This window comes from Mobula birostris, chromosome 16, assembly GCF_030028105.1.
Source record: "Mobula birostris isolate sMobBir1 chromosome 16, sMobBir1.hap1, whole genome shotgun sequence".
NCBI lineage: Eukaryota > Metazoa > Chordata > Chondrichthyes > Myliobatiformes > Myliobatidae > Mobula > Mobula birostris.
Genome location: NC_092385.1, coordinates 71,831,866 through 72,387,368, shown reverse-complemented (window position 1 = coordinate 72,387,368; position 555,503 = coordinate 71,831,866). Strand labels below are relative to the sequence as shown.

The following is a 555,503-nucleotide window of genomic DNA, read 5'->3' as shown; positions in this document are numbered from 1 at the left end:
AAAGGCGATATGAGAGGATCATGGGACAGGATAAGTGACAAGAGGGAGATCAGTGGGGACGAATGGACAAGGGAGTCGCGTAGGGAGCGATCCCTGCGGAAAGCAGAGAGACGGGGGGAGGGAAAGATGTGCTTAGTGGTGGGATCCCATTGGAGGTGGCGGAAGTTACGGAGAATAATATGTTGGACCCGAGGACCACCCCACCAGCCTCCGGGTCCAACATATTATTCTCCGTAACTTCCGCCACCTCCAACGGGATCCCACCACTAAGCACATCTTTCCCTCCCCCCCCCCCCCCCGCTTTCCGCAGGGATCGGTCCCTACGCGACTCCCTTGTCCATTCGTCCCCCCCATCCCTCCCCACTGATCTCCCTACTGGCACTTATCCTTGTAAGCGGAACAAGTGCTACACATGCCCTTACACTTCCTCCCTTACCACCATTCAGGGCCCCAGACAGTCCTTCCAGGTGAGGCGACACTTCACCTGCGAGTCGGCTGGGGTGATATACTGCGTCTGGTGCTCCCGATGTGGCCTTCTATATATTGGCGAGACCCGATGCAGACTGGGAGACCGCTTTGCTGAACACCTACGCTCTGTCTGCCAGAGAAAGCAGGATCTCCCAGTGGCCACACATTTTAATTCCACAACCCATTCCCATTCTGACATGTCTATCCACGGCCTCCTCTACTGTAAAGATGAAGCCACACTCAGGTTGGAGGAACAACACCTTACGTTCCGTCTGGGTAGCCTCCAACCTGATGGCATGAACATCGACTTCTCTAACTTCCGCTAATGCCCCACCTCCCCCTCGTACCCCATCCGTTATTTATTTTTATACACACATTCTTTCTCTCACTCTCCTTTTTCTCCCTCTGTCCCTCTGACTATACCCCTTGCCCATCCTCTGGTTTCCCCCCCCCTTGTCTTTCTCCCCGGACCTCCTGTCCCATGATCCTCTCATATCCCCTTTGCCAATCACCTGTCCAGCTCTTGGCTCCATCCCTCCCCCTCCTGTCTTCTCCTATCATTTTGGATCTCCCCCTCCCCCTCCCACTTTCAAATCTCTTACTAACTCTTCCTTCAGTTAGTCCTGACGAAGGGTCTCGGCCTGAAACATTGACTGTACCTCTTCCTAGAGATGCCGCCTGGCCTGCTGCGTTCACCAGCAACTTTGATGTGTGTTGCTTGAATTTCCAGCATCTGCAGAATTCCTGTTGTTAACACTATCCTGTTATTTCTTTTGTTTGCAGTTTATTTATATTTGTAATTTATCAATTTTACTGCCTCAAAACAACAAATTTCTTATTATGTGTCAGTGATATAATTCTGGTTTTGATTACATCCACATAACACAAGATAAGCAGCATTTCACAAGTAAAATATAAATTAGACATGAATTATACACTTATGAGAAAAAAAGTACAATCAGAATTAAAATATCCATTTTAGTGCAAAATGATCAAAGTGTTCATAATGTTGCTATACTGTGCTATACTGTTCTTGAGCTTGGAATATGTTTTGTTCCTGAAGCTATACCCAACCAGGTAATTATAGCAGATCTGAATTGGCATTAAAATGTTAATCTCTACCACGGTTTGAATATGCAAAGGAGGAACTAGTAGGAATGAGTATATACACTGTTTAATTTGTCCTCTTGTACATTGTATTGTCAATGATTTCTTGTTCCCCCACCCTGCACATTCACCACTCACTAAAGTCGGCTACAGAGGATTCATCTTCTGCTTTGCCAAACTAGTTGATATGGATTGAGTCTGTCATTTTGCTTTTGGCCTTTTAGTCCCATGTACTGTACCTTGTATGAGTCTACAGTCGACTGACTGATTCTTTCTTTCCTGTGTGATATATTTTGTCAGCAGTTTACTTGGAGGAATAAAATATTGATGTTTTAAATGGACTTCTTTCTTTCCACAGAAATAGCTGACTTATAGTCTCTCTTCACTATAGCGATTCATGATTCTTGATTATTTAATGTCACTTCCTATATACAAATGTAAAGGAGAACAAAATAATTACTACTCCAGCTCTGATGCAGCACAAAAAAAACACAATAAGATAAAGAACAAAATAATAATAAAAACACAATATGTATAAATACATAAGATAACTTGCATATATAGATTGATTACATAGATGTACATAAGGTAATGCTAGTGACAGGAGTGTCTACATAAGGTGACTGATGTGAAATGATAAAGTAGTGGTTGTTAGGGGTGTAGAGAATGGGTTCGTGCTTGGAGAGGTTGATCAGTTTTACTGCTCGAGGAAAGTAATTGTTTTTGAGTCTGGTGGTCCTGGTGTGGATGCTGCGTAGCCTCCTCCCTATAGACAGTGTGACAAACAGTCCATTAGCAGGGTGTTTGGGATCCTTCATGATGTTACTGGCCCTCTTCCAGCATCTTTCTGTATATATGTCCTTGATGGTGGGATGGTGGGTAGGCGGGTGCTGGTGATGCATTGGACAGCTTTGACTACCCATTGTGGAGCCTTTCTGCTCACTGCAGTGCAGTTTCCATACCAAGCAGTGTCACAGCTTGTTAGGATGCTCTCTGCTATGTATCTGTAGAATGACATGAGTATAGATATGCATAAAGCAGCTCTCTTCAGCCTCCTCAGAAAGTAAGGAAACTGGTGGATTGATTGAGATTACTGTAATGGTTGTTAATATGTGAAACTTCTTTCCAACATTTTACAGATCTGGTCTTTACTGTGTCATAGAGTCATAGAATCGTACAGAATAGAAATAGGCCATTTGACACAACTGATTCACACTGACCAGTGGGCATCCATCCATATTGTTCCTGTCTCCCAGCACTTGGTCTATCGTCTTTAATGCTTAAGCAATACAAGTGCTCATCTAGACAGTTCAACTTCAACCACTCTCTCAGGCAATACATAACCTCTGGGTGAAGAAGGCCCCCATTATATCCCCTCTTAATTTTTCTTCAGCCTTACTCTAAATCTCTGATTGCTAGTTTCATCTGTCTATGTTATGTGAAAATGCTTCCTATAGTCTACACGACTTATACTGCGTATAGCTCAATTACATATCCTGTTAACCACCTCCACTCCTTTTTTTCCGTCTCTCCTAACTAAACCTGTCCATCCCAAGCAACATGCTGGTGAATCTTCTCTGCATCCTTTCCAGCACTAGTACTCCTGCTATCCAGAGTTCACACAGTACTCCTGCTGACCAAAGCTTTATAAAGCTGGAGCATCAACACCCTACTTCCATACTCAATGGCGCAGCTAATGAAGACCTGTACCCCATATGCCTTACCTACTTTTGTTGCCACTTTCAAGAATCAATGGATTTAACTCTGAAGTCTCTCTGTTCCTCTGTACTTCTTAAGGCTTTGCCTCTCTTCGTTTTTATGCCCTACTCTCAGTAGTACTCCAGAAGGGAAGCACCTTGCATTTGTCTGGATGAAACTCCATCTGCCAGTTTTTAGCCAATTTCTTCCATGTTCCAAAACTCTCTGAACTTTAAAGCAAACTACAAACTATGATGAACTCTTCTGATATTCATGTCACCTGCAAACTTAATGATCATGCCTTCCCTGTCCATATTCCAAGTCATTCATGTATATTACAAACAGCAAAGGTCCCCATACCAATCCTTGTAGGATACCATTAGTCACAGGCATCCCATCTGAAAACATCTAATATTGCCTTCTGCCTCCTATTGCCATGCCAATTTTGGATTCAGTTTGCCAATTTTCCCTTGGTTTTTAGCTGTCACAGTAACAACTCTCTTAGCTAAGAAAAGCTTTCAGATTGCTTTATCTTTCAGCAAAAGGAACTGATTGGTCCAGTTTCAACCTGCAGATGGCAGCAAAAATTACAACTACAAATCATAGTCATGTGACCTGTAAAAGCACTGATTATTTTAAATGACTATTGGAATCTCAAAACAAACAAATTAAAGCTTTTGAAAATAAAGTCACAGTCAGTAAAAGGGTTCAGGAAGCAAGTTAATTAGTAGCTTTAAGGCCAGTTCACTGGAGGATGTTTTAAAAAACTGTGTGAAATTCTGGATAAAGAGCACACCAGTCTTCTGCTACATACAAATATCTGGTGGTTTAGCAGAGGAAGAGTTCTCAACAGAGTGTTTGAGCTGAAACGTGAATTGTAGGCCAGATTTTGCTGAGTTATTTGAAGATGAAGAATAGCTGCAGAAACTAGCCTACTTAACAAACATTTTTTAACCATATAGCCATATAACAATCACAGCACGGAAACAGGCCATCTCGGCCCCTCTAGTCTGTGCCGAACTCTTACTCTCCCCTAGTCCCACCGACCTGCACTCAGTCCATAACCCTCCATTCCTTTCCTGTCCATATATCTATCCAATTTAACTTTAAATGACAACATCGAACCTGCCTCAACCACTTCTGCTGGAAGCTCGTTCCACACAGCTACCATTCTCTGATTAAAGAAGTTCCCCCTCATGTTACCCCTAAACTTTAACTCTCAACTCATGTCTTCTTGATTGAATCTCCCCCACTCTCAATGGAAAAAGCCTATCCACGTCAACTCTATCTATCCTCCTCATAATTTTAAATATCTCTATCAAGTCCCCCCCTCAACCTTCTACGCTCCAAAGAATAAAGACCTAACTTGTTCAACCTTTCTCTGTAACTTAGGAGATGAAACCCAGCCAACATTTTAGTAAACCTCCTCTGTACTCTCTCAATTTTATTGACATCTTTCCTACAATTTGGTGACCAGAACTGTACACAATACTCCAAATCTGGCCTCACCAATGCCTTATACAATTTCAACATTACATCCCAACTCCTATACTCAATGCTCTGATTTATAAAGGCCAGCATACCAAAAGCTTTCTTCACCACTCTATCCACATGAGATTCCACCTTCAGGGAACTATGCACCATTATTCCTAGATCCCTCTGTTCTACTGCATTCTTCAATGCCCTACCATTTACCATGTATGTCCTATTTTGATTAGTCCTACCAAAATGTAGCACCTCACATTTTTCAGCATTAAACTCCATCTGCCATCTTTCAGCCCACTCTTCTAACTGGCCTAAATCTCTCTGCAAGCTTTGAAAACCTACTTCATTATCCACAACGCCACCTATTTTAGTATCATCTGCATACTTACTAATCCAATTTACCACCCCATCATCCAGATCATTAATATATATGACAAACTACATTGGACCCAGTACAGATCCCTGAGGCACACCACTAGTTACCGGCCTCCAATCTGACATGTAAACCAGTTGAACAAGTCTCTGCAAGGCCCTGGAGAAAATGTTCTGATTTTAAGGGGCAGTTTCTTGGATTTAAAAGGAAACCAAATCTTTGGAAAAATCATGTTGCAAAAGGAAATCTTGAAATGTTTCCACCACTTCTTGGGCTTGAGAGTGAGGAAGGACATCAGAAAGTCTCAAGTCTTATTGAAAACCACCCGGGAGAACTGCAGAACAAAATTAATCAGTATTTTACCTCCCTTTCAACACAACTGTATGACTGGGTCAGGGACACTTTCTCTGAATCTTTTGCTCAGTCTGAGAACTTGACCTTGAGAGGAGGAAGAAATTAGTGAGTTGCACTCTGATCATGCACTCAAGATGAGATTTACTGAGCTGCCCCTGGACAAGTTCTGGATTTCTGTGAAAGAAGAGTGTCCTGCCAATCATTGGAAAGCAATGAATATTTTGCTGCTGTTTTCAACTTCTTACATGTGTGAGCAAGCTTTTTCTTGTTTAACAAGCATCAAGAGCAAGGATACAAGGTGTCTCATTTCAGTTGAAGTTGAAATCCGTGAGTGCTTATCTTAAGTTCAACTCAGAGTTGAAAAATTTATTATGTTTGACTTATGAGATTTTAAAATTTATGAAAGGGAAAGAAAGAGATTAATTTCAAGAAAGGTAAGCTAAAAATTCATTCTCTACTCAAAAGAGCATTGACAATTATTTTTGGATTATTATATCTACAACTTAATAATCACATAATGTACAGTGAGCTGTACATACAATAATTTTTACGCAGGGGTTCCCTGACACCTGAAAATTATTTCAAGGGTCCCTGCAGGGCAAAAAGGTTGAGAATGGCTGCACTAAAGAAATGAGGGAGAACTTGTCAGTGCAGAAGAGAAAATACTAGAATCCATCTGATGCAATAACGAAATAACTTGGAAAAAAAGAATAGATTCGTCAGTTTGGATATATGAAAGGAAAATCATGCTTGACTAATCAACAATAATTCTTTGAGAATTTGTCCAATGGAAGAGATAAGGGGAAGAAGTAGATGTATACTATTTTGTCTTAGGAAGGCTCTCAATTAGGTATCACATGGGAGGTTTAGTCAACAACACTTGAACCAATGGACATTGGGGCATTATACTGACCTGGCTTGTTGGACAGAAAACCAAGAGTGGGAATGAACATTTCTTTCTCATGTCGTCAAGCAGTGGCTAGAGAGTATCTAGTTATAACACAAACTGTTCACAGTCTACATCAATGACTTAGTTGAGAACATTAAATGTCATATCTTTACATTCACTGATGACACATAAACTAGATGGATTGTAAGTAGGAAAGAATATTATAGACTAACTACATGAGTGGACAGATGTAATATGACATGAAACGTGAAGTTAAGCATTTTAGTACATGAAGCAGAAGAGCAGAATATTGTTTAAACAACCATGTATACAAGTAGCGTATCGGTACATTCAGCAATTAGGAAGGCAGATGGTATTTTGGTCTTTATTATGAGAGGATTTGAGTACAGGAGTAAAGATATCTTACTGCAATGTTATACTGCCTTTGGGAGACCACACCTAGAGTATTGTGTACAGTTTTGGTCTCTTCACCTGTCATAGAAGGAAGGAAGACTCACAAGACTGATTCCAGGAATGTGTTTTATTGAGATTAGAAGAATGAGAGGATAGCTTATTGCAAACTTCTTAAAGACTTGACAGTTTCGATGTGGGGTGAATGCTTTCACTGACAGAGAAGACTTCAATAATTGTTATTTTGCTCTATTTAATGCTTCTTATATTCATATTCACTTCAAACCCAATGTATCCCAAAGGGCATATTCTCAAGATGTTAGAAGGTCCATTACATGGATATATATAGCCAATATGTCCTTCTCCAAATTTCCATTTGGTCTCTGTACTATTAAGACACTGTGTGACACCATGAGTTCTGACCATTTTATAAAGATCTATGTTTAAATAAAATATAAATATTTTCCTGTGTTATGTTTTCAGCCAGTAATTGAATTGGAAGGATTTCAAGGAAGGCTTGGCATTCAGGGACCAATATCTATAAGAGACAAGAATCATACTGTGAAAAAGTAGATAAGAATGTTGGAGATTTATATTTACAGAAGCATTTAGAGGGAGTCCAGAAGTGTTTCATTATTTCATGATAGCCAGAGAACAATTTTGGAGGAATTCTATTTTGTCTATCCCCTAAGTTAGACAATGAAAGGGTTATTGTATGAAGTGCATTTGATGGCTCTGGGTCTGTATTCACTGGAGTTTAATAGGATGATGGGGAATCTCATTGAAACATATCGAATATTGAAAGGCCTGAATAGAGTGGACATGGAGAAGATGTTTCCAGTCGTGGGAGAGTCTCGGACCAGAGGATACAGCCTCAGAAAAAAATGATATCCTTTTATAACAGAGCCAAAGGTTACATGTAGGAAAATAGGGTTAAGAGGGAATAATAAATCTGTCATGATAAAATGGCACAGCAGACCGATGAGTCAAATAGCCTAATTGTACTCATGTGTCTTATGGTCTTTTGCAAAACGTATTCAAAGGAAGGTAAGGAAAAGAGTCGGTAGTGATGGGTATAATAGGAAGATACAAAGTTAAATCAAAATTTGGAGTATTGTCTTCAGTTCTTGTGGCCTCATTGTAGGAATGATATTTAAGCTTTAGAGAGGGTGCAGAGGAGATTTACCATGATTCTGCCTAGATTAGGAAGCAAGTCTTATGAGGATAGGTTGAGTGAGCTAGGGCTTTTCTCTTCGGAGCAAAGGGTGATGAGATGTGACTTGATAGAAATGTTCAAGATGACAAGAGGCATAGATCAAGTAGACAGCCAGAGACTTTTTCCCAGTGCGGAAATGGCTAATATGAAGGGCATAATTTTAAGGTGATTGGAAGAAACTATGAGGTGACTATATGTTTTTACACAGAAAGTATTTGGTGATGGAATGTGCAGCTAGGGGTGGGCCATTTAAGAAACTCTTAGTTAGGCACATGTATGATAGAAAAATTGAGGCCTGTGTAGGAGGGAAAGGTTAGATTGATCTTTGGTTAAAAGGTTGGCACAACATCATGGACTGATAGGCCTGTACTGCTGTAATGTCTGTGTTCTATATTCTAAGCTACAAGATGCTCTACAAGCCAGACAACAGGATGCTTTCCTTCGACCTGAGGTGAGATGGTTGGCTCCATGGCTGGCAGACTCCCCTATGTCCCAAAAGGGATGTTTTACCTACAGGCACAATTCCATCACAATTCCTACACTTCAGGAGCATCGACTTACCCTGTTCTTTTCTCATGTTGAGAAAAGCTTGTATCACCAGTGGGAGTTCACACCTGCACTCCATGACTAAAGACTGGTATTTCAGGGCCTTCCTTTCGTGAGCCTCCTCGCACCCTTCCTCCCATAGTACTGTGAGCTCCATCAGGATGATTTTCTTGTCTTTGCTGGATCATGGTACGATGTCTGGTCGAAGTGTGGTTTGCACCACCTCTGGGAACTGCAGCTTCCTCCCCACATCAACCCTCATCTCCCGTGATTTGGCAGTTTGCAGCAGATTGGATTTAGGCCTTTTTGAAATGACTGGCGAGGCCCTCTCCTTGATGAAAATGACCGCCCTGTTGCCTCTCTGCCAGCTGGTCTCTTTTTATACCTCTCCCACTCCAGTGTGTCAACAAGGGACAGCAGGACCTTGTGATGCCACCTATACCGTCTTTTTGTTAAAACTGTTTTGCATCCTGACAGTATGTGAGTGAGTGAACCCCACTGACCACAAAGCTTGCAGTTAGGGTCCTCTCTCAGCCCCATGTGTGCAACTGTGATGGTGTAGGGAGAGTGTTATACACGGCCTTCGATAACCGCCTTTCATTCTGCACCTATCCCTGCACGTGCATTCCCCCATCATTAGAAGTGTACAGAGCTGAGGCCTTGCCACCCCAGGAATGGGTTACCAAAGATTGCAGGGAGCTCACTGACTGGTCTATGGCCAAGCTGGCAGCTCAGTTTCGGCCTGATCTTGAGACTCCTACTTGACTTACTAGCTTGTCATCCGAGTCCCTCAGTTTTAACACAACTCTACATGATCCTATATAGAACCTCACTGAAGAAAAACCTGGAGGGGATCTCCACCCACCTCCGCAGGTGCTGTTGACTTTCCTCCCGATGCCTTCTACAGTCGTCATGAGGGACTCATACACCGTGAAAAGCCAGAGCAGCTTTGGTAGAAGACCATGTTGGTGCAGCCATGTCTTAAATTTACCAAGGAGTTCTGGTTGTCTCGATTTTATTCAGCCACTCTTCAGTCTGCTTTACAGTGTTGGTGATGTTAGCGCTGTCTGCCATTGCTGCATCAAACCACTTTCCAAGACAGTTTATGGGGTTGTTCTCTATGGATGGAATGACTTCCCCCTGTACTTGAAGACTGAACTTGTTAGTAACCTTGTCCATCTTGATCACCATGCATCTGGACTTCCTGGCCTTGAAAGTCATCTGAGAGAAGGTAGCTATGTTGTCCAGGGTTTCTAATATTCATCTTGCTCATCACTGTGATGTCATCCATGAACCCCTGTATCATTGGACGCCTGGCTCCAACACAGGGCCTCGGGTTACGTCAGCTGCTGCTGATGTGAGGAGGATCATACCCATGACAAACAAGACGGGAAGATGATACAGCCGGTTGGAATCCCTTTTTGGGGATCTTGCCACCTGGTTGAAATTGAAGAAAAAATATGAGTTCTTCAATGATTATCATGTACAGAAGTATTTTGTCTATAGAGTGACTGTTCTTGAACAAAGCAATTTGTTATGCGATCAATGCTCTGTCTATGTGCTTGGCAGCGTTAGAAATTAGAAAAAGGGTCCATTTGGCATCATGAGCCATTTATATAGTAACTGCTGGTTGCTAAGCAACAGACTAGTAAACCTTATGATTGCAAACTCTTTGTCCGTGCTTCTGATCCCATTGCCGTGTAAGTGACTAATTTTGCAGCAGTGTGCAGATTCTCTGGCTTTTCTGACCGTGATTGCATAGATTGTGGAATTTCTTTAACTGACTAATATTGCTAGTTTAACCCTGTGGCTCTGTGGCTGGGTGTGACCAAGCAGACTACTCTTCTGCAAAACTGATTAACCTTGATGTAATCCAAATCCAATGGCTGCAGACTTGTCTTTGCAATTTTGATTACAAGAACAATGCTGAAGGGAAGAAAACTATTCAGCTTCTTATACTGAGGTGTTGCCCCCTAGTTCTGGATTCACCCATGAAGGATAAAAACATCTTCTCTATGCCTACTTAGATGAGCTACTTCAGAATACTAGGTGTTTCAGTCAGATCATCTCTTTTACTAAACTCCAGCTCATCTGGACTCATTTATTCAATTATTCCTTGTACAACAGCTTCTACATCCCAGGAACCAATCTATTAACCAGTATATATTATGTATGTATGCACTCACTGGCCACTTTATTATGTATCTCTTGTCCCTAATAAAGTAGCCTATGAGTGTATGTTTGTGGACCTCTGCTGCTGTTACCCGTCTACTTCAAAGCTCAACATGTTGGTCATTTCGATATGCTCTTCTACATGCAACTGTTGTAATGTATGATTATTTGAATTACTGTCACCTGCCAGTCAACTTGAACCAGTCTGGTCGTTTTCCTCTGTCTTATCCCGTTAACAAGGCATTTTTGCTGAACATGTCCCCGTATGACACTGGTGCCATTTTGTCACACACTATGAAAAATGAATCTAAACATCCAATTGAATTTGCTTCAGGATCACTAATGAGCACAGAATGCAACTAAGCACAAATTGACCGAAAGGCCCTTCATCTAGTATGGGGAGAAAAGAGGTTCCACCACTACCTCTGTAGACAAAAAATTACTCTAGTGACAGACCATCAAGCTCTTGTGTCCATTTCCAATCCCAGGAAAGGAACCTCAGTGATGTCTGCTATCAAGTGGCAACATTGGGCCCTTTTCCAAGGAGCCCACTCTCATGACATAGAGTTCAAAGGTACCAAATAACACAGCAATGCTGATGGGTTGTCACATCTTCCACTGCTGACAACTGAAGAAGAAAGGTCTTAATTCTGTGACCCAGCACATGTGTTCCACATAGCATTGGTGAACCAGTTGCCAGTAACAAATTCTGAAATACAAAAATAAACAAGGAATGACCCAACATTGTCAAAAGTCTATGACATCATTATGCAGGGATGGCCAGCTCAAGGCAATCCTGTTTCCAGAGTACCAGAATAGATGATGCAATAGATTTACTGCCAGGTGTGTGTCCTCTGTGGAGTCAATTAGATGTGCACTCAGGTCAGGACAGAAGCGTGATGAAGGAGTATATTAAGGAGGCTCTTGCCCTGGGATTCATTCGGCCCACCACCTCTCCAGCCGGTACTAACTTCTTCTTTGGACAGATGAAGGACGTGAGTTTGCGGCCAAGAATCATAACCCTCTTCTACTCATGAACACTTCTTTCGAGATTCTCCAAGTGACAAGAGTATTCTTGAAGCAGGACTTGCACACTGTGTACAATCTTGTTTGCATAAAGGAGGGTGACGAGTGGAAGATGGCATTCAACACACTGACAGGGCACTATGAGTACCTGGTCACGCTCTTTGGCCTTGTAAACGTGCCAGGAGTTTTCCAGGTGTTTTTAAATGACTTGCTCTGGGTTGCGCTCCATCAGTACAACTTCATCTACTTGGGTGACACCCGAATTTTCTTGAAATCCATGGAGGAGCATACGGTTCACATCAGAGATATCTTATAGAGGATTCTTGGTCATGGACTTTACGTCAAGTTGGAGAAGTCTGAATTTCACATAACCACTATTTATTTTTTGGGCTTCATCATCTCTAATGGCAAACTCAGGATGGACTCTAATAAGACACAGTCAGTCAGAGATTGACCACCACCATCCAATGTGAAGCAGATCCAACAATTCCTGGGATTTGCCAACTTTTATCGAAAGTTTATCAGAAACTTCAGCTCAGTGGCAGCTCCACTGACAGCACTAACCAAGAGATCCACAGGCCCTTTTGCTTGGACTACCAAAGTGGAGGCTGCTTTCACAGAGCTCAAACAGCAATTCATGACAGCTCCCATTTTAGTCACACCTAAGCCAGACTCTCCCTTCTTCATGGAAGTGGATGTCGGAGTGGGTGCAGTGTTGTCTCAATGGACACCTTCGGACAATAATCTGCACCTGTGTGCATTCTTTCCCAGGTGGCTATACGCAGCAGAGGTGAATTACAACATTGGGTATAGAGAGCTGCTTCCAATCAAGTTGGCTGTGGAGGAATAGTGTCACTGGGTCAAGGGGGCCAAGAACCTTTTTATTGTATGGATGGACCACAAGAACCTGGCTTATGTTCGGAAGGCTAAGAGACTGAATTCCAGTCAGACCAGGTGGTCTCTTTTCTTTAACCATTTAAATTTCATCCAGACCTATCAACTGTGGGTTCTAAAAACCAGAAGCCAGGTGCCTTGTCCCGTCAGTTTGACGAACCCAAACAAGAAAAGCAGCCTATTACCATTTTGCCCCAAGCCCAGGTGATAATGCCTGTTCATTGAAGGAGTAACACACTTGTTCGCAAGGCCTGAACACAAGGGGAGATTTCTCAAAATGGCCCTCCGGGTCAGCTGTTCATTCCTAGTCCTATACGGTCTCAGGTTCTTCAGTGGGGTCTTGCATTGAGATTGACATCTCACCCAGGGATTACCAGGACGCTCAAGATCATTATGAGAAGATATTGGTGACCTGGAATGTCGAGGGAGGTCCATTAATATATGTTGGCATGCGAGTGGTGCACCCAGAACAAGGAGCCCTGCACTCAACATCAATGGCTCCTTCACCCTCTGCCTGTTCCAGAAAGACCATGGGCTCACATCTCCATGGACTGTGTAACGGGTCTTCCTCCTTCCAAGGGGAAGACGGTTATTATGGTAAGAGTAAATCAGTTTTTGAAGGTCTGCAAATTCATTGCCTTGGACAGACTTCCATCTGCAGCAGAGATGGCTGAGGTTGTCCTGCAGCAGGTCTTCAAGATCCATGGTTTTCAATGGACATTGTGTCAGATCGCAGTCTACAATTTGCATCTTGTTTCTGGAGGGTGTTTTCCAAACTGATTGGGGCAGCAACAAGTCTTTCCTCTGGGTTTCATCCACAGTCCAACAGCCAGACGGAGTAGGTGAACCAAGGGTTGGAATGTACATTAAAATGCCTGGCCTCTGAAAGACCGAATGAGTGGATTGACCACTTGATGTGGGCAGAGGTTACCCACAACACTTTATGGATGGGATGCCATCTTTCAAATGCCAATCTGGATATTCTCTGCCACTCTTCCCCGAGCAGGAGGCCAAGGTTGGGATTCCTGCAGCTGAAGATATTGTCCAGTGCTGCAAGGAGAAATGGACTAGAACAAGGGAGATTTTGTAAGCTTCTACCTGGAAGGCTGAAGTAAAGGCTAACCACAAGAGAAGACAGGGACCAGTTTTGTAGCCTGGGCAACAGGTCTGGTTGTCGAATCAGGATTTGCCTCTCCGGGTGGAGTCTTGGAAATTGGCACCCAAGTTCATTGGACTCTTCAGGATTCTCAGGAAAGTAAATCTGGTGCCTACACCTTGCAGTTCCCCAAGACCCTCAAGATCAATCCCACTTTCCACATTTCCAAGTTAAAGCCTGTTAACACCAGCCCGTTAGCCAACCACCATCAGCCCCACCACCAACCAGCTTTGTTGATGGTGAACAGATTAGCATATTCCCCCCCCCGTAAGAATTCAGACCAAAGGAGAGGTGCTGCATGCCTGAAAGAGGCATCTTAGATCTGGCTCTCATCTACGACTACAATCATTGTCTCTCCAAGCAGCCAGGACCATCAGGTGTCGGCCATAGGGGAGGGGGTCTTCATCCGTGTCAGCTTCTGAGGTTTAGATTCTCCGACTCTTTGGAATATGATAGCTGATGTGACCACTTTAAAGATTCAGGTCCGTTCTGCTAATTGGCGATCATGTTTTGGGTGCCAAGGATTGAGTATTTATGGAGCACCTGAGCTGAGCTTTGGTGCTTAATCCTAAGCCTACTCATGATTTTGCCCAGTGTTTGTTTTGTGGTTTGATTCTCGAACCAGCTTGAAACCGTGTCTCAATCCTAGCCTCAGACACTCCAGCTTCTGGGTCCAAGCTGTTCTCGTCAAGGACTCTTGTCACAGTAGTGTCCACATCACTCTGCAGTTTCTTGAGGTCATGGGTAAAGCAATTTGGATACCAATCCGAGATGCATCTGAATAAAATGCTTTCTATGGTGCAAAATTCAGGATGGACCTTAAACAGAGGTCTTTATTATGATGCACAAATTCTGTGAGTTATTTTAAAGATGTGCATTCAGTGAACAGGTGAAGTTGACTGAGAGTGCAGCCCCATAGGAAATAGATGCTAGCATAAATGCACCATAATTTTAATAAAACAACTTAAATCAAAGCAGAGAAAAAAGGGAGGGAGAAATAAAACCAAAGACCTAGATATGCTTTCATTTAGTGTAATACTTCGTTTGCTATATTTTAGAATTTTATTGAAAAGCTAGTGACTGAATTGAACTTGCTGTATTCATAGAGTTGGTGAGAAATATTTCCATCCTCTAATCACTTAACCCACTAACACATAGCAAGACTCTGACATGAACAATGGCAACTGACACTGGGCCAGGGCACAGTGAGCAAAGCAAGTATCTTCGTGTACGCTAAATTTACCAAAGTCTATCCTACCATGTACTGCAGTTTGAGCTTCATGCACAGTAGAATTTTGCAGCAAAGCATGTGTTACCCAGTTGCACATGGGTTGTTTAATGTACCTGTAACATGCTCACTGCTAATGTAAGGGCCTCTCTAATGTTTCACTGCTAATGTAATGGTTTCTCTGTACCAGCAATGTTTGGGTTATGACTGGAGATAACGGGGCTTGCAGTGTGGGGGGCCTATCCAATGAGAGAACTGTTGTTCTTTCTTGTGAGTTTGGAAGAGAGATTTTCACGGTCTTTTGCTAGGGAGAGATGAGGATAAGAAGGAAGACGCGTGTGGAGAGATCTGGTAGACCACCAGATAGAGTGGACGGGGAGCGGGGGTCCGAACGTCGGCGACACTCGGAGGAGGTCGATGGTGGATGAATGGCCGTATTTGTGAGCTGGTAGACCACCAGATGGAATGGAGTGGGAGCGAGGGTCCGAAAGTCAGCAACGCTCGGAGGAGGTTGATAGTGGATGAATGGCCGTATTTGTGAGCTGGTAGACCACCGGACAGGATGGAGTGGGAGCGAGGATCCGTAAGTCAGCAACGCTCGGAGGAGGTTGATGGTGAATGAATGGCCGTATTTGTGAGCTGGTAGACCAGCAGATGGAGTGGACCGGGAGCGCGGGTCCGAAGATCGGCGACACTCGGAGGAGGTCGATGGTGGATGAATGGCCGTATTTGTGAGCTGGTAGACTACCAGACAGAATGAAGCGGGAGCGAGGGTCCGAAGGTCGGCGACACTTGGAGGAGGTTGATGGTGGATGAATGGCCGTATGTGTAAGCTCCAGCGTGCACTTTTGACTTTTCTTTTAAAATGGGCCCTTTTTCTTTTATTTTCTTTTCTAACCCTATATTCAGATTAAGATTTATAAAGTTCAATCAGTTAATTGCATATGGTGAACTGATATTTTGCAGCGTGGATTTGTAACCGGGCAACACATCACGCAGCATCCACACGAACGAGATTTCTGGCAGGGCCAGAAGTTGTCGTCCCCTAGATGGACACATGCTGGCTAAGCCTGAGGGTTACATACCTCTCCTGAGATGGAAAAATTACCAGGCCATTTCTTTGAGTTGTATTACATAAAGCGGTACTTTATAGTTGTGTAATACACAGAAGATAAACACTATCCCTTCCCTCTCCCCTTTCATTTTTAACATATCTTGGTTTGTTCCTCATGCCCCTCACAGATTGAATATTGAGCAGCTGGACCATCGTGATTTTATTTTGAAGCTCTAAAAAGTACATGTGACTACTTTATCTCACATGCTAATCATGCCCTATAAGACTCGCGTGCTATGAACCACATCCTTGAAAATTGTTTTGAACATTTTTTTCCCAAAGGTGGGAGGGGGGTGGTGTTAGGGGAGTACTTTTGGTCTGGCCCTTTTACAACATCAGCTTTAGCAAGCAAGTTGCTTACATTATGAAATTAAACTCTTATTCTCCAGTGCCATGAGTTAGGATTGCCTGAGACTAACAATTAACCTTATCATGATAAAGCCACTTACAGTAGAAAGGCTAAGGATCTTTCAGTCCAGGGAATTGAAAATAATCACAACATAAGACTGCCTTGTACAGGATAAACTGCTAATCAACTATGTTACTAATTGAAATCATCTAAAGGACAGTCATTGGAAAATACATTAGGGTATAATTTAGACTAGTGAAGGATGATATGACCCTTCAAATTCAAAACTCAAAATACATTCATTATCAATGTAATGTGCAAATGTCTTAGGCACCCTAGATTTCTTAACTGGCTTCAGATGGTATATCCTCCACAGAGCTTTGATCTCAATGTCATCAAGGTTGTCTGGGATTACCTGGAGAGACAGAAGCAATTAAGACAGCCAAAGTCTGCAGAAGAACTGTGGCGAGTGAAGTTATGTCCTTTGGTTCTAGAGCATTGTTCCATTCTCCCTCAACAAGTTTGCAGATTATATTTTGAGCCAGACAATCACAGTAGTAAGTCAAGTTGCTGAACATTGGGTTAACGTCCAATGAGATATGTCAATATCACTTTGGCAACTGGAAGACAATTGCTGCAGTCTCTGAATGCTGAGTAAACAGGTTGTGTTTAGTGAGAAGGAAGTAATGACTTGCCCATCAAATCTTCATAGGTTTCATTGGTCAGCAGTTGTGAACCAGGCTGGCAAACTGTTTCCTTAAAAAAGAAATGTTGCTGTGTTTTTTAATATCATTCTTTCATGAAACATGGATATTGCTGGTAAGCACACCACTGCCCATTTCCAAATTAACTGTCTATAGTTGCTGGAGAGTTTGAAATGCTGAAGTCCATGTTGAAGTACACATGATTCAGTCATTTCAGAGGGAAGTTGGGAGCGAATCATGTTTTATTTGAGATACAGCTGGAACAGGCACTGTCCAGCAACCCACCTATTTAACTCTAGCCTAATCAGAGACAATCTGCTAAACAGTATGTCTTCGCACTGTGGGAGGAAACCAGAACACCTGGAGGAACCCACGCATTCCACGGAGAGGAAAGTACAGACTCCTTACAGATGACGTTGGAATTGAACTTCAAACTCCGATGCCCAGAGCTGTAATAGTGCCACGCTATGTTACTGCAGACTGGACTGGTGTGTTGCCCAGTTTGTTGGAAATGGCAAATTTTCTTCATCAAAAGACACTCATGAACCTCAGCTATTATGACAGACCTGTAGCTTAAAGGTCACTGTAATTGATGGAACGTGCCTACTGCAGAATTACCCTGAAGTATGTTGGGATTCAAACTCACATCTCTGGTTCTGTAGTCCAGTTGGTCCTGAACAGTGGAATAAATGAATTCCTGTTGTATTATTACACATATTGACTCAGTGCTTACAAAATAACAAAACTTAATGATTTCATTATCTCACTAAATGTGTTTTGAAGAGATCAAAGAAGATTAAGGACATATGTGGAAGTTAAGTTCCAGTATAATTCAATGATATAATACTGGACACTCTTGAACACATGCTCATGCCCAGATGATTTACAAGAATAACATGCACAAAATGCTGGAAGATTTGAAAACCTTTTAGCTTGTACTCTTTTCCCTCCCCACCTCCTTATTCTAGCTTCTTCCCCCTTCTTTTCCAGTCTTGATGAAGGATCTTAGCCCAAAATATTGGCTTTTTATTCCTTTCTATAGATGCTGCCTGACCTGCTGGTATCATCTGTGGAAGGAAACGGACAATTGATGTTTAGAGTCAAACCTTTCAGCTGGACTGAGATAGTAGAAGAGAGATAGCCAGTATAAATGTGAAGGGAAGGGGTGGAAAGTGATAGGTAGATGGATGAGGGAGGAGTGAATTTAGTGACAGAGATTGGGTGGTGATAGTGGATATAGTGACAGAGACTGGGTGGTGATAGTGGATATAGTGACAGAGACTGGGCGGTGATAGTGACAGAGACTGGGCGGTGATAGTGCCAGAGACTGGGTGGTGATGGTGGATATAGTGACAGAGACTGGGTGGTGATGGTGGATATAGTGACAGAGACTGGGTGGTGATAGTGGATATAGTGACAGAGACAGGGTGGTAACAGTGGATATAGTGACAGAGACTGGGTGGTGATGGTGGATATAGTGACAGAGACTGGGTGGTGATGGTGGATATAGTGACAGAGACTGGGTGGTGATAGTGGATATAGTGACAGAGACTGGGTGGTGATGGTGGTATAGTGACAGAGACTGGGTGGTGATGGTGGATATAGTGACAGAGACTGGGTGGTGATAGTGGATATAGTGACAGAGACTGGGAGGTAATAGTGGATATAGTGACAGAGACTGGGTGGTGATTGTGGATATAGTGACAGAGACTGGGTGGTGATAGTGGATATAGTGACAGAGACTGGGCGGTGATGGTGGATATAGTGACAGAGACTGGGCGGTGATAGTGACAGAGACTGGGTGGTGATGGTGGATATAGTGACAGATACTTGGCGGTGATAGTGACAGAGACTGGGTGGTGATAGTGGATATAGTGACAGAGACTGGGTGGTGATAGTGGATATAGTGACAGAGACTGGGCGGTGATGGTGGATATACTGACAGAGACTGGGTGGTGATGGTGGATATAGTGACAGAGACTGGGTGGTGATAGTGGATATAGTGACAGAGACAGGGTGGTAACAGTGGATATAGTGACAGAGACTGGGTGGTGATGGTGGATATAGTGACAGATACTTGGCGGTGATAGTGACAGAGACTGGGTGGTGATAGTGGATATAGTGACAGAGACTGGGTGGTGATAGTGGATATAGTGACAGAGACTGGGCGGTGATGGTGGATATACTGACAGAGACTGGGTGGTGATGGTGGATATAGTGACAGAGACTGGGTGGTGATAGTGGATATAGTGACAGAGACAGGGTGGTAACAGTGGATATAGTGACAGAGACTGGGTGGTGATAGTGGATATAGTGACAGAGACTGGGTGGTGATGGTGGTATAGTGACAGAGACTGGGTGGTGACAGTGGATATAGTGACAGAGACTGGGTGGTGATAGTGGATATAGTGACAGAGACTGGGAGGTAATAGTGGATATAGTGACAGAGACTGGGTGGTGATTGTGGATATAGTGACAGAGACTGGGCAGTGATAGTGACAGAGACTGGGTGGTGATAGTGGATATAGTGACAGAGACTGGGTGGTGATAGTGGATATAGTGACAGAGACTGGGCGGTGATGGTGGATATAGTGACAGAGACTGGGCGGTGATAGTGACAGAGACTGGGTGGTGATAGTGGATATAGTGACAGAGACTGGGCGGTGACGGTGGATATAGTGACAGAGACTGGGTGGTGAGGGTGGATATAGTGACAGAGACTGGGCGGTGATAGTGACAGAGACTGGGTGGCGATAGTGACAGAGACTGGGTGGTGATAGTGGATATAGTGACAGAGACTAGGTGATAACAGTGGATATAGTGACAGAGACTGGGTGGTAATAGTGGATATAGTGACAGAGACTGGGTGGTGATAATGGATATAGTGACAAAGACTGGGTGGTGATGGTGGATATAGTGACAGAGACTGGGTGGTGATAGTGACAGAGACTGAGTGGTGATAGTGGATACAGTGACAGAGACTGGGTGGTAACAGTGGATATAGTGACAGAGATTGGGTGGTGATAGTGGATACAGTGACAGAGACGGGGCGGTGATAGTGACAGAGGCTGGGTGGTGATAGTGACAGAGACTGGGCGGTGAAGGTGACAGAGACTGGGTGGTGATAGTGACAGAGACTGGGTGGTGATAGTGGATATAGTGACAGAGACTGGGTGGTGATAGTGACAGAGACTGGGTGGTGATAGTGGATATAGCGACAGAGACTGGGCGGTGATAGTGACAGAGACTGGGCGGTGATAGTGGATATAGTGACAGAGACTGGGTGGTGATGGTGGATATAGTGACAGAGACTGGGTGGTGATGGTGGATATAGTGACAGAGACTGGGTGGTGATAGTGGATATAGTGACAGAGACGGTGGTAACAGTGGATATAGTGACAGAGACTGGGTGGTGATGGTGGATATAGTGACAGAGACTGGGTGGTGATAGTGGATATAGTGACAGAGACTGGGTGGTGATGGTGGTATAGTGACAGAGACTGGGTGGTGACAGTGGATATAGTGACAGAGACTGGGTGGTGATAGTGGATATAGTGACAGAGACTGGGAGGTAATAGTGGATATAGTGACAGAGACTGGGTGGTGATTGTGGATATAGTGACAGAGACTGGGCAGTGATAGTGACAGAGACTGGGTGGTGATAGTGGATATAGTGACAGAGACTGGGTGGTGATTGTGGATATAGTGACAGAGACTGGGCAGTGATAGTGACAGAGACTGGGTGGTGATAGTGGATATAGTGACAGAGACTGGGTGGTGATAGTGGATATAGTGACAGAGACTGGGCGGTGATGGTGGATATAGTGACAGAGACTGGGCGGTGATAGTGACAGACACTGGGTGGATATAGTGACAGAGACTGGGAGGTAATAGTGGATATAGTGACAGAGACTGGGTGGTGATTGTGGATATAGTGACAGAGACTGGGCAGTGATAGTGACAGAGACTGGGTGGTGATAGTGGATATAGTGACAGAGACTGGGTGGTGATTGTGGATATAGTGACAGAGACTGGGCAGTGATAGTGACAGAGACTGGGTGGTGATAGTGGATATAGTGACAGAGACTGGGTGGTGATAGTGGATATAGTGACAGAGACTGGGCGGTGATGGTGGATATAGTGACAGAGACTGGGCGGTGATAGTGACAGACACTGGGTGGATATAGTGACAGAGACTGGGTGGTGATGGTGGTGATAGTGACAGAGACTGGGCGGTGATAGTGACAGACACTGGGTGGATATAGTGACAGAGACTGGGTGGTGATGGTGGTGATAGTGACAGAGACTGGGCAGTGATAGTGACAGAGACTGGGTGGTGTGACTAAGGACTGCGGATGAAGAAATCTGAAAGGAGAAGAAGGTGGAACATGGAACTGAATATGGGGTTAAGGTTGGCAGATGACAATATGGGAGTAGGGAGAGGAAAGTATTGGTGATGGGCACATTGAATGGGTGGAGGGGAAAGAAACAGGGTGGCGGGGTGTTACATAGGAGGAACCAGGTAGATCAAGAGGAGAGATAAAAGCAACAGAGAGGGAGCAGTTTGCCTGAAATTGGAGAATTTAATGTTCATGCCACCAGGTTTTAGACTACCTATGGGATGCTGTTCCTCCAGTTTGCATTTAAACTCACTTTGGAAGTGGAGGAGGCTGAGGACAGACATGGGGGTAGGAATACATACATCACTATAGCTCTGTATTCAATACTATCATCCCCTCAAAACTAATCAATAAGCTCCAAGAACTAGGCCTGAATACCTCCTTGTGCAACTGGGTCCTCAATTTCTTCACTTACATATCCAGTCAGTTTGGATTGGCAAAAGCATCTCCTCTGCAGTCTCTGTCGGCACAGGTGCAGTGTAAGCTACGTGCTTATCCCCCTGCTCTATTCGCTTTACACTGATAAATGTGAGGCTAAGTACAATTCCAATGCCACTTTTGAGTTTGCTGATGACAGTACTATTGTGAGCCAAATCAAAAATGGTGATAAATCAGCATATAGGAGGGAGATTGAAAATTTGGCTGATGGTGCCACAACAACAACCTCCTACTCAATGTCAGCAAAACCAAGCGGCTGATTATTGACCACAGGAGGAGGAAACTGGAGGTCCATGAGCCAGTCATCATCAGGGGATCAGATGTGGAGAGGGTTAGCAACTTTAAATTCCTCAGCGTAACTATTTCAGAGGATCTGTCCTGGGTCCAGCAGGTAACTGCTATTACAAAGAAAGCACAGCAACAACTCTACTTTCTTAGAAGTTTGTGCAGATTCAGCATGCTGTCTAAAAATTTGACAACTTCTGTAGAGCTGCAGTGGAGAGCATACTGACTGATTGCATTGTGGCCTGGTATGGAAACCTAAGTGCCCTCGAATGGAAAAACCAACAAAAAGTAGTGAATATGGCCCAATCCATCATGGGTAAAGCCCTCCCAACCATTGAACTCACCTACCCGGAGCACAGTGGCAAGAAAGCAGCATCTATCAGCAAGGATCTCCTCTCAAGCATTTCTTCTATTAATTTTTTTTTTTGGCGTGTACGTCTGTGCGTGTGCGATGTTGGTGGGACGATGTCTTTTTCATGCCTTTTTACAAGGCGCAGGGCGAGAGAGAGAGGAACTGTGTGGCGCGCCACTCCTCACACAGACATTTCGCAGTATTTTTTCCCTTTTATTTTATGAGGTCGAGTTGCGATCTCAACACTCAACCCCGCACGAATGGAAAGTGTACTCGGGAGCAGATCTGACTGTTCCAGAGTCTGGCGCTGATGTCATTGTGCCACCAGCCGGCCCCCTCACAAGCATTTCAAACTAACTAGAGAATTGAATGTCATCTCCATCTGTCCAATTGAGAAAGATTGCATCAATTTTTAACCATCCAGCAGTAATTGAGAGCTGGACATAAGAATCAACTTCACAAACTGGCACTCTGATTTATAAGCAGTTCATTCCATGTCTGAAACACCACATAACATGTATCAGTACAATTAATAAGCAATTGATTTTCCACCAGATTTAAAATTGATATGTTAATTTTCTCTGATAGAAAAGCAATTTCATTGAAGATGGTCTTTGGCAATAAAATTTTAAAAATTATAAACCAAATTGACAAGTTACTTGCTGAATGTATTAACATTCTCACCAAGAAACAACATAACAACAGTCTACTGCATTTATAATGCTCCTTTTAGTGTTGGGAGAAGATGTTAAAGTACTTTCCAATAGCATTATAGTAAACAATTCTAGTTGGAGACAGAAGCATCTATTGCTACATTTAAAAGTTGACAGATTGAAGGCTACCCTCTGTTTAACTCATTGAGAACTTTTCAGTTTTGAGATTTATTGTAATTTTTGAAACTGGCCATATGGTGGTTAATTTTTCATATTTTTTGTTAAAGTGTATGCCCATTGTTTCATTTCCTGCCACCCACCCCAATCTTTTAAACAGAAAAATGTGCCTCTGTACAGCTTGATACATATTGAACAGAAAATTCATCCAGCAAAATTAAAAGAAAAATTATAGTTCATAATTTCGTGACAGAGCCATGGCTTAATTGGAAGCAATATTATCTCTTATTTAGCATATACCAGACCTAATGTGAAAAATCTAGGCTAAATTTCTGGTGCAGTACTGGGGAGTTGCTGTCATGCCAGGGAGGTATCTTTTGGATAAAACTTGAAAACTCTAAAAATAAATGACCGGAAAAAAAATCCATGGCATTATTTTTTGAAGAGTGGGTGATGTGTCTTTTATGTCCTGACCAAATTTTATTTGTCAATAAACATTGCCAAAAACAGATTAACCAGTCATTTTTAAAAACACAAACGACAGGAATTCTGCAGATGCTGGAAATTCAAGCAACACACGTCAAAGTTGCTGGTGAACGCAACAGGCCAGGCAGCATCTCTAGGAAGAGGTACAGTCGACGTTTCAGGCCGAGATCCTTCGTCAGGACTAACTGAAGGAAGAGTGAGTAAGGGATTTGAAAGTTGGAGGGGGAGGGGGAGATCCAAAATGATAAGAGAAGACAGGAGGGGGAGGGATGGAGCCAAGAGCTGGACAGGTGATAGGCAAAGGGGATATGAGAGGATCATGGGACAGAAGGCCTAGGGAGAAAGACAAGGCGGGGGGGAACCCAGAGGATGGGCAAGGGGTATAGTCAGAGGGACAGAGGGAAAAAAAGGAGAGTGAGAGAAAGAATGTGTGTATAAAAATAAATAACGGATGGGGTACGAGGGGGAGGTGGGGCATTAGCGGAAGTTAGAGAAGTCGATGTTCATGCCATCAGGTTGGAGGCTACCCAGACGGAATATAAGGTGTTGTTCCTCCAACCTGAGTGTGGCTTCATCTTTACAGTAGAGGAGGCCGTGGATAGACATGTCAGAATGGGAATGGGTTGTGGAATTAAAATGTGTGACCACTGGGAGATCCTGCTTTCTCTGGCAGACAGAGCGTAGGTGTTCAGTAAAGCGGTCTCCCAGTCTGCGTCGGGTCTCGCCAATATATAGAAGGCCACATCGGGAGCACCGGACGCAGTATATCACCCCAGCCAACTCACAGGTGAAGCGTCGCCTCACCTGGAAGGACTGTTTGGGGCCCTGAGTGGTGGTAAGGGAGGAAGTGTAAAGGCATGTGTAGCACTTGTTCCACTTACAAGGATAAGTGCCAGGAGGGAGATCAGTGGGGAGGGATGAGGGGGGACGAATGGACAAGGGAGTCGCGTAGGGACCGATCCCTGCGGAAAGCTGGGGGGGGAAGGGAAAGATGTGCTTAGTGGTGGGATCCCGTTGGAGGTGGCGGAAGTTACGGAGAATAATATGTTGGACCCGGAGGCTAGTGGGGTGGTAGGTGAGGACCAGGGGAACCCTATTCCTAGTGGGGTGGCAGGAGGATGGAGTGAGAGCAGATGTACGTGAAATGGGGGAGATGCGTTTGAGAGCAGAGTTGATAGTGGAGGAAGGGAAGCCCCTTTCTTTAAAAAAGGAGGACATCTCCCTCGTCCTGGAATGAAAAGCCTCATCCTGAGAGCAGATGCGGCGGAGACGGAGGAACTGCGAGAAGGGGATGGCGTTTTTGCAAGAGACAGGGTGAGAAGAGGAATAGTCCAGATAGCTGTGAGAGTCAGTAGGCTTATAGTAGACATCAGTGGATAAGCTGTCTCCAGAGACAGAGATAGAAAGATCTAGAAAGGGGAGGGAGGTGTCGGAAATGGACCAGGCAGACTTGAGGGCAGGGTGAAAGTTGGAGGCAAAGTTAATAAAGTCAACGAGCTCAGCATGCGTGCAGGAAGCAGTGCCAATGCAGTTGTTGATGTAGCGAAGGAAAAGTGGGGGACAGATACCAGAACAGGCACGGAACATAGATTGTTCCACAAAGCCAACAAAGAGGCAGGCATAGCTGGGACCCATACGGGTGCCCATAGCTACACCTTTAGTTTGGAGGAAGTGGGAGGAGCCAAAGGAGAAATTATTAAGAGTAAGGACTAATTCCGCTAGACGGAGCAGAGTGGTGGTAGAGGGGAACTGATTAGGTCTGGAATCCAAAAAGAAGCGGAGAGCTTTCAGACCTTCCTGATGGGGGATGGAAGTATATAGGGACTGGACATCCATGGTGAAAGTAAAGTGGTGGGGGCCAGGGAACTTAAAATCATCGAAAAGCTTAAGAGCATGAGAAGTGTCAAGAACATAGGTAGGAAGGGATTGAACAAGGGGGGATAATACCATGTCGAGGTATGCAGAAACGAGTTCGGTGGGGCAGGAGCAAGCTGAGACAATAGGTCTGCCAGGACAGGCAGGTTTGTGGATCTTGGGTAGGAGGTAGAAACGGGAAGTGCGAGGTGTGGAAACTATAAGGTTGGTAGCAATGGATGGGAGATCCCCTGAGCAGATAAAGTCAGTGATGGTGTGGGAGACAATGGCCTGGTGCTCCTTAGTGGGGTCACGATCGAGGGGTAAATAAGAGGAGGTATCCGCGAGTTGTCGCTGTGCCTCAGCAAGGTAGAGGTCAGTACTCCAGACTACAACAGCACCCCCCTTATCGACGGGTTTAATAATAAGGTTAGGATTAGTGCGGAGGGAGTGGAGAGCAGAGCGTTCCGAAGGAGTGAGGTTGGAATGGGAACAAGGTGCGGTGAAGTCAAGGCGGTTGATGTCCCGTCGGCAGTTAGCGATAAAGAGATCCAGAGCAGGCAGAAGACCAGAGCGGAGAGACCTCCTGTCCCATGATCCTCTCGTATCCCCTTTGCCAATCACCTGTCCGGCTCTTGGCTCCATCCCTCCCCCTCCTGTCTTCTCCTATCATTTTGGATCTCCCCCTCCCCCTCCCACCGTCAAATCTCTTACTAACTCTTCCTTCAGTTAGTCCTGACGAAGGGTCTCGGCCTGAAACGTCGACTGTACCTTTTCCTAGAGATGCTGCCTGGCCTGCTGCGTTCACCAGCAACTTTGACATGTGTTGCTTAACCAGTCATTGTCATTTTACTTCTTGAGGAAACTTGCTGCATCCAACTTGGCTGCCATGTCCCATCACAAAAGTGACCATGTCTCAAGATTACTTTATCGGCCACCCCTTCTCCTCCCCTTCCCTCAGTTCGCCAATCACATATGGCCAATGACTCACCACTACTCCTCTCTTGTTTTTACTGGCTATCTCTTCTTCTCCCTCTGTGTCCTGATGCAGGGCTTTGATCCAAAAACATGGACAATTCCCACCACCCATCCCACAGATACTGCTTGACTCACTGAGCACTTCCAGCAGTTTGTTGCTCCAGATTTTAGCACCTGCAGTGTCTTATGTCTCCACTAAATGTAGATTTTTTAAATGTATGTTTGATCTGGCAATTCATCAGTTAGGGGAAGTCAGAATAAAATCTAGCACACCTTGGCCTTGGTTGTTATCCTTTAAAAATGGGATTATGTGGCTGTGAAGTACACTTGTGATTGTCAACTCAACATTTCACACCCTTAATAAAAAAGTATATTCTGCTCTCTGTTTTCAAGTTCTTGGAGTTAATCTGGAATTTATGAACTTTATTCCACACCTGTCAACCACTGGAAGCAATCTGCTTCTATCTCCTCTGCTCCATTCCTTTACAATTTTCAACATTAACAATAAATCATTCCACAAACATAAACACAAAAGATGCTGCAGTTGCTGAAAATCCAGACCAACACACACAAAATGTTGGAGGAACTTAGCAGGTCACAGACCAAGATTCTTCTTTAGAACTGGAAAGGAAGGGATAAGATGCCAGCATTTTCTTTGTTTCAGCAAAATATAGCCCAAATGTTTCAAATCTTTGTGTACATTTGTATTACTTGATACTAGATATTATCTCAGTGTATGTCCACCATTCCAGTGCCTTAACATCCTTCCTGCAGAGTGAAGGCCAAACGTTCACAGAATATTACAAACGGATTTTATTTAGCAATAATGTGGATTTATAACGATATACCCTATAATGTGCCTTGAAATCTGGTGTTAAGATTTCATTAAAATGACCAGGGTTAAAGTTGTCCACCTCTGAATTTACATCCTCAGTGAGACATAATTTGCTCTCAAAGCTGTTTGTTTTTAAGTTGGTAAGCAGCTTTTCAACTTCTTGTCAGTCAGGTTTTGGGGAAAACTGGAGCAAACTGAGCCACAGAGTTCTACAGGATGGAAAAAGGCCCTTCAGCCCAACTTGTCCATGCTAACCAAAGTGCCTTCCTGAGCTAGTCTCATTTGCCTATGTTTGGCCCATATCCCTCTAAACTTTAACTCTGCACAAACCTGGATGCAGCTGCTGTGAGATGCAATCAAAGATCTTACATCAATAGAGGAGGTCTTCAAAGTGTTCCTACCAGTGCCTTGTTATCCCTCTAAAAAATCACCTCAGTTCTTCTGCTCCCTTAGGTGGGGCCTTGGCATTTGGGACTAAGGTGGCCTTGACAGAGCTGAAGAACCTGTATGCTGTGTACGTCATCACGTTATTGAGCCTCCTGCACCATTAAAACATAACTTTTCTCTGTGTATCACATTTCTTCTGGGGCTCAGCCTTAAGGTGTTTGAAGAGCTGCTTCTCTTTCCTTCAGGTATGTATGTTGGAATATACAATGTAGGAATGCCATGCCTTTGGATTTAAGTAGCTATTTCATCTGCACCATCTTAGACACTACCCATCCACCTGTACTGTCAGGAACCTTGTGCCCCATCTGAGAAAGGGTCTGCAGTTCCCACATCAACCTCATTGGCCAGCTCAGTATCCATCAGTCCAAAATGGTACCAAGTTATCATAGTTCCCACTTGTCTGCATTAGAAGGAAAATAAGCAGGGGAGGAAGACATGCTCCCTCAAACATGCTCATCTATTAGAAAGGATTCTGACTGATCATGAACCATTTCCCAATTGTTAGAATGGTGCGAGGACAACAACTTGAGTCTCAATGTGGACAAGACCAAAAGGATGATTGTGGACTTTAGGGTAGACCACTCCTCACTGCACATACACATGGCTCCTCCATGGAGACAGTTAGGAACACTAAGTTTCTGGCAGTGCACATAATGGACGATCTCATCTGGTCCTTCAATGTCACCTCTTTGGTCAAGAGAGCACAGCAGCATCTACACTTCCTGAGGAAACTGAGGCAAGTGTGGCTCCTTCTCCCTCCCCATTTTAACCAACTTTTATGGAGCACTATCAAGAATGTCCTGACCAGCTGCATCACCATCTGGTATGGGAATTGCAAGGCATCTGACTACTAGTTCCAACAAAGGATTGTGAGGACTGCTGAGAGGATTGTCAGGTCTCTCTTCAATGCATCAGAGAAATTAATCAGAAGTGTTGTGTACACAGGGCCCTTGGTACTATCAATCATCCCTCCCACTCATCAAACAATCTCTTTGACCTCCTACCATCAGGCAGAAGATACCATAGCATTAGGACAAGAATTGTTAGGATGGGAAACAGCTTCTTCCCGCAGGTTGTAAGACTTCTGAACTGCCTGCCGCCACATATGAAGCACCAATAGAGTTAGGCTGCTTACTTTTTAACTTGTATCATATCTGCATCTCATTATTTGTTCATTTATTTGTGGTAATATTACTTTATGTGTGTGAGTTATATTTAGTGTGTTGTGCACCTTGGTCCAAAGGAATGCTGCCTCATTTGACAGTATACGTGTATACAGTTGAATGACAATAAACTGAACTTGAACTTGAGTTGATCCTCCTTTTTTTTCCTCAATTCCCTTCAGGTCTATATATCAGGCATTCTCAGATCTAAATTTACTCAGTTGCTGAGCATGAACAAACCTCTGGAGCAGAGAATTCCAAAGAAACACAAAATAAATCATTTTCCCCACAGCTCAGACTACATGGCCAAGAACTAACACTTTGTTCTATCTTCCTTAACGAAAGTTAAAATCCTTTGCATGTTCTACATCAAATCCCTTTAGTTCTTTTCTGATTTACCCGAGGTGGTGATTTTATTTCTTCTGATCCTTAACACTCAAATGCCTGTATTTTTTCACATTCTGCTCAAAGGTAATTCCTCTTATGACTGAAATATTTCATTTGATATTGATTGGCATTGACATTGATCGTGTCTGACTATTGGCACTGTGTTTTGCACCCTGGCCCTGGAGGAACACTGTTTTGCTTGGCTATATTCATGGGTATTCATGTCTGGTTGAATGGTAATTAAACTTTCTATTTAGATCCATTTTGATTCCACAAGCTGTAACTGAAATGAGTTCAGGAGTACAGGAAGGAGATAGAGAGCCTAATGTTATGGTGCATTGACAACAATTTTTTCCCTTAAAATCAGCAAAATAAGCTGCTAATTATTGACTTCAGAAGGGGGGGGTCAGTGTATATGTTCGTGTTACGTTAATGGCACTGAGGTCAAGAGCTTCAAGTTCTTACAATATCACCAATAGTCTCTCCTGCTCCAGCCATGTAGAGGCAATGGCCAAGTAAGCTCACCCAATATCCCTACTTCGGCAGGAGGCTAAAGAAATTTGATGTGTCTCCTTTGACACTCACTAATTTTTATTAATGTTCTACAGAAGCATCCTACCTGATTGCACCATAGGTTGGTATTACATGTGCTCTACCCAAGACCACAAGAAACTGCAGAACGTCGTGGACACAACTCTGAACATTACAGAAACCAGCCTCCCCTGTATACTTACTGCTGCCTCAATAAAGCAGCCAGCATAATCAAAGATTCTACCCACCCCAGACATTATCTCTCTTCTCTCTCCCATCAATAGGAAGATACAAAGGCCTGTAACCTCAAGGACAGCTCTATCTTGCTGTTGCAAGACCTTTGGAATGGTTTCCTATTACAATAAGATGGACTGAGAAGCTCACAATCTACCTTGTTATGACCTTGCACATTACTGCTTACCTACATTGCACTTCCTCTGTAACTGTAACATTTTATTTTGCACTCTTACTGTGTTACCTTTACTACCTCAATGCACCATTGTGTCAATGATAGGAACAGTATATCTGACAAGTTTTCACTGTGCCTCAGTAGATGTGACACTAGTAAACAGATTTCAATTCCACTTTCCACTCTTGCCAGAGATTATGAAATCCATCTTAACCACCTAATAGTTCTTAGAATGACTTACATATATCACCATTAAATTTAGCCATATGTTTATCTTATCCTGTGAGTTATTACTTATGTACGTAAAAAAGAAATTCAGTTCCCAGTGCTGTTCATGCAGAACCGGAAGTGACATTGGTGAGCTGGTTGCTTGTGCTCAGGTCGAGCTGAAGCCGTTGCTGGAGTGCCCCAAATAAAGACATGTTAGTTTTTACCCACGCTAAGTTTTTCTTCATTGAGAACAAACATAGCATCCTAATTTATTTATTTATTCATTTTATTTAGGATATAGCATTGAGTAGGCTCTTCCATTCCTTTGAGCCATGCCACCAGCAGCCCCCGATTTAACCCTAGCCTAGACATAAAAATTTACAATTGACCAATTGACCTACTAACCAGTGTATCTTTCGACTGTGGGAGGAAATTGGAGCACCCTGAGAAAACCCAAGCCTTCCACAGGAAGGACGTACAAATTGATTAGTGAGGGCACTGAGACTGAACCCTGAACTCTGACGTCCCAAGCTGTAATAGCATCGCTACTGTGGCATCCAATCATTTCAACACAGTGAGGAGTAACCATCCTGGAACAAAACATTCCAGAGCCACTTGCCATCCAGGCTGACAAACTGTGCTTCCTTCATATTATCTGTTCCCAATCACTCTCTTCACCCTTCTTGAATTTTATGCCTCATTATCTTATTCAGTAGTTTCCTGTGTAGTAAACTGAATGCTTTCTAAAATTTCACATGCATGAAAATTGCTGCATTTCCCTAGCACTATATCAGTTGCTATGTCAATGAGTTAAAAATATTTTATCATTGTAATCTAGTGAATTTCGTAGCGCCTGCAATCATATCTCTTTAATTTTACTCTGTAATAAGCTTAAATTGTAGTTCATACTTGAGATCTAAGTTTATCCAAATATTATATGTTCAATCTGTTGGTGAAATGGGGTGAGTAACAGAGTTTTATTGGCAGCAATATACAGCAACAGGATCATATCATTAAATAATTCTAATCTATCTCAGCAGTCAATAAGTTTAGACAGAACTGGGATATATCACCATGTACACATATTCTTTTTATATCCTTTCAAATCTTCGACTAATTAAAAACATTTCTGAAAATCTTGGATCTGGATTTTAGACTGTACTCCCTAATCCTCAACTCCTAACCTCAGCAACTACCAATTCCATTCACCTCAATATTTTAAGGATTTAGATCATATTTTCCTTCTTTAATTTTCAGGGAATCCAACCCTAATTTGTGTAATCTGATGGTATAATTTAACTCTTAAAAATGCATCATCATTCTGACAAGAGAACTGCAAATAGGTTATATATCACTTCAGTCATTCAACCTCCCAGATCTCTTCATTTATTAAGCCACATTTCAGGGTTTAAGGCTGATTTGGACATGTTGGTATAAAATATTTATCTATATTTATTTATTTAGTGATAGAGCATGGAGTAGACCCCTACGGCCCTTTGAGCTGTGCTGTGCTTATTAATTAGTGAGTGTCACCCCGGCAGCTCCTGATTTAACCCTATCCTCATCACGGGATAATTTACAATGTCCAATTAACCTATTAACTAGTATGTCTTTGGACTGTGGGAGGAAACTGGTGCACCCAAGAAAATCTGCACATTCCACAGAGAGAACGTACAGTCTCCTTACAGAAGACACTGTGATTGAACTTCTGGATTTGACTGAAGCCCTGTGCTATGCCACCATGGCACCCAATGTTACTAAAAGTAGATGAATTTATTTGTTTGTTTGATTATGAAATGGAACTGTTCACTTAGGTTACTAAGAACTTTGAAGAAGGCAGAGCAGTATTCACTGTTTACATGCACTTCAGTAAGGATTTTGTCTAGGTTCCATATGGTAGTTGGTCCAGAAGGTTCAGACACAAGAGATCTGAGGTGTGTTGACAAGCTGACTGCCAAGTTGGCTTGGTGATAGGAGGCAGAGTGGTAGACAGGTGTTTTTCAGACTGGAAACTTGTAACAAGTGGTGAAATGCAGGGATTGGAGAAGGGACAGTTGTTGTTTGTAATATATGTAAATATATTAGATGAAAATGTATACAGTCTAATAATTAAGTGCCAGGCCTGCACAGGCAGGTGCCACCCAGCTAACAGGAGTCGCTTGCCACTCGATTTAAATTCATCACCTGCAGCCTATTTAAACCCAGCTTTCAGCCACAATCCTTGTTCACACATATGAACTAGTTAACCTCAACCCAGTGCTCTGAGCCTTCAGTTACCTTGTTGTGACTAGTATCTTTTCCCTCTTGTTTTGCAGCCACTCATGGTTTCAAGTTGTGCAGTTTATTATTAAAGCATTGTTTACTGCTAAATCATCTCCACAACTCTGCTTTTGGGTCAAACCATATAACCATATAACAATTACAGCACGGAAACAGGCCATCTCGGCCCTTCTAGTCCATGCCGAACGCTTACTCAAAACTTCCTCTACAATCCCTGGCAGTAAGTTTGCAAATGCCATGAAAATTGGTGAAAATAGACAGCAAATAAGGCTGTCAAGATTTTTGAGCTGTATAATTCAAAGATTTTCTTTTTTTGTATAAAAAATTGCAAAAATATTCTAATACTTGGATGGATAATTTGAAAGAAGCAAATAGATATTGAACTATATGGTAGTATTTCATTGAAATTTTTCAGCAAATAATCATTTCTGTTATATGTAACTGTAACAAATGATACAGTTTTCATAAAATTAACAGTAATAATGTTTTGCAGCACAGTGGAAGACTTTTGCCTTGGTTTATAATTAGCAAGAAATTTACTAGAAATAATATTTATGGGGCTTATACTTGACAAAATATGAATTGATCTTTTCATTATTTCCAACTTCCCATTATTTCAGAATCTTTTTCATTTTTTATCCACTCTATCCTTTGCTGGTGGACAATTCATCTTCAGATTTGTGACCATAGAACTCTGTGGCCAGTTATTAATAGGCCAGAAATTTTTTCCTGTCTTAAATAGATCCTTTAATCTGATGCTGCTTGTATTTGTTTATAAAAATATAAGAAATAGAAGGAGTAGGGCATTTGGGCTCTTTTTCATTGTGACATTCAATTAGGTATTAATTTTATTCTTTTAACTGTGAATGACTTCCCTGTTCTACCCAAATCCCTGATTCAAATATCTGTTGAGCTCTGTTTTGAACATACTTGGTGGCCCCACAGCCCTCTGTGTGGAGAATTTCAAAGATTTGCCAAATTGAGGGTGAATATACTTCTTCTCCTCTCACTCCATAATAAACAGCTCCTTAGGTTGAGACCATGATTCCTAGTTGTACACCCCCTAACAGATGCTATCCTTGCATCTGCCCTGTTAAGCCCCTGTAGTATTTTGTATGATTCAAGAAGATCACTTCTGATACTTGCATACTCCGATAAGTTTATACTAAGTCTGCTTGATCCCTCCTTATAGGAAACCATCTATCTTTAAAGTAACTCTACTGAATCTTGGGTTCACTCCCCCTGGTGCATGTACAGTATATCTTTCCTTGGACAGGCATCCAAGAACTGTACACAAGGTTCTATATAACTCCATTTATCAAAATCAGAATCAGATTTAGTATCACGAAATGAAATATCATGAAATTTGTTAACTTTAAAATAAGTGAAATAAATAACCTCTTTTTAGGCTGTTTCATCATCGTTGGTGATGAGCCCCACCACGGTTGTGTCACTGGTGAACTTGACAGTGTAATTAATCCAATGTTTGGCCAAGCAATCTTGGATGTGCAGCAACACGTCCATGACGGCACTATAGGAACTTAACAGGATAGGCAGCATCTATGGAGGAGAGCAGACAGTCGACATTTGGGTCGAAGCCATCACTGGCATACATCATGAAATTTGTTAACTTTACAGCAGCAGTACAATGAAATACATGATAATTAAGTACAGAGAAAAAACCTGAATCATACCAACTATGTTCGTCCATCGTCGACGTCGATGAGGACCTCGACACCATTATTGATGGTGTCGAGGCTAGCGCATGACTTGGATTTAAGTGAGGGAGGGTTGTGCAGCGTCAGCCTCACTCTCTCTTCCCAATTCCCATCTGGATCCAGTGGCAAGACAGAGTCGAGACGGCTGGAGATGGGACTAGGCGCAGTGGATGACCAGGACGCCTTCTGTGTCTTGTCCTGCTCTACACGTTCCACGACGCTTGCAGAGACCGCCTTCTTGACCGTTGGACCTTCCATTGGTCTTGTCCGCTCAATCCGCCGGAGTCTGTCTTCACATGCTGGGATAGACAACTCCCTATCTCACCAAGGGTTTGAGACCCGTCGGCTACCCTCACCTGGATTAGTCGGCTTGTCAAAGCCGTTGCCTGGGGTGTGGCCGCTGTCGCATGCAAACAGCTACGGGGAGCCACAGGTGAGAGCTGAGTGCCAGGTGGGGACCAAAGGTGGACTAACCGCCTTGAAAAGGATGCGACATGTTCCCCCACCAGAGGTGCTACCCCTCCCTGACACCCCATACACCCCAACTATACCAACTATGTACAGTATATGTCTGTTAAATAGCTAAGTTAAAATAAGTAGTGCAAAAAAAACTCAAATAAAAATAGGGAGGTAGTGTTTCATGGATTCAACGTCCATTTAGGAATCAGATCCTACTTAATAAATCCTATTGTCCTAGTGCCTCTGGTACCTGGATTTTATTGACAGTCATAATCTAAATGCATTATTTTCATCACATAAGATGTTGTTCGTCATCTGTTTTAATGACTTGGATGAGAATGTTGTTTTCGTAGTTGTTAAGTTGGTGAAGGATACTAAAATTGGTGGCATATTGGACAGTGAAGAAGGTTATCTAAGACTACACCAGGAAGGAGATCAACTGGGAAAGTGGGCACAAGAACAGCAGAAGGATTTTAACTTGGACAAATGTGAAGGGTTGCATTTTGTACAGCAGAATGTATATTATGAATGACATGTCCTATGTATTGTTGAACAGAGTTTCTGGAAAGTAGTGACACAGGTATACAGGGTAATGGCTTTAACTATCGGGGCATTGTGTACAAGACTTGGGATGTCCTGTTACAACTGTCCCAAGAAGCTGATAGGACTACACGTATGCCATTCTCTTCACTTAGCTTTCGAAAGGATGTCATTAAGTTGAAAAAGGTGCAGAAAAAATTCATCAAGATTTGGAGGGCTTGAGTTATAAGGAGAGACTTTCTAGTCTGGGACACTTCTCCCTGAAGCATGGAAGCCTAACAGAGGTATATAAAATCATGAAAGGCACAGATAAAGTGAACAGTGACAATCTTTTTTCCAGGGTGGAGGAGGTGTAAAACTAGAGATTTAAGGTTAGGAGCTAAGATTTAAAGGCAATTTGAGGGCCAACATTTTCACACAGAGTGGTGGGTATATGGAATGAGCTGCCAGAGGAAGTAGTGGGGCAGATGCAATTACAACAAGTAAAAGACAATTAGTTAAGTACATGGATAGGAAAGATTGAGGAATACCAACCAAATATAGGAAATAGAACAAGCTCAAGTAGGCAACTTCATTACTATGGATAAGTCAGGCAAAGGGTCCTTTTTCTGTGCTGTATAACTCCACAACTCTGCCTAGGTCCAGAGCTACTTGTAGCTAACCTTCATGACCAAATGTGACACAAAGATGGAGAACAGTCTGATTCAAACAGTAGCTAAGAAGTGGGCTGACATGGGTATCTGGAAAATGGATTTTATGACTAGAATGTGGGGCAATGGACATTCTTCCAAATATTTACACAGAAGAAATTTATGCTCACAATATGCTAGTTATTGGATGATCTTGCAAGATGGTGGCAAGACAAAATTGAGCCTTGCATGTAAACATATGGAATGTGATGTTATATTTTAAATGACATCCCTGAGGAGCAACAGGTGGGTGATAAATAGAAGGGGGCACAAGCATAGATCTTTGGACAACAGAGAAAACAGCAAGGAAAAACAACCATTAGTAATGAAGGGGAAAATATAAGCATGCGAGTGATACAATGTGAAAGATTTATGGTTGGACATCACTGGTTGATGTTTAGTGTAGGGGAGAATTACATCACAATATAGTTGAAAGTTAGGATAGATGTTGTATTGATCTCCAAGGAGAAAAAAATCCAGAGATCTCTCCATTCTAATGTTGAGTTTGTTGCTAGGTGTTAAAATATTAGTTTATGTATTACAACTACTCCAACAGTTATAATTAATCTGAATATTCCCAGAGGAAAAAAAATTCAAGTTCACACCTTGATATATACTGCAGGTTAAAGGGAAACAGGGCATGACTTGTGGATTGCAAGTCTGGTTCGAAATGTTTCCTCTGTCTCCAGGCAAAATAAACCACAGGATGTGTTTTAAATGTTTTCAGCAAGTATCCTTCCAGGGGGCCAACCAGATTACTAAACTGCTAGTGGTTAAAGCATAGGAATGGCAAGCTGATTTCCCAAATTATGGGCAAGGCAATGTTGCAATTTGATGGCACTGAACATCACAAATTGTAGGGAAGTTCATGCATTGCCAGACATCGGGTGTTAGATGCTGAATTACTGAAATTTCCAGTACAGAGGGAAGCCATTTGACTCAGAGTCCTTGCTAGCTAAAACTATACGTGTGCAGCAAAGCACAAAATACTGGATGAAGTCAGTGCGTCATACAACACCAATGGAGGAAAATAGACAACTGACATTTTGTCAACAGGACTGGCAATATCTTTCACGATAACCGTACAATCTTCATCAGGACAGAACTATAAGTGTGTATATTACTCTCACTTGCCAGCTCTTCTCAGTCCTTTGCTAACCTAGTATTTAAATGTTATGTGCATCTTTGACTAAACCATTCTTTCAGGCAATGAGTTATGAACTCCACCACTTGTTGGGTCCAAAAAAACTTTACTCAGCTCTCCTTTGATCCATGAATTTAAATCAATTTTATATGGCTATTGATCATTCACAAAGGGAATTCAATCCTTTCTGTCCTGTGTCTCTCAGAATTTTATACACAGCAGTTGAATCCCGTCATTTTCAATGAAAATCGGTGCTGATGGGCCAGTCTTTTATAGAATCATAGATCACTCTAGCACAGAAACAGGCCCTTTAGCCAATCTAGTCCATGACAAAGTACATATGGAAAAATCATAAACACCAGAAAACCTGCAGATGTTGGAAATCCAAAGCTACACATGCAAAATACTGGAAGAACTCATCAGGCCAGGCAGCATGGTAAGGAGTAAACAGTCGACATTTTGGGCTGAGACCCTTCATCAGGACTGGTAAGGAAGGGGACTCAACTACTTTCTCTTTTCCATAGATGCTGTCTGGCCTGTTGGGTGTCTCCAATATTTTGTGTGTGTTACATATGGAAAAGGATAGGTCTGGTCCATGGGTTGAGTTTCTTAATTGGAGAAAGGCTAATTTTGATGGTCCCAGGAAGGATCTAGCAAGTGTGCATTGGGACAAGCTGTTTTCTGCCAAAGGTGTACTTGGTAAGTAGGAGGCCTCCAAAAGTGAAATTTTGTGAGTACAAAGCTTGTATGTGTCTGTCAGAATTTTTCGAGAGTTATTGAGGCCCTGGTTAAGAAAAAAGAGGTGCATAGCAGGTATAAGCAGGTAGGAGCAAATGAGGTACACATGGAGTACAAGAAATGCAAGAGAAATCAGGAGGACTAAAAGAAGGCATGAGGTTGCCTTAGCAGACTAGGTGAAGGCGAATCCTAAGAGATTCTATGGATATGTTAAGAGCAAACAGATTGTAAGGGACAAAATTGGTCTTCCACAAGATCAGAATGATAATCTATGTATGGAGCCAAAAGAGATGGGAGAGATCTTAAATCGATTTTTTTTTGCATCAGAAGACAGAAGCTAAAAAAAGTGAGGAAAGCCAGCAGCGAGGTCAAGGACCTTCTACAGATTACAGAGGAAGAGGTGTTTGCTGTCTTGAGGCAAATTAGGGTGGATAAACCCCAGGGCCTGACATGATGTTCCCTTGGACCCTACGGGATGCAAGTGCAGAAATTGCTGGGGCTCCAGCAGAGATATTTAAATCATACTTAGTGACAGGTGAGATACTGAAGGATGGAGGAATAGCTAAAGTTGTCCCATAGTTTAAGAATGGCTCTAAAAATAAACCAGGAAATTATAGGTCAGTGAGCCTGACATCAGTTGTAGGAGTGTTATTGGAAGGTGTTCTAAGGGACCGGGTATATGGGTACTTAGACAGACAGGGACTGATTAGGGAGAGTCATCATGGCTTCATGCATGGTAGGTCATGATTAACCAATCTTATAGAGCTTTTCAAGGGAGTTACCAGAAAAGTGGATAAAGGCAAAGCAGTGGATGTTGTCCTCATGGACTTTAGCAAGGCATTTCACAAGATCCTGCATGGGAGACTGGTCAAGAAGTTTCAGTCACTCGGCATTTAAGATGAGGCAGTAAATTGGATTAGACATTGATTTTGTGGGAGAAGCCAGAGAGTGGTAGTAGATGGTTGCCTCTCTGCAGGAATAATGCAGTGATCGCTGCTGGGTCCGTTATTGTTTGTCATCTATATCAATAATCTGGATGGTAATGTGGTTAACTGGATCAGCAAATTTGCAGATGACACCAAGATTGGGGGTGTAGTGGACAGCGAAGTAGACTATTTGTGTTTGCAGCAGGATCTGGACCAGCTGGAAAAACAGCAGATAGAATTTAATGCAGACAAGTACAAGGTGTTGCACTTTGGTAGGTCCAACCTGGAAAGATCTTACACAGTGAATGGTAGGGCACTGAGTAGTGCAGTAGAACAAAGGCAGCTTGGAATATATAATTACTTGAAAGTGGCGTCACACGTAGATAGGGTTGTCAAGAGAGCTTCTGGCACAATGGCTTTCGTAAATCAAAGTACTGAGTACAGGAGTTGGGATACTATGTTGAAGTTGCATAAGACGTTAATGAGATCTAATTTGAAGTATTGTGTGTAGCTTTGGTCTCCTACCTACAATCAAGATGTAAATAAGAAAGATGTGACATAGGATTGGAAGATGTTCAATACTTGTGGGTTGAGTTAAGAAACTGCAAGGGTAAAAGGATCCTGATGCCAGTTATATACAGGCCTCCCAACTGTAGCTAAGATGTGGACCACAGATTACAACAAGAAATAGAAAAGGTGTGTCAAAAGGGCAATGTTATGACAGTCATGGGATATTTCAACATGCAGATCGATTGGGAAAATCAGGTTGAAAATGGATCTCAAAAAAGTGAATTTGTTGAATGCCTACAAGATGGCTTTTTAGAACAGTTTGTTGTTGAGGCTACTTGTTGAGGCTACTTGGGGATCAGCTATACTGGATTGGCTGTTAATGAACTGGATGTTATTAGGGAACTTAAAGTAAAAGAACCCTTAGGAGGCAGTGATCATAGCATGATTGAGTTCAACTTGAAATCTGATAGGGAGAAAGTGAAGTCTGATGTAGCAGTATTTCAGTGGAGTAAAGGAAATTACAGAGGTGTGAGAGAGGAGCTGGCTAAAGTAAATTGAAAGGAGCTGCTGGCAGGGATGACAGCAGAGCAGAAATGGTGTGAGTTTCTAGGAAGAATGAATATGGTGCATTCCAAAAATGAAGAAATGCTCAAATGGTAAAATAGTACACCATGGCTAACAAGGGAAGTCAAAGCTTTTGTAAAAGCAAAAGAGAGGACATACAACAAAGCAAAAATTAGCAGGGAGATAGAGGATTGGGAAGCTTTTAATAACCTACAGAAAGTATCAAAAAGAATCATTAGGAGGGAAAAGATGAAACATGAAAGCAAGCTAGAAACAATATGAAAGTGGATAGTAAAAGCTTTTTCAAGAACGTAAAACGTATAAGAGAAATGAGAGTGGATAAAGGACCGCTAGAAAATAAGGCCGGGGAAATAATAACGGGGACCTGGAGATGGCAGATGAACCCTAAATGAGTATCTTCACTGTGGAAGACTCTAACAGTGTGCCAAATTGAAGAATGTGAGGAAAAAGAAGTGAGTGCAGATACGATTACAAGGGAGAAGGTGTTCAAAAAGCTAAAAGACCTAAAGCTACAGAGGTCACCCAGACCAGATGAACTGCACCCTAGCGTTCTGAAAAAAGTAATGGTTGAAATTACAGAGGCAATAGTAATGATCTTTGAAAAATCATTAGCTTCTGTCATGGTGCCAGAGGACTGGAAAATTGCCAATATCTCTCCGCTCTTTAAGAAAGGAGGAAGACAGAAGAAAGGAAATTATACACAGTTAGCCTGACCTCAGTCGTTGGGAAGATGTTGGAGTCAATTGTTAAGGATGAAGTTACAGAGTACTTGGTGACACAGGACAAGATAGGACAAAGTCAGCATGGTTTCCTTCAGGGAAAATCCAACCTGAGAAACTTGTTGGAATTCTTTGAGGAGATTACCCAAAAGATAGATAAAGGGTATGTAGTGGATGTCATATATTTGGACTTTCAAAAGGCCTTTGACAAGGTGCTACATATGAGGCTGCTTACCAAGTTAAGAGCCCATGGTATTACAGGAAGGTTGCTGGCATGGTTAAAGAATTGGCTGATTGGTAGGAGGCAGCGCGTGGAAATAAAGGGATCTTTTTCTGCAAGCTTTGAAAACCTACTTCATTATCCACAACTCCACCTATCTTAGTATCATCTACATACTTACTAATCCAATTTACCACCTCATCATCATTACGACAGAGAAAGTACTCAGGAAGCTGAATAGGCTAAAGGTAGATAAATCTCCTGGACCAGATGGAATGCACCCTTGTGTTCTGAAGGAAGTAGCTGTGGAGATTGCGGAGGCATTAGCGATGATATTTCAAAAGTCGATAGATTCTGGCATGGTTCCGGAGGACTGGAAGATTACAAATGTCACTCCGCTATTTAAGAAGGGGGCAAGGAAGCAAAAAGGAAATTATAGACCTGTTAGCTTGACGTCGGTGGTTGGGAAGTTGTTGGAGTCGATTGTCAAGGATGAGGTTACAGAGTACCTGGAGGCATATGACAAGATAGGTAGAACTCAGCATGGATTCCTTAAAGGAAAATCCTGCCTGACAAACCTATTACAATTTTTTGAGGAAATTACTAGTAGGCTAGACAAGGGAGATGCAGTGGATGTTGTATATTTGGATTTTCAGAAGGCCTTAGACAAGGTGCCACACATGAGGCTGCTTAACAAGATAAGAGCCCATGGAATTACAGGAAAGTTACATACGTGGATAGAGCGTTGGCTGATTGGCAGGAAACAGAGAGTGGGAATAAAGGGATCCTATTCTGGTTCGCTGCCGGTTACCAGTGATGTTCCACAGGGATCAGTGTTGGGGCTGCTTCTTTTTACATTGTACATCAACGATTTGGATTATGGAATAGATGGCTTTGTGGCTAAGTTTGCTGACGATACGAAGATAGGTGGAGGGGCCGGTAGTGCTGAGGAAATGGAGAGTCTGCAGAGAGACTTGGATAGATTGGAAGAATGGGCAGAGAAGTGGCAAATGAAGTACAATGTTGGAAAGTGTATGGTTATGCACTTTGGCAGAAAAAATAAACGGGCAGACTATTATTTAAATGGGGAAAGAATTCTAAGTTCTGAGATGCAACAGGACTTGGGAGTCCTCGTACAGGATTCCCTTAAAGTTAACCTCCAGGTTGAGTCGGTAGTGAAGAAGGCGAATGCAACGTTGGCACTCATTTCTAGAGGAATAGAGTATAGGAGCAGGGATGTGATGTTGAGGCTCTATAAGGCGCTGGTGAGACCTCACTTGGAGTACTGTGGGCAGTTTTGGTCTCCTTATTTAAGAAAGGATGTGCTGACGTTGGAGAGGGTACAGAGAAGAGTCACAAGAATGATTCCAGGAATGAGAGGGTTAACATATGAGGAACGTTTGTCCGCTCTTGGACTGTATTCCTTGGAGTTTAGAAGAATGAGGGGAGACCTCATAGAAACATTTCGAATGTTAAAAGGCATGGACAGAGTGGATGTGGCAAAGTTGTTTCCCATGATGGGGGAGTCTAGTACGAGAGGGCATGACTTCAGGATTGAAGGGCGCCCTTTCAGAACAGAAATGCGAAAAAGTTTTTTTAGTCAGAGGGTGGTGAATCTATGGAATTTGTTGCCACGGGCAGCAGTGGAGGCCAAGTCATTGGGTGTATTTAAGGCAGAGATTGATAGGTATCTGAGTAGCCAGGACATCAAAGGTTATGGTGAGAAGGCGGGGCAGTGGGACTAAATAGGATAAAATGGATCAGTTCATGATAAAATGGCGGAGCAGACCCGATGGGCCGAATGGCCTACTTCTGCTCCTTTGTCTTATGGTCTTATGGTCATCCAGATCATTAATATAGATGACAAATAACATTGGACCCAGTACAGATCCCTCAGGCACACCACTAGACACGGTCCTCCAATCTGACACAGTTATCCACCACCACTCTCTGGCGTCTCCCATCCAGCCACTGCTGAATCCATTTTACTACTTCGATATTAATACCTAATGAATGAACCTTCCTAACTAACCTTCCGTGTGGAACCTTGTCAAAGGTCTTACTGAAGTCCATATAGACAACATCCACCACTTTACCCTCGTCAACTTTCCTAGTAACCTCATCAAAGAATTCAATAAGATTTGTCAAACATGACCTTCCACGCACAAATCCATGTTGACTGTTCCTAATCAGGCCCTGTCTATCCAGATAATTATATATACCATCTCTAAGAATACTTTCCATCAATTTACCCACCACTGACATCAAACTCATAGGCCGTTAATTGCTAGGTTTACTCTTAGAACCCTTTTTAAACAATGGAACAACATGAGCAATACGCCAATCCTCCGGCACCATCCCCGTTTCAAATGACATTTGAAATATTTCTGTCAGAGCTCCTGCTATTTCCACACTAACTTCCCTCAAGGTCCTAGGGAATATCCTGTCCAGACCCGGAGACTTATCCACTTCTATATTCCTTAAAAGCGCCAGTACTTCCTCTTCTTTAATCATCATACCTTCCATAACTACCCTTCTCGTTTCCCTTACCTTACTCAATTCAATACCCTTCTCCTTAGTGAATACCGAAGAAAAGAAATTGTTCAAAATCTGCCCTGTCTGTTTTGGCTCCGCACATAGCCATTCACGCTGATTTTCTAAGAGACAATTTTATCCCTCACTATCTTTTTGCTATTAATATAACTGTAGAAACCCTTTGGATTTATTTTCACCTTACTTGCCAAAGCAGCCTCATATCTACTTCTAGCTTTTCTAATTTCTTTAAGATTCTTTTCACATTCTTTATATTCCTCGAGCACCTCATTTACTCCAAGCTGCTTATATTTATTGTAGATCCCTTTCTTTTTCCAAACCAAGTTTCCAATATCCCTTGAAAACCATGGCTCTCTCAAACTTTTAACCTTTCCTTTCAACCTAACAGGAACATAAAAATCCTGTACCCTCAAAATTTCACCTTTAAATGACCTCCATTTCTCTATCACATTCTTTCCATATAACAAATTGACCCAATCCACTCCTTCTAAATCCTTTCAGATCTCCTCAAAGTTAGCCTTTCTCCAATCAAAAATCTCAATCCTGGGTCCAGCCCTATCCTTATACAAATATACAAAGCTAAATGCAAAAACAAATTCAAAGAGAGAAAATCCATACCATTAAATTGTTGAAATAAATCCATCTGACATAATTCAACACAAATTATTGAGAAAAATATTTGCAAAATTATAAAAAAGCAGATTTTGCTCTAGTGATGATCCACATTATTCCATCACTGAAAAAGATGGTGGTTTTGTAAATTAGGCAAGTGTCACTCCAAATTAGAAAGATTGCTCATCATTGCGTAATTAGTGGTCACCTTTGTCTTCCTTTGCCTGCACCTCAGTGAGTTCTGCACCCACCATGACACCAAGCTCTTCTTCCATCGCCTCCATTTCCGAACCCACTTCTTCAGCGAGAATTCCCCACTCTGCACCGAGGATCCCTTCTCCTGCCTCCAACCCTCCTGATACTCTTGGACACCCTGTTCTGCTTCACTGGCTGCTCTGGATCTTTTTATCTCTAACTGCTGATGAGACATTAACTGGCTCAACCTCAGCACTCCTCACTCCTCCTCGAACCTTACCCCCACAAAACACACTGCCACGCACTCTCTCCACACCAATCCCAACTTTAACAACAAACCTGCAGACAAAGGAGATGCTGTTGCAGTGTGGCAGACTGGTCTCTATCTTGCCGAGGCCAGGTGACAACTCTCAGACACCTCCATGGTGGGGGAGTTTGGGACAAGAGGGCACAGCCTCAGGATAGAGGTTTGTCCATTTAAAACAGAGATGCGGAGCAATCTCTTTAGCTAGAGGGTGGTGAATTTGTGGAATTTAATACCACAGGCAACTGTGGAGGCCAGGTTATTGGGTATATTTAAGGCAGAGTTTGATTGGTTTTTGATTGGACACAGCATCAAATGTTACGGGGAGAAGGCTGGGGAATGGGGCTAAGGAGGGAAAGAAGGATCAGCCATGATTGAATGGTGAAGCAGACTTGATGAACCAAATAGCCTAATTCTGCTCCTATGTCTTATGGTTTTATGGTCTAATGATCTCAAATAAGCTTGAAAGAGTACAGAGAAAATTTACAAGGATTTTGCTGGGTCTGGAGGACATGAATTATAAGGTAAAATTGAATAGGTTAGGAATTGGAACATTGAAGATTAAGGGGAGATTTGATAGGAGTATACAAAATTATGAGGGGTATAGATAGGGCACATGCAAGCAGGCTTTTTCCACTGAGGTTGGGTGGGACTACAACCACAGGTCATGACTTAAGGGTGAAGCATGAAAGTTTAAGAGGAACATGAGGGGAAACTTCACTTTGAGGGTCATGAGCTGCCAGTGCAAATGGTGCTTGTGAGCTCGATTTCAATGTTTAACAGAATGTTTTGATAGCCCTCCATACCCCTCCATGTTACTGTCCAAATTTCTCTTAAATGTTGAAGTCAAACCTGCAGGCACCACTTTGCTTTTCAGTATAACTCCACAATCTTAGCAACATCCTTTTAACCTTCTCAAATGTTATCACAGCCTGGACATTGAGAAGAGTTGTCTAATATTTTGAGGGTTTGAAAGATCAAGGTTAGAAGCAAGGCACTGCAAGGAGGTGGTAGACATAGTGGGCTGCAGTAGAAGGTGTAGTCTATAGTGCTTAGACATTGTAGGGAATTAGATTCCATGGGGTTTGATAGATGGACAACATGGGGCTGGGAGCTGGATGATTGCAGGAGTGCAATCAATTGGTACAAAGCCTGTTGAAACTGAAGGAAACTCTCCTGAAAAGCCTGTATAAAGTGGACTTGGAGAGGATGTTTCCAGCAGTGAGACAGTCTTGGACCAGAGGGCACAGCCTCAGAGTACAAGGACATCCCGTGAGAAGAGACGAGGAGAAATTTCTTTAGACAGAGGGTGGTGAATCTCAAAAATTCATTGCCACAGACAGCTGTGGAAGACAAGTCATTGGGTATATTTAAAGAGGAGGCTAATAGGTTCTTGATAGTTTCTTAAGAAGGCCAAAGGTTATGGAGAAAAGGCAGAATAGGACTGAGGGAAAATAATTCAGCCATGATCAAATGGCGGAGCAGACTCAATGGGCTGCAGAGCCTACTTCTGCTCCTACCATAAGTCTTATGATCATTTCCTGTTTTTATTCCTGTTTGTGAGATAATTGTTGAAAAGTTCCAGTTCAGATATTCAGTGAGGATAGGATCAATTATGATGCACCCCACAATGAAACCATTGCTGTTATTTACTTTGTTCTCAAAACTGGAGCGTAGTTATTTGGATGAGACGTTGGAAAGCTGCCAGTTCTTGTGGAGCTGTAACCCAGCAACAACCAGGGCCTTCAGGCAGAGTGGAGAGAAATGTGGAAAAGCACAAATTAAAATAGGTGCCACAGAAGTAGACACTTGGCTGTGGGGCACCACTCTGTTCTTTGTTACGCTTCTGTGAACTTATTTTTATTCAGTAATTCACTGTTCCAGGATATCACTATTTTCCTGAATATGTAGTCAGCAACCCTTCCTTTAAACATCTGTCTAAACTTAAATCACATGCTGTCTCGTGTCTCCAAACTTGTTTTTTATACATCAGCCTGGATCAGTGGTTCACAGTAATGACACTGTCAGAAGGTAGGCTATCAAACCTCAGTCTGTGCATTATCTAATGTGCATAATACAAATGGACAGCATTGATACACTGCCAGACATTGTGTCTTTTTGATGAGACATTATACAAACACCGTGTCTGCCCTCTCAGCTGAATGTAAAAGATCACTTGGCACTCACAAAGTATTAGTCCTCTTATGATACAAATATAAATATAATGCTGTGGAAGCTAAAAATACCTGAAATACGAAAATTGTCTTATGAGGAAGGTTGGCAAGTTGGATTTGTTTCCACTGGAGTTCACAAGTGTAAGAGGAGATTGATTGAAACATAGAGGAGCCTAAGAAACCTTCGCAGGGTAAATGTGGAGAAAACGTTTGCTCTTATGAGAATGGGGAAGGGGAAGCAAGTGTTGTTTTAAAAACAGACAAAGCTAAAGTTCTTTCCTCACTGAGGATTATGTGCATTTGGAATTTTCTTCCTTAAAGGATAGTAAAAACAAAGATTTTGAATATTTTTAAAACAGATCTGGATTGATGGGTAAGCAAAAGGATGAAAGATTATTATCTGTGGGTGGGAATTACAAATCAGGTCAGCATTCCTTTTAAAGTAATACACACAAAGTGCTGGAGGAATTCAACAGATCAGGCAGCACCTGTGGAAATAAACAGTCAGCATCTTGGGTTGAGACCCTTTGTCAGGACCGGAAAGGAAGGGGAAAGATGTCAGAATAAAAAGATGGGAGCGGGGAGGACAGCTAAAAGGAGAAAAATGAAGCCAAGAGGGTGGGAAATGTAAAGGGCTGGAGAGGAAAATATCTGATAGGAGAGCAGAGTAGATTACAGGAGAAAGGGAAGGAGGAGAGGACCCAGGGAGAGGTGATAGGCAGGTGAGAAGAGGTAAGAGGCCAGATTGGGAGATAGAAGAAGAGGAGGGGGGAAGATTTTTTTTTACTGGAGGGAGAAATCAAGGCTACCCTGATGAAATATAAGGTGGTGCTCTTCCACCCTGAGGGTGGCCTCATCTTGGCACAAGAGAAGGCCATGGACACGTTGCAAGGGGAATTGAAATTAAAATGTTTGGCCACCATGAAGTTCCACTTTTGGTGGTTGGAGTAGATGGAGGTGCTCAACAATGCGGTCCCTCAGTTTACAGCAGTTCTCACCAGTGTAGAGGAGGCCGCATTGGGAACACCCGGCACAATAGACAACCCCAGCAGATTCGGAGGGGAAGTGTTGCCTCACCTGGAAGGACTATCTGGGGCCATGAATGGAGATGAATGGGCAGGTGCAGCACTTTGGCAGTAGTGTAGGTATTAGTACTGGGAGGGTGATTAGCGGGGAGGAACAAATGGACAAGGGAATCACAGAGGGGGAAATCCCTGCGGAAAGCAGGGAGTTGGAGGCAGTAAAGATGTGTTTGGTGGGAGGATCCCTTTAGAGATGGCAGAAGTTGTGGAGAATGATATATTGGATGAGGAAGCCTTCCTGTTAAATGACTGCCTCAATAGGGCGAGTGGCCTACACTTGCTCCAAATTCACGCGTTCAGAAAAATTCCTGGATAGTGAACTATATTGAAGTGTAATTTTAATTTTATGTAGGCAAATTTTATGGACTCACTTTACACCGCACGCTGTTGGAGCAGTGCTGCCAGGATAATCAAGGACACGACCCACCCAGCCAACACACTTTTCGTCCCTCTTCCCTCTGGGAGAAGGCTCAGGAGCTTGAAGACTCATACGGCCAGATTTGGGAGCAGCTTCTTTCCAACTGTGATAAGACTGCTGAACGGATCCTGACCCGGATCTGGGCCTTACCCTCCAAATATCCGGACCTGCCTCTTGGTTTTTTTGCACTACCTTACTTTCCATTTTTCTATTTTCTATTTATGATTTATAATTTAAATTTTTAATATTTACTATCGATTTGTAATCCAGGGAGCGGGAAGCGCAGAATCAAATATCACTGTGATGATTGTATGTTCTAGTATCAATTGTTTGGCGACAATAAAGTATAAAGTATAAGTACACAGTGAAATAGAACACAAAAGGATTTCACTGAGATGAAATGAAATGATGTCTGCTTTGATAATGATGATTGAATGATGAAAATAAATAAATAGGGATATTAGAGGGACTTATTTACCTTTCTTCCAGTTACACAATGAAAACTTAACATTGACCTGAGCAGATAAATAATAACCTTCAACAGCGCAATACTGATTAAATTCAAACCTGAGAAAATCTGCCGAAGCTAGAAATTCAAGCAACACACATGAAATGCTGGTGGAACGCAGCAGGCCAGGAAGGCCAAGGGTCTTGGCCCAAAACGTCGACTGTACTTCTTCCTATAAATGCTGCCTGGCTTGCTGTGTTCCATCAGCATTTTGTGTGTGTTGACTGGTTAAATCTAAATCACTTAACTTCCTGAAATGGGATTTGAAATTTAATTGCTGACTTAGACATTGAAGCTTATCACAAAACCAAACTGATAATTAAGTCATGTTATCTTTGTAATTTTTTTTAGCACTTAAGTTGCAATATCCTTTACTGACAGGTATTACATGATTTCTGCCTTCTTGACATATGCCAATAGCTCAAAAGCTCTAGCCTGTTCTGTTTACCATAATAAGAAATAGAAAATCTGATTAAGATTAGGGGATAAAGCCTGGGTTTGCTAAATACAGCTTGATACCTGTGCTGCACTTTCACCAACAGTAATCAAAGGAATACCACAGAAGGTTAAACGATAGCATTTATTTCTGTGAGTTATTCATCCGGTGAGTGTACAACAGCAAAAAGCTTAGGCAATCACTGGCAATTATCCAAAGATATTTTGCACAGATCTGAGGAAATACAATTATATTTATTTGGCAAACATTGACTTTTAAGTTCCTCAGAGATGGAATAGAAACAACCTTCAAAATGGAATGCTTTGGCATAGATTAAATAGAGTAAATACAGTACGCAGTGGAAACTATGAGCGGTTTCAAACTCCTGGGAGTCTACATCTCAAGCAACCTCTCATGGTCTCACAACACATCATACACAATCAGGAAAGCTCACCAATGCCTCTATTTTCTGAGGAGGCTGAAAGAGCTGTAGCATGCTGTATGTACCGTCCATACACATCTGGAGAAGAAGGATGATTATGTGAGAATGCTGTTCTTGGATTACAGTTCAGCTTTAAACACCACAATTCCATCCAGACTCGACAGGAAGCTTAGAGACCTCGGCCTTGACACTGCCTTGTGCAGCAGGATCCTGGACTTTCTGTCAGATCTCCAGCAGGTGGTAAGAGTGGGCTCCCTCAGCTCTGCCCCTCTGACTCTCAACACAGGAGCCCCTCAGGGTTGTGTACTAAGTCCCCTCCTTTACTCCCTGTATCCCCATGACTGTGTCGCCACTCACAGCTCTAATCTGCTAATTAAATGTGCTGATGACACTACATTGATTGGCTTAATCTCAAACAATAATGAGGTGGCTTACAGGGAAGAAGTCATCTCTCTCTCACAGTGGTGTCAAGTAAACAACCTCTCCCTCAATGTCGCAAAAACAAAGGAGCTGGTTGTGGATTACAGGAGGAATGGAGACAGGCTAAGCCCTATTGACATCAATGGACCTGGGGTTGAGAGGGTAAACAGCATTAAGTTACTCGGCATCCACATCATCGAGGACCTCGTGGTCTGTACACACCAGCTGTGTGGTGAAAAAAGGCACAACAGCGCCTCTTTCACCTCAGACAGTTGAGGAAGTTTGATATGAGCCCCAAAATACTAAGAACTTTCTACAAGGGCACAATCGAGAGCATCCTGACTGGCGGCATCACTGCCTGGTATGGGAACTGTACTTACCTTAATCATAGGATTCTGCAGAGAGTGGTGTGGACATCCCAGCACATCTGTAGTTGTGAACATCCCATGATTCAGGACATTTACAAAGACAGGTGTGCAAAAAGGGCCTGAAGGATCATTGGGGACCTGAGTCCCCCAACCACAAACTGTTCGAGCTGCTACCATCCAGGAAATGATGCCACAGCATAAAAGCCAGGACCAACAGGCTCCGGGACAGCTTCTTCCACCAGGCCATCAGACTGATGAACTCACGCTGATTTGAGTGTACTCTATATTACATGTTCTATTTATTATAAATTACTATGATTGCACATTTAGACAGAGACATAACAAAGATTTTTACCTCATGTATTTGAAGGATGTAAGAAATAAAGTCAATAAAGTCAATGTACATCTATATTGACGTCATTCTATAGATGCACAGTGGAGAGCATCCTAACAAGCTGCTTTGTACGGAAACTGCACTGCACCAGACAGGAAGACTTTACAACGGGTAGTCAAAACTGCCCAATGCAACACCAGCACCAGCCTACTTGCCATTAATGACATATATGCAGAATATATAAAGAAACATACTGGAATAGGGTCAGTAACATCATCGAGGATCCCATCCACCTTGTTCATGGACTGTTTGTCCGACTCCCACGAGGGAAGCATCCACACCAGGACCATCAGACTCAAAAACAGTTACTTTCTCCAAGCAGTAAGGCTGATCAACACCTCCACCCACTAACCCACCCCACTATCACTAATTTATTTCCTGTCAGTCACCTTATATACAGACACTTCTGTGCCTTGTGTCACTTTATGGACATCCAATCAATATACGTAGATAAACGCTACGTATTTATATTTATTATGTTTTCTTTCATTATTATTGTTTCTTATTGTGTTTTTTTTGTGCTACATTGGATCTGGAATAACAGTTATTTTGTTCTCCTTTTCACTTGTGCCCTGGAAATGACATTAAACAATCTCGAATCTTGAATTTTTTGCACGAGCAGACTTACAAAATTTTTAGAAACTATGCTAATGAATTGGAGAGAATCAGATTAATAAATGTAAGGCTTATTTTAGGCACATTTAACTATTTTCCAGCTTGGGAGATTGAAGAAATGGGCTGGGGACATTTTGGGATGGGGGAATTGAGTGGGAGTTGTTAAGGTATCCCTTTTGAGTTAAATGTCGAAATAGCTTGTCAAGAAATGAGAAGGGCTGAACTCTTTCCAATGTATAGTCTAGATAGGGTTAAGAAGACAGTGAGAGAGTTAAGATGTATCCGAACTTAAAAGGTATCCACTCTTATAGAAAGTATTGCTTGTAAGGACGTTGGTTCCTTCAAAACACAAAATACTTATCTTTAAACTAAATAAAACTATGAGGTAATAAAATTGATTTTCCAGTTTAATCTTTAGTGAGGCATCTCGACCCATCTTAACAGGGTTAGTTTTTTTTTATAGGCTCTTATTGGAGAATATAAATGTTTTTAGCTTAATATGTGTTTTATTCCTCAAGATAACATTTACAAGGAGAAAATAATATTTTGTTTCGAAAGGGTAAGTGCAATGCTCAGAAAATTCTTTAGTGAGCACAGGCTTTTCAAATGCATTTTTTACATTGTGTTCCAAAAGACAAGGGTAATATTCAATTTTAGCAGTTACACCTTCACACCTTGAAAATTGGACCAAGAACGTGTCCAATTTTCATCCCATTGATTTCCGCCAACCACATTCTGCAATACACAACTGACCTATTGCTAGATATACTCCAGTGGCAAAAATCAGTCCTGATAACTCCTTACTTCACACCTGTCTGAGTTAAATTCCATCTGCCGTTCCCTTGTTCACACTCTCTGTTTATCTGTATCCTACTCTAACCTTAGACAACCTTATTCACTGTCCAGCACATCACCAATTTTAGCATCATCTGCGGATTTATTAATCTTGCCAGCTACATCCTCATCCTAATTGTTGATATACAGTATATGATAAACAACAGTGGGTGCATCACCTGTCTCTGTGGCACATTGACAACACGAGGAAATCTGCAGATGCTGCAAATTCAAGCAACACATAAAAAAAGTGCTGGTGAATGCAGCAGACCAGGCAGCATCTATAGGAAGAGGTACAGTCAACGTTTCGGGCTGAGACCCTTCTTTCAGTTAGTCCTGACAAAGGGTCTCGGCCCAAAACGTCGACTGTACCTCTTCCTATAGATGCTGCCTGGCCTGCTGCGTTCACCAGTATTTTTTGCCTGTGGCACATCTCTGGGTCACAAGCCTCCAATATGAAAAACAATGTTCAACATCACTCTCTGACTCATTTCATGAAGTCAATTTTGTATCCAATTAACTAGCTCACCATGGATCTCCTGTGATCCAAACTTCCAGACCACAGAACAAACTACCATGCAATATCTCATTGAAGTCCACGTAGACAACAATCACAACCCTGCACCCTTTTGGTCACCTCTTCGAAAAAAAATCTCAGCTAAACTCAATTCCCACATGCAAAGCCATAGTTAATAATAATTCCACTCCTTCTCCTTATTTTAAAGATACAACCAACCAAGAAACCAGTAGGATATCAAAATTGCTCCTCTTGAGGCCCTTGTTTGGTCGGGCATTAACCTTGGATGGTGCGACTTAGCTGTCCATACTGTTGGTGCAGCACTACCAGTGTGAAAGCCCGCTCAGTACGGTATGGAGATCAAGCTGTTATTGTTCCTCTATGGTGAAACATATACTGTTGTGCAACGTTAATTATTTACTCAGAGAAACAGCACGGAACTGCCCTTTCCATCCCAACACGCTGCACTGCCCGGTAACCCCCTTATTTAACCCTAGCCTAGTCACAGGACAATTTACAATGTCCAATTAACCTGCTAACTGGTATCACCTGGAGAAAACCAACAAGCTCATGGGAAGTAAGTTTAAACTTCTTACCAAGGATGCCGGAAGTGAACTCTGAATGCCAATGCCGCGAGTTGTAATAGCATTGTGCTACCATGACGTCCTAACGTGTACTATATAAATTTGATGTAGCACGTGTCAGTGGAAACTACAACACCTGTGGTATAAGTTACTAAGTTACACTTGTAATAAATGAATTTAACATATATCTATGTTAAAACTACTTTAAGTAAAGGCAGTGATGTTCCCAATCAAGATATCCTCAACCTTACCCCTGCACTCGATTATTCCAATGCACTCCACTCCACTCCAAGTATGAGCTTGTTAACCTATAGTTTAATCACTGGCCCAATTTTAGAATTTTTATATACATTTTCAATTCTCTCTATGGCCTTGATCTCTTCTTCTCTGTCTTGTTTTATGGTGGTTGGCACCCAGCTTAATGGTGCATTACTGCCACCTCTATGGCATTGTTCCTGCATTTCACAATAATAATTTATAATCATATAACAATTACAGCATGGAAACAGGCCATCTCGGCCCTTCTAGTCCGTGCCGAACTCTTACTCTCAACTAGTCCCACCAAGTTGCTCTCAGACCATAGCTCTCCATTCCCTTCCTGTCCATTTATCTATCCAATTTAACTTTAAACGACAACATCGAACCTGCCTTAACCACTTCTGCTGGAAGCTCGTTCCACACGGCTACCACTCTCTGAGTAAAGAAGTTCTCCCTCATGTTACCTCTAAACTTTTGTTCCTTAACTCTCAACTCATGTCCTCTTGTTTGAATCTCCCCCAATTTCAATGGAAAAAGCATATCCATGTCAACTCTATCAATCCCCCACATAATTTTAAACACCTCTATCAAGTCCCCCCTCAACCTTCTACGCTCCAAAGAATAAAGACCTAATCTCTTCAACCTTTCTCTGTAACTTAGGAGATGAAACTCAGGCAACATTTTAGTAAACCTCCTCCGTACTCTCTCAATTTTATTGACATCTTTCCTATAATTCGGTGACCAGAACTGTACACAATACTCCAAATTTGGCCTTAACAATGCCTTATACAATTTTAACATGACGTCCCAACTCCTATACTCAATGCTCTGATTAATAAAGGCCAGCATACCAGAAGATTTCTTCACCACCCTATCCACATGAGATTCAGGGAACTATGCACCATTATACCTAGATCCCTCTGTTCTACAGCATTCTTCAATGCCCTACCATTTACCATGTATGTCCTATTTTGATTAGTCCTACCAAAATGTAGCACCTCACATTTTTCAGCATTAAACTCCATCTGCCATCTTTCATCCCACTCTTCTGTCCTAAATCTCTCTTCAAGCTTTGAAAACCTACCTCATCATCCACAACACCACCTATCTTAGTATCATCTGCATACTTACTAATCCAATTTACCATCCCACCATCCAGATCATTAATATATATTACAAACAACACTGGACCCAGTACAGATCCCTGAGGCACACCGATACACACTGTTCTCCAATCTGACACACAGTTATCCACCACTACTCTCTGGCGTCTCCCATCTAGCCACTGCTGAATCCATTTTACTACTTCAATATTAATGCCTAACAATTGAACCTTCCTAACTAACCTTCCATGTGGAACCTTGTCAAAGGCCTTACTGAAGTCCATATAGACAACATCCACCGCTTTACCCTCGTCAACTTTCTTAGTAACCTCATCAAAAAATTCAATAAGATTTGTCAAACTTGACCTTCCACGCACAAATCCATGTTGACTGCTCCTAATCAGACCCTGTCTGTACAGATAATTATACATACTGAAGCACCTTCAATAACTCCAAAAGACTGAGGTTGGGTAAAATACTGAAAGGCTTTTATTCGCTGTACAATACAACCTCCATGGTAAGTGTCTGCCCCCGGACTGAGGGGAAGGGGCAAGGCGAAACACCTTTATATAGGAATCAGTGGGAGGAGCCACAGGGGCAGTCAGCAGAGGGGCGTCTCCAGTCAGTTAACCCAGTTACAACATATATATGGTTTACCACATTCACCCATCCTTTTTTAAAAAAAGAGTCCCGCTGGGTGAAGTGACTGACAATATTTAAAACAAGTATATTTACAGGTCAAGTCTATCAGGCGGTCGAGTCCGTCGCTGTGATCTACGTAGCTCCAGTGGTGATTACATCGGCGATGGAAGTTGTGCTGGCTCCGGCCTGACTTGAGGTGCCAGCACATTAGGCATTGATAATCCCTCGTGCGTGTGCGTCGCGCCCGGTATGGGAGTGTCGTGTGGTGTCTGTGTAGGGTTTGGAGTGAACGGTGTCTCATGGGTACATACATCGGTGGGTAAGGGGTCAATAGTCACCACGGAGTGTTCAGAGTAGGGGCCCGGTGCTCCTGCGGGTGCCAGGTCATGGATGGAGACCGTGTCCTCCCGCCCATCAGGTAAAACCACATAGGCATATGGAGGGCTCACATGAAGTAAGTGAACCCTCTCGACCATCAGGGAGTATTTATTGTTCCTCGCATGTTTCCGGAGCAGCACTGGCCCCGGGGACGTCAGCCAAGTTGGTAGGGTGGTCCCAGTGGTCGACTTTCGGCCGTATCATGAGTCCGCAATGCTGCACCGTGTCTGGGTGGATAAAACTCTCTGTGCTGCCTGTGTCAAACAGGCAGCTTGTCCTGCGCCCCTCCACCAGGATGTCCATCATTGACCTTGCGAGCTGGTGGGGAGTACTTTGGTCAAGGGTCACGGAAGCCAGGATTGGGTCGCTGTCTTGGTCCGGCGCGGTGGGGTGCCCCATGAGCACCCATTGGTCGTAGGCGGTGGGAGGTGGTGCCGACCAAGATGGTATCTGCTATCTCCTTACAAATTTGCTCCTCTAGTTCTTGGTCCCCATTAGGAGTTCTATAATACACCCCTATAAGCGTATCAACACCTTTCCTGTTCCTCAATTCCACCCAAATAGCCTCCCTAGACCGGTCCACTAATCTATCCTGCTAGAGCACTGCTGTTATATATTCTCTGACAAGCAGTGCAACACCTCCCCCTCTTGCCCCTCCTACTCTATCACACCTGAAGCAATTAAATCCAGGAATATTTAGTTGCCAATCACACCCCTCCTGTAACCACATTTCACTAATAGCTACAACATCATATTTCCAGGTATCAATCCATGCTCTAAGCTCATCCACCTTTCTTACAATGCTCCTAGCATTAAAATAGAGGCATTTTAGAAACTCTCCACCTCCCACTCTCTGTTTATCCTTAATGGAGCAAACTACTTTATCTTTTTCTTCCTTTTCCCCTACATCCTTGGTCTGATTGCTCCTGATCTCTGTCCCCTGCCTATACTACCACACACACCGCCTACCTGCCTTCTCCATTTGTGAACCAACCTCCCCTCTCCTAGTTTCCTTAATTTGATTCCCTCCCCCCAACCATTCTAGTTTAAAGTCACCTCAGTAGCTCCTGCAAATCTCCCCGCCAGGATATTGGTTCCCCGAAGATTCAAGTGTAACCCGTCCTTTTTGTACAGGTCACGCCTGCACCAATAGAGGTCCCAATGATCCAAAAACTTGAATCAAAAATTTCCAGCCCAACAACAAAGATATCTATGCTCCTTGGCTTGTGGCCTCTCCATTATCCGTGAATGTAATTATTCTGTTACTGGAGATTATCCCTTCAGCTACCATAGTCTTCAACTCTGGAATTCTATTCCAAATCTCCTTTTGCTTCCTTCCTTCCCTTTCCTCCTTTAAGATGTATCTTAGTTATATATGACGTGAAATTTGTTGTCTTGTGCAAAGGTATAAGAATTCTACCACTGCCTGTAAGGAGTTTGTTTATTCTCTGTGGGTTTCCGCATGTGCTCTGGTTTCCTCCCACAGTCCAAAGGCCGACCAATTATTTGGTTAATTGGTCATTGTAAATTGTCCCATGATTAGGCTAGGATTAAATCAGGGATTATTAGTGGTTAAAGGGCCTATTCCATGCTATATCTTGATAAATAAATAATCTGTAAATTTCAGAAGTGTATAGTGCAGCAAAAAGGAATAACAAGGTAGTGTTGATGGGTTAAAATCTTGACCAGGATTCTGATCATCGGTAATATTATTTTTATTCTGTTTTATTTATAGTGTGCCGATGACATCACAGGAGTGAACACCGATGACATCACAGGGAAGCTGCTTTGACAGAGTCATTGACTGTGACGGACAGCATGAAGAAGGTGAATTAACATCCAGATTTTTTCTCAGAAAGCCAGAAGTATTTTTCATTTGTTAATGCAATTTTTTCAATTGCTCTGGTTATCCTAGTTTTATTCTTTTGTTTGACTTAGTGCTGGGAATGATTAAAATTTTAACTGAAATATTATTTGATTTCAAAACATTGTGAAGTGTAAGGCACAATTACATCACCTGACCTCACTAAAAATTTCTCCACTGCATTGCATCGTGTTTTTGTATGTGATGCGATAATATACACTGACCCCAATTGCAGAAAAATATTTTGTTACCACAAGATATTCTGCAAATTCTGGAAATCCAGAGCAACACACATAAAATGCTGGAGAAACTCAGCAGGTCAGGCAGAATCTAAGGAAATGAAAAAGCAGTTGACACTTCAGCCCAAGACCCTTCTTCTGTACTGTTACAATTCATTTAATTGATTTCAGATAAAATTGCTCACTGATTTCAAAAAAAGTCCATGCTAAAGTGTCTAACTTAAAGAAAATCTCAATGAAAACATACCGTTGGAAGGATATTACGAGTGAAAATGTTGATTTGATTATTGCTACTGTAGAATTAATCTCATCTTATTCATTCACAGTGATTAATCCTTCCATTAAAATTTGTGCTAATGGTACATCATATATCACTCATGATTCATAATACCACATAATTCATTTGAAATGCCATGTTATGCTTTAACAAACTTGAAGGGTATTATCACAGCATTGAGAATTCGTTTTACTTGGGGAGACATATTAGATTACTTTGGCTGTATCATGTTAATTCTGTGTAGCTACATTTGCAGCAATGTTTCCTGAAATGATCAATTCAAAGGTCAAATCACGTCCTGGAAACTTGCTTCAAGTTCTAGGGCATTTTTCACTGAGGTGTTCTGTCAGCTTCAACCTCACCATTTATTCTTAAGAGTGGATTTTATGTGCACTACCTTTTATGTTGCAGCTGGTCAACAAAGTACATTAATCCTAAGCAACACACACAAGTACTGGAGGAATTCAGCATTTAGCTAATCAGTAAGCATCCAGAGCTTGGCCTCAATACCTTGTTGTGCAATTGGGATCCTCAACTTCTTCACTTGCAGATCCCAGTTGGTTCTGATTAGCAACAAAATCTCCTCCACAACCTCCATCAGCACACGTTCACCACAAGGCTGTGTGCTTAGCCCACTGCTCTACTTTCTTTACACTTATGACTAAGCACAGCTCCAATGCCATATTTAAGTTTGCAAATGACACCACTGTCGTAGGTTGAATCAAAGGTGGTGACGAATCAGTATAGAGGAGGGAGACTGAAAATCTGGCTGAGTGGTACCACAACAGCAACTTTTTACTCAATGTCAGCAAGACCAAGGAGTTGATTATTGACTTCAGAGGGAGGAAACAGGAGGCCCATGAGCCAGTTCTCATCGAGAGATCTGAGGTAGAGAGGTTCAGCAACTTCAAATTTATCAGTGCTATAATTTCAGAAGACCTGTCCTAGGCTCAACAAATATGCAGCATGGCCACACCTCTACTTCCTTAGGAGTATGCAAAGATTCGATATGACGTCTAAAACTCATTCAAACTTCTATCGATTTGTGGTGGAGAGTATATTTATTTATTTATTTAATTAATTAATTAAAGGCAATGGTGAACAATAGCCAGATCAGAAATGCTGATCAAGTCAACTAGTTCCCAGAGAGAACTCTGATAGGCCAGTCAGATGGTTCACTGCTGCTCAGTGATAGAACACAAAAAAATCATATGTACAATTAAGAAACATTAAAAAATAGTAGAAATACTGGAGTCATGATCATGATGAGGTCTGCTGAAGAAAGACATTTATACACATGCTGTCCTCCATAATTCAAAGAGATTGAAGGATAAGGTTGTAGGGTGACAAAACGTGGCAGGAGCACTTGGAACTGAAAACTAATCCCTACGGGGAGAAGACAGCACCTGTTCTTTCCGCACTGTTCCCCAGCAGTTTAAGGACCAAGTCCATAACTCCCAAGTGCTCTTGAAAGTCAGGTATTAACCCTACCTACCAACAAGCAAGCATTGCCACCTTGGTCCCCTTCATGATAGCTTATGAAGGAGCATGTGACTTCCCTCCCAGAGATGATAGGTGTTTGTGCACTCAACTGTTGAAGGCTTGGACCCCATCGTGGCAGATGTTTCCAACCACAGCATCTGGAAGGCTGTTCCAAATTCTGATAGCACAGTGAAGGAAGCTTCTATCCAGTGCGTAGGTTCTCATATCATATTGACTGGATACATCACAGCCTGGTATGAAAACACCAATGCCCTTGAACAGAAAATTCCTCAAAGAGTAGTGGATATAGCCTGGTTCATCACAGGCATAGCCCTCCTCACCACTGAGCACATCTGCATGGAGCATTGTCACAGGAAAGCAGCATCCATCATCAACTTTAACTTAAAATTTATGAACATTAATAAACAGTCAATATTTTGGGCTAAGACCCTTTATCAATTCTGGAAAGGAAGGGGGAAGATGTCAAAATAAGAAGGTGGGGGGAGGGAAGGAGTACAAGTTAGAAGGTGATAGGTGAAGCCAGGTAGGTGAGAAAGGTAAAGGACAGGATGAGAAGGAATTTGGTAGGAGAGAGAGAGTGGGCCATGGGAGAAAGGGAAGAAGGAGGGGACCAGGGTGTCACAATGGGGGGCGTTGGGAACAGACCCAAATGCAAGACACAGACACTGAAGTACTAGGAATGGACAAAACTAAATGACGGGACAGGATGCAGACTAGGAGTAGGGACAGGGACACAGACTAGGCTAGGGAAGCAGGACCAGGATGAGGGACTGGGAACAAGGAGCCTGGGCGTGGACTCTGAGCCAACAGACCCAACTGCAGGGTAATGGCAAACGGCTTGGCTTACTCGACGGAGGCAAGGGACAGGAAGGGAGCTAGGTCTGGGGTGGCTCCAAGACTTGAGGCGGCCGGTAACCTCGGCGGGCCACGGAACAGCCAAATCCATATCTCGATGACTGCACTAGCCTTCCACCGGTGGGTTGCTCCAAGGGGAGACTGACGAGACAACCCAGCAACCACACTCAATCCCAGGGCCACTTATATTCCCAGTCCCAAGATGAGCATCAGGTGCTTATGGTTAAGTCCAACGGAAACAAGCGACAGCTGGAAGACCCAGAGTCTGCGGACCAGACCATGAACTGGAATGCAGACTTCGAACCAGACTATGACACAGAGGGAGGTGATAGGGAAGTGAGGCAAGAGGCCTGAATAGGAAATAGAAGAAGAGCAAAGGCGGAGGGGAAAAGAAAAAGAAGAAAAGTTTCCCAGAAGGAGAAATCGATGTTTATGCTTGGTTGGTTGGAGACTACCTAGGTAGGTTTTGCTCCTCCAGCTTGAGTGTGGCCTCATCGTGGCAGAATAGGAGGCCATGGACTAACATATCAGAATGGGAATGGAGATAGAAATAAAAATAGATGGCCAGAGGGAAATTCCACTTTTGGTGGATGGAGCACAGGTGGTTGACAAAGCAGTTAAAATGAGTGTGTTTAATCTGTTGTAATCTAATGCAAGCAATCGCAATTCATAGCACGGTAGCATAGTCGTTAATTACTTCAATCTTTATCCAGAAATCTGAGCTATTACACCAAGGACCATGGTGGCTGGAGGCTTTAAGTTCACTCAAAAGATGTGATTCACTGGAGAGGTTGTAGAGAAGATTCACCAGGACATTTATGTGGATTGGAGGACTTTAACCATGAGAAGAGATTAGATAGGCTGGCTTTGTTTTCCCTGGAGAAAAAGAGACCAATAAAGCTACGGTATAGGGCAGAGAGTCAGAATATTTTCCCCATAGTCGGGGGCTTAGGTTTAAGGTTTGATGGTGATTAAAGGGGGAAATTTTGTCACCCTGCCTGTTATTTGGTGCTCATTGGCAGAGGAGGTGGTAGAGTGAGATAGAATCATCATGCTAAGAGACTTAAGTGGACAAGGTATAGAAGGATAGGAACCTAGTGTAGGCAAATGGCCAAAAACTACAGATGGGCTAAAAGGTTGGCATGGCTAGGCCAAAGAACTTATTGTACAACTGTATGACACTAACAAGAAAAACTGGTCAACACCCCTGCCCACTAACTCCACTACTACTTTATTATTTCTTGTCAGTCACCTTATGTACAGCCAAGCATCACTTTATGGACATATAATCAATATATATATAAAATTTTTCTCACCCCTTATGGATGGTATGTATGTGTATTTTTCCCTCGATCTTGGGTCCACTACCAGAGGCCTGGGAGCTTGAGGGTTTGGCCCAGTATCCTTGCTGTTCCTAGTAGTGTGCCGTTCCGGACCGAGATCTCAGATATTGGTCCTGGGATTTTGTGGAGCCACTCTCCCAGTCCAGGTGTCACAGCTCCAAGTGCTCCTATCATCACAGAGATTACGCTGGTTTAACCATCCACATCCTTTCTATCTGCTCTTTCAAGCCCTAGTGTTTCTCCATCTTCTCATATCCTTTTTTCCTGATGTTACTGTGATTTGGGATTGCCACATCTATTACAATTGTTTTCTTCTGTTCCTTATCCAGTATTGTTATGGCTGACAGGGGTGTATTGGGTGTCTAGAGAGAGGTAGCACCTCTGGTGAGGGGGCCTGCCGTGCCCTTTTCAGGGCAGCTCGTCCACCTTTGGTCCCCACCTGGCGCTCAGCTCTCACCTATGGCTCCAAGTGGCTGTAACATGCACAGCAGCCACACCCCAGTAAATCGTCTTGGCAGACGGGCCAAACCAGGTGAGGGTAGCCGAAGGGTCTTCGACCCTCGGTGAGGTAGGGGATCTGTCTATCCCAGCATGTGAAGTCTGGCTCTGGCAGATTGAGCGGAGGAGACCGATTAATGGTCCGATGGTCAAGAAGGCAGGCCCAACAAGCGCTGTGGAGTGCTGAGAGCATGGCAAGACACTTAGACATCCTGGTCATCCACTGCAGCAAGAGAGGTCTCCAGCCGTAACGGTTGTCCGTGCCACTGGATCAACGTCTCTTCTAACGAGGGAGTGGGATTGTCCCTGTGCAACTACTGTTCCACTTAAAACTCCATCACGCACAGGTTCCTGTGTCTTCTTCGAATCCGAAGGACTACCACGAGAGGATGGTTGACCAGTACCTGATTATCAGTCTGTATTTGGGAGTCCTACAGGATCTTAGCTCTGTCATTGTCCACTACCTTCTCAGGTGTTTCCCATTTGGACTTGGGAGTGTCCAATCCATACTCATACGCAGATGTTCTTTTGTGTTTTACTGTGCTGCTTCAGATCCCAAGTAACAATTATTTTGCTCTCCTTACATTTGTGTACTGGAAATGACATTAAATAATCTTGAATCTTAAAAAGCCAAATAGCCAAAAAAAGAAAGCCAATGGGCACCAAGAAACTAAGATATTACATGGAAATCTGAAATAGATAACAACTGTCAGAACTATTCAGCAGGACAGACCTGCCCTAATATGTTAACTCATCCACAGATTCTTACTGACCCAATGAATATTATAAAAACTCATATGATTTCACTGATCTCCTTTAGAGAAGCAACTCTGCTGTTCTGACCCAGAACCACTAATATGTTTGACTCTAAGTACATTCTGAATTGCAACAAGCCACTCAGTTCAAAAGATAATAATGCCTTGCTGTTGAATTTTGGCCCTTTGGTGACATCTACATTTTGTAAATAAACAAAAAACATGTCTGAAAATACAGTGCAATCTGGTCAATACACACTAAAAATTGATTTATTTTATGTAGATGAAAGAAGATAACATGATTATCAAAATTGGATATACTAATTTCCTTCCGCCAAGTTTCCAAGTAAAAAAATGGAAGTGTACTCTAGACACTCCACACTACATCTTACTCTCCAAATAGCAATCCTGAACACACTAGCAAGATAATTATATAATATGCAACGAGATCACTTTGCCAATTTGCAGACTTGAGAGTAAAAGATGTTTGAACTGCCTACATTTTGATGTTAAGACAAGATATCCAAATGAGCTTTAGACTCTCTGAACTAATGTTTGATGGGAAGAAAAAGGCAAGTCTACTGCTATCTCATATGTGCTATATGTGCCCCGTGCTATGTATGACTGTTGGTACTGTGTTTTGCACCTTGGTCCTAGAGTTACACTAGAGTTCATTTGGCTGTATTCCTGGGTATTCATGTATGTTTGAATGTTAATTGAACTCGAGTAGGTTAACATTGTGGGCTGAAGGACCTGTACTGTGCCATAACATAATATGTACTGAGATATCATCTGTAAGGAGAGAAACAGGAGCAATGACCATTCATCGGAACTCAGTTTGCTTTACAAACTGCAGAGTGAATATACTTTTGCTTTCTTCCCCAACTACTGAAAAAGTCAAACCACAACTCTGACAAACTTCAAAATCACAGTTAGTATTCCTTGTGCCACTGTTGCTGCTTTTCTCCTTCTTACACAGCTTCTTAAAATCGAGGTTGACTTCCGTCTTCCATTTCAAATCAAACCATTAATTGATTACACCATCTGGTATGGGAATTGCAAGGCATCTGATTGCAAGTTGCTACCAAGAATCACAAGGACTGCAGAAAGGACCATCAGGATCTCTCTTCCACCCATTGGAGATATTAATCAGAAGCGCATTGTCAATGATCCCTTCCATCCATCCAACAATCTCTTTGACTCCCTACCATCAGGCAGGAAGTACCGTAGCATTTAGACAAGAACAGTTAGGATGGAAAACAGCTCCTCCCCACGGCCGTAAGACTACTGAACTTCCTGCCATGACCCAGGTCTCATCATGTATGAAAAGCCAATAGCGTTTATACTTTATATTTTTTTAAGTTGTATTGTTTCTGCACCCTATTATTTGTTAACTTAATTGTAATAATATTAATTTATGTTTTATGTGTGTGTGTTAAATGTACTGTGTTCTGCACCTTGGTCCAGAGAACAGTTGTTTGCTCCAGCGGTATACATGTGTACGGTTGAATGACAATAAACTGACCTTGAACATGACCCGTACTAGTTCGGTAGGTTCAAAGGTGGATGGTAAGGTATTTAGACCATAAGACCATAAGATATAGGAGCAGAATTAGGCCATTTGGCCCATCAAGCCTGTTCCTCCATTTCATCATGGCTGATCCATTTTTCCACTCAGCCCCAATCTCCTGCCTTCTCCCTATATCCTTTCATGCCCTGATTAATCGAGAATCTAGCAACCTCTACCTTAAGTATACGTAAAGACTTGGCCTCCACAGCTGCCTGCAGCAGAGAATTCTACAGATTCACCACTCTGGCTAAAGAAATTCCTCCTCATCTCTGTTCTAAAAGGATGCACCACTCTTCTGAGGCTGTGTCCTCTGGTCTTAGATTCTCTCACCGGAGGAAACATCTTCTCCACATCCATTTTATCAAAGCCTTTCACCATTTGATAGGTTTCAATGATGTCACCCCTTATTCTGCTGAATTACAGCAAAATACAGGTCTAGAGCAATCAAATGCTCTTCATATGACAAGTCATTCAACCCTGGAATAATTTTCGCGAACCTCCTTTGAACCCTCTCCAGTTTCAGCACATCCTTTCTAAGATAAGGAGCCTAAGCTGCTCCCAATACTCTAAGTGAGGCTTCCCCAGTGCTTTATAAAGTCTCAATATTATATCCTTGCTATTACATCCTTTGATCTATTTATAGCTTTTGATAACTAGTCTATTGAATATTGGACTTATGGCTGTGATGGATAAACCTGAATTGAATTTCCCAATTTATCTAAATCAGCAGAACGCAAATAAAATAATACCACGTAAACACATTGATGCAGTTAAATGTCTAATTTCAGATTTGTGAGAGCATGTCTTGCAAATTGAACTATTAATTGATTGACATAACAACTTAGATATGTATATGCACTGAACAATATTTTTATTGAACAATTATGAAATCTGTTACTTCAAGAAAAACATGTAATTAACTGATTCATGTCAGAATTCTTAATCTTGTAAATGAGAATGCAGGCAGCTGATTTAATCTAAATGCTTCTCAAAATTTGTATTTAGTGTTTACTTAGATTTAATTAATATCAGTTCATTACCAATCTATTCCCCAGTATGGAAATTAAAACATATTGTTGATGATATGAAATTACAAGCAAATTTTCAGTAAAGGTATGCTTTAATTTGTTCCTTTTCATATGTAACCTAATGATTGGAGTAATTAAGGAAAAGTTGCTGAAGATTAAGTAAGTTTGCGGATGACATGAAAACGTGGTATGGTAGATAATAAGGAAGGTTGTCTAATGATGTAGATCAGATGGAGAGTTGGGTAGAATTTTGTTCAGATTGAATTTAATCCTGATAAATGCAAGCTGATACATTTTGGGTTGTCAAGTAGTGGTAGGATATATGCAGTACATGACAGGGCACTAAGGAATAATGATTAACAGAGAGGCCCAGGTGTCCAAATCTATTGTTCTCCAGTAAACAGTAAAGGAGTTGTGAGAAGGATAAATGGCATTCTTGCTTTCAAAAGCCAGGCATAGAATTTAAGAGCTGACATTATGTTGCAGCTTTACAAAACATTGCTTAGGCTGAACCTGGAAAATTGTGTGCAGGTTTCCAGTTCAAGGTTCAACAGCACAATAGCTTCAGTAGCAAATAATGGGCACGCTAAGAAGAAAGTTTGAATGAGCAAATTCTGATATACATTTTCAGGGATTCTCTATTTCTCCACAGAGAATTCTGTTACAGCCTTTACCAAAATGCTCAACATAGAATCAGCAAACTGGTTATGCTGTTTCATGAAATTCTCTCACACTTACAAAAAACAATGAGAATATTTCAACATTACTGGTCTTCCAGTAGTTTAAATGCTCGGCACAACGTTGTGGGCTTAATGGCCTGTACAATGCTGTAATATTTGCTGCTTTAGTAAACAGCAGTTGGACTGCACCTGGAGTGAGTATTGTGTGCAGTTTTGTTTGCCACATGATAATAAAGATTCCACTTCAGAAAGTGCATGGGTGATTCACCAGGACGTTATCTTGAATGGAGGACTTTAGCTATCGGGAGAGTTTGGATTAGTTGGGTTTGCTTCCCATGGCGAGGAGACTGAGGGGTACACCTGATAGGACCCGATGAGAAGATGATAAGATGAGAGACATGAATAGTATTGATAGTGAAAATTTGTTTCCTGTGGTAGGGAGATCAAAAATGAGATATGAGGGTAAGAGTGTTTATTTTATTTATTTATATTGTATTATTTAGAAATACAGTGCAGAACTGGCCCTTCTGGCACACCACACCACACCACCCAGTAAACCCTCCAATAACCTAGCCTAATCACAGGATGATTTATAACGACCAATTAAACTATTAAACAGTACGTCTTTGGACCGTGGGAGGACACCAGAGCACCCGAGCACATGCACATGAGAAGAATGTATAAACTTTCTTACAGATGGCATTGGAATTGAACTCCGAAGCTGTAATAGCACTGCACTAACCACTATGCTACCATGGCACCCTACAGTATCATGGTGTCCTAGGCTATGATTTACGCAGTGCATTGCCAAAGAGAGAGGTCAAATCAGATACCATTACTACATACAAAAGAAAATTAGATAGATACTTAGGTCAGGTCAGGTATAGGATAATATGGTCATCAGTGGGCATGTGGGCTTAGTGCAGAGTAAAAAGATTGCCCAGGATGTGTTGAGCTGTGGTGTATGAAATAGCTAATGTGCTTAATAATGACTGTTCGTGATTGACTCTTCTGATGAAGGAAAATCACTTTCATTGAATGCAGCTGAACCCACAAAAGCCAGATCATGCAGATACCTCCGAAGTTTGGAGGAGATTACAGGGATAAGGAGGAGTGAGGATAAGGATAACTGTAAGACTGAGACATTGCTTGAGTAGGAGCTCATGAAGATCTGTGAGCATGACATGGAGAAGGATGAAAGGAATGGGGTCTGAATTAGTTCCAAGGCACAGGGCTAATCTCACTAAGTTAATGGAGAATGGAATGTGAGAGGTTGTCCAGGAGTACGGTGGAAGAATCAAAGTGTCAAATGTCAAAAGCATTGATGAGGTTTCAGAAGCAAATAAGCTGAGTTGGGACAGAGTCGGGCAACATTGCAGAGATATAAAAAAGGCAATATTAGTGAATAAAAATCTGACAAAAAAAGTGAAGGAGACAGCCCAGTCCATAAAGCTGTCCCCGACTTTGAGCACATGCGCATGGAGCACTTTTGAGGAAAGCAGCATCTGTTATCAAGGACCTCCACTATCCGCGCAATACTCTCTTCTCGCTGCCGCCATCAGGAACAAGTTCAAAGTAAATTGTCCTGTGGAGCCTCAAGTCCCACAGCCACGGATTCAAGAACAGTTTTTACCCCTCAACCATCAGGCTCATGAACCACAGAGGATAACTTCACTCACCCCATCACTGAGCTGTTCCTATGGACACACCTTCAAGGACTCCTTATCTATTCTCGATAATTATTGCTTATTTATTTCTTTATTTGTTCATTTATTTATTATTTTTATATTTGCACAATTTGCTTCCTTTTACACACTGTTTTTAGTCCGTCCTGTTGGGTGCCATCTTTCGTTGATTCTATTGTGTTTCTTGTATTTACTGTGAATGCCTGCAAGAAAATGAATCTCAGGGTTGTTTATATTGACATTTACTTTGAATTTTGAACCTTGCAAATACTGTACCATACATGTACAATGCTAGATCAATAACTTCTCCAACTTCCACACTTATGGGCAAAAGATACAAAATTAAAATCTAAATGCCAGAACTGAGGATGTAGATTGAAACTGAGTGTCAAAACCACTTCAATATATTTCTAAAGTGACCTGCTCAATTCCATTGAGCAATCTGACCGAAACTTAATTCAGTCCTGGTGATATCAACAATCTGAAACAACTTGCCATTAGTCAAGATTAACGTTTGGTAAGTTCCAGAGTAATGAAGTGTTGGCATGTTGGTGCCCCATCCAAGAAAAGCAACAATACAAATATATATTTATAAATAGATAAATGTTATATGTGGATTAAAAAATAGCATTGCCTTTCCTATTTTCCTCCTAACTGAAAATAAATGATTTAATGGGAAGTGATAAGAGGAAGTAATGTTCATGTTGTGCTTGGTTCACAAATCTCAGTATTGAATCACAAGTTTGTTCCCATGTACACGCAGACTTATTGTTTTCCTATTCCCAAAGGAAGCAAATGTCTTTTAATTATTCATATTCATCAATATTACTTCATTGTGTCCAACTGATCTAATGGTAACATTCCTGATTTAGTCATTAACTCCAGGCTAACACCTTTTAATATTGTCAGAACTGTTTCTATTCTACTGAGAAACTGAACACTTCATGGCAATTTCTTCTGAGAAGCAAGAATGACTTTTAGGTTACATGTTGTATCGGAGGGATAGGAAGGCAGGTAGAGGGGGTGCCATGGCTCTGCTGGTAAAGATCGCATCAAATTAGCAGAAAGATGTGACATTGGATCAGAAGATGTTGAACCCTTGTGGGTTGAGTTCAGAAACTGCAAGGGCAAAAGGATTCTAATGGTTGTTATATACAGGCTTCCCAACAGTAGCTGGGAGGTAGACCACAGATTACAACAGGAAATAGAAAAGGCAAGTCAAAAGGACAATGTTGTGGTAGTCATGGGATATTTTAACATGCAGGTCAATTGGGAAATTCAGGTTGATAGTGGATCTCAAGAGAGTAAGTTTGTTAAATGCCTACAAGATGGCTTTTTAGAGCCGTTTGTCGTTGTGCCTACGAGGGGATCAGCTATACTGGATTGGGTGTTATGTAATGAACTGGAGGTGATTAGGGAGCTTAAGGTAAAAGAACCCTTAAGAGGCAGTGATCACAATATGATTGAGTTCAACTTGAAATTTGTGAGGGAGAAACTAAAGTTAGACATAGCAGTATTTCAATGGAGTAAAGGAAATTTCAGTGGTATGAGAGAGCAGTTGGCTAAATGAAATTGGAAGGAGATATTGACAGGGATGACAGCAGAGCTGCAATGATGTAATTTTCTGGGATAAATGAGGAAAGTGCAGGATATGTGTATTCCAAAAATAAAGAAAGACTCAAGTGGCAAAATAGTACAACCGCGGCTGACAAGGGAAGTCAAAGGTAATGTGAAAGCAAAAGAAAGGGCATACAATAAAGCAAAAATTAGCAGGAAGATAGAGGATAGGGAAGCTTTGACAAACCTACAGAAAAACAAAAAGAATCATTAGGAGGGAAAAGGTGAATTATGAAAGCAAGCTAGCAAGCAACATCAAAGTGAATAGTAAAAACCTTTTCAAGTATGTAAAACATCAAACAGAGATGAGAGTGGAGATAGAAAATGAAGCCAGAGATATAATAGCAGGGGACAAGGAGATGGCAGATGAACTAAATGCGTACTTTGCATCAGTCTTCACTGTGGAAGACACTAGCAGTGTGCCAGATATCGAAGGGTGTGAGAGAAGAGGAGGGAGTGGTTACTATTACAAGGGAGAAGGTGCTCAAAAAGCTGAAAGACCCAAGGGCACATAAGTCACTCGGGCCAGATGAACAGCACCCTAGCATTCTGAAAGAGGTAGTGACAGAATTATGGAGGATTTAGTAATGATCTTTGAAAAATCATTGGATGCTCGGATGGTGCCAGAGGACTGGAAAATTGCAAATAGCACTCCACTCTTTAAGAAAGGAGGAAGACAGCATAAAGGATATTATAGACAGTTACCCTGACCTCAGCGGTTGGGAAGATGTTGGAGTCAACTGTTAAGGATGAGGTTATGGAGTACTTAGTGACACAAGACAAGTTAGGACAAAGTCAGCCTGGTTTCATTCGGGGAAAATCCTATCTGACAAACCGGTTGGATATCTTTGAGGAGGTTATATGTAGAATAGATAAAGGGAATGTAATGGATGTTGCATATTTGGACTTTCTGAAGGCCTTTGACAAGGTGCCACACATGAGGCTGCTTACCAACTTAAGAGCCCGTGGTATTACAGGAAAGTTACTAACACGGTTAGAGCATTGGCTGATTGGTGGGAGGTAATGATTGGAAATAAAAGGATCCTTTTCTGATTGGCTGCCAGTGACTAGTGATGCTCCACAGGGTTGGCGTTGGAACTGCTCCTTTTTATGCTGTGTATCAAAAATTTAGATGATGGAATAAATGGCTTTGTTCCGAAGTTTGGAGATGATACCAAGATTGGTGGAGGGACAGCCAGTGCTGAGGAAACAGGCAGACTGTTGGAGGATTTCGATAGATTAGGAGAATGGGCAAGAGAGTGGCAAATGAAATACCATGTTGGAAAATGCATGGTCATGCACTTTGGTAGTAGAAATAAATGCACAGACTATTTTCTAAATGAGGAAAAAAATCCAAAAATCTGAGATGCAAAGGGACTTGTTAGTCCTTGTGCAGAACATCCTAAAAGTTAACTTGCAGGTTGATTTGGTCATGTGGAAGACAAATACAATGATAGCATTCATTTCAAGAGGTCTAGAATACAACAGCAGGGATGTGATGCTGAGGCTTTATAAGACACTGGTGAGGCCTCACCTTGAGTATTGTGAACAGCTTTGGGTTCCTCATCCAAGAAAAGATGAGCTAGCATTGGAGAGGATTCAAAGGAGATACACAAGGATAGCTCTGGGAATGAAAGGGGTATCATATGAGGAATGTTTGATAGCTCTGGGTCTGTACTCATTGGAATTTAGAAGGATGGGGAGGGGAATCTCACTGAAGCTTTTCAAATGTTGAAAGCCTAGGCAGAGTAGATGTGGAAAGGATGTATTCCATGGTGGGGGAGTCCAGGACAAGAGGGCACAGTATCAGGATAGAGGGCCATCCATTTAAAACAGAGATGCAGAGAAATTTCTTGAGCCAGCGAGTGGTGAATTTGTGGAATTTGTTACCACAGGCAGTTGCGGAGGCCAGGTCATTGAGTGTATTTAAGGCAGAGAGTGATAGGTTCTTGATTGGGCATATCATCAAAGGTTATTGGAAGGTCAGGCAGTGGGGCTAAGGAGAGGAAATAGGATCAGCCATGATTGAATGGGAGAGCTGACTCGATGGGCCAAATGGCTTAATTCTGCTCCTAGGTCTTATGGTCTTAATACTTTGGCCAGCTTCATCCTCTCATTAACCATCTCCAAGACGTAATTGCTTGGAAATAGTATTAAGATGACTTAATCTGATAAACCTGGAATTAAAAGCTAGGTTCCATATTGTTCACCAAGAAACAATCATTAAACCTTAAAATTAAAAAAATATGCTGATAAAAATCAGAAAAAAATTCTGACTATTCACCCCCCATAATTTTATAAACCTCTACAAGGTCACCCTGAGAATAAACCCAGGCTACTCAATTTCTCCTTATAGCTATCACCCTTCATTTCAAGCAACTTCTTGATGAATCTCTTCTGCACTTTCCGAATTGCTACCATATCCCATATAGTATGGTTACCAGAACTGCACACAATACTCCAACCAATCTTTTGCACCACTGCAACATGACAATCCAACTCTCAAATTCAATGTCTCAGCCATAAGGCCAAATGCAACAAATACCTTTTTCAACACCCTTTCCACTTGTGATACTTACTGCTTTCTGGGTGGTATGGATTTGCATCCCACGATTTCTCTGTGTAACATAGTTCCCAATGTGTCTGAAATTTAACTTCCTAAAGTGCATTGCCATTACCTCTGCCTCCTCTCTGCCCAACTTTTCAGTTGATCTATATTTCAAAATATCCTTAAACAAGTTTATTCACTGTCTACAACTTTGTCATCTGCAAACTTACTAATCATACACCCGACATTCTCACCTGAGTCATAGACACCAGCATTGATCTCTATGGCAAACAAGAGAAAATCTGCAGAAGCCGGAAATCCAAGCAACACACACAAAATTCTGGAGGAACTCAGCAGGCCACCAGGCAGCATCGATGGAAAAGAGTATAGTCAACCTTCTGGGCTAAGACCTTCCATCAGGACTGGAGAAAAAATGAGGAGTCAGAGTAAGAAAGTGGGGGAAGGGGAGGAAGAAACACAAGGTTACAGGTGAAGCTTGGGGGGAAGAGGTGAAGTAAGGAGCTGGGAATTTGATTAATGCAGGAGATACAGGGTTAGTGAGGGAGAACCTAATAGAGAGGACAGAAGACCATGGAAGAAAGAAAAGGGGGAGGAGCACCAGAAGGAGTTGATGGGCAGGTAAGGAGATAAGGCGAGGAGGGGAAAGGGAATGGACAATGGTGAAGGTTGGGGGTATTACTGGAAGTTCAAGAAATTGATGTTCACACCAACAGGTTGGAGGCTACCCAGACAGAATATAAGGTGTTGTTCCTCCAACCTAAGTATGGCCTTATCACAACAGTGGAGGAGGCCATGGTGGAATGGGAATGGGAAGTGGAATTAAAATGGGTGGGCTCTGGGAGATCCTGCTTTTTCTGGCGGACGGAGCAGGATGTGCTTGGCAAAGCTGTTTCCCAATTACATCGGGTCTTACTGATATACAGGAGGCCACACTGGGAGCACCGGCTACAGTAGATGACCCAATAGACTCACAGCTGAGGTGTCGCCTCACCTGAAAGAACTGTTCGGAGCCTTAAATGGTAGTGAGGCAGATGTAGCACTTGTTCCGCTTGCAAGGATAAGTGCCAGGAGGGAGATAAGTGGGGAAAGTTGAATGGATGTAGGGAGCAATCCCTGCAGAAAGCAGAAAGTGGGGAGGGGGATGGAAAGATGTGCTTGGTGGTGGCATCCCGTTGGAGATGGCAGAAGTTACAGAGACTTATGTGCTGGATGCAGAGGCTGATGGGGTGGTAGGTGAGGACAAGAGGTGAGGTGGCGGGAGGATGAGGTGAGGGCAGGTATGCACGAAATGCAACAGATGTAGTTGAGGGCAGCATTGATGGTACAGGAGGGAAGCCCTTTCTTTGAAGAAAGAGGACTTCTCCTTCATTCTGGAATGAAGAGCCTTATCCTGAGAGGAGATGCAGTGAGAGAAAGGGGTGGCATTTTTATAAGCAACAGGGTGGTAAGAGGTATAGTTGAGACAGCTGTGAGAGTCAGTAGGATTAACAGATAAGCTGATCTCCATGGATCACAGTTTATTATGGATGTCCAGCCAGAAAAGCACCTTGCCACCCATACCTTCTGCCTCCTGTCATTCAGCCAGTTTTGGATCCAGTTTGCCAACACACCTTGAGTCCCCTGTAGGCAAGTTATCTATGATATGATCTTGCCAAAAGCCTTATTAAAATCCACTTTAATTATTTATCATTCTACCTTAATGAAGCTTCCTTGTCTCCTCCAGCAAAAACTCAACCATGTTTGTTTAAAACCATGCTAACTCCTAATCAGACTCTGCCTTTTAAGTGAACATAAATCTTGTCCTTCAGAATCTTCCCCAGTAACTTCCTACCAATGATGTAAGATTCACCTGCCCATAGTTTCCAAGCTAGCAAATCCCATTTTTTTCAATCCTCATTCTCACTCTATTCAAAGTAGCTAAATTTTTTTTTTACAGATACAGTGCTTGGGTAATGTTACATCCCTATAAAACCCTGTTTAGAACATACTTGGAGTCTTGTGCTCAGTTCTCGTCGCCTCATTATAGGAAGGATGTGGAAGCTTCAGACAGGGTGCAGAGGAGGCTTACCAGGATGACAGCTGGATTAGAGAGCATGTCTTATGGAGATAAATTGAGCAAGCTAGGGTTTTTCTCTTTGGAGCAAAAGAGGGTAAGAGGTGACTTGACAAAGGTGTACAAGATAATAAGGGGTTAGATCGAGTGGATAGCCGGAGACTTTTACCTCGTGTGGAAATGGCTACTACGAGGGAGTGGGTTGAGGACCCATGTCAGAGTTAAGTTTTTTTCACAAAAGTGGTGTATTCGTGGAATGCCTTACCGGGGTGATGGTAGAGGCAGACACATTAGGAGCATTTAAGAAACTCTCAGATAGACACTTGGATGATAGAAAAATGGAAAGCTATGTAGGAGGGAAGGTTAAAAGGTCGGCACAACATTGTGGGTCATGGGGCCTCTACTGTGTTGTCATGTTTTATCTTCTATCTCTGATTCGGCAGTGAGCTGCAATGTTGGAGAAATGGTAGGGATGAGCTGTTGTCACTGTGCTCTGTGACAAATTAGTTCGAAGTTCGACATTACCTTGAGTTCCACTGGGAGAGAAGTGCAGCCAGTAGACTGTGGCTGCAGCTCGCTTGTAGTTGCCACATATCTGAATGATGATATCTTTGGAAATTTGAGCGTGTGAATACACTGTTGATAGAAGTCCAGGTAGAATGTGGGAGTGCACTCGTTGCTGATGGGTAGGCCTGGTCCTACCTGGAAGTTCCCAGCCCATTCTGAGTGAGTGATTGTGCCCATAAAGCCACTCACAGTAAAGAAATACACCTAGCTGTGTTACAACTGAGATGGTGGTTGTTCGTCGTATCCAATGATGAAAGGAAAACCTGTGCAGGAAAGTTGTTAAAGTGGAAAATCCCTGGGTACTGGGGCAGTTCCACTCTGTCAACCAGCGTAACGAATAGTCATCACAACTGGGGGCTTCCTTGGTTGCGGTGGATAACCATGACTTCTCCTGTGCTTTGTCATGCCCTTCACTCTCCACAGAGGGTTGCAGAACTGCCTTTCTAGCTGTTGGATCTCACTGCAGAATTTACTTTCGAATAGCAAGAAAAGCAACAAGCTAGAATGGTGTTCAATGTGTTTCTTGGTGTTATGTCTGTGTGATTCCTTGCTGTGGTTGCATGTGCAAGACCTCCATGAATTATTACTAGTAGAGCAATCACTCGCGTTGAATATGATGTTCTTCTAAGGGGTTGTCTATTGGTGGTCCTGAGGTCAACTTTTAATGTTTTTTATAGCTACGCAGACTAACTAATGTTCTGAGTAGGAATCTTTACAAAACTGTGCAGCACTTTAAACGTTTTTTGAAATATTAGATTAGATTAGATTTGATTCAATTTTATTGTCATTGTGCCGAGTACAGATACAAAGCCAATGAAATGCAGTTAGCATCTGACCAGAAGTGCAAAAGAATAGTATTATTTACAAAATAACTGCAAATAAAAGAGTAAGTGCGACAGCATACAAATATAAAAGTACTGAGATAGTCCAATATGGGTGCAATATTGCTTAGCGCAATGATGTGAGATTCAGCAGGGTCACAGCCACAGGGAAGAAGCTCTTCCTGAGCCTGCTGGTGCAGGAGCAGAGGCTCCTGTAGCGTCTATCGGATGGGAGGAGAGTAAATATGCATACTATAAATATTTAGAATGAAAATTTGGAAATTACATACTTTTGATTTTATTTATTAATTTAAGGATATAATGAAATACAGCACGACAAAGAAAATCTTTCACATTTTGTAAGCTTTTAAATTGAGACACTGTCGGTGTTTAGCAGACCAGTGGCTTATTAAAATTTAGCCACCAACTTCCATTCTGTGTTTATTGTTACAATTTGTAACAGTGTTGTAACTTGAAATGCTGACTATGTAAGTACTTTGAAGCTTCAAGGAAAGATTGTGCTACATTTATTATTTAGAAAATTTATGGATTATATTCATTAACAAATAATTAATTACAGGGTATTTCACAATTGTATTTGTGTAGATTTCCAAATTATATTAATATAATTTCAAAATTGTATTAACATTATATAAAAGAAAATTCCAGCCACACGACAGCAAAAGCCATGTGTATGGCCGCACACCAATGCAGTTTAGAGAGAAAGTGCCTCAGGTTGCTGTAGAGGCCAGTCTGGGATATATATGTTCTGGTGCAGTGTGGACATGAGTCAGTGGTGGTTGTGGTTAGTGGTTGGGTCTTTTGGTTGTTCAGTCTCTCTTTTCTAAGCTGCTGCTTGTTCTCTGTGTCACAGCGGAGGTCGCTCTCATGTAGCGCAGCTCCATCTTGGAAAGATTTCCTCAAGGTCCTTTTGAATGCAGTATCTTCCCAGTTTTTAGATGTTATGTTGAATTTCTTCAGGCTGATTCTGATGTTATCTTTGAAGTGCTTCCTTTGTCCGCGCAGAAAAAGAAAGATGGCGCCGGTAATGGGCGACTTTGCGCGTGCTCTCCCAAGCAATCTGCCCTCTCCACTATCCTTTACCCGAGAAACCCTTCTAAACCTCCGATCTAGCAAGATCAAGAACAACAACACCCTGGTGAAGCTACTGACCCAGCTGGAGACCACCGCGCCAGAATTGCTTTTTAAACTCCAGACCGCATCTGGACCTGACCAGCGAGGCCCACCACGTTCCCAGAGACCCGCGGTCTACTACTGTGCCGGAGCGCTTGGAGACACGGCCCATTCCGACCAGCACCTCTCCGGAGCAGACGACCACACAGAAGTGACGGCGGAGACCTCAAGCTGCCCCAGACGCTTCCCCGGAGCAACCACCGTAAAGCCCTGTTGGTGGCCAACCATAGCTGCCGGAAGTGAGGCCTCTGCCGCCGATCTCGGAAATTGAGTCCGAAGCTCGGCTGGAGCGGAGGCCTCCGCAACCGTGACTCGGCTTAAGGACTTGTTTCAGCCAGCAGCCCGGCCATCTGGGATTAAGTGTCGGCTTTGGGGCCCCACCCAATCGACAGCCCAGGCCCCCGGCAGCTGGAAGTGGCAGCAGAGCCTCCCCCGTTACTCGGCCCGACCCGGAGCGTCCAACGACGCGACCCGCCGATCAATACCCGCGGGACGCGTCCACCAACCTCAAAGAGCTGACAACAACACACTGCATCAATGAAAACCTGGAAAGATGTACTATTTACCGAGGAAGTGTGGGAAAAGAGCTGGGCTGCTGGTCAGATTGAAGCTGAAGGGCTTCAGGGTCCCTATGCCCACCATCCTACTAGCTAATGTGCAAGCCATAGAGAACAAGGTGGATGATCTTAAAGTGAGACTCACCTACTGCAGGGAGATGCAGAACTGCTGTGTATTCTGTTTCACCGAGACCTGGCTCTCCCCTGCCACCCCCGACTGTGCCATCGGACCGGAGGGATCTTCGATCCATCGGATGGACCGCACGGTGTCTTCCGGCAAGACATGGGGAGGTGGTGTCTGCCTACTGATCAACACTGCATGGTGCTCGGACACAGTGGCACTTTCAAGCTCCTGCAGCCTGGACCTGGAACACCTGTCGGTGAAGTGTCATCCCTACTATCTGCCACGGGAATTCACCTCGGTCATACTGACAGCGGTCTATGTTCCCCCCCAGGCGGATGTGGAGTGTGCTCTGAACATACTGTATGCCAACAACAGTGAACTTGAGACCAGGTATCCGGAGGCTTTGCTCATTACAGCCAGGGACTTTAACCAGGCCAACCTCAGGAAGGCACTGCCAAAGTTGTAACAACATGTCTCCTGCCCCACTAGAGGCCCAAATATACTTGACCACTGCTACACAGCAGTCAAGGATGCCTACCGTTCCGTCCCACAACCTCACTTCGGAAAATCGGACCATCAGGCCATACTCCTCCTCCCGGCTTACAAACAGAAACTGAAGTGGGAGACCACGGTGTCAAAAGTAGTGTCGCATTGGACGGAGGAAACGGATGAGGTCCTCCGTGACTGCTTTGAATCAGTGGACTGGTTATTATTCAAGGACTCGGCAGCTAACCTCGATGAGTATGCCTCAGCTGTCACGGAGTTTATTTGGAAATGCACGGAGGACTGTGTGTCTCGCAAGACGATCCGGGTATTCCCTAACCTGAAACCTTGGATGAATTCTGAGGTCAAGTCCCTTTTAAAGGCTAGAGCTGCAGCTTTTAATTCCGGGGATACCAGTCGCTACACGGAATCCAGGCATGAACTCCAGAAAGCCATTAAGGGCGCCAAGAGACAATATCGAGCCAAGTTGGAAGCCCAGGCTAACCAGAAGGATGCCAGTAGACTATGGCAGGGTCTAAATGAGATCACTGGGCGCAAAGAAAAGGCTGGGAATATCAATAACTGTGGCACTTCTCTTCCTGATAAACTTAACATATTCTACGCAAGATTCGAACAGAAGAGGAGCATCCCGCTCCCTCCGGATGAACCGGACCTGGTGGCATCGAGATTCATCATCACCGAGGAGGACGTTAGAAGGGCCTCCCTGAAGATAAATCCAAGGAAGGCGACGGGCCCAGATGGTGTCCCAGGACGGGTTCTCCAGGCCTGTGCAAGCGAGCCAGCTGGAGTGTTTGCTGACATCTTCAACTGCTCCTTGCTTCAGTCTAAGATCCCCTCGTGTTTTAAGAAGGCAATGATAATCCCAGTGCAGAAGAAGAGCAAGGTGGCATGCCTGAATGACTATCGACCTGTGGTTCTGACATCAATTGCTATGAAGCACTTCGTGAGATTGGTTATGGCACACATCAACCACAGCCTACCGGTCAACCTCGATGCTTTGCAATTCGCCTACCGGAGCAACAGTTCAACGGCAGATGCCATCTCTCTGGCCCTACATTCCTCCTTAGAACACCTGGAGAATAAAGATGCATACATAAGGCTCCTTTTCATTGACTACGGCTCTGCCTTTAATACCATCATTCCACATAAACTGATTCCTAAGCTCTGGAACCTGGGCCTTAGCACTCAGACCTGCAGCTGGATCTTCAACTTCCTCACAGACAGGACCCAGGCTGTAAAAATAGGGGACAAGCTCTCCTCTACAATCATGCTGAGCACCGGTGCTCCACAAGGCTGCGTACTCAGCCCCCTGCTGTACTCACTGTACACCCATGATTGTGTAGCCAAGTTTCCATCAAACTGAATATATAAGTTTGCTGATGACACAACAATTGTAGGCCGTATCTCGGGTAATGATGAGTTTGCGTACAGAGAGGAAATTAAGAATCTGGTGGCATGGTGCGAAGACAATAACCTATCCCTCAACGTCAGCAAGACGAAGGAATTGGTTGTTGACTTCAGAAGGAGTAGCGGACCGCACGACCCAATTTACATCGGTGGTGCGCAAGTGGAACAGGTCAAAAGCTTTAAGTTCCTTGGGGTCAATATCACAAATGACCTTTCTTTGTCCAACCAAGCAGAGTTCACTGCCAAGAAGGCCCACCATCGCCTTTACTTCCTGAGAAAACTGAAGAAATTTGGCCTGTCCCCCAAAACCCTTGCATTCTTCTCGGGTGCATCACAATCTGGTATGGAAGTTGTCCTGTCCAAGACCAAGAGATGCTGCAGAAGATCATGAACACGGCGCAGCACATAACACAAACCAATCTTCCGTCCATGGACTCACTTTACACTGCACGCCGTCAGAGCAGTGCTGCCAGGATAATCAAGGACACGACCCACCCAGCTAACACACTTTTCGTCCCTCTTCCCTCTGGGAGAAGGCTCAGGAGCTTGAAGACTCGTACGGCCAGATTTAGGAACAGCTTCTTTCCAACTGTGATAAGACTGCTGAACGGATCCTGACCTGGATCTGGGCCGTACCCTCCAAATATCCGGACCTGCCTCTCGGTTTTTTTTGCACTAACTTACTTTCCATTTTTCTATTTTCTATTTATGATTTATAACTTAAAAATTTAATAATTAATAATTTTTACTATTTTTAATATTTAATATTTGTAGTCCAGGGAGTGGGAAGCGCAGAATCAAATATCACTGTGATGATTGTATGTTCTAGTATCAATTGTCTGGCGACAATAAAGTAGAAAGTATAGTATAATCCATGAATTGGCAACACCCGATTTATGGCCACCCTGTTCACATGAACAAGCATTTGGGACAATGGTTGAATGGGTTTGCTGGCTCCTCTTTTGTTGGATGGGTACAGGGCATTTCCACGTGCCTCTTCTCTCCCATTCTTTTCCCCCATCCTCTCCCCAAGGCGCAACAGTCAAGGATGGATCAAACCAAGTAGAACTGGGAGTGCTGAGCAGATTGAATCACTCATTGAGGCAGTGAGGCTAGCTGGTGACCTCTCTTCCCTCGCCTGCTAACTCTCCTGCAACAGCTGTTTCTGTGATCCTCTCCTTCAAACCTGGTTTTGTATACAATGAATTCCGGCCCATTGGTTAATTGTGACAGCCGCTTATTTGGGAAAGCTCTCAAAGAACAAGAACTAATGAAAAAATAACCGGGCAAACACGAGGAAATCTGCAGATGCTGGAAATTCAAGCAACACACACAAAATGCTGGTGGAACGCAGCAGGCCAGGCAGCATCTATAGGAAGAGGTACAGTCGACATTTCGGGCTGAGACCCTTCGTCCTGACTGTACCTCTTCCTATAGATGCTGCCTGGCCTGCTGTGTTCCACAAAAAAATAACCAGGATTCCCTTCGTTTATTTGGGACACAATGCCACTTAATTGAGACAGGAGACTTGCTGAACTGTTTCTAACTGGCATCAGTCACAGGCACTGGTGTGGCCATTGGACATTACACCATGCTTCGAGCAAACACTTTTTAAATAATGTCAGTTGCGTAGGTCTGTGTTCAAAAAGAAGTATATTTTTTCCCTGATAGTTGGCAAGAAATAAGCAGTAAGATAATTCAGATATGTTTTGCCCACTGTGGTTTCAGGCTTGAAGATGCCAGAAATGACTGGGAGTGAAAATGTAATGATTTCACTATTTCAACAAATTAAGAACAACAAATACTTTGCATATATCGACAATCACCTTAATGTTACAATGAAAATGACATTTGGAGGATGCAATTGTCTACAGGATTGTATGAAGGTAGTCCATTATCTACACTAGAAGTCTATGTTGATTTTGTTCATTTACAGTCAACCAAAAGAACACGTCAGTGTTCTCTGTCCATCAATAACTATTAGGAAATAATACACAATTTTATAGTACAGTAGTAGTATTGATAGTGTTCCAATTTGTTCTGTGTTTTATTTAAATGAATAATTGGTGACTCAGTTAAACATTAGATTTGTCTTTTTTGTACATTTTTAACTATATCCATGAAACTTCAGCTAATTAGGGCAGCCACTTAATTGGGCCAAAAAGTTGGTCCTGATGTGAACCAATTAATTGGAATCCACTGTATTTCCAACTTACACACTGTTCGGTTCCGAGAACCAGAACCCGTTTGGAATCTGGGGACTGCCTATGCTATTCCTCACACTGAACAGAGTTAACAACAGCCAATTTTCCCAACTGAACAGCAGCGTTTGATACAACAATGTAACAAGGTCATACCACATTGTACACTCAGTTCTTAAAGGTACATTCTCACAAAATACATTGCATTACTTAGTTACAAAATGCCAAATCATTATAAGCTATCAAAAGCAACGTACATTGATTTTTTAAAATTAACTATCAATTCTATTTATATACATATTAAATCATGCAGGACATATATCTAATTATTTATAGAATCAAGATTGTTTAATTCCTGAACACAAGTGTAAGAAGAATGAAATAGCTGTTATTCTAGATCCAATGCAACACAAAAAAACACAAAAGATAAAGAGCACAATAATTATAATAAAACACACAATAAATATACTTACTTTATACTTCATTGTCGCCAAACAATTGATACTAGAACATACAATCATCACAGCGATATTTGATTCTGCGCTTCCCACTCCCTGGATTACAAATCGATAGTAAATATTAAATATTTAAATTATAAATCATAAATAGAAAATAGAAAAATGCAAAGTAAGGTAGTGCAAAAAAAACCGAGAGGCAGGTTCAGATATTTGGAGGGTACAGCCCAGAAACCAAGAGGCAGGTCCAGAAATTTGGAGGGTATGGCCCAGTCTCTTATCACAGTTGGAAAGAAGCTGTTCCCAAATCTGGCCGTATGAGTCTTCAAGCTCCTGAGCCTTCTCCCGGAGGGAATCGGGACAAAAAGTGTGTTGGCTGGATACATAAGATAGCTTATATACATAGATTGATTGCATGTCCACAAAATGATGCTGGTCTGTACATAAGGTGACGGATGGGAAATAATAAAGTCGTGGCGGAGTTAGTGGGTGGAGGTATTGATCAGCTTTACTGCTTGGGGAAAGTAATTGTTTTTGAGTCTGGTGGTCCTGGTGTGGATGCCATGTAGCCTCCTCTCTGAGGGGAGTGGGACACACAGTCCATGAGCAGGGTGTGTGGGATCCTTCATGATGTTACTGGCCCATTTCCTGGCACCTTTCTGTATATTTTTCCTTGATGGTGGGTAGGCTGATGCATGTATTCATATTTATATTTTTAACCAAAGATCCTATCCTATTTAACAAACACAATACAATTGGAGGTGATGTTGATAGTGAAGACTGTAGTATTGGGCTGTGCAACAATAATATCATCTAATGAACTGAGAGGCGCAATGACAGGTGGAATTTAATTCAAATAAGTGTGAGCTGATATACTTTGGGAAATTCAATTATGATAAGAAATACAGCAAGGATGATACAGCTCTAATGGATATTGAGGTACTGAAGGAACTTAGTGTACAAGTCCACAGACTCCAAAAAAAGGTAGCATAGGCAGATAAGGTGGTAAAAAAAATTGCTGTCCTTAATTAGCTGGGGCATAGAATAGAAGACTATAACAGAGGTAACAACAGAACCATATAAAACTTTGTTTAAGCCGCAGCTGGAGTATTACGTGCATTCTGTTTGCCTTACTAAAGAAAGGAGATGTTTGCACTCAAGACAGTGCAGAAGACTTTTAATGTGCTGTTCCCTGGAATAGAACATTTCAAGTGTGAAGAGACATTGGATAAATTAGGTTTGTTTTCATTGGAATGGAAAAAGCTCATTCAGAGTATTTCAAAATCATACAGACTCTTTTCCAACCAGAAGCCCTGGGTGAAGCATGTGATCCATAATCTGCTGAGGACTAGGCTTGAGGCATTTAAGTCTGGTGATCAGGAAAGTTATAAGAGGTCCAGGTACGATCTCCAGAAAGCCTTCTCATGGGCGAAGTGGCAATTTCAGACTAAACTTGAATCAATGAAGGATGCTCGCCAGTTGTAGCAGCGCTTGAATACAATCGCCTCTTATAAAGTTAAATCAGGTGACATTGCAACAATAGGGCTTCACATTCAGATGAGCTCAAAACCTATGCTGCTTTGACCGTCAAAACATGGGGGAACCATCATGAACTCTCACAGACCCCGATGATCCTGCGATTTCAGTCCCTGAGGCTGATGTCTGAACAGCCTTCAGCAGTGTGAACCCACGAAAGGTATCTGGCCCAGATGGGGTACCTGGCCAAGTATTAAAAACCCGTGCTGTTCAAATGGCTGGAGTATTCACTGAGATCTTTAACCTCTCACTTCAGCATCTGAGATACTGACCTGTTTCAAGCAAGCTTTAATTATATTGATGCCTAAGAAGAACATGGTAACCTGCCTCAATGACTATCATCCAGTAGCACTCACATCCACAGTGATGAAGTGTTTTGAGAGGTTGGTGATGCAACACATCAACTCTTACCTGAGAAGTGACTTGATCTGCTCCAATTTGCCCATCAAAGTAACAGGTCCACAGCCGATGCCATCTCATTGGCTCTTCACTCAACCCTGGAATTTCCGGACAGCAAAGATGCATACGTCAGGATGCTCTTTATTGACTACAGCTCAGCATAGAATATCATCATCCTCTCAAAACTAATCAATAAGGTCCAAGACATTGGCCTCAATACCTCCTTGTGCAATTGGATCTTTGATTTCCTCACTTGCAGTCCACAGTCAGTTTGGATTGGCATTGACATCTCCCCCACGATCTCCATCAGCACATGTGCACCACAAGGTCTCGTGCTTAGCCCCTGCTCTACTCACTTTACACTTATGACTGTGTGGCTGAGCAAAGCTCCAACATCATGTTTAAGTTTGGTGACAACACCTTTGTCGTTGCTGAATCAAAGGTGGTAATGAATCAGCATATCGGAGGGAGACAGAAAATCAGGCTGAGTGGTGCCATAATAACATCTTCTTACTCAATTTCAGCAAGACCAAGGAATTGATTATTAACTTCAGGAGAAGGAAACCAGAGGTCCATGAGCCAGTCCTCATCAGAGAATCAGGGCTGGAGAGGGTCAGCAACTTTAAACTCCTCTGTGTTCTTACTTTGGAGGACCTATCCCGGGCCCAGCACATAAATGCAATTACGAAGAAAGCACGGAAGCGCCTCTACTTCCTTAGGAGTTTGTGGAAATTCAGAATGACATCTAAAACTTTGACAAATTTCTATAGATGTATGGTGGAGAGTATATTGACTGGCCACATCACAGTCTGGTATGGAAATAACAAAGCCCTTGAGTGGAAAATCCTATCAAAAGTAGTGGATATGGCCCAGTCCATCATGGGTAAAGCCCTCTGCACCATTGAGCACATCTACACGAAACATTGTCACTGGAAAATAGCATCAATCATTAGGAACCCGAACTACCCAGGACATGTTCTATTCTTCCTACTGCCAAAAAAGTACTGGAGTCTCAGGACTCACACTCCCATATTCTGGGACAGTTATTAGCCTTCAACCATCTGGCTCTTGAAACAAAGGGGATAACTTCACTTGCCGCATTATTGAAATGTTCCCACAACCTATGGACTCACTCTTCATCTCATGTTCTCTATATTTATTGCTTATTTATTTATTATTATTTCTTCCTTTTTGTATTCGCATAGTTAGTCATCTTTTGCATACCGGTTGTATACCCACGCAAGTGCATTCTATGATTCTGCTGTGGTTGTTACTAAATATTATGATTTACTAAATACGTCTGCAAGAAATTGAATCTCAGGGTTGTATATAATGACATTTATGTACCTTGATAATAAATTTACTTTGAACTTTGAACTCTGGAAGTGGAGCTGACAAAGGAATGAAAAATTATGAGGGGCATAAACAACACATATATTAAGCAGCTTTTCTCTAGATTTGAGGTGTTTCTAACCAGTAGGCTTAGGTTTGGGGTGCAGAGAGAGAAGTTTGCATGGGATATGAGGAACAACATTTTCACCAAGAGGGTTGTTGGAACCTGTAACATGCTTCCTGAGGGGAGACAGGGACTCGTACCATTTATGAAGTTTCCGGATCTGCACTAGAATTGCAGGACATAGGAAGTTATGGACCAAATTCTGGTAAATAGGATTAGATGTGTATTTGAAGGTCATCAAGGAACTGGTGGGCCAAAGGGTCTATTTTCATGGTGTGATTCTATCACTTAACAGTTTTAAAGTATTCTCTCTCTCTCTCTCTCTCCCTCCCTCCCCCCCTCAATCTGACACAGGCTTCTTTCCTTTTTTTGTTGCTTATTTTTGTACATATAAGTAATATGTCCTTCTTCTTAAGCCCATCATCCCTACTGGGACATAGGACACCTACAGCAGTTCGCTAGTCCTTTGTCCTGGTCCAGTCTTTCAAGTTATCCCAGGTGTAGCCCATTTTTGAAAATTCTTAATAAGAAAAGAGGCTTGCACCAGTCTGAGATAGAGAGAAACTGGAGTAGTTAAATGAAATATATTAATTATGATTAGGTTAACTTATGTCTGTTATATTGTAATATACTGTACTGTTGCTACAAAATCTGATCTTCATGACATTTATACTCTGTCTATGCTGATGAAAACAATAAATTTGAACTTGGTGCCCTGACAATCACCAACATATTGAGGTAATCTGCAGCATCTTTGCTTCTCCTTTCTATGCATGTTTAAGTGTACCAGAGTGGAAATTTAGAGTGTCAGGGGTCAGAAGTGTGTGAAGTTGCCATTATTACGGAGAAAGTTCTTGGGAAACTGAGAAGTTTGAAAGTTGATAAATCACCAGGACCAAATGATGCACGCCCCTGGGTTCTGAAACAGGTGGCTGAAGAGATTGTGGAGGAATTAGTAATTATCTTTCAAGAATCACTAGATTCTGAACTGGTTCTGGAAGACTGGAAAACTGCAAATGTCATTCCACTCCAAGAAGGGAGGGAGGCAGAAGAAAGGAAATTATAAGCCAGTAAGTCTGACATCAGTAGTTGGGAAGACGTTGGAATTGATTGTTAAGGATGTGGCTTAGGGGTACTTAGAGGCACATGATAAAATAGGTTCCTCACAGGAAAATATTACCTGACAAATCTGTTGGATTTCTTTGAAGAAATAACAAGCAGGATAGACAAGGGACAATTGGTTGGTGTGGCGTACTAGTATTTTAGAAGGCCTTTGACAAGGTGCCACACGAGGCTGCTTCACAAGTTAAGAGGCCATGGTATTACATAAAAAATACTAGCATGGATAAAGCAGTGGCTGATTTGCAGGAGGCAAAGTGTGGGAATAAAGGGAGCCTTTTCTGGTTGGCTGCCAGTGATGAGTGGTATTCCACAGGGGTTTATGTTGGAACCACTTCTTTTTACGTGATATGTCAATCACTTGGATGATGAAATTGATAGCTTTGTTGCAAAGTTGGTGGATGATACTAAGACAAGTGGAGGGGCAGATAGTTTTGAAGAAGTAGAGAGGCTACAGAAGGACTGAGACAGATTAGGAGAATGGCCAAAGAAGTGGTAGATGGAATACGGAGTTGGGAAGTGTATGGTCATGCACTTCGATGGAAGAAATAAAAGGATAGACTATTTTCTGAATGGGGAGAAAATTCAAAAACCTGAGGCACAAAGGGATTTGGGAGTCCTGATGCAGGATTCTCTGAAGGTTAATTTGCAGTTTGAATCTGTGGTGCAGACGGCAAATGCGATGTTAGCATTAATATCAAAAGGATTAGAATATAAAAGCAAGGATGTGATGTTAAGACCATAAGGCCATTCAGCCCATCAAGTCTGCTCTACCATTCAATCATGGGCTGATCCAATTCTTCCAGTCATTCCCACTGCCCTGCCTTCACCCCATACCCTTTGATGCTTTGACTAATCAAGAACCTATCCCTGCCTTAAATACACCCAATGACTTGACTTCCACAACCGCTTGTGGCAACAAATTCCACAGATTTACCACCCTCTGACTAAAGTAATTTCTCCACATCTCAGTTCTAAATGGACATCCTTCAATCCTGAAGTCGTGCCCCCTTGTCCTAAAATCCCCTACCATGGGAAATAACTTTGCCATATCTAATCTGTTCAGGCCTTTTAACATTTGGATGAGGCTTTATAAAGCATTGCGAGGCCTCACTTGGAGTATTCTGAGCAGTTTTGGGCCCCTTATCTTAGAAAGGATGTGCTGGCACTGGAGAAGGTTCAAAGCAGGTTCTTGAAAATAATTCCAGGATTGAACAACTTGTCATATGAAGAGCGTTTGATGATTTTAGGCCTATATTCACTGCAATTCCAAAGAATAAGGGGTGACCTATTGAAACATATCGAATGGTGAAAGGTCTTGATAGAATGTATGTGGAGAAGATGTTTCCTATGGTGGGAGAGTCTAAGACCAGAGGACACTGCCTCAGAATAGAGGCACATCCTTTTAGAAAGGAAATGAGGAGGAATTTCTTAAGCCAGAGATTGGTGAATCTGTGGAATTTGTTGCCACAGGCAGCTGTGGAGGACAAGTGTTTATGAATAATTAAGACCGAGGTTGATAGATTCTTGATTGGTTAAGGCATGAAGGGATACAGGGAGAAGGCAGGAGATCGGGGCTGAGAGGAATAATGAATCAGACATGACGAAATGGCAGAGCAGACTCAATGGGCCAAATGGCCTAATTCTGCTGCTATATCTTATGGTCTTATGGTGATGTTGTTCATGTTAAGAATGAATTCCATAGTATCTATATTCCCTGCTGTCCTCTCCATGTGTGCTGCAATGCAGTCAACCCTAGTTTGCTTCTTCTTACAACATTCCCAAACTCAACACCTAAATGGTAATTGCTCTGCTCCTGACTGCAAGAAACTACAGAGAGTTATGGACACAGCTCATCACATCACAGAAACCAGCCTATCATATGTGTATACTGCTTAAAATTCTCCCTGCTTAAGTAAAGCTGTCAGCATAATGAAAGACCCCCACCACACTGTACTGTATATTCTTTATTCTGCCCTCTCCCACTGGGCAGAGATACAAAGGCCAGAAAGGACGTGCCACAGGGCTCAGGGACAGCCTCTATCCCACTGTTATCAGACTTCAGAATGGACAATAACTCGGACTCTTGATCTTACAATCTATCTCATTGTGACTTTGTACCTGTTTGCTTACTTGCACTGCACTTTCTCTGTCGCTGTTACACTTTATTCTGCTTTGGTATTATTTTACCTTGTTTGATATCTATGTACTATTTAATGATTTGATCTGTATGAACAGTATGCAAGACAAGCTTTTCACTGTATCTTGGTATGTGAAAATAATAGACCAATTTCAATAAATGCCACCACTCAGAGTAAACTGAGCTAACAGAATACAGAACATCCTTTATTGAAAGGAGCTACTGTATTTTGACCTCAGCAGAGCATCTGGTACAAAAGTGTGGTAAGATTATATGTAATAGTGTGCTTGGTTCTTAAAGGTATATATCACTCTACATGAAAATGGTTGTGTGAAACTTTGAACTCCAATTTATATTGGCTTGGATGGAAGTAGATATTGTGTGTATAATAACATCATCAGTTGTGTGCCAGATGACAAGGAAAAAAAATGCAAGCATACACTCCAATTGCAAGTGCCTGGCCTGATTTCAAAATGGCATAATTTCAGCGAATCATAGTGAAAATTAGCAGGGAAATAGGCCCACCAAATCTGATCAGACCTTCAAATACTCATTTCCATGACTAATTCCCATGAAAACGGCATTAATCCTATTTTTAAAGAGATTTACTCCAGAAAGAATCAACACTGTTACTGTATTAGTTAAAATTTTTAAAAAACGTGCTAGGTATTCTAATTTATCTGCACTTTGGGTGCAAGTTGGCACATTTCTTCCCCGGAACATTGTACTGTAACTTGGAAAGGTGCAGGTATTTTAACCAATATAAATCATTGTAGTCAGTAGACTACAATGTCCATTTAATACGCGGCAACTACTTCCCTTTTTGTGGCAATGTCTAACGTTCTTTTAACGGTCCAAAAGCATCTGTACGGCGAAAATAATAACGGAGACGGTGAGACATCTCAGCAACCAAATCTTTTTTAAAGACGTGACTCATTATTTTTATAATACACACGTTCATATAAGTATTGTGTGTTATTACACACTATTCAAGTCTGGATCGGTTGGTAACGATGCTTTTGAACTTGAATTTGGTTGATTTTGAAGGATTTGTATACCTGCCTGTTGTCTGCACGATGCTAGGATGCCGTTGTTTTGCAACAAGTCTGTTGAAATGGAGCAGAACAAATGAATTAACACTTAAAATCAAAGTGTAATTAAAGCTTCACATGTAAAACCAAAAAAAGTAAATCAAAAATGTGCATATAATCATGAAAAAATATATATTATTTAAGTCAACAAAATGCGATCTCAAGCGCCACCAATCAATCAAAAATGAACAGCTAGAGAAAAAAGTCCCGTAGTCAATCAATGTGCCCAAGGGCGGTGAGCGAGGAGGTTCGCGGCATGCTGGGAGTTGTCGTTTCCTCTGTGCGTGAGCGGCGGGCGGGAGGGGTGGCGTGGAACTACAGGTCCCAGTAGGCTGCGCGGGTTGCAGTGCCAGTCCCATCCGGGAGCTCGTGCGCTGAGCGGAGAGAGCCCGGAGCTCGCGGCTGGACTCGGAGCGGGGTGTGGCGGAGCAGCCGTGTAACCCGCAGAGTGATTGGAAGCACTAACAACCCCGAGAAAATAAGAAAACAACTTAAAATCGCACAGGAGCCTGTTGCATCTCGCCTGAAAGGGAGCGAAACGAAAATATATCTTCAGTTCTTTTTAAAAAATCAAATGAGAAGTTTCTGCTGAGACGTCGGCTGGTTCTTTTTTCCCCTCTAGGTGGTTGGAATCGGAATTAAAGGAGAACTTTTCAAGCACATCTAAAACAAATTTATCCTCTCCTAACTGGCCATGGGTTGCACCATCAGCGCCGAGGACAAGGCAGCCGCGGAGCGCTCGAAAATGATTGATAAAAATCTGCGGGAGGACGGAGAGAAAGCGGCCCGGGAGGTGAAGTTGCTGCTGCTGGGTAAGTTTGCGGGCGACGTTTCATTGGGGGTGGGGGGGGGGGAAGAGAGAGAAGCGCCACACCTTAAGGAAAGCGTTGCCAGCCTGTATACCCCCCCCCCCAACTTTACCGTGCAGTCTTTCACGAAACACAAATTTGAGTACAAGTTCCTTCATGGGTGCCGATCTGTGTGATTTTTCTTTCAAGCAAGAACTGTTATAACGGAAAAAGGAAGTTGTGAGAGGAGAGATCTCAGAAACAGGCCTTTTATATTGCTAAACATCTCCTATTATTCATAAACTCTCCTTTCCAGTAAGGAAGTAATTTGAAACTCTCGAGTGTTCAAATTAACCAGTTCTGTCCAGGATATTTTAAAAGTGTGTGGGTGTTTCATCCAGGTTTGTGAACACTCATCGGCGTCCTTAGGATAGAGCTGGTAACCATTTGATTTCTATTTCAAAAACAAGCATACAAAATAACCTTTTTTAAGATCTAAGTCTAAATTTATCTTCTAAATTTGCAAGCTGTATTTTCAATTACATAGCAATGGTAGCTTTCGTAGTTAACTAATTGTCCCGTTGGTTTATTGTGGCGTAAAATAATAAGGCTGGATGTCCATCTCAATGGCTGCTATTGTTGATGTCGCATTCATTCTGTAGGAATAAAGAAGGAACGGAGGAATTCTTTTACGAAAAGCCGAGCTCTAAGTCCATCAGTGACTGTCCAGAGCCTGTCATATCCTCTTGTGGGCATCATACAGGTTCTAGTCAGAAATTGCAGCGCTTATAACAGGAAAGGGCCGAGAGATCTCACAAAGCTAAAATTGAGTCGTTGACTGATTCACTTTGTTTATTAAAGCAAGTTTCTCGCTTTGTCGGTTGCGTTAGTCGATTTAATTGCAGATTCAGCAAAATTAGAAATTTTCAATTTCCACCAAATCACGCAATTACGTCAGGGTAAAATCACTTTAAAAGGGCAATTTAATTCGAAGGGAAATGCTCCGTAAAGAATAGGTCCCTTGTATTACACAATGTGAAAACTTGGAAACTGTTAAAGCTGGAATATTTAATTTAAATTGGTTTCAAATATCTAATGCTTGTTTTTGTAGACAATTCGCTCAAGTTACTTGAACTCCCTTATCCCTCCCGCCCCCCCCCTCCCGCAGCTAAGCACATTTCCCGATTGCGATGAGTGTATACGCTAGGTTTCCACTGAAGGTAACTTTTTAAAATACAGGTTATTTGGTGTTTTGTGTAGGCTAGCCAGGATTGTGAACGTTATAGGTGTACCTTAACCACACTAGAGTGCTGTGTTTATATCAGGAATGGATCTTCCACTTAGAAAACTGAATTTAATTAAAACAAAAAAAAACATCCTTTGGGTGTGGGGCCAGCGGATGAGGTAACATCTGTGGTGTTGGAGTAGGTTGTATAATTTCCTGTTGAGATCGTTTTTTTCTCTGATTGCATTTGGATTCTCTTATAACAACAATCTAAAAGAGAAATAATGGTGCATTGGTAGTTAATATAACTCTTGTTTAAAATATCTTCAGCATTGAACACAGATACCAAGTAATAAAATGAATTTATCATTGTGAATTGTTCTCTTTTGAGAAGAACAAGGTATTTGCCTGGTCTTTCTTGGTCTTTCAGATACTAATTCAAATCCACTTCAGGAGGCTTAGTTGAGAATGTTCCAGGAAATGCTGGGCCAAGATGATTGGTCTGCAGCAGTGTGCAGCCTTTGGTTGTTCTACATCCTTCCTGTAATATGGTGATGTCAGTCGTGTATCCTCTATAAGATTTGAGGTTTCTGTGCTGAAGTTGCTGGTTTACAGCATTGGATTTTATTCAAGTTACTGATACAGGATGATAACAAAACCATAAAATGTGTGAATAAAGAACTGGTGTTTCTGTTCTGAAATAGAACTCAAAGTGGGGAAGCTGTACTGAATTATTAGCATCTTTGATCCCTTGTATAGTACTGTACACATTTCACATCTCTGAAGGACCCACTGGTGAGGCAGTTGTTGCTGGAGATTAAGTGTATTGGTGTAGGGTATCCTGGTACTTTGTCCATGCAGTGTTCTGAGGTGGATTTTAATGAGCATCTTTCAGACAGCGGTTAAGAGTCTTGAGCTTGAAACCACATGACTGAAGGCAGGCAGCTGGTGATAGTGATTAAAACCAAAAGTGTGGTAATAATTTTATTTATATAGCACCTTTCATGGTGGGCTGATCTGAGAGAATGCAAAGACGGTTTTCAGGGCTGCAAAGAAAAAGGTGCTGGCCAAGGACATAAGAAATTAGAAAAGAAACATGAAGATTTGTTGACTTTAGGAGAAGGAAACCAGAGGTGCATAAGCCAGTCATCAGAGGTGCAGAAGGTCAGCAACTTCAAATTCCTCCATGTTATTATTTCAGAGGACTTGTCCTAGGCTCAGCAGGTAATGCAATCATGAAGAAAGACAGCAGCACTTCTACTTCCTTATAAAGCTGTGAAGATAAACACGACAAATATAATTTCCACAAACTTCTGTAGATGTGTAGTGGAGACAATATTATCTGGCTGCATCACAGTCTTGTATGGAAACACCATTACTGTTGAATGGAAACTCTTACAGGAAATAGTGGATATGGCCCAGTCCATCATGGATAAAGCTCTCCCAGCTATTGAGCACATCCACATGGAGCATTGTCACTGGAAAGGAGCATCCATCATCAGAGACACCCACCACCCAGGATATGCTCCCTTGTTGCTTCCATGAGGAAGAAAGTACAAGACCTGCAGGACTCGTGCCACCAGGTTCAGAAGCAGTTAAAGTTCCTCAACCATGAGGCTATTTCTTTATGTATTTGTGCAGTTTGTCTTTTGCACACTGGTCAAACACTCAAGTTGGTATAGTCTTTCTTAAATTCCATTATAGTTAATATTCTTTTAATTCATTGATTATGCCCACAAGAAAATTAATTTCAGGGATGTATATGGTAATCACTTTGAACTTTGGAACAGGTGTGAAGGCATGGGTATGATGACTAAGTGGGAGCTTGGTGAATGAAGATTTTTGATGAGTTCAGATTTATGTAGGGTAGAGATGGGGGGCTGCCCAGGATTGTTTTCAGAGTAGTCTTGTCCAAACTTAACTAAGTCACACTTGATAGTTCCATTAGTAGATATGCTGAGACAGGGAGGAGCAGACCTGAAAGTGGGCGGTCTAATTAATTGAAAATTGAGTTTTGGTGAAAGCAGGATTTGTGTCAGGCATTGTATCTATCAAATGTGCTTTTCCACTTTCCCACAGACTGGCTTTTGGAAATTCTTCATCACATTTTTAACAAGCCCAAGATACAGCAGAGAGGAGAGCTGAGTGCCATCAGCCCTGCATCCAAAGCCTGATGTTCTATCTTGAAACAATATGGGTGGTTCTCCAAAGAGAAGTGGAAGACCAAATGTAGCTTTTCAGAGAATTTTGGAGATGGATAAGAATCCATAGCAAGTGGTGAAGGCCAGAACGAGGGGTCACAGTTTGAGGATAAAGGGGAAGCCTTTTAGGACCGAGATGAGGAAAAACTTCTTCACACAGAGAGTGGTGAATCTGTGGAATTCTCTGCCACAGGAAACAGTTGAGGCCAGTTCATTGGCTATATTTAAGAGAGAGTTAGATATGGCCCTTGTGGCTAAAGGGATCAGGGGGTATGGAGAGAAGGCAGGTACAGGGTTCTGAGTTGGATGATCAGCCATGATCATACTGAATGGCGGTGCAGGCCGTTTTCTATGTTTTTCTTTGTTTCTATGGTTGCAGTTTGATCAAATAAGAACCTGATGAATTAAGAATCATTCCATCCAGCAATAAAGGGAAGGTGGAGACATTAAGAAGAAGGGGGTGTTCATTGCAGTTCATGATTTCGAAGAATGGATTTTGGTGGCAGCAGTTTCAGCACATTTGGAATGATTTAAAGGTAGAATTGTAAGCAAGGCAGGCATTGATATGGGAGATGAGATACTATTTGTGGACTTCGGAGTGGAATGAGGAGATGAGAATTTTCACGGACAGGGACGGAATGATTTTTGTTTTTGCAGCCGGGGTGATAATGCCAGGTTTAAAATTCGTGGCGGCAGGATTTGAAGAGACAGAGTCCTGCTAGCTTCGGGCCCTGGAAGGGTCACGTTTTATATTTGTGCTCTGCCATTGCCAGGTAATGACCAATCTCAAGAGTCCAGTAGCCATCTTTTGACACTCAGTAACATTGCAGTTGTTGAGTCTCAATTATTACATTAGGAATCAGCAGTACTGGTTCTCCACAGATTATGACATGCTTCTGTTCCTAATGACTGTTTATAACATAATTTTTAAAGATACTTGGGCAGGTACATGGGAAAGATTTTAGGAGGATGTGGGCCAGATATGGGCAAATGGAGCTTAACAGAGGAACCTTGGTCAGGATGGACCATTCTGGACTCAGAAATTGAACCTAGTTTGCAAGTTGGAGCTTTGGGTACATTCACAAAATGCTGGAGGAACTCAACAGACCAGGCAGCATCTGTGGGGAAAAAAAAGTACAGTTGATGTTTCCGGCTGAAACCCTTCAGCATTAAGTGAAAGTTAATCTATCCTGCTGAAGGGTCTTAGCCCGAAACGTCGACTGTACTTTTTTCCCTAGATGTTGCCTGGCCTGCTGAGTTCCTCCAATATTTTGTGTGTGTCAGATTTCCAGCATCTGCAGATTTTCTCTTGTTTGTGACTTTGGGTACATTGTCACAGATGGCTGTGGAGGCTAAGCAATCAGCTTTCTTTAAAGTTGAGGTTGAGGCAGGAGAATGGGGTTGCTGGGGGGAAAATCAGCCTTGATGGAATGGCGGAGCAGACTGGATGGGCCAAATAGCCTGATTTGCTCCTATGTCTTATGGCCTGATGGAGTAGAGTTCCTGTGTGGTTGGCAAATCCTCCTTGTCAGTCTCTCAAATGCTTGTTCATACTGTATTCGCTGTGGATGAGTTGGGCTTTCATAAGATTCTGACTGCAGATTCCACCCCCCCCCCCCAGCATAAATGGAATGGCCATCAAAATACTGTGTGAGAGTGCAGGTGACCAATTCCACAAGGCATTTCTGCCAATTACAAGGTTCAAATCAGGAATCTGGAGGCAAACTCTCCACATAGCTGGGTAAGTGCTGTTCCTGTGACATTGGGGTGACTTGTGTAGAGAAGCAAGTGATTGCAGAATTGGTACCCTGTCTTCATTCTCACGATCAAAAATCTTAATGTTTGGGTTCACAGCAGCTTTTGACACACATGGAGGTAGTTCAGGTTTTCAGTTATCTAGTGTCCATGCCATTCTCCTCTTCTTGCTGCCATGAGGAAGAAAATACGGGATCCTGAGGACTCAAACACCAGATTCAGGAACAGATCTTGAACCAGAGGGGGTAATTTCACTTGCCACATCATTGAACCATTCCCATAACCTATGGACTCACTTTCAAGGACTCTTCCTCTCATGTTCTTGATATTTATTCCTTATTTATTTTTTTTGTCTTTGCACAGTTTATCTTTTGCCCAATGGTTGTTTGCCACTGTGCACAGTTTTTCACTGATTCTGTGGTGTTTCTTTGTACTTTGATTACCTGCAAGAAAATGAATCTCAGGGTTGTAAATGGTGACATACATGTACTTTGATAATAAGTTTACTTTCTGCAGCTTTTTGATTTTTAATTCTTAAAGTGGTTCAGGTTGGCTATTCATCTTAAGTGTTTTTAGACTTGTGCAATAATCGACTTTGTCAGTAATTCTTGCATCTAGTGAATAATGCATATTTAAAATCTAGAAATATTATAGATTCAATTTTGTGCTCAGTTTAATTGGTGTCAGTGAGTAACTTGCAAATCCCATTCAGTTCTTTGCAATTTTTATTTGCAACATGTTAATGTGATAAATGGATAAACTTAATTAGCTAAAGAGATGGAAGGGATGAGTTTAATGATGCTAAATATTCCTTTGTGGTTTGCTTCCAGTGCAGCAAGCTAATTATTCTCCTGTGTGGTTTTAGTTTAGAATGTTTGCATTGTAGGTTCTCAGAAAAATTTTCAAAGTAAAATTGGTGCAGTAATTAAACATGTATACAAGATTAGAAGTTAGTGGAAATTACTAGCATGTGTTAGTATGCTGTGGATCTACCTGGGGATCTAAATTTCAATTCAGAAGACCAGCTGAGTGGTAAATAGAGGGAAATTACACTGTGAAATCAGTACTGTAGATGGTGAAAATCTGATGAAATGAAGAATTAGAAGTACCCAGCAGGTTGGGCAGCATTTGTGGATGTGAAACATGAGATGTCTAGAGTTGTCTTCAATTTCTTCTTTTTCATGCTCACCTTTGCTGCAGTGAAAGTTGATCTTGCATCAAAATGCAATTGTAACATTCCTGAAACACTGAATGTGTCTCTGTCAAAGAGGTACAGGAGCCTGAAGCCACACACTCAATGTTTCAGGGCCAGCTTCTTCCCACCACCATCAGGTTTCTGAATGGACTCTACTCTCACTACTTTTCCCCTCTTTTTGTGCTACTTAACTTTTAAAAATAAATATATACTTACTGTAATTTATAGATTTTTATGATGTGCTACAGTTAACTGCTACCCCAAAACAGCAAATTTTGCAACATATGCCAGTGATGTTAGATCTGATTCATATGGGTGGTTTGTGTAATTATTTCTGGATGCATCTAAATTCTGTCCTCTCCACATAAATGGGACCTGGTTACTTCAAGTGAAACATAGTTTGTCTAGGTTCTATCCTTCAGAAAAGGTAAAGATTAAATATTAACCTGGAATTTTCTCATTCTGATACCGACAATATTTGAAATAGTTATCGGTGTTCATTGAAGAGAAAGTGGTTTTGGAGGGTGTGCAAAGGCAGGGTAAGAAAATGATTCTCCACATCATTAATCCATTTGTGAACTTAGAACCAGAGAATGCTATAGCACAGAAACAGGTCCTTCGACCCAAATTGTCCTCACAGAACTATTTTTCTGCCTAGTCCCATTGACTCGCATCTGGCCATAGCCCTTATCTAAATATCTTTTAAATATTGCAATCGAACTGACGATCACCACTTTTCCTGGCAGCTCAATCCACACTTGCACCACCCTCTGAGTGTAGGCGTTCTTATGCAAAAGTAGTTTAAATTCCTGTGTCTGACTCTGGTTTGGTAAACATTTTAGTGGTTACTGCATAAAGTTCAATTGCAATCCAACTAATTTGTCAGACAGACATCGCTTTTCATAGGCTGTGCATTATTATTGGTTTGCAGTGAGTCCTGACATCTTGTTCAGTGTGTGTGGAGAAATCCACAAGCATAACCACTGTCTGATGTGACATTGCTCTTTCAGTGATCTTGATAGCTGGCTTTACAAAAACAAAGTTGTATGTTATGAAAAGGGTAATGTGCATGGCTTTTTAGACTAAGACATAGGAGCAGATTTAGGCCACTCAGCCAGTCAAGTTCTGTCCATCATGGCTGATTTATTCTCCCCCTCAACCCCACTCATGCCTTCTCTTAGTAACCTTTGACACCTTTACTAATCAAGAACGCATCAATCTCTGCTTTAAATATACTCAATGACTTGGCCTGTATGCCGTCTGTGGCAATGAATTCCACAGATTCACTGCCCTCTCACTAAAGAATACCTCATTTCTGTTCTCTATTCCAATACTGTGCCCTCTGGTGCTAGACTCTCCTACTATAGAAAACATCCTCTCCATGTCCACTCCACCTAGACCTTTCAATATTTGATTGGTTTTAAAGAGGAAATTTGAAAGGTCATGACTTTGGAAAGAAACTGAATGTAATCTCTTAGCTACCAATTAGAGACGGTAAGTGGAGTCTACTGCCTTCTTAAGAGACAGATTGCATGCATCAAGTTTGAGTTCATGGAATCATCGGAAGATACTGATTTGCAGTGCAGTGCTATTATTCATCAAAGAGTGATGAAGCAAGCAGTTAGGAGGAGGTGGATGCTGAACTGAAACATTTTAAAATTGGAAGTGGTTGAGCAAAGAATTGTCATCAGCAGAATATCCATTTTTAATTAAAATCTAAATTTTTTTTTATAGGAGTTGCAGTTCACAGAGTGCCTGGAATTACAGATGAACTAATTTATGGATATCTGGCTTTAAATAGATTCTTCCATATTTTTAAAGGCAGTAATAAAATGTTTCGTGGTACTTTGTTTGGAGATGCAGCATGGAATGGGCTTTTCTAGCCCTTCGAGCTGTATCGTCCCAGCATCCCACTGATTAACCCTTGCCTACTCACGGGGCTGTGTACAATGACCAATTAACCTACTAACTAGTACACACATTCTGTGGGGAGGACATAGAGACTCCTTGTTGAGCTCTGGACTCCGTGCTGAACTGTGATAATGTCACGCTAACTGCTACGATACAGTATTCACGAATGACTGAATATGGTTTATATTTCTTTAGGGTCATTATTCAATGAGATTTACAAGGACATTGCCAGGACTTGAAGATGTGGGTTACAGGGAAAAGTTGAACAGGTTCGGACTTCATTACCTGGAGTATAGGAGATTGAGGGAAGATTTGATAAAGGTATACAAAATTATGAGGGGTTTAGCTAGGATAAATACAATCTGGCCTTTTTTCACTGAGGTTAGGAGAAGACTAGAACAAGAGGTTATGAGTTAATGGTGAAAAGTGAAATGTTTGAGGAGAACATGAGGCACTTCACTCAGAAGATGGTGAGGGTGTAAAATGATCTGCCGGTGGAAGTGATAGATGCAGGTTTGATTTCAACGTTTTAAAAAAAAAAGTTTGGATGGGAGGGATATGGAGCTGTAGTGTTCTATGACTCTATGAAATGAATAATAGCAAGTGTATGTAGAACAGTACAATAGGGAGTAAAAAGGAGTGCAGCATGGTTTAGGCACTTTGTCCCATGATGTGCTAACTTTTTAACCTTGGAACAACTTAATGCTTCCCTTCCCCATAACGCTCCTTTTTTCTTTCATCCATTGAGTCCCTTAAATGTTCCTTCTGTATCTACCTCTACCACCACCCCAGTAGCACATTCCAAACACCCACCAATCTACGTTTTAAAAAAAAATTACCTCTGACATTCACTCTCTATACTTCCCTTGAATCACTTTAAAATATTGCCCCCTCATATTAGAAAATAGAGATTTCAGACAATTCTCAGCAATGGAACCATGACATAACCTGGGTACTGCCTGTACTTGGAATTCCCCTCTTTTTACTTATGTTTGAACGATGAAAAACAACTCTGGGATTGACAGTGTGAAAGGATTGAGCTAGCACTTATAAGAGTAATGACAGCATTGCCAAAGTGCAAATGAATTAATGTCTGTCTGCAGAAATTCACTTCCCCTACTTTTAAATCAGAAATGCCTTTTGGGTTAAACAATTTCTTTCTTCTAACTGCTTATCTGACTGGCAAGTGCTGATGAAATATAAATCCCTATAATTTGTAGTTTTTTGTCAGTTTAGGAATGCAGAGGAGAGTGGTAGGTGTCTGATACACTGTTGGTGATGGAGGCAGATCCAATAAAAGTGTTCAGGAGGCTTTCAGAGAGGCACATGAACATGGGTGGGGGGAATTGGATTGTGCAGGTAAAAGGGATTAGTTTAATTTGGCATTGTGCTTGGTACAGACATTAAGGGCCTGTTACTGTGCTGTACTGTTCAATGTCGGTGCTTATTTCATCTGCTATGATAATATACATTAGTTACACTGGATAGAAGGTTGAGTTCACCTCCAGTAAGGAGCTTGTAGCTCGATGTCAGTGAACAGTTTTGTGCTATCACTTTTATTTGCTCTCTCTGGTCCTGAAACATGAGGTTTTGGATCAAGCATTGCCTTGGCAGGAATTAAGAGATGTCACCTTCTATAAAGGTGTCAATGCAGTGTAGCAATTAGCATGACACTGTTACAGTTCGGTGTCAGAGTTCACTTCCAGCATCCTCTGCAAGTCCTCTCCAGGGAATGCATGAGTTTTCTCCGGCTGTTTCGCTTTCCTCCCACAGTCCAAAGACCTTCTGGGTAGTAGGTTAATTGATTATTGGAAATTGTCCTGTGATTAGGCTAGGGTTAAATTGGGGGTTGCTGGGTGGAGGTGCTTGAAGTCTTGAAGGGCCTATTCTGTGCTGTGTCTTAAAATAAAATAGATATCGTTCCAAATAATAGATCTCAGTCCACTATTTTGCAACAGAGTTTTCCATATAACAATTACAACACAGAAACAGGCCATCTCGGTCCTTCTATTCCGTGCCGAACTCTTACCCTTACCTAGTCCCACCAACCTGCACTCAGCCCATAACCCTCCATTCCTTTCCTGTCCATATAGCTGTCCAATTTAACTTTAAACGACAACATGGAACCTGTCTCAACCACTTCTGCTGGAAGCTCGTTCCACACAGCTACCACTCTCTGAATAAAGAAGTTCCCCCTCATGTTACCCCTAAACTTTTGCCCTTTAACTCTCAACTCATGTCCTCTTGTTTGAATCTCCCCCACTCTCAATAGGAAAAGCCTATCCATGTCAACTCTATCTATCACCCTCATAATTTTAAATACCTCCATCAGGTTCCCCCCTCAACCTTCTACATTCCAAAGAATAAAGACCCAACTTGTTCAATCTTTCTCTGTAACTTGGGTGATGAAACCCAGGTAACATTCTAGTAAATCTTTTCTGTACTCTCTCTATTTTGTCGACATCTTTCCTATAATTCGGTGACCAAAACTGTACTCAGTACTCCAAATTTGGCCTCCACCAATGCCTTGTACAATTTTAACATTACATCCCAACTTCTGTACTCAGTGCTCTGATTTATAAAGGCCAGCATACCGAAAGCTTTCTTCACCCCCTATCCACATGAGATTCCACCTTCAGGGAACTCTGCACCATTATTCCTAGATCCCTCTGTTCTACTGCATTCTTCAATGCCCTACCATTTACCATGTATGTCCTATTTTGATTAGTCCTACCAAAATGTAGTAACTCACTTTATCAGCATTAAACTCCATCTGCCATCTTTCAGCCCACCCTTCTAACTGGCCTAAATCTCTCAGCAAGCTTTGAAAACCTACTTCGTTATCCACAACTCACCTATCTTAGTATCATCTGCTTACTTACTCATCCACTTTACCACCCCATCATCCAGATCATTAATTAATATGACAAATAACATAGGACCCAGTACAGACCCCTGAGGCATACCACTAGTCACCGGCCTCCAATCTGACAAATAGTTATCCACCACTACTCTCTGATGTCTCCCATCTAGCCACTGCTGAATCCATTTTACTACTTCAATATTAATACCTAACAATTGAACCTTCCTAACCAACCTTCCTTGTGGGACCATGTCAGGGGCCTTACTGAAGTCCATATAGACAACATCCACCGCGTTACCCTCGTCAGCTTTCTTAATAACCTCATCAAAAAAATCAGTAAGATTTGTCAAACATGACCTTCCAGGCACAAATCCATGTTGACTGTTTCTAATCAGACCCTATCTATCCAGATAATTATATATACCATCTCTAAGAATACTTTCCATCAATTTACCCACCACTGATTTTTTCCTCTGCATCCTGGCCAATATTCAACATGCAAAAATTTCTGGTTGTTCACATTTTATTTGTTGGGAGCTGAATTCCACACTTATTGAGTGATTGCACTTCTTTAGTCCTTCAGGAAACTTTGTGATGAGCTGACTTGAGTCCCCTTACTAGTTTTTCACCTGTCCCCTTGATCCTTCCCCTTACTGGTTTCTCACCTGGCACCTACCAGCCTTCTCCTTCCCACCCTCCCCCCACCTTCTTTATAGGGCCCCTTCTGTAGGGTTCTGGCCCGAAATGTTGACTGATCATTTCCACGGATGCTGCCTGACTTGCTTAGTTCCTCCAGCATGTTGTGAGTGTTGCTTTGACCCCAACATCTGCAGAGTATTTTGTGTTGAGTATGAATGTTGCTCTGTAAATTCACTTTTCTTTAGTCAGGAAAGTGCTTATTATAATGTACAATTTCCTCTATGTAAACAGAATATAATACAACCCTTTAATACTATTCATTTGGGTATTGTTCTCTTAATGATCACTTCACAAACATCATCAAAAAGACTTGCAAGATGTTTAATTGCTTCACTATTTTAGGTATTGTTCTCTTAATTATCATTTAACATCAAATGGATTTACAAGATGTTTTAATTACTTCACTGTTTCTCTTTAAAATTAAAGCTTGCACGCTTAATCTGATTTGACTTCACAGGCAAGGGAACAAAATGCTTTTGCTTAAGTGGAAAAAAATTGGTTCAGTTTTTAGCCCATTACTGAACAGGAAAGGCCTTTAGTTGGCTGCCCAGTTGAGCCGATCCACACTATTGGTGTGGTCTTGGGTGCAAAATGTTTACAAATCATTCTGATGGAGAAAACTGGCTCCTAATCAGAAAGCCAGTCTGGACAATCTGTGCATGAGAATCGGGTGTGGACAGATTTGAGTTTCTTATTATTTCCATGGCTGAAATGCTTGATGGCTAGTCCCATTCGAAGAATGTTGAATGGAACATGATTAACGATACCACCTTTGCCATGCCGACAAGGAAGTTGTGTCCAAGGATGAAAAAGTGGTGGTGAGAACAAAATTTCACATAATAGATTTTTGTTAGTTCACAATAATGTGGAAGTCAAATTAGAAGTATGTCTGTTAATCACAGAAACTGATTTGCTTTTTGTAGTCTGAGGGTGAACAATTTGATGAAAACTCTAGCAATACTGACAATGAGCTTCGTGTCTTCATGTTGTCCACCCTTGACTTCCACAGGTGTGCGTTGTCTTGTCTTCTGAGGGAGACTTTGCTTGCACAGACTGTGGATAGTGCCATAAAAACATAACTGATTATTGAAGTAAATGATTAACATCAGTGTGCATATGGCAGTCATTTAATGGAAGCGGACAAATAATATCATTGTTGTCAGTTTTGCTTCTGGCTTTTGTTCTATCTTCTCCTATGAATTCCGCTCTGCTCCACCCCGCCCCTAATCCTCAGTGGAACCATAGAAAATATGAATTCACTTTTTTTTTCAAAGACACTATTTGAGAAGTTTTGCTTTCCTTGTATGTGGAGATCCTTGTTGAAACGTTGAATTGTTGTATATTATTGATGTAATTTTAATCTGCCTTGTGCTAGAGTTGGGTAGGAGTTGAAGAATGTTTATTTTCATTTAGAGATGCAGTATCAAATAGGCCCTTCCAGCCGTTCCATCTGCACCACCCAGCAATCCCAGATTAACCTTAGTCACAGGACAATTTAAAATGACCAATTAACCTACTAATCTCTATATCTTTGGACTGAGTGGAAATCAAAGCATCTGGAGAAAACTTGCTCCGAACTCCACACCAAGTTGGATTAGTGTTGTGACAACCCCTCCGCTACTGTGGAGTGTTTGCTGAATGAGTGAATCAGAGAACTGGGCTGCAGTGCAGATTTATATATTGATATTTTCAGCTGCATTTCGTTAAAGATCTATGAAAAGCTGTTTGGGGAGGAAAAAGTTCTTGGCAATTGTATGTTTTTTTTTCCAAGATAACTGTATTTGAGGTGGTAATGTTGAGAGTTGAGCCAAAGTTTAAAGCTTCAGTAGCTTCTTTTATTGTCTTACTCTTCTAAGTTATAAGCACCTTGCCCACAGGAAATATTTTCTTTAGCAAATGCAGGAAGCAGCTATCAAAATTATTTTGGAAGTAAGTCTCTCCTGAAACCTAAGTTTGGATCCTTGGATTTGACTCTCAGTGGTTTCCTCTTTGGCCACTCATTTTTATTTGTGCACATCTAAAACACTGCAGTGTGGTGGGACATACTCACCCTGTACAATAACTCTAATTCTCATTTCTAATGTCACTCTGGTCCCTTAGGCTTCCTGATGTCTCCATCACCGGTGCCTAAACTCTAAGTGGCCAGTCTCCCCCTCTCTCGTAGCCTCAGAATACATGGAACATGAGGAATTTCTTCACCCAGAGGGTGGTGAATCTATGGAATTCATTGCCACAGGTAGCTGTGGATGCGAAGTCATTTTGTGCTGTATATTTAAAGGGGAAGTGTGGAAGTTGATTGGCATCAGAGGTTACAGGAGGAAGCAGGAGAATGGAGTCGAGGGAAAATAAATCAGCTGTGATGGGATAGCGGAGCAGATTCAATAGGCTAAATGGCCCAATTTTCCTATATTTTATGACCTTGTAGTCTTCTCACCCCCCCTCCAAATTTTGTTTAACTTCCTCTGATCTTGCCACTGATAATCCCTCCATGATCATTTTCTTTTTGTGGTCTAGTGTTCCTTTTTTTTTAATGTTGATACTTGTTTAGTGTCATGACAATTTCTTTGTACTGGTGGTTCATTGTTCCTATCAACATCTCAATTGTTCTTGAGTAAACCATTTAAATAGTCATGGATGTACTGCTAAGATTTGAGGTTCTAAAAGTTGAGTGGTTTTATTGAATAAAGCTTTATTTTGAGTTCTGGATTTGTTCTCTCTTCTGCTTCTGGGTCTCATCAGGAATTATAGGCAAACAAGCACAACATAAAGCAATTTTAAAAAAAAAAGTAAATTCCATTGTATGGTATCATGTATCCCCAAGCTCACCACAGGAAGGCTGTCAAATCAATGTCCAGAAGCTTGATAAGAGGGGTTGTGTGAAGTGCATTAAAAGAGGAACTGGTGTGAAATGTTTGGGCAGAAAATTCCCAAGTTTAGGTCAATGATGGAGCATTTAAAACTATTGATGACCAAGAGGCCAGAATAAGATTGTGGTGGTTATAGAATGGAGAGGCTCAAGTATGTGATGAGGAGGTGGAGGCTGGGCTGTTCGAAGATCTGAAAGGATGTGAAAGTCATTTGCAATATTGAGTGCAGGGCACAAAGAATCTGGGGAGGGGGGGAGAACAGCAGTGACTGAATTTCCAGAGCGTAGAACAGGGGAGGTTGGAAGAGTCAAATCTGGAAGCAAAGGACTTTGATATGGGTTTTGGCAATACTGGATAGGGGTGACGCTGACGATACATGATTGAGATTTTCGATTTTTGCTTTATGCAGTTTTTCTATTTTTCATTAACCTCATTACATATGTGAGATCACTTCTCTGAAGTGTCATTGGTGTGCACATCATTTGGGAACTTTCCTGGCGTCTTATGGAATTTTCCATCTGTAACATATCAATGCTGAAATAAAATCTGGATTTTGGAATTTCAGATGAGGGGTACTGAAATTACCCCTCATGCAGGTAAACTTATTCAATTGCTTCCAGTGGACAAGGATAAAGCTAGTAGCTAGAAGTAGATTTTCAGTGAATTGAAGACAGTGGTTATCATTTTTTGGCTCAGGAAGCATTTCTACCTATCTAGGAGATTTGGCAAATGTTCTAACCATCTGAGGATAGTGTACATCCACTTCATAACTGTTTCTTTTTCCTGCTTTCCTCTCTCCTGTTACATTTTTTTCGCTTAACTGGAGCAGTAATTTAATAAAGTTTATTTCAACACCTACTGTTACTCCATTTTGTGTAGTTTCACTTCTCAGTTGCTTCTGGGGCTGTTTGGTCAGAACAATAAGCTGTGGTAAAGCTGTTTGAAGCACTTTGATGCTATCTATATCTTGCTTTCCTGGCTCAGTGCTGTACTTAAAATCTAACTGTTTAGAAAATGAAGTCAGCACCCAAATGCCAACGCAGCATGCCCAGAAGTCTCTAATCCTAACCCTCATCATATATCTTTGGAATATGGGAGGAAATCAGAGCACTGAAGTCCAAATTCCTTGTACACAGCAGCCAGGATTGAAGCCTGTTAGTTTGGTGTTGCAAAGCCTTGTACTAACTGCCATGCTACTTGTTGATGTAATGATTGTGTATCTGAGCAAGGAATGGCTGCCATTATTCTTTTGTGTTTCCCTTGTGTGGTTGATGAAGATTTATAGAGTTGGTGCTGCAAATCCAGTACTGACGAAGGGTCTCAGCCGGAAACGTCGACTGTTTATTCACTTCTATAGATGCTGCCTGAACTGGGTTCCTCCAGCCTTTTATATGCATTAGTATATTATGCTGGCAGAAATGGTAAACGTTCATTTTGATGGGTTGGGGGCTGATCAAAGTTTTGGAAAGCATTACATTTTTTTTGGATTGAGCGATTAGGGTTCAATTTTGGCTGCTCTCTGCAAGGAACTTGTTGCAGGAAAGTGACATCCATCAGCGGGGACCACACTACACAGGACATCCACTCTTCTTGCTGCTCCCGTTAGGAAGAAGTTATAGGAGCCTCAGGTCCGAACCACTAGGTTTGGGAACACTTTATTACCATCCAACCATCAGGCTCTTGAACCAGAGGGGATAACTTCACTCAGCTTCACTCATCCCATCACTGAAATGTTCCCACAACATATGTCCTCATTTTTAAGGACTTTTCATCTCATGTTCTTGATACTTATTTCTTATTTATTATTATTTCATGTTGTATTTGTACAGTTTGTCTTCTGCACTCTGGTTGGACGGCCCAGTTGGACCGTATTTCATCGATTTTGTTATGGCAATTATTCTATAGACTTATTGAGTATGCCCATAAAAAAAATTTTAACGTTGCATATGGTGACATACAATATATGTACTTGAATAATAAAATTTACTTGGAACGTTGGTGCTCTGGTTTCTTTGCACATTCTAAAGACATATGGTTAGGGTTTAGGATTTGAGTTGTGGGCATGCAATGCTGGCGCCAGAAATGTGATGACACTTGCTAGCATAATCCTTGATGTATGTTGGTCGTAGTAACAAAAAAGCTGTGCTTATCCAGGCATGGGGTATTTTGCATTAGGTTTGTGCCCTACTTTGAGATTGTGTATGTAAGCACTCACTATGGATTGCCCATTCTCTGATCTGTCCTGGCTGTATGGAATTTATAGAACTTATCCAGTTATGTTGCTGATTGTTGGCAGCTGTTTGGATGTGAATGATGGGTGGTAGTGAAATTCAAGTGTAGTTGGCTAAATTTTATTGGAGTCGCCATGTCATGTGCATGGTGGTAATGTTACTTGCCATTATTCTGGCTTGTGTTGGCGCGTGGCCAAGTGGTTAAAGCGTTCGTCTAGTGATCTGAAGGTTGCTAGTTGGAACCTTGGCTGAGGCAGTGTGTTATGTCCTTGAGAAGGGCACTTAACCACACATTGCTCTGCGGCGACACCGGTGCCAAGCTGTATGGGTCCTAATGCCCTTCCCTTGGACAACATCAGTGGAGTGGAGAGGGGAGACTTGCAGCATGGGCAACTGTCGGTCTTCCATACAACCGTGCCCAGGCCTGCGCCCTGGAAACCTTCCAAGGTGCAAATCCATGGTCTCATGAGACTAACGGATGCCTAAAAGATGATCCTGGCTACTGCAGCCAATACTTTACTGTGATGCATGGACTGTCTGTTTTGATGGATTGTAACTAGCTGGGTACTGCAGTTATGTCCAGTTCTCTCTCTGACCTAATGAGTGTAGGTGATGTAAGAAGCAGGTGAAGATGGTTGGGCTTTGAGGAACATCAGTGTCTGGCATTGAAGTTGCTTTTTGTTTGGCAAATTAAACAATCTATTGTATTGGCTTTAAATTTAGTTAATGGGAGCTTTCTTTCTCTGGGTGTAGGGGGGTGCGGGAAGAGGTGAAAATGGCACCATTCGAGACTTCATTTTGTACATCCTGCCTTCTGCAATGGCTGTAGACTAGAACATGGAGCAGCGGAGCACAGGAGTAAGAGTAGGTCTGTCCATGATCATCTGTGCCAGCCATGCTGTCAATCACAATCTCATCTGCTTGTATGTGCTCTGTAATCTCTCTACTCCCTTCCTGTTAGTGCTTGTCTAAATGTCTTTTAAACATTGCTATTGTATCTTATTCTTTCACCACTTGGCAGTGCATTCCATGCATCTACCACCCTCTGTGTAATGAAAAAAAGCCTTGTAATCTTTGTAGCTTTTCTACTCTTCGGTTTAAAACCATGCCCTCTAACATTTGACGTTTTTGCACTTGGTGGAGAGGATGGGTGAGATGAGTACTATGTACCCTATTTATGTCAGCAATAACTTAACATACTTCCATCAGTTCATCCTTCAGCCGCTGCGACTCTGGAGAAAACAGTTTGTCCAACCTCTCCTTGTAGCTCATAACTCTAATTCTCTCAAAGCCTTTCTGTAATGTGGTGAATGGATCTGCACGAGGCCTAAGCAAAACTTTATACGCCTGCAGCATGTCACATTTTTTAAAGTCAAAATATTGCAAGTTCGGTGGGAGGCACCATTTGCGCAAGCAAGAAGCAGTGATCTGCCTGAAAGGGCAGTGGAAGCAGATTTGTGCGCTACTAAAAAAAGGGAATTTGAATGGTATTTGGCAAGAAAATTCTTAGGGCTGAAGTTGGAGATTAGGTTGTCATACTCAGAGAATTGGCATGGGCTCTGGTCAAAAGCTGAACTCTGTAATGCTCATGAGATTCTTTTAAATATTCCTCTTTCAAGGATAATTTTTAACTGGTGGTTCTGACAAATGTCATTTTTGGTTCTGAGAAAATATGCCATAGGCTACCAAGCTAATGGGAATTGCATCAAAATGCAAGGGCCGTGGTGAATGTATGGACTGGGGTAGCATTGGTGTAAGGCAGAGGTTTCCAACCTTTTTATGCCATGGACAATTACCATTTAACAAGGGGTCCCTGGATCCCACGCCTGGTGTAAGGGGGTGATGTGGTGAGAAAAATTTCTGATAGAACTTTGTTTCCAGTCAAAAAGAAAATAGATTTCTGGAATCTGACTCTGAGAAACAGACACTGTATCATAAGGTTTTGATTCATGATGGAAAGGCCAGTATTCTGGAGTAAAAGTACTTGATTGGAGGGATGCCACTTTTGAACTGAAAATGAATCTCTGTGTACATTAGAATGGCAAACATGAGATTCTGCAGATGCTGGAAATCCAGAACAACACAAAATGCTGGAGGAGCTCAGCAGGCCAAGCCGCATCTATGATATGAATCTACAGTCAAAAGTTTTGGGCAGAGACAGAATCACTGATTGGCAGGCAAAACTGAATGAATTTGAGCCAGCTATTAAAATGTGGGTGATTTGTCAGCTTATAGAAGATGGTCTGCAATGGTAATTCTAAAGGTCTTACCGGGACCCTTACTTGTGAGATATTAATCACTTGGATTTGGAGTAAGTAGTTTCATAATGTTTAAATGACATGTTAATGTTGAAATGTGTATTGAGTATAATGGAACACTGACATTCGCATGTCTGTATCCTCAGAAGTCAGTGATGGAAATGATCAGGAGAACTGTGTAGGGAGAATCAAATAGACAATGGAAAATGGACTGAATAGATTGATGTTCATAAAACTGGTATGAACTTGATGGACTGAATGGCCTGTACTGCAATAACTCTAGGTCATGGGTTCCCAACTTTATTTATGCCATGGACCAGTACCATTAAGCAAGAGGTCCGTGGACCCCAGGTTGGGAACCCCTGCTGTAGGTCAAGAGTAAAAGTGCTTGAAGGCATTTATTCTATCAACTTCCTTTTGACAGCATTTGCAATTGTTTCATATCTGAAGGTATGAATTATTATTAAGAGTTCCTTGTATATTATTAAACTGGTGTTAACTGATTCCATTTCTGCCATTGTTACCAATCTTGCGAAGTCTTTCCGGCATTTTGTTTTCTCATATCTATAGCATGTGCAATGTTTTTATTTAAAGTTTATATTTTAGCTGACCCTCTTTCTGAGTAAAGCCTTGGTTCAAAGCAGCTTAACTCATTGGGCCAGGTTTCCACTGTGGTGTAGTTTGAATATTGTCCTTTCAAAGTTAGTACTGCGGCAACTTTCCAGTTGAAGGAAGTGGGAAGAAACAGTTCTTTCCAACTCTTAACTGTGAAATGTGATTCTCTTTGGCCGAGAATGTACTACAATTGTTATCTTGTTACCATTTATGAATATATTGTTCAATGACTCTCAAAAGTGGTTTGGTGGAGATATTGGTAAGGTTGTGTGGATGTTGTAGGAGTGATCCTGCTGAAGTTGGATTCAGTGATTGAAGGTGAACTTAATTTCTGCAGCTCAGACACAAACTGGCCATCTTTCCAGCAATGGAAGCAATCTATAAAGGAAAAATCAGAAACTGGACTCTTTGTTTCTGGTTTTCTCATTGTCATTGTTGCAATACTATTGCACAGTTCTAAGGTATGAGAGATCCATTTAAGTTCCTGGCCTAAAAACATGTACAATGGCTTTTTACAGGAAAGAGTATTTGTATTCAGTGTGGCTACAATTGAATTGATGAGCATTGTAGTTAGAATGATAAAGTAAAAACTTAGTGATGGCTGAATTAGGATGTCGGCTGTTGGGGATAGGGTCTTAAGTCCATGAGCAGTTGAACTGAGTTGCTGAGAGAAGTTTTTGTAATTGGGGGGGTAAAAAAAAACATTCCCACAAAAAGGGATCAGTATACGTAAAGCATTCCAGTGTAAGGCACTTGCATCTGAAAAACAAGTTTTGCTATCCTTACACAGTCTAACTTCAAATTTGTTTAATTATCATTCAGCCATATGTGAATATAGCCAAATATTTGGGGCCAAAGTGCAGCACACATTACCCATGGCACACAGCACAAAAAGCACATATTTGATTGCAGAAAAACAGTTACCAAAAAAAATTAATGTGGTTAACTGTAAACTGTCCATAACTTGGTCAAAGCATTCTGTTCAAGGGACAATTAAGAGTGGGTACTGCATCCTGTCTTGTAAGTAACATCCATGTTGAATTAAATAATTTAAAAGATTGAACCCTCTGGTTCAAATTTAGTTCTGTTCGGTGAATTGTATGTTATTGTGAGAAGTGCAGAACTAAATTACTGTGAAAAAGTAAAGGACAGTGTTGCCACTGCTTTCCAAGGTAATAACCTCTATGATGTGGCCAGATAGGATGCAATATTGGTATCTGTTTTCTTGAATCAGTGTTAGGGAAGTGGGTAGCTTTCTTGAACAATCTAATTGCTTTCTAGAGCTGATGGTGTGTTTCCATGGATCATTTATAGTATTATGGTAATAGTGCTCCTTTGGTTCATCAGGAAACATTTATCCTTTCAGCATCAATTCTGGCACTCTATTTGCGGCACTTGTCTTCAGAACCTTAATCTCTGCAGTCAATGCTATAAATGCCACAACCCAGAAATACCAACTTGCTTTTCACATCATGACTTCAATGTAGTAAAGCAATCAATGTAATTGAATAATTTTCCAGGAGCATTGTGCAAAATTGGATATTGATCTGTAGATGATGAATTTGGGCAGATTGCTTGAAGTTTATATAAAAAGGAGAGATTTTAAGGAGCATCTTAAAAGAAAGAGGTGGAGGAGCTTTGAGGAACTCGTGCTTTGGCATTAAAGTGCACTTACTGAGGAGCTGAATATGAAAATCCCCAGAATTGGAAGAGTATGAAGATCTTTGGCAAGTTATGTGATTGGAGGAGTTGGAGAAAGAACGGGAGGACATGATTTGGGCAGTGGAGGCATTTAATTTAAACTTGTTTTTTGATGCAATTTTAATTCTATTAAACCCATATGAAGTCTATTTAATGTGGTCCAGATCTAGATGGTGCCAGTTGCAGTCAGAACTCAGGAATGACATTTATATTTTTTGTATTTCTTCTAAACACCTTGTATGAATTCAGTGGAGGACAATGATTTCAGGGAAGATTGATGCAAGTTGACACTATTCACTGTCTTATGCTGGTGCTGCCTTTTCTCTAGATGATGGCTGATTTGACATTCTACCTATTTACCTCATGATCAAAATCTCAAGAGTATCTGTCACATCAGAGATGTTCTCCTCCTTCAAAGAACAGGGTTTCCCTTCTTCCACCATCGATGCTGCCCTCACCTGCATCTCCTCCATTTCCCAGGCATTAGCCCTCACTTCATCTTCCTGCTGCCTTAACAGGGATAGAGTTCCTTTTGTCTTCACAAACTACTCCATGAGCCTCAGTGTCCAGCACATCATTCTCTGTAAATTCCACCATATTCAATGGGGTCCTACTGCCAAGCATCTCCTTACTTGCCCCTACTGTCCACTTTCTGCAGTGGTCGCCCTCTCTGTGATTCCCTTGCCCATTTGTCCCTCCCCACTATTCTCCCTCCTGGCGCTTTTCCTTGCAAGTGGAAGAAATGTTGCACCTGCCTCCATTCAGGGCCCCAAACACTCCTTTTAGGTGATGCAACACTTCACCTGCAGGTGCAAGTATGTCATCTACTTTATCTGGTGCTCGCAATGCAGCCCCTACATTGGTGAGACCAGATGTAAACTGGGGGAATGCTTTGTTAAGGACCTTTGATCCATCTGCATCAAACAGTATTTCCCTGAGGCCAACCATTTTAATTTCTATGCCATGATGAGGCCACTCTCAGGTTGGAGTAACAACACCTATTTCCATTTGGTTAGATCCAACCAGATGGCATGAACATCGATTTCTCTAACATCAGTTAATTTTTGCCCATCCCCCTTTCCTCTTCTCATTTGCCTTTCACTTTCCTCTGGTGACCCTCCTTTTACCAATGATCCATTCTCGTCTCCTACCAGATTCCTTCTCGAGCTCTTGGATTTTCTATCTCTCACCTCCCAGCTGCTCACTTCATCACCACCTCCTGTCCTGCCACCTCCCCCAACACCTACCTTCCACCGAGCTAACTCGGCTTCCTTTCCAGTCCTGATGAAGGATCTTGGCCTGAAATGTCAACTGTTTATTCACTTCCATAGATGCTGTCTGACCTGAGTTCCTGTAGCACTTCGTATATTTTATTCTGGATCTTCAGCATCTGCATGATCTCTGTGTTTCAGCATTTTAAATGTGAGCTCTTCCAGCCAAAGGTATAGCATACAAGAGCAAACCTGCAGATGTTGGAAATCCGAGCAACACACAGAATGTTGGAGGAACTCAGCAGGTCAGGCAGCATGTATGAAAAATCAGTCGATGTTTCGGGCCAAAACCCTTTGGCAGGACTGCCAATTTTTCTGGCAGTTAACCAAGAGATCCTACTGATATTTTAAATAGATTCAGCCTGAAACTTTGACTCTTTATTCCTCTCCATAGATGCTGCTTGATATGCTAACTTCTGCCAGCATTTTGTGTATGTTAGTCTGGATTTTCAACATTGCAGAATCTTTTGTTATAAATAAAATATTGTCCAAGATGTGAATCATGTACTCTTGACATTGGAATAAAATTTATTTTTGCGCCAATGAGACTCTCATCATGATATGGCCAAAATGATGAATGGATACTTAGCTGTAACAATGCTGACAACCAGAGCTGTGTCTGACCTTTTGCTTTTTCATTGTAATGCTTTTAAACAGAAATTAATAATTGATGAAGGCATGAATAACTTGTAACTATAATTGATTACTTTTGAGAAGAGTGGATAGGCTGCATCTTAGATTGAAATACTGTCAGATGAGGGAGCAATTACTGTGTTTCACTTTCCTGTGTTGCACTGACTCACTTCCTCTTCTGTATTTTTTTGATGAGGGAGAGGTTTCCAGAAATCAAATGCTTGCTCTTCACAATGAATTTCTCTGAGATTGCATGTGAAGATGTGATGTGAGATTAGTTCAGTAGAGCTAGGATGTTGGTCCCGAATTTAGCAGGGGCCCTTGGCAAAATAGTTTGAAGATACAAGCTGTTCTATTGTGAGTTTAGTTGATTTTTTTTGTTGTTTTTTGAATAAGGAAGTGGATGTGCATGTGACTTCCAGCTGGACTGTATTTTCAAAGGAAAGGGTGTGTAGGGCTTTTTTTTAAACAAAGAAAGGGGCCTCTGCTTCAGTTTGAATATACTGATGTCCGGGGCAGTTCATCATTCAGTCTTTGTGACAGTTCACTGTGGATTAAGTAAACTTGCTTTTTGATGATATAACTTGATTTTAGCATGGGAGGCTTGACTGGGTGTTCAGAGCAGTTAACTACTCTAGCATGTTGAATAAAAAATGCACTGTTAATTCATTTCAACAACACTGGAATATAAAAGCAAGGGTGTAATGCTGAGATTTTATAGGACGTTGGTCAGACCGCACTTGGAGTATTGTGAGCAATTTTTGGCCCCTTAGGAAGGATTGGAGTGGTATTGGAGTGGGTCCAAAGGAGGTTCACGAGAATGATCTCAAGGATGAAAGGTGAACATATAAGGAGCATTTGATGGGTTGACAGAGAATATAAATCAGCGTGATGGAATGGCAGAGCAGATTTGATGGGCTGAATGGTCATGTTCTTCTGTCTTATGGATATAGAGATCTACAAAGAGGTCGTTGAATGAATTGTAGTTAAGCCAGAAAATATTCTGCTGTAAACATATTTGTTATTGAGTTGTTTGGGTCAAGTTTACCTAGCAAGTTCTTATTTAAACATCTGGGATGCTTCTTCAACTGCCTTGTCTCCTTGATGTAGGCACCAGGAGTAGCAACCAGGTGATTTTAATATAAGAACAAAATACTGCAGATTCTGGAATTAAAACAAAATACGAGAGATGCTCAGCAGGTCAAGCAGCCTCTATGGAGAAAGAGTTGACAATCCACGTTAGTGAAAATTGCTACCTTTATTAATTTCAGGGCAACATCATGTTGCACTCTTTCAGTAAGAAATTCCCAGTTTAGTGTTTTATGAACTGTTATTAAATCCATCCCTTACCAAAATTGTTTGGATTTTAAACAGTACCTGATGCTGAAGGGCTTCGAGTGAGGATCTTAGCCAAACCTGAATGAGGCCAGATTGTATGTCACTTGGGATCATGGAGAATACAATTCATTTTTAGAAAGCTAAATTTAAGACAAAGAGCCACCCTGTTTAGAATAATACTGCACAGTAGAGGCAGTTTGGCCCAAGATGTTGTGTTGACCCTTTCACACAGCCCTCCATTTTTTCTTTTATCTGTGTGCCTTTCCAAGTCTCTTGAATGTCACAAATATTTCAACCTCCACCACTGCTCATGGCAGCGTTCCACAAACCCTGCTCCACATTTACCTGTTACTATCTGAAATGTAGGGCCAGGTTTCTCCTGTTGTCTTCACATAAACTCACTGCTTTATCTCCAATCACTTCTGAAAAGTTGCTTTGACAATGATTGAGGACAGGGAAAATGATTGATATTAAATGATTCTGGACAGGAAAAGGAATATTCTTCTGCTGTTCGATTATAACATGCTTATTCGGTGCCTTAATAGTTACCCATCTTGGTTGTGTAGTCAGAAGTGTGCCTGGTTTTCAGTTTAGGGGAGTTGGGTTATATTATGAATTGTCATTTCTAACTGGCCTAATTCAAAGCTCCTCTGCTTTTAACATGGACTCTTCTCTGTCCGACTCCTAATGCTCCAATTTTGTTACCCTCATTGGTACTTAATTTACAGCTTTGCTTCTATGTGTATTACTTATTACATGTCTCAAGAGCTCGCAGCGTGCTGCTACTTGTTCAAAGTCATTGATCAATATAGAAATACCAATAATTCTTCCAGGTCCTACTGCTAGTCGCAATGCAGCTGGTACACACTGACTTCTTTCCAAATCGACCACTTATCCCTGGCAGTGTCTCTTGCATGGGACCTTTTCAGGAACCTTTGGAAAATTCATGTAAATATTCAAGTCAAAGTATATTTAAAGTATGTATACTATATGCATGCTTGAGATTGAGCTGCTTGGAGTCAGCCACTAAACAAACACAGTAGCATTCACAAAAATCCCCACACCTCAGAGTCAAACATCCAGTGTGCGAAAAGAACATTTGTGCAAACAATGTAATAAAAAAATCCTTTGATCTACCTATTACAAATCCTTGGATCAGATCACGTTTGTTTCACTATATACAGATACAGAATCTGTCATCCTTGATATTCCTTTTTAATATCCATGGGACTATCTGTACTTTAGTTCTATAGTTCAATTTGTATTCAAACAAAGAAAAGCCTGTTATGTTACAAAATCACACATCAAAGTTGCCGGTGAACGCAGCAGGCCAGGCAGCATCTGTAGGAAGAGTGAGTAAGGGATTTGAAATTTACTCACTCTTCCTTCAGTTAGTCCTGACGAAGGGTCTCGGCCTGAAACGTCGACTGCACCTCTTCCTACAGATGCTGCCTGGCCTGCTGCGTTCACCGGCAACTTTGATGTGTGTTGCTTGAATTTCCAGCATCTGCAGAATTCCTGTTTATGTTACAAAATCTACTCTTTCAACAGATGTGCAGTTTATTGTGCGTGTTCTCCAGTTTAGTTTAGATTTACAGGTCTAATCTATCGAATAGCTGAGAGGGATTTGAAAGTGATGTATTTTGCTTACTAGCTTTTAATGTCCCTTGTTACAAAAGAAAGGCTTGGAATAGTTAGTTACTCTGCATATGGATTGGATGTAACACAAGTACATTTTCTGTGTTCCCAGAGTGTGGAATGTGAATGAAGCTCAAGTATTTGCTGATTGGACTGGCAAAGAACTGTTAAATCCTTCCCCATCCTTCCCAAATAAGAATGGAAGAGAATGGCGAAGGATGACACTGGATTATTATCCATGAATTTGGATTGTTGATGAATTCAAATCCCTTTATTTTCCTTGGGGAAATTTTTAATCCATCATGTACATAATTGGAATTAAGGCAGATATGGTGACCATAGAACTGATTGTTGTAAAGGGTTATTTTCACAAGCCTTTTAGGGAAGGGGACATTGATCTGGCAATGTGTGTTTGTCCCTTCAGTGGTGTGGTTAACTGTTAACTACTACTCACTGGGGCCGTTAGGAATGGCGGTCTATGTTGGCCAAGCTAGCAACAGTGTTGAGATGTGTGGTTCCATACCAGGTGAACCATGACTCTGATTGTTTGTACCTGCACAACCAAATTCACGGAGTCTTGCTTCAGCAGACATTAACACATTAACAGCAGGAGCTGAACGAGGTTGTCGTGTCCTAAGACAGAGGTCAGTTACAGAGCTCCCACTAACATTCCAGCTATGGACTGGCAAAAGCAATTTGGCTCTTGTTTATGTTTCACTCTGAAATTTGTTCAGATAATTTACGTTGTGGATTGTAACAACCCTAGTTTCTCTTGTACAAATACGCTTTGTGCAAATCTGAGTTTTGTAATCATGGGCAAATTTCAGGCCTCCATTTAAACAGATCCTTGTACCTCAAAAGATATTACATGAGCAACTTTACTGAGTGACTTCCTGCGCGTAATCAACTGAAATGATATCTTGGCTATGTAGAAGCTTTGCAATCATTTTAAAGGAATCGCAATTGTTGGTGTGCAAGGACTTGTTTATATTTATTGTGCATTGAATAACTAAGTGTTTGCTGAATGCTAGCAGTCAAAGTCCCAATAGAACTTTAATTTGTATGATGCTTTTGAAGAATAAACATCATGGGGCACTTCACAAGAGAGCTATTAAACAAAAAAATTGCTCTAATCAGCAAGGAATTAGTCAGTTCAGAGACTTGTAAGTTTGGTTATAGGAGGTGTATCAGGAGCAGTGTGAAGGGAAGTGGTAGAGGACTGTAGGGAGGGAATTGTAAGAGTAGAGATCCACCCAACTGTCAATGTCCTTTGGTCTAGGTAAGTACTCTGTGGATACTTTAAGAACAGGAGTGGAACTTGCTATGGTCTTCTGCTGTAGCAGATCCACTTCAGGGTTTGACATGCTCTGTATTCAGAGGTGCTCTTCTGCACACCACTGTTGTATAGTGTGGTTAATTGAGTTACTGTCGCCTTCCTGTCAGCTTGAATTAATATGGATAATCACCTCTGACCTCTTTTGTTAAAAGGCGTTTTCGCCTGTGGAGCTGCAACTCATAAAATCTTACTTTTTTTTGGCACCGTTCTCTGTGAACTCTAGAGCAGGTGTTCCCAACCTGGGGTCCACAGACTTTTTGCTTAATGGTGTTGGTCCATGGCATAAAAGTTGGGAACCCCTGCTCTAGTCATTGTTGTGTGCGAAAATCACAGACGATCAGCAGTTTCTGAGATACTCAGATCACCGCGTCTGGCACTGACAATGATTCCACAACCAAAGTCACTTGGATCAGATTTCTTCCCTCTTCTGATGTTTGGTCTGAACAACACTGAACCTCTTTACCATGTCTGCATGCTTTTATGCTTTGAGTTGGTGCCATATGATTGGCTGATTAGATATGTGGATTAATGAGCAGTTATACAGGTATAACTAATAAAGTGGCCACTGAGTATATTTCTCTGACAGTATTCTAAATTTGGAGAACTTCAACTGAATAGGCAGTAGGGAAAGCAAATTTAAAATTGACAATGCAAGCCAGATGTGGGTCCAGAAAGATTGGATGGCAGCTTGGGATACTTTGGCAAGAGATAGGGCAGTTTAAAAATAATGCTTGTGGTTGTCAGATGAAGTGGTTGAGAATTGGATTGTTAGAAAATCTGAAATGTTGAATCCCAGTAGGAAAGTTTGGGAAGGAGATTTTTGGCAGGTGTGACAGCATGATGTTCTAAAGCAGTTGTGTGGTGACTACTAAGTAATATTTTCTAGTGTAGGCTTCTGAAACAACTACAAGCCGCCAAAATGCATGTATCAGTCCAACATTGAAAGTGCTTTATCAAACCAGACTTCCATCATGTTCCAATCGCCATTTCCTGAGTAATACAAATGGTATCAGAGATCCCATGAAATTATATTCCGCTTTCCTCTGGTGATCCTTCAGTGTTACTTAGAATGAACCTTGATTGTTGGTATATCCTGTTCGCCTGGTAAATAAAATACTTCCTTGCCATGTCCTTCCATTCTGTTATTTACTAATGGACCATAATGAGCTGCTTGGTTTTTGAAATCGTACTAAACTATTGTGTGTATAAAATGTTAATGAGAATTCTTGGTGTCTCAGTCTCTAGAATTTGATTATTTTCTAAGTTTCAATTATTACTCTGGTTATTATGCGGAAATTGGTATTTTTAAAGAGAGAACAGTTTAAAAAGCTGCCATTTCTAATTGAGCGTTGTCCCAAATTGGAGACAACTGAGTTTCTTCAATAATGAACAAAAGGTTAATTCTAGCATTTATTGAATTTGTAATGGTAGCATGACATGTCAGAAAGCTGTGAGTGCTCCATCACTCAAGATGCATAATATTACAGTAAGAAGCCAATGGAAACTTAAACCCCTCTGAGAACCTTTCCTTTTGGTCAAAAGGAAATTCCCAATGGTAAAAAGCTGCTGGTATGTTCAGTGTCACATACAAAATGCTGGAGGAACTCCACAAGTCAGGCAGTATCCATGGAGGAGAGATGGTCTGATTCGTTGCAAGTTTTCCAGAAATGTGAAGTTGTAGTTGGCCTAAATAGAATTAAACTAAGCAAAGATACTGCATTGAGTGATGCCAGATACTGACATGGTAAGTTCATTTGGACGATTGATGGGGAAACTATCGTAAACTTGCACTAAGGTCCTGTTGAGAATCAGCAATTCTGTGTAGGTAACTTCAGGCTCAGCTGAGAATTGAAAAGGGAATTGTTTAACTGCTGGAATTGTCTTCTGCAAGGAAATGTTACTAAAATGTTACTCTCATTACCTGTTGTGATATTTGGGTGCCATGGTATGGTAATGTATCAGTTCGTGAGTGCTATACCACTCGGGGCATCGCGGTGTCATGAACTCTGAAGGGGGCAGATATTGCAACAAGATATAAGCAGTCTTATGGAATGGGCAAGCATGGCGCAGATCAAGTTTACTGCAGAGTGGGGAAAACATTACACGAGGCTGTGTTTGGAGCTGGAGAGTAGGTTGAGTAGAAAGGTGTGGATGTGATTGGCTTGAGGGGAAAAAAATCTTGAAGATCACGTGTGAGGGTGTGATTGGGACCCCAAAAATAATTAAATTTGGATTTTGACTCATTCAGTTTTTAGGGGGGAAAAATGTATTGTTAGTCAAAGGAATTGATTGTGAGTCTTCATTTTGAGGAGAAAGATATCACTAGACAACCCATTTAAAATGAAGTTGACAGGCTGAGGTTGAATCCGAGGTCTGTGCTGTCACCCTCTACTTGGAGAGCAACATTTGTTTGTTGGTGGTGGTATCCTGTAGAAAGGATGCTAATAGGCAGCCATTGATCCCAGAGGATCATGGGTTTGCACCTCTGGACTGTGCCCTCTCCAGGGCGCAAGCCTGAGTGGGAAGATTTGAAGAACTGGCTGTTGCCCCTGCAGTGGGTTCCCCCTCTCCACGTCACTGATGTTGACCGGGGAAGGGCAAGTGCCTACATAGTTTGGCACCAGTGGCATTGCAGAGGTTGCCAGAGTGAAGTTGAGTTGTAAACAACATCAAACTTCTTTGGGGACCCCAGCTCTGGATTTCTTCCTCAGTGTTTACTCCCGAAGCCTTTCTCATGAATGGGTATGGCCGCAAGGCAGTGGTGGTTTAAATTCAGAGTTTTCCTTTTAGGTGGGCTGCCGTCCAAGGCTGACGAGCCCCACTTGCCCGAAGCAACAGGGTTTGAGGGGCCAGTGGTCCGCGTTTGCCCTTTCTGTCAGCAGAAACAGTTCCACCAGGCCTAGTAGCTAAGCCACATGTGAAGGCTGAGAGTTGGACTTTGTTGTCAGAGGCTGTGAGAGTCGCACGCTGTTTGGAGCATTTTATAGCTATTATCTCCACTACCACCCCTGGCTATGACTGCCTTAGGAACCTAGAAAAGATAAATAATCCAAATATCTCTTAGCAATCTCTGACTCTTGAAGGCTGATGCATTGGTATAGTCATCAATTAATTGTGTGTTTCTGCACTGATGTGGTGCAATCCCAAATAATCTTAAATATAAACTTGAATATAATATTGCGAGAATTTTGACTGTAATGTTGGATTCTGCTGTTTCAATCCTAGATTCTTTTGGAAGTCAGGAAAGAGGCACAAAACTTGCTGTTTCACGATCAATTTTGCTTTGTTCTATCAACCCTGAATAAAGTGAACAGGCAATAATGGGACTACTTAGCAAAGAGAGAGGAACTAAGATGGTGCCTAGCTTAGAACAACTTTTTACACCAGAGATGGGGAAAAATGTCATTCAAGTTTGGATAAGAATTAACCAATTAGAAAGATATTCAAATACTGCAGTACCAAGTTAACCAATGAGAAAGCACTTACTCAAATAGTGCAGAACAAAGAACCTCCCTGAGCTTTCCAGAATTATAATTTGTATAGCCACAAGAGACATATTAAACTGTTATTATGCATATGAGAACTACTTAAAAATAAGCAGAATTAATTGTTAAGCTGGAAAGAAAATAGCAATTAATCAGTGTAGTCGAAGAATTAAAGTATTAAACAATCAGATCCAAAGGTAATATTTTACGGGAATTATAAGTATTTGGATGGAGACAAAAGCAAAATGCTAGGAATATTCAGCAGGTTAGGTAGCAGCCGTGGAAAGCAAAACATGATCAGGTTGGAAGGAAGATTATTGATCTGAAGCTGTCGCTTGTTCCCTCTCCAGGTGCTGTATTTATGGCACTGTTTATATTTCTATTTTGCATTTTGGTCTTTGGTAAGTTTTAAAAATAATATGCCTGTTTACTTGTGTATGGTGAAGCTTCTTCATAGGGCAGAGATAGTGGTCTAATTGAAGGCAATTACTATGAATCTTCAGCTTTTTGTGTTCAGCTAGTACACTGTTCAAATAAATAAAGATGCGTTTTGAAGTTGCCTCACTCAAACCAGCTTTTAGTTCCTAACAAGTTGCTGTTATCCATGCTTTTAACGTCTGCAGTTTCTCTGTCACCATACGTTCTGTGTCAATGTAATTGAATAAATCAGTAATGGAGGTTTTGACCATGTTCAGTCTTGAGTATGATGTAAACTTGTCCATGAATTTTCCTTGTCTCAACTTTGTTTCAAGCAAATATTTAACATTGCAACGTCACTATAATCATTGGCATCATTGCAAAGTCAAAAGATGAACGTGTTAATGCTTTTGTTGGGAATCAACACAGATTTGATAAATTGATAAAATTGCACAGAGCGGTTTGTAATGTTCAACCACATTTTATTCCTCATAGCAAAAATATTTTTGCACGTGAGTACATTTCATATTATTTGAACAATTCAGTATGCTTAAAAACTGGGTTTTAAACATGTTTGTTTATGATAGTGGGCATGGTTTTTGTGTAGAGTTGAGTGCTCAAACATGGACAAGGATAGATCTGGTCCTAGGGTTGAGGTTCTGAACTGGAAGAAGGCCAAATTTGAAGAAATGAGAAAGGATCTAAAAAGCGTGGATTGGGACAGGTTGTTCTCTGGCAAAGATGTGATCGGTAGGTGGGGAGCCTTCAAAGGAGAAATTTTGAGAGTGTAGAGTTTGTATATTCCTGTCAAGATTAAAGGCAAAGTGAATAGGAATAAGGAACCTTGGTTCTCAAGGGATATTCCAACTCTGATAAAGAGGAAGAGGGAGTTGTATGACATGTATAGGAAACAGGGAGTAAATAAGGTGCTTGAGGAGTATTAAGAAGTGCAAGAAAATACTTAAGAAAGAAATCAGGAGGGCTAAAAGAAGACATGAGGTTGCCTTGGCAGTCAAAGTGAAGGATAATCCAAAGAGCTTTTACAGGTATATTAAGAGCAAAAGGATTGTAAGGGATAAAATTGGTCCTCTTGAAGATCAGAGTGGTCGGCTATATGGGGAACCAAAGGAAATGGGGGAGATCTTAAATAGGTTTTTTGCATTTGTATTTACTAAGGAAACTGGCATGAAGTCTATGGAATTAGGGGAAACAAGTAGTGAGATCATGGAAACTGTACAGATTGAAAAGGAGGAGGTGCTTGCTGTCTTGAGGAAAATTAAAGTGGATAAATCCCCGGGACCTGACGGTGTTCCCTCAGACCTTGAAGGAGACTAGTGTTGAAATTGCAGGGGCCCTGAAATGTCGCAGGTGAGGTGCCGGAGGATTGGAGAGTGGCTCATGTTGTTCCGTTGTTTAAAAAAGGATCGAAAAGTAATCCGGGAAATTATAGGCTGGTAAGTTTAACGTCGGTAATCGGTAAGTTATTGGAGAGAGTACTAAGAGACAGAATCTACAAGCATTTGGATAGACTGGGACTTATTAGGGAGAGTCAACATGGCTTTGTGCGTGGTAGGTCATGTTTGACCAATCTATTGGAGTTTTTCGAGGAGGTTACCAGGAAAGTGGATGAAGGGAAGGCAGTGGATATTGTCTACATGGACTTCAGTAAGGCCTTTGACAAGGTCCCGCATGGGAGGTTAGTTAGGAAAATTCAGTCGCTAGGTATACATGGAGAGGTGGTAAATTGGATTAGATATTGGCTCAATGGAAGAAACCAAAGAGTGGTAGTAGAGAATTGCTTCTCTGAGTAGAGGCCTGTGACTAGTGGTGTGCCACAGGGATCAGTGCTGGGTCCATTGTTACTTGTCATCTACATCAATGATCTGGATGATAATGTGGTAAATTGGACCAGCAAATTTGCTGATGATACAAAGATTGGAGGTGTAGTAGACAGTGAGGAAGGTTTTCAGAGCCCGCAGAGGGACTTGGACCAGCTGGGAAAATGGGCTGAAAAATGGCAGATGGAGTTTAATACAGACAAGTGTGAGGTATTGCACGTTGGAAGGACAAACCAAGGTAGAACATACAGGGTTAATGGTAAGGCACTGAGGAGTGCAGTGGAACAGAGGGATCTGGGAATACAGATACAAAATTCCCTAAAAGTGGCATCACAGGTAGATAGGGTCGTAAAGAGAGCTTTTGGTACAGTGGCCTTTATTAATCAAGGTATTGAGTATAGGAGCTGGATTGTTATGATGAGGTTGTATAAGGCATTGGTGAGGCCGAATCTAGAGTATTGTGTTCAGTTTTGGTCACCAAATTACAGGAAGGATATAAATAAGGTTGAAAGAGTGCAGAGAAGGTTTACAAGGATGTTGCCGGGGCTTGAGAAACTCAGTTACAGAGAAAGGTTGAATAGGTTAGGAGTTTATTCCCTGGAGCGTAGAAGAATGAGGGGAGATTTGACAGAGGTATATAAAATTATAATGGGTATAGATATAGTGAATGCAAGCAGGCTTTTTCCACTGAGGCAAGGGGAGAAAAAAAATTAGAGGACATGGGTTAAGGGTGAGGGGTGAAAGTTTAAAGGGAACATTAGGGGGGGGCTTCTTCACACAGAGTGGTGGGAGTATGGAATGAGCTGCCAGACGAGGTGGTAAATGCGGGTTCTTTTTTAACATTTAAGAATAAATTGGACAGATACATGGATGGGAGGTGTATGGAGGGATATGGTCCGTGTGCAGGTCAGTGGGACTAGGCAGAAAATGGTTCGGCACAGCCAGGAAGGGCCAAAAGGCCTGTTTCTGTGCTGTAGTTTTTCTATGGTTTCTAAATGCACCCTTGTACCAGGAAGCTTTTGAGAAATGACTCCTGTAAACCTTGCCCTTTCAGAACCCTTCTGGGCTATTTTCCTGTGATTTAAGTGTTTAGCACAGTTCTGTCTGGTACTTGTGATTAGGTTGCTTATGGGTTCTCTGACATGAGATGCAAGCTAAATTTGTTTATGAGGAATGATTCAATTTTTTGATAATGGAAAATTTGCATAGCTTGTTTGCTTCCATCTGATTTTACACTGAGTGGAACATGAGTGTGAAATGCTGGGCCCCACTCTGTTGGCTGCTATCCATTTCATTCTTCATTTTGGCATCTGGTTTGGCTTCATGTTTCACAAAACTAGTCCCTGAAAGACACTGAGTCCCAAATGATTTTTCAGTGCATTAAAACTTGGAAATTCGTAAATGCGAACTTTGTATATGTGACTTTTTTTAAAATTGAAATTTAATTCTCTTGACATCCATGACTGGTTGGCAAGCTCACATTCAGTGCTCCAGATTAGAAATTTACTGATAACAAGCAAAAGGATACAAGAGTGTCTAATGTATTGGAAGAATTGCAGATAGGTCAGAGTATGAGATTTTTTAGACTTGCCTGGTACAGAAGGTGTCAGGGCAGATCATTTCCTATTCTGGATTTCCCAGTTTATGGCCACTAACCTACCAAGTACTGTAGAACTTTGTGTCATCTGGTGCTCACAGTTAGTGCTAACTCCAAGACTTAAGCATAACTAACTTTTTAACAAGTGTAACATTCAGCATTATCGTATCATGAAGTGGATTCTGACAGTATTTTAGTGAAAGGATTAATGTTTGGCTTCAGGCCTATACTCAAGTTCAGAAGAATGAAGAGGGATCTCAGAAGCCTATTGAATATTGAAAAGCCTCAATAGAGTGAATGTGGAGAGGATGTTTCCTATAGTGGGAAGTTTAGGACCAGATGTTACAGATTCAGAATAGGACATCCCTATAGAAAAGATTAATTTCTTTAGCCAGAGGGTGGTGAATCTGTGGAATTCAGTGCCACAGATGGCTGTGGAGACCAAGTCATTGGGTATATTTAAAGTGGATGTTGCTAGGCTTTTGACCAGTAGGGGTTACAGGGAGAAGGCAGGAGAATGGGGTTAAGAGGGATAATAAATCAGCTGTGATGAAATGGCAGAACAGACTCGCTGGGCCAAATGGCCTATTTCTGCTCCTATGCTTTATGACCTTAACGCTAACAGAACTGATCAAACCAAATGTTGAGAAGCTGCTATGTTCAGCAAGCCATCAGATCCAATTTCTATAAGGCTCAAGGTGAGTGTGGTGTCTGCTTCTGTAGCTTTTGTGATTTCTCCTTTAATTTCATGGCTTTTTTTTTCATATCTTCATTTATCCTTGAGCTTTGATAAGTAATTTAAATTTTAGTAAAAATATATGAATACGTTCTGCCCACTGTGACAGTGCATTTGGGGATCAGTGGTTAATCAGAATGGCAGTTTCTTAAAATTGCCAATTTTTGACTTGTAAGTGGATGACATAGTTTTAAAAGGAACACTGTAGAGTTTGCGTATGCATAGGAGAAAATTGCAGCAGTCATAGAACTAGGGTCACTAATCGTGGAGGTATTTAATGGGCTGTCGACTTGTCTTTGAAGTGGGAATAAATACAAGTGCTGATGGGTTCATGCTGCTGCTGCCAGGAAAGAAACAGAACCTTTTACAGGACTCCATTAACATTGATTTACAAATTTAATACTGAGTTAAATGAGTGAGCATAGCTGTTTACATTGAGTGTGTGTGTGGGGGAGGAGTTAATATAGAGAAGTAAAATTATTTGTAATTAAATTATTAAAAATGTAATTTTTCAAACAATGCCCTGTTATATTACTGCGCTCTTAATGTTGGAGTAGAATTTGCGGTATTCTGATGAGGCAATGAAAGTGCACCCAAAATGAGTAAGAGGGCAGTGTGAAAACTCTTTATAATTATATAACATAGTTTCCATACATAGTTTTGTAGCCATTAATTTTTTTGTGCAGTCACTTTTTTTTTGAGACAAATAATTTATATAGGACAAAGTCCAGAAAATCTGTCAAAGGCATAGATAATAAATGCCACTGGAATAAATTGAGGCACAGATCCAGAGCAGAGTACTGGGAGATTTCCAACTTGGAGGGTAGAAGCAAATAAAACCATTTTGGGTTTTAAGTCTGCATATTTATAGATAATCAGCATTCAGATAATGCTTCTGACAAACTTGGCATCTTTTCTGCACATACATAACTGTCTGATGCTTGATCTTGGATGGAGGTTGAAATTAGTGTAGATCGAACCTGCATGATTGCTGCTGAGTGGAGCTAATGGTTTACGAGACAGTCGGAGAGAGGAATATGGCACTTGGAGGAGTACACTTTGACCAGACATATTACAAAATTCATGATGGTGTCTATTATGTCTTAATCTCAGCAGAATTGGGCTGTTTTTATGGTGCAGGAGTACTCGTGTAGTCACACTTTCTGTTACAGCAGTAAATGTAGAACAGAATTTATGGTCATTGCAGCTGTGTTGCAATATAAGACATAGGAACAATATTAGGTAATTCAGCCCATCGAATTTGCCCTGCCATTCAATCATGGCTGATTTATTATCCCTCTCAACCCCATTCTCCTGTTCATTGTGTGTGTTTTCACTCATAAAATACTGGAGGAACTCAGCATATCAGGCAGTATCTATGAAAATGAATGGAGAGTTGACATTTCCTGACCAAAACCCTTTATCAGGACTGGGGGAAGGAAGGGGAAGATGCCAGAATAAAAGGTGGGGGGGGGGGGTAGGGAAAGGTGGACAAGATAGAAGGTGATATTTGAAGCCAGTTGGGTAGGAAAGGTGGAGAAGGAGGAATCTGATAAGAGAGGAGAGTAGACCATGTGAGAAAGGGAAGGAAGAGGGTTCACTGGGGGAGGTATTTGGCAGTTGAGTAGAAGTAAGAGGCCAGAGTAGGGAATAGAAAATGAGGGAAGGGGGAAGTGAAAAGAAAAAAATTATACTGGAATGATAAATCGACGTTCATGCAACCAGGTTGGAGGCTACTCAGATAGAATATGATATATCGCTCCACCTTGAGAGTGACCTAACTGTGGCAGAAGATCATCAAGGACCTACCAACCTCTGCTTTAAATATACCCAATGAATGGGCTTACACAGCTGTCTGTGACAATAAATTCCACAGATTTGCCATTCTCTGGCTGAAGTCATTTTTCCTCATCTCTGTTCTAGATGGGAGTCTCTCAATTCAGAGGCTGCTCCCTCTGGTCCTAGACCACACCCTCCTACTATAGGAAAAATCCTCTCCACATCCACACTATCTAGGCCTTGCAAAATTTGATGGGTTTCAACGAGATCCCCTCTCATTCTTCTGAACTCCAGTGAACAGGCCCAGAATCATAAAACACTCCTTGTAATGTTAGCCCTTTTATTCTCAGGGTCATTCTCGTGAACCACTTCTGGACTCTCTCCAACACCAGCGCATCTGAGATGAGGGGCTCAAAAGTGCTCGTACTACTCTGTGCGGTCTGACCAATGCTGCCTAAAGCCTCAGCATTAAGCATTACATCCTTGCTTTTGTATGCTAGTCTTCTGGAAATCAATGCCAACATTGCATCTTTCTTCCTTGCCACTGACTCAATCTGCAAGTAAACCTTCTTTGGAATTAAGAATTTATTTAAATCTTACATCCATCTCACAATGTGAGGGAGTAAAAATCTTTGTTATGACTCTGTTGCAATGTACAGACATGTGAACTTAAAAGACCAATGGCTTGTCAAAATAAGCTGTCCTTTAGCCTGTTGGATCTGGCTTTAATGCTGCAGTACCATTTGCCAGATGGAAACAGCTGAAACAGTTTATGGTTGGGGTGACTGGTGTCCCTGGTGATCTCCCAGGCCGCCTTTACGCACCTGCTGCTGTAAATGTCCTTAGTGGATGGAAGCTGACGTCCACAGATGTGCTGGACTGTACGTAGTCCAGTCCAGCACATTCTGCAGTGCCCAGTGATCAAGGCTGGTACAGTTCCTGTACCAGGTGGTGATACAACCAGTCATTTATGCTCTCAATGGTGTCCCTGTAGAAGGTCTTGAGGATCTGAGGGCCCATGCCGAACTTCAATTGCCTGAGGTGGAAGAGACACTGTTCTGCTTTTTTTTTTTGCCACAAAGTCGGTGTGTACAGTCCAGGTGAGATCATTGGTGATGTGTATACCGAGGAACTTGAAACTATTCACCCTCTCAACTGCAGACGCACTGATGTTGATTGGGCCAAACTTGTCTCTGTTCCTCCTGTAATCCACAGCTGTTTTGTTTTTTGGACATTGAGGGAGAGGTTGATATCCTGGCACCACTGTGTCAGGGTGTCAACCTCTCTGTAGGCTGTTTAGGGAATCCTGCACATGTCCCCTTTACATCTAGTATTTTTTGAATTTTTTCCCCATTTAGAAAATGGTTCACATTTTTTATTTCTGCAAAAGTGCATGACCATGTACTTCCTAGCAACGACCACTTCTTTTCCCTTTCTTCCAATCTAAGTCCTTCTGCAGATACCCTGCTTCCTCAACACTACTCATTCCTCCACGTGTCTTTGTGTCATCCACAAACTTGGCCACAAAGCCTTTGATTCCTTCGTCAAAATTATTAACATGTAATGTGAAAACAAGCGGTTCCATCATGGTCACCTGTATACATCACCAGTCAAACAGAAAAGGCTCCCTTTATTCCCATTTTGCCTCCTGCCAATCAACCAATCCTCGCTCCATGCAAGAATATTTACTGTAATACAGTGGGCAGTCTCATTAGCAGCATCTTGTCAAAAGGCCTTCTGAAAATCCAAGTACACAACATCATTGTTTCTCCTTTATCTATCCTGCTTGTTATTTCCTCAAAGAATTCCAACTGAGTTGTCAGACAGGGTTTTCCCTTAAGAAAAAAAAGAACTGACTTTGGCGTATTTTATCATGTGCCTCCAAGTACTCTGAGACCTCATCCTGGACAATTGACTGCAAACTTTTTCCTCAACCATTGAGGTCAGACCAACTGACCTGTAATTTCCTTTCTTCTGCCTCCTTCTCCTGAGTGGTATGACATTTGCAATTTTCCTCTGCCAGCTACCGCATTCTTAGCCCTGTCACTGTGGTTCCCATCCTCCTGCCATATTAGTTTTAAATCGTCCCCAGCAGCTCTAGCAAACCTGGCCACAAAGATATTGGTTCCCTTTGGGTTCAGGTGTAATCCGTCCCTTTTGTACAAAAAGAGATCCCAGTGATCCAGAATTCTGTAGCACAGGCAGCAGTTGAAAGATCATTACCCTAGAGATGCTGCTTTTTAGTTTTTAATCCAACTCTCTTGATTTTCTCTCAGGATCTCCTCCCTTTTTCCTGAGAAGGGAGGAGGCCACGGACTGACAAGCCGGAATGGGGAGAGGAATTAAAATGATTGACCACTGGGAAAATTCCACTTTTGGTGGAGGGTCTGGAGTTTTGTGTTGAATTGTTATGCATTCATTGTAGAGGAAAGCGAACACTGTTCAGTACCACAATGTGCATCGCTATCTCTTGAGAGGAAAGATCCGGCACTTTTGAAAAGAGCTGTATGTTCTGCATGGTTCTATGACAAGATAATTATTGTCAAAAGTAATTATGGTTGATAAGCCTCCTAGCCAATGGACAGGAGGCTTGGAGACAGATGTAGAAATTAACCCATAAGATTTGTCTTGGGTTGTGTATGTCCTTCACTGTTTGTCTCAGCACATTGTCAGTAGCTAATCTGACTGATATTCCCAATGGTCATGTTGCTTGTAGAGTTGACCATTATTTATTTTGAGATATAGGGTGCAACTTCCAGCCCTTGGAGCTGTGCTGCTAACAATGCACTGATTTAATAGTTGAATCACAGGTCAATTAAATTTGCAATGACCATTTACTGGTATATCGTTAGACTGTGGGAGGAAGCTGGAGCACCCAGATGTAACCCACACCTTCCATGAGGAGGACGTGCAAAATTCTGAGAGAAGATGGCGGAATTGAACGCCAAACTCCACCCTGAACTGTAACAGCATCTCGCTAACCTCAGCGCTACAGTGGCGCCCCTTGTTGGGTTGGGAATTTGCAGAAACTCACAGCAAATTGCTTGTGTTTTTTGAACATCTAAGATACCATAAGGGTAATAGAGTAAAGGTAAGTTTACTGAATAATGAAGCAAAAACTCTACTGTAATTTGTTGCTTAAGAGGTGGACGGGGATTGGGCTAATAAATTCCATGCTGAACTTGACCTAGTTAAAGTTCCTTTGCACAAATAAAACTATGTTGATTAATCATGATTTGAGAAGAATGCAGTAAGCCACATAAGAGTGAATTTTACTTTCCTATACCAGCTATCCTTGGAGTCGCAATGAATCAGTGCTATTTTTTTTATTGCTGAATGTGTGCCAAGCAGTGATCAGATTGTTTTTAAATTATACTTGTTAAGAAACTGAGCAGCTGTTAGAAAAGAATTGTTTTAGTTTTGGGCAATTGGTTTAAATCAATAGGTAAATCTGCTCAAGGCAGTAACGTGCGTGTGTGTGTGTGTGAGATCATGTCAATTCAGCAGGTATCTTGCAATGGAAGATATTCTCTTCAGCCTTTGTAAGAGGAAATGGGCATGAGAGAAAGTGGTGTGTACCACAGTGCTGGTGATTGACTTCAGGAAAGAGGGGCAGTGCACATTTTCGTGTCGACGACAGCGGTAGAGTTTCAGAAGATTGAGAGCTTCTTGTTCTTAGGGTTGAGCATCAATACATTCTCCTGGTCCATTCACAGAGATGCCATGTTTGAACATGTACCAGTGACTCCACTTCCTCGGGAGGGTAAAGCAATTTGCCTATTTATCTCAGTGCACCACAGAAAACATCCTATCTTGATGTATCATGGCTAGCTTACGGTAGCTGCTCCGCCCATGACTGCAAGAAACTGTGGAGTTGTGGATATGACTCAGTATATCATGAAAATGAACCTCCCCTCTATGAAGTTTGTCTGTATTTCTCACTGTAACGGTAAAGTAACCAGTATATTCAAAGACCCCACCCACCCCTGATATTCTTTCTTACCCCTCTTTCCCACCCCTCTTTCCCATCCTTTCCCCCATAATTGGGTAGCAGATACAAAAGCCTGAAAACACATGGCCAAGCTTTTATCTGGCTGTTATAAGACTGTTGAACAGACTACTGAACGGTTGGTTCCCTAGAAACATAAAGTGAACTCTGGACCTGACCTTGTAGCTTGTTGTCTACCTGCACCGTTCTTTTTCTGTAGCTGTCCCATTTTGTTCTGAATTCCGTTATTGTACCTTGTCCTAACTTGGTGGACTGTGTAATGAATTAATCTAAGTGAACAGTATGTAAAACAGTTTTTTCTGATGTACCTCAGTGCATGTAACAATAATAAACCAGTTCAGTTAGGTTGCAGGCTGCTGTTTTAAAAGTTTACTTAGAGATAAAGGTTAGAACAGGCCCTTCTGCCCTTCAAGCCATATTGCCCAGCAATCCCCAATTAACCCGAATCACAGGACAATTTACCGTGACTGGTTAAGCTACCCGGTATGTCTTGACTGTGGGAGGAAACAGGAGCACCCACAGAAAACCTGTTCATGTCAGAGGGAGAATGTACAGAGGATGCTGGGATTGAACTCTGAGCTCAGGCACCCTGAGCTGTAATAGCGTCATGCTACGCTACCATGGTGCTGTGCTAATGTGCGTGAGATGTTTTTTTGGCAGAAGAGACTTCCTGGACAATATCTTTGTAACTGGGTGTGCAGCATTTGAAAAATCTCAATTGTACTGTATGTTTTGCATTTCTCATTAACTTGTGAAGATTCCCAACAAATATTCATGACTGCAATGGGCAGGGAACTACCCATATCCTTCTGACGACAAATTGGCATTAAAAGGTGAATTGCTGTATTGATTCACTGAGCAAGCTAATGAAGGTCTTTGTGAAATTGATTTATTCTAGCTTAAGTTGTGGAATAATGGACCAAATACTGGACTGCAATTTGTAGCTTAAATATCTCTGTGCTTAATTTATAGCACTCAATCTCAACACGAACTCAATTCTTGTTGGGCTAATAGCAACACAGAATGAATAGTTTTGCCTACCAAAGGAGGATTGGCTATGTAAACTGTACAATAACTCAATCTGAGTTAATGAGGGAACATGAACTAAGTTGCCTGCACACACAATGCTGGCGGAACTTACCAGGTCAGGCAGCATCTATGGAAATGAATTAACAGTTGACATTTCGGGCAGAGACCCTTCTTCAGGTCTGGAAAGGAAAGTGGAAGATGTCAAATTAAAAAGGTGGAGTGAGGGGAAGAATGATAGCTCACTGTATAACCAGATGCAATAGATGACTCCAGCAGATTTGCAAGTGAAGTGTTGCTTAACCTGGAAGGACTGTTTGGGGCCCTGAATGGAATGAGGGAAGAGTTGAATGGGCAGGTATAGCATTTTGGCCACTTGCAGGGTTAGTGGCGAGTGATGAACTGTGTTTCTTTCAACCTGCTAGGGTTGTCTGATGTGGCCTCCTCTACATTGAGATCCATCCTAACTTGGGGTACCTTTTTTTCGAGCACATTTCTCCATCTGCCAAAAGCAGGACTTCCTGGTGGCCAAATATTTTAAGTCTGCATCCCATTCCCATTCTAATTTGTCGGTCCATGGCCATCTCTTGTTCCACGATGAGGCTACCTTCAGGGTAGAGGAGCAATACCTTGTATTTCGTTTGGGTAGCCTCCAACCTGATGGCATGAGTATCTATTTTTTCCTTCTGGTTTAAGTGTTTTCTTCCCCCTTCCCTTCCCTGTTCTTTGGTCTCTTGCCTCTTCTTACCCATCTATCACATCTCACTGGGTCCCCTCCTTCCCTTTATTCTACAGTCCTCTCTCCTCTCCTATCAGATTCCTTCAACTCCAGCCCTTGCCTTCCCACACACCTGGCTTCATCTGTCACCTTCTAGTTTGATCCTCACCCTACCCCCATCTTTTTATTCTGGTGTCTTTCCCCTTCCTTTCCAGTCCTGCAGACTTGTGTGTCCAGCACCTGCAGAATTTCTTTATATCTATGAAATAAATTCTTTAGATGAGATAAGCATTGGGAAAGCTAACTACTTGGGTTTGGGGAAATGAAGGAAAACATTGGACATCAAATTTGAAAACAAATATTTATTATTGTAAGTGAAGTGAAGTCCATTCCTTGTAATAGGAAGAGTGCAGTTGTACTTTATAACCTGATAGGAGCCTGACCAGGATATTATACAAATTGTTTTTTCCTGCCTAAAGAAAACTACGGAGTTAGTTATGTACAATGAGTCAAAGAATATGAATGACCCTCAATTTGGACTTACTGGACTTTCTAACATTTCTGCCTTTTTTTGAGCTGTTTAAGGCTTTTACCAGGAATGAATTAATTTCAAATAAAATATTTTCTTTGCAGGCCAAAGGAGCTGTTGCAAAGGCTAGCGTTTGTATACCCAGCGTTTCTGGGAGGAGTAAAAGTAAAGGCATCCGTTAGTCTTGCGAGACCATGGATCTGCACCTGGAAAGTTCACTCTCCAGGGTGCAGGCCTGGGCAAGGTTGTATGGAAGACCAGCAGTTACCCATGCTGCAAGCCTCCCCTCTCCACGACATCAATGTTGTCCAAGGGAAGGGCATTAGGACCCATACAGCTTGGCACCAGTGTTGTCGCAGAGCAATGTGTGATTAAGTACCTTGCTCAAGGACACAACATGTTGCCTTGGCTGGAGCTTGAACTCACAACCTTCAGGTCACAAGTCCAATGCCTTAACCACTTGGCCATGTGCCCAAGTAAGTAAGGTGCTGTTAATTATCCGCATTGCAGTGCTCTGGGAGAGAGTATTCCATTGCAAGCTAAGAAGTATTACCACAGTGGCAGTGTTTCTAGTTCAAGGTGGTTAGTGTTTTCAACAATGAGGGACAGGTTGTGGGTGGAACTTGTGGAGAGCTCTATAATAGCAGGTACTGGACTGGTACAAGCTCCATGCCCATAATTTCTCCTATAACCATGGATAAGTACTTCATGAGAAGAAATACCTAACTGTAGGCTTTTTCAAGTAGCTAAAGTTGTTCACACTTCACTCCTGTAAGCGAGGGGACTAGACATATTCTTTCCCCTCCATTCATATCCTGAGGAATGCCCCGCCAGGGTTGATGGGAAAGGCAGATACATTAGGGACATTGAAGAAACTTAGATCGGCACAGGGATGATAGAAAAATGGAGGGTTGTGTAGGAGGGAAGGGTTAGATTGATCTTTGACTTGGTTGAAAGGTCAGCACAACTCTGCACTGTGCTGTAATCTTTGGTCTCACTGAGATGTGCAGCTCATCTAACACTTACATTAAACTCACTGGTTTTGTAAATATTGAAGACTTCAGAAGCACTGCCAAAAAGTTACTGAAAGTTGTTGCAATTTATGCTGTAGAGACAACACACCAAGGGAGAATTAGACGATGCAATTGGGGAAGTTGGGAGAACAGGCATTAGTCTTCATTGAGGGTCTGTAGTGGAAGGAGTGAGCTAATTCAAGTTCCTGGGTGTCAACATCTTGGACCTAACATATTGAAGCATTTACAAAAAAGCACATGCTGGTGGCTCTACTACAGTAGGAGTTTGAGCAGATTTGGTATGTCAGCAAGATTCTTGCAAGTTTCTAAATATGTATGATGGAGAGCTCCACCGTGTATCTGGTTGCATCACAGCATGGTACAGAGCCTCCAGTGTACAAGATCACAAAACATTACACTCAACCTTCCCTAGTGCCTCAAAGGCAGCAGCCATCATTAACGATCATGGGGGAGGAGGTACAGGAACCTGAAGGCCCACACTCAATGTTTTAGGAACAGCTTCTTCCCCTCTGCCATCAGATTTCTGAATGGTCCTTCAACACCATCTTGTATGTCTTTTATACTATTCATTCATTTTTGAATTTTTGTCATGCATTATACTGTGGCTGAAAAAGAAATTTTGCAACATGCAGTATACCAGTGAGAATCAACCTGATTCTGAAGATACTGCCCCACCAATTCTGACTGAACAACTGCTTTGATGTGCATGATGATGACCTTGATCTGTTCATTTTCTCCCTTTCCCACATGCACACAAATATTTGGTTTATTTACCTCACCAGCTGTTTGAGTCAGCATCTTCAACTCTTGGATTCCTTTGTCCTAGTTCACTGCTACCACAGCTCTTACTGGATTAATCAGAGGTGGATTTGTTGTCCTTTACACAAAAAGTATTGTTCAAGTTGCCTGCACTGGATTTAAGGTTGGGCATATGTAATATGGCAGATAGCAGTGTTATTTATGGTTATGTGTTAGTAATTGAATGATTTCCTTGTCCAAGGCTCCGCTTGCTGCCCCGGTGTGGTTTCCTTGCATGTCTGAGGTACGAGATAAAGTGCAGTGGTGTGCACTTGACACCATATGGGTTGGAATGGAAATTGTCACACCTCCTGTTTCAGTTGATTTTAATTCTGAATGGACTTACTTTTCAAAGATAGGTGTATATTAACCCTTATATTGCATGCTGACTTTCACAATACAACATCTTGAAAATTAAATTTTAAAATGAGGGAAGTGAATCACGGGGTAGTGTATGGTGACATATACGTACTTTGATAATAAATTTACTTCGACTTTTTTAAAACAGTGTTGGAGTTACCTGAAGCCTTTGAAATCAAAAGTGAACTTGGATTGTTAGAAATAGTTTTATTTTGATTATTTTGGAATTTGCTAAGTGTAACTTGGGGTGATGTCTATCCAGTATAATTTTCACGTTCTGTTGATCCTGGAACAGAATTTTAAATGAATTATGAATTCAAGCACATTTTAAACACGTAAAATAGAGCTAAAGTGCTTAATAGGTAAAGCCAGTTTAAAGGGGAGATTAAGGTGCAGGCAGTATTGGAAACATTGATCTGCATATGCAAGACCAGATATAGAAAAGGGAAATGTTTTGAGCACCTGTGCTCTGTAATGGCCTAATAGAGTTCCCATTTGTACGCCATTTGAACTCCCCTTCTTAATTCCATATTAACATGTGTTCTTTGCCTTCTCCATAGTCAACATGAGACCAAATGCAAACCAAACAGTAGCTTATTTTCTAATGGGGTATTCTACAACCCAGTGGTAATACAAAATGCTGACAAAACTCAGCATGCAATGGTATGAACATTTGAACTTTCAGTTTCAGGAAACCTGTAACCTCTCTGCCTGATCCACCCAGGCACGCTCTGCTCCCTTCCCCTGCTTCCATTTGCTGATTATCTACACACACTGGCCATTGTATCTCTTCTTCCTTTTCTCCCCCCACCCCCCCTGCTTCATCTGCTCATTTCTTTTTTGTTTTTTCAGTCCTCTCCCTCATCAGACTTCAGAATCTGCTGTCCAATGTTGTCTCCACTTATCACCTTCCAGCCTTTGTCTCTACCTTAACCAAGCCCCTACCTGGTGCCATGTACCTCTCTTCCCCTTCCTCACTTAATTTCATCTAATTGTCTGCTGGTTCCTGCCTTTCCCTCACTACATTGTTCTGGTTCTTTTCCCTTTACTCTCTGTCCTGGATTGCTCAGTTTTTTTTACAGAGACACCTTCGGGGTTGGGGGGGGTGGTGTTGCCGTTTCAAGTCCAGATTTATTTACTGAGATACACTGCGGAGTAGACCCTCCCAGCCATTTGAGCCACAAGGCCCAGCAACCCACAATTTTAACACTAGCCTAATCATGGGATAATTAATAGTGAACAACTAACCTCCTAACTGGTGCTACTTTGGACTGAGGGCAGAAAGCAGAGCACATGGAGGAAGCCCATATGACGGTGAGAATGTACAGAGGTGGGAATTGAACATGGGTCGCTGGTACCGTAAAGTGTTGTGCTTTATGTTACCGTGCTGCCCCAGTTATCTGGACATGAATAGGTGCTTGCCTTCGTGAAGCAGGGCATAGACTACTAAAGCCAAGGCAATAAGTTGCAACCCTTCAAAGCATTGAATAGACTGCATGGAGAGTTGTGCACAGTTCTGATAACCACATGTAACGTTCTGTTATATTGGCTCATGTATGTCTAGGGGAAATCCCGCCCAGCACCTGCTTCAACACTCCCCTCAGGGTCAGTCGTTGCCCGAATCAATCACAAACATCAATCATCAGCCAGCACACCCAGTAAGTTTTAACACATACACTTTATAGATATTACTAATTCTATGACATTAATATACATTTGATACAGAGAGGAAAGTAATGGGAAAAAAAAGGCGCCACCACTTATCAAAGTCCAAGTTCTTCGCGCGCTACCGTTGGAGCTCAATTCGACGTCAGACGACCACCCGAATTCCGTCGACCCACGGCTCGGGACCACCCGGAGTGATCGACCGGAGCCTCTCTGCCCGTCCGCCGTCCTCCTCGTCTCTCCTCCGACTCCCCGCCAAAACTCAGTCCACAGTCATATCATACAGCATGGCATCCGAAAACAAAAGGATACATAACCACCCATTGGCTAATAGAACCTGGTTATCTCATTTAAAGTAAAACAAACTGTTAGCGTAAACTCTCTGCAGCGTTAAAACACAACAAAGCTACATTCCACAGACTAACATAACAAAATCGCCATTTTAAATGTAACAAAAGAAAGACCCCGTACACACACAATAGGAAAGATATTTTGCACTGGAGAGAGTGCAGACAAGATTTGCAAAAGTTTTGCCTGGATTGGAAGATTAGAGTTACGTGGAGAGATTGGATAGACTGGGGTTATTTTTCCTTGTGTGAACAAGGCTGAAAGGTGACCTGCTAGAGATAGGTAAAAAGTCAGTTTTCTTCATAATAGGCCATCAAAAGCAAGAGGGAAGTTGTTAAACAAAAAGGAAAGAATTTTACAGTTATTGGTATCTAGAATACACTGTTAGAGGATGCTGCAGAATCAGATCCTAACACTATATGGAATAGATATGTAGACGCCTAAATAGGCAAGGCTTAATAGGACTTGGATATGGCAAACACACAATACTGTCGGCATCGGCACTAAAGCATGATTCTTTGCTGAATGATTGGCCCCAATTCAAATCTATCCAGTTTTAACTTGTTCAAATTCATTGTCATTCAATTGCACACATGTATATCACCAAACGAGACAATGCTTTCCCAGAGCAAGGAGCACAACACAGTACATATATCTCACACACGCAACACATGAAGTAATATTGTCCAAACAACGTTCCCCTCTTTTTTTTATATATATAAAAATAATGTGCTGACCAACCATTGTTTCAAGTAGAAATTTTTTTACGTGGTCTGAAAACTGTGCAGCACTTTAATAAAACATTATCTATATACTACTAAAACTCTCATGTTCTGTCTGTTTGTGATCTCCAATTAGCGCAAGCGGTGCATAACAGCGGCACTTTTTTTTGGCTAAATCGAATTAAAATGCGCTAACTTACAGAATGCAGGCAAAGTTGCTGGTTTTCACCCAAGACCCGATCGGCCATCATGGAAATCGGGATGCGACAGCCCGACGCATGCGCACGGCCAGCCTCAGCAGTGACACCTACCAGAGCAAAAGGGCAGGGCAGCTCTATTTTGAGGGGTCACATTCTGCTAATCACCATCAGCATGTGCAGGATTGGGACAGATCTAACTGCCACCCATCAATAAGAGATAATTAAATGTTATTGTAATGATGTACTTCGAGACACCCATAAAACCCTTTGCTGCAGTCAAAGGACAGCGGTGACTATATCACGTCCATTTAGGAGAGTGCCAAGCACATCATCAAGAATAATCAGCATCCTTTGGTGTTACTGCTTCGTATCTTCTATCCAGCATTAGGATAAAAAAAAGTCAGCCTAATTATGCTGCGTGGAAAGGGGAGGGGGACATTATGGTCAAGAGATGACACCAGACGTCGTCGGGAAGCAGCAAGGAGAGGGAGAGAACAAGAATCGGATGAGGCTAGGGCCGCACGACTCCAGGATCAAAGAGTCAGGACAAAGAAAGATGAGACAAGAAGAGACAGAGGAGGAGAGGCATGCATGTCTCCATGATCAGAGACAAACAACAAACAGCAGAAGAGATGAGGAGACGGGGGATGAAAGGGCTGCATGTCTCCAGAATGACAACGAGAGGCATAAGGGTGGCAGATAAATGAGAAATGATGCCATCAAAAGTGTCCTTCATTGAATGAGAAGGAGCTATATTTGCTTTGCTACACGTCGTTCTTTGATAAACTGAAGTTTTGTACTTCAGTTTCCAAAGTGCAGCGATACCAATAGCATTCAGGAAAATTTACTGTTCATTCTGGTCACATCAGACTGCACTACCCTTCTCTGAAAGGGTGCCCCAATGGGTCACCCCGTTGTCTAGCATAAAATAAAATTCCAACTGCATGGCAACAAATGCTGTGTGCACAGGAGCGTTTCAGTTACCGTGCAGCTGCGCTCCTGTCCAGCTTGGAGGGAACATTGACCACATAAATTAACAAATAAGGTGCAGATATGAAACAAGTTATAAAGTAAACAGTTAAACTAGTGCCTCAAATGTGAGACCTGGGTGCTGGCAGGGAGTTCAATAGTCTTCCAACCTGAGGGAAGTTGTTTTCCATCCTAACAGCTCCTGTCCAAACACTTGTTCCCCTTTGTAAGGGGTGTGTGTCAAGGCTGTTTATCCCCCATGCTGACCTCCAGATGGTCAGTAGTATAACTGGCAGAGAGGAAACTCATTTTGCTTTTGATTGGGCAGGTTAAAATTGCGCAACCCAGGGTGCTGGAGCATGTTGTGTTTTTACTTGCACTTGCAGCCTATGACCTATGTTGTTGGTTCAGCTCCTGTGAAGGTTATCATAATCCGACTCCATCGTTCAGAGCTTTAATTTTTTGGAGTCATGTTTACAGAATGTTTTAATGGCTTCAAACAAATATATGTGAAGCTATTTATGTAATCATTTGCATAAAAATAATGGCAAAAATTTGGGAATTGTGGAAGAGACAAAATTTAATTAGGAACAAGGTCCTTTAACGATTGACTATAAAGGACACCAAATCTATTTAAACCTGTTCTGAAATCAGGTACACAGCAGACTTTGCAGATGCTGGAAATCCAGAATGGCATGCGCAAAATGCTGAAGGAACTCAGCAGGTCAGGCCACTTCTATGGAAAAGGAAAAAAAATGCTGATATTTTGGGTCAAGATCCTTTTGACTGTTTATTCCACTCCATAGATCTTGTGAACTTGCTAACTTCCTCATTTTGTGTGCATGTTATCCTGAGGTCAGGTACTGCTGGTGCCATACCATGTGTTCATTTAGATCACATTCCTATGCTATTACGACCACAGAAACCCATTATTTTCCTTTTATCCCCATTTATTTATTGGTCTTAAATGATGGTAAAGAAACACTAATAGTCAGCATGAGAGGAAATTGTAATATTTTGTAAATTAACAATCCAACCCTTGACTCTTTTCCCTGTTGTAAAAGGTATATGGTGTATCCAATTGTGAACATTTCGACATCAGAGCTTAAAGTGCTATCAGAATATTTGAAATGGGCTTTGACATCAGCGGAAAAGTATATCAATGATGCTCATCGACATGGTCTTTTAGGTTGTACCCAATAACTACAAGATTTAAATTCAAGACAGCACATTTAGATTTGTGGTTGTGGTTTTATATTGGTGAATGGTAAATTTACTATTGCAGTGAATTTGTTGCTTGATTACTGTGTAACAATGAGGCAATGCTGGGAGAGGGCACTGGAGTTGGTAAACTGAGACTTGTTCTATTCTCATCATTATGTTTAGCTAGGATAATGTGCTGTATCAAGTTATCTTCAATTTGTTGTATCTTCTGATTTGAGAGGTTGCTCTTTGACTTGATTGAATATAGAAGAGAGTTGGAGTTGTATTGAAGAGGCTAAGGGAAGATTTAATCAAAGCATAAAAATGAAGCCAATCTGCAGTGAACTGTTTCTCTTTGCAAAGGGATCTTTCTAGATGAAGGGCTGAAGTTGGCAGAGGTTAATGTAGGCATGAGTATTTCAAAGAAGGGTGCTGATATGGTACAGAAAGCAAAATATTGGTCAGATCCCTTAATGAGCAGAGGAAGGATCAAAAATCAGCATTTAAGACAGATCTTGACAGTGTGGTTTAGCCTAAATACTTTGTGACTGGCTTTGACTTCTTGATAGTCCTAGCAACAATGTCATAGTTAACATACACACAGTTCAAATGAGATGCATGCTGGTGGACGCTGTGCTTTTTTTTAAAAATGGCTGCAACTGTAACTTGGCATGGGCAAGTTCTGAAGCCTTCAGTTACACACTTGCATAATAATGGTTGTCAAGCAAATAGAAGAATCAAAATGGGGCAGAATAAGAATGCTGCTTGTGTTGCAGTATAGTCTTGTATAACCAACCACAATATTGCACCATGATTAATATTACCAGATTTCCCTTTTATCTTTCATTTCCTGGTAGAGTATGTGTGCAGTTCAGTTTGCCCTTCATCTCGCCTTTGGGGATTGGGTGGGAGGGGCACCCCAATACGATTCCTGTGTCCACATGAAATTTGTATTTTGGTCTGAGATAACAAGCTCAAGTAAATGGCATTGATCCAGTAGAGAAGCCTGCAATGTTTTCTTGTTTGCTTTAGTTTGTTCAACAGGGCCATTTTTAATTGTAAATCAGTTTTGCGTGTATTTTAAAGCTAAATTTATGTTCAGACAGTTCATCCATCTCTAACGTGCAGTCTACTGGAATGGGTTTCGACTGATGTGGCCCACTGGATACATTAAGGTTTCATTTTCTGCCTGGTCCATTTGTCAACTTCTGTATGGGAGGCTGTGGAAGTTGAATCCGGATAAACTCACTCAGAGACTGTATAAGTGCAAACACTTTATTCAAAGCCTCTGGGGCACTTCAGTTTGTCGCTCAAACAGGAACAGTCTGTGACTGTCCCTGCTCAGTCCACCAACTAACTGGCAGTTCCTCTTACAGAATAGATATAGTCGTTCAGATACCCCCACACATACCAAGCTGGAGCCGGTCTTATCTATGTGCATGACAGTACCGAGAGACAAATTACAGAATAGGTATAATGGCTCATGTACACAGAACAGGCTGGAGTGGTCTTAATTTTGTGCATGATTGCACAAGGAGACAAGGACCCTGAAACACACTGTCTAACTCCAAGAAGAAATATGGCTCAGCATGGCTTAGCACATCTGTTGATCAGCAGTTTCTTGCAGAAAAAACAGCCTATGTTTAACGGACTGTATTAACCCTTTACATACTTTATCAAGGCCACAATTGTTTGGCATTCAGAATCCGGTTTAATATCACTGGCGTATGTTGTGAAACTTGTTAATTTTGTAGCAGCAGTACAATGCAATACATGATACCTAGAAAAAAAGAATTACAGTCAGTATATATGTATATTAAATAGTTAAGATGAGTAGTGCAAAAAACAAATTGGAAAAAAGTAATAATATAGTGTTCATGAGTTCAATGTCCATTTAGAAGTTGGGTGCTGAGTGTGTCTTCAGGTATTTCCTTCCTGTTGGTAACAATGAGAAGACGGCATGTCCTGGGTGCTGGAGGTCCTTGATGATAGAAGACACTCTTCTCAGGCACCACTCCTCGAAGATGTCTTGGATACTGGGAGGCTAGTACCCATGATGGATCTGACTAATTTTATAATTCTGCTGCTTCTGCTTGCTTTGATCCTTTACAGTAGTTTCTCTCCCTGCCCCCCCCCCCCCAAATACTGGATGGTGATACAGCCAGTCAGAATGTTCTCCATGGTTCATCTGTAGAATTTTTCAAGTGTTTTTGGGTGACGAACCAAATTTCCTCAAACTCCTGATGAAATATAGCCACTGTCTTGTCTGTCTTTATAGCTGCATTGATATGTTGGGACCGTTAGATCCTTGGAGATACTGGCACACAGCACCTTGAAATTGCTCACTCTTGAAACTTGAAATTGTCCACAATCAGCTCTTTGATTTGCTGATGTTGAGTGTAAGGTTGTTTCTGCACACCACTCAACTAGCTGATATATCTCACTCCTGTATGCCATCTAAAATTATGTCAATAGTGGTTGTATCATTAGCAAATTTATAGATGTCTCTAGATGAAAATTTATAGCAATGTGTGTTTTCAAAGTATATGAATCCTGCAGAAAATACAAGCTGATTAGAGAACAAGAAAATAGGTGACTCTTTAAATATATTTAAAAAAACGAATCCTCAAGTGGCTTATTTAACTGGGTTTGCAAACTTTCAATGATTGAATAATTTCTGGAAAGTTGTGATTTTTCTGTGTCCAGTTCTTGGTATAAGCGGATAAGTCAGCTGATCCTATTGATGGGGAATTGGCCCATGGTAATTTGCCTGTAAGGTAGGTATCCTTATGGTTAAGTTTATGGTCTACCATCCAGAGTTCTTGACCGTCGATCCAAATGGAATTTCAAATCCCACCATGTTTGGGAACTTAAGTTTAACTAAATAACTCTGGAATTCAAGCTACTTTTAAGTTGTGATCACCATGAAAATACTTGATCATTGTAAAAATCGATTTTGTTAACTCTTCGGGGAAGGAAACATTTCTTGATTGAATCAGGCCCAAATGTTTTTTGGGGGGGGGCAATTTGGGGGCAAGTAGAGGTAGTCAGCAAGTACCAATAATGCCATGTCACCCACATGAATTGAATTAAGTTTCATTGCCTGGAATGGAAACAATAGTTTGCATGTTACAATAAATTTTTCTTTCCCACCACTTTCTTTCTTTAAAATGCAAGGAATAATACCAGCAATGTGGGATAATGTAGTTCAAACGCAAGCACATGGATGGAAAGAAGAAATTTGCATTTGAGTTGTGCTTTCAGCTTGTTTAACCCTTGCCTAAATTGATGGGAAGAACAAACTTTAGGCAGGAACATTGTCAACTAATGAATAAACCTAACAGCATTACTTAAGTGTATTCAATCAGCCAATATGGTGCATCATTTTAATAAATGAGCCTTATTTGTATCTTGTAATACGGCACTTAAAGCAGCTCAGTTACCCCTGATATTACAAATTATGCAGCTTGGATATAACCAAATGCTGTTTGAAATTTTGTAGACACATTTCTGGATTGTGAGACTCAATGAAGTTTGAATAAATTTTAGGCACTGGGCAGTGTGCTTTCCATATTGACTGCCAAATTCAGAAATAATGGTAACCTGCAAAGGAATCAATCCTGCTCGCCAGGGCCTTGTGTAGTGAAAGGCCCTCCCTTGCTGCTGTTGTGTGATCATGAGAAGGAGCAGGAAGTATCTAGCCACAAAGAATGAAGTGGCAGATGATGAAGCCCTACCCATAATGAGCTCTCAAAGATGGGTACCTATGTCAAAAAGCTGCTTAAATTACTTTTTAAAATTTGTAAATAGTACAAGTATCTGAAATTTTACCAATCAAAACAACTGATGTTGCCCTCATAAAAATGAATAGGAAGGTCCAAAAAACATTAGCTCTAATTGGCGCAGGGTCATGGTGCACATTTCTCAAGTCATGGGCAATATCCATAGCTGGGATATTCGGAAAAGTCTAACATCTGTCACTGTGTAGGGAAACCACCAGTGCATTTGGGACTTCTGTATGAATGTACCATGCATGGAAATCCCACAGCTGTTGCTTGCTAGGGAAATGACAACAAATTTGTCAACATGTTTCCCATGAAAGCCTAAACTAATTTAACACTCAGTAGTTCGGTATATTGATACCAGAGATCATGGTGTCCTTGTGGAAGTGATTTAAATTGTGATTGTCCATCCAACCTGTGGCTGTTGCATTGAGAAACAAAACAGGAACCAAAGGAAAATAAATTAACTTGCAAAGAAGGTCCTAGTTGCTTCTCCACAACATTTAGAAATTGCCTCCATTGAGATGTGCAGTCTTGCGAATGAGACTGTGTACCAAGCACCCCTTTGGTCTTAACAGTTGCTGAGAGAGACCCCTTTGTATTATTTTGAAGAGGACCAGGGTGTTGTCCTTGAAGTGAAGACAGTGACAATATTTGTCTACCAGTGTCACTGGAATGGATTACTTTGTTGCCTCATCAGTTGAAGTGCTTCCCAGATTGACTTTAATAGATAGCTTGTAACAATAGACAATAGGTACAGGAGTAGGCCATTCGGCCCTTCGAGCCAGCACCGCCATTCACTGTGATCATGGCTGATCATCCACAATCAGTATCCAGTTCCTGCCTTATCCCCATTACCTTTGATTCTGCTATCTTTAAGAGCTCTATCCATCTCTTTCTTGAAAGCATCCAGAGACTTGGCCTCCACAGCCTTCTGGGGCAGAGCATTCCATATATCCACCACTCTCTGGGTGAAAAAGTTTTTCCTCAACTCCGTTCTAAATGGCCTACCCCTAATTCTTAAACTGTGGCCTCTGGTTCTGGTCTCACCCATCAGCGGGAATATGCTTCCTGCCTCCAGTGTGTCCAATCCCTTAATAATCTTATATGTTTCAATCAGATCCCCTCTCAGCCTTCTAAATTCCAGAGTATACAAGCCATATGACAGTCCCGCCATCCAGGGAATTAACCTTGTGAACCTACGCTGCATTCCCTCAATAGCAAGAATGTCCTTCCTCAAATTTGGAGACCAAAACTGCACACAGTACTCCAGGTGTGGTCTCACCAGGGCCCTGTATAGCTGCTGTATAGAAGCTCTTCTACTCAATTCCCCTTGTTATGAAGGCCAGCATGTTGTTAGCTTTCTTCACAGCCTGCTGTACTTGCATGCTTACTTTCAGTGACTGATGAACAAGAACACCTAGATCGTGTTGTACTTCCCCTTTTCCTAACTTGACTCCATTTAGATAATAATCTGCCTTCCCGTTCTTACCACTGAAGTGGATAACCTCACATTTATCCACATTAAGCTGCATCTGCCATGCATCTGCCCACTCACCCAGCTTGTCCAAGTCACCCTGCATTCTCATAACATTCTCCTCACATTTCACACTGCCACCCAGCTTTGTGTCATCGGCAAATTTGCTAATGTTACTTTTAATTCCCTCATCTAAATCATTAATATATATTGTAAACAGCTGCGGTCCCAGCACTGAACCCTGGGGTACCCCACTGGTCACCGCCTGCCATTCTGAAAGGGACCCGTTAATCGCTACTCTTTGTTTTCTGTCAGCCAACCAATTTTCAATCCATGTCAGTGCTCTGCCCCCAATACCATGTGCCCTAATTTTGCCCACTAATCTCCTATGTGGGACTTTATCAAAGGCTTTCTGAAAGCCCAGGTACACTACATCCACTGGCTCTCCCTTGTCCATTTTCATAGTTACATCCTCAAAAAATTCCAGAAGTTTAGTTGAGCACGATTTCCCCTTCATAAATCCATGCTGACTCGGACCAATCCTGTTACTGCTATCCATATGTGTCGTAATTTTATCTTTTATAATTGACTCCAGCATCTTTCCCACCACCGACGTCAGGCTAACCGGTCTATAATTCCCTGTTTTCTCTCTTCCTCCCTTCTTGAAGAGAGGGACAACATTAGCCACCCTCCGATCCACAGGAACTGATCCTGAATCTATAGAACATTGGAAAATGATTACCAATGCGTCCATGATTTCTAAAGCCACTTCCTTAAGTATCCTGGGATGCAGACCATCAGGTCCCGGGGACTTACTAGCTTTAAGTCCCAACAGTCTATCCAACACCATGTCCTGCCTAATATAAATTTCCTTCTATTCATCCATTACCCTAGATCCTTTGGCCACTATTATATTTGGGAGATTGTTTGTATCTTCCCTAGTGAAGACAGATCCAAAGTACCTGTTCAACTTGTCTGCCATTTCCTTGTTCCCCATGATAAATACACCTCTTTCTGTCTTCAAGGGCCCAATTTTGGTCTTAATTAATTTTTTCCTTTTCACATACCTAAAGAAGCTTTTACTATCCTCCTTTATATTCTTGGCTTGCTTACCTTCGTACCTCATTTTTTTTCTCCGCGTATTGACTTTTTAGTTACCTTCTGTTGCTCTTTAAAAGTTTCCCAATCCTCCAGCTTCCCACTCGTCTTTGCTATGTTATACTTCTCTTTTATTTTTATACTGTCCATTACTTCCCTTGTCAGCCACGGCCTCCCCTTAGGATCTTTCTTCCTCTTTGGAACGAACTGATCCTGCACCTTCCGCATTATTCCCAGAAACACTTGCCATTTCAGTTCCACTGTCATCCCTTCTAGGGAATTGTTCCATTGAACTTTGGCCAGCTCCTCCCTCATAGCACCATAGTTCCCTTTGTTCAACTGTAATACTGACACTTCCAAGTTTCCCTTCTCCCTCTCAAATTGTAGATTAAAACTTATCATATTATGGTCACTACCTCCTAATGGCTCCTTTTCCTCGAGGTTCCTGATCAAATCCAGTTCATTGTACAACACTAAATCCAGAATTGCGTTCTCTCTGGTAGGCTCCAATAATCATAGTCATAGTCATACTTTATTGATCCCAGGGGAAATTGGTTTTTGTTACAGTTGCACCATAAATAATTAAATAGTAATATGTAAATTATGCCAGGAAATAAGTCCAGGGCCAGCCTATTGGCTCAGGGTGTCTGATCCTCCAAGGTACACGCTGTTCTATGAATCCATCTCAGAGGGACTTCACAAACTCCCTTTCTTGGCGTCCAGTACCAACCTGATTCCTCCAGTCTACCTGCATGTTAACGGAGTGAACATTTGACATCCTTGATTCCGAGGCATGTCTAAGAAGACATTCGAGTGATTAATATGTTTGTGCAAGGTTGCTGTGTGTGAATTACTGCCAGGCTTTTACTCCTACAAGAACAGTTGCACTTACAAGTATTTTAATGGCTGCAAGGTGCTATGGGATGTTCTGCAGGAGATTGAAATGATGTGTGTCAGGGGCGCCATGGTACTGTAGTGCGTAGTGCAGCACTATAACAGCTTGGAGTGTCAGAGTTCAAGTCAAGTCCTCTGAGGGGTTTGTACATCCTCCCAGTGGAATGTGTGGGTTTACTCTGGGATCTCCGGTTTCTTCCCATGGTTCAAAGACATAATGCTAGTTAGGTTAATTAGTCATTGTAAGTTGTCCCATGATTAAGCTAGGGTTGAATTGGGGATTGTTAAAGTAGCATAGCTGGAAGGGCCTATTCAGTGCTGGTTCTAAATTGTTGCTGGTAAATGTTTTGAATGCCGAGGTATCATATCTGATGAAGGGTCTTGGTACAAAGCATCAACTGTTTATTTCCATAGATGCTGCCTGACCTGAGTTCCTTCAGCATCTTGTGTGTGTTCAAATTGTCCATGGTTGCCTCGTACAGGACAGTAATACAGCCCTGCAAACTTAGGTTCTGAACCAGGTTTACAGTCACTGGTATATGCCCTGAAATTTGTTAAGGGGAGAAAATTAGTGAGGAAGTATCCACGAGTTCATCGTCCATTCAGAAATCTGATGGGGGAGGGGAAGGAGCTGTTCCTGAAACATTGAGTGAGTGTCTTCTGGCTCCTGTACCACCACCTTGATGGTAGTGATAAGAAAAGGGCTTGTTGTGGGTGATGGGGGTGCTTGATGATAGATGCTGTCTTTTTGAGCCATCGCTTTTTGAAGGTGCCCTGCATGCTGGGGAGGCTGGTGCCCATAACGGAAATGGCTGAGTTTATCTGGTTAAGTGTCCATCTCCTTCTCTTTCCAAAAGCCTGATTAATTTTGCTCTTTCCTTCATTATGGGCACACTGTTCCAGCTCTGTCATGTGTTTTAATTTTAATTTAAAAATTGCCATTTCACACTTCTGTTGCCAGTCATTTTCCTGATCTTTGTTTGATCGCTTTGGTGTAGCACCAATGCCTAAATTTGTGTTCGTACTTTGCAGGACTCCTTAGTATTTAAATAGAGATGAGAGTGATGCTCAGCAGCAATGAGCACTGGAGGATTATTACACAATATTCCCTGATGCTCAAATGGATTAATCACCAGCAAAACATTGGAAGCAAGGATTGCTGATGGCCTCTTTGCTCTCGTTACCCAGATAAGAACATAAGACATTGAAACAGGAGTAGGTTACCTGACCCCTCCAGATTGTTTACTACTTGCAGAATATAGCAGGGAGATTGAAAATCTGGCTGAGTGGTGCCACAACAGCCTCTCGATGTCAGCAAGAGAGGTGATAATTGACTTCAAGGGGAGAAACCAGAGGTCCATGAGCTGGTGGTCTTTGGGGAATTGGAGGAGGAGAGTGTCAGCAACTTTAAATGCCTTGCTGTTGTGGTCCCAGAGATCTGTCCTGGGTCCAGCATGTAAGTGCCATGACAAAGAAAGCACCGCAGCACCTCTACTCTTTTTGAAGGTTGCGTAGATTCAGTACATCATCTAAAACTTTGACAAACTGTTATAGATGAGCAGTGGAGAATATCCTGGCTGGTTGCATTACAGTCTGGTATGTAAACACCAATGCTCTTGAACAGAAGAAGTGGGTACAGCCCAGTCCATCATGGCTAAAGCCTTCCCAACCATTGAACGCATCTACGTGGAACTCTATTGCAGAAAAGCAGCACCCATCATCAGGGGCTCCCACCATTCAGGCCATGCTCTCTTTTCATTACTGACATCAGGAAGAAGGTACAGGAGCCTCAGGACCCACACCACCGGGTTCAGGAACATTTACTACCCCTCACCCATCAGGCTGTTGAACCAAATTGCCTGTCCTCTGATTGCTGGTAGGATTGCTGTGCTGCCAAAGAGGAAGCCTGTGTGGCCTATCGCTGTGCCTGCAGAGTAGGCCTTTGGGTCTCCTTCGACGATGCTGGTTGATGTTACTGACATTGCTGCCTTTATGGACTTTTTTTCAGTCTTGTGGTTTCTGTGTTCTGTGTTTTGGCTTTCTCGTTTATTTGTGTGGGGAAGAGGGGGATTTGGGGAGGTCGATGTTCTTTTGGCATTTTGTGCAGGAGAGGGGTGTCTGGGGTTTGATGTTCTTGCTGCGTTTTGTGTGGGGGAAGGGGGAATGTTGGGGATAGATGATGGTTTTGCAGTTCCTTTGTGGGGATTTGGGTTTGCTGTTTCTCTCTGAATTGACTGCTGTGGGTTTTCATTGTTTCCTGTCTATTTGGAGAAGAAGACTCTCAGTTGTATACTGTATACACACTTTGATAATAAATGAACCTTTGAATTTTATTGAACTTCACTTGTCCCTTCACTGAGCAGTTACCGCAACCTACAAACTCATTTCATGGACTCTTCCTTTCAAGTTCTCTATTTATTACCTATTTAAATAAGTATTTGCATAATTTGTCTTTCGCATTTTGGTTGTTTGTCCATTTTGTTATGTGTGGTCTTTCATTGATTCTGTCGTATTGTGAATGCCCACAAGAAAATGAATTTGTTTTATATGGTGACATTACTTTGATATTAAATTTACTTTGAACTTAGACGCTTGCTAATCTGATTTTGTTCTTTACTCCACCTGCCTGATTTTCTAAGCCATCTGTTTCCTTGGCAGAAGAAACACTTCCAACTCTCATGGATATAGCAGACTGCATGCCAGCTCTGCAGAAATCTTTGTATCTGCAAGGTTCAACAACCACAAGTGTTGTTTCCACATCTCTAATCAGAATTAGACTTATCGCTTATCACTGACGTATGTCGTGAAATTTTTTTGCAGCAGCAAGTGCAAGATATAAAATTTACCATAAATGATAAAACATAGTGCAAAAGACTAATAACAAGGTCATGTTCATGAACTGTTCAGAATCTGATGCTGGAGGGGGAGAAAGCTGTTCTTGAAACATTGAGTGTGACTCTTCATTCTCCTGTGTCTCCTCCCAGATGGTGGTAATGAAGTGGGCATGTCTCAGATGGTGAGGGTCTTTGAGTCACCACCTCATGTTGTTCTCAATGATAGAAAAGATGGTTCCAGTGATTTGCACAACCTTTGCAGCCTCTTGGCTTCCTGTGGATTGGATTCTTCATGCCAGACTCTGATACAACCAGCCAGGATGCTCTCCACTGTCATCTGTATAAATACAAGATTCTTTGGTGACATACCAAATCTCCTCAAACTCCAAATAAAGTAGAGCTGCTGGTGTGCTTGTACCAGAATTTGAAACAAGAACAGAAATACTAGAAGAACTCACCTTGTCAAGCAACATCTGTCAAAAGAGAAACAAGTCAACATTTTGAAACCCTCCCTATGTTTTTGTTTCAGATTCCAATATTTGCAGTTTTATATTCCTTGTTATCAGAGGCCGCTTCATATTTTTTTTAATGTGTCTCTAATTGGTGCCATGGTGGCATAGTAGTTACGGCAACGCTGTTATGGCTTGGGGCATTCTGGAGTTCAGAGTTCAATTTGGTGCTATTCTTTACGGAATCTCTGTACGTCCTCCCTGGAGTATGCATGAGTTTTCCCCCGATGCACTGGTTCCCACAGTCCAATAACGTACCAGGTAGATTAATTGGTCATGGTAAATGTCCTGTGATTGCTCAGTTAATTGGGGTCGTTGGGCGCTGTGGCTCGTGGGGCCAGAAAATGTGCAAATGCTAATTAAAACATTTCATGAAATAAAGTAGGCAAAACTTTTAATTTTTTTTAATTAATGAGAGTTCGTGATTCCATTCAAATGAATTTTGGTTGTACTAGATTTGTAAGTTGCATCTTCATTAAAGCTGAGGGGCCAGCTGTGAAGTGTATTCAACTCCTAAGTTACGGAGCACTCCTGGACTCCGCAGTAAGTCCCATGGCAGAGTGAGAGGGTGGGCAATGTGGCTGCAGTATACATATGGATGTCTGGAATGTGATGTGCATGTTGCAGCTAATTGGTGATTTTTGAAGAGTTGGCCTGTTGGGCCACAGAGCAGTACAGCACAGGAACAGGCCCTTTGGCTCTGAATGTTACGTCACAATTAAATCAGTAGTAAAATGGCAAACTAGACTAATTGCTCCTGCCTACACAATGTCAGTATGGAATCTTTTGTGTTTATTATGTCCAAATCTTCCTGTTTTTCTCATTTGTTTGTCTAAATGTCTCTTAAAAGTTCCTCGTGTTTCTGCCTTTGCCGCCACCCAGTCAGTGCATTGTACTTTTGGTCCAACTTGACATTTCATTGGTCCATAATTTTTCTGGAATAGAAACTCTGACGTTTTGATCATCTTGAGAAATTTGAATCTATCTTTGATCCTGCTTCATTGTTATTGGCCACTGGGTTGTGAGAAATTGTTAATACTAGCCAGAGGTCTGGGCTCTGCTGCAAAGGGAATCTTCTTGTCTTTTTCCTGTCATGTTCCCTCAACTTTCTCTCATATTATTATAAACTCCTGATACTGAAGACTGTGTTCAACCTTTATGAGACATCAGAGGTTTGTCAACAATGCTCGCATAATGTTTTAGCTCATGCCAGTAGTAACTCATACTGTGATGGTCGTTTTCAGCTGCAGTCTGAATGCTATGAAAAGTTGTTAAGATTTATATTATGATTAACTTTACATGATACATCAACAGGAAGGGCAGGGTTGTTGAGTACTGAGTTCCCGAGGAAGTGAAGGGGTGCCTTCAATACTTTCAATGGTTATTTGCAACATGAATATCTTGCTATTCAGCATCAAACCCTTCTTGGGTAGCTATCATTTATAGTTAGTCACTGGGTTGCGAGAAATTATTAACTCTAGTCTGAGATTGTTGTAACTTTCACACCTGGTACTGCTGAAATTTTTTTAGGGATTTGGCAGAGAACATTGATTAGTTTTATAATGTGTTGAAACTGTAATGACTGCAGTTTGTAAGCCTTTTTTAATGAATGGTTAGTCACATAAAAACAATGTTCCCTCTATTTATTTTAACAGCTGCATAGACCAATCATTGCTCTGAGCTGGAAATTTTTACACGGCCTGAAAACTGCACTTTTTTTAATATTCATTCATTTTTTTAATATTCATTCATGCATATTCATTTTAATATGCATTCTATGAATATTTAGAAAATTACAAATTCATATTTGATTTATTAATTGAAGGGTATATTGAAATGCAGTATACAACAAAAAAAATCTCAAGTTTTATGAACTTTTTCCTCATTTCTTTATGCCAGCTGCATGGCAACAAAGGCTATGTGCACGAGAGCATTTCAGTTACTGCGCAGCTGCGTATCTGCACAGCTCAGAGGGAACAATGCTTAAAAGCAAAACCAGACTGGTGAATTGATTCTAAAAGACTATGAAATTCTGCTTTTTGATAGATTGACAGCCTAAATCTGAATCCCTTCAAACATATTGCTTTGTAATAGCTTTTATTTATCAATTTTTTGGGGGTCTTTTTGTATGTGGCTTATGTTGTACGTCATCTGCAGATTACAAACTGTGTAGAATTTATGTAGCGTTGTATCGGGTGTTAAGATGCGTAGGTTGAGTGGATAGCCAGAGACTTCCCCCATACCACAGGGAAAAAATAGTAATTTTAAGGTGATTGGAGGAAACGACATGGGATTGTTACAGGTAAGTGTATTTTTACATGGTGTATGCCAGAGAATGCGCTGCCGGAGGTGGGTGATGGTAGAGGCAAGTATATTAGGAGCATAAGAGAAATTGTTACGTCACCCAGATGACCCAGTCTGTCATTTATAGAACATAGTACAGTACAGGCCCTTCAGAGCACAATGCTGTACCAACTTTTTTCACCTGCTCTGGGATCAATCTAACCCTGCTGGTTGGGAAGCTTTAAAAAACTTGTAGAAGGAAAGTAAGAAGGTCATCAGAAAGGAAAAGATGAATTGTGAAAGGAAGCTGGCGACTAATATCAAAGAAGATACAAAGATCCATAGGACACTCAAAGCTGCAGCACAGGTTGACTGTGGTTAAGAAGGTATATGGTGCATTGGACTTCATCAATCGTGGGATTGGGTTTAGGAGCCGAGAGGTAATGTTGCAGCTATATAGGACCCTGGTCAGACCCCACTTGGGGTACCGTGCTCAGTTCTGGTCACCTCTCTACAGGAAGGATGTTGAAACTATAGAAAGGCTGCAAAGGAGATTCACAAGGATGTTGCCTGGATTGGGGAGCATGCCTTATGAGAAGTGGTTGAGTGAACTTGGCCTTTTCTCCTTGGAGTGACAGAGGATGAGAGGTGACCTGAGATGTATGAGATGATAGTCGTTGATCGTGTGGATAGTCAGAGGCTTTTTCCAGGGCTGAAATGGCTAACATGAGAGGGCACAGTTTTAAGGTGCTTGGAAGTAGGTACAGAGGAGATGTCAGGGGTAAGTTTTTTTTACGCAGAGAGTGGTGAGTGCGTGGAATGGGCTGCCGGCAACGGTAGTGGAGGCGGATACGATAAGGTCTTTCAAAAGACTCCTGGATATGTACATGGAGCTCAGAAAAATAGAGGGCTATGGGTAACCTTAGGTAATTTCTAAGGTAAGGACATATTTGGCACAGCTTTGTGGGCCAAAGAGCATGTATTGTGCTGTAGGTTTTCTATGTTTCTATCTTCTATCATTGTCATTTTGCGTTTTTGTAATGCCAAGATGACGTGGAAGTTATTCAGCTAGTACCTGGTAAGTTATAAGACAAAATTTTGTCTGTTTTGTATGTACTAATTTTGCAATATTTATACATTCAAATTATGTTCTACTGACTTCAAAGTTACTAATTTGCATATTTAGCACAAGCCATAATTGAGTAAATTTTCACTTTTTAAATTACAAATAACACTTGTAATTGATTTTTTGTTAGAGTTGCAGTCACCTTGATAAAATATAAAAGAGCAGATATTCTCCATGAGACCTATATGTTCTTTGCAGATCTGGCAGCTATAGTAGATACTAATGGTAATGCTCAACCATAAAAATCAGATTTACAAGATTGCATTTTGTTTTTACACATATGCTAAATTGTAGTGTATACTTTAAATTGAATTTCAGTTGTTAATAAACTGAGCAACTTGATATTGCTTCCACTTATCAAGATCTGTTGGTTGGGATTACATTCTCAGTTTGAAATTTTGTCATTTATACTTGTTAACAATATTTTGATAAATAAATCGATATGACAAAGATTTAACTGGCTGGATGACTCTTTTACTCTATTGAATTTCAAAGCCATAAAACCTCTTTCAAGTTGCTTGTCTGTGGAAAGTGCAGAATTTTAGTGTGCTTGCTAAGCATTTTTAACTTTGAAATTCTCCGCATCACAGGTCAATTTATTGGCATTCTTAGATCCTCAGTATGCGCACACAGGTGGTTGAATAACTAAATTAAAATCTGATCTGTGATGCATACACAGCAATAGCCTGGAACAAGTTGATTGCTTGGTTTATAAAGGCTGTTCACTGGACATATTCAGAACTAATATTCTTCGCATACAGCAGATAGATGATTCCTGTTCCTTCAGCCTGTGCACAATGAAAAGCACAAAAAAAATTAGCATGATCCTTGTAAATAGTGTGACTGATCATGTAATCTATTAAGAGATTTGTCTTCAAAACATTCTCATTACTCAGTTCTTTGGAAACAACATCTGCAGAAACACTTGTGCTTTTATTTGTTAAAATACAGCATGGAGGAGGTTATACATGGAGGAAAACTATAGTCGATGTTTCAGGCCTTCATCAGTCCTGCATTTGAATGTGAATAGTAAAGGCTCTTCTGGCCCTTCGAGCTGCGCTACCCAGCAACCCCAATTTAACCTGAACCTAATCACAGGACAATATGCAATGATCAATTGGACTGTTTTTCAACTATGTCCCTTTCCATCATTCACAGCGAAGTACTTTGCAAATTCTATTGACCAAGGGACTATTGATGTTTGCTGTTATATCCAATCTGATTGCAGGAGGCTGCACGAATTGAATAAGATGCAGGCTGAAGTACAGGGCTTTCCTTTGAGAAATAACGGGATATCAGCATCTGTGTAAAATCTGACACTCTCACTGTCACCACCCCCTCACCCCCACCCCAATTAATTAATTGCCTTTCCACTGAGCTGGTTCCCATCCATTTCGGAGGGCAGGTTCGTGAAAAGCTGACCACAGTGCAGTAGGTCTGGAGTTACATCAGCCTTTCAGTGGATGGCAGATTTCCTGTCCTGGTCAACACTGAATGACTGCCTGCTGAGCTCAGTATTCCATACTTGAGGCCCTCCGTTGCTTGCGGTCGACCTGGATGTTGTGTCCCAGCTGTCTAGGTGATACACAAACCAGGGAAGTGTGATGTGGAGAGCAAGCTGTTCTCCAGGCAGCAGGCTCCTCCTCTCTCCACACAGCGGAGGAATTTAAAGGAACAGCAGAGACCTTTGCAGTTTGGCACCAGTGTTGTTGCAGGAGTTGCCAGTCAGTGTTAAACTCAACATAGGACTGCCTTAAGAACTCCAGCTCTGGATTTTTCCTCTGGGTTTACTCCTGAAGGTTTCCCCATGAGTGGGTATAGCCACAAGGAGGCTGAGGTTTGAGATAATTTTTTTCTTCTGGATGAGCTGCCAACCACGGCTATCTGTCTGAAGTGACTGTTGTTACGTCCCCTATAACTGGGTTGCCACACCAGCAGAAATGGATCACTCAGTTGGAGTCTGGATTACTAGAACTAAGAAAGTTTTATTAAAGAAACAAGCAACACAGTAATCGAAAGGATAATAAATGCAACAATTCAGCAATGATAAACATACACGTACACAGAATTAAGATAACAGCATCAATCAAGCTCTATCGTTGTCTAGGGGTAAATGACCAATTTCAAAGTGACACAAAGTCCAGTTCAATTTATTTCAGTTCGCAGTAATCGTTGCCATGGCGATGGACAACGTGGGGGGAGGGAGAGAGAGAACAAGAACGACTGATCATTCAAAACGGCTTCCACTCACAGACCTGTGATATTGCTCACAAGCAGCTTTCGGGCGAGTCCTTTGTGATGTCACCTGGGGTCACCGACTGTGACCCCTCCTCCAGATGCAGTCGATCCTCTGCAGTGAACCCGGCACCCAAGCGAGGGTGGACACACACCGGGTTCCCGCTGATTTTACCTTTCCACCCTGTGCGTTTATGGCCCAGTACTTCCCACCGACTTGTGAGAGGCGCACCGCTTCCAGGGTCTCATTACCTCAGGTGTGTGTGTCCTGCCTTAGCGAACCTGTCCCTTTTTATCCCCCTGCTGGGGTATCACCTGTCCATCAATTCAAACAGTTCAGGGTTCAAAGGGGGAGCCGATCTTGACAATACCCAGACTGATGGCTCCTTCATTAACATCTCCAAATGCTGCTCATTGTGTTCCTTATCTCTCCCTCCCCTGAGGACAGGTGGCAGACCAACTGCTGATGCCACTGGTGCTAGCCCAGGCCAACAAACATCTTAATTTATGTGTATTCTCGTCACACTTTTTAAAGTGCCAGTGACCCGCATTTGCCACTTCTGCCAGTAAAAACAGTTCTTCCGGTCTTGGTAGCTAGGCTATATGTGAAAGCCAGGAGCTGGACTTCGTTGTCAGAGGCTTTTTGACAGTAATAAAGACTATTGACTGTACTAAAGTCTGTTATGTGAGCATTTGTATACTGTTAATTGGCTTTATTTTCAGTGTGATGGTTTGGTTGATGTGTAATGCAGGGGTAGGAGAACAAAATCATTGCACATTTGAATCCATGAAGCTACAGTCAAGAGCAGATATTTATATCTCAAGCTTTGACTGAAGACATCGGAGTATTTGTGCTGCAGTAGATTTGTATTTCAATTCTTTGTCTTTGGAATAAGTATCAACTTCCTCCTTTCAGTAATTGTATATGACAATATTTTCCAACAGTTTAGTTTGTCTTTTACAAAGATGTTACGATGTCACAATGTTTTAACATGAAAATGTTTAGATTTAGAATAACACTACTCAGCTCACAGTGCATATCAGCAAAGGTCATCTTCCCATAATTGATGCCTTCTTCCTTGTATTTTGTTTTCTCTGCTACTGTAGCTGATATGCTCCCTAAATCACATCTGTTCCATTTCCTGAATGTCTTCCTCCTTTCCTCTGATCTGTAGTGTGGTTAAAGGCCAATTTATACTTGTGCATTAAATCGACGCAGTAGGTACGACGTACCCTATGCTGTAGCCTGACGTGCACCTCCCCAAAAATGCAACTATGCATTGCGCCGATGCAGACCGCAACAACTGCGATTGGTCCGCTTGGTAGCATCGCATTTCCTCCCACACTGCAATAGCTTCCCATTGGATGACTGAAGGGCAGGGAAGGAACTCTGGCTGCAATGCTTTCCATAAAGCTTTACAGGCCTCCGAAATTATGGAGGACTCTGTGCTTGACACCAGTTTGTAGCTGGCTGCTACAGCCTGTTGACTTCCACCTGAAGCTAAAACTCGAATGGCGATTGCCAGTTTCTAAGTATACTGTGCGTACACTAATGGAGATGATGAACCAAATCATCAAATCTACCTGCCGACATCCGAAAATGTTTGAACTGCATTTCCTCGTCCATGTCTCTCAGTGGCTGGACAAGCACAGAACATTCACCCTCCTTCAGTTTCAGTCGCCATTGTTCAAAGTTTGAGTTTCTTTGTGTTGACTTTCAACACAGTGGCATAGAAACCCCACCGCCAACTAGCATTTTGGTGATGAATTGCAGAGCGACGCAGACACACCAAAGCACAAGTATAAATGCTCACAACGGAGTAGCCCACTTGCATAGGCTGCGGCGTAAGCTGGTACGCATAAGTATAAATCAGCCTTAAGATTCTCCTTTACACCAATCAGCTTCCACATTCATTGGGTTATAAGGAATAATTAAATATAGTATGCCCAATTCTAAGTTGAGTCAATATAATTCCTTTCCTCGCTTTTCCCCTTCTCCCATTAATCCAACAGTTTTATGTATTCTGTAAGGGTCTCTCCCCTTGTGTCCATTATCGCACTAGTCTTGCCATAATCCCCTAATTTTTTAGCTCCACCAACCCCTTAACTTCTGATTTGCTAAGTGGAAGGTCTATGTCCATAGATGAACTTTTAAGTTTTTTTTGGTCAAACAATCAACCCTGTCATTCTCCTCAACACCTCTATGTGCATTCCATAAAGGTCGTACTCTCTAATGAAATTCATTCTTCCATTTGAAAGTTCATCTAGCATCATTCTGTGCAGCTGGGTGGGGAGAAGGGAAATAATATTTTCTCCTGTCTCTTCCGTTCCCACCATCCAGGGACCTTCTCACTGCTCCCAGGTGAAACAATGGACATGCACTTTCAGTATAGAACTGTGCTCACGATGGCCTCGTGGACATTGGAGAAGCCCAATGCAGATTGGTGTGCCACTTTTCTGAACACTGCTTCGCTGACCCTGAGCTTCTAGTTTCATGTCTCTTTTAATTCTTTATTCTGTTCCCTGCCTGACCTCTGACTGGCCTCTTAAACTGTGTTAACTGCCAAAATGTAAGCTTGCAACTGCTTATTTTCCCACTGGGCACGTTACAGCCCTTGGGAGTTCAAGTAATTTCAGTTCACTATCCTTTTCAGTTTGCCATGGCTGGCTAGTTCTAATATGACCATCTCTTTAACTGAAGTTTTTTCTCTCTGTACAGACTGCTAGGTGTTTCCAACTGCTTTTTAAAAAATATGCATTTTGTGTGTTCCAGCAACTGCTTGTCTCAATTCCAGTGTTGTTTCTGCCCTTGTTTATCTTCCATTCATCTCTGCTTCAGTGGGAAAAGTCTGCATCATCTCTCTGTAACAAATCATTCTCTTCATTTGCAGCTGTTACCTTAAATCTCTCAAAGCACTAAAAATATAACCCGTTTTTATATTTCCCAGTTCTGATGACAGGTCAGTAACCTCCTGCATTAATTCTGTTCATCGTTTCACAGATACTGCCTGATCAGTGTTTCCATTTTTCTGATTTCAATTTCTGATTTCTCAGCATCTGCAATATTTTGCTCCTCGGTAATGTACATGCCTTTTGAGTGGAAATTAACACCCTTATTTCAAGAATCAAAAACCTGGTTAAAATACTACTTGAGTGGAGTTCCAGCAATGCTCAGATGAATAAGGCAACTTTCTTTACTGTTATTCCAGCTAACATCCTAATCAGTGATTTCCTCTATCCGAATGGTGTAGTGGCTGCTTGTGTACTACATACAAAATGTACTGCACACTCTTTAAACAGGACTTCACAAGCTCCACAGCCTGTTTCACCAACAATGACAATTGTCACAGGCAGATAAGAATGCCGTCCCCTGCATATTCAGGTAGCATAGGGCATCAACTTCTCAGTAACTTCGCCTATCCTTCATTGTTGAGTTTAAATCCTGAAGGTGTTTCAAGTTGGTATCAGACCACCTCAAGAGCAATTCTGCATGGAACATAGTAATAAACTTGCAAGAAATGTGATATTCTGATCAATGCATGAAAAGAGAAAATGTCTCATTGCATTGAATGATCTCCATTTAAATACTTACTGAAAGGGAATTTCACCAAAGAAGTTACTTACAGAATTTTCTGCCATGGATTCAGTGAGGAGGAAAGAGATCCTGAGAGCACGTTCATCCAGATTCAATTTTGACCTACTTCCTGGAACTTCCATGTCAAATGTCTTGAAACTTCCCTCAGTTAGAGGAATGGGCTGCTGGAGCTAACGTGTAGAGTGGAGTACACAAAGTCAGTGCTGCAAATGTCTAAAACTAGTTCAGCTGTGGTTAAAATATTTAGGAAAGGAACTTCCATTGAAAGCAACGAGCGAGTGGATAAAGAATTTTTCAAGTTGTAAAACTGGAAAGTGAACTTGTTTGTTCTTCAGAAGATATCAGTCATAGTGTAACTTGCAAGAAGCCTATTGTTAAGTGAAAATGGATAGAACATGTCTGTTTAAAAGGCAGTGCTGATAATCAATGAATGGATTATACATGGAGCTTATTGGCTGAGGTCACCATAACGGATAACAATAAAAGTGGAAATAATTCAGAAAAGCAAGCATAAGAAAGCTAATGGCATGCTGGCCCCTCATAACAAGGGGAATTGAGTATAAGAGCAAAGAGGTCCTTCTGCAGCTGTACAGGGCCCTGGTGAGACCACACCTGGAGTACTGTGTGCAGTTTTGGTCTCCAAATTTGAGGAAGGACATCTTGCTATTGAGGGAGTGCAGCGTAGGTTCACAAGCATAATTCCCGGGATGGTGGAACTGTCATATGTTGAAAGATTGGGGCGACTGGGCTTGTATACTCTGGAATTTAGAAGGCTGAGAGGGGATCTTATTGAAACATATAAGATTATTAAGGGATTGGACACGCTGGAGGCAGGAAGCATGTTCCCGCTGATGGGTGAGTCCAGAACCAGAGGCCACAGTTTAAGGATTAGGAGTAGGCCATTTAGAATGGAGTTGAGGAAAAACTTTTTCACCCAGAGAGTGGTGGATATATGGAATGCTCTGCCCCAGAAGGCTGTGGAGGCCAAGTCTCTGGATGCTTTCAAGAAAGAGATGGATAGAGCTCTTAAAGATAGCGGAATCAAAGGTTATGGGGATAAGGCAGGAACTGGATACTGATAGTGGATGATCAGCCATGATCACAGTGAATGGTGGTGCTGGCTCGAAGGGCCGAATGGCCTACTCCTGCACCTATTGTGTATTGTCTATTCCTCTCTAAGGAGTATGTACATCCGTCCCATGGAATGGGTGGGTTATCTCTGGGTGCTCCGGTTTCCTCCCACAATCCAAAGACTACTGATCAGTAGGCTAATTGGTCATTATAGATTGTCCTGTGATTGGGATTGGGCCTTGCTGGTGGCAGGTGCATCGTGTTGTATTTTATCTACAATATTGTGCAAAAGTTTGTGTGTGTATATATTATGTATATAAAGAGCTAGGGTGCCTAAGTCTTCTGCACAGTACTGTATTTGGCGATGTCGAGCAAAGAGTGAATTTGTAAATCTGGTGGGAGCAAAGGATGTTGGGAACAGAGAGGGTGGAGTACCGCAGGAGGGGTATGGAACAGGTGACACAGGAGTGCCAGGAGCCAGGTGTGGTGTGGGTGCTCTGAGACACCAGGTAAGGTCATTTGTTTCTAAACAATTGGTTTATTGATCACTACAGAATGTCTCTCTGGTGCTTCCTGCTCCCTCCTTCTCCCTTCCCCTTTTCTCCAGTCATGATTCCCCTCTCCCTTGTCCATTGCCACTCTCAGTCTATGATATCAGAATCAGGATTATCATCACACACGGATCATGAATTTTTTTTGCAGCAGTACATAAAATTACTACAGTACTGTTCAAGTGTCTTGGGCACCCTAGCTATATGCATGTTGAAGATTCTTGTACAGTACTGTTTATGGAGGCGTGAAGGTGTATTCTCTCACTTTTGAGAGGAAAAATGTTCCATAATTTACTGCAAATGCTGAGCTGCTTGCGAACAAGGAGTTGTCAGCCAAGTGAAACTAAAACAATAGCTTGATAGCTAGAGATTGACAAGCCAGATTTTATTATAGTTTATTGGAGAATTATTCCTCTGGTTTGGGTTGCCTACGATGATGCAGTGGGAGATCAGTGAAAACTTTTGTTTCAAATGGTTACTTCTAAGTGAGCAGATGCAAATTGAGCACAAGATGAAAGCTCATTTATGGGCAAACTTCCTGAGTTTGTTTGATCTTTCAGTGTTTATTGACCATTACGCATGTTCTGCAAACCCAATTAATTGGAAGGTTAAGATGTGCAGATTTAGTGGGCAGATGTCCAGAGGAGCAATTAATCAGCTTGCCATTTGACTTGAGTACAAACTCGATGTAATCCTTGACTTGATAGTTACACTGAATCAAAATTCAACAGGTACAGACCTGGCAAGTGAACTTGCATTACTTGTCTGAGTTTGGAATTAAATTTAGCATCCTCTGTAAGGAGTCTGTACATTCATCACGTAGAATGGGTGGGTTTTTTCTGGGTGGCCTGGTTTCCTCCCACAGTCCAAAGATGTGCTAATTGGTCATTATGGGATTGGGGGTTGCTGATGGCAAGACTCAGAGGGCCAGAAGGACCTTCTCTGCACTTTAAATGAACATATATTCCTTGCCCCAGTGCTCTGAGCATCCATTATTTTAAATTGGTTCACATAGTTGACTGGCCTGCCACACTTTAAACTGTGGGGAAAAACAAACTAACACTATAGTAATACATATCCAAGATTCCCTATTGATTTAAGCGTGCAAGAGCCCAATCTGAGTAGTTTTGGGAGCTGGTAATTGTGACCTTTACACTGGGGTAACTTTTATTTACTGCATTTTACTGAATTTTCAAAGCAATGCTTGTCTGTCTTTCTTCCTATTTTATTCACCTTCACTTGAAATAACATTGTAAGACCCTACATTATGGCATTTTGGGTAATGGAAATGAACCCTTACGGAATTTGTGAAACTTAAAATACTTGACATGCAGAATTCGCTCTTATGGAATCTATACGGGTGGCGGCGGAGGAGGGTTGTCATTATGGATGGAATAATGTATAAAATAACAGAACTAGTTTACTGGCGGGGGGGAGACAACTGCAGGGAATTGGCTCAGAGGTAAGCTATTTAATGGATTTCTTTGGCAACCAACAAGACTGACTCTTGTTACAATGTTTGATTGTATCATTATACTTAAGTTTCTAGTTAAGTGTTTACCTCTTTCTTTTCTGTCTACATTACCATCTCCTTGGATCGTGTGGAGCATTTCAACTGGTTCCATCACCATCGGGTACGGAGGGGCCACTGTACAGGGTCGGAAAGAAAGCTGCAGCCATCTCCATCGTGGGCACTAGCCTCCCTGGCATCCAGGATGCTTTCAAAAGGTGGCATCAGAATCAGGCTTATTATCACTGGCATGCGATGTGAAATTTGTTAACTTAGCAGCAACAGTTCAATGCAATACATAATCTAGCAGAGATAAAAAATAAATAAAAAAAACATCATTATACTAAACAAATCAATTACATATATTGAATAGATTTTAAAAAGTGCAAAAACAGAAATACTGTATGTTTTTAAAAAACAAAGTGAGGTTGTGTCCAAAGCTTCAATATCCATTTAGGAATCGGATGGCAGAGGAGAAGATGATGTTCCTGAATCTCTGAGTGTGTGCCTTCAGGCTTCTGTATCTTCTACCTGATGGTAACAGTGAGAAAAGGGCATACCCTGGGTGCTGGAGGTGCTTAATAATGGACGCTGCCTTTGTGAGACACCGCTCCCTAAAGATGTCCTGGGTACCTTGTAGGCTAGTACCCAAGATGGAGCTGACTAGATTTACAACCTTCTGCAGTTTTTTTTTCTGTCCTGTGCAGTAGCCCCTCCATACCAGACAGTGATGCAGACTGTCAGAATGCTCTCCATGGTACAACTGTAGAAGTTTCTGAGTGTATTTGTTGACATGCCAAATCTCTTCAAACTCCTAATAAAGTATAGCCGCTGTCTTGCCTTCTTTATAACTACATCAATATGTTGGGACCAGGTTAGATCCTCAGAGATCTTGACACCCAGGAACTTGAAGCTGCTCACTTGCTCCACTTTGATCCCTCTATGAGGATTGGTATGTGTTCCTTCGTCTTACCCTTCCTGAAGTCCACAATCAGCTCTTTCATCTTACTGACATTGAATGACAGGTTGTTGCTGTGGCACCACTCCACTAGTTGGCATATCTCACTCCTGTACGCCCTCTTGTCACCACCTGAGATTCTACCAACAATGGTTCTATCGTCAGCAAATTTACTGATGGTATTTGAGCTATGCCTAGCCACACAGTCATGTGTATACAGAGAGTAGAGCAATGGGGAAAGCACACTCCCTGAGGTACACTAGTGTTGATTGTCAGTGATTGCAGTGAGGAGGATGTGTCATCCACTGATCTGCACAGGCTGTGGTCTTCCGGTTAGGAAGTTGAGGATGCAATTGCAGAGGGAGGTACAGATACCCAGGTTCTGCATCTTCTCAATTAGGATTGTGAGAATGAAGGTATTAAATACTGAGCTATAGTCGACGAACAGCATCCTGACGTAGGTGTTGTCCAGGTGGTCTAAAGCCATGTGGAGAGCCATTGAGATTTCATCTGCTGTCGACCTATTGTGGCGATAGGCAAACTGCAATGGGTTCAGGTCCTTGCTGAGGCAGGAGTTCAATCCAGTCATGACCAACCTCTCAAAGCATTTTATCACTGTCGATGTGAGTGCTACTGGGCAATAGTCATATCTCCTGGTTCATGCACAGCTTTTGGTTTGGGTATGTCCAGTAAGTCTTTGTAGGCACACACTCATCCACACAGGTTTTAATGAAGTTGGTAACAATTGCAGCATATTCATCCGAGGTTTGAAGATGAGTCCCTGAACACAGTCCAGTCCACTGATTCAAAGCAGTCCTGTAAGTGCTCCTGTGCTTCCCATCTCCAAATCTTCTCAGTCTTCACTACTGCTGCTGCAGTCTTCAGTCTCTGCCTATACTCAGGCAGTAGAAGTACAGTCAGGTGATCAGACTTCCTGAAATGAGGGCGTGGAATAGCACAGTAGGCATTCTTGATGGTGGTGTAGCAATGGTCCAGTGTGTTGTTTCCTCTGGTATTGCAAGTGATCTGTTGATGGTAGTTGCTTAGTAATCTTTTTTCAGATTGGCCTGGTTTAAAATCTCCCTAAATGATGGTGAAGGCATTAGGGTGCGCGGTTTCGTGCATGTTGATCCCATTACTCAGATCCATCATTAAGGACCCCCATCACCCAGAACATGCCATCTTTTCATTACCACCATCAAGGTGATGGTACAGGAACCTGAAGACATACTCAACATTTCAGGAACAGCTCCTTCGCCTCTGCCATCAAATTTCTGAATGGACAATGAAGCTATGAATGCTACCTCAGTATTTTTGCTCTGTTTGCACTATTTACATTTTTTTTACTAGCTACTTGTTAAGATTTATAATTCTTTTGTATTGTAGGTTGTATTGTACTGCTGCTACAAAACAACAAATTTCATGACATCTGCCAGTGATATTAAACCGAATTCTGATTTAAGAATTCTCTTGCCGATAGACCTGTTGGAGAACTTCTGAGAGAAAAGTTTCCTGTGAGAACGCATTGCCCTTGGATAACATGAGATTCAATGCTGGAGAAGGGTGGGTTCGTGGCATGGGAATTGTGATACCAGCAGCTTTCTAGTAGTGCAATCTTTCTGTGATATGGGGATACACTTCCCCTTGTAAAATTACCCAAGTACGTATATGTCACCATATGCTACCTTGAGGTTCATTTCTTGCAGGCATTTATAGAAAAAATAAATACAATATAATTTATCATAACTGTACATAAAGACTGATAAACCAATGTGCAAAAGACAAACTGTAAATAAAAACTGAACATGAGTTGTAAAGTGTACTTGAAAATGAGTCTGTAGGTTGTGGAATCATTTCAGAGCTGAGTGTAGCTACACTTGAATTTTTTTTTTGGAGGGCTGGAATTGTCTTGAGGTTGTATCATGTGTTCAACAACTTAAGGTGCTATTAGCTTGAAGTACGAATTCAGTTTTAGTTATTTAAATGGATAGGTTTGGAAAGCAACATAGCATAGCAATCTGACTGAGTACTTTGCTGAATGGTCTGTGATTTGCTCATGGAATTAGAGCAGAATGTTTGAATTACATGGCCAATTATGATTTGCTGTTTCAAAGGTTAATTTGATGTCAGAGAAATGTATACAATATACATCCTGAAATGCTTTTACTTCGCAACCATCTACGAAAACAGAGGAGTGCTCCCAAAGGATGAATGACAGTTAAATATTAGAACCACAAAGACCTCCTCCCCTCCCCCCCCAGCTTGTAAGCGGCAGCAAGTAACAATCCCCCCTCCCCCACCCGCCAAAAAAAGTATCTGCACCCGCCACTGAGCACTCAAGCAGGAGCAAGGCAACAGCAAAGACACAGACTTGTAGTACCCCATATACTACCTTGTTCACCCAGCATTTGACGTGCCACAGGCAAGAAAGAGGTGTGTCTGTTTCACAGTGAGAGAGGAGACATAACAAACAACTCGCTGGTTAACGATGTTATAAGTCTGTTGCAGTGCTTCTTCTAAGCTCAGTGCCCAGAAATCTCAGATCTCTGGACACACAGCCTTACACACTGGTCTTCTGCTTGGACACCAACTCTGATCCCCCTCCCGTCTCCAGAGCCACGATAACTTGGTCCTCCGAAGGCGAGCTGAGCTCTTAAGCTGAGCCCTCGGCGTGCTGAACAATGGCCAGTTGTAAAACCCCAAGAGTGGGTCCCATTCCCGCAAAGAACCGTAGTCAGCGTGTAACTTCAGGTCAGGGTCTTCAAAAGAACCCTGAAAGGGAAAAATAGAGATATCGAAGATGGAAATAGAGCTGTTTCCGAAGATACAAGCAAAGGAGTTGCCGTTGGTTGGTCTTGGGCTTTTTTGCCACTAATTTTAATTTTTTATTTTATTTAGAAGTAGAGGTTGGAACAGGCCCTTCTGGCCCTTTGAGCCACATTGCCCAGCACCCCTAATTTAACTCTAGCCTATTCACAGGACAATTTTCAATGACCAATTAGCTTACTAACCAGTATGCCTTTGGATTGCAGGAGGGGAAGAAGACCACTGCATACCTGACAGAAGATGCCAGAATGAACTCTGACACCCTGAGCTGTAACAGCGTCACGCTAAGGAGTGTTTGGGGTTTCTGACTTGAGGCCATATTCCATTATAGATTCACAATGAAACTTAGATACCCGGGGTTAACAATGGAATGGCTACAATGAATGAGGTATCTTTGGGGAAGGGTTCCTGAGCAAGGAATGAATTTTTTTCTGACAGCACTACAAGAAAGAAGTGTCCGTCACCAAGGAACCTCACCCTCCAGACCATGCTCCATTCTAGCTGCTGCCACGCCACAGGAGATGGGTCCCACACCACTAGCTTTAGGAATAATTACCCTACAACCACCAGGCTCCTGAATGAGCATGGATAACTTCATTCACCTCAACTCTGAACTGATCCCACAGCCTAAGGACTCACTTTCAAAGACTCTACAACCCATGCTCTCAGTACTTGTTGGCTTATTATTTATTCTATTTGCATAGTTTGCACCCTGGCTGTCAGTCATCTTTGTGTTTATTTTTCTCTTTGTTTTCCTGTGAATGTCTACAACAAAATGAATCTCAGGGTAGTGTATGGTGACATGGGTGTATTTTGATAATTTACTTTGAGCTTTGGCTTTTGTAAATGAGTGGAAAGTGGTAAAACCTTCAGTAACGTTGAATCTCATCTGAAGCTTTTGGTTTCTCTGCTCTTGCTTCGTGCTTTCACAATACTTCTCTTTGGTCACGGGTTGTGCAGAAACTCATGTGATCTTTGCCTCACTTATGCTTCACCCTCTACTTTCATGAAGCGACGTAGCGTTTAAATCCCCGTGTACTTAAGAATCTATAAGTTTTTGCAATTTGAGACTGTTTACTAGTAATCCAATTGAGATGGGGAAAATAATGGGGTGGGTTGGTGCATGGGAAGTGCCTAACCACTTAAAATTACTTTTGGGGGACAGTAAACGATACAGGAAGTTTTCTACTTCTGCATTTTGAGCCCCTGCAGTTCTGTCTTGAGAAACAACAAGAACCATTGAACAGCTTTCACAATAGTGGCATTCGTTGTCCCTAGAATTCCAGCCAATACTTATCCCTCAATCAAGCAATCCTTTTGGGAAATTTCTTTTAATGGGAGCTTGTTGGACATGAAGCAACTGCTATGCTGTTTACATCACAACTGCAGTTACACTCCAAAATAACTTTGTTTGTAAAGTACTTTGGAAAATTATAATGTGGCTATCAAAAGCTTTGTAAATAGAAATCTTTGAGCCCTTCTCAAATTTCTACTTGAGGTATTCAGTCATAGAGGACCAGCTAGCATCTTGTATTTAAATATTGTTCTTAGTACATACAAGTAGAGTTTTGATTCTTGCTCTGGAAAGCTTAACGTCAGTCTTCAGTTAGCCGAGGAGGGACAGTTGTTTGTCCTTACTGTACAGGAAGGATGCTGGCTGTTCTTTTAAGTATCATAGTCAAGCAGATGACTACTATGACATCTTCAAAGTTCAAAGTAAGTGTATTATCTAAGTGCATATGCTATATGTTACCAAATACTACTTTGAAATTCATTTTCTTGGCATTAAATGCTATATAATAATTGTAAAATACAATAGAATTTGTCTACACAAGTTGACAAAGACTGACTATCAACTGAGTGCAAAAGAAGACTAAACAGGCAAATAAAAATAATTGAGAACAGAGGTTGTAACAAGTCATTGAAAGTGAGCTTGTAGGTTGTAGAATCAGTTCAGAGTACTGGTGAATGAAGTTATCCATAACGGTTCAGATGTTTGTTGTAGTATGATAACTGTTTCTGAGTGCAATGTTATATGACCTAAGGTTTCAGTACCTTCAGTAGCGAGAAGGGAGCTTGGCCTGAATGGTGGAAGGGGAGTGTCTTTAGCCTTTGGTGGAAGGGGAGTGTCTTTAGCCTTTGCTTTTTCTTGACTTTTCTCTTTTCTTTCTATGGGCTTCTGGCAATTCTAGCCTACCTAGTTGTGATTAATGGGAGGATTAAATAGATTCCACTTGTGGAGAGCTAGCATAGATGTGACAGGATGAATAGTTGCTTCTTGGGCTTTAGTTAGGAATCAGACTCAATCTGCTAATCAATCATTGCCTTTAATTCCATTTGCTGTTTTTACTGTTTTTGCACATAATAATAAAAAGTATTCTAAAATCTGAGCAGTCTCCCTTTACATGAAATCCAGCTAGTTGTAAGCACTGGCCAATCCTTTTCAGAGCTGTTCCAGTTTCACGTTGCTTTTTATTTGGTGGACAGTGTGAGTTTCAATTACATTAAGTTAAGTTTGAAAATTGTGTACTTGTTCAACTCAAGTTTTTGTGCTTACTGCACCAAGGAACAATGTTTATCGAAGTTATGCAAAAATGTGGTGAAATCTATTTCACTGTTTTGCAAGCGGTTTATCCTTCTGTGCCCATAACTTCTTGAGTCTGCTTAGCTGATCTACAAGCTTAAAGCTGAAGTATCAGATATCTTTCCATTTTAGATTACAAAATTAACAAGGGACACATTTCTACCATGTTCTACAAGTATAACTTTTTCCTGACTTCTGTAAAGCTTAGCTGTAATGGGTCGTGTTCTGAATCTGAGACTCGGAAGCTTGTGGCAGTTGTCCCTCCCCTCTTCAAACTTCAAATAAACCAACCCAACCTAATTTCCAAGCACTGCAACCTTAGTTTCTATATCTCATACTTAACCCTTAAGTCAAGGGATCATTTTGATAAACTACCAGGAATTGCCTCCATGGTTTATCCTTAAGGAATGATACCCACATTTGCTCTAGCTTTTCCAGTTGTGGTCTAACCAGAGCTTTGCATAGCTGCTGCATATTTTCTGAGCCCTGATGCAGGGTTTCAGACTGAAGTGTTGATTTTTTTTTCCCTCCATAAATGCTCTCTAACCTGCTAAGTTCCTTCAGTATTGTCTGTTGCTCTGCATATTTTCTACTTTATATACTATAGTTAGGCAGACTAGTATTCTTTTAGCTTTTCTATCATAAAAATATTGAGCATTTAAAGCAATCTGCATGGGCCTCCAAAACTCTTTTGGACCTCAACTGCTTTTGGCTTTTCACCAGTTTGAAAAGTGCCACAGAACCCTTTGTGCAGATGATCTCATTTATCTATATTGAAACCCATTTATTATAGTTTTGTGATTTGTTCAGAGTATTAATAACATTGTTATACAGCGCACAACGTTGGCTCTGCATCATTGAACCAGGGTGCATGACATCTCATTCTGTCATCAAATTCTGATAAATATAGTGGTGTGGATCCAACACATGGCACCCACAACTAGTTACATTTTGTCAGAGTACTTGGCCATTATCTGTTTTCTTCTGCTCTGATACTGTTTGAGCCAAATTTGCATTCACTGTAAAGTTCAAAGCTAATTTATTATTGAAGTATGTATATGTTACCATATATTACCATAAGATTCATTTTCTTGTAGGCATTGATAGGGTAAAAGAAATGCATTAGAATTTTACAAAACAAAACTACATAAACACACAGACTGACAAACAGCCAATGTGCAAAAGAAGACACAGTTTGCAAATAAAACTGATAGTTAGAACAAGTGTTGTAAAGAGTCCTTTAAAGTGAGTCTGTAAGTCATAAGATCATTTCAGAGTAGTGGTGAATGAAGTTCTCACCTGTCACCACCACCTTCTGATACCTCCCCTCCTCAATCTGCAGTGGCCCACTCTCTTCTCCTATCAGACTCCTTTTTCTTCAGCCCTTTATCTTTTCCACCAATCACCTCCTAGCTTCTCACTTCATTCCATCTCTGCCACTTACTAACCTTTTCCTCTCACGTGGTTTCACCTACCACTTGCTGGTTTGCACCACTTCCTTTCATCCATTGACTTGCTCTAGCTTCCTTTCCAGTCCTGATGAATGGTCTCTGCCTAAAACATCAATTGTTAATTCCTCTCTGTAGATGCTGCCTGACCTGCAGAGTTCTTCCAGTATTTTGTGTGTTGCTCTGGATTTCCAGCATCTGCAGAATCGAATTAAATTGTCCATGCTGGTTCAGAAGCCTGATGGTTGTAGGGTAATAACAGTTCCTTAACGTGGTGGTGTGGGGCCCAAAGCTTCTGTACCTCCTGCTCGATGGAAGTAACGAGAAGCGGGTATGGCCTGGGTGGTGGGATCTTTCATGATGGATTCTGCTTTCTTGTGGCAGCGCTTCATGTAAATATGGTCAATGGTGGCAACAATTTTGCACATGATGGCCTGGGCTGTGTCCACTACTTTCTGTAGCCTTTTCTGTTCCTGGGCTTTGTTAGTTTCTATACCAGGCCCTGACGTAACCAGTTAGCGTACTTCCATTGACTTCCATTTCAGCTAATACTCTATTAAAGACTGTAGTCAATGGTCTGTAGACTTGCCCCTATCCATATCAAATGGAGTTCACCAGCATTAATATACTCTACAGATATGTGCTGGTTCTGTTACCTGAAGTCATTCTGTCCTTGATTAGAGATTCTAGTTTTAAGTTAGTTCATCTATAATTCCTTGGTTCTCTCCCCTCCCCCCCCCCCCCACCACCACCTTTCTTAAACAGTAGAGTGATTTGCAATTTTCTAATTAAAAGAAAGCTCTCCGAAAATCCATGACCTGTTAAAACTCTATTTCATGACTGTCTCTTTCATAAGGTATATCAAATTTAGAGTGGCAAGTTTTGCTGCGCCTCTGTTTTAAACTGATTTAGGAAAGTGGGATTGGTCCAAGACTTACTGATGTTCCTTTCTCTACCTCTGCAGTGGCTGGGTTCGTTGCACTAAATTGTGCTTATTGACTTGAACCAGGATACTAATGTGTTGCATACCATAATTCTCAATTGCTGCTTAATGCTCAATTCTATAGCCTAGGCATTTTTGAGTTTCATTTTGACTATCATTGTGGCAACATCTGCTTGGATGCTCTTGTTATAAGATGGCAGCTCCCACTGCTTTCACAGAGGTGCTTCAATTCTCTGCATCTGATAGTTCCCTGCATGGTTGGGAGCTGGCAGCTTAGTTTAAAGGCTCTGCCTTTGGATCAAGCAAATGAGTTTCAAAAGTGCAAACATAGAAGCATGGTCTCAATTATTAGACTGCTTATGGAACTGGTATAAAAGTTCAGACCATCACAACTGAAGAGATTGGCTGAAATAAAAATTGAGAATGCAGAAGTACTCCAGTAAATTAGCAATTGTGGTGAGGGGAACATTTGAAGCTTCAGATCAATGAACTTGAATTAGAAGTGGTACGTCAGGGAGAAGAGAATAAGGGTCAAGATTATTTAATGACATTTCCAGTACATAAGTGTAAAGGAAAACAAAATAATTTACTCTGGATCTGATGCAGCACAAAAACAAGATAACACTAAAAATTTAAAAAATTACTATAAATCCATATAAGACAGGTATTATGTATTTGTGCATTAAATTGATGCAAGGCACAGGAGTGTCTGGACATAAGGAAATGATAAAATGGTGGTTGGGGATGTGGAGGGTAGAATAAAAGTTGTGCAGATTGTAGGCAGGAGAGAATAAATTGCATGGGTGGATGTACAAGTTGAAGGAGGATTATGATGGGCCAAAGTATGATTGGATTTGGTGACAATGGAAATGGTCACAGCAGAATCCTTAACTAAAGTTATCAATGCAAAATACTGAAGATATTGGTAACCTACAATAGGCTGGAAATCTTGGGCTATCCAACATTGACTGAATATGTCAGCAAGCCTTTAAATGGCCCTTGCAGAAACAGAGGGTTGAAAAATGGCAAGTGCATCAATAAGAGTGCAGCAACACTTCAAATTGGCTAGTGTCATTTTACAGGGTTGGGATGGCAGGTAGAATTTTCTTTGAGGTTTTTAAGGCACTGATAATTTAAAGCTGTGAGTTTATTCCACAAAATTGACGGCATGCTGTTCTTCCAAGCTCTGATATTATCTAATTCTCAATTTTAACTTTATCTTTGCAGATCCAAAGGCATAGAAGTAATTTGTAAGATTTCTGTACAGTGTTCTGGCCTGAGATTGTGTTGAGATTGTCTTGCCTTTGCTAGGAATAACCTTGTTCCCCTTTAACAGAGAACCTTGCCATTGATTTTTTTTTTGCCAATTGTATCAAAATTTAATGTGTAAATGTGCTACTTTCCTCCTCTAAAAGTTCTTTTCGGCTGAATATATACAAAAGGAAAAAAATCCATGGCAAGGCTCTCTGTGAAAGAGGAGCAAGGCTGTGTTTGTGTGTGTGAGACAAATATATACATAAAATCAGGGAATAGGTCAAAACATTTTTGATTCATAGGTACAATTACATTATAGGAGACATAGTGCGATAGTTTTCTAAGAATATAATAAGCACACCACTCCAACATAACAGGCTGCTAGCTTTCCGTTGTGTAGTTAGGATGATTAGAACGGACATGATCTCATTCGCTCAAGCCACAATTTTTTTTTCTCATGAGGTGCTCCAGCCACGCTAACTTTCTGTGACAGTACTAAGTAAATAAAAATATTAAGGTGCTTACTTTTTCACTTGAGGTTTGTGACTAGATTTTAAATAAAAGGGCAATATTAGAATAGTCAGCCATAGCTATATAAATCTGTGTGACCTGATAGGTGGTGTGTCAGGCCTCTCTGCTCCTATGCTAATTGAGACCAGGGACTTGGATGTACTACTCTCTGACCCCTGGCTTGACCTGTTCTACACAGAATTTTGCAACATGCTAATATGCACTTCAACAAGAAAGCACTTCTCTGTCGAGCCATTTTCTAGCTGCCTGCATGTTGCAATTCAACATGCAATGAAACAGAACAAGAGCCATTTTCAAACTATATCTAACTTGCCCCTTGAGTTTAAACAATGTTTGGAGATTTAAATACTTGATTATAATCTGGTTTATACCAGATTAATTTTAACTCCAAATTTGCATGGGAGTGAGGGGAGTTATTCTCACACTTCCCTTCCCTCAGCCATTTAGCATTACATTTAGAAGCAGAATAATTTGACAGTTGTTTTGAAAAATAAATAGCATGTGGAGTGATGCCAGGATGTTTGAGAGTATGGCCAGGCCTGCCTTGCTTCTGAAATACTGAATTTATTTGTAGAGATTGGGGGAAAAGCTGCTTCCACTGATAGGTTTTTGATAACCAGAGGACTAAAAATTTAAGCTAATTTGCAGAACCATAGAGAACGTACCATCTTTTACCACATTAGGCCATACTGGTAGTCTCCACCTATCTTTCAGTCGAATTGAAGGTTCTTGACCAAAAACATTGACTGCTCTTTTGATTTTTGCTCTGGAGTAAAGAGCTACAGCAGGAGACAATAATTCTATATACCCTGGAATCGGGAATGCACCGTCTGTAGATGTGATGCTTCACGGTACTTTTGTGACCTTTGATAGTATTGGATAACTATATTCCAAGCAAAGATTTGTTTGTCTCTGGAAAACATGGCTCAGATCTGGTAAATTGCTAAGGTAGAGAGTTGGTGAGATGTGGTAGGCCAAATTACATGCTATTCTGTGAAATAGGTCTGGAAGGAAATGAGCTCATGTCAGTAACACTTAAATCACTGGACTGTCCCAAACCGCCAGCTTCACTAGCTCATTTAGAGAAGGAAAGCTGTTCTTAAAGCAGCTCCAGATCCACACTGTATTGAAATGGTTTAGCCAAGCACCCAGTTATACCAGAACTGCAGTGTGTAATTCAAAATGGTGATGTACTACCACTATCTCCAGCCATTCAGGGATTTTTTTTTCTTGCACTTCCCTCCAGCCCCAGCCCTGGTTTAAAAACTGCAACTCTCTGCACTCTTTCTCTCAGTTCCGAGGAAGGGTTCCTCACCTGAAATGTCTCTTTCCACGATTGCCTCTTGACTGACTGAGTTCCTCTAGCATTTTATATGTTGGTATTTCAAACTGCTGTCACATCCTGTAAGTGAGACCATAGATAATACGTCCTAGCTGTCCAGGTACACAAGCCTGGTCGTTACAATATAGAGAGCAAGCTGTTGCCCATTTAGCAAGCTCCCCTTCTCCATGATGAACCCAAAGGAACGGCAGAGACCAATATGGTTTGATACTTGAAGCGTTGCAAGAGTTGCCAGTCAGCATTGAATTCAAAGTAGGACTACTTTAGGGACTCCAGCTCCAGGTTTACCCCTTGGGGTTTATTCCCAAAACCTTCCCCATGAGTGGGTATAACTGCAAGGTAGTGGAAGTTTGATATCAGAGTTTTCCTTCTCCTCGAGCTGCCAACCACACTAACAAGCCCAATCTGCCTGAAGCATTCTGTAAGTATGTCCCTCATATTTAATCGTGTATGTAATTTTTAAATGACCTTGGGTATGGTGGGTTGGGGAATATAGAAATGAACAAATTGTTAATTTACGCAACACACATCAAAGTTGCTGGTGAACGCAGCAGGCCAGGCAGCATCTCTAGGAAGAGGTACAGTCGACTTTTCAGGTCGAGACCCTTCGTCAGGACTAACTGAAGGAAGAGTTAGTAAGAGATTTGAAAGGGGGAGATCCAAAATGATAGGAGAAGACAGGAGGGGGAGGGATGGAGCCAAGAGCTGGACAGGTGATTGGCAAAGGGGATATGAGAGGATCATGGAACAGGAGGCCCAGGGAGAAGGAAAAGTGGGGGGGTGGGGGGAACCAGAGGATGGGCATAGTCAGAGGGACAGAGTGAGAAAAAGCAAGTGTGTATAAAAATGGGGTAGGGGGGGAGGTGGGGCATTCACGGAAGTTAGAGAAGTCAATGTTCATGCCATCAGGTTGGAGGCTACCCAGATGGAATATAAGGTGTTGTCTCTCCAACCTGAGTGTGGCTTCATCTTTACAGTAGAGGAGGCCGTGGATAGACATATGGGAATGGGATGTGGAATTAAAATGTGTGGCCACTGGGAGATCCTGCTTTCTCTGGCGGACAGGAGCGTAGGTGTTCAGCAAAACGGTCTTGTTAATTTGTTCATTAGCTGGGCATTAGGTTAAATCTTTGCTTGTGGTATATGGAGTATAACAAGTTTCAGAGACAATTTGGGATTCTCCAGTGCAATCAGCAAATTTTTGCCTCACCCACTTTAGGACAGATGGTGTAGACATGGAGCTGAGAACTGGAGTAGTTTGGTCTCACTATTGGTATGAATGAACTGTTGAGTTCAAGTTCATTGTCTATGGCATAAGCAGGGTATAAGTGCAGTAAAGTTAGCTTTTTCCAGCAGCAATTCAAAATATTGCAAACATAAGTTAACATGAATTTAATTAACATACATGCACGACAAAATAAAATTAACATTAGTGAAATACAGAAATATAATTGGGTTGTTTATTGTGGGCTGAAGGGCCTGTGCTGTGCTGTACTATTCTATGTTCTATGTGGTTTCAAAAACCTGATGGTAGTGAGAAAGAAGCTGTAGTTGAACCTTGAGATATGGGTTCATGTACCTGCTGCCTGAGGGCAGCAAAAAGAAATGGGTTTAACCTATCGGTCCCCTGGTGATGGATGGTGCCTTCCTGAGGGATCAGCTTTATCAATGCCCTTATTTCAGAGAGAGCTTCACCTTGTGATGGAACTGACTGAGTCCAGTCTCTTGTTTCTTGTGTTGCTGTGCACTGGAGCTTCCATACCAGGCTGGGATGCAATCAGTTAGAATGCTGTCCAATGTATGTATATCTGTGAAAGACTGCCTTTAACATGCTTTAAGAACGTACATACTTGAACCTAGTTTGGAGTGGTGTTGTGAATTTTGATGAGAAATCTTGAAGTGTTAACATTTGGAAGGGCTGTAGGTTCAGCTTGGTTGGATTTTTATTGTCTTTGAGTGCCAAGTGCACAATCTATTCTATAAATCTACTTAATCGTGGAGGTTCCTATTTGATTTTGACCCCCTGAATCAAGGTTTGCTTGAAGCTCTAGGAAAGTTTTCAGCAATGTAGTCATTTTTTTAAAAAAAGCATTTCAGGATTGACCATGAGCTTGCTGAGTGATGGAAACTCATTTTCAAATCTGATCATTGCTTCTGACAGATCTCCATGGAACCGACTGTTCTTTGTATCACTGGCCATCTATGGAAAGTGCACCAAAAACTCTGTTCTAGCTCATCTGTTGAAAGGTGCGACTAAAACAGGAGGAGGACAGGCTTGGCAATCGTATGCCAGGGAGTTCATAATGGATCATTTGTCAAACTAGTTGATAGAAAACTACCCACTGGAGGTAGTAGACAAAATGAAAGACTAGACAATGTAGAAACTTCAGCCCTGGAGATGAAATTAGCTTTAGGTGAGAACAGGTACTCTCCTGTGATATTAATAACAACTGTCTGCATTTGGAGCGCTGTCCAATTATGGCACTCTTGTGGAAACTGCCTGTTTAGTGAGGTTCAGGGAGAAATTGTTTGCCCATAGTGTCAATTATGCTCAGTGTAATAATGTGTTTTCAAAGTCAGGCTCTCCCTTCTATATAGAAAGGAAGTTGATCATCTTGAGAGATGTGTAGGTTTTTGACTCGTTGCTCTAATGCTTAAAATTCTTGTCCTTCCATGGCTTTCTAAGCTTACTGTAAATTGTTCTCTAGTTATCAGGGCAAGCAAATGCTTCTAAAATAAGCTTTCAGAATTCAGACTTCCAGGATTGCCTATCTGATTTCTTTTTTGCTTAGTTATTATTGAGAGCTGCCAAATATTTTTCATTGCAATTATGTTCCTGCACAGAGTAGTCCCAGTAAACGTCCTAATGCTCCGCAATAGAATATTATTCACGAGCTCCAACTAGGCTATTATTCTGATTTTTAATCCGTGATTACCCCTATAGAGGGAAAGCAGGAGAATGGGATTGAAAGGGATAATAAATCAGCTATCATGGAATGGCAGAGCAGATTTGATGGGCTGAATAGCCTAATTCTGTTCCTGTCGTATATTTGCTGATGAAAATAAAGACAGTGAAACATTTGCAGAGTAAAACAAATGTGCAGCAGCATCAGAGAAGCGGCATTCACAAAAAACAAACAAAAAAATATACTTTTGAACAAAGTTATTGGAGAGAAATTTGTCGATGTATTGGGCTGAGTCCACTATTCCCTGTAGCATCTTGTATTCAAGAGCCTGGTGGTAGTGAGAAGGACTGTAGTTGAACCTTGCAGTATAGGTTCATGTACCCATATCTCTCTGTATTTAAATTGCCAGTTTTGAATTCCAGCTGCAGAGATGTTAACTAGGTGCGATGATCTACTGTGGCAGGTAATTTGTCACAGTTGAACAAGAAGTAGAAATCAAGGCCCTTAAACAATTGGTGATTACACAAATGCTCATGAAGTGCTCACTCAGCATATGCTGCCATCGTTGACTGCAGCTCTTCAAATTCACTTCACTTTTATAAGTACGCTGAGACGTGTGCCAAAATACTTGTTGGTAGAAACAGAAGGACCATAAGTCCGCAAGGCTTAGGATATTCAGTCAGAGTCTGCTCTGCCTTTCCATCATGGCTGATTTATTATCCCTCTCAACCCCATTCCTGTGCCTTCTCCCTGTAACCTTTGCCCTTGCTAATAAAAACCTATTAACTTCCACTTTAAATATAACCAAAGTCTTGGCCCCTATAGCCATTTGTGGCAATGAGTTGGATGTGAGCAGCTTAGAAACAGAATATATTGCAAATGTCTCATCTAAATAACCTTAAGTATCTTTTTGTTCCAATTTCGTTCAGGAAGTTGATTCAGTTGAAGTTTGGATAAGGTTTAGATTTAGTGACAAATTGGACTGGCTGCGTCAATGTGGCAGCATAATCTAATTAAAATCTCTATGGGGAAAGAGTGAGTGAGTGGTGGAAGTGAGGTGGATCCTGCATTGTAAATTGTGCAGTGGAAGTTGTCTGCATCAAGCATCATAATTTTTTAGGTTTCTCATGAATTCAAATTGAAATCTACAATTACCCACAGTTGTAAAAAGTTGGGGCAGATCTTTAAAATGAAATTGCCTGGACAAGGCTGTGTGGCTAAGTACAGCTCCAACGCCATATTCATGTCTGTTGATGACACCACTGTTGTGGGCTGTATCAAACGTGGTGATGAATCAGCACACAGGAGGGAGATTGAAAATTTGACTGAGTGGTGTCATCATAACAATTTCTCACTCAATGTCAGCAATTCCAGTGAACTGATTGTGATCTTCAGGAAAGGAAAGCAGAAGTCCATGAGCTATTCCTCATTGGAGGATCAGAGTTGGAGAGGGTCAGTAACTTTAAATTCCTGTGTGTCACCATCTCAGAGACCTATCTTGGACCTATCATAAGTGCAAAGAAAGCATGACAGCACCTCTATTTGGTATGCGCAGATTCGGCATGTTAAAATTTTGACAAACTACAATAGATGTGTAGCGGAAACTGTATTGACTGGCTGCATTATGGCCTGGTATGGGAACATCAATGCTTTTGAATGGAAAATTCTACAGAAGGTAATCGATTCAGCCCAGTATATCATGGGGAAAGCCCTCCCAACTATTGAGCACATCTACATGAAATACTGTTGTAGGGAATCATCAGAGATCCTCACCGCCCAGGCCATGCTCTTTTCATGCGACTGTCGTCAGGTAGAAGGTACAAATGTCTCAGGACTCGCCACCAGATTCAAGAACAGTTCCTACCCCTCAGCCATATGTGTATATATGTACTTCAGTAATTTTTACTTTGAAACTTTGATTAATTTTGATTTGTCTGCTGGACCTTATTGTGAGCAAATGGACTGCTGGATGAACCAACGTTATGATTTGGGTCTTGGCCCGAAACATCGACTGTACCTCTTCCTAGAGGTGCTGCCTGGCCTGTTGCGTTCACCAGCAACTTTTATGTGTGTTGCTTATGACTAGGATTACATTTTTAATACTATTTCATTGGCTATGAAATTAATGGAAGGCAGCACATAGCTGCATTCTTCACTAGTGGGTTTGTTCATGACCTAACATGATCCGCCCATGTGTTTAGTGTACAGTTCATTGAAGGCACATTTGGCAGAATCAGAATCTGGTATAATATCACTGGCAATTGATATTTGTTTTACAGTAGCAGTACATTGCAATACATAATAAAAACCAATTAGAAGTACTGGATATATAAAAAATAAATTTAATGGGTAGTGCAAAAAGGAGAAAAAATATGCTGAGATGGTGTTCATGTCCATTCAGAAAGTGGATGAGAATAAGCTGTTCCTGAAACATTGAGTATGTGTCTTCAGGCTCCTGTACCACCTTTTTGATGGTAGCAATGAGAAGAGGGCATGTCTAGGGTGATGGCGGTCCTTAATTAGGTTTTGCCTTTAGACTGTGTCCTCAGTGCTGGCGAGGTTTATGCCCATGATGGAGCTGGTTGAGTTTACAACTTTCTGCAGCTTTTTCCGCTCCTGTGCAGTGGCCCCTTCGTACCAGATGGTGATGCGATCGGTTAAAATGCTCTCCACAGTACATTTGTAGAAATTTGTAAGTGTAGATACAAGTGCAAACAGTTGGCCTTGAGTAAGATCTTTGCCAACTGTGACTCTTGGCCCAATAAGCATGTAGTTTAAAAAAATGCACAGAATGGGCTGAAAGATTGATAGCTGATGAATGAAAGGTTTAAATTTTTGATGTTTCTGAATGTACTAAGACTGACTTAAGACTTGAACCTGACCAAGACTGTCATTGTTTCCACAAAGCCGGAAGCTCAATGAAAATTGAAATAGCATAGTTGTACTTCGATCAGGAAAATGAAGTTCTGCAGCCCAGACTGTTCACAGCTTTGGAGGTGAAGTCATTCAGTATATTTAAAGCTGAGGTTGATAGGTTCTTGACTAGTAAGGTATCAAAGGCTATGGAGAGAAGGTAGGAGAATGGTTTTGAAAGGAAAATCACAATGGTGGAATGGCATAGCAGAGTTCATGGGCTGAATGGTCTGGCTTCTAATCAACATTAAAATTCTTTTCAATACCAGAGTGACATCAGCATGTGCACATAATTTTGCACATGTCAGTCCAAAATATCAATAATTTTTCTGTCTTGTATTTTGAGTTCTTTTGTTGACTTGTAACTCATTGGAAGATCTTGCCATTTTGATTCATGGGTGGAGGACTCAGGGGAAACAGATCTTGCTCTCCTTTTGTCAAATACTTCTACTTTTTTAGATTTTAGCAAAAAACCTGCACCTTTGAACAAAACTTCAGTCAGAATTTCATTGATTCATCTTAAGGTTATGTCTTCAAACTAGTTTAGTTAACCTTGCCTGACTGGTAAATCACCCTGGTGATTTATCAGTATGGTTTCATTCTGTTTACATGGAAGGGTGTACGTTATTTAATTCAGTTCAAGCAGGTCAAGGAATCCAAATTGAAAAGTAGAGGAAACATCTGAGCTGTTAGATAGTGAGTAGAGCAGGAAGTAGATGTATTTATAATGAGCCTAAAATCAGGCAAAGCTTGAAAAATGGAATGGAAGGGAGAGCACAGAGTTTCTTCAGTAGAGCATCAGAAAAAATAATTGAAGTTTAGAATGCATGTTCAAGTAACTGAATGCCATGACTGGAATGAAGTGCTTCTGTCTGAGATGGAGATATCATCAAGCAGCTTGTGCAACAACTTGGCATTTGGAACACTTGAAAAGAATGAAATAACTTTGGATGCCATGGTAGCATGACTCTTACATCTCGGGGTGTCAAGAGTTGGAGTTCAGTCCAGCATCATCTGTAAGGAGTTTTTATACGTCCTTCCTGTGGAATGTGTGGGCTTTCTCCAGTCTTCCAGTTTCCTCCCACAGTCCAAAGATGTACCAGCTGGGTTAATTGGTCACTGTAAATTGTCCTGTGATTAAACCAGGGTTAAATTGAGGCTGTCAGAGATTAGTGAGCAGTGTGACTTGAAGGACCGGAAGGGCCGGAAGGGCCTATTCCGTACTGTATCTATAAATATATTCCCCTGAGATTCTGCATATTGTTTGCATGCTTTTGATGAGATTACCTCCCATTTGTTTTGTTGCTATGTGGTGAGAACTGTTGAGAAGAGGTTGAAAATTAATTTTCATGTGGACTGCTGGGGTTAGCACTGATGGCCTGTTTCTGGAATTAACGCTGAAGTAAATTTGTTTACTAATGTGTTTTAACACAAGGTCATTATTTTACTGTAGGAAAAACAGCAGCTAGTTTGCACAAGTAAATATCGATGTGATGATTAGATAATCAGCATTTGCCAAGCTGCCTAGATGTGTGCCTATGAAAATCAAACAAGAACTACAGAATCAAATCAAGTTTATCATTACTGACGCAAGTTGTAACATTAGTTTTACAGCAGCAATGTCATGCAATACATTACAGTAAGGAGTATAAAAATAAGTGCAAAAAAGGGTTACAGATATTGTCTGAAATGAAAGCACAAAATGCTTGAAAAATCTTGGGTAAAGCAGCATCTTTGGGGGGAAAAAGCAATTAGCATTTTCACTCAAAGACCACTGTCCTTCTCTGTTCTGATGAAGGGTCTTTACCCTGAATTTAACTCTTTTGCTTTCTGATCAGAACTTTTGTGGTTTATTATTTTGAGATACCTGCGTGGAACAGGCTCTTCCGGCCCTTTGAGTTGCACCACCCAGTCCACTGATTTAACCCTAGCCCAATCTCAGGACAACTTACAATGATCTACTGACCAGAATTATTTAGTATGTGGGAGGAAACTGGACCATCTGGAGGAAATCCATACTTTCGTGGGGAAGATGTACAAACTTCCTGCAGACCATGGTGGAATTGAACTCCGAACTCTGATGCCTTGAGCTGTAATAATGTCATGCTAACCTTTACACTACTGTGGCACCACACTTCCCCAGCATTTGATTTTTTTTTAACTTTTGGACTCTAACCTGGCCTGAGATTGATTCACAATCAGAAGTAGTCTCTCCATTGCCATCTCCTGCCCACCATTGATCTTTTCACCTCTTTCTCCTCTCCTCTCCTTCCTGGTTTTCCCTTCTCCACCACCCCATATCCCCTTCTCTCCAATGTTTCACTGTTACAGGTGTAAACATTAGGCAAGGAAAACAAGCCAAAATATTTGCCATTCACTTCAGCAAGATTGAAATTAGTTGTATTTGACTTACAAGCTATCAGTTGGATGAGTGGTGGGAACTATATATTGGCCAGGGGTAGTTGGAGGTTCAGGAAGTTTTTACCCCTCAACTGTCAGGGTTTTAAACCAGAGGGGATAACGTCATTCAACTTTACTCCCCCAACATAACTTCCCACAATGTACAGACTTCCTTTCAAAGTCTCTTCATCTCATTTTCTTGATGATTATTGCTTTAAAAATTATTTATTTATTTTTCAGCTCAAGCTGATAAAGCCTGAGGTACGGCATAGCCAGGTAATTTGTCAATTGCTAGGAATGTTCTGACTGTTGTAGTGATGTTTAGTATTGTGGCTGTCTAGTATTTAGTTATTACTGTGTGGCCCGAAGTGCTTAGTGCTATTATGTAGTGTCTTTGAGATGATACAAGTGCAGATATTACTTTTGGGACAATGTATACCTTGTCTTTCTAGTACCATTTTTTCTTTTGTATTTGAACAGCTGTCTTTCGCACATTGATTTCCCACCCTGCTGGGTGTGCTCTTTCATTGATTCTGTTGTTTCTTGTGTTTATTGTGAATGCCTGCAAGAAAATGAATCTTGGGGTATTATCAAAGTACATACAATATATGTCACAATATACCAATATTGATAATAGATTCATTTTGAACTTTGAAACAGCCTATAAAACAAGAATTCAAATTGAACTAGTACCAGTCTATTCTAGTGTTACAAGCACTCGGTCCATATAAACATACAAGGTATTTGGGGAAACTGGCTGCTACAGGCTTCTTTTGCTGGGTGGGAACTCTTGTTTGCAGTTCCATTTTGAACTTGAAAGCTGTCCAGGTTATGAATAGTTCACAAACATAATCTGGAGGCAGACCTGGATGTGCTCAAAATCTTTAGAAATGGCACTCAAGTTTAAAACACTGTAAAATAAGTACAAAATATAGTTCCTGGCTTTATTTGCGATGACTATGATTGCCTCAGCTTGTGCATATGGCCGATTTGTACATGATGAATAGGATTGATTTATAAGATGTGCATGCATCAGTGAAATAACTTACAACTTGTGTACGTTTGGGAATATCTCAATTATCGTCTTTGCTGTTGGAGTGGAGGGGAACAATCTAACTTGGATCTGCAGAATCTTGTCATTAGTCAAGAAGACATAGTGGCATCTAACCTTTGAGGAAATTGAGGTGTATGAGGCTTCCTGCTCTCATTCAGAAACTTTTTAAAGGGGCAGTATTGAGAATGTCCTGTCCGTCTGCATTATTGTGTGGTACGAATGTGCAAGGCATTGGGCTACAAGCCTCTACTGAGGACAGTGAAAACTGCCTGGAGGATCATTGGGGTCTCTCTCTCTCCCTATTTGTGACACTTACTGGAAACATAGTAGATGAATGGGCCAAAGCATTGTTGAGGATCCCTACCACCCATCTCACAATCTGTTTGACCCGCTATGGAGGTGCAGGAGCATCAGGATTAGGACTGCCAGACTTGGTAACAGTTTCTTCTCTCAGACTGTGCAACCTACCACCACTGAGGTTTCATCACTAGGACACCAGGCCGTTTATGGTTACCTGTGCTGTGCACTACAGGCATTTTGAATTATATTTTAACTTAAGGTTATATATTTTCTGTGCTGTGTATGATTTATGTATTGTGGGTGCACTGTGGTCTGGAGGAATGTTGTTTTGTTTAGTTGGATATATGTATAGTCAGGTGACAATAAACTTAAACTGAAAAACTTTGCAGTTGTACAAAGTGATATGCATGCTATGCTGTGGATTGAAGTGGGGATTTTGCTGATAGACTGGCAATGGGGAGTGGTATATGCAAAGACAATCACAAACTGAGCATAAGATTAATTATCAACTTGTCAAAAGAACATTAAAATTCACTTTAAATACAAACTTTTAGGCTACGGTCGTGCCATCCTAATAGAAGCTGGAGAGGGAAGTAAAATGAGATTTGTTGACCTGAAGGGTCTTGGCTCAAAATGTCGACTGTTTATACCTCTCCATAGGTGCTGTCTGACCTGCTGAGTTCCTCCAGCATTTTGTCTGTCTGTTGTTCGAGATTTCCAGTGACTGCAGAATCTCTTGTGTCAATAGGATTTGACTATTCTGCTTACAAACTGAATTTAAATCTCTCGTGTAAGAGAGTGAGTAAGCAGTTTCAAGTTGTTAGGGGTCAAGATCTCTGAGTGCTGATCCCAACATATCGATGCAGTTATAAAGAAGGCAAGACAGTGACAATACTTCATTAGGAGTTTGAAGAGATTTGTTATGTCCACAAATACACTCCAAAACATCTAAAGATGTACCATGGAGAACATTCTGACAGGCTGCGTCACTGTCTGGTATGGAGGGGTTTGGGGGGTGGGGGAGGCTACTGCACAGGACCGAAAGAAGCTACAGAAGGTTGTAAATTTAGTCAGTTCCATCTTGGGTATTAGCTTACAAAGTACCCAGGACATCTTCAAGGAGCAGTGTCTCAGAAAGGCAGTGCCCATTATGAAGGACCTCCAGCACCCAGGGCATGTCCTTTTCTCACTGTTGCCATCAAGTAGGAGGTACAGAAGCCTGAAGGCACACAGTGATTCAGGAACAGCTTAGAACATAAGACATAGGAGCAGAATTAGGCCATCTGGCCTATCGAGTCTGCTCTGCCATTCACTCATGGCTGATTTTTTTAATCTCTTCCTCAACCCCCATTCCCGGCCTTCTCCCCGTAATCTTTGATACCATGTCTAATCAAGAACCTATCAATCGCTGCCTTAAGTACACCCAATGACCTGGCCTCCACAGCTGTATGTGGCAACACATTCCACAAATTCACCAACCTTTGACTAAAGAAGTTTCTCTGCATCTGTTTTGAAAAAGCGCCCTTCCATCCTGAGGCTGTGCCCTCTGCTGCTCTGCCATCTGATTCCTAAATGGACATTGAACCCGTGAACACTACCTTACTTTTTTAATGTATAATTATTTGTTTTTTTTGCATGATTTTAGTGTATTCAATATACATACACTGTTAATTGATTTTTTTCTTCTATATTATGTATTGCATTGAACTTCTGCTAAGTTAACAAATTTCATGATGCATGCCGCTGATAATAAACCTGATTCTGAATAGCAGCGCTATGCAGCCCTGTGCCTGCGGCAGTGCTGCACGATACAGCACCGTACACAGGCTGTCGTACAGCCGTGTGAGGTGTTGGTGAGCTGTGGCACCACCAATGTGCGCAAAGCTGGGATGTTAGGTGAACCATCTGGCCTCATACTGTCAAGATGCCTTGCTGATGGAACTATTGGATCACGTTAACCAGGTTTAAAGCCTCTGAATAAAATAGTGTTGCTCCCCTTGGAACTTGCTATCTAATTCAATTCTATCAGGTAGCCAGTCTTTGTTCCTGCATCTAGACGTACCTATGGCTGCACTTCTCACTCACAATTTTTCTCTTTTACTGTCCCTTTACTGCTAAAGTTTGGATAAAGTCACAGGATAACTTTGGCCTACACCCTGTTTTGGATGTTCCTTTGATCACTCCATTCTTCCCTTTTATATTTTCTCATTTCCCACCTCCCGAGCCGTTGACCTGAAATGTTGACTCTGGTTCTCCCCTGACTAATGCTGCTCGACAGTCTTTCCAGTACCTTTTGATTTTATTTGGTTTTGTATCATCAATACTTTTACCTAGGAGTACATTTGACTGTTGGATAGATGGGGCTTAGCAGCTCTTCTGGGAGAAGGAAAACTCTGATCCCAAACCTCTGCTCTGCTGCCTTGTGGCTATACCCACACATAGGGAAGGCTTCAGGAGTAAACCCAGAATCTGGAGATGTTATCCCTAAGATAATCATGCTTTGAGTTAAACGCTAGCTGGAAACTCCTGTGAAATCACTGGTGCCACACTGTAATAGTCTTTGTCATTCCTTTGGATTCATCAACTGCATGGAGAAGGGGAGCCTTCTGCATGAGCAACAGCTTGCTCTCCATAGTGTACTGCCCTGGCTTGTGTAGACAGTTCGGACGGAACATCTGAAGTTCAAAGTAAATGGTATTTTCGAAGTACGTATGTCACCATGTACAACACTGACCAATGGACAGCCTCCACACTTAACTGCATTCCCACTGTTGCCTCACATTTAATTACATGTCTACTACTTTCCCAATTTCATCATTGGCATCCTACATGATAATAGCTGAGCCAATCTAATGGGTTATGATACAGCTTGAGTGAGGAGTTTGGCAATGGATTCATTTAGAGCAGGAGTTCCCCACCTGGGGTCCATGGATCCCTCGGTTAATGGTAGGGGCCCATGGCATTAAGGTTGGGAGCTCTATATTTCACTGATTTGGAGAAATATGCTTTGATTAAATGTATTACAAAACTCATAATGGCTTCTGTTATATCAGAGGTAAGTTTTTTTTTTTAACAGAATGGTGAATGCCTGGACTTCCCTGCCAGGGATGGTGGTAGAGGCAGATATATTAAGGCCATTTTAGAAACTCTTAAATAGGCAGTGGATGGTAGAAAAATGGAGGGTTCTGTAGTAGAGAAGAGATAGATTAATCTTTGAATCGGTTGGCATATTGTGGGCCAAATGGCCTGTTCAGGATTATTTTATGTTCTCTCTCACTTGTGTGGGGGTTGTCAACCTTTGTGCCATGGACCCCTACCATTAACATGAGGTATCTAGGGAACGTCAATGGATGTCATACCACTTTAGACCCATAGAATTATACAGTATGGAAACAGGCCCATTTCATCCATTCTATTGAATGTCCTTTCCGTAGTAGTCCCATTTGCTGCATTTGGTCTGCAACTCCCTAAATTTTTCCATCCGTAACGCTGTCTAAATGTCTTAAGTACTGGTGTACCTACCTCTACCATTTCCTCTGTAAGCTTGATCCTTATACTTGCCATTTTCTGTATAGGGGTTGGGGGGAGAATGGGAAGCTCGCCCCTCAGATCCCCTTGAAATTTTTTCTTTTTCCACAATGTCTCTCCCCGCCACTGGGCCTAACTACATAGAGCTGTTGCAGGAAAGCGGCAACCATCATCAAAGATCCCCACTATCCAGGCGATGCTCTCTTCTTGCTGCTGCCATTGGGAAGAAGATACAGGAGCCTTAGGACCCACATCAATTTCAGGAGCAGATATTATCCCTCAGCCGCAAGAGGGGATAACTTCACTCAACCCTTCACTGAACTACTCCCACAACTTATGGACTCTCTTTCAAGAACTCTTCATCTCATGTTCTCAATCAATATTTATTGCTTATTTAATTTTTTATTATTTCCCCCTTTTTATATTTGCACAGTTTTGATTTTTGCACAATGTTTGTCTGTCTTGTTGGGTATGGTCTTTCGTTGATTCTTTGTATTTACTATGAGCGCCTGCAAGAAAATGAATCTCAGGTTTGTATATGGTGACATTGGGCTTTAATAATAAAGTTATTTAGAATTTTGAACTTTTGAACCATGCAGCCTGCAGATTCCCATCCAGGAATTTATATGCACAGTCAACTTGAGGCAACGCAGAGGCCAAAATAGAGGAGGGATGGGTTAGGGTAGTTTTGAAAAATCTCAATAGAATTAAACATTGTGGAATGAAGAACTTGTGTGCTGTATGGTATCCTGAGGTTGTAGTTGAATTGATTTGACACCCCCGCCCCCCCCCCCCCCCCATAGAGGCTGCCAAAAATAATGCCATATCTCGAATCCCAGCTATGACTTGTACCCGGGAGGGGTATGCGATCATATAAACCAATGGTTGTTTGCGCAGGATTGGAGGGATGTACAGTAAAATTCTTATTATTGAATGTTGACCTTTAGTCAAAGGATCTGTTGTGTGCCAGGAAATTTGGTTCAGTTTCTGGAATTCCTTTTTAAATTTCATGATGGGGTGTGAAGGGGGATAGGTTCCACTCATTAGCATAGACTTAGACCACACTTTAATGCAGTACAGATATCCATTACTCTGTCGTTTGATGGAGTTATGTCCGTGTATTTGAATGGTGTTGTATCTTAGATGCCCTATGTTCCTGGAATGCTTGTTTTAACTACTGCATGGATATGGAATGTGAAGGCTATGCACAGACTTCCCTTTAACGGAGTTGGTAACATTAGCTGAATTCACCTTGTTTGCTGATAGTCCAGACGTATATAAATTTGCACTCCTGCAAGATGTAAAGTATTGGTCAAATTCAGATCCTTCTGAAACTTTTCTGTGTATAAGTGCATGCTTTAGTGTGGTTATATCTGGAATGATAGATTATGAGAGACCAAAATATCTTTACTTTTAAATTCAATTTAAAATTCTGACTGCTGGGAAGTTTTAAGTTTTTTTTCCTGGAAAATGAGATTTAAGATGTTCCATGTTTATGTTCCATGCTTTAACAGCAGACGACAAATTAAAGTTCAAATAGAAATGTCAATTCCATAAAAAATATTTACTGGTGGAGGGGGAATGAAGATTTCTCCCAATGCAGACTTGTACGTTAATTATTGGCGGAGTGGTGTTGTCTCTGTTGGCTTCGTAAACATGATTCCCTTTGAGTTGCTTGGTGTGTTTTCTGTGTTTATCATAGTCCACATTTGTTTCAGGGTAGATTTGTTCACACAGATTTTTTTTATCTGTCCATTGAGCAGCCTTCAGTACGTTCAAGTTAGGGCAGTGATTGACAGAAAAAAATGCTCATTTCCCTGAATTGTATCAATCTTTCACCACTCTTCTGATGAAGGGTCTTGGTCCAAATGTCACTGTTCATTTCCTTCCTTCGATGCTGCTTGGCCTTCTGAGATCCCCCAGCACTTGGATGTTGATCCAGATTTACAGCATCTGAAGTCTCCTTTGTGTCTCCAAAATCGTGTGTTGCCACCAACCTGATTGATACAGATATTTTATTGATCCAAAGGATATTACAGCATCACAGTAGCATTACAAGTGCACAGATATAAATATTAGAACAGAGATCGAAAGAATAAAAAATTAATTATCTCAAACAGGAGCGAGTCATCACGGCTATAGATTGACTCATTATAGAGCCTAATGACATCATATGGTGCTCTTTAGTCTATTATTAAAAGTGCTCTTCTGTTTAGCCAAGGTGGGATGCAGAGGGTAAGAAACATTGTCCAGAATTGCCAGGATTTTCTGGAGGGTCCTTTGTTCTACCACAGCTCCCATGTGCCCAGTTTGACTGCTAAAACAAAGCTAGCCTGCCTTATCAGTTTATTGAGCCTGTTTGCATCACCTGTGTTGATGCCATTGCCCCGGCACACTATCACGTAGATTATGCTGGCGCAACAGACAGAGAACCTGTGAAGGAAAGGCCTACGTACTCTAAAGGACCTCAGTCTCTTCAGGAAGTAGAGACAACTCTGGCCCTTCTTGTACACAGCCTCTGTGTTGGTGCTTCACTCAAGTCTGTCATCTAGGTGCACCCCCATGTACTTGTAGGTCCTCACCACATCCAGTTCCTCACCATCAGTAGTAACAGGGAGCAATGCAGGCTTGGTCTTCCTAAAGTCCATCACCATCTCCTTTGTCTCAATAATGTTGAGCTGCGGATGATTCAGCTTGCTCCATTTGATGAAGTTCTCCCCAGTGTCCTGTAATCCTGTCCTCCCTTTATACACCCAACTATTGCTGAGTCATCAGGGAATTTCGGCATGACTTGATGTTGTATCTAAGGTCCAAGGTGTACGGGGTAAACAGGAGGGCAGTCACTGAAGTCCCCTGTGGGGCCCTAGTACTGCTTATAGCCATGTCTGACATGTAACTTTGAAGCTGCACAAACTGCGGTCTGCCTGTCAGATAGTCCATTATCCAGGATACAATGGAAGTGCCAATCTTCATTGAACAGAGCATTTTCCCCAGCAATGAGGACTGTATGGTATTGAATACACTTGAGGAAAAAAAAGACATGATCCTCACTGTGCTGCCCTGCTTATCCAAATAGGGGTAGGCTCTGTTCAGCAGATAGACAACAATATCGTCAACTCCAATGTTCTCCTGGTAGGCAACTGCAGGGGATTGAGGACCGATCTGACCAGGGGTTGGAGGTGAGCCAAGGCCACTGGACAGTAGTCATTTTAGATATTTGGTTAGCTGCTCTTGGGTACTGGGACCGCACATGATGTTTTCCACACAGTTGGGACCCTTGATGTTCATGATGGCATGAACACTGATTTCTTTTTTCTTTTTCCCCTCCTTCCCTTTTTTATTCTGCACTCTGGTCTCTTACCTCTTCTCCTCACCTTCCGTCAGCTTTCCTTGGTGCCCCCCCTGCCCTTGCACCCATGGTTCACTCTTCTCTTGTCAGAGTCCATCTCTACCCTTTCCCACCAACCTGGTTCCTGGTTTCACCAATCACCTTAGTAAGTCCTCTTTCCCCACCCCCCTCCAATCTTTGTGTTCTGGGAAATTCCCCCTTCCTTTCTAGTCCTGATTAAGCGTCTTGGCCTGAAATGGCAACTGTTGATTCATTTTCACAGATACTGCCTGACCTGTTGAGTTCCTCCATCTTTTTGTGTGCATTTCTCGTGGTTTTGTCTGCTTTCATGACATTGATTAATGTGCAGTTGAAGGCAAATTTGTCACTTAGATGAACGACATTTCAAATGTAGTGAACCTTGTATTGGCCACCTCCAATAGATAAAGTTCACAAGCTGTTTTTGCACTTACTGGGGAGGCATTAATCTATTGCCTTGCTGACAGTGACTAAGGGAGATAAAAGGTTTGTATCCTTCTTCAGTGATGTTGAGTTTTATTTCATAATGACTTGAAGCAAAATGCTTGCACGTACTTTATATTTAAAATTTAACTTGAGAGTGGTTATAGAAGTTTGAGTACAGAGCAAATGGAAAGGGAATAGAAATGGTGGCAGCTTTAGTACAATGGATGAAAACCACAACTGAAGGGCAGCTGTGTATGTCACCCAGTCTCCCTCCAACCCCTCTCCTCCTCACAACTGATTTTATGTACTTAAACAACAGGAATTCTGCAGATGCTGGAAATTCAAGCAACACACATCAAAGTTGCTGGTGAACGCAGCAGGCCAGGCAGCATCTGTAGGAATCTGTAGGAATGTCCTGACGAGGGGTCTCGGCCTGAAACGTCGACTGCACCTCTTCCTACAGATGCTGCCTGGCCTGCTGCGTTCACCAGCAACTTTGATGTGTGTTGTTATGTACTTAAAGTTCAAGTTTATTGTCAATCAACCATGTACATGTAGAGAGGTAAATGAAACAGTCCTCTCGATCCAATGTGCAAGCCATAGCACACAAAATAATAACAATATTAACAGATAATAAAAAAATCTGTATTGTATACAAGTTGACATAAAGTACATATGCAACATGTACAACAGTATAATACTACCGGCAGTGTCTTAGATGTGTGCCAGGTGCAGCAGGGTGTTCAGAAGTCCCACAGCTTGGGGGAAGAAGCTATTACCCAGCCTAACACACCTTGTCCTTGAATTGTGGTACGTTTTGCTTCAACTGAATTTAAAATGAAAAGCATTGTGACCATTGAAAAGGAAACTAGTTGGTGATAATATTTTAAAGCAACAAAGATGGTCTTACTAAAATTTCTGGCTCCCTTGAGGTTTCTTCTCCGTAGACCATGAAAGCATGGATTTGTTGTTTAGATAATTGATCTGGACTCTGTCTTTGCAACGAAAAGAGCTCTCTTCAATACATGAATACAAAATGTGCAAAGAAGCTTTACAAGAAAGTCAGCAAGCAATAACATTGAGCCTGCTGAGATTTTCATGCAGATAATCCAAACTTTAATATGAAGCAAGTTTTGAGGAACTCGAAGAACAATGTAACGAGGTGATGACATTTCAGTTGGTGACACATGACCATAGATCCTTGTGACAAAATAGCCCATGGACTCCTCACACTTGTTCAGTGTTGAAGCTTATTTACAGTATTTATTCAGAGATGTAGCGCATGGGTTACCTCTGCAAACTGGCCTGCAAGATCCTGCTAATTACCATGAGTACACTGAGACTAACTGATATTCAAGTGATCAGCTTCACCCTCTGCACTGAACAATCTCTCACTATCCTGAGTTTCCTGTAATTCTATAACTTTACCCTCACTGCAGATTAAAGATCAGCTTTATTTGTCACATGCATTTCAAAACATCCAGAGAAATGAGTTATTTCCAATGGGATTGGGGTTTAAAGAAGTGATCAGCGATGGGTTAATTTGCGATTGAGAAAATGAACGTCAAAGCCACAAGAGAAGATGAGCATGATGAAAAGCAGGTTATCAGTTTGTGTTCAATAAGGGTCTCGTAAACTCAGGACAGTGAGGAAGGCAAACAGCCGATGAGAAGTTGTTCAGTATGGAGACGGAGCCTGTTCACTGGAATGACTGGCATGGTAGCATAGCAATTGTCAGCAATCACCAGTTGGAGTTTGATTCCTCGTGCTGTCCATAGCATGTTTGTATGTTCTTCCCATGACTGCATGGGTTTCTTCTGAGCTCCAGTTTCCTTCTACTTTCCAAAGACACATGAATTAGGATTAGTATGTTATGGGCATACTATTTTGGTACTGAAAGCGTGACAACACTTGCTGTCTGCCCTCAGCACAATTCTCACTGTTGGTTATTAATGCAAGTGGTGTATTTCACTGGATGCTTCAGTGTTTCTCTGTCCATGTGACAAATGGAGAGGCCCTCCACTGGTTGAAGTTGACCATGGATGTTGCATCCTTGCTTTTTCTGTGATATGCAAGCCGGGGCAGTACAGTATAGAGAGCAAACCGTTGACCATGCGGAAGGCTCCCTCTCTCCCTGCAGCTGATGAATCCAAAGGAACAGCTGACAGATACAGCTTGGCACCAGCGTCATCGTGGAAGTTGCCAGTCAACATTGAACTCAATGTAGGACAGCCTTTGGGACTCCAGCTCTGGATTTTTCCTTGAGTTTTCTCCTGAAGCATTCCCCTTGAATAGCTTGGTAGAGCCACAAGGCTGTGTAGGTTTGAGATCAGAATTTTTTAGTTTTTCCTTCTAGATGAGCTGCCAACCACAGCTGATGTGCCCCGAAGTGACTAGTTTTATGGCGCGTGTAACCTACCTTTGCCTTTTCCTCTGTCAGCAGAAATGGTTCTGTTGGCCTTCATGGCTAATCCACACACGAAAGCCAGACAACACACACACAAAATGCTGGAGTGTGTTGTTTGGATTTCCAGCATCTGCAGATTTTCTCTTGTTCATGAAGGCCAGGAGCTGGATTTGGTTATCAATAAAGTGAAAAAATGAAGCTGATCTTTAATCTGTGGTGAGGGTTAATTAATAGTAAACTCAATTGTGAGGAATATAAACAGCTGATGAGGTTCTTCATTACAGAGAGTGAATCTGTTCACTTGAATGTGTCATTCTCAGAGTGCATTCATGGTCATTAGCAGGATCTTGCAGTCTAGTGTACTGAAGTCGATAGCTCTGTCAAAATGGCAGATGCAATTAAGAGGCACCATATGTGCCCAAGCAACACATATCAAAGTTGCTGGTCAACGCAGCAGGCCAGGCAGCATCTCCAGGAAGAGGTACAGTCGACGTTTCAGGCCGAGACCCTTCGTCAGGACCTTTGTGTGTTTGTGTGTGTGTTGCTCGTGACAGTCAGTGGTTTTTCGTCACCTATTCTAATGTCGTCGTTTTGGATGTTTTGACCTAGTAGGTGTTGTTTAAATGCAAGTTATTTTAAAACTTGCATATTGTTCTGGGTTAATTGAGCACCATGGTAGTACAGTGGTTAGTGTGACGCTATTACAGCTCTGGGCATTGGAGTTCAGAGTTCAATCCCAGCTTCCTCTGTAAGGAGTGTCTGTATGTCCTCCCCATGAAATATGTGGGTTTTCTCTGGTCCTCTGGTTTTCTCCCACAGTCCAAAGATGTACCAGCTAGTAGCTAAATTGGCCATTGTCAGTTGTCTGTGATTAGGCAAGGGATTAAATTGGTGGTTTCCTGGGCAGTGTGGGACAGGAGGGTCTGTTCCATGCTGTATCTCTTAGTAATAATGATCTCGAAGGTATTTGTACAGATCAAGTTATTGCAAAACTCGTGTTGTAATGTTAAATATTGGTGGTGTGAATGATTTCCTACTGAAGGATTCATGCAGTGTCAAGCTCTATTATACCTAAAAGAATATCAAGGGCAAGACTCTAAACCTGCAGCAGCCTGATGGATAAATGTTTAAGGAGCAAGCTGTATTTCTGGAACAGCACTATGGCTGCACTGCAGTGGAAATTCCTAGCTAATTCCAGGACCGGAAAATGTTAGCTAAGAGGAAAAATTGCACAAGCAAAAGTTGTTTTTTTTTGTAATAGGGAAGCTGAGGGGAGGTGAGTAAAATTGAGGGGCCTAGATAAATGCAAAGTACTATTTTTTTTTCTTAACTGTATGGTCAAAATTTTAGTAGCATACATTTAAAGATGATCAGTGGGTGGAAGTATCAGGGATGTGGTAAGATGAGCAAAATCTTTTCATTTGGTGTTAAAGGGGAATGCTTATTCCCTGGAACATAGAACAATAAAGATATAATAGAGGTATACAAAATTGAAGAGTACAGATAGGGCAAGCTTTTTCCACTGAGGTTGGGTGAGACTACGACTGGAGGTCATGGGTTCAGAGTGAAGGATGACATGCTTAAGGGGAACATGAGGGGGAACTTCACTCAGAGGGTGGTGAGTGTATGGAATGAGCTGCCAGCAGAAGTGGTGGATGCAGGGTTGATATCAACATTTAAGAGAAACTTGGTCAGATATGTAGATAGTATGGAGGGCTATGGTCTGGATGCTTGTTGATAGGACTAAGCAGAATAATAGTTTGGCACAGACTATTTGGGCTAATGGGCCTGTTTTTCTGTGCTGGAGTGTTCATTGATTCCCACGCATTCTGCTAAATTCCAGTGAGTACAGGCCCAAAGCAACCAAAAGCTCCGCAGCAACAGTCTTCTGTCCAATTAAGCGGCTTGGTGTCCCAAAGAAACAAAAGGGGCTCCCAGCTAATTTCTCGATTAATATTTGTTCTTCGAAAGTTCCAAATAAGAGGCTGGCCCAATTAACCTGGATCCTCTTTCTTTGTATCTTTATGCATTGATGCAGATCCTTCACTGGCAAGAATTTTTTTTTAAATCAATATTTTTATATCGCAGGTCTGATGGCTATTTGGCCCATTGTGTTAACTAATACTAATGCTGATGCTGAGTTCTGTACACCACTGAAGCATATACTTGGGTTAACAAAGTGAAATGGAATTTTTGGATTGCATAATACAATCAGTTAAAAATGCAGTTCTTCTGAGTTTGTTGGCTTAAAGCAGTCTCCTTCCCAACTCGAGCTTCGATATCTTGCAGAATAACTTGTTATTATTTTTCTGCTTTACAAGTGGAATGACTTATCTTTACCTTGGATATATCTGGGCTGAAATGGGTGGCTGAATATCATACCATGTAGAGGCACTCTTACAGAAAAAGAGTCTGTAACACATCTAGCATTGTTCACTGGGTGACAAAAGTGGATTAGTGTTCCTGCTCTCCCGCCTTGTTTATTGCTTGACTGCTGGAAGATTTATGTAGCATGAAAGACTTGTTCATACTGCGACTATCAAAGGATTGTTGTTGTCTTTCATAAAAAAAGGGGGGAGAAAAAAATTAAAAGCTTTGATTTGTTTTAACTGGCAGCTGCGGGAAAATACTATAAACAATTCGTGCCTTGAAATAAAACTGGGCTTGTTTTCTGTGTATATTTGTTGGAGACACAAGCTGCAAATCTACTTCCAGTCCGTTCCTGCTTGAGTGGGCTTGGGAATGGGAGGAGGTACAAGGAACGTTCCACATGGCGAGATCCCCAGCTTTGAACTCCTCGATGGAATGGAAGCCTGATGTAATGAATTTCTTTGATGTTTGTATGTCAGATTTATTTTTATATTCAGATGTACAAGCACAATAACAAGCTCTTCCGGCCCAACGAGCCCGCAGTATCCAAGAAGACCCATGTAACCAATTAACCTACTACCCCATGTCTTTGAAATGCGCGTGGAAACGAAAGCACCTAGAAGAAATCCATGTGGTCACAGGGAGATGATAAACTCCTTACAGCCAGTGGCGGGAATTGAACCTCAGTCGCTGATGCTGTAATAGCATTGCGCTAACCACTACACTAACCAATACTGTATCTTCTTTTAAAAAAAGTGAGGTAGTATCCTAGGGTTCAATGTCCATTTAGGAATCAGATGGCAGAGGGGAAGAAGCTGTTCCTGAATTGCTGAGTGTGTTCCTTCAGGCTTCTGTACCTCCTATCTGATAGTAACAGTGAGAAAAGGGCATGCCCTGGGTGCTGGAGGTCTATAATAATGGCAGCTGCCTTTCTGAGACACTGCACCTTGAAGATGTCTTGGGTACTTTGTAGGTTAGTACCCAAGATGGAGCAGACTAAACTTACAACCCTCTGCAGCTTCTTTCAGTCCTGTGCAGTAGGAAGTTTTTGAGTATATTTGTTGACATGCCAAATCTCTTCAAACTCATAATGAAGTATAGATGCTGTCTTGCCGCCTTTATAACTACATTGGTATATTGGCACCAGGTTAGATCCCCAGAGATCTTAACACCGAGGAACTTGAAACTGCTCACTCTCTTCATCTTGATCCCTCTGAGGATTGGTATGTGTTCCATCATCTTGCCCTTCCTGAAGTCGACAATCAGCTCTTTCGTCTTACGTTGAGTGCCAGGTTGTTACTGTGGCATCACTCCACTAGTTGGCATATCTCAATCCTGTACGCCCTCTCGTCACCATCTGAGATTCTACCAACAATGCTTGTATCATCAGCAAATTTATAGATGGTATTTGAGCTATGCCTAGCCACACAGTCATGTGTATATAGAGAGCAGAACTGTGGGCTAAGCACACACCCCTGAGGTGCCCCAGTGTTGATCGTCAGCGAGGAGGAGATGTTATCACCAATCTGCACAGATTGTGGTCTTCCAGTTAGAAAGCTGAGGATCCGGTTGCAGAGGGAGGTACAGAGGCCCAGGTTCTGCAACTTCTCAATCAGGATTGTGGGAGTGATGGTATTAAATGCTGAGCTATAGTCGATGAACGGCATCCTGACCAAGATGTTTGTGTTGTCTAGGTGATCTAAAGCCATGTGGTGAGCCATGGAGATTGTGTCTGCTGTTGACCTATTGTGGAGGTAGGCAAATTGCAATGGGTGCAGGTCCTTGCTGAGGCAGGAGTTCAGTCTAGTCATGAACAACCTCTCAGAGCATTTCATCACTGTAGATGTGAGTGCTACTGGGCAATAGTCATTAAGGCAGCTCACATTATTCTTATTAGGCACTGGTGTAATTGTTGCCTTTTTGAAGCAAGTGGGAACTTCCACCTGTAGCAGTGAGAGGTTGAAAATGTCCTTGGGTACTCCCGCTAGTTGGTTGGCACAGGTTTTCAGAGCCTTACCAGGTACTCCATTGGGATCTGCTGCCTTGCGAGGGTTCACTCACTTTAAAGACAGTCTAATATCGGCCTTTGAGACAGAGGTCACAGGGTCATCAGGTGCAGCAGGGATTTTCACAGCTGTAGTTGTGTTCTCCCTTTCAAAGCGTGCATAGAGGGCGTTGAGTTCATCTGGTAGTGAAGCATCGCTGCCATTCATGCTATTAGATTTTGCTTTGTCAGAAGTAATGTCTTGCAAACCCTGTTAGAGCTGTCCTGCATCCGATGTCACTTCTAACCTCGTTCGAAATTGTCTCTTTGCCTTTGAAATAGCCCTCCGCAAATCATACCTGGTTTTGTGGTACAGGTCTGGGTTGCCAGACTTGAATGCCGCAGATCTAGCCTTCAGCAGGCGACGCATCTCTTGGTTCATCCAAGGCTTTTGGTTTGGGAATGTACGGTATGTCTTTGAGGGCACACACTCATCCAGACAGGTTTTAATGAAGATGGTAACAACTGCAGCATACTCATCCAGGTTCGATGATGAATTCTGGCTTCTGGTTCAGTGACTTAACCGGTATGCTATATATACCATAATGTGGCCTCGTTTTCTCTGTACCTGTATGGGAACTTGGATTGAGGTACAGGGAAAAACATGATATCTTACTAAGGCTGGATTGGGTCAGTTAGATGCATTGGGCCAGATGGTATCTAAGGCCAAGAATTTCAGTTTTTCCATGGTCCCTGGTTATAATTATGAGAATAGGTTGAGTGAACTTGGCCTTCTCTCCTTAGAGCGATGGAGGATGAGAGCTGCCCTGACAGAGGTGTATAAGATGATAGGTTTTGATCGTGTGGATAATCAGAGGCTTTTTTTCCAGGGCTGAAATGGCTAACGTGAGAGGGCACGGTTTTAAGGTGCTTGGAAGTAGGTACAGAGTAAGTTTTTACGCAGAGAGTGGTGAGTGCGTGAAATGGACTGCTGGCAACTATGGTGGAGGCAGATGCAATAGGGTCTTTTAAGAGGCCCCTGGATATGTACATGGAGATTAGAAAAATAGAGGGCTATGGGTAACCCTTAGTAATTTCTAAAGTAAGTACATGTTTGGCACAGCATTGTGGGCCAAAGGGCCTGTATTGTGCTGTAGGTTTTCTATGTTTCTATAATTGCTCAAGGCAGCAGATTTGCATAGGTATTACACTTCATGGCTTGTATTATCCAAGCTGCATGTTTATCTGAAATGTGGAAGTATTACAGTATTAACATAGTTCTTGAATATGCTTCTTGGTAGAATATGTAAATTGAGCATTGTACAGTATATCACAGGAACAGGTTCTTCAGCCCACAAAGTCTGTGCTGGCTGTGTGACAAGGATAGATTAAACTAAGACTAGTTATTGTCAAATCAAAAAATAAATGTAACACTGCATGTTGATCATTGAAAGGTGGTTCGCTCTCACGCGCCCCTGCCCCCTCCCTCTCCCTCTATTTTCAGTTCGTGAATGGAAATATTTAATGAGAATCAGGTTTATTATTACTGACATGTTGGGAAATGTGTTGTTTTGCAGAAACAGTACAATACATTTCTATAGATTACTACTATATGAAATATAAAAAATCAAAATAGTAGGTAGTATGTGTATAGTTCAGAAATGTAATGGCGGAGGGGAAGGACGAGCGTCTTCAAGCTCCTGTATCTCTTCCCTGATGATGGTGATTAGAAGAGGGAATGGCATGACCTAAATATTTGGAGTCCTTAATAGATGCTGCCCTATTGAGGCACCACCTTTTGAAGATGGTGGGGAGGCTAGTGCCCATGATGGGGTCGCCTGAGTCTGGAACCCTCTGCAGCTTCTTTTGATCCTGTGTTTTGGACCCTCCATACCAGATAATGCAACCAGTCAGAATGCTCTCCACAGTACATGTCAAAATTTGTTAGCTTTTGGTTACATATCAAATCTCCTTAAACTCCTAATGAAGTATAGTCGTTGGCATTGCTTCTTTGTGATTGAGCAATTGTTGGGCTCAGGATAGATCCTCTGAGATTTGATGCCCAGAAGAACAAGTTTTATGACGGGAAGTTTAGTTCGGCTGGGGCTTCCAGTTCAACAATTCTTGTTGACACACAAACACAAGAAAATCTGCAAATACTGGAAATCTAACACTTGAGTGTGTTGCAATTAATGTTGACGGTTTGTTGAGTGCCAAGGCATTGTTTGTGTTGTTACCATAGGAGCCATGCAATCTGTGGATGAAGGATTGTGTGGGTTGTGGATTGTCCTCCTGAACCACTGGTTGTGAGCCGGGAGACATTACGTTATCTGTGCTATAGATGTATTACATTTGGAGACGCAAAGGAAAAGAAAATCATTTGCACAAGTGATTCTGCAGATGTTGGAAATCCAGAGCAACAAACACAAAATGCTGCAGGAACTCAGCAGATTAGACAGAACCTGTGGAAAAGAATAAACAGTTGTCCTTCATCAGGACACCAAAGAAAGACATTTTTCTTGAAGTAAACAAGGAAAATTTTAGTGAAAACTGATATTTGGCACTGAGTTCACCTTTTTCCTCTAAGTGTTGGCTGACATGCCTGGCTTCCAAAATTTTCAATGTCCAGTTTCAACCATTTTGTCAGCGAACATTGATAAAGATTGCTATGGGACTGCAGGTTTCCAAAAATACTACCATAGTTTTTGCAACATTTTCAATGTATTTTGACTATTTAAAATGAAGGGTGATTGTGGTGGTTTGAGAGGATGGTTATGGTGAAGCTGTTTAATCTGGGTGGGTGAATCCACAATGAGGGGGTGTAGAGCAAGGCAAAACAGTAATCCCACCTGTTTCAAACCAAAGCATAATGAAGCTTTAAACTTCTCTCCAATGGATTATGGTTAGTTGCAGTTATTAACATGCAGTATTTTTATTTGACAGGCTGAATGGTTCGGGCAGCTTTTTTTGTGTGTGTTGCTATGGATTTTCAACGTCTTCTGAATCACTTGTGTAAATGTTTTTCTTTTCCTTTAAATCTCTAAGCACATTACATCTATCTTGTATGCTATTTGCAATTTTAATTAATTTCATCAGATAGTCCTTGAATATTTTTTAGCTTAAGTTTACAAATTTCCTAATGACATCTGTAGAAAGAGTGGGAGGCTGGGGAAGTTGTATAATTTTATGAATGTATGCAAAAGCTGGATCCATAAGCAAAAATTTAGCCTGTATGATTATTATTGTGCATTGCCTTGTGACTGAAACAAATGAGTGCTGTAGCAAAATTTCATTATAGTGAGGGGTATGGTTAGCTTATCTTTGCTTTGCTAATTCAGGTAACTACATGTCCTCCAGTTCAACAAACTTGAAGCTGGATCATGTTCCGATTCCATTATTACGATTCTTTTTCCTGTGCATATATAAAACCTCTTCCCTTCGTGAGATTACATCTGATCACTCGTTTCTTCACATGTTAGCATTCTCTGGGTGAATAATTCACGGGTTTCAAGTGTTAGCAGACTGTTTGGGCTTCAAGGTTCACCACAACTTATTCCTTACTGCCACCTATTCTGGAAATGACCTGAAAAACCTTAATTCTACCTTGGACTATATTTCCTTCAATTTATACTAGTATTACCATGTTATTACAGTGTGTTTGAACAGATGGGGCTCATCAGCTGTGGTTGGCAGCTCATCTGGGAGAAGGAAAACTCTTATCCCATCTCTCCATTGCCTTGTGGTTATTACCCACTGATGGGGAAGACTTTGAGTAACCCCCAAGGAAAAATCGAGCTGGAGCCCCAAGGCAGTCTTGATTTCAGAAGGAAGTAATTTAAGGCTCCCTGGAGTGCTAGAATTGGTCTGGAGACCTAAATGATGACCTTATGTTTAGGGAAATCCTGTATGGCAAATGAATGCCTATCAATTGGTCTGGATTAATTGAAGTTGGGCTTTCTGTGCTTCCTGAAAGAAGTCCTCTACAACTTTTCTGAGAATGTGTTGTGGAGTTGGAGAAATAATGAAGTAGATTAATATTATAAATCCCTTTTTTGCGTTGACAATAGGAAAATTGTCTAAGTTTATCGTGTCCATGCTGGGTTCTACATCTCATCTAGTTTATTCCTTTGGTATGATCATTAAGAGTTGAAATCTAAGGTTGAAGTTGAAGTCTACTTTCATTTAAGAGCTACTTGCTTTTGTCCTATATGGAAGGCTCTGGACCCTATTTTCTCCACCAAGTTGCAGCAGTAGTGTTTGGGCAAATTACCCATGCCCCTCTCAGGTTATATTTTGTTGTGGCACAGTGCTTATAGAGGGAGTTGAGTTGATAACAGAGGTCTCCAGTGTAACCAGATATCAAAAGCAAATCAAATGATCATCTGGAAAATCTTGATTTGGTGTGTAACTGAATAGTTACACAAACCAAAAATGCCAGAAGAGATGAAACTTAATGTTTGCCAAAATGTTTTAACAATTAAATGTTTCATTCAAGAAATGAGTCAACAGACGATATGCAATTCTTTGGCGATGTTTGACTGGATTAAAAGAGTGCCAGGCAGCCTTCATAAAACACAGACTTGCAGAAGTACTTCACTAAAATGTAAGCAAGACATACAATAAATCAAGTTACTTTCATGGGCTCCCATATTTTAAGCTTCTCATTAACAAAATGACAAAAATAATTTTTGGCTGCCAGACTTCTGTCACCGTGGAACATGTTGGTTTACTTCCCCTCAGCTCTGAAAGGGTGAAAGGTTTTCTACCTGAAATGCCACCGTTTCTCTCTTCAAAAGTGCCATCTTAATTGCCTTCTACCATTCTGTTTTCATTTTAGATTACACGTCTCCATTTTTTAAAACTTCAGTTAGAAGTCTGTGTACTGCAAACCTTTGTTTTCCTCCCATAACGGAAGTGCCACACCAGAGTTGCTTGGCATTCCACCCACCATGATTAGAGGAGGAAGTCTACAATATGTGACCACACTATTTGAAATCCAGTCTTGTGTTGACAGTTAAACAGTATAAAGCTACTGGTGTTTCTTCATTTACTAATTTAAAAATAATTGTTAATAATGTTGATTGCTTGGCATTGAACCAGGGTAATCAGCCCAGTCAGTTTTTTTTGATAAAACCTGTTTCCTACTCTTAGTCATCCATTTTATGTTATTCCATAATTCTCTATTACTTGCCTTAATATACAGTTGCTCCTCAATTGACCTTGCCCTCTCATTACTTTACATAAGCTACTCAGAATTTTTAGGACTTCTATTTTGAACAGAGATGAGAACCCTTCATCGGTGCTTCCGTCGTGGACAGCACATTGTTATGGTGTAAGTTTTGAGTATCAGTTATGTTCTTGATAGCTTTAAAGATTTTAAAAGATGACCTTTATTTGTCACAAGTACCAAGAAACATCAAAACATACACTGGAATGCATTGTTTGCATCAGCAACCAGCACAGTCCGTAGATGGTGCTGCGGGCAGCCTGCAAGTACCGTCATGTTGTCCAGCAACAACATAGTACACCCATGTCTTAATAACTCTAACCCTGACTGTGTGGTTATGGAATGAGGGAGGAAACTGGAACACCGAGAGGAAACCAAAATGATCACAAGGAGAAAGTACAAACTCCTCTTATGTAGCACTTGGAAGTGAACCCTAACTGTGATCACTGGCTATGCTCCTGTGACAAAAGTGCATTGACGTGAACTTTATTGCAAATCATTTGGTGGAAATATATAAAATAAAAAGTCTGAAAGTTGATGATGGAAGGCTGCTCTCATTGATGGAGTAAAGGGCTGGAAGTCATTTGTATAAAGGAGAAGATAATTGAGTGTGGAAGGGGAGGGGAAGAAATGCTTTTATGCAGCATGTAGTTGGAATATAAATGTACTGCTTGCAGATATGGAGCCAAATGAGAATTGGATGAGTGAATGGTGAAGAAAAATTGCAAGGCTATGGAGAAAGGACTGGCAGATGAAAGTAATGGATTGCTTTGGTAGCGAGCCCATAAGATAAAGGAGCAGAGTCGGCCATTCAACTTATCCAGTCTGCTCCACTGTCCCATCATGGCTGATGTATTATCCCTCTCAACCCCATTCTGTTCTCCCTGTAACCTTTGACACCCTGACTAATCAAGAACCTATCAACCTCTGCTTTAAATATACTCAATGACTTGGCCTCCACAGCCATTTGTAGCAGTGAATTCCACAACTTCACAGCTAAAGAAATTCCTCCTCATCTCTGTTCTAAATGGACGTCCTTCTATTCTGAGGCTCTGCCCTTTTGTCCTAGACTCACACACCATAGGAAATATCCTTTCCATATCCACTTTGTCAAGACCTTTCATCATTCAATAGGTTTCAATGAGATTCCACCCCTCCATTTATTTTTCTAAACTCTAATGAGCATAGGCACAGAGCTATCAAACACTCCTCATACCTTAACCCTTTCATACCTGGGATCACTCTTATGAACTTCTGGATCTTCAGTGCCAGAAAATTCTTTCTTCAGGAAGGTGCCCAAAACTGCTCAATACTCCCAAGTGTGATTTGACCAATACCTTATAAAGCAGCAATTTCTCACAATTTTCTGGCTGTTTCCTTTCTATGATGACTAATGTACTATTCCAGTAGCTCCTTGCAAAAACAAACTGAGTATTTAGTTTGCCTTTGTGTGACCTTATTAACCTACCTTGTTAAGTGGCTTGCCTGTCTCTATTTGCTTCTGTGCATTCAGATCTTTTATTTTGAAATGATGATTTTAGGCCTTGCACTGATCTTTTGAAATAATGTACTGTAAGCATTTATGACGCCTCATAATTTGTAGAAACCCTTTTGGTATTGACTCTAGCCCCCAATTTATTGTTGTTTGGTTGTGGCTTGAATTCCAAAGTTAAAATGTTAATAGATTGTAGTGTTGTAGAAGTTTTCTATTTTTTTCCTGTGTGAAGTTGCTTCAACCCATGGACTCTTCGCCAGCTCATTGAGCAACGCCGTGGCCCACTCAGTTTCCCTACAACCTGTTCACCTCCTCGCTTCTCTCCCTCCACCCCACATTCTCCTCTGCTTTCCTAGATTCTCTTTCCCACATATAGCAGGGACATTTCAGTGACCAGTTAGCTTAGAGTCCACTCACCTCTTGCTATTTAGAGGGATACTTTATTGATCCCAAAGGAAATTAGTGTCACAGTAGCATTACAAGTGCACTGACATGCAAACATTAGAAGAGAAGAAAGAGGAAAAAATAAGTTACCTCAGTCTAACAGGAGGCAGTCACCACTTCCCCGGCTATATGCTGACTCATTGTAGAGCCTAATAGCTGAGGGGAAAAATTACCTCATATAACACTCTTTGGAGCAGCGCAGTAGTCTCAGTCTATTACTAAAAGTACTCCTTTGTTCAGCCGAGGAGGCATGCAGAGGGTGAGAAACATTGTCCAAAATAATTATTTATTAAAATACAGGTTGTGTCCCCTTCAAGCCACACCACTTCAGCAAATTTCGATTTAATCCTAGCCTAATGGGACAATTTACAATGACCAGTTAACCTCCTAACCGGTAAATCTTTGGACTGTATTAGGAAACTGGAGCACCTGGAGCAAACCCACACATTTCACAGGGTGGATGTATGGGCGATGTTGGAATTGAACTCCAAGCTCTGATGCTGGTGTCACATTAACCATTGCGCTACCCTCTCTTTGGGATGTTGAAGAGATCTGGGACACCGTGAGGAAATGATTGTGGTGACAGAGGATATGCAAATACCACATAGACTTAAGTGAACTTAAATCCTCGTGCACACAACAAAATGTGGCTTATAATAACCCTGTACTTGAATCCCTTCTCCCACCACTCACACATGTCAACTTCATGCACTTTTCAAATTTCATTGCCAAATTGTTGGTAACTTTGTATTGAAAGGTCTTGGTGGCCAGAATCCTGACGCAAAATCAAAATATGGAGGGTTATTTTCAACCTGGTTACAAACCCAGTTCTTGAAAATGGGAAGAGAAAAACAAGGAAGTGACAGTCAGGCCTTCTCAATGTAGAAGACCAACACCTCATATTCAGTCCAGGTAGCCTCCAACCTGATGGCATGAACATTGATTTTTCCTTACAGTAACTTTTTCCCCATCCCTCTTCCCTCTTCTTACATTTCCCACTCTGGCTTCTTGCCTCTTCTCTTCACCTGCCTATCAGATCGCTCTCGTGCTCCTCCTTCCCTTTCTTCCACTCTCCTCTCCTATCAGATTCCTCCCATTGCCTTTCCCACCTTGTAATTGTAGTCCTGCCCCCCCCATACTTTTTTATTCTAGAATTTTCTCCCTTTATTTCCGTTCTTGATGAAAGATCTTGGCCTGAAACGTCAACTTGTTTATTAATTTCCATAGATCAGTGGTCGGCAACCGTTTTGCCTCTGTGGACCAGATCGTGTATTAATGAGCGGATGGTGGGCCAGATAAGTGCCATAAAAAAAGTTAAAATATGGGAATTATCCATTTAAACACATCTAGTTATGTTTTGCCTCAAATTAATGATTAACACATGCGAGAAAATCATTTGTGCTTAACCAAGGATGCCAATTAGTAATCAAAGAACTTTAGTTGCAATTTATTTCAATCAAGGCATCTTTTGAATATACTAAAAGGACAAAAAGAATCTTTAAACATAAAACGTATGAACATGATGCATTGGTGGTAAATTTAAGTATAATAAAAAAGAAAATTTTAATGCGAACAGTCGATAAATCAATGTGAAACTTGGTGCTGCTTGTTGCTTGAAAACACAAAATAATCTGCAGATGCTGGGATCAAAACAACACTCACAACACGCTGGAGGAACCCAGCAGGTCGGGCAGCATCCGTGGAAACAATGAGTCGACATTTTGGGCCGGAACCCTTCATCAGGACTGAAGAGGGAAGGGGCAGAGGCCCTATAAAGAAGGTGGAGGAGGGTTGGATGGAAAAAGCTAGTAGGTTCAGTTGAAAAACCAGTAATTTGAAAGACAAAGGGGTGGGGACGGGGAAGCAGGGAGGTGATAGGCAGGAAAACAAAGGGTAGTAGAAGGAGGCGGAACCATGGAGGTGATAAGCAGCTGGGGGAGGGGGCAGAGTGAAATAGGGATAGAGGAAGGGAGGGAAGGGAATTACTGGAAGTTGGAGAATTCTTTGTTCATACCATTGTTGCTTGAAAGCTTCTCAATATTGGGTGTCAGACTTGTTGATGCCAAGAGCAAGACATTATCCAGATGGGCATCAGTCAGTCTTGTTCTCAAATGGTTCTTGGTGTGCTTCATTTTTGAAAATAATTGCTCATACAGATAAGTTGTGCCAAACAACGATGACATCTTTTTTGCATGGCCCACTCAGTTAGGATACTTCCCACTTGGATGAAAATGTTTTCTATAGAAGTCAAAAGTCGCAATTCGTTGCAGGCATCCCTTAAACAACGTTTAACATTTGCTGACATTTCTTCAACTCGCCCTGTGATCGTTCTTGCTGACAGGCTAATAGATGCAAATAAAAATTTCTTTTCAGGACAAACAATATCCACCACTGCCAGTAAACATTCTTTGACAAACTCTCCAGCGGTAAAAGGCTTTATCTTTTCTGCAATACGTTTTGAGACTTCGTAGCTGGCACGGGTATTTCCTTCATTTTCACTGCTTTTGGCAAAAAATGATGTTTGTTTTCTGAAACTGGCCTTCATTCGCTCAACTTCATCTTTCTTGTTTGCCCAGTAAACTTGTTAAAATTTCCACTAAGATGGGTCTTGAAATGTCACCTGATATTTGCCACCTTCTTCACAGCAATATTTTCTAGGCAAATGAGACAAACAGGTTTCCCAGCTTGCTTGATGAAGAAGTAATCTAGTGTCCAAGTGTCTTGAAAATTTCGGCACTCAGTGTCTACCTTCCTGCATTTTGCATTCATTGCCATTGGAATTTTTTTTCTTCGATTTTATTTTGAAACGCAAGTTCTTCAACAAGTATCGTAGCACATGTAAATATGTGGATATTTAGCGTAGATTTCTTGTTAAAACACAGTGACGCTGTTTCTGTTTACAAATTTGAAAGATCCCATCTGAAAACCTGCACGTGCATGAAGAGTATCTAATACATATTAATAAGGTAGTCTGCCTTCCCATCATTCGTATATACCAGTGTTTGGTTTGGAACAAAATGGAACCTGGGGCCAGTGTAACAAGATGCCATGCATGTCCATCAGTGTGGTCGCGTGAAACACTCAGAATAAGGAAAAATCGCTCGCTGGCCGGATAAGCATAGTATCCCTATATATGCTCACAGCCGGTCAAAATACCTTCATGGACCATAGGTTGCCTACTCCTGCCATAGATGCAGCGCTTCCTGTTGAGTTCTTCCAGCAGCTTTTTATATATTGCTATAGAAGTCACTGTGTCAGCGATACAGTTCTGCCTAAAAGTGCAAGCTTTCTGTTTGGTTTCGTAATAAATTAGCTTAATCATAATGTGCTCCATGATTGATTTTCCAAATATGTTTATTTTACTGAATGCTTTAATTCTTTGTAACTGCTCAAATTTGCAGTGAGCTGCTGTAGCAGTCAGGATGGTGATTTATTGTTTTGTTTTACAAACGCAAAAGATATGCCGTCACAGTTCATAGACAGGAGCATTGGCAATGGTAGCATAGTGGTTAGTGTGGCACCTGCAGCTCAGGGGATTGGAGTTCAGAGTTCAATGTTGATGCTGTCTTTAAGGAGTTTGTACGTTCTTCCTGTGACCTGTAGGTTTCCTCTGGGTGTTCTGATTTCTTCCCACAGTCCAAAAGCATACCGGTTAGTAGGTTAATTGGTCATTGTAAGTTGTCCCATGATTAGGTTAGAGTTAAATCTAGGTTCAGTGCTGTATCCATAAATAAATAAATAAACACAATGCAATCCGTGGCAATCAGTTTGCCCTCAGTAGTGGGGTGAAGGGGAGGTGGGGAGATATAATTGGATTTTGGAATGTATTTAAGAAGTTCTTTAAATCCTGGTTGTTTTGGTTGTTAACACAGATGACATATTCCACTGTATGTTTCAATGTGCATGTAACAAATGAGTCTGAGATTGTTCTATTTGAAATATGTCGCTAAGGGGTATTCAGAGAAATTGGGAATTTAGCCCAAGGATAGGGGATTAACCATGAGAATATTGAACAATGCAGTAGAATCCTAGTACTGAATGACCTACTCCTGCTACTATTTTTGGATAGATCTATTTGGCAGAAATGGGATGGAACTAGGATCCCTACCATCCATCCTGCAAACTCCCTAACCCACTGCTGTCAGGAAGGATCTGCAGGAATCTCAGGACTGCAAGTGCCAGACTGTTTAACAGCTTCATCCCTCAGGCTGTGAGACTACCACCACCAAGGTCTCGTCACTAGGAAAGTGTGCTGTCTGCTGCACACTACATGCATTTTAAATTTATTTTATGAACTTAGTTGTAATATTTTTGTTTGTTTTGAGGGTGTACCATGATCCAGAGGAACATTGTTTCATTTGGTTGTATATATGTACAGTCAGATGACAATAAACTTGAATTAGGGAATGCTGTGCTGCTCAGTTCCAAAGGCTGAACTAGACAGATTGGTGAACCCTGAACAAAAATGAGTTGCAAAGGCTATAAATGTAAAGATAATTTGGGCAGGGTCATGAATCCTCTTGATCCTTCATTGTTCACATAGGGTTCAGTTCCCATGGTACTTTAGAGTACTTTCTGTTACTGTGACAGGCTTTACATGTTGAATATGCCACACTGTAAGTTATGGAACCTATTTTAGTTCTGCATTGTGAAAAAGGGGTTTTGCCCTTAATTCTTTTTTCATCTTGCCCTGCATTAGATATTCTATATTTGGATGAAATTTGTTCTTGGGTCCTTTACATAAAAAGCCAGCAAAACATGCCAAATTTTGGAGATCTTTTTGCAGGACAGGCAATATCTTTGGAAAAACATTGTGTTCTGGCTGATTTTGCTGATTAAAAGATTGCTGATGAGGAGTAGCTTTTTGATGCTGGCTGACTTGCTGAATATGCATACCTTTTTGATTTTCTTCCACTACAATGCACTGAACCTTTTGATTAATGTAGTGTTATCAAGACTTAATTTATTGTGATACAGCATGGAATAGGTCCTTGCGGCCCTCAGAGCCACGCTGCCCAGCAACGCCCAATTTAATCCTAGAGTAATCATGGGACAATTTACATTGACCAATTAACCTACTAACCACTACGTCTTTGGACTGTCGGAGCATTCCACGGGGAGGACTATAGACTCCTTACAGAGGACACCAGGATTGAACTCTGAACTCCAACGCCCCACGCTGTAATAGCGTTGAGCTAACCGATATGCTACCGTAGCGCCATCAGCTATTTTTCTCCCACCATAAGGCAGTGCACCTGTTTGATTAATAGCATTGATAATATGATACGGTGGTGGTTGGCTTATGATTTATGGCTGCTTGTTGAAAAGTGGGGAGGAAATATAAGCTACAGTATCTTCTAATAAAAATACAGAATAGTGAAATTTATACAGTGTACCTTCAGATTACTGCAGTTCGGGTAATGGAAATGCATCCTTTCAGAGTTAAGCAATAAAAAAACTGAAATAGATTATAAAGTCTTATACTTTTTCTCCGGGGGGGGGGGAGAGAATAAAAATGCAAAAGAAACAAGTGTGCACTGTAATATGCAGACTTTTATTTTATCCCCTTGCCTTCCACGATGCAGATTGGCTTTTATTTACATTTTTGCCATTGTTGAATAAGAGAAGGAAAAATATCAGCTGCAGTGATGGTCAGTTTTAGGGAAATGTATACCCACCTTAAACACAAAAGACCCTGCAGATGCTGGAAATCTAGAGCAACACACACAAAATGCTGGAAGTAAACTGTAAAGGCAGGCACTTGTAAAGATGAATAAACAGTTGACGTTTCGGGCCGAGATCCTTCATGACCATTGATATTTTTCTTCATCACAATGGTTTTTCCATATTGAGAGAGCACCATACAAGTCTGCAGGCGACAGTTAACAGCCACATGTATTACATTTTGCTGTTGATTTGGCAAATCTTTCATCAGACTGGAGCAAACAGGAAGTTCATGCAATTGAACATGATATTATGTAGAATAGTGTTTGAGGAAATTCGGGCATTGTTCTGAAGATGTATTTTAGGTGTACTTGGATATAATTCAAATAGATAATTGGAAACCAGCAATAATACTGTTTTCATGTAAAGAAATTGAAGCTTATAATCTGTTAAACGGAGCTTATAGACCCAAGAAACCAGAAATTGCAGATCCTGGAATCTGGAGCAACAAACCATCTGCTGGTGGGACTTACATCAATGAGTAGCTGTGGGAGCAAATGAATTGCTGGCATTTTGGTTTGAAAGACTGAGTGGAAAGCAGAGGTGGCCAGTACATAGAAGGGGGAAAGTGGTGAGATGTCTTCCATAGGTGATTGCTGGACAATAGGCAAAATGAGGGAGGAACAGTGGAGTTGGAAGACAGACAGTGGATGGAGGCAGTCAAAGAAATAGGCAGATGGGTGGGGACCAGGGGAAGGGTGGGGAAAATGATGTTTATAGATAAGCAGAAACACAAAGGGTACAAATGCTGAAACCTCATGAGGGCGAATTGAAGGGCAGATGTATCAGAATTGATGTGGGAAGGGGGTGGACTTCTGTGTAAAGTTGGCGAGTTTCCTTATTCCATGTTAATACTCATTAAATGTGTCTCCCCCCCCCCAAAAAAAAACTTTCATTGTATTAATCATTGATGCATTAACCTAGATGTCTACATGATGCATTTGTGGGATAGTAAATTTGTATCATGTTTGACAGTTTGGTTATGAAGATGTCTGTGGAATCTGTATCTGACACGCTTGGTTCTTGAGTGAGGGCGTATCTACACTTTGGAATTGCAGCATTAGCTGAATAAGAACAGATGCATGGTACAGCGTAATTTTATATCACAACTCCATTGTGACTCTATGGGATTCCCTGGCAGAGGCCCAAGATTGCCTCTGTGTTGGGGAGATTGGAAGATAATCTATGTTTTGCTGACAGCAGCATTCTTTGCTTAAGATGAAACACAAAAGGAAAGAAATTCTGCAGAATATGCAGTATTGTGGGCATGGACTGTACTTCTATAATTCTGCTTCAGTTTTGAGAGTTCTTCTGTCGTGATTCATTATGCTTGTTCTCTAGCTCTTGATTCCTTTCCTTCTGTTGTATTCATTTTACCAGGTTGCACGAGTTCTCAAAAACCCTTTTGCATGGTCCTGCCAAACAATTTTTCTCCATGATAAATAAAACGCTTGCCTTTCTATATTCTTTATTCTTTTTCTATTTGAATTTGCACAGTTTGATGTTTTTTTTTAAACTTCGGTTGTTTGTCCTGTTTAGTGTGGTCTTTCATTGATTCTATTTTGTTTCTTGCATTTACTATGAATGCTTGCAAGAAAATGAATCTCAAGCTGGTATATGGTGACATATATGTACTTTGATAATAAATTTACTTCGAACTTTGAACTCCATGCATTGTGCCTATCCATGTAATAACAATCCCTGAAACGTTTTATATAGGACCTCCCTATGTTCTCCCCCCCTGCAGTAGCCAGTAAATCCATCCCAAATGGCCATTTGTGTGAATGGACTGCACATGAGTCAGAATCACATCCGTTATCACTAACAAATGATGCATTCATCGGCCGGCGTAGACCTATATTTGCTGATAATGAGCAGCCAAAGTACAAGGTGTTCTGAGGTGATTAATCTCAATATTCAGGAGGAATAGACATGAAAGAAAAGGAGGTGGGGTAGCATTGCTGGTTAGAGAGGAGATTAACGCAATGGAAAGGAAGGACATTAGCCGGGAGGATGTGGAATTGATATGGGTAGAGCTGCATAACACTAAGGGGCAGAAAACGCTGGTGAGAGTTGTATACAGGCCACCTAACAGTAGTAGTGAGGTTGGGGATGGTATTAAACAGGAAATTAGAAATGTGTGCAATAAAGGAACGGCAGTTATAATGGGTGACTTCAATCTACATATAGATTGGGTGAACCAAACTGGTAAGGGTGCTGAGGAAGAGGATTTCTTGGAATGTATGCGGGATGGTTTTTTGAACCAACATGTCGAGGAACCAACTAGAGAGCAGGCTATTCTAGACTGGGTATTGAGCAATGAGGAAGGGTTAATTAGCAATCTTGTCGTGAGAGGCCCCTTGGGTAAGAGTGACCATAATATGGTGGAATTCTTCATTAAGATGGAGAGTGACATAGTTAATTCAGAAACAAAGGTTCTGAACTTAAAGAAGGGCAACTTTGAAGGTATGAGACGTGAATTAGCTAAGATAGACTAGCGAATAACACTTAAAGGGTTGACGGTGGATATGCAATGGCAAGCATTTAAAGATCGCATAGATGAACTACAGCAATTGTTCATCCCACTTTGGCAAAAGAATAAATCAAGGAAGGTAGTGCACCCGTGGCTGACAAGGGAAATGAGGGATAGTATCAATTCCAAAGAAGAAGCATACAAATTAGCCAGAAAAAGTGGCTCGCCTGAGGACTGGGAGAAATTCAGAGTCCAGCAGAGGAGGACAAAGGGCTTAATTAGGAAGGGGAAAAAAGATTGAGGGAAAACTGGCAGGGAACATAAAAATTGACTGTAAAAGCTTTAATAGATATGTGAAAAGAAAAAGATTGGTTAAGACAAATGTAGGTCCCCTACAGACAGAAACAGGTGAATTGATTATGGGGAGCAAGGACATGGCAGACCAATTGAATAATTACTTTGGTTCTGTCTTCACTGAGGAGGACATAAATAATCTTCCGGAAATAGTAGGGGACAGAGGGTCCAGTGAGATGGAGGAACTGAGGGAAATACATGTTAGTAGGGAAGTGGTGTTGGGTAAATGGAAGGGCTAAAAGGCAGATAAATCCCCAGGGCCAGATGGTCTGCATCCCAGGGTGCTTAAGGAAGTAGCCCAAGAAATAGTGGATGCATTAGTGATAATTTTTCAAAACTCTAGATTCTGGACTAGTTCCTGAGGATTGGAGGGTGGCTAATGTAACCCCACTTATTAAAAAAGGAGGGAGAGAGAAACTGGGGAATTATAGACCGGTAAGCCTAACATCGGTGGTGGGGAAACTGCTAGAGTCAGTTATCAAAGATGTGATAACAGCACATTTGGAAAGCGGTGAAATCGTCGGACAAAGTCAGCATGGATTTGTGAAAGGAAAATCACGTCTGCCGAATCTCATAGAATTTTTTGAGGATGTAACTAGTGGAGTGGATAGGGGAGAACCAGTAGATGTGGTATATTTGGATTTTCAAAAGGCTTTTGACAGGGTCCCACACAGGAGATTAGTGTGCAAACTTAAAGCATGTGGTATTGGGGGTATGGTATTGATGTGGATAGAGAATTGGTTGGCAGACAGGAAGCAAAGAGTGGGAATAAACGGGACCTTTTCAGAATGGCAGGCAGTGACTAGTGGGGTACCGCAAGGCTCAGTGCTGGGACCCCAGTTGTTTACAATATATATTAATGACTTGGATGAGGGAATTAAATGCAGCATCTCCAAGTTTGCGGATGACACGAAGCTGGGCGGCAGTGTTAGCTGTGAGAAGGATGCAGGGTGACTTGGATAGAAACATCCAAGAGACTTGGATGGCAGGACTTTCATATGATGAAAGACTGGATGAACTAGGCTTATACTCGTTGGAATTTAGATGATTGAGGGGGGATCTGATTGAAACGTATAAAATCCCAAAGGGATTGGACAGGCTGGATGCAGGAAGATTGTTTCCGATGTTGGGGAAGTCCAGAACGAGGGGGTCACAGTTTGAGGATGAAGGGGAAGCCTTTTTGGACCGAGATGAGGAAAAACTTCTTCACACAGAGTGTGGTGAATCTGTGGAATTCTCTGCCACAGGAAACAGTTGAGGCCAGTTCATTGGCTATATTTAAGAGGGAGTTAGATAAGGCCCTTGTGGCTAACAGGATCAGGGGGTATGGAGGGAAGGCTGGTGTAGGGTTCCGAGTTGGATGATCAGCCATGATCATACTGAATGGCGGTGCAGGCTCGAAGGGCCGAATGGTCTACTCCTGCACCTATTTTCTATGTTCCTGTACATTGAGCTGACTGTTAGATCTCCTGTGATGGTTTGGTTAAGTGTAAAAGATTATTCTTTGGATAAGGGTTATCTATTTTCTCACACTACATTCTAGTAGAACTCTTCTTCCAAATGGTTGATGCAAGAATTGAATTTGAAACTCAATTTCCTATTTACATCTTAAGCCTACAATTGTTCAGAAGGTCTGTAACAATGCTCTGGTGAAGGTCCTTAATATCTTCAACAGACAAGGACAAAGTCAAACATTCAGCAGGTCAGGTCGTATATGTGGAGAGAGTAATAGTTAAGTTCTTGTCAAAGACCTTCATTGGAGAACATAAACAGATTCTGCAGAGTCCTGATGAAGGGTCTTTGTCCAAAATGTTGTTTATTTATTTCCATGGATGGTGCCTGACCTGTAGAGCTCTCCCTGCATTTTGTGTGTGTTGCATTGGGGAGCATGCTTGTTTTAGGTGCAGACATAAATTTTGATTGCTTAGATGCATTGCATTTGTACATTACTTCTCATCTATCGTTTGAGATGCTGAGAAGTACTTCAATGTAGATTTTTGCACCAATTCGGTTGGCTGTTGGTAAGCTGAAGGGTAAATAACTAAGAATCTCAGTGGGTGTAGGTGATGGAGGGTATTGAAGTGTAGTACACAATATCATGGAGATTTTTCAAGGCTTTGTGTGTTTCAGAGTTAGCTTACTGATTTACAAAGACACATAAAAGTTGCTGGTGAACGCAGCAGGCCAGGCAGCATCTCTAGGAAGAGGTACAGTCAACGTTTCGGGCCGAGACCTTTCAGCCTGAAATGTTGACTGTACCTCTTCCTAGAGATGCTGCCTGGCCTGCTGCGTTCACCAGCAACTTTTATGTGTGTTGCTTGAAATTCCAGCATCTGCAGATTTCCTCATGTTTACATGATTTACAAAGATTTTGGTTCTGGAGTTTTGAAACGTGAAAGGATTTGAGGAAAAACGATTGCAGGGCTCTGAGGGTTGATTGCATTTAGAGTTGTTATATGTTAATTATGCCAAATACCCATCTGTTATGCTGCAACAAGTCAGTTGTTTAATCCCTACAGTTTCATTTAAAATATCTGCCAAACATCTTGGAAGAGGAATCTGCGTTGTTGCACTGCCTCTAATTTTGCTCTTTATTTCTTCCACCTTGTATGTCATGCACCAATTCTGGTCATGCTTATCTTGGATTGAAGTAGGTCCTCGAAGAGTTTGCATTTCAATAGCACCTTGAAGTATTTTTGAAGCATAAATTCATGCCAGGAAGGTTGTTGCAGAAAGAAATGTAATGATGTTCACCGGTGTTGATGCCAATGCTCCAGCACCCCACTGCATAGAAGATTGTACTGGCAACAACAGACTGTAGAACATGTGAAGGAGAGGCCTGCATACTCCAAAGAACCTCAGTCTCCTCAGGAAATGGAGGGGATGCTGGCAGAGAATAGTGGCAGAAAGTACTACAGCTGGAAAGTAACCGAAATTGGTAGAAAATGTTGAGTTGATTAAAAATTTATTGATATTTTTCCCCCTAAGTGAGAATCATGATTTTATTTCACGTGTTGTATAATGCTCATAATGTAGTGAAATATCTTGGAGGTTTCTGCTATAATGTCACTATTGGAGAATTTATAAGGAACAGCTGTGTGAGGGTTACATACAGTTGTATTTGTTTTCTACTCTGCTTAGATTCCCAGCTTCCATCTAATGCGTAGTCTGTGGCCACTTCCTAGTGATCTGTAAAATATTATTCAAGGCTATCACCTTAAAAATCTTGTAATTCTGATCTGTAGTTTTGAAATTCTCTTCTATTGAATGATTACTGACTTGGAATGCAGAGTATTAGTTCCAGTTGTCTTCAGTAGGCTGGTGGTGGGGGGAGTGGTGGAACTCTGAAGTTAAAGCACAGGCCTTAGGTGGTGGTGTTGAAGAAAGAGAATGCAGAAGGAGAAAACTTCTCCAGCCAATTCAAGAACTGTGGATTTGTAGAACACTGGGAGATCAGATTTTATTGGTGTTCACAGCTTGGCTGACTTCAGTAAGGATTACTGCAGTGTTCCTCTGCAGCGTAGTGATGGGCCATTTGCCCCCAAGTGATCTATCAGTTGCCACTGAACCCGTTATAATGAACCTATCACCATGTTCTGCTTTCTTCTCTCACGCTTTTCCATGGTTTCCCCTTGAGTACATTCATATCACTAGTATCAACTACCCCTTGGTAGTAAGTTCCCCGGTCTTAGGATAGGATAAAGAAATCATAAATTCTTTTAATTTTATTGATGACTATCTTTACATGATGAATGTTCCCATAATCTATTGACTCACTTTCAAGGACCCTTCATCTAATTTTCGATATTTATGGTGATTCTTGTGTTTACTGTGCGGGTTGTATATGGTGGCATATATGGACTTCGATAAACTTTTAACGTTTTTTTACTTTGAAGGGACTTGGCTTGAAATGTCGGCTGTTTATTCCTCTCCATAGATGCTGTCTGATCTGAGTTCCTCCAGCATTTTGTCAGTGTTCCTCTGGATTACCAATATCTGCAGACTCTCTTGTTACATAGAAAACCTACAGCACAATACAGGCCCTTTGGCCCACAGTGCTGTGCCAAGCATGTACTTTAGAAATGACCTAGGGTTACCCATAGCCCTTTATTTTTCTAAACTCCATGTACCTATCCAAGAGTCTTTTTAAAAACCCTATCATATCAGCCTCCACCAAAGTCGCCAGCAGCCCATTCCACGCACTCACCACTCTCTGCGTTTTTTAAAACAACAACAGCTTGCCCCTGACATCTCCCTGTACCTACTTCCAAGTACCTTAGAGTTGTGCCCTCTCATGTAAGCCATTTCAGCCCTGGGAAAAAGCCTCTGACTATCCTTACAACCAATGCCTCTCATCATCTCATACACTTAATCTTAAACATCATCCTATGTTGTATTTATAACTGGCTTTTGCTGCTGCTAAGATTGGTGGGGGGGACGGGGGGGGGGGGAGATGAATTTGATTGTCATTGAACACCAGAGTGAAGCGGTGTTAAGTGGAAAAGTGTATTGATGTACATTATCCCTGGAGTTAATGCAAGATGCATTAAACCACTTTCTGTTGACTTTTAAATTCCCCTGTGGATGCTGCAATCTTGATAAATGTTGGCAGTCTTAAGATCTGTTACTTTAGACTATTTTAGAAATGTCATTTACCCTGGTACATCTTTTCGCTTGAAATAGAAGATCTCAATATTCACTCAATGGCCACTTTATTAGGTATACCTATACATCTTGTTAATGCAAATAACTAATTAGTCAATCATGTGGCAGTAACTTGGTGCTTAAAGTATGCAGACATGGTCAAGAAGTTCAGCTGGTGTTCAGACATAACATCAGAATGGAGAAGAAATGTGATCGAAGTGACTGACCATGGAATGATTGTTGGTGCCAGACCGGTTGAATTGAGGATTTCAGAAACTGAAAGATCTCCTGGGATTTTCATGCACAACAGTCTCTAGAACTTAGAGCGAATAGTGCAGGGAAAAAATCCAGTGAGCGACAGATCTCAGGATGAAAATGTCTCGTTAATGAGGGAGGGTAAGAAGAGAATGGGCAGACTGGTTCAAGCTGACAGGAAAGTGACAGTAACTCAAGTAACCATGTGTTACAACAGTGGTGTGCAGAAGAGCATCTCTGAACACGGCACATTAAATCTTGAAGTGGATGGACTAGAGTAGTGCAAGACCATGAACATATACTCAGTGGTTACTTTATTAGGTACGAGAGATACCTAATAAAGGCCACTGAGTGTATGTAGTATTTGTACTTTTTGATGCCTACCTCTTCACTCTAGTAAGATGCTTGGCTCAATATGTGAGTTCTGAGCCTCGAATTTGTTGGCCCTACGTCTGAAAATCTGGGGACAAAGACTAGAGGCCCAGAGACAACCTGTCCTGGGATGGGAAAGAGGCTTGTTTTGCTGCTGTTGTCTTGTTTGCTTTTCCTGAACATTGTGGGCATGTTATGTTGGCGCAGAAACATGTAGCATCAATTGTGGGCTAACCCCAGCCCTTCCTTGCGTGTGTTGGTTGTTAACACTATTGATGAATTTCACAAACATGAGGAAATCTGCAGATGCTGGAAATTCAAGTAACACACACAAAATGCTGGTGGAATGCAGCAGGCCAGACAGCATCCATAGGAAGAAGCACAGTCGATGTTTCGGGCCGAGACTCTTTGTCAGGACTAACCGAAAGAAGAGATAGTAAGAGATTTGGAAGTGGGAGGGGGGAGGGGTAGATCTGAAATGATAGGAGAAGACAGGAAGGGGAGGGATAGAGCTAAGAGCTGGAAAGTTGATTGGCAAAAAGGAGAGGGTTATGGGACGGGAGGCCGAGGGAGAAAGAAATGGGGAGGGGAGTGCCAGAGGAAGATGGAAAGCAGGCAAGGAGGTATTGTGAGAGGGACAGAGAGAGAGAGGAAAAAAAGAGGAAAAAAATTATTAAATAAGGGATGGGGTAAGAACGGGAGGAGGGGCATTAACGAAAGTTAGACAAGTCCATGTTCATGCCATCAGGTTGGAGGCTATCCAGACGGAATATAAGGTGTTGTTCCTCCAACCTTAGTGTGGCTTTATTTTGACAGTAGAGGAGGCCGTGGATAGACATATCAGAATGGGAATGGGACGTGGAATTAAAATGTGTGGCCACCGGGAGATCCTGCTTTCTCTGGCGGACAGAGCGTAGGTGTTCAGCGAAATGGTCTCCCAGTCTGCATCGGGTCTCACCAATATATAGAAGGCAGCACCGGGAGCACTGGACGCAGTATATCACACCAGCCGACTCACAGGTGAAGTGTCGCCTCACCTGGAAGGACTGTCTGGGGCCCTGAATGGTGGTGAGGGAGGAAATGTATGGGCATGTGTAGCACTTGTTCCGCTTACAAGGATAAGTGCCGGGAGGGAGATCGATGGGAAGGGGTGGGGGGGGGGAACGAATGGACAAAGGAGTCGCATAGGGAGCTATCTCTGCGGAAAGCAGAAAGACGGGGGAGGGAAAGATGTGCTTGGTGGTGGGATCCCGTTGGAGGTGGCGGAAGTTATGGAGAATAATATGTTGGACCCGGAGGCTGGTGGGGTGGTAAGTGAGGACAAGGGGAACCCTATCCCTAGTGGGGTGGTGGGAGGATGGGGTGAGAACAGGTATGCGTGAAATGGGAGAGATGAGTTTGAAAGCAGAGTTGATGGTGGAGGAAGGGAAGCCCCTTTCTTTAAAAAAGGAAGACATCTCCTTTGTTCTGGAATGAAAGGCCTCATCCTGAGAGCAGATGTGGCGGAGACGGAGGAATTGCGAGAAGAGGATGGCATTTTTGCAAGAGACAGGGTGGGAAGAGTAATAGTCCAGGTAGCTGTGAGAGTCCGTAGGCTTATAGTAGACATCAGTAGATAAGCTGTCTCCAGAGATAGAGACAGAAAGATCAAGAAAGGGGAGGGAGGTGTCGGAAATGGACCAGGTAGCCTTGAGGGCAGGGTGAAAGTTGGAGGCAAAGTTAATGAAGTCAACGAGCTCAGCATGCGTGCAGGAAGCAGCGCCAATGCAGTTGTTGATGTAGCAAAGGAAAAGTGGGGGATGGATACCAGTATAGGTTTGGAACATGGACTGTTCCACAAAGCCAACAAAAAGGCAGGCATAGCTGGGACCCATATGGGTGCCTATGGCTACACCTTTAGTTTGGAGGGAGTCGGAGGAGCCAAAGGATAAATTATTCAAAGTAAGGACTAATTCCACTAGATGGAGGAGAGTGGTAGAGGGGAACCGGTTAGGTCTGGAATCCAAAAAGAAGTGGAGAGCTTTGAGACCTTTGTGGTGGGGGATGGAGGTGTATAGGGACTGGACATCGGTGGTGAAAATAAGGTAGTGGGGGCTAGGGAACATTAAAATTATTGAAAAAATCCAGAGCATGAGAAGTGTCAGGAACATAGGTGGGAAGGGATTGAGCAAGGGGGGATAAAACAGTGTTGAGGTATGCAGAAATGAGTTTGGTGGGGCAGCAGCAAGCTGAAACAATGGGTCTACCATTGAGTAGTGATGAATTTCACTGTTTCTGGTTTTCATATGATGATTAAATTGGAATCTGTCATTGCACATGTATAATTTGCCGATTTTGAACTTTTCATGACCAGTTGGCCCTGAGCCCAAGGATGTGCCAGCATGCCACTGCAGTATGTTGAAATGTCAGTCCCCATTCCACAGGTGCAGTTATCATTCTTTATCCCAAATTTGATCAGGGTAACGTGACTCTTCTATTTAAACATACCCAAATAATGCAAGACGAGCAGGCTATTCAGCCCATGCTAGTGTGTCTTCAATCCTTTCTCTCAACAGTGTAAATCACTTCCCTTTCAAGTGTTCATGCAACATCTTTTGTGAACATTATGTAACCATCCTTTTGGGTACTAGAGTAGGATCACATTACTTTTATTTTTTTTCCCTCTCCCTCTCCCTCCCCCTCTCCCCCTCTCCCCCTCTCCCCCTCTCCCCCTCTCCCCCCCTCCCCCCCCTCCCCCCCCTCCCCCTCTCCCCCTCTCCCCCTCTCCCCCCCTCCCCCCCTCCCCCCCTCCCCCCCTCCCCCCCCTCCCCCCCTCTCCCCCTCCCCCCCCTCTCCCCCTCTCCCCCTCTCCCCCTCTCCCCCTCCCCCCCCTCCCCCTCCCCCTCTTATCGTTACTTTCCCTTGTACTCTCTGGTCACCAGTCTATCTTCATCTGGAAACTGGTGCCCTTCATCAAAGCTCTTAATAACTTTATGTACAAGAATTAAGTTGTCCTATAACAACCTCCTACAAAGTAAAACCAAGCGATAGATGACAACAAAGCTTCACTCCCAGATGAACACAATGCTTTGACTATCAAAGCATGGAGGCACCTTCATGAACTCCCACAGCCCTTATGACCCTGTGTTTTCGGTCTCTGAAGGTGACAAGAGCGCATTCTGCAGAGGGTGAACCCACAGAAAGCATCCAACTCAGATGGGGTACCTGGATGAATACCAAAGACCTGTACTGATCAACTGGCTGAAGTGTTTACCAATATCTTCAACGTCTTGCTCTTGCAGTATGATGTACCTATCTGCATCAACAGGCCTGAATTGTACTGGTTCCTAAGAAGAAAGTGGCAACCTACCACAATGACTATTGCCCAGCAGCACTTGCATTCACAATGAAGTGTTTTGAGAACTCCTGCCTGAGAAGTGACTTGAATTAACACCAGTTTGCCTACCATCACAATGGATCAACAACAGATGTCATTTCATTGGCTCTTCACTCAATACTGGAACATCTGGACAGTGAAGAGGCATACATCAGGATGTTCTTCGTTGACTACAGCTCTGCACTTAATACTATCATCCTCTCAAAATTATTCATAAGCTTCAAGTCTTGAGACTTCAATACCTCCTGTGCAACTGGATGCCCGATTTCCTCATTTGCAGACTTCAGTCAATTCGGATTGGCAACAACATCTCCTCCACAATCTCCCATCAGCATAGGGGCACCACAAGGCTAATTGCTGAGCCTCCTGCTCTACTCATTTTACACTTATGACTGTGAGATAAAGGACAGCTCCAATACCATATGTAACTTTGCTGATGACATCCCTGCTACTGGCCAATTTAAAAGTGATGACAAATCAGTACTTTGGAGGGAGATTGAACATGTGGCTGAGTGGTGTCACAGCAACAACCTCTCATGCAGTGTCAGCAAAACCAAGGAGCTGATTATTGACTATAGGAAGATGAAGCCAGAGATCCATGAGCCAGTCGTCATTGGCGGATCAGATGTGGAGAGGGTCAGCAACTTTAAGTGTTAGTATTTCAGAGAACCTGTCATGAGCCCAGCACGTACGTGCCATTATGAAGAAAGCACAGCAGTGCCCCTACTTCCTTTGGACTTTTCCAAGATTTGACATATCAGCAAAAACTTTGACATACTTCTATAGATGTGTGGTGGAGAGTATATGGATTGGTTGCATCTGGCCTGGTATGGAAACGTCAATGCCCTTCTATGAGAAAAGTCTACATAAAAAGTAGTGGATATTGCCCAGTCCTGAGCAGCTGCATCACGGCCTGCTTCGGAAATTGCACCGTCTCAGATCACAAGACCCTGCAGCGGATAGTGAGGTCAGCTGAGAAGATCATCGGGGTCTCTCTTTCCGCCATTACAGAGATTTACACCACACACTGCATCCGCAAAGCAAACAGCATTATGAAGGACCCTACACACCCCTCATACAAACTCTTCTCCCTCCTGCCATCTGGCAAAAGGCACCTAAGCATTTGGGCTTTCACGACCAGACTATCTAACAGTTTCTTCCCTCAAGCCATCAGACTCCTCAATACCCAGAGCCTGGACTGACACCAACCTACTGCCCGCTACTGTGCCTTGTTTATTATTTATTGTAATGCCTGCACTGTTTTGTGCACTTTACGCAGTCCTGGGTAGGTCTGTAGTCTAGTGTAGTTCTTGTGTTGTTTTACATAGTTCGGTGTAGTTTTTGTATTGTTTCATGTAACGCCATGGTCCTGAAAAACGTCTCATTTTTACTGTGTACTATACCAGCAGTTATGGTCAAAATGACAATAAAAAGTGACTTGACTTGACTTTGTATTATAGCCGGTGATGATTAAAGAGTGATGACGAGTGTCTAATTTGGAAAGGTGTGTAATGCAAAAGATTCTCTCATTGAGCACAATGATACCCAGAGGGGTGGGTGGGTGTGTGTGTGTGTGATCTTGTCTCTTTAAACTGTCTTCCCTCTCTCTTCTTACACCTTGTCAACCTGTTGTCTGGATGTCTTTTATAGGAGCTGAAACCACCTGGTTTCCTTGGTTGCGTAAATTTAGGGAATACATACTCCAGTCCTGCCAAACCCGTGAGACTGAAATGGTCCTCCCACCCCATAGCCTGGTTTGTGTGATGTGTAATTTGCTACTCTGTTACAACTCAGTGCCAAGAAATAACAGACAGCAGACTGCATTTGATGAAAGCAATTATATTTATGAATCTTAACAAAACAAGCCGATTATAATTAAAGTCAAATGTGCTGAAGTTGAAACTGATCTTGAACTTCTCGGTCACTCGTGCGTTGGGCCCTCGGCGTATGTGGAAGCACGCACCAGTTTCTGAATGTTGCTCGCAGTCTATCTCAAACAAATAGGTTTCCCCACTGGGTCATATCCTCCGACTGGTTCTCTCCAGCATCTTCTCTCTCCATCTCTGGCTGGGGGAAAACAAAAGACCCAAGACCAACCTGAATGTCCCTCACCAAAAAAAAATGCCCCCCCCCGCCCCCAGCTCCAGCATCCTAATTGGATAGCACACATTCCTCATCATCCCTCATTTTCAACGATAACCCAAACAGGCTGAAAGCAGAATGGTCTGCTCTTGCAGAACTGCTAAAATGAAATATCTACAGCATAAAGATATGAAGCAGGGCATTACAGAGCTATTTCTGATTTTGTGTGAAATTTAGTTTACCAAATGTTCTACGTTATTCATTATACCATTTATTGTAATATGCAAAAACATGGGTGGAAATATTACATTTTAATATACAAGTGATTATATAATGGAAAAAATCTTGTTTATTAATGGTGACCTACTGGAGATTTGTGTTTAAAGGATTTGGAATTGAAATTAAGTTTCCCTTGGACCAGTTATCGCTCATTGTCATTTTATGTTATGGAACAATCAAAATGCTGGAAGCCATTTAGCTCATGCCTGTGAAGATAAGTTGTGAGACAGAATTTCATTTTTGTTTCTGCTTTACAAAAAGGAACTGAAGGATCTCAGCGAGTCCAGCATCATTCCTGATGAAGGGTCTCGACCTGAAATCTCAGTAGTCCATTTCACTTCATAAATGCTGCCTGATTCTTGAGCTCTCCCGTACTTTTGTTACTACTGTTTTCAAGTTCAATAGTCATTCAACCATAAATGAAAACCCATGAATACAACCAAAAGAAAGTGTTCCTCTGGGTCCAAGGTGCAAACACAGTATCAACAGTCATATGGAGCATGTGGCACATATAGTACATACAAAATAGCAAACACATATAAGATTTCAGTAAATTACAATCACACACAAAAAAAAATACAATCCAAGGCTCTGAGTCCATGAATGTTGTAGCAGTCTAACACAATGCAGCTTGTCCTCTGCTGAGCAAATACCAGGGAACAGTATTGACTCCAGCTTGGACTCCGTGCCACACTGCCTTCTGTGGAATGCACCAACTCCAATGCCTCTCTCCTGGGCGGCTGTAAACAGGTGACACTGGCGCCTGCAGTCTCTTCTGTCTCCCATTTGTCTTTTTTGTCTACATGAATCTCATAATATTCACGCATGGTCTTCAGAAATTAGGTTCTGTTGATTCATTTTCTAAAAAAATTACCTGCACATCAAACTTGTACCCTCATGATTTAAATATGGGCCTGATTTCAGAATTTGTACTGTGAATACCTTCAAGGAAATGAATCTCAAGGTAGTATATGGTGACATGTAGGTACTCTGATGATAAATTTACTTTGAACTTTGAAATGAGTTATTGGCATTTTACAATCAACATCAATAATAAAAAAAAAAGCTGCTGTTCTCCATTTAGTCAGCATTTCCACTGCAGGTTTGGCAACTAAATTAGATGCATAAGCATGAAAATCAGATTTGTAGTACTTGCATTCTTTTGAAGTGCAAAATTTCATTTTATTTGAAGATTTTTAGCTGTTAAGCTGAGTAGGAAGGTGACTTCATAACTGCTTTCATTTGTCAAGATCTGGTTGGGTTTCCTTCAACTTGATCAGATTGTTGGTCACCAGTCCTTAATTAGCTGTATTTAATGTGAAACTGTGATGACAAAAGTTATTAGGAATTAACACTTGCATTTGATTTTGGAGAAGAGTATCCGTTTATTGACTTTCATTCATACAAAGGGCAAGTACACAGGTGATTACGTGATTGACTTAGAATCTGATCCATAGCTATGGTATGGAATAATTCAACTGCTGGGCTTATAGAGGGCATTCATGTTTAAGTTTAATTATCATTCAACCAACCATGAATAAATAGAGAAATGAAATGACATTTCTCTGGGGCCAAGGTGCAAAATAAATTACATGCAGCACAAATAGCAAATATGGTTACATTTTAGGAAAAACATTCAGTCACAAATATTCAAAGAAAGTAGCCCAAGTCCCTGAGTGTCCAGCTTGTTCTTCCACCGAGCAAGCTCTCCTTTGACAGCTTAGATGTTTATCAGTGCACCATTGACAAGAGTAATTGTATCCTCTTAAGGTGTGGATGTAGAAAGACATTTTATTGAAAATCAATTTCTCAGTTAATTTAGAAGGAATTAATTCATGGGATTGATCACTGAAGAATCCAGTTTTTCTTTCTCATCTCTAATTGCCATTCACTTTGAATGGGTTTTCATTGCATTTCAAAGATAAATCATTTTTTTTTACAAAATATACTTTATTCAAAAATTTACGTACAACAAACTATTCAATGACTGTCAATCCTTTACATATGTTTCCATTACTGTCTTTTCATTTCCACACTTCTAGCCCCCACGTGGCACTCTGTTGTTTCACCTTTCCACACCATTGTTGAGAGGTATACTCCCCGCCACCCGACCCCTCCCACTCCAGTGGGAAAAGAATCCTAACCCGTGGTCCTTCCCCAGCGGGCCCTTGCGGTGGCTGCACCAAGTTTCAGTGCGTCCCTCAGCACGTACTCCTGCAGCAGAGAATGTGCCAGTCGGCACCGTTCTCCCACGGACATCTCCATGTGCTGGTAGATCAGCAAGTTTCGGGCCGACCAAAGAGCGTCCTTCACCGAGTTGATGATCTGCCAGCAGCATCGGATGTTGGTCTCCATGTATGTCGCTGGGAACAGCCTGTAGATCAGAGAGTCTTCTGTGACGCAGCTGCTGGGGATGAAACGTGATACTAGCCCGTCCATCCTCCTCCACACCCTGTCTGCGAATCCACAGTGTGCAAAGAGGTGAGTCACAGTGTCTTCCTCACTGCAGTCCTCCCGTGGGCGGCGGGGTGTGGAGACGACATTCCGGGTGTACAGGAGGGATCTGACGGGGAGGGCCCCTCTCACCGCCAGCCAGGCAAGGTCCTGGTGCCTGTTGGTGAGGTCTGGCAATGAGGCATTTTACCAGATCAACTGGACGGTCTGCTCAGGGAACCACCCCACTGTGTCCATCATGTCCTTCTCCTGCAGTGCCTGCAGGACATTACGTGCCGACCACTGCCTGATGGCCCTGTGGTCAAAGGCGTTGTCCTGGAAGAACTTTTCTACAAAGGACAGGTATGGTGTCAACGACCAGCTGACTGGGGCGTTGCGCGGGAATTGGGCCAGACCCATCCTTCATAGCCAGGCCGACAGGTAGAACCTGGGCACATAGTGGTACTTGGTGCCCACATACCTGGGTTCTACCCACAACCTGATGCAGCCACACACAAAGCTTCAAATCATACTTCTTGAAATCTGGAGTTGCCGGTAGGCAGGTAGTAAATGGCAAGTTTCTTCCCCTGACCAGTGCAGAATGGGTCACCTTTTTGTGCCAAGGATTCTGAATATTCTGAATATTTTAAACTTTAATATGCACAAAGAAGAGGTTTGACTACTTGTCGTGCAAGCAGAGGAGGAAAGAAATTTTGTATTCCATATACAGATGTATGAAGTTGATGGGGCTGGAATGGCCTTTGTTTCTGTCTGGAACTTTTGAGTACTCTGTAGTTGCTGGAGGGGATTTGTATTTCAATGCTTTGAACCAGTGTCAGTTTTTGTTGTGACACTAACTGTATATTGCAATATTTGTATCAATGTGGTGTGCCTTTTACAAAGATGTCAGCATGACTCAATGTGAAACAAAAGTCTGGAATTAAATTGAAGCACCACCCATTATGTACATGTAGCGCCTTATTCACACACATGTCAAATGTAAATCAAGCAACTTATTTCAAAACCTTTTTTTCTATATCACTGAATAGTCCTTTGTTATGAAGTGGCCAGTTTTGAGGGTAATTATTCGGTAATTTTATTACTGAGGTCTAGTTTTTGCAGTCTGGAAAATTTCTGCTACAATTATCAACCAGATTCGTACTCTCATTGTAACTGTGGAGAGAAATATTTTAAAACAGCCTCTATCAGAAATGGCAGGAAAATGGTTGGGAAACCAATGGACAAATGGCATAGATGCAATATTGCTGCGTTTAAAAAATAGCACGTAATTAGAATAAAGTTTTCCTAAATAACAAAGTGGAAAGGGACACGAAAGTGAAATCTGCCTTATTATTTGTACTGTTTAGGCAAGTCCTTGGCATCTAGTATTGCTACATTTAGTTGGTTCTGAGATGACTCGTACAGTGTGGTTGTGTTCTTCGGAGTTTGGAAAGATGTGGGGAGATATCATTCAAAATATGAGTGTTTTTAAGGGCCTTGAGAGATGAATAATGTGTAGACCATTCAAACTGAAATTTTAAATTTCTTAACTGGCATAATAGAGACCGTTAATAAACGTTCTGTTTTTTAATATAAAAAAGAGAAAGTTAATCTACTTAGGTCTGATATTCAGCAACCAACACAGATTTATTGCGCTTTGGAAGGGAGATGTTAGCTGTAGTGATTCATGCTACTATTCCATTATAAGCTGTTTGTGAATTTCCAACCAATCAATTCTAATTTTCCTCACCATACAATGAACAGATTTCAGTGACATCCTGTTTACCAAAATATAAATTTTAAAATCAAATTTAAGAAAGCAGTATGCCCTTTTGTGATTGTGGATAGTCAATTTTCTTCGTATCCCCTGAACACTGGAATTTGATCAATAATAGAATCTGATCTTCAGCATTTTTTTGTGGATGGGAAGGCAGTGGAATTGCATGAGTGCGAGTCATCATTTTCTAAATATATTCCAATCAATACAGGCTGAGCCTACTGCTAAATGTTAACTGTTGTATAGTCTCCAATAGATTATAGTGTAATGTTTCATGATCAGATTGTAGATCTTGGAAATAAATTAACTTTTTTTTTAATTTTCACAGGTGCTGGTGAATCAGGAAAAAGCACAATTGTGAAACAGATGAAGTAAGTATTTCTTTTTGCAGTTTTAGGCAGCTTTTGCAGGTTTTGACCAGTTTGACTCAACAATGATCTGTCTTTTTTTATTTGATTGACAATGACATCATCTTAATTTGACTTTCAGTAACATGTAATTGACGTATAAACCTTGAAACCTGGGACAGTCTGGGGGGGTCTGGGACAAGAGGGCACAGCCTCAGAATAAAGGGATGGTCATTTAGAGCAAAGGTGAGGAACTTCTTTAGCCAGAGGGTGGTGAATCTGTGGAATACATTGCCACTGCGGCTATGGAGATCAAGTCATTGAGTATATTTAAAGCACTGTTTGATTGGTTCTTGATTAGCAAGTACATCAAAAGTTACAGGGAGAAGGCAGGAAAATGGTGTTGAGAGGGATAATAAGTCTGCCATGATGGCATGGCGGAGTAGACTCAATGGGCCGAATGGCTCAATCCTGCTCTTGCATCTTGTCACTTGAAGATTTCCAAGCATTGATTCAAGATTCAGGCATGATAAATTAATTCAGTACCATCAGCGTATTAATCTTAAGAGTTGGAAAAAGGTGCAAGGAGCTTCTAACTTTAAGGGATGACTGTGAATTATTGACTGATGTAGGAGATTTTGACAATGAATACCAGTAGTGAGACATCTTGCTTGGTTGAATGCATTGGGTGCTTTAAATGGGTCTGTGCAAGATGAATTACTTTTCAACGAGGCATCATTGTGCAGGTAAAAATAGGGGAAATGTGGCCACCTTAAATCTATCGTGGCAGAAGGATTAGCTGTCAGCAATGAAGCTCAAGCTCAGATTTGGAGTGAGACTCAAGTTCAGGAAGTGAGGTTTTCAATAATTGAAGAGGGGTAGTTAAGAGTTTCCATATTGGCTCAAATCTACTTGGAGCAACTGCCATGTTACCAGTGCAGTTGCATCACTTTTCTGAGCTTGTTATCATTAAGATACTGAGAAAAGCTGCCTGGGCAGGGTGAAAGGCATTATCAAGGATGCATCTCACCCTAACCATGGACTTTTTACTCTCCTCCCATCCGGTAGGCGCTACAGGAGCCTCTGCTCCTGCAGCAGCAGGTACAGGAAGAGCTTCTTCCCTGAGGCTGTGACCCTGCTGCACCTCACATCACTAAGCAGTATTGCATCCATTTTATACTGTCTCCGTACTTTTATATTTGTGTGCTGTAGCACTTACTTTTTATTTGCTGTTATTTTGTAAATAACACTATTTTTTGCATTTCTAGTTAGATGCTAAGTGCATTTCATTGGCTTTGTATCTGTACTCGGCACAATAACAAAGTTGAATCTAATCTATCTAAAATTGATGCCATTTGGTCATGTAATCTGATTTTTTCTTTTCCAATATTTTTATTGATTTCTATATAGAAGAATACAGAGTCTAAGAGAATACATATTAGAAAACAAAAGAAAAAATATAATAATACCAGATACAGTATATTGAATCACATTAACAAACTCCTTACTCTATATTCATATAGATTAGATTAATTCGGATATTAGAATATAAACAATTTTATTTAAAAAAAGAGATCTACACCCACTACCAAAGTCGAAGCTGGGGGGGGGGAGGGGGGAAAGAAAAAAAAATTATCGGGTAATAAAATGTGCTATTAACCAACTTCTGTACTTTAACAAGAAGTCAAAGATTATGAAAATAATTTAAAAACAGCCCCCACCAATTTTGAAAATTTTGAGATTCAGAAATTGGACAACAAATCTTTTCTAAGTTTAGACATGCAGTAACATCCCGTAACCACTGAGCATGATTAGGCGGAACAGCATCCTTCCATTTAAACAAAAGCGCTTTCCGAGCCATAAGAGAGATAAAAGCCAGAATGTGCAAATCAGATGTCTTCAAAATGATATCTTTCCTTCAAACAATACCAAATAGGGCAGTCAAAGGATTAGGCTTAAAATTTACTTTAGAGTACAGAAGTTTGGAATACTTACTTCCAATATTTTCAAAGACGTGGGCATGTCCAAAACACATGAGTAAATGAAGCTTTTCCATTGTTACACCTATCACAGTAGGGAGATATATCCATATAACTTCTCCTTGGTCATATAAGCCCTATGAACCACTTTAAATTGTAGGAGGGAATGACAAGCACATAACGATGAAGTATTAACCAATTTAAAAATCTCATTCCAAGTTTCTTCATAAATTGAGGTCTGTAAACCTTGATTTTGTCTAATGAATCATTTCTCATTCCCAACAATATATCTTAAATATTGGATATTGAACCATTATAAAATAATTTCATATTAAGGATTTCATCTAATGCGTTCTTATCAGGACTATTAGGAAATGTATCTAATTGAGATCGCAGAAAATCTCTAATTTGTAAGTACCGAAAAAAATGGGTTTTTGATAAACTATATTTAGTTGACAATTGTTCGAGCGAAGAAAGACTTCCTCCAACGAACAGATCCCGGAAGCATGTAATGCCCAATCCTTCCCATTGTTTAAAAACTACATCATAGAAGGCTTAAAAGAAAATTTAAAAATAGGACTAGAAAGGGAGAATCTCAATAAACCAAAGTGTTTTCTGAAATGTATCCAAATCCTCTATGTTTGACTACCACATTTTCAGTTATCTAACTTAAGGATAAAGGAAGTGAAGATCCCAAAAGAGAGATAATAGAAAATTTATTAACTGAGTTAACTTCTAAAGAAACCCACCCAGGACAGATCTCATGATTAATATAGTATAACCAAAACGTGAGATTCCGTATATTGGCTGCCCAGTAATAAAACCTAAAATTTGGTAAAGCTAAACCTCCATTCTTTTTAACTTTCTGGAGATGTACTTTATTTAATCGAGAACATTTATTTTTCCATATGTAGGAGGATAAAATAGAGTCCAGAGAGTCATAAAAAAGGATTTAGGAATCAAAAAGGGGTAAAGCCTGAAAGAGGTGTATAAATTTAGGTAAAACATTCATTTTAATGGAATTAATTCGACCAATCAATGATAACGAAAGGGGTGACCAATTTGATAATGTTCTTATATAATTTAATAAAGTAAGAACATTTTCTTTGAATAGGTATTTATAATTCTTAGTAATTTTTACACACAAATAAGTGAATTGCTTTCTTACAATTTTAAAAGGATGGTTAATATCAGTTAATGGCAAATTATTCAAAGGACAAAGTTCACTCTTGTGTAGGTTCAGCTTATATCCAGAAAACTGACTAAAACAAGAGAGTAGAGAAAGCACAGAAGGTAATGAAGTTTCGATATTAGAAATGTAAAGCGATAAATCATCCACATAAAGTGAAACTTTGTGGATAGTACCCTTCCATAAAATGCCAGTGATATCATTAGATTTGCGAAAAGCAATAGCTAAAGGTTCTGAAGCCAGGTGAAAAAGCAAAGGACTCAAAGGGCAACCTTGTCTGGTTCCACGTTGAAGTTAAAATGGTTTAGAGTTCTGAGAATTAGTAAGAACCCGAGCAAAAGGGGATAAGAACAGTAATTTAATCCATTGAATAAAGTTGGACCCAAAATTAAATTTTTCTAAGGTTTTAAATAAGTAATGCCATTCAACCTGATCAGAAGCCTTCTCAGCGTCTAAGGATATCACACACTCCGATATCTCCTTAGAAGGAGAATAGATAACATTTAATAATCGACGAATATTAAAATGAGAATATCGATTTTTAATAAAACCAGTCTGATCGTCAGAAATGATAGATGGTAAGATATTTTCCATCCTCGGGCCAAAACCTTAGATAGAATTTTAGCATCAACATTAAGTAAGGAAATCGGTCTATATGAAGAACATTTCATTTGGGTTCTTATTTTTTTTAAGGATAAGTGAAATAGGAGCTTCATAAAAAGATTGCAGCAGCCTACCTAATTTAAAAGAATCTGAAAAAACTGAATATAAATGAGGTATAAGCAAAGAAGAAAAAGCCTTATAGAATTCTCCAGAAAATCAGTCAGGACCTGGAGCTTTCCCTGAATACAGTGAACGTACAGCCTCGGCTATTTCTTCATGAGAAATACATGGATCCAACTATTTTCAGTTATCAACAGAAAGCGTAGGGATATTTATTTGGTCTAAAAAAAATTATCCATTACAGTATTATCTTTAAGAAGATCAGAACGATAAAGTTTAGAATAAAGTTTCCTAAAAGTATTATTTATTTCTAAATGATCAGTTGTCCTAATACCATTAGCTTTATAAATTTATTTAATCTGTCGTTTAACACTAGAAGTTTTAATTTGGTTAGCCAATAATTTACCTGTTTTATCTCCATGAATATAAAATTGACTTTTATCCTTTAAGAGTTGAGTTTCAATAGGGTATGTTAATAAAAAATCATATTTAGTTTTAACTTCAACCCTTTTATATAAAACAGGATCTGAAGTCAAAGCATATTCTTCATCTTATTGTTTCAGCTGTTTGGCTAAATTAATTCTATCTGTTTTTTCCATGAGATTGGAAGGCAGTGATCGCCCATTGCATTCATGTACTTGGGCCTGCCAGACTAGACAATCAATTTGTATAATAGTGGGCACTGTTATGTCCCAAAATAACAAGTTGTGTTTTTCAGTATGATTTCACAATTACAGCCATAGATGTACAATCCTAGTAAGTGTTTAGTCAGAAACATCAATTGTTCATTCCTGTCCATAGATGTTGCCTGACCTGTTGAGTTCCAGTTCCAGCGTCAGTTTCAGAGGTTTTTTCTCTTCAAATGTGTTATCATACCTTTCTAACTGTGACTCTCAGATGGCTTGCAACTGCAGTGAACACTAGTTTACAAACCGGCTTGCTGAATCTCAACTGAGACCAAAGCTCAGCACTGTGCTGCTTCTTTGTCACCCACAACCCCCATTCCTTCACCTCATAAAGTGCCACAAGTTCCAAGTCCTATCTTTCCTTCCATGAGACATAGAAGCATTATCAGGCCCTTTGGCACATTGCGTCTGCTCCGCCATTCCATCATGGTTGATTTATTTTCCCTTCTCAACCCCATTCTCCTGCCTTCTCCACATAACCTTTGACACCCCTCACTAATCCAGAATCTATCAACCTCTGCAGTAAATATACCCAATAATTTGGCTTTCGTAGGTGTCTGTGGTGATGAATTCCACAGATTCACCATCCTCTGTCTCAAGAAATTCCTCCTCATCTCTGTTCTCAAGGGACGTCTTTTTATTCTGTGACTGTGCTCTCTAGTCTTGGACTCCCCCACTATAGCAAGCATCCTCCCCAGGTTCACTCTATTTAGGCCTTTCAATATTGAATAGGTTTCAGAAAGATTCCTCATCCTTCTGAACTCCAGCGAGTACAGGCCCAGAGCCATCAATCACTCCTCGTGTGTTAACCCAGGCTCTTGGTTTTGGTCTTGGCCATTACTGATCAAGGTGCAGTAATACTTTGATGCATCCTAGATTGCTGAAAGAGGAGATCACCCACAGTCAATAGGCCTAGAGATTAACCCCAGTGACACTACTGAGCAGAAGGTTAGGGTTTGGTGACTACTGATGAAAGCTACCATGGCTCCAAATCTGCAAGATCAGGCAATCCAGCCCCATCAATAGATGGGGAGGTTAATGCCCAAGGAAACACATTGTATCGAAAGGATGGGCAAGAATATAGATATTTTATTGATCTCAAATGGAATTACAGTGTTACAGCGTTTTAGTGTACAGATAAAATACCAGAAGTAGAAAGAATAAAAAATAAGTTGCCTCAAGCAGTCTAACAGGAGGGGGTCATCACTTCCCCAGCAATAGGTTGACTCATTATAGAGCCTCATGGCCGAGGGTAAGAATAGCCTCATATAGTGCTTGTTGGAGCAGCGCATTTGTCTTGGTCTATTATTAAAAGTGCTCCCATGTTCAGCCAAAGTAGCATGCAGAGGATGAGAAACAGCCTCTTTTGGTGTTCCACTCAAGTCTGTCATCCAGGTGCACCCCCAGGTAATTGTAAGTTCTCACCACATCCACGTCCTCACCATCAGTAGTAACAGGGTTAGTCCATCACAATCTCCTTTGTCTTATAATGTTGAGTTGCAGATGATTTAGCTTGCACAATTTGACAAAGTCTTCCTTGTATTCATCCTTTATACACCCAACTATTGCTGAGTCATCAGAGAATTTCTGCAGATGACATGACTCAGTGTTGTATCTAAAATTGGAGATATACAGGGTAAATAGGAAGGGAACCAATACAGTCTCCTGTGGGGCCCCAGTGCTCCTTATAGCCATGTCTGATACACAGTTCTGAAACGGGTGGCCGTGCTCTGTTTTTTTTTTAAAAAAAAACAAAAAATGAAATCAAATCATTAGAAGGAGGTGACATAAGGTCGGAAGGTCTTGAATCATTGTAGATAGAGCTAAGGATCTACACGGGTAAAAAGACCCTGATGGGAGTTGCATACAGACCACCAAACAGTAGTAAGGATGCAGTCTACAAATTACAACGGGAGATAGAAAATGCGTACCAAAAGGACAATGTTAAAAGTCATGGGAGATTTCAGGTAGATGAAATCAGGTTGGTGTTGGATTCCAGGAGGCTAATTTCTAGAGTACCTTCAAAATAGCGTTTTAAGAGGAGCTCGTGATTGAGCCCTCTAGGGGATCAGATTCTGGATTGGGTGTTGTGCAATGAACCAAAATTGATTAGAGAGCTATCGGTAAAAGAACCTTTAGGGAAAAGTGATCATAATATGGTTGCATTCACCCTGAATTTTGAGAAGGAGAAGCTTAAGTCAGATGTATCAGTATTACAGTGGAGTAAAGGGAATTACAGAGACATGAGAAAGGAGTTGGCCAGAGGTGATTGGAAAAGAACATTGGCAGGCATGACATCAGAGCAGCAATGGCTGGAATTTCTGGAAGCAATTCAGAAGGACCAGGAAAGCAGGACCTCCAGGGTGGTTATCTCTGGTTTGCTTCCTCGTGCTGGTGAGGGCAGGAACAGGGAGATAGGGAATCTGAATGTGTGGCTGAGGAGCTGGTGTGGGGAGCAGGGATTTAGATTCTCAGACCACTGGGATCTGTTTTGGGGTAAGGATGAATTGTACAAAAGGGACGGGTTGCACCTTAACAGGCGGGGGAGCGGTATTCTGGCAGGCAGGTTTGCCACTACCACACGGATGTGTTTAAACTAAGTAGTCGGAGGGGGGGAGCAGACGAACTGGAAATATATGGATGGAGTTAAAGGGAAAGAGAATAAGAAAAGTTAAGAAAGACAACAGAATTAATGGGGTAGAAAGCTCAGGAAGGGACCAGAGAGTATGGCCAAGTGCAATAGGAGTTGATGTGAAAGGTGAGGGGAGTAATGGATTAAAAGCATTAGATATGAATGCATGACGTATAAGAAATAAAGTGGATGAGCTTGAGGCTCAGTTGGAAATTGGCAAGTATGATGTTGTATGACAAGGTCCCGCATGGGAGGTTAGTTAGGAAGATTCAGTTGCTAGGTAGACATGGAGAGGTTTTAAATTGGATTAGACATTGGCTCAGTGGACGAAGCCAGAGAGTGGTGGTAGAGAATTGCTTCTCTGAGTGGAGGCCTGTGACTAGTGGTGTGCCACAGGGATCAGTGCTGGGTCCATTGTTATTTGTCATCTATATCAATGATCAGGATGACAATGTAAATTGGATCAGCAGATTTGCTGATGACACAAAGATTGGAGGTGTGGTGGACAGTGAGGAAGGTTGAATAGGTTAGGACTTTATTCACTGGAGCGTAGAAGAATGAGGGGAGATTTGATAGAGGTATACAAAATAATGATGGGTGTAGATAGAGTGAATGCAAGCGGGCTTTTTCCACTGAAGCTAGGGGAGAAAAAAACCAGAGGACATGGGTTAAGGGTGAAGGGGGAAAAGTTTAAAGGGAACATTAGGGGAGGCTTATTCACACAGAGTGGTGGGAGTGTGGAATGAGCTGCCAGATGAAGAGGTAAATGCGGGCTCACTTTTAACATTTAAGAAAAACTTGGACAGGTACATGGATGGGAAGTGTATGGAGGGATATGGTCCAGGTGCAGGTCGGTGGGACTACGCAGTAAAATGGTTCGGCACAGCCAAGAAAGGCCAAAAGGCCTGTTTCTGTGCTGTAATGTTGTGTGGTTCTGTGAATAACAGACATGGCTGCAAGTGGACCAGGGCTGGGAAATGAATATTCAAGGATATATATCCTATCAAAAGGACAGACTGATGTGCAGAGGGGGTGGAGTAGCTCTGTTGGTGAGGAATGAAATTCAGTCCCTTGCGAGGGGGGGGGCATAGAATCAGGAGATGTAGAGTCAGTATGGATAGAGCTGAGAAATTGTAAGGGCAAAATAATCCTAATGGGAGTTATCTACAGGCCCCCAAACAGTAGTCTGGATATAGGGTGCAAGTTGAATCAAGAGTTAAAATTGGCATGTCACAAAGGTAATGCTACGGTTGTTATGGGGATTTCAACATGCAGGTAGACTGGGAAAATCAGGTTGGTGCTGGACCCCAAGAAAGGGAGTTTGTGGAGTGCCTCTGAGATGGATTCTTAGAGCAGCTTGTACTGGAGCCTACCAGGGCGAAGGCAATTCTGGATTTAGTGTTGTGTAATAAACCGGATTTGATAAGGGAACTCGAGGTAAAGGAGCCATTAGGAGGTATTGACCATAATACGTTTTCATCTACAATTTGAGAGGGAGAAGGGAAAATCGGAAGTGTCAGTATTACAGTTGAGCAAAGGGGACTATGGAGCCAAGAGGGAGGAACTGGCGTAAGCAGGAGCATGTGTACTCCTCCGTTCCCGAGGTCAATGTTCAGCTCTTTTCACTTGCCGACATCGAGGCAATGGTTGTTGTCATGACACTGTGTTACCACGTTACTGAGCTCTCATGCTCCTTCCTCATCTCTCCATCTCACCCCAGGAACGAGCCCAGTGAATCTTCTCCACATAGACATTTTCTTAAATAAGGGTCCACTCTCTGGCTCTGATCTTTACACTGTAGCTAAACTTCCTCATTTCTAAATCCATTGCCTGCTATAAAAGCCAATTTTGGCATTAGATTCTCGAATTCTCGATTCACTAGATCCTTGAATGGTTCTGGAAGACTGGGAAATTGTAAATGTCATTCCAGTGTTCACGAAGGGCAAGGGGCAATAGAAAGGATGCAATAGGTCAATTAGTCTAACCTCAGTGGTTGGGAAGATATTGGAGTTGATTATTAAGGATGAGATCTCAGGGTATATGGAGACACATGATAAAATAGACCATAGTCATCATGGTTTCCTTAAGGGAAAATCTTGCCTGACAAATCTGTTGGAATTCTTTTAAGGAATAACAAACAGAATAGACAAAGAGAATTGGTTGATGTTGTGGATTTGGATTTTCAGAAGGCCTTTGACAAGGTGCCACACATGAGGCTGCTTTACAGGCTACAAGCCTGTGGTATTGCAGGAAAGATTCTAGCGTGGATCGAGCTGTGGATGATTGGTAGGACCCAAAGAGTGGGAATAAAAAGCCTTTTCTGGTTGGCTGCTGGTGACTAGTAGTGTTCCACAGAGGTCTGTGTGATTCTTTGAGTTGTATGTCAATGATTTGGATGATGGAATTGATAGCTTTGTTGCGAGGTTTGCAGACGATGTGAAGATAGTTGGATGGAGCAAGTAGTTTTGAGGATGTAAAGAGGCTACAGTAGGACTTAGATTAGGAGAATGGGCAAAGAAATGGCAGGTGGAATACTGTTTTGGGAAGTGTATGGTCATACAGTTTGGAAGAAGAAATGAAAGGTTAATTATTTTCTAAATGGAGAGCAAATACAAAAACACTGAGGTGCAAAGGGACTTGGGAATCCTTGTGCCGAATTCCTTAAGGGTTAATTTGCAGGTTGAGTCTGTGGTGAGGAAGGCCAATGCAATGTTAGCATTCACTTCAAGAGGACGAGAATTTAAAAGTAAGGATATAATATTGAGTCATATAAAGCACTGATGAAATCTCACTTGGAGTATTGTGGGTAGTTTTGGGCCCCTGATCTTAGAAAAAAAAGGAAAGGTATGTTGCATCTGGAGTTCCTCCGGTTAGCGGACAATTTCCCTCCACGCCTCTCTGACATAGTGGGGATTCGTGTATGAAGCAATTTACAGCAGTGGTTTGCCTTTGCCTTCTGCTGGGTGAGTTTCCAAAGAGATCACCAGCTCGTAACCCAGCACAGGTGGAAAGCCTGCAGGGGAGCGAGCTGGCTAGATTCGAACGCAGGACGCTGATGCCACTACGCCACCAGCCGGGTCTATCTTAGAAAGGATAAAGGATGTGCTAAAACTGGACAGCATTCAAAGGAGGTTCATGAAGATGAGTCCAGGATTGAATGGTTTGTTATATGAAGAGCATTTGATGGCTCTGGGCCTGTATTCATGGAATTCAGAAGAATGAGAGGTGACCTCACTGAGACCTAGTGAAGGTGAAAGGACTTGATAAAGTAGATCAGAAGAGAATGTTTCCTGTGGTGGGAGAATCTAAGACCAGAAGGTACAACCTCAGAATAGAGTAGTGCCTTTTGGAACAGATGAGGAAATTCTTGAGCCAGAGAGTGGTGAATCTATGGAATTTGTTGCCACAAGCAGCTGTGGCATTTGTAGATGTGAACTTCCCACTATTCAGGACATTTACAATGACAGGTGTATAAAATGAGTCCGAAGGATCATTGGAGACCCAAGTAATACAAACCACAAACTGTTCCAGCTGCTATCATCCGGGAAATGTTACCGCAGCATAAAAGCCAGGACCAACAGGCTCCAGGGACAGCTTCTTCCACCAGGCCATCAGACTGATTAATTCATACTGAAGCTGCTGTATTTCTACGTTATATTGAATGGCCTACTCCTGCACCTATTTTCTATCCTGTTGTACATAATGTTTATAAATTACTGTAATTGCACATTGCACATTTGAGTGGAGACGTAACGTAAAGATTTTTATTCCTCATGTATTTGAAGGATCTAAGTAAAGCTAATTCAATTCAAATCTTTATGAATACTTAAGGAGGACATTCATAGATTCTTGATTGGTCAAAGCATGAAGGGATACTGGAAGAAGGTAGGAGATTGGGACCGAGAGGAATAATGGATCAGCCATGATGAAATGGTGGAACAGACACGGGCAAAATGGCCTATTTCTGCTATATCTTGTTGTCTAATATTTCTCAGTTCAATTGTGAAGTGTTTGTAGTTCTCATGTTTGTGGAGTTCCAATATCATTTGGGACAGCTGAGTGTGTTCATGAGGGTGGTTCACCAGTATAATCCAAAGGAAAGCTTATGAAACAACACGTTTGACACCAGCTTGACTGCAGGAGCTGCCAGAACAATGTTCAATGATGTCCAGCTACTTTAAGGGCTGCACTCCAGATTTGCTGTTTAGCTTTACTCCTGTAGCCTTAGTCTCTCCCGAGGCTGCCCACAAAGCAGTGGAGCTATTTACCCATATCTGGGGATCTGGTTCATGAGCACAATGGTGTGTCCACACACTGGTGAACCTGCGCACTATGTGTGCAGGGGCCAGACCTCCTCCCCATCCTCTGTAGTTCAGCCTGAGTCCAAAGGGAGCTCAGTTTCTGTGTGTCACTGGTGAGAAGGTGCTACATGAGACTTGCTGTTGGAGTGGCAGGGAGACTTAAATATTCAGCTCCCTTTTTGCCGGACTGCTAGCCAGCGCTGTAAGTGAGATAGACGAGCGCCACCAACTACATTACCACACTAGATGAATCACAACCATTTTGACACCGTGAGGAATGAATCATTAATTGAAGTTACAGTTCCTGTTTGTTAATTTAACACTTTGTACTTCCTAAATGATTGCTTAATGTTCTTATTCTGGAATACTTCTGTGCAGAGCAACTTTGTTAATATTTAAAATTTGAGATTAAAAAAAATACTCTAATTTGGATTGTTCCAGGTATGTGACTCAACCTGTATATGCTTTTTTAGAATCAAGTGACTGATGAGAGTCTTTTACAATTAGCTCTCAGATGTAACAGGTGCTCAGATGTTAAGCAGTGAGAAATTTGGGCATAATTTTTGGCATCTTTTCATGATCTCGGTATTACTCAAATAACTTAAGTTTGAGATTCAGATTCATCATCTTATAATTTCCATAGGATTATTCATGAAGATGGATACTCAGAAGAAGAATGCAGGCAGTACAAAGCTGTGGTGTATAGTAACACCATCCAGTCGATAATGGCCATCATCAAAGCTATGGGAAACCTGAAGATTGATTTTGGAGAGCCCAGCAGAGCTGTAAGTAATATACAAAGGCAAACATAGTGGAAATTTCTTCTATAGGTGACCCTTGTGTAATGTACCGCAATTTTCTGAAATGCAGAGCTGTGCATCAATGCAAGTTGAAGAAAAAAATCCAGGAGTGTGTTTTCAGAATCTGATTTGTTTTCACTGTCTTATGATGTAAAACTTGTTTTGCAACAGCAGTACAGTGCAAGAATATAAATTACTAAATAATTTTCATACTGATTTTTATTTCATATCTCAAGTTTTAGTAGTGATTTGTGAATTCTGTTAACGGAGTGGTGGTTGTCTGTACGCCAACTAAATTTTCATAAATGTGGAATAATAATGGTACAACTGTTGTGGGTATGAACTTGGAACACATTGATAATAAAATATGAAATGCTGCCATAATTGAATTTCATAATGCCAATTAATCCTCTGTTTCTGCTCCTTTGCTTTTTGAGAAACCTCCTAAGAGTTGTTCCTTTTCCCCTTTATCCCCTCTTGATGCTTTTCATTTTATGGCAATACTGAGCCCTTGAGTGTGCAAGACTTTATATATTTAAAGTGTTTCTCAGGCTTAAATTTTTGAGAAGCAGCTAGGATGAAAAACTTTTAACAATAAATCTAATCCAGTCAAGCAAGTGCTATCGTATGCCTGATGCATGAGTTGCAGGAGAGGGAGTTTTAAGGAGATAGCAACTTTATTTTCAGAGAGCTGATTTATGTATAATTACTCTGGTTTTAATGAGCAAAACTTGAATTATTAAATGATGCCAATCTTCTGTATTTTACAGCTTAAACCACAGCTTAAATACTTAGTAATTCAGTATTTAGAGCTTCTAGGAAAAACAAAAAAAAAACAATGTGTTCAGTTCTGCTCACTTCACTACAGGAAGGATGTTGATACAATAGAAAGAGTGCAGAGGAGATTTATAAGGATGTTGCCTCGATCGGAGAGCGTGCCTTATGAGAATAGATTGAGTGAATTTGGGCTTTTCTCCTTGGAGCAACAGAGGATGAGAGGTGACCTGATAGATGATGAGAGGCATTGATCACGTGGATAGCCAGAAGCTTTTTCCCAGGGCTGAAACAACTAACATGAGGGGACAGGATTTTAAGTTGCTTGGAAGTAGCTATAGAGGGGATGTTAGGGATAAGTTTTTCCACATAGAGTGGTGAGTACATGGAATGCACTACTGGCAACGGTGGTGGAGGCGGATCCAATCGGGTCTTTTAAGAGACTCTTGGGTAGGTACATGGAGCTTAGAAAAATAGGAAACTGCGGTAGGGTAATTCTAGGCAGTTTCTAGAGTAGGTCGCATGTTCGGCACAACATTGTGGGCCAAAGGGCCTGTAATGTGCTGTCAATTTTTATGTTCTATGTTCTAAAAATCAGTGATTGGCCAGAACCTCCACAGAGATGGTTAATTTTTCAGGTCAGACATTTCAGAACTGGCAAAGAGAATTCAAGTTTTGGTAGCAGAAAGGTGGGAAAGGACAAAGAGATTGTTGATAGGGTGAAATTATGTGGCCATGAATTGAGCATTTAAATCCTGGGCATTTGCTTTCTATAATTTCATTGTAGATGTTATTTTTGAGTAAGATGTGAATATTGTTTCCTGTGGCTATAGGATATAATGGGTGGGGGGGGGAGTTTTTTTTTTGGAATCATGCAGCTCTTTGCTGAATTGTTGATTCTGAGCAGTTCTTGATTTTTCCGCTTCTGTTTGAAATGTGTGTGGCAGTGCTGTTCAGCACATTCTTGGCAAGGCATAGGAGAAAGCTACCTTCTGTCTAAATGGGTTACTTCTACACAATTCTGCTGCCATCATTCTACCAACAAATCCTACCCCCCATCTATATAGAAAGGTGCCAGGAAAAGGGCAGCAATATCATGAAGGATCCCACCCATCCTACGTACGAACTGTTTGTTCCAATCCCAACAGGGAGAAGGCTACACAGCATCCACTGCAGGACCACTCCAGACTCAAAAACAGTTATGTCCTCCAAGCCATCAGACTGCTCAACATCCCCACCAATTAAATCACCCTTCCACACCCCCTACCACCGCTACACACACATCACATAGTGTCACTTTTATCTACATACAGTTAGTGTTGATGTGTAACAGTTATTTATACAATATACAATTGCTTCTATATTTGTTGATTTCCTTTCTGGGTTTTTTATTTTATGTTTTTGTCCTGCTTTGGATTCGGAGTAACAATCCTTTGGTTCTCCTTTGCACTCGTGCAGAAGAATGGCAATAAACAATTGTGAAAACTTCTCTACCCACCTGACGTAGTTGTACAGGGCCCTGGTGAGACCCCACCTTGAGTATTGTGTGCAGTTTTGATCTCCAAATTGAGGAAGGACATTCTTGCTATGGAGGGAGTGCAGCGTAGATTCACTGGGTTAATTCCAGGGATGGCGGGAATGTCATATGTTGAAAGATTGGAGCGACTGGGCTTGTGTACACTGGAATTTAGAAGGGTGAGAGGGGATCTGATTGAACCATATGTTTATTAAGGGATTGGACACGCTAGAGGCAGGAGACACGTTTCCGAAGTTGGGGGAGTCCAGAATCAGAGGCCACAATTTGAGAATAAGGGGCAGGCCATTTAGAATGGAGTTGAGGAAAAGTTTTTTCACCCAGAGAGTTGTGGATCTGTGGAATGCTGTGCCTCAGAAGGCAGTGGAGGCCATTTGTCTGGATGCTTTCAAGAAAGAGTTAGGTAGAGCTCTTAAAGACGGGAGTCAAGGGATATGGGGAGAAGGCAGGAACAGGGTACTGATTGTGGATGATCAGCCATGATCACAATGAATGGCGGTGCTGGCTTGAAGAGCCGAATGGCTTACTCCTGCACCTGTTGTCTATTGACCTTTCCAGCATAATACAGCCTCAAGTTCTGTTTTTTTTTCAGGTTATTGGTTACATTATGATCACCCATGACTCTTAACTTCACCCCAGAACAAACCAGATATAATAGCAAGATGTTCCCAGTGCTTTCTGTTCTGCTCCCTGACATTGATTCTACAGCTTCTTCAGGGCATTAAGGAATGTGCAATAAATGTTATCCATTTCTGTGTTAGCCTATATTCCATGAATAAGTACAACAGTCATTGCCCCAGTCTTATCACTAGCCCGGAGTTGGAACTTTACACCCTATTTGCTGCATAATAAAAAAAACTACTTGCACCTTCACAGTGAGGACGTCATTAAAACGTCGTGGTTAGTGCAGTGCTTTACAGCGCTGGGTTCAGTTCCTGTTGCTGCGTGTGAGAAATTTGTGCATTCTCCCTGTGACCGAGTTGGTTTCCTCTGGATGCTCCAGTTTCCCTGTTCGTTCCAAAAGCAGAGTTAGTGTTGGTGAGTCGTGAGCATGCTCAGTGGGCACCAGAAGCATGGCAGCACTTGCAGGCTGCCTCCAGCACACTCCTCAGACAGATTCAATGTTTCAAAGTGCGTGTGACAAATTAAGCTAATTTTTAATCTTACATATTTTCAACCATAACACCACATAGTTGAAATCACTATGCTTCTATCGCCTCCAGTTTCGAGTACTTCAATATCATGGCAGCGCGAGGCCGCTCCAGAAATGATAGCGGTATTTGTTAAGTAGGTATCGTGCACAATTCTGATTTGATGGAGACAGACGTGACAGTACGGATGAACATCTGGAGAAACTTCTGAAATGCCTGCTTCGCTGCCGGTGCTACTTTGTAGTCCGGAATCTCCGGAGGAGAAGGCCTCTGAATCCTCGGCTTTGCTTGTTTCGGCGGCCAGGACAAGGTCGAAGGTGCTCGGCAGAGGATGGCGCTCGGGAGGCTGTATCGGAGGGGCTGATCGGAGGCGCGAAGTTTTCGGATGGACTCAGAGTTGGCTGTCGGGTGCTTCCAGTGCATTGTCAGTTGGTGCTTGGAGGTTTATGGCAGGGAGAGTTTCTCCCTTTTTGCCGCCTGCTATTGGGCACTATCGGAGTCGATTGGGACTTGAGACTTTTTTTTTACCGTGCCCATGGTCTGCTCTTCATCAAATTATGGTATTGCTTTGCACTGCTGTAACTATATGTTATAATTATGTGGTTTTGTCAGTGTTAGTCTTTGGTTTGTCCTGTTATTTTTGTGATATCGCTGGAGGAACTTTGTATCATTTTTTAATGCATGCACTTCTAAATGACAATAAACGAGGATTGAGTGTCCTCATAATCTAATCTAATCATTCCAATCCTCAATAGACATAAACCTGTCCCAAATTTTCTTTCTTCATCACAGCTGGCAATCCCATCAGCTCATCATTTCCATTCCTGGTGGCACAAGTTTAAATTTTATTGTCTGTTTTTCTGTCCTTCCTAACTCTCAGCTCTTGTGATCCTAATTTATATCCTATAATGTACACTATTAGAGTTGAACTTTATTGTGTTACCTAGGTAAGTGTGCAAGTTGTTTAAAGGAAAGGAATAGCACTTTACTGGAATATTATTATTTTCCTCGTGTTTCATCTTTCCCATTTGTATATTTAGAACCATACAGCACTACAGCACAGAAAACAGGCCATTCAGCCCTTCTAGTCTGTGGTGAAACTTCATTCCGCTAGTCCCATTGACCTGCACCCAGTCTATAACTCTCCAGACCTCTCCCATCTATGCACCTATCCAATTTATTCTTAAGAGTGAGTCCGCATTTACCACGTCTGATGGCAGCTCTTTCCACACTCCCACCACTCTGAGTGACGAAGTTCCCCCTAATGTTCCCCCTAAACCTTTCCCCTTCCACCTAAAGCCATGTCCTCACGTATTTATCTCTCCTAATCTAAGTGGAAAGAGCCTACTCGCATTCACTCTGTCTATACCCCTCATAATTTTGTAAAGCTCTATCAAATCCCCCCTCATTCTTCTATGCTCCAAGGAATAAAGTCCTAACCTGTTCAATCTTTCCCTGTAACTCAACTCCTGAAGACCCGGCAACATCCTAGTAAATCTTCTCTGCACTCTTTCAATCTTACTGATATCCTTCCTATAGTTAGGTGACCAGAACTGCACTCAACACTCTAAATTTGGCCTCACCAATGTCTTATACAACCTCACTGGAACATCCCAAGTCTTATACTCAATACTTTGAGTTATGAATGCCAGAATGCCAAAAGTCGCCTTTACAGCTCTGTCTACCTGTGACGCCACTTTCAGGGAATTATGTATCTGAACTCCCAGATCCCTTTGTTCCTCCGCACTCCTCAGTGCCCTACCATTTACTGTGTATGTCCTACCTTGATTTGCCCTTCCAAAATGCAACACTTCACACTTGTCTGCATTAAATTCCATCTGCCATTTTCTGGCCCATTTTTTCAGTTGGTCCAGATCCCTCTGCAAGCTTTGAAAGCTTTCCTTGCTGTCCACAACGCCTCCAATCTTAGTGTCATCAGCAAACTTGCTGATCCAATTTACCACATTTATTTGAGATACAGTATAGAACCAGCCCTTCCAGTCCTTTGAGTCACCCAGAAACCCCTGATTCAATAGCCTAATTGTGGGACCAATTAACCTACCCAATAGGTCTTTGGACTGTAGATGGAAGCTGGAGCGCTTGGGGAAAAGAACCATGCTTTCCACAGGGGAGGGCGTTCAGTCTCCTTGCAGATGTATGCCTGAATTGAACTTCCAACTCTGATGCGCCGAGCTGTAATGACATCATACTAACTGTTATGCTACTGGGACGCCCTCTCCCCAGTCCTTTGACATTTTCTGAACCTATACCTATTACTTCAGTTAGTAATCTTTTGTTGTTACAACCTCTAAAGTAGTATGCAAGAGCATTTTTACATCCATTTGTTGCTTTTTTTCTTTTCCACAGCTGTGCTTTGGCAAAATATTAATTCAAGTTGACATCTAATTCTAGTCTACTGGCATCAGAGAGTGAGAAGAACATTTCATGTGTTAAAATGAATCCTGTTTAAGGAGCAACTGATTATCAAGTATAATTGACCATTGCAAGAATGTTGAAAGATATTCTTTGCTGGTTATTCTTTATTGGAGTTTGTGTGTTTAACTGGTATTTAAACTTTCGCACAAGGCCTGGATATTCCTACAGTTTTTATTTGCTAGGTCAAGTGAACTTTGCCAAGTGAAGATTATTCTATGGTCTAAGAATTTGATCTTCAAAATTCGAAGTAAATTTATTATCAAAGTACAAATGTCACCATATGCAACCCTGAGATTTGTTTTCATGTGGGCATACACAGTAAATCCAAGAAACAATAATATCCATGATAGATCTCATCCAAAATGGAAAAAGCAAACTTTTTAAATACCAAAGAGAAAAATATATATAAATAATATATATCAAAAACAAGAGATGAACAGTCCCTGGAGAGTCCATTAATGGGAACAGTTAGTGATAGGACGAGTGAAGTTATCACCTCTGGTTCAAGAGCCTGACTGTTGAGGAGCAATAACTGTCCCTGAACTTGGTGGTGTGGGTCCTGAGGTCCCTGTACCTTCCTGATGGCAGCAATGGGAAGGGAACATGGCTTGGGTGGTGGGGGACCCTGATGATGGATGCTGCTTTCCCGAGACGGCGCTCCATGTAGATGTACTGAATTGAGGAGAGTTTACTTGTAAACTGGGTTGGGCTGTATCTGCTGTATCTGTAGGATTTTTCATTCAAGGGCAATGGTGTTTCTATTCCAGGCCTTGATGCAACCAGTCAATATGCTCTCCACTATATATACATCTACAAAAACTAGATGTCATGTTGAATCTTTGCAATCTTCTGAAGAAGTGGGGGCACTGCCATGCTTTCTTTGACACTGCACTTGCATGCTGGGCCCGGGACAGATCCTCTGAAATGATAACACCAAGGAATTTAAAGTTGCTGACCCTCTACACCTCTCTTCCCTGATGAAGACTGCATGAGGACCTCTAGTTTCCTCCTCCTGAAGTCAATAATCAGCACCTTGATCTTGCTGACATTGAAAATCTGTCTGAGATTTTTGCTGTGGCACCAGTCTCCCTCCTATATGCTGATTTGTCACCACCTTTAATATGGTAAATATGGAATTGGAGCTGAGCTTAGCCTCACAGCTATAAGTGTAAAGCATATAGCTTAGTGGTGCAACTGCATTGAAGGAGATTTTGGAGAAGATGTTGGCAATCCGCCATGACTGGGGTCTGCAAGTGAGAAAATAGAGGATCCAATTGCCCAAAATGGTCTTAAAGCTTATTGATTAGTTTTGAGGGGATGATTATATTGAATACTGAGATGTAATCGATAAAGAACATCTGGATGTATGCATCTTTGCTGTTTGGATGTTCCAGGGTTGAGTTAAGTGCCAATGGAAATGACATCTGAAGTGGACCTGTTGCTCTGGTAGGCAAACTAAAGTGGAATCAAGTTACTTCTCAGGCAGAAGTTGATTTGTTTCATCACGAATCTCTCAAAACTTACAATGGATGTAAGTGCTACTGGACAATCGTCATTGAAGCAGTTTACCGCGTTCTTCTTGGGCACTGATGTAATTGACCTGCTTGAAGCAGGTGGGTACCTCAGATTGCCGGAGTGAGAGGTTAAAGATATCAGTGAGCACTCTTAACTAGTAGCAGCTGTCATTTGGCATTTGGTGTGGTATACAAAGGTGTAGTTGCTGCTCTGATCAAAGTTTGATCGTTTCTGGGGCAATAGTGAAGAAATATCTTTAGTGGTAGGGTGTAACCAAGATGGCAAGGTGGATGAATGGCTGGGTAAAGAAGAGAAAAGAATTGTGCAGTTAAGTTCCAGTACCCTGGAATGAAATCAGATAGTTTCAGCCATCATCTGTTGATGTTATGTCATGTTGATTGAAGTAGAACAAGCTCAGGTTTCCCAAGATGATATGTGTGAGGTTAAGTGGACAGCTGCTCTTTTAAAACCTCCAATACTTTGATATCACATCTCGTGGGTTATAAGCTGAACTGGCAGTAATACTTGTAAGTAATTCTTGTGCTGTGAGTCACTTAAATCTAAAATATTGCTATGTCAAGGTAAGTTATCAATTAATTTGATGGAATGCATACTGTTGCATGAATTTTGTTACTCCATTGCTGTTTGGTATAGTTCACCTATATGCAGCAAGTGTTGGTAGGAAATAGACTAGACGTTTTGCAATTCAGTTTTATTACCATTTAGTAATATGCATAATGGCTGAATGTTGCAGTGCCTGCAGAAGACTCTGGAGATCCTGATGATGCAGGAATTACTCAATTCTCTCCTAATAAAAAGAGCGGAAGGCATTTGCTATTTTTGCACGGTTTTGACAACATGGTTCAGAAGTAGTGACTTATGTCTTTACCTGTTTTCAGTTTGATTTTTCAAATGAAATGTTAGGTATTCTTTTCTTCAGTTACTGCTGACCTAAGTACTTCTAAGCATTTTTTATGTTTTATTTTTGGATGTTCAGCTTCTGCAGTACTTTGTTTTTGCGTTGACTTTGCTGCTTACTTGCTGCGTTCTGGATTCGATACCCTGTGTATCCAGTCAGTGAGATAACTTTATGCCAAAGCCATTTCGGCACCACTGATGGATCATGTGATTTTAAATATATATATATAATATTTTATTTAATTAATTTATTTAGTGATACGTTGTGGAATAGGACCTATCAGCCCTTCAAGCTGCAGTGCCAACAACACCGATTTAACCCTATCTTAATCATGAGACAATTTACAATGGCCAATTAACCTATGTCTTTGAGCTGTGGGAGGACACTGAAGGACCTGGAGAAATCCTGTGGATCCCACGACGAGGACATACAGACTGCTTACAGATGACACCAAAAATGGCTTCCAAACTCCGCCTGAGCTGTAATCGTGTTCTTCCTTTTCCCTCCTTCAACCTTCTCCCTCTTATCCGTGCAATATACCTACTGTGAAGCTTGTCTCTCCTCGCGTGTTTCATGCAACTTTTTTAGTAACTATTTAAGAACACAGCCTGTTCCAGTTCATATCAGCAGATACGATGAACTCTGAGAAGTATCCATGTAAATTATTCGAAGCAGTAAACATTCGGCCGACAATCTTTTGCTCTGTTGAAACACCGAAAATGAAAAATTCTGCCAATGTCAGAATCAGGTTTATTATCACTGACATGTGACATGAAATATGTAAACTTAGCAGCAGTAGTTCAAAGCAATACATAATATAGAAGAGAAAAAAATAAATAAGCAAATCAATTACAGTATGCGTATATTGAATAGGTTAAAAAAGTGCAAAAAAACAGAAATGCTGCATATTTAAAAAAAATGAGGTAGTATCCAAGGGTTCAATATCCATTTAGGAATCAGATGGCAGAGGGGAAGAAGCTGTTCCTGAATCTCTGAGTGGGTGCCTTCAGGCTTCTGTATCTCCTACCTGATGTAACAGTGAGAAAAGGGCATGCCCTGAGTGCTGGAGGTCTTTAATAATGGGTGCTGCCTTTCTGAGATACTGCTCCCTGAAGATGTCCTGGGTACTTTGTAGGCTAGTGCACAAGATGGAGCTGACTAGATTTACAACCCTCTGCAGCTTCTTTCTGTCCTGTGCAGTAGCTCCCCACCCCACCCCATACCAGACAGTGATGCAGCCTGTCAGAATGCTCTCCATGGTACATCTATAGAGGTTTTTGATTGTACTTGTTGACATGCCAAACCTCTTCAAACCCCTAATGAAGCATAGCCGCTGTCTTGCCTTCTTTATAACTATATTGATACGTTGGGACCAGGTTAGATCCTCGGTGATCTTGACACACCCAGGAAATAAAAACTGCTCACTCTCTCCACTTTGATACCTCTGAGGATTGGTATGTGTTCCCTTGTCTTGCCCTTCCTGAAGTCCACAGTCAGCTCTTTCGTCTTACTGACATTGAGTGCCAGGTTGTTGCTGTGGCATCACTCCTCTAGTTGGCACATCTCACTCCTGTACACCCTCTCGTCACCATGAGATTCTACCAACAGTAGTTCTATCGTCAGCAAATTTATAGATGGTATTTGAGCTATGCCTAGCCACACAGTCATGTGTATACAGAGGGTAGAGCAGTGGGCTAAGCACACACCCCTGAGGTGCACCAGTGTTGATCGTCAGTGAGGGGGATATTTTATCACCAATCTGCACAGATTGTGGTCTTCCAGTTAGGAAGTCGAGGATGCAATTGCTGAGGGAGGTACGGAGGCCCAGGTTCTGCAACTTCTCAATCAGGATTGTGGGAATGATGGTATTAAATGCTGAGCTATAGTCGATGAATAGCATTCTGACAGAGGTGTTTGTGTTATCCAGGTGGTCCCAATCTCTCAAAGCATTTCATCACTATCGATGTGAGTGCTACCGGGTGATATTCATTAAGGCATCTCACATTATTCTTCTGAGGCACTGGTATAATTGTTGCCTTTTTGAAGCAAGTGGGAACTTCTACCCGCAGCAAAGAGAGGTTGAAAATGTCCTTGGGTACTCCCGCTAGTTGATTCGCACTTGCCTTACCAGGTACTCCATTGGGATCTGCTTCCTTGCAAGGGTTCACTCTCTTTAAAGACAGTCTAACATTGGCCTCTGAGTCATCAGGTGCAGCAGGGATCTGTGAAGTTGTGTTTTCCCTTTCAAAGCGTGCATAGAAAGCATTGAGTTCATCTGGTAGTGAAGCATTGCTGCCATTCATGCTATTGGGTTTCTCTTTGTAGGAAGTAATGTCTTGCAAATCCTGCCAGAGTTGCCGTTTGGAAATAATCCAAAGCAGGAGATCCAGGAAATACTAGGTGTCCAGGGATGCTACTTAATTTAATTTTTCAGGTTAACAAGTTCTGATCAAGTCATATATCTGAGAGATTAACTGTTTCCCCTCTACTGATGCTACTTGATCTCTTGACAATTTCTGATTGTGCAGTGGAAGCTAAAAAAGCTATGAGGATTTGATTCAAAAGTTATATTGATTCTCTGGCAGCCAACTGATAGGAATTAAGTAGCATTTGAGGTCCAAGTTGGAGTTAATGTCAAAGGTAATATGTGCCAATTTTGTTGAATCCATGCAATTCTATGCAAGATCAATCAACTGGACCCTCTTCCAATGCCCTTACTCTGTAAGTTCTTTCAAATAAATTTTCAGCTCCCTTCTAAGTTCTACAATCGAATCTGCCTCTGTTTTCACTGGCAGCGCATGTCAGACTTCAGCCAGTCACTGTATAAAATATTTTCCTTGTGTCTATTTTGGCTCTTCTGGCAATCAGCTTCCATTCTGTAATATATTTGGCCCTTTTGCCACTGGGAAGGGATTTGTCTTGTCAATTTTGTCTGAATCCTCCATGAATTTAATTACCCCTGCTCTCCATCAAATCCTTTGCAGTTTCAACTTCTCCTTTCGGGCAGTTGTTGAGCACCGCAACGCAGCAGTACTTCAGCTAGTGCTGTTGCTGCACTGGGTGACCTTGGTGATGTCTGTTATTTGTCAAGTAGGGTGCCATGCACAATCCTGATTTGATGGAGACGGACATGAGAGCACGGAGGAACATCTGGTGAAACTTCTGAAATGCCTGCTTTGCTGCTGCTGCTGCTGTGTGATCCAGAATCTCTGGAGGGGAAGGCCCCCAGTCCTTGTCTTTGCTTGTTGCTCAGCGGCTGGGGCCGGGTCGAAGTGCTCAGCAGAGGATGGTGCTCGGTGTCAAAGGGCTGGTTGGAGGCTCAAAGTTTTCAGACGGACTCAGAGTTCACTGCGGTCAGGTGCTTCCAATGGTGCTGCATCGGCAAGTTTGCGGCGCTTGGAGGTTCATAGCAGGGAGAGTTTCTCTCTTCTACCGTCCGCATGAGATGATGAGGCTATTGGGACTTTGAGACTTTTTTTTACCGTGCCCATGGTCTGCTCTTTATCAAATTACAGTATTGCTTTGCACTGTTTTAGCTATATGTTATAATTATATGGTTTTGTCAGTTTTAGTCTTGGTTTGTCCTGTGTTTCTTGTGATATCATTCTGGAGTTTTTTAATATATGCACTTCTAAATGACAATAAATGAGGACTGAGTGTCCTCATAATCTAATCCTTAAATGTTACTACTGGAATTAAAGATACTTTTTGAGATGCGGCTTCAATGGTGCTTTATGGAAGTTCAGCTACTATCCTTTTATTGGACACTGTCTCAATTTATGAATTCCCAGATCACTCATACTTTGCTAATCACTCTGCAATATATACCATCACTTTTACCACTGTGCCAGTTTTGATATTTGGCTCACAATTTCCTTCCTTTATTTTACGCAAAGGCAACTGTGTGGTATTGTTCAATGAATATTCTAAGGGCAGAAATTTGCTACATTTGAATTATAGTTAACTTATTGCAATAGACTTTATTAATTCTAAGATGATGAGGATTCCTTTTAGTTCTCAGTGTAGTTTTTAAACAATCCTAAAATTATTTTCCTCAGTTAATCTGTGAAAAGCAAAGTTAAGTGATTTACTAAATATTGGTGCTATTGACAGGATCTTGTTCATAAGCTGCAGGTATTTGCAATCCAAGAGGAATAACATTTTAATTTACTGTAATAACCCATTCTTGATGGAGCCACTTAAATCCTGTAAGACCACTGAATTGCTTTTATTCAAGTTTCAAGTTTCCATGCAGGATTGCAGTTTGGTCTTGGCCCTTCATTCTATTGGATAAAGTTTTTGGTAAAGTTCTGAGGAAATTGGCAAGGCTCCCTGGGTAATCCTGATTTCCTCTAGAGAGGAGAACAAGACCGAGGAAACAATAGTAGTTCTATTTTTCTCTCATTGTATTATTAAAACTCCTTGTTCCTATTCTGGAAATGGTGAGGTTGGAAACCATGGTCAATTTGGGCATATATGATAAAGAGTTTGATAATCTGCTGCATCTATTGCACAACTAACTTTTTTGGAAAACAGCTGGATTTCCTGAATCAAGATTTGCTGCCGGGTTTCAGAACTTTCCAAATTTTTTTTTTTAGAGATCTCTTTGTGGTTTAGACTTTCAGAATCAAGTTTTTGCATAATAGTAATTCATTTATAGAGCACTTTTCATATAGATATAATTCAAAGTAGCAGCTGGATATCTAAACCCTTATAGCTTTAGATATTGAATTTCACAGTTTAGGAGTGTAGTTAAAAAAAATGACGTGTCAATTATCTTTTGAGGGTGATTTTTTAAAAAAATATATATTTTAAGGCATGGGTCCCCAACCTTTTTTGCACCACGGACCAGATTATTATTGACAATATTCTTGTGAACCGGCTGACCCGGGGGGGGGGTTGCCAACTGACAAGAGTACCAGTCAAATATGTTGTGTTTACCCCAAGAAAGACTACCATGACCTCTGTGCCCATGCGTATATGTACTGTATTTTTTTTCTACAAATCGTTTTTGGCGATTCTGTTCAGTGAAACTACACTGTACATACATTATTTCTACTTTATATAGTGTGTATTTATCATATCATTCCTGCTTTTACTATATGTTAGTGTCATTTTCGGTTTTATGAGTTACTTGGTATGATTTGGTAGGTTATTTTTTGGATCTGGGAATGCTCAAAAATTTTCCGGTATAAATTAATGATAATTGCTTCTTTGCTTTACACTATTTCGGCACGAAAGGTTTCATAAGAGTGCTCTACCTTCGCGGGGGAAATACGGGACAAGGGCAGTCCCGTATGGCTGCGGTCCTCAACCACCGGGCCTCAAAGCATGTGCTACCGGATCATGAGGAAACGCTGAGTCAGCTGCACTTTTCCTCACTCCCTGTCACGCACTGTTGAACTTGAACATAGGGTTGCCAGCTATCCCGTATATTGGGCTAAATTGGTTTGTCCCATATTTCCCCTGCTAAGGTAGAGCATTCCTATGAAACCTTTCGTGCCGAAATGGAGTGAAGCAAAGAAGCAATTACAATTACCATTACACAGGTGCCCGCGCAAGGCTTCATGGTCATTGTAGTCTTTCCTGGGGAAGTGTCCTGGGATTTGACTGCTACTTTTGGGAGTGAGAAAGTTGGCGACCCTAACTGTAAAAGACATGTTGAGGTGAGTTTAACCCTACTTGAACACCCCCCACCCCCCGGGTTGGCCGGTCCACAAGAATATTGTCAATATTAGACCGGTCCGCGGTGCAAAAAAGGTTGGGGACCTCTGCTGTATGGGACAAACCAATTTAACCCAATATACAGGATGCCCTGGCTATTGTAGGACAGTTGGAAACCTTGGTGGGGTGGTGTTAATCACGACCGGAATATAGATGATAAGTCAACTATAAATCACTTACAAGTGGCTAATACACTCAATTTCATTTCTAAAAGGGTTTAATGCATTTAATATTAAACACACAGCGCATATTTTCCTCCCATGAATATAGTGATAAGTCAATTATTAGTCACTTCTAAGTCAATAGCATCAGAACATTTTAAGTAACATTTGGATATTAAACACACAGCGCATATTTTCCCCGTATGAACATATAAAATCATTGCAACACACCAATATCGCTGAATCAGTGGGAGCCCTGGGCTTGTTTCCCTGCAACAATGCGGTCCCATCGAGGGGTGATAGGAGACAGCGATACTCGAAGGGGGTTCCTGATGTCCATTCTATTCCGCAACTTAGCTTTCGTTGCATTCATTGCAGAAAACCTCGCTTCGCAGAGATATGTTGGAAATGAAAGCAACGTTTTCAGTGCTTCTGTGGCTATCTCAGGATATTTAGCCTTGGCTTTGATCCAGAATGCCGGCAGAGATGTTATGTCAAACATACTTCTCAGCTTGCCGCCATTTGCAAGCTCAGAGTTGATCATCTTCCCGCGCTGACATGGATGATATATACATAATGACCTCGTGTGCGTTCAAGTTCAACAGTGCATGACAGGAAATGAGGAAAGCTGCAGCTGACTCACCAAATATCGTTTCCTCGTGGCCCGGTAGCACATGCTTTGCGGCCTGGTGGTTGGGAACAGCTGTTTTAAGAGACTGACAGAGACCTGAGAACTCAAACAGGTTAAATATTATAAGAAGTAAGCTTGAGAAATTTAAGGGTGTTCCATTTTTGAAGAAGCTGTGAAATAAGAGTAAACAGCTGGAAACAATTGTAAAGTGCACAGCTCAGTGAGCCCTTGAAGGGCAAAACGGGTCATGTTCAGGGTGTGTCCCATGAGCAGAATTAACATTGTCTGACTTCCTTGTGTGGTTTGAAGTTACTAATTCTGTTGGATGTCTGCTGACACTTGCAGTAACTTGGAGTTAACAATCTCTTAATTTCATGATCACTTTGTAGAAAATTCTCAGTGGAAGGAAGAAGATGGAATAGTTTAATAATATCAGAATAAATAACAATTCTTAACTTTAATTGACATGGAGCATCTTCCTTCAGATTTGCACTTGCCTCTTAAGCAGGAAGCTTCAATATCTTGTCTGGAACTGGTTCAAAATTTGAGTGGCGCGTATCATGTGTTCTGTTTTGGCTGTTGGAGACCCAGTGGCAATCAGTTTGAACAATCTGAATTTAGTTTGTGGAGATAAGTTACAGCAACAAAGCTTATCGTTTGGTGCAACTTAAAATGGTAGTCACACTGAGGTCATAAGGAAAGCTGGTGTAAACTAAAGATCATGGCATTGTTTGGATGCACCATTATTTGAGATTGAAACATAAGTGCTCTGTGGAGCAAGCATTTATCTTCAAATGTGTTATGACTTTTCTTAGTCTTGTGGTACTGTATATCAAGATGAGTATAGCACATGGATGATGGAAAAATGGGGGAGTATGTAGGAGGGAATGTTTAGATTGATCTTAGTACAGGTTTAAAGGTCAGGACAATGCCGTGGGCTGAAGTATCTGTACTGTGCTAAAAATGTTCTATGATTTTTTTGGAGACAAATAGGAGTATTTTGATTCGAGGCTGGTGGAGGAGAGGGAAAAACAAATACATACAGGTGACCCCATCATTATGGGGTGGTTGCATTCCTAAACGTGGTCCATATCACAGTTTTGTATGATGTGAAACAGTATTATCTCTGCATTTGTTAAGAAATGAAGGTCAAAAATAAATTCTTTTCATTTTCACACATATTTTGAAAGTGATTTGTGAATTCCTCAAGGGGGATATTACATTTTCCAAACTGCTATCCTGTGGAGATTGTCTGTTTGAGGTTGACCATGATAGGACCATTTCTCACTTTTGTTCTTTTTGCAGGATGATGCCCGCCAATTGTTTGCGTTGTCTGGGACTGCTGAGGAGCAAGGCATCTTGCCCGAAGACCTGGCAAATGTGATCAGGAGGCTTTGGGGCGACGCTGGAGTTCAAGCTTGTTTTGGCCGATCCAGAGAATACCAACTTAATGACTCAGCTGCATAGTAAGTCTCTCAATCTTTCCCTTTCCTCCTTGTTTGGATTCCTGCACACGGAACCATTCTCAGTAGTTAATTGAGTAGGATGATGAATGAGGGCACAAAACCTTTCAAATTCTTATGTTGCCCTGTCTGTGAAATTCTTAAGTTATATATAAATAATAAAAAATCGGAACAACTTGCAAGGAAATTGGTTTGTCTTTGTAGAAAATGAAGTATTTCAGTTATGTTCCCAAATACTAATGGCAGAAATGATAAGAAATGTTTTATAATATCAGTCTATTGCAGCATTTGCCAAAATAATTATTTTGTATTTGGATTCTAAGCATGATCCTGGAATGAAATAACATTTTAGAGTTGCTTCTCACTGCAGTTTTGTGAGATTAATCAGTAATGGTTATACTTTAATCCTGAATTCTTGTGCTCTTTTTGTTTGATCTTTTCTGACTCTAATAAGTGACAGTAAACTTCAGTGGTTCAGTGGTTTCCAGCAACACGTATCCATGATTCTGATAGTGATGTACTGAATGCTGGTTAGAATTTCTTCTCTTAATCTACAAGTGCAGAGGAATGATTGCTTTCTTTACATTTCTGGGTATAAGAGGCTTCAGCTAAGTTTGTATAAGGAACGATGATTGGACAAAAGCAGACAGTACTAATCTAAAATATTTTACTGAAGCAGTGTGTGATCTCCATCAGATGTCATACAAGATCATGAGTTAGGAACAGTAAGTATATTTCTGTCATTGACTTGTACCTGGCTGGTATCTTGCCAATTTTTTTTTTACAGCTGCAACCATTGGTCTGTGCAGAAATTTTTTACGCAGCCTGAAAACTGTACAGCACTTTGTTTCTAAGCAAGTAGATCAACATATCTTTTATACTTTATATTTTATTGTCGCCAAACAATTAGTACTAGAATGTACAATCATCACAGCGATATTTGAATCTGCGCTTCACACTCCCTGGATTACAAATATTAAATATTAAAAATAGTTAAAATTAGTAAATATTAAAAATTTAAATTATGAATCATACATAGGAAATAGAAAAATGGAAAGTAAGGTATGTTGGTGCTGTAAGCATGGCAACAGTTGCAGGCTGCCCCCAACACAATCCTCGCTGATGCTATTCCAAAAGAAAAAGCGCATCCCAGAGTCCTGAAAAAGGTTGCTGCAGAGATGACAGATGCATTGGTCATGATCTTTCAAGAATCCTTTGATTCTGGCATGGGCCCAGAGGAGTGGAAAAATTCAAATGTCATTCCACTCTTTAAGAGGCGAGGAAGGCAAAATAAATGAAATTATAAGCTAGTTAGTCTAACAGTGGTTGGGAAAGTGTTGAAATCCATTATTAAGGGCAAAGTTTTGGGCTACTTGGAGACTCATAAAGTAAGTCAAAATCAGCATGGTTTCTGTGAAGTGAAATCTTGTCTGGCAAATCTGTTAGATTGATTTGTACTTTATACTTTATTGTCGCCAAACAATTGATACTAGAACGTACAATCATCACAGCGATATTTGATTCTGCGCTTCCTGCTTCCTGGATTACAAATATTAAATATTAAAAATAGTAAAATTAGTAAATATTAAAAATTTAAATTATAAATCATAAATAGAAAATAGAAAAATGGAAAGTAAGGTAGTGCAAAAAAAAAACCGAAAGGCAGGTCCAGATATTTGGAGGGTAAGGCCCAGATCCGGGTCTGGATCCGTTCAGCAGTCGTATCGCAGTTGGAAAGAAGCTACTCCCAAATCTGGCCGTATGAGTCTTCAAGCTCCTGAGCCTTCTCCTGGAGGGAAGAGGGATGAAAAGTGTGTTGGCTGGGTGGGTTGTGGCCTTGATTATCCTGGCAGCACTGCTCCGACAGCGTGCGGTGTAAAGTGAGTCCAAGGACGGAAGATTGCTTTGTGTGATGTGTTGCGCCGTGTTCACAATCTTCTGCAGCTTCTTTCGGTCTTGGACAGGACAACTTCCATACCAGGTTGTGATGCACCCTAGAAGAATGCTTTCTATGTTGCATCTATAAAAATTAGTGAGGGTTTTAGGGGACAGGCCAAATTTCTTTAGTTTTCTCAGGAAGTAAAGGCGCTGGTGGGCCTTCTTGGCAGTGAATTCGCTGGGTTGGACCAAGTCAGGTCATTTGTGATATTGACCCCGAGGAACTTAAAGCTTTTGACCTGTTCCATTTGCGCACCACCGATGTAAATTGGGTCGTGCGGTCTGCTACTCCTGAAGTCAACAACCAATTCCTTCATCTTGCTGACGTTGAGGGATAGGTTATTTTCTTCGCACCACGTCACCAGGTTCTTAATTTCCTCTCTGTACTCAAACTCATCATTACCCGAGATACGGCCTACAATTGTGGTGTCAACAGCAAACTTATATATTGAGTTTGAAGGAAACTTGGCTACACAATCATGGGAGTACAGTGAGTACAGCAGGGGGCTGAGTACACAGCCTTGTGGGGCACTGGTGCTCAGAGTGATTGTAGAGGAGAGCCTGTCCCCTATTTTTACAGCCTGGGTCCTGTCTGTGAAGATCCAGCTGCAGACCTGAGTGCTCAGGCCCAGATTCCGAAGCTAAGGAATCAGTTTATTTGGAATGATGGTATTAAAAGCAGAGCTGTAGTCAATGTTTGTAGTAGTAGCAAGCAGTCCTGTCATTTACATGGTTTTCAGAAGGCATTTGATAAGGTGCCACACATAAGGCTGCCTAACAAGATAAAACCCTGTGGCATTACAGGAAAGATACTAGCATAGATAGAGGAATGGCTGACGGGCAGGAGGCAGAGAATGGGAATAAAGTGAGCCTTCTCTGGTTGGCTGCCAGTGACCAGTGGTGTTCCTCAGGGATCTGTATTGGGACTGCTACTTTTCACATTGCTTGTCAATGATTTTGATAGTGGAATTGGCTTTGTGGCAAAGTTTCCAAATGTGATGCGAAGATGGGTGGAGAGGTAGGTAATGCTGAGGAAGCAATGCAATTGCAGCAGGACCTGAACAAATTGGAAGAATGGGCAAAAAAGTGGCTGATGGAATGGTGTTGGGAAATGTATGATGCATTTTGGTAAAAGGAACAAAAGTGTGGTCTATTATCTAAATGGGGAGAAAATTCTAACTTCGAGAGGCGCAAGGGGACTTTGAAGTCCTTGTGCCAGACTCCACGAAGGTTAATTCACAGGTTGAATCTGTGGTAAAGAAGGCAAATACAGTGTTGACATTTATTTCAAGGGGAATAGAATATAAAAACAAGGTGATAATGCTGAAGCTTTATATGACACTAATCAGGCCACAGTTGGAGTATTGTCAACAGTTTTGGGCAGCATAACTGAAAGGATGTGTTGTCATTGGAGAGAGTCCAGGGGAGTTTCACGAGGATGATTCTGGGAATGAAGGGGTCAACGTGTGGAGCATTTGGCAGCTTTGAGCCTGTATTCTCTGGAATTTAGAAGAATGCATGCAAAATTGAGGGGCGATCTTTTAGAACAGAAGTGAGGAGGAATTTTTTTTTATATAGCCAAAGAGTGGTGAATCTGTGGAATGCCCTGCTACAGACTGCAGTTGAGGCCAAGTCCATGGGTATATTTAAAGTGGAAGTTGATAGATTCCTCATTGGTTGGGGCATCAAGGGGTATTGTGAGAGGGCAGGGGAATGGGATTGAATTGGATCCAGGATCAGCCATGAATGGCAGAATGGACTTGATGGGTTGAGTGGCATAATTCTGCTCGTGTCTTATGGTCTTGTGATTTGATTGGACGCAAAATATACTTTTTGCTGTATGTTTCAATGTTCATGTGACAAAGCTAATGTTTTTTATATGCATTGCATGGCAACATGGTTAATTGACTAAGAGCTATCTGACCCTAGCACCCAGAAAAATAATTTTCATTGTAACTACTGTCAGTGTTCTATAATTTAGACATCTCCCATGCTAAGTGGCTGTTGCATACCTGGCAATGTTTTCCTATCATAGATCCTGCACAAAATACTACTAGTTGAGGTGACTATGCATCTTCCACGGCGCAGATAAAACAACTCCAACTCAGCAACAAAATCGCATGTACTCGGTCACTTAATTAGGTACCTCCTGTACTTAATGAAGTGGCTACTGAGTGTATGTTTATGGTCCTCTGCTGCTGTCCCCATTCGAATTCAAGGTTCTGCATGTGTTGTGAGTTCTGAGTTACGCTTGTGCACACTGCTGTTCCAATGGGTGTTTAATTGAGTTGCTGCCATCTTGACAGCCTGAACCAGTCTGGTCATTCTCTTCTAACCTCTCATTATCTTCCACTCACTGGATGTTTTTTGTTTTATGCACCATTCTCCATAAACTTGAGACACTTTTGCTTAAAAATCCCAGGAGATCAGCCATTTTGGAGAAAATCAAACTTAGCACCAACAATTTTTCCACGGGTCAAAGTCATTTAGATCACGTTTCTTCCCCTTTCTGGTGTTTGCTCCGCACAACAACTGAACCTCTCGACTATGTATGTGTGATTTTGATTTTATGCATTGAGTCACTGCCACTTAGTTGTCTAAATAGATGCTGTATTTGTATTAACATACAGGTATACCTAAATAGAGTGGTTCCTGGGTGTCCGTCAAGAAAGAAGATTTGACGAAAAAATTACTTTGCAGCTAATTCTGTGAAAATGAATTGCATTCTCAAAACTTCTGACTTGCTAATTATGTAAGGGCAAATTACTATCACCCAAACTGCTATAACATGGGATCTCTTGTAAACGAATGTGAACTGAAGTAACTGCTCAACCTCAGCGGTTACTTTTCCCTGAGCCTTTATTTTGTCCAGAAAATCTGGCTGCCATTCCAACAAGAGAAAATCTGCTGATGCTGGAAATCCAAGCAACACACACAGAATGCTGGAGGAAATCAGCAGGCCAGGCAGCATCTATGGAAAAAAGATCAGTCAACATTTCAGGCCAAAACCCTTCAGCAAGACTTTCACCCTGAAATGTCAACTGTACTTTTTAGATGCTGCCTGACCTGCTGAGTTCCTCCAGCATTTTGTGTGTGCTGCTGCCATACCAATGTTGTGTTGCACAAATATACCTTGCAGAGAGAATAAGATGGTGAATAAATTACATTAAGTACACTCATCACTCTATAGGCATAATTTTCTGACCTGGCACTTAGGCCATTTAAAGATGCGTCTTGCTCATAGATGAAGAATCTGACTGCAGGTCCCAACAAAGGATTGCATGGATTGCTGAGAAGATCATTAGAATCACTCTTCCACCCATTAGAGATGTTTATCAGGAGCTTAGCATTATCAATGATTCCTCCCATCCGTTCAGCAATCTCTTTGATCTCCTACCATCAGTCAAAGGGCACTGTAGCATTAGGACAAGAACTGTTAGGATGGGAAATGGCTTTTTCCCACAGGTTGTGAGATTACTGAACTCCCTGCCACCACCCAGGACCCATCATGTATGAAAGAGCAGTAGTGTTATAATGTTTACTTTTTAACTTGTATAGTATTTGCACCTTATTTGTTAATTTATTGGTTGTAATATTACTTTGAGTTGTGTGTGGGTTATATGTATTGTGTTGTGCACCTCGGTCTGAAGGAATGTTGCTTCATTTCGCGGATGCTCAGGTCCCTTATATAAAATGGTGTAGTATTTGCATATAACCTATGCACATCCTCCAGTATACTTTAAATCACCTCTAGATTACTTATAACACCTAATACAATGTAAATGCTATGTAAATAGTTATACTGTATTGTTGAGGGAATAATGAGGCTTTGGAGGCTCAATAATACCAGTGTCAGGATCTGAGGAGGTGCTGAGATTGAGGGCTGAGGATCTCCAAGCATTGAAGGTCAAGGCTTCACAATTGCAGATGCTTTAGTTAGAACCATTGTTATAGGAAGCTGTTTCTTTTTCTTTGCATCATCAAACAAATCTTGAGGTGTTTGTAGGCATGTTGTTGGCACAAAGGGTGCACACAACACAAGTAGCGAACGAACAAGTCGCGAGTCGAACAATGCTCAAACAACAAGTGCTGGAGAGAGACTGAGGATCTGTAAATGGCGGGAGGCTACAGCAGGGTATGCCTACACATCACTTCTTTCGCATGGATTAAGTGTAGTGCTCGGCACGCGGCAAATTCAAGTTTTGCTTTTTGGAACTTCCTGGGATTTTTTTCCGAATATTTTCGATCCGCAGTTGGTTGAATCCACAGATGCGGAACCCACGGATACGGAGGGCCGACTGTATACATGTTGGTTGAATGACAATAAACGAACTTAATATTGTAAACTTGCTCACAGGCAAGCATTTCCAGTACTCATGACTTGGCAATGTGTATAGGAATGTATAAATATTCCACAGGGCATGATACCTGATACCCAACTTCATTAAATCACTTGGATCATTGCTTTAAATTGACAGGGTGGTGACTGGTTCTGGTTGTGACGATGAATTATTTGATCTGTACTTTGGAAGATGCACCGTCATCTCCACTTACAGATCAGAGTGCTGGATTAAAGAGGCATCAATTTATCCATGTCCTGCTTTGCTATTTAAATGTACTTCTTTTGGCTCCTCTTGCTACTGCAAATGGTCTTTTATAGACTGTCTGCTCTGGTACTAATAAGTAAGTTTTTACTTTTTGAGAGTTTTGCTTGGCAGCGTTTAGGTGGGGTTCTTCAGAGTCAAGGGACCATTTGAGTCGTCCACTTCCTGAAGGGTAGATTTTATCAGCAGTTTGTGTTGATTTGAGGTCTGACCTCTGCTCTGAATGGGATTAATACTGGCAGTGTTGTGAATATAAGGCAGTGGTGGTTTAAATGTTTATTTAGAATACAGTGTGGAGTGGGCTTTTCTAGTCCTTCCAGCTGCGCCATCCCGGCAACCCCAATTCCACCCTAACTTGATCACGAGACAATTTTACAATGACCAGTTAACCTACCCGCTACATCTTTGGGCTGTGGGAGGAAACCTGAGCACCAGGGGAAATCCGCACATTACATGGAGAGGACATATAGCAATTCCTTACATAGGAGGCTAAAATTGAACTCCACTGCTCTGAGCTGTAATAGTGTCATGCTAACCAACACAATACTGTCGTGCCCAACAAATGAATCAATAGCTTTGCTTGTCGCTTAGTATCCGGGTAACAGCAGCTCTATACAAGTCTTAAGAAGAACACAGTAATTTGGTAAATTATCCTGTTTCTGCCAGAGTAGGTTTCTAATTCCACTTAACAAGTAGCAATCTTCCATTGAGAGACAACCATGATTGTAGACATATGTTACAGTAATGTATTGAATTGTGCTTCAGTCTGAGGTAGTGTAGAGTTGACCTCATTTTAATACGACGCATTTTACAGTATGTTTCAATGTATTGATGTATATGTGACAAAGCCAATCTTTAAATGATTCATCTTTAATAATCATAATATGCTGGAATAGCATTGGGATTGAGTCTTGTACTGCACATTGAAATAGATACCTTAATTTAATCTGATCATACTATTAGGTATACCTGAGTAGCACAGGAGGTTGGTGCATTCCCTGGGTTCTTGAACATACTTTAGCACCCTTCTATCTAATATACTGGGTGCACAAAGTCTGTCTGTATTTCCACCTTGCTTGCAGATGCATGCAGCCTGTGGCATTATGAAAAGGAAGTGTTTTCCAATTAAATAGTCTTGTACCTCCAACCCTTTCATGTAAATCTGAATGTTTATCATTGCATGCACTTGACTCAATCCAAGTTAGATGTGCCCAATTAATTTTTAAAGAGATTAGCTTTATTTGTCACGTGCAATACATCAAAACATCATAACGTACGATGAATGTGTTGTTGAGTCAGTGACAGCACAGTCCGATGATGTACTAGGGACAGCGGGCAAGTGTCGCTATGCTTCTGGCGCCAACATATGTGCCTCCAACTCACTAACCCTAACCTGCGTGTCTTTGCACAGTGGGAGAGAACTGGAGCACACAGACGAAACCCACACACTCACCTGAAGAATGTATAAACTCCTTATAGACAACGGTGGGAATTGACCCTGCATCTTCTGATCGATGGCATTGTGAAGTGCTACGTGAACCATGATGCTGAGATCAATCAATTTGTTCTGGGCTTTTCACAAAATGTCCCCAAATCATCATCTTTATTCAAGGAAAGGAATAACCTCTGGACATGTTTGCTCTCCTCCAAAGCTGATAGTGTCCTACGTTTTCTTACTTCACATTTCCAGCAGGAACAGTGATTTGTGTCTATACTTTAGCTCTTCAAAGAAACTTACTTCCAAGAGAAATATTTCAAAATCTGCTATGTGCTTTTCAGGAGTTTTGTTGTGAATATTTGTCTGGTAAGCATCTAGTAAGATGGCAGCACACTCAGATGCAAACATTCAAAGGTGTTCTGGTCTTTTTTTTTTATGATCGCAAGTCACTGCTGGACATTAAGGACTTCAGTACTGCAGGACGAGTGGAGAAGCTGGAGGAGATGGAAGTGGTGTGGACTGTGTTGCTGCCTGCTACAGAAAGGCATCAGAGTCAATGCATGAAGGTGGTGTACAGTCCAAAAGCAAGTGATCTGCAGATACTGGGGTCAAAGCAACACTCACAACACGCTGGAGGAACTCAGCAGGTCGGGCAGCATCCGTAGAAAAGATCAGTCGACGTTTCGGGCCGGAACCCTCTGTTAGGACTGTAGAGGGAAGGGGCAGAGGCCCTATAAAGAAAGTGGGGGGAGGGTGGGAAGGAGAAGGCTGGTCAGGAACCCACCTCCCCCCACCTTCTTCATAGGGTCTCTGCCCCTTCCCTCTACAGTCCTGACGAAGGGTTCCAGCCCGAAACATCGACTGATCGTTTCCACAGATGCTGCCCGACCTGCTGAGTTCCTCCAGCGTGTTGTGAGTGTTGCTGATTACAGATGTTTTTCTTGGAATCGGAAGTTCCTGTTGGACATTGACAACATGGAATACCACAAGTTTGGTTCACTAATTTATTGCCAAGACTGATAGTAGGGGATCTTCATGGCTTGGGTTGCAGTGAGCAGTAGGCCCCGTGATGAGGCTTTTCATTCCAGAACGAAGGTGATGTCATTCTTTATCAAAGAAAGGGGCTTCGTTTCTCAATCATCAACGCTGCCCTCAACTGCATCTCTTCCATTTCACGCATGTCTGCTCTTACCCTAAACTCCCGCCACCCTACCAGGAATAGGGTTCCTCTTGTCCTCACCTACCACCCCACCAACCTCTGTGTGCAGCACATAATTCTCTGAAACTTCTACCATCTCCAACGGGATTCCACTACCAAGCACATCTTTCCCTCCTCCCCCTACTTTCTGCTTTCCGTAGGGATCGCTCCCTATGCGACTCCCTTGTTCATTTGTTCCTCCTCACTGATCTCCCTCCTGGCGAGCAAAACAGGTGCTTCACCTGCCCCTATGCCTCCTCCCTCACTACCATTCAGGTGAGGTGACACTTTATCTGAGAGTCTGTTGGGGTCATATACTGTTTTCAATGCTCCCAGTGTGGCCTTGTGTATATCGGTGAGACCTGACATAGATCGGGAGACCGCTTTGTCAGGCACCTTCATGCTGTCTGCCAGATGAAGCTAGATCTCCCTGAGGTCATCCATTTTTATTCCACATCCCATTCGCATTCCGATACGTCAATTCATGGCTTTCTCTACTGTCGCGATGCGGCTACACTCAGGTTAGCAACACCTTGTATCCCAACTGCATAGCATCTAACCTGATGGTATGATCATCAATCTTTTTTTCAACTTCTGGTAATTCAACACACCCCTCTCTGTTCCCCACAACCCCCCCTGCTATTCACCCCCCCACCACTATTTTCCAACCCCCATCCCCTTTTCCCCACTCTCACCTTATCTCCTTGTGTGCCCATTGTTTCCCTTCCTTTCTTCCATGGCTTTTTGTCTTGTATTAGATTTCCCCCTTCTGTAGCACTGTATCTCTTTCACCAATCAAGTTTCCAGCTCTTTATTTCATTCCTCCCCCTCGCGGTTTCACCTGTCACCTTGTGTTTCTCTCTCCCTTCCTCTTCCTTTTAAATCTACTCTTCATCTTTTTTTTCTCTAGTCCTGCCAAAGGGTATTGACCCAAAACGTGGATCGTACTTTTTTCCATAGATATTGCCTGGCCTGCTGAGAGTCCAGCATTTGGTGTGCGTTGCTTGGATTTCCAGCACCTGCAAATTTTCTCTGGTTTATAAAGGTAGATAATCTGTTCCAATTCCCAACCTCAAGGTGATTATAGCAAAAGATACATGGGCAGCTCATGAGAGACTTCCTCATCAGTAAATTATTTCTGACCTGAGATACTGTAAATTATGTCAAAGTTAGATGAGGTTTCAGTTATTCCTTACTGGGTAAATGTTTGAAGTTAGTTTTATTGGGTTTTAGGAGAAGGAGGGAAAGAATTAACTGAATTGCCCTATAAAGCTGGCCTAGATTTAAGTCTTGTGTATTTAATATTATTTTTGACTCAGAAAACACCAGTTGTAGTAAAAAAAAAGGTATGGAGCATTCTGTCAAAATTATGAAACATGCATTCAGTCTGAAATTGGAGATTTGTACTGCAGATTTCCTCCAAGCCCAACACCGGTCCCCTAGGTCTGAGTGGACGTAGTAGTAGTTTCCTCCAGGAGTATTAAGGAATATGTTGATCAGCCATTCTCTTTGAATGCTATCACTTGTTTACAAGAATTAATAACTTTTTTCTGGTCCAGTGCTGCTACTTAATGTAAAGTATATAATAGAACAACTCATTACCTAAAAGGATGGTAGAGGGAGAAATCTTCATCGTATTCAAGCAGTGATTTGATATATATGCTTGGAGAGCCTTGGCCTTCAGAGCTACTGAGCCAATATTGCAATTTAGATTGGGTTTTGTAGTTCTTTTGGGTCTGCCAAAGGCATGATGTGCCAAATGGATTCCTTCTGTATTGTACATTTTGCTGTGATTGTGTGATCTTCCAGGATGCAGGCTCTCCTCCATTAATTCTGATGAAAAGTGATGTGCTTTTTATATATTAAAAAAAAATGATGTATGGCTCATGTTCACAACTGCCAGTCTGAGATTGGAAGTTGTGTGCTGGTGTCAATGATGTTTAGCTGTGCTGCCAATACATCTCATTTTGAAGTTTTGAGCTGTGAAGATGCAATCCATTATGAATGTGTCCCAAGGCAGTAGCATGCTGAAATGGTCCACCAAACTCCTGCACTCCATTTTTGGAGCCCATTGATCCTTTATATAATTGTTGACAATTATTGATAATTTTGTGAACCATTTGTAGTATGTAATTGCTCCCATAATTAATTGATTAATGAAGTGTAACAATGAAATAGTTCAATATTTCAGTTTGGCATTGTGTTAATGACAAGTTGGCTGTAAAATGGGTAGACACTCTTCTACAAGAGATGGCTGATAGCAGTCATAAGCTATTTAGCTTCTGGAATTGGACATACAGTGGATTCCAATTATTTGGGCTATTGGTTAATTAGGGCAACCACTTATTTTGGACATTTTGTTTTAAAAAAAAAGCAGCAAATCGAGAAAATGCTGGGATTCTTTGTTTATTTGGGACACTGCTACTTAATTGGGGCAGGAGACTATTGCTGAAGACATTCTAACTTGCGTTCTAACGTGTGGCCATCACTGTGCTTAGAGCGAACAGTTTTTAAATAGCATCAGTTGTGTTCAGAATGCAGTGATTTTTGTCACCAACTGTTGGCGAGAAATAAGCAGAGAGACAGCTCACTGGGGCTTCAAGCATTCGGGCTTGGAGATGCCAGAAATGGCTGGGAGTGAAAATGAAACTGTTGCACTCATTCAACAAGTAAGGAGTTCAAAGAATTTGAGGTTATTGGCAATGATCTTGAATATTACAATGAAAAAGAAGATTTGCAGGAGGCAATCATTGATGGCATTGTATGATTGCAGTCCATCATCTACACTAGGTGTCTGCATAGACTTTGTTCATTGTGTATGATGGCTGAATTCCTCCATCGATAACTATAGGAATTACTACATTGTAGTAATATTAGATTATGAGAACACTCGGTCCTCGTTTATCATTTAGAAATGCATGCATGTATTAAGAAATGATGCAATGTTTCTCCAGAGTGATATCACAGAAAAACGGGACGAATCAAAGACTAACACTGACAGCACCACATAATTATGATATATAGTTACAGCAGTGCAAAGCAATACCATAATTTGATAAAGAGCAGACCATGGGCACGGTAAAAAAAAGTCTCAAAGTCCCAATCGACTCCCGAGTCCCCGATAGCAGGCGGTAAAAGGGAGAAACTCCCTGCCGTAAACCTCCAGGCACCGACAACTGCCAATGCATTGGAAACACCCGACCATAGCCGACACTGAGTCCGTCCGTTCAAAAACTTCGAGCCTCTGACCAGCCCCTCCGATACAGCCTCCGGAGCGCCATCCTCTGCTGAGTGCCTTCGACCTTGCCCCGGCCGCCGAAACAAGCAAAGCCAAGGACTCGGGGCTTTCTCCAGAGATTCTGGACCACACAGTAGCAGCAGCAGCGAAGCAGGCATTTCAGAAGTTTCTCCAGATGTTCCTCCGTACTCTCACGTCTGTCTCCATCAAAGCAGAATTGTGTGTGGTATCCTACTTGACAGATAACAAATATCATTCATCAGAGTGGCCGCACGCACGCTGCTTTGCGCCGCCACTTTTTCCTCCTCCTCCTCCTCCTCCTTCCCATTATGATGTTGGCATTTAGGGTTCTCTATCTTTGGTGCTGTTCATCATGTAAGTGGATTCCTCTCTTTCACTACTGTCAGTCATTCAAGTCCTGGGTGGAGACTCAGGAATACCATTGTACTTGCCTGTAGAAGGATTCTTCATTGATGTTTCCATAACAATTTTATTTTACCAGTCAGGTTTGTTAGCCCTGAGCTGAACCCCTGAACCTGGAGAAATGATGAACCTCTCTTAGTATGTCCTCTACCCTTTGATCTGTTTGGCATGGGTTACCCTGCAGAGAGCCAAAGTATAAAGCCCTGACTCCAGCCAACATAGCTCTCCAGGTCATTGAGGCACGCAAGCCTCCAAGCCATGACCAAGGTTGTGGTTCTCTTAGAGAGTAGTGTTCAGTTTCAATGAGTACATTTAATGTCAGAGAAGTGTATGCAATATACATCCTGAAATTCTTTTTCTTTGCAAACATCCACGAAAACAGAGGAGTACCCCAAAGAATGAATGACAGTTAAATGTTAGAACTCCAAAGCCCCCCCAGCTCACCCCTCCCATTCATAAGCAGCAGTAGGGCCATGACCCCCCCCCCCCCCACCAGCAAAAAAGCATCGGCGCCGTCCACCGAGCACTCAAGCGTGCAGCAAAGCATCAATAAAGACACAGGCTTGCAGTACCCCAAAGACTACTCATTCATCCAGTAATTCGACATACCACAGGCCCTTTCTCTCCCTAATAAAGGAAAAAGAGGTGTCACTGTTTCACAGTGAGAAGGGAAACAAAACAAACAACTTGCTGGTTAACGATGTTAAAAGTCTGTTGTGTTGCTTCTTGCGAGCTCTGTGCCCAAAGAACTCAGGACTCTGGGCACACAGCCTGCAGACAGCTCGCTGCTTTCGATCTTCCGTCTCCCATGACACACTGGGCGGTGGCACTGACCTAGAGTTCACCGGCCTTCAGAGCCACAAAAAACCGGCACCCTGAAGAAGCACTAGTCTTCTAGACTGCGTCTTTGGCATAAGGAATAGCGGCCAGTCATGAGACCCCAAGAACAGTCCCATTCCCGGAAAGAACCGAAGTCAGCGTGTAACTCCAGGTCAGGGTCTTCAAAAGAACCTGGGAAAGGGAAAAAAAAAGGGATATTGTTAGGCACCGTCGTCTCCTAAGCTCCACAAATACATAATTTATTACTCAGTTTGTCCTTTTTATACCTTTTTAGCTAGTTCCATGAAACTGGCTAATTGGAGCAAATAGTACTGGTCCTCATGTATCCCAATTAACCGGGACACATTCATATTCCTTTTAGGGACCCACCACTGATGAAAGGTATACTTTGCTTTATTTAAAAGTATTGCATAAGCTCTCACCTGAGACAGTGTACTCCCAGATTGAGTCTTAACTTGATGCTTTCCTTTTATTGTGAGTCTCAGTTTGTGGATGTGTTCTTGAGGGTTAGTCCTAGTATGTGTCCATGCCAAGTTACTTAGTGTTATAGATAAAGAGTTCAATCCAGTTTCCAAGAATCATCACCCTATTCCTTCTGTTCTCCAACGAGACTGAAGCATGTGGATAGAGCAGATTACATCTGATTTTTTTTTGGCAGCTAATCAGTTTCTGTGAAAGGACGATTGCTAAAGTATTGTTTTCCATTTACCACTTGAGTAATACGTGGTGATCTTGGTATTGAATCAGTCTGTTCCAGAGGATTGACAGCTGGGACACCACTAATTCAAACTGTAGTTTATTTTTCACCGAATTACTGTACTTGATAATTATGGTGAAACATTAATTTGAAGATTTTTAACTTAAAATTCTTGATTTTATTCTTCAGCCTACGTCAGGAGCACACTCCTAGCGTTCAACCCACAGAAGCAGTGTGTTCATTTGCTTTGTAACATTAGAGCTCAGGTTAAAGTGTCTGTATTTTACCATAGAGTTCTAAATATGCCTGTGCTGTTTATTACAGCCCCAGCCAGCAACGTGGGTTCAATTTGGCCGCAGTCTGTGAAGTGTTGGTACGTTCTTCCTGTGTTCACTTGGGTTTCCTCCAGGTCCTCTGGTTACCTCCCACTTTCCCAAGATGTACATATTAGGGTCAGTAAGTTGTGGGTTATTTGGTGCTGGAAACATGGCGACACTTGCAAGCTGCCTCAGCATTTCACTGTACTTTTTGATGTTTGCATATGACAAAGCTCATCTTCAAATCTCAAGAAATTTTTAAAATCTGGATGTACATTAATATTTTAAGTTGTATCAGATGTGCAGTGAGTAAATATTTAATTTTGAATATGAGAACATATGACTTTTAATTTACTAATTATAAACAATTAAATTTTTCAAGAAATGATCTTTGCTTTGAATAATAGAAAAATAATATATCTCCTTAAAGATCTTTGAATAGGAGTGCTCCAAGCAGCTTGCACTCTTATGATGTTAAATAATACTGTGTCAAAGCTTTAGCAATAAATTGTGTTTGGGGGAAGGGAGATGAATATAATTACTCAGGCAAATTATTTCACTTCTTGGATTACAATAAATAAAATGCTAGCCAAGTAAAATAAAAGACTCCATTCTTCAGTGAAATGAGAACTACTGAAATTAACTCCTGCCTGATTCAAATCTGCATTAATCTTTGCTACTCAGTGCCATTGCTACTGTGATATTCCATTTCTCTTGATAGGTTTTTTCCATTGTTTTGCCAATTTCTCCTTTTCCAAACACTGACCTTGATTAATGTTACAGTGTAGTAGTGTTTGCCTTCCTAAAACACATTCTGACATTAAGGAAAATTGATTGGACATTTGGATCTGAGCTGTGAAGGCTGCTGCCAGAGATGAATACCAATTGTCGGACTGGACCTTCAGTATTAAAGATTGGCCAAGAGATATAACTGATCCTGTTCAAGGCTAAAGATTCAAAGTTATAGGTTATTTATTACATGTACATTGAAACATACAGTGAAATGCATTGTTTGCACTAACAACCAACGTGTTGAGGTCAGCCTGCAGGCGCCGTCACACAGTCCGATGCCAACGTAGCAAGCACACATTGCTTGATAGAACATCACAGATCACCACAGTACAAGCAGCAGATAATAAGAGCAAAACCTCACATCCTCCCTCACCACACATGCACATCCTATAACTCTTCATCTGATCTGGAATTAGGTTGCTGGAGTGGAAAGCTGTCCAAACTTCTTTCAGGGCATAGGTAGTAACTATTGAAAGCTTTTTTAGTATATTGAGTATTCTGGGTTGAGTCCATGATATTTTGGCTTGGGAAACATTGTATTTCATGAACTGAATGTCATTCTCTCTGGTGATTTTTATCCTACATCTGTGATGTGGTAGCTTTAGAGAGGATGCAGAGCAGATTTGCCAGGATGATACCTGGATTAGAAAGCATGAGGATGGATTCAGTGAGCCACAGCTTTTCTCTTTGGAGAGGAGATTGAGAGGTGACTTGATAAGGGTGTGCAAGATCTAATAAGGCATAGATTGAGTGGGCAGCCTGCGCTTTTTTCCAAGGCAGCAGTGGCAACACAAGACAACGTACTTTAAAGGTGATTGGAGGAAAGTATAGGGGAAATTTCAGAGGCATGTTTTTTTTAGTGGTAGGTGCATGGAATACACTGCTGGGGTGGTCGGTAGAGGCAGATACATTCGGGGCATATAAGAGACTCTTAGATAGGCACGTGGAAAATAGAAAAATTGAGGGTTCTGTAGGAGAGATGGCTTAAATTGATCTTGCAGTAGGGTAAAGGATCAACAGAACATCAGGGGCCTGTACTGTTCTACATTCTATTGGACTGAAATTGTCCCTTCACTTTCTGGACAGCAGTTTGGAACCTTGGTTATGATGTATTGACATCAGTGCCAAATAGCAGTGACCCCAACAGGATGTGCTTCAAAATAGTAGAACTTCCTAGGCTTTGTCCAATCCTGATTTTGTTTTTAAATCAAGAATATTTCATGGCAGGATTACTTTGTATTTAATGGCTGAGTTACTAGAATTATTTAACAAATTTACAAACTACTCTGCGAACTCAGTTTCAAAAAGTCAATTCTCAGAATAACCAGTGGTCTGAATTAATTAAGATAAATTTATATTAAACTCTGCATCAGTAGTTACATGGCTACCCATGCATTCAAATGTAGTACGTTTATGGAAAGGAACTGTCATTTAAATTAAAGATGTGGTTCACTGTATGTGACTAAATGATAATTAACTAAATAAAAGTTTTGCCCATTGCTCAAATATAAGACAAGTTCTTCACATGTATTGGTATTTGTTTCCTCTGACCCCTGACCTGATGTTGGTCCCTACTGACAGCAGGGTGGGGTTGTTCCTGTCTATTTAGCAATTGATGGTAACTGCTGCTGACTGCATTTGAGACCCAGAATGCTTTGGTTTAATTCTGCTCCCCAGTCATTTGACCAGAATGGCTGTTCGGCTGCGCATGTCTGAGTCAAAGGTTATAGAGATCAAACTGATCTCTAGACTGTTAGCCTGTTCCCACCAAATGTGCAATTGTGGTTTTCTGTGAGTAAACTCCAAATAACCAACTTTACCGGACGTCAGTTTCGGTAAACAGTACACGTGACTGAGAAGAATGTGACTCGAACAGAGTGTGCTGCCCTTCCTATGTCAATTGTTGACACTAGGATGCGCGGAATGCTGTGGCATTGTTTGAAGAATACAAAACAGGTTACAAATAAAATGATGAAATATAATCGAAGTTCAGTTACTTCAGTTACTTTTGTAATATTTTGTAAGTATTCGGTTATCAAAAATTAGAAACCAGCAGTGGAAGGAAACTGAATGCCCTGAAGTTTGTTCCAGCATTTAATACGATCACAGCAGATCTGATCAAGGCCTTGGTGCCACTTCATCTTTACCTACATATAATCTCAGCCTTTGAACACCTCACAGGACGAGCTCAAAGTAAATTTGTTATCAAGGTACACCTATGTGGCGATACACTACTTGTGAGATTCATTTTTGCTGGCACTTACGGTAGAACAAAATAGTACAATAGAATTTACGAAAAACTATGCACAAAGAAAAACTGACAATGTGAAGACAAACTGCAAATACAAAAAAAATCAAAATACTGAGGAATGAAGTTATAATGTCTTTAACTGTATTCATTGTTTCAGCTTCTGCAGTTTTTTGAAGTGGAAACTTTAGATATGAAGTCCTCCTCCCCCTCACCCTAAATAGGCAAACACTCATTGTGAAATTTTCCCTCCAAGTTTTTCACAAGCAGCCATATAATAATGACTAGCAGATCTGGTTTGAATGTGATACAGCAAACAAACATTAGCCAAGACACTGGGAAGAACTCTTCCTCTTTGAAATAGAATTGTAAGGTCTTTATCATCTGTCATGACCAACTGGACTCTGATTTAACATTACATCTGAAAGAAGTTTGTCGTGGATACCAACCAGTATCTATTCTTGAAATAAGCATGACTGAATTTTAATAAAATATGTTTTCACTGTCTTAATTTTGTGGCTTACCAAGTATGGCATTTTACTTTAACCAGAGTGTCACCCAATTTTGGACGCTATTGTTTGCTGTTAGATCTGTATGGTGGTCGCGATGTGCAAGTAGAAAACCAGAGAAAATATGCAAGGATTCGAGTCCTGAAGAAGGGTCTTAGCCCGAAACTTCGGCTCTTTATTCCTTTCCATAGATGCTACCTGATTTGCTTGAGTTCCCAGCATTTTGTGTGTGTTGCTGTGCAAGAGTTAATCTGTCTAATCTGGCCAACTTTCAAAATGTTAGTTTACAGACTTCAAAAAAAAAAGGAAAAATCTCCTTTAAAATGTGGGAGCTCATCAGTGATGGAAGCTGAGGCAAAAATTGAGATTACACTTGTGAACTAGATTGCAGGTAATTAAGTTGCTAGATAAGAATGTGCAATATCCTGAGGAGCAGTGTGCATCCAGCAGTAAGAGGTTTCATAAGATTTTGTGGCTGTTGACACTTGGAAGTATCATTTTGCCTCCATTCTTCCTCTTATAGAGTAGAGTAAGTAAAGAAATGGTGTGACTCTGGATACTGTCCCAGCACTTCTAAACTCCAAGATTTTGTTTGAAATATCCTTCTCTTTGCAAAGAGGCAGGAGGTGAGGAAGACACAAAAGACATAAACAACAGAGGTTCTGCCAATGCTGGAAAACCAGAGCAACACAAAATTCTGGAGGAACTGAAAGCCTTAAGGCACAAGACAGTGCTTTTCAGACATCCTCTCAGTGAGTTCAAGCTCACGGGTGTATAGAAAAGGGTTGTAGCCAGAGACTCCCTCCCATTCTGCACACTCCTGATGAAGAATGGAAAGAGAAAATACTGGGGGAAGAGGTTGGGGATTTAAATACCTACACCATAGTTCATTTTCTCACTGACATCCAAAAAAAAATTGAAAACTTGTCAAATAGTCTAGAGACTGGACTGTGTTACAAGGCAATAAAATAACACAAGAATAAACAACCACTCTCAGTCATTCATCTATCTTGTCTTTCTGCTTATCATTCTTTAAAATAATACTAGAAATTGGGCAAGGAAAGAGAGGCCACTAGCAGATTTTACTTTTGTCTCGCATAAGAAGTTTGAGGGTGAATTGAGCCATGTGGCTCACTTGGACAAATAAATGTGCATAGCAACACAAGCAAGAGAAAATCTGCAGATGCTGGAAATCCAAGCAACACACACAAGATGCTGGAGGGACTCAGCAGGCCAGGCAGCATCTATGGAAAACAGGACAGTCGACTTTTTTAGATGCTACCTGGCCTGCTGAGTTCCTCCACAATTTTCTGGGTGGTGTGCTATATGGCAACATCTTTTATGCTGTGGTTATTTGCCAGACACTTCCCTCTTCAGGATTTGGAAGGACATGGAAATACTGGTTGCTATGAGCTATTTATTCAGGTTTCATTGGATTGGATCCCAAATGAATAAATTAACTGGTTGTAGGTAAGTGAATGAGTTCCTGGTTTTTGTCTCTTAAGTTCATTGTGCATTTATAAAGAAAATCTGCTTAATCAAACCTTTATCACCATTGAATACATTTCCCAATAAGTTTTCCATACTTTTATTATAATACATGTTCCAGTATTAGTGAAATCCTTCCCCTAATCAACCTGCTACACATCCCTCATCTTGCCTTTCAGCCATCACCAACCAGATTCTACTACTATTCTACATCATCCCCTCCTTCATTCAGCATTTTAAAGGGAGCTCTTTGCTCCTTGACTTCATGGCTTACTCTTCAATCTTCACCTGCCAGTGCCCCTTCTCATGCCGTTTTCCATGAAACTGCAGGAAATGCAGCACTTGTGTTTTCACCTCTTCTCTTCCAATCAAGGGATTGCAGTCTTTCCTGGTAAAGTAACAGTTCAAAGTATTATACAGTCTTGAGACTCATCTCCTAATGGGCAGCCAAGAAACCCAAAAACAAACCCTATATATGTGAAAACACCCAATATCCAGAGAATAAAAAACACATGTCCATAATAGTAGTCATAGTCATACTTTATTGATCCCGGGGGAAGTTGGTTAAGAAAATAAAAGAATAAAATAACCAGTACAGACCGAGTGCCCAGTGTACAATAGGAAAAAAATCGTGCAATCAGTAACGCAAGGAAATAGTACTTCGGAACTGAAGTCTGCATGAGAGTCTGGGACCCATAGTTCAGCACAGATCCAAGTAAATGTCATGGAGCAGCAATCTCAATTGGTCCCCACTTCACCTCGGGGCCCCTAAACCCTGAACTTTTTAATCTGGCCCGGTACCTAACTCTCTCTCCAAACATTGGGTTTTGCTACTTCAAGCAGCCATTTTAACCGGCCCCCATCTCGCCTCAACACCCTGACTTTTTCAATCTGGCCCGGCACTTAACCCTCTGTAAGATCAACAAGTTTCTGCCACTTGGATATGCTGTATTTTCCTGCTTTGATGCAGCCTGCAAATCTCTGTCCACAGATTGTGCTCAGTCATGTCGATGCCTGGGCTCAGTGGCTTCGATTTGGTCTATGCACGATCCTTCATGCTCTTCCACGCTGTAAGTGATGGACCCGCTGCCTCGCCTTGCCTTGGTCCTGCCCGGTCGAATTGCCTCAGTCCAATGGAAAGTTACAGACTGAATTGAATTGACTTTATTACTTGCATCCTTTATATACATGAGTAAAAATCTTTACGTTATGTCTCTGTTCAAATGTGCAATTATAGTAATTTATAATAATGTACAACAAGATGGTCAATATAACATAGAAATACAGTTGCGTCAGCATGAGTTAAGCAGTCTGATGGCCTGGTGGAAGAAGCTGTCCTGGGAGCCTGTTGGTCCTGGTTTTTATGCTGGGGTATCGTTTCCCAGATGGTAGCAGCTGGAACAGTTTGTGGTTGGGGTGACTCGGGTCACCAATGATCCTTCGGGCCCTTTTTACACACTTGTCTCTGTAAATGTCCTGAATAGTGGGAAGTTCACATCTACAGATGCGCTGGGCTGTCCACACCACTCTCTGCAGTGTCCTGCGATTGAGGGCAGTACAGTTCCCATACCAGGCAGTGATGCAGCCAGTCAGGATGCTCTCAATCGTACCCCCAGAGAAAATTTTTAGAGTTTGGGGTGCCTTACCAAACTTCAACCGTCTGAGGTGAAAGTGGCACTGTTGTGCCTTTTTCATCACACAGCCGATATGTACAGACCACATGAGATCCTTGGTGATGTTCATGCCAAGGAACGTAAAGCTGTTCACCCTCTCAACCCCATTGATGTCTATAGGAGTTGGCCTGTCTCCATTCCTCCCATAGTCCACAACCAGCTCTTTTTTTTTTTTGCGACGTTGAGGGAGAGGTTGTTTTCTTGACACCACTGTGTCAGGGTGATGACTTCCTCTCTTTAGGCTGCCTCATTATTATTTGAGATTAGGCCAATCAGTGTAGTGTCGTCAGCAAATTTAATTAGCAGATTGGAGCTTTGGGTGGCGACACAGTCAAGGTACTCAGAGAGTAAAAGAGGGGGCTTAGTACACAGCCCTGAGGGGCACCTGTGTTGAGGGTCAGAGGGGTGGAGGTGAGGGAGCCCACTCTTCCATCTGCCAGCAATCTGACAGGAAGCCCATGATTCAGCTACACAAGGCAGGGTGAAGGCTGATGTCTCTGAGCTTCTTGTCATAATTCCTGGAGGGAATTATGGTGTTGCATGCTGAACTGTATTCCAAGAACAGCATTCTCACATAAGCATCCCTCTTCTTCAGATGTGTAAGGAAGGTATGTAGAGCTGTGGCTATTGCGTCATCTGTCAATCGGTTGTGTTGGTAGGTGAATTGTAGGGGGTCCAGTGTGGCTGACAGCATGCTGCAGATGTCGTCCTCGGCCAGAGATGACCAAGTTGCCAGTGGCATCATCTGCAGGTCTCCTCAGGCTCATTATTGGTGACATCGAATTGAGTGTTTAAAAAGGTTAGCTCATCTGGGAGAGAGGCATCAATGTTGGAAATACCATTGCGTTTAGCTTTGAAGTCTGTGATGGTGTGCAGACCTTGCCATAAGCTGTGTGTGTTGTTGGTGGAGAGCTGAGTCTGAATCTTGTCTCTGTATTGTTGTTTCACTGCCTAATGACTTTGCGCAGATCGTAGCCGCATTTCTTGAGCTCCTGCTGATTACCGGCAATGTAAGCTCTGTCTCGCGCGGTGAGTGCTGCTCATATGGAACTGTTAATCCAGGGTGTCTGGTTTGGAAAGACCCTTACTGATTTCTGGGGGACAACATCGTTGATGCACTTCTGGATGAAACTCGTGGCCCATGGAGACATCATCTTGGAAGACTTTCCAGTCGAAAGAGTATTACTTGAGATCATTTGCCAGAAAACGTGTGGTCAGCAAAGTATTTAGTTGCTATCCTTATTTCGTTTGCCACTAGCCAGAGGTCGCTGAGGGTCACAAGTGCCTCCTTGAGCAATTCAGATGCACTTCCAATTTGATGCTCTTAATGTGGTCTCAACCACACAGCAGAACTCAATTCCATTTGCAGATTGTGTGGCTATTTTGCACGATGCCTCCATTCAGCCTCCAAGGGTGATTTGGAGTATTCAACCACAGGTCACCTTAAATGCTCTGTGCCACTCTGATTCCCCCCATACCCCCCGCCTCTCTACCCTACCCCCTCCATTACAGTAGATTCAGTACTGTAATGGATTATTTGAACAATAGACAATAAAACCTTGTCTGCAATGGTCACATCCTAAAAATGGGAATAACGGGTACTTGTTATGTTTCTTTAAAAATACAATGTGTAGGTGTACAGAGACGTCTATTCAACGCATTGGGCCATGAAAACCGATTAAAATCAATTGACGGTGTTTGCATCAGTGATTTTGAACTATTAAAATTTGTTAAAATAGTCTGACCCATTGATTAAGGTGAATGTCATGAATAGTTTGAGTAATAGTGTAGTTGGGCATTCTCAGATCACTGTCAGAGTGCAGATAGTTTTTGTCCATGGTCTCCTGAGTACAAGCGCAGAGATGGTACCCCACGACTATTCTGATGATTAAAAATGAAACACTCGATATTGACGCAAATACAGAAACACATTACCAAAGCCAAAGACATCAGTGTGGCTTGAAAAGGGAAGACTGTTATCTAGGAAGACCTTATCCAGTCAAAAAGCTGATTGTAAATTCATAAATTTGACATGATATCGGAGCAGAACTAGGGTATTCAGCCCATAGAGTTTGCTTTGCCATTTCAGCATGGCTGATTTATTATCCTCCCTCAACCCTTTTCTCCTGCCTTCTCCCTTTAACTTTGGATGCCCTTACTGAACAAAAACTTATCGACCTTTGTTTTAAATATACTCAATGATTTTACCTCCACAGTCAGCTGTGGCAATGAATTCCACAGACTCAACAGAATGTGGCTAAAAAAAATTCCTCCTCACTTCTGTTTTAAAGGGACATCCATGTTTGCTGATGCTGTGCCCTCTGGTCCTAGACTCTCCCACTATAGGAAGCATCCTCTCCGTGTCTGCTGTATGTGGGCCTTTCAATATGAGATCTCCTCTCATGCTTCTAAACTCCTGCAAGTATAGGCCCAGAGCCATCAAATGCTGCTTGTGCAGTAGCTCTTTAATTCCCAGGATCATACTCATGAATCTCCTCTGGATGTTCCCCAATGCCAGCACATCCTTCTTTAGATAAGGGGCTTAAGATTGCTTCAAATGTGGTCTGACAAGTGCCTTATAAAGCCTCAGCTTTATACTGGTGTTTCCAATTACAGGTGATTTGGCACCTGCAAAGCTACCAGGACTGCAGTTTGTCACGCTTCTCATCTCTATTTGAGTGAGAACAGAATATTGCTTATACTTGTGGACCATCTCCCTTGGGATCCCCTTTTCTGTTCTAATCTTTCTGCTATGTGACCATAGAGGCAGACGTACTGCGATTATGTACTGTGAATGAAGGTAGCTGCCGCTCCATGTTGGAGGTTTGACACCTGAGAAGAAATAACACTGTGAGATTAACACCTCCATGTTTGGGGGTGGAGGTGGAGGGGTGGTGGAAACAAAGATTTTGGATGAGCACTCTGGTGCATGGACAGCAAACTGATGGGTTGTCTGGTGTTAAATAAATGATATTTTGTGTTGTTTAAAATTGCTTTGCAATAACTGTTGCACAATGAGATTTTTTCTGCAAACCAGCATTTTAACTGTCAAATCAAATAAAGCATTAAAATGTACAGTACTCTGCAAAGTCTTAGGCACATGTATATAGCTGAGGTGCCTAGACTTTTGCACAGTACTGTCATATTCTTGTGTATTGCACCATACTGCTGCTGCGAAAAAAGTCATGATACGTGAGTGATAAATCAGACTCTGATATGGGTCTCTATTCTGTGCTGAGTGGGAAGGGAGCAGGGAGAGGGAATCATGGTTGAGAAAAGGGGAAAGAAGGAGGGAGAGAGCAGGAATCACGAGAGACATTCTGTAATGATCAATAATCTATTGTTTGGAATTGCCTGATGTCTCAAGGCTGAGTGTGCCTGCATCTCCGCCACCTGCCCCACGTCACTCCTGCGGTGCTTCACGTTGACAAATACAGTATTGTGCAAAAGTCTTTGCCACCTAGCTGTATATATGTGACCAAGACTTCTGCATAGTATTGTAAATGTGTAAAATGATAAAAAGCACAGATACAGGGTAATTGATCAGTCTTTCTCTCAGTAGTTTTATCAGATATTAGAGGGCATAGGTTTAAAGTGAGAGAGGGGTATGTTTATAGATTTACAAGAGGCAAGTTTTTTTTTACGCAGAGGTACATGCTTGGAACGTGTTGCCAGGGAAATAGAAATGGATATGGTAGTAATGTTTAAGAGGTGTTTGGACAGGCACATGAACATACAGGGAATGACGGGATATAGACCATGGGCAGACAGATGGGATTAGTTTAAATTGGCATCATGGTCGGCACTGACATCATGGCCAAAGGGTCTGTTCCTGTGCTGTACTATTGTGCTCTACATCAGTCTGTCTTCATGAAAACACAATTCCACCATCCTCTAATTTCAGACAAATGTTGCATCCCCAATAATGTATATCCCCCAAACTTGCAGCTGTTCGTCAGTCCCTTTGAATCATGGCGGTTTCTATTAAATGCATGCCCATTTTGTACATGTCGAGCTCAAGTTTCCAAGCTTGCACTGTGGAGAGAATGAGCAGGGCCTTTCTGGATTTAGGAGAAGATTTCCAAATGACTAATTTCACTTTCAAGAACCTAATTCATTAAATGAACTGGCTACTTTTGAAGCTGCTGCTGATTTTTCCTTGCCAGTTTTACATCTTGCCTAGTTCTTTGTTTTTTGTTTGTGTTTGATGAGTTTCCCTATATTAAACTATCTTGAACGTGTTGATATTACTTCTGACTTGGGAAGAGAAAATCTATTGCTCACATTACAAGAAAACGCTCAGAAAGCCAAGTTCTTTCAATGTGCTCTTCCTGTTTGCTCATGAAAATTAACATTTCAAGTTACTGTGTACTTTCAATAACCTTGGCATAATTCTCACTCCGCTTGAATTTGATTTCATTTAGGGATGCATGCTTCAATTAACTTTGATTACATCTGTGTTGTAAACAATTTAAAAAAAACATGTCATTCTTGTCCTTGGTTTTTGTCAACTTGCTTCTGCCATCTGTCTTTTCTGTCTCCGTCACCTTTGAAATAGTTAATTGTATTCCCAACATGAGGCATTAGGAGCTGTCCTCACAAGTAATTAGCACTGCTCTAACTGGGCACTGAGAACAGAACATGAGGTTTTCAGCTTTTTAAAAAAAAATGTCAGACTCCGGTGGTGTTTGCCTCCATCAAGCTGTGTGCAGCTAACTAACACAGTTCCCAGATTGTACTTTGATTGTTACTATCACTTTTACTTGGGGGGGGCGGGGGGAGGAACAATTAACCTTTTCTGCTTTGCTTTCTGAACACTGTGTGCCCAACTACGGCTGGAAGATGTACTATTGTTGATTTACAGTGTAATAATCTATAAGAGGAGCTCAGAAACATCTAAGGGAGGAAAGGAATTGTCAATGTTTCAAGTCAAAATCCTTCATTTGATCCAGCAGAGTTTGTTGCTCCACATTCCAGCGTCTGAAATCTGTTATCTCTGGCAGGTACAGGGTGGCAGTTCCAGCATGCTTGCTATTGGATCAAGATATTTCAAGCTTCATTGCAGATCCTGCTACCAGCTTGAACTGAAGGTTCTTCAACATAAAAATGGATTTCAATGTGGCGGACACTAGTTATGTCATTACCCAATAATCCTACCTTGCTGTAGTACTGTTTTTAAATCTGGCAGCTTTGACTGTATGTCCCTTATTACCCTGAACTAAGGAATCTATTAAGAACTCAGCACATTGGTAGATATGAACCCCTTGCAGTTCAGTTTGGGGAAATTATCCTTCCTTGAAGTATGTTTTAAAGATTTAAAAGTCAGCATTATTTGTCCCATGTATATCAAAACATACAGTGAAATGCATCAAATCAGTGAGAATTATGTTGGGCAGTCCTTTAAGATTCACATGCCCACAACTCACTAACCTTGGTGCAAACTGGAACATCTGGAGCTAACCCATGCGTCACAGGAGAACATGCAAACTCTTTACAGACAATGGGCTGGGGGCGGGGGGGATTCAAATGGCGCATGTGTTTTCCTCATATTCTGGTAAATTTATAATTACTTTTCCTAATTTCTTTTAAATTTCTGATTGGTTTTATTTTGGCCCACCCCTCAGGATTGAGGTTTACCTGGTTACACTCTAGTTTGGGATTAATAGTTGATGGAGACCAACTTGGAATTAGTGCAGACTTCTGCTGATGGAGCAGGAGGTGGTGGGCAGCATTTTGTTGGCCCACCCCTCAGGATTGAGGCTTACCTGGTTACACTCTAGTTTGGGATTAATAGTTGATGGAGACCAACTTGGAATTAGTGCAGACTTCTGCTGATGGGGCAGGAGGTGGTGGGCAGCATTTTGTTGGCCCACCCCTCAGGATTGAGGTTTACCTGGTTACACTCTAGTTTGGGATTAATAGTTGATGGAGACCAACTTGGAATTAGTGCAGACTTCTGCTGATGGGGCAGGAGGTGGTGGGCAGCATTTTGTAAGATGTTCAAAATACAGATATACTACTGAGATTTGTTTTCTTGCAGGCATTCACAATAAATGAAAATTATTTACAATAAATCATTCACAATAAATTCACAATAGAATCAGTGAAAGACCCCACCTGACAGGATGGGCAAACAATCAATGTGCGAAGGACACCAACTGTGCAAATATGAAAGGAAAAAAAAGTAATGATGATAAATAGTGATGAATATCGAACTTGAAATGAAAGGTGCTTGAAAGTGAGTCCATAGGTTGTGGGAACGTGGTGAGTAAAGTTATCCCCTGTGGTTCAAGAGCCTGATGGTTGAGGGGTAACTGTTCCTGAACCTGGTGCTGTGGGTCCTGAGGCTCCTGTACCACCTTCCTGATGACAGCAGCAAGAAGAGAGTATGGCCTGTATGGTCGGGGTCCTTGAACATGGATGCTTCTTCTCTGCAACAGGGCTCTGTCTAAATGTGCTGGATGATGGAAATGGCTTTACCCATGATGGACTGGGCTGTATCCATTACTTCTTGTAAGGTTTTCCATTCCAGGACATTAGTGATGTGCACATTTCCAAGGTGTATGCTAGTGTTCTGATGCATGGATGTTCATTCTCAATTGGAAGGCTTTTCTCTGTCTACCTCCCATGGTAGATTTCTGAATGGACCTGGTCTTGTGAGTCCAGTGTTGGGCAGATGACCGATATGGCTAGTGTACTGTATCCAATTGAGAGTAACTGGACTTCAGTGCTGGCTATGTTGCCGTGGGAGAGAGCGCTGTGAGTTTACTAATCTGATTGACCTTGTGGAATATTTTGAACACTATCAATGGTTTCTATCCAGAATCACCTGCTGTAGGCCTCAGAAGCATATAGGATGGGGAGTAACACACAGAAAATGCTGCAAGGAATTCAGCAAGTCCGGCATCATCAATGGAAATGAATAGAGTCAGTGTTTTGGGCTGAGGCCTATCATTGGTCCAGATGAAGGGACTCAGCCCAAAACACCCACTATTTATTTATCTCTGCAGATGCTGCCTGACTTGCTGAGTTCCTCCAACATTTTGCATGTGTTGCTGTGGATTTCCAGCAACTGTAGAATCTCTTGTTTATGATCATAACAAGGTTAGTTGAGGTCAAAAGACTATTGTATTCATGCAATGGTATCGTTCAGTAGTCTTATAACAAGGTGATAGAAACTGTCCTTGAGCCTGACGCATGTACTTTGAGGCTTTTCTATCTTCTGCCTGATGGAAGAGAAGAGAATATGTCTGGGATGGGTGGAGTCTTCAATTTTGCTAACGGCTTTACTGAGGCCACAAGAAATGAAGACAGAGTCCGTGGAGGGATTTTGGTTTCTGTGATGTCCTGAGCTGCCTCCACAACTCTGCAATTTCTTGCAATCATGGACAATGCAGTTGCCATACCAAGCTGTGATGCATGTGAATTCAGTGCTTTCTTTGGTGTATCTAAAAAAATAAAAATGGTGAGGGCAGAGGGGACATGCCAGATTTCTTGAGCCTCCTGAGGAATGGAGGCCCTGGTGTTTTTGTCTGTCTATGCAAAAGTCTTGGGCACCTGCGATTTTTTTTTTAAATATAAATTTTGTTTTTGTTCTTTTTTTTGTCTTCTGCATTCATGTGTCAATAGGAAAGAACAAGGTTTAGATTTTCAAACATTCATTTTAAAAAATTGTTACAGAAATGTTTCTATTTCAGGAAGGAATGTATCAAGTAAATGACCACTTTTCAAATAAAAACATGACTTTGTAGGTATACAGCCCAGTGCATGATTAAACAAAGATAACAAACAGGATGCTCACGATCAGTGACATAATATTAAATGAACTAAACTGATTAACTGAAACAGAAATGGGTGTAGAAGGAATCAAGCTGAGCGAAGGACAACCAAACTCAAAGGTGAGGGTGTGGCAGACATGACAGTTTAACCTTCAAATTGTCAGTTTTTACACCAAAGCAGCATAGCAACAAGACACAAGGTGGACATCCTGCATTAGGAAGGTTCCTCCCAAGCAGAAATTTTGTGGCAAACAAGAGTTTCAAGATGTGCTGTCCGAGATCTTCTGAAAAAGCACAAAGAAACAGGCAAGGTTGAGGACCGGAAACAGTGGTCCTGGTCGGCCATGGAAACTGCGTGCAGCAGAAGAGAGATACATTAAACTGACATCCCTTCTAAATCGGAGGAAGGACACAACTGGAATCCAAATACACCACTTTACAGTCCAGAGAAATCTTGTCAGAAGTGGTTTTGATGGTCTTCTTGCCAAAAAGCCATTCCTCTGAAATGGAAACCAAGCCAAGACTCACCTACACACTAAAATACAAAGACTGGAGTGTTGTGGACTGGCGAGTCAAAATTTGAAATTTTTGGCTCAAACAGGAGGCACTCGATAGAAGAGTTGGAGAGCACTACATGAAAGAGTGTCTGCAGCCAACAGTGAAGGTTCCCAGCAGGTTTGGGCTGCATTTCTGCAAATGGAGTTGGTGATCTGGTCAGAATTAATGGAATCTTCAGTGCTGAGAAGAACAAGCAGATACTTATCCATCACACAATATACCATCGGTGCTTGATTGGGCCCAGCTTCATTCTGCAGCAGGACAATAACTCTAAACATACAGCAAGGTCATAAAGAACTATTTTCAGTGAAGAGAAGAACTAGGAGGTCTCAAACAGAAGGTATGGCATCCACAAAGCCCTGGTCTCAACATTATCGAGGCTGTCAGAAATTACCTGGAGAGCCAAAAGCAAGCAAGATAGCCAAGGTCTGCAGAAGAACTGTGGCAAATTCTCCCAGATGCTTGGAACAACTGACCAACCGACTTACTTATAAAACTGCACAACAGTGTACTGAAGAGAATTGATGCATTTTCAAAAAGAAGGGTGATCGCACCAAATATTGATTTGATTTAGTTTGTGTTTACTGCTCTTTATGCTAACTTTTTGACATTTAGAAACTTTTCATGTAATTGTTTTTGAAAGCACCTTCGTTGAGGTGCAGATGGTGATCCGCTGTCTCTGAGGTGCAGACAGCAGTCTGCCATTTCTGGAGTCTTAGGAACTTTTATTGCCAGGGTTGATAAAGGGGCAATAACTTGTCTTGTTAGTGGCCCAGCTCTCTAGCTGCTATCTGACATCATATTCAGACAGTTTTACCTATGTACATTTTAGAGCAGATTGATAGAGGGACAGTATGGTAGCATAACAGTTGGTGCAAACACTTCACAATGTATGTGATCACTCCCAGAGTTCGATTCCCATTGCTGTCTTCAAGGAGTTTGTACCTTCTGTACATGACTGTAGATTTTCTCCAGATGCTCTGGTTTCTGACCATGTTCCAAAGACATACAGTTAAGGTGAGTGAGTTGTGGGCATGCAACGTGGCACCATAAGTAGGCCGGCACTTGCGAGCTGCACCAGCCAAATCAACAACTGTTGTTAACACAAAACGACCCATTTCATTGTACATAAGAAAAACGATAAGATATGTGGCAAATAAAGCTGATGTTTAAAGAGCTAATCAAACCTGAGTCTTTACTGAATAGTTCAGGGTCTTTCCACTACTGGACATTGGGAGGCCATGTCCATTCAGGAAGCCCCTCAAACGGCAAAAAGGTCTATTGTATCAGGGGGCCACATGAGTGGCAATGGTGCTATATAAAGAAAACTGTTTAGCATTGCTGTACATTATTTGAGAACAATTGTTGTTTTGAAATATGAAGAACCTTGGTCTTGTGAATGTTGAGTGTAAAATCTATTGTAAGCAAGACTGCAGGTACCGGAATCTGAAGCAACTCAAAATGCTGGAGGAACTCTGATTAAGGTAGCATCTTAATGGACAGATGATGTTTAATTCATCAGACTATTGATGTAATTAATTATGAAGGCTAAAATGTAAGATGCCTCCAGGAGGTTTTAGCTCTGTAACTACAATACTTTTTCCCAGTGCTCATCCCTTGGTAAACTGCAGTTCATTGTTGCCATCCAGGAAGGTCATTGGCTTTATTGGTTGTGTAGGTACAGACCTAGGTAGCATCTGCAAGGGAAACCAGAGACGTGGGGACCGAAGGAACGAGTCAGATGATCTGACATGGTGTGACAGGTAATTGATGTTGTAGAATCTGCATTTTCCCATATATTCCAATTTGAGTTAAGGCATTTGAATTATTTGACGATGGTTGTCGTTATGGATTTATAACTTGTTAGTGGCCCAGCTCTCTAGCTGCTATCTGACATCATATTCAGACAGTTTTACCAATGTACAGTGCTCTGGCAGTGCTGTTATTTTTGGCCTGATCAAAGGTGAAGACTTGAATTCTATTTTGAATGGAACTTGGACAATCTTCACACAAAGCTGGGAAATTGTTGCTCATGTTACCAACTTGTTCCAATCTCATTGCTAAACAACGATCCCATTTGTATTTCCTGTGGATATAAGTAAGGATAAGGATACAAGTAGCTATTAATCACTTAAAGACTGACAACAGACAACAAATTTTTGTCAGATAATGTAAAGGACAACAAAGATGTTGGAGTTACTGACACCCCCTGATTAAACACAAACCATAATTTAATATCCAGTGTAAATGCACACTGTTGTGATCTGTGATTTACCAGTGGTACTGTACTTCAATGGGAGTTAACAGTGGTTGGGATGAACATGTGCAATATTGTTTGAAATAGAACATTATTTTCTTTGCTGTTCCTAGGTCCTAGTGTGAATGAAATATGAATAATAGAAAGCAACACACATAAAAGTTGCTGGTGAACGCGACAGGCCAGGCAGCATCTCTAGGAAGCAGTACAGTTGACGTTTCGGGCCGAGACCCTTCATCAGGACTAACTGAACGAAGAGCTAGTAAGAGATTTGATAGTGGGAGGGGGAGGTCCAAAATGATAGGAGAAGACAAGAGGGGGAGGGATGGAGCCAAGAGCTGGACTAATTCCGCTAGACGGAGCAGAGTGGTGGTAGAGGGGCACTGGTTAGGTCTGGAATTCAAAAAGAAGCGGAGAGCTTTGAGACCTTCCTGATGGGGGATGGAAGTATATCGGGGCTGGACATACTAGTCCTTACTCTTAATAATTTCTCCTTTGGCTCCTCCCACTTCCTCCAAACTAAAGGTGTAGCCATGGGCACCCGTATGGGTCCTAGCTATGCCTGCCTTTTTGTTGGCTTTGTGGAACAATCTATGTTCCAAACCTATTCTGGTATCTGTCCTCCATTTTTCCTTCGCTACATCGACGACTGCATTGGTGCTGCTTCCTGCACGCATACTGAGCTCGTTGACTTTATTGACTTTGCCTCCAACTTTCACCCTGCCCTCAAGTTTACCTGGTCCATTTCCGACACCTCCCTCCCCTTTCTAGATCTTTCTGTCTCTATCTCTGGAGACAACTTATCTACTGATGTCTACTATTAACCTACGGACTCTCACAACTACCTGGATTATTCCTCTTCCCACCCTGTCTCTTGCAAAGATGCCAACCCCATCTCGCAATTCCTCCGTCTCCGCTGCATCTGCTCACAGGATGAGGCTTTTCATTCCAGGACGAAGGAGATGTCTTCCTTTTTTAAAGAAAGGGGCTTCCCTTCCTCCACCATCAACTCTGCTCTTAAACGCATCTCCCCCATTTCACGGACATCCGCTCTCACTCAATCCTCCCGCCACCCCACTAGGAATAGGATTCCCCTGGTCCTCACCTACCACCCCACCAGCCTCCGGGTCCAACATATTATTCTCCGTCACTTCCAACACCTCCAACGGGATCCCACCACTAAGCACATCTTTCCCTCCCCCACCCCCTGCTTTCCGCAGGGATTGCTCCCTACGTGACTCCCTTGTCCATTTGTTTCCCCCCCACCCCATCCCTCCCCACCGATCTCCCTCCTGGCACTTGTAAGCGGAACAAGTGCTACACATGCCCTTACCCTTCCTCCCTCACTACCATTCAGGGCCCCAGACAGTCCTTCCAGGTGAGGCGACACTTCACCTGTGAGTCGGCTGGGGTGATATACTGCGTCCGGTGCTCCCGATGTGGCCTTCTATATATTGGCGAGACCCGACGCAGACTGGGAGATCGTTTCGCTGAACACCTACGCTCTGTCCGCCAGAGAATGCAGGATTTCCCAGTAGCCACACATTTTAATTCCATGTCCCATTCCCATTCTGAGAAGTCTACCCATGGCCTCCTCTACTGTAAAGATGAAGCCACACTCAGGTTGGAGGAACAACACTTTATATTCCGTCCGGGTAGCCTCCAACCTGATGGCATGAACATCGACTTCTCTAACCTCCGCTAATGCCCCACCTCCCCCTTGTACCCCATCCGATAGTTATTTATATACACACATTCTTTTTCTCTCTCTCCTTTTTCTCCCTCTGCCCCCCTCACTATTCCCCTTGCCCCATCCTCTGGGCTTGCCCCGCCTCCCCCTTTTCCTTCTCCCTGGGCCTCCTGTCCGATGATCCTCTCATATCCCTTTTGCCAATTAACTGTCCTGCTCTTGGCTCCATTCCTGCCCCTCCTGTCTTCTATCATTTTGGATCTCCCCCTCCCCCTCCCACTTTCAAATCTCTTAGTAGCTCTTCTTTCAGTTAGTCCTGACGAAGGGTCTCAGCCCGAAACGTCAACTGTACCTCTTCCTAGAGATGCTGCCTGGCCTGCTGCGTTCACCAGCAACTTCTATGTGTGTTGCTTGAAATTCCAGCATCTGCAGATTTCCTAGTGTTTGTATGAATAATAGAAATGTGGTTTTTCGGTGTAAAGAAAACATTTTAGCCTAATTTATCTTTCCTATTTCATGCAGTTAATTGATTTGTGTGCACCTTGAAGCCTTGGTCCAGTTCATTTTATTTTTTGCTAGTTTTAGTGAACAACAAGTGTATGAGAGATCTTGTGGATTTTAGAATATCTTGAGGAATAATATGCCTTGAGATCTTTATTGGAAAAACAAAAAAGAATCACTGGAGTCAGTTTTGCATATGTCATTTTTTTTTTAAAAAGTTAATTTATTCACTAGATTTGGGTGTCCTAAGCTGATGTTGGAGTGAAGGAGTGCCACCACCTTAGAAGTGCTGCAAACCTTCAAAGATACTCTGATAGTATAAAGAGTTCCAAAATTTTGAACAGTAACAGCGAACTATTTCCAAGTCAAGACAGTAAATGTTTTGGAGACTGTGTTTCTGTGTACTGGTTTCTTTTGAACTTGGCAGCTTGGCTTGCAGTTGAAGATGCTTTGGCAAATTGTTGCCACCCATTTTGTCTAATGCTGCAGGAAATGAGCGATCAAATGGGGTTGATGATACTGGTTTATACCTCCTGGACTGCTTATTCAGTCACATGACCTGTACAGGTACTAAACAAGACCCAGGAAAACTCAGCAGGTCAGACAGTATCTGAGGAGGGAATTGAGCAGCCGTAGTTTCAGTTCAAGACCCTTCATACGGACTAATCCTGACAAAAGGTCTTTATCAGAAACAGTGATTGTCCATTTCCCTCCACAGATGCTGTCTGAACCATTAAGATCCTCCAGCAAATTGTTGCTTCAGATTCCATTATCTGCAGTCTCTTATTTCCTGTGTAGTACCAAAGTCATGGGAGTTACCACTGAAAGCAAGACACAAAATCAACATTTTACTGTTTGATTCTAGTAGCTGGCATGGTAGTTCCTTCGTGCCACTTTTTCTTTGCTCCCATGTTTCTGGCCTCGTGATAGTGATTAGCGTTTGGTCTGGTCCCATCACTGTTGACCTTTGATGCACGAGTCTTGATGGATGGTCTTGGTCAGATTGAAGTCCACAACTGAATTTAACGCATCCTCATCTTGACTCATGTAATTGCTGAGGAGTCTTTAATGGCTCTTGCCTCTATTCGCTGGGATTTGAAGAATGAGGCGGGTTCTCATTGATTTCGTGGAAGTCCTAGATAGAGTGGATATGGAGAGGATGTTTCCTATAGTGGGGAAAGTTCAGGGTTATATATTCGTATAAAATTGTTTATTCGCCAAAATCAGCAGGCTCCCTTTTAACCTGAGAGGCGATTGGCCATCATGGAAATCAGGACGCAACAGCCCGACGTATGCGCATGGCTAGCTTCAGCAGCGACACCCACCGGAGCAAAAGGGCAGGGCAGTTCTATTTCGAGGGGTTGCATCCTGCTAATCACCATCAGCATGTGCAGGATTGGGACAGATCTAACGGCCACCCATCAATAAGGGATAATTAAATCTTTATTGTAATGACGTAGTTCGAGACACCCATAAACCCCTTTGCTTCAGTCAGAGGACAGCGGTGACTATATCACGTCCACTTAGGAGAGTGCCAGCCACATCATCAAGAATAATCAGCATCTTTTGGTGTTGCTGCTTCGTATCTTCTGCACAGCATTAGGGAAAAAAAAGGTCAGCCTAATTATGCTGCATGGAAAGGGAAGGGGGACATTATGGTCAAGAGATGACGCCAGACATCGTCAGGAAGCGGCAAGGAGAGGGAGAGAACAAAAATTGGATGGGGCCAGGGCCGCACGACTCCAGGATCAAAGTGTCAGGACAAAAAAAGATGAGAGAAGAAGAAACAGGAGGAGAGGCATGCATGTCTCCAGGATCAGAGACAAACAACAAACAGCAGAAGAGATGAGGAGACGGGGGATGAAAGGGCTGCATGTCTCCAGAATGACAACGAGAGGCACAAGGGTGGCAAATAAACCAGAAATGATACCATCAAAAGTGTCCTTCGTTAAATGAGGAGCAGCTATATTTGCTTTGCTACGCGTTGTTCTTCTTTAATAAACTGAGGTTTTCTACTTCAGTTCCCAAAGCAAAGCGATACCAATAGCATTCAGGAAAATTTAATGTTCATTCTCCTCACATCAGACTGCACTACCCTTCTCTCAAAGGGTGCCCCAACGGGTCGCCCCGTTGTCTAGTGTTTATCTAAAATTCCTCACTAATATTTTAGTGGAGGGAGTAACAAGGAGAAATGAAGTTCATATCCCACACACAATCACTTCAGTTGACACCCAATACCTAAAGGTGCAAGATCACTGGGACCAGAATGCTGTTGATTATTTCACACCCTTGATCATTATTTATGTGACATGTAGTTAATGAATTGTTGCTGTATATTAGTCCATACCTGTATGTTTTCCTATGTCAAGTCAAGAGCTACTTAGTTCTCTGAACAGTTGCGAATGGAAATGAACCTTGTGGTATTGTCAGCAATCATGCCCGTCTCATGGGGAAGTTTGTCAAAGTGCACCCAGTCTGGAGCTGAGTTGATTTGCCCTTAATGTTGTGAATTCCATCATTGGTCTAGAATATAACGGGGCTGGCCACACACAACAGTGATTACAAAGCAGAAAAAAATGTTGTGTGCTGTAGTGAGCAAATTAGAAGTTTGTAAGCAGCTCACAGCACGTTTCCGTAGTTCATGTTGGGTTAGATTAGTTTGGCTTTATTTGTCAGATATGCATCGAAACATTAAAACATGCAATGAATTGTGTCGTTAACATTAATGAACAGCACATACCGAAGATGTGCCGGGGGTAGCCTGCAAGAGTCACCAGGCTTCTGGCACTAACATAACATGCCTACTGGCTTCACCAATCTTTTCCACCATCTATAACACATCATTACATATCGGCTCAGGTGTGTGATGAACTATTCTATGAATGAATGGAGCTGGGGCCAGCAATTACCGAGTTCAAGGATGGAACAGCCCACTTCAGCACCCCAACTGTCACCGGTGCACCTTGGCTACAGAGTATGTCATCAAGGAGCTGCGCTGCTGTTATTCACCTAACCTGCACCAGCACCTTCCAAGTTTGCAGTCTCTACCCTTCTCTCTACCAGCAATAAAGACAGCAGGGTGCATGGCAACAGCTACTGACTCCTCTCCTGTCTACCCTCCCGACTTCCAAACATAATTCCATTCCCTTTATTTTTGTGTACGGGGTCTTTCTTTTGTTACATTTAAAATGGCGATTTTTGTTATGTTAATCTGTGGAATGCGGCTTTGTTGTGTTTTAACGCTTCAGAGAGTTTGCGCTAGCAGTTTATTGTGGTTTAGAGGGTGATAAGAGGGTGCTATTAGCCAATGGGTGGTTATGTATCGTTTTGTTTTCGGATGCTATGCTGTATGATATGACTGTGGACTGAGTTTTGGCGGGGAGTCGGGAGGAGAGACGAGGAGGACGGCGGACGTGCGGAGAGGCTCCGGTCGATCACTTCGGGTGGTCCCGAGCCGTGGGTCGACGGAATTCGGGTGGTCGTCTGACGTCGAACTTGAGCTCCAACGGTAGCGCGCGAAGAACTTGGACTTTGAATAAGTGTTGGCGCCTTTTTTTTTCATTACTTTCCTCTCTGTATCAAATGTATATTAATGCCCTAGAATTAGTAATATCTATAAAGTGTATGTGTTAAAATTTACTGGGTGTGCTGGCTGACGATTGATGTTTGTGATTGATTCGGGCGACGATTGACCCTGAGGGGACTGCTGAAGGAGGTGCTGGGCGGGATTTCCCCTAGACATACACGAGCCAAAATAACGGAACGTTACATTTGTTAGATCCCATTGCTGGAACAATCCCGTTAAAGTACCTTCAAATTATCTTCAGAGGTTAAGTTTTTTTACACAGCGCATGGCTGATCCATGGAACAGCCTGCCAGTGGTAGTGGTAGAGGCAGGTACATTCGAGACATTTAAGAAACTCCTTGATGGGCACGTAGATGATAGAAAAAGGGAGGGCTCTGTATAGAAGGGAAGGGTTAGATTGATCTTGGAGTAGGTTGAAAGGTCAGCACAACATCGTGAGCTGAAGTACCCGTACTGTGCAGAATATTCTATGCTTTCCTTTGGTCCCTGTACAGTGAGCTTGCCAGCAAATCAGCAATGATTGGTTTTCAGTGTCATGAATGTTGCTGCAGACTGGTTGAGATGAAGATGCAGACTAAAGTGGGGAAGATTTCAGGCAAAGGAATAACTCCCTGAGCAATCCATTAATGGGTATTAGAGGTATTTAATATAAACCAAAAGAAAAGCACTGGAAATACTCTGTGTAGGGTGAACATTTTGGGTTGAGGACTTTTCATCTGACTTAAGTTTCACTGAAAGGGGGTGTGGGGAAGGGCAGAGAGAGTGAAAGCAAATCTGATAGTGTGGACAGGTTGACAATGGTGCTGGCCGAGAGGATTGTGGGGGTGATATAAAGGAGGAGGCAAAACACTAAGTAGCACAAGAAAGGTTTTGAAGGTAAATCCTACAAAATGTGGATATGGCCCAGTCCATCATAGGGTCAAGCATTGAGCAAAAATACACAAAGTGCTGTCACACGAGAGCAGCATCCATCACCAGGGGCCTCAGCAGCCCAAGCCATGCTCTTCCTGCTGCTGCAGTCAGGAAGGTACAGGAGCCTCAGGACCCACACCACCAGGCTCCTGAACTAGAGGAGATAACTTCACTCAACTTCACTCACCTCATCACTGACCGATTTCCATAACCTATGAACTTTCAAGGACTCTCTATCTCATGTTCTCTATTTATTGCTTATTTACTATTATTTTTGTATTTCTTTTCTCAGTTCAAGCTGGTAAATCCTGAGTTACAGGCATAGCCAAGCACTCTCATTTCTCAATTACTAGGCACTTCTGGACTATTCTAGTAGTGTTGTGGCTTTCTGGGGATTTACACAAGTATTACTGTGTAACCCTAATTGTTTAATGTGATTGTGTAGTGTCTTTGGGATGATACTAGTTGTAGATACCACAATTCGAACAATGTATACCCTCTTTTGTTCCATAGTCTTTCAATTTCCTCTTTAATTCAACTTATTTCTGCTGTTTTTCAGTTATTGATTTATGTATGTTGTGTGTGTTTGGAATGGTTATATCTATTAAATAAGTTGCTCTTGTTTATAATGTAATTTTATATCCATATGGTTATTATGGATTAGATGAAGGAATAGATAGCTTTGTTGCCAAGTTTGCAGATGATATAAAGATAGGTGGATGGGCAGGTAGTGTTGAGGAAACAGGCTGCAGAAGGACTTGGACAGATTAGAAGAATGGGCAAGAGAGTGGCAAATGAAGTACAATCTTGGAAGATGCATGGTCATGCACTTTGGTAGAAGAAATAAACATGCAGACTTTTCTAAATGGGGAGAACATCCAAAAATCTGAGATGCAAAGGGACTTGGGAGTCCTTGTGCAGAACACCCAAAAGGTTAACTTTCAGGTAGTGTCGGTGGTGAGGAAGGCAAATGCAATGTTGGCATTCGTTTCAAGAGGTCTAAAATACAAGAGGAAGGATGTGATGCTGAGGCTTTATAAGACACTGGTGAGGCCTCACCTTGAGTATTGTGAATAGTTTTGGGCCCCAGATCTTAGAAAAGTTGTGCCGGCATTGGAGAGGGTTTAGAGGAGGGTCACAAGGATGATCCTGGGAATGAAAGGGTTATCATATGAAGAACGTTTAATAGCTCCGTGTCTGTACTCATTGGAATTTAGAAGGATGAAGGGGGAATCTCATGGAAACCTTTCGAATGTTGAAAGGCCTAAACAGAGTAAATGTGGAAAGGATGTTTCCCATGGTGGAGGAGTCTAGGACAAGAGTGCACAGACTCAGGACAGAGGGACATCCATTTAAAACAGAGATACAGAGAAATTTCTTTTGCCAGAGGGTGGTAAATTTGTGTAACTTATTACCATAGGCGGCTGTAAAGGCCAGGTAGTTGGGGATATTTAAGGCAGAGCTTGATAGATTCTTGAGTGGACATGGTATCAAAGATTAAAGGGAGAAGGTCTGGGAGTGGGGCTGAGGAGGGGTAAAAAGATCAGCAATGATTGAGTGGTTGAGCAGACTCGATGTGCCAAATGGCCTCCGATGTCTTATGGCATGGTATCTTTTGAGTTTGTATTTTAAAGCAAGATTTTGATGAATGATGTATGTCACTTGATTGTGCCTTGTGTCAGTAATCAGGTTGAGTTAAAACTGCTGCTGGATCCTGTAATGTGTTGGATTGTTTCTAGTTTCTCTCAGCATTTTCTGTATGTGTTGTCTTGAACTTATTTGTCTTTTGTTATGTAATTTTGATTTTTTTTGTGTTGACCACCTGGTCGTGTGTTACTACAAGGAACCTCTCAGTTTCTGGGAAGAGGTCTCCAGCTCTGAGCCAGGTTTTCAATGCTTCCTTGTTCATATCTAGTCTGCTCAGGTCATGGGGATGTCATCCATGGAGGGTCGTGCTCTTCCATTCGTTAACATTTTCTTCTGTACTGATAATTTCTTCATTTTTTTTGGTTCAGGCTTTCATTTTAATTTAGAGATGTATACTTATCAGGAGTGCTGAATCCTGTTTTTGTTGATGAAAATATCTCCTTAGCAGTTTTCTGACTGTGTAAGTTTGTAACATTTGTTATTCCTCTTCCACCTTCTATCCTAGGTAAAGTTAAAGTATGTTCAAGTGTACAGTGTTTTCTAAATTTTATCATTTCAGTTCGTATTTTTCTTTGTAAATTTTCTAGATCAGTTTCAGACTAAGATATCATGCCAAGTGAATACACTAATACGTGTATAGTGAAAGTGCTTAATGCCTTTTTTTCGATATTGAACTCAGTTTGGCAGATTTTCTTAAGCCTGGAAGTAAATGCTATGAAAAGTTTTCATTTTATCGCACTGATTTTTCTATGCTTGTTGATATCGCAGATATGTTTCATGTTCATCCCTCAGTTGTATTGTATCCTGCTGCTCTGTTTTATATTCTACTCCCTCTTTTGCATGTGGACTCGTGACCAAGTGGTTAAGGCATTGGACTAGCGACCTGAAGGTCGTGAGTTTGAGCCCCAGCTGAGGCAGCGTGTTGTGTTCTTGAGCTTAGGCACTTAATCTCACAGTGCTCTGCTGGTGCCAAGCTGTATGGGTCCTAATGCCCTTCCCTTGGACAATATCAGTGTCGTGGAGAGGGGAGACTTGCAGCATGGGCAATTGCCAGTCTTCCATACAACCTTGCCCAGGCCTGCGCCCTGAAGAGTGAAGACTTTCCAGGCACAGATCCATGGTCTCGCAAGACTAACGGATGCCCTCTTTTGCACCTTTCTTTATGTTTAAATTTCTGCACATAAACTTCGGACAATATATGTTTAGAAAATATTATTTTCTTTTGCATTTGCAACTTGCCTTTTGTACAATGGTTGTTTTATGCGATTTTTCATTGATAATGTTGTATTTCTTTGATTTACTATGTATGCCTGCAAGAAAATGAATTTCGGGGTTGTATATGGTGGCATATGTACTTTTGATAATAAATTTATTTAAAACTCTGAACTTCCAGTAATGTCGTAAATGTGAGATATGGAATGCCTTATCAACTGAAATTGAATTTAATATTGTTTGGAGGAGGATTCAGAATCGGGAACCTCATGTCAGGCATGTCTAAACATGTGGACATGTGTATAAAGTGAAAGGTAAGTGGTTTAGGTAGGATGAAGAAGTAATTTTTTTTCTTTCACTCTGGTTGGGATCAGAATTGCCCTGTTTGAGGAAGTGGTAGAGGCACAAATTGCACAGCATCTTGACAAGCAGTTCAATCAAGGCATTGAAGACACACGGTGGTGGTAACTGGGATTAGCACAGAGAATTGAGTGGTGACCACAGTGGGAGTGATGAACCACAAGACCTATTTTCAGCACAGTGAAAGGCTATCCGCCCCATTAAGTTAAATGACACATAGTCCCTTCTGCCTGCATATGAAACATTATTCCTGTTTTCTCTGCATATTCTTAAACGCAAGATTCGGAAGATGGCGGAAATCTTGAGCAACACACACACAAAGTGCTGGAGGAACTCAGCAGGTCAGAGTGCATCTATGGAAGAAAAGAAGCAGCCGATGTTTCGGGCCAAGTTCTGCACATTCATATACCTGAATAAAAACCTCATGAGCGCCTCTATCATGTCTATCTCCATCTCCACAATCTATTCTGTATAACTGTTTTAAAAAATGTTGCCTGAAGTCTTCAAACTCTGTGTCTCTCACTGAGGATTTGAGGAAGGGCTGGTATTAGATCCGCCCCCCCCCCCCCCATAAGACATAAGAGCCATTCATCCTATCAAGTCTGCTTCAAAATTGTCTGATTTATTATCCCTCTCAACCCCATTCTTCTGCCTTCTCCTTAGCATCTTTTATGGCCTTACTAATCAAGAAACTATCAACCTCCGCTTTAAATATACCCAATGACTTGGCCTGCACAGCAGTCTGTGGCAATGAATTCCATAGATTAACCACCATCTAGCCAAAGAAATTTCTCCTCATCTCTGTTTTAAAGGGAAGTCCTTGAATTTTGCATGCTGTGCCCTCTGATCTAAGACTCCCCCCACTCTCGGAAACATCCTCTCCATGTCTACTCTATCTAAGCCTTTCAATATTCGATAGATTTCAATGAGAAGTTCTCCTCATTCTTTTTTTTTTCAATATTTTTATTGATTTTGATTTCTATATATAGAATAGAGTTCAAGAGAATACATACTACAAAACGAAAGAAAAAATATAATAATAATACCAGATACAGTATATTGAATCACATTGACGAACTCCTTACTCTATATTCATATGGATTAGATTGGTTCGTATATTAGAATATAAACAATTTTATTAAGGAAAAGATCTACACCTACTAATAAAGCCAAAGCTGTTTGGGGGGGGGGGGGGAATAAAGAAACTTATCAGATAATAAAATATACTATTAACCAACTTCTGAACTCCAGTGAGTACAGGCCTAGAGTCATCAAATGCTCCTCGTACCTTGTGGATTAGCTAATTGCACTGAGGAATGAGAGTTTAAAATCACGCTGTGAAGAACTAAAATGGGGAAAAAGTTTTATTACAGGTAGCCTTCAAGGAAGAAAATCTGCCTGCACCATACCAGCACTGCATTGAACCCCATGATGTTTCCTGATGTATCTTTAAATGCAGTTTGGATAAGCTGGTTTGATTCACACTTTACCCAAGAAACTCAACACATTCTTGATTACAAATTTATTTGCTCAGCTCTTTCTGTAACACACTCAAATGTGGGGTAGCTAAAGATTACATTTGAGTCCAACATAATCAAAGCCTCTCATTACAACAGTCATTGAACTAATTGGGAAGAAACTATGAATACAAAGGCTGGGACACCTGAAACCAGAAGGGAGAAGGAGAACACATTCATTTTGTTATTTTGTTTAATTGGAAAATGCTGTTACCTGCACTGATGGTAAGCAGTGATGAGGCCTTTCGGAAAGGGAAAGTCCCACAGAGATGAGGTTGATGAGCAATTAACAAATAAATATGATATAACATGCTTAGTGGGTTTACCTAGCAAGAGCTGTGGTGCTTCTACTCCTCTTGATTTCATTGTCTGAAGGGATTTGTTATTTTGAAGCTTGCTGCTATAATTACAAGATTACAGTACCAGAAATTGCCTCATTATAACTGTAACTAATTTACTTAATGAAAGGTCTTCATAATATCATAATATCCTAGCTGATTACGCAGGCACTAGCTGATAATGATAAGATGTTTTTAAGAACAATTTACGCCTCTGATTGGAGGATTGCTTGAAGTGAGAGTGATGTGTGGAAAAGCTGTTCGTTTGAAAGCCTGTCTCACTGGCTTTCAGGTAAGTTAAAGTTGCAGTGAAAATGGCAGGCAAACATGTAGCTGGAGAATCCATCTCTAGTGTGTGAGTCTTTGATGCTGTACTGACTTCCCTTTGTGGATTTGCCAAAATTTATGTGCATTATGTGGCTGAGCTAATAGGATTTGACTATTACGTAAGGACACAAGATGTAGGAGCAGAATTAGGCCACTCAGCCCATTGTGTCTGCTCTGCCATTCTGTAATATCTGATTTATTATCTCCTTCAATCCCATTGTCCTGCCTTCTCCCCATAACCTTTGACACCCTGACTAACCTTCGCTTTAAATTTACCCAATGACTTTGCCTTTAGGGCTGTTCATGGCAATAAATTCCACAGATTCACCACCCTCTGGATAAAGAAGTTCCCTTCTGATCGCTGTTTTAAATGACGTCCCTCTATTCTGCTGCTGTGCCCTCTGGTCCTAGACTCATCTACTATAGGAAATGCCCTCCCCGCATCCACTTTATCCAGACTTTTCAGTATTCACTGTAATGAATGGATTACACAGAACTTTATAAAGCAGTGTTGATTATGCTTCCAGTACTCTGATAGATCCCTAAAATTGCACTATGTGTCGTCTTAAACATAAATCTTAAGCAACTTGGTGACATCAATGAATGACATTAACTCTGCAACGTTTCGAATATACAAAGGAATTAATCTTACATGGGTATTTAGAAGGAGGGAGTGGAGGATGTCGAAGTGTTTGTAAAACTGAACTTTTTTGGATGGGGTAGGAACTTGTTTATGGTATATAGAATATCAATATACCACCAGTGTCATGGTTCATACTAACATGTGCCTTGATTATTCTGAAATTACATTCAAGGACCACTTTATGAGGTGGCCACTGAGTGCATTTTCGTGGCCTTCAAGGTTCAAAGTGTTGTGCATTCAAAGTTGATCTTCTGCACACCGCTGTTTTTACTGAGTTACTGTCACCTTCCTGTCAACTTGAACCAGTCTGGCCATTCTCCTCTGACCTCTCTCATTAACAAGGCATTTTCGCCCACAGAAATTCTGTTCACTAGATTTTTTTATTTTTCACATCATTCTCTGTAAACTCTGGACCCTATTGTGCATGAAAATCCCAGGAGATTAGCTGGTTCTGAGATGCTCAAACCACCCTGTCTAGCACCAACAGTCATTCGGTGGTCAAAGGCACTTAGATCACGTTTCTTCCTGTTTTGATATTCGGTCTAAACAACAACTGAACCTCTTGACCCTGTCTGCATTGAGTTGCTGCCACATGATTGGCTGATTAGATATTTGCATTAATGAGCATGTGTACCTCATAAAGTGACCATTATGTCTTACCGTCTTTGAATTGTTACATTATCTATTTCAGTGTTATGGAATATGCTGTCAGGTTGGGGATGAATGTTCCAAAATCCCCCTCAACTGACAAGTCAAAGTCTGTTGACAGGTCAAAAAGCGCCACATGTTATGGTTCCTGCTCTCGGCATTTCTCTCGGAGTTTTAACTTGGAATGGTGAAGGTCATGTCCCTTGTGTTTCAAGGTAGCCAGCATCCATTCATTGATATGTCAGATTGTGAAGTACTGTCTGAGAAGAGCTATTTTTGTGTGGTCCTTGAGACCATCGGCTTTTTCTGTTGCAGCTTTTGTTTCAGTCCGCACCGACAGAGCTGATTGGGCTGAGATCAATTCATCGGTATTTCATGACATTGGTAATGCAGACATCTTTGCAATCACCTGCTTTGGCAGTATTATCATACAGCAACTGTCAGTTCCTGGATAAGAATTGAGTTCTGAGATCTTGTTGATGTGAAACATAATATTGTTGTGACAAGTCTAAGCCCTTTAAGATTTTATCAGGCATAGGTCCAGTGTAAACCATCTCAATTTGTCATGGCAGACAAGCATTTCGTAAAGTTACTAGAGCAGACTTGCAATGAATGCAACTAGGCTGGGGACTATCTTCAGTACAGTCATTTGTTACTCGTTTCTGCCGCAGCATTTCACTTCCCCCTCCCACATTTCAGTTTAGAGAGGAGCTCATCCATAGGACAAATGGGAGACTAGCTACATTATCTCCACTCCCAAACCAAGGTCACTCCAACTTTAGATATCAGCCTACAGAACCCAAGTGATCCTTGCATTGTTGACCTCTAAATCATCATTGTTTCAGTAAATAAAATAATGAGAGAATGGGCCTTACACTTCTGAATAGTGGAGCTGCTTTACCGGCTAGTCACTACTGTGCAGCTTCCTGTGACAGGATTCTGGAAAACTCTCCATGGCTTTGACCTACGATTCATTGATGAAGAAATCTTTAACCATCTGATAAAATGTATACCTTCAATGTTCAAAGTAAATGTATTGCATTTATTATCAAAGTACATGTGTATCACCAAATACGACCCTGAGATTCAATTTCTTGCAGGCATTCACAGTAAATCCAAGAAACAGGGTAGAATGAATGAAAGACTAAACCCAGTAGGATTGACAACCAATGTGCAAAAGACAACAATCTGAAAATATAAAAGGAATTGATAATAAATAAGTACATAAAAAATAAACAAATGGAGAACATAAGGGTCCTCGAAAGTGAGTCCATAGGTTGTGGGAACAGTTCAGTGATGCAGCGAGTGAAGTTATCCTCACTGGTTCGAGACCCTGATAGTTGAGAGGTAATAATTGTCCCTAACCTGGTGGTGTGGGTTTTGAGGCTCCTGGGCTGTATTCATTACGGTTTGTAGGATTTTCTGTTCAAGTGCGCTGGTGTTTCCACACCAAGCCATGATGCAACCAGTCAATGTACTCTCTACCACATACAGTATCTATAGAAGTTTGTCAAAGTTTAAATGTCATGCTTGTTGTGTTTGTTATTGCAGTAGAGTGCTGAGGACACACCCGGGCAGCAGCATGCAGGCTTATTTAGCTGAACTCTATTGATAACATTGCTTGTACAGTATGAGTTTCTCTCAAGTGGAAGTGGCTAACTGAGTGGCATAGGATTGACCCATTAACAACCCGACAATGCTGAATCTTCACAAACTTCCAAGGAAGTAGAGGTGCAGCTTTGCTTTCTTCCTATTTGCACTCGCGTGCTGGGCCCAGGACAGATCCTCTGAAGTGATGACGCTGAGAAATTTTTAAAATTGCTGACCCTCTCCACCTCTGATTCCCCAATGAGGACTGGCTCATGGACTTATGGTTTTCTCCTCCTGAAGTCAATAATCAGGTCTTTGATTGTTGTTTACTGTCATTGAGTTGAGAGGTTGTTGTGGTACCACTCAACCAGATTTTCATTCTCCCTCTTCATTGCCACCTTTGATTTGGCCAACAATAGTGGTGTAATCAGCAAACTTAAATATGGCATTGGACCTGTGCTTAGCATCACAGTCTTAAGTATAAAATTAGTAGAGCTGGGGACTATGTGCATGGCCTTGTGGTGCACCTGTGCTGATGGAGATTGCGGAGGAGTTGTTTTTGCCAATCCAAACTGGGTTCTGCGAGTGAGGAAATCGAGGATCCAAATTAATAAGGCAGTGTTGAAGGTATTCACTTTCAAATATGACTGGGGAAACTTTTACTAACTTAGATTTTAAAGTTACAGATTTGGAGAAGTCAGTCTGGGCAGTTCTCAGCTGTGAATGGGAATTTGTGTGATGAGTACAGACAGTTTTTTTACTTAAATTTGTGATCTTTACAAAAAAATTCATTGATACATCACACAAGGGTCTGTTTTAGCATGAATGCATCTACTGATTTGATACTCTTTTCACTATCCTCCCTGGCAATTAATTCCAACTCTTAACCACTTCAACCAAAAGATTATCCTCACATCCTCTGCATCTGTTACCACAAAAAACTCTGCAGATGTTGGGGTCAAAGCAACACTCACAACACGCTGGAGGAACTCAGCAGGTCGTGCAGCATCCGTGGAAATGATCAGTCAACGTTTCGGGCCAGAACCCTTCATCAGGACCTATGTCCTAACGAAGGGTTCCGACCCGAAACGTTGACTGATCGTTTCCACGGATGCTGCCCAACCTGCTGAGTTCCTCCAGCGTGTTGTGAGTGTTGCTCTGCATCTGTTGTTCCATCTTTTGGTATACGGTGGATTCCAGTTAATTGGAGCACATCAGGACAATGAAGTGGCTGTCTCAATCAATTAGCCAAACTTCCATGGAGGTTGTTAAAAAGGTATAAAAAGACAAACTACCATTTAACTGAGTAACAAATTGTGTATTTAAATGAAATGCAGAACAAATTAGAGCAGTGCCATTACTGACAGAGTTCATGAGATTCACGAGAATGATTCATCTCAACAAAGGGTTACCGTATGAGGAACGTCTGGCAGCTCTTGGGCTTTATTTCCTGGAACTCAGGAGAATGAGGGGGATCTCATAGAAACCTTTTGAATGTTAAAAGGCCTGAACAGATTAGATATGGCAAAGTTATTTCCCATGGTAGGGGAATCTAGGACAAGAGGGCACGACTTCAGGATTGAAGGACGTCCATTTAAAACAGCGATGCGGAGAAATTACTTCAGTTAGAAGGTGGTAGATCTGTAGAACTTGTTGCCACGAGCAGCTATGGAGGCCAAGTCATGGGGTATAGGCTCTTGATTAGCCAGGGCATCAAAGGGTATAAGGAGAAGGCAGGGGAGTGGGGATGACTGGAAGAATTGGGTCAGCCCATGATTGAATGGCAGACTCGATGGGCTGAATGGCCTACATCTGCTCCTATATCTTATGGTCTTATGGTTTAAGTAATCTAGTGTATACTGCCATTTTGTTTTGATTGACTGTAAATGAACCAAATCAGCCCATACACCTGGTGTAAATAATTGACTGTCTCAAACAATGTTTTTGATGATTGCATCTTTCATATATTGATTTTTGTTGTAACGGTCAAGATGATTGTTGATACCTTCAAATTCTTCGTAGTCCCCAACTTGTCGAAGTAGTGAAATCGTTCCATTTTTCACTCCCAACCATTTCTGGCATATCCAAGCCTGAATGCTTGAAACCGCAGTGAGCTGAACAGTTCTAAATTGTCTTGATGCTGATTACTTACCAGCCATCAGTAACAAATATCACTTATTTGTGAATACGAACACATGGAAATAGTGCTATTTAAAAACTGTTTGCTCTAAGTACATTGTAATGGCGACATGACAGAAGCTAGTTCGAAACCGTTCAGCAACAGTCTCCTGACCCAATTAAGCAGCATAGTGTCCCAAATAAATGAAGGAAATCCTAGCTATTTTCTCGATTAGTTTTTGTTCTTTAAGAGTTGTCCCACATAAGCGACTGCCCTGAATAACTGAAGGCCCAATTAACTGGTATCCACTGTATTCAGTTTTTGTGGGACTACTTCTCGATTTACTTTATCTAAACCTGTATTTCCTCTCTGGCTCTTTCATTCCAAAGTAAAGAACACAAGCTTCCCCAGTCTACCTGATTACCTGTTCTGCAAGTCTGGGCCAGGGACTGGGGGTTGGAGGCCTGTGTATGAGAGTGGGTGGGAGGGAGGAAAAGGGTTTCTTGTTGTTGTTGTTTTGTTGTATTACTGTTGTTGCTCATTGTTTGTGGACATGCTGTGTTGGTGCCAGAATGTGTGACCACATTTGTGGGCTGCTCTCATACATTTTGGGTTGTGTTGGTTGTTATTGGACACAATGCACTTCACTATATGTTTTGATGTGCTAATTACAAATGAATCTGAAATCTCACCACCTTGGAGTTATTCAAACAAGTCTTCTGCACTCTATCAATGGTCATTTGAAAATATGGTGATACTCCAGTTGTCCTCTACAGGCTCAACATTAATTCCCTGCTTTTGTTCTCCATCTCCAGTTATGAATTCTGGAATCCTATATACGTTACTAATTACTCTTCAAAGTTCAAAGTAAATTTGTTGTCTCGGTACATACATGTCACCATATTCATTTTCTTGTGGGCATAATCAATAGAATAATAACCATAATAGAATCAATGAAGGACTGCACCAGCTTGGAGATTCAATGGACGTGCAAAACACAAACTGTGCAAATACAAAAAGAAATAAAATAATAATAAATGAGCAATGAATGTTGAGAGCAAAATGGAGAGTCTTTGAAATGAGAGCAGAGGTTGTGGGACCATTTCAATGATGGGACGAGTAAAGTTATCCCCTTTGGTTCGGGAGCCTGGTGGTTGAGTTAAGTACCATCTCAGCTTTCCATTCCCACTTTCCCAGTTGATGTATATCCAGTTTGAAACTTTGACAACCTTCATTGCTCAGTGTATCTTCAAATGCTGGGGATGCTCGGCAGATCAGGGATCCATTGACAGAGGAAGGCAGTGAGGTGCGTCACAGCATGGTATGGAAACACCAATGCTTTTGAACAGAAAACCTACAAAATGTAGAGGATATGGCTCGCCATTGAGCACAGCTACATAGCACTGTTGTGGGAAAGCAGCATCCAATGTTAAGGACTATGCTTGCTTGTGGCGGCTGCCATCAGGAAGGTATAAGAGCCTCAGGACTGTCACCACCACCAGGTTCAAGAACATTTATTACCTCTCAGCCATCAGGTCATTGAGATGAGTAAAGTTATCCATGCTGCTTCAGGAGTCTGATAGTTGAAGGGTAATAACTGTTCCTGAACCTGGTGGTGTGGGACCTTAATCTTCTGATCCTCTTTCCTGAACACTGCAGAGGGAAGCGAGCATGGCCTTGTATGATGGAGGTTCATGATGGATACTGCTTTCTTGTGCCAGTACTCTTTGTTGGTGTGCTCAATCGTGTAGAGGACTTTTCCTGTGATGGACTGGGCTGTATCCACTACCTTTTGTAGGCTTTTCAGTTCTTGGGTGTTTGTGTGTACATACCAGCTCGTAATGCAATCAGTCAGGATACCCTCTACTGCACATCCTTACAAGTTTGTCAGAGTTTTAGATGACATGCCAAATCTGTGTAAACTTCTAAGAAAGTAGAGGTGCTGCTGTAGCATAATTCTCACCTGACAAGTACCAAACACCTTTTTCTTTCTTTGGCTTCCCAACCTATGTCTTATTCTTTTAAACCCAGAAAATCGGTTTTTCTTCATCTGAGATCAAGCAGCTCTTGCTGATGAAGGAAAATAATCTGCCTAAATTGTTGCACCCTTGGGCTCCTGTGCTACATCTATGCTAGATTTGCAAACATGGCAACCTATATTGAGGTGGTCCATGAATGTCATCTTAGCTGGTCAGGGAATATAAAAATTTCTGATAAGTTATGCTGCAAGAGATGTGACCTCTGTAATCATAGTGCTTCAGATAAAAAGCAGTTCCCGATTTCTTCTGGTTGAAGATGCTGTGGTTTCACTGAAGATCAATTTCACAGCACTCAAGGTAAATTACTCCCAAGGGAATTAATTTGCTATTTATAGTATGCTTTTCTTTTAAGATTTTTTTTGTCTTGCAAGGCTGGGAATGGTTTGTGTAAGGAACTAATGGAAAGCCACAAAAACTAGCTTGAATGAAAGGGTCAATTTGCTCCCCACACTCAGCAAGAGAAATGGCAAGGCCAGTTTGTATTAATAGTGGTTTTGTATTAATAATGGTTTTAGTTGTTGTGAATGGGAAAACATGAGTATTCTGAAAGGCACATCTCCAGTCCCTTGCAAGAACAACAGCATTGCTACTTTAACAGAAAGAGCAGCAGAGTAAAGATTGCATTGATATAACATCTTTTCCTTCCCTTTGTTAATGTACAGTACTCAAAATACTTTGAAGTGCGTTGCTTCCTCAAAGCAGTAAACATGGCAGCAAACTGGCACAGTGACACAGCCAGTAGTCTTGCCTGGTAGTGCTAGAGACTTGGGTACAATTCTGAATTTGGCTGCAGACTGAGTGGAGTTGGTACTTGCCCCCTGCGAACACCCACATTTCTTAAATGTTCTGGATTCCTCCCATATCCTAAATACGTGTGGGTTAATTGGCCATTGTAATTTGTTCCTTGTGTGTGGAGCCATATGCTTTTGCTCTTTATAAGTGATATAATTAATCTTTGTCTCAGTGCTATCAAGTGAATGTTGTTTCCAGACACAATTTTTCCCTGACATGAAATTGAGCCGTCTTCTCTCTCAGTGATGTCAGTTTTCTGTTCATGTTGAACTTACTGTTCTAACAGCAAGTACTGACTACTTTAATCCCGTCTGGGGGGAGGTGGTGTGTTAGTAAACACACTCAATTGCTAGGAAGTGAATGAGCATTCATTTCCTTAGCTAAGGAGATTGGTATCCCACACAATTACTATGCAGAGAAAAGTAAGTAAATCATGACACAATAATAGCAACGGTAGCAGGCCATTCACTCCCTAGAGTTTTCTTTGCCGTGAGATTGACTGGTCTTCCATCTGAATCACCATTTTGCTACCCTATTCCCAATTTTCCTTGATTTCTTTAATATCCAGAAATATGTCTCTACACACAGCCTCTGCCACCCTCTCTTGTAGAGAATTCCAAAAATCCATCATCTTCTGAATAGAGAAACTGCTTGCACCTAAATGGCCTGTTTTCTTTGAAACTTTGACTTGGATCTAGACTCATTATCCCCACTGCTTCTCTAAGCAGTTCATGTCTCACCAAGCTTGCTCTTTGTTCTCCTGAGAATAGAGGCTTAACGTATCCAAATATCCTGGTTAGGACAAACTTGCTCTCCCAGGAATCTGTCTCTCAGGTCTCTGCGATCCACTTTTCAGTAAAACAAATAAGCAGGAAACATTAAACTTCCCATTTTAATAGTGGCTAGTTCCTAAGATTTTAAAAAAAGCAGTTAAAATTTTTAACAAATGCTGATTTAATATATTTAAGGAGCACTGCATCTTCCTTTATACACCTGGCTTGTTCCTTCGTGCTCAGTATGAACGTGTCTATACATGTTAGTTGTGCTTCTTGTCCTTTGGTACTGAAGTGGAATTTTGAGTAAGCAATGAATATTGAGAACCTGAGATGAAGAGTCCTTGAAAGTGAGTCCAGAGGTTGTGGGAACAGTTGATTGATGGAGCAAGTGAAGTTATCCCCTCTGATTAAATAGCTTGATGGCTGGGGGTAATAACTGTTCCTGAACCTGGTGTTCTGAGCCCAGAAGCTCCTGTACCTCCTTCCTGATAAGCATCTGAATAGAAAATAATTGGGCACTGGAGAGAGGACAGGGAAGTGGAACTGGCTGATTTGACTTTATAGCCTGTAGTGATTTGACAGGCCACGTCACTTTGTAACCTTTGTCTGGGAACTGGCCTTTTATTTATCTGCGTAATTGGCCACTGCTGCCCTGGACACATCCAGAAAAGTAATGTACCGCGTGTTGAAGTATGAGAAAGCACGACCAGCTTCCAACCACTCTGCCATTAATTCTTAATCGGATTTCTCCTGACTGATAGTCCAATTTGCTGTTGTCCTTCAGTTCCATATTCAGTAATGTAATAAAGTAATTGTCAACATGGCACCTTATCCAATGGTTTTCTTGCCCATTTATGCCAGTGCACAAATTTTGCCATCCACAGATTCACTACCCTCTGGCTAAAGAAACTCCTTGTCATCTCTTTTCTGAAAGGATGTCCTTCTATCCTGAGGCTATGCCCTCTGGTTGTCGCCTTCCCCACAATAGGAAGCATCCCCTCCATGCTCACTCTATCTTTGACTTTCAATATTGATTAGTTTCAATAACATCCCCCCTCCTTCTAAACTTGAGTACAGACCCAGATCCATTAAATGCCCTAGTACAGGTGGCCTCTGAAAGAAGAGAGCCCAATGTTGTCAGAACCTGAATCCCTGCCCCCCTATGCAAGCTCTTTGGCCATGCATTCAGCTTTCTATTTCTGTCAAGACATCTTCATACTACAGACGTTAAACTCCTACTGCCTGTTATGCTGCTGGTTGCTGTTTCCATAACAATCTTGTGTTACCAGTTAGGATTGTTGGCCGGCCAGTGGTGTAGTGGCATCCACACCGGACTTTGAAGCGTGTGGTTTGAATATAGCTGGCTCCTTGCACGCTTTCCATCCGTGCTGGGTTGAGTGTCAAGCTAGCAACTCGGCCTGGTAAAACACAGACAAAATGCTAAAGAAACGACAAGGCATGGAATGGAACTCAACAAGTCAGGGTTGTTAGTACACACCCGGATCCATTGAGCTGAACACCCAAACCTGGAGGACCAGTGGAGCCTCTACTGTTTGGCATGGGTGGCCCGACCAAGACCATGAAGCTCCAACTCCAGCCAACATAGCTTTCCGGGTCATTGAGGCACGCAAGCCTCCAAACCACGACAAGGTTGTGGTCCCTCTTGGGGGAGACATTGAACTCACTGCCCTGTAATTACTGGCACTAGCTGTGTCCCTCAAAACTGAATCATTTCATCCATCAATAGAATCACCCTTCCTTGCTTCCAAACTGGCTTGTCTTTTTAAGTGTCAGAAATATGTGTTGTAATTTCAGCCAGGTTATCTGTTTTCTCTTTCATGCTTATTTTTGAAAAGAAAAAGTACACATTCCATTTATCTGAATTATGTAGCTTTGTGTAAAGAAATTTATTTTCCATAAAAAGTTGTATCTATGCTGTCTCAACCTATAGCAGTCAATACTATAAGGGTCTCTACCTGTCTTTGGTTTCATTATTTTATAAACTTGTATCGACCTATATACTGATTGTGTATAATGAGGGGGAAAGGCCTGATTTTGCAAACCAATAAAAGACTGGGAAAATTTGTGAGATCAGACTGAGTCCATAGAAAGGAAGAATCTTTCTTCAGAACCAGTTTGTCAAGAATTGTTCAAATTTAGTTCTGCAAAGTTGGCAGCATTGTAAGAATCAAAATTGTTTAATGTCATTTCCAGTACACAAGTGTAAAGGGCAACAAAATAATTGTTACTCTGGATCCAATGCAGTGCCAAAATAAAACACACTAAGATAAAGTACACAACAATAAAAAAATACAATAAATATGAATACATGATAGTTAATCTACATAAGTTGTATGTCCATAAAGTGCTGGGCACAGGAGTGTCTATACATAAGGTGACTGACAGGAAATGAAAAGTAGTGGTGATTGGGGTTGTGGTGGGGTGGGTTAGTGCAGGGGTCCCCAACCTTTTTTGCGCTGCGGACTGGTTTAATATTGACAATATTTTGCGGACCGGCTGACCCGGGGTGGGGAGGGGAGGGGGTAGGGTTGCCATGGACAAGAGTAGCAGTCAAAAAATACGTTGTTTACCCCGAGAAAGACTACAATGACCATGAAGCCTTGCGCGGGCACCAGCGCGCATGCGTGACCTGAGCATGTGTGTACCTGCTGATATTATTTTCTGCAAATCGTTTTTGGCGATTCTGTTCGGGGGGCGGGGGGGGGGATGTTAATCACGACCAGAATATTGGTAATAAGGGGCTAATACACTCAATTTCGTTTCTAAAATGGTTTATCTAATGAACTTAATATTAAACACACAGCGCATATTTTCCTCGCATGAATATAGCGATAAGTCAATCATCGGGGAGGACAGGGGAGCTTGAAGTAAGTATTGAACGAACTTCCAGTAGAAGTGGTAGAGGCAGGTTCGATATTATTTAAAGAAAAATTGGATAGGTATATGGACAGGAAAGGAATGGACGGTTATGGGCTGAGTGCAGGTCAGTGGGACTAGGTGAGAGTAGCTATCGGCACAGACTAGAAGGGCAGAGATGGCCTGTTTCCGTGCTGTAATTGTTATATGGTTATATAAGTCACTTATCAGTCAATAGCATCATAACATTTTAAGTAATGTTTGGATATTAAACACATGACACATGTTTTCCCCGTATGAACATATAAAATCATTGCAACACACCAATATCACTGAATCAGTGGGAGCCCTGGGCTTGTCTTCCTGCAACAAGAGGGTCCTATCGAGGAGTGATGGGAGACAGCGATACTCGAAGGGGATTCCTTATGTCCAGTCTATTCCACAATTTAGTTTTCGTTGCATTCATTGCAGAGATATGTTGGAAATGGAAGCAATGTTTTCAGTACTTTCGTGGCTATCTCAGGATATTCAGCCTTGACTTTGATCCAGAATGCCGGCAGAGATGTTATGTCAAACATACTTTTCAGCCCTCCGTCATTTGCAAGCTCGAGGAGTTGATCTTCTTCCCGCGCTGACATGGATGACGCACTGTTAGTGACCTCGTGTGCATTCAAGCTCAACAGTGGGCGTGACAGGGAATGAGGAAAGGTGCAGCTGATTCATATCGCCAAATCATGTCGTTTCCTCACGGCCCAGTAGCAAATGCGCTGCGGCCCGGTGGTTGGGGACCACTGGGTTAGTGTGTGGAGGTGTTGATCAGCCTTACTGTTTGGGAAAGTAACTATTTTTGAGTCTGGTGATCCTGGTGTGGATATGATGTAGCCTCCTCCCTGATGGGAGTGGGACAAAGACTTTAGATGCAAGAGACTGCGGTTGTAGAATGTGGAACACAAAGAACTTCCCACAAGGAGCACTCATTCCCTGATACCCTGGGATCATTCATCTATATGCTTCCCACTACCCTTCTAGCACTATCTCCTGCAGCTGCAGATAAACATCCCTCACCTCATCCTTCACCATCAAGAGATCTTAACAACTCTTAACAGGAGAGGCGAAGATTGACATGCACTTCCTCCAACCTTGTCCACTGTGCTCTGTACTCTCGGTGTTTATTTAGAGCTGCAATGGGCTGCACCGCGACAACCACCCCCAGTTCAACCCTTGCTCAATCACAGGACAATTTACAATGAACCTAATAGTGGGTTCATTTGGACTGTGGGAGGAAACCGTAGCACCCGGAGAAAACCCATGGGGAATGTTCAGACTCCTTACAACAACCTGGGTTTCCTCAGCATCAGTGCCACCAGGTGCAGACCAGATAACCACTTTACCAAGTTTCTGCATTCCATCTGCAAAACCATCTCTAGTTGCCAGCCAGCTCAATTCCTCTTCTTCTTCCTCACCTTTCGGATTCTCACATCGGCCTTTCTTACCTCTGCTGCTTCCACTGCCAAATACAACTCTTCTTATTCCAGCTTCCAGCTGTATAGTCTGTAACCTGACAGCATGGTTATTTGAGCAGTACACGCAAGTGCTGGAGGAACTCAGCAGGCCAGACAGCATCCAGAAAAAGAGTGGAGTCAACATTTCAAGCCGGAACCCTTTGGTAGGACCGGAGGAAAAAAGCTGAGGAGTAGATTTAAAAGGTGGGAGGAGGGGAGAGAGAAACGCTAGGCAATAGGTGAAACCTGAAGGGAGGGGATGAAGTAAAGAGCTGGGAAGTAATTGGTAAAAGAGACAGAAGGCTGTGGAAGAAAGAAAATGGGGAGGAACACTAGGGGGAGGTGATACCAGAGAAAAGCCCCCTTTATTCCCGCTCATTGCTTTCTGCCAATCAGCCTTGCCTGTAATACCATGGACTCTTGTTAAGGAGCCTCATGTGTGGCACATTGTCAAAGGCCTTCTGAAGCTCCAAGCAAACAACAATCACTGTCTGTCCTGCTTGTTATTTCCTCAAAGAATTCCAATAGATTGTCAGGTAAGATTTCCCATTAAGGCATGGGTTCCCAATATGGAGTCCACGGAACCCGGTGTTAATGGTAAGGGTCCATGGCATAAAAAAGCTTGGGGACCCCTGTCGTAAGAAAACCATGCTAACTATGGCCTGTTTTATCATGTGTTTCCAAGTACCCTGAACCCTCATCCTTAATAATAGACTTAATTTTCAACATCACTGAAGTCAGAATAACCGGCCTGTAATTTGCTTTCTCCTGCGTCCCTCCCCTTTTAAAGAGTGGACGCAAGAGTGTTAATGCAAACAATGCATTTCACTGGATGTTTCAATATATATGTTTGTCTATCTATTGATTGAGATTCAATTGAGCCCTTCCAGTCCTTCAAACTACACCTCCCAGCAACCCCTAATTTAACCGTAGTCTAATCACACAACAATCTACAATGACCAATTACTCATGTAACCGGTACGTCTTAGGATTGTGGAAGGATGCAGGAGCACCTAAAGAAAACCCACCATTCCGAGGGGAATATGTACAAACTGCTTATTGATGACATTGGAATTGAACTCTGAACCCTGGCCCACGCTGTAATAGAGTTGAGCTAACCACTATGCCCATGTGATAAATGACTGAAATCTGAAAGACAACTGCACAGTTGCTCAGGTAACTCTGAAGCTAGGCGGGTCTATTTTTTTTAAGCTAATGATTCCCTTCAGTAAACTAGAGGCAACTTCTAGTGATGCTGTGACATTGCTCAATTAAAATGGCACGGTTTGGTTGAAAATTTTATCTTTTGCATCAGAGGGAAGTTGAAAGTAAATTTATTTTTCAAAGGATGCATGTTGCTATATACAACCCGAAGACTAATTTTCTTGCAGCAATTCACAGTAGAACAGAGAAATGCAATGGAATCAATCTTTTAAAAAATACACACAAAAACTGACAAACAACCAATGTATAAAAGACAAATTATGCAAATATTTAAAAAAAGCAAATAATAAATAATACTGAGTACAGGAGTTGTAGAATCCTTCAAAGTGAGTTCATAGGTTGTAGAATCAGTTCATTGTTGAGGTGAGTAAATTTATCCACTCTGGTTCAGGAGCCTGTTGTTTAAGGGGTAATAACAGCTGCTGAAGCTGGTGGCGTGGGCCCTGAGGCTCCTGTACCTCCTTTCCGATGGCAGCAGTGAGGGGTAATAACAGCTGCTGAAGCTGGTGGCGTGGGCCCTGAGACTCCTGTACCTCCTTTCCGATGGCAGCAGTGAGAAGAGAGCACAGCTTGGATGATGAGGGACCTTGATGATGGATGCTACTTTCTGCATCAGCGCTCCTTGCAGATGCACGATGGTGGGGAGGGCCTTGCCTGTGATGAATCAGACTGTCCAGTCACAGTATGCCTTTGGAATGTGGGGCGAAACCAGAACACTTGGAGGAAACCCATGAACTCGCAGAGAGAATGTATAAACTTCTGACCGACAGTAGGGGATTGAACGGGGTTGCTGCTGTAATAACATTACACTAGCTGCTGCACCACCATGCCACTTTCTACTACAGCTACAGAAGTGGTGGATATGAGGATTCATCAAAGAAAGGGGAATTGTCCAGGAAAGAGGATATAAACAGCACGTATTTGTTGATGACAAATTAGGTTTGATAAGCTTGTTGAAGTAAGTGAGATGGTTTACTCTAAAAATGCAGTTCATGTATTTAAGGACTCTCAAATGGAATTTAACTTCTCTGACAAAACTTGGTAAATTCATAGAAATGGAATGAACAGTGGCAGTTCGGATGTAAAACTGGAAGAAAGTAGAGTTGTGGTGAATTATTGTTTTTCTGGGAGAGGTGTATGATTTCCCCAAGGATCAGTTTTGGGGCCACTGCTTTTTTTGTGTAAAGTGATATACATGTGAATTCTAATGGATGTTGTTTAAACATAAAGACAGAAAAAGACCAGGATGCAGATTGAAGTGCAACCAAAGTTTAATGTGCAGAAATGGGAAGGATACAGATCATGTGCAGGCAGGAAGGAGAATTGAGCATTGCAACGCAGGAACAGACCACTCAGCAGATGATGTTGTGCCAAACTAATTAATCTAGTGACATCTGATTCTTTCGGCCTGCACTTGTCTGGATCCTTCCAATCTCTGCACATTTGTGTGTTATCTGAGAGTCTCATTAATGGTTCTTTCATTCTCTACCTCCACCATCACTGCTGGCATCCACCATTTTGTGTTTAAGGAAAGCTTGTGATGCACATCTCCTTTGAACCTTCATCTTCACACCTTGAATTCATACTTCTAAGTATTAGACATTTCAGTCCTGGACAGAAAGATTCCAACCATCCTAATAAACCTTTTGTGAACTCTCTGCATAGCCTTCACAACCTCCTTATAGTGGGGCAACCGGGAAGAAGAATAGAGCGGTGTAAGCTACAACCACCTATCGCTAACTTTAAAATGGCATTAAACATGGTCATGGGGTGAAATGGGTAAATTGTGAATGCGTATAGAAATTTCGAACTTCAATTCTTGCCGCTCTCTGTAAGGAGTTGATGTTCTTTCTGTGACCATGTGGATTTTCTCCATGAGTTCCGGTGTCCTACCACGTTCCAAGCTACGTATGTTTTACGGTTAGTGAATTGTGGCATGCATTTTGGCATCGGATGCATAGCAGCATTTATGGACTGCTCACATTACGTGCTCATGTTGGTCATTGACACAAACAGCACAATTCACTGTGACAATAATGTTCATCTTTAAATTTTTCTTTTCATTTCTTTCCCAATGCCATTATCCTCAATATCCCGAGGCTCAGCAGTGGTCAGAAATTCAAGTATACAAACTATATGCTGTAAGTCAGGGGTCCCCAACCTTTTTTGCACCGCGCACCAGTTTAGTGGTTTGGTTCAGTGGTTTGCATTTCAGATTTGGAATCGGATTTGTTATCCCTAATAACTTTGGTGAAACTTCTTGTTTTGTAGCAACAGTACAGTGCAATATATTAAACACTATTATAAGTTACAATAAGAAAATGTAATGTAGAAATGAGTAAGTTGAGAAAAAAGTAAGTAGTGTTCATGGATCCTTTCATAAATCTGTCAGAGGGCAAGAAACTTTTTAAAATGTCGTGCATGTCTTCAGACTCCTGCACCACCTCTTCAAGGGCGTGTCCTGAATAGCGCCGCCTTGTGGCACCTTCTTTTGAAGATGTCTTCGCTGGTGGTAGGGTGGCTTGTGCCTGTGATGAAGCTGACTGAGTATACAACCTTCTGCAGCTTTTGCCAATCCTATATATTGGCACCACTATACCAGTTAGAATGCACTCCATGGTACTTCTATCAGAATTAGAATCAGGTTTATTATCACCAGCATGTGTCCTGAAATTTGTTAATTTTGCAGCAGCAGTTCAATGCAATACATAAAATAGAAGGAAAAATTAATAATACTAATAAATAAGTAAAATCAATTACAGTATGTGTATATTGGATAGATTAGAAATCGTGCAAAAAAACATATAATGCATATTTTAAAAAGTGAGATGGTGTTCAGGGCTTCAGTGTCCATTTATGAATCAGATGGCAGAGGGGAAGAAGCTGTTCCTGAATTGCTGAGTGTATGTCTTCAGGCTTCTGTACCTCCTACCCTGATGGTAACAGTGAGAAAAGGGCATGCCTGGGTTCTGGAGGTCCTTAATAATGGATGCAGCCTTTTTGAGACACCGCTCCTTGAAGATGTCCTGGATACTTTGTAGGCTAGTACCCAAGATGGAGCTGAACCCTCTGCAGCTTCTTTCGGTCCTGTGCAGTAGCCCCCACCCCTGATACCAGATAGTGATGTAGCCTGTCAGAATGCTCTCCATGGTACAACTATAGAAGTTTTTGGGTGTATTTGTTGACAAGCCAAATCTTTTCAAACTCCTAATGAAGTATAGTCGCTGTCTTGCCGCCTTTATAACTGCATCGATATGTTGGGATCAGGTTAAGTCTTCAGATCATGACACCCAGGAACATGAAACTGCTCACTCTCTCCACTTCTGATCCCTCTGAGGACTGATATGTGTTCCTTTATCTTGCCCTTCCTGAAGTCCACAATCAGCTGTTTCATCTTACTGACATTGAGTGCAAGGTTGTTGCTGTGGCACCACTCCACTAGTTGGCATATCTCATTCCTGTATGCCCTCTCGTTTCCATCTCAGATTCTACCAACAATGGTTGTATCATCAGCAAATTTATAGATGGTATTTGAGCTATGCCTAGCCACATAGTCATAGGTATAGAGAGAGTAGAGCAGTGGGCTAAGCATACACTCCTGAGGTACACCAGTGTTAATCGTCAGTGAGGAGGAAAAATTATTACCAATTCGCACAGATTGTGGTCTTCCGGTTAGGAAGTCGAGATTGCAAAGGGAGGTATTGAGGCCCTGGTTCTGTAACTTCTCCATCAGGATTGTGGGAATGATGGTGTTGAAAGCTGACCTATAGTCGATGAACAGCATTCAGACATGGGTATTTGTATTTTCCAGGTGGTCTAAGGCCGTGTGAAGAGCCATTGAGATTGCATCTGCTGTTGACCTATAGGCAAATTGTAGTTGGTCCAGGTCTTGTTGAGGCAGGAGTTCAGTCTAGTCATGACCAACGTCTCAAAGCATTGTATCACTGTAGATGTGAGCACTACCGGGTGAGTCATTCAGGCAGCTCACATTATTCTTAGGCACTGGTATAATTGTTGCCTTTTTGAAGCAAGTGGGAACTTCTGCCCATAGCAGTGAGAGGTTGAAAATGTCCTTTAATGTTCTATAGACATTTGTAAGAGCTTTTCAAATATGCTCTCCATTTCTTTGATTACAAACAATATGTAAATATTGTTGGTCTGAATGAATGCAGTTACGAAGAAAACATAGCACTGCGTCTACTTTCTTAGAAGTTTGCGAAGATTCAGCATGTCATCTAAAATTTGACTAACATTATAGATATGTGATGGAGGGTATATTGGCTGGGTTGCATCCCAGCCTGGTATGGAAACACCAATGCCCTTGAAAGGAAAAGCCGTCAGAAAGTTGTGGATATGGCCCATTTCATCATGGGTAAAACTGCCCTCATCTACATGGAGCACTGTTGCAGGAAAGCAGCATTCATCATTGAGGTCCCCTAATATCCAGGCCATCCTCTCTTCTTGCTGCTGCCATCAGGAAGAAGGAACAGGAGCCTTTGAACCAGAGGGGATAACTTAACTTAACTTAACTCGACTTGCCTTATCACTGAACTGTTTCCACAACCTATGGACTCTATTTCAAAGACTCTTCCTCTGATGTACTTGATATGTATTTATTATTATTATTTCTATTCCTTTTTGTATTTGCAAAGTCTGTTGTCTTTTGCATATTGGTTGTTTGTCCGTCCTGTTGGTTATGGTCTTTCATTGATATGATTGCGTTTCTTATATTTACTGCTAGGGTTTGCAAGAAAATGAATCTCAGGATTGTATATGGTGACATGTATAGAACATAGAAATCTATAGCATATTACAGGCCCTTCGGCCCATAGTGTTGTGCCCACCATGTACCCTTGTCTAGAAACAGCCTAGAGTTTCCCTACATCATAGCCCTCTTTTTTATGCTCCAAGTACCTATCTAAGAGTCTCTTAAAAGACCCTACTGTATCCGGCCTCGACTACCATTGCTGGCAAGACATTTGATAATAAATTTCCTTTGAACTTTTGGACTTGAATTTACAGACATAATATGCAATTCCAAAACTTGTAGAAATACTTGTTGAAACAGTTTTTTTGGAGCTTTTGATGGAGGAAACATATTTGGTCTGAAAGAAAAGTCTAGAAATGGGAAACAAAGTCGGTGGTGTGATTAATAGATGGTTACTTTAGATTGTTTTATTTCTCTTCCCATTTTGAGCGTTTCCATGGTAATGAATTTACAGGCTCTGTCTGAAGCAAGTGGAACTGCACGTAGGCCGGACGTCAGGCATGCATTGCGAGACATGTCTGTTAATGTTAATGAACCCAGAGTCCCTCTTAGTGCTCTTGTTATTCTTCTGAGAGGCACAGGCATGACTCGTACCTTATTAGGCCGTCTTGAATGTGATTTTATTATAATGTCACGTGAAAATAGTGAGATTGTTTTCAAGTAATTTTTTGAGCATGTATAGTTGTAGTTGGGTGTGGAAGCAGGATAGAACCACCGGGAGCTGGGCAGGCCGCTTAATTGGCACTATGCTTCAGCAGTCTACAGTAAATTTAAGCTGTCCAGAAACTTCCCCAGTCAGTGGCAGCTGTCCCCGGAGACTGCCCGTTCGGTTAGTGAACCACACTCTGCTGAGGTCTCTTTCCCTTTTTTCCCTTGCTTGCGGGGGAGGGAGGGGCAAGACTAGTAGGAGGTGTCTCAGAGCTGATTGGATGTCCTGTACAAAAGTGAGTGAGACTATTTGTTCAGGAGCTTGTTGACTAGTCAGGGAGCCTGTGGCTTGGGAGCCAGTGTCAATCACAATACACTATACTTTGAAGAAGTGTGGGAGCAGACATTCAACAACCTGACTGCAGTCTGCCTTCAATATCTGATTACTTAAGGTGAACAGATTTAAGTAATCTCCCTCCCTCCACCTTTTAATTCTACTCCTCATCTTTTTTTCTCGTCCCAGTGAAGGGTCTCAGCCTGAAATGTTGACTGTACTTTTTTCCATCGATGCTGAGTTCCTACAGCATTTTGTCTGTGTTGCTTGGATTTCCAGCTTCTGCAGATTTTGTCTTGTTTGTGATCAGATTTGAATTCTGTTACTATTTAGCAGGAATCTACACTGCATTATGTAGATAATGAGCAATTTCAAAACTCTCAGCTTCATAGTACACAGATTTAAGGAGTGTCGCTGCAACATACTCCATTAGTTTATCAATCTGTGGTACAACAGTGTGTACAAAACTTGTGATCAGGCACCTGGCTGCAAGTCTGTACAACGGATTGCAAAGGTTTATCAAGGTCTCACTTCCACCCATCAGATATTTGTTGGGAGCACTGCACACACACACACAGGGCCTTAGCATTAATTCCTTTCATCTATCCAACTGTCTTCAGGCAGGAGGTACCTTAGCAGTAGGATGGGAACAGCTTCTTCCAGGCTGTAAGACTTCTGAACTCCCTGCCACCTCCCAGGTGTCATCACGCATGAAGCACCAGTAGCCTTGTACTGATCACTTTTTAACTTGCACATGCACCTTATTTGTTAATTTATTTGTGGTCCTGTGTTGCGCATCTTGGTCGGAAAGAACATTGTTTCATTTGGTGGTATACATGTGTATGGTTGAAACTTGAATTTGATTAGATATAACTCTACATGTAATTCTCTTGAGGCAAATGAGGCCAGTTCAGTTGGAAATTTAATGCAGGGTGCTGAGCTTGCTCCTGGCACCAAGTGAACTGGGAACAGTTGTTCACCATTTTTGAAATAGTTCTGGGGGGAAATCAGTGTCCATTTTATTAGGTACACCTGAACACCTCGTTAAAGCAAATATTTAATCAGCCAATCATGTGGTTGCAACTCAATGTATAAAAGCATGCAGACATGGCCAAGCGATTTAGTTGTTGCTCAGACCAGACATCAGAATGGGGAAGAAATGTGATCCAAGTGACTTTGACCGTGGAATGATTGTTGGTGCCAGATGGGGTGGTTTGAGTATCTCAGAAACTGCTGATCACCTGGGATTTTTACGCACAACAATCTCTCGAATTTACAGAGAATGGTGCAAGAAACAAAAAAAAACATCCAGTGAGCTGCAGTTCTGTGGGCAAAAATGCTTTGTTAATGAGAGTGATCAGAGGGGAATGATAGACTGCTTCAAGCTGACAGGAAGGTGACTAACTCAAATAATGGTGCACTACAACTGGTGTGCAGAAGAGCATCTCTGAACGCACGACATATTGAACTCAGTTCTGAGCACAGTATGAAGCTGAGTTACACTCAACTGAAGGACCAGGTACTTTTGGTGTTGGCTTCTCAGCGTTTTATGTTGGGGATGTCACTGGTGGCTAACTTAATTGAGAAGGGTTTGATTTGCTTAGACTATAAGATCATGACATAGCAAATGCTCAATTAATATCATGACTTTTTATTAACAGTTTAATGTTTTTAAATTTAATGTGATTTATTTGAATCTACTTTAATTGATAATCAATGGCTTTTAAAAGCATTTAGCATTTGAAATGCCAAAGTATTGGAAGGCTACAGGTTGGTAAACAGTCAGCTTGAACGAGTACTTAATAGTTGGCATGAGCAGGGTGGGCTGAAAGGCCTTTTTTGTAGTGTATGACTTTTGTTTTGAACTCTAAAAATTAGATATTTAGAAGGAGTTAAAGAGGCCTTTCATAAAATGAGCTATCAAAAAACTATTAGAGTTTTCATGGGATAGATTAGATTAGATTAGATTCAACTTTATTGTCATTGTGCCGAGTACAGATACAAAGCCAATGAAATGCAGTTAGCATCTGACCAGAAATGCAAAGAATAGTGCTATTTACAAAATAACTGCGAACAAAATGTAAGTGCTACAGCACACAAATTTAAAAGTACTGAGACAGTACAATATGGGTGTAATACTGCTTAGCACTGTGATGTGAGGTTCAGCAGGGTCACAGCCTCAGGGAAGAAGCTGTTCCTGTGCCTGCTGGTGTGGGAGCGGAGGCTCCTGTAGCGCCTGTAGCTACAATTCTAAATATTCTAAGGATAGGGCTTTAGAATCACTGCTTGAGGCCAATCCATGCTCATGGAGTGCCCAACTTCAGTGGTTATCTGCATTTTTGGAACCCTGTAATTTGATACACAGTAGGTGCCTGGCCCCAGCTCCTTGATGTTCAGAAATGGAGTTTAACTGCAAAAAGGCTAGCTAACCAGAAAGAAGTTCTGTATATAAAAGTCTCTGATCAGTCAGGGAGAGAGCATAGAACAGTACAGCCAATGCAGGCCTTTTGGCCCGCAATGTTGTGTAAAACCCTTCAACCTCTTCTAAAATCAATTTAACCCTTCCCTCCCACATAGCCCTCTATTTTTCTTTAAACCATATACCTATCTAAAAGTCTTTTAAATGTTCCTAATATATCTGCCTTACCATCATCACTGGCAGTGTACTCCACACAGTCACCACACTCTGGGGGAAAAGAATAAAAAAAAAACTACCTCTGACTCCTCCCAATACCTGGAAGTTATGCTCCCTTGTATTTGCCATTTCTGTCCTGGCAAAGTGTCTCTTGCTGACCACTTGAACTATGCCTCTATCTTGTTACGTTGGACCTTGTCTAGTGGCTCAGGTAAATAGGACCGTCTCCTCTATTTTGTCTTCAGTTCGGAGTGAGTCTTCTGATGGTCACAGTGATGCTGCTGATAGAGCTGCTGCCTCAAGGATCTTGTCACCCAGGTTCAACACTGACCTTGGGTGCTGCCCATTCTTCCTGTAATTATGTGGAGTTCCCTGGTGCTCTGATGGATTCTGATATTTTTAATCCAAGGTTCTTTCCCAAGTGTGGGAAAAAAGGAACAAAACTTGTTGCTTCACGATTGTTTTACTAAGCGTTAACAGAACAAAGAAAATTTGAAGCGGGTAGTAATGGGAGCAGAGGCTCTTGAGTGAAGGGAGAGAGAAGCAAAAGGAAAGAAGGTGTGCTGCCATAGTCAGCTCTTTTTATACCATAGAAAAAATTTTATTCAAATTTGCAGATAAGAGTCAGCCAATCAGGTGTCTGCTATTCAAATAACGCAACACCAGAGAAGCTTCCAGAGCTGTTCAGAATCGTACAAGGGGACAGACTGAAAAAAGTGCATGTACATACTGTAAAGTAAAGGCATCCGTTAGTCTTGCGAGACCATGGATCTGCTCCTGGAAAGTCTTCACTCTCCAGGGCGCAGGCCTGGGTAAGATTGTATGGAAGACCAGTAGTTGCCCATGCTGCAAGCCTCCCCTCTCCATGACACCAATGTTGTCCAAGGTAAGAACATTAGGACCCATACAGCTTGGCACCAGTGTTGTCGCAGAGCAATGTGTGATTAAGTGCCTTGCTCAAGGACACAACACGTTCCCTTGGCTGGGGCTCGAACTCACAACCTTCAGGTCGCTAGTCCAATACGTTAACCACATGGCCACGTGCCCACACATGTACATACTGTCGCAACTATAAAACATACTAAACATTTAGATATATATAATTAATTATAAAAAAATTACAAGAGAGTAATTGTTAAACTGCAAAAATATGGAGAATTAAACATCTAATCTAATCCAACAACTCCCACATCTAAAAATGCACTGCTAGGTTAATTGACTACAGTAATTTCTTCTAGTGTATAGGCAGTGTCTTGCACATTATCTTAAACCTACAGCCTAAGATAAGACCATAAGATATAGGAGCTGAAGTAGGCCATTTGGCCCATCGAGTCTGCTCCGCCATTTAATCATGGGCTGATCCAATTCTTCCAGTCATCCCCACTCCCCTGCCTTCTCCCCATACCCTTTGATGCCCTGGCTAATCAAGAACCTATCTATCTCTGCCTTAAATGCATCAATGACAGGGCCTCCACAGCCACTCATGGCGACAACTTCCACAGATTTACCACCCTCTGACTAAAGTAATTTCTCTGCAGCTAAGGGGATGTTTCTTGTTGTTTGCCCTATCTGTGTCCCTATTTGTAACCTCAATCAAATTAACATCCCTCCTTTCCCCAAGCTTCTGTTTCAACAAAAGATGCCCTGTCTATCCATTCTTTTCCCAGAGGTGAAGCACCCCATCTCTGGCAACATTCTAGTAAATCTCCATTCCACACATTGCAGACTGTTCACATAAAACCGTAAGATATGCCAGAAGAACTGGGCCATTCAACCCATTGAGTCTGCACACCACTGAATCATGATTTTCAAGAAATTAACCCCATTCTCTCAATTTCTCTCTGTAGCCCTTAACCCTCTTAATATTCGAGCACTTGTCAATCTCTGCTTTCAATGCACCCAGTGAATTGGTTGCACCACCTTCTTTAGCAACAAGTTCCACAGGTTCATCACCCTCTCAGCTTTAAAGGCACATTCCTTTCTTCTGAGGTTGTGTATCCTTTCTATAATATGACAACCAGAACTACACTGAATCCTCCAGCAGTGACTTAAATAATAAGTTCCCTGCTCTTTTATTCTCTGTCCCAGCTAATGTAAAGTATCCCATCTGGCTTGTAAACAACCTTACCAACCTGTATGGCAGCCTTCAGGGATCTAGGCACGTATACATCAAGGTCCCTCTGTCCTTTAGTAGTACTTCAGTATCATTAATTGTGTGTCCTGATTATGTGTGCCAGAAAGCTCATTTGTTTTAGAATAACTTAATTTTATTGGTTGATATCCAAAACAAGTTACATTCAGATCTTTTGCTCCCCAAGTGCACATTCTGTAACTGGGTAAAATCCAAGATTTCAAGTTGATTGTTGGCGCAAACACACATTGCTTACAAATGTACGGTATTTAATGAGAAGCTGGCAGAAAACCTATGGTGTATGGCGTACTGGGTTGGGGGCTGGCCCTTCCCATTAGTGCTGCCCAGCAGTGTTTGCTCAGTGGAAGACAAGCTGGATTGTGTTAGTCCGAGGCTGCACTAACACGTGGTAAGGATTAATGCACGCTTGTTCCTGCAGAAACATGGCTCCAGGACAACATCTATGCACCATTAATCTACAGGCCATGACACTCAGGGACTTGGGCGAAATTATTACTTTTAACTGTTTTTCTTCTATCATAATTATATGCACTATGTTTTGTGTGTTGTGTGTGTGACTGTTGGTACTGTGTTTTGCACCTTGGCCCCAGAGGAACAGTGTTTCGCTTGGATGTGTTCATGGGTATGCTTGAATGACAATTGAACTTGAAACTTGTATCCAGCCTGGCTTAAATTTGATTTAAGTTCTTGAAAATCTGTGTCGTTAAGATAGGATTGCAGAAAAATAAGGTAACTGCAGAGGTGCTCTTTCTGCTGATGAGAGTGATTTTGTGTATGGTTCCTGTTTGGTTATCCCAATTATGCTTCATTCATTACATGGCCTAGTAATTGGAACATAGGCCGCTGTAATTTGGCCAGAAACAAAGAGCAAGAGAATCACTGCCTATTCCAGGATAAATTATCCCTGTTTCTCTTTATGGAAGTGTTTCACCTTGGCTGCAGTGAGATTCACATCCCATGGCATGGTGAAGCATTTGATGCATACTGGGAAAAGCTCATGAGTCAGCAAGTTGTAGATTTGTCTCCTTTGAGACCAGTTTATAATCCAGCCTGACATTGCCATACACTGTGACATGGTTTGGCTACCCTGGCAGCTAGTTTCAAGTAAGATGCTAAATGAAGGTTGCTGGTTCAGTTTGATACAAGCACATGAATTAGGAGTCAGCTGATTGAGCCTAATCCATCATTCAGTGAGATCACAGCTGATCTGAATGTAACCTCAACTCTGAAGTTATGCCTAGCCACAGTATTCTTTCGTTCTCTAAGAGGATGGACTGTATGTCTCTGCCTTGAATTCAAGAGATGCAGATGCTGGAAATCCAGAGAAATGAATGTAAAATGCTGGAAGAACTCAGCAAGTCTGGCAGCCTTGGTGGAAAGGAATGAACAGCCAACATTTCGCCAAGATAAAAAGCAGCTTTAAATACTCATTTTCACTTTCCTTTAATGAAGAAGGTGATGTCATGATCCTTTGAGAGTTTTTGCCTCATCTTAATCTTAAAAGGGTTATTTGTTTTCAAGCAGTGAACCCTTGTCTACATCTCCCATATCCTGTCCACATCCATGTTGTCTAGACCTTTGAGATCTTGCATGGTTCAATCATCACTCTAAATTTCCAATGGAGTACAAACCTACACCCTCAGACCTTTCCTCGTAATTGCACTTTTGATGACCACTGACAGTTAATTATTCTGCAAGTTTCTTCAAATAATGAAATTGATTACTTTGTAAGATTTTTTGTGGGTCATTGGCCTTGCTGGTCAGACCAGCATGTGTTGCTCATCCCTAATTGCTGTTGAAAAGGTGGTATTGAGCTGCTACCTTGAGCCACTTCTAGATTTTGCTTCCATTGTGTTGAAGGATCGGAAATTCCAGAATTTAGGTCCACTGATGACCAACTGGCATTGTACTTCCCAATCAGTGTGGTTTGTACCTTGGAGGAAAGCAAATGAAATAGAAGCAAGAATTGTCGATTCAGCTCACTTAGCCTTTGTCATTTAGCAAGATATTAATTGTTCTTCTATCTCTTTGTTTTCATAATCGTTTAATGTACTAAGGTCTATCAATCTGTTTGAATCAACTTCAATGCCTGATTCTCTGCAGACTTATAAATATTTACTGCTTCTCAAAATAATTCTCCTCTTTTTAGTCCTAAATAGCCTGCCTCTTATTGTGAGATGGCAGCACTTAGTTTCATCTTTTCTGCATCTACCTTGTTGAGCCTATTATATATTTTATACACTTCAATGAAGCTGTCTCTGTTTGTTCTGAATTCAAGAGAATAAAGGCAGACTTATTATTTCCTGTTATCTATCCTCTGCTATCCCAGGAGCCAACCTGATGAATTCATAACAAGTATATTCTTCCCTGGGAAGGGAGACTGATGTTGTACACAATTATTTATCCTTGTCATTAAAGGACTTGATCTTGAATGTGCAGCTGGGCTGAAGGTCAAATAGCCAACCCTGTTTCTTTTTTCTGTTCTTTGGTCCCTATTTGGACCAAGGCTGTGGTAATGTGCTGGCAAAGCTTGCGCTGGTCATTGGTGAGCAGTTTGGTGGCATAGTTGACAACATACAGCACTGTGCAAAAATCTTAGGTACGTAAGCTGAGGTGTATAACACTTTTGCACAGTACTGCTGCTGCAAAAAAAAAAAATCATGGCCTAAATCTAATTCTGATATGGGTCTCTATTGTGGACTGACAGTGGGAAGGGTGCAGGGAGAGGGGAATCATGGGTTGGGGCTAGGGGAAGAGAGAGGGAGCGGGAAGCACCAGAGATCCATTCTGTAATGATCAATAAACCAATTGTTTGGAATCAAATGACCTTGCCAGGTGTCTCAGGGCAGGGTTTGTCAGCACCCACATCATTTCTCCCCAGGCTTGCAATTCCATCACTTTGCTGCTGTTTGAGAGTAGAGCACTTGGTGATGATTTTCTGGATTTATTTTCAATTTTAAGAGTAAAATTTAATCAAATTCATTTGGATTAATCCCATTTGTAGCTTGGAAGTTCCTGTACACTTCATTCAAATCATAACAAGCACATGTACCTTCACTCAGAAACTTAGATTGCCTAATGTTGCAGTTAACAGTGTGGACTTCTTTCAACTTTGTGACATTACTGCATTGTGAAGTTACTGCTGTGCGCTTTCCTCTTTAGCAATGATCTGCTAACCCTGGTACTTATTTGAAAATGGATACTTACTGCAGATAGAAAAAAAAGCTGGGTCTGCAGAATTTTCATGGGCTTCTATCCATTCGACTGTAAACACATTGAATAAGAGTGGAGGTCAAATAATCTTTCATCTCAACTGTGCTCCAATGTTGCAGAAACAGGCCACTGGGATTGTTGAGGAAAGTGGTGAGTGGGTCACTCAGTGCCAAAAGAGGTTGATGGTTTACTTGTGAAGGATTGCTGTCTCTTTCATTTACCCCTTTCTCACTAGTGTTATATCCAATATAGGAGCACATCATATGATCCACATTTTGCTGAATTCCTTGTATTTTCCATTCTGAAAAATTAGTGTATTTTATTTTGTGTTGCCTTCTGAGCACTGGATAATTAATTTGAACCTTCTGTTGTTTTTTTTAAACAGTTATCTGAATGATCTTGAAAGGATAGCAAGATCTGATTACATCCCCACTCAGCAGGATGTACTGCGGACCAGAGTCAAGACCACAGGCATCGTAGAGACCCATTTTACTTTTAAGGACCTACATTTCAAGTAAGCATCACAGAATTAAATTTGCAGTCAATGCTCTTGCTTCTGATTAGATTAAAAACAAACACTGCACAAATCAATACAATAATGTATTTTTAGATGGAAAGATGGCCTCTTGCGAGCCTGAAGCAAGATCTGAATGGTTATTAAGGAATATGTCATTGGTTGCTAGGAACATGTCAAAGTTTGTTTATCAATGCTGAACTTAAGTTATTGATTCTATATTTTCTATAGCTGTTAATGTTGGGATCTCTTTCAACATGTATTTCCCTTGGTCAAGCACAATTTTCTGCCAAAAGGGTATGAGTAGGTTTTCTGCCAAAGCACTGAGCAGGTTTTTGCCAATGCTGCTTTTTGAGTTGAGTATCGATCAATCGAGAATAGAATGCAGAAGCTAAGCAGTTGATCTAATGGAACAAAGGACTGGGGAAAAAGTCAATAATTACAGTCAGATTACCATGAAGACCTAAAGTACTTCAGGGAAGAAAACTTATTATTCTTCTTCTCTGATGTGGCCAATGTCTGATACAGGGCCCTTGCTAATGTGGTTAATAATATATTGCCACTGACCAATCCTCTGGGTACAGAGGCCCAGGCTGTGTAGTTTTTCAATCAGGACTGTAGGAATAACAGTGTTAAACACTGAGGTATAGTCAATGAATAGCATCCTCACATAAATGACCAGGTGATATATACATCCTGACATATTGTCCAGGTGATCCAAGGCCACTAGGAGAGCCATTGAGATCACGTCCACTGTAAACCTATTGTGGTGATAAGCAAATTGCAGTTGGTCCAGGTCCTGAGGCAGCAGTTTATTCTAGCCATGACCAACAACTTAAGGCATTTCATCACTGTCGATGTGAGTGCTGCTGGCCGATAGCTATTAGGGCAACTCACACTGCTCTTCTTGGGACCTGGTCTCAGGACATCCCTCTGCATTGGATCTTTGACTTCCTAACCAGAAGACCACAATCTGTGCCCATCATTAGATGGACTCTTTTTATAAAAGCAAGATGAATAGCTGAAGAAGTTCGGCAGAATTAATTTGAACCACAGAAGCACTGGTGTATATTTGTCTTCCATATCATGTTTTTAAGACCGCCTCTGCCTGTGATTTCCCGTATGTGTCTTCTCATTTACATTCTATGTTCCTGTTTTTTAAAAAAAAAAGCAAAGCATTAGATCTTTCACAGAAATTTGCATATTTGATTGGCTGATGGGCACTCCCCTCATTTTTTACATAATAAAATATTAATATTGAAAGATTAACCTTATCCTTTTCCAATGTAGCATATTTGAATTTAATTTTGTTAAAGTGGATTTCATGTTTTGATAATGATTGGCTTCTTGTGTTAAATATCAGTGGGATATGTAATAGCAATTAATTATTTCACTTGAGTACCCCTAGCCAATCTGTAAAATACCTCGTTCAAAGCACACCTTTATAGTAATGGTGTACAGGGAGCAATGCTGTTTCAGTAGTGCTTGTTTGTGGGTTATGGGAGTGGCCTCTTGCAGGGGAGGAACAATATATCCTGGGAATGTGCAGAAAAAGCAATTGCGACATTGAGAAAATCCACAACCTTGGAAAAATGACTGTTGCTCAAGTAGCTATCAGGAAGCTGAACATGGCATTCTTCATCTTAATGTCATCACCCCTACTGGGACACAGGTTGATAACAGCAGCTCGCCAAAATCCTCCCTACTGGGCCAGTCTTCTATGTTTTCTCAGGAGTATGTTTCCTCTCCCGGCGTGAGGTCTTTGGCGTTTCTGTAGCACCGTGTTTTTATGGTATGGGGTTGCTAGCCCCACTTCCAACCCTTCTCATTTTACAGCCAGGCTTGGGACCATCCATGGAAGAGATGAACACTGTATTGGTTGGATTGAAGGTTCAAAAAGACAGAAAAGTGGGAATGCAGTGAATTTACTAAGTCAGAATGTGTTGGGGCAGTGACTGGCGCAGGTAGTAAAAACCTTTTTGCTGCTTTATGATCCTGACCTCTGATGCTGTCTGTGTGGAGTTTACTTGTTCTCCCTTTGACACGAGGGTTTCTCCTGAGCACGAGTTTCCTCCCATGTCCCAAAGATGTGCAGATTGGTCGGTTACCTGACCACTGTAAATGGTTCTTGGTGTGGAGGTGAGTGGTAGAAATTGATGGAAATGTAGGTGGCATAAAGTAGGATCTTGGGTTATTGGATGCCCAGTTGTCAGTGTGGTCACAGTGGTCCACACGATTTTGACTGTAATTGAGCCTGAATTATGTCAGTTTTTTTGAAATACTCATTGAACCGTTTTTAATACTATCTCCAAATTATAATTATACCCTTCAAATTTTTAGAACCTAAAACGATACAGCGCTGCACAGTACAGACCCTTCACTATGTTGTGCTACATTTTTTTTCTACCTCCATGTGCCTTCTGAGAAATCCTAAGTATCCCTAATGGGTAGCTTCCAACCTGATGGCATGAATATCTATTTCTCCTTCAGGTAAACAAATTTACCCCCCTCTTCCCCATTCCCCACATTTTACTTCTTCTCATCTGCCTTTTACCCCTTGGTCCCCCCCTCTTCCGTCCCTTTTTCCTGTGGTCCACTCTGCTCTCCTATCAGATTCCTCCTTCTCCAACCCATAACCTTTCCCACCTACTTGGCTTCACCTATCACCTTCCAGCCATCTCCCCCTTCCTTTTCAGACTCGAAGAAGTGTCTTGGTCCAAAACATCAACTTTTGATTTATATCCATAGATGCTGCCGGACCTGCTGAGTTCCTCCAGCATTTTTTGTGTTTTTGATTTGGATTTCCAGCATCTGCAGACTGTCATGTTTATCCCTCGTGTATCTGCCCCTATCACCATGTCTGGCAGGGTGATCCATGAACCCACCACACTCAGTAAGGAAGCTTACCTCTGACATCACCCTCATTCTTTTCTACAATCACCTGAAAATAATGCCCTCTCATTGAGTTGCCTCCAACTTGACTTTAGTTTTAGAAATTATGTTGATCACAATCTAGAAAGCATCAGAAGTATCCAACAGAATAACTTGCTTTGAGTCGTCAGGGATGGAGGGTAGATTGTCAAGTGGCTTCAGTCATTTCATCAAAGCCATTTGATTTCTGCATTTTCTACAAGGAGCCAGTGATGGGTCACCATTTTTATATTGTATTCAGCAAATAGTCTGCACTAGGAGAGAAAAGTTGTCACTTAATGAGGTGAAAAATACTGTAGATGACCAGTTTAGGGCATGTTATTGAGTTTTGGATGTTCTGGCTCCCTTGTGGAAAGTCAGTGTAACTAGTTTCTTCTCCCCATATCACCTTCTCCCACCCTAATATGCTATTATTCTGTTCTTGTTCTGGATTTCAGTATGTGTTTTCTCATTTTTGTTCTTTTAGTACTTGTGGAGAGGGCTTTGAACTCGAAATTTAGAAATTTATTTCACACATTGGTCACTCTATATGAATTAGTGGTATCTTATTGAACGGTATCTTCAATATGAATCTTCACAAAATGCAGCAATTTCCATTCACTGTTGTTTACTCCTCCATTCTTAGTGTGACTGGTTTGCCATGTTGTTTTAGAAGACAATTTATAATCGAGCACATTGCACTGGAGTCTAATATCGTCCAGATTTCTTTCTCTAAGGCTATTGGTGAATCACAGAATTATAGTTACACAGCACAGAAACAGGCCAGGGACCTTTCTTGTACGTTTTGAGCTAGTATCACTGGGTTAATAGTCCAGTAACATAACCACAGATTTTCATCTTGTTAACCTTTTGTTATTTCCAGAGCAGAATATCTCTCATTTTCCTCATGGTTAGAACTGGATGTAATATTTATCTGGAGCACTCCATGACAAGCAAATTTTTCAGATTAGAAATTAAAAGATTAATTTAGTATACTGAATCGTGATGATCTAAAATGCACTCCCATTTACGTGAAACAGATGTTAAGTATGCAGAACGACAGTTGCAGACTGACCCATGGAGTTGTACAGCATAGAGATGGGTACTTCAGCCCATCAAGTTCGTAAGATGATACAACATAGCAACAGAATTAGGCCACTCACCCCATCGGGTCTGGCTGATTTATAATACCTTATACTTATCTTCTCACCTATCCATTCTAACCCCATTTGCCTATCCTTACAATGAGGTAATAATTTTGATTAACTTCCTTCACACCAGTGAAAAGAAGTGCAGCATATCAAGTCTCTCTCCATGACTAAAGTCCTCAGTTCCATGCAAACATGTCAGTGAGTCTCCTCTGCTCAATCTCCAGTATGGTAGCCAGAACACTGTACGATACTCCAAATACAGCCTATCCAGTGTTTCGTAAAATTGCAACATAGCCTAAGAACCAATTCAGTATATTCCCAAGTGCCACCTTAATTGTAATATATGTAAGAGCTTGCAAAAGGTAATTGAATCTGTATGTTGCAAGTTGAAAATTTCAGTACTTTGGGGAAAGAGAATAGAAGAGTGTGGAATTATTTGGCTTGCTCTCTCAGGGTCTGACACTGACATGATTAGCTGAATGCTGTATGATCCCTCTGCTCATGTTCAAGTTTAATTGACATTCAACCTCCCTGAATACAGCCAAACAAAACAGTGTTCCTCGAGAGCCAAGGTCTAAAACACATTACCAATAGTCACACAGCACAAGGCTCAAATAACACATATAAGATGGCAGTAAACATAGTCACACAAGAAAGATACATTCCAAGTCCCTGAGTGATATGAATGTTGTTGGCAAGTGAAAGATGTACTATACCGCTGCAGCGTTGTGCTGACATTGTTGGTTGGTGGACCTCTACAAGCGACTTGAGTGAGTGCCACACTGGTCCAAGCATGATGCTGTCCTGATCCATGAGTTGTTTCACTTATCCTGTTTGGACAGTGTGTTTGTTTTACCCCTTGCCTCCTTCACACATCCACCAAGAGAGTTCTGTTTCATTTCTGAACTCAGACTTGGGTTTAGTATCACTGGCATGTGTCATGAAATTTGTGGTTTTGCGGCAATGGTACATTGCAATGTGTAATATATATTTCTGTTTATACTTGTATCAATTTTACACACACAACACACAAATCTTCTAGCATTCTTCTAGAAAAATGCAAATCACAAGAAGCCATCGTAGTCATGGGCGACTTCAATGCAAAAGTTGGTGAGGGAAGAGACCATATTGTTGGAGACCAGGGATTGGGAGAAAGAAAGGAAAGAGGAGAAAAGCGTATACCATGGTGTAAAACAAACAATCAGATAATCACCAACACTTGGTTTAAGCAACATTCAAGAAGGAAATGGACATGGAGAAGCCCAAATGGGAACAACAAAAATCAAATCGACTACATAACAGTAGCAGATTCAAAAACTCAATAACGCAATCTAAAAGCTGCCCTGGAGCAGACTGTGGAAGCGACCACCTACCAGTCATTTGCAAAATGAAAATAAAGATGAGAAAATTAAAGAAACCAAAAAGATCAGAACCACTGGATTATCAACAACTACAAAACAACTCTCATCTGAAAACAGAATACACAATCAAGTTTTTTTTTGGCGTGTCACACCAGACAGTCAGCCATTCTTGTCTGGCACGTGGTGTCAGGATTGGTCTCCTTTCAGATTAACCGGGTCACGATATGAACGTTCCTGACTCAACCCTTTTTTTATGAGGCTGAGTGGCTAGCTCGACGCTCAATCCGGCATGAATGGAAAGCGTGCTCGGGGGGAGGGGGTGGCCTGACTTGGATTCGAACTCGGGAGCCTTCGCTCCGGAGTCTGGCGCTGATGCCATTGTGCCACCAGCCGGCCTACAATCAAGGTGAAAAACTGTTTTCAATTGCTGCAGGATGAAGGAGGCAAATCTTCCTGGGACATACTGAAGGAATCCATGGTTGAAGCTGCAAAAGAAACCATCCCACGAAAAGAATGGGAAAGTAAGAGGAAATGGATAACTGAAGATATAATACAATTGATGCAACAAAAACCATCAAGCCAAGAGACAGCAAAGAATACAAACAACTTGATAAGACAATAAAAAAGAAATGCAGAGAAGCTAAAGACAGATGTCTAAATGAGAAATGCTCAGTGATAGAACTGCTACAAACCCATAACCCTGGAACAAAGTTGATGCACAGTAAGATTAAAGAACTAGCGGGGAAATTACCTTACTCAGCAAGTGGATGCATCAAGACAAAAGACAGCAGCTTAATTATGAGTAAAGAGGAAATCCTAAACAGGTGGACAGAATATATAAATGAACTTTTTGAACGCCAAAGAGGAGAAAAACCGAACATGAAGAAGAATCTTGAAGGACCTAGCATTCTAAAATCAGAAATTTGAGCAGCCGTAAGTAAAACAAAACATAACAGGGCAACTGGTCCAGACAGCATCACTGTTGAAATGATACTGGCCGTAGAAGATTTTGAAATAGAGAAAATAACAGAAATAGCAAATGAAATCTATGATCATGGGGAGATACCTGATGATTTAAGTAAATCAGTGTTCATCACACTTCCAAAGAAAGAGGGAGCAACAGAATGTGAGTTATATCGTACGATAAGCCTGATGAGCCACGTGGCAAAAATTATTCTCAGAGTAATCATGATGAGAGCAAGACGCTATATAAAACCAGAAATCAGTAAAGAGCAATGCGGCTTTGTGGAAAACACTGGAACCAGAAATGCAATTTTCATGCTACAGATGATCTGTGAACGAGCCATCCAGGTACAAAAAGACATCTACCTATGTTTCATTGACTATACAAAAGCTTTTGACACTGTCAGACACCAAGATCTTCTGGAAATGCTTCAAGATCTTGACATAGACAGGAAAGATATAGGTTTCTTAAGAAACTTATGCTGGGACCAGATAGCAACCATCAGAATAGAAGGAGAAGTGAGTGAGTATGTGAATATCATGAGAGGAGTCAGGCAAGGTTGTGTCTTTTCACCAGACTTATTCAACCTGTATAGTGAAAATATCTTGAAGTATCAAAGACATCAAAGGATTCACAATTGGAGGCCATAATATAAATAACATCAGATATGCTGATGACATCGTACTAATAGCTGACTGAGAAACAAAACTTCAAGAACTACTCACCGATGACCCCCTCTCCCGTCTTCAACCCTCCTCTTCTTCATGGACACCCCGCTCTGGTCTTCTGCCTGCTCTGGATCTCTTTATCGCTAACTGTCGACGGACATCAACCGTCTCGGCTTCACCGCACCTTGTCCCCATTCCAACCTCACTCCTTCGGAACGCTCTGCTCTCCACTCCCTCCGCACTAATCCTAACCTTATTATTAAACCCGCCGATAAGGGGGGGTGCTGTTGTAGTCTGGCGTACTGACCTCTACCTTGCCGAGGCACAGCGACAACTCGCGGATACCTCCTCTTATTTACCCCTCGATCGTGACCCCACCAAGGAGCACCAGGCCATTGTCTCCCACACCATCACCGACTTTATCCGCTCAGGGGATCTCCCATCCACTGCTACCAACCTTATAGTTCCCACACCTCGCACTTCCCGTTTCTACCTCCTACCCAAGATCCACAAACCTGCCTGTCCTGGCCGACCTATTGTCTCAGCTTGCTCCTGCCCCACCGAACTCGTTTCTGCATACCTCGACACGGTTTTATCCCCCCTTGTTCAATTCCTTCCTACCTATGTTCGTGACACTTCTCACACTCTTAAACTTTTCGATGATTTTAAGTTCCCTGGCCCCCACTGCTTTATTTTCACCATGGACGTCCAGTCCTTATATACTTCCATCCCCCATCAGGAAGGTCTGAAAGCTCTCCGCTTCTTTTTGGATTCCAGACCTAATCAGTTCCCCTCTACCACCACTCTGCTCCGTCTAGCGGAATTAGTCCTTACTCTTAATAATTTCTCCTTTGGCTCCTCCCACTTCCTCCAAACTAAAGGTGTAGCTATGGGCACCCGTATGGATCCTAACTATGCCTGCCTTTTTGTTGGCTTTGTGGAACAATCTATGTTCCGTGCCTATTCTGGTATCTGTCCCCCACTTTTCCTTTGCTACATCGATGACTGCATTGGCGCTGCTTCCTGCACGCATGCAGAGCTCGTTGACTTTATTAACTTTGCCTCCAACTTTCACCCTGCCCTCAAGTTTACCTGGTCCATTTCCGACACCTCCCTCCCCTTTCTAGGTCTTTCTGTCTCTGTCTCTGGAGACAGCTTATCCACTGATGTCTACTATAAGCCTACTGACTCTCACAGCTATCTGGACCATTCCTCTTCTCACCCTGTCTCTTGCAAAAACGCCATCCCCTTCTCGCAATTCCTCCGTCTCCGCCGCATCTGCTCTCAGGATGAGGCTTTTCATTCTAGGACGAGGGAGATGTCTTCCTTTTTTAAAGAAAGGGGCTTCCCTTCCTCCACTATCAACTCTACTCTCAAACGCATCTCTCCCATTTCACGTACATCTGCTCTCACTCCATCCTCCCGCCACCCCACTAGGAATAGGGTTCCCCTGGTCCTCACCTACCACCCCACCAGCCTCCGGGTCCAACATATTATTCTCCGTAACCTCCGCCACCTCCAACGGGATCCCACCACTAAGCACATCTTTCCCTCTCCCCCTCTCTCTGCATTCCACAGGGATCGCTCCCTATGCGACTCCCTTGTCCATTCGTCCCCCCCATCCCTCCCCACTGATCTCCCTCCTGGCACTTATCCGTGTAAGCGGAACAAGTGCTACACATGCCCTTACACTTCCTCCCTTACCACCATTCAGGGCCCCAAACAGTCCTTCCAGGTGAGGCAACACTTCACCTGTGAGTTGACTGGGGTGATATACTGCGTCCGGTGCTCCCGATGTGGCCTTTTATATATTGGCGAGACCCGACGCAGACTGGGAGACTGCTTTGCTGAACACCTACGCTCTGTCCGCCAGAGAAAGCAGGATCTCCCAGTGGCCACACATTTTAATTCCACATCCCATTCCCATTCTGACATGTCTATCCACGGCCTCCTCTACTGTAAAGATGAAGCCACACTCAGGTTGGAGGAACAACACCTTATATTCCGTCTGGGTATCCTCCAACCTGATGGCATGAACATCGACTTCTCTAACTTCTGCTAATGCCCCACCTCCCCCTCGTACCCCATCTGTTACTTATTTTTATACACACATTCTTTCTCTCACTCTCCTTTTTCTCCCTCTGTCCCTCTGAATATACCCCTTGTCCATCCTCTGGGTACCCCCCCCCCCCCCCCCCCCCCGTCTTTCTTCCCGGACCTCCTGTCCCATAATCCTCTTGTGTCCCTTTTGCCAATCACCTGTCCAGCTCTTGGCTCCATCCTTCCCCCTGCTGTCTTCTATCATTTTGGATCTCTCCCTCCCCCTCCAACTTCCAAATCCCTTACTCACTCTTCCTTCAGTTAGTCCTGACGAAGGGTCTCAGCCTGAAACGTCAACTGCACCTCTTCCTAGAGATGCTGCCTGGCCTGCTGCGTTCACCAGCAACTTTTATGTGTGTTGCTTGAATTTCCAATATCTGCAGAATTCGTGTTGTTCAAGAACTACTCACTATAGTGGCAGCAGAAAGTAACCGCAGAGGCCTCTCAATTAACACCAAGAAGACAGAAAGCATTGTCATCTCTAGAAGGAGAAACATCCCACAATGTGTGATCAAGAGCAGAAATACAAACATCAAACAAGTCAACAAATTCAGATATCTTGGCAGCCTAATAACAATTGATGGCAGGTGCGACACAGATATCAAATGCAGAATAGCAATGGCAAAAGAAGCTTTCCAAAAAATGAAGACCATATTAACAGACAGAAAGGTGAGCATGTACACTAAAAACAGAATGCTGCAGTGCTACATTTATTCTATCCTGACTTATGGAAGTGAATGCTGGACCATTTCCCCAGCAATGGAAAAGAGACTAGAAGCAGCTGAATTATGGCTCTACAGGAGAAGGTTAAAAATATCATGGACCACACACATTAAATGAAGAAGTTCTCACCAACAATAAGAGAAAGACAACTCAGATTCCTAGGACACATGATGCACATGAACTAGAAAAACTCATACTCTCTGGAAAGATCAAGAGGAGGAAACCTAGAGGAAGACTTCGGCTTATGTACATCCAAAGCCTAGCCAGGTGGCTACACATCGAGGAAATGGAAGTCATCCAAAGAACGAGGGATAGATTTATATGGAAGACCATGGTCACCAACATCCACATCGGATATGGTACCTAGATGGATAGACAACACATAAAGCAAACTAAATAATAGTGCAAAAAGAGAGGGGAGAAAATAGTGTTCATCGGTTCATTGTCCATTCAGAAGTCTGATGGCAGAGGGGAAGAAGCTGTTTCAGAAATGTTGAATTGAATATGTGTCTTCGAGCTCTTTGCCACCTCCTTGATGGTAACAATGAGAAGTGGGCATGTCCTAGGTGATAGTGTCCTCAATGATGGATGCTGCCTTTTTGGGTATCGCCTTTTGAAGTTGTCCTGGATGCTGGGAAGGCTAGTGCCCACGATGGAGTTGGTTGTTTACAACGTTGTGCAGCTTTTTACAAACCTGTGCAGTAGCGCCTCCATACTTTGCGGTGATGCAACCAGTTAGAATGCTCTCCCCAGTCCATCTGGAGGAACTTGAGAGTACCTTTGACAAACCAATTCTCCTCAAACTCCTGATGAAATCTAGCCACTATCATGATTTTTTAACTACATTAGTATGTTGGTCCCAGGATAGATTGTACCATATAGCCTAGATTATAATAAAGGACTACTTTATGTTGTAGTAACATATTGTTGAATGCGCTATTAGGTGCGTATTGATCTGTACGGGCGTGTTCAGTTCGGTTTCAGTCAGTAAAGAGCCCTGTTCACTTAGCTCCCGTCTCCAGCGTTTTTATTTATATCTTTGTTGTGTAACCCGACCACATACACAACAAATTGGCGACGAGGTTAATGAACCTACATCGTATTGGAACACCGTGTTTTAATTGATAATACCACTCAGAAGAAGAGTGCAAGGTGCAAACCAAGGCAGAGCAAGGCCTCGAGCCCAAAAGGAAACGGAAGCATAGCCGTAGGTCGGGAATGTCGGGAGACCAAGAGACACAGTCAGATCCGCAGCACGTCCAGCCAAGACCACAGCCGGCGCTGACCCCAGGGACTGAGGATCTGCTTGCCCCAGAAGGGAGGTAAAAAGAAGCGACACACACATCTAGACAGAGTGTGCTCATGCTAGCAAAAAGGACGCGTGAGTCAAAAAGGAAAATAAAGGGAGAACAGGGCTTAATTAACATAACAAAGATGACGGTGATTGGACCATTACAGCATTTGATAGTAGCATTGAAGACTGGGCAACTTGCATTGAAAGAGTAGAGTTATATTGTGATGCTGACGATGTTAATGATAAAAAGAAAGCCAGCGTCTTACTGAGGCTACATCCACACTAGACCGGATAAATCCGTAACCAAGCTTTCTCTCTTCGTTTTGATCCTCTGTCCACACTGAACTGGAGTCTTCCTCCCCTGAAAATGGAGCTTTTCAGAAACGCTCTCCAGAGTGAATAAATCTGAAAACGCGTAATATCCGGCGTTGTGTACGGGGTAACTAGCTATCTTTAAAACCGCTGTCATGACGTGCCAGAACAAATGGTGGTGGCAGCGCGGCATTTCATTGTTTCCTTGAACGCAGCCTCCAACACCACAACAATATCTGACAATAGATGTGTAACAGCCTAATGTAACATTGTAGGGAAATACAAGGTAACACTGATGCAGACATGTTTATACATTTAACAAGGTGCCTTATTAATGTATTGCTTGTGCAAACATTCAATAGATGCAATTGTCACTTTTGCCCAGTAACTCGTTTTATTGCATATGTTAAATACAGCAAAATAATACACAAAGACATGGCAAAAGTAAAGGCAAACAAATGAGGTAACAGCAAAATTTCACTTTTGTCCAGTAACAAGCCTTATTGCATTTAGTTGTAGCTGTTGTCCCTTTCATCGGTGAAGAGACTATGGCTGTAGGCAACGTTTCTGGACAAACGTGCACCAAGTATACAGTTTCTTCTTTACTTGTTTTCTGTGTGTCCTGCGCATGCCCAGTAGGAGGAGATTCGCCCAAATTTCCATTTTAATGTGGACAGAGGTATTTTCAAAAACGCCTAGTGTGGACACCTGTCGTTTTTACGCAAAACCGGCGTTTTCAAAATTATTCGATCTAGTGTGGACGTAGCCTTAGTACTATGGGAGCAAAAACATACGGCCCGCTACGGAGCTTGTTAACCCATGAAAAGCCAGCTGACAAAACGTTCAAGCAAATAGTAGACACTCTCCAACAGCATTTAAATCCCAATCACTGGTCATTGCTGAAAGATTTAAAATCCATAAAGGGAATCGGAGCAAAAATGAAAGCATTTCTGAATATTGTGCTGAATTGCACAAATTATCAGAACATTGTCAATTTGGAGTTGGTCTATCGGACGCATTGAGTTAGTGTGTGGCATGCACTGTGAAACCACACAGAAGAAGCTCCTGGGTGAAAAAGACCGTACATTAGAGAAAGCACTAAACATCTCAATATCAACAGAAACAGCGGCACGGGGTGCTTCCGAGATGCAACAAAGATCTCTGGAATATGCCACAAATAAAATGTCACTGAACAGAAATGAAGGAAAGAAATGTTACCGTTGTGGGAACAGGTTACGTGACCCTGAGGACTGTTGGTTTAAAGATAAAGAATGCAGAAACTGTGGCAAGCAGGGCCACATTGGCAGAGTATGCAAAGCTAGTAAACAGCAGAAAAAGGACAAAATACAGAGAAACAAGAAACCCCAGAAAGGAAAATACAACAATGTGCACAAAATGAAAGAAAGCAATTCTGATGAAAATGACTCAGACACAAGTGAATTGTCTTGTCTGCAACTTCACAGCGTGAAAGAGACAGATGATCGAAGAGTAATATGGATCACTCCACAAGTGGCAGACATGAGACTGAAAATGGAGTTAGATACAGGCTCAGCTTTAACAGTGATCGCTGTACACGACTACAAATGATTGTTTTCTCACATACCTCTGAAACGATCTAAACTACTGCTAAAGACTTACACAGGACAGAAGGTGCATCCGGAGACAAAATTAAAGTGACAGTGACCTACGGAGACAAATCACAGCAGCTGAACCTTTATGTACTGAAAAATGGAGGACCACGTTGCTGGGACGTGAATGGCTCAGGAAAATCCAGTTGGATTGGCACACCATCACGGCACTAATGTCAACAAAGGAGGGCAGCTCGGCGGGGAAGATGTCCGTAGCTCTCCCCTCACCCATTGTCGACTATTACAACGACGAGGAGCTAGACAGCATCAACAATGAGGATTAACGCAGTATCTATGGCTGCGACTCAGATGAAGATACAGAGGATGCAAGGGAGACAGATATTGCCAATAAGCAGGATGATGAAGACTACCTGGAAGTAAAAGAGCAGATGTACCAGGAGAAATTGACATCTCTCAAAAGGTAGCTACAGCAGTTACAGGAAGGCACTTTGTAGGAGTATCAGAAAAGGATGAAGAAACGAGATCAACAATACAAGGAAAGAATACAAAATGCAGAGCTTTTTCTCCAACTGGAGACAGAACAAGTGGAAAGGAATTATATTAAAGAGAAGAAAGCAGTAGTGAAGGAATTTGAAGATTAAAAAGATTGAGTTAGAAGAAAAGAAAAAGATGATTGAGAATGAGAGGCCAACAATGGAACTCACAGGAGATTCCATGGAGGTAAAGCCAATAATGACTAGGAAACTAAGGAGGAGACCTAATGACCCTGTTCCAATGACAGACAAAAGATGAAAACCTGCACCTGCACAGATAAATTACTTGTGAACAGATGAACAGATAATGGAAGATCTGTAAACTCTCCATAAGCTTAAATCTCCAAAAAAAAAACAGCACCTCTGTCTTCTTCTGAACTATTTCCTTGGGAAAGATACATGAAAATTGGTCATCCCTTAAAAGCTCTTGGGCAAAATCAATTCCATTCAAACAGAACAGCTTTCGCACAAGATAAATCTTGAACCAATCATTTCCTCCATTAAGAATCATACACTTAATCCTTTGCAGGGAAGTTTCTTTTGCCCGTACATATTTTGAATCCTCGGCCAATGTGTCTTGTTTTGCACAAAGAAGTTGGGAAACAGCATCAAAACAGAGGCGAATTCTGGCAACAAACTGTAAGGTTTCTATTGTTGTATTTTCACACTTGGGCTGAATGTGCATCTGAAGGAATCGTCCCTCTTGAGCCAGGTACGCAATCTTTTCTTGCATTGTGCACAACTGGGAGTTTTCATACATAGAATCCTCCAAACAATTCAGAAACAGTGCATAGAGTTCAGTCTCATTTTCTTGACCAAGATTTGTGTTTTTTTTTAACTTGAATGCTGCTGATAGAGCCTTCCCTCTGCACTGACACTTTGCCTACATGTAGCATCCATTGTAGGGAGAGAAAGAAGTGTTGCATTCCTATAACATAGGTACATAATTAATATTCACCAAATGAAATGGCACAAATACTTAACAGGCATGTTACATTAACATAGAAAATGAGTATGCAGTTTGTTTTACATGCTTTTTGTGTTTCTTGCTCTGTGGTAAGGCTGTCAGGTATAATGTCCCACAAACACATTTGGGGAGTTCATCAGCTGCGACTCAAATTGCCTTGCTGCCTTTGGAATCTGACTGCAAGGCACTAGAGTTATAGAGTCATAGAACACTACAGCACAGAAATAGGCCCTTCAACCTATCTAGTCTGTGCCAAACTATTCTCCCTTGTCCTATTGATCTGCAGCCAGACCTTAGCCTTCCATATCCCCTCCCATCTATGTACTTACCAAACAATGGGACAGATTGCACCTAAACTGGAGGGGGACTAATATCCTTGCGGGAAGGTTTGCTAGTGCTGCTCCCGGGGGTTTAAACTAGATTTGCAGGGGGAGGGGAACCAGAGTGTTAGAGCAGATAGTGAGGTGGAGGAGGATAAAGATCATGCGAGAACTGCAAGTATAGTGCATGGAGTAAAGCCAGATCTAACATATAAAGAGGCTTTGAGGAAAGAGAAGCAGAATAAAGGGTGTAAAGGTAGTAAGGTAGAAGGGCTAAAGTCCATGTACTTCAATGCAAGAAGCATCAGGAGCAAAGGTGATGAACTGAGAGCTTGGATACATACATGGAATTATGCATTTGGGGTATGATATTGATATGGATAGAGAATTGGTTGGCAGACAGGAAGCAAAGAGTGGGAATAAACGGGACCTTTTCAGAATGGCAGGCAGTGACTAGTGGGGTACCGCAAGGCTCTGTGCTGGGACCCCAGTTGTTTACAATATATATTAATGGCTTAGACGAGGGAATTAAATGCAGCATCTTCAAGTTTGCGGATGACACGAAGTTGGGCGGCAGTGTTAGCTGTGAGGAGGATGCTAAGAGGATGCAGGGTGACTTGGATTATGTTAGGTGAGTGGGCAAATTCGTGGCAGATGCAATTTAATGTGGATGAATGTGAGGTTATCCACTTTGGTGGCAAGAACAGGAAAACAGATTATTGTCTGAATGGTGGCCGATTAGGAAAAGGGGAGGTTCAACAAGACCTGGGTGTCATTGTACACCAGTCATTGAAAGTGGGCATGCAGGTACAGCAGGCGGTGAAAAAGGGGAATGGTATGCTGGCATTCATAGCAAGAGGATTTGAGTACAGGAGCAGGGAGGTACTACTGCAGTTGTACAAGGCCTTGGTGAGACCACACCTGGAGTATTGTGTGCAGGTTTGGTCCCCTAATCTGAGGAAAGACATCCTTGCCATAGAGGGAGTACAAAGAAAGTTCACCAGATTGATTCCTGGGATGGCAGGACTTTCATATGATGAAAGACTGGATCAACTAGGCTTATACTTGCTGGAATTTAGAAGATTGAGGGGGGATCTTATTGAAACTTATAAAATTCTAAAGGGATTGGACAGGCTAGATGCAGGAAGATCGTTCCCGATGTTGGGGAAGTCCAGAACGAGGGGTCACAGTTTAAGGATAAAGGGGAAGCCTTTTAGGACTGAGATGAGGAAAAACTTCTTCACACAGAGAGTGGTGAATCTGTGGAATTCTCTGCCACAGGAAACAGTTGAGGCCAGTTCATTGGCTACATTTAAGAGAGAGTTAGATATGGCCCTTGTGGCTAAAGGGATCTGGGGGTATGGAGAGAAGGCAGGTACAGGGTTCTGAGTTGGATGATCAGCCATGATCATACTGAATGGCGGTGCAGGCTCGAAGGGCCGAATGGCCTACTCCTGCACCTATTTTCTATGTTTCAGACAGATAGCACTACAGGTAATCCTTAATATCAGCAAAATTGTACTTTAACAGCAGCTTAAGAACAATGGAATGAACAACAGGATTTCAATCAACTGCTTCTTCAAATGGTGAAAGATGACAGGTAAAGTACTGATCTTTCTGTGAGTCAATGGATTGCCCTGACTTTTGAATAACTAGCAGAGACAGCAGATCACCAACCACTTTGTTTGGAAACCAAAGCTACGAAAAATACATCACACCTCTTGCGAAATATGACTAATTTTGCTACAGCTTCAGTTTAATTCTTCTGTTACCGCTGGTACATTATCATCATCACAAGAAGTACGGCACAGTGGGCAGAGTCGTTTCCCCCCTCCCCCCGAGCCTTGAGTTATAAATGGGTCTTAGACTAAAAGTTTTAAAAAAAAGGGCTTGGTTTAATTTGATATTATTACATGACTTTGTTATAATTTGAGATTATTAAGTTACTAAGTAAACAAATGGTAGGCATTTGTATGTTAGGGGTAAACATATTTGTTTAGCATAGTGCCCCAGAAAAAAAAGTTGATACACTATTAAGATAAAAGAGGAAGAGTGTACCGTATAGCCTTCATTATAATAAGGGACTACTTTATGTTGTGGTAACACGTCGTTGAATGCGCTATTAGGCGCATATTGAGCATGCACTATTAGGCGCGTATTGATCTGTATGTGTGTGTTCAGTTTGGTTTCAGTCATTAAAGAACCCTGTTAACTTAGCTCCCATCTCCAGTGTTCTTATTTATAGCTTTGTTGTGTAACCCAGCCACATACACAACATAGATCTTTAGAGGTTTTGACACCCAGGAACTTGTGACTTAACGTACAGCTAGTTTGATGTCTGAATTAATTGTAAACCAGAACTGAGCCTGTCTGCAAATGGCATAGTGAAATGTATTTCAATAATGGGTCACAGCCTGGGTGTTCCATGGGTCCTCTGCAACATTCTCCTTTCTGAAATGTGATAAGTTTCTGAAACACATTTCTAAATTTATGTATGGAAATTGCACAATAACATTTTGTAGTGTTTAGCATGCTTGCCTTCATTGCTCAGGGCATGGAGTGTATGTAAGTAGGGTTGCCAACTTTCTCCCTCCCAAACAAGGGACAAAAGTAGCAGTCAAATATGGGACACTTGTGTTTACTCTGAGAAAGACTACCATGACCATGAAGCCTTGCGCGGGCACCTGTGTGCGCATGCATGATGTGTGCATACATGTACCTGCTGATTTTTTTTGGTTTTGTTTTTAATCTTCCCGATTCTGCTGCACTGTACATACATTATTTCTACTTTATATAGGCTGTGTATTTTTCATATCATTCCTGCTTTTAGTATATGTTAGTGTTATTTTAGGTTTTATGTGTTATTGGTATGATTTGGTAGGTTATTTTTTTGGGTCTTGGAACGCTCAAAAATTTTCCCATATAAATTAATGGTAATTGCTTCTGCGCTTTACGCCATCTCGGCTTATGTACGGTTTCATAGGAACGCTCTACCTTAGCGGGGGAAATACTGGACAAGGGCGGTCCCGTATGGGACAAACCAATTTAGCCCAATATACAGGATGTCCCGGCTAATATGGGACAGTTGGTAACCCTAAGTGTAAGAGTCACCAAATCATGTTGCAGTTATAAGAAAATTTGGTTAGGCCACACTCAAGTATTGCATATGGTTCTGGTTGCTATGTTACAGGAAGGATTTGGAAGCTTTTGAGAAGATTTAAGAGGTTTACAGGAATGCTGCTTGGATTGGAAAGTATAAGCTGTAAGGAGAGGTTAGACAAACTTGGATTATTTTCTCTGGAGCATTGAAGGCTAGAGTGGGGGATCCTAGTAGAAATTTATAACATTTCAGATGAGACATAGGTGGGATCTTTTCCTCGAGAGGGATATGATGTTTTAGAAAGCATAGCTTTAAGGTGAGAGGAGAAAGTTTAAAAGATATGTGGAGGGCAAGTGGATTTTTAAACACATAATGGTAGTTACTTGGAACAGGCAGGGTAAATAGAAGAAGATACAGTAGTGAACTTGAGGTTTTTAAGTAAGCAGATGAATATGGAGAGATGTGGATAATGTGTAGGCAGAAGGGATCAGTTTAATTTGGTGTCATGTTCAGTACAGATGTAGTGGGCTGAATCGCCTATTACTGAGCAATTACATGCCAGTCTTGAAGTTCAGTCGGTTGATGATCTGTGTATAAGGAAAGAATGATTTTGAATAAAACACAAAATGCTGGAAATACTCAGCAAGCCAGACAGTATCTGTGGAGAGAGAAACAGGGTTAACATTTTATGCTGATGCTTTGTGAGAAAAATCGTTTTTGAATGTTAATTTTGCTCTCCTGTCTGGAGATGCTGCCTCGCCTGTGGACAATCAACATTTTCTCTTCATATTTTAAAATTTGCGGAAGCTGTGGTATTTCACAATGAAGAGCTGAATTAGAATCTTGATCGATTTGTACATCTAGCAACATACTTTTCATTTTTTTTAAACTTGCTGCCAAAGTTTATTGTTGTTTCTGAGCTTTCCAACTAAATGTGTTGTGTTTTGGCAAGGTTATTCCTTGTGCCAAATCTAGAATAATGTAGAATGTTCATTCCCCAGTATGTTGGCATGAAGAGTTACCTTTAGATGTTCAGTCAGGACTTGAACTTGAACCTCACCCTAACCAGTAATTCACTGCAGTAACTAGGGTTATGATCTGCCATTTACTGCTGTTTACTCCTAGGTGTTTGGATGTAATCACTGAGATGCATCAATACAGCAGATCAGTTGGTGGGTGGACATTGAACCATACTGAGTTCTGATCGGCTGCAAATTTGAAAGTTAGGAAAGAGTTGGGTAAGTGTAGAACTGTTAGAACACACTAGAGGAATTAAAGACAAATGGAAATGTGGTTTGGTTGGTCTATTTATTGGCCGAGCAGCTTGGGTCTAGAAGACCGTGGTTCCTAGAGATCAAGAATTGAATCAAAATTGCCCACCAAGACCCAGCCTCAAAGTTCCCTGATCCATATGGGACTTCAGAATTGGGTTTATTATCACCGGCTTGTGATGTGAGATTTGTTAACTTAGCAGCAGCAGTTCAATGCAATACATAATCTAACAGAGAGGGGAAAAAAAGTAATAAATAAAATAAAATATAATAACAAATTAACGAGTAAATCAATTACACGTATTGAATAGATTTTAAAAACATGCAAAAACAGAAATACTGTATTTTTTGTAAAAAGAGTGAGGTAGTGTCCAAAGCTTCAATGTCCATTTAGGAATCGGATGGCAGAGGGGAAGAAACTGTTCCTGAATAACTTGAGTGTGTTCCTTCAGGCTTCTGTACCTCCTACCTGATGGTAACAGTGAGAAAAGGGCATGCCCTGGGTGCTGGAAGTCCTTAATAATGGACGCTGCCTTTCTCAGACACCACTCCCTAAAGATGTCCTGGGTACTTTGTAGGCTAGTACCCAAGATGGAGCTGACTAGATTTACAACCTTCTGCAGCTTTTTTCGGTCCTGTGCAGTAGCCCCTCCATTCCAGACAGTGATGCAGCCTGTCAGAATGCTCTCCGTGGTACAACTATAGAAGTTTTTGAGTGTATGTGTTGACATGCCAAATCTCTTCAAACTCTTAATAAAGTATAGCCGCTGTCTTGCCTTCTTTATAACTACATTAATATATTGGGTCCATGTTAGATCCTCAGAGATCTTGACAACCAGGAGCTTGAAGCTGCTCACTCTCTCCAATTCTGATCCCTCTATGAGGATTGGTATGTGTTCCTGTGGCACCATTCCACTAGTTGGCGTATCTCACTCCTGTCACCTCTCGTCACCTCTGGAGATTCTACCAACAATGGTTGTATCATTAGCAAGCTTATAGATGATATTTGAGCAATGTTTGCCTAACCACACAGTTATGTGTTTATAGAGAGTAGAGCAGTGGGCTAAGCACACATCCCTGAGGTGCGCCAGTGTTGATCGTCAGCGAGGAGGAGATGTTATCACCAATCCGCACAGACTGTGGCCTTCCAGTTAAGAAATCGAGGATCCAATGGCAGCTTTTGGTCCCGTCCCCCCCCACCAGACAGTGATGCAGCCTGTCAGAATGCTCTCCATGGTACATCTATAGATGTTTTTCAGTGTATTTGTTGACTTAACAAATCTCTTCAAACTCCCAATGAAGTATAGTCACTATCTTTCCTTCTTTGTAACTGCATCGATATATTGGGACCAGATTAGGTCCTCAGAGATCATGACACCCAGGAACTTGAAACTGCTCAATCTCTCTACTTCTAATCCCTCGTCTTACTTGTCCTGATGTATACAATCAGCTCTTTTGTCTTACTGATTTTGAGTGCCAGGTTGTTACTACGACACCACTAGCTGGCATATCTCACTTCTGTACGCACTCTCATCACCATCTGAGATTCTACCAACAATGGTTGTATCATCAGCAAATTTATAGATGGTATTTGAGCTATAGTGGGAGCTTATCCCCCCCCCCCCCAAATTGGCTATGACAACCGTGTTGATCCTGGTTTAATGGAAGTGTAGGCAACAGAGAGCCCTGACCTCAGCAAAAAGTTGATCATAGATCCATTGACTAAGCTGTCAGGTTTCTGTGTCTAGACACATATCATGTTAATGTTTTAAAACCAGTGTGTCTGAATGTTCCATGCACAAAATGAAGATGGTGATCAGCCCTAATTGAGAATACAGAAAAAATGCACATGATGGAAAATTACTTAAGAAACTGCAAGAAGCAGAAGCAGCCCAGAGGTAGTGAGATGGTTCCTTATAACCCTAGATAAAGTTTCAGATTGCTGCATGGATTTAAAGCCAGCACAAGTTTTCTGATTTGGGATGGAACGGAGAAATTGGGTGGAGTTTCCAGTCCTATTCATTGAATCCAACTAGTGTAACATGTTATAACACTAATGACCCAAGGCAAATTCTGCGGCTGTTTGTTGTGAGGTTGGGATTTCACACTGTGGCCATTTCCTCTCCTCTTGGTTTCACCCATCACCTTGTGCTTCTTCCTCCCCTCTCCCCACCTTCTAACTCTGATTCATCTTTTTTTTCCTCCAGTCCTAATGGAAAGATCTCAGCCTGAAACGTTGACTATACTCTTTTCTATAGATGCTATCTGGCCTGTTGAGTTCCTCCAGCACTTTATGTGTGCTCCTTGTGACTGTGTCAGTTTCCTCCGGGTGCTCTAGTTTTCTCCCACATTCCAAAGAGGTACAGGTCAGTAGGTTAATTGGTTACATGGGTGTAGTTGGACAGAAGGGCCTGTTTACGTGCTGTATCTCTAAGTAAATACATGTGCTTGCATCTGCTGAGGATGTGGTTGTAATGATTACAGAGGGGAATACCCTGCCAGGGGTTGTGGTAGAGAAAGCTATATTAGGGTCATTTAAGAAACTCTTAGATTGCCCTTCATTTTTTTGCTGCCTTTTTTGCCAATGTTGGAAGAATTAGATTAATCTTAAAGTAGTGAAAAGGTTGGCACAACGTTGTTGGTCGAAGGGTCTGTAATGCTCAATGTTTCATTGACTGATTAACCCCACTGTAAAGCACAGCACTGATTCTCATTATGTAGAATGACATTAGAAGGAAGAATAGCTAAAGTTAATTGAACTTAGCTTTACCACAATCCTAAGGGAAAGGAAAAGTGCTGATACTGTAATAAAACTGAAAAATTGTTTGCTTTTGATTCTGTTTAAAGATTTCCTCACTTCAGTCATATTGTCATTGAACCCTATATGTTGCACTTGGATTTTGCTGTGGTGGTAGTGGTTTTGTTGAACTGAGCACATGTGAATTTGTCCTCCTAATATTTACACCTGCCCTCTTTCTCCAGTCAGGACAGGAGAAAGGGCAAAGGCTAGTTACTGGCCCCACCAGTCACTCTGGCCAGGTGGGGCTTGTCAGCCATGATTGGTAACTCATTTAGGAGAAGGAAAATGGATCTCAAACCTCCAGCGATACCCAGAGTAAAATTCTAGATCGAGAGCCACTAAGGCAGTTCAACATTGAGTTCAATGCTGACTGGCAACTACTGTGACCCTGCTGCTGGCAAAATGTCTATGCTGTTCCTTTGGATTCATCACCTGCGTGGAGGGAGGATCCTGCTGCATGGGCAACAGCTTGCACTCCATATCATACTGGCCTGGCTTGCATACCTGCCTGCGAATCACATAGTCAGGAAGAATGCAACATCCATGGTTGACCCCGATGAATGGAGGCCTCAACTTTCCCCAAGAAATTTCAATTTCATGTGTAACTGTTATGGTAACTCTTACTAACAGTGTGATGTCTGCTATTACTAAGAAACAGCAGTAATTTCCCTTTTTGTTTTAATCATACCCGTTAATAATTACATTTCAGTCTCAAACACTTGAATCTTTTAGGATTCTGATGGCAGCATCAATTAACAACTGACTTGAATTTTATAATGTTGAATTTTAAACTGTTAATTTCATTTCCAATAAGCTGCTTCATGCTGAGTGAGCTCACGGCACAAGCTTGGAGAAGGGGCAACCATTTTCGGTAAAATGAAAATACATCTTGAGTGTGTTAGCAGAATTAGGTCATTCATCCCATTGAGTATGCTCCACTATTTCATCATGGCTGATTTATTTTTCTTCTCAACTCCAATTTTCCATAATTTCTTCTACCTTTTCCCTGACACTCATACTAGTCAAGAACCTATCAACCCTGCTTTAAAGATACCCATTGACTGGTCAAAACAGCTATCTGTGGCAATGAATTCCACAGATTTGCCACCCTCTGGCTAAGGAAATTCCTCTTCCTGTCTGTTCCAAAGGGTTGGCCTATTTTGAGGCTGTGCCCTCTGGTCCAAGACTCGCCCATCATATATACCATCCTCTCCATGTCCACTCTATGTAGGCCTTTCAGTATTCAATAGGTTTCAATGAGTTCTGCTCTTCTTCTAAATTCTGGTGGGTGCAGACCCAGAACCAACAAACACTCTTCCTGTTCAACCTTTCTTTGCCAAGATCATTCTCATGAACCACGTGCTGATCCTTTCCAATACCACCATGTTCTTTTTCAAAGGGCTCACAACTGCACACAGTATTCTTAGTGCAGTCTGATCAATGCCTTATAAAACCTCAGCTTTATAAAGGACATACCTCAGTATTGTCCCTGGTTAAACATCCTGTGGGCAACCATTACCGCAAGAATAAGCCTCCATTCTAAAGCACTGATTGTTGCACCTTAAGACAAAAATATAGCATAACATTTCCAAAGCATTTTCTGAGATTAATGTCTAATCTGGCCTTTCCCAGGCTTCAGTTAACTTAAATTACACAGTCCGTAGCCTAACTTGCCATTGGTTCACTGTTGTTTTTCATGTTCTTGTGAAGAAAAGTGGTTAAGATATAACAAAACAATTTTGCAAGCCTTGAATGTTTGCTTTGTGAGTTAAATCTTCTATAGAATTCATAGTCTAGTAATGAGATATTGAGGCCGTAGCTCTCTGGTAGCGGTGAGGCTATCCAGGAGCCACCTCCATTCTTATTGCCTCTTCCTGCTTTCCCTATATACGTATTCCACAATTTCCTCAATGAGAGATCTCCCTGACTCTGTATAAGTCTGATCTGATTCAACCATTCTGTGTAGTGGTGAATTCCGACTCTCAGCAGTTTAAGAAATTCCTTATAGAACTTGAAGGATGCAGAATAAGGATTCTGCATTTTTGGCATTCAAAATGTCTGCCAAAATGTTGAGGCTCTGTGAGTCGTTCAGTTTAAAATTGTCTCTGAATTTATAATTTGCATTCTGGGTTCTGTCCTGATAATAGGTGGTCATACAATCATTGAGTAAATTGGTACTCTGTGTGGTTTATTTACAATGCAGATAGCTGTAGTGTGTATCTAATCGGCATGGTAACAGTCTCCATGTAGTTCTCTTCCAGGAATACTTTGGGCTAGGGCAGATGGAGTTCAGTCCAAAGAAATGTGAAATGATACACCTTGGAAGGTGGAATTTAAAGCAGGGTACAAGGGCAAAGGTAGAATTCTTAGCAGTGTGGAGGAACAGATGTACTTTAGGATCCACATCTACAAATCCCTCCAAGTTGCTGGACAAGTTTATATGATGGTTAAAAAAGGCATATAGTGTGTTGGGCTTCAATAGTTAGGGGATTGAGTTCAAGAACTGGGAAGTAATGTTGCAGCTGTATAAAACTCTGGGTGGACCGCACTTGGTATACTGTCCACTTCTGGTTGTTTCATGGATTCTCTCCAAAACTTCCACGTTTGGGAGGATGCAGAGGAGATTTACCAGGATGCTGCCTTGACTGCAGAGCATGTCACATCAGGATAGGTTGAGCATGCTGGGTCTGCTGTTTGGAATGAAGGAGAACCAGCAGTGACTAGATAAAGTCTTTTAAGATCATAGAAGGCATTGATAGAGTGGGTAGTCAGTGCCTTTTTCTCAGGACAACAATGGCTAATATGAGAGGACATCATTTTAATGTTGGTGGAGGAAAAGATGTCAAATGTAGGGTTTTTTTTTAAGAGGCCTTAAATACAACCATTGACCTGGCCTCCACATCTGCCTGTGGTAAGAAATTCCACATGTTCACCATCTTCTGGCCGAATAATTATTTTCGCATCTGTTTTAAATTGACGCCCCTCTATCCTGAGGCTGTGCCCTCTTGTCCTAGACTCCACCATCATGGGAAATATCCTTTCCACATCTACTCTGTCTAGGCCTTTCGACATTCAAAAGGTTTCAATGAGATCCCCCCCCCCCCCCCGCCCCATCCTTCTAAATTTCAGTGAGTGCAGACTGAGAGCCATCAAACTTTCCTTGTATGATAATCCTTTCATTCCTGGAATCATCTTTGTGAACCTCCGCTGGACCTTCTCCAGTGTCATCACATCTTTTCTTAGATGAGGAGCCCAAAACTGTTCACAATACTCAAGGTGAGGCCTCAACAGTGCCTTATAAAGCCTCAGCATCACATACCTGCTCTTGTATTCAAGACCTCTTGAAGTGAATGCTAACATTGCATTTGCCTTCCTCACCACCAACTCTACCTGCAAGTTACCCTTTAAGGTGTTTTGCACAAGGACTCTCAAGTCCCTTTACATTTCAGATTTTTGGATTTTCTCCCCATTTAGAAAATAGTCTGCACATTTATTTCTATACCAAAGTGCATGACCAACCTGAAAATCTTGTTTTTAGTAGACATCCATGAAAACAGAAGTGTACCCCAAACACGAGTCACAGTAAAAACATTAGAACCTCAAAACCCTCCCCACTTCCCCTTCCTATGCACAAGCAGCAGCTAAGCATGGACCCTCCTTCCTTCCTTCACTTCAGGGATAATCATCAGCACCCTTCACCCAGCAAGCCAAGCAATAGCAAAGCCCCAAAGAAAGACCATGATCTGCAGCACAACAAAAATTCATCGTTCCCCAACAATTCGACATCCCTGCCCTTGCCCCTCCCCCATAAAGGGGCAGAGAAGTGTCACACAACGAGAGGGGACAAAAAACACTCGCCGATTTGCAGTGTTAAAGTCTGCTGCATTGCTTCCCCCTCCCTCCCGCCAAGTTCTCAGACTCAAGAATCAGCAACAAATTCTTCCCACACCAGTGAGAGAAAGATAGCAATTCGTCAAGAGGCCTCCAACATCTGATCCGCTGTTTGTGATACTCTGTTTTCTCACTATTTTGGTCACTGGCACCGGTGTGGAATCGGCTTGTCTCCAGGGCCACAGAGTCTCAGTGCCTCAGCACCCCTGGGGTGTACTCGACTTTTCGACCGCATCCTTGCGATATTGAAAAATGGCCGGTCAGTGAGCCCTGGTAGCAGGAACCATTGTCGTAAAGAACTAGAGTGCAACTGTAGGTGAGGGACATCAACAGAACCCCATCCACCTTGGAAAAGGAATAAAAGAGCCATTAAAGGTAGAAATTAAGCTGTTTCCACAGTTAAGCCTGGTTTATACTTCTGCGTCAACGTGTCGCTGCAAACCCTATGCAAAGCTGACGCGGAACCCTATGCGAGAGCTTGCATTGCTGCGACACGCATCTCTCCCAAAATGTAACCGCGCGTCGCGGCAACGCAGAACGCAACACTGTGAATGGTCTGCTGGGTAGCATCGCATGTCATCCTACGCTGCAATAGCTTCCCATTGGGCGACTGAAGGGCAGGGAAGGAACTCTGGCTGCAATGCTTTCCATAAAGCTTTACAGACCTCCGAAATTATGGAGGACACATTTCGCACGAAAAAAGACGCTCGCATCTTGAGACTACCATGACCATAATGCCTTGCGAGTTGCAGGTGAGTGCGCATGCGAGACGTGTGCGAATTGCCGAGCAACGCAGACACACCAATGCTCACAACGCGTGTAGGCTACGGCATCCAGTTAACGCAGAAGTATAAACCAGGCTTTAAGCTCGAAGAAGCCGCTTTCTAGCGCCATCGTAGAGCTATGCTGGACAGACTCTTTGATGGGCCCGTGGGTAATAGAAAAATGGAGAGCTATATAGAAGGGAAGGATTAGATTGATCTTAGAGTAGGTTAAAAGGTCAGCACAACATCATGGGCTGAAGGGCCTGTTACTGTACTGTTCTACATTTGTTTTGGGTAAGGGCTGGAATTTGGGGAGAAGAAAGGTGGTGCTGCTGATGCACGTCTCCAGTAGCCTGGATGATCCTGAGCATGGTTACTGTATGTGTGGTGTTGTGACTGTGGATAATCCTACATTCGATATTGAGCAGGTAAGATGGAATAGATGACACAGACCTACAGTAAGTGGAGGAAAGGGGCTGAGGGAAATTTTGAAAGCCACTGCAGACTTGATAGTCCAAATGACCTTCCATGTTTTAAAAAAAACACAAATTAATGTCTTAAGTATTGATCTTTCTGTGAATTTTAGTAACCCTAAGGAATAAAATAAATAAACTGGAGTGTGACTGAGCAAAGGAAATTTGGACTATAACCAGTACCTGTTTTAAAAAAAAAAGAACCACAACGACATGTGGCTACAGCACTGTGCCCCATACTGGGACCAGAGAAAATGTTTGTGTTATTACAGGTTCATAAGTTGTGTATGTTAATTGCAGGAGGCTTCTCAACTGTGTAGAAAGGTCACATCATTAAAATTGGGTCCTCCTAGCATAACTGAAAGCCCCTGGTTCTGTGGCACATGGATTAGTTTTCAGTTAAAGCTAGAATGACAAGTAAATAATGCTGGGGTCTGCATGGGAACAAAGAATTTTTAAAGTAGGATCACAAGAAAATCAGCAGGATCAATTTCATAGCAAGTTGAAATCATCTGTGCAAGTTAGCTTGACATTATTTTACAACCTAGTGTTTTGTTAATTCAAGATTTGGGACAATTTCTTTGGGAGAGAAAAATAATGCATCGATTTAATTTACACCTCTGAGGAGTTTCAGTGCGAATATTGAATTATTCCATGGTATGTGTTGTAAACAATAACATCTGTTGAATTATCAAGGTCTTAATTGCTCCTTGCCACTTTGTCTTCTGATTAAAGACTGTTTCTGAGTGGATATTGATCCCCAATCTGTTATCCAGATTTGTGATATCAGTGAGAGGCAGCTGGGTAGGGGGTAGGGATGGGATGTTTTGCCAAATTATTCCCAGGTTGTGTCTATCTGCAGTTTTAAATGATGGAGAGCAGCCACTGATGCACACTAGTAAACAGATGGAAATATTTGGGATTAAAGAACCATTTATGGAAGTCTACCTTTTTTTAATCACCCTGGTAAAATGAACACAAGGCTAGTTCTCTGCCTGTGGAGTCCTGACATCAGTGTTTCCCTTTCACAGTCTCCTGTTGTGCTGCCTCAATTTCAGTAACTTGATTATTATTGCATGTGTCAGTTAGTTGGATGCTGTCATTTTCCCCACCATGAGGTTCTCGTATTAGATGTGCAGGAACTGTAGAAGAAAGGAGCAGCCAGTGCCATAAGGCACTGAGGAGCTTCGATTTCATCTTTGGTGCTGCTACAATCAGTAAAATATTCCAGCAAATCATTGCTGTTTTATGTGGGGTGTGTGCACACTCCTCAAGGGAGGGGAGGGGTAGGGAAAACAGAAAGGAGAAGGAAGATGTATTTTCTTCTGTAATACAGGGAAGTCTGATTAGAAAAAAAGAATACTAAAAACATCCTTGTTAATGTAATTCCAGTTTAATCTGCATATATTCCTTGCTGGGGTGAAGTGTGCAAAACACAGTGAGCCGTTTAATTATTGTGATTTTGTGTTGAACGAGCATAGTTCTGTAACATCAAAGGAGCAGAACGTTCTCTTTTTACTTCTCCATTATGCTGTATATTTCTAAAAAAAACTGTTGTGCCTGAAGAAAGAGAACCTCCAGTTCCCTGAATACTTATTCATGTCAAAACACACACTGACGTAAAATTCGTAAGTGATTTTTTGTGTGGGAATGTGCCAATTATTCAGATCTGTATGTGTTAAGTTGCACACAGAAGGGCAAATGTCCTTTGGTTTCACTGTGTAACACAAATCTTTGGTTCCATTTTATCCTGTTTTGAGAAAAAAGATTTGGAGAAAAGTCATTTGGTTTAAAATTATCCCTGAATTTACAATTTACATTCTAGGTTCAGTCATGATAACAGGCAGTCATATAATCATTGGATAAATTGGTACTCAGTGTGGTTTATTTACAATGCAAATAGATGTACTGTGTATCTAATCAGCATCGTAACAGCCTCCAGTTAGTTCAATTCCAGGGGTACTTAATCCAGAGAAGTATGGAGTAATAACTCTTTTGAAAGGTTGTACTTGAAAGCAGAGTGCATGGAAATATACAGTGAAATGCATTAGTTTCATCAAATCAAATCAGTGAGGATTGTACTGGGGCAGCCTGCAAGTGTTGCTAAGCTTCTAACGCTAATGTAACTTACTAGGCAGAACAATAGGTGAGGGTACAAGAGCCCAAAGACACAATGTTTCTGGAGCAGCTTCTTCCCCTCTGCCATCAGATTTCTGAATGAAGAAATAACCCATGAACACTATCTCTTTTTACAGTAACTTATACATGTGTATATCATGTGTGTGTGTCCGTATACTTTTGTAATTTATAGCTATTATGTATTGCTTTGTAGTAAATCAACAAATTTCACAACATACTGTATGCCAGTGATGTTAAATCTGATTCTATTAGTTCAGCATGGAGTAGATGGGCCAAAGGGCCTGTTTCTGTGCTGTCATGGTCTATGACTCTACAAGCCACAGCTCACTCACCCTAACGACACATCTTTGGAATGTGGGAGGAAAGGGGAAGACACCCACACGTCGTGGGGAGAACATACAGAAGGTGGTGGGAATCGAATGCTGATTGGTATCCCTGCTGCTGTGAAGCTTTTGCACTAACTGTTTCACTAGTGCACTGCCCTGTTGTGAAACAATATTTCGTGGAACTCTATTTTGTCTCTGGCATTTGCTTGGGTTATTCAGAATTTGAGGCATCAATCAGAAGGGAAAAAAATCAGATATTTTGCAACTTGGAGTACATATGCAAACGTTATGTGGGAGTTCATTTGAACAGTTAATGTTCATTGGGCCCTAGGGCTGACTTGATGGAAGTGACGTACAATTTTTGCCTTGAATCATTAGAACACTGTGTCAATATGCCAGAGTTAGTTAAACAGCTTCCTTCAAACACAGGAAATAAATACTGTAGTCAGGCAATGAATACTGTTAGTTAAACAGCAGTCAGGCTATATCCATGGAGAGAGAAACACCAGGAAAAAGATGGAAGAATATCATGGGACAATTTGCAATGACCAATTAACCTACTAACTGGTACATCTTTGGATTGTGGGAGGAAACCAGAACACTTGCAGAAAACACATGAATTCCACAGAGGACGTTCAGACTGAGTACAGATAAAATTGGAATTAATCTCCAGACTCTGCCCTGTGCTGTAATAGCGTTGTGCTAACTGCTACACTAACGAAGCACCATACTTCCCACATCCTGTATTCAAATTTGCTTACAAGTTTTCCCAGTTGTAAAGTAAAATGATTAACTCCACATATGCTGCCCAACTTCCCAAGTATTTGCAGCATTGTTTTCAGATTTCCAGAATATATGGCATTTGGAGTTTTCAGGTGGCCTTGTCATGAGAAATTACTCATCTGCCAGCTTTGACAAAGAAAGGAGTTCAAAACAAAGCTACTGTAAATCTGTGGGGAATGAAATTGGCAGTTACTCATTACTAAGTAAGGACATTTCTTTGTGTGCTGACTTTTTTCTAGTGAGTAAGCGTGAGATTTGAAAAGCGAGTGGGCCCTGTCAGGATTTTTGGAACTTGAGATCGCATAATGAGTATTCAAGTAGCATCCTTAGGATGAGCATAAATCAGGGACTTGAAGAGGAGGAATCAATGCAATGGTCCTGAGCAAATAGTTGGTATTTTGTTTAAATAAGTCTACTGGTCCTGGTGGATGTTATCCATGTGTCTTAAAAGATAAAGTGGCAAGTAGATGGTCAAACATCGAACATTACACCACAGTATAGGCCCTTTGGCCACAATGTTGTGCCAAGCTTTTAACCTACTCTAAGATCAATTTAACCCTTCTCTCCTACATAGGCCTCCATTTTTCTATCATCCATAAGACATAGCAGCAGAATTAGGCCGTTCAGCCCATCGAGTCTGCTCTGCAATTCCATCATGGTTGATCCCGGATCCCACTCAACTCCATACACCTGCCTTCTCGCCATATCCTGTGAAGCCCTGACTGATCAGGAAACTATCGACTTCCGTCTAAACTATGCCCACGACCTGACCTCTGCCGCAGTCTCTGGCACAGCATTCCACAGATCACTACTCTCCGGCTTAAAAAATTCCTCCTTACCTCTGTTCCAAAAGGCTGCCCCTCAATCTTGAGGCTATGCCCTCTAGTTCTGGGTACCTTGACTATAGGAAACATCCTCTCCGCATCCAACCTATCTAGTCCTTCCAACATTCGATATGTTTCAATGAGATACCTCTGCATTTTTCTAAATTCCAGTGAGTATAGGCCCAAAGCTGCCAAATGCTTCTCGCATGTTAACCCTTTCATTCCCAGAATCATCCTCATGAACCTCCTCTGGACTCTCTCCAATGACAACACATCCTTTCTGAGATATAAGTCCCAAAACTGTTGACAAGTGTGGCCTGACTAGTGGCTTATGAAGGGTCAGCATTATCTCCCTGCTTTTATATTCTATTCCCCTTGAAATAAATGCCAACATTGCATTTGCCTTCTTTACCACAGACTCAATTTGTAAATTAACCTTCTGAAAGTCTTGCATGAGGACTCCCAATGTCCCACCACACCTCTATTGTTTGAACCTTCTCCACATTTAGGTAATAGTCCACATTATTGTTCCTTTTACCAATGCATTATCATACATTTCCCAACTGCCACTTTTTTTGCCCATTCTTCCAATTCGTCTTAAGTCCTGCTGCAATCACATTGCTTCCTCAGCACTACCTACCCCTCTACCGTATCATCCACAAACCTTGTCACAAAGTCATCAATTCCATTATCTAATTCATTGACAAAGTGAAAAGTAGCAATGCCAATATGGACTCATGAGGAACACCATTAGTCACTGGCAGCCAAACAGACAAGGCTGCTTTTATGCCCACTCGCCTCCTGCCTGTCAGCCATTCCTCTGTCCATGCCAGTATCCTTCCTGTAACGCCGTAGGATTTTAAACACAAAATAATCTGCAGATGCTGTAAAAGATCAAAGCAACACTTTCAATACACTGGATGAACTCAGCAGATCGGGCAGCATCAGTCAGAAACGATGAGTCGACGTTTCGGGCCGGAACCCTGCGTCAGGACTGAAGAATGAAAGATGGGGAAGGATTTGAAGAATGCTTGTAGTGTCATCTCAATGCTTCCCCTCCCCCACCCCTTTGTCTTTCAAATTACTGGTCTTTCAACTGACGCTACAAGCATTCTTCAAATCCTTCCCCATCTTTCATTCTTCAGTCCTGATGAAGGGTTCCGGCCCAAAACGTCGACTCATCGTTTCTAACTGATACTGCCCGACCTGCTGAGTTCATCCAGCAAACTGAAAGTGCTGCCATAGGATTTTATCTTGTTAAGCAGCCTTGTGTGTGGCACCAATGCCATCTGAAAATCCAAGTAAATTGCATCCGCTGCCTCTCCTTTGTCCAATATGTATGTACCTATGCACTATGTACCACATCTATGTACCTATCAAAGAGTTTCTTAAATGCCCCTAATATATCTGCCTCCACTACCATTCCCAGCAGGGCGTTTTATGCACCCATTACTCTATGTGAAGAACATATGTCTGACTTATCTTCTTACCCCAGCCCACCCTCAAACTTAAAACTACGTTAAAATTATGCCCCTTGTATTAGCCAATTCTGCCCTGGGAAGAAAGTCTCTGGCTATCCATTCTGTCTCTGCCTCTTAGCTTGTACATCCCTTATCAAGTCACCTCTCATCATCCTTTACTCCAAAGAGAAAAGTCCTAACTCGCTCAACCTCAAAGTTAAAAGTCAAAGGAAAATTTATTATCGGAGTACACGCAAGTCACTATATACAACCCTGAGATTCCTTTTCTGCGGGCACACTTGGCAAATTTATAGAACAGTAATTGGAAACTGGATCAATGGACAACAAACTGCAAAAACAGTTATAAATAAATAGCAATAACTAACTTACATGGAATGACAAGAGTCTTTAAATGATACATAGATACTTTATCAATCCCAAAGGAAATTTGTGTCACACTAGCATTACAAATGCACAGATATAAAAAATTAGAAGAGCAGTCGAAGGAATAAAAAATAAGTTACCACAAACAGTCTAACAGGAGGGGGCCATTATTTCCCTGGCAATAGGATAATTCATTATAGAGCCTGTATAGCCTCATAGAGCACTCTTTAGAGCAGTGCAGTTGTCTTTGTCTGTTTCTGAAAGTGCTCCTTGGTTCAGCCAAATTGGCATGCAGAGAGTGAGAAACTTTGAGTGTGATTTTGTTGAAGAGCCTCATGATTGAGGGGGTAGTAACTGTTTTTGAACCTAGTGGTGTGAGTCCTGAGAAACGTGTACCTTCCTGATGGCAGCAGCGAGAAGAGAGCATGACCTGCGTAGTGAGGATCTTTGATAATGGATGCTGCTTTCCTATGACACTGTTTCATGTAGATGTGCTCAATGGTTGGGAGTGTTTTACCTGTGATGTATTGGACAGAATTTACTACTTTTTGAGGATTTTACTCTCAAAGGCGTTGGTGTTGTCTGGCTGTCCACTCTGTCTATGCCTCTTACCATCTTGTACACCTCTATCATCTGTTTTCATAAGACATACTGTCTGGTCCAGGCAGCATCCTGGTAAATCTCCTCTGCACCCTCTCCAACCCTTCCACATCCTTCATATAATGAGATGACCAGAACTGAACACAATATTCTGAGTGTGGTCTACCAGGGCTTTATAGAGCTGTAACAGTACCTCAGGGCTCTTGAACTCAATCCCCTGACTAATTGAACCAACACACCATGTGGTTCTTTAGTAGCTCTATCAGAGCATTGGTTTTATTTCTCTATAAATTTTTCACATTTGTGGAAGATTTCATTAGATTGAAAAATAACAGGCTGTCATTTCTGTACTGCTTTCAAAGGCAGCCATAGTTAATCAATAAATAGCTGCCAGTGCACAGTGCCTATCGTTCAGTTCATCCGATGCCACTGCAGACCTGCAAGAAGAAACTTCAAAGGTTTATGGATATCAGCACTTTCCACATGTTGAATTACTGATGGCTTTCACTGCCATATGTTGCTCATTTTTAATGAACACACTGTGGCTTTTGCATAAAAAAGCATCAGATTTAGAATCGGGTTTAATATCACCAGCATATGGCATGAAATCGGTTGTTTTGCCACAGCAGTCTATTGCAACACATAACAAAAATGATAACTTACAAATAAATTGTGCAAAATGAGGGGGAAAATAGTGAAGATGTTGTCTGGGGTTCATTGTCCATTCAGAAATCTGATGGTAGAAGGGAAGAAGCTGTTGCTGAAACATTGGGTATGTCTTCAGGCTCCTGTAACACCACTTTGATGGGAGCATTGAGAAGAGGGCATGTCCTTGTATTGAACACTGAGTATTTCAACACAGTTTCAATGCAAAGTGGATAAAGTGCAGTAAAGGCATTATTGAGCCTACTAAACCAATTGCTGTACTGGAAGTGATGCTTTTAAGTCACGTGGGCTCAAACAGATTAGTTGTCAGTCTTGCTTAATGTATGACAAGCTGATTGCCTGCACTGTTTCTTCCTAAAATCATTTGAAGCTCCTTTTTGAGCTCATTCATTGCTGCCTCCACTGTTCACCATTGCCATTGTAGTAGATTTGCCCAGAAAGTTTGTATCACAGTGACAGCCTCTCGAGCCTACTCTACTGTTCAGTAAGACCATGGCTGATCAATATTGGCTTCAATAGCACATCCGAGTCTGCTTCCCATATCCTGTAATTGCTATGTAGTTCAAATATCTGACACCCCACTGCAAATATGTTTGGCTATCTGTCACATCCACTGCGAATGTGTTCCGAAGTGTGTCAGACTCCACTGTAGATGTGTTCAAGTTTCAGGGTTAGGTGATTCTGGACAGTTACAGTCCTCAGAAGAAATTTCTCTTGTTTGTCATCAGTTGACCAATAATTTCTGAAGCTATGCCTTTCTAGTTAACCCCACCTTCTCAGTACCTGTCTTGTCATTTCCTGAGAATCTTGTGTTCCTATAAGAGCACCTCTTTTTTTTCCAAATGCAGGTAAGTATAGGTTCAACTACTCTTGATATGTAACCCATCAATCCAGGAACCAACATCACTACTCCACTGCCTTCAGTGAAAATAAATCCTTAAATATTGATCATACAATTGTATATAGTACTCCCAGGTGCAGTTCAAATCCTCACTCATACTCTTTGTTCCCTTCTCTTCCCATGCCTTTTAGTTTAGTGTGATCAGTTTTAAAGCATCTCAGATTTCAACTCCAAAACCTTTGTAAAAATGCATAAACATTCCTAAGTATTTACTGTAACTGCATACTGTACTTTACAGTACACTTGGTCACCTCATCCATTATTGCAAATATTGGAAGCTCCCTCAGTTTCCTCTGCAAACAACCATGTTGACTCCGTTTGATTGTCTTTTGTTTTCTAAATGTCCTGCTGTTCCTCCTTAATTATGGATTCCAGAATTGTTGTGTAACTGAAGCCCAGGATTTTTTTCAAACAAGCTGCAAGGTCTTATTGCATTCACGCTGCGGACTTGCTTGTTGTAGCAGTCCCCATGGGGAGACACCAGAGGCAGTGTGGCGCCTCATCCAAGCTGGACTGCAGACTGGCCCTTCCCATTCATGCTGCCCTCTAGTGTTCACTTGATGGGAGACGAGCTGGATTGCTGCAGCCTGCTGAGAACTAACTGCAACATCCATGCATCATCAATTTATAGGACGTGTCACTTGGACTTGGGCTATATTATGTTTTTTGTGTGACTATATGTTTACTGCTATCTTGTGTGTGCCTTATACTATGTATGATTGCTTGTACTGTGTCTTGCACCTTGGCTTCATAGGAACAGATCAACTAATACTCCTTAGTGTCATTTCACAGAAAATTGTGCTCCAAACTGATAACTTTCAAGGTAAACAAGCCTAATGCAAGTAATTTATTTTCTTTTTAAGAGAAGTTTGAATAGGTATGTGGCTAGGAGGCGTATGGAGGTCTGTGGTCTGGGTGCAGGTCGATGGGACTAGGAAGACAATGAGACCAGCACCGAAGAGCCCATTTCTGTGCTATAGTGTGGTATAATTCTACAACAGAATCCCGCCATGTTCAGAACTCCCTGGCTAGATTGTGAAGACCTTGGCAGGGATGCAAACATAGATTAGGGAAATGAGGTTAACCTAAGCATTTGTTATTTTTGGATACAATTAATCTGATGGGCCAAGTGGTTGCTTCCCATGCTGGAGGGTACAATGGTTCTGGAACTAGAACATGTTTGCATTCGTAATCTCATTATGGGAGCAATTATGGTGCTACAGTATGTAGTATCTGAAGGTACAGAGTATTGTACTCTTAACTGGGACATGCATGTGATGGATTTAATAGTTCGGAGAAGTAAAGATTTTACGATCTAACCTGGACCCACAACACCACCTCACTTATGGTGCTGCAACTGTAACGAAAACCAATTTCCCTCGGATCAATAAAGTATGACTATGACTAGTCAAGAAGGAACAGCAGCATTTTGCACTTCCTGATGAGATTGAGGTGTGGAAGGCTTCCCACCCCCATACTAACAACTTTCTACAGGAAAACCATTGAGATCATCCCATCTGGCTACATTATTGTGTGGTACGGAAGCTGTAAGACATCAAACCATAAGTCTTTACTGCTGGCAGTAAACACTACCGAGACGATCATCAGGGTCCGTCACACCCCCCATGTGACATTTACTGAGAACATTGCAGACAAAGGACCAGAAGCATTGTTGAGGATCCCTAGCACACATCCCAGGATTTCTCTGACCCCCTACTGTCAAGAAGGAGGGAAGCTGGTACAGAAGCATCAGGACTAGGACTGCCAGACTGGGTAACAGCTTCTTCCCTCAGGCTGTGAGACTAATGAAAACCCTGCTACCACAGAAGTATGATCACTAGGACATTGAGCTGGTTACTATTTATCAGTGCTGCACACTTCACAAGCATTTTGAATTATGTTTTATCAACTTATTTGTGGTAATATTTTGCTTTAGGTGCTGAGTGTTGTTCTGTTTTGTAGGTGCACCATGTGGGGAGAAACATTGTTTCATTTGGTTGAATATATGTGCAGTCGGTGACATTCGGATGTCACTTTTTACCCTTTTGTCCACTGTGGAAGAGAGAGAAACACTTAGTCTCAAGCTGTTGATCACCTTGCAATGATACTGGCTGCTAAGAGAAAATCTGCAGGAGGTCCAGCACCGGCTTGTAGTGATGAGAGCTGGAATTGCATGAGTAATCGACACATACTGCTGTGCTTCCTGTCTGAGGAATGGGCATTTGGTGGCACGGCAGAAAGTTGTAAAAATTAGTAACCTTTCAGAGATTTCTGACTGTGTGAACTCTAAAAGGGAGAACATTGCTGGAGCGTGCTGTTGAGCTGAGAGTAACAAAAATAAAATCCAAGTTTGCGTTTTAGAAACATAGAAAACCTACAGCACAATACAGGCCCTTCACCCCACAAAGCTGTGCTGAACATGTACTTACCTGAGAAATTACCCAGGGTTACCCATAGCCGTCTATTTTTCTGAGCTCCATATACCTGTTCAGGAGACTTTTTAAAGACCCTGTCGTACCCGCCTCCACCATCGCCAGCAGCCCATTCCAGGCACTCACCACTCTCTACATAAAAAAAAAAATCTTACCCCTGATATCTCCTCTGTAGCTGCTTCCAAGCACCTTAAAACTATGCCGTCTTGTGCTAGCCATTTCAGCCCTGGGGAAAAAGCCTCTGACTATCCACACAATCAATGCCTCTCATCATCTTATACACCTCTATCAGGTCACCTCTTATCCTTCGTCGCTCCAAGGAAAAAAGGCCGAGTTCACTCAACCTATTCTCATAAGGCATGCTCCCCAATCCAGGCAACATCCTTGTAAATCCCCTGTGCATCCTTTCTATGGTTTCCACATCCTTCCTATAGTGAGGCAAACAGAACTGAGCACAGTACTCCAAGTGGGGTCTAACCAGGGTCCTATATAGCTGCAACATTACCTCTCAGCTCCTAAACTCAATCCCACGATTGATGAAAGCCAATGCACCGTATGCTTTCTTAACCACAGAGTCAACCTGCGCAGCAGCCTTGAGTATCCTATGGACTTGGACCCCAAGATCCCTCTGATCCTCCACACGGCCAAGGGTCTTACCATTAATACTATATTCTGTCATCATATTTGACCTACCAAAATGAACCACTTCATACTTAGCTGGGTTGAACTCCATCCGCCACTTCTCAGCCCATTTTTTTGCATCCTATCAACAATGTTCCCTCTAATTTTTAGTAGGCAGTATGCGCAAAAATCTTATGTTATGCAATTTTTTTTCCTGTGACAAAAGTATGTGCGCACTGAATGCACACATGGGACAGATAATGTAGGTTTACGAAATATTTGACATAAAACTGCACAGAATAACAACAAAATAACATACATATTTAAGTCACACACACAAAAAATGCTGGTGAACACAACAGGCCAGGCAGCATCTATAGGAAGAGGTACAGTCGACGTTTCGGGCCAAGACCCTTCATCAGGGCTAACTGAAAGAAGAGATGGTAAGAGATTTGAAAGTGGGAGGGGGAGATCTGAAATGATAGGAGAAGACAGGAGGAGGAGAGGATGAAGTTAAAGAGCTGGAAAGTTGATTGGCAAAAGGGATACAAGGCTGAAGGATCATGGGATGGGAGGCCTAGGGAGAAAGAAAGGGGGAGGTGGGGGAAGCCCAGAGGATGAGCAAGAAGTTATAGTCAGAGGGACAAAAAGGAGAGGGGAAAAAAGGGGGAAAGAAAAAAAATAATAATAATAAATAAATAAGTGATGGGGTACGAGGGGAGGAGGGGCATTAACGGAAGTTAGAGAAGTCAATGTTCATGCCATCAGGTTGGAGATATTTAATTTTTATCATATTTAAGTCACTCAGTTATTTTTTTCTTTCTCCTACCTTTGGCATTTACCCATTCTTTGTAAACTCTATCTCGACTAAAAGAACTTCCATCGCATTGATAGCTTTTGATTCTCATTAACGTATCCAAATGACATTCACATAAACGGTTTCTCAGCTTGTTTTTGAGTTGATTCATTAGGCTAAAACCTCGCTCACAGTCCGAACTAGACGCAAGAAAGGTTCCCCCAATGTCCATCAACCGTGCAAGGTTGCAAAACTGTTCATTTTGAAGTACAAATGCCAACATTTGAGAAAAGTTCAAAATCAGTTTGGATTTAATTTTTTCTTGCATGGAAAATTTGAAATCATTCAACTGTCTAACTATTACAATATTTTCAGCTAGAAAATCATGATATTTTAGACATAAAGGCATTAACTTGTTCATCACCAAATGTGAAGTCACAATCTGCAATTGCGAAGAAATCAAAAGCTGGCCCTTCTTGTACCTCAAATTTGATTTTCTCTGAGTTTGATCGTTTTCGCTCTTGCTCATCTGCACTCAACCGTAACAAGCGTAGCACTTATGTAACGGGTAATGACGGGTTCTGTTGCCTGAGTTTTTGTACACCGTCCAAATACGATTTACTTGCCAAATGACGCTTCAAAAAGTCAAGTTTCCAAATATCATCCCACTTCTTTCCACTAGCAAATTCTCCAACAACTTTCGCATCACGACAGTACAAACAGATGACTGCAGTTTCCGAATCATACATAAATATTTCTTGTAGCTGAACGATCATGACCTCATGAGCTTTCAGTGTAACAGTTTCTACTGTTTTGTTAAGCCATTCAATTTAAAATAAATGTGCAGTTCTTTTGCGCTTCACGCCCTTCACGTCTTTTGAATTCGACATAGTGAATCAATATTTTTCCAATAAAAACTTAGTAAGCTATCTACAGGATTTGAAACAGATCTTTGTAAGCTTTACGATATGAACACTGTCTGCCAAACATGGCTGCCGCCGTGATGCAGCTGTACAAATAGGAACAGGATAGGTGAGGTGACGTAAATTAGTGACGTGCATTGTGGTATTTGAAAAACCGACTAACTAGTTAACAAATAGTTAGCTAAACGATTATTTTCAATAAGTATATTTATTAATTACTACATTATTTTAGGTAACTAACCTTTTGTGCGCACATTAATTTCCTTCGTGCACTGGTTGAAAAACATGTATGCGTGCACAGATGCTCACAGCTTAGAGGGAACTATGCCTATCAATGTCCCGCTGTAACCTCTGACAGCCCTCTGCACTATCCACAACACCTCCAGCCTTTGTGGCATCAGCAAATTTACTAACCATCCCTCCATTTCCTTATCCAGGTCATTTATAAAAATCAAAACGAGTAGGGGTCCTAGAACAGACTCCTGAGGCACACCACTGGTGACCGACCTCCATGCAGAATATGACCTGTCTACAGCCACTCTTTGCCTTCTGTGGGCAAGCCAGTTCTGGATCCACAAAGCAATTTCCCCCTGGATCCTATGCCTCCTTACTTTCTCAATAAGCCTTGCATAGGTACCTTGTCAAATGCCTTGCTAAAATCCATATATACTACATCTACTGCTCTGCCATCATCAATGTGTTTAGTCCCATCCTCAAGAAATTCAATCAGGCTCGTAAGGCATGACCTGCCTTTCACAAAGCCATGCTGACTATTCCTAATCATATTATATGCCTGTCCAAATGTTCATAAATCCTGCCTCTCAGGATCTTCTCCATCAACTTACCAACCATTGAACTAAGACTCACTGGTCTATAATTTCCTGTGCTATCTCTACTCCCTTTCTTAAATAATGGAATAACATCCGCAACCCTCCAATCCTCCGGAACCTCTCCTGTCCCCACTGATGATGCAAAGATCATCGCCAGAGGCTCAGCAATCTCCTCCCTCGCCTCCCACAGTAGCCTGGGGTATATCTCGTCCAGTCCTGGTGACTTATCCAACTTGATGCTTTCCAAAAGCTCCTGCACATCCTCTTTCTTAATATCTACATGCTCGAGCTTTTCAGTCCACCTTAAGTCATCCCTACAATCGCCAAGATCCTGTTCCGTAGTGAATACTGAAGCGAAGTACTCATTAAGTACCTCTGCTGTCTCCTTTGGTTCCATACACACTTTTCCACTGTTACACTTGATTGGTCCTACTCTCTCATGTCTTATCCTCTTGCACTTAACATAGTTGTAGAATACCTTGGGGTTTTCTTTCATCCTGTCCGTCAAGGCCTTCTCATGGCCCCTTCTGGCTCTTCTAATTTCTTTCTTGAGCTTCTTCCTGCTAGCCTTATAATCTTCCAACTCTCTGTCATTACTTAGCTGTTTGAACCTTTCATAAGCTCTTCCTTACTTCTTGACTAGATTTACAACCGCCTTTGTTCACAACGGTTCCTGTACCCTACCATCCTTTCCCTGTTTCATTGGAACGTACGTATGCAGAACTCCATGCAAATATCCCCTGAACATTTGCCACATTTGTTCCATACATTTCCCTTAGAACATCTGTTTCCAATTTATGCTTCCAAGTTCCTGCCTGATAGCATCATATTTTCCCTTACTCCAATTAAACACTTTCCAAACTTGTCTGTTCCTATCCGTCTCTAATATTATGGTAAAGGAGATAGACATATTGTGTCAAGCAACCTTCTTGAGCACACCTAACAAACTCCACCCCATTTAAACCCCTCGCTCTATGGACATGCCAGTCGATATTTGGGAAATTAAAATCTCCCACCACGACAACCGTGTTATTGTTACACCTTTTCAGAATCTGTCCCCCTATCTGCTCCTTGATGTCCCTTTTACATCTATAAAAAACACCCAGTAGAGTTATTGACCCCTTCCTGTTCCTAACTTCCACCCACAGAGACTCTGTAGACAATCCCTCCATGTCTTCCTCCTTTTCTACAGCCGTGACACTATCTCTGATCAACAGTGCCACTCCCCCACCTCTTTTGCCTCCCTCCCTGTTCTTTCTGAAACATCTAAAGCCTGCACTCAAAGAAACCGTTCCTGCCCCTGAGCCATCCAAGTCTCTGTAATGACCACAACATCATAGCTCCAAGTACTGATCCACGTCCTAAGCTGATCCTCTTTGTTTATAATACTTCTTGCATTAAAATAGACACATCTCAAACCATTGGTCTGAGTGCATCCCTTCTCGATCACCTGCCTATCCTCCCTCTCGCACTGTCTCCAAGCTTTCTGTATTTGTGAGCCAACTGTCTCTTCAGTTTGATTCCCAACCCCCAGCAATCCTAGTTTAAACTCTCCCCAGTAGCCTTAGCAAACTCCCTGCCAGGATATTGGTCTCCCTGGGATTCAAGTGCAGCCTGTCATTTTTGTACAGGTCACTCCTGCTCCAGAAGATGTCCCAGTGATCCAGAAATCTGAATCTCTGCCCCCTGCTCCAATCCCTCAGCCATGTACTCATACTCACTGTCACGTGGCACAAACAGTAATCCTGAGATGACTACCTTTGAGGTCCTGCTTCTCAATTTCCTTCCTAATTCCCTGTAGTCTGATTTCAGGACCTCCTCCCTTTTCCTGCCTATGTTGTTGGTACCTATATCTACCACAACCTCTGGCTGTTCTCCTCCCCACTTCAGGATATCTTGGATGCGATCAGAAACATTCCGGACCCTGGCACCTGGGAGGCAAACTACCATCTGTGCTTCTTTCCTGCATCACAGAATCACCTGTCTGACCCCCTAACTATAGAGTCCCCTATTACTGCTGCCTTATTCCTTTCCCAATCCGTCTGAGCCACAGGGTCAGACTGTGTCAGAGGCGCAGCCACTGTTGCTTCCCCCAGGTAGGCTGTCCCCCTTCCCCTCCCAACAGTACTCAAACAGGAGTATTTATTGTCAAGGGGTACAGCCACAGGGGTACTCTCAAATCTCTGACTCCTGCCCTTCCCTTTCCTGACTGTTACCCACTTATCTGTCTCCCCAGGCCCCGGTGTGACTACCTGCCTGTAGCTCCTATGTATCACCTCCTCACTCTCCCTGACCAGGCTATGGTCATCGAACTGCATCTCCAGTTCCCTAACATGGTCCCTAAGGAGCTGCAGCTCGACTCACCTGGCGCAGATGTGGCCATGCTTCTTTCAGCAAGTCCAGCCTTAATTTACTCAAGTTCAAGTTTATTGTCATTCAACCGTGCATGTTTACTGCCAAACGAAACAACGCCCCAAATAACTCGCACACATAGCACAAAGTAATATTACCACAAATAAATTAACAAATAATAAGGTGAGTTTGCGACACAAGTTTAAAAAGCAAATAGTATTTCACTACTGGTGCTTCATGTGTGATTAGACCTGGGTGGTGGCAGGGAGTTCAATAGTCTTATGGCCTGGGGAAAGAAGCTGTTTCCCATCATAACAGTTCTTGGCCTGAAGCTATATCCTGCCTGATGATAAGGGATCAACGAGATTGTTGGATGGATGGAAGGTATCTTTGACAATGCTAAGGGCCCTGCGGTTGATAAATATCTCTGGATGGAAGAGAGACTTCGATTATCCTGTCCTTGCAATTCTTTGTGGGGACTTGTGGTCATTTGCTTTACAATCCCCTACCCAACAATGATGCAGCTGGCCAGGACGCTCTTGATGGTTCTCCTGTAGAAATTGGTTTGAATGGAGAATGGTGAAGGGGTCGCCTCACTTGCCTCAGTATCCTCAGGAAATGGAGAAGATGCTGTGTTTTCTTGACCAAAATGCTGATGTTAAGGGACTAAGTAAGTATTCCCCGTACATGCACTCCCAGAAACTTGTGACTTAATGGTTCAGGTTTTACAGTTACCCTTGTTTTTAGAGATATTGTGTATTAATTTTATCCATGCTCACACAGTAATGTAGAATTTACAGAAAGATCTACATGTCTTTTAAGCAAATACATCAAGTATGTGTATTACCATATCGCCAAATTAACAATTACCCAGAGTTGCTAGAAAGGTAAATGGAATACTTTCCATATACTATTCATTGAGTTGACAGATAGAAAACCATGCCAGCAGTATATAATTTGGGCTAAGTCCACAACACAGTCCAAGTCTGACGCAAATGAGCTCGAAATGCAAATACAGTATATTACTCAACTCTTTCTATGCAGACAGCCTCAGTCATTTTCAATGTTTTTTTTTCAGTCATAAGGTTGTTAAGTATGCCATATAAATGGATATTGCTGTTTGACAAATATAATCAGGGAACTCCTGGTCCATGGGATTCTGGCTTGCTGCTGTGTCACAAAACTAAATTGAGACAAATGAACTGATGCTGAGTTGAAAGACTGAAGTATTTATCCCAGCTTAACTGGCCCTTGTGTGCAGAGGTATAAAACAAGCTTGATTAAAGATTCTGGATGCTTGTTTTCCTTGCAATTTGAGAATTGATGCTTACCAAGAGCATTAAGTAGGAATTGCCATCATTGACCTGGAGTCCAGTGGCCTTTTTATTAGACTAAGAAAAATTGTTTTGGATAGCAAAGGAAATGGAGATAATTTTCTATGTTCAGGTTTTGATGACTGTATGCCCAGAACCTGGAAGTAAATCGTGAGAGTTTCAAATTTGTATAGTGCATGTCTTGATGGATGTCTAAAGTTTTAGTTAACAGTTGCTTTTGCATTTCACTTGTGTTGATCGTTTTCTCAGACGTAAAGCAAATTGAACAGTAACATTTCATCTTTTTAAACTTTGTTTTTCAGGATGTTTGACGTTGGAGGACAAAGATCTGAGAGGAAGAAGTGGATCCATTGCTTTGAGGGCGTCACTGCTATCATTTTCTGTGTCGCTCTTAGTGCGTATGACTTGGTTCTCGCTGAGGATGAAGAGATGGTAAGCAATATGCATGTGAGGTTTTCAAATCCATTCTCTTTGCAATAAATAAAATTAATATTGATAACTTCAGAAGGCTATCCAATTAAGAGTTAATTGCATGGTATAGACTAATCTCTGTTAATTGTGAGCTTTTCCATGACCTGATTTCAGTCCAATGTACATAGAACAGTGGAGCACAGTACTGGCTCTTTGAGTCATAATGTTGTGCCAACCTTTTAATCTACTCCAGGACCAACCTAACCCCTCCCTCCTGCCCCCCCACCCCCACATTGCTCTCCATTTTTCTTTCATTTATGTGCCTATCTAAGAGTTTCTTAAATGCCCCTGATGCATCTGTGTCTACCACCACCTGCGGCAGGGTGTTCCATGCACCCACCACTTATTGTGTGTTTGAAAACAAACAAACTATCCTCCAATACCTTAAAATTATGCCCCCTTGTATCAGTCATTTCCACCTTTCCACCCTGTGTAAAAGTCTCTGGCTACCACTTAATCCATGCATCTTCTCATCTTGTACACCTTTGTCAAGTTGCGTCTCATTTTTCTTTGCTCCAAAGTGAAAACCCCTAGGGGTCTCAACATATCCTCATAAGACGTGCTCACTAATCCATGCAACATCCTGGTATGTACCCTTCCCACCATCTCTTAAAACTTCCACATCTCTCCTATAATGAGGGGACCAGAATTGAACACAGTACTCTAAATGTGGTCTAACCAGAGTTTTCTAGAGGTACAATGTTACTTCATAGCTCTTGAACACAATTACCCAAATAATGAAAACCAGCACTCCACATTCCTTTCATAACTATCTTATTGACTTGTTGAATGTTGTTCATGTAAAACTAGCCTTCATAGATAACATGCTTTGTGAGCAGAAGAAAGGTAGGCCAGGGTGGTGCTGTGATTTTAATGGAGGTATGTGACCAATAAATTTTGGAAATTTGCCCAAAGCCACTAGGTGCAGGTTCAATGCCAAACCCAAGCACAAAGCCTGGAAGGGGTTGTTCTTAAGCCTTGCATTCAATGCTGTTTAAAAATTGAAACTTGGGGTCTTGCAAATCTGAATTGGTAAACCACAGGATTAGAGTAGAGTCAGAGTGTAAGTGTTCAAGGTCAAGTTTATTGTCATATCGCCAAACAAGCCGATGTTCGTTTGGACCAACGTGCTCAGCACAGTACATATAACTTACACACAAAGTGAAAAATTTACAAATAAGAGCATGCACATATGACACAAGTTAAAAGGTAAACAGTACAGTATAATGCTACTGGTGCTTCATACATGATCAGACCTGGGTGGAGGCAGGGAGTTCAGTAGTCTTGCAGTTTTGGGCAAAAAACTGTTTCCCATCCTAACAGTTTTATCCTAATGCTACAGTACCCCCTTCCTGATGATGGGGGCGTGTGGTCAAAGAGATTGTTGGAAGGATAGAAGGGATTGCCTTGCTTGTGCAGCACTCCTGATAAATGTCTCCAATTGGTAGAAGAAAGACCCCCAATGAACCTCTCAACAGTCCTTGCAATCCTTTGTAGGAACAAGTGTTTACAAGAATTTAGAACTTTGATTTTATTAAATGATAGAGAAGATTTCAGTGGCCAAATACTCCCCTCCTATTTCAGTTCTGTAAGCTCTCTCATTCCCACTTCACCTCCATATACGGCCATATCAAATATATTGCAAAAAGTAGATTCAATTTTTTAAAAAAATGGGTTTGTATTTTGAGCGCCTTGGGTATATTTTGTATTCAAATCCACACTGGATTGATGGGATTCAAATATTCACTGGAGGATTGAGGATTGACAATTGCAGTAAATTTGAGAAGTTTCAGTATATTTTCTAGTCTATCTAAACCTATGGTACTTCCCTTTGCCACTCAAGTAAGTGTTGTGGCAAGTGAAAACTGTGTCATTGGAATTGGGAGTGAAATGGAGGCTTGGGCATTCAAGATTCAATATTCTAGTTTATTTATCACAAGTACCTCAAAGCACACAGTGAAATGCAACATTTGTTTTGACAACCAGCGCATCTCAGAGTGTGCTGGTTGAGTCCCAAGTATTGTCACAGGTTCTGATGCCAACATAGTATGGCCACAATGCTCAGCAGAACGACACAAGCAACAAAACAACAGCAAAACAAGCCATGTTCCTCCCTCCCTCCCTCCCACCCACACACTTACCCAGCGAACACACTCCTCTGACCCCAGGACGTGCCGTCTTTAGCATCAAGTGGGGTACGGGTAACTTAGTCCGAGACCCTCAAGGAACAGAGATAGAAAATGTTCTGTTTTGTAGCCTTAATTATCTTAAGTACGAGATCTGTAATTACCTCAAGGAGACAGAGATGCAAACATCATTATGTATAATGGGATTAAGTAGATGCTTAAACTGAGCAGTTGTTTTCTGAGCTTGTTATTGCTCATTGGGTGTCATGTGCTGTGTGACGATGGTTGTCAGAACAAAACAATACCCCATTTCCTCTTCTAGAACCGCATGCATGAGAGCATGAAACTGTTTGACAGTATTTGCAACAACAAGTGGTTCACCGAAACTTCGATTATTCTCTTCCTCAACAAGAAGGACCTCTTTGAAGAGAAGATCACCAAGAGTCCTTTGACTATCTGCTTCCCTGAATATACAGGTAGTTATATAATGTGTGCATTTAGTGATAGAGAATAATGGGCTCTGTAATGCATTAGAAATAATAGTTACATGTTGCTGTTCATCAAATTAATTATGTCAGGCTGCAGGCATAAATTTTTACTTTGGCTTTATTTCAAATTTGCTTACTGACTGACTGATTGATACAACATGGAATAGGCCCTTGTGGCTCTTTGAATTGTATCGCCTGCCAACCCCTGATTTAACACTAACCTAATGACGGGTCAATTTACAATGACCAGTTAACCTACCCGGTATGTCTTTGGACTGTGGGAGGGAACTGGACTCCTGAAAAAAATTCATGCATTCCACAGGGTGGCGTACAGACTTCTTCCAGAGGATGCCAGGGTTGAACTCTGAATGCCAGTGCCTCAAGCTGTGATAGATAGCATCGCGCTAACCGCTACACTACCATAGCACCTAATCTTCCTTTTGATTTTGGCATTAATTTTAAATGTTAAGATCATTCTTCACACACAGAGAATTTTGTCTTTGGAACTGGAATGCTATATTTTGCTTGGCACACTGTACCTCCAAAGTGGTCTACAGGCCTCAAAACAACTATTGCACAAGGTCCCTCAGAAGGCTGTAGCAGAAATTTGCAAATGCTGGAAATCTGAAGCAAAAAAACAAGAATGTTACAAGTATTCATCAGGGTTTCAAAAGTTACTGGGCAAAGCTATTCTGTGAGGTTCAGCTTGCATTCACTTCAATATAATTAAATTGTAATCCCATTGAAGTGTACAAGTACATGAAGGGTTTGAACAGTTAGAGTTACTGCGCTTGGTGAAATAGTTCAAATGGAGCAAAATGTTATACTTTCTCAAAATGCTCAGTGGCTCAGGCAGAACCTATGGACAGAAATAACCAATCAAATGTTTCAGGTTGAAACCCTTCATCGGTACTCAAGTCCTAATGAAGGGTCTCAGCCCAAAACTATAATCTTTTATTCCTCTTCATTGCCTGATCTGCTGAGTTCCTCCAGCATCGTCTGTGCATATTGCAACAGCTGAATCTCTTGTGTTTTAAGATATTACATTTACAGGTCGATAGTTTGTGGATGATGTCAACGGAAACCTTGGAGATTGAGGAAGTGTGCACACCACATCAGTTTATTTTATTCTAGTATCTGAAAATTCAGAATTGAGTTTGATAATATCTTTGTTTTCTTCAAAGGTAGTGAATTAAGGGATAGATGAATTTAATGAACAGTATTAACCAGCTCCTATGCCTGCATTCCCATTGACATTCTTTTGCGCCTTTTCCCCATTGTAATTGTTGATTGAGGTTGTAGTATAAAATGGCTCAGTGTATTACTTTGGTTATAGAGTTCGGGCAGGTGGGGCTCATGAGTCCTTGTAAGAGAAGGAAAACTCTAATTGCAAACCTCTGCTTTCTTGCGGCTATAGCCACTTATGGGGAAGGCTTGGGGAGTAAACCCCAAGGAAAAATCCAGGGCTGGAATCCCTGAGGTAGTCCTATGTTGAATTCAACATTGACTGGCAACTCCTGCGACACCGCCAGTGCCGAGCTGTATCGATTTCTGCCGTTCCTTTGAATTCATCAACTGCGTGGGCAACAGCTTACTCTGCATATCATACTTCCCTGGCTTGCTTATCAGCTGATGGCACTGCACCAACAACATAGTCAGTTAGGACAGAACATCTAACATTGACCCTGACCATTGGAATGCCTCTCATCAATTATAATGGCCCTGTGCTTGTTTTATTGGCCTAATAGTGCTGAGGTTAGTTCAGTTTAGTGATGAGTTCAGATCCTATGGTGGCAGTAAGGGGTTTTAAATTTGCCGAATTGAAAGCTAATATTAGTCAAAGTTCAAAGTGAATTTATTATCAAAGTATGTATACATCACTATATACTACCCTGAGATTCTCTTTCAGGCATTTACAGGAAAATAAAAAAGTACCAAAGAATTTATGAAAAAACTATAAATAATAAAGACTGATAAACAACCAATGTACAAAAGAAGACAAATTCTGCAAATAATAAAAAAAACTAAATAAATAATACAGAGTTGTAGAATCCTTGAAAGTGATTATAGGCTTTGGCATCAGTTCAGTATTGAGGTAAGTGAAGCTATCCGTTCTGGTTCAGTGGCCTGATAGTTGTAGGGCAGTAACTGTTCCTAAACTTGGTGGTAGTGAGAAGAGGAGGCCCTTGATGATGGATGCTGCTTGTTAATGTGCTCAGTGGTGGTAAGGACTTTGCCTGTAATGGACTGTGCTACATCCACCACTTTTTCTAGGCGTTTCGATTCCTGAGCATTGGAACTAGGTCATATGGTGACAGTGAAACTGCCCAGTTTGTCATAAAATCCATTTGGTGACAGAAGTCCTACAAGGAACTCTGGTCCCCCTATTTTCTCTGTTCATGTGTAACTATAGATTCATTCAACGTGTTAATTGTCCTGATAAGAATGCATTATAGTAGTGTAAGGATGAGTTAGGAATAAAAAATGAATTCTGACCTTGCCAGCATCGTATCTTTATAAGTTACAGAAACAAATGAACCACTTAGTTGGTTTTGCATGTGGTAACATTCCTAGATACATTTGCTCTATCTAAAACTTAAATTGTAAAATTAATCATCCACATTGGTTTCTATGTGGTGGCTTGGGTTCAAGTATGCAAATCCCTTGTACTGGAAAGCTGGTACCCTTAACTTTTGTTTCATGTGGGTCTTGCGTTAAACCTGCTACAGAAGTTGAGTTTGTGCACATGGAGAGGATGTTTCCTTTCGTGGACTGGACAACACAGCCTCTGTATAGAAGGATGTCCTTTTAGAAGAAATATGAAGGAATGGTTGTGAAGGTCAAGTCATTTGGTATATTTAAAGCAGAGGTTGATAAGTTCTCGATTAGTCAGGGAGTCAGATGATGGGGAGAAGACAGGAGAATGGAGTTGAGAGGGATGATAGATCAGCCACGATGGAATGCCGCAGCAGACTCAATGGGCAAAATGGTCTGATTCTGCTCTCTGATTCTGGCATTCATAGCAAGAGGATTTGAGCACAGGAGCAGGGAGGTTCTGCTGCAGTTGTACAAGGCCGTGGTGAGACCACACCTGGCGTATTGTGTGTAGTTTTGGTCCCCTAATCTGAGGAAAGACATCCTTGCCATAGAGGGAGTACAAAGAAGGTTCACCAGATTGATTCCTGGGATGGCGGGACTTTCATATGATGAAAGACTGGATCGACTAGGCTTATACTTGCTGGAATTTAGAAGATTGAGGGGGGATCTTATTGAAACATATAAAATCCTAAAGGGATTGGCCAGGCTAGATGCAGGAAGATTGTTCCCGATGTTGGGGAAGTCCAGAACAAGGGGTCACAGTTTGAGGATAAAGGGGAAGCCTTTTAGGACCGAGATGAGGAAAAACTTCTTCACACAGAGAGTGGTGAATCCTTGGAATTCTCTACCACAGGAAACAGTTGAGGCCAGTTCATTGGCTATATTTAAGAGGGAGTTAGATATGGCCCTTGTGGCTAACGGGGTCAGGGGGTATGGAGAGAAGGCAGGTACAGGTTTCTGAGTTGGATGATCAGCCATGATCATACTGAATGGCGATGCAGGCTCGAAGGGCCGAATGGCCTACTCCTGCGCCTATTTTCTGTGTTTCTATGTCTTATGGTAAATGGGAGAATTAGCCAAACTGCTGTTCCTGTCAGTATTGAGATTGTCAGTGGTGGACAGCAGCACTGCTCGTGGTGTGTGTGGAATAAATCACTGAAGGTACACTACTACTGGGATTCGGGCAATGATTGATGCGAGGTTGGGCAATAGCATTGTTCTTGACATTGTCGGAGCAGTATATCACTCAGTTGTCCCAAGTTGTGGTGAATACACTACTGCTTAATCCAGACCTAACAAATTTGCCCTGCTTCAGAATCCTAGCTTGAAATTCTGGAACACGAGTGGTTATTAGTTTGTTCAGTCTGTTTCATCATTTAGTTTGGTCTTGGCTGAACTGCGTTGTAACTTGGTTTAGTAATCTTTAATACTCTTGCCTCACCCGAGTGAGTTCGGGACATGCCTGTCGTAGCAAGTATGGAAAGCTCCGGTGGACTGGGCAGATTCTGTGGCCAGGAAGGTGCTTCTGCAATGCCCCATGGAGAGAGAAAGGCACGGTGAGGCACAGAATAAGTCATGGTCACCCACTGCAACCAAGGAAGACTCCAGTTGTGATGGCTACTCGTATCACGGGACCTGGACTTCTGAGGTCGAGAGAGTGAAACTGCCCCAATTGTAATGCTTTTCCAATTTAAGAACTCTCCCACACCGATTTTCCTGTCACTGTTGGAGAGGATAGCCTACCAGCAGCACCACTACCCTTGCTTAACAAAAACATGCAACACACACAAAAAATGCTGGTGAACGCAGCAGGCCAGGCAGGATCTGTAGGGAGAGGTACAGTCGATTCCAGCGTCTGCAGATTTCCTCGTGTTTGCGTTAACAAAAACGTGAATTTGAGTTTTCATGGGGGCAGAAGAATCCATGTTTCTGGTTGCTTTGATTCTGAATATACTGTTGAAACTGCTTAAAGAAATGTGCATCAGTAGTCCATGATCTGTGCAGTCATCCATGCTCCTCCATGGAAACATGGAGCAGCCATCATAATAAATGTCCTTCAAACAGCGAACACCCTCTATTACACAGCATGTTGATGTTCGCCTTGGCTGTGTCACTTTCTCACAGATCCTTGCACTATACTTTTATTCTGGATGGCTTAATGTTGCAATCAACACCACTTTTAACGAGATTTTTTTCAGTGCCTGCAATTTAATTAAATTGATGAGTGTGCAGTTTTGATTTCAGAATTTGTACGGAGTTAGTTGAATTGCAGGGGGCTGTTTTATTAACCAGGTGATGCTTCAGATGCCAAGAGCTTTTGAAAACAATCTTCTGTTGAAGTGAGTCTCTGACCTGACTTACTGAACCTTATAGTTCCAGCAGTTAATAGGGCTTTTATTGAATTTTCAATAAACAGGAGCTTCTTTGTAGGTAAATGTGGCCCTAAGTGTGGATTGGAGGCACACTATGTTGGTCTGTAACACCTAATTTAAATTTGGTGTAGTTATTCATTTTCTTGTAACTTTTTGGAATAGAAACTATTATCACAATATAAATTCCAAGTCTTCTAACCATACCATTGATATGTAGAAAAGCTAATGGAAGTCTGTCATGTCCTGAAACCACTTTTAGGGCATGCTGTTACCATGTGCCCCATGTTATGGTCAGAGTTTCCACATTCGCAACTTTGTGCAAATTTTAAGGTGTCACCAGTTCAGGAGATGTGAATGGCATCATCTAAATGCAAGTACAGGTCGATCTTCACTAATCCGGCACCATTGGGACCTGAGGAGTGCCAATAGAAGAAGAAGAGAATAGAAGAAGAGAAGAGGAGAAAAAAATTACCCGCATTTGGAGAAATCAATGTTCAAACTATCAGGCTAACAAACACTGATAATTTTTCCCTCATTTTGCAATGTATGCTCAATTATGTTGTTTTATTTTAAATGCATCTAGATACTATTAAAACTCTCATGCTCTGTTTGTGACCTCCAATTAGTGCAAACGGTGCATTACAGTGGCACATTTTTTTGGCTAAATTGCATTAAAATGTGCTAACTTACAGAATGCAGGCAAAGTTCAGGGTTATATATTTGTATAAAATTGCTCATTCGCCAAAGATCAACAGGCTGCCTTTCACCGAGATCCGATCGGCCATCATGGAAATTGCGACACCACAGCCCGACACATGCACACGACCAGCCTCAGCAGCACCTCACGATGCTCACAGAGCCGCTTCCACCTTCCATGGAGACCGCGATGCTGCAGCCCGGTGCATGCGCACGGCCAGCCTCAGCAGCTTGGAGGTTTTGGTGTTACTGCTTCCTATCTTCTATCAAGCATTAGGGTAAAAATATATGGATAGCCTAATTATGCCACGTGGAAAGAGAAGGGGGACATTTTGGTCAAGAGATGACGTCAAACGTTGGGAAGCGGCAAGGAGAGGGAGAGAACAACAATCAGATGAGGCCAGGGCTGCACGACTCCAGGATCAAAGAGTCAGGACAAAAAAGATGAGAGAAGACGAGACAGAGGAGGACAGGCATGCTCGTCTCCAAAATGACAACAATAGGCACAGACGGAGGAGAGAACAAGAATTCGATCAGGCCAGGGTCACACGACTCCAGGATCAGAGAGAAAGAACAAATGGTAGAAGAAATGAAGGATGAAAAGGCTGCTCATCTCCAGAATGACAATAACAGGCAGAGAAGGAGGAGACAGGAAGAGGCAGAGGAGAAAAAGAAAGATCAACTCGAGAATATGCAGCACAGAGCAATTATTGTGAGAGTTGCTGAAGACAACAATGGCTGCTTTCGACAACAATACCTTGACAGAGAAAGAGCAAGGCAAAATGCACAACTCGCATGCCGTCACATCTCTGCTGATGTTGGTTGGATGACCAGAGTATGCCCTCACTGTCGTGCCTTCCTGTTCACTGGAGAAACCGCACATTTCTGCTGTATGAAGGGAGAGGTCAAGATAGGCAATTTGCAGCCTCTGCCTGATGAACTCCTCGATTTGTACAGCAATGATGAACCTATTGCAAACGAGTTCAGGAAGAACGTCAGACAGTACAATTGCCTCTTCCAAATGACATCCTTTGGTGCCAAAGAAGTCCCTCCATTGAGGAATCGATGGAATCCTTCTGTGATTATTCAAGGCCAAGTTCATCATTACATCAGACATTTAATTCCAGACCCGACTCAGCAAGCCCGATTCCTTCGAATTTACTTCATGGATATTTAATGTTCATTCTGGTCACATATTTGTCTTGCTATGCGTCTTTCTTCTTTAATAAGCTGAGTTTTTTTTTCTTTAATTTCCAAATCAAAGAGATAGCAATAGCATTAAGGAAAATTTAATGTTCATTCTGGTCACATCAGACTGCACTACCCTTCTCTCAACGGGTGCCCCAACGGGTCACCCCGTTGTCTAGTTATATTTATAAAGCACTTTTTGCAATCTCATGGCACTTCAAGCATCTTGGAAACAGTTAAGTACTTGTTATGTATGTGTAGAGGAAGAACGATATCAGAGTGGTATGATTAAACATTTTTGCTGAGTCATGTTAGCAATGACATACACTGGGCAGCGAACCGAGCCCACCAAGCTAAAAACATGCGCACTCAAAGCCTGGTCAAAAAGAGAACCCTCCAGACGTAGGAGGTCCAATCAATTCACCGCTTGATCAATCGGCAACAGGCACACTTGCCATATTCTTGGAATTGATGTGATACAGTTCAGAGCTTATTTAGTATTGTAGCAAATGCAGCAAGTTCTGAAATACTGAAGTCTGATAATAACAAGCAAACGTAATTTGTGAGTTGTGGTCAGCATTGTTCAAACCTCAGAGGCCAATTTCAAGACACCATGTGACTTCTTTCTCAGACAGATGCCCGAAATTCGTTCAGTGTGTAATCAGCATTTGAGGTTGGAATACCTCAGCTGATCTCATCCAACTTTCAACCCTTGATGTTCCTTTACACTCTTCTTCCAGGTCTCCATAGATCTAATCAGAGTTCTGTGGCACCCAAGCTACTCAGAGAGTGAGGTGGGCGGGGGGGGGGGGTGGAATCACAAGGTTCACTTCATCTCCTGCTCCTTTCCATAAGTGACATCAGAACTTCTCTGTGATCAGCAATTGAATTTAAGTCTTTATTTGCAACCATTTTTTTTCTCCTGGTCTCCCTGCAACACATCTCTGGAGTGTATCTCACCTAACAACCCCCAGAACTTGATCAGGGCTTTACCTCCTACAAACTCTTGCTATCATACCCAACCTAGTCGTTGCAGGGACTTGCACTGTTGATAAAGGTAGTCACCCTTAACTAAACATTCACTGTTTCTCGTTTCCCAGTTTCTGCCTGGCTTGCCAGACATCTGCATCACTTTCCATTATTTCATTATTTATTTATTTATTTTGATTTCCAAATCTATAGTCCTTCTTCCTTACCCCACCCCCAACTCCCCGCCTTGTTTTTTGATACTTGGCACCTTCACTAATTTGGATAGAAAAGGTTTATGGGCCAAACATAAGTGAAAGGGAGTTAACCAGAAAGATTCCTTGGTTGCCAAGCACAGGTTGGATTTTCATTGATGCATAACTATGACTCTTAATTTCTTGATCCCCTAAGGCAGTCTTGGGTCGAGTTCAACCCTGACTGGCAACTCCTGCGATGTCACTGGTGCCAAACTGTATCAGTCTCTGCCATTCCTTTTAATCAGCTGCATGGAGAGGGGGGCCTGCTACATGGGCAACAGCTTGCTCTCCATATCTGCCCTGGCTTATGTATCTAGCTAGCTAGGGCACATCTATTGTTGATACCACCAACAGATGCTTTATAATCCTTGTATTTCTTGATCTTTCTCTTGGAACACTTTCATGTGTATTTTTTTATATAAAAGCTGCTAAATAAATGTGGTTATTTTGTATGAACTGTACCATAAATATATTCTTAATCTCAGTGAATTGCGTTTGAGACCTTTGTCCTGGCAGCTGCGATTGTCAAATTGTTTCTCTGTATTCATAAATAATGGACGACATTACTCAGCCTCTATATGATGTGCATTATTAAAAGTTGCCAGGAGATCAAAAGCGTGGTTGGTTCACTCTTGCACAATACAATTGCTAATAGTTAGCTGAGTATAACATAGCCAGTTTGTATTATGAAGAGAGCAGCAAGTTACTAGCAGTATCATTGTCACATGGCATATAACCTCTTTTGAAAGCCTCTTGTATTAATACAATATACAGTGCACTGTTGTAATAATTGTTTGCTGTTCACATTGTTCAGTTGATCTGTGGATAGCTGTAAGCTTCCGCGAGGAAATGCACAATGGATAAAGGGTAATGCTTTAGCTTTGTCTGCTTCACTCTGATTATGTTACTTGCTGTAATGTTTACTACTGTTCAGTGGAAAGGAAATGGTGTTAGTACCGGAGTTAATCAAGCCAGTCTGCCATTCAACAGAATTGTGGTGTATTCTACCTCAGCACCATTTTCCTGCCCTATTCTTATAGCCCATTTTTTCCCTTATTGAACAGAAAGCTGTTGCTCTCTACTTTAAATGCAGTCAATAATTGGGTGTAACAGTAGCGTGGTGATTAGTGCAACGCTATTACAGCTCTGGTTGGCAGAGTTCAATCCTGGCGTCCTCTGAAAGGAGTCTCTGTACATTCTCAGGGAATGCATGTGTTTTCTCTGGGTCATCCGGTCTCTTCCCACAGTCCAAAGGCTTGCTGGATATGTTAATTGGTCATTGTAAATGGTCCTGTGATTATATTAGGGTTAAAGTGGGGTTGTTGGGGGTTGCTGAGCCGTTCAGCTCGGTGCCGGAAGGGTCTATTCCGTGCTGTATCTCTAAGTAGAATAAAGACTGCCTCCGTGAGCTTCTTAGGCAGAGATTTGTTATCCTCTGGAGAAATTTCTCCAAATGTTCTTCCTAAATGGCTTACTCCTTGTTTTGAGAATGTGACCCCAATCTCTAGACGACTCAGAGGAAACTTTCTTCATCTACCCTGTTGAGCCCACTCAGAATTTTGAATCGTTCAGTGGAGTCACCTTATATTTTTCTGAGCTGGAAAGAGTACAGGGCTCGCTTCCTCCATCACTCCTTACCTGACAAGCCTGCCGTCCCAGGAGTCTGTCTAGTGAATTTTCATTGCACGATCTCCGTAACAAGGGAATTCTTGGGAGAAAGGATAAATTATTGCTCGTATTCCAGAGGTCTCATCTACTACTCTTGTACTCCAGTCCTCTTGGAATAAAGGCTAATGTGGCATTTCCTTCCTAATTACCTGCTTTCTTCTATTTGACACTGGCTTGAACTAATTGGTCATGTTCAGAAATCAATCCTTTGCTTAGCAGCATGAAATAACTTTTGATAGTTCCTGCATTGACACTGTTCCTTTTGCTCAGCAATGTTCATCTGTGGTGTTTCTGTTCACCCAAGCATTTCTGAATGAAAACTAAACACTGGATAGCATTCTTGAGGCTCCTTTCAAACTGGTGGTTTTGGTATTTTTGTATGCTCAGCCCTTTGCTGTGGAATTTGTTGTTTGAAAGTTTGGCAATAGTCAATTCAAATATAACTTTCAGAAGGAAGTTCAATATGAAGTGGGGGCATGAGCAGGTTTAGGAGAGGGTTCGATGAGGACTCTTTCCGTGAGCCAGTGCAGTCCGTATGGGCAAAATAGTTTCTTAGCTTAATTAATGTTATTTTAATCTTTGATATGCTGCATGGACCAGCTGTAAGATTGGGGAATTCCCATCGGTGTCTGTAAGGTGTTTGTGCATTCTCCCCATCGCCACCTGGGTTTCCTCCAGGTACCCTGGTTTCTTCTCAGATTCCAAAGATAGAGTTAAGTGTGTTGATATAGAGTTAGAGTTAGTGAGTTGTGGGCATGCTATGTTGGTGCCGGTAGCAGGGCTTCCCAACACAATTAATTTTGATTTGATGCAAACTACACATTTCACTGTATGTTTCAATATACATTTAACAAACAAATCCAAACTTTAAAAAAGAGTAGCAAATACTCAGTAATGATATAAATAGTCACATTTCACCACTTAGGGCAATAGATTGGCTGTAAAATACTGGCTGAATTGAAAAGAATTGTAGAATTCTGGTGGCGCAGCAGGAGGTTATGCAGCCAATTAGGTGAACATTGTCTCCAAGTAGAGCAACACACAAAACACTGGAGGAACTGCAGCATCTATGGACAATCATTATTTCTGGTGGAGACCCTTTATTTGCACTGTAGGATAGTGGAGTATATAAAAAGGTGAAAAGAAAAGCTGACAGGTTACTCCAACAATAGTTCCTGTGACTGTTACTCCAGATTGCAGCATCTACAGTTTCCTGTGTCCCCACTTGACTGCTCCAATGCAAAGTCTCTTCTAAGTATGTCAGCTTTGAAGATGTTTTCTTCCCCTGACGGCTATTGCTCTAAACCCCCCCTCCCCCCCCGCCACCAAAAAAAAAACCTTTTTATACCGGTCAACTCAGTCCAGAAGAAAGTCTCAACTCAAAATGTCTACTCTTCATTTCCCTGTACAGATATTGTCTGCCCTGCTGAGAAATAATATGATCTTTATTTGAAAGAGTTTGGGTACAAGAGGAGAACATCTGTAATTGTACAATGACTTTCTCTCAACCTGAAGAATAGCTGCAGTGGACACTGAGTTTTTGATGCTGCTTGTATTGTGTTGCTTTACTAAAACTGGCACAGGCTTCAGTGGCCAAAACACGAGATAACACAATAGCTGTCATCTAATGGGAGCTGCTTCAGCTGCACATTCTGCTGAGGTGCTACAGTATGTTCGGTCTGAAGACTAATTTTTGCTTAATGGACCACAGGATAGATAGACCTAGAGGATGCTATATACCTGTATCACACACGAAGGAGCCTACAGCTGTAGAACAAAGATATGGGTCCTTTAACTCAACAGATATTTCAACTCATTCAGAATGCAGCTGCTAGACTTTTAACCAAAATCAGAATTTGGGATCATATCACTCCCATCCTAGCTACTCTGCATTGGCTTCCTGGATCTTTTGGAACTGATTTTTTAAGTTCTCTTGTTTTTAAAGCTCTCAATGGTCTGGGAGCATCAGATTACATCACAAAATTGCCTTCATTTTATAATCCTGCTCAAGCTCTCAGCTCTTTTTCCACTGGTCTTTTAAATTAAACAATCTCCCCCAAAAATAATTGGCATGTCAACTTTTCTAAACTACACTCCTAAACCGTGGAATTCAGTACGTAAAACTATAATGGATGCAGACTTTGTCCACACTTTTAAATGCCAGCTGAAAACCCTTTTATTTACCTTGCTTTACACGAGCTTTTGGTCATTTCTTTTCATATTTGTACTTTTAGCACTTTGAACTCCATCATCTGTATGACAAATGCTCTATAATTAATATTATTACTTTTAACATATCCATGACAACTTTAATGCCCATCTGCACTAATTCCATTTCCCAAATTAGGTAGGCATTCTTCTATGCCTTGCCTATTTTAATGCCTGTATAAATGTCTCTTAAACTTTATGATTTTATCTGATTCCATCACATTTTCTGATAGCTTCCTTGGTTTTGATACCCGTATAATGCGAAAAAGATTTTGTCAGACCTATTTATTCCTCCTATAATTTTATTTACATCAATCAAGTCAGAAACAGGTTTATCATCACTGTCATATGTGTGGGCACGTGGCCAAGTGGTTAAGGCATTGGACTAGCGACCTGAAGGTCGTGAGTTCGAGCCCCAGCCGAGGGAACGTGTTGTGTCCTTGAGCTTAGGCACTTAATCACACATTGCTCTGCGACGACACTGGTGCCAAGCTGTATGGGTCCTAATGCCCTTCCCTTGGACAACATTGGTGTCGTGGAGAGGGGAGACTTGCAGCATGGGCAACTGCTGGTCTTCCATACAACCTTGCCCAGTCCTGCGCCCTGGAGAGTGAAGACTTTCCAGGCGCAGATCCATGGTCTCGCAAGACTAACGGATGCCTTTACCTTAAATGATAAGAAATTTGTTGTTTTGCAGCAGTAGTGCATATAAATAAAATTACTGTAAATTGCAAAATCTATAGTGCAAAATGGGAATAATGAGGTGGTGTTTATGCAATCATGAACTGTTCAGAAATCTGAAGCTGTTTCTGAGTTATTGAGTGTGGGACTCCAGCCTCCTCCCAAAAGAAGAGGGCATGTGGGGGTGCTTAATGATGAATGCTACCACCTTGAGCACCACCATTTCTATGACCTACCAAATAGCCTCAAACTCTTAATGACGTTGAAGTGCTCCAATCAGGACAACATCCTGGTGAAACCTCTCTGTTCTCTTCAACATTGCCACATCCTTCTTACAGTGCAGTGAACAGAATGAACAATATTCTCTGAGTGTGGCCTAACTAGTGTTTTGTAAAGTTGGAACATAAGATAGCAAGGTTTGTATTCTATGCCTCAACCTGAGAAGACGATTATGCCATTTGTTGCTTTCACCACCCTATGCAACTTTTTTGCCTCATTTGAGGAACTGTGGACTTAAAACTAAACATTCCTAATTGCCCTACCGTATACTGTGTATATCATGACGGCATGGATAGGGTGTACGCATTCAATCTCTTTCCCCCAGAAGTTGAGTTATCACGAACTGGAGGGCACAGGTTGAAGGTGAGAAGGGAAGGATTTAAGAGGAATTTGAGGGGGAACCTTTTTTACACAAGGCATGGTATCTATGTGGAATCAGGCACATACAGTAACAACTTTTAAGAGTGTTGGACACGACCCATGGATTGGAAGGGTTTACAAGTTTATAGGCCAAATGCTGGGAAGTGGAACTGGTTTGAATGAAACATCTTGGTCAGCGTAGACCAGTTGGGTGTACGGACCTGTTTTCATGCTCTGATTTGATGTTTTATGATATTCTACCCATTATTTCTCAAAATCCATCACCTTATACTTTTTAGGATCCTGCCCATCTTTCCATCTGATCTACGTCTTGGATGACCAACCTCACTATCAACTTTTGAGTCACTAATCATACTTCTATGTTTGCATCCAAGTCATTGATATCCATCACAAACAACAAGGGTCCCAGTATCAATCCCTACAGTACATCACTGGTTACAGATTGCAATCAGAACAACGTCCTTCCATTATTACTCTTTGCCTCTCTTCACCAAACCAACTTTTGATCCAGTTAGCCAGCTCGCCTTGGATCCTATGTCCTTTCACCTTCTCAACCAGCCTACCACATGGGACCTTGTCAAAAGCCGTATTAAAGTCCATATAGGTATTGTCTAATGGCCGGTTGTCTTCATTCTTCCTGTGTACCTCATCAGAAATGCAATCAAATTTGTGATGCATAATGTCCCTCAACCACACTGACTATCCCTGTCCATCCCTGCCCTTCCAAATACACATTAATCCTATCCCACAAGATTTTGTCCAATGATTTCTGTACCACTGATGTAGCCTGTAGTTACCTGTCTTACCCTGTTGTTAACAAAGGAGCAGCATTGGCTTTTCTCAATATTTTAACATCTTACATCTGGATGCAAAAGACTTCAAGGCCTAGCTATTTCCTCCTGATGCTCTCATAGTGACCTAAGATAGATTTCACCCATAAGACCATAAGATATAGGAGCAGAGTAGGCCGTTTGGCCTGTCGAGTCTGCTCCACATTTCAGTCATGGGCTGATCCAATTCCTTCAGTCATCCCCACTCCCCTTGCCTTCTCCCCATAGTCTTTGATGCCCTGGCTAATCAAGAACTTAGCTAACTCTGCCTTAAGTGCACCCAATGACTTGGCATCCACAGCCACTTGTGGCAACAAATTCCACAGATTTACCACCCTCTGACTAAAATAATTTCTCCACATCTCTGTTCTAAATGCACATCTTTCAGTCCTGAAGTCATGCCCTCTTGTCCTAGACTCCCCTACCATGGGAAATAACTTTGCCATATCTAATCTGTTCAGGCCTTTTAACATTTGGAATGTTTCTATGAGATCCCCCCTCATTCTCCTGAACTCGAGGGAATACACCCCAAGTGCTGCCAGATGTTCCTTATATGGTAACCCTTTCATTCCAGAAATCATTCTCGTGAATCTTCTCTGAACCCTCTCCAATGTCAGTATATCCCTTCTAAAATAAGGAGCCCAGAACAGCACACATTACTCCAAGTGTGGTCTCATGGGTGCCTTATAGAACCTCAACATCACATCCCTGCTCATATTCTATACCTGTAGAAATGAATGCCAACATTGCATTTGCCTTCTGCACCACCGACTCAACTTGGAGGTTAACCTTTAGGGTATCCTGCACAAGGATTCCCAAGTCCGTTTGCATCTCTGCATTTTGAATGCTCTCCCCATAGAATTAATAGTTTCCCACCAAAATGCATGACCATACAGTTTCCAACATTGTATTTCATTTGTCACTTCTCTTCCCATTCTCCTAAACTAAGTCTCTCTGCTGGCTCCCTGTTTCCTCAACATTACCCGCTCCTCCACCTATCTTTATCTCATCTGCAAATTTTGCCACAAATCCATTAATCTCGTAGTCCAAATCATTGACATACATCGTAAAAATCAGCAGTCCCAACACCAACTCCTGTGAAACTCCCCTGGTAACTAGCAGCCAGCCAGAATAGGATCCCTTTATTCCCACTCTGTTTCCTGCTGATCAGCCAATGCTCCATCCATGCTAGTAACTTCCTTGTAATTCCATAGGCTCTTATCTTGCTAAGCAGTCTCATGTGTGGCACTTTGTCAAAGGCCTTCTGAAAATCCAAGTACGCCACATCTACTGCATCTCCTTTGTCTACCCTGCTTGTAATTTCCTCAAAAAAATGCAGTAGGCTAGTCAGGCAGGATTTTCCTTTCAGGAAACCATGCTGGCTTTGGCCTATCATGTCATGTGCCTCCAGGTACTCCGTAATCTCATCCCTAACAATCGATTCCAGCAACTTCCCAACCACTGATGTCAGGTTAACAGGTCTATAGTTTCCTTTCTGCTGCCTCCCATCCTTCTTAAATAGTGGAGTAACATTTGTAATTTTCCAGTCATCTGTTACAATACTGGAATCTATCGATATTTGAAAGATCATTGTTAATCCCTCTGGAATCTCTCCAGCTGCTTCCTTCAGAACCCAAGGATGCATTCCATCAGGTCCAGGAGATTTATCCATTCCCTGACTATTAAGCTTCCTGAGCACCTTCTCAGTCGTAATTTTCACTGCACAAACTTCACTTCCCTGTCACTCTTGAATGTCCGGTATACTGGAGGCGTCTTCCACTGAGAAGACTGATGCAAAATACGCATTCAGTTCCTCTGCCATCTCTGCCTCTCACATTACAATATCTCCAGTGTCATTTTCTATTGGTCCTTATCTACCCTCAATTCTTTTATCCTGTATATACTTAAAAAGCTTTCAGTATCTTCTTTGATATTAGTCGCCAGCTTCCTTTTGTAATTCATCTTTTCCTTCCTAATGACCTTCTTAGTTTCCTTCTGCAAATTTTTAAAAGCTTCCCAATCTTCTCTTCCCACTAACTTTGGCTTCATTGCATGCCCTCTCTTTTGCTTTTACATTGGCTCTGACTTGACTTGTCAACCACTGTAGTGTCCTTCTTCCACTCAAAAATTTATTCTTATTTGGAATATATCTGTCTTGCACTTCCCTCATTTTTCACAGAAACTCCAGCCATTGTTGCTCTGCTGTCCTTCCTGCTAGTGTCCCTTTCCAGTCAACTTTGGCCAGTTCCCCTCTCATGCCACTATAATTTCCTTTATTCCACTGAAATACCTACGTATTCAAATTTAATTTCTCCTTCTCAAATTTCAAAGTGAACACAATCATATTGTGATCACTATTCTCTAAGGGTTCCTTAATCTTAAGCTCTCTTATCCCTCCGGATCATTGCACAACACCCAATCCAGCACAGCCAATCCCCTAGTGGGCTCAACAACAAGCTGTTCTAAAAAGCCATCCCTTAGACATTCTACAAATTCTCTATCTTGAGGTCCAGTACTGGCCTGGTTTTCCCAATCCACTGTTATGTTAAAACCCCCACAGATTATCATGACATTGCTCTTCTGACACACCTTTTCTATCTCCTGCTGTAATTTGTTATCCACATCCCAGATGCTGTTTGGAGTCCTGTATATAACTGGTATTAGGGTCCTTTTACCCTTGCCATTTCTTAACTGAACCCCTAGAGACTCTACACCTTCTGATCCTATGTCATTCCTTTCAAATGATTTAATGTTATTTCTTATACACAGGGCCACACCACCCCCTCTGCCTACCAACCTGTCTTCCCGATGCACTGTGTATCCTTGAACGTTCAGCTCCCAATGGCAGCCATCCTTTAGCCAGTTTTCAGAGATGGCCACAACGTCACGCCCAGTGTGGTGGATTTATCAACTCTTGTGCATCCTATCACCTCTAAGACGCTCTTTCTTTATACTGTCTTGTTCCAAATTATCCATGTATCCCTCTTTGACCTGCTCCCTTCCCTTTCCTTTTTGAATACAGATGAGAAATATTAATGCTTCCCTCTTTGGGCCTTAAGGGGAGCCACTTTTCTAGCTGCCTTTTTGCTTTTGGTCTTTAATCTTACTTGCTGAGGATATTTAATGGTCCCTTATGCTGTTCAATCTTCTCTCCTACTGACTCTATATCCTTCAAAACTTGTCTGAATCTAGTTGCCAGAGATAGTGGATTCCTGTTGATTGGGATACATCAGGACTAGTACATTTTACCCCAATTAGCCAAAGTTTCCTGAAAATAGTTAAAAGATATAAAAAAGACAAACTACTATTTAATTGAGTAACAATTTATGTATTTAAATGAAATGCAGAATAAATTAGAACACTGCCAATACCTTTACAGTACTATAAAACTGTAGTTCCTAATAGTTATTGATGGAGGAATTCATCTGCCATGTTCTTTTGACAGTAAATGAACAAAATCAGCATAGACACCTAGTACAGATAATGGACTACCTTCAATGCTTTAGATGATTGCAACTTCCAAATCTTCTTTTTCATTGTGACAATCATCTTGAATGTTAATACCCTTGTAATTTTTAACTTGTTGAAGGTGTGAAATTATTTCATTTTCACTTCCAGCTGTTCCTGGCATCTTCAAGCCTGAATGCTTGAAATCGCGATAAGCAAAACAGTTCCAAATTGTCTTACTGCTTATTTCTCACCAACTATCAGTGATTAAAATTTGTTGCTGTTTGAACACAAACACACACAAAACTAACGCTATTTAAAATGTGTTCAACCTAAGCACGGTATAGTGTCTAATGGCCACAGTGGTGCACGTGACTGAAGCTAGTTAGAAACTGTTCGGCAACCGTCTCCTGTCCCAATTAAGTGGTGTCGTGTCCCAAATAATTAAAGGGAATCTCGGCTATTTTCTCAGTTTTGTTTTTGTTCTTAGAGTTGTCCAAACTAAATAGCTTACTCAGTTCAACCCAAAAGAGGGATCTGTGTATGAATCAGGTGATGCTGGCCCAATTAACCAAAATCCATTGTGCTTCTCTTTTTTAAAATCCCCTTAAGTTACTGTACCAACTTTGCTCTGCTTCAAAACCTGGGGAGAATAGGCTTAGGATAAGAGGTGAAAGATTTATAGGGGCAAGTATTTCTCCTACACAGAGGATGCTGGGTATATAGAATGAGCTGCCAGAGGACATGACAGAGGTGCAGTTATAACTTCTAATACATTTGGACAGGTTCACATATTGGAAAGGTGCAAGGGATGTGGGCCAAATGCGGGTGTATAAGATTAACACACAAAAAAATTCTGAAGGAAGTCTGCAGGTCAGGCATCAGCTATGGAAATGATGAAGGGTCAGATTTGGCTTTCAAGATATTAAAGTAATTCAGACTCTATATGACAGCCCTACAGCCCGAATTAAGATAAATGGGGACCTCTCTGACTCCTTCATCTTAGAGAGAGGCACTAGACAGGGATGCCCAATTTCTCCTCTCCTTTTTGCGCTATATATTGAACCGCTTGCACAACTAATAAGACAGAGCGAAATCGTAAAAGGTATCAAGGTGGCAGGGATTGAACAGAAAGTGGCGTTATTTGCAGATGATGTTTTGGTCTATCTGAGTGAACCAGAAAAATCATTTATAGAGTTGTTTACACTGTTGGATGACTTTGGGAAAGTATCAGGTTATAAAATAAATGTAAAGAAAACACAGGTTATGTCCCTAAATTATACACCATCCAAAAAATTGCAGGATACATACGATCTTAAGTGGGAAGCTAAATCATTAAAATATTTAGGAATAACCCTGCCGAAGGATCTTTCAATGCTGTCACAGGTAAATTATGGGCCATTAATCTCAGAGATAAAAGCAGATATGCATAGATGGAATCTTATCCCCTTTTTAAGTTTAAATTCAAGGATAAATACTATAAAAATGAATATTCTTCCTCGGTTATTGTATCCTTTCTGTACTTTACCTGTGGAGGTGGATGATAATCAATTCAGGGAATGGGACAAATGGATTTCCCGCTTCATTTGGCAAGGAAAGAAACCTAGAATTCGATATAACACCTTACAGTTAGGGAAGGAAGGAGGAGGTATGGTTCTTCCTTGCCTGAGAAATTATTTTTATGCCTCACAGATAACCTCTCCGTTATATTGGTGTAACAGGGAATATAAGGCTAGATGGAAGGAAGTAGAATTTGGATTAGTTGACAGTTTTCCTCTGCAGGCCTCAATAGCTGACAAAGGATTGATGGCCCAGTTGGAAAAATTTAAAAACAGTTGGATAAATCTTACATTAGAAGTATGGCAGAAGGTGGTTAATTCATGTGGAATTAATAACGTGTTAAAACTCTTCAGATGGTGTGCATATGATACCGAATTCCTTCCCAACAGAGGAGATAAAAGATTTGAGCTATGGATAAAGAAAGGTCTTACAACCTACCTCTCATTTATAGATAAAAGAGTATTACAAAGTTTCCAAATCCTGCAGGACAAACATGGCCTAGAACACAATGACTTTTTTAGGTACCTTCAAGTACGAAACTATGTTAACCAGAGTTGTAGATATACAGACCTATCAACGGTAGAATTAGAATTTTTCAAGATTCTGAATTCGGCTTGCAGTTCAATACCTAGTAAATCAGTTTCTCGATTATATAATGCACTCTCCCATGCTAAAAATGTAAATACACCATATATTAAAGAGAAGTGGGAGAAAGAAGCGGGGTTGGTACTTTCAGAGGAGGCTTGGGGGAAAATTTGCAGCTTTCAATGGTCCTCGACTAATTCTTTGACTTGGAGAGAACATTGTTGGAAAAATATTATAAGATACTTCAAGGCCCCATATCAGGAAAAATATAAAGATACAAACGTGACGTGTTGGAGAAGGTGCGGCTCCAAGGAGGCAAATCATTTTCATATTTTCTGGGATTGCTCTAAATTAAGTCTATATTGGGAAGGTATTCATAGAACATTAGTTAAGGTACTTAGGTCCCAGATACCTCTGAACTTTGAGACGCTCTATTTGGAGCATGTATTGTTTCTTGAACAGAAGGAAGATATAAAGTTGCTGCAGGCCTTTTGGCGGCAAGTAAGAAATCAATCACTAGAAAGTGGCTAAATCCAATACCACCTACATTAGAAGATTGGCACGAAATTATCTTGGAAATATTTAAAATGTAAAAGTTGACTTACTCCCTGAGAATTCAAAAAGAAAAATTTTATCAAATCTGGAATAAATGGATTGAATGTATAACACCAATGCGAGCAGACTTTAGATGACTCTCCTAATGATTTATACTGCTCTTCTCATCAACACAGTAATATTAACGTAAGCGCCCCTAATCTAAATGTCTTTTTTTTTTTGTTTTCTTTTGGAAAATAGAGAATTAACACAAGTAAAGGGAAAGATTTGGGAAAGGGATAAAAAATGATAAAATTAAGTAAATAAGTATCTAGGGATTGGATAATTATGTCTGGGGGCAGGAGCAAGCATGAACAAATTAGGATATAAACACCTACAATGGTTGTTACATAGGCTTACATACAACATTTTGGACAAGTAGAAATGGTCCAGAAGAGATATATGGAAACCATTATTACTATTTTTCTTAACAACTAATACCATTACTTAGCCTAATAGATTAGAATTACCACAGTACATAATTATCTATTTAAGTGTCTAATTTCCTTTTATATCATCTCGATGTGTACTGAAGAATGTATAAATAATTATAGTTTTATACATATAAAAAATGGAAAAGGTTATATGTGTGAAAAAAGTACCTGATATTTGTGAATTCCTTATCCAAATAAAAATAAAATTTAAAAAAAAAAGGAAATGATGAGGGGTCTTGGTCTGCAATGTCAACTGTTTATTCATTTCCATAGATGCTGCCTGACCTGCTGAGTTCCTTCAGAATTTTTTGTGTGTTGCTGTGGATTTCCAGCTTCTGCAGAGTCTCTTGTGTTAATGAGTAGGATTACCTCAGGAAGGCACCTTGGTTGGCATGAACAAATTGTGCCAAAGAGCCTGTTTCCATGCTATATAACTCTGAATCTAAATAGCTGCAGTCCATGCTGAATACTGATCGTGACTTCAATTTGTAGGGCCACTCTGTCCAAGGAAATAAAGCTGCTATTCCACTTCAATGTCCCTTTGCCCTATGGGAGTGATAATAAAGCAAAAAGTCTTTGGTTACCCATTCCTACCTGGAGAATCATTTCAAATGCCAATTGTATGAAGCACTGCGACTTGATATCACTACAGTGTTGAGGCTTGATCAGTTTTGTCATCTTCTCATCCAGCCTTTATTCCTAAACTATGTTGAAGAGTTGTAGATTTGATTAATAGCTGTTGTAACCTACGGGTTGCAGTTCAAATCCTCCAGCTTTCCACATCACTCTGATAGGAATAAACACTCTATGTTGTCAACACATTGGTGTTCCCAGTGCGGCATCTGCATTGCTGAGTCCTGATGTAAACCAGGGGACCACTTTGTAGAATGTCTCCACTCCATCGGCAAAATGCAGAATTTCTTAGTGGCCAAACATTTTAATTCCTATCCCCATTCCTGTTTTGACATGTCAGTCCATGACCACCTTTTCTGCCACCTGCCTATTCCCTCCCCCAGTGGCCCTCATCCATCCCTTTTCCCCATGGTCCACTCTCCTCTCCTATCAGAGTCTATCTCCAGCCCTTTGCCTTTTCCACTTATTACGGCATCTTACTTCATCTTCCCTTCCTCCATCCACCTGGCTTCATCTATCACCTTCGGGCTTGTCCTCCTTCCCCTCCCCCCACCCTCTTATTCCATCGTCTTCGCCCTTCCTTTCCAGTCCTGATGAAGGGTCTTGGCCTGAAATGTTGACTGTTCATTCATTTCCATAAACCCTGTCTGACATGATGAGTTCATCCAGCATTTTGTGTGTGTAACACTATATTTATCATTTGCATCTTACGGATAATATCTTTTACTGAACTCAAATCATAGCTTCACTCACATCACTAACCTGGGACTGGAGCAAGAACACTTTGAGAGAGTGTTCTGTGTTCCTCCCCAGATTCCAGATCATGTGAAAGGGAATACAGAAATAGATGTAATTAAAAAGCTGAAAGCTGTTGAGATGATATAGATGGAAATATTTTCTTCTTGAGACCAGGTTAGGAGCCACGCCATATCAAGCAATTTTATTAATTATTGCTCTGTTTTGAAAATTTCAGATACATGTGATCCAATAGCCAGTAAATCAAGTATTGAATGAAGCATAAGTAATGGTTGTCCGGATTGTGTTTGTGGTACCTAGGGGATTGGAGTAAGCATCTGAGAATCTGTCTTGAATCTTGCAGGTTTACATGTGACTCACTAAATTGCTTCCTTTGGTTGCAGGGGCAAATGAGTACGATGCAGCTGCTGGCTACATTCAGACCAAATTTGAAGACCTTAATAAGCGGAAGGACACCAAGGAAATCTACACACACTTCACATGTGCCACCGACACAAAGAACGTGCAGTTTGTATTTGATGCAGTTACTGATGTCATCATCAAGAACAACCTGAAGGATTGTGGCCTCTTCTAAGAAGTGAGGATGAAGGTGAGCGTCTTGAGCCTGTCTGCTCTGCTTAGCTGTCTTCGTGTAAGGTTTCAAAGAAGAAATAAAGTTCAAAGTATATTTATTATCGAAGTATGCATACCATATAAAATCTTGACATTTGTCTTCTTGCAGGCAGCCACAAAACAGAAACACAGTGGAACCCATTTTAAAAAAAACCCCACACAGCACAGACCATCAAACACCCAATGTGCAAAAAAAGGGAGCAAATTGTGCAAACAATTTTTTTTTTAAAAAGTACAAATAATATACAGAACATGAATTGCAGAGTCCCGAAAGTATGTCCGCAGCCATGGAGTTAGTCCAGCACTGTAGCCGGTCCAATCCTTTCTAGTTGGTTTCAGTATCCTGTTCAGCCTCTCTAATGCTTGGTCATGGCAATCAGGGAACAGACTGAGCAGATTAATGCCCTTTGCTGTTATGGTATAGACTTAATGAGCATGTTGAAATTGGTCTGTGAAGATGGATGAGTTATTAATTGAAATTGACTGCTCTGCTTCCCTGCACAATTGGCCTTGGCAACTACTTTCCGATAGCTCCTTCTGTACAGTTAATTTTCATGTTAAATGTCAAAAGGAAATTGAAAGCAGAATATTGAAAATGGTAGAAATGCCTTGAGCAAAATGTTCTCTCCCTTTCATGGGAAAATTATTCCTCTAACCTTTAAACTGTTAGTAAAATATTATGTAAGATCAAAACACCATAAGGCATAGGAGCAGAATTAGGCCAATCAGCCCATTGAGTCTGCTCTGCCATTCCATCATGGCTGATCTATATCCCTCTTAATCCCATGTTCCTACCTTCTTCTCATAACCTTTGACAACCTGACTAATCAAGAACCCATTAATCTCCACTTTATATATACTCAGTGACTTGGCCTCTACAGCCGTCTATGGCAATGGATTCCACAGATTCACTACCCTCTGGGGAAAGAAATTCCTCTTCATCTCTGTTCTAAATGGACATCATTCTCCTCGGAGGCTGTTCCCCCTACCCTAGACTCACCCACTGTAGCAAACAAATTCCTACATCCACTCTATCCTGACTTTTAATATTTGTTGATTTTAGTGAGATTCTCCCCCCCCCCACCACATACACACATTCTCCTGAACAAGTGAGTGAGTACAGATCTAGAGCTATCAAGTGCTCCTCATATGTTAACCATTTCATTCCCAGAATCTAGGTGGCGCCACTAAGTGCTGACTCTGTATGGCTCTGATGGGAATCAGCAAGTATTCCTTTTCAGGGCCACTACAGCTGAAATCCATAGTCACAGCCATGGGTACTTCATCATTTTAGAAGATTTTAATAAAAACTTATCTATACGCAAAACCGACAAACCTCCAATGGCAGACTTAGGTCACGAGTGCAGTTTGCCCTTAAGAAAGCAGAGGTCGGATGCTGCACCGATCTACAAGTTCAGTTGAAATACAGAGGCTTTAGACTTCCACTCTTGACTATCCTGCTGGTGAATGTACATTCTCTGGACAATAAAATTGAAGTCATCAGATCAAGATTGCTGTACCAGAGAGACATCAGGGACTGCTGTGTACTTTGCTTCACGGAAGCATGGCTCACACCTGCCATTTCAAATGCAGCGCTGCAGCTCAATGGCTTTATCATTCTCTGCAAAGACATGACAGCTTAGTCTTTTAAAGGCAGGGAGGTAGAGTATGCTTTATGATTAACTCCTTGTGGTTCTGTCCCATTCTTGCTCATCCATCTTACCTGCTGAGGGAGTTTTCCTCCATCATCCTGGTAGCAGTGTACATTGAACGTCAGGTAACTCTGGAGAATGGAGCAATGAGGAGGCATGAAACTGCGTACCCAGCATGAAGAAGTCTCTGAACAGCTACCAGCATTGTATCACCTGTGGAACCAGAGAAGCCAACCCTTGACCACTGTTACACCACCATCGTGAATACTGACCGTGCCATCCTATGCCCACACTTTAGAAAGTCTGGTCACCTGGCTGTACTTCTATTCCCAGTGTATAGACTGAGACTAAAGACCGCAGCACTGGTGGTGAGGACCAAGAAGGTCAAGGGAGGTGGAAGAGTGCTTTGAGACAGTGGATTGGACAGTACTCAGCGATTCATCTTCGAATCTAATTGAATATGCCACAGTTGTCACCAACTTCATCAAAACCTGTTTGGATAAGTTTGTGCCTTTGAGGGCATCCCCAAATCAAAAGCTGTGGGTGAACCAGGATATTCATAGTCTGCTGAGGGGCAGATCTGTAGCATTTAAGATTGGTGATCCAGAACTACACAGTAAGTTCAGGTGCGACCTACAGAAGGCTATCTTAAGAGCAGAGAAACAATTCCGATTGAGGTTAGAGACTGATTAGGATGCACATCAGCTCTGGCAGGGTTTGCAGGGATTACTTCCGACAGAGTAAAACCTAACATAATGAAAGGCAGTGATGCTTCACTCCCAGATGAGATCAGTGCATTTTATGCACACTTTGGAAGGTAGGATAAAACTACATCTATGCAAAACCCTGTAGCATCCGGTTACCCTGTGATCTCTGTCTCGGAGGCTGACGTCAAAACATTTTTCAAGATGAACCCTTGCAAGGTGTCCGGCCCTGATAGTGCTGTGAAATATGTGCAGGAGTGTTCAAGGACATCTTCAATCTCTCTCTGCTGCAGTCGGAGATTCCCATCTAGTTCAAAAGGGCAACAATCATATTAGTGCCCTAGAAGAGCTGGGTGAGCTGCCTCAGTGACTCTCACACAGCGGCACTCACACCTACTGTGTTGAAGTGATTTGAGGGCTTGGTCATGGCTAGAACCAACTGCTGCCTAAACAGGGAGCTGGACCTGTTGCCACCATAGGTCTGTAGTGGTTGCAATCTCACTGGCTCTCCACTCTACCTTGGATCACCTGGACAATAGTAATACTTGTATCAGCCTGCTGTTTGTTGACTACACCTCAGTGTTCAAAACAATCATACCCTCAGCTCTAATCAAAAAGCCCTAAAACCTGGACCTCAGTACCTCCCACTGCAACTGGACTTTTTCATTGGGGAACCTCGATCTGTTCTGATTGGAACTAACATCTCACTGACCATCAAAACTGGTGCACTTCAAGGATGCATGTTTAGCCTACTGCTCTACTCTCTACATTCATGACTGTGTGGCTAGGCACAGCTCAAACATCTATAAATTTACTGATGACACAACTACTGGCAAAATTTCAGATGGTGCAAGGAGGTGTACGGCAGCAAGATAGATCATATGGTTGAGTGGTGTCAGAGAAATAACCTTGCATTCATAAGGACTGGAAAATAATACTGAACAGTGGTGGACAGCAGTTCTTCTTTGGATAAAGTGTTCAGTCATACAGGGCAGAAACAGGCCCTTTGGCCCACCAGGTGCATGCTTACCATCGAGTATCCACTAATCACCCTGATAAACTTGTGAAGGGAGCAAACCATTCACTGATTTAGTGAGCTGGTGGTGTTAGTCAGAGGAGATTCTGGGTTACTTCAGTGTTCAGTTGCTTTCCAATGCAGGAAAAATCCCAGGTGTGAACTGGAGGGTGACGATATAGAAACATAGAAAATAGGTGCAGGAGTAGGCCATTCGGCCCTTCGAGCCTGCATCGCCATTTATTATGATCATGGCTGATCATCCAACTCAGAACCCCGCCCCAGCCTTCCGTCCATACCCCCTGATCCCCGTAGCCACAAGGGCCATATCTAACTCCCTCTTAAATATAGCCAATGAACTGGCCTCAACTGTTTCCTGTGGCAGAGAATTCCACAGATTCACCACAGATATCACTGTCACCAGTAGAGCAGTAACCAGTATTAACACTTGGAGCTTAAAGGAGGTTGGAGGTTAATCAGTAAACCCACTACAAATAACAATCCAGATTTGTAGTCCTTGGACTGCAAGAACATAGGACACATGGGTAGAATTGGGCCATTCAGCTCATTGAGTCTGCTCTGCTGTTCCAACTTGGCTGACTTATTATCCCACTCAACACCATTTTCTTGTCTTACCCATAACTCACCTTATCAACCTCCACTTTAAATATATTCAGAGATTTGGCCTCCACAGCCATCTGTGGAAATAAGCTCTACAGATTTAGCACCCTCATCTAAAGAGATTTCTTCTCATCTCTGTTCTAAATGGATGACCTTCTATTCTGAGACTGTACCCTCTGGTACTGGACTCGCCCACAATAGGAAACCTCCTCTTCATATCCACTGCAGCCAGGCATTTCAATATTCGATAGGTTTAAACGAGATCTCACCATATTCTTCTAAGTTCTAGTGAGTACAAATTCAAAGCCATCAAATGCTCCTTTATAGATTTGGTTGAGGCTACTTTGATATTTGTTATGTTAATGGGCGGTGGAAATTATAAACATCACAGACCAAAATCTAATTTTATTTCCTGCAACAATGGGCTTGAAGTTAGAATCTCTGGATTTTTTTTTTCCATTTCAGTGGTGAGTATTCTTAGTAGTGGTCTTGCATGAACAGTGATTTGAAAATAAACAATTCCCTGTAGTGAAAAGCTCATGTTACCTACTGTTATCTAATTATCTACTTAAACCCTGAAAAAGTAATCCTGTGATTTCAGGAGCAGTGACACACGGGCAATAACTTGGCAATCATATTAGTTTTACATTTACTAATCAAGAATAACAACTTTTGGATGTACAACACGAACATATTTGTACTTCATACTATGTTATGTTTCCCATTATAATTTGCCTGCACTCTAAGTTGAAGTTCCAGCTTATTGTCATTCAATCATATTGTGTACTGCCAAACGAAGCAATGTTCCTCTGGACCAAGGTGCACAGCACAGTACATAATACTCTTGCACAACACACAAGATAACATTACCAGAAATTAACAAATAATAAAATGCATTTACAACTCAAGTCAAAATTAATCGGTATAATGCTGTTGACACTTCATACATGATGACACCTTAGTGCTGGCAGGGGTTTCAATAGCCTCATGGCCTGGGAGAATAAACTATTAAACATCTGTGGCTTTTTCCTACCAGTCAATTGTTCAGAACAGCACTTTGCAACATGTGGGTCTGGGATAGAGTTTAAATCTGGAGTTTCTATGACCGTTGATTTATTGTGCCAAAACAGTTGCACAGAAGGAGCAGACAAATGTGGAATACTCTGTATGGAACTAGACTGCTTCAGCATTTTACATTTAATCTTTGTTTTCTTTCACAGTTACTTGAACTGCTTGGTATGGAGGATCCCAGAGGAAGGACTGCATCATTTAAAATCAGCTTTCTGCTTTTAACAGCTTTTTACCAGAGACTTAAGATCATAAATGCATCACAAACTTCAGTCTTTCTATCCCCGATAATGCAAAATTTGTACTATTTAATTAATTTTATTTTTACAAAAAAAAAACTTTGTTTTGGAGTTATCACCCATATGCTTAAGTAGAATTAGCAAAATGTTGTTAGTGCTGGCAAAACTCGCCATAATTCAGTTACGTGGGGCATGAAAGCCATATTTCTAGGTGTGCATTTTAGTTGTTTAGAGCATGTGAGAAATTAAGTCTGATTCCTTTACAAGCATAAAACAGTGGCTTAACAAAATGAGATGGCCATTATGTCAAACCACTTGTGTCCTTGTTAACAAGAAAATTATATGTGAGAAAGTTGGTTTGTTCAAGTAAGTTGCATGTAAATCATAGATGGCTCCTGATTCTCAACATTTGCACAACTAGCATTCTTTACGTAAGAATTTTAAGTGTTAAAGTGGTGGCTTGAAAATGGGTTTATTAGCTACAAAGCTGCAAATTCATTTAACATATATTTAAAATGTAAGTAACCTTCAATGTACTGATATGAATTTTGTTGCAGTAAGTTTTGTGCCTTGAATATAACTTTGTTTACAGGTGTAACTGAGTTTTGCTTAATTTTATTATTTTTATTATTTCCTGCCCCTTGAAAATTGTGATGGGAGTGATTTTATTTTAATTGGCTTGTCTAAATGAGGAAGAACCAGTTAGCTGGTTGTTTATTCACTTTATACATGGAAAAATTCAGTCTCAAATTAAGTTACTGTTTGCACCATTAATTCCAAGTACTAATCAGGGCTTGTCTCTTGATCTAGATTTTAAATCTCTTCTGTATTTTTTAATGGTGAACTCCTCTCCAAATCCCCTTCCTCAAAAAAAAGTCTCCCTCCCCAAATCACCCAAATGTATCATCAATTCATTTCTAAGCCACCATCTGTGCCATCCTGTTTTCATACACACTCATTGATATGGGTGGTATTAACGTCTTGATGAACTCCCAGGATCTTCAACCCCAATCCGGGCATGTATGGAATGGACTTTTCTGTTCACTTGACCAAACGTAACTGTTTTCATTTGCCTTCTCCCCACCTTGATTGTCGGGATTGATAGATTCAGTATAATCTTGCAGCCTCTCTGAATGAATAGGGTAACCAATTGAAGGTGGGTAGGTGTTGAGGCCACATAACACTATGGATGTCAATGAAGAGCCCTGCATTTCTGCTTTCTGGCCAGCACTCAACTGTCATATGATCCTTTGACATCTAATTGCTAAAGTGTAATGTTCTATAATAGTCATCCCATTATCTCTCTCAGGAAGGTCAAGATACACACATACGTGTGATCCACAAGGTCTTTATTGCAAGTAGATCAATAACTGTTACCAGCATCATTGCTGTTTTTTCATTCACGTTGATAACATGATAGATTTTTGTTATTTGCTGTAACTTGTGTAACTCAAAGGGTGCCTCTGTGCGCATGAAGCACTCCCATTTTCAACAGAACTTGCTCACAGATTTCAGCTTCTATCCATTAAACCTTCTTGTCCAGCTGAGCACTTTTTTTATTGCTTGCAGCAGCCTACTTCTACAGAATCGGTGTCAGCAGATGTAATTGTCAGTATTCTGAAATAATAAGCAACTAGGGTTAAACTGCATAAACTGTGGTGATGCTCAGTGCCTGAAACACTGAAGCTCCCCAATAGCCTTTTATTTGAGTTTATCAGTTTTTAGCTTGTGTTCTCTTTGCTCACTTTTTTTTAAAATAAGGATTCTGCAGATAGATAAATGCTTTAATGGTCTTCTGTGTACTTTGATGCTTGGTAGCAGTTAACACCCATTCCATTTCTTACACAGTGCAAATGTGTCTTTCAAGCTGTAAGTACTAATACTGGAATGTGTCTTTCAAGTTATAAGTACCTATACTGGGCTTTGTAACATTTCAGCGTGGTTTCTCAGGCAAGTCCTCCTCTGCAGACTTCTGACTATTTATTCCTTATTAGTTACAAATGAACGTTAAATGTTTCACTTTTGTGAGTTTAGAAGAGGGGTTTGTTTTGATTTCACTTGGATGTAATTTAGGTTTTAAGATTTTAAGATTCCATTTTATTGTCTTGTATAACTAATAAAATTAAGTTTAATGTACATTCACCCATTTAAGCACAATATTGGGACTGGTTGACAGTTTTCCAAATCCCAGATGATAAGCCTAACATGGCAGCACTTTTAACATTCCAGATACTAACTCAATCTTTCTGTTGTTTAAAAATTGAAAATTCCCGTTTAATTCTGAGTGCATACCACCATTTCAGTCTAATTGGTGAAATAATTTCCTGTCATAGTAATTAGATGGTGCAGTTTGAGCAGCTAATAAAAGGAGTCTGATTGAATCCTGGTATCAGTATCTTGATTGGATGGAGGAATTGCAACACTGGTGTCTGGGATGTTAGCTGGTTTTCAATAATATAATTTTAATAAGTGATGCAGTTTTAAATATGAAAGAATTGATTTTTATTCCAACATGTAATTCTTGACTGTGCAAAAAGATCTTTTAAAGCTGTCTGTGGCCTTCATTTCACTTGTGCATTTTTTAAAATGAAGTAATTCTTAGCTTGCATTATAAAGTAGATCCAGTAGGAATTGTTCAGTAATAGAATTATAATAGAGCCTTTGTATTCTGAGACTTGAGCTTAAGTTCATGAAGGAAAGTTAAAAACATTTCATGTTTTTTTATTGGCCAAGCTATTTGTGATCTCGGGTTGTGTTAACTCGGATGGCATGCAACCAGGTTTCCTAATGGTAAAGTTAAACTTGGGCACAGGGCAGGTTGGGTTTGGGCAGGGTGGGCCAGTGGTTGCAATTTGACAATATTTGACTATTTTTTGTCATCACTTAATGTTACTTACACACACCCACACTTATGTTTAGTTTGTAAAGAGGCCAAATGTATTGCGACCACGTACGTTTCTTACAGTATGTTACCTGGTGTAAAAACAAAGACCAAATTAATAAAGTACTTTTTAGAAGGATTCCGGTGACTATCTTGTTTACTGTTGTAATTCCACTGCACCATTTCCATTTTTAAGGACAATCTTCATCCCGTCTTGTGCAGTGTACTCTTTTAGAATCTGACAGTAGATGCTACGTGAATCTACTGGGATCATTCTGACAGTATCAGCTCTGACATACTGCTAACATACTTCCTTGGAATTAGAAAGTTGCTTGTTTAGATCCCATGTTCAAGACTAGCACTTCAGAGCAGTGCTGAGGAAGAGCTTCACTGTGTGCAGTGCTAGCTTGCCTCTAAGATGATTTTTTAAAAAAGGTTCTTTTTGTCCTTGGGTTTGCCAAAAAGATTTTGTAGTGGAAGAAATCCAGGTGCTCTCTGGAATATTTATCTTTCTAAATAATATTACCTGTATTGGAGCTGGTTTTGCTCCCACAAGCTGGCTACTGCCATGACAACTCAGAGTGACAGTGCTTAACATGCTTAATTTTTTATAAATATTTTCTATTAACTTGGATCTCTAAAACTTGACCTCTGATGCTGATAAATGTGTTTCTTGATTTTCCTTTGTCCCACAATGCTTGATCAACAGAAGTGTCTTAGTCTTGAAGCTTTCATTCAACCCAGCAGCCGTAGCATTTCCAAATGATCAATGACTGTGTGCCTTAATCCTTTCTCCATCAATATGAGCCCATCAGCAGCACCCTTTCCACATTGCAAAAGGAAAAGGTTTATCATACCCCTTTTCATCAGGCATTTTGGAAGGAAATGGTTTATTATTTTAAGGGACTTGTTTAGGTCTATCTCCATATTTGCAAATGAGCACAATGCAAGCTACTTTATTAAACATTTAAAGTTCAAAGTAAGTTTATTATCGAGGTACATATATGTCACCACATACAACCCTGAGAATCATTTTCTTGCAGGCATTCACAGTAGAATAAAGAAATGCAATAGAATTAATGAAAAGCTGCACACAGACTGAACAACCAATGCACAAAAGAAATCCTATGCAAATACAAAATGAAAAACAATAATAATAAGTAATATTGAGAAAATGAGTACTCGAAAGTGAGTCTGTAGGTTGCAGAATCAGAGGTGAATGAAGTTATACACACTGGTTCAGGGGCTTGATGGTTGAAGGGTAATAATTGTTCCGGCACCCAGTGGTGTGGGACCTGTGGCTCTTGTACCTCCTTCTCAATAGCAGCATCGAGAAGAGAGCATGACATGGATAGTGAAGGTCCGTGACGATGGATGCTGCTTTCCTGTGGCAGTGCCCTTTGTAGATGTATTCAATAGTGCAGATGGATTGGGTGTATCCACCACTTTTTGAGAGCTTTTCTATTTGTGACTATTAATGTTTAAATGAAGTAAGAACCTTCGTGGATTCAATTGATCACAGATAGAATCCAAGCAAGGAATTGCTCATTTTATTCTTCAGATACATTAGTCCACCAACCTCTGGTGGTCTCCGTGATCCTCTTAAATTGGCTGCTTCCTGTGACCGTCTAGCTCTGTTAATGAAAATATTCTGACTGTCATTATAAGATGAGCTTCATTAAGAATCTGGTTTATTGTCACTGACGTACAGTATGTTGTGAAATTTCTTGTTTTGTGGCAGCAGTACCATGCAAAGACATAAATAACCATAAGTTACAAAAATAAAAGAGGAAAAACAAGGTGTTGATTTGTTCATGGGCCGCTCAGAAACCTAGTGGTGAAGAGGAAGAAGCAGTTATTCCTAAAAGTTGAAAAGAAGACTTCAGGCTCCTATATCACCTTCTTGATAGTTGTAACAAGAAGAGGGTATGTCCTAGATGGAGAGGATCCTTAATGATAGATGCCACCTTTTTGAGACACTGCCTCTTGAATGGGGGAACCAAGTTGCAACCCTCTGCTGCCTCTTCTGATACTGTGCATAAGAGCATCCACACTAGTGATGCAACAACTCAGTGTTCTCCACTCTATAGAAATTTTCTAGAGTCATTAGTGATGGACAAAACTCCTCAGACTCCTAATGACATTGAGATACCTGTGTGCTTTCTTCATGATTGCATCGATGTGTTGACTAAAGATAGATCCACTGTGACGTTGATGCCCAGGAACTTGAAGCTGCTCAGCCTTTCCACCACTATCTCCTCAGTGAGGATTGGTGTGTGTTTTCCTGACTTCTTCCAGAAGTCAGTCTTTGGTCTTACTGACATTGAGTGTGAAATGGTTATTGAAACACTTATCTTAGTTCTGTACTCCGCATCATCATCTGAGATTCTGCCAACATCAGTGGTGTTATCAGCATCACTGGTACTGTCAGTGTAACAAACTTTTACACTAATTCTTCCTTTTGAGGTGGACATCAGATCGTGCCAGTGGTTCTCTTAAGAATGTCTAATGAAGTGGTTTCAAATACTAACATCTGTATCTTGCCCAACATTGTTGAAACACAGCAATTGGCTTCACAGTACATCAGTAGGAACATGTAAAAGGCAGCTGCTGCGATTTTTCAAACCAGGTAAGTTATTTTATGTAAAGGGATATTTATCCCTCAAGATGGTAACCACTGAGAAACACTCAAAATGGGATTTTCACCAATGGTTTTAAGAATGACTTTGGCTATGGTGGATAAATCCTGACGCCCAACTCTCCTATTACCGGCTTGTTTACCTTCGGTCTCCACTGAAAATACAATGAGTAAACTGATATTGTTTGGTAGTGTCCCTGAAATGGCAGGCTCTCTTAAATCTCTGTTTGTCTTTCCATTGACGACATTTGAGTTCCAAAGCCCAGTTTTATAGAAACCATCAGCTCTCTGTTTAGCAAATTAGTATCACTAGACTTGAAAACCTAAAAAAATAACAAAATGCTGGCAATTCTCGACCAGTCAGGCAGGCTCTGTGAGAACAGAAACAGTTAACATTACTGGGCAAAGACCCATCAGACCTTGTTTCTCACCCACAAATGCAGCCTGGCCTGAATATTTGCAATTTTTATTTGTATTTAGATTTCCAGCATTTGCATCATTTTTAGTCATTTGTTTGAATATCAGACTGCCGTTTCACTGGTGCAGAGAAGTCTCTTCATTAATTTTGCCTCCAACTTCCACCCTGCCCATAAATTCACTTGGCCCATTTCTGATACCACTCTCTCCATTTCTAAAAACAAACTGTCAACCAACGCATTTTATAAACCTACCAATTCCCACAGTTGTGTTGACTATACCTCTCAGCATCCTGTCTCCTGTAAAAATGTTATTCGTTTTTCTCAGTTCCCTCATTTCTGTCACATCTGTTCCATGGATGTGGCTTTCCTTTTCAGGACATCAGAGATCTCTTCCTCCTTCAAAGAATGGGATTTCCCTTCCTCCACTGTTGATGCTGCCCTCATCCACATCTCTGTGAATGTCTTTGAAATTATAAGTAGGATGGAGAAAGGAAATGCAGTGGATGTTGTACATTTGGATTTCAAGAAGGCCTTTGACAAGGTACCACACATGAGGCTGCTTACTAAGTTAAGAGCCTATGGTATTACAGGAAAGTTACTGGCATGGTTGAAGCTTTGGCTGATTGGTAGGAGGCAGTGAGTGGGAATAAAAGGATCTTTTTCTGGTTGGCTGTCAATGACTAGTGGTGTTTTGCAGGGGTCGGTGTTGGGACCACTTCTTTTTTAAATGATTTAGATAATGGAATAGATGGTCTTGTTGCCAAGTTTGCAGATATTATGAAGATTGGTGGAGGGACAGATAGTGTTGAGGAAACTGTTAGTATGCAGAAAGACAGATTAGGAGAATGGGCAAGCAAGTGGCAAACAGAATACAGTGTTGGAAAATGCATGGTCATGCACTTTGGTAGTAGAAATCAATGTGTGGACTATTTTCTAAATGGGAGAAAATCCAAAACTCTGAGATGCAAAGGAACTTGAGAGTTCTTGTGCAGAACACCCTAAAGGTTAACTTGCAGGTTGAGTCTGTGGTGAGGAAAGCAAATGCAATGTTAGCATTCATTTCAAGAGGTCTAGAATACAAGAGCAAAAATGTGATGCTGAGGCTTTGTAAGGCACTGGTGAGGCCCCATTTTAAATATTGTGAAGAGTTTTTGTGCCCCTCATCTAAGAAAAGATGTGCTGGCGTTGGAGAGGGTCCAGAGCAGGTTCACAAGGATGATTCCGGGAATGGAAGGATTATCATATGAGGAGTGTTTGATAGCTCAAAGTCTGTGCTTGCTGGAATTTAGAATGGGAATTTCTCATAGAAACCTTTTGAATGTTGAAAGGCATAGACAGAGTAGGAAAAGGATGTTTCCTGTGGTGAGGGAGTCTGGGACAAGAGGGGCATCCATTTAAAATAGAAATGTGGAGACATTTCTTTAGCCAGAGGGTGGTGAATTTGGTACCACAGGCAGCTGTGGAGACCAGGTTATTAGGTGTATTTAAGGCAGAGAAATGACACGTTCTTGACATGGCATCAAAGGTTACGGGGAGAAAGCTGAGGAGGGATTAAAAGGATCAGCATTAATTGAATGGTGGAGCAGACTCAATGTGCCAAATGTCTTAATTTTGCTCATGTCTTTATGGTCTTATTTCCCAGACATGCAAGCTCACGCCATCTTTCCACTGTTTTAACAGTGCAGGAGTTCTTGTCCTTGCCTACCACTTTGTGAGCCTCCACATCCAACACATCATTCTCCTTAACTTCTGCGATCTCCAAAAGGATCCACCAAACATGTCTTTACCTCCCCTCCTCTCTCCATTTTCCATAGGGATTGCTGCTTCCATGAGTTCTTTGTCCATTTGTCCCTCCCCACTATGCTCAAGTTTCAAATTCAAGTTGAAGTGTCATTCAACCATATACCATACCGTGTATACATCCAAACAAAACAGTGTTATTCTGGGGCCAAGGTGCCAAATACAGTACCAACAATCACACGCAGCACAAGGCACATACAAATAGAAAGCATACATGAGATATCAGTAAAATACAGTTACACCAAAAAATAGTCCCAGACACTTGCAGGAGTCTGCAGTCGAACAAAATATGGTTTTTCTTCTGTCAAGCAAACACTAGGGGGCAGTACTGACTCCAGCTTGGATGCCACACTGCACCGACTCCAATGGAGTGCACCAACTCCGATGCCTCTCTCCTGGGCAGCTGTAAACAGATGACACTGACTTGAGCGCTAGTCCTTGACTGAGGCCTTTCAGCTCCCCCTGCCGTACAGCAATACATCAGTGAATGGGGCTTGCAGCATTCCACATTAACGATTTCCAACAGGATCTTGTGATCACTGGAAAAGCTGCTAAGAAGATCATTTGCTGTTAGACTGCACTCTAACTCCTCCAGTGCCTCTTTGGTGCAGGCAGCAGCACAATCTGCACCAAATCCAGCTCTTTGTTTCTCTACCAACGAGCAACTCACTGATGGGGTAGACCTACAGTACTTTAAGATCTTAGTATCCAGCAGGTCTTGTGATTGTAAAAAAAAAATTTAAAAAAGACACTTGACATCTTTGGTTGATCCCATAGAAGCTGCTGCAATCAAATGAATCAGGAGGGAAATTTTACTAATTTCCATCCCGGCACTTATCCCTGCAAGCTGTTAAAATGTTACACCTGCCCAAACACTGCTTCCATCACCATTCAGGGCCCCAAGCAGTCCTTACAGATGAGGCAACATTTCACCTGTGGATCTGCTGGGTTGTCTATTGTGTCCAGTTCTCACGATGCGAGTTCCTCTACGTTGGTGAAACACATCGTAAATTGGGGAATGGCTTCATCAAGTACCTCCGTTCCATCTGTCAAAAGTTGAATTTCCCATTCCTGTTCTGACATGTCAGTCCACGGTCTCCTCTTGTGCCAAGATGAGCCACCCTCAGGGTGGGGATCAACACATTTCTTTTGTCTGAGTAACCTCCAACCTGATAACCTGAATATCGATTCCTCCTGATCTAAAAAGAAACTGAATTTTTCTCTCCCTTCCCTCTTTTATTCTCAACTCTTCTCAGCTGCCTTTCACCTGTCCCTGGGTCTCTCCCCCACCCCCCACCCTTTCTCCTATGGTCTACTCTCCAATCCTATTAGGTTCTTTCTTCTCCAGCCATTTTCCTTTCCTACCCACCTGGCTACATCTATCACCTTCTGGCTATCCTCCTTCCCCTTTCCTCTGCTTTTTATTCTGTCTTATTCCCCCCCACCTTTTGCAGTTCTGAAGAAGGGTCTCAGCCTGAAACATCATTCCCATAGATGCTGCCTGGTCTGCTGAGTTCCTCCAGCATTTTGTGTGTGTTGCTTTGAATCTTTTTCTGTATCTATTACTGCAACTTCTGACACTCAAAATCAATTGGTGCTCACTTTGCTTAAAAGAAATACTGATTTCACTTTAAAGATATATCAATGTATTTGTGCAAAAAGTCAAACCTACGTGCTTCACTCAGGATTTCTAATTTTAGAGCTGTGACTTAATTTGCTGAAAGTAATTCGGTGAACAGTATCTTCCCCCTGAGATGTGTGATCACATAATTCTGTAATGGCAGCATCCTTTCTTTTGAAATGAGGGCTCCTCCCTGTCTCGCTCAGAGCATTTTTCCCGTGACCCCTTGTTCCTGTGCATTTTTTTCTGAACTCCCTTGATCATCCTGTCTTTTACAGTCCATCAATCTTATTATTCCTGAATTTTAAATTGCAACAGTAGTCACATTTTTACACTGGTTATGAAGAAAAATGCAGTGCAGGTTCTTTCTTCCCCCAAGATTTCTAGATTCTTGATAATTGTGTGAATAGTAATGTTGCACATCCCCTCCATTGTCAAATGGTGCGGGGCTGTAATTTTACTGAAATGCCTCATTTATTATGGCTTTTCATTTTAGCTTGTGAGGTTTTAAAGATAAAAGCTGAAAATATTTTATTATTAGGTCCTTCGAGCCATACTGTCCATAACATCCAGTTTAATCCTCTTCTGATCAGGAAGCTACTAACAGGTATGTCTTTGGGCTATAGGAAGAAACCAGAGCACCCAGAGAAAACCCACGCATTCCATGGGGTGAACATACAGTGTGACTCCGTACAGAGGACGCCAGGGAATGAACAACAAACTCTGACGCCCTGAGCTGTAATAGTGTTGCGCCACCGTGGAAACTGTTGCAGAGAAGCACGTGGTACAGTTAGCGCAGTTCACACACTTAATGCAAAAGAGAACTGACAAAGAGTGTTCGCTGATAATTGAATGTGTTGTGTCTACTTGAATTTCAAACCTGGAATAATGTAAAATTATATACAAGTTGAAGGAGAAAGGACCAGAGATTGTCTCAATCACATCCTCCTGGCGATACTACAACCAGAATGACACACAATGTTCCAAGTGTAATCTTTCAGCATCTACAGCAGTAACATTATATCCAAATTCTTATTAAAAAAATTTGCTATGAAAGGTCTAATAAAGGCATCCGTTAGTCTTGCAAGACCACGGATCTGCGCCTGGAAAGTCTTCACTCCCCAGGGCGCAGGCCTGGGCAAGGTTGTATGGAAGACCAGCAATTACACATGCTGCAAGTCTCCCCTCTCCATGACACCAGTGTTGTCCAAGGGAAGGGCATTAGGACCCATACAGCTATATGGGTAAAAGGTCTACCCATATAATATACTGGACACTTCACCTGTGAGTTGACTGGTGTGATATACTGTGTCCAGTGCTCCCGATGTGGCCTATATATTGGCGAGATCTGATGCAGACTGGGAGACCATTTCGCCGAACACCTATGCTCTGTCTGCCAGAGAAAGCAGGGTCTCCCAGTGGCCACACATTTTAATTCCATGTCCCGTTCCCATTCTGATAGGTCCCTCCATTGCCTCCTCTACTGTCAAGATGAAGCCACTCTCAGGTTGAAGGACCAACACCTTATATTCCGTCTAGGTAGCCTCCAATCTGATGGCATGAACATTGTCATCTTTAGCTTCCGTTAATGCCCCTCCTCCCCTTCGTACACCACCCCTTATTTATTTATTTTTATTTTTCCCCCCCTTTCTCTTTTTCTCCCTCTATCCCTGTCACTATATCTTCCTCTGCTCCCCTCCCCCTTTCTTTCATGCTAGGCCTCCCATCCCATGATCCTCTCTCCTCTCCAGCCCTGTCGCCCTTTTGCTAATCACCTGTCCAGCTCTTGGCTCCATCCCTCCTCCTCCTGTCTTCTCCTATCATTTTAGATCTCCCCCTCCCCCTCCCACTTTCAAATTTCTTACTATCTCTTCTTTCAGTTAGTCCTGACAAAGGGTCTCGGCCCGAAACGTCGACTGTACCTTTTCCTATAGATGCTGCCTGGCCTGCTGCATTCCATCAGCATTTTGTGTGTGTTACCTGTGTAATCTGCTTCTTTTGGGCAGAGTCAGTTATACAGCACAGAAACAGGCCCTTCAGCCTGGCTTGACTATGCTACCCAAGGGTGTCTTCCTGACCTAGTCTCATTTACCTACATCTGGCCCATATCCCTCTAAATCTTTCCCGTCCATGTGTCTTTAGGAACATTCTAATTGTACACACTTCATTGGCCATCTCATTTCATATACCTAACATCACTGTGATAGAACTTCCCACCTTTCCATTTCATCTTAACCCTATGCTCTTAATTTTTAGACTGCCATACCCTGGGGGGGGGGGGGGGGGGGGGGGTCCAACTTATCTATATCCATCAATTTTTTTGAAACAATTTTATGTTTCGTCGGCTGCGCAAGTTCAGGGAAGACATCCTCCACCCCTGTCAAACATGGGAGATTGAAGTGCAAGCACCCTAAATCCCCCTGTTGGTGTGGATGCTATGTGATTTGTTACCCTGTTACAAATAACTACCACAAAATTGACTGCCAGGTGCCATGGTACAGGATGGCCTGGATCGGGTGAAGAGTACAGTATTCTGAAGGGAGAGGGTGAACAGCCAGAAGTCTTGGTACACATTAGTACCAATGAGATTGTTAGAGAAAGGGAGGAGGTGCTGAAGAGAGAATTCAGGGAATTGGGTAGAAAGCTAAAAAGCAGGACCTCCAGGGTAGTATTTGCTGTGTATTCTGTTTCACTGAGACCTGGCTCTCCCCTGCCACCCCCGACTGTGCCATCCGACCAGAGAGATTTTCGATCCACTGGATGGACCGCACGGTGTCTTCGGCAAGATGAGGGGAGGTGGTGTCTGCCTACTGATCAACACTGCGTGGTGCTCGGACACAGTGGCACTGACAAGCTCCTGCAGCCCGGACTTGGAACACCTGTCGGTGAAGTGTCGTCCCTACTATCTGCCACGGGAATTCACCTCGGTCATACTGACAGTGGTCTTCATTCCCCCCCAGGCAGACGTGGAGTGTGCTCTGAATATACTGTATGCCAACATCAGTGAACTTGAGACCAGGTATCCGGAGGCTTTGCTCATTACATCCGGGGACTTTAACCACGCTAACCTCAGAAAGGCGCTGCCAAAGTTATACAAACATGTCTCCTGCCCCACGAGAGGCCCGAATATACTTGACCACTGCTACACAGCAGTCAAGGATGCCTACCGTTCCATCCCACGACCTCACTGGAAAATTGGATCATCAGACCGTACTCCTCCCGGCTTGCAAACAGAAACTGAAGCGGGAGGTCACGGTGTCAAAAGTAGTGTCGCGTTGGACGGAGGAAACGGATGAGGTCCTCTGTGACTGCTTTGAATCGGTGGACTGGTTAGTATTCAAGGACTCGGCAGCTAACCTCAATGAGTATGCCTCAGCTGTCATGGACTTTATATTTGGAAATGCATGGAGGACTGTGTATCTCGCAAGACGATCTGGGTATTCCCTAACCGGAAATCTCGGATGAATTATGAGGTCAAGTCCTTTTTGAAGTCTAGAGCTGCGGCTCTTAGGTCCAGGGATGCCAGTCGCTACACGGAATCCAGGCGTGAACTCCGGAAAGCCATTAAGGGCTCCAAGAGGCAATATTGAGCCAAGTTGGATGCCCAGGCTAACCAAAGGGATGCTAGTAGACTATGGCGGGGTCTAAATGTGTCATACGGCGGTGGCTAAGAACGGACCCAAGTGCAAGACACAGACACTGAAGTACTAGGGACAGGACTAGGATACAGGGTGAGGGCAAGAACATGGACACGAAAACCGGGAACCCGGAACAGGACTGGACAAGAGAGCTAGGAGCCCGGGCTTGGACTCTGAGCCAGAGACTGGACAAGGACCCAGTACCTGGGTCTTGCCTCTGGCTTGGACCCCAGAACTAGGCAAGGACGAGGCTTGGCAGGAGGCTGGAGTCTTCAGGCTAGAGTCTTGAGGTGAGGTTTGGCAGGAGGCTGGAGTCTTCAGGCTTGAGGCTAGGCAGGTTCCTCCTGGGCAGGGCGCAGTGCTCCACCCAACGGAGGCAGGGGACAGAACCAACCGTAGGTAATGGCAATATGGCCTGCCTTACCCGATGGAGGCAAGGGACAGGAAGGGACACAACCAACCGCAGGTAATGGCAAGACGGCCTGGCTTACCCGACAGAGGCAAGGGACAGGAAGGGAGCTAGGTACAGGGTGGCTCCAGGATAAGACTGCAGGTGAGACAAGGCAAGAGTTACCAGCAAGACAAGGCAAGGCTTCAGGCAATGCAAGGCAAGACAAGAACTTCAGGTGAGGCGAGAGTTACCGGCAAGACAAGGCAAGGCTTCTGACAAAGCAAGGCAAGACGAGAACTTCAGGTGAGGCGAGAGTTACCGGCAAGACAAGGCAGGGCTTCAGGCGAGGAAACAGAAGGCAGAGGAAGGGATACAAGGAGTAAGGACAAGAACAATCCAGCAGCCATGCCCTGGTCTCTGAAGGTATTTATGCAGCCAGCCCCAACGAGCATCAGCTGCCTCAATTAGAGCTCAACAAGAACAGAAACAGGGTAGACAGGAAAACCTGGAGCAAGGGTCGATGGACCGGACCGTGAACCGGAATACGGACTTCACGGACCGGACCATGACAGTACCCACCCCCCCCCCACCTCCCCACAGGAGCCTCCTGGCGACCAAACAGGGTATCCAGACTATGGAGGACCTGGGCAGGTGGAAGGGTAATTAACAGAAAGGAACCCTGGGTGGCAAGGGGAAAATAACAGTGTCTGTGTCGCTGGGTCCATGGGGGGCTGGATTGTTCCGTCATAAGGGCGGTGGCTAGGTTCGGACCCAAGTGCAAGACACAGACACTGAAGTACTAGGGACAGGACTAGGATACAAGGTGAGGGAAGGACATGGACACGAAAACTGGGAACCCGGGACAGGACTGGACAAGAGAGCTAGGAGCCCGGGCTTGGACTCCGAGCCAGAGACTGGACAAGGACCCAATACCTGGGTCTTGCCTCTGGCTTGGACCCCAGAACTAGACAAGGACGAAGCTTGGCAGGCAGGCAGGACGAGGCTGGAGTCTTCAGGCTTGAGGCTAGAGGTGAGGCTTGGCAGGAGGCTGGAGTCTTCAGGCTTGAGGCTAGAGGTGAGGCGAGGCAGGAGGCTGGAGTCTTCAGGCTTGAGGCTAGAGGCAAAGCTTGGCAGGAGGATGGAGTCTTCAGGCTTGAGACTAGAGGCAAGGCTTGGCAGGAGGCTGGAGTCTTCAGGCTTGAGGCTAGGCAGGCTCCTCCTGGGCAGGGCGTGGATCTCCACCCGAGGGAGGCAAGGGACAGAACCAACCGCAGGTAATGGCAAGATGGCCTGGCTTACCCGACAGAGGCAAGGGACAGAACCAACCGTAGGTAATGGCAATACGGCCTGGCTTACCCGACGGAAGCGAGGGACAGGAAGGGACAGAACCAACGGCAAGATGGCCTGGCTTACCCGACAGAGGCAAGGGACAGAACCAACCGTAGGTAATGGCAATACGGCCTGGCTTACCTGACGGAAGCGAGGGACAGGAAGGGACAGAACCAACGGCAAGATGGCCTGGCTTACCTGGGCAGAGGCAAGGGACAGGAAGGGAGTTGGGTACAGGGTGGCTCCAGGACAAGACTGCAGGTGAAACGAGGTGAGAGTTACCAGCAAGACAAGGCAAAGCTTCAGGCAATGCAAGGTGAGACGAGAACTTCAGGCGAGGCGAGAGTTACCGGCAAGACAAGGCAGGGCTTCAGGTGAGGAAACAGAAGGCAGAGGAAGGGATACAAGGAGTAAGGACAAGAACAATCCAACAGCCATGCCCTGGTCTCTGAAGGTATTTATGCAGCCAGCCCCAACGAGCATCAGCTGCCTCAATTAAAGCTCAACAAGAACAGAAACAGGGTAGATAGGAAAACCTGGAGCAAGGATCGATGGACCGGACCGTGAACTGGTATACAGACTTCACGGACCGGACCATGACAAAATGAGATCACTGTATGCAAAGAAAAGGCTGGGAATATCAATAACTGTGGCGTTTCTCTTCCTGACAAACTTAACGTACTTTACGCAAGATTCGAACAGAAGAGGAGCATCCTGCTCCCTCCGGATGAACCGCACCTGGTGGCATCGAGATTCATCATCACCGAGGAGGACGTCAGAAGGCCCTTCCTGAAGATAAATCCAAGGAAGGTGACGGGCCCAGATGGTGTCCCGGGAGGGGTTCTCCGGGCCTGTGCAAGCGAGCTAGCTGGAGTGTTTGCTGACATCTTCAACTGCTCCTTGCTTCAGTCTAAGATCCCCTTTTAAGAAGGCAACGATAATCCCAGTGCCGAAGAGGCGTAAGGTGGCATGCCTGAATGACTATCGACCTGTGGCTTTGACATCAATTGCTATGAAGTGCTTCGAGAGATCGGTTATGACACACATCAACCATAGCTTACCGGTCAACCTCGACGCTTTGCAATTCGCCTACCAAAGCAACAGGTCAACAGGACCCAGGCTGTAAAAATAGGGGACAAGCTCTCCTCTACAATCACGCTGAGCATCAGTGCCCCACAGGGCTGTGTACTCAGCCTCCTGCTGTACTCGCTGTACACCCACGATTGTGTAGCCAAGTTTCCATCGAACTCAATATATAAGTTTGCTGATGACATAACAATTGTAGGCCGTATCTCGGGTAATGATGAGTTTGAGTACAGAGAGGAAATTAAGAATCTGGTGGCATGGTGCGAAGACAATAACCTATCCCTCAACGTCAGCAAGATGAAGGAATTGGTTGTTGGCTTCAGAAGGAGTAGCGGACCACATGACCCAATTTATGTTGGTGGTGCGCAAGTGGAACAGGTCAAAAGCTTTATGTTCCTCAGGGTCAATATCACAAATGACCTGACTTGGTCCAACCAAGCAGAGTTCACTGCCAAGAAGGCCCACCAGCGCCTTTACTTCCTGAGAAAGCTAAAGAAATTTGGCCTGTCCCCTAAAGCCCTCACTAATTTTTATAGATGCACCATAGAAAGCATTCTTCTAGGGTGCATCACAACCTGGTATGGAAGTTGTCCTGTCCCAGACCGGAAGAAGCTGCAGAAGATCGTGAACATGGTGCAGCACTTCACACAAACCAATCTTCCGTCCTTGAACTCACTTTACACCGCACGCTGTCAGAGCAGTGCTGCCAGGATAATCAAGGACACGACCCACCCAGCCAGCACACTTTTCATCCCTCTTCCCTCCGGGAGAAGGCTCAGGAGCTTGAAGGCTCATACGGCCAGATGGATCCTGACCCGGATCTGGGCTGCACCCTCCAAGTATCCGGACCCGCCTCTCGGTTTTTTTTTTGCACTACCTTACTTTCCCTTTTCTATTTTCTATTTATGATTTATAATTTAAATTTTTAATATTTGCTATTGATTTGTAATCCAGGGAGCACAAAGCACAGAATGAAATATGGCTGTGATGATTGTACGCTCTAGTATCAATTGTTTGGTGACAATAAAGTAAAGTAGTAATCTCAGGATTGCTGCCTGTGCCACATGCTAACAAGCACAAGAACAGTAAGATCAGGCATATTAATGTGTGACTGAGAGACTGGTGTAGGGGGCAGGGCTTCAGGTTCCTGGATCATTGGGTCCTCTTCTGGGGGAGGTACGACCCGTACAAAAAGTACGAGTTACACCTGAACCCAAAAGGGCCCAATACCCCAGCAAGCAGGTTTAACAGAGCTGTTCGGGAGGGTTTAAACTAATCTGACAGGGGGATGGGAACTGGAGTGATTGGACTGAGGAAGGGGAAACAGAAATAAATCAAAGATAGTGTGATAGGAAGGACAGGCAGGAAATGAGGCATAATCAGAACCAGTGTGATGAGTTACAGGGCAATAGAGGCGTGATGCAGTTAAAACAGAAAACAAGAAATACTGGACTGAAAGTGTTATATTTGAATGCACACAGCATAATAAATAAAATGGACAATCTTGAAATTCAGCTACACATTGGCAAGTATGATATTGTGGCCACCTCTGAAAATTGGCTAAAGGATGGCTGCCATTGGGAGCTGAACGTCCAAGGATATACGGTGTATTGGAAAGATAGGTTAGTAGGCAGAGGGGGTGGTGTGGTTCTGTGTGTAAGAAATAATATTAAATCATTAGGAAGGGATGACATCGGATCAGAAAGTGTGGAGTCTCTATGGGTTGAGTTAAGAAATGGCAAGGGTAAAAGAATCAGTTATATACAGTCCTCCAAGCAGCAGCTGGGATGTGGGTGTGGATTACAAATTACAGCTGGAGATAGAAAAGGTGTGTCAGAAGTGTAATGTCATGATAATCATAGGGAATTTTAGCATGAAAATGGATTGGAAAAACCAGGCCAGTACTGGATCTCGAGAGAGAGAATTTGTAGAATGTCTAAGGGATGGCTTTTTAGAGCAGCTTGTTGTAAAGCCCACTAAGGGGATCAGCTGTGCTGGATTGGGTGTTGTGCAACGATCCGAAGGTAATAAGAGAGCTTAAGGTTAAAGAACCCTTAGGGAATAGTGATCACAATATGAGTCCTGACGAAGGGTTTTGGCCTGAAACGTCGACTGCACCTCTTCCTAGAGATGCTGCCTGGCCTGCTGCGTTCACCAGCAACTTTCATGTGTGTTGCTACAATATGATCGCGTTCACTTTGAAATTTTGAAATTTGAGAAGGAGAAATTAAATTCCAATGTGTAGGTATTTCAGTAGAATAAATGAATTTACAGTGGCATGAGAGGAGAACTGGCCAAAATTGACTGGAAAGGGATACTAGCAGGAAGGACAGCAGAGGAGCAATGGCTGGAGTTTCTGCGAATAATGAGGGAAGTGCAAGACAGAAATATTCGAAATAAGAAATTTTCGAATGGAAGAAGGACACTATCGTGGCTGACAAGTGAAGTCAGAGCCAATGTAAAAGCAAAAGAGAGGGCATACGAGGAAGCCAAAGCTGGTGGGAAGATAGAGGATTGGGAAGCTTTTAAAAACTTGCAGAAGGAAACTAAGAAGGTCATTAGGAAGGAAAAGATGAATTATGAAAGGAAGCTGGTGACTAATATCAAAGATACTAAAAGCTTTTTAAAGTATGTAAAGGGTAAAAAGAAGGATCAAGGGTAGATATAGGACCAATAGAAAATGACACTGGAGATATTGTAATGAGGGAGGCAGAGATGGCAGAGGAACTGAATGTGTATTTTAATTCAGTCTTCACAGTGGAAGACATCTGCAGTATACTGGACATTCAAGAGTCTTCTCTTTTCTCCCCTCTCAAAAGCCCCAAGCCCAATCTTTGTATCTCTCACCAGAGAAACCTCCCCTGAATGTGTTCATCCCCATTGGATGGCACACATTTCTCCTATCTCTCATCTTCAAAAGTAACCCAAACAAGCAGATTACACAGAGAACAGAAAAGCATAACAGAGAAAAAATATGAACCTTGAGAACCAGGGCATTACATTCTCTCCCCCCACCCACCACCAAAATAGTCATGTCCCCATGACTTTGAAATAATTTGTCATCCCATTTTTAATAACACCATTTTCAAAAGAATTTTGTGATGTCAGAACATTCAATCCATTTGTAAAGGGTTGTGACATATCTCACAAGGAGATATACCTCTGTTCCCCGGATACTGCGTAGGCCAGCCTATCTGGGGGTCTCCCTGTCATGCCAAACGCCTGTTCCAGTGCTTGTGTGTAAGCTGCAGCAGTGACAAGGGGGCACTGTGCCTTCACAGCTCTCTCAACCAATCTCTGTCTCTTCACATCATCAGAGCACTGCCACTCGCCTAACAACTGAGAGGTCTGCGCCGCCCAAATCTCATACTCCCCCTCCCCCTCGGGGTTGGTTTTCATTCCAGAAAACATTATCAGCTTTCGATAGCTAGGACCCTCTGCCTGGGCACTGGGCCATTTATTTGCCAGGGAGGTAAGGGCTGATACAACTCAGAATTCTCACTCTTCGCTGGGGGACTCATTAGACATTCCAAATCAGACCACTCCTTCGCTTCACTCCACAGAAGCGAGAGTACCCTGTCTGTGAAGTCTCTGACTCCAGCTACAAGAGACTCGGCTTGCGATTTGGCCCGCTCTCCGACACCCTCCTCCCCCCGGAAAGTATGGCAACCTCCCCACCCAACCCCCCAGTACCAAGCAGTTCCACTGCTGTAAGGTCAGCGCTAGTCTGAACCAAAACAAAATCTTTGCCCACCATTTTATCAAACCTCCATCCCACATCCAGTTCTTCCTGAACCAGAAAACCTGGATCAACAGTTTTGTGCAGATTACGTTGTCAGCAATCAGCAGGAGATTAAGGAAAGCAGTTACGATCTGCGCAAACCTATCAAGGCTGCGAAATAATATAGGAACAAGATAGGGTCAAGATTCACAGTGAATAACACATGTGACTTGTGGCGAGAGTTGCATACCATCATAGATTTCAAAGCCAAAAGTGGTGGTGCTGGCAATATCGCGGCCTCTCACCCAGATGAGCTCAATCGCTTTTACATTTGGTTCAATGTCGCTAGCTCTGAGCCTTCAAAGAAAGCCACCGCTATAACCTGCAACCTGGTCATCTCTGAGGCTGAAGTACACAGGTGTTTCCAACGAGTGGACAGTCGCAAGGCTGCAGGACCGGACAGCATCCGCGGGCAAGTACTCAGGATGTGCGCAGCACAACTGGCAGTCATGTTCACAGACATTTTTTATCTATCTATCTATCTATCTATCTATCTCCCTCTCTCCTCTCTCCTCTCTCCTCCCTCCTCCCTCCTCCCTCCTCCCTCCTCCCTCCTCCCTCCTCCCTCCCTCCCCCCCCCCCCCAAATTATCCACCATTGTCCCTGTACCAAAAAAGACCAAGGTAACATGTCTGAATGACTGGTGTCTTGTCACACTCACCTCAATAATAAGCAAATGCTTTGAGAGGCTGGTCAAGGACTACATCTGCAGCTTGCTACCAGCCAAACTGGACGTCCTACAATTCGTCTACCGACAAAACCGATCAACAAATGACACAATAGCCACTGCTCTACATACCGTCCTTGCACATCTGGAGAAGGATGCTTATGTGAGAATGCTGTTCTTGGACTACAGTTCAGCATTCAACACCATAATTTCCTCCAGGCTCGATAGGAAGCTCAGCGACTTCAGCCTTGACCCTGCCTTGTGCAGTTGGATCTTGGATTTCCTGTCAGATCGCTGGCAGGTGGTAAGAGTGGGCTCTCTCACCTCCACCTCTGTAACTCTCAACACAGGAGCCTCTCAGGGCTGTATACAAGTCCCCTCCTTTCCTCCCTGTATACCCATGACTGTGTCGCCACCCACAGCTCCAATCTGCTAATTAAATTTGCTGATGATACTATACTGATTGGCCTAATCTCAAATAATGAGGTAGCCTACAGAGAAGACACAGTGGTGTCAAGAAAACGACCTCTCCCTCAATGTTGCTAAAACAAAAGATCTGGTTGTGGATTACAGGAGGAATGGAGACAGGCTAACCCCTATTGACATCAATGGATCTGGGGTTGAGAGGGTAAACAGCTTTAAGTTCATCAGCATCCACATCACGGAGGACCTCGTGGACTGTACACACCAGCGGTGTGGTGAAAAAGGCCTCTTTCACCTCAGACGGTTGAAGTTTGGTATGAGCCCCAAAGTCCTAAGAACTTCCTACAGTGGCACGATTGAGAGCATAATGACTGGCTGCATCACTGCCTGGTATGGGAACTGTACCTCCCTTAATCGTAGGACTCTGCAGAGATTGGTGTGGACAGCCCAGTGAATCGTTAGTTGTGAACTTCCCATGATTCAGGACATTTACAAAGACAGGTGTGAAAAGAGGGCCTGAAGGATCATTGGGGATCCGTCACCCCAACCACCAACTGTTCCAGCTGTGACCATCCGGGAAACAGTACCACAACATAAAAGCCAGGACCAACAGGCTCTGGGACAGCTTCTTCCACCAGGCCATCAGACTGATTAATTTAAGCTGACACACTGTATTTTGATGTTATATTGTTGTACATGCTATTTACTGTAAATTACTATAAATTACACTTCACGCATTTAGACAGAGATATAACATAAAGATTTTTACTCTTTATGTGAAGGATGCAAGAAATAAAGTCAATTCAATTCAATCATAACTTTTTCTACAGCTTTAACAATACTTAAAATTCGAATTTACAACTCATCAGGGGTATGAAAATCTTTCCCACTCAATACGCAGGCGTTCATTACCAGTAACCCCGTGGATTTGCACCAGCACTCAACCCTGGCAGCATCCATAACCATGTATCATAATCACTTTACCAGACAATGGTTTAGCACAGACTTAAACACACAACCCGCTGGATGAATGCTCAGGGCAATCACAAAGCATCCAACAAATTGATCCCGGATGAGCCCCCAGAATTGTAACACTCTGGTTCCATAGGCTGTGTAAGTCCAGGGAAGACCCCTCCAGCCCCACCAAACATGGGAGATTGAAGTGTAAGCCCCTCCAAATCCCCCTGTTGGTGTGGATGCTGCATAATTTGTTACCCTGTTACAAATAAGTACCATGAAATAACAAACAGTACACAGCATGCAATTAAATGATTTATCTTTTTAATTCTTAATTTGACTAAAAGGTTAGTAAAGAAAAAGCAAAAAAAGAAAAGGGCCCATTTTAAATGAAGCAGTCCAATATGCACAAGTTGGAGCTCACGGTTTCCTCTGCGCCAATCCTCCTTCAATCTCCCCAGGCCTCATCAAATCACGACTCCACTCCGGGTCGCCTCCTCTGAACTCTTCCCTCTTCTCCCCTCTCAAAAGCCCCAAGCCCAACCTTAGTGTCCCTCACCAGAGAAAGCTTCCCCGAATCCGTTCATCCTCATTGGATTGCACACATTTCTCCTTTGTCTTATCTTCAACAGTAACCCAAACAAGCAGCTTACACAGAACAGAAAAGCATAACGTAAAAAAAATACGAACCATGTGAACCAGGGCATTACAAGTAAAATCAGTGTAATTTCACCCCTCAGTTTCTTTTGCCCCAGAGAGAAAAGCCCCAGCCTATTCAGACTCTCATATTCCAGCAATATCTGTGTGAGACAAATGGAGGTAGGTAGTTAAAGGCTGCTGATTTGAGAATGAAGACTGAGGGCACATTGTGTTCTGCAGGGATTGGTGCTGGGTTCTCTGTTGTTTGTCATCCATATTAACAATTTGGACAAATATACTGGTGGCACAGAGGGCAGTGAAGCTGGTTATCTGAGGTCACAACAGCATCAAGGTCAACTGAGAAAGTAGACCAAGCAATGGCGGATAAAATTTTACTCTGGGGTGCAGTGGTATATTTTATGAAGTTAAACCAGGGCAGGATGCACAGTGAATGACAGTACTCAGGGGAGTGTTGTACCTCCACATCTCCCTGCTCTACAAGTACAAAATTCATTGAAGGCAGCAACACAGTTATGCAAGATATTGGTGAGACCACACGTGGAATATAACATGCACTTCCAGTTAGCCTACCTTAAGCAGAATATGTTTAAACTGGAGAGGGCAAGAAAATGGCTGGAATGTGCAGCAAAAATTGCAGTTCCCCAGTTTCACCAGCCCCAGGATGACCTTGCCCTTGGCAGGTGTTGCCTTATGTGAGGATTGAAAGTTGTTGTACCATTCAAGCTAAGAGTTGGTGTTGAAGGAGCTACAGTACATGCTGGTCATCTCAGCATGATCCAAATGAAAGCATTCATTCAAAACTGCGCCTGGTGGCCTGGGATATATCAACAGATTGAACAGCTTGCTGTGCACTGTTGGGCTGGAAACACGTCCAGGTGAAAGGTATCCAGAGCTGTCAGAACCATTTCCTGCAGTCCCAGAGACAACTCCTACAATGACCACAGAGGAGGCCCCAGAACCCGAGATTGCTTCACAGCCATAAATCTCTCCTGACAAGTATTCACATTCCTAACCCCGTCAGGAAAGGCGTCATCCCATAAGAGAAAGAAATTCTCCACAGCGATTACATCTTTAGGACTGAATGGGACATTTTAAAATTTAGTATGGTGTGGATGTCTTTATAGTAGTTGTATTATATAGTATACAGTGTGTGTATATATTATATAGTTCTATTATATAGTATGAATGTGTGTGTGTATAAATAAAATGTGTGTATATAAGTTGAGATACATTCTATGTTGAGTTGGAGTTTATAGCTAAGCAAGGAGAAGGATTGTGTTTTAATATTGTAAATATATTCTTTGATTCAGCATTATTTGTTTACATAATTCAATATGGATCCCAGGTAAAGTATGTGAATGGTATATGTCATCATGCTACCATGGCAAAAGTGTACCTCACTAAAGTAAAACCAATACCACAAAACATACAGTATTCCTGTCTTTGTGTTGATCTTCTGATTTCTCTCATGTTTTGGAGTTGCAAAACATAGGTTTCCTGTCATCGCAGGTGCAACCGACCACCACCACCAATACCTCAGAAAGAATGGTGGAACATTTTCAAGAATTTCTGCAACACCAATAATCTACAAATGATTTAGATTTATTTGCACAAGTTATAGCAGTAGGAGCCATCATTGAAAGTGACACGAGGATTTCTGTGGATTACCCTATCGGTATGGGCACTGAAAGTTGCCAGTTTCACAGCGCCGTGATGGCAAATACAGACAGTTTCATTGCCAGTTTGGCCACAAACTTGGGTTAATGTTTTAGTATCTCAATACCAGAAAACTGCTAGAAAATGTTTAAAAATCATTTTGAATGTCACATTGTTTCAATGGGATGATGCAAAAAGAATCTTGCGTTACTACTTGTTGGTTGGTGTGACCTGAGAGAGAACAGGGAGTTACTTTTAGTGTCTTAGAGCTAAACAGGAGAATGAATAGTTTTGCATTATGGAAAAATGGTTTGTGAGAGAAACAAGCATGTGATCTGTCATCACTGTGCGGATACAATGGTAGTGTAGCGGTGAGGACCTGTCCCTGCCCACCTCAGACGAGAAAAGGGGATGATCTGTCTCTGCCCACCATGGACAGAGATGGTGAGGCTCTGACTCTGCCCACTATGGACTAGAGGTGGTGAAGATCTGTCTCTGCCCACCATGGACTAGAGATGGTAAGGATCTGTCTCTGCCCACCGTGGACGAGAGATGGTGAGGATCTGTCTCTGCCCACTATGGGTGAGACATGGTGAGAATCTATCTCTGCCCACTATGGACTAGATGTGGTGAGCAACTGTTGCTGCCCACCATTTGCTAGAGCTTGCAGATCTGGATGCTGGAGTGCATGATTTGCAAAAGATTATCACCAAGATTCAGCAAGCTATTGGGAAAGCTAATAATGTAAACTATTGCCACTATTTAATGAGGAAAAGTTTACTTCTGAGTGTACGAAGTCTATAAAACTCTGTTTCCATTGCCCTGTTAGGTTTTACGTTGCTTTAGGAGGTTTGGAGGCCATGAAAGTTTGCTTGAATACTTCAAGCAAATTATAAACGTATCAATTTTGCAAATGTTTTGAGCATAAGTCAAAGGAGTAGAATTAGGCCATTCACTGATGAATCTGCTTTGCCATTCAATCATGGCTGATTTATTATCTCTTACAACTCCATTCTCCTGTGACCTTTGATACCTTTATTAAACAAGAACCTGTCAACCTCCGCTTTAGGTACTCCCTCTGAGTGACGTGGCCTGCACAGCCATCTACGGCAATCAATTCCAAAGATTCACTATCCTCTTACTAAATAAATTCCTCCTCAACTCTGATCTAAAGGGATATCCCTCTATTCTGAGGCTCTATTATGCCATTGATTTGACAAGTAATATGGCACAATTAAAATTGATATGAAGTCTGGGGATATATTTGATTCAATGTACTTGTACTGGGGATATATTTATTCACACAAAATGAGTGTGCTTCAAAGATAACTTGACAAACAGTGCTTTAGCACATCTTCCACTTACATGAATATATTGTTGTAGGCATATAAGTTGTCTAATTTCAAATTGTTAGCCCTAGTTCGGTATTGAATCATGTGTGATGTTTGGATAGTTTTCTTAAAGTTGGTCAAGATGATCCTTGTAAAGATATTGCCAGTCATGTGGATGACAATATTGACTTAGAATTATCTGCCTAAAACAGTTGGGCTCAAAATTCAATTGCACTGTCCAAGTAGGACGTTCTTGATTGAAAAACACAGTGCGGGGCTACCAGGAAGGAGATGAGACTGTGAACAACTGAGGATATTTTCAATACTGGGAGAGCCAAAGACCAGAGTGTACAGCCTCAGAATGAAAGGATATCCCTTTGGAACAGAAATGAGGAGGAATTCATTTAGCCAGAGGGTGATGAATCTGCGGAATTGATTTCTTCAGATGGCGGTGGAGATCAAGTCATTGGGTATATTTAAATCAAAGTTTGATAGGTACTTCTTTAGTGAGGGTGTCAAAGTATAAGGGGAGAAGACAGGAAAATGAGGTTGAAAGGGAAAATAAACCAGCCCTGATGGATTTAAAGGCTGAATGGCCTGATCATATTCCTATATCTTATGGCCTTATGAACTGATCTAAAAAAAAAGATTTTTGAATCTAACACAATATAGAATCCTTAAACAGTACAAAAGAATCAAATCAATCCCTTGTGCCATCACTGTCTCTGTTAAAGAGAAATTCATTTATTCCCCTTCCATGGCCTCTCTGTTCATGTATTTTAATGTTAAGAACTTATTAAATAAAAACGCTGTTTGAGTCTGAAATATTAACAAAGCCTCACCATCATAATCTTTGCTAGTCTCTCACAGGACCAGAGAGAGCAAAGAATTCCTGTTTATTTATATTGGTGCCAGTAACCAAATGTGTCATTCATACTGGCCCAGAATGTTTGATGAGTCTTCCTGTCAAAACCAGATGCTTCATTTGTTCTCTTACCATATTAAAGCGTTTCTCCTTATCAGTCTGAATTATCTCAACTTCAAACCTATGTGATGACTATTATTTTGTTAAGTTTGAACACAGCATAGTGGTTAGCGTGACGCCATTACAGCTCAGGGTGCTGGAGTTTGGAGTTCAATCCCAGCATCCTCTGTAAGGAGTCCCTGTATGTCCTCCCCATGGAATGTGTGGGTTTCCCCGGGTGCTCCCAGTTCCTCCCACAGTCCAAAGACGTACTTGTTAGGTTAACTGGTTGTTGTAAATTTTCCCATAGGTTAGGATTTAATTGGAGTTGTCGGGGGCTGTTGGCCAGCACAACTCGAAGGGCCGGAAGGTATTATTCCGCAATGTATCGCTAAATAAAAAGTTAAAATTAAATGTAAGACAGGAATAGACAATTTTGGGCCTCTTCACTATCAACAAGATATTGGTTGGTATTTTCCTCAACATCTAGTTCATCTATTTCTCACATGTGTTCTCTACCTCTTGATTCATCTAGCATCCAGAAATCTATCAAACTCTGTTTTGAATACAAATGATAACAGGGCATCTTTATCCCTCCACCGTATAAACTTCCAAAGATTCACACCCTCTTTACATTCTCTCATGGGCCACTGTCCGCTTCTATTGGATTCCTTCTTCAGCTCTTTATCTTTTCCATGAATCACTTCCCAGCTCTTCAGTTTGTCCCTCTCCCTGACCTGTTTACCTTCCCTCTCACCAGGCTTCACCTATCTCTTTTCAGTTTCTACTCCTTTCCTTCCCCCAACCTTCGTTTTCTGACTTCTGCCCCCTTTCCAGTCCTGATGAAGAGTCACAGCCTGAAACATTGGGTTTTTATTCCTCTCTGTAGATGCTGACTGACCTACTGAGTTCTCCTAACATTTCGTGTGTGTTGCTCTTATTGAAGATTTTTTCTTCTTTTCTGTCATTGTGGCCGTATTTTGAGACAGGTTTCTCACTAAAGAAAACTTCTATTGGTATCTACTCTTTTGGGCCCTGTAAAAATCTGTTTCATTGAGGTCACCTCTCATTCAGAATACAGGTTTTTCTTGCTCAATCTCTCTTAATCTGACAACCCCACCAAATCCAGAAAGTCTGTCAAACTTCAGAGATTTGTGGACACAGCTCAGCACCTCATGGAAAGCAGCCTCCCCTTACGGACTTCTCACTGATTCAGTAAAGCAGCCAACATAATCAAAGACCCCACCCACCCCAAACCTTCTCTCTTCTCCCCTCTCCCACCAAACAGAAAATACAAAAGTCTGAAAGCACATACCACCACACTCAAAGGCAACTTCTATCCTATTGATTTCAGACTCTTGAACAGTAAACACAAAAATACTCTGCAGATGCCGGGGTCAAAGCAACACTCACAACACGCTGGAGGAAATCCACAGGTCGGGCAGCATCCGTGGAAATGACCAGTCAACGTTTCGGGCTGAGACCCTACGTCAGGACTGAAGAGGGAGGGGCGGGGGCCCTATAAAGAAGGTGGGGGGAGGGTGGGAAGGAGAAGGCTGGTAGGTTCCAGGTGAACAACCAGTAAGGAGCAAGATCAAGGGGTGGGGGAGGGGAAGTAGGGAGGGAATAAGCAGGAAAGGTGAAGAAGGAATAGGGGATAGCACAATGGGTAGTAGAAGGAGGCAGAACCATGAGGGAGGTGATAGGCAGCTGGAGGAGGGGGCAGAGTGAAACTGGGATGGGGAAGGGAGGGGGAGGGAATTACTGGAAGTTGGAGAATTCAATGTTCATGCCAAGGGGCTGGAAACTACCTAGACAGTATATTAGGTGTTGCTCCTCCAACCTGAGTTTGGCCTCATCATGGCAATAGAGGAGGCCAGGTATGGACATATCTGAATGGGAATGTGAAGCAGAGTTGAAGTGTTCCCTCCACGACTCCCTGGTCCACATACCCCTCCCCACCGATCTCCCACCCGGCACTTATCCCTGCAAGCGTAAGTACTTTACCTGCCCCTACACCTCCTCTCTCACCACCATTCAGGGCCCCAAACAGTCCTTCCAGGTGAGGCAACACTTCACTTGTGAGTCTGTTGGGGTCATCTATTGCGTCCGGTGCTCCCGGTGCGGCCTCCTGTACATCGGTGAAACCTGACGCAGATTGGGGGATCGCTTCGTCGAGCACATCCGCTCCGTCCGCCACAACAGACAGGATCTTCCGGTTGCCACCCACTTCAGCTCTGCTTCCCATTCCCATTTGGATATGTCCATACATGGCCTCCTGTACTGCCATGATGAGGCCAAACTCAGGTTGGAGGAGCAACACCTCATATACCGTCTGGGTAGTCTCCAGCTCCTTGGTATGAACATAGAATTCTCCAACTTCTGGTAATTCCCTTCCCCTCCCTTCCCCTACCCCAGTTTCACTCTGTCCCCTCCCCCAGCTGCCTATCACCTCCTTCATGGTTTCACCTCCTTCTACTACCCATTGTGTTTTCCCCTATTCCTTCTTCACCTTTCCTGCCTATCACCTCCCTGCTTCCCCTCCCCCACCCCTTTATCTTTCCCCTTACTGGTTTTTCACCTGGAGCCTACCAGCCTTCTCCTTCCCACCCTCCCCCCACCTTCTTTATAGGGCCTCTGCCCCTTCCCTCTACAGTCCTGACGAAGGGTTCCAGTCCGAAACGTTGACTGATCATTTCCATGGATGCTGCCGGACTCTTGAACAGAACTCTTGTACAATACGTTGGACTCTAAACCTCACAATCTACCTCATTACACTCTTGCACTTTTCTGATTGCCTGCACTGCACTTTCTCTATAGATTTCCAAAATTCAAGAAGTTCAAAGTAGCAACCTTGAGATTCACTTTCTTGTGAACAGACTCAGCAAATCTATCGAATACTAACTATAACAAGATCAACCAGAGTGCAGAAGGCAACAAACTGCAAATGCAAATATAAATAAATAGCAATAAATAAACATGAAATAATGAGATAAAGAATCATTAAGGTGAGATCATTGGTTATGGGAAACATAGTTATCCCTTTTTATTCATTGTTGAGGGGTAGTAACTGTTCTTGAGACTGATGGTGTGAGTCTGAAAGCTCTTGTACCTTCTACATGATGCAGCAGTGAGAAGGGAGCATGACCTGGGTCATGAGGGTGTCTGATGATGGATGCTGCTTTCCTGTGACAGTGTAGATGTGCTCAGTGGTTGGGAGGGCATTTACATGCAGTGGTACTCGGCTAAATCCACTAGCTTTTGAGGATTTTCTATTCAATGGCATTGGTGTTTCCATACCAGGCTGTGATGCAGCCATTCAATATTGTCTCCACTGCACATGTATAGAAGTTTGTCAAAGTTTTAATGTCATGCAGAATGTTCAGACTCATAAGGCAGTAGAGGTGCTGCTGTGCTTTCTTTGCAACTGTCCTCACATGCTGGTCCAGGACAAATGCTCTGAAATAGTAACACCCAGGAATTTAAAGTTGCTAGCCCTCTCCACCCCTGATTCTCCACTGAGGACTGGCTCTTGGACCTTTGGTTTCCCTCTCTTGGTCTATAATCAGTTCTTTAGTCTTGCTGACGTTGAGTGAAAAGTTGTTATTATGACACCACTCAGCCAAATTTTCAATCTCCCTCCAGTATGCTGACTCGTCTCCACCTTTGAATCAGCCCACATCAGTGGTGTCATCAGCAAACTTGAATACGGCATTGATCCATATGAACAATCTGCAAGGCAAACCCTTCACTATACCTTGGTACATGTGACAATAATAAATCATGGAGCACGACACTATTGCAGCTTGGGGCGTCATAGTTCAGAGTTGAATTCTGGTGCAGTCTGTCAGAGGTTTGTATTTTCTCCCCTTGACCAAAGGGGTTTCCTCTGGGCGCTCTGGTTTCCTCCCATAGTCCACAGACATACCAGTTAGTAGGTTAATTGGTCATTGTAAATCGTCCCGTGATTAGCCTAGTGATAAAATAGATTGATGCCACTAATACTAATTTTATGACGTATGTCAGTGATGATAAATCTAACTCTGATTCTGGTCCACTGGTTCGAGTTCTAAATTGGGGCAAGGTGAATTCTGACAGGATGAGGCAGGAGCTTGCAAAGATTGATTTGGAGCAGGTTGTTTGCAGGCAAGTGGGAGACTTTTAAAGGTGATATAGCGAGAGCTCAAGGTTTGCATGTTGCTGTTAGAGTGAAGGGTAAGATTGGTAAGAGTGGGAATTCTGAATGATAATGGATATGGAAACCCTGGCCAGGAAAAAAGGAGGAGGTATGGGTTAGTGACAGGCAGCTATGATCAAGTGGATCCTTGAAGGAGTACAGGGGATGCAGAAGTGTACTCAAAAAAAACAAGAAATCGGGAGGGCAAAGAGAGTGCATAATATAGCTTTGGTGGGGTAGATTAAGGAGAATCCAAAGAGATTTTATAATTGATTTATGGGGAAAAATAACTCAGGGGAGAATAAATACAAGAGATCCTGCAAATGCTGGAAATCCAGAGCAGCACACACAAAATGCTGAAGGTCAGGCAGCATCTATGTAGAGGATTAAACGGTCAACATTTTGGGCTGAGGCCTTTAAACAGGACTGGAAAGGAAGAGGGAAGATGCCTGAATAAGAAGGTGGGGTGAGGGGAAGGAGTACATGCTAGAAGGTGATAGGTGAAGCCAGTGGGTGGGAGAGGGGGGGGTGAATCAGAAGCTGGGAGGGTGGCAGAAGGAAAAAGTAGAGGGCTGAAGAAGAAGGAATCTGATAGAAGAGAAGAGTGGAGTATGGGAGAAAGGGAAGGATGTCGGGCACCAGAAGGAGGTGGTAGGAGGTAAGGAGAAGAGTACCAGAATGGGCAAATGATAATGGGGAAAGGGAGAAGGGAAAAGATGACCAGAAGTTGGAGAAATTGATACGGGTCCAAAACTGCTGACAATACTACAATTCTGATCAATGCCTTACAAAGCCTCAGCATTACATCCTTGACTTTGTGTTCTTGTCCTCTCAGAATGAATGCTAACATTGCATTTCCCTTCTTTACTTCTGACTCAACCTGCAAGTTAATCTTTAGAGAATCTAACACGAGAACTCCCAAGTCCTTTTGCACATCTGTTTTTTGAATTTTCTCCTCATTTCGAAAATAGTCCATGCTTTTATTCCTTCCGCCGAAGTGCATGATCATGTACTTCCCTACATTATATTCCATCCGGCACTTTTTTGCCCATTCTCCCAATCCAAGTCCTGCTTTCTCAGCACTACCTTCCACTTCACCTGTCTTCCTAGCATCTGCAAACTTGACCAAAAGCCATCAATTCCTTCATCCAAATTATTGACATGTAACTTGAAAACTTATCCAGTTATGTTATATGGCTCAGAACGTTGGACAATATCTAGTAACATGCGTAAGTGTTTTTTTTCTTTTATGTTACTGCTAAGGCTAATAAAATAGCTTCTTTGTAATGTTATAATAAAAATGGCTTTTCTGTAATAATAACTGGAGTTCTCTCTCTCCCTGCTTGTTTGAGTTATATTATTGATGAGAGGGAACGAACCCATGAGTGTCCATGTTATTCATTTTGTGGGTGATATTCTGTCTCATATGGCTGGGAACCGTGTGGTTTGGGGGGCTTTCGGGAGGAGACCAGAGGAGGAAGGACGTGCTGGATGTGCTCTGGTCGACCACCGTGGTTGGTCCCAAGTGGCGAGTCGAGGGGGTTGGAAGGGATCGCATGGTGGAAAGAGAACCCCGTTAATTGAGCTCCAATGGTTGTGCACGAAGTGGTTGAACTCTGATAAGTTTGGCGCCTTTGACTTTCCCTTTTATATTGTATCTCTATTAATTACATAATTCCAGTGAGATTTATAAAGTGTAATCTGTAAATTGTACATTGTGTGCTGTCTGATATTTGATGTGTGAGTTTGTACCAGGTGGTATTACACAGCAATGATGCAACTGCGAGACACGGTTAGGTAGGCGGACGGGGTTTCGCCTAGATAAACACGAGCCGATAGACCTGAGCGTTACACATGCGGAAACGAATTGAAGCAGCAGAGATGCGGTTTTTGAGGAGGATGCAAAGAATATCATGGACAAAACGAATATCTAACGAGGATGTCATGAACAGAGCAAACACAAAAAGAGAAATAATGTATGAGATCATGAAAAGGCAATGTAACTTCATTGGACATGTGATTAGGAAAGAGGAGTTAGAATGCACAGTAATTATGGGAATGATTGAAAGGAAGAAAGCAAGAGGAAGACAAGGACAAATGATGATGGAGACAGCTGCCAGAGAACTGGAAATGAATACCAAGGAATTGATCCACTTAACCTGAAACAGGAGTGTGTGGGCCATGGCAGTCAAAGCTCAAACTGGGCACGGCACCTGATGATGATGTACTTGAAAAGAAGCAGTCGCAACGCCACCCTCCGTGGCACACCACTCATCACTGGCAGCCAACCAGAAAAGTCTTCTTTTATTCCCACTCTTTGCCTCCTGCCAGTCAGTCAATCTCCAATCTATGTTAGTGCCTTTCCTGTAATACCATAGGCTCGTAACTTGTTAAGCAGCCTCATGTGAGGCACCTTGCCAAAGGCCTTCTGAAAATCCAAATAAACAACATCCACTGGCTCTCCTTTGTCTACCTTGCCTGTTATTTGCTCAAACAATTCCAACAGATTTGTCAGACAAGGTTTCACCTTGAGAAAACCATGCTGACATTGGCCTATTTTATCATGTGGCTCCAAGCACTCTGAGACCTCATTCTTAATAATAGACTCCAACATCTTTCCAAACACTGGAGTGAGGGTAACTGGCCTATAATTTCCTTTCTTCCATCTCCCTACACTGTGGATAACACCAGCAGTATGCTCCAAATTCGAGAGTGTCAGGAGCCAGAAGTGATTGTAGTTACTATTACTAAGGAAAAGGTGCTTGGGTAGATGAAAGTTCTGAAGGTAGATAAGTTCACCTGGACCAGATGAACTACACTCCAGAGGAAATAACAGGCTAGTTAGACAAAGGAGAGTCAGTGGATGTTTTCAGAAAATCTTTGACAAAGCGCCACACTTGGGGCTGCTTAACAATATAAGAGCCTATGGTATTACAGGAAAAATAATTACATGGATAGAAAATTGGCTGATTTGTAGGATGCAAAGAGTGGGAATAAAGGGAATCTTTTCTGGTTGGCTCCTGGTGACAAGTGGTGTTCAGGGGGTCAATATTGGAACTGCTTCTTTTCGAGTTATATGTCAGTGACCTGGATGATGGAATTCATGGCTTTGTGGCCAATTTTGTGGAGGGTATGAAGAGGGGCAGATACTGATGTTATATCAGGGACTCTGCAGAAGGGCTTAGACTGGTTGAGAGAATGAGAGAAGTGGCAGATGAAATATAGTGTAGGGTAGTGTAAGGTTAGCATTCAAATCAAGAGGACTAGAATACAACAGCAAGGATGTAATGCGAGGCTTTATATGTAAGGCATTGGTCAGCCCACACTTGGAGTATTGTGAGCAGTCTTGAGGCCCTTTTGTAGGAAAAGATATACTGGCATTGGAGAGAGTCCAGAGAAGGTTCATGAGAATGATCCCAGGAATGAAAGGGTTAACCTACAAGGAGTGTTTGATGGATCTGACCCTGTACTCGCTAGCGATTTAAAGAAAGAGGGAAGATCTCCTTGAAGCCTATTGGATATTGAAAGAGCTAGACAGAGTGGATGTATAGAGGATGTTTCCTATTATGGGGGGAGTCTAGGACCTGAGGGCACAGCCTCAGAATACAGGAGTATCAGAACAAAGATGAGGACGAATTTCTTCAGCCAAAGGTGGTAAGTCTATTGAATTCATTACCACAGATGGTAATGGATGCCAAGTCATTGGGTTTATTTAAAGCAGGGGTAGATAGGTAATTGATTAGTAAGGGAGTCAAAAGTTATGGATAGAAAGCAAGAAAATTGGTTTGAGAGAGATAATAAACCATTGAAGATGGAATGGTCACCAAATTATAGGAAAGATGTCAATAAAATTGAGAGAGTACAGAGGAGGTTTACTAAAATATTACCTGAGTTTCATCTCCTAAGTTACAGAGAAAGGTTGAACAAGTTAGGTCTTTATTCTTTGGAGCGTAGAAGGTTGAGAGGGGACTTGATAGAGGTGTTTAAAATTATGTGGGGGATTGATAGAGTTGACGTGGATAGGCTTTTTCCATTGAGAATGGGGGAGATTCAAACAAGAGGACATGAGTTGAGAGTTAAAGGGCAAAAGTTTAGGGGTAAGATGAGGGGGAACTTCTTTACTCAGAGAGTGGTAGCTGTGTGGAACGAGCTTCCAGCAGAAGTGGAAGAGGCAGGTTCGATGTTGTCATTTAAAGTTAAATTGGATAGATATATGGACAGGAAAGGAAATGGAGGGTTATGGGCTGAGTGCAGGTCGGTGGGACTAGGTGAGAGTAAGAGTTCGGCATGGACTAGAAGGGCCAAGGTGGCCTGTTTCCTTGCTGTGATTGTTATATGGTTAATGGTGAAGCAGACTCAATGGGCTGAATGGCCTAATTGTGCTCCTATACATTATGATCTATTCAGAAAGGGGGACAAAGGAAATAACAGGCCAGTTAGCTTAGCAAATTAATGTGAGAAGCTATTATCATAGATGTTGTTGTAGGCGCCTTCAAAAGTATTCAAGGTAGGAAGGCAAGGTATGGAGGGACCACTGCACAGAATCAGAAAAGACTGCATTAAGTTGGAACCTCAGCCATCTCTACCTTGGGGATTAGCCTCCCCAGCATCTCGGACATTCTCAAAAGGCAATGCCACAAAAAGGCAGCATTCATCATTAAGGACTTCCATCACCCAGGACGTGCCTTCTTCTCATTGCTACTGTCAAGGAGGAGCTTGAAGGCACACTCTCAGTGACTCAGGAATTGCTTCTTCCGCTCTGCCATCAGATTTCTGAATGGACAATAAACCCATGAATACTTCCTTAGGTTTTTTTCCCTCTCTTTTTGCACTGCTTGTTTGATTTAAATTTTATCTAAATACTTATTGTAATTTATAGTTTTATTGTTATGTATTGCACTGTACTGTTGCAAATTTCACAACATATGTCAATGATATTGAATGGAAAGGTACCACAGTTTTGCAGAAGGTAAATCATGTTTGATTAGTTTTGTTCTTCAAATCAAAATTACATGTGCTGTAATAAAGAGAAACTGGTGAATGTGCAAACTAACCATTCCAGAGGACATGTGTTGCATCAAAGGTTTTAGTATAAAATAAAGACTAATCATGTATGAGGTACTATATGGGACAAAAGGTCAGCTGGCTAGCAAGAATCACAGAACAGGCATTAAATGAAATTTTATGGGTAGCAAGATGTAATGAGAAGGGAAACTCAAACAGTTCAACCTTCAGAAGTACAATATTCTGCATTTCCTTTAGTTTTATGAGTCCTTAATGTTGAAGCTTTCAGATTAATGTTGTCCCTTGATCATTACTTCCTGAGTAAACATGTCCCTGTTTGTCCTGCCAATGGCTTCTTGATCCTTTAAGTTGACTTAGGATGCAATTTAACCATACGATTGGTAATATACACCTGGTGTCACTTTATTAGGTACCCCCTGTAATTAATAAAGAAGCCACTGTGTGTATAATCATGGTCTTCTGCTGCTGTAGCCCATCCATTTCAAGGTTCAACATTTTCTCTATTCAGAGATTCTCTTCTGCACACCGCTGTTTCAATGCGTGGTTATTTGAGTTACTGTCACTTTCCCGTCAGCTTGAACCTGTCTGGCTGTCCTCATCTGACCTCTCTCATTAAAAAGGCATTTTCACCCACAAAACTGCCATTCACTTGATTTTTTTTTGATTTTCACATAGTTCTGTGTTAACTGTAGAACCTGTTGTGCATGAAAGTCCCAGGAGATCAGTAGTTTTTGTGATACTCAAACCACCCCATCTTGAGTTGCTGCCACATGAATGGCTGATTAGATATTTCCATCAACCAGCAGATATGCCTAATAATGTGGTCACAGAATGTAAGCAAATATTTTAAAATGTTTGCAGGACCAAGGGTTAAAAATGGATAACTCTCTTAAAGGCCAGTAAAACTGTAATGTGCTGATATTTATGAATTAGAGAGACACGTACATTTCCATTAATTGTAAATTCTAAAGGATTTTCTGGGTTGGTAAAAAATATTATCCATTCCTAAACACCCTCAGCTAAGTGGTGTGTTGGGTTATGTTTTTTTTAGATGGCAGCAACTTACTGCCTGTTGGCAAACCAGGAAAGGATACAAACTTTCCTTTCCTGGTGGGCACTGCTGAATTAGATGAGTAAGTTAACAATAATCCGTGGTCAAACCTTTTATTCCAGATTGATTTAATTATTTGACTTTGAGCTTCTCTGCTGTTAGGCTGAGTTCTGATCCCTTCATACCAGTAATCCTGGTTTCTGAATGCAAAGTCCAGCAGTTCAACCACTATACTACCATAAAAAGCACATCCTGTCTCACATCCTTTAGTGACTTTTTTTAAAATGTCAGCCTCTAGCATTCCTGGGGTAAATATTGAACTGGGCATAAGATTTTCAGAGCCACAAATGTGTGGATATCTCTTTCAGTTATGTGCTGTGCGCAGACAAGAACTGACAAAACTGCCCCAGTGATGTTGGAGTAGCCGGTATGCTTTAAATGGTCATGGTTACACGATTCACTGTTCCCCCTAACAAATACAGCACGTCTATACTTAGAGCCAATTTTTCCACCACTGGTCTGAACATCCTGTGTAAATCATGCTAGTGAGAAATTCACTTCCTCTTGAAGCAGCAATCAAAGCTGCGTATTTGACTGCAGGTGAATTCCTCTTTAAAAGTAAGTCAGCAGAAGATTCAGTTAGGAATTTTTTATCCCACAATTGCGTACCAACTGGGCTCATTTAAAAAATACCTCTGCTGAAAACCGTAACAAATAAGCCTTAAAAATGTGCTTCTTTTATTTATTGAGCGATTCATCATGGTGTAGGCCTTTCTGGTCCCTTGAGCCATGCTGTCCAGCTACTTCTAGTTTACCCCTAGTTCTAGTTTACTTCTGGTCAGGGAACATGTCGTGTCCTTTTCAGGGCGGTTAGTCCACCTTTGGTCCCCACCTGGCACTCAGCTCTCACCTGTGGCTCCTCGTAGCTGTTTGCATGCGACAGCAGCCACATCCCGGGCAACGGCTTCGACAAGCCGGCTAAACCAGGTGAGGGTAGCTGACGGGTCTCAAACCCTCGGTGTCTATCCCAGCATGTGAAGACAGACTCTGGCGGATTGAGCGGACGAGACCAGCGGAAGGTCCAACGGTCAAGAAGGCGGTCTCTGCAAGCGTCATGGAACGTGTAGAGCAGGACAAGACACAGAAGACGTCCTGGTCATCCACTGCGCCTAGTCCCATCTCCAGCCACCTCGACTCTGTCTTGCCACTGGATCCAGATGGGAATTGGGAAGAGAGAGTGAGGCTGACACTGCGCAACTCTCCCTCACTTAAATCCAAATCACGCGCTAGTCCGGACACCATCATAACGATGTCGAGGGCCTCATCGACGTCAACGATGGACAAACAACAGTTTAACCCTAGCCTAGGCACAACTTACAATGACCAATTGACTTACTAACTGGTACATCTTTGGACTGTGGGAGGAACTGGAGCACCCAGAGGAAACCCATGTGTATACTAGAAGGACATACAAACTTGCTACAGAGGACACTGGAACTGAACTCTGAATTTCAATGCCTGAGCTGTAATGGCAACATGCTAATTGCTATGCTTACCATGGCAACAAATCAATGGTCATATCAATTAGTTCTAAGCTTGTGATGGAGAGATTCAACCATTTGATCAGAATCTCTGTCATAACTGTGTAGAGTCTAAAACCCATGTGATTAGTTTTGTGAACATAAAGAGATGTCCTTCACCAATAGTCAGGGTAAAGTATTAAGTGTGTGTCAGTGTTTGCTAATTTCTCTACACAAACTGTAGCTCAAACACATTATGTATGGAAACCATCCTTGTTCCACCTCAATGCACTGTGAAATTATTTGGACAGTATGCAAGACAAGATTTCCACTGTACGTCTGTACGTGGGACAATGGGCACCAGGCACCATGATAGTGTAGCAATTTGTACTATGCTATTGCAGCCCAGGGTGTCGGAGTTCAGAGTTCAGAGTTCAGTTTCTGTTTCCTCTCACAGTCCAAAGTCCAGCTAGGTTAATTGGTCATTGTAAATTGCTCTGTGATTTCGTTCGGATTAAATCGGGGTTGTCCGGGGTTGCCGGGTGACGTGGCTCTGAGGGCCTATTCAGTGCTGTATCTCTAAATAAATAATATAAAAACAAAGTAAAATAACAAACCATTTTCAGTTTTGAGTGGGTATTATCTGTCAATTTGAATGATTGTTTCACAGTTTTGTTTTTTTTTTGCTGGGCTTTTATTGAATTTACACAAAATCTTTTTCATTATTCGACTGGAAGCCATTTTACTTGCAACTACTCACAAGACTAGACTAGACTGAGCTGTACGTATTGAATCTTGTGAGAGGATCCTCTCGTTTTCCTGTCTACAGCAAGATATGAAAACGCTCATGTGCTCTCGGTCGTCCTCTACAGATCATTCAGATTCACTACAATAACTGAACCCTTCTAGTGAGAACTCCCTCAGAAGGTGTTTTGATGCATCACAATATTGATTAAGCTAGATTTCTTAGAAGTACAACCTCTACAGTTGTCACATTTTATTCCAATACTGTCTTCTCTAAATGTGTTCTCCGCAGGCCTCATATTGTGGGTTGAGTCATACCCATTGTATTGCAGCGATGAGATTAATAGTCTACCAAAACATGAACTAATCTGTGTATTTCATTAGTTACCTATTTTGTTAGTACTTATTAATGGAAAAATTGCTACATTTTAAAGCCAATTCAAACAATTGGAAGACCAAGAGAAAAAATCAATCCAAATCTTTGGTAGGCATTTTTTCCTCTGGTATTTCAGGAATTAAATATTGATTGATAGTTCTGCTTTAGTGTAGGATGATAACTAGCTGGGTGGGTAGTATTATTGTGTGAGTGTCAAATTGTCCCTTAGATCAAGCACCACACATAAAAATTGCTGGTGAACGCAGCAGGCCAGGCAGCATCTATAAGAAGAGGGACTGTACCTCTTCCTATAGATGCTGCCTGGCCTGCTGCATTCACCAGCAATTATTATGTGCGTTGTTTGAAATTCCAGCATCTGCAGATTTCCTCGTGTTTGTCCCTTAGATAGACAGTTGCTGCTTATGCCCACGTGGTAATCGGTGCTGATGATAGTTTATTGGCTGGCATATTTTTTGTAAATTAAGTTGCCAAACCCTTGGATTCATTTGCTGTGACATCGATGAGCCGTTTTCTTGCAGTAACATAGAATTCCTGAGAGGAATAGAAAAACAAATTGTAAGACAATTGGCTAATAATCTGAGGCCCTTCATTTGCTGGGGTCAACCATGGATGTTGTGTCTCTGCTGCCTAGGGTAGACACAAACCAGGCAGTATGATATGTAGAGCAAGCTGCAGCGGGCTCCCCCTCTCTACCCCACAGCCGATGAATCCAAACAGCAGACACCCATACAGTTTGCTATCAGCCGCATTGCAGGAGGTGCCAGTCAGCGTTGAACTCAGCATAGGACTGCCTCAGGGACTCCAGCTCCGGATTTTTCCTTGGGGTTTATTCCCGAAGCCTTTCCCATGAGGGGTATAGCTACAAGGCAGCGGAGGTTTGAGATCAGAGTTTCCTTCTCCTAGGTGAGCTTCCAACCATGGCTAACAAGGCCCACAGTAATAACTTGCATCAAAGAAGTGTCTTTAATATGATGTATCTCATAACCATTGGCAAACAAAATTTAGAAATAAGTCACTTGCTGGTGTATTAGGACGGGTGAAATAAAGTCAGGGAGGCAAGTTTTAAGGAAGTCCTTATAAGATAGAGTATAGGTGGGTTAAATGCAAGCAGGCTGTTTCCACTGAGATTAGGAGAGATTACGACTACAGATCAGGGGTTAAGGGTAAAAGGTGACATGTTTAAGGGAACATGAGGGGGAGCTTCTTCACTCAGAGGATAGTGAGAGTGTGGAATTGGCTACCAATAGAAGTGGGGGATGTGGGTTTCATTGCGACATTTAAGAGTAACTTGGATAGGTACATGGATAGGAGGGGTATGGAGAACTATGGTCCGTATGCAGGTCGAAGAGACCTGGCATAGTAATGGTTCAGCATGGACTAGATGGGCCAAAGGGCCTCTGTACCACAGAGTTCTATGACTCTATAACTCTAAAAGGAGTCATAGAGTAGTGAGGGGAAGTGAAATTTAAAAAGAGGATTTTGTTCAGCACTGTCCTTGAGGATGAAAGTACAGTCCCCAAATATGGTTGGCAAGTTTGCAGGCGACACAAAGGTTGGTGGTGTTGTAGATAGTGTAGAGGATTGTCGAAGACTGCAGAGAGACATTGATAGGATGCAGAAGTGGGCTGAGAAATGGCAGATGGAGTTCAACCCGGAGAAGTGTGAGGTGGTACACTTTGGAAGGACAAACTCCAAAGCAGAGTACAAAGTAAATGGCAGGATACTTGGTAGAGTGGAGGAGCAGAGGGGTCTGGGGGTACCTGTCCACAGATCCCTGAAAGTTGCCTCACAGGTAGATAGGGTAGTTGAGAAAGCTTATCGGGTATTAGCTTTCATAAGTCAAAGGATAGAGTTTAAGAGTCGCGATGTAATGATGCAGCTCTATAAAACTCTGGTTAGGCCACACTTGGAGTACTGTGTTCAGTTCTGGTCACCTCACTATAGGAAGGATGTGGAAGCATTGGAAAGGGTACAGAGGAGATTTACTAGGATGCTGCCTGGTTTAGAGAGTATGCATTATGATCAGAGATTAAGGGAGCTAGGGCTTTACTCTTTGGAGAGAAGGAGGATGAGAGGAGACATGATAGAGGTGTACAAGATAATAAGAGGAATAGATAGAGTGGATAGCCAGCACCTCTTCCCCAGGGCACCACTGCTCAATACAAGGGGACATGGCTTTAAGGTAAGGGGTGGGAAGTTCAAGGGGGATATTAGAGGAAGGTTTTTTACTCAGAGAGTGGTTGGTGCGTGGAATGCACTGCCTGAGTCAGTGGTGGAGGCAGATACACTAGTGAAGTTTAAGAGACTACTAGACAGGTATATGGAGGAATTTAAGGTGGGGGGTTATATGGGAGGCAGGGTTTGAGGGTTGGCACAACATTGTGGGCCGAAGGGCCTGTAATGTGCTGTACTATTCTATGTTCTATAGTGTGTGAACTCGAAGTTGTGTGTGAGTGTGTGAGTTCAATTATCAGGAGTGATACAGTGAAAGGAACAATACCATATATTTGAAAATAGGGATGAGTGCTTAAAAGTTGACTATTATTCAGATCAGAAATATACCTTAGAGTATTTGAATGGGTTTAGAACAGACCACAATCTTTCAAGTTCTCCTTGATGATGATGTCCGTCACTGCATCAAACACAAACTTGACGTTCTCTGTGTCTGTGGCACAGGTCATATGAGAATAGATCTCCTTCACATCTCTCCTCATGTTTAATTCCAGGAACTGGACTTTAATGTAGTTTCCGGCATCTTCCATTGAGTTGTTGCCTGTAAGAGATGGAAAAGAACCCAATGAGATTCAACATTTGGAAAATGTCCCTTAGTTTGCTTGGACATCATCACCCATTCTGTCTGACTATGCAGAGTCTGGGATTTGAGTCCGATGGCAGGTAATCCTTACCACAAACGTACAGCATGCTTAAAGCACATGCTGTCTTCACAAATGCTGTGAGTCAGTGAGGGTTTCAATTGATTTCTGTTCATTGCAAAGTTGTTCCTTAAGGTCATTATAGCTGGTGAGTAGGGGGTTAGTAGTGAGGATAAGCTCCCACTACCTATTAAATGGTCTCAATAACATTCATCTCAAGTAGCCTCTGACAACCAAGTCCAGCTCCTGGCCTTCATGTGTGGCTTAGATATTAAGCCCGGCAGAACTGTTTCTACTAACAGAAGAAGAGGCAAAAGTGGGTTACAGCCATCTTGAAACCAGCCGCTTTGGGCAAATGGGGCTCATTAGCCATGTTTGCAGCTCAGCTAGGAGAAGGAAAACTCTGATCTCAAACCTACGCTGTTTTGCGGCTATACCCACTCGTGGAGAAGGCTCTGGGAGTAAACTCAGGGGAAAAGTCCCTAAGGCAGTCCTGTGTTAAGTTCAAAACTGACTGAAAAATCCTACAGTGTCACTGGTGCCAAACTGTATCGGTCTCTGCCATTCCTTTGGATTTATCAGCTGCATGGAGAGGGGGAGCCTGTGGCTTGGGTAACAGCTTGCTCTCCATATCGTACTGCCCAGCCTTGTGAATCAACTATAACAACTAGGATGCAACATCTATGGTCAATCTTGACCAACAGGGGGCCATGGAGTTGTCAAGTAAACACAAGCGTTTGGATACACAAGAGACTTCAGAAGCTGGAAGCTGGAGCAACAAATGATCTGCTGGAAGAACTCAATAGATCAGGCAGTGTCTGTGGGAGGAAATGAACTGCTGACTATTAGAGTGCCTTTGGTAACTTCAAATCAGAATATAGATTGTGGATTAAATTTAAAATGCAGCTCTGAACCATAAGTTTCTAAAAGCCTTGAATCACAGACCAGACAATGCTGGTTAAAATTCACTTAGATATCTGTTGTGTGAGTGTGAATCAGGAGCTGTGAAGCCTGTGTGTAGTTTCAAAGAAAGCATTGTGGATGCATTGTACATATGGTATTGTCCTTTGAAGTTTAGCACATAAAATTTTAGGTAGCATTGGGCCAGACAGACCTTTCCACCAAAAGGATCTCAATATGATGCTTGCTGCATCTTGTTTTGTCAAATAAAGAGGATGTTTCTTATCTATCAGTACTTCTTTCAGGTGACTTTTTTTCACACAAGGCTGACAATTCGTGTTGAAATTGCATTGGTTCTGATGTGGAGCTTTGACCTAAAATGTGACAGTTTTTTTTCTTCCTGTAGATGCTGCTTGTCCTGTCAGTTTCCTCCATGACACATAAGGCTTCACCAGATTTCAACTCACCCTGATTCTGCCTTCCAAGCTCACTGTTATCCTGATCTTGGATGACTTTCACATTGTCCCAGTCTACCTTCAGTGTTTTCACTAATCCTTGTTTTCTGTCTAATCCTATATATTGTCTAAATTTAAATCTTTTTGTACGAGCCATGTAAAATGAAAGTGGGAGTCATGAAAAATCAAATTATTGAGTACAGGAGTTGAGTTGTTTTGTTAAAATTGTAGAAAATGTTGGTGAGGCCTAATTTGGAATATTGTGTCCAATTTTGGTCACCTATTTACAGGAAAGATGTAAATAGGACTGGAAGGCTGCAGAGAAAATTCACAAGGATGTTGCTGAGACTTGACACTCTAAGTTATAGGAAAAGGTTGACTAGGTTAGGACTTTAATCCCTAGAACGTAGAAGATCGCAGAGAGATTTGATAGAGGCAAGGTACAAAATTATTTGGGGTATAGATAGCGTAAACACAAGCAGGCTTTTTCCACTAAGGTTGGGTGACACTATAACTAGAGGTCATGGGTTAAGGGTGAAAAGTGAAATATTTATGGGGGACATGAGGAGGAACTTCTTTACTCAGAGGGTGGAGAGAGTGTAAAGTGAGCTGCCAGCACAAGCACATGGATGGAAGGGATCTGGAGGGCTATGGTCTGGGCAGATCAATGGGACTAGGCAGATTAATGGTTTGGCAAAGACCAGATGAGTCGAAGGGCCTGTTTCTGTTTTATAGTGTTCTATGACTCTATAGCACAATGAAATTCCCTCAGCTGACTGGAATAATGGAACAAAGGAAAATGCTGTGGATGTTCAAGAATAGTTGTTGCAGGATGTAACTGCAGAAGTTCCTCAAAAATGCAACCTAGACCCAAATATCTTAAAGGACTTTCTTTTCATTGGGAGATCAAGGGAGCAGGCAGCATTAACAGATAATTATATAATTATCATTCCAAATATCCTAAGTAATGTATCAGTCTTGCATGGAACAATAGCAGGCAATGACCTCGGCCGACAGGACTTCGAATGTCCTGGGAATGGTATGGAGGCACCAATACACAGGATCGGCAAAAGCCGCAGAGGGTTGTAAACTTAGCCAACTCCATCATGGTCACTAGCCTCCCCACAACTGAGGACATCTTCAAGAGACAATGCTTCAAGAAGGCAGCATCCATCATTAAGGACCCCCATCATCCACAACGTTGCCTCTTCTCATTGCTCCCATCAAAGAGGAGCTGCAGGAACCTGAAGACACACACACAGAACATTTTAGGACGCACACTCTATGTTCTAGGAACAGGGGCTTTCCCTTCATCATCAGACTTCTAAGTGGTCCATGAACCTATGAACACTACCTCAGTTGTTTTGATTCTATTTCATATCATAATTTCATCGTAATTTATAAAAAGTTATGGTATTTTTTTATGTACTGCTACCACAAAAGACAACAAATTTCACACCATATGTCTGATAATAAAACTGAATCTGATTCTGATCAACCACTGTTCAGGAACATAACTGGGCTGAACTATGAAACAAAATTCTGGAAGAACTCGTAAACACAAAATAATCTGCAGATGCTGTGATCAAAGCAACACTTTCAGTATGTTGGCTGAACTCAGCAGGTCAGGCAGCATCAGTCAGAAACGATGAGCCAACGTTTCGGGCCGGAACCCTTCGTCAGGACTGAAGAATGAAAGATGGGGAAGGATTTGAAGAATGCTTGTAGCGTCAGTTGAAAGACCAGTAATTTGAAAGACAAAGGGGTGGGGGAGGGGAAGCATTGACGTCATAGCCCTGAAAACAATGGGTGGTAGGAGAAAGAGGCGGAACCATGAGGGAGCTGGGGGAGGGGGTAGAGTGAAATAGGGATAGAGGAAGGGAGGGGGAGGGAATTACTAGAAGTTGGAGAATTCTATGTTCGTACCAAGGGGTTGGAGACCACCTAGACGGTATATGAGGTGTTGCTCCTCTAACCTGAGTTTAGCCTCATTATGGCAGTAGAGGAGGCCATGTATGGACATATCTGAATGGGAATGGGAGTTGAAGTGGGTGGCTGCCGGGAGATCCTGCCTGTTGTAGCGGATGGAGTGGAGGTGCTTGATGAAGCGGTCCCTCAATCTGCGTCGGGTTTCACCGATGTAGAGGAGGCCGCACCGGGAGCACCGGATGCAATAGATGACCCCAACAGACCCACAAGTGAAGTGTTGCCTCACCTGGAAGGACTGTTTGGGGCCCTGAATGGTTGCAAGAGTTGAGGTGTAGGGACAGGTGTAGCACTTACGCTTACAGGGATAAGTGCCGGGTGGGAGATCAGTGGGGATGGGCATGTGGATAAGGGAGTTGCAGAGGGACCGATCCCTGGGGAAAGCGGAGAGGGAAAGATGTGCTTAGTGGTGGGGTCCTGTTGAAGGTGGCGGAAGTTGCGGAGGATAATGTGCTGGATCCGGAGGCTGGTGGGGTGGCAGGTGAGGACAAGGGGAACTCTGTCCCTGTTGTGGTGGCGGGAGGATGGGGTGAGGGCCGAAGTGCAGGAAATGGAGGAGATGCGGGTGAGGGCATCATTAATGACAGCAGAAGGGAAACCACGATCCTTAAAGAAAGAGGACACTTGGGATGTCCTGGAACGGAAAATCTCATCCTCGGAGCAGATGCGGCGGAGACGGAGGAACTGGGAATAAGGAATGGCATTTTTGCATGTGGCGGGGTGGGAAGAGGTATAGTGGAGGTAGTTATGAGAGTCAATGGGCTTGTAGAAGATGCCAGTGGACAGTCTGTCTCCAGAGATGGAGACCGAGACATCGAGAAAGGGGAGAGAAGTGTCTGAGATAGACCAAGTGAATTTGAGGGCTGGGTGGAAGTTTGAAGTAAAGTCGATGAATTGACGAGCTCAGCATGGGTGCAGGAAGCAGCACCAATGTAGTCATCAATGTAGCGAAGGAAAAGTTGGGGAGCAGTACCAGAATAGGTTTGGAGCACAGACTGTTCCACATAACCAATGAAGAGGCAGGTGTAGCTGGGTCCCATGTGAGTTCCCATAGCTACACCCTTAGTCTGAAGAAAGTGGGAAGAGCCAAAAGAGAAGTTATTAAGTGTGAGAACCAGTTCCGCCAACCGGAGGAGGGTAGTGGTGGTGGGGAACTGGTGAGGTCTATTATCCATGAAGTAGCGGGGGGCTTTGAGGCCTTCTTGATGGGGAATGGAGGTGTATAAGGATTGGATATCCATAGTGAAAATGAAGCGGTTGGGACCGGGGGATTGGAAGTTATTGAAGAGGTGGAGAGCATGGGATGTATCACGGATGTAGGTGGGGAGGGACTGAACAATGGGTGATAAAATGGAGTCCAGTTAGGCAGATACAAGTTCGGTGGGACAGGAGCAGGCAGAAACTATGGGTCTGCCGGGGCAGTCAGGCTTGTGTATCTTTGGGAGGAGGTAAAACCGAGCAGTACGGGGTGTGGGAATAATGAGTTTAGCGGCTGAGGATGGAAGGTTTCCGGAGTTGATAAGGGCGGTGATGGTGTGGGAGACCATGGTTTGATGTTTTTTGGTGGGGTAAGTAAGAGGAGGTGTCAGAGAGCTGCCGTTTGGCCTCAGTGAGGTAGAGGTCCGTCCGCCAGACTACTACGGCACCACCTTTGTCAGCGGGTTTGATGGTGAGGTTGGGATTAGTGCGGAGAGAGTGGAGGGCAGTGCGTTCAGAGGGAGTGAGGTTGGAACAGAAGAGAGGAGTGGTGAAGTTGAGACGGTTGATGTCTCGGCGACAGTTGGAGGTGAAGAGATCGAGTGCAGGTAGAAGGCCCGGGTGGGGTGTCCAGGAGGAGGAGGAGGGTCGAAGACAGGAAAAGGGGTCATCTGTAGCGGGAGGGGAATCCTTGCCAAAGAAGCAGGCTCGGAGACGTAGGCGACGGGAGAAGAGTTCAGTGTCATGGCGGGCACGGAACTCACTGAGTTGTGGACGGAGGGGGTCAAAAGTGAGGCCCTTGCTAAGGACAGAACGTTCTGCCTCAGGGAGGGGAAGGTCAGAGGGGATGGTGAAGACACGGCAAGGGTTGGGGCTGGGGTCGGAGGATGGTGAAGAGTGGGAGGTATCAGGAGGGGAAGGGGGGTTGGGATGTTCAGGGAGAGCGGGGTTAGGGGAGGAGGAGGAATCAGAGAAATGGAAGGGCAATGAGGGGTAGAAGGAAGTTTGGGAGTTGCTGGGTGGAAAGGGGGTAGTGGGGGAATAAGGTGGACGGTGGGACCCAGCGGCAGTAGGAGCGGTTCCGGTTTGGAGATTGTCGGGATCTCGGTCCGAGCTGGATTCGGAGCTGGGGGTTGCAGAGCCTGTAGCCTGCAGGGCCTCAGAACTGAGGTCGGAGTTGGAGACGAGGGAGTCCATGGCTCTGGAAGAACTCAATGGGTCAAGCAGCATTTGTGGAGGCAAGAAGATGGTCAATATTTTGGACCAAAACTTGGCAGCAGGGCTCACTCCTGATGCAGGGTCTGAAGCCAAAACATCAACAATCCCACTGCCTCCATGAGATGGCGCTGGTGAACTTTGGTGACATTTTGTGGGCAGCTAACAAAACTTCTAAGTATTCTACAAAATATACTTTTTCTGGACTATAATCACTGCAATCCGCAGCCTGTAATTTCTCTTTGGGAGATGTGCTTTTGAAACGATCTGGTGTTTTGCAGTTGGCTGAAGGATACGGTGAATCGGAGGCATGAGAATGTAGGTGTGGCTGTGTCGGCCATTACTGGAGTGGACTTCGAGCTGAATTGGAGAGGTGGGGTATGGACTCAAGACTGAAAAAGAACTGAGGCTCAGTTGATTTAAGCACCAGGCCAGTTTAAAGAGATTAAGGCATTGAGGCCCTGGAGGTGTTCAGTTCACAACTCTGTGTCAGCTAGGATCCCCTACCTGAGCCTATATCTGAGATGCCTCCATCCCTTCTCATTACTGCCATCAGGTGCGAGGGGTCTAGTAGTCTTGACTGGCTGCACTTGCCTGAGCGCACACTGTCTCTGTGACTGTATACTCCCTTTTGGGGACTGCCATTTATGCTCTGTGTATTACTTGTTTACTTTTTTGTTTGCACAATTTTTGTTCTTTTTCACACATTGGATGTTTGACTGTCTTTGTTGCGTGGGCTTTATTGGTGGGTTCCATTGTTTCTTTGTTTTGTAGCTGCCTGCAAGAAGACGAATCTCAAGTTTGTATATGGTATACATACTTTGATAATAAATGTACTTTGAACTTGCTGCTTCACCTGTTGAGTCTCTCCAGCACTCCAGATACCAGCAACAACAATCCCTTCTGTATGCATAGCCGGACTGGCCACAGATATGTCTTGGCTGCCTGCAGATCAGAGACTGTGCATCCTGCAGAAAGTGGCTTGTGTTGTGCTCTCCAAAGTTTCTCCACTTCATAAAGGGTTTGTGGTATCAGTTCAGAGTTGAGGTAAGTGAAGTTATTCACACTAATTCAGGAACCTGATGTTTGAGGGGCATTAACTGTTCCTGAACCTGGTGGTGTGGGACCTCACGCTCCCTGTACCTTCTCCCTGATGGCAACAGTAAGAAGCGAGTATGGCCTGGGTGGTGACAGAGCTTGATGATGGATGCTGCTTTCCTGTGGCAGTGATCCTTCTAAATGTGCTCAATGGCAGTGACTCTGATGGACTGGACTGTATCTGCCACTTTATGTAGGGTTTTCTATCCTGGGTATTGGTGTTTCCATACCAGGCTGTGATGAAACTAGTCAGGATACTCTGCACAGAGCATCTGTAGAAGTTTGTCAAAGCTTTAGGTGGCATGCACCAAAGATAACTCTTCTGCTCTTTATGAAATTGCACTGAGGCGTTTAGTGTGCAGCTGAGAGGGTGATGCAACATGTGCAAAGTGCTCCATTCAGAAGCTAGAACTGAGTGTTAGCCTCGATGCTGCACCCTTGCCTCTGGCGGGAGACTCCAACCCATTTGAATCTATTGACTCAGAGGTGAGTGGAGAATAGTTAGCACTTGAGTTCTTATAGACTGGAAATGTTTGATTGCTTTTTCCTGGCAGCTAAGAAAAATGTTTTAATTGTGGGCAAAGTATTATAATGATAGCAGGTTAAGTAAGAACACTTTACAATAAACCGGTTTAAATTGGTGCTGGGGAAGCAGAACGATGGCTTTCTGGCAGCAAACAAAACTATTAAGTACTTTATTAATCACACTTTTTCTTGGAAATGATCACTCAATAACCTGTAACTTCTCTTTCAGAATTGAGCCTTTGAACCACCTGTATGACCTGGCACTTTTCTGGTGTGAACTGAAGTCTGGAAGGTTCAGGATGGTTGTGGAGTGGTGCGTATCGGCAGAATGGAAGGGGTGAGTCCCAGGACTAAGAGCGGTAAATGAGCCAGTGTTTGGCCATTGCTGGATGGACTTGGAGGGGATTTGAAGTGGCAGAACTGAGTGGAAGAGCAGGGCCTGGGTCTGAGAGTGAAGAATGACCCACCCTTTGTCTGAGTTAAGTGCGAGGACTGATTGGAAAGGTCACTGAGGCAGTGGGGCTTGGGCCTGAGAGCATATTGAAGCAGCAGGCCTGGGTACGAGAGCAAGGAACGACCTGATGTTTGGCTGATTTCAGTGCTAGGCCAAGTTGAAAAGGTCAGGGTGTCAGAGCTGGAGGTGAGGGATGGACCGGTGCTCAGCTCACAAGTCAGTGAGGTTTACTTGTCTCTGTGCTGAACTGAGATTGTGGCCTGCAACTAACGAGCTCCTGGACTGGCTGCAGTGATGATTAACTTTGTGACTTGCAGTTCTGAATGTAATTTGCTTATTTTTATTGCTTGCATGATTTGTTTTTTTCTACCCATTGGGTGTTTGTGTTTTTAAAAATGTGTTCTATTGGGTTTCTTTCTTTTGTGGCTGCCTGTAAGAAGACAAATCTTAAGGTTATGCACAGTATACCTACTTTGATAATAAATTTACTTTGAACTTTTTGAACTTTGTTACTGCACAGTGATTGCCAAACCAATTTCAATTCATGCTTATGTTTGTACTCCCCATGACTGTGGTTTGTCTCTGGGTGTTAAGGTTTCCATGCACATCCTAAAAATGTATGAATTAGGGTTAGCTAGTTGTGGGCACGCGGTTTTGGTGCCAAAATTATAGAGGGGGGAGGGAACGTCGACTCAGACCATGAGAGGCCTGCGTCGGGCATTTTCGTGCCTTACAAGGTGCAGATTGGAAGTCTGTGTGGGGCGCCACTCCTCGCACAGACACTAGAGCAATGTGTGGTTAAGTGCCTTGCTCAAGGACACAAACATGCTGCCACAGCTGAGGCTTGAACTAGCGACCTTCAGATCACTAGATGAATGCCTTAACCGCTTGGCCACGTGCCCAACACAATCATAGAGACCGTAGCACAAACGTTGCTGATTTGATTTGACGCAAAATGACACCATTCACTCTATGTACATGTACTTGTAACAAGTGAAGCTAATCTTTACTCATGTGATAATTGAGCTGGACTTTGGTGAAGCTATCAGTGTGTATGTAGCTGGCTGTTTCATATTCATGGTTGACCCATCGGGGACCCACGCTATGAAAAGCGTGCTGTTACACGGGGAGGACAACATGTCGATACTGACCGTCATAATCTGGGAAACAGATGCTCAGATGGGTCTTCTTGATCTTTTCCTGAAACACGTCCTTCTTGTTGAGGAAGAGGACAATGGAGGTGGCGATGAAGTAGCGATGATTACAGATGCTGTTGAAGAGATGCAGACTCTCGTGCATACGGTTCTGTCATTGAGAGAGTCAAATTTATTAACAAAGTACATATACATACTACCATCAGATTCATTTATTTTTTCAGGCATTTACAAGAAAATAAAGAAATAAATAATTGATAAATAATAAATAATTATTTAATATATAAAATAATAAAATAATCAATCATTAATGTATCAATAATTGGAGTTGATGAAAGAATTTGAATGGAATTTTGTAACATTAGTTTCCCATCCAGTCAGGGATTCAATTACATTCTGAATTTGGTCTTTCCAACTACCTTGTACTTGGCCAACTGATATTCTTTCCACTCCAAACCTCACTGCGAACAAGTGATATTCCATAGATATGCCCATATATAATCATTAATTTCTTGGGGGAGAAATCTAGCAGAAAGGGATACCATTTACATCTACACACTCTAGGCAGGGATGACAAATCTATGGCATGCATGCCCAAGATGGCACGTACAAGAATTTTGCTGCACAGCAGATAGTGCTGTCCCTTGAACCCTGAAGCCCACTCATAATACAATGACAGAAAATGATTATCTTTACTGCCAAATGAAGCAGTGAGTGTATTTTCCAACCCAAGAGCAGTGAGATGTTTTCACAGGAAATGTCTCACGCCAACTTAGCGTCAGCTGAACAGTTGCGAAACACATGATGTTGGATAATATACAGACCTGGTATACACATCAGTACTTGGAGAGTGTCTGCATGTCCTCCCTGTGGAATGTATGGGTTTACTCCGGGTGCTCTGGTTTTCTCCCACAGTCCAAAGATGCACCAGGTACTTACTGGGTTAATTGGTCATTGTAAATTGTCCCGTGGTTAGAAACATAGAAACATAGAAAATAGGTGCAGGAGTAGGCCATTCAGTATGGTCATGGCTGATCATTCAACTCAGAACCCTGTACCAGCTCCCTCCATACCACCTGACCCCTTTAGCCACAAGGGCCATATCTAACTCCCTCTTAAATATAGCCAGTGAACTGGCCTCAACTGTTTCCTGTGGCAGAGAATTCCACAGATTCACCACTCTTTGTGTGAAGAAGTTTTTCCTAATCTCGGTCCTAAAAGGCTTCCCCTTTATCCTCAAACTGTGACCCCTTGTTCTGGACTTCCCCAACATCGGGAACAATCTTCCTGCATCTAGCCTGTCCAATCCCTTTAGGATTTTATATGTTTCAATCAGATCCCCCCTCAATCTTCTAAATTCCAACGAGTATAAGCCTAGTTCATCCAGTCTTTCATCATATGAAAGTCCTGCCATCCCAGGAATCAATCTGGTAAACCTTCTTTGTACTCCCTCTATGGCAAGAATGTCTTTCCTCAGATTAGGGGACCAAAACTGCACACAATACTCCAGGTGTGGTCTCACCAAGGCCTTGTACAACTGCAGTAGTACCTCCCTGTTCCTGTACTCGAATCCTCTTGCTATAAATGCCAGCATACCATTCGCCTTTTTCATCACCTGCTGTACCTGCATGCCCACTTTCAATGACTGGTGTATAATGACACCCAGGTCTCGTTGCACCTCCCCTTTTCCTGATTGGCCACCATTCAGATAATAATCTGTTTTCCTGTTTTTGCCACCAAAGTGGATAACTTCACATTTATCCACATTAAATTGCATCTGCCATGAATTTGCCCACTCACCTAACCTATCCAAGTCACCCTGCATCCTCTTAGCATCCTCCTCACAGCTAACACTGCCGCCCAGCTTCGTGTCATCCGCAAACTTGGAGATGCTGCATTTAATTCCCTCATCCAAGTCATTAATATATATTGTAAACAACTGGGGTCCCAGCACTGAGCCTTGCGGTACCCCACTAGTTAATCGGGGCCTGCTGAACAGCACAGCTTGAAGGGCTGGAACGGCCTGTTTGCTCTGTATTCAAATAAATATATTCCCTTCATATTCCATCATTCCCTTATGCAACAGTGGTAATTAACCAATCAATCCACATGTCTTTGAGACATGAGAAGGAAATGGAGCTCCCAGAGGAATGTTACGCAGTTGCAGAGAGTATGTACAAAATCTAATCAGACAGCACCTGATCTCTGGGTGGCAAGGCAGCGTTTTTAACAGTTGTGTCACTATATAACCCAAATCAGTGTGAAATCAGGAAACTCGTCTTGACAAACAGGGTTCTGGAAACTGGAAAACTTTCCCCAGATGTGTACAAGTGGTGAGTAGACTGTTGGAGCCAGCAAGAGAGTGTGAGTAAGTTTTAGCTTGTGAAGGGCATCAGGGGTTGTGGAGTAAGGACAAGCAATGATACATCTTGCCAATTGCACAGCCTCCTCCTGTTATTGGTTTGTTTACTGAGACGCCGCGCGGAGCACACACTTCTGGCCCTTCGAGCCGCACCTCCCAGCAACCCCCAGTTTATCCCTAGCCTAATCACAGGACAAATTTTCAATGAGCAATTAACCACTAACTGGAACGTCTTTGGACTGTGGAAGGAAACTGGAGCACCCGGAAGAAATACACCATTTTTCTCTTGACTGGCTGATATCTACTGGATCAAGTAGCTTTGTAATTGAACCTTAACAGTCCTGGGAGTACCTGAACTGCTCCTCACACATGCACACCTTCTAACTGTGCTCCCAGTGGATGGACGAAGAATCAGGCCTCAATTATTTTGATCCGAGGTCATAAAATCAAGTGTTGGTTCTCCTTAAAGCAGCCACCTCTCAACATTTTAACCCTAATGGGCTGCAGATCAAGATTGCTTCTTGTTTTTTTGTATTGTATTGTTGAATTAACTGTCTTTTGTACCTTTTGATTTGCACAATAGCATAAGCAAGGGATATAATGATGGAGGAAGGAGGGATTAGTTATCAAAGATCAGAATAATAGCTCAGCAAAGGTTAGATGGGCTGAATGGCTCGTTTATCTGCTCTATGACTCTATAATCAGCTCCTCCTGAGTTTTGCTGCATGAAATTTGCTCACCGCAGCCTTTGTCTGCTGGTCAATTGATTTATGGCCTCCAATTACTTGTTTCTTTAGTTATCTTCTCTTTAAAAGCAATGGTAACTGGTGTTGATAATTAATCCAGTTCCTTAAGGTTGTTAAAGCCAGAAGGGGGAAGGGGAAAGGGGTAAAGGGGATAAACTCCCACTACCTATTAAATGCTTCTTATGACATTCGCCTCAAATAGTCTCTGACAGCCAAGTCCAGCTCCTCGCCTTCACGTGTGGCTTAGCTACTAAGCCCATTTCACGCAGTCACCACACTCTGCGTAAAAAAAACTTGCCCCTGACATCTCCTCTGTACCTACTTCCAAGCACCTTAAAACTGTCTCCTCTCGTGTTAGCCATTTCAGCCCTGGGAAAAGCCTCTGACTATCCACACGATCAATGCCTCTCATCATCTTATACACCTCCATCAGGTCACCTCTAATCTTCCATCACTCCAAAGAGACAAGGCCAAGTTCGCTTAATCTACTCTCATAAGGCATGCTCCCCAATCCATGCAACATCTGTGTAAATCTCCTTTGCACCCTTTCTACGGTTTCCACATCCTTCCTGTAATGAGGTGACCAGAACTGAGCACAGTACTCCAAGTGGGGACTGAGCAGGGTCCTATATAGCCGTAACATTACCTCTCGGCTCTTGAACTCAATCCCATGGTTGATGAAGGCCAATGCACCGTATGCTTTCTTAACCACACAGTCAACCTGCACAGCAGCTTTGAGTGTCCTATGGACTCGAACCCCAAGACCCCTCTGATCCTCCACACTGCCAAGAGTCTTACTATACAGTATTTCACCATCATATTTGACCTACCAAAATGAACCACCTCACACTTATCTGGGTTGAACTCCATCTGCCACTTTTCAGCCCAGTTTTGCATCCTATCGATGTCCCGCTGTAACCTTGGACAGCCCTCCACACTATCCACAACACCCCCATCCATTCTGTCATCAGAAAATTTACTAACCTATCCCTGCACTTCCTCATCCAGGTCATTTATAAAAATCATGAAGAGAAGGGCGTCCCAGAACAGGTCCCTGAGGCGTACCACTGGTCACCGACCTCCATGCAGAATAAGACCCGTCTACAACCACTCATTGACTTCTGTAAGGATGCTGTTCTTGAACTACAGTTCAGCATTCAACATCATAATTCCCTCCAGGCTCGACAAGAAGCTCAGAGACCTCGGCCTTGACCCTGCCTTGGGTAGCTGGATCCTAGACTTCGTGTCAGATCATCGGCAGGTGGTAAGAGTGGGCTCCCTCTCCTCTGCCCCTCAGACCCTCAGGGCTGTGTACTAAGCCCCCTCCTTTACTCTCTGTATACCCATGTCTGTGTTACCACTCACAGCTCCCATCTGCTAATTAAATTTGCTGATGATACTACATTGATTAGCCTAATCTCATATAACAATGAGGTGGTCTACAGGGAAGAAGTCATCGCCCTGACACAGTGGTGTCAAGAAAACAACCTCTCCCTCAATGTCGTAAAAACAAAGGAGCTGGTTGTGGACTACAGGAGGAATGGAGACAGGCTAACCCCCATCGACATCAATAGATACAGGGTTGAGAGGAACAGTTTTAAGTTCTTCAGTAACAGATCACCGAGGATTTCATGTGGTCTGTACATACCGTCTGTGTGGTGAAAAAGGCACAATAGCGCCTCTTTTACCTCAGACGGTTGAAGAAGTTTGGTATGGACCCCCAAATCCTAAGAACTTTCTACAGGGGCACAATTGAGAGCATCCTGACTGGCCGCATCACTGCCTGGGATGGGAACTGTACTTCTCTCAATCACTCTCTGCAGAGAGTGGTGCGGACAGCCCAGTGCATCTGTAGATGTGAACTTCCCATTATTCAGGGCATTGACAAAGACAGGTGTGTAAAAAGGGTCCAAAGGATCATTGGGGACCTGAGTCACCCCAACCACAAACAGTTCCAGCTGCTACCATCTGGGAAACGGTAACACAGCATAAAAGTCAATAGGCTTCAGGACAGCTTCTTCCATCAGGCCATCAGACTGATTAATTCATGCTGATACAACTGATTTCTATGTTATATTGACTATCCTGTTGTACATACTATTTATTATAAATTACCACAAATTGCACATTGCACATTTAGAAAGAGACATAACGTAAAGATTTTTACTCCTCATGTATATGAAGGACGTAAGTAAGAAAGTCAATTCAATTCAACCTCTCTCAGGACTCTGGGATGTAGTCTATCTGGTCGAGATGACTTATCCACCTTAAGATCTTTGAGTTTGCCTAGCACAGTCTCCTTTGTAATAGCAATGGCACTCACTCCTGCTCCCTGACACTCATGGACCTCTGGCACACTGCTAGTGTCTTCCACAGTGAAGAATGATGCAAGTTACCCATTCAGTTCACCTGCCATTTCTTTGCCCCCATTACTACCTCACCAGCTTCATTTTCCACTAGTCCAATATCAACTCTATCTTCCCCCCTTTTACTATTTATATAACTGAAAAAACTTCTGGTATCCTGCTTTATATCATTGGCTAGTCTGCCTTCATATCATAATTACCTTTCGTTGGATTTTAAAACTTTCCCAATCATCCAACTTCCTACTTACTTTTGCTATCTTATATGCCCTTTCCTTGGCTTTTATGCAGTCCTTAATGTCCTTTGAAAGCCACAGTTGCCTCCCCCCGCCACTTGAGAACTTCTTTTTCGGTGGGACATATCTATCCTGCGCCTGGTGAACTACTTCCAGAAATTTCAGCCATTTTTGCTCTGCTGTCATCCCCGCCAGTATCCTCCTCCAATCCACCTGGGCAAGCTCCCCTCTCATGCCTCTATAATTCCCTTTATTCCATTGTGATACTGATAAATCTGACTTGTGCTTCTCCCTCTCAAATTGCAGGATGAATACAATCATATTATGATCACTGTCTCCTAAGGGTTCCTTTACATTAAGTTCCCCAATAAGATCAGGGTTGTTACCTAACACTCAATCTTAGATAACCTTTCCCAAAGTAGGCTCAAGAACAGGCTGCTCTAAAAAGCCATCTCAAAGTCATCAACAAATTCCCTCTCTTGTGATCCAACACTAATCAGATTTTCCCAATCTCCTTGCATGTTGTAGACCCCCATTACAATTGTGTCATCACCCTTATTACATGCCTTTTCCAGCTCTCTTTGCAATCTTAAGTCCACTTCTAGGTTACTATTTGACCCCCATAATGGTTTTTCACCCTTGCAGTTTCTTAACTTGACCCACAAAGATTCAACATTCTCTGGCCCTCTGTCACTTCTTTCTAAAAATGTAATTCCTCCTCTTACCAACAGAGCCACACCATTGACTATGCCTTCCTGCCTGTCCTTTTGATACAAAGTATATCCTTTGATGTTAAGTTCCCAACTATGACCTTCTGTGGAAAAACATGCTGTGGTTGTTTATTTTTAAATCAGAAGTCAGAGATGGAAAGAATAAGGAAACAAACTAAAGCAGAGGTACATCCCATATCTCATAAAGGGACAAACATAGAAGTTGCTGGTGAACACAGCAGGCCAGGCAGCATCTCTAGGAAGAGGTGCAGTCGACGTTTCAGGCCGATACCCTTCGTCAGAACTAACTGAAGGAAGAGTGAGTAAGGGATTTGAAAGTTGGAGGGGGAGGGGGAGATCCAAAATGATAGGAGAAGACAGGAGGGGGAGGGATGGAGCCAAGAGCTGGACAGGTGATAGGCAAAAGGGGATACGAGAGGATCATGGGACAGGAGGTCCGGGAAGAAAGACAAGGGGGAGGGGGGAAAAAACCCAGAGGATGGGCAAGGGGTATAGTCAGAAGGACAGAGGGAGAAAAAGGAGAAAGAGAAAAAGAATTTGTGTATATAAATAAATAAATAATGGATAGGGTATGAGGGGGAGGTGGGGCATTAGTGGAAGTTAGAGAAGTCAGTATTCATGCCATTAGGTTGGAGGCTACTCAGACTGAATATAAGGTGTTGTTCCTCCAACCTGAGTGTGGCTTCATCTTTACAGTAGAGGAGGCCGTGGATAGACATATCAGAATGGGAATGGGATGTGGAATTAAAATGTGTGGCCACTGGGAGATCCTGCTTTCTCTGGCAGACAGAGCATAGGTGTTCAACGAAACGATCTCCCAGTCTGCATCAGGTCTCGCCAATATATAGAAGGCCCTTCTCCCGATGCGGCCTTCTATATATATCCAGCATCTGCAGATTTCCTCCTGTTTGCGTCTCATAAAAGGGCAGAGATACAGCACAGGAGCAGGCCATTCAGCCCATCAAGTCCGTGCTGACATTGACCACCTATTTACACCAATCCTACATTAATCCCATCAAAGCCCTGGTCAAGTTTAATTGTCATTCAACCATACACAGGAACACAGCCAAATGCAGCAATATTCCTCCAGGCTCAAGGCGCAAAGCACAGAATCTACGGTCAACCACAGCACACAGCACATCAAAGCTATGGTAGCAAAAAAAATAGTTACAAAAAATATATAACAGATACGAATGTAGCCCAACTTCCTGAATGTTATGGCCGGTAGATTGATGGTGCATGGATGTTGTCACATGGCCACGTTTCTGCAAGAGCAGCTCAGAGCAGTTCCTCATTTAGTGCAAGTGCAGCCACAGACGAAGGCAATCTGGCTCATCGTCCCGGGAGTGAACACTGGAGTATAGCACCCGTGGGAGGAGCCAGCACCCCCACCAACCCAGTACGGAACTAGTGGGAAATTACAGTGGCCTACCAAACCTATTGTCATAAGACATGCTCTCCAATCCAGGCAGCATTTTGTTAGCTCTCCTCTGCACCCTCTCCAGTGTTTCCACTTCCTTCCTATAATGATGCAAGCAGAACTGAATGCAAAATTCCAAGTTCGGAAGTGATAGGATTATCCTGATTTGCAGTGGTCCTGGAGCAGGGATGAGGTTAGCAGTGATAAAAGGAGGAGGAACGAGATCCACCGCCTCCCCTTGGTGGCGGATGCCTGCCAGGCTTCCCCTTCACTTACCACTTCATCATCCTCTACCAAGACCATGTCATAGGCGCTGAGGGCGGCAATGAAGATGATACATGTGACGCCTTCAAAGCAGTGGATCCATTTCTTGCGCTCAGAACGTTGGCCCCCCACGTCAAACATCCTTAAAAAGAGGGGAAGGAAATAAGTGACAGCCAGGAATTCCACTTAATTGACCTTTGTACCAATGATTGCAGAGCAAACTGGCACCTCCACAAACAGGTTAATTAAAGCTCATAATCTAGGACCAGATGACACAGCCTCAGAATAGAAGAACAGAGATGAGGAGGAATTTCTTTAGCCACAGGGTGGTGAGTCTGTGGCGTTCATTGCCACACACTGCCGTGGAGGCCAGTTCATTGGCTAGGTTTATTTCATTTAAAGATACAGCATGGGACAGGTTCTTTCAGCCATTGAACTGCGCTGCTCAATAACCCACCGACTTAACCCTAGTCTAATCACAAGACAATTTACAATGACTAATTATCCCCCTAACTGGTATGTTTTTGGACTATGAGGGGAAACTGGAGCACCAGAAGAACACAGGAAGAATACATAAACTTTCTTTGAACTCCGAACTCAGAGGTCCCGACCTGTAATAGTGTCATGCCAACTGCTGTGCTACCGAAATAAAATTAAAAGTGGTTTTTGATAGGTTCTTGATTAATAAGGTTGTGGAGCTACAAAACTGTGAACTGTTGCACTAACTGCTATGCTACCACGCTGCCCCTGAGCCAAACGCTGTGTCGAGTGCATGGACAACAGGTGGGCCCCTCAGCGCCCATTGCCGGTACCTGAAGTTGAGATCCTTGAATCCGAATTGGGTCTCAATGATACCAGTGGTTTTCACTCGTGAGCGCAGCACATCTTGCTCAGTGGGGAGGTAGCCTGGCTGTACGATTCGATCCAAGTCATTGAGGTAACTGGAAAGCAAGGGATGAGGAGTCAGTAAACAGCCACCCGCCTTGCCCGTCGATGTTTATGCAGAGAAGGCAAGGTAACTAATAAAGTACTTGGACTTTCTCTTCCCCCTGTACAAGTGGCCAACAGTCTCTCTGTGTGCTATAGTGAATTGACTGACTGTCCTTTTAGAGGACATCTCTTAAGGTGAGCGGAGGAAAGTTTAGGGGAGATGTTAGAGGTAGATTATTTACAAAGAGAGTGTTAAGTGGTTAACGCGATGATGTTACAGCTCTGGGTGTTGGCGTTTGGAGATCAATTCCGACATCCTCTGTAAGGAGTCTCCCATGGAACGCATGGGCTTTCTCTGGGTGCTCCATTTCCTCCCACAGTCCGAAGATGCATCTCTTCGTAGGTTAATTGGTCATTGTGAATTGTCCTGAGATTGGGCTCGGGTTAAATCAGGGGTTGCTGGGGGGGATCAAAGGGCCAGAAGGTTCTATTCCACTCTGTAAGTGTCTGGAATGTACTGTACAGTGGTGGTTGAGGCAAGTACATTAGGGATATTTAAGATACTCTTACGTAGGCAGGTGATTGAAAGAAAATGAAGGGCTTATAGGCTATGTAGGAGGGAAGGGTTAGATTGATTGTTTGTGGAGTAGGTTAAAAGATTGACACAACAGTGTGGGTCAAACTGTGCTGTAGTGCTCTATGTTCTATGTTCTACTCTACACTGGGGGAAACTAATCACAGAAGAAGTGGACACTTCTGTTCAGTATGTAAGAGTGACACCGGTTCATTTCTCTGATTCTCCAGCTTATTCAGATGTTCTCCACTGTGTGAACATAGTCCAACAAACTGCCCCTCATTTCTGCCTTCCAGGTCTACCAATTTCAACTAGTTTTCATTCTCTATACCTGTCAATCGCTCCTCTCAAGCCGCCTTTTCCTTTATTGGTCCAATTGACCCCAAGGTTGCCATTCCAAAGTCTCCTTCCCCACTATTACTGACCTGCCTTTTCATTCTCTCAGAGCTTTTCCCCTTCTCTGCAATTTCTTTATATCCAACTTTTCCCAATTTTGAAATAAGACTGTCAAACTGTAATATTAACTTTCTCCACAGATGCTGCCTGTCCACCTGTGTTTTTCTAGCACCTGCAGTATTTGAAAGAGTAAGGGATCAGAAATCCCATTTATTCCGCTTCCTAATAAAGGTCAAGAGGTCAAATCCTTTGCTTCTATTGTCATCTAGGCTCAAAGTCCTGCAGCAGAGGGTTGTGAGTGTAGGACTGAAGAAACTGAGTTGTGTATTGCATATATACTTTGATAATAAATGAGCCTTTGAACCTTTGATATAATCTCTGCAAAATCCTCACATCATGGTATCACACATGAGGCTGCTAAACAAGATAAGAACCCATGGTATTACAGGAAATAGACTAGCATGGATGGAAGATTGGCTACAGGCGGGAGGCAAAGTGTGGGAATAAAGGGAGCCTTTTCTGATTGGCTGCTGGTGCTCCACAGGCATCGGTGTTAGGTGGGCTACTCTTCCCACGATATGTCAGTGATTTGGATGATGAAATTGATGGTTTTGTGGCCAAGTTTGCAAATGATGCAAAGTTACCTGGAAGGGCAGGTACTGTTGAGGAAGCAATGAGTTTTCAGAAGGATTTGAACAGATTAGAAAATTAGAAAAGAAGTGGCAGATGAAATAAAGTGTAGGGAATTGTATGGCCATGCAGTTTGGTAGAAGGAGTAAAGGTGTAGTCCACTTTCAAAATGAGGAGTAAATCCAGAAATTGGAAGTGAAAAGGGACTTGGGAGTCCTCATGCAGGTTGAGTCACTAGTGAGGAAGGCAAACGCAATGTTAGCATTTATTTCAAAAGACTAGAATACAAAAGCCAGGACGTGATGCGGAGGTTTTATAAGGCATTTTTTAGACCACATTTGAGTATTGTAAGAGCAGTTTTGTTTGCCACTACTGTATGATGAGTCATTGATGGCTCTGGGCCTCTACTCACTGGAGTTTATAAGAATGAGGGGGGATCTCAGTGAATATTGAAAGGCCTAGATGAAAGTAGACATGGAGAGTCTAGGACTAGAGGGTACATTCTCAGAATGGAAGGATGACCATTTAGAACAGAGAGGAGGAAGAATTTCTTTAGCCAGAATCTGTGGTGATGAATTGCCTCAAGTGGCTGTGGAGGCCAAGTAACTGGGTAAATTTAAAGTGGAGATTGATAAATTATTGATTAGTAAGGGGGGGGTCAAAGGTTACAGGGAGAAAGCAAGGGAATGGGGTTGAGAGGGATGATGATGGAGTGGTGCAGCAGACTCAATGGCTCCTATGTCTTATTGTCTGATGGGGCTGTGCTTTATGGCATATTTAGCTAAAAGATGGATGCTTGTTTAGCTGAAGACCATTTGAAAAAAAAGATCAAAGATTTGCTGGTGGTTTGACTAACATCATTAAAACAGATTCACTTACCCCTCTGTGGAGTCTAACAAATCTGGCCATGTACTATTTAATTTCAAACAAGAGAAAATCTGCAGACATTGGAAATCCAAGCAACACACACAAAATGCTGAAGGAACTCAACAGGCAAGGCAGCATCTATGGAAAGGAGTACAGTCAACGTCTCAAACTGAAACGTTGAATGTACTCTTATTCATAGATGCTGCGTGGCCTGCTAAGCTCCTCCAGAATTTTCTGTGTGTTACTATTTAATTTGCTCTGGTTGCCGTGTATCAAAACTGTCTTGGTTTCGAGACAATCTCAAAAACTGCAGATGCTGAAAATCTGTTCAGAAGACTTTATATGTTGACTCTATTTCTTTTTGTACAGATGTTGCCTGATTTGCTGTGTGTTCCAGAACTTTCTGTTTTTGTTTCAGGTTTCCAGTATCTGTGTTTTTGATTAGCTTCACTACAGCTCTACACACTGTTCTTACACATCTGGATAAAAAGGATGCTTATGTGAGAATGCTGTTCTTGGACTACAGTTCAGCATTCAACACTAGAATTCCCCTTCAGGCTCAACAAGAGGCTCAGAGAACTCAACCTTCACCCTGCTTTGTGTAGCTGGATCCTGGACTTCCTGTCAGATTGCCGGCAGGTGGTAAGAGTGGGCTCCCTCACCTCTGGCCCTTTGACTCTCAACACAGGTGCCCCTCAGGGCTGTGTACTAAGTCCCCTCCTTTACCCTCTGTATACCCATGACTGTGTCGCCGCCCACAGCTCTAATCTGCTAATTAAATTTGCTGATGACACTACACTGATTGGCCTAATCTCAAATAATAATGAGGCAGCCTACAGAGAAGGAGTCATCACCCTGACACAGTGGTGTTAAGAAAACAACCTCTCCCTCAATGTCGCAAAAACAAAGGAGCTGGTTGTGGACTACAGGAGGAATGGAGACAGGCTAACCCCCATCGACATCAATAGATACGGGGTTGAGAGGAACAGCTTTAAGTTCTTCGGCAACATATCACCGAGGATTTCATGTGGTCTGTACACATCAGCTGTGTGGTGAAAAAGGCACAATAGCGCCTCTTTCACCTCAGACGGTTGAAGAAGTTTGGTATGGACCCCCAAATCCTAAGAACTTTCTACAGGGGCACAACTGAGAGCCTCCTGACTGGCTGCATCACTGCCTGGTATGGGAACTGTACTTCTCTCAATCACAGGACTCTGCAGAGAGTGGTACGGACAGCCCAGCGCATCTGTAGATGTGAACTTCCCACTATTCAGGACATTTACAAAGACAGGTGTATTAAAAGGGCTTGAAGGATCATTGGAGACCCGAGTCACCCCAACCACAAACTGTTCCAGCTTCTACCATCCGGGAAATGGTACCACAGCATAAGAACCAGAACCAACAGGCTCCCAGGACAGCTTCTTCCACCAGGCCATCAGACTGATTAAATCATGCTAATACAACTGTATTTCTGTTATATTGACTGTTCATATTCAACCATCTTGTTACTGTTTTGTTGTACATACTGTTAGAGTGAGTTTTTTTGGGTAGATGATTTGTTTACACTTAAATGACTTTGGCCTCCAGACTTCTATTTGATTATTTGACAAAGTACTGTGGATTGAGTCCACAACAATGCGCTTCCTAAAAAGGTGTGAATACCCAATGCTTCTGGTGCCGTAGTTTGGCCAGATGCTGTAGTTATGAAGACAGTATTATCTATACATTATAAATATTAATTGTCTTCTATGTTAGCACATAAAATGCCAAATAAATGGATTGTGGATTTAATTGCATTCCTAAAGGTTGTGGATACCAACCCAGACATGTTGGCATCGGAAGGAAAGGATGGAGTTAGGTTTTGTGATATTTTGTATCTAGCTTCAATAGGGAACATTGTCTATGCATTGCCTATGCATTGTCTATAACTTCTTAAGTAGCGATTGCCTTTGTGTTTAGCATATAAATATCGAGCCCACATTGGGCTATCAGATCTTTCTACTGAAGGCATCTCCGTCCGTATGATGCCTGCTTGTTGTGTCGAATAAAGAAGCTGCTTTTTATCTACCAGTGACTCTGTCTCTCCAGTGATTTCATCCATGCCACCACACATAAATTTATTATAAATTGCTTTAAATTGCCCATTGCACATTTAGATGGAGATGTAACATAAAGATTTTCACTCCTCTTGTATATAAAGGATGTAAGTAATAAAGTCAGTTCAATTCAAATCACATGGTCAGATTACAATACATTGTGGACTCTTGCTCTCCGGGCAATGAACAGAATTCTTTTCTGCTGCGGTCCTAGTTGTGGCCATTAGGTGGTGCTATTGAGCTATACAGGACAAGGTAAGAATTTGGCATGGTGGAAGTACACCATCTATTGGCCACCCCAAGGCCAGAGGGATTGCAGGAACTTGTGTAACTCAAAGTATTGGGAGCTGATCCGGATCTCAAACCTATTTTGCCCACAGGAATTAATAACTAAAACTTGTACTTCGTTGTTTCTAAGTCTGTGTCACATGAGTTTCCAAGTGACTTCAAGTTTAACCGAAGTTTGTTAAATGGATGCCTGCCCTCATAAAACCAAAAGACATATGGTCTGCTCCACCATTTGATAATGCCAGATTTATTTTCCCTCTCAACCTCATTCTCCTGTCTTTTCCTTGTAGTCTTTGATACCCCTACCTATCAAAAACCTATAAATCTTCATTTAATTATACAGAATAGTCTCCAGCCTGTTTCGACTTCAATGGTAGGCCATGTTGCTTTTTTTCACCTCCAGACCACTGCCAGATAAGACAGAAAGTGAGGCCACCTACTAGCCAGCAGAGTCATTTAGCTGGTATTCCGAGGCTCGTTCAAAGCAGGCCTGGATTCCAGAGTCCTTCCAGAGGCGGCTGATAATCTCATACAGTTCCTTTGGCATGGTCCCCTCCTCGATTGTATCAGCCAAGTGAATCAGTTTACGTGAGTCATCCTGGGGGAAGAAAGGGTTATGAGTGTTGGTTGAACACTAACCTGCAGGAGGCAGTTCATGTCCACTGACAGCAAGAAGGGGCAGGGAGAGCTGTGGATAGGCATTGGACAAATGTTTAACTCTATTCACTGCTATGCTCCCCCTGCAGTGAATTCTCTGTCTTAGCTTTTTAACTGGCATTGGTATTGGTTTATTATTATCACCAGTACCAAGGTAGAGAGAAAAATTTATTTTGCATACTTTTTCTACAGATCAAATCATTGCACAGTTCATTGAAGTAGAAGATAACAAGGCAGAGTAAAGTGTAATAGTTACAGAGAAAGTGCGGTGGAGCTAAACAACGAAGTCCAAGGTCATAATGAGGTAGATTGTGAGGTCAAGAATTTGGCTTATCATGTATGAGGTCCATTCAGGAGTCTGGCACTAGTTGGATGGAAGCTGCCTTGAGCCTGGTGGTTTGTGACCATAGGTGTTTGTATCCTCTACCCATTGGAAGAGGGGAGAAAAGGACGAACATTTGGTTATGTTGGCTGTTTTACTGAGACAGAGCATAGGGGGAGGCTGGTTCCCCTGATGTGCTGTGCTGTGTCCGCAACTCCTTGTCTCATGCAGAGCAGTTGCCATACTGAGCTGTTGTGCATCCAGACTAATTGTCTTGCATCGTTAATCCTGGGATATGAGTTCAAATCTAACACTGGGAATTTAAATTCAAGTAGTTAATGAAAATGGTAAATTTTTAATAAAAGATATATCGGTGTGGTTCAAACCCATCTAATGTCCTATGTGTAGAATCTGTTAACCTTACTTGTTGAGGTCTGACCTGGGTGTAACTCCACATACCTCAAAGAGGTTAACTCTTAACTGACTCCTCAATATAGGAGTAAACAGGGAAAGATGCTAGTTATTCCACGTTGTTACCTTCTACCTCAGTGATTTTCGTTGCTCATAGTTGGTTGACTCTTCATCACCCTTCGTCTTATGAAGACAGGCTGAGAGAGCTAGGGCTTTTCTCTTTGGAGTGAAGAAGGATGAGAGGTGAGCTAACAGAGGTGGACAGGATGATAAAAGGCATTGATCAAGAAGGTAGCCAGAGACTTTTACCCAGGATGGAAATGGCTAATATCAGAGGGCATGTTTTAAGGTGATTGGAGGAAAGTATAGGGGGGACATGGGAGAGTTTACACAAAATGGTGAATGCCAAGGGTGGTGGTAGAGGAAGGTATTACTAGGGGCGTTTAAGAAACTCTTAGGTAGGCACATGGATGATAGTAAAAATGGAGGTCGATGGAGGAGGGAAGGGTTAGATTAATCTTAGAGTAGTTTAAAAGTCAGCCCAACGTCGTGAGCTGAGGGGTCTCTACTGTAATGCAGGGTTCTCTGTTCGATGGTCTTTGTCTGGAGATGACAGCTTCCTCGTCATATACTCAGTGCACTCACCTGCCTGCCGCTGTCTCCGTAGCCAATGTTCAGTGTGTTCATTGCCTTCACAATGGCCATCATAGATTGTAGGGTGTTGCTGTAGATGATGGCGATGAACTCCAGACACTCCTCCCGGGAGTAGCCATCCTGGTGAATAATTCTGTCAAGCAACAGAGAATGAGGACACGTGAAGCAAAATGAGCCTCTTGATAAGTTTATGGCTGATCCTCTATTTGTACCTTTCGACCTGGGCCCTCTGTTCTCCCAACATCCAAAGATTTAAGATATACTTTAGATATCCACATTGACTGTGACTGAGAATTTCAGAGATTCACAAGCTTTGGATAAAAGGAATTTCTCCTCATATCAGTCTTGAATAGTCTGAGCGAACTAGGGCTTTTATTGTTGGAGTGAAGGAGGATAAGAGATGATTTGATAAAGGTGTACAAGATGATGTGTGGGCATGTGGCCAGGGGTTAAGGCATTGGACTAGTGACCTGAAGGTCGTGAGTTCGAGCCCCAGCCAAGGCAAGGTGTGTTGTGTCCTTGAGCAAGGCACTTAATTACACAGTGCTCTGCGACGACACTGGTGCCAAGCTGTATGGGTCCTAATGCCCTTCCCTTGGACAACATTGATGTCATGGAGAGGGGAGACTTCAGCATGGGTAACTGCTGGTCTTCCATACAACCTTGCCCAGGCCTGTGCCCTGGAGGGTGAAGACTTTCCAGGCGCAGATCCATGGTCTCGCAAAGACTAACTGATGCCTTTACTTTACTTTTACAAGATGATAAGAGGCATAGACAGAGTGAGCAGCCAGAGAATTTGTCCTAGGGCAGAAATGGTTAGTATTGGGGGGCATAATTTAATGTGATTGGAGGAAAATATAGAAAGGGGGTGTCAGATGTAAGTGGAACGCCCTGCCAGGAGTGATGGTGGAGATGTTACATTAAGGGCATTTAAGAAACTCTTAGATGAGCACATAGATGGAGGACTATGTGGAAGGATAGGGTTAGATTGATCATAGATTATGTTAAAAGGTCATGGTTTGAAGGGCCTGTACTATGTTGTTATGTTCTATTTTTTATGAATGTCTGACTCTTACTTTGAAGCAGTTCCCTGGTCCTAGATTATTAATTTGTGTATATAACTTCTCTTGCGCCAGTTGGTGGCGTAGTGGCATCAGCGCCGGACTTCGGAGGGAAGGCTCCTGAGTTCGAATCCAGCCGGCTCCCTTGCACGCTTTCCATCCGTGCTGGGTTGAGCGTCGAGCTAGCAACTCGGCCTTGTAAAAGTAAGAAAGCCTGCTAAAAAAAACACCATCATGACGGCGTCCCGATGACTCCACTCGGAGTTAAGGGCAAAAAAAACCAAACCTCTCTTTATAATTTCTGGCATTCCCTCTAGGAATCATGATTATCTGTGATCTTTTATTTTTCCAAACGTTTAATCTGTATCACCAGGAGACTACTTCCTCTCCAGGAACGAATCTAATGAAACTATGTTACATTGTCTCTCAGTCAAGTATATCCTCCTTTGGGCACGAAGTCTAGAGCCATACACAATCATATAAACATACATAAACATACACAATCATATAACATATAAACCTACACAATCATTTAAACATATATAAACATACACAATCATATAAACATATATGTAATTTAAAAATACAGTGGATTCCAGATGGGCCGTCAGTTAATCGGGGCAGCTGTTTAGTTGGGCAACTCTTAAAGAACAAAAACTGAATTGAGAAAATAGTGAGGATTCCCTTTGTTTACTTGGGACACTATGCTGCTTAATTGGGACAGGAGATTGTTGCCAAACAGTTTCTAACTAGCGTCAGTTGTGTGCGCTTGTGTGTCTGTTAAATACTACCGCATGCTTAGAGTAAACAGTTTTCAAATAGTGTCAGATGCATGTTTTTTTTAAAAAGCAGTGATTTTTGTCACAGAGTTGGTGAGCAATAAGCAGTAAGACAATTCAGAATTGTTTTGCTCACTATAGTTTCAAGCCTGAAATGGCCAAGAGTGAAAATGAAATGATTTCACTACTTCAACAAGTTAGAAAATACAATGAATGTGAAGGTATCGACAAACATCTTGAATGTTACAATGAAAATGGAGAGTTCAAAAGCATTGTATGAAGGCAGTCCATTATCTGCACTAGGTGTCTGCGCTGATTTTGTTCATTTAGTCAATCAAAAGAACACAGCAGATGAATTCCTCCGGCGATAACTATTGGGAATTAATACACAGTTTGAGAGTACTGTAGAAGTAATGGTAGTGTTCTAATTTGTTCTGTATTTCAAGTAAATGCATTAGATTAGATTAGATTAGATTGTGCCAAGTACAGATACAAAGCCAATGAAATGCAGTTAGCACCTAACCAGAAATGCAAAGAATAGTGTTATTTACAAAATAACTGTGAATAACAAGTAAGTGCTACAGCACACAAATATAAAAGTACTGAGACAGTACAATATGGGTGCAATACTGCTTAGCGCTGTGATGTGAGGTTCAGTACAGTCACAGCCTCAGGGAAGAAGCTCTTCCTATGCGTGCTAGTGCGGGAGCAGAGGCTCCTGTCGTGCCTACCGGGTGGGAGGAGAGTAAGAAGTCCATGGTTAGGGTGAGGTGCATCCTTGATAATGCTTTTCGCCATGCCCAGGCAGCGTTTATGGCAGATGTTCTCAATGGTGGGCAATTGGGTGCTGATAATCCGCTGGGCGGTTTTCACCACACGCTGGAGTGCTTTGCGGTCCGATACGGGACAATTGCCATACCACACTGAGATGCAGTTGGTGAGTATGCTCTCAATGGTACAGCGGTAAAAGTCCGTCAGTATCCTGGGACAGAGGTGAGCTTTCTTGATGCTCCGCAGGAAATAAAGGCGCTGTTGTGCCTTTTTGATCAGGATGGAGGAGTTCAGGGACCAGGTGAGATCCTGGAAATGTGGACACCAAGGAATTTGAAGCTTGATACACGCTCCACTACAGCTCTGTAGATGTAGATGGGGACGTGAGTGTGGCTCCTAGCATGCCTGAAGTCCACAATGATAAATATTATTACTCAGTTACATGCTAGCTTATCTCTTTGTATATTTTTTTAACTTTCCATGTAACTTCAGCTGATTGGGACAGCCACTTAATTGGGCCAAAATGTACTGGTCCCAATTAACCAGAATCCACTTAACATCTATTGAATCTCATCACAGCTCACCAGTATGCATTATAAATGGTGATTTTTAAAAATGTTACGACATAAGACAAGCAATTGAATTGTTGATTCACAGTAGGCTACAGACCAAGTGCTGGTAAGTGGGATTAGAATAGATTTGGTTGGCATGGGTGTTGGTCATTTGGAATCTGTTTCTGTGACTTTATAACTCTAATATAACTAGAATGAAGAAGCACAAATGGGAACTGTTATCGGTGTTGTGGTTTATTGAGTATTAAAGGGTGCTGTTTATCACTGAGACTAGCAAAACTGAGTGACCTAATGTTTCGGTATGCGAGGTGTGAGTAACAAAGGGTTTACTGATGTAAATAATCTCCTTGGCCAACCTGCCGGTGGGAGGGAACCAACTTGCTGAATCAGATATTAACCTTTCATGCTATTGGTCCATCACAGGGGGAGAGAAAATCAGGTCAACTGCTGTTTAACACACCGGCCTCTCCTGATACACAGTCCTGTGTATTTTACAGTTGTTTAACAAACCAACCTCTCCTGATACACCGTTCAGTGTATCTTACTGCTGTTTAACACACCGGCCTCCCCTGATACACCGTTCAGTGTATTTTACTGCTGTTTAACACACTGGCCTCCCCTGATACACCGTTCAGTGTATTTTACAGCTGTTTAACACACCGGCCTCCCCTGATACATGGGTCTGTGTATTTTACTGCTGTTCAGTACACCAGCCTCTCCTGATACACAGTTCTGTGTCTTTTACCGCTGATACACACCTGCCACTCCTCATACACTGTTCTGTGTATTTTACCGCTGATACACACCTGCCACTCCTCATACACTGTTCTGTGTATTTTACTGTTGTTCCATACACGGGCCTCTCCCGAAGCACTGTTCTATGTATTTTACTGTTGTTTAACACACTGGCCTCTCCTGATACACCATACTGTGTATTTTTCTGCTGATACACACCAGCCCATTCTGATACACCGTGCTGTGTATTTTACAGTTGTTTAACACACCGGCCCCTCCTGATACACAGTTCTGTGTATTTTACTGCTGTTCAATGCAGCGGCCTCTCCTGATACACTGTTCAGTGTATTTTACTGCTGATCCATACACTCCTGATACACCATATAACCACATAACAATTACAGCACAGAAACAGGCCATCTCGGCCCTTCTAGTCCGTGCCGAACTCTTACTCTCACCTAGTCCCACCGACCTGCACTCAGCCCATAACCCTCCATTCCTTTCCTGTCCATATAGCTGTCCAATTTAACTTTAAACGACAACATCGAACCTGCCTCAACCACTTCTGCTGGAAGCTCGATCCACACAGCTACCGCTCTCTGAGTAAAGAAGTTCCCCCTCATGTTACCCCTAAACTTTTGCTCTTTAACTCTCAACTCATGTCCTCTTGTTTGAATCTCCCCCACTTTCAATGGAAAAAGCCTATCCACGTCAACTCTATCTATCCCCCTCATAATTTTAAACACTTCTATCAAGTCCCCCCTCAACCTTCTACCGTTCAGTGTATTTTACTGCTGATACACATCGGCCTCTCCTGATACACGGCTCTGTGTATTATTTTTGAAAAAATAATTTGGAGATATAGCCTGGAACAGGACCTTCCAGCCCTTTGAGCCTCACTGCCTAGAACACCCGATTTAATGCTAGCCTAATAAAAATGACAGTTGTAGTTGTGCTGATATGCGACTAGTGAAAGCAACACACTGAGTCGAGCAGAGTCTGGTTGAACCGTTTACTGTTTGAATCGGTGTGCGCTTAAGTAACCCGCTCCCTGCAACCCCCACCCTTTGTGGGGTGGAAGCAACGTCATCTTCCAGGCCGCGGTCTGCCCTGCACTCAGAGCCCTTTCGGTTGCCGCTAGCTGTGGGCTTGCCGGCGAGTGCTGGAGCCGATTTGCTTGCTGTGTGGGCGAGCCGCCACACAATTTATAATGACCAATTAACCTACTAACTGGAGCAACACACACAAAATGCTGGAGAACGCAGCAGGCCAGGCAGCATCTCTAGGAAGAGGTGCAGTCGATGTTTCAGGCCGAGACCCTTCGTCAGGACTAACTGAAGGAAGAGTGAGTAAGGGATTTGAAAGTTGGAGGGGGAGGGGGAGATCCAAAATGATAGGAGAAGACAGGAGGAGGAGGGATGGAGCCAAGAGCTGGACAGGTGATTGGCAAAAAGGATACAAGGCTGGAGAAGGGAGAGGATCATGGGACAGGGGGCCTAGGGAGAAAGAAAGGGGGAGGGAAGCCCAGAGGAAAATGGAGAGCAGGCAAGGAGTTATTGTGAGAGGGACAGAGAGAGGAAAAAAAGGGGGAAAAAATAAATACATAAATAAATAAATACGGGATGGGGTAAGAAGGGGAGGAGGGGCATTAACAGAAGTTAGAGAAATCAATGTTCATGCCATCAGGTTGGAGGCTACCGAGACAGAATATAAGGTGTTGTTCCTCCAACCTGAGTGTGGCTTCATCTTTACAGTAGAAGGGGCAATGGATTCAGTCTTATATTCCGTCTGGCCTGATGGCATGAACATTGATTTCTCTAACTTTTGCTAATGCCCCTCCTCCCCTCCTTACCCCATGCCTTATTTATTTATTTATCTATCTATCTATCTATCTATTTATTTATATATATATATACTTTTTCTCTATTGTATTGTTCATTGTCTTTTGCACATTGATTGCTTGTCCATCCTGTTGGGTGTGATCTTTCAATTATTTTATTACATTTCTTGGGTTTACCTAGTGTCCCTGCAAGAACACGAATCTCAGGGTTGTATATGTGACATATAAGTACTTTGATAATAAACTTACTTTGAACTTTGTAGGGTCAGGACCTGAAATGTCAGCTGCCAATTTCCCTCTGTAGATGCTGTCTGACCCTTTGAGTTCCTCCAGTGTTTTGTGGCACAGCTCTGGGGACCTGGGCCCTCTCCTGTTCATGGATGCTGCCAATGTGGAGGTTCCATGTTCTTCCCGTGACCATGTGAGCTTTTGCCACTGCCACAGTCTCCTCCCACAGCCTAGTGGTGAGCTAGCAGGTTCATTACCCACGGTCAACCATCACTTAGTGCAGTTAAATGACAAAGGAAACTAAGGGGAGTTGGTTGGCATGTGGGTGAGCGTAGGTGGGAGGCCATGGAGGAAATGGTGCTGGTGGGATGGCTCTGCTGGGAACTAGCATGGGCGCAACAGACCACATGACAAAAGGAGGACATAACCGATGTTCCCACTGGGATGTACAAGGTTCTGAAAATAATTGGAAAACTGGTTAATGGTTCCTCGAGGTGGATTGTCCAGGACTATTGTGTTTAACTTAAGATTAAAGATTATCTTCATTTGTTCCATGAACATTAAAACATACAGTGAAATGCATCATTTGTATCAAATTAAATAAGCAAGGAATGTTCTGGGCAGCCCACAAGTGTTGCCGTGCTTCCTGTGCCAAAATAACGTGCCTAAAACTCATTAACCCTAAATGTACATCTTTGGAAGGTGGGAGAAAACGGGAGTACCAAGAGGAAACACACATGGTCATGGAGAGAACATGCAAATTCCTTACAGGCAGTGGCAGGAATTGAACCCCAATCTGTGATCACTTGCATAGTCATGGTGTTTTACTAAGAGCTACGCTACTGTGTTGCCTTCAACCAAAGGGTGAACCATCAGTTATTTCTAATTGAAGTAAGAAAAGTTTTACTTGAACAGAGGGTTGTGAGATTTTAGAATCATTGGCATTAGAGGGCTGTAGACATTTAGTTAGTTAGATTGCATTTGGATTTAGATCATTTTTGAGAAATAAAATCAAAGGTTTTGGGGATCTGTTGGTAAAGTGAGATTGACACCAATGATTGGATCATTTGTCGTTTTGTTGAATGTGGAGTGGACTGAGAGGGGAATAGCGGGCTGTGGTGAACAGTCTTCTCCCAAGTGTTCTTGTGGAGGTTAAGGAAGACAGAGGATCTTGAAATTCAGTACAGAATACTCAATAGAAGACGACAAGACCATAAGGCATGGGAGAAAAATTTGGACATTCAGCCCATTGAGTGTAATCTGCCATTTCATGAGGAATTCTGCAGATGCTGGAAATTCAAGCAACACACATCAAAGTTGCTGGTGAACGCAGCAGGCCAGGCAGCATCTATAGGAAGAGGACTGACGAAGGGTCTCGGCCCGAAGCGTCGACTGTATCTCTTCCTATAGATGCTGCTTGGCCTGCTGCATTCACCAGCAACTTTGATGTGTGTTGCTGCCACTTCATCATGGCTGATTTACTACCCTTCTCAACTCCTTTCTCCTGCCTTTTCCCCTTAACTTTTGACACCCTGATTAATCAAGAACTTATCAACCTCTGCCTTAAATGTACCCAATGATTTGACCTCCATAGATGGAATATGAGGTGCTCCCCCTCCAAACTGAATGTGGCCTCATCGTGGCAGTAGAGGAGTCCATCGAACAATGTGTCAGAATGGGAATGGAGATTAGAAATGTCTGGCCTTCGGTAAATCCTGCCCAGGAAAGTAATAATGAATTCCACAGATTCACCACCCTCTGGCTAAAGCACACACACATCAAAAGTTAAATCCAGTCTCTAATCCTTTACTTCTGCTGACTGCAGTAAACACATTCTAACCAGCTTCTGGGAAATCTTTATGTGTTACTGATATAAAAATAACACTTCACTGAGCAACTTACTTCATCTGCTTGACAATGGTGCTCTTGCCAGATTCGCCAGCACCTGGAAGAGAGTAAATGTAATTAGAACGCAAACAACAGGAAGTCTGCAGATGCTGGAAATTCAAGCAACACACATCAAAGTTGCTGGTGAACGCAGCAGGCCAAGCAGCATCTGTAGGAAGAGGTGCAGTCAACGTTTCAGGCTGAGACCCTTCGTCAGGACTAGAAGGTATTTGTACTCAGTTGTGAGGCATTCTGTGTACGCAAGGTGGGGAGAACTGTTTAAAGGGTGGACGGGTGGTGCGTGTGAGGTGTTGGGAAATAGGCTGCTGCTTTCCCCTAGATGGACTGAAAAGCCAACATAAGACATAAGACCATTCGGCCCATCGGGTCTCCTCATCATCCAATCATGGCTGATTTATTATCCCTCTCATCCGCATTCTCCTGCCTTCACTCCATAACCTTTAATGTCCCAATTAATCAAGAACTATCAACCAAATTTGTGATGGCTGACTGCGAAGTCCCGAACTCAAAGATTTCAGACTCTATCCAATGTAAGTAGCCACAGGTACCCTCAGTAAAGGGAGGTCCTACTGCAGTTACCCAGTCTTCAAAGACCAGTTCACTTCCCTGTTTATCCTCCATGGTGAGTTTAGCAGCCAATTCCCATGATATGAGCAGTGGGTCCTCTCTCCCTGCCAAGGAGGTGATACTTCCAGCTTAACAAGTGAGTTCAAACACAGTTCATAAACACAAGAGATTCTGCAGATGCTGGAAATCAAGAGCAAGACTCAGATCATAAGCACAATAACCATCACAAGTATACCCAATGACTCGGCCACCACACCATCTGTGACAATGAATTCCAGAGATTTACCACCTTCTGGCTAAAGAAATTTCTCCTCATTTCTGCTCTGAAAGGATATCTTTGTATTCTGAGATTGTGACCTCTGGTCCTAGACTCCTATAAAAAAGATCTTCTCCACATCCACATTATCTAGGCCTTTCAATATTTGGTCGGTTTCAATAAGATCCCACCACATTTTTCTAAACTCCATTGAGTACAGACCCTGAGCCATCAAATACTTCTTATGTGTTAACCCTTTCATTCCCAGGCTAATTCTTGTGAACCTCCTCTAGACCTTCTTCAATGCCGTCACATCCTTTCTTAGATAAAGGGCCCAGAATCGATTGGGAGAAGTGTGCAAATGCAGTTACTTGTTTTCATGCAAAGCCACCGAGAAGGTTCCAGCATAAAATGGGGACACTGCCTAGCGGAGCGTTCGTCAAAGGACCAGTCGACGGAGAAGCATGAGACAGAATAGTAGGGATTTGACTCATCAAGGCTTCGGTGGGGATGGGCCTAGGTGAGGTAAGAACATAAGTTACTTTCAGATCTCTTTCCTCCTCTAACTTAAGAATAGTGGGACTGCAGGGCCAGTTTTCTACTCTGGATGTCAGATGTGGGATTTCTGGGAGACTTCCAGCTTCCCTGATGGCCACATTTGCGCCAGGTGCATTGAGCTGCAGCTCCTTGGAGACTGAGTTAGGGAAGTGGAGCTGCAGCTCGATGACCTTTGGCTTGTTAGGGAGATTGAGGAGGTAATTGATAGGAGCTACAGGGAGGTAGTCACACAGGGGCCACTGGAGACAGATAAGTGGGTGGCAGGGAAGGGACAGCATCAGGTAGTGGAGAACACACCTGTGGCCATCCCCCTTAACAATAAGTACTCCATTTTGAGTACGGCTGGGAGAGTGACCTAGCTGGGGGAAGCAACAGTGGCTGTGCCTCGGACACTGAGTCTAACCCTGTGGCTTAAAAGGGAGGCAGCAGTAATAGGGGACTCGACAGTTAGGGGGACAGATAGGCAATTCTGTGGGCGTGAAAAAAAAAACACGGATGGTAGTTTGCCTCCCAGATGCCAGGGTTCGTGATGTTTCTGATCACATCCACAATATCCTGAAATGGGAATGTGAGCAGCCAGAGGTCGTGGTATATATTAGTAATAATGACATAAGTAGAAAAAGGGAGGAGGTCCTGAAAACAGACTACAGGGAGTTAGGAAGGAAGCTGAGAAGTAGCACCTCAAAGGTAGTAATCTTGGGATTACTGCCTGTGCTACGCAATAGTGAGTATAGGAATAGAATGAGGTAGAGGATAAATGCGTGGCTGAGGGATTGGAGCAGGGGGCAGGGATTCAGGTTTCTGGATCATTGGGACCTCTTTTGGGGCAGGCATGACCTGTACAAAAGGATGGGTTGCGCTTGAATCTGAGGGGGACCAATATCCTGGCTGGGAGGTTTGCTAAGGCTATTGGGGAGAGTTTAAACTAGAATTGCTGGGCGGTGGGAACTGAAGTGAAGAGGCAGAGGAAAGGGTAGTTGGTGCACAAATAGTGACAACTTGTATGCAGTTGTGAGGGAGGATAGGCAGATGATAGAACAAAGATGAATTTAGCCTGATGGTTTAAGGTGTGTCTATTTTAATGCAAGGAATGTCATAAACATGGCGGATGAACTTAGAGCATGGATCAATACATGGAACTATGACATTGTGGCCATTACAGAGACTTGGATGTCTCAGGAGCAGGAATGGCTCTCGATTGTGCTGGGCTTCAGATGTTTCAAAAAGGATAAGGAGGGAGGCAAAAGAGGTGGGGCCATGCACTGTTAATCTGGGATAGTGTCATGGCTGAAGAAAAGGAAGAAGTCATGAGGGATTGTCTACTGAGTCAACGTGCGTGGAAGTCAGAAACAGGAAAGGGGGCAGTAATTCTACTTGGTGTTTTTTATAGACCCCCTAATAGTAACAGAGACATTGAGGAGCCGATAGGGAGGCAGATTCTGGAATGGTGCAATAATAATACGGTTGTTGTGATCAGAAAAATTAACTTTCCTAATATTGATTGGCATCTCCTTAGAACAAGGTGTTTAGATGAGGTAGAGTTTGTTAGGTGTGTTCAGGAAGGTTTCCTGACGCAATATGTAGATAAGCCTACAAGGGGAGAGGCTGTATTTGATCTGGTATTGGCAATTGTACCTGGTCAGGTCGCAGATCTCTCAGTGGGAGAGCATTTTGGAGGTAGTGATCACAGCTCTATCTCTTTTACCATAGCATTGGAGAAGGATAGCAGCAGACAATTTGGGAAAACATTTAATTGGAGTAGGGGGAAATGTCAAGCCATTAGGCAGGAACTTGGGAGCATAAATTGGGAGTAGATGTTCTCAGGGAAATGCATGGCAGAAATGTGGCAAGTGTTCAGGGAACATTTGCATGGTGTTCTGCATAGGTATGTTCCATTGAGGCAGGGAAAGGATGGTAGGGTAAAAGAACCATGGTGTACAAAGGATGTGGAAAATCTAGTTAAGAAGAAAAGAAAAGCTTATGAATGGTTCAAGAAATTAGGTACTGTTAGAGGTCTAGAAAGTTACAAAGTTGCCAGAAATGTGCTTAAGAATGAAATTAGGAGAGCTAGCATGGGTCCTGAGAAGGCCTTGGCAAGCAGGATTAAGGAAACCCCCAAAGCATTGTACAAGTATGTGAAGAGCAAGAGGATGAGCTGTGTGAGATATGGTCAGACCAATCAGATGTGATAGTGGAAACCTATACATAGAGTCGGAGGAGGTAGCAGAGGTACTTAAAGAATACTTTGCTTCAGTATTCACCAGGGAAAAGGACCTTAGCAATTGTACGGATGACTTACAGTGAACTGAAATGCTTGAGAATATAGACATTATGAAAGACATCAGTTAAGTCACCAGGACTAGACCAGATTTACCCCAGGCTACTGTGGGAGGCAAGAAAGAAGACTGCTGAGCCTCTGGTGATGATCTTTGCATCATCAATCAGGACGGGAGAAGTACTGGAGGATTGGAGGGTTGTAAATGTTGTTCCCTTGGTCAAGAAAGGGAGTAGTGATAACCCAGGAATTATATACCAGTGAGTCTTATTTCAGTAGTGGGCAAGTTGTTGGAGAAGGTCCTGAGAGGCAGGATTTATGAACATTTGGAGAGACGTAATCTGATTAGAGATAGTCAGTATGGCTTTGTCAAGGGCAGGTCATACCTTACATGGCCGATTGAATTCTTTGAGGGTGCAACAAAACACATTGATGAAGGTAGAGCAGTGGATGTAGTGTATACAGTGTACAAGGCATTTGATGAGGTTCTCCATGCAAGAGGGCGACCTTGCTTTGTGAATCCAGCATTAGCTTGCCCACAGAAGCCAAAGGGTGGTTGTAGGTGGTTCATATTCTCCATGGAGGTCGGTGACCAGTGGTTTTCCACAGGGATCTGTTCTGGGGCCCTTCCTCTTTGTGATTTTTATAAATTACCTGGATGAAGAATTAGAAAGTTTGCTGCTGACGCAATGATTGAGGTTGTTGTGGATAGTCTGGAGGGTTGTCCAATGTTACAGCCGGATATCATTAGGATGCAGAACTGGGCTGAGAAGTGGCAGATGGACTTCAACCCAGATAAGGGTGAAATGGTTCATTTTGATAGGTCAATTTTGAAGACAAGAATATAGTATTCATAGTAAGACTCTTGGCAGTGTGGAGGATCAGAGAGATCTTGGGGTTCACGTCCACATTAGGGTTAGGGTTAGTGTTAGCACTGCTATGCAGGTTGACAGTGTTGTTAAGAAGGTGTATAGTGTGTAGGCATTCACCCACCATGGGATTGAGTTCAAGAGCCAAGAGATAATGTTACAGGTATACAAGGCCTTGGTCAGACCCCACTTGGAGTGCTGTGCTCAGTTCTGAATACCTCCCTGCAGGCAGGGTGTGGAAACCATAGAAAAGGTGCAGAGGAGATTTACAAGGATGTTGCCTGGATTGGGGAGCATGCCTTATGAGAATAGGTTGAGTGAACTTGGCCTTTTATCCTTGGAGCGACGGAGGATGAGAGGTGACCTGATAGACGTGTATGAGATGATGAGAGGCATTGTTCTTGTAGATAGCCAGAGGCTTTTTTCTGGGACTGAGATGGCTGACACAAGGGGGCGTAATTTTAAGGTGCTTGGAAGTAGGTACAGAGGGGATGTCAGGGGTAAGTTTTTCACACAGAGAGTGGTAGTGCATGGAATGCACTGCCAGCAATGGTGGTGATAGGGATATGGAGCTTAGAAAAATAGAGGGCTATGCGGTAGGGTAATTCTAGGCAGGTTCTAAAGCAAGTTACATGGTCAGCACAACATTGTGGGCCGAAGGGCCTGTAATGTGCTGTGGATTTCTATGTTCTGAAATTGCTCAAAATACTCCAAATGCAGTCTTATAAAACCTCAGTCTTAATCATACCAGATGAAATGTGAGAACGGACAGAGTACAGGAGAGACATCTTTGCATAAAGGATTGTAAGTGTGTGGAATTCGCTTCCAGTGTAATGGCAATGATCAGTTGGGTTCATGGGATCTCCTGCAGAAACTGCTATCTCTGGGGCCTGAGACTAGGTGGGATAAACATCCAGAAATGTCCTGGAGGGAGGCCAGGAATCTGGGAAGCAGCTGATGGGTATGCTATAAGGCCCTTTGCAAAGAGGCCTCAGGCGCCAATTTTTCCTGTATAACACAGGGGTGACATGGTAGTGTAGTGGTTAGCACAATGCTTTACAGTACCAGTGACCTGGGTTCAATTCGCACTGCGCTGTCTGTGAGGAGTTTGTATGCAAGGGAGATGAGGCTGAGTACAGGGCTACGTTAGGTTACTTTGTCACATGGTGTGAGCAGAATTATCTGCAGCTTAATGTGAAAAAGACTAAGGAGCTGGTGGTAGATCTGAGGAGAGCTAAGGTACTGGTGACCCCTGTTTCCATCCAGGGGGTCAGTGTGGACATGGTGGAGGATTACAAATACCTGGGGATATGAATTGACAATAAACTGGACTGGTCAAAGAACGCTGAGGCTGTCTACAAGAAGGGTCAGAGCTGTCTCTATTTCCTGAGGAGACTGAGGTCCTTTAATATCTGCTGGACGATGCTGAGGATGTTCTACGAGTCTGTGGTGGCCAGTGCGATCATGTTTGCTGTTGTGTGCTGGGGCAGCAGGCTGAGGGTAGCAGACACCAACAGAATCAACAAACTCATTCGTAAGGCCAGTAATGTTGTGGGCATGGAACTGGACTCTCTGACGGTGGTGTCTGAAAAGAGGGTGCTGTCTAAGTTGCATGCCATCTTGGTCAATGTCTCCCATCCACTTGGTCAATGTCTCCCATCCACTACATAATGTACTGGTTGGGCACAGGAGTACATTCAGACAGAGACTCATTCCAACGAGATGCAACACAGAGCGTCATAGGAAGTCATTCCTGCCTGTGGCCATCAAACTTTACAACTCCTCCCTTGGAGGGTCAGGCACCCTGAGCCGATAGGCTGGTCCTGGACTTATTTCCTGGCATAATTTACATATTACTATTTAACTAATTATGGTTTTATTACTATTTATTATTTATGGTGCGACTGTAACGAAAACCAATTTCCCCCAGGATCAATAAAGTATGACTATGACTATGACTATGTTCTCCCCATGACCACATATGTTTCCTCCAGGTGCTCCAGTGTCTTCCCACAGTCCAAAAACAACCCGTTTGGTAGGTAGTTGGTCATTGTAAATTGTCCCTTGATTAGGCTAAGATTGAATTGGAGGATTACTGGGTGGTGTGTCTCCGAGGACTGGAGGGGCCTATTCCACCTCATTCTCAATTAAAACAAAATAAAACAATATTGAACTATAGAGTCATGGAGTCATACAGTGCAGAAACAGATCCCTTCGCTTAGCTACCCATGTGGACAAGATGCCCTTCCAAGCTAGGCCCATTTACAATGCCGTAATGTGTATTGGTTCTGAGATAACTTAGCAACGTGATAGCCTCAACATCTCTGTGAGGAATATAGCAGTGGTTCACATTTCCAAGGATTTCCTAAAACAGCTCTGTTGGGGTGGCAAATATGTTTTGTGAATGCTGCAAAAGTAACGATTTTACAAACTCTTGATCTTCTTGTTAAGTGGGTCTTCTTGGAGGTAAGTTTTTGGGAATTCTATCATTTTTATCACAAAATAGGAAGGTTTCCACTGGTTTACCGATTCACCTTCATCCATCCCTTTAATAATGGTGGTGAAGAAATCAGCAAATATGTATTCTTGACTAAAGGGAGAAGGGTCATGTGAACCTGAGTTAGTAATTACCTTGTTCAATTACTTTTCAATGCTTGGCAGCTTATTTCCACTGTATTTTATTAAAGTGCCTCTCCCATTCTGACCTGGATGCCTAATATATTCTCATTATATTAGCTAATGACTTTATTAATAACCTTAAACACCACAGACTCTTGGCTAATCCTTAAAGAGGGGCTACCTCCTTTTGTAACACTGACTCTTGTTGCTTTAGTTCCACTTTAACATTTGAATTATAGTTTCAGTTCTGTTCACACCCTTCAGAGTTAATCGCTGACGTTTTATGTTAGGGATTGCTTTATCTCTCATTCCAGCACAATGTAGAGATAATTTAATTTTTATAGTGTTTTCTCTGGCTGATCATAATTGCCTTTGGTTACTTCCTGCTGAGAGACACCCTTGTAGTGTTTTCTCACCATATTGCTAAGGGTGAGGTACCAACCCAAGTTCATGAACTTTCCCCTTGCTTTGAATAAAGATACATTTACATGGGTTTTCTATAGGTGTAGAGATAAGGATGTGTGGGAGGGTTGAGAGAGCAACCTAATTCACCTAACACAAAATGCTGGAGGAACTCAGCAGGCCAGGCAGCATTTTGAGTGTTTTGCTTGGATTTCCAGCACCTGCAGATTTTCTCTTGTTTGTAATTCATCTACTTTAGGTGTTGGGTGGAGATACATTTCTACCAAAGGAGTGTTATCAATAGTTTTGGGCCCCACATGGATGCGATGGGAGGTGAAAACATTGATGCAATAGCCATCACTAAAGAGGTAGTGCTGAGAAAACTTGTGGGCCTGAAGATAGACAAGTCCCCTGGTCCTGATGGAATGCGTCCCAGGGTACTGAAAGAAATGGCGGAATTTATAGTAGAGACTTTGGTGATGATTTATCAAAATTCTCTGGAGTCTGGGCAGGTCCCAGTGGATTGGAAGATGATGAATGTCACACCACTGTTCAAAAAAGGATGTAGCAAAAGGCAGGTAACTATGGGCCAGTTAGTTTAGCATCTATAGTTGGGAAAATGCTTGAAGCTATCATTAAAGAAGAAATAGCGAGGTATCTGGAAAGAAATGGATCCATCAGGCAGACACAACATGGATTCAGCAAAGGCAGGTCCTGTTTGACAAACTCACTAGAGTTCTTTGGGGATAAAATGAGTGCAGTGGATAGAGGGGAACAGGTCGATGTCATTTACTTGGATTTCCAAAAGTCATTCAATAAGGTGCCACATAGAAGATTTATCCATACGAAAAGGATGCAAAGAGTTGGGGGTGATGTATTAGCATGGATAGAGGATTGGTTAACTGAAAGAAAGCAAAGAGTTGAGATACATGGGTGTTTCTCTGGTTGGCAATCAGTAGTGAGCGGTGTGCTGCAGGGGTCGTAATGGGGCTGCAACTGTTCATGGTATATATTAATGATCTCAAAGAGGGGTCTGAGTGTAGTGTATCTAAGTTCGCTGATGAAACTGAATTGAGTGGAAAAACAAATTGTGCAGAAAATACAGACAGCCTGCAGAGAGATATAGATAAGTTAAGTGAGTGGGCAGGGGAATGGCAGATGGAGTACAATGTTGGTAAGATCATCCACTTTGGAAGGAAAAATGAAAGGGCAGATTATTATTTAAATGGTAAAATCTGGCTTTGGAGGCGGTGCAGAGGAGATTCACTGGGTTGATTCCAGAGATGAGGGGGTTAGACTATGAGGAAAGATTGAGTAACCTGGACTGTACTTGTTGGAATTCAGTAGAATAAGGGGAGATCTTATAGAAGCATATAAAATTATGAAAGAGATAGATAAGATAGAGGCAGGAAAGTTGTTTCCGTTGGTAGGTGAGACTAGAACTAGGGGACATAGTCTCAAGATTTGGGGGGGGGTGTAGATTTAGTACGGAGATGAGGAGGAGCTGCTTTTTCCAGAGAGTGGTGAATCTGTGGAATTCTCCGCCCAATGAAGCACTGGAGGCTACCTCAGTAAATATATTTAAGATAAGGCTGGATAGATTTTTGCATAGTAGGGGAATTAAGGGTTATGGGGAAAAGGCAGGTAGGTGGAGATGAGTCCATGGCCAGATCAGCCATGATCTTATTGAATGACAGAGCAGGCTTGATGGGCCAGATGGCCTACGCCTTCTCCTATTTCTTATGTTCTTATATCTCAGAAAGAATGTGTTGTCATTGGAGAGGGTCCAGAAGAGGTTCATGAGCATGATTCTGGGAAAAAAGGGGTCAGCATATGAGGAGTGTTTGGCAACTTTGGGCCTTTACTCTCTGGAATTTAGGGGAATGAAGGGGTGGGGGGGGGGGAATCTCATTGAAATCTACCAAATATTGAAAGGACTAGATAGGGTGGACGTGGAGAGGATGTTTTCTATGGTGGGGATATCCAGACCTCGGGAGCACAGCTTCAAAATTGAGGAGGCGACCTTTTAGAACAGAGTTAAGGAGGAAATTTTTTAGCCAGAGAATAGTGAGTCTGTGGAATGCTCTGCCACAGACTGCAGTGGAGGCCAAATCCGTGCATATATTTAAGGCAGAAGTTGATCACTTCCTGATTGGTCAGGGCATCAAAGGATATAGTGAGAAGGCAGATACATGGGCTTGTGGGATCCACAATCAGCCATGATGGAATGGTGGAGCAGACTTGTTGGGCTGAATGGCCTAATTCTGCTCCTATGACTTATGGTCTTAATGGACCACCCGAATCAAAATCAGGTACTTTCACCAAGCAGTAAGGCTGATCAACACTTCCACCCACTAACTCCAGCATTACTTTATTATTTTCCATCAGTTACCTTATATACATGCTAGTGTCATTTTATGGAAAAAAATCAATCCATGTACAGTATAGAAGCTATTTTCTGTATTTATATTTATATATACTGATTCTATAGATGCTGGAAATCCAGAGCAACACACAAATTGCTGGAGGAACTCAGCAGGTCAGACAGCATCTATGGAAATGAATAAACAGTCAATATTTTGGGCCAAGAGCCTTCGTCAGAACTCACCTCTATTTATTATGTTTTTAAAATTATTAACAATTGGGTTTTTTATCTTATTGTGTTTCTTTTGGTGCTGCATTCGATCTGGAGTAACAAATGTTTTATTCTCCTTACACTTGTGTACAGGAAATTACATTAAACAATCTTGAATCTTTAATCTTTGTCGTAGGGAGATACAGCACAAAAACAAATCAGGAAGATCTTGTTAGAGTGGATTTCTTTTTGGGTAGATGATTTGTTTACACTTAAATGACTTTGGCCTCCAGACTTCTATTTTAACTGTTTGACAAAGGACTGTGGATTGAGTCCACCACATTTGGCTTCCTAAAAGGTGTAAATACCAGATGCTTCTGGTGCCTGATACTGTAGTTTCAAAGACAGTATCATCTATACATTATAAATATTAATGGTCTTCTATGTTAGTGCGTAAAATGCCAAATAAATGTATTGTGGATTGAACTAAAGGCTGTGGATACCAACCCAGACTTGTTGGTGTCTCGAAAGGAAAGGATGAAATCCGCAGGTGTGATGTTTGTATGTAGCTTCAAAAGGAAGCATTGTCTATAACTTTTAAGTAGCGATTGCCTTTGTGTTTAGCATATAAATACCGAGCCCACATTGAGCTAACAGACCTTTCTGCGGAAAGCGTCTCCATCCGTTAAGATGCCTGCTGTACCTTGTTGTGTCGAATAAAGAAACTGCTTTGTATCTACCAGTGACTTTGTCTCTCCGGTAATTTCATCCACGCTACAACATTTGGTGTCAGGAGTGGGATTCTTTCGTGACCCGTCGTGTGGCCAGAGTTCCTAGCAGTCTTAAGTTGGTGAGTATTTTTCTAAAATAACACTCACACTTGGATCTGTTCGGTCAGTGGACACACGGGGACACGAGGTATCACGAACGTGGAGAGCTGGACTGGTAGATATTAAAGTACTGTGTGCGTGTGCATGTGTGTTTATGTAAGTGAGGAATCTTTGCATGTTGACTTGGTTAACTTGGGTCCACCAGTTGCGAAAGGTGGTAACCAACGGTACGGTTCGAGACGTTCGAGACGCCAGCGTAGGGGCGTGTATACTCGTTCGGGGAGCTGCATTTCCGTAAATGCGTGTGCAAGTGTGATGCAAGGGAATACAGCAGGCATCATGAGTTCGGGTACTCAAAATTGGCAGATTGTGGAATACATACTCTGTGGTTTTAAGTTTGTACTGTTTAACTGCTACCCGTCTATGATATTTTGCGTAGTGTGGGAATTAGTGTGGGGATATCTCAGGGAGAGGTTTTACCCGGAGAGATCCATCAGAATGGCACCTATTGAGGTCAGGCAGCGTCAGGTTGGGAACCCTGATGATCCGAGTCAGCCCTCGACCTTGATTACGACTATTCATAAGCCCTTCACCCCCGGGGAGAAACAAAGCATTTTGTCCGAGTTGCCCTCACTTAAAGTCGCCTGTGGGAATTCAGAATTCTGGCGTAAGCTCGAGGAAATGGTTGAAATTCACCAGATGCACACTAAAGATATACATGCGTTAGTGAAAGCCAAGTGCCCGAGGAATATGTTGGACAGGATGGCCCAGGGGGTGCGGGATGGTACATGGGCAACTACCGGGAGCGCCAGTAATGAAGAAAGATATCGCTCTTTTAAAGGGGAAGTGAGGCAGCGTCGGGGGGGGGGGGGGGAGGAGAGGCGAGAGTAGCTGGGGAACGATAATAGCAGTGATTCAAAAGGCTGACGAGACAGCCATGGATTACGCAGAACGTAAATATCGAGTGTACGAGGAGTATTCCGGGTTGGATGACCCAGTCTTCCTAAAAATGCCTGAGTTCAGCCCACCAGGAAGTTTTAGATTTAGGCATAATGGTAGGGTCCGACTACACTGCGATAGTTTCATGGGCCAGTGAGATAGACCAAAGAAAAGGCAAGAGAAATCGTAAAGTGGTTATAGTGGATGCAGCAGCTGTGATGTTCCAGAGAGTTTGTTTTGCTTGCCGGCAGCCAGGGCACTTTGCAAAGGACTGCCGGACCAGGTATAAGGCAGTGAAGGAGTTGATATGCTACAGCTGTGGCCTATCGGGACATGGCTGGAGACAGTGTCCAAAGGGGAGGGGGAAAACCCAGGCGAAGGAGACGGCAGACACCCAGTCATTCACCCCATCAGCACCCAGTCTGTCCAATCTGACTGCTGACCAGATCATAGAACTAGTAAAGACGGCTTCTAAGTCAGGAAAAGATGTGGCAGCAGGCTCCACTGCCAGTGCTGGTGACCCGCGGATGTACATAACGGCATTGTTAGGGGGACGGCAATGCAATATGTTAGTGGACACAGGGGCATCAGTATCGATAACAGACTCACCCTTACCAACAACCGGACAGGCCAGTTATATCAGGGGTGTAGGAGCGAAAACGGTAAAAGCAGAAAGAAGCGAGAAGCAAATACTAGAAATTGAGGGAGTGCAGCTTCCAGTGTATTTCTGGGTATGTCCAAACAATGAGGGCACGATCCTTGGAATAGACATCTTAAGGGAAGCAGGAGCTGTTATAGATTCAGGAAAGGGAGAAATAATATGGACAAGTCATGGGCAGCCAACGCATACAACCAACAGAATACACGGCCTGGCTAGCATAGGCGCAGCTGCCCTGATCATTAGAGACTGGAGCCAGGATGGTGTCTATGGGTTACCTTGTCAGCAGTTCCCAGCAGTGTGGGCTAGAGACAAGCAAGATTGTGAGCAGGTGAAAATAAACCCAGTTAAAATAGAGGAGGGTCTGTATAAACCCCCTAAGCAGGACCCTATTAGAACTGACACACTGACTGCTGTTCAGGGTATAGCGAAGGGACAAAAACACCAGGGGAGACTCAGAGAGACTACAGCCTCTCCAGAACAAAAAGTTTTCCCAGTTCCTCCGAGGACAGACATTGCTGTGAATAAGGCAGCTGAAATTGCAAGTGTGCAGGAGGAAACGACAGAGCCAGCTTAGTAAAATTATGTGAAGAGGTAGAGGCAGAAGAGAAGGGAAAATGGAGGAGAAAAGGAGCGAAGAAGGGACCAGATGGGTGCTGGACACACGGGAATGTTGAGAAATTCTGCCGCCGTTGTATCACTTGTGCCCAGCATAAGGGCAGAAAGCTACAGCTGACAAATCAGCCTCGGCCGAGGGGACCCTGGGAAAACATCCAGACAGACTTCACAGGGCCCCTGCCAAAAAGCAGGGGCAAAAGTTACTGTCAACTTAAAGTATTAAAGGACCGAGCGAAACAACAACAGCGAATCGCTGATCAGAAAGAGCCAGAGGGAAAAGGGATAGTTCTTCCACAGCCCGGTGACCAAGTTATGGTGAGGGTGCTGCCAGAAAGACCAGGGTTTGCCCCAGGTGGATAGGACCACAGACGGTACTCTTAACCAATGATACGTGTGTCTGTGTACAGACTCGGCGAGGCAGCCAGTGGAAACACTGGACCCAGATTAAAGCATACAACTCTCCCTCTTGTTGCTCCCACAGACAGAGTGGGGAACCAAGTGTACCCAGTAACCATGTAATTACAGGGAACCTAAGAGAGGAACACCAGCTGGCCATGGCAGACCTGACCACAGCTGACGAAAACATACCCGGAGAAAACGCAAAGGCAGAAAACGCTGAGATCGTGGCAGAAGACACTGAGAACGTGTTGGAAAACCACGAATAGCCTGCTAAAGTGTGATGACGATGGTACTCTGTAAAGAAGGCTGGTTGCTGAAGGTAGATGATTAATTTTATAGCATAGTTAGAAAATTATTTGGGAAATAGATGGGGAGGGGTTTTTGAGTTAAAGCAGAGATGGCAAGTTGCACCACTTCGATGGCATTTCAGACTGCACACGGCATCTGGAAGCAGTCACCTCGAGTCTGAGGAGCTGGGCCCTTTTCAGCAGTTGAGCCAGTGATCGAGCGGACAGTTCGGAAGTGGGTGCCACCGGAGAGAGGTCCTTGCAGACATTTACGTAGAGGCCACCCCAACCCCTTCCTGTACAGCGATGAGAGAGCCCGTGGGTGCTCCTGGAAGGAGAGTTTCAGCAACCAGAGGATAAAGGGCTGAAGACAAAGGAATGTGATTAAGATGCAGTCAGCCTGCAGGCACATGAAAGGAGCTGCATTCCTAAAGACTTGGAACAGCCTCTCTGCTTAGCATTTGGTAGGCAGTGCTAGGATAGATATCGAGGTACATAAAATTGGGGGGGGAATTTCAAGACAGGGCATTTTTGCTTCCCTATTTGAGCAGATACTCCTAGGTTGGCCTTTCCTGATACAAATTTAATTTGTCCAGGAGGGCCAAGAGGAGGGACTGTTAGAGTGGATTTCTTTTGGGTAGATGATTTGTTTACACTTAAATGACTTTGGCCACCAAACTTCTATTTTAACTGATTGACAAAGGACTGTGGATTGAGTCCACCACATTGGGCTTCCTAAAAGGTGTAAATACCAGATGCTTCTGGTGACTGATGCTGTAGTTTCAAAGACAGTATCATCTATACATTATAAATATTAATTGTCTTCTACATTAGCATGTAAAATGCCAAATAAATATATTGTAGATTGGATTGAACTAAAGGCTGTGGATACCAACCCAGACTTGTTGGCGTCTCGAAAGGAAAGGATGAAATCTGAAGGTGTGATGTTTGTATGTAGCTTCAAAAGGAAGCATTGTCTATAACTTTTAAGTAGCGATTGCCTTTGTGTTTAGCATATAAATACCGAGCCCACATTGAGCTAACAGACCTTTCTGCAGAAAGCATCTCCATCCGTTAAGATGCCTGCTGTACCTTGTTGTGTCGAATAAAGAAGCTGCTTTGTATCTACCAGTGACTCTGTCTGTCCGGTAATTTCATCCACGCTACAACAGATCTCACAAAACATTCTTACTTCTTCTCAGAAAGTCCCTCAGATCTGAGGATGGCTTGCTTTCAGTTTTCTTCAGTGAGTTGTAAGGTGACTGATGGAGACAGTATTTGAATGGCTGACTCTGCACTGTTGGGACAGATGGTGTCTGATGGGACAGACAGATGGTGCTGTCCTTCTGATGCTAGGCTAAGTAGATTGAGATTATTTTTCCTGGCATGCAGGAGGCCAAGTGACCTTATAGAGGTTTATAAAATCATGATGAGCTCTATGAATCTATGATTTCCATGTGCTCCCAAGGAATAGACTCAAGGCTCTATGACGCTGATTTCCATGAGCTCCCAAGGAATGAATACCATCCTGAAGCTTCTTCTGCACTTTGACTCACCACAGGTAGGGAATCCCTGTGAGTCAGTGGAGATGTTGCATTTTTCCAACAAAGGCTTTGAGCACGTTCTCTAGTCTTCTCTGTCTGCCTGATAATCGTATTCCATGACAGACCTCGGAACAGGGAGTGTGCTTTACAAGTCTGGTGTCATGAAAGTGAGTGTGGCCTGCCCAATGTAGCCAGTCAAGCATAGTAAGGACTTCAGTGCTAGAGATGTTTGACTAGAAGGAAACTCTGATGTCATTTTCCTTAGTCACTTATGTGATAATGACCAGATACTCAATTTTTTGAGAAATAGCAATTGAGGGATAATCATTGCCCAGTCAACCAGGGGTACTTACTGTTATTTGAAATAGTTCTGTCTGGGCAGACATTAATGTCTCATCCAAAGCCACAATCTCACACAGGGCACTACTTCCAGCATTGCATTAAAGCACCAGATTAGATTTTTGCTATGAAATTTCTGAATGAGGCTTACCTCAGATTCTCTAAGTGACACTGCTCTGAATGGCACCCTCGCCCACAGAATGGGTGAACAAAATGGACCTGTGGTTGCTATGGATCGCTTATATAAACTTTGTCACATGGTGTGAGCAGAATTATCTGCAGCTTAATGTGAAAAAGACTAAGGAGCTGGTGGTAGACCTGAGGAGAGCTAAGGTACCAGTGACCCCTGTTTCCATCCAGGGGGGTCAGTGTGGACATGGTGGAGGATTACAAATACCTGGGGATACGAATTGACAATAAACTGGACTGGTCAAAGAACACTGAGGCTGTCTACAAGAAGGGTCAGAGCTGTCTCTATTTCCTGAGGAGACTGAGGTCCTTTAACATCTGCTGGATGATGCTGAGGATGTTCTACGAGTCTGTGGTGGCCAGAGCGATCATGTTTGCTGTTGTGTGCTGGGGTAGCAGGCTGAGGGTAGCAGACACCAACAGAATCAACAAACTCATTCGTAAGGCCAGTAATGTTGTGGGCATGGAACTGGACTCTCTGATGGTGGTGTCTGAAAAGAGGATGCTGTCCAAGTTGCATGCCATCTTGGACAATGTCTCCCATCCACTACATAATGTACTGGGTGGGCACAGGAGTACATTCAGGCAGAGACTCATTCCACCGAGATGCAACACAGAGCGTCATAGGAAGTCATTCCTGCCTGTGGCCATCAAACTTTACAACTCCTCCCTTGGAGGGTCAGAGACCCTGAGCCAAGAGGCTGGTCCTGGACTTATTTCCTGGAATAATTTACATATTACTATTTAATTATTTACGGTTTATTACTATTTAGTTATTCATGGTGCAACTGTAACGAAAACCAATTTCCCCAGGATCAATAAAGTATGACTATGACTACAATAACTATATAGATTCATTTCTTTCACTAAATCTCAGTTCCCAATCTATACAACATAATTAGGCACTAAACTTTCCTTAGGAGATTATAACAAAATGTGTCAAACCCTGACATTGGCCACCTGACTTGCCTGAAGGAATACAGAGACAGTCTTCATTTCTCTCATTTTGGCAGTAAGAACGTTGACATTGTGAAAGGTGGAGTGGCCCCTGCGTTGCGCACTGTAATCCCATTTACTAATACCAGACCAATCCTACGTATTGGTGTAAGCTAATCAATTCAACTCCAATGTCCACAGCATCTCCCTTCAACCTCCCTCTCTCCCCATCTGTGATTGGCCTTAATCATCATCCGAATTAGGACAGGAGCAGTCGTAAACAGGGTCAGCTAATCTGATTTTCCATCATTACTTTGAGCAGACTGCTGATGCTAATTTAGGAAAAGAAAGCAGACTAAATTACAGCTGAAGGTGCATAGTTCCTGTATCATTTACTAGAGTAGATTCTACTTAAGTGTGTACGTGATTAGTCAACAAACCAGTGAGAATGGGCTGTTCTCTGTGGTAACAATTTGTGCTGAGGCTTCTCATTGTGGAATATGACCCTGATAACCCTGTCAGGTCATTGGCCTCCATATTTGATGATGTTGCAAGGCTTGTTCCATACAGGAGATACTGAAAGGGTTAGATATAGTGGATTTTCTTTCCTCAAGAGGATTCAGTTATGTTTCACTGGGATTTAACTAAGTAGTGGCTAGAAACTTAAATTACCAGGTTTTCTTTTCTAGGACTTGCAATTATCTTTCAGCATCTCTATCTCCCCCATTCTCCCCTTATCTCTTGTTTGCTCTCTGTCTCACCTTCATTATCTTTGTCCCTCTTGAACATTATCTCTCCCTTTCTTCCTGTATCTTTGTCCTTCTGTCAGTCCTTCACTGCCCCCAATCTCTACCTTATGTCATCCTTCTTTGCCTCTCTATTTTCGAACCTTTGTCCCTCTCTCAAAAATACGCCATTCACTGTCTCCTTTTCTTTCTCTCTCTCTTTTTTGCCCAACTATCTGTTTCTCTCTTTCTCACAAGCTCATACTCTCTCATTCACACAAACCAATCTTCCGTCCTTGGACTCAGTTTACACCACACGCTGTCGGAGCAGTGCTGCCAGGATAATCAAGGACACGACCCACCCAGCCAACAGACCTTTCGTCCCTCTTCCCTCCGGGAGAAGGCTCAGGAGCTTGAAGACTCGTACGGCCAGATTTGGGAACAGCTTCTTTCCAACTGTGATAAGACTGCTGAACGGATCCTGACCCGGATCTGGGCCGTACCCTCCAAACATCCGAACCTGCCTCTCGTTTTTTTTGCACTACCTTACTTTCCATTTTCTATTTTCTATTTATGATTTATAATTTAAATTTTTAATATTTACTAATTTTAACTATTTTTAATATTTAATATTTGTAAACCAGGGAGTGTGAAGCGCAGAATCAAATATCGCTGTGATGATTGTATGTTCTAGTACCAATTGTTTGGCGACAATAAAGTATAAAGTATAAAGTATTCTCTCTCTCATACACACCCACTCTTCCTTTCTCTGTCCCTCACATACACCCTCTCTCTTTCACTCTTATCTCTCTCACACACACATACATCCTCTCTCTCTCAATCTCTCTCTCTCTCTCTGTCATCTTCCTCTCTCTTTCTCTCACCCATTAGAGGAAGTTCATTCTGCTGGGAAACTGATCTTGTCAGTTGAGCACAATGCAGATGAGTTTTTGATTGGATGCATGAGATATCCACATCAAAGTGATCAAATTTGGAAGGGGAATAGATCTGCAGTAATGGCTTCAGGCCTGTATTGTCAAGATAAATTGTGCTTGGACTTTCCCCATAACGCACAGTTAGAGACCTTTAAACTCTTTTACAGTAGGATGAACTCCAACTGAATTCATCCAATGTGGACAAGACCAAAGAGATGAATGTGGACTTGAGGAAGGTGCAGGCTGCACGCTCTTTACCGCACATAAATGGCTCCTCCGCGGAGAGAGTTAGGAGCACCAATTTTCTGGGAGTGCATATTGTGTCTGTATAAGTACATATCAATTAAATAAAAGCACACGTGCAGAGGTGAGGTTAACTGGTGCATTCATCTTGCAGAGAGAGTGAACAACAGAACAACAGATCAAAGTACATGGGTAAGTTATCAGTCAATAAGTAGTGCTAAGAGAAGTCACCGTGCTAAAAGAAATAGATCCATACATTACACTCCCTCCCTTTAGATTAATATTACATAAAACTGTATATATCACAAAACATTCAATTTCCCTTTGACACAACATATTCAGATAAGCATGCTTTCACAATAGCAGTCTATAATTAACTTCACTATACTAAAGATTCAGTCTTTTGGGTGGTGCTCTGTTTCTTTCAGGATAGCACCTCTGGGCCTGTGGAGTGACATCAGGTTTGGCTGGTGTCTTGTCAAAAACAACGTTTTCTGTTGTAGGTGTCACATTGCTGTTAGTGACATGATCATCACTGAGAAGAAACGTGTCCATCTTGTTAGATGCATTCGACTCAGGTGTGTTCTTCGGTTGAGCATCCAGTATCTTCTCCACATGATGTCTCCATGTATGATCTCCAATATCCACTGTGTACATCAGTGGTCTAGTTCTTGTAGCTATCCTACTGGGTGTCCAGTTGTCTTCTTAGTAACCATGCACCAGGACTTCCTGTCCAACCTCAAGGTTCCTTGCTGATTCACTTGGCAACTGGTTGAAGTGTTTATTTTGCACTTCTCTCTGCAGGTCTGGTTTCAGGAGGTCTATGCAAGATCTCAGATTCCTGTTCACGAGCAGCAATGCAGGTGTTTGATATGTCATCGCATGAACACAGTTCTGATTCACGAAAAGCAAATTGTCTATTTTGTTCTAACGAGAAATGTCCTCTTTGTTCATAGCTTTAATGGACTGTTTGTTGGTTAGGACAAAGCTTTCAGCTAACCCATTTGTTGCTGGGTGGTGAGGAACTGTCATGAAATATTTGATGCCATTTTTCTTCACGAATAGTATGAACTCTGCTGATGTGTATGGTGGGTCCATTGTCTCTCACAATTTTGTCAGGTAAGTCATTTCTTGAGAAGGTGGTCCTCTCGCAGAAAGAGTCTTTTCTAAGGTGGTTGAGTTCATTGGGAGGACCATAGGCCTCTTCAAATGATCATCCACAGCAATCAGAAACATGAAGTTCATGAATAGCCCAGCAAAGTCAATTTACACTTTTTGCTACTGCCTCTGCCACAGTTGTAACGGTGCCTGTGGGGGTGCATTTTGAACCTTGTGGCATCCTGAACAGCTTTTGATCAAGCCTTCAGTCTGTCTATCTATTCCTGGTCAGCATGCGTAGCTCCAGGTGAAACTCTTCATCTTGACTGCACCCAAGTGTCCTTCTTGCAGATTCTCTAATAATCTGGTGTGTAGTTTAGAAGGAACCACAAAGCAAAATCTACACACCAGCATTCTTTGACATACAGACAGTTGGTCCCGGCTCACTGAGGACTGTGGAAACAGGATTACCATGAGCAGGTCATCCCTTCATGGTGACGTCATAGACTTTTGACAATGTCAGGTCATTCCTTGTTGCTCTTCGTATTTCAGGTTTTGTTACCAGCAACTGCTTCACCAATGCTGTGTGGACCACATCTGCTAGGTCACAGAATGAAGGCCCTTCTTCTTCAGTTGTCAACAGTGGAAGATGTGACAAGCCGTTAGTATTGCTGTGTTGTTTCGTACCCTTGAACTCTATGTCACAAGAGTTGGCACCTAGAAGAAGTGCCACCTGATAGCAGATATCACTGGGATTCCCTTCCTGGGATTGAAAATGGACACAACGTGCTTGTGGTCTGTCACTAGAGTAAATTTTTGTCTGTAGAGGTAGTGGTGGTACTTCTTTACTCCCCATACTAGATTAAGGGCCTCTCGGTCAATTTGTGCTTAGTTGCGTTTTGCACTTGTCAGTGATCTTGAAGCAAATACAATCAGATGTTCAGATCTATCTTTCATAGTGTGTGCCAAAAAGGTACCAATGCCATACCGGGACGCATCACACGCCAGTCTGATGAGCAGAGATGGGTCATGATGGGTGAGCAGCTTATCAGATGTTATTAGTCCTTTTGTTTCCTAGTATGCTCTTCCATATCTTTCTGACCACTCCCTCTTTGCTCCTGTCTGCAACAGCATGTTCAATGGATGCAGCATCGTAGCAATGTTTTTGGAAAAATCGGAGGCAGTAATTTACAAGGCACAAGTATGACCTGAGTTGTGATACTTTTTCTGGTTTGGGTGCCTGCAGCACTACTACAATCTTCTCTTGTGACTTATGTAAGCCATGCTTGTTAATGACATGTTCACAATAAGAAATTGAAAGATTCACATTTTTCTCCCTTTGCGCGTAGACCATACTCATTCTGCCTGGTAAACACTTTAATGTCATGGTCCGGTCCGTAAAGTCCCCATTCCGGTTCACAGTCCGGTCCGTGGACTCAGGACTCAGGGTCTTCCAGCTGTCCCTTGTTTGAGTTAATCATTGGCACCTGATTCCCATCTATGGGCTTGCAATATAAGTAGCCTTGGAGGTGAGTGTGGGGGTTGGTTTGTCTCATCAGTCCCCCTTGGAGCTACCTGCTGATGGAAGGCCAGTGAAACCATTTGTGATCTTTAGGCCTGGTTGGAGGACTACTGCTTCTTGGAGCCTTGTTGCCACTTGTTGGAGTGGTCTTTAGCTGTTTTCTGGGCCAGCTGAGTTGGTGCCAGCAACTCTGAGCTAGGTAGGGATCTGGTTGTTTCTGTAGCTAGCTGAGGTTGCTGGCTGAACTGAAACTCAGAGCTTCCCTGGAGCAGAGATGGATCTGTCTGTTGTTCTTTGGTGTTTGTCTCTTTTTGTCCTTGCCTCTGTGGGGTAAGTCAGGCTGTCTTGCCATTGCCCTGTGGGGGGGGGGGGGACTTGTCTTGTCCTTGCCTCTGTGGGGTAAGTCAGGTCATCTTGCTGTTGCCCTGCAGGGGGGACATGTCTTGTCTTTGCCTCTGTTGGGTAAGTCTGGCCATCCTGCTGTTACCCAACAAATGGACCTGTCCCACCTTGGTGTGGAGAAGTTTAGTCTGGGCTTGTCTTAGGATAAGTCCCGGCTCTACGTCTATGTTCTGTCCTGTCTCATGTTAGTGTTGTGTTAAAGATGAGTCCTGGCTTGTCGAAGGATAAGTCCCAGCTCTATGTTGAAGTTTAGTTCCCAGTCTGAGCTCCAAGAACACTAGCCTCGATGACCCCGCGGCCAAGCTCCAAGGACCCAAGCCCCAACAACCCCGCGGCCAAGCTCCAAGAACCCGAGCCCCGAGGATCCCGCGGCCAAGCTCAGGACCCAAGAACCCAAGCCCCAAGGATCCCAAGCCAAGCTCAAGACCCAAGACCCCAAGCCTCAAGAACAAAGACCCCAGCCTGTCTACAAGCTCAGGCCTCTAGACCCCAGCCATGTCCTGTCCTGAAGCCATGTTATGTCCTTGCCTGGTTCCGGGGTCCGAACCCGAGACAAGACCCAGGTTTTGGGTCCTTGTCCGGTCTCGGGTTCGGAGTCCAAGCCTTGTCTCCTAGTCCATGGTTCCTAGTCCTGGTCCCGCTTTCCCTAGCCCAAGTCTGAGCTCTTAGCCCTGCTCCTAGCCTGAATCCTTTCACGTCCTTACTCTAGTCAAGTCCTGTTCCTTGTACTTCGGTGTCTGTGTCTTGCATTTGGGTCTGTTCCCAGTACCCTATTGTAACATTTAACAAGTTTCTGGAGGTGCTCTTCATCATTCTTGCTAGTCACATCAATGTCATCAAGGTAACATTGTGTTGCTGGGATATCTTGGAGCTTTTGGTCCATTGTTCTTTGCCAAATTGCTTGAACTGATATGATGCCAAAGACGAGATGATTATACTGGCACAGTCTCTTGAGTGTTGATCGTGAGGATAGGCTTGTGACAAGTCAATCTTTGAAAACCTCTCCCCGCCTGCCAAAGATGCAAAATTGTCTTATGTTTATGGCAGAGGATACTGCACAGTACACAGCATAGGGTTGATACTCACTTTGAAGTCCCCACATACGGAATAGCTCTGGCCTTTCCTTTCTACATCACTGGGATAATGTGCATGGTCCAATTGCTACACCCAACCTTTGAGAGAATGCCAGCTGCCTCCAAGCTCTGAAGTTCAGCATCCACTTTAGGACTTGGTGTGTAAGGCACTGGGTGTGCTTTGTGGGATCTTGGTGTTGCTGCTTCATCCAGTTCATTTCTGGCCTTCTCTGACATTCTGTGGTTAGTGTTACCATTTCAGCTGCAGCTGCCTATTGATTACATATTGAGAGCTTTGATCGTGTACTGATCTAGTTGGAATTTTCCCAACCATTAACATCTAAAAAGTGCTGGCCCTCCACTTTTCAACAAAGTCACTGTAGTGGGAAAGTTTGTGGGGTTCAGCAATGTATTCAGAAATGCTTTCACCCATTGACTGGTTCCTTTTGTGAAATCTAAATCTCTCAGCAACTCCTAGTGGTTTAGGGGTCTATGGATTTTGTAAAATTGTAACAATTTTATTGAACATCTTGCTTGCAGGCTTTTCAGGAATTATTAAATTGTGTAAGAATGTTTACATTTTAACACCCATTGAGCTGAGAAGTGTGGAGGATCTCTTTTCCTCATTCATGTTGTTTCCATTATAATACAGTTCAACCCTTTCAGTTACGAGTCCCAGTCCTCATTAGCACAATCAAATTCTTCAGCTTTCCCAACTAAGGGCATCGTCACATTATTTTCACTTTAACTTTACAAGTTGTGTGTCTCTCCCTGTGTACTGTGCACTATTCTTTTATTAGCATTTGTGATGACCTGCTCTGTACTGATTCACTCTTTCCTCTCGCAGTCTCTCTCTCCTGAATTCTGTCATCTCATAACTGTCAGTGTAGTTGGTGTTATCCACTGACTTTCAGGTTTGTACTCATTGCCAATTCGTTGTATCTGTATAACTACATATCAATTAAATAAAAACATACACGCAGAGGTGAGGTTAACTGGTATATTCACTTTGCAGTGAGAGAACAGCAGAGCATGCATACACAGAACAACAGATCAATGTGTGTCAGTAAGTATTAGTCAATAAGTAATGCGAGGGGAGTCATTGTGCTAAAAAAAAATAGATCCATACATTACAGTGCACACAATGGACAATCTCAGCTCGTCTCTCAACACCATCCCTTTGTTCAAGTAAACACAGCAGCATCTCCATTTCCTGTAGAAAATGGGGTGAGTGAGCCCCCTCCACCAATTCTAATAAATTTTTTAGAGCACCATTGAGAATGGTGCTGGGGAGCTTCGACACCATTGGGTATGGTAATCACAAGGCATCTTCCAACCGCAGTATCGTACAAAAGATTACAGGATTGCAAGGACTGCTGAGAGGATTACCAGGGTCTCTTTTTCATCCTTCAGAGATATTTATCAGGATCACTGCATACGCAGGGCCCTTAGTATTGTCAATGATCCCTCCTAACCGTCCGACAATCTCTTTGACCCCCTACCATCAGACAGCAAGTACCGCAGCAACAAGAACTGTTAGGAGGGGGAACAACTTCGTCCCCCATCTTATAAGGCTCCTGAACTCCCTGCCACCACACAGGTCTCATCACATATAAAGCACCAGTAGCATAATACTGTCTACTTTTAGGTTATATCATACATGCACCTTATTATTTGTACTTTGTGTTATGTGTGTGAGTTACATGTACTGTCTTGTGCACCTTGGTCTGAATGAACATCGTCTCATTTGGCGATATACAAGTGATTCATTGAATGACAATATACTGAATTTGATCTTGAACTTGAATATGGGAATATTCACCTTTCCCTGAAGTATTACTTTTCAAGGAGTTCTTTGCTCTCCTGGCCTATTTTCAGATAAATGTTTCTATAGCCATGAGGTAGTCAATCTCTGGGAAGAGGTTGAAGACTGAATACATCATTTTCATTTTCTCTATGTCTGAATTTTCAGTGTGAACTTCCTGACAGGAGATGACCAAAGCCCTTACCACCACATAGTTGAAACCATGTTTGCTGAAGCCCAAGGAACGTGCACATGAATTGTGTTCCAAGTGCTTACAGCAAAACCAAGCCTGACAAATCCATGGGGTGTCAGGGAAATTCTGATCTGTTGGATCTTCTAGACTGCAATAGCTGGCATCGTTATCATCCATTGCTGTTCGCTTGATGAAAACTTGGCTGACCTGTTTCTTACATTGTAGTTGACACTGGTAGTAGTGTGATCACTTGAGTATAGAGTTCAAGTTCAATTTTAATTATCATTCAACCAGACATGATCATAACCTGAAGAAACAGCATACTTCTGGGGCTAAGGTGCAAAACACATTGCCAATAGCACACAGCACGCTGCACAGAGCACAAATAGCACATATGGTTACAATTTCAGAAACACATACAGTCACAGAGATGAAAAAGAATATAGCCCAAGTCCCTTAGTGACATGACTCTAGAATTGATGGTAAGTTGTCATAGTCCAGCTTGCGCTTCTGCCAAGCGAATACCAAGAAAGCAGCATCGACAGGAGAACCCAGTTCCAACCCAAGTATGGATTCCAGCACACCCACAGAGACCTCTCCGATATCACCTCAGTGTCTACTCTCCTGGTCGGTTGCAAAAGGCTGAAGACTCCCTGTCCTGGGGTTGGAGGACTGTGTATGTGCGTGGGTGGATGGAAGGGAAGAATGGGACTTTTCTTGCTGTTGTGTTCTATGTTGTTCTGCTATGTGTTTAGGGCATGCTGTGTTGACACTGGAATGCCTCCATCATACCATTGGGTTCTGTTGGTTGTCAATGCAAATGGTGCATTTCACTGTATGTTTTGATGTAAATGTGATAAATAAATGAATCTGAACCTGATGTTCCCTGCCTTCACTGTGTGGAAGGATGGCAAGTTACTGGATTCTGCTATTTCCCTGACAATGATGTAATGTAGAGAACATTCTGATTAGTTGCATCACTGGTATGGAGGGACCACTGCACAGGATCAGAAAATAGCCGCAGAGGTTTGCAAACTCAGCCGGCTCCATCATGAGCAGAACCCTTCCCAGCATCAAGGACATCTTCTAAAGTCGATACCTCAAAAAGGCAGCATCCATCATTAAGGACCCCCATCACCCAGAACATACCCTCTTCTCATTGCTGTCATCAGGGAGGAGATACAGGAGCCTGAAGACACACATTCAACATCTTAGCAACAGTTTCTTTGCCTCTGTGATGAGATTTATGATCGAACAATGAAGCAACTTATGAGAACTAGCTCACTAATCTTTTCAACTCTCTTTTTGCACTATCTACTTGTGTCATTTAACTACATATATAATTATTGTAATTTATAGTTTTTTATGTATTGTACTATAATTCTGCCACATAACAAATTTCATATCATATGCCAATGATATTAAACCTGATTCTGATTCCATATGGTTGTCAATGATTTCAATGGAGGACATTGGAAAGTAGGAAGACAGTTATTAAGTGCTGGTTATTTTATGACCCATAGCCCAAGTCAGTCCTTTATGTTGAAAATAATTAACTTTGAACTGAACATTTCCTTATGCAGTGGCCCCTTGACAACTGAATAAGCTAAGGCCATTTAGATTTTATTAAAACTAAATCTAATTATGCTTTGAGAATTAGTTCTGTGACACAGATTGATTGAATTGATTTGGAAGTTGTTGAGCTGACCGGAAATCTGCATTGATCCTGTTAAAGGGCATCGTGTGCACCGAGTTTGGAAGACACGCACAGCAGAACGCTTAAGATACCACTTCCAAGTGTTTGGAATTTTACCAAATTAGTTCTTCTGTGCACTGAAAATCTGCTCCTTTGTTCGGGCTTGCTGTTAAATAATAGTGATTGTGAAAATCATTCTCTTCTCAGACCACTTCCAGATGTGACTGAAAGAACTAGACGCAATTACAGGCAATTAAAGAAAAGGATTTGCTCAATGCAGTAGCACACTATATAGTTCATACATTAAAGGTTACATGTATGGTGCCTAAATAATAAATGTTACATTTATTTTAAATGCTGTCTTTCTCATAAGAAAAAGACTGCAAGAAATGCAAACATGAGGAAATCTGCAGATGCTGGAAATTCAAGCAACACACACAAACAAATACTGGTGAACACAGCAGGCCAGGCAGCATCTAAAGGAAGAGGTACAGTCGACGTTTTGGGCCGAGACCCTTCAGAAATATTGACTGTACCTCTTCCTTTAGATGCCGCCTGGCCTGCTGCTTTCACTAGCACATTTTCTGCAAGAAATGAATGTGTTAGGCTAATACAATAATCAGCTTTATTTATACAACCAGTGGACAATTTATTAGGTATTTCTGTATCAATAAAGTGGCCAGTGAGTGTATATTTGTGGTCTTCTGTTGCTGTAGTCTATCCATTTCAAGGTTGAACATATGTGTTCTTCCCGAGATGCCCTTCTGCACACCACTGTAGTAATACGTTGTTATTGAGTTACTGTCACCTTCCTGTCAGCTTGAAACAGTCTGGCCATTCTCCTTTGACCTTTCTCATTAACCAGGTGTTTTTCCCCACAGAACTGCTACTCCCTGTTTTTTGCATCATTCTCTGTAAACTCTAGAGATTGTTGTACATGAAAATCCCAGATCAGCAGTTTCCAAGATATTAAAACCACCCCATGTGGCACCAACAATCATTCCATGGTCAAAGTCACTTAGATCACATTTCTCCCCCATTCTAATGTTTGGTCTGAACAACAACTGAACTTCCTGACTATGTCTGCATGCTTTTATGCATTGAGTTGCTGCCACATGATTGGCTGATTAGATATTTGCATAAGGAGCAGGTGTATAGATGTACCTGGTAAAGTAGTCACAAAGTCTAAGTGCAATACCTGAAAGGCTGGTTCACAGAGATCCAGCAGTAGGTTTGCATTGAGAAGAAACATTTTACAGTGCTATGGTCAGGAGTACATTGAGTCTCTCCAGCCTCTGCTGCCCCTTCACATGATTCCTGCCGACAATCCTTACTTTGTTCTTTTGCTCTATGACGTTAATATCTTTGACTATTACAAATGGATTTTGTTTTAATTTTAGAGATACAGGACAGAATAGGGCCTTCTGGCCCACCAAACAACACTGCCCAGGAACCCACCGATTTAACCCTAGCCTAATCACAGAACAATTTACAATGACCAATTAGCCTACTAACTGGTATATCTTTGGGGAAAGGAGGGCTTTCTATGAACAGCAGCAGTTGAAGGTGGAACTAACACCACATCATGACATAATCATCATCATGGGAGGTCTAAACACCAAAGTTTAACAACTTACACATAATAATGGTGAAAGTTAGGTGGAATTCTGAGCCATGAACAATCTGGTCATAGGAGGGACCCTCTTTTCACACCGTGAAACCCACAAACTGACATGGTGCTCACCCAATGGATGTGACAGGAACGAGATTGACCAATGATCAATAGTGTGTGGAGACAATCCTTGCAGGATGTAAAGGTGAAGGAGGGGAGCAGATACAGGAAGTGATCACCACCTTGTTCTAGCAGTGATGAAACTCATGCTGAGAAGCAATGAGACTAGAACACATGTACAAAGGTGTTTTGATGTTGGAAACTTAAACAACACCAGTGTGAGATCTACCTTCAACTTTCAGCTTAAGAATGGGTTCTAGGCCTTGCATGACCTTGATGAGGATGTGTCAGTTGACAGGATTGATACAATGTGGAAACAGATTGTTTCAGTCTCCAAGAAGAGCAGCGAGACGTATCTAGGATACTGAGCTGGAAGGAAGAACAAAGAATGGATACAGCAGGAAACATGAACAGAGAAGAAAGTGTTGGATGCAAAGTCAACACGGATTGAGAAAATTTACCTAGCATTTGCACAAGCTAAGAAAGTGAAGAGACTTGTAAGAAAGGATAAGAGAGTCTACATGGAAGACCTTGCAGACGAGGCCAAGGCAGCAGCCGATCAAGGAGTTCAGGAAAGAATACCCAAGACTTAAAAATTGTGGTGCGGTGAGTTCCAGGCTAGATCCAATGGTCTTGTGAGAGATAAGAGCGGTCTGCTTTCGCCAACTGAGAAAGATCAAGAAGCACAATGGACAGAGTATTTCAGAGAATTACTGAATAGACTACCTCGAAATGAAGAGCCAGACATACAAGAGGCAGCAGAGGATCTCTACATCAACACAGATCCACCCAAGAAAGAGGAGATTGTTGCTGCGATTAATTCATTGAAGAACAGCCAAGATCCAGGGCATGACAATTTGAATGTTGAACTGTTCCAAGCCGAATCAAAAGCTGCGGCAGCCATCCTGCAACCACTGTTCACTAAAATCTGGGAACAGGGGCAAGTACCCAAGGACTGGACAAAGGGAGTTTTTGTTAGCATCCCCAAGAAAGGAGTGGTCAGTGATTGCAACAACTGATGTGGCACCACACTTTTGTCAGTGCCCAGCAAGATTCTCACAAAGTCATTGTGCAACAAATTACAGATGCTGTCAATGTGTGCTTGAGGAAAGAACAAGCTGCCTTCAGGAGAAACAGAGGCTGTGTCAACCAGATCTTCACACTGAGTAACATCATAAAACAGTGCGCAGAGTGGCAGAGACAACTGTATATGAATTTTATGGATTTTGAAAAGGCTTTTAATAGCATCCACAGGGAGAGCCTCTGGTGAGTTCTCAGCACATACGGGATCTCTTCCAAAAATGTCTTGATTACCCAGAGTTTCTGTGCTAACTTCATTGCACAGTTGGGGACTGTAATTTAAGCTTTGACGTCATGACAGGGTTCAGGCAAGGCTGTGTGATGTCGGCGATATTGTTTAACCTGGTGATTGACTGGGTTATGAGACAAACAACGAGAGAGAAGCAGAGAGGCAATAGGTGGATTCTATTCTCTACTTTAGAAGATAGTGACTTTGTGGATGACCTTGCATTACAATCACATACACACCAGCACACGCAAGAGAGAACCTGAAGTCAAGAGTCAGCCAGAGAAAGAGTGAGACCATGACCCTCAATGTAAGGTCTCCTCCCCCTGCCAAGGCATCTGGTGTTGACTTACCCAGCACCGACCGGCAGATTCATGTAACTGAGCAGCATCATTTGGCAGGACGGTGGCACGAGGGACGACATCCAGTGCAGACTCAGTAAAGCTAGAAACGTCTTCAGATCAATGAGCAACATATGGAGATCAACCAAGTACAGTGTTCACACCAAGGTGAAGCTGTACCAGAGATGTGTTCGGTCCACACTCTTGTATGGATCAGAATGCTGGTACATGACAGTCAGTGACCTTGCCAAAGTGTTGTCACTCCACACAATGAGCCTCCAGAAGACCCTCCATATTTTCTGGGCAAGCAAGATCTCCAACCACAATCTATTCCTTCTCCCAACAGGACATGGCCGCAATCATCATGAGGAAATGCTGGAGATGATTTGGTCATGTGATGAGAAGAGAGCCCAATTCCATCATCATGACACCATTTCACTGGCCCCCTGAAGGGTGGAGGAAACACAGAAGACCAAAGCCAACTTTGCAATGTACCATGGGGCAGAAATGACGACCCTGTACCACACCTGGGGCACAGTAGAGAAGATGGCCAAGGACAGAGATGAAGGACTTTCATTGCTGCCCTAAATGCCAGCAGCATACCAGGCAGTAACTAACTAACTAATTAATCTATTAACCAGTACGTCTTGGGAGCCCAATTTATATTGAACAATTATGCTCAATTAATTTAGATCAATTCATAATAAACAATTAACATTGCATCAACTAGCACAGGTAGGAGGGACAAACTTCGATCACACTCCAGTGTGTGGAACTATTTCATAACTTCCCTTCTGAAAAGTCTGCCTCCAATGTTTAGACTGTGCAATCTCACTATACACACCTCAACTAGCCAAGAGGATTATCTTGTCTCTCCCCATATCAGTTTCCCTGAAATCTTCGATTGAATCTCCCTCTAATCTATGTTCCAGAGAATATGCACAGGTTGTGTTATCTTTCTGTAATTTACTGTACCATTATTTAGATGTGTGGTGGAGAATATAAAGACTGGTTGCATCACAGGCTGGTATGGAAGCACCAATGTCCTTGAACGGAAAAGCCTACAACAAATGGAGGATGAGGCCCAGTCCGTCATGGGTAACTCCCTCCCCACCAATGAGCACATCTACAATGCGCGCAGTCCCTGGAAAGCAGCATCCATCAACAAGGGCCCCACCATTCAGACAATGCTCTATCCTGTTGTCCTTTGTCCATCCTGTTGTGTGCTGTTTTGATTGATTCCATCGTGTTTAATTGTATTTACTGTAAATGTCCATAAGAAAATGAATTTGAAGGTTGTATCTGGTGACATGTATGTATTTTGATAATAAATTTACTTTGAAATTTGAATTCTATTGCTGTTTTAAATAACCGACAAGTTAGCTCTTCCAAAGGCGTGCCATAGGCACAATTGGCTAAATCTAAGAAAGAATAAGCTGGCGAAGGAGGCTCACAAGAATGATTCCAGGAATAAAATTGTTAACATATGAGGAGCGTTTGATAGCTCTGGGCCTGTACTTGCTGAAGTTCAGAAAAATGAGGGGGTATCTCACTGAAACCTGTTGAGCATTGAAAGGCCTAGATAGAATAGATGTGGAGATGATGTTTCCTGTCATTAGTGGGTCTAGGACCAAAGGGCACAGACTCATCTCAAGAACATCCCTTTGGACATGAGGAGGAATAACTTTAGACAGAGGGTAGTGAATTTGAGGATTCATTGCTACACAGATGGCTGTGGAGGCCAAACCATTGGGTATATTTAAAGTGGAGGTTGATTGGTTCTTAATTAGTCAGGGTATTAAAGGTTATGGGGAGAAGGCAGGAAAGTGGGGTTGAGAGGGATAATAAATCAGCCATGATGGAATAATGGAGCCTACTCGATGGACCACATGGCCTAATTCTGCTCCCATGCAGCTGATCTTATAGTCTAAACTGTAAAGTAGAATTCACCCATGCATGATTTACTAAGGTCTACATTGGGGTTGTTGTGTGTTGCACTCTGTCTTTGAAATTGCTTCCATGACATTGGGAGTGAATTTTGGAAGTAGGGGTACAATGCAATTCGTGCACACAGGATGAGTTCCTATCCCTGGGATTCTACAACATGCCGGAAATGCCCCCCTCCTTACTCTGACAGAAGAGATGTGGTAGATCATTGATTACCAGTAATGAGTTGGAGCAGGAATTCGCTGTACAGTAGTACCTGGACTGTAGAGTAATCCTGATAGAACTACATTTACAAAATGAGAGGTGCTGACTCTATGTAGTGATATTAGCTGTATTTAATCAGGATAACTATTATCATTTAGTGCTGACCAGAACTGTTACCACTCTCACCTCTGAGTCAGTATTCCTGGAAGTTGAACATGTAACCTCAGAAATTAATATACAAGTTTCAAGATTCAAATGTATTTATCATGTGTACATCAAAACATACTGTGAAATGCTCAATTTGCATAACGACCAGCACACCCGAGAGTGTGCTGGGGCCGCCCTCAAGTGTGACCACACCTGCCAGTGCTTACAGTGCTTGGCAGAACAACAGAGAACACAACAAGCATCTAAACAGCAGCAGCAAAACAAGCCCTTCTCCTCCCTCTCACACAAACATACGCACACACACAGACACGCGCGCACACACACATGTGCGCACGCACACACACGCACACGCACACACACACAAGCACACACACACACCCGCACACACACGCGCACGCACACTCACACAAACACGCACTCACACACACACACAAACACGCGCGCACACACACACACAGGCACATCCTTCAACCACGGGACAGGACTTTTGTATGAGAAGATGAGCTGAGAGCCTGTCTCTGTCCCTCAGGTGGATCTAGAAACAGGGTATTTCTTATTGTCTGAGTCAATGTTTATTACTCAGGCAAAATCTAAAAGAGGTTTGTAAACTGTTCAGATTTCCTTCTCTTCTAAAATGCTTTATAGGCTAAAATTATTTTTATGATAGCCACTTCCTTCTCCTCACTGTGCACCAATGCATGATAATGGCCTTCGGCATTCCTCCCCTTTTTCTGTTCCCAACCACTTTTTGACAATGTCACCTTAATAATTTGTGAACAATGTAGAGGTAATGTTTGATGAAAACTAATGGTTAGATCTGTAATCAAATATTGTGGGTGTCTCTCTCATCAGTGGTTATCACTGTCACAACTTGGCAGTGAGTTACACTAAAGCTTTGTATCCTGGACAATAATTTCACTATAGTCTGAGTTGGTTCACCCTACTGCTTCTCCCTGCCACCCTACGGCTAAATGGCCCAGTGTTCTGTTGGGATAACACCCACACATCTTCCCACTTCATTTTGGAAGTATTGGCAATTTTCAGTGTATGGGTGCCACAGTACTGTAGTGGTTAGCATGATGTCTTTACAGCTCTGGGCATCAGAGTTCAACTTCAAAGTCATCTGTAAGGAGTCTGTATGTTCTCCCTGTGGGATGTGTGGTTTTTCTCTGGGTGCTCTGGTTTCCTCCCATAGTCCAAGGGTGCGCTGGGTAGTAGGTTAATTGGTCACTGTAAATTGTCCTGTGACGTTACAGCTAGAAAGCAGGAGAATGAGGTTGAGACGGCGAATAAGTCACCCATAGTGGAATGGCAGATCATACTCGATAGGCCAAATGGCTTAATTCTGCTCCCATGCCTTATGGTCTAGGCTGTAAGTAATCAGGGTTAATGACGCAGCTCGAAGGGCTGGAAGGATCTATTCCACACTGTCTGTCAATACATACAAATAAATAATAAACAAAAATGGCAGCCTTCTTGTGTATACCATAACAGACAACACAATAGCAACTAACAATTTACAAGACAATAGTGCAAACAACCATGAGCAACCAACAATTAGCAGAACGGTCATATGTGCAAATGTCGATAATCAAACTGAAATAAATGTGAACATATAAACAGACTCAATAATTATCAACAGAACAAGGAGAACAGGAAAGACCATTTGATGGATGTCGTGCAGATAATGTTAGGGTATTTACACCTGAGTGAGTTTTTTTGGGAACCTGGATAGCTACAAGAAAGAAATTTCAGAGGTGATGCGTACTCCTGGTGGTGAAGGACTTGTAGTATCTCCCTGATGGTAATTTTGTTAATAGGTGACTGCTAGTGTGGGTGGAGTCACAGTAATTTTTTCAGTTCTTTTCTTTGCTCTGGTGTTGAACAGGTCTCTAATGTTGGTCACTGACAGCCGATGATCTTTTCCACAGACTGGACCACTCACTGCAACCTGGACTTGGACAGGGAGGAGGTGGCGGGAAATCAAACTGTGATAGAAGTGGTCACAACACTTTCAGTGATGGTAGAGTAAAAATTCATCAAGACATGCCCTGAGATGTTAATTTTCCTTAGCTGGTACAGGTAGAACAATCTCTCGTTAGACTTTCCTAGTGATGAGCATAACGTGCTTGTTCCACTTCAACGTATTGTTAATGGTAGTCCTCACCCATAGACACAGCCTGACCATTAATTTCTGGGCTGTCACCAAAACATGGGAAGGAAGTTGATGCAGGGAGATGATGCATGGAGATTTTTTTGTAACCAGAGGTGATGGGTTAAGGGAGAAAAGTGAAATGTTTAAGGAGAACATGAGGGAGGATCTTCTTCAGTAAGAATGTGGAATGAGCTTCTAGAGAATGCATGTTTGATTGCAACATTTAAGAGAAGTTTGGATGGATATATGGATGGACGGGGTAAGGGGGGCTATGGTCTGGCTGCAGGTTAATGAGAGTAAGCAGATTAATAGTTTGCAATGGACTAGATGGGCTGAGTGGCCTGTTTTTTTTTGCTGTAGAGTCCAATGACTCTGACCAATATTTCCCGGTTGGAAATATTTAGTCACGAGGGAGACTGGATAGGCTGGGTTAGGTTTTTCTGGAGCAGAGGAGGTTGAGGGGGACCTGATAGGGGTGTGTAAAATTAGGGTAAAGAGTGAGAGATGTTTTCCTCATATGAGAGACATCAGTAAGCAAAGGGTATTGGATTAAGGTGAGGAGAAAAGGGTAGAGTGGATCTGAGGAAAATATTTCTCACCCAGAAGGTGGTTGTGATTTGAAACACACTGCCTGCAGCCACGCTCACATTTCACAAGCACTTCAATTGTCAAGGGACATACAATCAGTTAATTTATATACGGTACATATATCAGCTATCTCATGTGTATGTATTTATTGTGGTATTTTACAGTTTTGTTCTTTATCTGATAGTCTTTCCTTGTCTTGCACTGGATCCAGAGTAACAATTATTTTGTTCTCCTTTATACTTGCACTTGTTCGCAGGAAATGATAGTTTACAATCTTGAATCTTGAAACTTGGGGCGGTAGTTGTTAGCACCCAGCTTTATAGTGCCAGTGACTGGAGTTCAATTCCTGCCACAATCTATAAGTAGTCTGTATGACCTCCCTGTGGAACGTGTGGGTTTTCTCTAGGTGCTCTGGTTTCCTCCCACAGTCCAAAGACATACCAATTAATGGGCTAATTGGTCATTGTAAATTGTCCTGTGATTAGGTGAGGGTTAAATCGGTGGTTGAAAAGCACGGAAGGGCCTATTCCATTCTGTATCTCTATAAATAAATCAGAATCAGGCTTAGCATCACTTACGTATATCGTGAAATTTTTTTGTGGCAGCAGTTCAGTGCAAACATAAAAACTTACTATGTTAATAAGAAATTAAGACTCTGAGAGTCTCGATCATGTTCGGAAGCCTAAGATCTTGGGGCTCTGGAGATCAGCTGATCAAGAGTCGGTGTCACGGCAGGAGACTCAAGTGTCATCGGGGAGGCCGGAAAATCTTTTGCTGTGGGACCGAAGACCCGAGGTCTTTGTGATCTTCGGACACAGAGCTACAGAGCTCAAAAAAAGCAATGAAACGGACTTCTAACATCGTAAACCAGCAGGTTGTTGTTATGTCTCCCGCTCGCTGTGAAAATGGGGACACCTCCCTCTCCCTTGCCAGGGAGAGAGAGAACTTGTGGTTTATCGAATGTTGGATGAAATGTGGATCCTTTGGGGTAACTTTGGTCTGTGTCTTTGCTATTGCTTAGCACACGCTTGGGCTCGGTGATGGCACCGATGCGCGTTGTTTTTTGCTGGTGGGGGGAGGAGGATTGTTGCTCACTGCCGCTTACGCACGGGAGGGGGGAGCTGAGGGGGGGACTTTGGGGTTCTCATGCTTAACTGTCGTTCATGCTTTGGGGCACTTCTCTGTTTCCGTGGATGTTTGCAAAGAAAAAACATTTCAGGATATATATTGTATACATTTCTCCAACATTAAATTCAACCTTTGAACCTTTCAAATATAAAATACATAAATAAATAGTACAAAAAGAGAGCAAGTTATTTTAGGCGTGTTCCTTTGTCAGAGCTGGAAAGAAGGGAAACGTGCTTGTAAAGCTGTAGGGAGGGTGTGGGAGGAAGGATGCCTCTGATGGGGTAAACCAGGAGACGGCGGAGATAAGCTGTAGGGTGGGATATCTGGTCTATCAGTGAGCAGGAACAGTCAGAGAGTAAGCGAGCAGACAAGTGACTGTAGGAGGTGCAGAATGCAGAGCAGGACAATGTGCCTGCCAGATCAGGCTGGGCATGTCCATCACTCACAGAGAGAATCAAGAAAAAAACACAAAGTGAGCTAAAATCACAGGTGAGTGACTGATATAGACCAGGAAATCAAGCTGCCAGAAGTTGCATAATTCAATACTGAGTCCAGAAGGTTGGTCATCTTCCAGGCAGAAGATGACACGCTGTTCCCCAACTTGCACTGGGCCTGATTGTAACAGTGTAGAAGCTCACAGTGCAATAGGGATCAGAGTGAGATTGGATTAGAGAACTACAGTGGCAGACAAAAGGACGCTTAGGAACACCCTGCAGATTGAGTACTGGTGCTATGCAAAGTGGTCACCCTGTCTTTGTTTTGTTTTTTTTAATGTAGTAGAAGAGATCGCATTGTGTATATTGAATGTAGTAGAATAGATTGGAGGAAGTGCATCCGATTCACTGCATCAAATTCTTGTCCTTGGATGGTGGGAAGGTTGGGGGAAAGTGCTGTCAGAAGGGAAAGTGAGTTGCAAAGGGGCATTCCTGTGATATACTAAAAGAAGAGTAGGGGCAAAGTATGTCTAGCCATGCAGCTTCTCTGAGATAGTCTCTGACTGTGGAGAATGATCTGTTGAATGTGGCGATTGGTGAGGAGGAAAGTAAAGACCAGATCATCTCCATGGTTGTTCTGTCTTATAGGAAAAGGGGTGAGAACGGGGACACGGGAAATACAAAGATGCTGTTAAGGGCTTTGTTCAAAAGTTCAAAGTACATTTATTATCAAAGTATGTATACTATATACAAGCTTGAAATTCATCTTCTTGTAGGCAGCCACAAAACAAAGAAACCCAATAGGACCCATTGAAAAACGCACAGAACAAAGACTGTCAAACACTCAATGTGCGAACGAGTAACAAATGGTGCAAACAATAAAAACATAAACAAATAACACACAGAACATGAACCACAGAATCCTTGAAAGTGAGTCCATGCCAAGGAGCCAGTTCAGCATTGTAGCCAGTCCAGGAGCCTGATGGCTGCAGGCTACAGTGCAGGGGCGGGTGCCAATGGTCATCAATGGTAAAAGGAAAACCACATTTCAGAAGAAATAAAACAATTTAGGGTTTCATGTATGGAAAGTCTCGTCATTGGAGCAAATATGGCAGAGATGGAGGAACTGGGAAATGAAACAGAATCCTAACTGGAGGCATGTTGGGGTGAGGAGTTGTGGAGAAAGATATGGAAGTCAGTAAGCTTGTAACGGATGTTCGTAGCAGATCTTTCTCCTGAGATGGAGATAGAGTGATCTTGAAGAGGGGGAGAGGAGGGCATATGAGGCTTCAGGGGAGATTTTTTTAACCAGGATTTTTCCAAGGACGGAAGGATTCAGTCATCAGGAGACGGGATATGCTGGGTTAGTTTTCACTGGAGCAGAGGAGGTTGTGGGGGACGGACCTAAGAGAGGTGTATAAAATTGGAGTAAATAGTAGTAACTATTCTCGCAACCTATGGACTCATAGAACAGATTCTGCAGATGCTGTAAATACTGAACAAATCACACCAGAAACCCAGCAGGCCATCCAGCATCTAGAGAGGAAAATAAACAGATGACCTTTTGAACCAACACCCCAGGGGACTGAAACATCCACTGTTTATTTCTCTCCTTTTATGCTATCTGACCTGCAGAGTTCCTCCAGCATTGTATGTGTGTGTTGCAGTAGTCTAAAATTCTTCACCTAACCTACACCCTCAGAATTAACAGAAAGTGATTGAATTTTTAGGGTTGAGGTTGTTAGTTCAATATTAGGCCAAGGGAGTGAGTAGGATAGTTAGCTGGAGTGCGGCTACAAGTCATTCGTGATACACCTGAATGGCTGCAAAAGAATGAATGCTCTTCTCCTGTTCCTTTTCCACCCCTGGGGGAGCTATTAATCAACAATGTGTTACTTGTTTTAGTTTCATCATACAAACTATTAAAACATCTCACCATGTCAGAGCTTTCATTGTTATAGGAGCTTCACCTGACAATAATAATGTGGCAAATTCAAGTATGAAAGAGATCTTATTAAAAAGGCATTTCATTCAAAGAATAATACAATCACTGTATTCCCTAGCTGCTTATAAGTAGCAAGATCTCATCACCTGTAACTTGAACTTCAATTTATTAAACTTATATAAGCTTATTATAGATCGTGGGTCCCAGCTGTGCCTGCCTTTTCAATGGCTACTTGGAACAACCCATGCTCCAAGCTTACACTGGTATCATTCCTCAACTCTTCCTATGCTACATCGACAAGTGCATTGGTACTGCTTCCTGCATCTTAAGAAAATATGAGAAATAATGGACATATTGCAGTTCTTTATTCATCTAAGTTCATTCAAGACTCAAGTAATTTGCTTAAAAGGAAAACCACAGATTCTAGAAATCTAATATCTGGAAATGTTTACATATGAGACAACTAAAAGAGATCATGCTTGAGGTCAAAGACCTTTTATTAGAACTGAAAACAACCTAAAACATTAGATTGGCTTTTTTTCCCTCAGGTAAACCAGCTGACCAGTGGAGTTTTCCCAGCATTTTCTGTTCTAACTACAGACTACTTGTAAGGAGCTAAGAGTCAGAAATTAGTACTTGCTTTGAAATTTAATGCCCATGTACACACAGTTTTGTATGAAACAGTCAGTGAAAGGACTGATCCGTGAACAGGCCTCTGGTCCTTCATCAGTCTGATTCGACCGTGGATATTGCATTCTAGCTGTCGAAGTCAGGGCAGTACGATATGGAGAGCAAGCAGTTTCCCGTGCAGCAGGCTCCCCTTCAACACGCAGCTGATGAACCCAAAGGAACAGCAGAAACTGATACACTTAGCAACAACAGTGCTGCAGGAGTTGCCAGACGGTGTTGAACTCAATGTAGTACCGCTTAATGGACTCCAGCCCCAGATCTTTTCCTTAGTGTTTACTCCAAAATCCTTCCCTATGAGTGGGTATAGCTTAGCAGCTAAGCCACACCTGAAGGCCAGGAGATGGACTTGGTTGTCAGAGGTTATTTGAGACACATGTCATTGGAAGCATTTAAAAGGTATTGGGAGCTTACCCCACTGCCAATATTATCCCCACCCTTGACTATAACAACCTGCATGATAATAAACCACTCACCATAAAGCTGCCCTAGCAACTCATTGCTAACTTCTCAAGCACTATGAAGAGCTTGGATTGTTCAGTCACAAGAGTCCTGATGTGTGCAATTTTCCATGTCCTTTTGTTGGCAGAATTTCAGGTGGTGACAAAAGGGTATACAAGAGTGAGATACCGTATATCAGATATTCGAGTGGCGTTGCAGCAACAATCTTGCACTCAACATCAGTAAGATGAAAGAACTGATCATGGGCGTCAGAAAGAATAGATGAGGGAACACAAACTAGTTCTTCTAGAGAGATCAGAAGTGGAAAGAGTGAGCAATTTCAAGTTCCTGGACGTCAACATCTCTGAGGATCTATCCTGGACCCAGCGTATCGATGAAGCTACAAAGGAGGCAAGACAGTGGCTATATTTCATTTGGAGCTTGAGGACTTGCAAGTTTTCTATAGCTGTACCATGGAGAGCATTTGATCTGGCTGTATCATCGTCTGCTGTGGGGGTAGAGGCTACTGCACAAGATCAAAATAATCTGTGAGATTTGAACCTAAGAACATAAGAAATAGGAGCAGGAGTAGGCCATCTGGCCTGTTGAGCCTGCTCCACCAATAAAAGATCATGGCTGATCTAGTCATGGACTCATCTCCACCTGCCTGCCTTTTCCCCATAACCTTTCATTCCCCTACTATGCAAAAATCTATCCAAGCTTGTCTTAAATATATTTACTGAGGTAGCCTCCACTCTTTTATTGGGCAGAGAATTCCACAGATTCACCACTCTCTGGGAAAAGCAATTTCTCCTCATCTCATCCTAAATCTGCTCCACTGAATCTTGAGGCTAAGTCCCATAGTTCTAGTTTCACATACCAATGGAAACAACTTTCCTGCCTCTATGTTATCTATCTCTTTCATAAATTTGTATGTTTCTATAAGATCTCCTCTCATTCTTCAGAATTCCAGTGAATACACTTCCAGCTGACTCAATCTCTCCTCATAGTCTAACCCCCCTCATCTCTGGAATCAACCAGGTGAACCCGCTCTGCAGCACCTCCAAATCTAGGATAACTTTCCTCAAGTAAGGAGATTAGGACTGCACATAATACTCCAGGTGCAGCCTCACCAGTACCCTGTACAGTTGCAGCATAACCTCCCTGCTCTTAAATTCAATCCTTCTAGCAATGAAGGCCAACGTCCCATTTGCCTTCTTGATAGCCTGCTGCACATACAAATCAACCTTTTGTGATTCATGTACAAGCACTCCCAAGTCCCTCTGCACAGCAGCCTGCTGCAATTTTTTTACCATTTAAAATATAACCTGCTCTTTCATTTTTCCTTTCATAGTGGATGATCTCACATTTATCAACATTGTACTCCATCTGCCAGAACCTTGCTCACTCACTTAACCTATCTATATTTGTCTGACAATTTGCTTTTCCATTCAATTTAGTATCATCAGCAAACTTAGATACACTACATTCAGTTCCCTCTTCCAGATCGTTAACGTATTATTGTGAACAGTTGTGGGCCCAGCACCAACCGCTGCAGCACATCGCTCACCACTGAGTGCCAGCCAGAGTAACTCACATGTGTCGCAACTCTCTGCTTTCTATTAGTTAACCAATACTCTCTCTATGTTAATATATAATCCCCAACTCAATGCATCCTTATGGATAAGTCTTTCATGTGGCATCTTATTGAACGCCTTCTGGAAATCCAAGTAAATAACGTCCATCTGTTCCCCTCTATCCACTGCACTCATTATATCCTCAAAGAATTCCAATATGTTTGTCAAACAGGACCTGCCATTGCCGAATCCATGCTGCGTCTACCTGATGGATCCATTTCTTTCCAGATGCCTTGCTATTTTTTCTTTAATGATAGCTTCGAGCATTTTCCCAACTACAGATATTAAACTAACTGGCCTACAGTTGCCTGCCTTTTGTCTACATTCTTTTTAGAACAGTGGCATGACATTCACCATCTTCCAATCAGCTGGGACCTGGCCAGAGTCCAGAGAATTTTGGTAAATTATCACCAACGCCTCTCCTTTAACTTCTGCCATTTCTCTCACTACCCTGGGATACATTCCGTCAGGTCCAGGGGACTTGTCTATCTTCAGGCCCACAAGTTTGCTCAACACTACCTGTTTAGTGATAGCTATTGTTTCAAGGTCCTCACCTCCCATGGCATCCATATCATCTCTCTATGGCATGTTAAATGTGTCCTCCACCGTGAAGACCTACACAAAACAGTCATTGAAAGCCTCGGCCATTTCCTCATTACCCAATAGCAATTCCTCCTTCTCATCCTCCAAGGGACCTACATTTGCTTTTAGCCACCCTTTTCCACCTTATATAATTATAAAAACTTTTACTATTCATTTTTTATATTTTGTGTTAGTTTACTTTCATAATCTAGCTTCCCTTTCTTTATTGCTCGCTTAGTGGTACTTTGTTGATTTTTAAAGTTTTCCCAGTCTTCCAGTTTCCCACTACTCTTGGCGACTTTGTGCGTATAGTTTGATGCCTTCTTTTATTTCTTTAGTTATCTAAGACTGGCTATCTCCACCTTTACTTTCCTTGCTTTTAACTGGAATATCCTTTTGTTGAGCACCATGAAAAATCTCTTTGAATCTCTTTCACTGTTCCTCAACCATCCCGCCATATAGCCTGTGTTCTCAGTCTACACTAGCCAAATCCCCCTTTATCACATTGAGATCTCCATTATTTAGGCATAATACACTGGTTTTAGGTTGAACTATTGCACCCTCCATTTGCTTGAGAAACTCAATCATACTGTGATCTCTCTTTCCAAGAGAATCCCTAACTACAAAATCACTAATTTCACCTGTCTTATTGCACCGGACCAGATCTAAGATAACACATTTCTTTGTAGGTTCGGTAACATGCTGTTCAAGAAAGCCATCATGGATGCATCTATGAGATCCTCCTCAAGATTGCCTCAACCAACTTGATTCACCTACATCTATGTGCAAGTTAAAGTTCCACCTTGATAACTGCTGTTCCATTCTTACAAGCCTCAGATATTATTCTGTTTATTGCCAGTGCCATTGAAATGTTATTATTCAGTGGCTGATAGACAACTCCCACCAGGGATTTTTTTCCCCTTTACTAATCTCTACCCAGATGAATTCAACATTCTACTCCTTAGATCTTATATCATCTTTCATGATCACCCTGATCTCATCTTTAATTAAGACCGCTCCTGTACCTCCCTTACCTTCCTGCCTATCCTTCCGTATTACCTGATATCCTTAGATATTTAATTCCCAATCCTCTCCACCCTGTAACCATGTCTCTGTAATGGCTACTAAATCATACTTCTTTGTACTGATTTGTGGTGCAAGTTCACTGACCTCTGTGACGAGAGTACACATAGATTAAGATGTTAACTGTCCTGTGCTGGCACCAGTGGGATCAGCAGTTGGTCTGCCACCTGTCTTCAGGAGAAAGAGAGATAAGGAAAACAATGGAGCAGCATTTGGAGATGTTAATTAAGGGACGGAAGGAGAGCTGTCAAGATCGGCCCCCCCCCCTTTGAACCCTGAACTGTTTGAAGTGATGGACAGGCGATACCCCAGCAGGGGGATAAAAAGGGACAGGTTCGCTAAGGTAAGACACACGACACCCCGAGGTAACGAGACCCTGGAAGCGGTGCGTCTCCCACAAGTCGGTGGGAGGTTTTGGAGGGCTGGTCGCAGGACCAAGCCATAGACACACAAGGTGGAAAGGTACGATCGGTGGGAACCTGATGTGTGTCCGCCCTTGCCTGGGTGCCAGGTTCACCGCAGAGAAACGATCGTATCTGGAAACAGAGGGGTCACGGTCGGTGACCTCAGAAGACATCACAAAGGGCTCGCCCGAAAGCTGACTGCGAAGAATATCGAAGGTCTGTGTGGAAGCCGTTTGAATATTCATTCGTCTTTGCTCTCTCTCTCCTTCCTCCCACTGTCCATCTCCCACGGCAGTGATTACTGTGAACTGAACTGAACTCAATCGAACTGAACTTTGCGTCACTTTGAAACAGGTCATTTACCCCTAGACGACGATAGAGCTTGATTGATCCTGTTATCCTAATTCTGTGTACATGTGTGTTTATCATTGCTGAACTGTTGCATTTAATATCCTTTTGATTAGAGTACTGTGTTGCTTGTTTCTTTAATAAAACTTTCTTAGTTCTAGTAATCCAGACTCCAACTGAGTGATCCATTTCTGCTGGTTTGGCAACCCAGTTACGGGGTACGTAACACCTTGTTTTGAATACTAAGAGCATTCAAATAAAGTGCCCTTACACTCACTGTGCACTTTCGCACTTGACTTTTCTTCACTCCACTCTTCCTTCTCTCTTTTTCTTAATCTTTTGCTTTTTCTTTATCTTTATCCACACTTTTCTTTTTTACGTAATCCATACTTGACACTCGACGCTAGACACTGGAATACTACAGCACAGTACAGGCCCTTCAGCCCTCGATGTTGGGCCGACCCATATATTCCTTAAAAAAAAGTACTAAACCCACACTACCCTGTAACCCTCTATTTTTCTTTCATCCATGTGCCTGTCCAAGAGGCTCTTAAATACCCCTAATGTTTTAGCCTCCACCATCATCCGTGGCAAGTCATTCCAGGCACCCACAACCCTCTGTGTAAAAAACTTACCCCTGATGTCTCCCCTAAACTTCCCTCCCTTAACCTTGTACATATGCCCTCTGGTGTTTACTATTCGTGGGAAACGGGTACTGGCTATCCACCCTATCTATGCCTCTCATAATCTTGTAGACTTCTATCAAGTCCCCTCTCATCCTTCTATGCTCCAAAGAGAAAAGTCCCAGCTCTGCTAACTTTGTCTCATAAGACTTGTTTTCCAATCCAGGCAACATCCTGGTAAACCTCTCCATAGCTTCCACACCCTTCCTATAATGAGGTGACCAGAACTGAACACAATACTCTAAGTGTGGTCTCAGCACTTCTCCAATCTGTTGAACCCACCGCCCCCTACTATTTAGTGTAAAGCCCTATCCACAGCCCTAGTTATGTGATTCGCTGGGATCCAGGTCCCAACATAGTACAGGTAGAGCCAGCCCACTGGTACAGCTCCTTCCTTCCCCAATACTGATGCCAATTTCCCATGAATTCAAACGCACTTTTCCCACACCAGTCCTGGAGCCACGCATTTAACTCTCTAATCTTCTTGACCCAAGGCCAATTTGCACATGGCTCAGGTAGTGATCCAGAAATTACTACCTTTTTGGTTCTGTTTTTTTAATTTAGTCCCTAGCTACTCAAATTCCCTCAGCAGAACCTCTTTCCTCATTCTATTTATGTTGTTGGTACCCACATGGACCACAACAACTGGATCTTTCCCCTCCCACTGCAAATTCCTCTGCAGGTCAGATAAGATGTTCCGAACCTACTATCCCCAATTATCACTACATTTCTCTTCTCTCCCCCTCTTGAATGGCTCCCTGAACTACAGTGCCACGGTTAGGTTGCTCATCCCTCCTACAGTCCCCACTCTCATCAACATGAAGTAAGAATGTCAGACCTGTTGGACAAGCCCAAGGGCTGGGGCTCCTCCAGCACTGCCTCTTGGATCCCACTACCTGTCTCACTCGCACTCACACCCTTTTGTCCCTCACCACAGACTGAATTTGAGGCAGCTAATCTAACGGGTGTGACTACTTCCTGAAACAGAGACTCCAGGTAACTCTCCCCCTCCCTGATCTGCCGCAGTGTTTGAAGCTCAGATTCCAGGTCACCAACTTTGAGCCTGAGTTCCTCGAGCAGCCAACACTTGCTGCGGATGTGGTCACCCGAAACCACATTGGTGTCCACCAGCTCCCACATCGTGCAGCTACAGCACATCTCCTGATCCTGCATCATTCCTTTACTTAATTAGCTGTAATTTAGTGACTTTTTATTCAACTACTACAACAACCTTACCACCAACTTACCTGTACCTCCTTGCTAAAGCCACAAGTTTCCACTCCTACACTGGTCCACTCACACAATGGCCACTCTGCTATGACCCTCTTTTCTTTTATTTGCTCCTGCTAATGAATCACAAATCGATTGGTCTTCTGCTAATGTGCTGAGTCCCGCGAAACGCTCCTTTTTTAAACTCTTCTCCCCAAGATATGCAAAGCTCTCTCTCTCTCGTCAAATCGATTAGGCCCACTGCTAATGTCATCCTAATCAGCTCCATTATGGACACTAGCCTCTGTAATATCCAGGGCATCTTCTAAGAGTGGTGCTTCAAAACAGTGGTATCCATCATTAAGGACCCCCATCACCCAGAATGTGCCCTGTTCTCATCGCTAACATCAGGAAGAAGGTACAGGAGCCTGAAGGCACACACTCACTGTTCAGGAACAGCTTCTTCCCCTCTGCCATCCCAATTTCAGAATGGACATTGAACCCATGAACACTTCACTACCTTTTTTATTTTTAATTTTGCACTGCATATTTAATTTAACTATTATATATACAACTATATATATATTTTTACTGTAATTCTCATATTTTTCTGTATTATTATGAATTGCATTGTACTACATTAAAAAGACAACAAATTTCACAATATTGGTGATATTATTGGTGACAATATTTCACAATATTGGTGATATTAAAAATGATTCATTAAAATAACTGTAATCATCTAAACATTAATAAATTTTAAGTGGTATGAAATTACAGAGCTATTATTGAAAGATTAAGGACAAAGTTTATCCTGTCTTCTTGAAGAATTAGTTCTATACAAAGATAAATCAGGATCTGGATACTTAAGCTGGCAAAGGAGGCCATTTGGCCCTTTGAGTCTGTGCCCAGATCTCAGAGCAATCACATCAATCCTGTACTGTATCAGATCAATTACGAGAATATGGCCAATTGATCGCACAGTGAATCGATTGGGCCTCCTACACACAGAAGTCACTCTCTTTCTCGTGTGAACTTTTGAGTGTGTATGTATTAGCCTCAACAAACTCAGTACGTAGCTCTCACACTATAAGCTGCCCAGCGTGTACCTTTAATAACATGACTCAGTAAAAGCATTTAATCGTACTATTCCGTTGTCATCTGTGCTCCATGCATACATAACAAATCTCATCCTCCCACTAATTTATCTGTAACCTGTTGTCCCTCCATCGCTCTTGTCAATCACCAACACCAGGGAATATCTGAGGCCCTCTGTTGCTCATGAATAATGCATCTCAGCTGTCTACGTGATACACAAGCCGAAGAGGTACGATGCAGAAAGCAAACTGTTGCCCAAGCAGCAGGCAACCCTCTCCACAGAGCTGATGAATCCAAAGGAACAGCAGTGACCGAAACAATTTGGCACCAGTGGCGTTGCAGGAGTTGCCAGTCAGTGTTGAACTCAACATAGTACTGCTTTAGGGACTCTAGCACCAGAGTTTTCCTTGGGGTTTACTTCCCCATGAGTGGGGACAGCTGAAAGGCAACAGATGTTTCCTTCTCTTAGATGGCCAAAGCGATATATTTCGAAGTGTCAGTAACCCGCCTTTCCCTCTTCTCCTGTCAATAGAAACAGTTCTGCTGGTCTTCGTTGCTAAGCCCGTGTGAAGACCGTGTGCTGTACTTGGTTGTCAGAGGCTATTTGAGAGCACTTAATAGGTAGTGGGAGCGTAACCCCACCACCGCTGCCAGGGGAAATACCTATTGGACAATTAACCTACCAACACAATGAGTTAGGATACACTAGAAACAAGACCACCCATAGGAAACCCTATATTCCTTGATAGAATGTACAAATGAATACAAATAGTAGAATAGATCAGAATCTGTGATCCAGTAGAATTAGTAGCTGTCTCACAAAGCTGGCCATGGATTTCCATTGGCTACAAATGACCAGGGATTAAGGACTCCAGTTATGTGGGGAGATTCAAGAAGATGGGGTTGATTTCCTTAGGATTAGGATATATCCTAATATTTACTTATCTAATTTAGTGATACAGCATGGAAAAGGGCCCTTTCAGCCCTCTGAACCCCACTGCCCAGCAACCCACTGATTTAACCCTCGCCTAATCATGGGACAATTTACAATGACCAATTAACCTACCAACTGACACGATTTTGGACTGTGGAAGGAAACTAGAGCACTTGGAGGAAACCTACGTGCGCATGGGAAGAACTGCACAAGCTTGCTTACAGAGGATGTCAGAACTGTGGTCTGAGCTCTGACGTCCCAATCTGTGATGGCATCGCGCTAACCACTGAGCCACTATGGCACTCAATTTCCATTCTTATTAATCATTAAAGGGAACAGGTTAGATTAGGGCATAAAATTAAGGTTTTGGAAGGAAATATTGATCAGGATTTCAGAGGTAAGTTTTTTACACTGAGAGTGGTGAATGCATGGGACATGCTGCCAGGGACAGTGGTACAGGTAGGGACATGAGGGACATTGTAATAAACATGGATGATAGAAAAATGGAGGGAAGGGTTAGATTGATGGTAGAGTAGGTTAAAAGGTCAGCAGAACATGGTGGGCCAAAGAGCCTGTACTGCACTATTCTATGTTCTAAAGTTCTATTTGTGTCAAAAAGGGCAGTGCCTGGAGGATATTCTCCACCAAATCCCCTCCGGTACCTATCTTTACATGTAGATTGAAATATCGAAACACATAATGAAAAACGTTATTTGAGTCAAATCAAGTCAGCAAGGATTGTGCTGGTGCAAATCTCACTATTTTTCCGGTACCAGCGCAGAATATCTCCAACTTACTGATCCTAACCGTATGTCTTTGGAACATGGGGGGAGATGGGAACACCTGGAGGAAAGCCAGACAGTTATTGGAAGAACATACAAACAGCAGTGGGATTCGAAACTAAGTCAGTGATGATTGGTGTTGTAAGGTAATTGTACTAACTGCCACACTGCTGTGCCACGTTGGGAGTGGAAGGTGAAAGTTTAATAACAATTAAAGAATAATTGGATATGCAATGATGTACAGGAATTACAAAGCTATGGAGCAAGATTTGTGAAGTGGGATTGGCTTGAAATAGTCAGCATTGGCACTGTGGGATGAATTGATTCCTTTTCTATTTTAATTTCCCATGATTCAATCACTTGAGAATGTTTGAGGTTCTCCAAATAATCTCATACCTTCAGGTGAAGTGTGTTAGCCAAGAAAATAAGTAATGATTATTATATACTTATTTTCACCTTCTGGAGTACCTGGAAGAGTTACATGCAGTGACTGTCTGAATATCTTAAAGCTTCACTTTGGCATTTTGATATAATTGGTACTTTTCTTGGAAAGCCGTGGGAGGTAGACTGCAAGTGGAATAAAGTTGAGAATATTGATGAGGTTATTTAACAGGAGAAAATAAGCCCCCTCAAATATTTGCATTGAGGCTATCTTGAAGGCTGCCAGGCTCTGTAATTGCAGGGTAATTATTGTCTTAATGGCATAATTGTTCATAGTTAAAGATTCGTACCTGTAGAGAAGAGAAATTACAATAGGGATTCACTCTGAACAAAGTGATTTTATTACAGGAAGAAGGTACAGGAAAGGAAAAAAGGTGAGTGTTTGGATATAATGCCTTTGTTGCCATTGCTTAGGTTATTCTTGTAACATCTAAGACATTATGAATTCCAATTGCCTCTTTGAGTGCAGTTCCAAAGATAGTCAAGAAACGTAACTTAATCTAAGACAAAATGCTGACTCCTCTACATTGCGGTTGAAGTGCCCAACATCTACAAGCATACACTACAGTTATTCAAAGCTTTGTTAACAGCACCTCCCAGCTCCACAGTCTCTCCAATAAGGTCGGGGCTCATGTATCGAAACTCCATCTCTTGCATTTCCGCCTCGTGATATCACCGTGATTTGGAAATACATTACTGATCCTTCATTATGGCTGCTTCTGAAACCAGGAATACTCTCTGCAGCCTTCACCAGAACCACTGCAGTGGCTCCTGAAGAAACACCACCTCCTACTTTAGGGTTGGACAACAAATGTTGGGTTTGCTGGTGACACCTGCATCCTATTATTGAATAAGATTTTTTTCCTTCTGAACATTCTGCCCAGCTGTAAGCAAACACAATATCCCAGAATTTTCTGCCAAATTCATGACAAGTTTAACAGCTCTGTCCTTAATAAGGTGCTAATTATACAGCTGCTCATGGTGAAGGAGACATCCCCTGGGAGTTATGAATTGCCACTTTTTATTGGATGAATTAGCCTCGTCAAATCAGCGACCATGTATAAGTGAATTGCCATTAAATTTGACGGAGGAGGTCAGCGGTGGTAGTAAGCAGTGTAAGGACTTTCCTACTGAAGAGTTCTGTTTTCTTGCCATGCCATACAATCTCCTGAGCCTACGTAGTAAATTGTGAGCAGACAATTTTAATATTTAAATGTTACAGTTTTTTATTATCTTGGTTTTAATATCTACTCATCTTCTCCTTCCAATTTTTCTTTCTCTTTTTATTTTCCTTTGAATTTGCCGCAAATCCACTTTAAAAGAAGGTGGACTTGTGGCAAAATTAAAAAAGAAATCTCTCTGTGTCCTCTTCTATCCTTGAATCTCAATGGATGAGTAGGTGGAGCGTGGTTCCATCTTTCATCCAGGCTTCTCATTGGCCTTTTGGCCTCAGCCCAACATCATCAGCCTGACCCTCCACCAACATGCAAGCAAAACTTCTTGTGATGAAGAGGAAAAAAAATCTAATGTGGGAAATCATTAGGTGAACTGTGCAAGATAAATCTGGACTAATGTATCTTTTAATCTTCTAGATTTGGGTAAGAGGACTTTGTCCATATTATGTCTACTTTGGTGGTTGTGAAGGAAAGGAGGTAAATTTGATTGTCTGTTTTAGAGTAGCCCAGGTCTACCAGCCTAATGGTAGCCCTTGAAACATCTTGGAATATCCTGACGTACTGAAAGGCCCTATGTCATTGTAATTTCTTTTTTCAGTATTAATTTTTTGGGACACTTCTGTATGAACTAAAATTATGAACTTTCATGGTTACAAACTGAAATACCATGTTGACTGTAAGATATTTTGGTGTGTTCTTCAGTTATGAAGGAAGATATGTTGATGTTTATCCATGCTTGTATCACTGTTGACTTCAATACATCACTAAGCCAGAACATTTCTGGACACAAAGCAAGAATGGACAAATTATTGAAATGCTACCCGTATAAGAATGTTTCTTGACCATAGGTAGCATCTTGAATTTGCCAGAGCTATTTCTGAGTTAATGTGAAATGTTTTAGTGTTTTTACATCGTTAACTTAATAATGAACCAAGTTAAGTAGAAAGGGCTGGAGTAGAGTAAGAATCTGGAAAAAGGCAATTTAACTATAACTGAAGCCTACAGTTTTGTACTTCCTTAAATTCAAGTAGATGTGTCCATTTTCATAGGATAAGATAGTAATCTAATCTGAAGGGGTCAGGACCTACGTTCAGAACCTATACATCAAGCTGAACACAGATAGAAGCAATCTTTCAAAGTACGGTCACTCCATGCTCAAAGTAATCCTCAAGATTAGTCTACTTCAAAGAGAATAATGGTTGCTAGGTAACTGCTGCATTAACTAACTGACACTTATGTACAAAATGACAGGGTCAAGCAAAAGTCGTTCTTGGCACTTTTGAAATTAGGCCAGATAAGCTTGAGCTCATAAAATGCTTTCAAATGAGCTCTAATTACAAACTGCTTTTTGAATGACTCACCAGATCAACTCTTAATGGAATATTGTCTACTTTATTATTGTTTTAGTGCTAGCAAGTCTTCTGAGGGCCATGTCCATTCCATCTCACTGATTTTCTAGATCACAGTAGTCTGTACATTTTAGGCCATTTATTGTGCTTGTGACGAAACACAGATCAACTGAACTACAGCATCAAGGAAAGGCTAATTGGAAACATACACTCTGTTGCCACTTTATTAGCTCCCTCCTGTACCTAATAAAGTGGCCACTTCTGCTGCTATAGCTCATTCACATCAAGGCTCAACGCTCTGCGCATTCAGAGATGCACTTCTGCACACCACTGTTTTGATGCATGTCACTTTGAACCAGCCTAGCCATTTTTCTCTGAACTCTCATTAATAAGGTGTCTTTGCCCTCTGAACTGCAGCTTAACGGATGTTCTATTTGATTTTCTGTTGTTTGTGAAAATCCCAAGAGATAAGCAGTTTCTTAGCTACTTAAGCCACCCTATGTGGCACCAACAATTATTCCATGGTCAACTTCACTTGGGATCACATTTCTCCCCCATTCTGACATTTGGTCTGAACAACAACAAAACCTCTTGACCATGTTTGAATGATTTTATGCATTGAGTTGCTGCCACATGATTGGCTGATTAGATATTTGCATTAACAAGCTGGTGTGCCTAATAAAGTGGCCACTGAGTGTATTAGACATTGGCAACATACTTTGCAGCCAAACACGCTTCTTTGATTTGAGCTGGCCATGTTCCTGTTCACTGAACAGATTTGTTTTTAACTTACTAATTCACAGGATGTAGATATTGCTGGCAACACTGTCAATTATTGTCTATTCATTATTGTTTCTAAGCAGTGGAAGAAGTAGAGAGGAGTCAACCACGTTGTTGGGTCCGGTCAAAAATAGGCCAAGCCAGATGAAGATGGGATACTTCCTTCCCTGTAGCGCATCAGTAATCCAGATAGGATTTTACAACAATCCAATTGTTTCATGCTTACTGGCACTGAGTCCAGCTTTTAAAGAAAGATCCAGATTGATTTAATTACTTAGATTTAAATTCCTCAACTGCTATGGTTGGATTCAAACTCATGTCTCTAGATCAACGGCTCAGAATTCACTGCTAGCACAGTTTTTTAACAAAGAGTATTTCTGGACTTAGCTTTTTGTGGGGAGATGCTGACTCCCTTCTTTTTTACATGGGGTGGCATGGCAACATAGAGGGTAGTGTAACACTTTCAGTGCCAGTGACCCGGCTTTATTTTCTGCTGTTGCCTAGTAAGGAACGTGGATGTTCTTCCTGTGACCACATGGATTTTCTCTGGGTGCTCCATGTTAATCCTACATTCTAAAGACATACAGGTTGGTAGATTACTTGGTCACAAGGGTGTAATTGGGCGTTGCAGGCTTGTTGAGCTGGAAGGGTCTGTTACTGGGCTGTATCTTTAAAAAAAATAGATAGACATGGGATTTGATTATTATACTCTAAGGGGTTAAACTAACGTGAGAAACTCACTGGATTGCAGTAGTTGAAATATACTATAGTAATGGTAAAATTAATGGGTCTTTAATGCACAGCATATTGGAATTAAACAAAACAGGAAAGGAAGATGTAGGTTATTAGTATTGATATTCCTATGCTCTTTATACTTTAGACAGAATTGTAAAACTGCAGTTAATCCATAGTTTATGAAATGACCTGCCAGTTTAACATCCATTAATGGAACCTAATATCATGGTTAAATTTAATTTAATTTGCATTTTCTTCACTTCAGAAGGTTCAGATCAAATTAATTCAGGTCTGTAACATAACCTGAAAGATCATCAGGTTGGGGCAGAATTTGGTTGATGTGTCTAAGACACAATCCATAGACAGGGTGACCAGAGGAGAGACCATACCGGGTCTGGTGCGAGGCATTGTACCCGGTCAGATGACAGCTCTCCTGGTGGGTGAGCATTTCAAAGACAGTGACCACAGCTCCCTGACCATTACAAAGCATTAGACAGGGCAAGTATTTAATTGGGGGGTAGGTGAAACATGATGCCATTAGGCAGGAATATTGGAAGTGTACATTGGGAACAGATGTTCTCAGGGAAATGCACGATGGAGATGCAGGGGCTGTTCAGGGAGCACTTGCATAGGGTTCAGGATAAGTTTATCTCACTGAGGCAGGGAAAGCATAGTAGGGGTGCAGCAACCTGATTGACAATAGATGTGGAACATCTGGTTAAGAGGGAGAAGTAAGCTTAGTTAAGGTGTCAGAAGAAAGGATCAGACAGTGCTCTAGAGAGTTCAAGGCAGCTAGGAAGGAACTGAAGAATGGAATTAGGAGTTCTAGAAGAGGGCATAAGAAGGTCTCGGTGAGCAGGATTAAGGAAAACTCTTAAGGTGTTCAGCACATTTGTGAAGAGCAGAGGATGGCCAGAGTGAGAGAAGGACCAATCAGAGATAGTTAAGGAAACATGCTTGGAGTTGAAGAAGGTAGGGGAGGTTCTTAATGAATAGTTTGCTTCAGTATTCACCAGTGAGAGAGTGAATACTTGATGATTGTGAGGACAGCATAAAACAGGCTAACATGCTAGAACATGCTGACATTAGGAAAGAGGATGTGCTGGAAGTTTTGAAACATATTAAGATAGTTAAGTCCCCAGGACCAGGTGGGGTCTATCTCAGGTGACTATGGGAAATGAGGGAAGAGATTGCTGGGCCTTTGGAAATGATTGTTGTGTCTTCACTGGCCACAGGAGTAGTACAACATGATTGGAGGGAGGCAAATGTTATTTTTTTGTTTTAGAAAGTTAATAAGGATAATCCTGAGAATTATAGACTGGCAAATTTTACATCAGTGATGGATAACCTTTTGGAGAGGATTCTAAGAGACAGGATTTGCCACCATTTGGAGATGCATAGTGTGATTAGGGATAGTCAGCATGGTTTCGTGAGGGGCAGCTCATGCCTCACAATCTGTATGAATTCTTTAAGGAGGTGATAAAAATTGGTGAAGGTAGAGCAGTGGATGTGGTGTATATGGATTTTAGTAAGGCGTTTGATAACATTATTCAAGGAAGGTGGGTATGTTGAATGTGCTATCAGTGGTGATGGTAGAAGCAGATAAATTAGAGACATGTATAAACACATGGATGAAATAAAAATGGAGAGCTATGTTGAAGCGATGGGTTAGATTGGTGTAGGTTAAAATGTTGCAATATCACTGTGGACCAAAAGGCCTGTACTGTTCTGTTCTATGTTAAATATGTAGAAGCAGAGGCTTTAAGTGAGTATTTCCAGAGTAAGTTGGCCTCTTCTTAATATTAAAGACAAATAATTTATAAATGAAATTACAAAAGGTCTTTTCAAGTGGAGCCGTCTTTTGCAAAATGTGGTGGACGCTTGTCAACGATAGTTTCAAGCTTGAGAATGGCAGGGTTTTGGGGATGAAAGGAATCAAAAGATATGGGTAACCGAAAACAGCAGTGATCTCATAGAGTTTTGCAGCACAGTAACAGATCCAACTTGTCCATGCTTACCAAGGTGCCTCCTTGATTTAGCCTCATTTGCCTGCATTAGGCTCCTATCCTGTTAAACCTTTCCTATCCATGTATCTTTCCAAATGACTTTTAAAGATTGTAACTGTACCCTTTGTACTCTGGCAGCTCATTCCATATGCCCACTCCTTAGTGAAATGGTGGAAGATATTTCAAATTCAAAAGTCAAAGTATATTTATTATCAATCAAAGTAGACAAGGATGGTGCCTGAATACACTGCTCTTTTGGTGGACATCTAGATTGTGGAACCATCTGTTTCACTTCTTTTATATCTTTCACTTTTGTTTCTTGTCTTGAATGTGATTCTGGAACTGTCAGAGACTGTCTGTTGTTGTTTGGAGATCATTTGAGTGCTTTGGCACTCTGCATTCTCTGAGATTCCGGGAGGCAGAGGCAGCCTGAGTGAACCTCGTGACAAGAAGGCTGCAGGTTGGTGTGTGAGCTGATGTTTGATCCTATTTCACTGATGAAAGCTTCCATTGTTTGCCAATTGAAACATCAAGGCAAGTGCGCAAGTTTGGAGATCATTTGGGTGCTCCAGTGGCCTGCAGTCTCTGAGAGGATTCTGCAAGGCAGAGACAGCGTGTGCGAACCTCGTAGCGGGCAGGGCACAGGATGGGGTGCAAGCAAGTGTTTGGCTCCATTTCGCCGATTAAAGCTCCCATTGTTTGCGGACTAAAGCAACAAGGGATATTGACGCATCGAAGCAAGTATGGAGGGTGAGCACTGGCTGCCTGGCTTTTGACCGCTCTGCCACGCTGTCGGGGAGGGGAGAGCCTGCCGCTGTGGAGAGTGTTGCCCAGGTGTTGTTTCTCTGTTTTGGATGTGCATTATAAAATCTTCTTTTGTAGTCTTATAGTTTTTTATATTCTGTGTATTTTCACCCAATCTTTTTGTGTGAGGAGGGAGATCTGGGAAGTTGATACGCCTGTTCAGGTTTTTGTGTTTTTATTTTTACGCGGAGATGGGATTTGGGGTTGATGATTGTGCTGCCTTTCTTTTCTTTCTTGGTTGTATGGCTACCCAGAGGACTGAAGAATGTCAGAGTTGTATACCTTGGTAATAAATGAACCTTTGAAACTCTGAACCTTTGAAGTACGTCTACGTCATGGTATACTACCCTGCGATGCGTTTTCTTGCAGTCAGTTCACAATAGACCAAAGAAATACAATAGAATCAATGAAAAACTACACACAAGCAACTAATGAAGAAAAACTGTGCAAATACAGCTATAAATAAATAACTAATATTGAGAACATGAATCGTGGAGCCTTGAAACTGAGACCCTAGGTTGTAGAATCAGTTCAGAGTTGAGATGAGTGAAGTTATCGCCTTTAGTTCTAGAGCCTGATGGCTGAGGGGCATTAACTGATCTTGAACCTGGTGGTGTGAGTCCTAAGGCTCCTGTTTCTCTTTCCTGATGACAGTAGTGAGAAGAGAGCATGGCCTGGACAGTGAGGGTACTTGATTATGGATGCCACTTTTTTTTGTGGCAACACTCCTTGTTGGTGTGCTCAATGGTGTGGAGGGTTTTTACTGTAATGGATTCGGCTGTATCACCACTTTCTGTAGGTAGAATGATTGGTAATATTTTATTCCAGGATATTCTACCTATCTAGATCCTCAAACCAGAATGACTGTGGCAAGAAACAGTGATATCCAGAGGCCAAGACCATTATCCCAGGCAGTGGAGCATGATTCCTGTTAATGCAAATAGTGACTTTAACTCAAACAATTTAAATATGGAATAAAATGTCATCCTCAGCATTAGTTGTCATCCAGCTGCTGAAATGTCATAAAACCCAATTTAGTCCAACAATGTCCTTCAGGGGAGGAAATCTGTCGTCCTCACCCACTTCATCCTTTTTGTGACTCCAGACCCCTGACCTCTCTCTGAAATGGCAGTTGCTCCAGGAAAACCAGGCAGAAAATAAATGACAGCATAGTCGGTGATACCAGCATCCTGTGAATGATTACATTTTTTAAAAACTCATTGTTTTCCTTTTCCCTGCACAGTTCCACCTGGAATCTATTCCACATGTTACTTACTCAATATGCAGAAAATATCTTGATATCTGACCTCAATATGCCATATACTAGTTTGAACTTGTTACTTCTGTAATTTAATTTAACACAATCAAGTAATTTCCTTCCTTGATATCCTTCAAGATAAGTTTCAGTCTGTCTATGGTTCACTGCAGACTGCATGCCAGTAACATCATAAAACTTGCAGTATATAAGGAGGCCATTTGTTTTATTTAATTGATTTATTATTTAGAGATAGAGGGCAGAATAGGCCTTTCTGGCTGTTCGAGCTGTGCCACTCAGCTTAATCGCGGGACAATTTACAATGACATTGTACAATTTACAATTATCCTACTAACTAGTACATCTTTGGACAGTGAGAGGAAACCAGAAGACCTGGAGAAAACCACACTTTCCATGGGGAGGACATCGGGATTGAACTCTGAATTCCGATGCCCCAAGCTGTAATAGAGTCACGCTAACTTCTATGCTGGCTCTTTGAAAGACTTGACCAGTTATCCCTCTATGTTCCCTGAATCTATTCATATCTTGACACATATAGGTCAAATCACCTTGGTTTCTTGAAAGACTTTCCTAACCAAAATCCTCTTATCTAGCCTTGCAAGCGCCTATTAACTTTACTTTGTGCTTAATTTGCTGTATTCTGTGGTTTAGTAATTTGTTGCTGCTAGCTTGTTCCTTATTAACTATTAGTCAAGTTAGTAATGACTCAGTCATTCAACCGCATTCTGTGGTAAACCGCAGATCAGCAACAGTGTACATTATATAAGGTTGCTGAAGGACAGTTGGTTTTAAAGCAAAATATAGTTATGATCTACAGACTAAAGCAAGTTTCTATGCTTTGGTTTGTGAGGGTGGTGTTCAGCCCATTAGGTGGTTGCTCTGGCAATAGACTTCAACATTTTTCACCCTCCTGCAGCGTGTGCATGTAAAATATCATCACTTTCCTCTTCTCTTTCCCGATGCTACTTGATCTGCTGTGGGCTCTGGCACTTTTCTTCCCATGCCACAACTTCAAACCACATTGTTCCCTCAGAAATGATTCCTGACCAAGCAGCTGTTTCCTGGCTTCTGAGTCAGTGAGTATTCCCAAGCCAGGAATAGTGGGAAAGATTCAGTTTCTTATTATTGGCATGTGTTGACAATTCTGGCAGCTCCAGTTTTGAAAGAGTACGCTGAGGAACTTCTCATTTTTCCTGGTCTCCATTGCATCTACCTTTTGAATGCTCCTGGCAAGTGTAATGCTTCCCATTCGTAATGAGAGTCCCTGTAGAGTAGGGTTCCCAACCTTTCTTAAGCAATGGACCCCTACCATTAACCAAGGGATCTGTGGACCCCTGCTCTGGAGGGTGAAAGAAAACTCTCTGAAAGTTATTTGTATTGATGTCCACTCCACCCATCAGTCAATGAAGAATATTGTTTTCTTCCATTTTCACCTTATGTTTCCTCCGGGTACTCCAACTTCCTCTCGCATTCCAAAGACATACGGTTAGGATTAGTGAGTTATGGGAATACCATATTGGCACTGGAAACATCATAACACTAGCAGGCTGCCCAGCACAATCCTCACTGATTCCATTTGACGCAAATGACACACTCCACAGTATGTTTTGATGTACATGTGACATCAAATCTTTATCTTTATATTGGTGATTAGTACTCCTGAAGGGAAAATAGGCAAAATAATCAATTCTACAGTAGCTGTCATAGATTCAGGATGTCTTAAATTTGTTTACTACCAATAAGTTAATTTAGAAGTGTCATCACTGTACTGAAGTAGGAAACATGGCCGCTATATTTGAGCATGAAAAATAGTATGTTGTAATCAGAAAATAATAATTTATTATGATGTGGTCAAGGGTTTATTTATTTATTTACTTAGCAATAATGTGTGGAATAGACTCTTCAAGCTGTGCTACCCCAGCAACCTCGAAAGCCCCTTTTTAACCCTAGCCTATTCACAGGCCAATATACAATGACCAATTAACCTACTAGCTGCTACATCTTTGGATTGTGGGTGGAGAACTGGAGCAGCCAGCTGCAGAGGATGAGCAAACTGCTTACAGAGGACATCAGTACTGAACTCTGAACTCCAATGCTTCAAGCTCTAATAGCGTCACACTGGCCATTACACTAGTGAGGTTCTTACTCCTCTTCAAAGTAGTCCCATGAGGCTACTTTTAGTAACATGAAGGTAAGGTCTCGGTTTACTAACGCACCATAAAGCCAGTACCTCAGATAATGGTACTAGAGTTTCAGCCTAGAGTTTTTGTTCAAGATTCTAGAGTGGCAAAAACCCATAACAAGTTGATGCCGATGGTGGAATCCTACCCCCTTTGAACCCAGATGACATGTACCCCCAAATTATGGCTGGCTGTACCTATTACTATGGCAATGCACACCAAATTTTAGAGGAACTCAGCAGGTCTGGCAGCATCTATGAAGGGAAATAAACAGTCTCAGCCTGAAATGCCAACTGTTTATTCCTCTCCATGGATGCTGCCTGATCTGCTGAGTTCCTCCAGCATTTTGTGGATGTTGCTCTAGATTTTCAGCATCTGTGAAATATCTTGTGTTTGTCATAGAGGATGTGTGTCAGCACAGGAGTTCATATTTTGCCCCTGATGGAACCCAGTTACGTTACAGTTTCTTGGATAAATAGATAACCTCTTTGATGATATTTCAATTACAATAGGTAGATAGTTAGAACTTCTCTGACAGACTGATCAGCCCACACTGGGCCAGATAGCACATAGGCCAAGTGCAGCCTACAGCCCTTTCATTGTTAGCCCAATGATGTATCTTTGTCAGTTTCTGGAGGTCAGTGTCCAAAGTGAAATTTCCACATCCCGTCATAACCTTTCTGAGTGACACTGCTAATTTAGTGCTAATTGGTGTCAAGATATAGGCAGACTCTTTTTTTTTTGTCACAGTTCAATCTACTGTGTATATTAAACCCATCTGAAAACTTTCTTTTTTAAAGGTTGTTATACCAGGCAGAGAGTGGAAACTTCCATTGAAAGCCTGGCCTCAGTTTGACCCGTGCACTGAGTGAAAGGGTAATGTGCAAACACACTGAGTAATCATTACCTGCTTGTTCCTTTCTGTGGTTTTAATATCTCTGACTCGGCAGTTTCCAGCACAGTGCACAGATTACATGATTATTAAATTTGGTATACCAATTACAGGATATCACTTTGGAGACACAGGAGCCTCCTGATACTGGAATCTGAAGCAAAAAGTAAACTCCTAGAAGAAAAGTAGATCGAGCTGCTTTATATCTTACTCTGTTCGGTTGCACTTTGTGCCAACATTTTCTGAGAAGGTTTCAGAATTTGTTGCAATGTATTGTACACAAAATCATTCAGCTATTCTCTATTAGAATTTGGAAATTGTCTGAATTTAACAATCCTGACCTCTTATATATTCGATGCAACACAAAAACACAATAAGATAAAGACAAACCAACGTAGAACATACAGGGTTAATGGTAAGGCACTGAGGAGTGCAGTGGAACGGAGGGATCTGGGAATACAGATACAAAATTCCCTAAAAGTGTCATCACAGGTAGATAGGGTTGTAAAGAGAGCTTTTGGTACATTGGCCTTTATTAATCGAAGTATTGAGTATAAGAGCTGGAATGTTATGATGAGGTTGTATAAGGCATTGGTGAGGCCGAATCTGGAGTATTGTGTTCAGTTTTGGTCACCAAATTACAGGAAGGATATAAATAAGGTTGAAAGAGTGCAGAGAAGGTTTACAAGGATGTTGCTGGGACTTGAGAAACTCAGTTACAGAGAAAGGTTGAATAGGTTAGGACTTTATTCCCTGGAGCATAGAAGAATGAGGGGAGATTTGATAGAGGTATATAAAATTATGATGGGTATAGATAGAGTGAATGCAAGCAGGCTTTTTCCACTGAGGCAAGGGGAGAAAAAAACCAGAGGACATGGGTTAAGGGTGAGGGGGGAAAAGTTTAAAGGGAACATTGGGGGGGCTTCTTCACACAGAGAGTGGTGGGAGTATGGAATGAGCTGCCAGACGAAGTGGTAAATGTGGGTTCTTTTTTAACATTCAAGAATAAATTGGACAGATACATGGATGGGAGGTGTATGGAGGGATATGGTCCATGTGCAGGTCAGTGGGACTAGGCAGAAAATGGTTCGGCACAGCCAAGAAGGGCCAAAGGGCCTGTTTCTGTGCTGTAGTTTCTATGGTTCTATGGTTAACACAATAATAATAAAAACACACAATAAATATAAATACAGAAGACAGTTTATATAGATAGATTGATTATTTATCAATAAAGTGATCCTACGCTGTACACAAAGTGATCAACAGGAAATAATAAAGTAGTGGTGGAGTTAGCAGGAGGAGATGTTGATCAGTCCTACTGCTTGGGGAACTTGGTAACTTCTTGAGTCTGGTGTTCCTGTTGGGAGTGGTGCAAACAGTCCATGAGCAGGCTGGGTGGTATCCTTCCTGATTTTACTGGCCCTTTCTGGTACCTTTTGTATACATATCATTGATGGTGAGTAGGCTGGTGCCATTAATGCTTTAGACAGTTTTGACTACCCATTGTAGAGCCTTCCTGTCCGCCACAGTGCAGTTTCCATACCATGAAGTGATGCAGCTTGTTAGGATGCTCCCTACTGTGTGTCTGTAGATTGATGTGAGTATGGAAGTGCAATGTTCAGCTTGCTTCAGCCTCTTCAGAAAGTAGGAGTGTTGTTGAGCTCTCTTAACTGTGCAGGATGTGTTATGGGACCATGACAAGTTCCATTTGATGTTCATGCCCTGGAGTTTGAAACTGCTTGCAGTTTCCATTGCTGTGCCGCTGATATAAATGTGAGTGTGAGTGGTGCAAATTCTTCTGAAGTCAATAACCATCTTCTTTGTCTTGTTGACATTGAGGAGTAAGTTATTTGTCTGGCCCCAGGCCTCGAGCTCCTCCACCCCCCTCTCATCATTGTTGGTGATGAGCCCTACCACTGTCGTGTCATCTGCGAACTTGATGTGATTACTCGGGTGCTTAGTCGTGCAGTCATGTGTGAGCAGAGCGTACACCAGTGGGCTGAGGCAGCTCTTCCATCGATTTCTCCTCTTTTCTTGTGTTATCATCTATCACTGTGAATCAACTTTTAGCCACCTTTTGTGAATCAATGTCATAATTTTGTTTCTTTGAAGGATCTTGAAGAATCTAAGTTAGTGAATTTAAGGTGGAAACTCTAAGACGGATTCTACCTTAACGTCAATGTTTTGTGCTGTCTGGTACACAAGAAACCTGCACTAGTCTTGACCTTCTTACTCTTCCAGCTATATTGTGCTCCTCTTTTTATTTAATTGCAGCTGGCTTAACAAGAATCAGACTTGTTTTGACCGGCATTGGTCTTTAAATTTGTTTTGTGGTAGCAATATAGTGAATAAATAAAATTTGCTATAAATTACCATAAAAAGTCTACACTCATTGGCTACACTTATTTGGTACACCTGTACACCTCGTTAATGCAAATATCTAATCAACCAATCATGTGACAGCAACTCAATGCATAAAAACCTGCAGATATGGTCAAGAGGTTCTGTCGTTGTTCAGACCAAAAATCAGAATGGGGAAGGAATGTGATCTAAGAGACTTTGTCCATGGATGGTTGTTGGTGTCAGACGGGGTGGTTTGAGTGTCTCAGAAACTGCTGATCTGGGATTTTCACACACAACAGTCTCTAGAGTTTACAGAGAATAGTATGATAAACAAAAAAACATTCATTGACCCTCCCCCCCCCCACCGGTTCCATGGGAGCAAATGACTTGTTAATGAAAGAGGTCAGGGGAGAGTGGCCAACTGGTTCAAGCTGGCAGGAAGGTGACAGTAATTCAAATAACCACGTATTACAACAGTGGCGTGCAGAAGAGCATCTTTAAATGTACAACATAATTGAACCTTCAAGTAGATAGCCTATAGTAGCAGAGGACCATGAAAATACACTCAGTGGCCACTTTATTAGGTACACGAGGTAGCTAATAAATTGGGCAGATAGTGTTTGTCTCCGATCTGCAATGGAGGCTGAAAGAAACTAGAGAAAATTGGGGACCGTGCAGATTGTTGTAAACCTTGGCATGCTGGTCATTGAGAAATACAGGCCTAATGTAGACTAATGATTGTCCACTGCAAATTTGAAGTTAGTTTATCTCTGCATTTGGGTCTGATCTTCACTAATTGGTGCATAGAATTGGAAAGCAGTGATTTACAATAATTGTTGCTAGGAAACATTTAAAATTTGCATCAATAATTCAGCTCAGAATCAGAAGTACGTTAAAATGACTGGATCTCCCTTCTTGTATAAAATAGGTTGACATTGCATTGATTCATGAAGATTCCCTTTTGCTTCAGTGATCTACATAATATAACATAGGCCTAAGCATCATATTAATTACATTTAATTATTCCACTTCAGATTCACTTTCACTGCTGCATAACAAATCTCACATCATACACTCAATGGCCGCTTTATTAGGTATAAGAGTGAAACCCAGTGTGGTCTTCTGCAGCAGTAGTCCATCCACTTCAAGGTTCAATGTGTTACAAATTAAGAAATGCTCTTTTGCACACCAGTGTTGTAACATGTGATTATTTAAGTTGCTGTCGCCTTCATGTCTGCTTGAACCTGTTTGGCCATTCTCTCCTGACCTCCCTCATTAACAAGGCTATTTTTTCCCACAGAACTCACTGGATTTTTTGTTGCCTTTCACACCATTCTCTGTAAAATCTAGAGACTGTTGTGCGTGAAAATCCCAGGAGATCAGCAGATTCTGAGATACTCAAAGCAACCTATCTGGCACCGACGATTGCCAGAGAATTGCATCTCACCAAGGAGACAATGACCTTTGGAGATTAAAGAAAATGTTTTGATCTAGGCCTGCATCTGTGGCCATTTTATTAGGTACACCTGTACACCTGCTTCGTGATGTAAATATCTGATTAGCCAATCATATGGGAACAACTCAATGCATAAAAGCATGCAGACATGGTCAAGAGGTTCAGTTGTTGTTCAGACCAAGCATCAGAATGTGGAAGAAATGTGAGCCAAGTGATTTTGCCAAAGGAATGATTGTTGGTGTCAGATAGGGTCGTGTGAGTATCTCAAAAACTGTTGATTCCCATAACAGTCTCTGGAGTTTACAGAGAATGGTGTGAAAATCAAAAAAAAAAGTGGCAATTCTTGGGCAAAATATCTTGTTAATAAGAGACATCAGAGGAAAATGGCCAGACTAGCTCAAGCTGACAAGAAAGCAACTGTAACTCAAATAACCACCCATTATAACTTCGAATGCCCAACATATCAAACCTTGAAGTAGATGGAATACAGCAACAGAAGACCATGAACTTACACTCAATGGCCACTTCATTAGGTACAGAAGATACGTACTAAATTGGTCATTGGGTGTATGTGATGTGATGAATTATTAATAAAATATTGTAGCTCACTTCACATTTCCCCAAATTGAAGGCCATGGAAATAAATGTTATCAATGTCAAATGAAGCTGGCATTTAACATTATTGTTCAGAATCAGGTTGCAGGTAAGGATGATCTGTAACTAATAAAACAGTATTGCACAGTACAGCCCTTCGGCCCACAGTGTTGTGTCTACCCATTAACCTACTCCAAGACCCTTCCCTCCTTCATAGCTCTTGACTTTTCTATCATTCATGTACCTATGTTCTTAATGTATCAGCCTCTACCCTGACAAGGCATTATCTCCCCTCCTCTCTCCTCACTCTCTCCCCTCCCTCTCCACTCCTCTTCCCCCTCTACTCCCATCCCCCCTCCCCCTCTCCCCCTTCCCTCTCTCCCCCTTCCCTCTCTCCCCCCTCCCCTCTCTCTCCCCCTCCCCTCTCTCTCCCCCTTTCTCCCCCTCTCTCTCTTCCCCCCTCTCCCCCTCTCTCCCCCTCTCTCTCCCCTCTCTTCCCCCCTCTCTTCCCCCCTCTCTTCCCCCTCTCTCTTCCCCCTCTCTCTTCCCCCCTCTCTTCCTCCCCATCTCTTCCCCCCTCTCTCTCTCTTCTCCCCTCTCTCTCTCTCCACTTTCTCTCCCCAATGCAGTTTCTGTGTTTTCCTCTGTATGTCTGATCAAATTGAGAATACCTGTATGACTAGGAGGAATGATGATTCTAGGCACAATACAGGTTAGTGTTTGAATTGATAACAATAAGCTGAATCCCAAATAGGCTATCATCTTATCTCCTATGGCATTAGGCTGTAGATCTCTAGAATTACCTTTGAGTATCGCTCATTCTGTATTGAACATCGACAGTATTTTCCCTGCAGTAAGTCAATGTCATAATTGGCACCGGAAGAGTATAACATTTATTGAGAGACAGAAGTTACAGACTCTGATTGTTTAATTGCTGTACTGTGTATAAACAATCAGTAAATGTCTCCTCTGTTACCAGCTAGGAATATTCACCTATCCTCATTTCTGGTTTGGTAGAACTGTCATTATCTAATTTAGTTGTAGAAAATCTGAAGACTTTGCTATGGTGTCTAAACCAATATTCATCCCTCAAATTTTATTTCTACATTTCAGAGACCAAAATGATGTCTGTGTTTGCTATGTTATAGTGGTGACTGTGCGTACAAAATATTCCACAGGTAGTATTGTACACTTAGATTTACAGGTGACAGCTGGTTCTGTTCCTGAGAACTGTGTGTAACCTATAGAGTTGTAAAGTGGCAATGTGGCCATCAGATGATATACTTAGATAGAGGCATAGGCTAACCCGAGGAAATGTGCAGTAAAACCAGAGAGTTTAACTGAACCATTCAGATATTGTTGCAATACGGGACCCCACTGGGCAGAAGATCTGGACAAGCCCACACCAAGCAGCAAAGTTCATTTCTAGGCACCTTATTACAGGAAGGAAAGGGGAGAGAGTTGGGGGAGCTTTAGAGAGGGTGTAGAGGAAATTTACCAGGATTTGCCTGGATTTGAAAGCGTAAGGATAGGGTGAGTGAGCTAGGGCTTTCCTCTTTGGAACATAGGAGGATGAAAAGTGACCTGATAGAGGTGTATAAGATGATTAGAAGCATTAATAGAATGGACAGCCAGTGCCCTTTACTGGCCAAATCAAGAGGGTATAATTTTAAAGTGATTGGAGGAAAGTATATGGGGGATGTCAGAGGTAAGTTTTTTTTTACACAGTGACTGGTAGGTCTGTGGAACGTACCACCAGCGGTGGTGGTAGATGCAGGTGCATTAACAACATTTACGAGACTCTTAGACTGGCAGATGGATAAAAACAAAATGGAGGACTATGTTGGAGGGAAGGAGTAGGTTAAAATGTCAACTCAATGTTGTTGGCTGAAGAATCTGTACTGTGCTGTAATGTTCTATGCCCTAAGTCCATCCCACCTGTCTCCCAAATATAGCTGTGTATAAAACTGAGGCAGGACCTGGCTATAAATTCAAGTAATGTATTATCTTTCAGCTTTTAGTTCACATTGATAGGACACAATATGGGGATTTAAAGATGGAAACTGATGCTAGTGGTGGTATTGTCGAATTACACAGAATATAGAATAGAATAGTACAGCACAGTACAGGCCCTTCGGCCCACAATGTTGTGCCGACCCTTAAACCCTGCCTATAGAACATAAATTAAATCACAGATTAATCTCATCTTTATAAATAGATTAATGGTCTTTTAAAATGGCTGGTTTTTGAATTTGAATCAGGGTTGTTACATTGGATGTAAAAAGAAATGCCTAACATTAATTACTGTCATATAAAATAGCAGCTTTTGCCAGAATTGTACAGAGAAGACAAAAACTAGGGGAAGAAATTTATCCTCTTTTATTTGCTATAAAAATGCAATGTAAATTCAGTGGCCACTTTATTGGGTACCTCTTGTATCTGATAAAGTGGCCACTGAGTGTATGTTCATGGTCTTCCGCTGCTGTAGCCCGTCCACCTCAAGGTTCGACATCTGTGTTCGGAGATGCTCTTCTGCACACCACTCTTATAACACAAGGTTATTTGAATTACTGTCACCTTCCTGTCAGCTTGAATCAGTATGGCCATTCTTCCTGACCTCTCTCATTATCAAAGTGTTTTCACCCACAGAACTGCTGCTCACTGGATGCTTCTGTTTTGCACCATTCTCTGAAATCTCTAGGGACCATTGTGTATGAAAATCCCAGGACAGCAACAGTTTCTGAGATACTCAAACCACCCCATCCGGCACCAACAATCATTCCACAATCAAAGACACTTAGATCACATTTCTTCCTCATTCTGATGTTTGGTCTGAAAAACAAATGAACCTCTTGAACATGTTTGCATGCTTTTATGCATTGAGTTGACATTGTGAGCATCACTGACTCATGGCTGAAGGAAGATTATAGTTGGGTGCTTAACATCCTCATTGTATTGGAATGACGCAGGTAGGCAGAGAAGGTGGCGAGGCTCTGTTCAGAAAAAAAATGAAATCAAATCCCTAGAAAGCAGTGACGTAGGATTGGAAGATGTAGAATCCTTGTGGGTGAGTGTAAGGGTATAAAGACCCTGATGAGAGTTGTATACAGGCCTCTGAACAGAAGCCAGGATGTGGGGTACAAATTACAATAGGAGGTAGAAATGGGATGTAAAAAGGGCAATTTTAACATAGTTAAGGGGGATTTCAAAATGCATCTAGATTGGGAAAATTGGGTTGGTGCTGGATCCCAAGAGAGAATTTGTAGAATGCCTTCAATATGGGTTTTTAGAGCAGCTTGTGGTTGAGCCCACTAGGAATCAGCTATTCTGGACAGAATGTTGTGTAAAGAATCAGAATTGATTAGGGAGCTTAGGAGGAAGTTTTTATAATATTATGGAATTCACCCTGCAATTTGAGAGGGAGAAGCTAAAGTCAGATATATCAGCATTACAATGGAATAAAGGGAATTAAGGAGTCATGAGAAAGGAGCTGGCCAAAGTTGATTAGAAGGGGACACTAGAAGGGATGACGGCAGAACAGCAATGCCTGGAATTTCTGGGGGCAATTCACAGGCTAGCTACATCCCAAATATGAAAGAGTATTCTAAAGGGCAACTGAGACAACCATGGCTGACAAAGGAAGTCAAAAGAGAGCATATGATATAGCAAAACTTAGTGGAAAGTTAAAGGATTTGGAAACTTTTAGAAACCAACAGAAGGAAACTAAAAAAAGCATGGGGGGTGGGGTTGGGGGTGGGAGAAAATGAAATATGAAGGTAAACTAGACAATAATATCAAAGAGGATACCAAAAGTTTTTTTCAGATGTATAAACATTAAAATCACACTACAGAGGTAGTAATGGGTGGCAAGAAAATGGCAGACAAACTGAGTAAATATTTGGCATCATCCTTCACTGTGGAAGACACTAGCAGTGTGCTTGAACTTTGAGGGTATCAGGAGGCACACGTGAGTGCAGTTGCTAATACTAGGGAGAAGGTGCTTGGGAAACTGAAAAGCCTGAAGATAAATTATCACCTGGAGCAGATGGATTACACCCCATGGTTCTGAAAGAGGTAGCTGGAGAGATTATGGAGGCATCAGTAATGATTTTTCAAGAATTGATAGATTCAGCTATTGTTCCAGAGGACTGAAAAATTGCAAATGTCATGCCACTCTTCAAGGAGGGAGGGAGATCCAAGAAAGGAAATAATAGCCCAGTTAGCCTGACCTCACTATTTGGGAAGATTTTGGAGTCCATTAATAAGGATGTGGCTTGGGGGTACTTGGAGGCAATGATAAAAATAGGGCAAAGTCAGCAATGTTTCCTTAAGGAGAAATCTAGCCTGACTAATCAATTGGAATTCTTTGAAGAAATAGCAAGCAGGATACAGTATATAAAGGAGAATCAGTAGATGTTGTGCACTTGAATTTTCAGGAGGCCTTTGACAAGGTGTTGCACATGAAGCTGCTTAACAAGATAAGAGCCCATGTTATTACAGGAAAGAAACTAGCATGGTAGAGAATTGGCTGATTGGCCAGAGGGAAGAAAAGGAGCCTCTTTTGATTGGCTGTTAGTGATCCATGGTGTTCCACAGTGGTTAGTAATGGGACTGCTTCGTTTTACGTTGTATGTCAGTGATTTGAATGATAGAGTTAATGGCTTTGTGGCCAAGTTTGCAGGTGATATGGAAATAGATGGAGGGGCAGGTAGTTTTGAGGAAGCAGGGGGTCCACAGAAGGACTTAGACAGATTAGGAGAAAGTTGCAATGAATTGGCAGACGGAATACAGAATCGGGAAGTGTACGGTCATGCACTTTGGTAGAAGGAATAAAAGCATAGATTATTTTCTAAATTGGGAGAAATTTCAAAAATCTGAGGTGCAAAGGGACTTGGGAGTCCTCATGCAGCATTCCCTAAATGTTAAATTTGCAGGTTGAACTGGAGCTGAGGTAGGCAATTGCAATGTTAGCCTTCGTTCCAAAAGGACTAGAATTTAAAAGCAAGGCAGCAATGCTGAGACTTTGGCAAGGGTGAAGCTTCACTTGGAGTAGTGCAAGTAGTTTTTGGCTCCTTTTTTAAGAAAGGATGTGCTGACAATGGAGACGTTCACGAGAATGATTCTTGCAATGAAAGGCTTATCATATGAGGAGTGATTGATGGCTCTGTGCCTATGCTCATTGGAATTTAGAAGAATGGGAGGGGATCTCATTGAAACCTATCGAATGAAACCGATACCTGGATAGAGTGAATGTAGAGAGGATGTTTCCTATAATGGGGGAGTCTAGAACCAACCAGAGGGCATCTCAATTAGAACAGAGATGAGGGGGAATTTCTTTAGCCAGAGGATGGTGACTCTGTGGAATTTGTTCCCACAGATGGCTGTGGAGGCCAGGTCATTGGGTGCATTTAAGGTGGAGGTTGATCAGAACATGTCAAGAGTGTGAAAGGTTAAGGGGAGAAGGCAGGGGAATCAAGTTGAGAGGGAAATGGATCAGCCATGATGGAATGGCAGAGCTTACTTGATGGGCTGAATGGCCTACTTCTGCCCCTAAGTCTTATGTTGTTATGGCCTTAAGTATTAGCTGAAGCCACATTGGGAAGTTAAACCAAGGACAAGGTGTATTGAGAGAGGGTATAACAAAGGGTGCTGATGTGTCATCGTTGGGCTCTGTTGTGAATTGGAAACAGTAACTTGAATAAAATGATTTCAAAATGCATTTGAAAAAGGCATTCACAAAAGTCTGAATAAAAGACAAAAGATATTTATAGATACAGACTGAGTGCTCTGCTTATCAGTAAGCTTATTTTTGTCAACCACTTCAAGCATTAATCTGTATTGTGTAACAATTTAAGGACCATCTTTTTCATTGGATCACATTCAGCATTGAAAAATAGTAGGACTAATTTGCCAGGCAGACTAGAGTGTGGATGGAACTGGATACTAGATGCCAGGTACATGAGATTTATTCGCTCCAATGGCCTCCATTCTGCACCTTTTCTGTGTCCTTATTTGAAGGCATTTGATTATACAGTATACGTTGCTTCTAAACCACTTCCAGGATGAAAAAGGAGCACATCTAACTCTGGGACAACTATTCAAGGCACGATGGCAATGACAATTTCTTTATTACTTAGTTAGCATTAAAATGATGAGCTCACAAGATTACTTCCTAATGTCACACAAAGTGTTTTTAAACATACATTCAGTGGCCACATTTTTAGGCGCTTCATGGTTTGGCGTGTTGTGCATTCAGAGATGCCCTTCTGCACAGCACTGTTGTAATACATTTAGATCACATTTCTTTGATGTGTGTTGCTTGAATTTCCAGCATCTGCAGAATTCCTGATGTTTTTGTTCCTAATTCTGATGTTTTGTCTGAACAACAACTAAACCTCTTGACCAAGCCTGCGTGCTTTTATGCAATGAGTTCCTAGCACATATTTGCCTTAATAAGCAAGTGTACACGTGTAGCTAATGAAGTGGCCACGGAGTGTATGTTGTAGCTGTCCTCTAGATTCACACCTCAATCAATCAGAGTTGTAATTAATATTGTAGGGGAATTGACTCCTGATGAAACCGATTATAAAAGGGTCTGTCTCATAATAACTACTGAATGCTTAAAACTGTTCAATGTGTGATAAGTGACAAATTCATTAGACAAAGCTACAATAAAATAGCATTTAAGAATTGAAAGGAGCATATTTTGTATGGAATTGTTCTGCCAAAGGAGTCCTTTTAAATTGATTTTCCTTTGTCTAAACCTTTACAATAGATAAAGGGAAGCATGAGATTTCTGCCTTCATTAATCAGCTTGCATTGTAAAGCCTCTACATAACTTCTTATCAGCAGCTGGTGAGGCAGACCCACTCACTCAGCTTCACCTGCCTTTATCCTTTAACAAGAAGGCAAATTCAGTGTCTAACTACAAAACCAAATGCATTTCTGTGGTCAGCTTGTTTACTCTTTGTTATGCCCCTGCTTTTGAATAATTTAACAATTATTTACCCAGCAGTAGAAGTTTCACTGTTCTTGCATCTTTCTCGGCATCTTCTTTCAGCTTCTTTTCCAGCTCCCTGGAGTGTTTCTCCTCTGCGCTAGCTCCTGCTCCCATGCCGACAAGGTTTTGGAAGTGCTGCTCCCTTCCAGAAGTCTCAACCTCCTTGACTTGCTTTTCTAACCCTGTGTGAGCCTGTCCTGGGGTTGTCTTTGTGGCCAGGGTCCACGCACTTGAAGGGGTGAGAAAGGAAGCCTGTCACTAGTACACTCTGAATAAACTCCAAAGCTGGCGTTCAGCTCTTCTTAGGTTGGGACATGCCATGTGAGGACTGCATTCCAATCAGGGCCAA

The 555,503-nt window shown here is 42.1% G+C and overlaps 2 protein-coding genes across 2 annotated transcripts; one reads left to right on the top strand and one right to left on the bottom strand.

Moving 5' to 3' along the window:
- The first annotated feature begins 90,621 nt into the window (after positions 1-90,621).
- LOC140211217 (guanine nucleotide-binding protein G(i) subunit alpha-2) lies at positions 90,622-411,902 on the top strand. Its single transcript, XM_072280827.1, has 9 exons — positions 90,622-91,079; positions 231,995-232,037; positions 244,167-244,308; positions 260,474-260,634; positions 333,063-333,191; positions 378,056-378,185; positions 380,673-380,826; positions 403,355-403,560; positions 408,796-411,902. The coding sequence occupies exons 1-8, from the start codon at positions 90,962-90,964 to the stop codon at positions 403,543-403,545; spliced, it is 1,068 nt and encodes a 355-aa protein (XP_072136928.1). The 5' UTR covers positions 90,622-90,961; the 3' UTR covers positions 403,546-403,560; positions 408,796-411,902.
- Positions 411,903-450,620: 38,718 nt separating this feature from the next.
- On the bottom strand, positions 450,621-555,268 carry LOC140210884 (guanine nucleotide-binding protein G(t) subunit alpha-1). The gene is made up of 8 exons (XM_072280140.1): positions 555,163-555,268; positions 483,731-483,773; positions 475,834-475,975; positions 474,239-474,396; positions 468,830-468,958; positions 468,030-468,159; positions 459,893-460,046; positions 450,621-450,811 (listed from the first exon to the last, which is right to left on the bottom strand). Exons 1-8 carry the CDS (start codon positions 555,266-555,268, stop codon positions 450,621-450,623), a joined length of 1,053 nt encoding a protein of 350 aa, XP_072136241.1.
- Between the last annotated feature and the right edge of the window lie 235 nt (positions 555,269-555,503).

Excerpts from the sequence above, each read along its gene's own strand:
- LOC140211217 (XM_072280827.1), top strand. The coding sequence starts at position 90,962 with ATGGGTTGCACCATCAGCGCCGAGGACAAGGCAGCCGCGGAGCGCTCG. Across the intron at positions 91,080-231,994 it reads GGTGAAGTTGCTGCTGCTGG|GTGCTGGTGAATCAGGAAAA; the intron begins GTAAGTTTGCGG and ends TAATTTTCACAG. Across the intron at positions 380,827-403,354 it reads CTGCTTCCCTGAATATACAG|GGGCAAATGAGTACGATGCA; the intron begins GTAGTTATATAA and ends CTTTGGTTGCAG.
- LOC140210884 (XM_072280140.1), bottom strand. The coding sequence starts at position 555,268 with ATGGGAGCAGGAGCTAGCGCAGAGGAGAAACACTCCAGGGAGCTGGAA. Across the intron at positions 475,976-483,730 it reads ACCATTGTCAAGCAGATGAA|AATTATTCACCAGGATGGCT; the intron begins GTAAGTTGCTCA and ends GTTGCTTGACAG. Across the intron at positions 474,397-475,833 it reads ACGGAGACAGCGGCAGGCAG|GATGACTCACGTAAACTGAT; the intron begins GTGAGTGCACTG and ends TTCTTCCCCCAG.